Source organism: Elgaria multicarinata, chromosome 1 (genome assembly GCF_023053635.1).
Source record: "Elgaria multicarinata webbii isolate HBS135686 ecotype San Diego chromosome 1, rElgMul1.1.pri, whole genome shotgun sequence".
NCBI lineage: Eukaryota > Metazoa > Chordata > Lepidosauria > Squamata > Anguidae > Elgaria > Elgaria multicarinata.
The window spans coordinates 47,606,730-48,045,297 of record NC_086171.1 but is presented as its reverse complement, the minus strand read 5'-3'; the positions used below and the strand labels follow the sequence as shown (position 1 = coordinate 48,045,297).

Genomic DNA, 438,568 nt, shown 5'->3' with positions numbered 1-438,568 from the left:
CTTCTGATTAAAATGTTGATAAAGTGTGTGGCCTCTATTGTAGATATCTCCTCTCTACACAGAAATGTTGACTTTAGAAGAGGTAAATCCCATTTCTATGATTTACTAATAGGAATAAAGGTCCCAGAGCCATTGTGGGGTGAATCATGCCCATAATTTGAAGTTGCAATGTTCTGAGCTGGCCAGCTGGGTCCAATGGAGGTCTGTGATTGTTTCACCAGCATTGACTTCAACAGCTCTTTGCAGAGATGTTCTGGTAGCACATGTCTGCAGAGTGGTTGTGTAATCCTTCCTTTGATATTGGTGAAGCTTTGTTCTACTGTAGTAGATGCCATGAAAGAAGCCAGTGTGGGCAAGGCTGTTCTGCAGAGTCTCTTCTTATGCCTCTACTTCCTCTTCCAGATAACAGCTCTATGTTCTCTGTATAAGCCACAAGGAAGAAAAGAGTTGCACCCATTCTTCAACTGATTTCATTTCTGTGCAGTCACATAACCTGCCAACCTTCCCATAGGCAGAAACCGGTTTAATTCATGGCTTGATGCTGTAGGTGGAGAGAATGGAGAGGTGGGGTGCTTCTCCAATTCCCCAATTAAGGTGACTGGCTGGTGTTCTAAAAGCTCTGGAAGGTTTGTGTGATATGGGGTGTGCATGTGCAAGTAAAATGCATGCAACTGCATAGAAAACCATTTTTTTTTTAAAAAAAAACTGGCAGGTAAGTGCAACTCTGTTATTACAGCATTAGTCCTTAGTTGCTACTTTTCACTGAAAGAAGGGAATGTAAAAGTAATAGCAATAAACTGATGAAACCAAAGCACATAGAGAAGTATCATGGGTAGTAGTTTCTTCTTGGCAATGAAAATTCCCAGTTAGAAACGCCTTAGTTTTTCATGAAACCATATAGTTTTCAATGTTCAGAATATGTCAAGTATTATATGAGATAGAAATACATCAGTAACATTTTTAATTTTTTGTTCTTGGGGTGAAAACATGGGCGTCACCTCTAAAGCAAGCTTTACTGGGTTGATTTGAAGCAGAACATTCCTGTGCTCTTGCGTCCTATTCATTTCAGTACAATCCGTTCAGGAAAAACTGCCAAAAATTAAGGAGCCAAAGTAATTGTCATGAGTACATTGTAATCTCATTTTTATATGACCTTCCAAAGTATCAGGATGCTGGATTTTGAGTTACCGCTGTCCTGTATGTATCAGTCATGGTCAAGATTGGAACATTGAGAATAGGAAGCGATATTCTGTAGAGAACAAAGGGTGTCTAGCATTTTTCCGTAGGAGGTTACAAAACCCTTTGAAGATTATTATTGTAATAACGAAAAATAGTCAAAGAGGACTAGCAGAGACAAAACAATAGGGTTTCCACCTTCCTCACTCAGCTGCAAGTATTTATAAATGCCTTTTGAGCTAACTTGGTGTGCCTGATTTAGAATCAGTATTTTTGTTCCAATTCCCGTGCAAGTACATAGCAAGGGGGAAAGTGTTCAACATTATTCCAACATTTTGTTTTAAAAGCCCAAATTTGAATGCTAATCTTTTTCATGACTCTTAATGGCAAAGGATTCAGAATTAATTCCAGAGGGAACTGAGATGTCAATTGCAGAGAAAAAAAATATATCCCTGATGGTTTAAATTGAGTCTGCCTTTTTAATATGAGAGACACACAGACAAAGAAGAAAATTAAAGAAAAGTGCTTGTATTATCTGGCTTCTATGAGACATTCTTTTCCTAAACAAAGGATTCTGAAGAGTGCTGCAAAAGAAGAAGGAAATCAGAGACTATATGGACCCCATCCAAATAAAATGGAACACAGTATCAGGAAGTAAAATGGTCCTGTCTAGTATCTGTACAAAGTCAAAACAAGGAGAATTTGGGCACAATTATAAATGTATGTTTTAAAATTCTGGCTTGTATGATGTTGCATCCACTTCCATGGACACATCTGTATATAACACAAACCTGCACCTCTGGAAGCAAAACTTTGTGCTTATTTTTCTTTGGTATGCTATCTATAGCCAAGAAAAAAATGATTTGATAGCCATCTAACTTTTTTTAGCTGAAAGTTAAAAGCTTAATCAGATGTTTCAACTGGAATAATACCTACCCACTCCCGACTTCTCTGCTGTTGCCTTGTCCAGGGCCAGTCATACCATTAGGCAAAGTGAGGCAACTGCCCTAAATAGCTGATTTTGAGTATCATGAAAGGGCAGCAAATTGATAATTCATTATTATTGTACTTATACTACCAGGTAAGGGGAGAGGGACTCATGGAAGTTTCTTCCTCAGGTGCCAAAATAATTACTATGCACATTTACTTGCCCAGAGTATTGAGGTGGGATTTGCTAATTAGCTCGAAGAGCAAAATGTCTTAGGATAGACCTGATATTGACAATCTTGTGCTTCTGCGAATCCCCCTCTCACAATTCTGTGCATAGAGACAGACGCACAGAGCTGTTGTATATGACCTCTTCAAAAATAGGGAGGATCGTTAAATCTCCAAATATTTTTTCACATTGCTGCCCAATTCCTCACAGTTTGCAGCATGACTCAGGCCTTAGCTAGACCTAAGGTTTATCCCGGGATCGTCCTGGGGTCATCCCTGCTCATGTAAATGACACACAAGGGATCCCGAGAGCAGGCAGGGATGATAACAGGATAAACCTTAGGTCTAGCTAAGGCTCCAGTTGTATCTTTTCAAGAGATGCCCTTGTCTTCTAACAAAGGGTGTTCCCTAATCTTACACAGGATATAAGAAGATCCATGCAGGATTAGACCAAAGGTCTGTCTAGTCCAGCATTTTGTTTATGCAGAGATCAACCACCTGCCTGTAGGAAGGCCACCACAGCACCTTCTACTTATGTTTCCCAGAAACTGGTATACAGAAACATACTCCCTCATGGGAGAATAAGGTAGCATTATTCTCCATGAATTTTCTAATCGCATCTTAAAGCTGTCCATGGCCATAGCTAGACCTAAGGTTTATCCCTGGATCATCCAGGGGTCAAACCTGTTCATCTAGGTGACACACAGGGGATCCAGTGCTCAGGCAGGGGCGAACCCAGGATGATCCCAGGATAAACCTTAGGTCTAGCTGTGGCCCATGTTGGTGGCCTTCACTACATCATGTGGTAGCAAATTCTGCTCCTCCGAAGCAGACTGAATCTGAATCTGAACACTCCTTAAAGAAAATGAATCAAAGTGGGTTGGAGCAACTCCCCTATGAGGCAAGGTTACATCTGGGGCTCTTTAGCTTACAAAAAAACAAAAAAAACAAAGTCAAGTAAGGGAAGATATGTTAGAATTGTATAATTTATTCTGGTATGGAAAATGTGGACAAGGAGATGTTTTCTCTGTCTCTAACAAAACTGGAACCCAGGGTCATCCCATCAAGCTGTATGGTGGGAGATTCATGACAGATCAAAGAAAGGACTTCTTCATGCAGTGTGTAGTTAACCCTAACACTTTATATATTTTTTAAAGGAAATTGCTGATTTTTTAAACAAAAATTCTTGGCAGAATTGTATGAATTTCCCAGATACAGTTCCCTTTTGTGAAGGTATCAGGCCTGCCAAGTTTCAGATGAATAGAAAGTGGCCCTCGATTAAAAAAAAGCAAAATTTCAGAAGGATAGGGAGAGAGACCTAGCAAAGAGTACTGAACACTAAATCAGTCATCTATGCCATGGTAATCTCCAAGTTAGATTACTGCAATGCACTCTATGTGGGACTGCACTTGAAGACTCTTCAGAAGCTGCAGCTTGTGCAAAATGTGGCAGCCAGAATAATAAAAGGGACCAGAAGGCCTGGGCATATAAGACCAATTCCGGCCCACTTGCATTGGCTGGCTGTATGTTTCTGAGCTCAATTCAAGGTTCTGGTTTTAGCCTATAAAGTCTTACATGGCTCGGAACTGCAATATCTAATGGAACACCTCTCCTAACCTAAATATACCCGGATGCTACAATCAACGTCTGCCCCCCCCCCTTTGTTTGCCATCTCCCAGAGAAGCTTGAAGGGTGGCAACAAGGGACAGGGCCTTCTCAGTGGTGGCTGACTATGGAACGAGCTCCCCACTGAGGCCCACTTGGTGTCAACATTGTCATCCTTTTGGCGCCAGGTCAAGACTGCACTCTACTGCCAGGCATTTGATGGCAATTGATGAGGCATTTATGTTAGTTATCGAAACTGTTTTTAAGCTGTCTAAATTGCTTTAAATTTTGTATATTTAAATTTTGATGCTGTATTTTATGCTGTATTTTTAATGCTGTATTTTATTGTCTTATGGATTGTTGTAAATCACCCAGTTCAGCTATTGGGTGGTATAGCAAATAATAATAATAATAATAATAATAATAATAATAATAATAATAATAATAATAGGAAAAGGTCACAATTATTCTGTTAGTCACATCAGTCATTGGCACCACATCAAAAAACTATACAGAAAGCCTTCAAAAACTGGGTGTAGTGGCTAGAGTGTCAGACTAGGAGTTGGGAAGTCAGGGTTCTAGTCCATGGAAACCCACTGGGTGACTTTGGGCCAGTCACAGACTCTCAGCCCAACCCACCTCACAGGGTTGTTGTTGTGAGGATAAAGTGGAGAGGATGATGATTATGTACTCCGCCTTGGGTTCCTTGCAGGAAAAGGGATATAAATGCAATAATAAATAAATAAAATACATCCACACCAACATCCAGAAAGCAGTCATACTTAAATAATGCTCAGTTGTTAGGAAATTCCTGAATCAGCAAAAGACAGCATGACTTGGCAAAGCCCGTTATGTCTGGCTAGAAAAACCACCATGAGCGAGAAAAGAGAGATCATAATACATCAGTCCTTTGATATATTACTTCAACCTCCCTCCCACAAAGTTCTGGGATTGCAGAGGTCTGCTAAAACCATTCATTGTGATTAGAAGCTGGAACTGCCAGTCACACTCCCTCCTCGCCATCTCCTTACCTCAATGTTTTCCTTATATGGGGATTTTAGGGAACAGACTGCCTGTGCCTGTTTGCCCCTCCAAATCTCAAATCAAGGTGTGTTCAGATCCATATTCAGTCTGCTTTGAAATAACTGTTCAGTCTGCTTTGAAATAATATCCTGCTTTGATTTGGATATGGAACTTCCTGAATCAGTCTGATTCGTTTCTGGATTTGGTCAAATCTGATGCGTATGCCTACTGGAAACAATGGAGTCCACCATAATAATGAGTAAAAAGATGGGTGGGAAGGAACATTTTATCCATAGCTTCAATGTAGGAAAACTTGCCTTACCTGTCCACCTGTAAGAACTACGTACTGTAACATATATTTTGCTCTTTGAATTATGGGTCTTCTAGGTGTTTTAATTTCGAAAAATGTATATGACTATTCATATAATTCATTTTGCTCTCTGTGGATTCAATAGCTTGGTGGAGTTTTAACAACTGCTTTTTGTAAACGCAATGAATGAACATCCTCCAGAAAAACAGACTGAGATTTCAATCCCTTTTCATTGTGTATCTTTGCATTGTTTGAATTTAAGTGGTATATTTGGTATAAGGTATTTAAGTTTGAAGATACTAAGTTGTTCTATAACAATTTGGTCAATTTTGTTTATTTTCACCTTGGAGATATATATATACACACCAATTTTATTAGTTGGCAATATATAGCCATCACACATGTATACATACAACAGCCCTTTAAGATAAGTAGGCTAACTGAGAGATCAAAGCGAGCTTCATGGCTGAATAGGGAGTTAAGACCAAATGTTTCTGCTGCAAATCCATCACTCTATATTAAATTCAACATGGTATTGTATTCTAATGAGGGATCTCCAACATAAAACCTGAAATGGATTTGCACTTATTGTGTTGGCACTGTGCAACAAATACTGATGTCATATTTATGTTCCTTTTCTTTTTGTGGGGTGGAAGGCAGAATGTTGGATTATTAAAATACTGATCTGTTTCTGTCCAAAAGCATAAAAAGCAATTGCACATAATTGACACAAGAGGGCAGGTGTATACTGTCTATTTAATAAGAGCTGTGACAAAGTGGAATGATGAAATTTTAAAGGAACCAGGCTTGGTTGACTCAGGACAGCAGGAGAGTCTGAATAGATGGCAGCCTTTATCAGGTGCATAATTGCGTGAACTATTTTTAGTTAGCATGTTATTTCATGCATAATGTGATTAGTCATATTTTATATTAACTCAAAAGCCATTGGTGATTTATTTATTTATTTATTTAAAAAACGATGCTGAAAAGGTTGTGGCAGTTCTGGGTTTGACAGGAACATCAGGGAAAAGTTGAAGCTAAATGGTTTTTAGATTTAGTAGCAAATTGGTTGCTGATGCATAGAACAAAGAGGTAAATCAACCACCACAGTCACATGGTCTTTTATGGATCGATTTATTGGGTTAACAGAGTATAAACTGATAAAACAAGAGATTAGACAAACAATGCAATTGTATGTAATAAGGATCAAGATAATGTATGGATGTTCTTACTGAGATCTTGCATTGTTACATTATTTAGATCTTACATTGTTACATTGTTACATTATGTTACAAACCCTATGCATGTTTAGACAGAAAATGACAGCTGGGAAACGCTGGGAGTTGTGGGTCTTTTTTTTCCTGTCTAAATATACATAGATTGCACTCGTAATGTACTGTTAAATTTGAGAAACCAATAAAATATATATATAAAAAGAACTCTCTTATAACCCAGTCTTTCTGCTAAGGATGCTACACAATGTATCATCTTCGTTAACATTTAAAGAGCAAATTGAAGCATAATGCAGCTGTTTCCTCCAAGTTTGACTAACCCAAATACTGGCTTCCAACTGTGTTTCAAATTAGATGTTCTATTACTGATTTGGACATTTAATAACTGAAAATTTTTGGTTTTCTATTCCTTTAAAAACAAAACAAAACACTCATTTCCCAGAAGCCAAACTGGCAAGACTAAAAAAAAAGAAGAAAAAAAAAGTCCAAGAACCTAAGTACAAAACAGAGGTGGGGGCTGAGCCCCAAATTTGAAACTACTCATTTGACCCCCAGCTTTGCTGCTACAAATATATAAAGACGGATCTCTTCCAGCAGGCCTATCCAGTGGAATTTTAAGATGTTTTTAGGATGTTTTTTAGGATGTTTTTAACCATGTATACTATGTTTTAATTCAGTTTTATGTATTTTATTGTTCATTGTTGTTCCCTGCCTTGATCAGAATGGAGAGGCGGGTAAGAATTTTTTTAAAAATATTATTATTATTACAACACACGACCGCTCTTTTGAACCCAAATAAAGATGGCGCTGGAGGGCGGCACTTCGCTTTGCAGTATGTGAGCCTCCCAGTTAATAAAAACAGCAATAATATTTGTTTTTAAACAAAATAAGAAATAAATGTCAGGAAGGCGAGATGACATTGCTGCACCACTTTTAGCCTTCTTGGTGTTACAGCTGCTGCAGCAGCATCTCTTGAGTGTTTGTTGCTAGAATGTAGTACTTTAGACTGCAAGTGTGTTTGTGTCAAGTAGTTGGGTGCTGTATATAAAATAAATAATAAAATAAATAAAATAATAATAAATAAATAATAATAAAATATAAAATAAATAATAATAATAAATAAATAATTATAATTATATAAATTATATAATTATATAAAATAATAATAATAATAATAATAATAATAATAATAATAATAATAATAATAATAATAATAATATATCAAAGCAGTGAGAAAGCTTGCCTAGAAGAATCGCTTGAGGATTTTCAGATGGGCGGGAAATCGCATTTCCTTACCGTCGCTCCACTTCTTCGTTCTCTTCCCTAATAGGGATGAGCAGAGTCACCTGAGGAAGCAAGAGAAAGAAAGAAAGTGACCACATGGCCCATTCAGTTTTACTAGGGTGTTTTATAGCGCAACTTCTCCTGCACACAGCAGGAAATAGCAACAAATATCGCTATAGCTCAGAAAAGTTGGGTTTTCGGGGTCTTATTTTGTGATGGGAAAAAAGAGCAGAAGGAGCGGGAGAAGTGCAGGAGGATCACTGCAAAGTCCTAGCTAGACGAGCAAAAACACCTGTTTAGCAAAAATACAGAAAGTGGGGGGAGGTGGAGAGGATGATCTCTGCACTGAGCCTGCTCTGCATAGAATTCCCATCCGCCTCCGAGTTCACAGGCTGATGGAAATCCTGACAGGATTGCACCCTTAATTAAAAACCAAAACCAAAAGTTTAACTGGGATTTAAAATCATTTAAATATCTATCTGATTTACAAAGCAAGCACACACTCTTTATCAAAAAGCATAAATATTTTTTTAAATCTGCCAGATTGAAATAATATTTGTTTGTGTTTCTTAGTTTTAAACGGCAATATTCTGAATCATTCAGAAGGGGATACAGTGTTGATTGGCCTCCCTCAACCTGGCCATAGCACCTGGGGATGATGGGAACTGCAGTCCAACACATCTGGAAGGCACCAGGTTGGGAAAGGCTGATGTAGCTGGACAGATGGTTACCTGCATGTGCTTCTGTGTACAAAGCAAGGAGGAAGGTTGAGCAGAATAAATACTGGGATCACCACTGAGCCTTACGGGAAGCAGTATGAGAGGCATTGCTGCTTTTCCTCTCCTGCATGGCATTCCTACTGCTGCCTTTTGATTCTCCCTCTGCATGTGCCCCCAACCTCCCAAAATGCTGCAGCAGATGTTGTGGCATCTGCAGTGCTTCAGGCCCACCATACTTTATTTGAGGCACAGAAAGATCAAATGAGGACAAAAAGCATAGAGTAGTTGCTAGAAACCAAACTTATCAGAACCAGTTGTTCTAGTTCTTAAGCACTAGAACAACTGGTGCACAAGATAGAGACTCAACCATTGTTTGGCTGGGTCCCCTGGTCATTTTGCTCCTCACAATGCTGCAAGTGTATGAGAGTCAGTGGCCCAGTTTGCATGATCACAGCTGGGGAAATAGACCCCAGTGGCTTATTTTCCCTGCTCGTCATGTGCTGGGGGGGGGGGGATTGGCATATTTACCCTTGGTAGTGTGGCTTGTTGTGTTATGCAAACACGGCCAAGGTGGCTTGTTGCTGTGGGTAAGAAGTCACCCAGAACCCTGCATCAGCGCATGGGTTCTGGGTGGCTTGTTACTCACGGCAACAAGCCACACTGGCCTGGTTTGGATGACACAACGAGCCATGCTCTTGAAGGTAATTATGCTAATTATGTGACCGGCACACACAGGATGGTTAAGAAGCCACCATGGCTTATTAACCACCCTGTGATTGTGCAAACCAGGCCAATCAATGAGAGCCACTCAGGGGGTCCAAGCAAGCTATGGTCAGTTATGTAAGACACCCTTTTAACTAACCCCAAGTACTACTTACTTACAGGTAATTAATTATTTTAGGGGGATAGGGATAGAGGGCAAAAGAGTTAAAGTTGAGGGACCAACCTAGGGAGTTGTGTATGGGTTCTACACCCAACAATCACACCGCAGTCCTTATTTGCTCTATCCCAGGGGTGGAAGGCTCAGTCCTACTAGACCAAAACTGGTCCCAATCCAACTATCCCCAGATGCCCCCGCCTTGTTCCCCTTTCCCCATCTGCTAATCATTTGGAGATTTCCTGGCTTTGCACATTTTTTCCCATTCTAGAAAGTTGAAATGCCTATTCTAAGGCTTAGTTTTTCTTCATGATTTTGGTGACCCATACACATGGGTTATGCAGGACCAAGCAGAGGAACTGAGCAGGGCTCCTGCCTAAAATTCTGTTTAAGTTTGGAATTTTCCATAATTACTGTTCTGTGCTGGCATGTAACACGAATGTCTGAGTTCACAGATAACCACCAGAAGAACCACAGTTGCAGGTAAGCAAACTGTCCTTTCTGGCCATAAGAGTTTAAGCTAAAATATTCTGGTATTTTTGTCCCAGCCTGCCCTCCAACAAAAAGATAGCAATGTAGCCCCAGTCAATCCACTCTGAGGAGACTATTCCATAAGTGAGATGCCACAACTGAGAAGGCCCTCTCTCTTGTCGCTGTCCACCTAACTTACTTCAGTAGAGGTGCCCAGAGAATGGCCTCCAAAGATGATCTAAGTTTCCAAGCAGGTATAAATGGGAGGAGATGTTTCTTTAGGCACACTGGTCTAGTTTTCCTGCAGGTCAGAGCCATTTATGCTTCTGGTTCTTGCCTTTTTATGCGGGTTGAGTTCCGATCCATCTCTGAAAGGCATATGTCCAGTGATGTCACCTGTTGACTCCATTTTGTCTTTCTTGTGGGCATGAGAGAGTCTTGATGCCCCTGTTCATCAGGTTACATTTGGGGTTGTTGGGATGTGGTGGGTTTTTGAAAGGATTTGGTTGTTCATAGATAGTTGCAGGGTGGTGGAAATGGCATCACAGCATGAGAGGGCAGATAGGCAACCACTTACTCTTAAGATCACACAACATCCCTCTCACATTCTGGTCCCCTCTTTTCGAGACATGAGAAATAGATGCTTGTCAGATCTGTTTTCACACTACTTTTCTTCTCTACTTTTGCAGCTAGCTTACTGGATCTTATTTGTAAGTATCATGCCTTTCTTGCTTTCCCTGCAGCATATCAAATCGAGAATGGGCGTGATGAAGGAAAAGGTCACACATGAAGGGAAGGAACATTAGAAAGTAAAGTGCTACAGGCTGTCATTTTGGACAGGAACCTACACTATTATGCAACCTACTGTCTTAAACCTGCCCTATTGCTAGACTTCAGTAAAAGAAAGAAACCATTCCAAAAAGCAGAACAGGAACACACAATAAAGCAGGGCACTTTCTCTTTCTTTCCTTTAAAAAATCTTTCATCAACAGTAAACTTAAAAGAGTCTAGTCTTTTGACTAACATGTTGAATATCTTCCTCAGTATGAGCAAGCTGTTTTGAATTCAAACCTGCTTGGAACAGAACCTTTTCCTTAATTCATTACAGTACTGACATACCAAGACTACTCATGTAAGAATAATTCCATTTGCTGATGCAAGGCAAACACCAAATGTTTGAATCCAGTCAATCAGCAGAAACTTAATTTGGGATGGGGTGGGGGAGAGTATTGGAGACAGGACTCAGAGTAGCCAGGCTTTTAAGGTCATCCTAAAAATTGCAGAGTTGCAAAGATTGGACAGATAATGCTAACATTTTGTGTGGCTGTATTCTATTACAACCCTTCCCCATCAAAGCCTCAAATGAAATGTTGCGAAGTAAACTTTTGAGTTCTCTAGGACCAGATCTACACCAAGCAGAAGATGACACTTTGATAATGGTTTGAAAGCTGTATGTGTGGAGTGTGCCCTGGGCCCCAACAGTTGTCACTACTGTTACAAACGGTTTTAAAGCAGAAGTGTAGATCCTGCCTAAACACTTTTTCAGGTTGAGTCAGGGGTGGACTGTACATGGCCTGCAGGTACTCTGGTGTGGTACAGATTGTCCAATTTGGGCAGGAACCTACACTATTATGCAACCTACTGTCTTAAACCTGCCCTATTGCTAGACTCCAGTAAAAGAGAAAAACCATTCCAAAAAGCAGAATGGGAACACACAATAAAGCAGGGCACTTTCTTTTTTTCTTTCCTTCAAAAATCTTTCACCAACAGTAAACTTAAAAGAGCTCATTCTTTTGGTCTCCACCAGCCCGTTATCAAAATCTATCAGTATGCCAGTGGTGGGAAAAAATAAGAGCACTTTGCCACTGGTTTCAGTACCAAACTGCTATGGAGACTCCAAAAGGGCAAATTTAGCTTGAAACACATGCACGCACAGGCAAACACACATGCAGACATGCAAGCGATCCTGACAGAGAGGACTCTTGTCTTGTTGCTTACAGGAAAGGGGTAGAGTGATTTGAGGATTTCTGGGGACACATTGCACTCGTGTCCTGCTTGCGGGTCTCCTTTCGACAGCCAGTTGGCCATTGCGGTTGACACGAATAGAACATAACACTCCAAATGAGATCTTATGAGTGTTGTGTACTATTACCTTCCAAGCGCTGGAAGCAGTTATCCTGTTTGTAGGCTGCAATGGTATTGCCTCTGCTACTTTACCTATTTAATGAATTAAAAACATTTCTATCCCACCTTATCTTCTGGGAGTTCTAGGTTGCTTGCAACAAAGTCAGACCTTACAAGCCTTACATTGACCATAAGCCACGCTGGTTACGCATTTTGAGCTAAACTTTATGGCTTATCGTGTCATGTGAACCATTCCTAACCATGGTGGCTATATAAACACTGTTCAAATGCACTTGCTAACCATTTACTGAAAAAGGGTTAGTGGTCTAACCATGGCTTGGTGTGTTGTCTGAACAGGTCCACTGTTGAGCCCTGGTTAGATTATTATCTTCTCTGACCCCAAATACTTGCCAATGCTTCTGCCCACTCCGTTCTCCCTTACCTTCTAATTTTATAAACTTATTCTCTGTGCTTTGCAAGCCTGAAAACTGGAAATGTCTATTCTGTTCCTCTTTCTTGACTTTATAATCTAGCAATCTTTATTAACACCTGACCTCTTATGCCTTGTGTTGCTATGATCAATTAAAAAATGTATTGTGGGAAATGAGGGAAAGCAGCTTCACATTTTGCATACCTAGGGAATTTGTTTGAGGCTTTTGTTTTTTTACTCCTACAAAATAAATGCCTTGTGGTCATGAATGATTAATTTTTTCTCTTTTAGTGAAGCAGTGACCACCGACATCTAGGAAGTGCATATATTTAAATACATTAGTGGAAATGCAAAATTAACATAGTGTGTGCCAAGTTCTTCCTCCCCTTCACTTCTGAGAGGCACTGAATAAAGAGCAAGGAGATGCTGCAATATATTAAGGACAACACAGTTCTTGAACAGGTTGTACCTCTGAAATGTAAATGATTGCATATTTTTTAGCTCATACCCTCATTAAGTATGGGCGAAATCTGTACTGTAAATATGCTAAATATTATATTTGGTTCTTTTTATATTTTAAGTAATGCTTACTACATTATATATCAAGGCTGGAGAATCTGTGACCCTCCAGATGTTGTTGGACTCCAGTTCCCATAATCCCTGACCATGGAGGCTAGGGTTGATAGGAGTTGAAGTCTAATAACAGCTGTAGTGGGGTGACCGTATGGAAAAGAGGACAGGGCTCCTGTATCTTTAACAATTGTAGAGAAAAGGGAATTTCAGCAGGTGTCATTTGTATGCATGCAGCACCTGATGAAACAACCACTTCATCACAACAGTTAAAGCTGCAGGGCTCTTGCAGCTTTCACTGTTGTGATGAAGAGGGCATTTCACCAGGTGCTGCATACATAATAATAACAATGATAATGTATTATATTCTATTTAATGTATTATATTTTATTTAGTGTTGTTCCCCGCCTCGATCCAGAGGGAGAGGTGGGTAATATATTATTATTATTATTATTATTATTATTATTATTATTATTATTATTAACAGAGGACACCTGCCAAAACTCTCTTTTCTATACAACTGTTAAAGATACAGGAGCCCAATCCTCTTTTCCATACGGTCACCCTAGTCTATAGAACTAGAGGCTCTCCACCCCTACTATATATTATAGGACTGTACATGGAGCAGTTTGCAGTGGCATCTACTGCTCCTCCTCTGTCTGGGTCTGAGTGAGAGGCAGGGGAAGAGGAGAAGCAAATCTTGGGGGCTCTTGTCAGTGGGCCTCTGTTGAAGTGTAGGCCCTTCGCAGGTGCCCAACATGCCCAACCTTGCTGCCGGCCCTGGGTTCCCCAGCCCTGCTATATTTTATGGGACTGCTCATGAAAATTAAGGTAAGGCTCAGGTTTGGTACATAAGCTGACGATGCTTCCAACTTAAAATGGCTGCTGCAATGTATATGCATATACGGCTACCATTTTTATTTTAAGTAAGAACTTAAGGAGAGCCCTGCTGGATCAGACCAAGGCTCCATCTAGTTCAGCATTCTGTTCACAGCTCTCCATGGTAAACCCACAAGCAGGACTCAAGTGCAACTGTATCCTCCCACCCGTGTTCCACAGCAACTGATGTACATAGGCATACTGCCTCTGATACTGGAGGTAGCATATACCCATCAGGACTAGTAGCCATTGATAGCCTTTATGTATGTATGTATGTATGTATTTATTTATTGCATTCATATACCGCCCCATAGCCGAAGTTCTCTGGGTGGTTTATTTCTGCATATTTGCACTAAAACCAAAATGGTGGATACTGGAGCAGTGTCACATGACTGTTAGTTGGCAGCAGTGACACTAGAGATCAGGGTGAGAAGGTCAAGCATGCTGATGAAGATGCCTCTGAATCCAAACTGTTCTAATGGTCATATTTATCCTCACTTGCCTACATGCTGGAAAGTAGGCATGTGCTCTGCTCCGATTAGGAGCGGAGAAGCAGTAGCGGATTGGCCTGCTCCGCCTTACCCAGAGGCGGAGTAGAAGCGGGCCGCGGACCCCTAGAAGCAAGGCGAAGAGAAGCGCCCATTTTTCGGAGCTCCTAGTTCAGGCGGAGCGCTCCGATCGCCATCTTGAAACATTTCGCCCATAGGATTGCATTGCGGAAAACAATCAGGGATAACTGGGTTGATTTTTAAGCTATCGTTCTGAAAATTCTTGTGCACAGAGAGTCGTGGATGGGGGTCATTTTGAGACTACTCTCACCTCTCTGTGTCATGTGGTTTGCGTGCTATATTTTTTTAAAAAATCGGGTAAACAAACATTACAAACAGGGACAGCGCGGGTCAAACAGAGGTTTTCGCCCATAGGATTGCATTGCGGAAAACAATCGGGGATAACTGGGTTGTTTTTAAGCTATCGTTCTGAAAATTCTTGTGCACAGAGAGTCGTGGATGGGGGTCATTTTGAGACTACTCTCACCTCTCTGCGTGGTGCGGGTCGCGCGCTAGAATTTTTGGAAAAATCGGCTGGAAAAATACCTTTTTCAAAGGGCTGAGGGGCAGAGTCAGCTCCCGGTCATGATCACATGATCCCAAAGTTAGAGGAGGGCATAGGCAAAACGGGTAACTTGGGATTCTGGGAAACTTCTCTTTCTTCATCTGAACGGACTTTTCCCAGTGTTTTTTAACACAGTAGCCCCACCAAATGCACAAACACAACCTGAAATCATATACTAAGCCAAGAATAAGAGATAGAAACACAGCACTGCTCCCCACCCTAACTTTGGGGAACAACTGAAAAGATGTGGTGCAAGGGGATGAGCTCCCCTAGGGCATCTCATCGTGGACGTGCCCCCACTCTCTCCTGCACTGGAAGGCCATTAGAGCCTTCCAAAGAGAGTAAAACGGTGGAGCAATGCCTATCATGAGTCAAAGTGAGCGTTTACTTCTTAGTGGTGGAGGATGCCTGTTATGAGTTGAAGTGAGCGTTTACTTCTCAATCTCAGAGCTGTTGGTGAAGCAATGGCTTTCTTGAGCTGAACTGGCAGCTGCTTCCCCCTCCCCCGGGCACGTCCCCCCATTGCTGGTAAAAGACAGATATAGCCTTTTTTTAAAAATTCTTCTTGCTGTTTATTGAGCAACACTGCTGCTTTTAATTCCACCCCTCCTTTGTTTATTTGTTTATTTATTCCATTTTATATGCATTACTGGCTTATCCTTGGCTCACTTCCTTATGCTCCCAGAAATGCCAGCTGCATGCCTGCCTGCCTTCCCTCCCTCCTCCCCTGCCCACCTCGCAGGGATGTTGTGTGTGTGTGTGGCTTTGACTCAGGGGAGAAGTCCTTCCTGCGCTCACTTGGAGTTTTGGAAGTTCCAAATTTTGCAGGTTTAAGCCCCGCCAAAAAACAGGGGATGATGGGACTGCCTTGAGTCTCGGCATGCATATGTATCCCTGGATAAGCTGTCATGGTGGTGAGTTTGAGGTTTTTTTTTAACGTGCAAAATTGACGGAGCTATGGAAAGGGGTGTTGGATTTTCATAAATTCCCCAAAAATCAGGGGATGATGGGACTGCCTTGAGTCTCGGCATGCGTATGTATCCCTGGATAAGCTTTCATGGTGGCGAGTTTGAGGTTTCTAACATGCAAATTGACGGAGCTATGGAAAGGGGTGTGAATAGGTGTTGGATTTTCAAAAATTCCCCAAAAATCAGGGGATGATGGGATTGCCTTGAAACTTGGCGTCCATGGGGACACATGGATAAGCTATCATGGTGCCGAGTTTGAGGTTTCTAACGTGCAAATTGACGGAGCTATCGAAAGGGGTGTGAATGGGGTGCCCGATTTTCAAAAATTCCCCCAAAATCAGGGGATGATGGGATTGCTTTGAAACTTGGCGTGCGTGTGTATACCCCCATGAGGTGTCATGGTGCCAAACGTGAGGTTTCTAACTTGAACAGAAAAAAAGTTGTATAATTTTTTAGCTTTCAATGCAAGCCTATGGGGGGGGGAAAACGGAGCTCCGATCCGGATCCGGAGCTCCGAGCGGAGTGGAGCGGAAGTGGGTGGAGCGGGGGCGGGGCGAAGCGGCCCACTCTGAAAATCGCGGATCTGCAAGTGAAGCGGAGCGGGGGGTCCGTGCACACCCCTACTGGAAAGCAAACAAACCATTTATTGCTTTTGGCCTCTGTAGAGGATGACCTCGAGTTCTATGGTTTCAGGGCAGTGTGTTCTGTGGAATATGTATGTAACACAAAGAAAAATGTTTGACACAGAGAGAGAGAGAGAGAGAACATAACATTCTGTAATGTGAATCCTACTCCAAATTTGTATCTGGGTGAAATGGCACTCGTGATTCCAGCCCTGAAACAACTGTCATGCCATGAAACATGGACAGCAAGTACAAGTTCTGCGGCTCTTCTTGAGGAAGAGGAAACTTGGTTTTATTCACTTGAGTTGTGTTGACATTACCACGATCCATCACAGCCACAAGAATTTTCTAGAGGCCCTTTCTTCACCTAAGGGTGTAGAGGGACGCAGGGGTGATGATCCCAGACTTACCTGCTTTCGGGATCATTGCCCTGCATCCAAATGGCTGTGTGACATCCCAGATGTCACGCTTGTTGCAGCCACCATTTTTTTAAAGAAAGAAAGAAAGAAAGAAAGAAAGAAAGAAAGAAAGAAAGAAAGAAAGAAAGAAAGCCCTGACTCCACTCCCACCCCGATGTCCCTGCATTCTTCCTGGCCCAGCTCCTTCCCTCTACTCACCCCCACTACTCAAGGGGAAGAGGGGAGAAGCTGAGATGGGCACCCACAACTCCCATGTTTTGGGATGATTCCGAGACGGTGGGAAGGATAGGTTGTTTTTTTATCCCTGGGAAAACCCGTGCCCATCCCTTGCTGTCCCCGGGAGTCCCTCTGCATCATTTAGACTCACAGGGACTCCGCCGTGGCCAGCCTGGACTATTGGGCTGGTGTAGACACGGCCTCAGTCTCATATTCTATCCTCTTCTTGCACTCTCCTGGAATGCTCTTGAAGGTGCAAAGTGATGATCTCTCAAGTCACTTTTGCAGGAGAGCAGTCTCAGAGTTCACACATGTTCTTCAAACTTGGGCTCAATAGCTGTTTGGCTTTGGTTTGTTGCCTGGTGAAGTAGAATTTCACTTCTCCTCCCTCATCCCTGCACCACACCCATTCCTGTTTAAGCTCTCAGCACTTTGGCATTCACTTTCCCCTACACTTAATTATAGGATGTTTATGAGCCTCACCTTTTCCACTGGTGTATTGGCTGATCTTACAGTTTGCTAATGCATTTGCAAGAGAGCCATAAAGTAAGCTTGGAGGCAAAGGAAGTTTATCCCCCCCCTCCATGTTTTAGGTTGCATATGATTCACTTGCACACGGTTGCTTCCTTTGATTGCACATGATATGAAATCAGACTCTTTTTTCTGTCTGTCTGTCTTTCTCTGCAATAATCTTTCCCTTGGACAGATGCTAGCCAGATGCCTTCTGAAGCCTGTCCTGCTTTGCCAGCAATTTCCAACTCCCACCACATAACATTGTCCAGGAAATGGTTTCATCTCTGGGATAACTGCTCTCCTTGGTTATGAATTTGCATCCTTCACATGTTTTAATCGCCATGTCACAGCTCTGCGGTCCTATTTCTGAACGCTGCAAACTTTTGTATACGGTGAGAGTCATCTGACCTGTGGCTTGTGGAAAGAGAAAGGAACATATATAACAGGGATGCTTCCACTATGAAAGTTGTATGAAAGCAGTATATAAAAGGCAGGATCTATACTACTGCTTTATAGAGGTATTGAAGTGCACTGACAACTGTTGGGGCCCATTGATACAGACCATAAACCACTTTCATAGTGTTATATCCTGCTTGGTGTAGATGCATCATGGGCCCCAACAGTTGTCAGTGTACTTCAGTATCACTATAAAGCAGTAGAGTGGCTCCTGCCTTTTGTACCACTTTCATAGTGGAATATCCTGCTTGGTGTAGATGAGCCCCTAATTTCAATGGCCCCCTTTATGTGCAGTCCGATTAGACCTTGGCAAGAGCAATCTTTCTTTTCCCTGGCAGGATAGGAGAGAGAGAGAAATAGAAAGAAAGAAAGAAAGAAAGAAAGAAAGAAAGAAAGGAAGGAAGGAAGGAAGGAAGGAAGGAAGGAAGGAAGGAAGGAAGGAAGGGAAAGGAAGAAGGATTAGGGGGTGGCATAAAGAGAAAATGACCATATCCATTTCTAGCTCTGGCTCAGCCACCATTGGCTTCAGCCCTGCCCACAACATGTAGCCCCCAACAGATTACCGGAAAGGAAATGTGCCCCTCCACAGAATAAAAAAGCTGCCCACCCCTTATAAAATAGCCACTAAGGAGCTTTTCAAGCTCACTCGCACTGTATTGCCTTAGCTAGACCTAAGGTTTATCCTGGGATCGTCCAAGAGTCATCCCTGTGCATCTAAATGACACACAGGGGATCCCTTCCCTGTGTGTCATTTAGATGCAGGCAGGGATGACCCTGGGATGACCCTGGGATAAACTTTAGGTCTAGCTAAGGCCTCTGTGTGAAAGTACACTGCGCATATGTGATACTACGGTTCCAACTGAAAGAGTGTGGGGAATGGCATTTTGCCTCCTCCTCCTCCTCCTCCTCCTCCTCCTCCTCCTCCTCCTCCTCCTCCTCCTCCTCCTCCCCCCATTTCTATACTGCCCTGTAGCCAAAGCTCTGGGTGGTTTGAAAAGAAAAGGAACCTCTCGTGCAAGCAAAGAGTTATTACTGACTCTTGGAGGGTCACCAGCTTTCACTGACGTTTTCTTGGCAGGCTTTATAGTGGGGTGGTTTGCCATTGCTTTCCCCAGCCATTATTACCTTTCCCCCAGCTAATTGGGTACTCATTTTACCGACCTCGGGAGGATGGAAGGCTGAGTCGACCTGTGCCGGCTGCCTGAAACCAGCTTCTGCTGGGATTGAACTCAGGCCGTGGGGAGAGTTTCAGCTGCAGAAACTGCTGCTTTACTGCTCTGCGCCACACGAGGCTCTTTTTATGGGCGGTTTACATAAGATTAAATATTGGATGTTGTGTCCATTTTTGCCCTGAGCCTCAGTAGTTCTCCTTCTGTAAAAATGTATGTTGTAGCAGCAAATGTGGGGGTCAATGGAGTGGTTTGGAGTTTGGGGCTTAGAACTCTCCTCTGTTGTGTACCTGATTGGTGGGCCATGGGCAAGCCACTTGCCTCCATTTTGTCCAGCAGCCTGTTTTCACCTGGATACTTGAGAGAAGGCTACAAGGAAGGCATGAGGCTCTCTTTGTTGCTCAGTCTCAGCATCTCCACAGAGAAATACCCTTGAACAGGGTTCCATTCAGATATCACAGCTTATAAGAAGGTTCCATGGGTGGAGGTGGGCTTAAGCAGCTAGAGTAAGGATAGCCAATTTAGTGGCCAAACAACTTTCTTAGTGCCTACTGAAGTGCCCTTCATGTCCTATTTTTTTCTTTAATTTACCAATTTTCTCACTTGCCAGTGGGATCACAAAGTGAGAACCCCTAGCTGCTGCCATCTTCATCTTCCATGAATGCCCCTGGGTCACAAGGGTCCTCAGAGACACTTTTAGGAAAGAAGATGGTGGGTGGCAGAGAAACAAGAAAAAGAACTTTCGACTGTGGGGGTCAAAGGAGTTGTTTAGTGAGTTGGGGTTCAGATCCCACTTCTACCTTGTATTCAGTCTTTTGGGCAGCTTACTTGTCTTTTGTGACTAGCCCATGCTTTCAATGGCAGCCATTTTCTAATGGTGCCCATGGCAGTTTCTCAAATTGCCAGATGTGCCCATAAGATAGCCTGGAGAAGTGAGTGGGTGGACAATGGAGTGGGAGTGGCTTAGCCTGGCTGGGAAAGCAAGTTGAAAACTTCACTTGTTGAAGTACCACTCACCCCCGAGTGCTACTTTCAGGATGCTGAGATCCTGGGTTCAAATGCTGGCACCCCTGACAGGGCAGACCACCCATAGTAAACCACTTACTATCAGTACTAGAACCACCCACCTGCAGCCTGTCAGCTTAAAGGTAAAGCTCTGAAGCTTCAACAGCTAATTGTCCATCATGCTGCTATACTTGGTAACTTTAGACTCCTGATAGGAAAGCACTGCTGTCTGTCTTTCACTAAGCAGTGTTTAAAATATTGTTCTTCTCACTAACCCAGAAGCAATATCCAGTTATCATATTGCAGAGACAGGAATGACCCTATGTCAGGCAGAAATTTCATTATCCCACAGGATATTAAAATCTTGATATTAAAGTTGTCAACATTTCGATAACAAATACGACCCGGAGAATGATTGCTCCTTGGAATGTACCTTTAAATATCATTTTAATATAGTAATATTTCATCTACCCTGGTTGCTAATATTGATTAGCACAGGAGGGAGAGAGAATGAGCGTGTTACCATCAGCACAGGTGGAAAAATGTTTGTGAGGAAAATAATGAAAGAGTAAGTAAATCACTTGACAAATGCAGATGGACTGGCCAAATACCGCACCTCCTTCCAGTTACTGTGTATTCCCAAGGATCAAAAAGATTTAAGAATGGCTGGGTGTCGTCACTTTCTAGGGCAGGTTATAGGCTGCTTTATGACTAAAGGCAGAATTCATAGAATTCCACTGATTTGGGATGAATGGGGGAACTCACCAACGGCTGTCTTTGCAAACAGGGATGTATGAGAAGACTTTTGTTCACTGATGCAGTTGATTTGTGGCCAGAATATTTTAGTAGCGAATAAGAGTTTTTGTGGTTTGCTGTCACCAGAGTGTCTGCCTTGCTTCACTCTCTTCTGCAGTTAATTGAGAGAGCCTTAAAAGGCATTCTTGTTGCTATGTCAGGCTGGAGAAGGAGAAACTCTTCCACACTGGAATATAGGAAGCTGCCCATTTGTCTACCTAGCCCAGAATGGTTTACTCGGTTGGCAAACAGTCTGCAGGATCTCAGGTCTTCTCCAACACTGGAGGTGCCAGAGATTAGATCGTGGGCCATCTCTATGGAAAGGATGTGGTTTGGCATTGAACCACAGTCCCATCCTAATGAAATTATTATTAATGCATTGCTGCTGCTGATTACATTTAAGAACATAAGAAGAGCAATACTGGATCAGACCAAGGGTCCATCTAGTCCAGCACTCTGTTCGCTCAGTGGCCAACCAGCTGTTGACCAGGGACCCACAAGCAGGACATGGTGCAACAGCACTCTCCCACTCATGTTCCCCAGCAACTGGTGTATATAGGCTTACTGCCTCTGATACTGGAGGTAGCAAATGGCCTTCTCCTCTAGGAGAATCAAATTTAAATTTGATAGGAAAAGCAATATGATAGTCCTGTGTTAGGCTTGCATATTCCATACAAGTGGAAAAAACAGGGAAGTAGGATTAAAATCAAGATTGTTTCAGTAGTTGAAATTGTTATAAGAGGGTCTGGGGGAAAATCACTTTAGATCACCTTCACCTTATAGTTTCAGCTCTGTAATTTTCATGTTCTGCTTGGGCTGCCAGGGTCCCAGTGCAGACTGCAGATGTAGCATCATCTGCATATGTACATCTAAAAGATGCCTCACTTGCTCTCAGAGTTAACAAATTGAGGGCATTCGTACAATGCACAAACAGTGGACATTGGCTACACTATGGCTTCAAATATTGTAGTTTCTCCAAACATCTCAGGACAGGAAATTCTCACCTGAAATTAAGCTTAAGAAAGGGTTCCGCTACATTCTGGGAGGGAATAGATGGGGTATAAGTTATAAATTACTATAGTATTTTATTTATTTATTTTATTACATTACCGCCTCACAGCCGAAGCTCTCTGGGCGGTTTACAACAGTTAAAAATGGTAAACATTAAAAAGTATACAAAATTTAAAAACCATCAAAAACATAAAAACAACAGTATAAAAACAACATATATTAGTGATTATATTAGCATAATATAATACTAGTGCTGATATGGTGAGATGGTCAGGGTATCAGACTAGGTTAGGGGAGGCACAGGTTTAAATCCCTACTCAGCCATGAAACATATTGGGTGACCTTGGGCCAATCCTACCTCATAGGATTGTCATGAAGTTAAGATTGTGGTCCTCGTGTAGCACAGAGTGGTAAGCGGCAGTTACTGCAGCCGACACTCTCCCCACGGCCTGAGTTCAATCCCAGCAGAAGCTGGTTCTCAGGCAGCCGGCTCAGGTTGACTCAGCCTTCCATCCTTCTGGGGTCGGTAAAATGAGTACCCAGCTAGCTGGGGGAAAGGTAACTGTGACTGGGGAAGGCAATGGCAAACCACCCTGCTACAAAAGTCTTCCAAGAAAACATCAGCGAAAGCAGGCGTCCCTCTAGGAGTCAGCAATGCCTCAAGTGCTTGCACGAGAGGCTCTTTTCCTTCTAAAGGAGACAGTGGAGGCTGGTGGCTCTGATGTCAGTGTGTGTGAATCTGCTCCAGGTTTTGGTCAGAACTCTAAAGTAGCTATCAAGGTGCTTTGCTTCTTTAGAGTTCTGATCGGTTCTGACTAAATCCCAGAGTGGATTCACCACTCCACTAACATTGAGCCAACAGCATCCACTACAAGAGAAGGACCATGTATGTCTCCCTGAGCAACTTGGAGAAAGAGCAGGATAAACATGTTTCATCAAAAACTGACAGCTAGTTTTGGGTGATGGTGTTGTAAATACACACACCAATGAGGCAACCGCAGTACATCCATGTAGAATTTTCAGCACTAGGAGGAAGCTGCTTCTCACAGACATTCTCACTATGACTATAAAACTAGACAATGTTTTAAGGTGGCTTTTTTGCTCCTTATGTGGTTGCCTGTTCTGCTTTGGGCGCAATTTAATGGGAATGTGGTGGATGAATGAAATGGGAAGGGTAAAGCTGCTTTGCTATCCAAGATTCCATCTATGAGTTTTTGTTTAGCATATTTAGAGAACAGCTTTTCCAATCCCAGAAAATGATTTGCAAAGAAAAATGTAAAAGGCATCGGTTGAAATGAGATCAGAAGATGGAGCAGACTTGCTTTCTATTGCTCCAAGGGTGGTACCAGTGAATCAGAATGGTAAAGAAGCTGATTTTAAACTAAACGTTAGGAGAAACACCCTAATGGAAAGAACTATTTGACAGTGAAACTGACTGCTTCCAGAGGTGCTGGGTTCTTCTTTCTTTCTTTCTTTCTTTCTTTCTTTCTTTCTTTCTTTCTTTCTTTCTTTCTTTCTTTCTTTCTTCATTTATATACCGTCCCATAGCTGAAGCTCTCTGATGGTTTACAAAAGTTAAAAACAGTGAACATTAAAAACAAATATACAAAATTTAAAACCATCAAAAGCATAAAAAAACCAATATCCCCTTAAAAACAACTATTCTGGCATCAGTTAAAAACAAACAAACTCAGCACATGTTGTTAACTGCCTAGGGGAAGAGAAAAGTCTTGACCTGGCGCCGAAAAGATAACAATGTTGGTGCCAGGTGAGCCTCATCAGGGAGATAATTCCATAATTGAGGGCCACCACTGAAAAGGCCCTCTCCCTTGCTGCCATCCTCCGAGCTTCCCTCGGAGTAAGCACTCAGAGGAGGACCTTAGATGTTGAGCATAGTGTATAGGTAGGTTCATGTCGAGAGAGGTGTTGTAATACACTTGGAGGTATTTAAGCAGAAATTGGATGGCTACCTGCCAGGGATGCTGGAGGTACAAGATTCTTGCACAGAGCAGGGGGTAGATGACTTCCAGAGTTCCTTCCGACTCCAGAATTGTGTGATTCTATTCATTCATTCATTAATTCATGGCACGCTCCTATTTGGATGCTCTGGAGGAGGAGCAAGTCTAGGGGGCTCTTGCCAGTGGGCCCCTGCTGAGGTGTGGGCCCTTGGCATGTGCCCAACCACGCCTAATCTTGACACCCTGGGTCCTTCACCCCTGGTCTATATTATAGGACCTCTCATGCAACTTCATGTTTGCCACATGGTTTGAAGGAGCTTCCAACTTAAAATGGCTCCTGCAATGCATAGGTAACTATGGCCACCATTTTTATTTTACGTACCTGTGTACACCTGCACTACAACATGCCCAACCAATGCCTACCCTTGACACCACCCCTGATAACCAGCACATTGAAATACACCTGGAAACTAATTGGTAACCAACGTAACTTGTGCAAAAGAGGTGTCTCATGCTCAGGTTTTTCTGGCCTCGTTCTGCCAGATGTATTTTGCACCAGTTGGTGCAAAATCTAGCCTCAAAGGCCAGCCAACATGAAGCACATTCCAGTAATCCAGTCCTATGAAAACAAATTGAAAAGAGAAAGGGCTGATTTTGATTCGTATGCTTTTATAGTCTCCAGGTACCTTATTAGTAGTACTCTCAAAGCATACAGTGGGCAGCACAGCAGACATTCTTCTCTGGAGTCTTATTTGAGATTAAAGGTTGTCCTTGAAGTTCAGGAGCCAGGAAATAAATTGTAACCCACAGTTTAAAGGATTCAACTATGAGCAGGGGGAAAAGGGGGCCGGGGAAGAGGGAGATAATCCTACAAGTCTCTGTTCAGGACTTTCCTAGAATCTAAGCCAAGGATTAAGTTGACTTGTCTTCATTATTTTATGACACACACACACACACACACACACACACACACACATCCTGGATTCACTGGGACGATCTGGCTGCTTTGTGCTCTTCTGGACACAAAAGTGCAGGAATTGTCTGCAACACACCTCTCATGCTGCACTCACGTTGTCTCTTCATGTTGCTGGACCAAGGCGATTGGGAATAATAGCAGTGTCAGCATAACGTATGTCAATTTAAGATGAATGGCATATAAGGAGAAATTTTGTTAACAGTTGAATACTAAGGGCAGAATTGCAGATTGAAGAAAAAAATCAATAGACAGCGACTTCTGCAAGGAAGTGATTGGGCCAAGAGCAGCAGGGAGGGTGTTTTAAGCAATTCTTCCCCCCACGTACCACTTTCCTTCTGCAACTCTCTCTATCCTAGCTGTTGCTGGGAAAATATTGCAGGGGAAAATGTGGCAGGCAGAGAAAGGGTTAAGCATCGATCTCTCTGCCCCCCCCCCCCCCACTTTCCCTTTGCAAAAGTGGCCATCACTGTTTGGTTGTTTGGTCTTAAGCAATCCTTCCCCAACATATCACGTTCCTTCTGCAACACCCCCCCCCCCCCAGCCTCTCGCAGCAGAATTAAGCACACTCTACTGGAAAAAAACGCTGCAAGGAGAAAAGTGCAGGGGAAAACATGGCAGACAGGGAAAGGGTTACAGATCAGTCTCTTTCCCTTACGCCCAGGTACCCTGTGTCTTATGTGCATTCCCACTCAGTGAGCCACTTGTCAGGATACGGCTGCCACATGCCAGGTCGGCCCTATGGTTAGGCAGGATGAGGGAACTGCATCAGGCAGCAGATTTTACATGTCACAAATGGGCAGTGCATAGATAAACTGTGGAATTCACTACCACAAGATGTAGTGACGGCCACCAATTTGGATGGCTTTTAAAAGAGGTTACAAAAATCCCTGGAGAAGGCTAAGAAGTCCTGATGGCTATATCCTACCTCCAGTATCAGAGGCAGTAAGCCAATATACACCAGTTGCTGGGGGAAATGGGTGGGAGGGCGCTGTTGCACTTATGTCATGCTTGCGGGTTCCTGGTCAACAGCCAGTTGGCCACTGTGTGAACAGAATGCTGCACTAAATGGAACCTTGGTCTCATCCAGCATGGCTCTTCCTATGTTCTTATTGTTAGATATTTAATTTGATATTATTATTTTTTACTGCCAGGGATGGTGAGAGGTACTTGTGGGATTTTCCATGTCATATGCCAAAATAACTCGACTGGCTTTGGGTACTATGCACTTGGACTAGGGGAGGTAGCCACCATTACTGCTCTGCGTCAGTCTTGGGCCAGCCCTGGCCACATGGTGAGTCCACAAACCCCTTGAAATTGTCTCTTTTCAGGATGAGCGTCATTCACAAAGCAACTTTCTTTGCACTGTGAAGATCAACCTCCTCCACCACCACCACTCCTTGTTTCCCCAGCATAATCCAACTATACTACAGCTGCAAACCACATGGCAGCTGGGAACTGATCCCCGTAGTACATACAATGCAGGGAATTTGAACAGGGCTCTACAAAGATATGGTCAGCAGCAATCTCTGTCATTTCAGCAGCCCTTACAAACATGAGAATGGCTCTCGCTGTGAACAATCTGAGCCACATCCAACACTTTTCGACATGAACTGCATTCCAAGGGAGGCCCATGGCTTCTCACTTGAGGGGAAACTCTCTATGCAACCCAGGCCTAATGAAACACCTTTCATGCCTAGGTCACAATGACCACAGTGCCTTTATTGTGGTTTACCTTTAATTGGCTTTAATGCTTTATATAAACATTTTAGCAACTATTATGTATTTTAATTGTAGTTTTATGCATATCGTAAAGTATTTTAATATATTTAATTTACTTGTAAATCACTAACTTTTAAACAGTATTTAAAAGTTAGTGATTTACAAGTGAATTAAATATATCAGTGGTATAGAAATGTATAAATAAATAAATAGTTCTGCTAGCTTTATTAGTGTTTTGTTTTTTTCAAAGGGCCCCAGTGACTAGCTCAGGAATAGCTTTACTTTAGTATTGCTAAAGTTAAGCTGCTGTGGATCTCCTTGGCCACTGGGAGTTGCATCATCATCATGCTCAATTGTCAGGAAATTTCTGAATCAGTAAAAGATAGCATGACCTGGCAAAGCCCATCATGCCTGTCTAGAATCTGAGTGCAAGTGTACAAGCAATTAAAATGAGTTATGATTAAGCAAGAAGACGTCATATTGTATGACATTGCTCATCACTAAAGGACACATACAGGGTGTGTGTAGACCAGCCTTATATCCTGGGGTAGTCTCTGGAACATCCCTGTGCGACTTTCCCCAGGATATCAGGAACCATGGAAAACCCTATGGTGTAGACATGCCCTCAGTTAAATTATGAGTTCTGTATTGCCTGTCACTTTCTCAAAAGAAGGGGAGCAGATCCCAGCTGTTGACATCTGCTGTTGAAGCCTAAAACAAATTGACAGGCTTGCTCCTTTTGTACAAAAACATAAAAAGCTAGCATTAGCTAACAGCGAATGTCATTCGAAACCGTCTGTTGTTGTTGGGTTTTTTGAAGCAAAATTGTGTCTTAAGGAGCTTTTAAGCAGCGGTCAGTATTTTGACATAGTTACTTCAGCTCTAAAGAGGTTCCAGTTCTTTGTCGCATTATCTATTTCCTTATGAAACTGATAACTCACCACTAAGAGCTTTGCAGGTCTTTCAGTGTGCAGAAGTGAAACTATTTTTCACATGACAGCTTTATTTCCACCCACATGACAAGGGGTGGTCCAGTACTTTAATGCTCCAGGTGGGAATCATGGAAGCAGGCGTCATAAAATTGAAATGAAATGTTTAGACATAATCCTACTTCAGGCAGGATTCCTTCATTGTGCTTTGTTTTACACAATATCTACAGAACAGTTTAAGGGACAAGGAGAGAAAGATGATCTGGGCCACTGTTTCTATTTGTTTTTTTTAATGAACTACATTCTGCCATAGCCCAATATGCTGCTATAGACATATGTAATGTTGGTTTGCATTATATTTGCAAACACTTCCTTATTTTGCCATGGGCATGTCTAATTTTATGACACTACTAAAGTGATAACTTCAGTAAAAAAAAAAAAAGCATAAATCTGTCTCCCTGGTATTTTGATTTATTTAATAAATACATTCTGTATTAAACTGAAGGGTTAAATTATCTTACCTGAGGTATTTTTTTTGGGGGGGAGAGCCACACTATTTTTCCACTTATGATTTAATAGTAAGAAGGCTCGAAGTGTTAGTAATATGACTTACGACAATTGCAAATTTCCTTCGGCACTCTAAAATTAATTAAATACCAAACTGTGGCTTCAGATCAGAGGTTGCACAACTTGGGAGCTCTACTTTGTGCTCAGTTCAAGGCCAGGCATAGTTGGGCATAGGCTGTGGGCCCATGCCCCAGTAGGGGCCCAAGGACTGTGGCCCTTGTAGTGTTCCTCCTCTTCATCAGTGCAACTTGCTTGTTCACTGTCTCTCATTCAGAGCTAGTCAGCAATGGCGGTGGGGAATGGAACAGTGACATGTATGCTCACTGGTTCTCTGACTGTCAAGCAAGCAAATGGCAGCAATAATAAGAAAGAGGATGAAGAGTCATAGCAGCTGGTGACAATGACGGTGAGAAGGTAGATTAACTGGGCAACGGGGACCACTGAAGTCATCTTGCCCAAGGGCCCTAAAAAATCTGGAGGTGGCACAAATGGATACCCCTTGGTATCCATTTGTGAAGCACGGCAATTGAGAGGAAGTCCAGGAAACAATAACGACCACATCTCCGACCTACTTAAGACACTTACTTTCCGAGTACAATTCAGCCCTTTACAGAAATTATCTTCCACATGTTCCAAGGACACCAAGATGTGCTATCTTTGCCAGCTCCAACCCCCAACTTTCATGCCTTGGATGGAAGGTTGGAAGGTCAGAAGAGGAAGCCTATACACATTTGGCTGGGCATTTGTCAACATGTGATTGGTAGTCTGTGTGATTGAAGTTCCTGATTGTGCAGAGGAGTATGTTCAACTGAAAATGTGCAGGTTTCCCTTTCAGAACTTATGTTCGAAGCATGGTGATCTGGAACCAGTAGGGACAGAGCCATTGGGGCTTGGCCACCATACGTGGTCCCACTCCTGCCATCACACATTCTTGGCACACAAATGACCTTGGGCACAATTTTTTGGCAGGATATAAATTTAACAAATATATAAATAAAATAAAAACACTCATGGTCGGATTCAGATTTATGCTGGATCATCTGCGTGGAAATGAGAGGACCTCACCATCTCTCCTTACCATGGCAGGCCCTCCATCCCCCTGAAAATGCAACACAGAGAGCCAGGAGACCTTGCTGAATGGGATGAACTGTGGTGTGGGGAAGAGGGAGAATCCCCAAAAATTGGGGTGAGGGAACTTTTGAAAGTGGAGGCTGCTTCTTGTGGGAAGTCCCTTCCTCTTGTGCAAGGCAGGTTCTGGATCCAGCCCATAGAGGATAACTTCTGTAAAGGCTTTGATGGAGCTCTTAATCAGGAATGCCACCTATGATGAAGAGATGACTGCACCAGCTGTTACAATAAGTCTTGGCACACTGCTCGTTTAAAATAAAATGATGTAGCAGCTACAGCTCATGAAAATAATATAAATCACTACTTCAGATTTTGGGAAATATCAGAAGGGACTAGAAATTTCTATCCATCCCTGTGGTAGGACTGAAGAAACAGAAAGAAAAAGTTCTTGGAATATTTCAGACTTTGACATTCTTGAACAGAGTGCATTTTGTAGCACTCCTGGGCTAAAGATGTAAGAGCTTATATTTTGGATCTGCGCCAATCCGTGTCTGCAGCATCTGCCTTTGATAAAGAAATACAACAGGAGAGGGTGCACGCAGCACTATCAGTATGTTATTGTTCTCCTCCATGGTGGTGCATAATGAATTGTATCCAATGTTAGTCCTACTTGGAGTAGACTCATTAAAATCAATATTTTTGTCACATTCATTTCAATGGGTTTACTCTAAGTAAGACTAATGCTGGATACAACCCTGTGTCCTCTGTGAGAAGATGGAGCAGGGAATTGTTGCTTCAACAGGACACTGTGGCAATTTTTCACTGTATGTGAAAGTAGAGTGAGAATGAGCAGGGTGCCTGCATGCTGCCTCCTTCCGGTCCCTTCCGGTCTTGCACATTGGAATAGAACTACTTCAGGGTTTGTTAAAGTGCACTTTCCTGTTACCTTTGGGCAAGAGCTGTGTGTAAATGGCCTCTCAAAATCCTCCACCCTGTTTGTGGGCTGAGAAAGTGAGGGAAGGCATAATTGTCCAGGGTGGGGAATGGATGGTCCCACAGGCATTGTTGGACTTCCGTTTTCCTCATCCCTCACTACTGGCTGTGCTGGTTAGCGCTGATGGGTGTTCTAGTCCAGCAATATCTGAACTGCATGTTCCTCACCTCTTGTGTAGGTGACATGATCAGAACGTAAGGATCTCTGGGGTCTCCCTTGGGTACCAATGTGCCCCCCCCACCTCCTTTTGGTGCCCACCTGCCCCTCCTGATTTGAATTTCTTTTTGCAGATTTTTTTATTTTTGAACTCGGAGGCTGGCAAGCTCCAAAGTGAAGTGCTGTCCTCTAACACCATCTTTATTTCCAATAATAAACTGGGGCGGGTTGCTAGAGGGAGGCATTTGCCTATGCTGTCTGTGTGTGCTTCTCTGAGCATCACCCATTTGTCATCTGTGAAATGGGTGCTGGAGAAGAAACCTGCAGGTTCAAAAGAGCGACACTGTGTTTTGGAACTCAGGTCAGGTGCCGCCTCTGCTTTGGCCTTCAGTTCTCGAGCAAGTTACTTTAACCGTTGCAGAGTGAAGTGTAACTATTATTTTCCAGGTTTCAGTCAGAACCAGTCAAAACTCTAATGGAGTGATCCAAGGTGCTACGCTCTGACCTTGGAGCAATCAGTCTCCCTTCCTTTGGAGTTCTGACTGGTTCTGACTGAAACACGGAGTGGATTCACCACCACACTGATATCGGAGCCACCAGCCTCCACTTCCCTGTTCTCCTCTACAATAAGCTGCACCATTGGGTGGGGAAATGGGTGATTTGCTTGTTCAAATCCATGAAGTTTGCTTTTCTGAACAAAACAGAATGGGACACGCACATCCTCGTGGCTGGTAAAGCATCCAAGCTAGCTCCTAGAGTGCAGAGCAGGAAGTACAGTGTGTGATTGGGAAATTTCAGATGTTGATTTCCAAGATAGCTATTAGCGCCATGCCTGAGCTGCTCATTATTTTGGACTTGATCCTTGGATTTAATTCCACTGCAGTCGCCTAATTGCTTGTAACCTGAGGAACAACACCCTGGCCCGAAATGCTGTATGCAGAGCTTCAGTCCACTGCAGCAGGCAATTTTTTAAAGGATGAAAATGGAGGTTTATAAAAATGAAGGCTGACATGTCCAAAGTTGAGAAGTCCCAGAGGATGCTCTTATAATACAATTTGCTAGAGATTAAAGAAAAACAGGGAGGGTCCCTCCTGCCTGTCAGGCTGTAGGAACAACAAACCCAGCAAGTTTAAAAATGATTAATGATGCCAGGATATGAAAAATGCTGGGTTTAACTGGGGTGTTAATAAATTGTATTTAACAGGAGAAGCGTGAAGGATGGCTGTTGGTATTTAGATGTATTCAGACTGGTAGGATGGGAAGAGTATAAATTAGTAGTGACATTTTAATTTTTACCAGTAACACTTGTGCTGAATGCAGAGAACAGATATAGTATTCTTGGTTTATTAGGAGTTGCATCTAGAGGTTTTGTAGCAGAAGAAGATGCTAGCAAGGATTTTTCTTTGAGAATATGTTGTTTCCAACACACACATGTTGCATGTACTAGGAGACAGAGGACCTGTTCAGACAACGTGCTAAGCCATGGTTAGGCCACTAACCCTTTTGCAGCAAATGATTAGTGAGCATGTTTAAACCGTGGTAGGGTAGCCACCATGGTTAGGAATGGTTCACCTGACAGGCTAAGTCATAATGTTTAGCTCAAAATGCTAACCACAATGGTTTAGTGTGTTATTATTATTATTATTTATTTATTTATATAGCGCCATCAATGTGTTGTCTGAAAAGGGTCACAAAGATAATAAATCAGTTGTGTACATCCCAACAATGTCAATCAATTGCTCTTTTCTTGTTTATTCCTAGCATTTGATGATGTTTATATTTGTGATAATGTGTCTGAATATGAAGATTAAATTTTCGGCTCTCAAATTATCTATTTTATTTAATTTATTACTGTTCTATGCTGCCCAACAGATGAATCTTTCTGGGCAGCTCACAAAATAGACCTTAAAACCATAAAATATGAAAGCATGATAAAACACATCATTAAAACATAAAAAAATGGGTATGTGACAAAATGATAATTATGTTATTGTTTATATGTGTATATTTAAGTGTTTGGTGTGGCTGCGGCCAATTATTTTATTTTCAGGAAATGGTAAGTAAGTGGGAGGGGGCAGTTATAATGGTGAGCAGTGTGAATGGTGTCATCTGATTGGTTGGTTGATTTGAATGGAGAGAGCGAGAGTGGGGGGGGAGTGAGAGGGCAGTTAGAGTTAGAAGAGAAAGGGTTTGGGAGTTAGTGAAAGTAGGAGTGAGTGAGGTTATTTTAGGCTAGTATTAGGAATGTAGTGTTATAGGATTTGGAGGTAGTTATTATTATTATTATTATTATTATTATTTATTTATATAGCACCATCAATGTACATGGTGCTGTACAGAGTAAAACAGTAAATAGCAAGACTCTGCCGCATAGGCTTACAATCTAATAAAATCATAGTAAAACAATAAGGAGGGGAAGAGAATGCCAACAGGTACAGGGAAGGGTAAGCAGGCACAGGGTAGGGAAAAACTAACAGTAGAAAGTAACAGTAGAAGTCTGCACAACATCAAGTTTTAAAAGCTTTAGGAAAAAGAAAAGTTTTTAGTTGAGCTTTAAAAGCTGTGGTTGAACTTGTAGTTCTCAAATGTTCTGGAAGAGCGTTCCAGGCGTAAGGGGCAGCAGACGAAAGTTAGTATTCCCTGGGAGGTTGAAGGAGGTAGATGTATGTGGATAAAGTAGAATAATTGTAATGTGTCTTTTAAAATTTTCTTTTATATGAATACACTTTATTCTTATTTTGTTTAACAACCATGTCTGCTCAGTCATATATGTTACTTCAGGTGGACAATGCACACACGCACTCATACACAAAAGTTTATTATTTCCTCATCGTTTGAGAAGGTAAAGAATAAGGTGGTGGCAGTGAAGTAAAGGGTTAATATCAGACGTCACAGAGGCTGGCGACGCCACAGGGTACAAAATTAAAACCAAACTAAAACCGACAGCAGTGCAAGGTTCTAAAAAGCGCCAGCATGGGTTTCTAAAAGCTAAAAAGCCAGGGGAAATAAAATGGCCTCCACCTGGTATATTGGATTTTAAAAACTTGAACTTGCCGCAAGGGGTGTGCCGGGTGTGCCCAGGCACACCCTAATGTCTCAAGCAATAAGCGCCGAATTGAGGGGGCCATTCAGTAGGGATCCAGAGGGGGATCCAGGTGCAGTGGGAACGTTCCTCCAGCTACTCTGCTGCTGCCTCTCCCGACAACACACCATTGCTTCCAGCAGCAGGAAAGAAAAGGAAACACTCTGCTGGAAGCCTCTCTGCCAGGAGCCACACTTCAAAGAGGCCAGGAGGAGGGCTGGCGAAGGCTAATTTTGCCTCATAAGCCCCTTCTCCAGCCAGTGTCAAGACAAAGCCCCACCAAGGCTGGGGCTGGGGAGCGTCTCCTCTTCCCACCCCCTTCACCTGCAACGGTCCTCCCATGGTGATGCAAGCCAAACACGGAGTAGGGCATCCGTTTAGACAGTGTTTAATAAATAAATGAATAAAAATATTAATGTCATTTATGACTGAGTATTCAATAAATGTTTGCCTTAAAAAAAGGTGTACACCCCAATGAAACGTGCTGCACGCACCTTTGTAAGAGGAAACTGAATTCCCTTTTTCTACCAGTAAGAAAGACCATCCATCCAATCTTTTTTTAGAGTCATTGTTTATGCTTACAACCATCGCAGCATGTTCTTGTTGCTGGATTCCACAGTTTAATTAGGCATTGCATGAAGAAGTATTTCAGGTTAGAAAGATTAATTCTGTGAATCGATGAATCCTTAGGTTAGAATCCCAACAGGTGAAATAGAAGAACACTTCAAAATAGTAGCCTAATGCCAGCATCCTCTCTCTAGTTCTACAAAACCGACTGGTTTTCCTCCTACAGCTTTCGTAAGCTATCCACACGGAACTTGAATATACAAGTCACATATGGCTTTTTTGGAATTTCATTCAAAATGCAACTGCTTTACTGAACCTTAATTTTATTTTTTGCTTTTATAATTCCCAGATGTCTCAGTCTGGGAAACGGGTTCTTTTATTAGCAACAGCTGTGCCAAATTTTGAGAGCGATTGCTGCTGTTAACTTCTCCCAGAGGCAAATTCCAAAACGGTTGAAATGTCCCTAAAGAGGTTATATCGTTTGTATCTTTCTGTTCCCATTTTGCAACAGAGGACGGTGACGGGACCGAACACAGAGCGAACGGGTGACTTCCCCACCTAGAGTTTATCTCTCCACTACTGTATTTGTTCCAAGGTTTATGAACATAATAAATTTCAGGGAATAAGTGAAGTCAATTCAGCCTATTAAGTTTCATTTTCTTTTAATACTCTAATCCCCTCAGGATGCCATTTACTGTAATTGTTTCTTAAATGATCCTCCAGGGCTTAAGCTTCAGCGTCTTTGCTTGGGAAGGACTTCTACACATGTTATGAAGGAAAACGGGACACATGGCATCTGTTTTCGATTTGTTTTTCTTTACGTAGCAATTATTGTCATTGTCCTCTTATCTGTTCTTTACGGGAGAAAAAATTGATAACTGCATTTGGCATTAACTGTACAGCTTAAGGTTTTATGTACCTAAATTTAAATGGCCTTTAAATGTAATAGGCTCTAAATCCAGACCTTATAGTCTTGTCTCATATTTCCTCCCTCTTTGTTGGATCGATTGTATATTGCCCTTTGGTTGACCTTTATACTTGGTGAATAGTTTTGTGAATGCAGTCCCAACAAATGCTTCCAAAGATCTTCCTCCAGAATGTTAGCCTTCCACCGCCTGTGACTAGAATTGTAAATAGATCTTCACTAGAAGTTGGTATTAATCATGTATCCAACTGAATATAATGATAGCAGTTGCGTATTTATTTCTTGAAAGCATTTTAGCCTCCTCTCAAGACCGAAATGCCTCCCTGAACAGCTTACATATCTATAAAAATAAAATAGGATGTGTCTGTCCGTCCATCAGTCGGTCAGCACTATAGTGCTAGGACCATGAAACCTAGACCACTGAAACTTGGCATGCATACTAAAGGGACCCCAGGGGTGTGCACCTTGGGGTTATTTTGTGTTTTTTAAATTCATCAGTTAATATTAATCCATTTTAATGTGTTGGCGTGGTTGAAGCCAACAGTACTCAAGAGCTGACCAGATGTGTGGTTTAGGACCTTCGAGTGCTGGTGTGGTGTAGTGGCTAGTGTTGGACTGGGATTCAAGAGATCTAGGTTCTATTTATTTTATTTATTTATTGCATTTTTATACTGCCGAATAGCCAAAGCTCTCTAGGCAGTTCACACTTGGCCATGACTCTGGGCCAGTCACAGATTCTCAGCCCAACCTACCTCACAGGGTTGTTGATGTGAGGATAAAAATGGAGAGGAGGAGGAGGAGGAGGATTATGTGCGCTGCCTTGGGTTTCTTGGAGGAGAAAAGGTGGGATAAAATGCAATCAATCAATCAAACAAACAATAAAATAATATCTGCCTATTTTGGCTCAATGTTGCTTAACTCTGGGGTGGATTGGGGCCTGGCTACTTAATTCAGTGTTGTTCTGTAAACACCTCCCAGGGTGGGAAACCTTTTTTGGTACAAGAGCCAAATTCCAATTTAGAAATGGTCTCGGGGCCACATTCTGGAAGTGGCCAAAGGCAGAGTAGGTGGAGCCAAGATGTGATTCTTATGCATTTTAAATTAAGAAACTAATAAAAGCACAGTTAAAACAATAGCCAAATCCTCCTGGATTCATTCTCCATGGCTCCCTCTAGGTCTTAGGAAGAGAGTTCAGGAAGGGCACGGGATGGCTTTTCAGATAGAGGACACCTTCAAAACAGAGGATAGTCCTCTGGCAATCCTTCAGACAGAAGATTGTCTTTTACAAAGGAGACCCCCCGTGGCTGCTATTTAATGCTCTGGGATGGTGCTGCTTAACTTTATCAAGAGAATGGCATAATGTGCCTCTAGACTGCTCTCTGGGCCTCTTATATCACAATTTTTAGCTTATGGAGAGGCTGGTGCTCCTCAAAGTATGTGTGGAAGCTCTTCAGCCTTCCCCTGCCACTCCGTGATGTATTCACCAGTGTGGTCAACATTGGCTGACCCTCGTCATGGAGCAGGGTGAAGTGACTTACTTCAGGCAACACTACAGGGTGTGGGGAGGAAAGACATAAAGGCATGAATTGGTGTCTGAAACATGCAGCAAAACTGTGGGCCTTAGCAGGGACGGGGCAGGGCAGATTTGGGCTTCACTTCAGGCAGTACAATTTGGCTTCCAATACTTTGCAAGTAAAAGTCTTCCTATTTTTAAAATCAACAAAACAGGCACCTGATATTCTTAGCTGTAAAATCCCACCGCCAAGGTGACCCTATGGAAAGGAGGACAGGGCTCCTGTATCTTTAACAGTTGTATTGAAAAGGGAATTTCAGCAGGTGTCATTTGTATATATGGGGAACCTGGGGAAATTTCCTCTTTATCACAACAGTTAAAGCTGCAGGAGCCCGGCCCTCTTTTGTATCTTGTCCTGGTAGGCAGGGCTCCTGCAGCTTTAATGGTTATGATGGAGACAAAATTTCACCAGGTGCTGCATGCATAAAAGGACACCTACTGAAATTCCCTTATCAATCCACCTGTTAAAGATACAGGAGCCCTGTCCTCCTTTTCATATGGCAACCCTACCCACCGCATATCATTGACTTGTCTTTTCTGTACTCCGCATGGGAAAAAACAGAAACACACACACACACAACACACACACATACACACACAACACACACATGCACACTCACCAGAGTCCCAACCACCCTGCTGCTGAATTCCCTCCCCTAGTGACTCTGATCCAAAGGGAACATTCCTCCCCCGGTGATCCTGATATGGATCACTCTTCCCCCACTGCCGCTAGCAGTGAGGAAAGAGTGATATGGATCGGGATCGCTAGGAAAACGTTGTGCACCCATCCAGTTTAAGGAGTCTATGTTTCCTCTCTGGGACACACCAAGCATCTGAAATGAGAGTGCCATTGGAAAAAGACTTATGCGGCATAGGCTTAATGTGATGCAACGCTGAAGACTTCAGCAGTGGGAATGCGAGGTGGTGAAAGTACGCACCATTGTGCATAAATACACACGGGCAGTCGGTGGCTTCTTCAATTAAGCTTCCTCCACATGTTGCAATAAATTATTCACATTAAGAAAATGCATGAAATTCTGCATCATTGATCCTCAGCACAGAGGGTTCTATTTTTTAAGCATACATATTGTATCAGATTAGATTGGTCTCCCCCCTCCCCGCTACCAGTATAAACTGCTTTTTCATGAGAAAAGTGCTGTTACTCCAGTATGACGAGCTATTTAGACAGTAACGTTCTGCTCTCTCCTGTTAGACTTTTGGCACCAATTTTGATTAGACCTCCCGAAATGACATAATGAGGATCCGCAACAGTCAATTAAAAATGCCTGCCTTTCACAGCGTTTGCCTGTGAATCCATTTTAGACTCTTAAACTGCAATGTGATTGATAACTGTAAGCCCTATAGGAGCCAACAGCTCATGCTAAACAGATGCAGGCCCATATGGAGTGGCTGCGGGCAGAGAGGCAAGTGCTGAGAAGAGACGGCTTACTCAGCTTTGTAAAGAGGGCGGACGTTCCTGTCGGGTGTGTTTTTGAGGCATGAATGGGAGGTAAGGAGCAATTGGAGGAGGGGAAATGCCATGAAATTAGCAAAGGCTAGCCTCAATTCCAAAGTCGAATGATTAAAATGGAATCCTCCACACACTTTGTAAAAAGTAAATCCTTTTGAGCTTAGTGGAGCTTACTTCTGAGTAACTATGTTTAAGATTGCCCTGTTCTTAGCTTGAATGCACTTTTCTAACCCAATGTAGCTCATTGACGGAGAGCTCCATCAGATGAGCATTTTATTGCACACTTGTTCCTGGGCACTCACGGATTTTCATGGGTCCCTCTCATGACGTCATCTGCTTCCTGCGCACCTCCTGCCCCTTCTAGCCTTCTTTGTGCAACAGAATCACCCCTGTAAGTCCAAGACGGAAGTTTCCGCTATCTCCTGCTGAGTGCAGGAGAAACAGTGTGTTCAAAATGGCCCACTGAATGGGCCACGAGCACGTTGTTTACTTCCTTGTTCAAAAGAGGAAGTAATGAGGGACAAATGCGTGGGTGGAGAAGCAACAGTAAGCAAACGCAATTTCGCCCTGTGTGATGATGCTCGAAGATTGGACAGAAATGACCAATTTTTATTGAGTTTTCATATAAAACATTGATACAAAACATTGTTTCATTATAAACATATAAACCAATAAATAAAACAAAAAATATATATCACTGGGTACATTTCATTCCTAGAATTGTAGCTTCCCCCTTGCCTTAATCCCATCCCATTGGTCCCCCTTGGACTGATAAAGACTCCCCACCCCTGTTCTAATCAATGTGTATTGATCAATAATCAGTACACTTCCTCTCTTCTGTGGTGTTTATTTATTTATCTATTTTATTTATTTATTTATCTATTGCATTTCTATACCAGCCAATAGCCGAAGCTCTCTGGGCGGTTCACAAAAATTAAAACCATCAAGTACAATTCGAGGTATAAAACAATCCACAATATAAAAGTTAATATAAAATCACAACCAGGATAAAACCAAGCAGCAATGCTAGGTTTCATACAGATTTAAAATAGCAAAGTTAAAAGACTAAGGCCGTTGCTAGGCCAGGGTTTAGCCCGGGGTGAACCCTCCCTTGCCTTGGGGTATTTGGCTACAGTTGTAGCCCGAGACTATGACCGGTCCACCACTTTTCCTGGCTACCCCAATTACTTGCGAGTAGCTGTGAAAAGTGGTGGACAGCTCCACAGGAGCACTGCGGTCATCAGGGCAGGGCAGGGAGATCAGAGCAAGGGGGGAGGATGGGGCAGGGGGGAGTGGGGAGAATGATTTTTTTTAAAAAAAAGACTTACCTTTGCCGTTAGTGTGCTCCTGCGCACCCGCCCCTTTAACACTGCAGAGAAAATGGCAGATGCGACGGGGCTTTCCTGCAGACCGTTGCATCTGATGTGTGGATTGGAGTGATAGCCTGTGCTACTTCTAGCGCAGGCTGGCCCCTCCTCACCACCGGATTATCAGGTAGGTCTAGCAACGGCCTACGATGGTAAACTGTTAAAATACTGAGAAAATAGAAAGGTCTTCACCTGGTGTCGAAAAGAGTATAACGTAGGTACCAGGCGAACCTCTCTAGGGGGCTCATTCCACAGCTGGGTGCCACAGCAGAGAAGGCCCTCCTCCTGGTAGCCACCTGCCTCACTTCCTTTGACAGGGGCTTATGGAGAAGGACCCCTGAAGATGATCTTATGGTCCAGACAGGTACAAATGGGAGGAGGCTTTTTCTCGGTGGGCTGATTGAGGATAGCTCCCTGGAAAATATCTGGAAGAAGCTTTGGCACTGTTCATGCTCTGTGAATTCTTTTCTCCCTGGTCCACTTTTCAGATGTCTAAATCTTTTTTAAAATAGCAAAATAGCACTATTTCACTATTTTGAAAAAACAGAAAGAAGAAAGAAAGAATATTTGTCCTTAAAGCCATCACTCTTCCACCTCTCCATGAAAATAGAAATGAACACTGGGCATAATTCGGGAGGTGAAAGGTGGCATAGACATTTTCTAAAACAAATATATAAACATCGGGCAATTCCGAGCGGCTGTTCGTGGAGCAATTACTCCGTGTTATAACTCATTCTCATAGCCAGGATTATTAACAGGAAGAAATAAAGGGGGTGATTGAAGTTACTAGGGATATTCGTTGCAGGGTATATTTTAAATAAACATTGGACAGGAAAAACAATATTGCAGGATAATACAGCATGTGGTACGACCTCAATTTTGAATCAGCTTCCAGCTAATTGCATCCCCCCCCAAAAAAAAACAATAACCAAAAACTCCAATGCCTTGGCAGCAGTAAAGGACACTGGTATAGAGGCAACCTGGGGCATTGAGAAATTGATTGGCATTAAACAGTGATGGTGTGATTCTGAAGATGCAACCCATTTGAAAAACCCAGCATGCCTAATAGGCATGAGGTCATTCCAATATGTTTGCAATATGACACCAGTTTCAAACGGCCCAGATTGACAGTGGAATGGCTGCCTCACACAACTTTCAGCTGCCCTCTGTGTCTTTTGAAAAGCTCTTCCTTAATCTCTACTTTACCATTTGTCCTCCAACACTGCTTATTCTTAACACAAACAAGCTGTGATCCTTTTGAGAGCCCTACAAGAAACGAACAGCTTGCAAAATCCCCACCAGACTGCAGAGTAAGCAATTAAAATGAAAAGACTTTCCTATCATTGCTCAGGACCTCGAAGGCAGTTCCATGCCCTGAAATGCAGAGCCCTGTGTAACGTGGTCGAACAAGTGCCACTTGAGCCTGAAAGGTGAAATCTTCAAGATTTAGTGAATGCAATGCCTGATCCTGCAGTATGTGTGTTGTGGTAAAAGAGGTGGGCCTGATAGGACTGCTATTTCCCAATTCCACTGGAAGGACATCTCCTACAGTACTCACAGCCAATGGCATCAATGAGTAGCAGTGATGGACCAACCTCTCTAGGAAATGTGGCCATACCTTTCACTCACAGGCCTCAGCTAGACCTACCAGGTCTAGAGTGACGGAGGGGTGAGGATCTTGTGATATTTTCATCGTGAGATCTCTCCCTCTGTTTACACGTGGCACGTGATGACCTCCAAGGGAGAGGACGTTGCGTCCGCCATTTTGATTTTTTGTTATTGTTAAAAGAGAAGAGTGCACGAATGCTAATGCGTAAAGGGTCAGGTTTTTTTTATTTTAAATATTTTTTCCTGCTCCTCCCACCTCGAAGTAACCGCGAGGAGCCAGTACAAACTGCTACACCCGCACACATGTTCTGCGGTATCAGGATCAGCCCGAGACTGTGGAAAAAGCGGGCTCAAAGAGTAGGGCGAGATCCCAGGGAAAGGGAGGAATCATCCCTCCCTGCTCCCTGGATCCCCTGTGTGTCATGTGGATGCACAGGGATGATCCCGAAGATCGACCTGGGATATCGCCCCCGTCTGGCAATGGCCACAGAAGCAACCTTTAGCTTCTTGTTTTCTTAGTTCTGGCTCTAGTGCAAGCAGGAATAATGGAAAAAGAGTGGATGTTTTCCACAAATACGGGACCAGTGGAATTGCACGTGAAAGACAAAGAGCTGTTGAGATGGAAAAATTGGCTAGTATGGACAAAACCAAATGAAAAGCCTGAAAAGAACGGTACTTCCAGGAGGAGGGCTCCGATTGCTGACAATCAAAAGATATTGTGCATCTATTCCGCCTTTTCTTCTTTGATGTGTGTCTGTGTTTGTGGAAAGAAAAAAAATGCAGAAGAAGCAGTGGGGAAAGAAGAGAGGGTTACAAATAGAAGGTGATAGCAACTGAATTTCCCCCATAAAATTTCATGAATGGGGTAGGACTATTGCATAATAAATGTCACGTCTGGAAGTGCCACAGGTCTCTTTTATGACATCTTGTGAACAGGTAGATGTAGGCACACTGTATATTTTTTAAAAAACACGTTTGTTTGGTTATATATATAGATTAAAAAAAACCTAATGCAGATGTGGAGAGGGGGGAATGCACAATATCTGCCCAGCTAGCTGATGCAACATCTAGAGTGCTTCTTATACTGACAGCTGCACTTTCGGACCTACTTTTCTTTGGCTTCAGCTAACAGTGCAGTTGCAACACTTAAATGACCACAACCACATGGGGAGGGGTGATCACATGGCTCTTTCTCCTGGAATTGGCACCTTTCCTCTTGGCAGGGTGCAGATTCACTCCATGAATGCACAGAATGTCAGTACGCCGTTCAGGTTATCTTGTTGCAAGAACATTGTTTCTGTACCAGGCCACTCTTCCAAGATTTATTGTCCTGTTCCCTTAGATTCTAGGGTGTTGAGTTCCAAAACATAACACAACTCTTTTGAAACCCCCCACCCCAATTTTCTGTTCCAGCACCCATTTTCCAAATGGATGAGGCTAAAAGGGAAGTAACTTGGCCAAGAACCTAGGTACAAGGCAGAGAGGGTTCTGAGCTCCAAGACACAAAAGCAATTTTTGTGAACTGTCCAGAAATTTTAGTGAAGTGCCCAGAGAGCTTCAGCTGTGGGGCAGAATAGAAATGTAAGAAATGGATGAATGAATGAATGAATGAATGAATGAATGAATGAATGAATGAATGAAAAGCACTCATTGGACACAGACACAGTTTTTGTTCTCCAACACCCATGTTACAGAATGCAAACTGCTGAGGGTCAGAGTCAAGTAACTTGGCCAAGAAACTGACTTCAAGGCAGAGACGTCATCTGTATCCCAATGCCAAATCACATATTTGCCCTCACTAAGCACTACAAAATGCCCATTTCACAGAAGGCAAACTAGTGATGCTCAGAGAAACACTAACATCCACAGAGCCAGGAAAAACTCCCCCTCCCCTTCCACCATCCTCTCTGGCATCCAAGGGTGCTGCTCCCTGACCCTTTTGTTTTTGATGTGTTTGCTGGGGCAGCTGAGTGTGCTTCAAAACAAAGCCCTGGCCTGCAGCCAGGGATGGAGGATTTTATTACATCTGTTTTGTGTTTCGTGGATTTTCAGGTGTCTTTCATTCCGTTGTCAACTCATTGGTGAAATCAGGGTTGTTGCTTTTTAGGAATGTATAAGAATTTTGCTCCAGTTGTGGTAATGCACATTGGCACTAATTTGCATTTTATCTATTTATTTATCTATTCTGCCCAATAGTGCAGGTGCAAATTAACTTTAATGTGCATTAGCGCAAATACGCTAATGGGCATTAGCAGAAATGCAAATTTGAACAAATTTTCTCCGAAAGTTTTTTAAAAAAAACAGCCCACAGGTCTATAGAATCTGCATAACTTGAAAAAAGCTGGTCCACTCCAGAATCCTCAGATCGGATTCATAAAAGTCTGAACTCATTTGAATCTGTGGTGGATTGGTTGACATCCCAAAGTGCAGCTGCTTGCCATTTTATTTTTTAAGGATACCTCTGGGGGCTGTGTGTGACAAAAAGACATTCTTGGGAATAAAGATGGCAAAGACATTCTTGCGAATAGAGATGGCATTTTGCAACATGCCAGTCTCCCAGTTAACTTCTTTTTAAAAAACTGAAAGAAATTGTCAGGCTCAGGCTTGTTCTCCGTAGTGTGAGGGAGCCTCAGTCAGACTCAGAGGCTGAAGAACAAAGGAGGAGAAGGAGGAAGAGGAGGAGGAGGAGGAGGAGGATTACATCAGACAAGATAGGAAGTGGGGGAGGAGTTTCTCCAAGATTCTGCAGGAGTCAAGGAGGAATCTTCCTAGGAGCTTTTTAGACAGGATGCCCAACTTCAGAGATCACTGTCCTTCAGGCATGGTCTTCAAGGTGAAGCTCCTGCTGAGTGGCCATCCTAGCAGACTGCCTCCCATCCCCTCTCAACTCCACCTGCTTGACTCTACAGCAGAATCTGGTGTCTGACAACTCTGATGTTCCCTCCCCTCTGACAAAGACTGAGTTCGCAGGTTGGAGGGAATGAGAACAGTGATCTCTGAGCCTGGGTATCCTGTCTGATAAGCTCCTGGGAAGAGTCCTCCTTGACTCCTGGAGAGTCTTGAAGAATCTCTTTCCCTGCTTCCTGTCTTGATTGGTGTACATCTCCTTCTCCTTCTTCAGCCTCCGAGTCTGATTGAAGCTTCAAAAGCATGTCCCCACTCTAGAGAAAATGTGCCTGATTCTGACAGAAATAATATAGCAAAGTTTTTAATGATCAGATCAGGCAACTTGGTCTGGATCAAGGCAAATCGGTGCACATGGGCACCACATTAGGGACCCCAGATAGGTTAGAACTATCTGACCTGTGAATTCTCAGCCACTCATGGTTTTACATCAAAGTAATTTGCATTGCAAATACAAGCATAAGGCAGTGTAAGCATGCGCAGGCATTCCTGGAACAAATGTTATAGCACATTTGTGGGCAATGGGCCGTTATAATAAATGCATGCTCCCAGGATCAGACAAATATCGGCAGAGCCGAAAGCGAATTGAAACTTGTGAAAAAGAGGGTGCTCAAGTGCAATGGAATGAGCTCCGCAGAAGCTGAGGTGCCGTGTAAGTGAGCCGAGTCAAATCTACTCCGCGTTTAGTGAAGCAAACACAGTTTGAAAGGCTCAGGATTCTGTGAATCACAGCACTGATAAAAAAGACACAGCTCAAACACAGATAAAAGGCGCACATGGGCAAAATATAATGTGACTGATAAGTAAGCAAAGCAAAGAAAGGAAAGGCAATGGCTTGATGTGTGTGTGTGTGTGTGTGTGTGTGTGTTTAAGGAAAAGCCAGCCTATATTTTCAGAGGCAGGCAAGATGATTCCTTTATTTATTTATGGCCTTAAGGAATTACCTTATTGTCAGAGTAAAAGTCCTAAGATTTAATCATGTATTATGCAGATGTGACCTAAAATGCATCTTTGCATTTAATTTATGGGTGGTTTTTTTTTTTAATGCAAATAGCATCAGGAAGCTGACAGTGATTTGGATCACAACATATGAGGAAGGGGGATTTACCTCCAGGACTGGTGTCAAGGGTAGGCATGGTCAAGCATCTCCCGAGGGCCCACACCCCAACAAGGACCCACTTGGCAAGAGATCCCTGGCGTTCCTCCCCCCCATTGAAACCTACTTGTTCACTGCCTCTTGCTTTGGCCCAGACAATGGTGGGGCAGGAGTTGTTGCCGCTGCCTGCTTGCTCACTGCCTGTCAAACAAGTAAAAGGTAGCAGTGATGAGAGAGAGGAGGAGGAGGAACAGAAGCTGGTGACGGTGAGAAGCTGGTCTCACTGAGGGAGGGTGTCTTGCCCTAGGGCCCTCAAACAGCTGGAGCTGGCAGGCTTTCCTCCTCCTGTCGTGGTCTTGAGAAAAATCTCTTCTCTGGAGTTGGTATTTGCTTTGGAGATTTTCTGGATACAAATGCACAGGATCATGTATTCTCAGTCCTCCAGCTACCCCAACGCTTAACACGGTAAGGCAGCCACCCTTGCGTTTTCTGATTGCATTCGGTAATACATTTTCAGAGGCACGCTTGAGAGCAGATTTCTCCTTCTGTGAATTTTTTTTGAGGTGATGAACTAATAAGCACCATTTTGTGGGGGGAAACAAACCCTCATTCTCTCTCTCTCTCTCTCTCTCTCTCTCTCTCTCTCTCTCTCTCTCTCTCTCTCTCTCTCTCTCTCTCTCTCTCTCTCTCTCTCATTTGACACCAATGTAATAGCCTATCAAGAAAAGTCGCTCTATTTAACAGTTACTGTTCTTTCTATCACTACCAAGTGTGACACTGTTGAATTTTCCAGGAGGCAACAGGGCCATATGACAAGGTTCTCAGTCACACCTTTTCCCTCAGCTCCAATTCTATCTTTGCAGAGACAGCACCATCGACAGTGCTTCATTTTGTTATTTGCAGTGCTCTACAAGGCACTGGGGAGACCTGCCTGCTCTCTGGGCATGCCAACGAGACCGGTGATCAGAAAGCAATTGCTAATGTCGAGCCTAGAAAAGTATTAATTATTGCATATGTTTGCTGTCACCGATGTATTGATGACTAGCTGCAGCCAGTGGATTAAAAACACAGTTATTTATAAGAAAAGGCATTTCAGAGACATTTTCCAAACAATTTTTTGCAGTTATGCAAATATTGTTAAATCTCATGTGCTACAATCATTTGTAAACCTCAAAAAGGTTCCCCGTCCTCAGAAATACTAACCATTTTCCTCTTTTCACTGTTCAGGCTATGAGTGCTGTGGCTTGCTCAGTGGCCATGGCTGATTGTTGGCTTATCATTGTCTGTGGGGTGGATGGAGCCCCCCTCTGTGTGTGTGTGTGTGTGTGTGTGTGTGTGTGTGTGTGTAGTGTAATGGAGTATCCTGGAAGAGGGCCTGGCTAGAATCTGGAGCAGAAACACTCATTCCACACTGCAATGGCTTTTTTGCAGTCCTACTTGTACCAATATTAAGACCAATAGTAATGCAATCATAATTACAACAATCAGGTAAGTTGCTTTCTGCTGTTTCTGAGCAGTTGAAAAACACTGTCACTGTTTTCTTGAGCATCTCATCCAGATCATATCGGGCTGTAACACAGAGGAAAATAAGCTGTAGTGCAATGTGCATTTTCTGTACTGATTGCAACAAGCTTCCAGACAATTTTTGTGTGCAGAAAATCAATCTGATGGGGCGTAATGCTGAAGTGTTTCCTTTAAATTGATTGTAAGGGGGGGACCTTACAAATATTCCTCTTGAATAAAAAATCATGTAATGTAGCTTGAAGTACATCTATTCTTTAATAGCTCATCCAGCAGCACACCAGGCAACAGAAATAGCAACAAGACGTAGCATTTCTAAAACTATTTCAGAGGTATTCATGTTAAATAATGCTCAAGGAGAAAATAGAGATTACTTTTCTGTTTAGAGCTTTAGAAGGTATTACCCTACAAGGACTTCCTCACCCAAGGTGCTTTATTTTTACACCTCAACATGTAAAGCGTGTCTGTGATTCATGGAGCAGCTTCAAATGATCTTTCCCAGCCCTTTCCTTAACTGCCGTAAATCAAAAAGTGTAACAGGGAGAAAGTTCCAGCTTAGGAACATAAACCGCTGCCATACACTGAGTCAGACCCTTGGGCCTAATCTACACCAAGCAGGATATTGCACTATGAAAGTGGAATGAAAGGGTATATAAAAGGCAGGAACCACACTACTGCTTTATAATGGTGTTGAAGTGCACTGTCAACTGTTGGGGCCCATTGACACAGCCCATATTCTGCTTTCATACTGCCATATCCTGCTTGGTGTGGCTCCTGCCTTTTATATACCGCTTTCATACCACTTCCATAGTGGTATCTTGCTTGGTGTAGATTAGCCCAGTATTGTTGACCCTGACTGGCAGCAGCACTTTCAGGCAGGAGTTTTTCCTGGAGATGCCGGGTATCGAAACTGGGACCTTCTGCATGCAAAACTAGTGCTCTTCCACTGAGCTATAGCCACTCCTATGAGCCATAACCCCTCCCCTGGCTTGAATCAATGACTCCTAAAAGTGTTGAGCATCTTCTGGTCTTTGGGGATGGATTCATTGTTCTGAGCTGTAGGGCAGGGTGCTGGGACTGCTTCATTCCCCTCAGCTATGAACTGACCTGATTCATACCTTCTGGATTCATGTGCCAATTGGAATGCAATTACCCTGCAGATAAATTTCTCCACATTTTGCAAAAAAACCCAAAACATTTACTTCAATGTGTACATGAATACAAATTTTGGTGCAGGTTTTTGTTTTTAAACAGACTTATGAATGAACACGTGATTATGGAATGGAAATAGACTATCAGCCCACTTCTTACCATCCCACAGAGCCCATCTCCTTTGGATTAAATGAATTTTGTTGGGACTCTCAATATAAGAACAGTCATGCTGAATCTGACCAAGGGTCCATCTAGACCAGCATTTTGTTCAAAGAGCAGCAAACCTGCTGCCAGTGGGAAGCCCACAAGTAGAACATGAGTGCAATAGCACCTTCCTGATCATGTTCCCCATCAACTGGTGTACATACTAGAGGTATGTACTGCCTCTGATACTGGAGGTAATAGATATCCATCAGGACTAGTGGCCATTGATAGCCTTATGAATGTGTCTAATCCCTTTTTGATGGCCATCACTACGTACATCTTGTGGCAGCAAATTCTATACTTCAACTATGCGCCGTATTATAAAGAAGTCCTTCCTTTTATCTGTCCTCCCATAGCATCCTATTGCACATAAAGCATTTCAGTCCTTTTGGGGCTCAACTGTGTTGCTTTCTCAGCAGCCAGTGCTGGCCTGCAAAGGCCACATTTGGATCATCAGCTTTTACCTTTTTATTCAAGGTGCTCATATAGTGTAGATGGACACTTGAGATGTACATGAATGCCCAGGCTCACTTTTCCACAGGCAGGCTTAATTTATGCACCAGCCGCCTTCTAAGAATAATTTTGTTTCCTTTCCTTTTCTTTTTTCACAATAGGTCTGGTTTTCATGTTCACTTGGGGATCATCTCTTATCTTGCTGATGGCTTCAGCTGTGCTTTGTTCTCACCTTGCCTCTGTGGCCCCATGCTGCCAGGGACTGGAGAAGAAAGGCTGAATGCAATTCAAAAAACTTTGAGTGCATTCGTCTTATTTATGATCAAAGGCAGTCAATGAGAAGGAAAACATTTTTCAAGAGGTATGTTGACAGGTTTGGAATCAGTCATATGGTCAAATACGTTTTGTTGCAACAAGAATCATCTCAATGGGACCTCTGCGGCACATTCTTTAAAAAGAGATGGATATGTATTGCATAGGATTAAAAGGCTCTTTGAGCTTTATCACACCAGCGTTATACTGTGCAATCACTGCGAATTGCATACAAAGGACTCCGAAGTTTTCCAGCTTATAAACTGCTTTTATTGTGAAGTACTCTGAAACTTTCCAGTTTATAATCTGCTTTGATTGTGAAGTACTCCCATGCATCCTGCTTTAATTGTGCTATAAAGGGAAAAGAATCAAGGTATTTTGGTACTACTTTTGGAGCGAATGATTTGTTGTTTTCCGAGCAGCTACTGGGTGTGCAGGAGCAGGATTTGATATCTTTAAAGAAAATTAGACAAATGCTTACATCTGTATAAACTTTAAAGATAAAGTCATCAAAATCGGCACAGTAATAGATACTAAGGAGAGCTTTAAGCATTTCAAATTTGAATCAGATTGGGTCAAACATTGATTTTTAATGATTTTTTTACATCTCCCCCCTTAAACCCTTTGCAAAGGACCTTAGGAGTGCTGCCGCCCGGGGTGTGATTTAGCACACCCGGGGTGTGATTTAACAGCAACAACAATGCCAGCTTAGCGCTGTAGGGGATAATTTAAAGGAAACAGGTACGTGGGATGAAGCTTTTTGTGTGTGCTTTTGATGGAGAATACATTTAGGATTGCCACTTCACACACGCACATGCATCCACCCTCCCCACACCACATGGTATAAGCTTCTGTGCCCAGCAGGCATAAATTCAATAGACTCAGCTTTCCAACTACTGTATCCAGCATCGAAATGTGGCAAAGGAGAAAGTACTGCCTACAAAATTTCTGTCTATTGAACCTCTATTCAGGGTGCAATCCTATGCATGTTTAGGCAGAAAACCCCCCCACAGAATTCAGTTAATAAAGACTTAATCTACACCAAGCAGGATATAGCGGTATGAAAGCGGTATGTGGTCTGTGTCAATGGGCACCAGCAGTTGTCAGTACACTTCAATATCGCTATAAAGCAGTCGTGTGGCTCCTGCCTTTTATATACCGCTTTCATTCTGCTTTCATAGTGGAATATCCTGCTTGGTGTAGATTAGGCCAAAAAAAGGGGATTCAAAACATATAACAATGATGCCAGAATGAACAAATGCTTCCAGCATTTAAATAAAAACAGTTTCAACAAATGGTAACAGTAACACAGTAAATCTGTTGCAGTCCAGTCCCTCCTTCCCCGAAACTCCACGGGTGCCCCTTCAGAAAACACAACTCCCCAAAGTCCTGTACTTTAGTCAGGACTGATACATCACAGATCCTTCTTCACTTTCTTATAAGGTGACTCTCTGGAAAGGACAGGGCTCCTGTATCTTTAACAGTTGTATAGAAAAGGGAATTTCAGCAGGTGCCCTTTGTATGCATGCAGAACCTGGTGAAGTTCCCCCTTCATCAGAACAGTTAAAGCTGCAAGAGCCCTGCCCTCTGTTTTATCTGGTCACTCTGTACAAAAGATACAGGAGCCATGTCCTTTCCATATGGTCACCCTACTCTCTCAGGAACAAATGCTTCTTTTGTTCACAACAAGTGCTCTCTTTCTCTGTCAGATCTGTTACTGTTGCTCTTCTGAGGTCTCAGGTACTTACTCTCACCTCTTTACTTATTTTCTCATGAAGACTTTCTTTAGCTTCTCTCTCAATCAGCCATGATTGTGCCCTTAGAATGGTGAAAAACTGCACAAAAGCGGGGAAACCACCAAATGGTCAGTGGTTGGAGGAAAGGGTGCACGGCCATCTAAGGAACCAGATTGGGACTCCGGGGTGGCTGGATTTGGCCCTTTTGGTTGAGGTTGCCCACCCCTGGACTAGACAGATGGCAGCACTTTATCGTCATCATGAGATGTTATCCAATAAGCAAGAAGGAGAGAAAGCATTATATGGGGGTGGGAACCTTTGCAATGGTTGAGAACCATGTGAGAGCAGACTCAACACAATATTCTTCAGTCCCAGCATAGTCTCTAGAATCTCAATTAATTTAGTAAGAGTACTTTGTCCAGTTCTGGGCACCACACTTCAAGAAGGAGGCAGACAAGCTGGACGGGATTCAGAGGAGGGCGATGAGGATTATCAGGGGCATCAAGATGCAGCTGGCCAGCCATCTTTCAGCTATGCTTTAATATGGATTCCTGTACTGAGCAGGGGGTTGGACTCGATGGCCTTTTAGGTAGGGTGTCCAGGACAGGTCTTCTGTATCTTCAACAGTTGTATAGAAAAGGGAATTTCAGCAGGTGTTATTTGTATGCATGCAGCACCTGGTGAAATTCCCTCTTCAGCACAACAGTTAAAGCTGCAGGATCCCTGCCCTCTTGACCAGATACAAAAGAGGGTAGGGTTCCTGCAGCTTCAACTGTTGTGATGAAGAGGGAATTTCACCAGGTGCTGCATGCATACAAATGACACCTGCTGAAATTCCCTTTCCTATGCAACTGTTAAAGATACAAGAGCCCTGTCCTCCTTTCCATATGGTCACCCTACTTATAGGCCCCTTCCAACACAACTATTCTATGATTCCACGAAGAAGCCCATATTAAATAATGTCTGTTGCATGTTGTATTTTCTACCCTAGAACTAATAGCCAGCTGCTCAGGCTGATTCAGCTACCTGGTGTATCAAGTGCTGATGTAGCAAGTCACAAATGGTATCCTGCTGGCACTGCAGAAAGATAGACAAACCTGAACATATTTTACAAAAAAGTGCTAGTGAAGAGAGTTTTATTTTATTTATTTTGAGTTGGCATACTACCAAAGCGCCAAAAAACCTGTTATGTCAGCCTTTTGCAACCTGGTATCCTCCAGACATCTTGGATTTTAACTCCCAGCAGCCCCAGCTAGGATGGCCAATGATCAGGAATGCTGGGACTTATAGTCCAAAACATCTGGATGGCACCTGGCTTTGGAAGGCTGTGCTAGTTTAATCAGAAGGAATAATAATAATAATAATAATAATAATAATAATAATAATAATAATAATAATAATAATAGAAATCACCCAGAACACATCTTAATAGACAGGAGGAACAAACCTTGTGTCAGGCATAACATTGCTTCAAGCTTTAACTGAATGTTATTTAATTTTCCCCCTTTTAGCTAATGGAAGATGATATAAGTTAAATTCACTTTTCACTCGGGAGTGTGCCAATACATCAATAAAGTCAGACCTGTGCTCCTGTACAGTGAGATCAACAGGGCTCAAGAACATGCCCTCATTATTCCAGCAGCATTTTTGGGTTTTAAAGAACTAATATTGAAACCAGGAGTTACTAAGTCATCCCAAAGAGTTTAATTGTAAGTTCAATATAGTATGTCAAATTTAACCCCCCCCCCCCCCAAGCACTGCAAGTCTGGTACAACAGAGAGAAAATTGCATTGAGAAATATTTTTTAGATCTCTCAGTACAATCCCTTTGGTTAGTTCTAGTTCTAATTCTCAGTTGATCTCTTCTGCAAAAATGAGAATAATGTTCTAACTTGAAGGTCAGCAAGGTGTGGATTTTCATGTACTGTGCAACTCTAAGCATGTTTACTGTGCAATTCTAAGCATGATAAAAGGTGCTCCATGCCACTGAGTCCACCTGTGCCTCAAGTGAGAGTTCTGCATCCAAGAGCACCCCCCAAACTATGAATGTGATCCTTTAGGGGTGTGTGCAACCCCCTGCAGAACAGGTTGAACATCACCTCACCGGACAGATGAACCATCTGCTCACAATACCTCTATCTTGCCTGGATTGACTCTCAATTTGTTGGCCCTCAGCTCACATCTCCAGATAACCTCCTCCAGCAGCTTCATGTAAATGTTGAACAGCATAGGAGATAAAATAGAGCCCCATGGAACCCCATGGTCTAGACAGAAGAGCAAGGCTATGGAACAGCTCACTCATTTGTCATCTCTTCAGAGAGAGTTTCTTGAGGATTCCACAAGTTCAATAATATTGATTTGTCATTTCTGAGCTGAGCCGCACAGGTAGACAAAGCACAATGCACAGCTCTCGTGGGACTGGACTGCTTTAAAATGCAAACCATCTCTAAGAGCCTGAGTAGCCTGGATTCTCAAGTACTGGAGAAAAGAAAAGTGTCATTTCCCCCCAGTCTCATTCAATTTTCTGGCTCTGAAGAGGACTTGGAGCCAGAGGAGACTCCTTCCATTAAGTAACCCTTGCTATGCCAGGGCCTTCCAGGCCAGAAGACGTGCCTCTTCCTGACTCCTCAGATGCAGAGGATGCTCCCCCAATACAGCTTTCATTCTCCCCATCTTCTAAGAGCCAGTGGCTACAAATTAAGGTAATACTCCTTTAAGAAACAATCTTCTTCTCTGAGAGGGCAGGTTTAACTGCAAGCCTAGTGCTGCTGGCCTTGGTAAGGCTTCCTAAAGCCTTTGGCTGCTGCTGAGACAACAGCTCTCCTTGAATGAACCTCAGTTAACTTGGAGATGTCCAAGGTTGTGAAAGACTCCCCCCTCCCTGGTTCTAATCTTAACTTGCTATTCAGCAAACCAAATCAGACCTGAACTGACCTGTTCTGATGCAACAGGACTTGACCCAACTTGACCCAGCCAGACCAGACCTGATTGGATATGCCTTTACATGAGACTTGCCTTGATTCTGTTTTCTAGTCTGTGCCCTGCCTTGCTGGTGTTGGGTGTTTTGAGCCAGTCAGACAGCACAAAAGTCTAAGGAATGTCTCTATGTGAAGGATTAGAATGGGAGAGATTAATGGGCTCCCTTTGAGGGTTCTCTGCCTTTGCTATTCATGAATGCATTACTTACAAATCAGTGTAAGCATGCATAGGCCCAATTCAGACCAAGGCCATGGTGCTCGGGGGGGGGGGGGGCTTTAAACATCTCCCTCCTATTTTCATCTTGAAATTCATTCCTCTGCCCATGGGGGTGTTATTAAAAGAAAAAAGGAAATGCCTCCATTGGAATCCAATGGGGATGTTGTTTTTTAATCCCCGCACCATGAGATGTGCATGAAATCTCAGGATGAAAATGGGAGGGGGGAATGGAGAAGTATTTCAGAGGTAGAGCATATGCATCGTTGAAGGTCCCAATCACTGTCATCTCCACTCAAATGGATCTCTGTCTAAGACAGCTGGTGTCAGTCAGAAAAGACAATATTGGAATGGATGAAAGACATATAGCTTCCTAATGTCAATGAGCTGGCAAGTTAATTTTAAGTGGGTATACGGATGCAACGTGCATGCGTGGCATGTAGGCTGATATATGGCGTTCATAGGAGTGGTTCTCCTGTCTCAATGTGATGAACTTCTTGGTGCTCAATTTTCTCTCTCTGCCATTTTTGGCCAGATCACTCATTAGGGAGAAAATGAAATGAACTGATGAAAGGGGAAGACCATATCTCTATGGTGGAGCATTTGTTTTGCATGCAGGATGTCTCAGCTTCAATGTCCTGTGTGTCCAGTTAAAGGATCAAGTAGCAGGCAGGAAAGGACGAACGGGTCAGTCTGTTGCTGGCCCTTGCCTGTTTCACATGAGTTTGGTCATAAACCATTCTGTCCTGTTTCTGCGTCAGTTTGCAATTAACACCCCCAACATGTGAACCACCCAGAGAGCTTTTGCTATGGGGCAATATACAAATGCGATAAATCTATATAAATAAAAATGAAAAAGACCGTTCGTTACTGTCGTTATATCTCCGAAAGTTCTTCACCGATTGCTTTGAAATTTTGACACAGCGTTGCGTTCGAATACGCGAGCGTTGTTATGTAACTATGTTCTCTATGGGGTCAAAAGTTTGTCTTAAAATCGAAGAAATAGGCCTCCTCAAAACCAGTCCTGCTGATCATTGTGACATCGCCAACCAGTAGGCCAATCCGCTGCCTCTGCCTCCTCTCCTATTTGCATATTCTCTCGCAATTGGCTGAGTGAATATAGATGTCACACCTGTGACAGTTACACGTTCAGAAGAAAGGTAACTGCCATGAGTTTCCAGTAACCTCCTCTCCGTAAAAACATGCTTTTATATCTCCGAAAGTTCTTCACCGATTGCTTTGAAATTTTGACACAGCGTTGCGTTCGAATACGCGAGCGTTGTTATGTAACTATGTTCTCTATGGGGTCAAAGGTTTGTCTTAAAATCGAAGAAATAGGCCTCCTCAAAACCAGTCCTGCTGATCATTGTGACATCACCAACCAGTAGGCCAATCCACTGCCTCTGCCTCCTCTCCTATTTGCATGTTCTCTCCTATTTGCTCTTATAGGTCATTGTGACATCGCCAACCAGTAGACCAATCCACTGCCTCTGCCTCCTCTCCTATTTGCATGTTCTCTCCTATTTGCTCTTATAAGTCATTGTGACATCGCCAACCAGTAGGCCAATCCACTGCCTCTGCCTTCTCTCCTATTTGCATGTTCTCTCCTATTTGCTCTTATAAGTCATTGTGATATCGCCAACCAGTAGGCCAATCCACTGCCTCTGCCTCCTCTCCTATTTGCATATTCTCTCACAATTGGCTGAGTGAATATAGATGTCACACCTGTGACAGTTACACGTTCTGAAGAAAGGTAACTGCCAGGAGTTTCCACTAACCTCCTCACCGTAAAAACATCCTTTTTTAAAAACCAAACAATCTGCTTTACTTCATCCAAATAATGCCTCACAGAAGATCACACTTAGGTTGTCGTACTAGCAGAGCGGAAGCACTGCGACGAGAAATTGCAAATCAGACTGAGGAAGAACGGGCATCAGCAAACGAGAAAAAAAGAAAAAGAATGCCTCAAATACGTGCCAAGGAACCAGCCAAGCAACGTTCAGCCAGACTTGAGGATGCACGGTTGCGAGCACAGCAATCGCATTCTACAGCTTCAGATCTGCTTTGTTCTCAACAGAATGAACGCGACAGGCTGAGAGGGGCTGAAAGACGTCAACGAGAAACAGCACATCAGTGTCAAACACGACTCCGTGGTAAACAATCACACGATTACAATCGCCTTGCATTAAATTTAATGGAGAAACAAAAGGAATGTGTTGTGCTGCTGGAAAAATGAAACTGCCTCAACTTGGAGAACCACCAGAGCCATTACAAACTTTGCTTGCTGGATATACCGCAGAATCAAAGCATTTCCTATCTAACATCAGGAAATACAACTCATGCTTCCAAATGACGTCGTTCAGTGCAGAAATCATCACAGCTCCATTTATGCCAACTTTCAAAGTCAAAGGACAAATTTATCATAAAGCCGGCTCCTTCCTTCCGTTTCAAGATAGTCAACATAAATTCCTACAAAACTATTTCATTGGTGATGGCAATGATGAATTGAATGCACGCTGCGGAATTTATACCGGCATAAAAAGGTCCATCGTTTCAAAACTGCAACAGCTACTTCACGAAAAAAACAATTTAGTACATTTGTTCAAAACAGCAATTGACATGATGCCATCTGATACACACAAGATTGTTATTCATGCTGACAAAACGCCTGCTGGAGAACATGTGCGAAGATTCAGTGCTCCAACTATAGACGAAGTGGCAATTGTTATAGTCAGAGATCAATCTTGACAGGACCTTTCAAAGGTGAAGATGTCCTCATTCCTCGCATTCCTATGATTCCAACAGATATGCCATTTCAATTTAAGAGATTGCAATTCCCAATTCGATTGGCGTTTGCAATCACCATCAACAAAGCTCAGGGCCAATCTTTAGAATTGTGCGGTTTAGATCTAGACACAGATTGCTTCTCACATGGACAATTATATGTTGCGTGTTCTAGAGTCGGCAAACCAGACAATCTCTATATCTACACAGACAATGGAACAACTAAAAATATTGTATATCCACAAGCACTGTGAAATTAAACATATTAGAAACATCCGCTTTGTCTTTTTTTTCTTTTCAATTTAACCAGACTGAGCCACAGCAACGCATGGCAGGGTACAGCTAATAAATAAATAAATAAATAAATTCAAATATAAATTGAAAGTATTTTACATTAAAATATGAATTTTATATGCTTTCCACCCTAAAATACACCTTTTTCTAAATAGGTCTGCTTAATATATGTTTTGGGGAGCATTTTTTTGGTTTTTTTAAAAAAAGTTCATATTCTGATATGCATTTTTGAGCTGAGAACTGCATTGTAAAATTTGGACTAGTGTATATTCTGAAGGAACGTAGATAACACTGAGTTAGATGGATCAATTTTATAGGTTTGTATGTCCTAAGGCCAATTAAATTAGTTGTTCCTTCACACTGGCACTTGAACCCCTGCACCACATTCTATGACAAGCTATCAAGCCATAAAAACATTTTCTGTACACCCCTAGCAGCACATTTCTGTACGTGTTTACTCAGACATAAGGGTCATTGCTTTCAATAAGACTTACTCCCAGGTAACTGTGTATCGAATTGTGTCCTAAATTAAGTGCTATACTACATTATCGTAAAATTGGTTTGTTAAGTGATTCTGAACGCTTCCCCCACCTCGATGGCATACTGAAAAAGAAGTGAAAGAAATGCAGGATGAGTCTCCTGAGTGTTAAGTTAAATTGTTTGGACACCAAAAAGGAGTTTAATGGTGAATTTGCATTTTGTAAGAGCGTTGTGTGGAAGATATTTGTGACAGTGATGGATGGAGATCCAACTACTTGAGTATTTAATGGGTAAGCAAACAACAGAAGGAAAGAAATGATTAAAGTGTAACAATGGGCCATGCTTCAGAATAATGGAATAAAATTAGGAACTGGTAAACCTAGGACAACTATATTAAGAAGTAAAACTAGGGAGCCTTCAAATAGGGAGCAGAAAACCAAATCAAGAATTAATGTGAGAGAATACCACCCAAAGAACAGGTCCAAATATACCTATACGGAGTCCACTAGCACTAGATGTCTCATCACTTGAAGCTTCATCCCACGTACCTGCTTCCCTCGGATTATCCCCGTAGCGCTAAACTTTCGTGGTGGTTGTTTTTGCTACCAGGCGATAGCGACCCTTTGCATACCAGGAAGTGAGTTTAAGGGGGGAAATGTAAAAAATCATTAAAAAAAATCAACGGATGACCCAATTCAATTCAAATTTGGTATGCTTAAAGCTCTCCCTAATATGTATTACTGTGCCGATTTTGGTGTCTTTATCTTTAAAGCTTACACAGCTGTAAGCATTTGTTTAAAATCCTGGTCCTGCGCCCCAGCGGCAGCTCAGAAGATATGCTCAAAAAGTAGGGGCTAAATACGTCAAATCTTTTTGTTTTATTGCACAGTTAAGGCAGGATGCATGCGAGTACTTCACAATCAAAGCAGATTATAAGGTGAAAGTCCTTTGCATGCAATTCACAGTGATTGCACAGTATAACGCTGGTGTGATAAAGCTCTTGATGGCTTGTTGCTGAATGGCTGAACTGCCTCCTTCGAAAAGTTCTGTGTTTGAGGGATTTGTGGCTTCTCTTTCAGAGGAAAATATGGGACAGTTTTTCCCCAGGCATTTGACAACATGTGATGAGATTCAGTTGATCCTGGATTTGTTTTGCCGTTTGCTGAAGTTATTTTTCTGTGTGTATGTTGTCTGTTTGTGTGATTATTATGCTTTTAAATTTTGCATATTGTATTTTTAAAAGATGTTTTTAACCTTTGTAAACTGCCCAGAGAGCTTTGGCTATGGGGTGATGTAGTAATGTAATAAATAAATGAAATAAACAATTAAATAAAACTATACAAGCTCTGTGTATTTTCTTAGGCCTGTATAGACTATGGCCTTAGCTAGACCAGACTATATCCTGGGCTGACACCCGGGATCGCCCCTGTGCATCCAGATGACGCACAGGGGATCCCGGGCTCAGGGAGGAATCAATCTTCCCTGGCCCCGAGATATAGCCTACCCCTTTAAGCCTGATTTTTCCCACAGTCTCGGGCTGAGCCTGAGACCGTGAGCGTGTAGCCCGTTCCGCGGCTTTTCCCGGCTCCGTGCAATTACTCGCACGTAGCCAGGAGAAGCCATGCACGGGGCGCAGTGCTCCCCAGGAGCGCTGCACCCATCGGGGGCAGGGTGGGGGGAGTGGGGAAATGGATTTTTTTTTTTAAAAAAAACCCTTACCTGAGCGCATGATCATTTTTGCGCATCGCCCCTTTAACTATGAAAAAAAATGGTGGATGCAACGGGTCTTTCCTTAAGCTCATCACGTCTGACGTCTAGACTAGGGTGACAGCCCACAATAGTTGGATCGCGGGCTCTCCCCTCCTCCATCGTGGATTTTAAGGTAGGTCTAGCAAAGTCCTGTTTTTAACCTAAGAGGCATTCCTTCATAAAGCCAGACCTTCTAGGCCATTATTGGTTCCTCTTGAATGGCAAAGGCTTTCCAAGCAGCCTGACAGATATTTCCCAGATCCTCTACTTGAGGTCCTTTCAATAGAGGTGCTACAGATTGAACCTGGGATCTCCTACATCACCCTGCCTCAACTCAGTGCCTTCCAGACGTATTGCACTGCAACTCCCATCATTCCCAATCAGCATGGGAATTGCAATCATTTCAGCCATTCCATTATAGGGGACAAATTTCCCTTTCAGATATTATACTACAACTGCATAAAGGAGATAATGAGTTGGATCCAGACTTGATCAGGCATAGAGTAGACCTATTGAAATCAATGGGACTAACTAATTATGAGTAATTTGTCCAATTGATTTCAATAGGCCCACTCTACACATCATCATCATCATCATCATAATTATAATTTATTTATTACCCGCCTCGCCCTCTGGATCGAGGTGGGGAACAACATTAAACGCAAAAATACTATAAAATACATGAAACTGACTAAAAACATATAAAACTAATACATTAATAAAATAATAGCCAGACATCTTTAAATTTGACTGTGTAGGCTTGCTGGGAGAGATCAGTCTTTATAGCTTTTTTAAATTCAGAAAGAATGTTAAGTTGGCAAATCTCTCCTGGCAGGCCATTCTGCAGTCTGGGAGCGGCAGGAGAAAAGGTCCTCTGGGTAATAGTTATCAGCCTAGTTTTCACTTACTGAAGTAAATTCTTTCCAGAGGACCTGAGTGTGTGGTGTGGATGGTACGGGAGAAGGCGATCTTGCAGGTAACCTGGACCCAAACCATGTAGGGCTTTAAAGGTAATAACCAACACTTTATACTTTGCCCAGAAACTAATTAGCAGCCAGTTAAGTGATTTTAAAATTGGTGTAATATGGTGACCCCACATCTGAAACCAACCTAATGCCTGTTCATGCCAGTTTTTCAAAATGGCTGAAATTGTCCCTACATTCAGTAGGTCTTGATGTCTGTTCCACTCTCAACCCTCTGCCCCATCCCAGTTCTCACAGGATCTTTTAGGGCGACCATATGGGAAGAAAGACAGGGCCCCTGTGTCTTTAACAGTTGCATAGAAAAGGGAATTTCAGCAGGTGTCATTGGTTTGCATGCAGCACCTGGTGAAATTCCCTCTTCAGCACAACAGTTAAAGCTGCAGGAGCCATAGCGCAGGCTTTAAAACAGTTTTAAAAATCAAAATCAATCAAATTTTAAACTGTCTTAATTTAGCAGGATTTATTTTAATATTTTTTTTAAAAAAACGTTTTCTGTTAGTTATTCAGTTGTTAGAATCAAAACTGCATCATCAGTAGTACAATTTAGAGCAGTGATGTTGATAGAAACATGGGGGTCATCTACACCAAGCAGGATATTCCATTATGAAAGTGGTATGAAAGCGGGGCAGGAGCCACACTATTGCTTTATAGTGGTATTGAAGTGCACTGACAACTGTTGGGACCCATGACACATACCATATACTGCTTTCATACCATTTTCATAGTGTTATATCCTGCTTGGTGTAGATGTATCATGGGCCCCAACAGTTGTCAGTGCACTTCAGTACCATTATAAAGCAGTAGTGTAGATCCTGCAGTGCACTTCAGTACCGCTATAAAGCAGTAGTGTGGCTCCAGCCTTTTATATACCACTTTCATACCGCTTTCATAGTGGAATATCCTGCTTGGTGTAGATGAGCCCATGATCTAGGTATGCACTAACAGAGAGATAAATTTAGCTGTGCCATTTACACGTAAGATTTTTTTATGCGAAAACCAGCTGAAGAAGCACTATGGTGTGCCAGTGCTTTTCTTCCTGAGAATAACTTGTAAAATACTCCATGTAATACATTAAAAAATAAGGCAACAATTATAAACATTGCATGTCAGAAGGATAGCCTAATATTTCAGATTGAAAAGCAACATACGCACGTACGAAAGCTAAACTTACTTAAAAGGTAGCTGCTTTCAATATTACCATATGTACAAAGCTGTGCATTATCATTCTGCCTCCGAATAATGAATCATGACGTGATCCTAGTCGCTTAACTATCGCATCTGTTATTTGGTAACTTGGATTGCACACCACCTGCATATTTAGCAGGTTAAGTGATTTCTGGTCCCTAAATGTAGTTTCATTATATGAGACGGGGCAGAAGCAGACGCCTACACAAAATTAACACAACTGGGACAAATGCAGAAAAGCTATAGATTTAATGCTGTCATCTGTGTGCATAACTTGGCACTGGAAATGAATTCTTTGTAGAAGCTTCTCCTTTACTCTCTCATTCCTTGCATTTCTTGCCCTTAATTAGACAGTAACCCTGCAGGCAGGGCCAGTTATTATGTTTTTAATTAATGTTCATTGCCTATTAGGCACTTTGTTTTATCAGATTGTTTTTCCTGACATCAACCAGTTCCTAAAATGCCATTTCTCTTCCATCTCAGTTTTGATCTGTCTCCCCTTTGTTTTTCTTGTTGGATTTCTCTTTTGTGCCCAAAACAACAATGCCAATGGCTTAGCCCAACTTTCCCCAAACCGGCACCCTCCAGATGCTGTGCACTACACATGCTGGTTGGGTATGATGGGAGTTGTAGTCCAGCACATGTGGAGGGCGCTGAGTTGGGGAAGATTAACAAGCTCAAGTTCAGCAGATGGCAGGCACACTTGGGGAGGGGGGGAAGGAGTAGTAGTAAATCCCTTTTGTGCATTCTCTGGGCAAACACAGCCTCCCTGCTCCCATCACCAGGTTTTTTCCTTGTCTGGAAAGTCCTAGTTTGAAAGCCTGGCTGGGGGGAAATCAGTTAAATATGACCAATGGGAGCATTTGCAGGGAGAATTGGTGGGTGGGGAAGGATGAAGCATCTTCTGCCACCCATCACTTCTCCCCTGCAAATGCCCCCACCCCATTTGCATTACTAAGAAAACACAAGTTTCCCTCATAACATCTGATAGTAGGAATCAAAAAGTGTTCCACAAGTGATTGAATGGAGGGAAGCTGTTTTGGTGTACACTAACTAGGGAGAGAAACTCACAGCAATTTTGTATTAGCAGTATAAGAATTGCACACTTCAACTGGGGCCATAGCTAGACCTAAGGTTTATCCCCGGATCGTCCAGGGGTCAAACCTGTTCATCTAGGTGACACACAGGGGATCCAGTGCTCAGGCAGGGGCGAACCCTGGATGATCCCAGGATAAACCTTAGGTCTGGCTGTGGCCTAAAAGTCCTTTGTTGCAAACTCAGCTCTCTCCTTTGCATTATTGAAAACATTTGCAACAGCAAACATTACAGTGCCAACTTGCCTTTTGACAACTTTATCTAAGGTGATGATATTTGGGAAATCAAAAAAGAGGACACCCGGGGGTGGGGGAACAGCTTCCCTACTACCACCTTAAAGGCTCCAGTTGAAGCAGAGGAGGGGAAAGCATGTCATTCCTGCCCCCCCTGCTCCAATTGGAGCCTTTTCTATCATATCTGGGAATTACATGCTTTCTCCTTTAAGGCCCTGATTGGAGGGGGTGAAATGATGTGCCTCCAGAAAGCACATCATTCCTTCCTGCCACATTAATGGCAGCCTTAAAGGGGAAAGCTTGTCTCTCCCGGACATTATAGAAAATTACAGAAAATCCCTGCTGACACCCAAGATAGAACAAAATCCAGGACAAATCCAGGGAAATCATGACAGTTGGTCACCCTACGCTTCTTCCTTGCATTGCATGCCCTTAATTAGATGATAATCCTGAAGGCAGGGCCTTATTATTCTTTTTTATTTTAGTTTGATGCCTGATACATATTGTGCACTTTGTACATACCAGATTATTTCCCCTGACATCTGATGTCCATTCATTTTCTTATTCCAAAGCCTGAGAGGCCTGCCCACAATCATGTAGGCTTGGATATAGTGCTGACATATCACTGGTGTGCCCTAAAGATTTCCGCAACACCTGCAGAAATCTTTAGAACATGGGATGTCCATTTCCTCACAGCTAAGGAAGGCTTTGGGAGAGATGGTGGATTCACAAGGATTATGCATAACATGTGAAGCTGCTTTATTTGAATGTTAATGAGTAAGTGACAAGATTAAGCAAGTGTAGTGCTTTGCTGCAATTTCCCTGGAGAAGAGATTCAAAGGAGGGAAGGGACTCAGATGGTGTAGTCCTTGCACTTTAGAATTCACAAAAAGTGGTGTATTTGACATGAAGAATTGCATATCCTTTAGGAAAGGGCCACAGTTCCGTGGTAGAGCACATGTTTTCCAAGCTAAAGGTCGCAATCCAATCCTTGGCACCTCCAGTTAAAAGGTCAGCTAGCCGTTGATCAGTAGACTCTGCTGAGCAGCTGCATACCAGTGCAGACAATACTGGACAGGATGGCCCAATGATCTGAATTGTAATAGAGCAGCATGACTTTCTGTATTCTAAAATTCCTGCAAATGGAAAGTAAGTAAAGCAGATGAAATGTTAAGCTAGATGGCCATTCCTTGATGTGCTAGCTTTCCACTGAGTTTCCTGTTATTTGTTCTTTAGATTTATTAGATGCCTTAGAAAACAAATTACCTGGTGAAAACAAAAAGGAAAGAACAGCGTTGCTGCTATAGATGGAAAGAGATGTCCGTTTTGGTTTTCACTGAGCACTGCAGATGTGATGTGTGGCAACACCTGCTTGATCCAGAGTTACCTTCTTCAGCCACCAGAGGAAACTTCATTTAAATTAATCTCTTTCATCTCTCAGGTGCAAGTCCGCCATTTCATGGAAATGGATGCATATATATCTATATATCTATATCTGTATCAATGTAGAGACTGTCCATGTTTGTTCTTTCAGACTGGGTAATAAAGACCACATGTGAGATACAATATTAGATGGCTCTTCTCTTTGTTTGTGGCCTTGAATGAAACTCACATTACCTATTTATGGCTTTATAAAAACCTACTAATGTTCAGTTTACAACCGGTCAACATTTTTTAAAAGATCAGCTTGCACCTCCAAAAGAAAAACAAAACAAAACAGCAAACAGATGATGCTTAGGTGAGGACAGTAAGACTTCTTGCAGCTTGGAGCAGACAAAATATTTCATATTTAGCTGTCTCCTCCAAGATAAAGAGCAATTCAATCAAATTAAAAACATGAAGGAATTTTCCTTCAAGCCACACTGAGCAATCAGGGCTAATACAAAACACACTGTGCTCCTGAAACAGATGATAACACCAATGATGAGGTATTGCAGTTTGGAGGAAATGGTTTTTTGGAAAATAATAAGCTCATTGAATGAGCTAAATAGGATAAGATACTTTTCATAAATATGCCAAGATGGACATAATATCAGAAAAGAGGCATGATATTGTGAGGAATTGCTGCTACATCATGCTATAGTGTAAAAATCTGTGAACCTGTTTCCATTGAAGTCTATGAAAAGATAGAGGCAGGAGCCACACTTCTGCTTTATAGCAGTATTGAAGTGCACTGATAACTGTTGGAGCCCATTGACACAGACCATATACCACTTTCATACTGCATTCATAGTGCTATATCCTGCTTGGTGTGGATCTGGCCTTAGTGTGGTATGATGAAGCTTTTAAAAGTCTCTTTGAAGTAGGTCTTTTTTTGGTATTCTGACTGGAAACCTGGATTTGTACAGAGATTCAATAAACCCAGCCCTTCATTTGATTGCTCTTCAGAACCACCACAAAATGTTTTGAGAATAAATAAATAAATAAATAAATGGTTTAAAACATCTCTATTCAGAAGCACTATTTTATTAGTTCTCCAGCATCGAAAAACTGTGATGGTGACCAGCTAACTTTTAAACAAAGACAAAGGTAAAGCATAGTTCCTTCCTATAACACTCTGAAATACTACATAATTTATGAGTACAATGGTGGTGTTTTCACTTAGTGTCTTAGCACTTAGGGTGACCATATGAAAAAGAGGACAGCGCACCTGTATTTTTAACAGTTGTATTGAAAAAGGAATTTCAGCAGGTGTTATTTGTATGTGTGCAGCACCTGGTGAAATTCTACTAGAATCACCAGATTCCAAAGAGGGCAGGGCTCCTGCAACTTTAACTGCTGTGATGAAGAGGGCATTTCACCAGGTGCTGCATGCATACAAATGACACCTGCTGAAATTCCCTTTTCTATACAACTGTTAAAGAAACAGGAGCCCTGTTCTCCTTTCCATATGGTCACCCTAGCACTTAATTATTGTACTATTCTTATTAAAGCTTTTATATCCCACCTTTTGATGACAGTAGTGCAGGCCAGTAGAGCAGACTTCACGTTTGCAAGATTGACTTTGTGTTTATTTATTATTTATTTATTTATTACATTTTTATACCGCCCAAAAGCCGAAGCTCTCTTGTTTCAGTTGAACCCTGAGATCTACCAACTTGCACCAGGTGCAAAATAGTGGCTCAGGTGGGTGGCTAAACGCTACGAATTAAATAACACAGGGTGCCTCTGAGCACATGCTCATCCCAATAATTTGTGATCAGTACCAGAACCAAGCTCACAAGTCCTTTTACACAAAATTCAATTCCTGGCTTTCCTCCCAAGCATTCTTTTTCAGCAACATAATTAAGAGGGGAAACTTTTAAGCGAGCAATCCTATGACTTCTAGATGGTGTCTGGGGAACTGTAGGATATGGCAGATTCTCCTCCCACTCCTCAAGGCTATAGACCACATATGAGTGACTTGTGACATTCCAGTTGTTTTGGCCTACAACTCCCATGATCCCTCAGCATTACTTGTGCTTGCCAGGGCTGATGGGTGTTGTAGGCCAGAACATCTGGAGCGCCCACCCATGTTATAGACAGAGCTATGACCTAAGAGAATCCCCCATTTGGATTCCTCTCCCCACCCACCACCTTGCAAGAAGATGTGGCTGAGGAAAAGGGGAAATGCTGCTGGGCAGAGGGAAGATGAAAGGAGAGGACGTAGCCCTGCCCTCTTTGGTATCTGGTGACTCTAGCAGAATTTCACCAGGTGCCGCATGCACAAGCGTTTCCATTCCCAGTCCCTAGGAAGCTAGGAGAGCAAGACGGGACACAAGCTCATCTAGCTCAGAAAGCACTTAAGAAGGAACAGAAGCCTAAAAACACTTTATTGTTCCTCCTGTCCTGCCAGGCGCAGGGCTTAGTATGAGCATCCATTCTATTGGATTCTACTCTTAAGTCGTTGAGTCAGAAAACCTTGCTGATCTACTGCAAATCACCTGGCGATCTTGCAGTAGATCCAAATCTAGTTTCCCCCCCACCCCTGCAGTAAAGGCTCCATTAAACTTAAATGTTATCAACCTTAAAAACAACAACAACCCCCTCCCCAAGATTAAAACAGAACAGGAGTAGTAGTTTTCTGTCGTTTTTGTTAAAACATGTATTTACTTTATACATATGAAAGATCTCATTGGTTCTTCATTAGTGTTTCAAATCTGTATTTCTTGCATGAAAAGCTGAAAATTGTTTAACAGGAACTTCTTTACTTGACTCTCTTTGCACCAAGCACCTACCAGATATGTAAGGTGTTTGTAATTAGTGTGGGAAATATACAGACTCTCAAGTGTAAGCTGAAAATCTTTCTGTTGTTGTTGTTGCTGCTGCTGCTTAAGGATTTTTTTTGCTTAAGGAACGGCATGTGATTCCAATAGGAAAAAAAATCACTACATATTTTGATATATTTTTATTTTGCCTTACAGCTGAAAAGGCATCAGCAAATTGCTTTTGACTCCAGTGCTGCTTATCGGTAGAAATGATGAAATTTTGAAAGGAAATGGATTTTATCGTGCCATTGTGGAAAATAAAAAGAGAGCACTTAAAAATATAGTATATTCATAAGATGGATTTATTCTTTCATATTGTACTTGCAGAGACATAAACGGGAACTGGTCACATGTTTCGGCAATGAAATATTCACCTTGTTTATAGTCTTTCCCCATAAAGGTCACCAATAATCCAAATCGAATGCGGCAGCCAATTCTCATAGGGAAGCTATCTCAGAAGGCTAGCCTTCCTCTGTTCTTGTTTGATGTTCTTTTAGAAGCATAAATAGTGAATTCACTCACTGGACAAACAACGGCAACTGGTCAAAACCAACAGTAGGAGGAGACTTAAAACTGGAGACACCACTTGAAAGAGGGAGATCTGGCTTCCATCAGTTGATAAGCAACGGAATATCGAGTGGCAGTTTTGCTTTCTGTATTTCAAACATAAGAACAAACAGCAAAAAGAAAAGCCCCCCCCCTCCAAACATTAATAATAAATGTGACACAACCTTTTAAAAGCAAAAAAAAAAAAAAAAAGACATTTGGGGACTAAATACATTAAATCTCTGATAAATCTGTGTCAAGGAGTCATTCCAGTCATTTTTAATGGGGGAAGGTGGTGTTTGTCACTGTAACAGCATGCCTTTTAAAAACAAACAAACCAAAACCATCTTTTCCTATCTGTCGCAGTCATATTTATCATCTAATTTTGACATTTCCTGCAGGTTTTGTGTGTATAATACTTTGATTCAGAGAGAGAGAGAGAGAGAGAGAGAGAGCGCAAAACTTCTCTGAAGCAAGAAATATGAAAAAGATATAAGACCAACCAAACCAACCAAACCATTTTAAATCATATATCTCAGAATAATGGTTTCCTTTGAAAGAAACAGTGACACCTTGTATGTTTTGCATTCTCCAAATTGTATGCTGTTTCTTTAACACTAGAATATTTTTGGGACTGCAGGGCTAGCCTTGCTTCACAGCTATTGATAGACATAGCAGTACATAGGAAGCTGCAGATCACCGGTCCATCCAGCTCAGCATTATTCATATTGACTTGTGGAGCTCTCCAGGGTTTCAGACAGAATCTTTCCCTGCCCTACCTGGAAATGTGTCTGCAAACACTGACCACAGCCCCACGTGGTGAATTGCATAACTACAGCTTCTCAGTGAAGAACCTTCTGGCTTTGGATTGACTCCACCCACTGAGCCTGGCCATTGGCTCCTCTTGGACAGGAAGGCGAATAGGAGAGCTTCCTGTCTCTGTTGTGCTTTGTTTGAATAACAAGATCTACCTGAGTCTTGAGCTGTGGTGTGCCTCTGTGTTCCTGCTCTTGTGGCCTGATTCTTGGCTTGTCCTCTGGTCCTGTCTCCTGGTTTGCTTTCTGATTCTTTTTTGGTCCTGTCTCCTGACTTGCTCCAAATTGCTGTCCGTAGCCCTCTGAGATGAGGCCAGTGATTGAACCTGGGATCTCTTGCATGCACAGGATGTGCTTAACCACTGAGCAATGACCCTTTGCCAAGAAGAACATGCATGTCACCTCCTAATTCAAATGTCACAGAGAAATAGAGCTGGGCGTCATGGGTATACTAGTAACACCTTGCCCCAAATCTCCTAATGACCACTCCCAATGACTCATATAGATGTTAAATAACACTGGGGACAAAATCATGCCCTGTGGCACCCCACAGTTCAACTGCCAGAGGGCAAAGGCACAGTACCTGGAGTTATTCTCTGGGGCTGACCCCAAAGGAAAGAGCTGAACTACTATAAAACAGTGACCCCCAACTCATTGAGGTAGTCTAGGAGGATACAATGGGCAATGTTATTGAAAGCCATTGAGAGATGGAGAAGTAACAGGGTTGCACTCTCATTGTCTCTCACCTGGAGAAGGTCATTCATCAGGATGTCTATTTGGTAGTATATAGATGCCAAATTATTCATAGGACATTCATCATGCCAAAATCATTAAATCATGTATCAATATTTTTCTTTATAACTAATATTAATTAGAGCTGACCCTTTATTGCCTTTATTACACCAGTGATACAATATTGGTATAATATGGTCATAACACCTGGGTTCTAGTCAGTACTTTTGCTGACGTATTTTGTACCAGCTGAAGTATCCAGACTATCTTGAAGTGTATGGTAGGCATGGGGAAAAGTTAGCTTATGCCACCTCCAGCTATGGCCTTGTGCGGTCTGAAGAAATATATGCTATGCATGATATAATCAAGCTTTAGACTTGATTATAGCCATGTGGCATGGTATCCGTCTTCCACTCTTCCACATTACCAAGCATGGTATTCAAAATTGGCTCAGTGCAGGTTGAAACTAATCTGAGATTACATTTTGCTGTGGCCACTTTGTGTTCAGTGGTTGTGGGAACAAGCCTTGAGTCTGCTGGCATCTGGAATTTCTTTATACAGCTAGGGAAGGGTGAGAATTTCATTCCAGTTCATTTTGTATGAGAATTCACCAATATTTGCAGAGTTCTCCATGTTCAGGATTTTAAAAAGCTGAACATGCAAGAAAGTAGAATTGATAGATTTCTTTTCCCTTCCAGGCCTAGAACTTTGAGGTCTGGTTTTGAATCCCTGTGTATTCACCCATGCTGAATTAGGGTTGCCACCTCACTCACCTCTTCTACCTTAACAGCCATATGGCAGCCACATACATCATGAATCTTGCCATGCTGGCAGTAGATGTACCTATGGACTTGAGTTGGTAGGGATCAGTAGGGATTTTGTTTTAGTCTGTTCATGGTAAGACTTTCTTAAAATTCTTACCAAATGTAAAGTTCTTTGTATTTGGGAGAGAAAGAACTTGAAACTTAAAAATTTTAAAAGTGGGAGAAAGTGAAACTGACAGATTTGCCTATCAAGTTGGGCACTGAGTGGGAGGAGAGACAACTTACAAGAGGGCTTCTCGTTCTCCGTGGTAGCAGGGAAGCAGCTTCTGTCCCCAGTGAAGGCTGGTGGCTCTGATGTCAGTGGTGAAGCAGTGAATCCAATCCATGCTTTAGTCAGAACCAGTCAGAACTCTAAAGGAGCTTTCCAAGAGACACAAACATTGGAGCCACCAGCCTCCACTCTCTGTACCTTTGCCAGCATTGCTGCTCTAGGGAATTTCAGACAAGTATGATGTAGTGAAAACATTAAAAGTTGGAAAGGAGGTAGGAAAAAACCTTTCACCTGTTTTATTTAGTTTAAATTCTAGCCACTTTAGCACTCATTTCACACAGATGGGCTATTCAAGCTGTGGGGCAAGGCCTGTAAATCACTTGTGCTGTGCCGGCCAGGAGTTGCTTTCATTTACATTTAATTCACTATAATTTGTCTTTTCTCCCTAGGTGAGAAGAGTCATAGATTTGCGCTTCAGTTGATACCACTGAAAAATGAAACTGATGGTTTATTCTCCTGGCCTAATACTGTGTATGTATGTGCACGTATCATAATCTTCTTCCTACTGAGTATTTAACTGAAATAGGTGCATTGATTTGGACTTTAAGCTTCCTCAACTTTTTATGTGTGGGGTGTAGACATGAACTTGGGGATGAGAAACTCCTGTGATGTATTCCATATGCTATCCCTGATGATTTGCTTAAGCATTCAAAGTGAGGCATGCATAAAACGATTGGGCAGTATTTGATTTGGCATGAGCGCTACTGTAAATGACATCATGCTGAACCATCATGTGAACCGCCCAGAGAGCTCCGGCTATTGGGCGGTATAGGAATGTAATAAATAAATAAATAAATAAATGCTAGTGTAAGCTACCTCTAGCACAATGGCAATAGTAGTCGCTGGTGTGCTGACTTTCCCAATTTATGTTGGCTCTAGTGCAGAATAGTTCATGAGAGAGAGGATGTCTTTCTACCATTATGATTGTCTGATTACCGCCTTTCAACCTACTTGTGCTTTCAAGATTGCTTGTAGAAAACTTGCTATACACACACACACATAAACATAATTATTATTTAGTTTATTTGTATCCTGCCTGTCCATCTAATGATGCCCAAGGCAACTAACACTTAATCAATATAAAACACTTGTGTGTGTGTACACACACACACACACACACACAGAGAGGTAGAGAGTTAAAGATATTTCAACCAACTACCATACAGCTAGAATAGCTTTGATCTTTGCAGCCAGCAGTCTGGTTTTAGGATCAAGAAGGCACATGAAGAAGATCTTAACTGGATGGCCTTCATATAGGAAGAGTTACATAAGGAGAGAAAATGTTCTCTTTGATTCTTCAGATATTACATTTTCTTGTTTTGAGTGGATTCCAGTTGTGCACGGGAAGGTGAAACCAGATGTAGTGCATGAGTCAGGCATGTATCTAACCTGTTCATATATAAAATGTGCCTGTGTTTGGGTCCCTCAGACCCCTCCTCAAAACAAAAAGGTGTGTGAGGAAGAGGAAAGCTAAACCAGACCCAGCCGCCCTCCACCACTTCACATAGGAGCACAGGATACTGTGCCTTATACTGATCCTTCTATCCCAGTATTGTCAATTTTTCCTGCCCTTCCTGGAGGTGCTGGGAACCAAACCCTGGACCTTCTGCATGCAAAGCAAGGGCTCTACCCTGAGCTACAGCCCCATCCACATAACTCCTTGACTCCATTAGCTCTAAAGCAGTTTTCCTCAGCCTGGTTCTGAAGTGAGTCAGGCATAGATAAAAATGTTGGAAGCAAGCTGGGGTAAGAATTTTGTTTGGATTGGTTTTTGATAAGAACTTACAAAAGTCTGCAAATTTCTTCATAAATGGAATGGAAACAACTTGAAGTTAAAAGAAGAAGAGAGGAAGTGTCAGAAATCAAAACTGGCAGGGTCAACCATCCCTATGGTGGGGTGGTGAGTCATTTCGTTATTGTTATTGTTCAACAATTGGAAGCCAGACATCCTTGTCCATCTATGGCAAATCACCCAAGATCTTCCAGCAGATCCCAATCTAACTTGGCCTACCTGATCTAAAGGGTGCCAGAATACAAACACACAGAATACTCCTTACCAAGGAAGTAATTTCATGAGGCTCCATTTAATGTTAGCGTAACCTGTCACATTCATTTCAATGGGTCTACTCCAAGTAGGACTAATGTTGGCTACAATCCTTGGCTTCCTGCTTTTGGGTAAGCTGGGTTGCTCCTCCACTGTTGTCATAACTTGGGAGCCCCGACATGGTGCCCCTGACAGATGGGAATCTGGCTTAGAGTTGCACTCCAGTTTATTTGGAAGTAAAACACATTCAAGGACAAGATACTTCCATGTGTTTGACTATTTAGAAGCTGGTTAAGGAAATTGGTAAGGTTACTGTGTGTAGTGTGTTCTGTTCCAGCACTATGCACAACTTGATGTCCCTGATGTTCAGCAGGTTTTATGAAAATGATATTAGGACAGTGTGTTGCCAATGATGGATAGCAAGTCAGTGTTGTCTATGATTGATGCCCAGGCAAACCAAAAGCATGAAGACTGTGTGGCAGCATGGAACTTGTTTTCCCTTGCAGAAAAAGAGGTGTACATTGGAAAAAACACCTATCAGGGCAAAATTAAGCAAAGGCTACAAGAAGCAGCTATGTTTTCTGTGGCAATACGGAGCTTTGGAAACGGGGGAAAGCTTTGGAGATTTAAAATGGGGATCGGGAAGAAGAGCCAGTTTCATTTTAGTGCTGCATGTAAAATAGATTGGCTGTCATTGCAGACTGAGCTACTTGATATATAACTCTTCCCACTGAATGTGATGGACCGTTTTGCCACAATATGGCTGCATCCATTTAGCAGCAGAAATGTTGATCTCAGTTGCATTTAACCTGCATTTCAGGAAAATGTGCATTCCCATGCACGTTTAGACAGAAAAAAAGTCCTACAACTCCAAGCAAGGCTGGCTGGAGAATGCTGGGAGTTGTAGGACATTTTTCTGTCTACAAAGGCATAGGATTGCACCTGAAATGTTTTATTTCAGTCCCTATTTATATTGATAAGAAAGAGACAGAAGGAAAAGGGGGAAAGCAATACATTGTTTTAATGATTTTACAGTATGGCCATAGCTAGACGGGGCTTTATCCCAGGACAATCACCAGGATCATTCCTGTGCATCCACATGATGCACAGGGGATCCCGGGATCAGGGAGGGATGCTCCCTCCCTTGCCCCATGATCTTGCCCTCCCCTTTAGGCCTGGTTTTTCCACAGTCTCGGGCTGAGCCCGAGACCGTGTAACATGTGGCCAGGCACCACCGTTTCTCCTAGCTCTTCGCGGTTCCTCGCAAGGAGCTGGGACCCACGCACAGGGTGCAGAGCTCCTCAGGAGCACTGCGCCCATGGGGGGAGGGGAGTGGGGCAAATAATTTGTTTTTTTTTAAAAAAAAACACTTACCTCTTGTGCACAAGCACTTGTCTGCTGCTTCCTCTTTAAGAAAACAAAAAAAATGGCAGGCGCGACGCCTCTCCATCTGAGGTCATTGTGCACCACATATGAATTGAGGGGGAGATCTCGTGATGAAAAAATTGCAAGATCTTCACCCCTCCATCCCGCTAGACCACTAGGTCTAGTTAAGGCCTACGAGTCTCCTATACTAAAGGAACCAATTGATTATGGTGTTAATTTGCCATTTGCCAATGATTAAAACATATTGCAGACGAACCTGCCTCAGTTGGATGGTTCAAGAAAAAACAACCCAATGGTTTCTCCTAGGAAACCAGCAGTTATTTGTTTACAATGAATCATTATGATTATTAGAATTGCTTAATCATCTATCTCTTTAAGAAGACCCAAAGCAGCTTACAACTAAATTATTAAAACAAACAAAACAAAACTGCTAGAAACAATTTCTTTTAACATTTTTTTTAAAAACTGCCCCAAATGTTCTTTGGGTAGTTTAAACTGTTTAAATAATAAAATACAAGACAAAATGCATTAAGAAGATACTTTGCTCTGAGAGCAAGTATTTTAAGTGTTTATATCTACTGTTCCTTGTATAGTAAATGGTTAAATAAAATGCACTTTAGATCATTGCTGATTTACCTTGGAGGTCAAAGCAAAGTCTAAGAAGATTTATCAGCATCATATGTTTTTGCTGCAATTCAAATTTGGGGTTTATCCGTTCACTTGGTTCCCAAATAATCACACGCCAAATGATGGAATAAACATTTAAGCAAACTTTTTATACTACCAGGAGACATGTGGGTAGATTATACAGATCAGTATTAATGCTGCCTGCTTGAAAGTTATTTTTTTCATCTACCAAGGAAGGCAGCTTGTGTAATAAAATGAAATTCAATCCCCATCAGATCAACATTTTGAAAGAAGGAATATAGTCTCATAAGCTTCCAACCACTGATGCAAAGGGTTCTGTTGCTATTCCAAGGTCACAAATATAGATGTACATTTGGAAGCTAAGGCAATTGATTACGCTGAATAGAGCATTCCAATTCCCTATCCCATTCCCCCTTAACATATTGAATATTTATTTATTTATTCCATTTATATCCTGCCTTTTTTCCTGCAAGGAACCCAAGGCGGCATACATAATCCTCCTTCTCCTCTTCATTTTTATCCTCACAACACCAACTCTGTGAGGTATGTTGGGCTGAGAGTCTGTGACTGGCACAAAGTCACCCCAGTGAACTTCCATGGCCAAGTAGGGACTAAAATCCAGATCTCCTGACCTCCCGACCCCCCAGTCCGACACTGTAGTCACTACATCACACTGGCTATCACTTTATTACATTCCAAAAGACATTTATAAGCAACTGTTGTAGAATAACCAATATTTTTCACTCTAATGACCTAATCCTATGAGTAATGGTGCTGAGGTAGCAATTTATGCAGCTTGTCCTGGAATTCTAGGATTGGATCCAGATGTAGTCATACTTGGATTGGACTCATTGAAATCAATGACTAACTTAAGCCTTGTTGGCATTGGGTGTGTTCAGAAGACACCTTAAAACCTGCTGGTTAAGGCTTTTGGTTAAGCAGCAGGATTTAAAGCGTCCTATGTGATGCATTTTGCTAAAACCTGCTCACTTATTAATCACAGTTGGACCGTCTGCAGCAGGGTTAGCAGCTCTAAATGTGGCTTAAAGTGTTGTGTGAAACAGCATGGCTTAGGTTTAGTGCTAACTCCAGAGAACTACAGTTTTGCTAATGACAGTCCCTGAAGTGTCATCTGAATGTCTGGATCCAACCCTAAATGAATAATTTCCCCAGTCAGGTAAGTGTGTGTGTGTGTGTGTGTGTGTGAGAGAGAGAGAGAGAGCGTGGGAGAGAGAGAGAGAGAGAGAGAGAGAGAGAGAGAGCTTGCAATTGGGAATGAGGCCAACTGAGCTTTGAGGTGGAACTTTGAGAACCTCGACCAACTTGAGACCCACAGAATTTCCCACCTGTAGTGTTGGACTAAAACACCCATAATTCCCAGCCACAATGGCTGCCTGGAACTGATGGAAGCTGTCGTCCAACATATCTGCAGGTCACCAGGCTGGGAAAGTTGATCAATTTGGGAAGCAAAGTACCTTATAGGCAGCATATGCCCATTGCGCTCTGTGGCAGGGACACTCCCCAAAGTGGGATATTGCACTGCCAACAGGCCTAGCTGAGGAGATTTTATGTGTCTAAGGGAGTAATATTTATTTATTTATTTATTTATTTATTTATTTATTTATTTATTTATTTATTACATTTTTATACCACCCAATAGCTGAAGCTCTCTGGGCGGTTCACAAAAATTAAAATCATGAAGAGCGTAAAAACAACCAACAATCTAAAAACACAAATACAAAATACAATATAAAAAGCACAACCAGGATAAAACCACACAACAAAAATTGAAATAGGTTAAAATATGGAATTAAAACAGCAAAGTTTAAATTTAAGTTAAATTAGGTATTAAAATATTGAGAAAATAAAAAAGGTCTTTAGCTGGCGACGGAAGGAGTACACTGTAGGCGCCAAGCGAACCTCTCTGGGGAGCTCATTCCACAGCTGGGGTGCCACAGCAGAGAAAGCCCTCCTCCTAGTAGCCACCTGCCTCACATCCTTTGGCAGGGGCTCATGGAGAAGCCCCGAGACATTGTTGGAGGGGACACAGGATCCTGGGGATTCCCCCCTCCAACATCAGAGACAGCGCTCCGATCTCGGAAGGGCAAGTCAGAGGTACGTCCCCAACTCCACCCCCTCACAGCCAGCATGGAAAGAACTGTACCAGCTGGTCTCTGAGCTTGGAAAATAACCTTGGAGTGGGGGAAAGGGGGTGTTTCGGTAGACAGGGAGGAGACTGGAGAGGACAAAATAGGAGCTATCCTGAGCCTCCTCCACTCTCCTTCCCTCCCTGTGCTGAAACATCATCATTAGATGGGCAAAAAAGCCTGTTAGCAAAAAATGCAGGGCAGGAGAACGGGGAAGTGAAGAATGCCTCTGCCGCTCCTCCCATCCTGCACGGGGTGATCGGAAGCCTCCAAGTTCAGAGAGGAACATGTCTGGCCAGGTTATCTGTTTGGAGCCAGATTGCACTGAAGTCACTCAAAAGAACACTATTTCTTTGCATTTGGTAGTTCGAGGCAGAGACTGGATGAAGAGACATAAAACTGGCAGAAAGTGACAGCTTCATCCCACGTACCTGTTTCCCTCAAATTATCCCCTACAGCGCTAAGCTGTCGGCATTGTTGCTGCTGTTGCTAGCTAAATCACACCCTGGGCGGCAGCGCTCCTAAGATCCTTTGCATACCAGGAAAAGGGTTTAAGGGGGGAAATGTAAAAAAATCATTAAAAATCAATGGATGACCCAATTTAATTCAAATTTGGTATGCTTAAAGCTCTCCTTAATATCTATTACTGTGCCAATTTTGATGTCTCCATCTTTAAAACTTACACAGATGTAAGCATTTGTTTATTTTTTCTTTAAACATATCAAATCCTGCTCCTGTGCCCCCAGTGGCCGCTCGGAAAACAACAAATGATTTGATCCAAAAGTAGTACCAAAATAGGTTGGGTCTTTTGCCTTTGAAGCACAATTAAAGCAGGATGCATGGGAGTACTTCACAGTCAAAGCAGATTATAAACTGGAAAACTTCAGAGTACTTCACAATAAAAGCAGATTAGAAGCTGGAAAACTTCGGAGTCCTTTGCACACAATTTGCAGTGATTGCACAGTATAACCCTGGTGTGATAAAGCTCACAGTGGTCTTGCGGCTACTATGACCAGGGAGACCCAGTTTTAAATCCTTTCTCCACCATGAGGGCCACCCTCTCTCCACCTAACCTACCTCACAGGTTGTTGTGAGTATAGAAGGAGAGATCAGATGTGTTGTCTTAACCTACTTGGAGGAAAGGCAAGAAAGAAAATGTAAAACTATGATCAAACTGGGAGGCGATGGTTAATTATCAATTCCCAATAAGCCCAGGCTAAGCAGAGCCCCTTGACGTCCATACCTGTTCCTTCCTTAGAGAAAGAAGGTACATGGACCAGCCAATGTCAGTGCAGCAAACCCAGTCTTCTGCAGCTCCTGTTTAGTTCAATTGTTGCCTGCATGGCAAAGATCCTGGTGGTTTATGCCCTTATTCAATATTTGTACAAAACTAGTTCCACGCTCCTGTTATTCCGTTCCCTGTAGCTTCCTTTCGCTGGACATGCTGTGCTAATATCAACCAAGCTGTAGATGTTGATGTTGTTTACTGAGGCATTACTCCTTCTCTGACCTAAACAGGCATGAGAAAAATTTTAATGTCAATACATTGAATTTAGAAATAGACTAATACCGTGGTTTTTTTGCTTTTCGTTTATTTATTTATTTATTTTATTTATTTCTTACATTTTTATACCACGCAATAGCCAAAGCTCTTTGGGTGGTTCACAAAAATTAAAACCATAATAAAACAACCAACAGATTAAAAACACAAATACAAAATACAGTATAAAAAGCACAACCAGGATAAAACCATGCACCAAAATTGATATAAGATTAAAATACAGAGTTAGAACTGTAAAATTTAAATTTAAGTTAAAATTAAGTGTTAAAATACTGAGAAAATAAAAAGGTCTTCAGCTGGCGATGAAATATTATTATTTTCCCCTTCTACAGATTAACTGATGTTGCATTAAAGCTGATATTTAAATGGGTGAACAGACAGCTGCAAGGGATCAGATTTATGATGCTTGCTAAATGCATGATATTTGCAAATGTAAAATAAAATTAAAAACGTTGACGACAAACTGAATCTCCCAATGCAATATTTTTAAATGCACACTACTGGCTACAAGTGGGACCTGCCACAAAATCTGGTATTCCGGAATGCTTCTGTTCTAGTTTTCAGCCAGCCAGGCCCTCTTTCAGGTACTCCATTCCATTCCACCTTGCCTCTTTTATTTTCCAACCCCACCACCCAAACAGTCAACATTCCGTGACTATACAAAGAAAAAAGCAGGTGCAATAATGTCTCAGCAGCTCCATATAAAAAGCAACATGAGCAACCTTTAGAAAAGAGACTTTAAATCTCAGCAAACAGCTATATATCTGAACAGCGCACTGATGGAAACAAAAGATATACAACATAGATGAAAATGGGAGATATAGCCTTGCAAAAGTTAAATATCAAGATAATATTTTATTGTGCATTGCATTTTTGCTTCTAACCAAGGGCAACCCACCCACCCCGTCCCCTCCTTCAATGAGCTAGTTGATGTGCTTATTAACTTTGCAGAAGGGGACCTTCTTTTTTGAGGGGATATGAATATTGTAGTGAATAATGTTATGGATAGCTTTGGCACACATGCAAAAGAGGATGAGCTCATTAGTTAGATGGCTTTAAAAGGGGATTAAATGTTTTCAATTAAAAAGATATTTGGAGGATTCAATATCCAGATGAAAAGGATTATACCTTTTTCTCAATAGCAGACATGTTTTTGCTTTCCACTCTGTTAATTGGTAAAGGCTTCTGCATAGAGAGAAGCAGCTCCTTCTATGCAATCCCAGTGCAGTCTACTTTGAGCTTTTCTTCAGCTCTTTTGAACCATTCCATAAATCATGGAAGATAAGTCCAACGTAAGAAGATAAGGAATTACTTTAGAAAATGTCATCGGCTATGAAATCATTATATCATATTAGCGACACATAGAATATTTCTAAAATCTCATGGTGGAAAGCAAGTGAAGCATTGGAACAGTGGGGAGCAGTGAGGTGGCAGAGTTTCAGATCACACCAAATTATTCAGTATGGCAAAAAACCCAAATGAACTGCAAAGAACTTCAAAAGGATAATGCAAACTAGCTGGATGGGCAATTAAGGTCAAATATGAGTGTAAAATGGTGCACACTAGGCTAAAACAACAAGAACTTCACCAGCTGCCTTTGGACCTCCCTCAACTGGCACTTAGGCAAGATCTACAGTACACTACTGCTTTATAATGGTGTTGAAGTACACTGACAACTGTTGGGGCCTATGACACATGCCATATATCGTTTTCATACTGCTTTCATAGTGTTAATTTCTTGCTTGGTGTAGATCTGGCAATAGGGTGGCAGCCATTCCATTGAGCTACCTGAATTATTCCCATCGCCGCTGGTTGTTGTAAGATGAAAGAGGCGGTAATTAGACCACTCCTGAAGAAGCCTAATCTGGACCCGGAGGATGTTAACAACTACAGGCCGGTGGCTAATATCCCTTTCCTGGGCAAGGTGCTTGAGCGGGTGGTTGCAGGACAACTCCAGGCACTCTTGAATGAAACGGATTATCTAGATCCATTTCAATCGGGCTTCAGGCCTGGTTTTGGAACGGAAACTGCCTTGGTCGCCCTGTGGGATGACCTCTGCCGGGAGAGAGACAGGGGGAGTGCGACCCTGTTGGTTCTCCTGGACCTCTCAGCAGCCTTCGATACCATTGACCATGGTATCCTTCTGGATAGGTTGTCTGAGCTGGGAGTTGGAGGTACTGCGTTGCAGTGGTTCCGCTCCTACTTGGATGGCCGATTCCAGAAGGTGGTGCTGGGGGATTATTGCTCTGTGCCGTGGCACCTAAGCCATGGGGTTCCACAGGGCTCTATCTTATCCCCTATGCTGTTTAACATATACATGAAGCCGCTGGGGGAGGTTATCCGGAGATGTGGACTGAGGTGTCATCAATATGCGGATGATACCCAGCTCTACCTTTCCTTTTCATCAAACCCAGGTGAGGCAGTGGCTGTTCTGAACCAGTGCCTGGTCACGGTAATGGACTGGATGAGGGCTAATAAACTGAAACTCAATCCAGACAAGACGGAGGTACTGTTAGCGGGTGGTTCTTCTGTCCGGCGAGGTGATGTTTGCCCTGTTCTGGACGGGGTTGCACTCCCTCTAAAGGATCGGGTCCGTAGTTTGGGGGTGCTCTTCGATCCAGAACTGTCACTTGAGGCACAGGTGAACTCAGTGGCAAAGAGCACCTTTTATCAACTCAGGCTGATATACCAGCTGCGCCCTTATCTGGACAGAGATAGCTTAGCTACAGTTATCCATGCTCTGATAACCTCTCGTTTGGATTACTGCAATGCGTTATACGTGGGGCTGCCTTTGAAAACGGTCCGGAAACTTCAACTGGTGCAAAACAGGGCAGCAAGGTTATTAACAGGGACTGGCCGGCGAGATCACATTACGCCAGTCCTTTTACAACTTCAATGGCTGCCAGTCCAGGTCCGGGCCCAATTCAAAGTGCTGGTATTGACATTTAAAGCCCTAAACGGTTTGGGGCCAGGTTATCTGAAGGAACGCCTCCTCCCATATGTACCTACCCGGACCTTAAGATCATCTACAGGGGGCCTTCTCCATGAGCCCCTGCCAAAGGAAGTGAGGCAGGTGGCTACTAGGAGGAGGGCTTTCTCCGCTGTGGCACCCCGGTTGTGGAACGAGCTCCCCAGAGAGGTCCGCTTGGCGCCTACACTGTACTGCTTTCGTCGCCAGCTGAAGACCTTTTTATTCACTCAGTATTTTAACACTTAATTTTAACTTAAATTTAAATTTTACTGTTTTAACTCTGTATTTTAATCCTATATCAACTTTGCTGTGTGGTTTTATCCTGGTTGCGCTTTTTATACTGTATTTCGTAATTGTGTTTTAAACTGTTGGGTGTTTTACTGTGGTTTTAATTTTTGTGAACCGCCCAGAGAGCTTCGGCTATTCGGCGGTATAAAAATGTAATAAATAAATAAATAAATAAATAAATGATGCCGGAGCTGGCGTTTTCCTCCTCCCTCGCCATCTCTTTTACCTTGCGCATCATGTTTTTCAGATCGCGAGCCTGAAGGTAGAGACTGTCATACTATTGATCCTTATCAGCTTCTATATGAATCTTTTGGGCTAAAAAGTAGGGTAAAAGTGCTGTAAACAAATATACTCTGATGGGCTTTGGATTAGCAGTGACTAACCAAGAAAGAGATAGTGGGGTCATGGTGGATAGCTCATGCACAGTGTGTGGTGCCAAAGAAAAAGGTTAATTCCATGCTAGGGATTATTAGCAAAGGGAATGAAATGCAGTAGTCAGGTTCATAATGTTTTTTTTAAATAGATTTTTGGTGTGGCTATATTTGGAATATTGAGTGCAGTTCTGGTCTCAAAAAGGAATTTGTAGAACTACAAACAGCCTTTTTAAGAGCTCAGCCTATAACTTTTGGAGCTTTATAGATGATCAAAAACACAAGAGGAGACGAGAACCAAGTTTCATGCCCATACTTATGGGTGCAGAAGTGAACAGAGACAATTCTTTCTCCTTCTCTCCAAACAATAGGGGTTCTATTCAATATTACACTAGCAAACACTGCCATTGTTCTGCTAGCAGTTGCAGAACAATTAGCACGAGCCCAATGGAGTTGCAATAAGTCGTGCAATGCCCAGAGCATGTATGTAGCACAACGGCTTGTGAAACACCTTGAAGAATGGCTTGCACAATGGCTTGTGCAAGAGGAATCAAAGTACAGGACTGGACCCTTGGGCAAGGATGAAAGCAGGGATTCTGTATGCTAGCCTTCCCAAACCCAATGCCTTGCAGCTGTGATGCACTGCGGCCAAACACATCTGGAGGGCAACAGGTTGGGGAATGCTGCTGGAAGTGGTAGAAACTTTGCACTAGTGGAGTGACACTGTGGGATTCAATCCATCATGTGAAATGGGTCAGCAGTAGGACTCAGGACAGGCAAAAGAAAGGATTTCTTTATACCACAAGCAGTTAAGTCATGGAATTCACTGCCACAAGACGTGGTGATGTTTTTAAGGGGGGCATCGCTGAATTCAAGGAGGATAGGCACTAGCTGTGAAAGCGATATGGAACCTCCAGTTTCAGGGGTAGGATACCAGTGAATAACAGTGGCTGGCAGGCAACACTAAAGTAGGGCCATGTGGATGGCCATGATGTTGGAATGGGCGGATTTTTGGCTTGTAAGATCCAGTTTGTTTGTTACTTGAAGCCCTAGTTCCACTAATCAGAGCCATGTACAGGGAGAGCAGTAGAGTTGATTGTCTACTGAACCCTTGAGCCATTCATGGTATCTCCAAATACAGAGCTACATCTGCGCTAATAAATAATGTGTATTCTAATGCTCTCAAAGCGGTCGGTAGATGTGAGCATAAAATCTTGGTCAAAGGCAAATAATTCAGGGCCAGAACAGAAATTACATAGCAGCTGTGTCAATCCCTACACCATCTGGATTGGGATCCCAGCATGGAGGTGGTGGTAGGGGCCTTTAACCCTTTCCTGCCCCTGCAATTTCTATTGCCAAATAGTGATACATTAAAGCAAATTGACAGAACATTCATATTTTACAGGTAGTGAAGACGGAGACGAAGAGATAAGGAATTAGCACAAGACCAGTTGTGGCAGGGATACTTTCTATTTTACTAGCTATTGTCAAACTATTGAGTCAGAAACACTTGCTGATCTATTGCAAATCACCCAGAGATCTACCTTCTACATGCCAAAAGGTAGGCTTTTGGTCTGTTCCAATATAGTGGTCAAATTATAAATGTAAATATGTGAAATATTTTGAATGTTATTCTGTAACAAATTTAGAAAGAAAATAGCTCCAGATGTATCAGACTTGACACTGGTTTTAAATGACGATCTCATTAATTTACATCAGCATTGTGGGAATTTTGAAATATGGAGTACACTTAGACTGAAACTTTATACAATTGTTGTTGCTTTGACAGTAGGGAAGATGTGTTTTTCAGTATTTATAGAGCAGAGTTTTTGTTAGTTTACTCAAAGAGGAAAAGGCAATATATCAACAGCTGTCATTAATTTTGGAAATAATTGATTGTTAGGTGGAAATAGCAGGTATTATATAAAAAAAATCTATCACATTTTTGTGTACAAACTAATGCAGAGTTGTAAAGATTCCTTAAATTAAATGAAAAGATTCCTTAAATTAAATTAAAGTTAAAACTGTTTGTATTGGCACCTGGCACCTTGGAAAATACCTAATGGAATATACAAATGGAGGGTGTAGGTTTTGTACTGAAACTCTGTGAGGCTTTATTTTGTTCTTTGTTTAATAGAGGAAAGGCCTTTGGAAGTGATGAATGAAAAAAAAAGAGAAAATTATGCGTATTAATATATTCTTAGACTGCAATCTTATATACACTTACCTAGGAGTAAGTCCCATTGAAGTCAATGATTCTGACTTCTGAGTAGACACATATAGGATTGCATTGTTACTTCAGTGGAGCTTACTTCTGAGGATTATGTTACATTGGTTCAGCCTTGGCTGTCGTCAGGAGCTGTCCCTTTTTCAGCCTGTAACGCCTTTGCTGAGGGAACTGTGCTGGGCCAAGTTTAAGGTTCAAGTACTAGTGTACAAAGCCCTAAACAATCCTGGGAACAGGATACCTGATAGAATGCCTTCTCTGTCACCAACCTGCCTGGCCACTGAGGGTATCTGAGGGCATGTTCCTGGTGATTCCACATGGACCTCTGGTCTGATTGGAGTCCACCAGGAGAAGAGCCTTCGGTGTTGTGACTCCCTTCCTATGTTATTATTATTATTATTATTATTATTATTATTATTATTATTATTATTATTTATTTATTTATATAGCACCATCAATGTACATGGTGCTGTACAGAGTAAAACAGTAAATAGCAGGACTCTGCCGCATAGGCTTACAATCTAATAAAATCATAGTAAAACAATAAGGAGGGGAAGAGAATGCAAACAGGCACAGGGTAGGGTAAAACTAACAGTATAAAGGAACAGTATATGCAACTCCCTGCCTTTGAAAGTCAGGCAGGCACCAACATTGTATTGTTTTTGGCACCTCCTGAAAACATGATTGCTCCAAGAAGCTTTCCTGGAATGCCCGGTCATGGTTCAATCTGTACTTTTTAAAATAATAATAATAATAATGTAATTTCAATGATGTTTCTATTCTGTTTTTATTCTTTATTCCAGTTGTTCATTGTTCTGAAATCTTTGGATAGGGAGTGGTATATAAATATTGTAAATAAATAAATAAACTCACAAACTATCAAAGGTTACACTGCAAAACAAAACAAAACAAATAAACAAAAACCAAAATAAAACCCAAAACACCACCAAGGGATGACTGGAGTTTAATGATAGATTAGACTCCAGTCTAATGGTAACCCAGTCATATACTGTTGATTTTGGGGTCTCTTTCTGACCCTGAAACAATGGCCACAGCTAGACGGGGCGATATCCCGTGGCGATCCCCAGGATTGTCCCTGTGAATCCACATAATGCACATTTTCCCTCCCTTTCCCCGGGATATCACCCTATCCTTTCAGCCCACTTTTTCTGTTGTCTTGGGATGATCCCGAGACTGCGGAATGTGTGGGCGACGTTGCGGTTTTTCCTGGCTCCTCATGGTTACTTGCAAGGAGCTGGGAACCGCGCATGGGGCACAGAGCTCGTAAGGAGCTCTGCGCCCATTGGGGTGGGGTGGGGAGAGCAGGGAAATTAAGTTTTTTTTTTAAAAAAAACCTACCTTCTAGCACATGAGTGCTCGTGCGCTCCTTCTGTTTTCTTCAAAAAACCAAAATGGCGGGCGCGACGTCCTCTCCCTCTGAGGTCATCATGCACCACGTGTAAACAGAGGAGGAGATCTCGTGATAACAATATCGTGAGATCCTCACCCCTCCATCGCATTAGACCCATAGGTCTAGCTGAGGCCCAAGAGTAGTATCCAGTTTTAGTCCTACATAGAGTAGACATTAAAATGACTGAGACTTCAGTTAGTCACAACTAACCCAATTTCCATCCATTTAAATGGGTCTACTCTACATAGGATTAACATTGGATATTGATGCCCTAAGCATCCTCCCTCTCTATATTTAACGGTGATGTTTTATGTATGCATTAAATATTTTCAGTTTTAAAAGAAATTAACACAACTGCCTGTGTATACAATGGGAAATGTAACATTTACGTTGGCTGGATTTTTTTTTTTAACAGGTTAATGAGCATTTTCAGTGATTTAAGAGGGATGCTTTACAAAAACAGCTTTACAATGTGTTCTAAATAGTGCTGACAAAAAAAGAAGAAAGAAGAAAAAACATTCCATTCTCCTGTATTTTTGGACTGATTCAAACAATAATGTTAATGTCTGGCATATTAATTGTGGACTGCTGCAAGCGGCTTAATTAATATTTTGCACTTTGAGCAAGAATTCTCATCCATCTCTTTTTAAAAAATGATAAATCATTATTCTTTCCTTTTCTGCTGAATGCTCTTAACAGGAAGATAATTATCCAAGTCAGGTTGCTAAATAATTAAACTGTAGAGCAAAAGAAAGAACTATTAAATTGTTGAAGGACTTGTCTTAAATTGTCTCAAGGCATACATTTCCCCCGTTTTTTTTCGCAGATGAACAGAGGAATGGAAAGCCAAAGTGTCAGATGTCTAATGGAAATTGTGGTGATGGTGGGAGCCGTCATGACATGCCCCAAATATATGTTCTGTGGCTTTGTACAGGTGGGGATTTTGAAAGGAAATGCCTCACTTTGAAGTTGCAGCTAAGGGTCCATAAAATAACAGGGTGACCACGTATGCATTGCCAAAAAAGAGGAAGCATGCCTGCTCCATCTACTTGTCCTGGTGCTCACTGATAATGGGCAACTTCAAAGCCTCTTCCTGCTCACCCTAGTTATGTTTATTAATTTTTAAAGTGGCCTTGGGTTCAGCAGCGCTTCAAATAGAGGATGCTTGCAAATAGAGGACTGTCTCTTAACAGCTCTTCAGAGAGAGGTTTGCACCAGAACAGATGACTACCCTTGTAACAGTGTGATTAGATTCTTAGTAGTCTACCCAGACTTTTGTCTTTGGGATTATTTTTCATTCAGTTTTCTTGCAATATAAACCTAACCCGCTGAAAGTCAAGCTGCAGAAACCAATGTAGTGTAGTGGTTAGAAGTTATCAGTGGTAGTCATGATGGCTATATGCAAACTCCAGTGTGAGAGGCATTCTGCTCCCTCTCCCATAACCCTAGAACCCAATGGGGCCATTCTGTAAATCTGAATAGCGGGAGACAGGCAAAAGGAAGGATGTCTTCACACAGCGCAGAGTCATATGGAATTTGCTACCACAGGATGTAGTGATGGCTACCAACTTGGATGGCGGGATTAGACAATTTTGTGGAAGATAATGATGTCAATGGCTCCTAGTCCTGATGGCTTTACGCTAGTATCAGAGGCAGTATGCCTATGTGCACTAGTTGCTGGAGAACATGGGTATGAGGGTGCTGTGTCCTACTGTGTCCTAGAGAGCTTTGGCTATTGGGCGGAATAAAAATGCAATAAATAAATAAATAAATACTTGTGTGCAGCTGGCTGGCTACTGTGTGAACAGAATGCTAGACTTGCATATTTACAGATTTGCTTACTCTCAAGTAAAACAAAACAAACCCAAGCAGTCCAGCGTATGTTATGTGAGTACTGAAACCCTTAAAATGGTTCTAGCAGGTTTAAACAAATTAATGGAAAGCAGGGCTATTACTGGTTACTACTCATGATGACTATATATTACCCCCAGGATCAGAGGCAGTATGGGCAGGTCTACACCATGCCTATATCATAGAATCATAGAATCGTAGAGTTGGAAAGGGCCTATAAGGCCATTGAGTCCAACCCTCTGCTCAATGCAGGAATCTACCTTAAAGCATCCCAGGATAGTTCTTGGATCATCCCTGTGTGTCCGCTTGACACACAGGGGATCCTGGGGGCAACCCGGGACTAGCAAGGGCCTACCTTCTCTGTGGTTCCAGTAACATCCCATGGAGCGTGGCTGTGTAGCCGCTGCTTCTGGGTTGTCCTCCTCTCCCCGCGAGTAGCCGGGACTGTAAAATGGGCGAGGAGCTGTATGGCAGCAGTCTGTGCCCATCAGGGGTGTGGTCAGTTCCCCCTTACCTTTTGCGGTGGAGCATGAGTGCACTCCTCTTGTGGTAGTTTTTTTAAATAAAGGCGGCCCTGATGTCCTTCCGGGACATTGCACAGCCATCTAGACACCCAGGAAGGATCACGGAAGCATTAAGTCCGCGATCCTCCCCCTACACCCTTGTGGTGTAGACACACCCTATGTATATAGATACCAGTTATGAGCAGGAGGGTGCTACTGCCCTCATGTTCTGCTTGCAAGGTTCTCACAAGCATCTGGTTAGCTATGGTGGGTAACAGGATACTGAACTAGATAGACCTTTGGTCTGATCCAGCAAGGCTCTTTATATATTCACAGGAAACAGCACAATATAACTGCTTTGTGCTATTGTATATTTCAAAAATCTTTGAGGTGCATGTATAAAAGATGAGAAAGAACTGGCCTGGGGTGATTAGAGTTGCAAAATCAAAGGTACTTTCATCTGTAACAGAAATAAATAAAACCACCAATAAATATGGGTAGAAGTGAAAGACGTTACCAGGAATATTTTTTTCATATCTCTGGAGAGGATAAAACTACTTTCCAACTATTCAGGTGAGTTCACAATCTAATAAGAAAAAAACAAACAAAAACAAATTAAGGCACCACTCCTGAGACATGGGAGATGCATAACTGAAAGAATTATGGAAAATTGGAATTAGCATAATTAATATCTGAAGCTGTTAAATGAAACCCAAGTGATGTGAAATGCTAACAATTAATGTTCAAGAAAAAGCTGGATTTCTTTAATATCAGAGCAATAAAGCATGCAAACTCTCAGAAGAAAATGCTAACAAACTTATTTAAACAATATGGCAATGAGATTCATCTTCAATGCGGTTGATCTGTAGTGCTAAAATATAAATAAGCAAGTCTATGCCACTTTATTTTGCTGAGGCTAAACAACATGAAATCCAAATACTTCTTCTTGTATGGATTATGGACTGAGCGGTAAAAGTCGTTTTAAATGGTGGGCATTACATGAAAATCCATGTTCAAACCCCAAAATTATCAGGTTATTTGGGGGAGAACAATCTTATGGACCCTAGAGAAAGTTGGGAGGGGGGAGAACATAGGATAGTTGGATTCTTGGATATGAGGTCAACCTTGGACCTAAGAGTCTGAGCTCCCTTCCCCTCACCTCCCCCACTTTCCAGAAGGCATGGAGAGATCCACGCTAGCTACCTTTCCAAGGTTGCAAGTCTGATATTGGAGTAGACAGAAAGGGGGGCATTCCTGGGGAAGGGAGGAGGCTGGGGAGGCCAGCTTACGCATATCCAGAGGCCTCCCCAGCCTCCTTCCCTTCCGAAACCTCACCTAGATGAACAAAAAACAAAACAAAAAACACCTGTCTAGGTAAAATGCAGAGCAGAGGGAGCACAGAGGCAAAGATCACCTCCATGCTCCTCCTGTTCTGCATAGGATGTCCATCAGCCTCCTAGTTTAGAGGTTGATGGACATCTGGATAGGTTTGTGTCCATAATCTTACAGATGAAAACTTGCTATCGATAGTGTGTGTGTGTGTGTATACACACTTCTAAAACAATTGTGCCCTTATATGTACACACACAACTTCTAAAACCATACAATGACCATAAATAGCAATTTTTCATCTTTACATGTGCACGCACACACACACACACACACACTCATACCATTTCAATACACTAGAGATGCTGTAGTTGCTATGGCTGATCTGAAGTCGGAGTATTCATTTCTGCAGTCGTTGCTAAAACTTATCTCCTGTTCTGCAGTTCTGCTTTTAGTAAGGCCCCTCCTAGGTTTCAATGTATTACTAAAATCAGATTATTTTTATAGTGCAGTTATACCAAAATTTCTAGCACAGCAGGGGGATAGGTTTTTTTATGGTTTTTATGTGACTTCCTTAATGAACTGTAAGTAACTTTATGCAGATGTCATTTTGGTGGTCCCATTGAGGTTGTCGAGAAAATAAGCACCAAGGAAGGATGTCCTAATTAGAAGACATGAGGAAGTGAAGGAAATGGTGCAGGGCTACAGCATTCAGCCAGCAAACGGGCTACACTTTCAGGCAGATTTCAGGACTGAGTGAAGGATAAATTAAGAGTGGACTAATGTTCTCTAACAGAAGCTCAGGCGTCAGGTGGAACTCCATTAAAATGAATGAGCTTGGGGTAGACCAGTGCTTGATGGACTGTACCTGCACTATATGGATTGATGATGTTGTCAGAATGAGCCTAGATGTGTGAGTGAGAAAAGGACTTTTTCTTCAATAGGAGCTTGTCTAAGAAAAACCAGAATCAGGAAACATTAATGATTCCACCTTTGTGAGAGATGAAAGACAAAGTTATTGGAAGCCCTTGGCATTGCTGGAGAAGAAAAGGCAGAGATGGTTAAAAGTCATAAGAGAAATTACTTTTTTCTTTTGCTCATGTTTTTCTCTTCTAAGCTAACTAGACTTCCTTCCTTCTTTTTGCATTTTTAATAGCTCCTGTCTTGAACTCACATAAAGAACGTTATATTTTGTTTTTGTAGTATTTGCAAGCAGGCTGTTACATAGAAGGAATGCAAGAGTGTTATCAAACCAGGGAATGCTCTTCTGTAATCAGTGTCATTTAAATCACTAGATGCTTGACTGGGAATAGAGATGTCTGAGAAAGAGCCCCAAAACATTAAAATCTGTCAATGAGCAGAGGATGGAACGAAAGATCCCGGACAACCTGCAAAACCCAGACAGAATGGATAACAAAATTTGTCCATTCCTTACTGGGAGTATACATTCAATTTGCAAATTTCCCTGTTTTCACTTACTCTCTTTTATGTCTTTTTCAGCTTGGAATTGCTCTGATGAAGCATCTGTTGTGTCTAAAAATATTCCTTGCTGACCTACAGCACAGCCCAATGCATCTTTTACGCAGGACAAAGTCACACTATATTCAATTATTTATTATTTACTTAGTACATTTAGGCTGCAGTCTGTACCTGGGAGTAAACCATATCGAATTCAGTAGGACCTCTGAGTAGACGTATATAGGATTTTATTGTTAATGGGGCTTCTTCTCTAGGAAGTGTATTCAGGACTGCAACCCTAATAATCTAGGGTGACCATATGAACAGGGCTCCTGTATCTTTAAAAGTTTCCCATAGAAAAGGGAATTTCAGCAGGTGTCATTTGTATATATGGAGAACCTGGTGGAATTCCCTCTTCATCACAACAGTTAAAGCTGCAGGAGCCATACTAGAGTGACCAGATTTAACAGAAGGCAGGAACCTGCAGCTTTAACTGTTGTGATGAAGAGGAAATTTCACCAGGTTCCCCATATATACAAATGACACCTGCTGAAATTTCCTTTTTAATAAAACTGTTAAAGATTCAGGATCCCTGTCCTCCTTTTCATATGGTCACCCTAAATCATCTATATACTAAGAAGACCCAGCTAGGGGAACCATTTCAACTCAAGTTCCCCTAGCTGGCGGCAGTGGCAAAGTGTTTGGATGGTGGATTGGGGACTCAAGTTCCTTTCAGATGCAATGTTAAAAGGAACTCTCAGTTACCAGTTTTACATGTTTGCAAAGAATAACATAAAATTGTACTTTCAAGAAAAGTTCACCAACAATGTAAATGATTATTTATTTATTACATTTATATCCTGCCTTTCCCCTCCCCCCTCACACAAGGAACCGAAGGTGTCTTACATGCTCCTAATTAACACCAACAGGACAATAGGTTCACCTCAGGTTACTGGCATGAGGCCACTGTTTGCGTGTCTATAATGTGTAAAGGGGAAAATGGAAATTGTGTGGTGGTGAAACCCCTTTGAGTTTCAGTCAGAACTGGACAGAACTATAAGGGAACTATCTAAAGTGCTGGTTATGCATCTTGGATAGCTCCTTTAGAGTTCTGTCAGATTCTGACTAAACTCAGAGCGGTTTCACAGCCCCACTGGCATCGGAGCCTCCAACCTCCACTGCCAAATGCCAATCATAGTTTCCATTTCCCCTTTTACACACTGGTGGCTGGAAAATCGGATTGTTTACACAACAGCCTGTGGATATTCCTCCAGTTTCTGGCCTTAAGAGGAATCATATTTTTATATACAAGAAGACTAAAATGGTGTTCCTCCCAACAGCTTTGTAATTTCCTCCTGAAATAACCCATTTCTTCTAGGCTTTCAATAAAAGGTATATTAAGGCAGATAAGTGTAAATGTGTGGAGAGTGGTTGAAATCCATCAATTTGATCAAGTTAAGATTCTCAGACTGAACGTAAAGCAAAGCACTCTTTTATTTCCTGAAATACTGTACTGCATTTTTGAAACGCATGACAAAGTAATTTGGAATTGTTGTCCAGGCCTTTTAGTGAATGATCAAGATTAGATTTTCTTTTGTTGAATGAGATGTTCTTTTACTATATGGCAGAAGACAGAACAAATGACTAGTTTTAGAAGAATCCAAAGAAGACTGTTTAGCTTTGTAGGTACCTGGTTCTGAGTTTCAAATATTAGCTTTCGAAGGGCTCCAGTACACATTAAATGCAAAAGAGCCAGTGTGGTGTAGTGGCTAAGGTGTTGGACTGGGAGTTGGGAAATCCAGGTTCTAGTCCCCACTCTGCCATGAAAACCCACTGGGTGACTTTGGGCCAGTCACAGACGCTCAGCCCAACCTACCTCACAGGGTTGTTGTTGTGAGGATAAAATGGAGAGTAGGAGGAGGATTATGTATGCCATCTTGGGTTCCTTGGAGGAAAAAAGGCAGGATATAAATGTAATAAATAAATAAATGTCTGCTAGAAAACCCCAGCAGTCCATTTCTTTATAAGGAGGGGGCAATGAGGAACAGAGAAGTGATAAAGAATGCTTATCCTTTCCCTTACTCACTGTTTCCCCCTTAAACAGCCTCCCCCACCATAAGCCAGCCCTCACCATTGGATTCCAGCATGTGATACAAAACATATTGTAGCAGGGCTGTAGCAGCTCAGTGGTTAGGGTGACCCTTTGGGAAGGAGGACAGGGCTCCTGTATCTCTAACAGTTGTGATTTGTATGCATGCAACACTGTGAAATTCTGTCTTCATCACAACAATTAAAGCTGCAGGAGCCCTGCCCTCTTGACCAGATACAAAAGAAGGCAGGGGCCCTGCAGCTTTAACTGTTGTGATGAAGAGGAAATTTCACCAGGTTCTGCATGCCTACAAATGACACCTACTGAAATTCCCTATTCATCGCAACTGTTAGAGATACAGGAGACCTGTCCTCCTTTTCATATGGTCACAATCTATGAGTGATAGACTGTATGCAATTGCTTCCAGGTTCAATTCCTGACATCTCCAAGTAGAGCTGGGAAAGACCATTGTCTGAAACCCCAGAAAGCTGCTTGGAGTCACTGTAGATAATACTGATTTGGATGAACCAATGGTCTGGCTCAGATTAAGACAGCTTTCCATGTTCCTAAACTACATAAAGGGTAAAATGGCTGGGGTTGGAGCACCTGAAATTAGTGTTTAATGGCACAATCCTATGCATGTTTAGACAGAAAAGAAGTCCTACAACTCCCATCTTTCTAGGAGTTGTAGGACATGCATAGGGCTGTGCCTTAAAATGCTACTCTGCCTAAAATGAATGATACCAGCACCCTCTTGGTATTAACAAAGGGCATAATATCTCTTGTCCACAAGCCATGAGTAAACAAACTTCACATTGCCATTTTTTGTGGGGATGTTTTATATTTCAGTAACATGTTTCTCAAAGAACTATTGTTAACAGCACTTTCCCCCATCTCAAGCTTTCTGAAAAGCATAGCTTTTTTTGTGTTTGAATCTCAAAAATCTCTCTCCTAACACCAAAGTGAAGAACTGTCATACACTCACCATGGCTTGGTTTTGAAAGGTCTTTTCAGTTCACAAATATGAATAAGCCAACATAGAGGACTGTGAATATCTTGACCTTTATCCAAAGACTTTACATTCTTGAACTGAAGAAAATGGGGGAAAGTATTAGGAGGGGGAATATTTGTGTTGTTCTGAATCCAAGGGGCTGCTCATACACAGTTCCACACATGCACCACATTATTTCCCCCCTTTTCTTTTTGCTGTGAGCCTTTATTTTTCATTTCAAGAAAGTAAGTATTGCCTACTGTCCAGAAATATTGGGATTGGATGAAAAACTACAGGCTGCCTTCCAAAAATAGGAAGCAGACGTGTGCTGTATTACTTTCTCCTTTATCGTCTGCGTACTGGGGGAAAAAAAAGCATTTACCCTGTTTGAAGCTGAAGGCAAAGACTGCATGAATCTTTGGGTTTGAAGGGAAAAAAAATCTGAAAATACTTCAGTTAGAGCCTGTAGAGGCTGGTGGTTCCAAATTTGGTGGGGTGGTGAAATCATTCTGGGTTGCAGTCAAAACCAGCCAAAAGTCTAAAGGAGCTATCCAGAGTACTGACCCCCTAAGCCCAAAATAGATTCATCACCTTGGATAGCCTGCTTAGAGTTTTGGCTGGTTCTGACTCAAACCCAGAATGGATTCAGAGACCCACCAAAATCAGAGCCACCGGCCTCCACTGGTTGGAGCTACTCAACCATGCATGGAATAGAAACCAGCCTAATCCACATATCATGCAAAGCAATAATGGGGGAACCAGATTGGTCCTGTGGGCCGGATTGCCTCCTGGAACAGGAGAGCAGGCTGTGTAGCACACACTCCCTGCTGCTTCTTGTCCATGAGAATCTGAAAGACTGTGTTCGCAGTTTGGGGGTGCTCCTGGATCCGTCGCTCCAAATGACAGCCCAGATAGACGCGACTGCCATGAGTGCCTACTATCAGCTTCGGCTGATAAGCCAGCTGCACCCCTTCTTAGAGTCAGAAGACCTAAAGACAGTAGTGCACGCGCTGGTAACCTCAAGGCTTGACTTCTGCAATGTGCTCTACATAGGGCTACCATTGTACCTAGTTCGGAAACTTCAACTAGTTCAAAATATGGCAGCCAGGTTGGTCACCGGTACACCTAGTAGTGACCACATTACACCAACATTAAAATCACTCCACTGGCTGCCAATTAGTTTCCGGGCAAAGTACAAAGTGCTGGTCATTACCTTTAAAGCCCTAAATGGTTTGGGTCCAGGTTACCTGCGGGATCGCCTTCTCCCATATAGTCCGCCCTGCACACTCAGGTCCTCTGGGGTGAACTTACTTTAGTCAGCTAAAACTAGGCTGACATCAGTTTCCCAGAGGACCTTTTCTTCTGTCACCCCCAGATTGTGGAATGGCCTGCCGGAGGAGATTCATAAAATTAACTCTATGTGTGATTTTAAGGCAGCTTTAAAGACTAGTCTTTTCCGGCAGGCCTATCCAGATCAATGTTAAATCATGATTTTTTAAGATGTATTGATTCCTGTTCTAATGTTGTTCCCTGCCTCGATCCAAAGGGAGAGGTGGGTAAGAAATAAATAAATAAATTATTATTATTATTATTATTATTATTATTATTATTATTATTATTATTAGTTGCCAGAATGTGTGATCCTGTTTCCTCTGTACACATACACACAGTCTACATCCGTAGCTGGGAACATATGGTCCTCTAGGTATTGTTGGACTGTGCTCCCATCAGCCCTGGCCAGCATAGCTAATGATGAGGGATGATGGGAAGCAATTCAACAATATCTGGAGGGACATCCCTGGTCTACAAGGGTGCCCATGTGTCCTACTGTACAGAGGACAGTCCTCTATTTGAAGGCATTCTCTGTATGATGGGCTGTCTGGTCCATCACTGTTTTCAACTTCTGTAAACAGCCCAGAGAGTTTCGACTATGGGGTGGTATATAAATGTAATAAAATAAATAAATAAATAAATAAAGATAAAGAACCATAAGAAGGAAGAACAGGGTCCTTTAAATTGCCCACCAAGAGCACTGGATAGCAGACTGTGGAGACACACAAATCTTCCACATTATGCTGAGATGTACTGCATTTCTATTTAAATTATAATAATTATTTATCAATTTGCACCTATAATGACAAATTAGAATATGCAAAAATTTACCCTCTTTTTGGTGGTGCATTTCTTCTTCATTTGGCCACTCTATGATCTACGTGAAATTAATGTCTGCCACAGGACTGTAGGAATTAATGTGAAATATGTCTGGCCTTCTCTTTCAAGAACCTCGTTCTTGACAAGAGCATAACGACAGGCAAAAAATCATGTTCTACTTTTGTCACTACTCATGCTTTTAAATGACAAATGATGATAGAAACCCCAAGAAAGAATTTTACACTAGATAAAACTGACTGGTAAGCATGTAATTTATGTTAATTACCTACTTCAGTTTCAATATTTTAGACACCTTCAAGGCACCTGGCAAAACCCACACATCCCTCTGCAGGGTTATAGTCTTTCAATATGTCAATATCCATTTTTGAGCTAAATTCAAAGCTAAATAAAGTTTTATATTTAAAGAGATAGCTTGTAAAATCTTGGTTTCCATTTTGGTTCCACTGACCAAGTGAGGCATTGCGGTGTAGAAGAGAAATGGAACTCTTCTCCAGATTATAAGGAACAAGAACAGCAAGCAAGATAGATGATGATTTTAAGAACTGAGAATCAACAACAACCCCATACAACAATTCTGTATGTTCATCTTCCTTCAGTAATTACTCTCCATTAACATGTATTGCATTTATATAATATGTAAAATATCATAACTAGTAAATTATTAAAGTCATCCCATTAACATAGGACCAGATCATGGTCCTGAGGGAAAGGTAATCGCTTGCAATGAGTTATTTATTTATTACATTTTTAGACCAACCAATAATCAAAGTTTAGTGGGCAGTGTAAAGATGAATGAAAAAACAACCGGAGAACAGTAAAACAATGATAATAAACCAGCATTTCCCAATGACATGGAACCAAAATTCATTTCAACTTCATATCGAAATGAAATATGTGGTGAAACCATAATTTTCAAGAGCCATAGAAATGCCACCACTCAGCCTCTCTAATCCCTATCTAGGACTGATGTCAGTGTGGGGAAGATTGCTTGCCTCTTTTGACTTTGCCATTGGTGGAATTGGAAAAGCAAGTGATGTTGGTCAACATGAGTGATGTTAAAGTGATCAACCACTTCCCTAATCCTGAGGAAGAAAGAGATAGCCAATTAGATTAAGAGCTTGTGGGCATCACCAGCAGACCATCTCCAATATCCATGATCTGAACAAATTGCTTATGCTGCCACACAGACATTCCTCTCACCCATGCCAGTATCTCTTACATCCCATCAGTGTTGGGAGCATATGCTCCATTGTATAGACTGTAGGAGTGGGTGCTGTTCCACTCTATCAAAAATCCTTAGTTAAAAAGAGCACTTTTTGCCTGGACTCCCAAAAACATGTAGATAATTGTTGTAGAGAAAGGGCAAGTAGTATCAGAAGGTACTTTTCATCATCATTATCCTTTATCCCCCCCCCCTCTGCTTCCTCAGGTGTGAAGTTTAAAGTATCTAGTGTTTCAATTGCTCTGCAATGCGAAAGTAAAACCTTCAATGGCCAGAATGCTCATTCACATTAAAAATTCTCCTCCTGTGCATTTTCTTCCAAATTAACAACAATCAGACATTCACATTAGTAGCAAGAGGGGCTCAAAGGTGATTTGAGCCTTAGCATGGTCAAAACAGCGTGTCTTGACTCATTTCCTCTTTCTGCTTCTTGCCCCCATTCTAAAAATCTCTGCAGAGATAATCACATCTGCTGCATCTTTTTGCAATGCAAGGAGCCTCAGCTTTATGAATCAATAATTACAGGGTGGTTGTGGTTGTGGTGGTGAAAGGACTTGTAAACCCTGTGCAAGAGCCCTGTCAACATTGCTCATGGAGAAAGAAACTCCTTGCACTGGAAAAGAAAGCTTTAATGTCTCTTGAAGTTATCATTCAGGTATATGAAGTCAACAGGATAAACCACTGTGTTGCAAATGCTAGCATTTCCAAGGAAGCCAGAGGAATCAGCTTCAGTTATTATCAGTTCACAAAAAGACCCCTTCATAGTACATGTGAAGGGGTGTTCATGTGATTATCAGGGAGCAGAGCCAGACCACTGGCTATGCCTCAAGGTCATCTGAACAACCTCCATCACAAACTCCTCTATGTTGGCTTCTACAGACCTGGATCCCCGATCGTGCACTCTTCCAACTCTTGGAAAAGCCTACTTCCATGCGCATAGGCTTTCCACTTGAAGACAGCCACACCTAATGTGTGGACCTCAGTGGCTGGGCCAGAGGAAGCTATGCAAGTAAGGGAATGCTGAAAGTAGTGTTTCTACAAGCATTCAATATTACATATTGCTGCAAACACATATCAGGACCTACTGAAAACAGCCATTTTTTTAAAAATGCACAAAGCATACTTGACCTTAAGATTGTTCACCTTTTAAGGAATGATGGTATATTAGCGAATCTTTGGATGACTATATGCAAAATAAATAAATCTGGCATCGAGCTTGTGGCATATCTGCTCATGCCAGATATACAATGTCAGTGGTATGCACTTATCAGTTTGAATGCACAGCAATGATACGGTCACTGAAAATGTTAATTTCTATCACCAGAGCTTAGGTATGCGACACAGTTGAGCACTCTGTGCTTCATTATTCAACTTTGAGCGAACAAAAACATTTCTGTTCACTTTTTTCTCTTTTTAAAATATACACGGCAAATGGAAGCCTTCCAGAAGCACAGCACATCATTTCTTTCCCTTGCTCCCTTCATATCAAGCCTCAGCTTTAAAAACAAAAAACAAAACAAAAAAAACAAAAAAACCATACAGGGAATGTGAATGCTAAGAACAACACCTTGATGGTGAATGTCCACAGGCGTTTTAATCTTTTTGAGAAGCTGGTCTTCTGTATTCTTTATAAGTCAAATCACAGGATGGCATCAGGATCTTTGGAACCCTGTTGATTCCACACTTCCCTTGTATTCTCAGATTTCAAAGCACACGACTTCAGGCACTAGGAGAAAAGAGATTGCAGACACCCTCATTTTTATTGATGATTGTAACACTTCACATTTGCAGTTAGCTTCAATGAAATCTGAGCGTGCCACATCCATTCTCATTGGAGTGGCCATATGCTTAATGCAAGTGGAAGCTTCGACACAGAATACAGATGTGATCAAACTATCAGGGCATGTCTGCCTGCCCACTCCTCCAAGCTCCGATGCACTTCTTTGTACATCCCTGCAAGCTACAATAAATCCATGCATAGTCTATGCCGACCTCTTGATATCCATATGACAAACCAAGTACATTTTTATGCTTTTGATGGTTTAAAATTTTTTATATTGGTTTTTAATGTTCACTGTTTTTAACCTTTGTAAACCACCCAGAGAGCTTCGGCTATGAGGCAGTATATAAATAAATAAATAAATAAATAAATAAATAAATAAATAAATAAATAAATGTGACTTAGTTTACATTGGGAATGGGGGCACAAGGTAGGATGTGCAAAACTCTGCACTCCATTTTAATAATCTTAAAAAACAATAAAAAAATAAAAAAAAACACCAGGAAAACCCCCCACAAAGCCCTATGAAGAGAGACTGAAAGAACTGGGCATGTTTAGCCTGGAGAAGAGAAGATTGAGGGGAGACATGATAGCACTCTTCAAATACTTAAAAGGTTGTCACACAGAGGATGGCCAGGATCTCTTCTCGATCCTCCCAGAGTGCAGGACATGGAATAACGGGTTCAAGTTAAAGGAAGCCAGATTCCAGCTGGACATCAGAAAAAACTTCCTGACTGTTAGAACAGTATGACAATGGAATCAGTTACCTAGGGAGGTTGTGGGCTCTCCCACACTAGAGGCATTCAAGAGGCATCTGGACAACCATCTGTCAGGGATGCTTTAGGGTGGATTCCTGCATTGAGCAGGGGGTTGGATTTGATGGCCTTGTAGGCCCCTTCCAACTCTGCTATTCTATGATTCTATGAATATTTCTTTGAACATTGTGAACGCAACCCTCTCTTCCAGCACATTCAAGAATTTTCTCCTCTTTAATTTATTACTTATTTCTATACAATTTTTATACATCCCTCCACATCTAAACAGATTACAGAGCAGTGAACAATAAAAGATAAAAAGAATAAAACAACCATTTTTTTGTTTTGTTTTTTAAAACAGTTTTAGTGTCTATTTGGGATGATTTTTTTTTTTGACTGGGCCAGAAGCGGCTTGCATACTGGTCTAGTCAATTTTACTTTTCCATTGACTTGTATGGAAAATGTGGGAGTAGCTGCTCCAGCTTGGCTCCAATACTAGAAATAATTTGGGTGTCTGAATTGATGGAGAGTAGGAAGTTAAAGCCAGAGAGGGTTCAGCTCACCTAATCCAAATGCTCTTTTTGATGTACATATTAAACCATTACCACTAAACCTGATTTGAATGAAAAGCATAGCTGTCACTGTTGCCACTAGAGTAACCTTTAGTCACACTGACTTTAGTCACACTGACTTAAATCCAAGCAATGAGCTTAAGCAGTTCACCAGTGCAGGTGTTCATGATGATGGACCCCATAGTCACATCCCCATGGAGAGTTTAAAAATGCAAGCAGCTCTGTTGATCCATATTAACAAACCAGTACTAGCAGTTTTCATCTCCACCAAAGGCAGGTCTTTGTAAAGTTATATGGTCTTAATTGCCCATTCAAGACCAAATTCCCCCCAAAATAATTTGCATTACAACAGGGAACAATATATTGTTGCTGAGAAAATTCTCTCTCCCCCCCCCAAGTTACCATGAGGATTGCAGCAAAGCTCAAAGTGAACAGGGAATTCTGAGAGGGATGGCAGATGAAGTCAGCATCCCGGTGAATAAAAAAGTGCCAGTGCTGTTTCCCTGTGAGTCCCAGTTCCACTACATCATCACAGTTCACCGCATGAAAATAGTCTTTATCAGTGGAGGCTAATGACTCTGATTTTGGTGGGGCTGTGAATCCCAGTCTGGGTTTGAGTCAGAACCAGCCCAAACCAGCCAGAGCTCTAAAGGAGCTATCCAAAGTGCTGAGCCTCAGCTCAAAAATAGGTTCAGCACCTTGGTGCTCTGGCTAGTTCTGACTGAAAACCAGGCTGGATTTATAGCCCCACTGAAACTGAAGCCCCTGGTCTTTATGTATTTCCAATAGCAGACAGTCTCTGTCTTGCATTTTCCTAAAGAAAAGGTTTTCACTGGTTGACACTTTTGCACTGTCAATAAGATCAGAAGGTATAAAAGCTGTCACCTTGCTGAAGTCATCTTTGAAATATAAGGTGATCCATCTTAGTGCTTGGAACAAGGTGTGCGACACCATGGCGATAAACAATGGTTATAGAACAAACTCTAGAGATACCATGGTTCTTCTCTTATCACTGGAAAGACAAATAAGAAGGTAACAGATATGAATGGATCTCTTTTCTGTGTGCACTTTCTCGTGGATAAAATAAAAATAAACCAGCAGCTTTGCAGGGGGGAAAGCTACAAAGCCGTTTCATGATGCTTCTTTGAATTGATTGATTGATTAAATTTATATACTGCCCAACTGGAAGTTGCCCTGGAGCAGTTTGCAACCATATCTCTCCCACCCCACACCAAACCAACAATAAGGGCAAAATCCTATGCATGTTTAGACAGAAAAAGCCCTACAACTCCCAGTATGCCCCAGCCACCATTATTATTATTATTATTATTATTATTATTATTATTATTATTATTATTATTATTATTTATATAGCACCATCAATGTACATGATGCTGTACAGAGTAAAACAATAAAATAGCAAGACCCTGCCACATAGGCTTACATTCTAATAAAATCATAATAAAACAATAAGGAGGGGAAGAGAATGCACCAAACAGGCACAGGGTAGAGTAAAACTAACAGTATAAAAGTCAGAACAAAATCAAGTTTTAAAAGCTTTAGGAAAAAGAAAAGTTTTTAGCTGAGCTTTAAAAGCTGCGATTGAACTTGTAGTTCTCAAATGTTCTGGAAGAGCGTTCCAGGCGTAAGGGGCAGCAGAAGAAAATATCTCAAAATGTATCTCAAAATGGACATCCAATAATAAGGGTTGTGTGAGATAACCTGCCATTGTGTTTGTGGCTCTTGGTCCTTGGGTGGATTCAGATTTAGATACATGCAACTGGGCTATGGAAGTGGACCTCCCCTCCCCCCGCTTGGGATCCCAAGCAGGCCACATTTGGCCTGTGGACCTGAGATTTGACACCCCTAATATAATTAGTATCTTCCCAACCCTTTCACCAACCCTTTCCTTCACTTTCCCACTAGGATCCAGTTTCCAATTCATTAGAAGCCCTGTTCAGGCATTTGCCTGAATACAGCAGGTATAAGAATATGAGAAGAGCCATGCTGGATCAGACCAAAGGTACAACTAGGCCAGCATTCTTTTCACACTGTGGCCGACCAGCTGCCCACAGAAAACCCACAAGCAGGACATGCATGCAACAGCATCCTCCTGTCGACGTTCCTCAGCAACTGGTGTACTTAGACATGCCACCTCTGATACTGGAGGTAGCACACAAGGTCTGACTGCCATGTCCCCATGGAGGTGGGTTCCTCTTTAGACCTTTGTGTGTCATTGTGCATTCGAGAAGAGCCTGAACATGGGTGAAGACATGGCTACATGGGAGAAGAGCTCTGCACAATTTTGGCTTTTGTGTATTCAGATGAATGCCTGAAAAGAGCTAGAATCTCTCCCCGTTCTCCAACATTCCTTCTCAAGTCTGTGACAGCTTATTTCACAGAATTCCATCCCCTTTATCCACGCGTAAAAGTAAAGCTGAATTCACACAGTAACAAACATTGTGTCATTTAACAATTGCAGGATTACCTCTGTCAGATCACACCAACAGCTTGGAGCTCACCTTTCAACTTCAAAGAAAATCACTTCCCACAATGTAAGATAAACCTCCAAATTCTCTATCAGCTAAAGCAGAAGTGAGCAACCCATGGCCATGGGTCACATGCAGCCCCCCACTGCCTCTGGTGCAGCCCTCTACCGGTGACATTCACAGCAGTGGCAAAATAAAAAAATAAAAATGAAAATGGCAGTTTTCTCCCAAATTTTAGCAGCAAACTGCTATGTAGTGGTAAAAACTGTCAAATTTAGCTTCCAAACAAGCTACAGTTGACATTCTTGCCACCAATTGTTTTGCTGCACCAAATTTGGCAATGGGATAGCAGCAGGAGTACAACTCATTGAGAGTCGGGGGGGTTGAAAGTGACCCCCCAGGCCCCCTAAAGTTCCCTGCCCCTTTGCAAAACACACTTGGGTTTGCAAAGCACAAACAGCCTGTATTTTCTATTCTGAGAGGAAGAATTCTCAACTCTATAAACAGCTGAAAGAATAGTTTTAGGGGAATAATCCTGTTGTTTCTCTACAATATTCCTTTGATAAGTGCATAGCTCTAAAGAAAGCTTGTTGGTTACTTCTCGGTAGCTTCTGCAAAGAGCGCTAGAAATCTGTCTTTAGCAAACAGTATAATCAGCTAGATATAACTTCGATTACACAGAAAATAGGATGTGCTTGACAGATAGTGCAGCTTTAGCATCCTGTGAACCTTTTCTAACAATCAAAACTAGAAACGTCAAGTTCTAGGTCAAACTCAGGTCAGCTAAGCCAGGAGGTCACACAGACTTTTAATAATAGGGTATCAGAATATATAGCAAAGACAGATATCCTGCAGTCTGTGTTTACATACGTTGCTCATAAATAGGGTCAATGCAGTGAAAGCAGCCACACTTCATATTCAGTATGAAATTAAACATTTAAGCACAATTGTTTTCAGAGGCAACATCTACATATGCAAGCTATACCTTAAGGGTGGCATGAAACTAACCAATATTGTTAATTACTACCAACCAGCTTATTAGCAGATGTAGCTGAGAGTGGTTTGGTCACTCACACTTAATCAGGAACATGCTAAATTTTGATTCCTGACACTTCAGTGATGGAGGAGGGCCTATGTAGGTGTACCATTTGGCTCTGCAGCCCTGGCATTTGTCCTATTTCCTCCTCACAAAGGGAAGAAAGATTCACCTCATTGCAGGTCCAAGGATATGTTGCAGTTAGGTGAGTTCTTGTGGCTGATGTCTGACCTTTTAGGGGAAAACCAGATCTGGTTATTGGTCCTTTTATGGGCAAAAGCAAGTCCTGTGAAGACCAGATCCTTCTGGTTGCAGTTCTCAAATGGTGGTGGTGCCTTCTAGTCTTATGGATTAGGGGATGCCTCTATAAGGATTAGAAGGCAACCTCTACCACCACAATTTGAGAACTCATAGAAGGGCCCTCCTGGCTTATGACTTTCTCCCAGGTTTAGGAGAGTCTTCTGGAGCTACCAAAAAGAAGATGTGAGTTAGAGGTGGCCTGGCCAGCCTGAGTGCTCTTACTGGTTCCCTTGGTTGACATTTCATTGCTGTACCACCCAATAACCAAACCTTAAAAATACAGTATTATGCAAAATATTTTTTTTTTTTTAGTACAAACAGATAAACAGAACAGGCACACACACTATCCAAAAAATAACCCATGACCTGATTAAAACCCTATCATATGCATCCAAAGCCCTGAGAACAGAGGAAGGTCTTAAGCTGGTGTTGGTGCCAGGCAGGCCTCATTCCTTAATTGGGGGGGGGGGCACCACTGAGAAAGTCCTGTCTCTTGTTGCCACCCTCTGAGCCTTAGGTAGGTTCAGGCTGGGAGAGGCACTTCATTAGGTATTGTGGTCCTGAGCCATGACATGGTATAAATTGGCCTGGGGGAGTCTCAGACCAGTGTTGCCACCAGACCCTGGTGGGTCCACAACATTTCCAGCCTGGCTGTTTCTCTTTCCAGATGGCAGAGATATGGTTGGATCTAGATTTATGCTGGGCCCCTGCATCCCCCTTAAATGTGACATGAGGTGGGGGTCAAGAGGCCATCCTGAATAAGGGAGCTGTGGTATATAGTCCCCCAAAATCAGGTGGACCTCCTGCAAGCAGAGCCCTCCCACTTGTAGAAGGCAGGTTGTGAACCCAGATCCTAGTTTGGTATTAGAAAAAATATGCAACTCAAGATTCATTTTGTGGGGTGAACTAGTTAAGCTGCCCTGCTAGGAGTTAAGAACATTTCACCAAATCCTTAAGGGGGCAATCCTATACATGTTTAGACAGAAAAAAGGATTACAGATAGGAGTCATAGGACTGTGCCTTAATTCAGCTGTCAGTTTACGTTATTATTTATTCCTTACAGATGATGATGATGATGATGATTTATAGCCTGCCTTTCATGATAGAAATCCTTCCAAGGCAGCTCAAATATAGCATCAAAATATATTAATAAAACCACAATAAACACTATCAACCATATAAAAAGTTATGAGGATAGGGATTGACATCACTTAGGGTCAGGCAAGAGGTGACAGTAACAGCTATGCTTCTCAGTTCATGCTGCCCCCTTCAAATATCAAACCAAATTGGTGGTGATGGGCTAAAAAAATGGACAAAGAAGCCTGCAGATAAGGGTGCTCCCCTCTCCCATTTTACTTCCCCATACTCAATCAGTTCTGTACCATCTCTTTTGTGGAGATTGTCAGGTATGTTTCATTCTGTTGTCCACGCATTGACAGAATCCGATTGGTTTTATCAGAATGTTGTTCTACTTGCGCTAATTGACTAATTTTCACATTCGTGCTAATGCAAATTAGTGCCAAACCCTCCCCCAATGAAAAAATGGTCCGCAAGTCTGCATAATTTGCATGACTCAGGTCAAGCTGTTCTCCTGCAGGATCTGCTGGTCGAATTCATAAAAATCCAGGTTCATTTGAATCCATTGCAGATTCTCCAACGTCCCTCAAAGAGGGGAGGTTCAGCTACCTTTCACTCATATGTCCCCTTTAATGTAAAAAATAATAATAAAAAAGATCCCTCTTCTCATCATGGAGTGTCCCTGAGCACCAGCCATTATTCTTAGCGATTGCTACAAAACGGTCAACCGTTCTGTGCTAATGAGACTTGAGCACCACTTAGAAAGATTGAAAATTCTACTGCATTGTGGAGTGTAGAAGAAATGATGGATTGGTGAATACCAGTGGAACATGTGTATGTTTTATTGTAATATTTAAAAATTTTGTGAATAAGGAATGTAAGGAATTGGTAATAGATCTTCTAATGATAACTAAAATTATAAAGCAATTAAGGGGGTTGCCATTATAGATATCTAATATATATCTAATATGAATATGTGGCAAAGAATCACACTCCAACAGCATGCTTCAAAAGGGCATTCATTTCGTTAATGAATACAGATGTAATCCAATGAGAATAAGCACGGCTCGTATTGAGACAAATGGAATTAAAGTGCACAGTTAAATGTTACATTGATTTCGAAGGGATTTTGGCAGCCCCTGTAACAACTGCATTTATTACGCCCTTTTTGTACTACCTTATGACCTAAATATCTAAATCTAGTCACGCTGAAGCAGTAATACTGAATGTTAAAAGGGCATATAACATTTAGAAAAATCTTTCATATAGTACTCATTTCTTCTATAAAATTGAGAGTCTTGCAGAGCAGTCCTGCCTATTGTTGCAGAGAGCTCCAATTTTGAAACTTCTGATTAATCCAAGGCCCTACCAGCATGAGCCCAGCACAGTGGAAGGGAGGAAGGACAGGCATTTTTACTTCCCTCCCCCCCCACACAAGGCAATTTTCTTTTTTATAGGAACATGAGGGAGCTGCATTATACTGAGTCAGACCATTGGTCCATCTAGCCCAGTATTGTTGACACTGACTAGCAGCGGCACTTCAGGATTTCAGGCAGGATTCTTTCCTTGCCCTACCTGGAGAAGCCGGGGGTGGAACCTGGGACCTTCTGCCGGCCAAGCATGTGCTCTATTACACTGAGCTACAGCCCCTTCTAAGTATTACTTCCCATTGAAACCAATGGAGTGGAATTGATCTATACCAGCTCTAGGGCTGATGGAGAACACAGGCATTGGGGTGGTAGTGGTGGTGGCGTCTGGAGTCTAGGAGAGTTGTGGATCCTTCTGGCTTGCCCTCTGGACCACCCCCAACACACCTCTCCCCCCCCCAATTTCCGAGTTACGATGTTGGAAAGAACTGCTGCTGAAGTTTCCATAGTGGCTGTGAGAGAGATCTCTGTCCTGTCTTGGAGGTGGGGATCTGAGAAACACACACACACACACACACACCTGGGAATGGGTGATGAAAAATGCTTATTCTCACACGTGGTTGTGTGTGTGTGGGAATAGGTTAGTGTGAGTGATTGTATGAGGGTGGCTATCTGCCTCAGCTGGCTCCTGATGTTGTTCCACCAGAAGACAGTGGAGGCTGGTGACTCCAATGTCAATGGGGCAGAGCATCCTGAAAAGCTCCTTTAGAGTTCTGTCTGATACTGACTAAAATCCAGAGTGCATTCACTGCCCCACAACCACCAGCCACCACTGTGTTTCAGTGCAAGAGAAGAACAACCAGAGGTAAAAATTAGTGTTTGGCCAAAACCTGCCCCCTATTTTGGGAACTTTCTCGCTCCCTGCGAAAGTGGCATTTCCTTTTCTTCCTCTTGTGTAGGGAGCAGGGAAAATTCAGAGAATTTTCTCCTCAGGGAGAAAGACAGGGTTTCCACACACCTCAAGTGCAGCTGAGTGAACTGCTTCCTAATTTATTTATTTTTTGCTTTTAAAAACTCACACAAACATCTGTCTTCCCTCAGTATTTGGGCGAGCCCAGCAGTGAATGCCTATTGGAGGCCATGTGACCTCTCCCTCTCCAATAAGCATCCAGTAAGTACACCTGGGTTTCTGAAAATTCTGGGAGTGTTTCTGAATTTTTTTTAAACAGGAAGTAAGAAGACCCCTCCACAACTGGCTACATTTTAAAAGGTATGTGGAAAAGCTGTTCTCCTCCCTAAGGAGAAAATTGAACAAAATTCCCACCTCTCCCAGCCTCTTTTGCTGTGTTTTCACCCCCCCCCCCCCGAAATGCCAAAAATGGAATAGTCAAAATTTTTGGCCCTGCTAGTAAAAATGCACCTCAGACCTACCTCACAATGTAGGAGTGGATAAAAAGTGAAAAACTCATCAGACAGACACCATGGCCTTGGGTTGTTGGGGTGGAGGGGAGGGGAGGGGAGGGGAGGGGTGGGGTGGGGTGGGGTGAGACGAGCTTTCCACAGAAGTCCCTTGGCTTGAAGAAAACCCTGGGGCTCTGCTGTCAGCTTTCTTTTCTCCTGCAACAACACTGCAGTACCTCTATGTTAAATAAAATGCTTGATTTTTGAAGTTTGGTATGTGTTTGATAGTAAGAACCTTTGTTCTGTTTCAACATTTTTTTGCCTGGAAGGCAGGGATGGTGAGAGAAAGTAAAGCCTGAGATGGTTATATAATTCCAATCTTTCAGACGACGGGAAGGGTTGTGCAACACAGAGCCCTTTCTCTGGGGTTTTGTACAGGCTGTTCTGAGTTGGAGGTGCTATTCCAAACTTGTAGTCCTTTTCTAGGCTAAGCAGGTCTTTAAATAAGCAGCCTGCTCATTCTAGATAAAGATCACAAAAACGAGTGGTTTCTTCACTGATAATGTCCAGCAGAAAAACAACAGAGATTTCTCAGCTGAATACTTTCGCTTCCTCCCTCTTCTGCTGTTTCCAATGGTCTCTTACAGCTCCTCTCCCCACTCTGAGGTAAATGGACAAATCTGTCAATTTTTGTCTTCTCTCATCAGTTTCTCATAATTTTGATCTTAATTTGAGCTTCCTGCGTTTCTCATTATTTCAACCTTAAGTTCAGTCTAGCCCACTGAGACTTTTTTTAGAAGCTTGCATTAAAAAGTATGCATTTTAGCATGCATTTCCTCTAATATATGCATTTTATACACAAGTTTGCTAAATTGTGTATATTTTTGCAAGCAACTTGCCTAATATAATGCATTTTTCAGTGTTATTTTCATAAAGGTGTGCATTTTTGTATACCTTTTTTTAATTAGAGAACTCCATTACAAAATTTGGAGAAGGGTGAATTTCGAAGAATAACTGTGAGCGGTTCACGTATTGCTTCGACCAAGAAAAATTAGGGAAATGAGAATAAGTATATAAGGAGAGACCTGCTGGATGAGATCAAAGACCCATCAAGTTCACATTATGGTGTCTACAGTGGCCAATCATAAACTCATGGGAAGCAGGCCTTTTCCTGTGGTTGTTCTGAAGAATTGGTATTGAGTTGGGCTGTGCACTGGCTTGGGACAAATCCCTAAATTTGAGGTGATGTGGGCCAATTTGGCCCAACTCAGCCCAAATCTGAAGCAGCATTGGGTCGGCCCAAGGCACCCCGAGGCCAAAGCACATTGGTACTTCAGCCTCGGGGTGATTCGGGATGGTGCAGGGCCTCTCTCCCATATGTCCCTGCCTGCCTGGGAAATCCAGTGCATGCCTGGCAATGAGTCCAGGGGAGTCCATTGGACTCACTGGACTCCCTCCCCAGCCTCCCAATACCACCACTGGTACTTACTTGCAAACACAGACTCCTCCTGAGAGCCAAGACACAGTTTAAAGTTATTGTGGGGGCTCTTTACTTTTAGTACAGTGGCCATAAAAAGGAAATGGTCAGCTGGGGAGACCTGGGAATATGATATAAGCTGCCCCTTCCCCCTTGCGAACGCTGAGTGTTAGCCTGCACAGTTCTCTCCATGCCGGCTGTGAGTGGGCGGGAGTGGGGAGCTCAGACTCCTGAGTCCATGGATCCAGAAATCTGAACTATCCTATGACCCTCCAGACTCTGGCAAGGGACATATGATTGCTCTTTAAAGATGGTGTTTTTTAATTGTTGGCCTTAATGTTATTAGGAATATGTTCCTCAAATTTCCTTTTTCTATCTCTTATTGTCTGCTTGGATTCATTTGTACACATTTGTTTTCCTCTTTGTTCTCATTTGAGCAAGACTTCCATTTTCTGAAGGTAGCTTTCTTTTCTCTAATAGTTTCTTTGACTCTGTTTATTAACCATGCTGGTGCCCTTTTGTACTTAGTCATACCTTTCCTGCCCTATGGTATACCTTCTAGCTGAGCTTTTATTATTGTGTTTTTGAGCAGTCCCCAAGTGTTGAGGGGGTAATTTAACCTTCTTGATCTTTCCTTTCAACTTCCTTTTTTTTTTTTTGTTTAAACGAATCCCTTCTTTTTTTAGAAGTTTCCTCTTTTTGAAGTCAAATGTAACTGTGTTGGACTTCCTTGTCAACTTTCCACTTAGACATCAATTACATTTGATAGCATTGAGTTCACTGTTTCCAATCAGTTCAACAACACTTGCATGTCATGCTAGGTCATTGGGCATTGGTTAGGGTTGTCTCCCCTCTGGTTGGTTCAATGACCAGTAGTTCTAGAACACAGTTGTTTAGGGTGTCTAGAATTTTTGTTTGTTGTGACCAGAATATGAATTTATGGAGTCTATGTGAGGGTAACTGAAGTCACAGCACAGACATAAGAGCAAGCCTTACATTAACTTTGCCTTTCAACATTTCCCTCCCAGAATGCCCTGCACATTGCATCAGTTCAGGTCACTCTGATGGCTGCCAAGAGGAGCTGCCATTTCCTCACCAGAATGCACTGAAATGACACAACATACAGAGCAGCCTGAGAAAATAAAATGGTTGGTTGCTTAACAAAGGCTGGTACTGACCTGTGGAGAGAAAATGTATTATGTAGAATAGCTTTAGGTTTCACCTTTCCTTTTCCCCCTTCCATATACTGTTTCAATCATTTTCTCACAATGTTAACAGATAAAACATGATGAACGATAATAAGCTGAATACATAGATCTATCTATCTATCTATCTATCTATCTATCTATCTATCTATGGGGGATTCTACACCAGCCGTTTATTGCAGTATTGTATCTTAGTCATCACTAACAGGCAACATGAAATTCACCTGCTCCTCTGATGATCTCGGCTCTACCTCTGTTTTTCTGGAATATCCGTAACTGCTTTTGTTGTGGTTTTTCTGGCTCTCTCGCTTCCATTGTGAAGAACGTTTGCGGTGTGTCCCCCTTTTGTGAGGTTGTTGCTATTCGCCATGAATTCTGGGTGATCAGTGAACAGCCAATTAGCTGTGAGGGGTGTGTGCATGGATATTGGCATTTTTACTAGGGGTGTGCACGGACCCCCCACTCCGCCCCACGGGCCGATCCAAAAATTTCGGAGCGGCCCGCTCCGCTCCGCTCTGCCCATACTCCGCTCCTCTTCGCCGCGGAGCTCCGGCTCCGAATCGGAGCTCCACAGTGGAGGGGAGTGGTGCCAAGTAAGGCTGGGAGAGGAGGGCGGGGGGGTTACCAGGCCCTGCCGCCGTCGCCGCCCGTGCGGCGATGGCGGCAGAGCCTGGTAAGGGACCAAGGGGGAGGGGGGCCTTACCTGCCTCCGTCCGTGGTCCGTCGGCTTCTTCAATTGAGCCTGCGGTTCAGCCAGGAAATCTGGGCCGCAAGTGCGGGCTCAATTGAAGAAGCCGAGGGACCGCGGACAGAGGCAGGTAAGGGAGAGGAGGGGGGTTTACTGGGCCCTGCCGCTGTCACCGCATGGGCGACAGCGACAGCGGCAGGGCCCGGTAAACCCCACTTACCTTTCCAGCGGAGCTCTGGATCGAGGCGAAGGATCTGCCTTCACCTCGATCCTCTTCGCCATGCTCCGCCGGCCCCCCAATCCACTTTGCCTCCGCCTTAAGGGGAGGCGAAGCACCCCACTCCGCTTCTAATTCGCCGGTCCGATTAGAAGCGGAGCACATCCCTAATTTTTACCACTGAGTTTTTTTTAATACAAATGTATCTCTGCGCAGAAGTGCATATTTGATGGAGTTCCTGTCCGCCCCATGTGTTGCTGCATGTTTGTGCTCCTGCGTAGCCCTCATGAGTAATTTAAAAAATCCTGTGCCCTGTAGCCATCTGCCTAGCCCCACCCACTTCTACCGATACACATATGGAACCATTGTAACAGGGCACATGTGCTCCTGCAATGGCACTCCTCTAATTGCAGTACAGACCAGTTGCATATGCCCCGTGAGGGGTGATCGCAGAAGAGGAGACCCTTTGGGAGTCTGCCTCTTCCATTGCGAAAGAGCTGCAGGTGCATCTCGCTGTAGTGTCGACAATGGTGGTTGGAAGGGAGACTCCCTGAGGAAGGGGGCCCATTGAGGGGGCTTGGCCCAAGGGGCCTCCAAAACAAAGAGCTGGCAATGATGACCCAGATTGTTCCCCAATCCCCCCCCACACACTTTTTTTTTCTTTTTTCTTACAGTTGATTTCTATAGCCATGCTGTGGCCATCTCCTAAACCAGGTTATGTGCTGGCAAATGACATACTTTTAATTTCCAACATACTTTCAAAGCTAGCATGAATTTAGTTTTTTTTAAGGCCATGGCCGTATATATGCAAGAATATGTGAATATTTTTGAAGAAACAGCTGAGCCGTATGCCACCTAGGGGGAGATGTTCATTTTACTTGTTAATCTGCTTACTGGAGAGAGAAGTCTGTTTTGAAGCTACAGTTTGATAATTTGGAACTAGTGAGTGCATCTGTTTATTTGCAGATAAAGGGCAATATGGTCTGATGAATCAAATAAAACCAACCATTATTATTTCCATAATATGGCTGGTATCCAAACCATGCATTCATTCTCATAGCACACAGCTTATCTTCTTATTGGAATTAGGCTGTGTGTGTGTGTATAATGTGCAAAAACGGCCTCTGAAAATTCTCCACCCAATTTTTGGGCAAAGAAATGGGGAGGGGTCAATTTCACTGAATTTCTCCAAGTGGAGGAGAAATTCTCCTAACAGTTTCTCACAGGTGGCACCTATGGGAGCCTCCCCCACACTGCAAATACCAGGCATGTAGGAGGCCATTCAGACTGGGACCACAGTGGAAGTGAAGGGTCAACCCTCCCCTCCCCTGAAGCCATGGTCCTGATTCTGCCACTGGCTGTTAGTTAAAGAAAACTCAGCTTTGCAGGACTAAGATTGCTATGACTCCATTTCAGCAGGGTGGTATTTTTTTATTGGCTGTCATCCTTTTAATCTTTCCCTCTCCTTCTTTCTTCTTTCATTGAGGTTGACAACAAGCAAATAAAGTGTTCTTTTGTTATTCACTTTGCAATGTCTGTGTATAAAGTTAGCAATTAAGGGTGCAAAAAATGCCCATGTAGGGGTGAAGTTATGGGGGGGGGGAGAAACCATAAATGGACTGTCAATAAATATAACAAATAGGTGGAAGGAGTCAACGAGCAATCACAAGAAAGTTCTCAAGAAAATGACAGAACATTATTTAGTGAGAACCGGAACAAATGTCCTTGCATTTTATTGTTAGGCTGTATGAATAATAAAACCCAAAAAAGTGAAATTAGTTCTTAAATTTAGGCTTAACAAAATTTAGGCTCAACATTATGGGTTGCAACTTTGATCTTCTCTGACCCTCTTTCAGGTGTGTGTCGAGAACAACACTCTCCTTGCAAATTAATCTGAGTTAATCTGAGGACATGCTATTTTATCAGGAGTTACAAAGGAGAGTGAGGGTTTTGGGGACACATATAGCATCACCATCTCTTTAAAAGGAAGGAAAACTAGACTGGAGAATATGCTGGAAACTCTAGATATTCAAGTTGATATTGAGGTTTGCCTTCGTAGCCCTCAGGAGAATACGAGTAAGATAGTATGCTTGTACCTATGCAAAGAGATGGTAGGACCTTTTGGTGCATGGATCTGTCTTTTAGATCCTTTATAACCCTGCAGACAGCCTACTGACATTACTTGACCTCTGCTCAACATTCTTAGACTGACCATGTTTTTACTTATTTGGAACATAGGAAGCTGCCTTATACTGAGGCAGACCATTGATCCATCTAGCCCAGTATTGTCAACACTGACTGGCAGTAGCTCTCTGGGGTTGCAGGCAAGAGTTTTTCTAGCCCTACCTGGAGACGTTGGGGATTGAACCTAGGACCTTCTGCATCCAAAGCACGTGCTCCAGCGCTGAGCTATGGCCTCTTCCAAATATTTGATCTAGAATGCTAACTTTTAATCAGATTAAACTTGACTTCCTCCTGAAATGTATATTTAAAGGAGTAGGACTCATTCTTTAGCCCTACTCAGGCATTAATACTCACACCCTACTGTTGTGTGAGGGGAAGAGTAGGGCCATACTCACTGGTGCTGCTACCACCAAATCCCTTGTCCATAGGGATATATGAAAATGCTTGAAGCCCCAAATGCTAGTATGAGAACATGTCCGCCAAAAATGTTTGCAAGCTGTACGCTCGCAAAAATGTTTGCAAGTTGTATGTCTTGTTTCAGGTCCCCAGTTTGATTTGTGCACATTTGTCTATGGAGAAAATTTGCACAAATTTTGGGAGATTTGTGCAAATCTCCCATTCAATCGCTGCTCGATTTGTGCAAGGCTCCCGTTTGTGCAAAGCGCTTAGCGATCGCTAATGCAAACAGGAATCTGGCACAAGATGATGTTCAGAGAATCCTAGCAATCTCAAACATCGCTCGCTCACCCATCCCTACAGCTGTCCACATCTCGGGGGTGGTAGTGGTCCGAAGCAGGGAGACTGCCGTAGTCTCCCCATGTTATTTAGAACCCTGTACAATCAGGGTTTTCAATTGTGTGTGGAGCCGACACGTGTAGGTCAGGCTCCCTGCTTCAGACTTTTCCCTCCAAATTGTGGAAGGTGGTGGGGACAGGGACACAACTGGGGGTGCAGGGAACAAAGCATGAATAGGGCGTTTACCTCTTCTGAAGGGATAACTGTGGCCTTAACTAGACCTACCATTTAGCCCTCAACAGAGGAGGGAAGATCCCGCAATGTGTTTATCGCAAGATCCCTCCTCTGTTTATATGTGACGCATGAACTCAGAAGGAGAGGCGTTGCGCCCATCATTTTTTTAAAAAATTAAAGGGGCAGCAGCGCACGAACTCTCGAGTGCTAAAGGTAAGTTTTTTTTAAAAAAAATTAAAGTACTTTCCCCGCTCCTCCCACCCTACCCCCAATGGGTGCAGCGTTTCTGAGGAGTGCTGCATCCCGTGTGCGGCTCCTGTCACCTCGCGAGGAATCACGTTGAGCCGGGTCAACCCACGGCGCCCGGCAACACATTCCGTGGCCTTGGGCTCAGCCCGGGACCATGGAAAAACTGGGGCAAAAGGGGAGGGCGAGATCCTGGGGCAATGGAGGGATCATGTGAGTCATGTGGATGCACAGGGACGATCCCAGGGATCATCCTGAAATAAAGCCCCATCTAGCTATGGCCTGTGTTAGCCTCTTGCAGCAAACACACAAAAACAGTATGCTTAGCCTTGGGACACTGTGTTGAAACTAGGGAATGCACAGTATGGAAAACAACATCCTCAAATTACTTTTAGTCTCCAGCAGTAACTGGAGTAGTGCTGGTACACATTCCCTGTCCACCATTCTCTTGTACAACGGACCAACAGATGGCTAACATTTCCACAGCAATGTAAGGAATCTTAAATCCCTGGCACAGTCTCAGATCTCAAAGCCGTACATTTTTCTGTGCAATCCTTAAAAGTCCAGACCAACAGTTTTTGGATGTGTTTTCAGTTCACTGCCAGCATCTATAATTGAGCAGAGCCCTTCATTGTTATTCCTTTCCTCCTCCATGCAGTACAATAGTTAGAAAAGCACCTGCAAATGCTTCACAATCCACACTGAGCATCTTTCTAATACCTATTTTATGAACACAGGCAGATGTGAATAAATTAAATGATCCTGAACCTATGGGTTCCATTTGTGGTATTAACTGGCAATTTGCATAATGATGCTGTCAATCAAAAGTGAATAGCAGAAGGGGATTCCCCCTCCCAATCCTGCAGAATAGGTGCCAATTTTTTGGGGGGGCGGGCGGCTAACTTTAATCCCTTTCATTTCGGGTTTTGGTCTAGTATTCTTCTCAAATGCATACTAAAGTTGTGAGGTGTTTTGCTTTGTTTTGTTTTGTTTTAAAAAACCTTTTGCATTCTGATGGCACATTCTGGACTACCTGTACTAAATGACTGAACTGAAGAAGTTATAGTCTAAGAACAGGCATGCTACAGAAAAAAAGGACCTGTGTGTGCATGTGTCACTTTCTATACTTTTACTATCCTTTCCAAGACACATTGCATGCTTATCTGGGCTCATCATTACAAGTTCTGATAAGCTGCCTAACTAAATTAAGTTATGTCAAGACATGGTAGAGATGGATGAATCTTTCAATTTCAGTTCCTTCTTTTTCTAATCTGAAATTTGGTTCATCCTGAAATTTGGGACTTTCTCTAATCTTAAATTCACTTCATCCTGAAAATTAAAAAAAGTTCACATGAAAATTAGTGCATATGCAATTTTGCATGCAATTTTGCCTAACAGACACATTAATGCAAGCATTTGTCTTCATATAATGCCTTTTCTACTGTTATTTTTGCTAATATATGCATTTTGGTGCACTTTCTTCTAATATACACATTTTTGTATGCATTTTTTTATTAGAGAATTTCATTGTGAAATTCGGAGAACATAATGAAGTTTCAGTTCACATATTGGTTCAAATGTGCAAAATTTGGTACATTCCCATTAAAAAGTGAACCAAACTAATATCTTCCCTATCCCTATATATGGGAGGGCAATTGCATGCCCCATGCCTTCTACCACCTTGGATACTATTCTAGGCCCAATTACATTTACACAGAGCCAATGCACTTTCCCAGAGTAAAGGTCTGTGCTAGAACTGGGGTCTAAATGGGCAGAGAAATAATAATAATAATAATTTCTTACCAACCTCTCCCTTTGGATCGAGGCAGGGAACAACATTAGTACAACAATACAATATAAATCAAATACATAAAATTAATTAAAAGAGCATATAAAACCAATACAATATCCAAATAACAATCAAGTCATCTTAAAATTCTTGGTTTAAAATTCTTCTGGGTAGGCGTGCTGGAAGATGCTAGTCTTTATAGCTGTCTTAAACTTGGAGAGAGAGAGTTAAGTTGATGAATCTCCTCCGGCAGGCCATGGACCTCGAGGGTAAAGGAAGAATAAGCACTATGCTGAATCCCCTAAGTTTTCCTTCCTCTCTCCATGGGTGGGGAAGCAATACCCATGTCTTGGTGCTCCTTGTGCTGTACCTATTTGTGCTTAGGGGGGAAATGGCTTGAAAATCCAGTGTAGATCTCCCTCTCCTTTGCAGGGCTCCCCCACAATATCCCCAAGATGTAACATAAGAAAAGCAAGGGCAGACTGTCTTGCAGACCTGGTAAGGGGGAAGAATTAGAAATGCAGGTCAGGAAAACATCCTGTTTTTATCATCTTTGCCTCCCTTTGCTTTATTGGAGGAAAGGAACCTGGCAGGAATTGCCAACTAAGGCCTTAGCTAGACCTACCTGATAGTCCGCAACAGAGGAGGGAAGATCTTGCGTTGCGATTAACACGAGATCCCTCTTCCGTTTACATGTGAGGCACAATGACCTCAGGAAGAGAGGCATCGCACCTGCCAATTTTTTAAAAAAGAAGACGGAGCGCACGAATGCTCGTGCACTAAAGGTATGGTTTTTAAAAATTTAACTTAATTTCCCTGCTCCCCCACCCTACCCCCTTGGCTCAGCCTGAGACCATGGAAAAAGCAGGCCCAAAAGGGAGGGCTCTATCCTGGGGTAAGGGAGGGATGATCCCTCCCTGATCCCAGGATCCCCTGTGCGTCATGTGGACACACAGGGATGATCCCAGGATTCGCCCCATGATAAAGCCCAGTCTAGCTGAGGCCTAAGCCACCATCTGGTTCAACTTTTGGAGTGGGGGAGGGAAGGGGAGGTTCCAGCAGGGCCAAGCATTTTGTACAATAATCAAGGTTGGGTACAAGAGATATACTGGCTTTTCATGGCATCAAGACAAAATTAATTCATGGAACAACAGGAAAAAAATGAGCTTTTTCCAACTACCAACAGGTATGTGGTCCGGCAGCCATCTATCTATCTATCTATCTTTCAAAAAAGGCAGAGGCGCACATAGTTCAGCTTAGATATTTCACAACTCAGCCGAAAAAAATCACACAACCAGGCCAACAGTTTGTCAGCTAAAATCCTATCCTATGAGTGCGTGTCCCAGATAAGTAAGAGAAACATGATCTGAATTTAATCCAAAGGCATGTCTTTGTACGACTGGCTTTGCTTTTCCATATCTCTAGCCAAGTTTCTATGCACCAACAACCTGGAAACCTAGAGCCAAACCCTCTTGCAACCCCCTTGCCAAACCTGACGGTTACAAGTACAAGCTGTTCTTTGATGAATTCTTAATGCAGCTGCTGCTGCAACATTCCAAAGAACAATCCTGACAAAGAATTTGTTCTCTACAATGCTGACCGCTTACCTCACAGGAAGCTGCTTAATTCTGTGTTAGATCATTGGTCCATCTAGTTTCAGAATTGTCCACACTGACTGGCAGTGAATTATACTGGAGTCATTCCCAGAACATCTTTCCCTGGAGTTGCTGGGCACTGAATCTGTGACCTTGCAAAATGTATGCTGTACCACTGATCTATGCCTTCACCCCTTCCTTCATGTTTAAGAGAAGAATGTGGGTTATCATAGGTCCCTTGAAAGAAATTTGGGACCACGTGGATGTAAAAAATCATATAAATCTGCTGCCTCGAAGCCCCTATGCTCAGTCCATGGCTGCTGTTGTATACAACAGCTTTCCCTAGGGCCTTCTCAGCTGAATTCCTGCCTTGCTGATTGGAAGTCCATTGGGGACAACCCAAATTTTATTCTTGTTTATTTTCCTGGCTTGTTCCTCTCTTGTTACCTGAGATTAAGCTAGAGATCCCTGGTTAGGATGTAATCGGGAACTCTGGCTTATGCAAGTCAGAATTGTCATGCAACACTCAATGGGAGGAGAGGAGAGAGGGAGGAGCATGGGAGGAGCACATGGTCTCAGCATTCCTCCACAGCTCCACAAACCATGGTTTATGTCACAACCTTGTGGGATCAATGGGCATATTTTGAATTTTGAGTGAGTGCTCTCACAAAATGGCTGCCCATTCATAACGTGGTAGCCATCATGAGCATAGTCAATTACAAAACATTCATTTTCCAGAAGGCAAGCTGGTGAGGCTTAAAGTAAAGTTGCCCAAAAACCTAATACAAGGCAGAGGTGGGAATCTCCAAAACACAAAAATGTTCTTTTGAACCCAAATAAAGATGGCACTGGAGGGTAAGCACTTTGCTTTGTAACATGCAGACCTTCCAGTTAAATAATAATAATAATAATAATAATAATAATAATGATAACATATTAAAAACACTTAAGTAATGAAATAGAAATCAAGAGGGACACAGAGCCTGGTGTGTACCAAGAGTGTCTGTGGGGATATGTGTGTTGGCATATTGGTGCCCACAGGCACAGCAATGAAGTCCCCCTGGAAATGATGTTTTGGACAAGATTGCAGAGACCTGGAGCCCAAGGAAAGGCAAAACCAAGACCTTTCAAGGTACTTTCCTAACTAAATCCAACTTATTTCTTCTATGTAGGAGTTTTCAAACATTTTACAAACAGATGCAAATAACAGAAAGTTCAGATGGACATGATATATCTGTCCTTTCAGCATTAATTTTCTCCCTTTTTTAAGTCCAACAATTGTGTAAACTGATTAATTAATTTCTCTTCGACTACCTTCTAATCTACCTTGATTATTTTTGAGATAATATATTTGCCTTCTGCCATGTAATGGAAATTGAGGTTTATTTTTAGATAAGACATAATTATATTTCATGTCCTCTCGCATCCTATTTCCTATCTAATCAAAGAGTGTCCCCTAGCCTGCCCAGAAATGGGTGGCTTTCCACTGCCTCTATATTGAGTGTGATGTCAAAGCAAACAATTTCTTGGGTGGCTTGCACCACGTTTCTGTCTCCTGGGACAATTACTTCTGAGATATAATTTGCCCCATGGTTAGACAAGGCTGAGAAATTTTGTTTTATTTTCTCTTGGGGTAGACAATGGAATCAGTTGCCTGGTGAGGTTGTGGGCTCTCCCACACTAGAGGCCTTCAAGAGGCAGCTGGACAAGCATCTGTCAGGGATTCTTTAGGGTGGATTCCTGCATTGAGCAGGGGGTTGAACTCGATGGCCTTGTAGGCCCCTTCCAACTCTGCTATTCTATGATTCTATGATTCTATAATGTCTACTCTTGAGACTGATTTCCTAGTTTAACCACTACCGGGCAGTAACTTTTTCAGCTGAGGATGCAAAACTATGGGCCCTGGGAAGATATCCCATTGACCATAGGATTATTGAGATCCCCTCTTCCAAGGTTGGAGAGAGAATGATATACCCTTGCAGGGAAAGATCTGACCACGGATGAACCTGCCAACCCATACACCAACTTCTACAGCGCTTACCTTTCTGATGTTGGAGCTCTGATGTCAGAGAGGAGGAAAAATAGGTGTACTGGCCCCAAAGTGGCTTCTGATCTACATCAGCCCTGGAGTTAGTGAAAATCAATTCCATCCCATTGGTTTCAGTGGGAGGGGATTTGTGAAAAAAGAAAGTTAAGGGGCAGGAGGTAAAAAAAGTGGAAATGCTGCTCCGCCTGCTCTTTCATCCTGCTGGCTTCTTACTGCCAGGGTTTGGGATTTGTCAGTAGCTCCAACATCAGTGCTCACCACAAGGGCAGCTAGGATTCCTCTGACCATAAATAAGTATACACATAAATGCCCTTGTGTAACTTCAGCACATTAGATCTAGCCCTGCCCTCTGGGGCAGCAGAGAATAAGGGCTGTCAGGCAATGCTGGGAGTTGTAGGACATTTCCCCCCTTTCTAAACATGCATAGGGTTGCACCTCTAGTCTTTTGCCCTCTTCTGTGTTCCAGCTCATCCATCTTTTCCTCTCCAGGATAAACCTACCCAGATGCTTCAAACACTGGACTTGTTTATACCTGAAAAGTGATATGTGAATGTTTCAAATAAATCTCATTTAGAGAGGCAGGCCTGCCCACATGACTATAGGTTCTTCCAGATGCTTGTAATGGGTCAGGAGGCCCAGATTTTCATTCTGCAATGGGAGGAATCATATGTTCCTTCTGCATGCCACATGAGCAGCCTGTTTCTTGCATTTGAAGCCACATGGACGTACTTCCTGCAACTCAGAAGCGTTTAGAAATTTGAAAGCGATTGTTTGTTGTTTATTTGTTCAGTCGTTTCCGACTCTTCGTGACTTCATGGACCAGCCCACGCCAGAGCTTTCTGTCGGTCGTTGCCACCCCTAGCTCCCCCAAGGTCAAGTCTGTCACCTCCAGAATATCATCCATCCATCTTGCCCTTGGTCGGCCCCTCTTCCTTTTGCCTTCCACTTTCCCTAGCATCAGCCTCTTCTCCAGGGTATCCTGTCTTCTCATTATGTGGCCAAAGTACTTCAATTTTGCCTTTAATACCATTCCCTCAAGTGAGCAGTCTGGCTTTATTTCCTGGAGTATGGACTGAAAGCGATTACATTTTGTAAAACAATGTTTCTAACACTGTTTAACCTAATTTGGGTGCAATCCTATGCATGTTTAGATAGAAAAATGCCTTACAACTCTCAGCATGCCCCAGCTAGCCTGGCTGGGTGGGTCATGCTGGGAGCTGTAGGACTTTCTCTTATCTCCCGTCTAGCCATGCATAGGATTGCACCCTTAGTCTAGCTTTGTTTGTCAGCCTATATAACAGCATTAACCTGCCATGATGAATGGAAGGCTTAATAACTGGAATCAAACCTCTATTAGGAAGGTCAGCTGCAACAATCAAGAACACAACCTTATGTATTAAAAGAAACGACGTGTAACTTAGAAAACGAACACATCAATCACCCTGTGGCATTATATGTAAGTGCCTAATCAAATTAAAACTTAAACCAATAGCACAGTAAGGGGCTGTGAAGCATGGCTAATGTGGTTTGGAAGGACACTTAGGAGGGGAATACAGGATATGGGACCTTGTGTTTCTTTAATCCTATTTTCGGGGGCCTATGGAGGCATTTGTTAGGGAGAATCAAGGGGTGGGAGGGGAGTGCCTAAATCTTCTACTGGTTGCCAATTTGTTTCCACAATGCTCCCCCTGCATTGTTTTTAATCATTTTCCCCGCAGCTGGCTTCCAAGAACAGAAAGAAGCACATCAGGAGAGAATGGGGCCAGGGGATATTGGTTGCCGGGGAAAAATTCATGGATGAGAAAAGGAAGCACCATCACCACCATTCTTTCCACCTATTGGGTTGGATCCAGATATAGCTGTACTTAGAGCAGACCTCCTGGACTCTGGAAGGAAAGGGGACAGAAGATATTTGTTGCCAGGAAGGATCTATAGATGAGGAACGGAAGCTCCATCACCACCACCATTTCCATCTTTACACATATTTAGAGTAGGGCCATGGAAATCAGTGGGATTTAAATGGATTTCTGTGTGTCTCCTGTAAGTATGATTTAATCTGGATCCAACCTGGGCACCCATGATCATGTTTTCTCAGCAAATATGGCTCTGACAAGCCATATTTTAATGGGATAGGGTGTGATTCTGCCCACAGTTGAAGCAATAAATAAATAAATAAAAATGATAATGTATTTGGAGGGGGATTATCACACAGCATTTGGTGTGCACACACACACTATGAATCTGTGCAGCATCTTCCACTCAATCAAGCATTCCCCCCCCCATTTTTCATTGGCCTTTGTGAGGCATATTCTTAAAGGATGAGAATGGTAAAAGAATGACCAGTGTAATGCTGGGGTGGGCATAAAGCAGATTGGGATCTACTGGTGACTCCCTGGGTGGTTTGCAGTAGACTGTCAAAGGTTTCTGACTCTTCGTTGTTTAACGGTGGGTCTCAGAAAAAAACAGAAATTAGCCCAATGGGAAGGAAGGGACTGTGAAACTCTCTTCCTGGGGAGGTTACATTGGCTCCATCTTTGCTTTGCTTTTGGTAGGCAGTACAACTATAGATATACAAATGTCATTAAATCCATTCTGTTTGTGTTTCGTGGATCATCAGGCGACTTCCGTTCAGTTGTTTACTCATTGAGAGAATTGGATTCTTTGTTAGCGATGTACGAGGATTTTCTTCCTGTTTGCAAATGTGCATTTTTCCTAATGCTCACTTTAACAAGTGTGCATTTGTGCTACTGTTTACTAGCACTGATGTTTACCTTTGCTAGCAGCATTAGCACAAATTACTCCCAAAAGTTTTTTTAAAAAAACAAACAGTCTGGAATTCTGTGTGACTCAGAAAAAGGCAGTCCGCTGCGGAATCTGCAGGTTGGACTCCTAGAAATCCAAACACATTTGAATCCATTGCAGAGCTCTCTGACTTTCCCAAGTGCAACCTGCTTTATGCCACCTGGCTTTTAATGTATTTTAAAGTTGCTCTCTGGTTTTTCATCTTAAGTTGTCTCCATTTTGTTTTTTAATTGGTTGTTTTGGACATGTACTGGTGTATTGCTGCATTGAGGGACATAATGGTCATAAAGCCAAATTATAAATACTTTTCATTAGTAAGTAAATACATATTAATATATAATGGTGACAACAAAAGCCTTCCCCCCACAAAAAGCAAAAACCCAACAACAGTTAGGCTGCTAAATCAAAGCCAGGAGTTAATTAGGGAAAGCCAGGAGTGAATTTTTATGAGAACAGACTGTGAACAGTTCTGATACCGGGGAAACATAAAACAAAACAGCCCCCCCTGTCCTCAAATCCTGTGCTCAGAGGCAACCTGTTCCTTTATTCTAAGAATAAAGGAGCAATCAATAAGGCTCCAATCATGTTCCCCACTCCCTTCCCCTTGAAGACAGCACAGAGATAACTGCTCTGGCTACCTTGGAAACGGGAGCAGTCCTGGGACAAGGAAGGGGAGCAGACTGGGGAAGCTGCCTTATACAGCTTCCTATATTCATCTCAGCCTCCTTCCCTCCCATTCTAAACCACCGTGGCTAGACAGGCAAAATTGCCCATCTAGGAAAATTACAGGGAGGCCAGAACATTATTATTATTATTATTATTATTATTATTATTATTATTATTATTATTATTTATTTATTTATTTATTTATATAGCACCATCAATGTACATGGTGCTGTACAGAGTAAAACAGTAAATAGCAAGACCCTGCCGCATAGGCTTACATTCTAATAAAACCATAATTAAACAATAAGGAGGGGAAGAGAAAGCAAACAGGCACTGGGTAGGGTAAACAGGCACTGGGTAGGGTAAAACTAACAGTATAAAGTCAGAACAAAATCAAGTTTTAAAAGCTTTAGGAAAAAGAAAAGTTTTTAGCTGAGCTTTAAAAGCTGCGGTTGAACTTGTAGTTCTCAAATGTTCTGGAAGAGCGTTCCAGGCATAAGGGGCAGCAGAAGAAAATGGACGGAGCCGAGCAAGAGAAGTAGAGACCCTTGGGCAGGCGAGAAACATGGCATCAGAGGAGCGAAGAGCACGAGCGGGGCAATAGTGTGAGATGAGAGAGGAGAGATAGGAAAGAGCTAGACAGTGAAAAGCTTTGTAGGTCAACAGGAGAAGTTTATATTGGATTCTGAAGTGAATTGTAAGCCAATGAAGAGATTTCAGAAGTGGAGTTACATGGTCAGAGCGGCGAGCCAAGAAGATGATCTTAGCAGCAGAGTGGTGAACAGAAACCAATGGACTGATGTGAGAAGAAGGTTGCAGTAGTCCAACCGAGAAATAACCAATTTGCCTCCATGCTCTGACCACCCCACATTAGGATATTCGTCAGCCTCTGACTTTACAGGCTGTCAACGATCACCATAGGGTTGTGCCATCAGCCACTTTTTTGTACCGATTTCCTGCTAGTGGACCTCAAAGTACATCCTGTAAACCTGACATCTGCCCAATCCCAATACAGAGGACTAGAACCATATCAGGACTTTTTTACACATAAACTGAGAAATAAATGAGCACCTGCTATTCTTGGAATGGCAATAACTGTGTTTGATGCTGACCTGTATGTCTTCATTACCCTAAAGTTGATCAAACACAAGGTAACTCTAATTGGCTATTTCTGAACTAAAGTAACAATGCACATTTCAAATATCAAAAAGGGGCAAAGGACTGAAGTTCAGAACTCATTACCAGGACATAAAACAACACCTTTTAGAGAAGTGTTTGTAGTGTGTACCATGGCATTTATCATTTGACTGTCAGGGCTTTTCTGTTGTTTTAAAAAATCCTTTACTTGGCTTTAGATTTATTTTTAATGACATGTATTCCCTTTCTGCAAAAATGAAGAACATACGACAATGCTTGGTTGATCATAAATAATAGAAACTGATATTTGAAACAAGCATTTAGAATTCAAGGAACCAATGTAATGCTATTCCCTCTTCAGTGCTCAAAGCAGGATATAACAATAGAAGCATATAGTGTGAAACAACTTGAATAAATTATAACTTATGTAGATGATCTGATTTTTCCATAAATGCATTACCAGCGTGGGCCAATGATATGCCATTGATCAGATATACTCTTCAGAACATAATAGCATCCCTAGATCCTGTGGGCAGAATTTAGGTGCATGTTTGCTATGATAATTTACCATGCAATACTGGGAATGTCTGCTCAGAACTAAGTCCCATTGATTTCACTGAGACATACTCCCAGGTCAGGTGTATAGGATAGATAGTTTACATCCAGCCTCTTCTCCCAATCAAACAAGGTAAATGTTTCCAATGGTGTTTATGGTGTGCATGCCCAGCACTGTGGCAACCCACTGCTTTGCATGTGTATCCATCATTTTGTAATGATTGTTGTAATTTAGAGATGCTTCCTTAGAGGAACAGAGGAAGGGCAGTTTGGAGATGGTCCTTGGAGGAAGGGGGCAGAGATAGGAACAGACTGAGAGAGAGTTTCCAGCAGAAGAGTTGTTCCTACATAGATCTGTTTGGCAATAAACAGTTCTAGCAACTTCTTCGCTGTGACCTTCATGTGAGTGAATTCCCTTTTGCATCCACTTCATTTCCCGGTGAAAGAGGCAGATAGTTTTTCTGCCTCATTCACAGGGATGTTGAGAATTTTGGAGATGCAGGGCTTCAGTGCTTACGTTACGATAAGGTTTCTCAGAGGGCTTAAGCAGCCAGAAAGAGTGCAAGTATAGAACAGGATATAAATGGTAAAATAAAGAACACACACAACCACCCCTCAGCCACCCCCTGACAGGAAGGTAAGCCCTGAAGCCCTGCAAATGTCTCTTAAATTCTCACCCCTTCCCACAATTTCTAGGTGCATTATCTTTTGCCCCTCCCCATGGCAAATGTTTGAAAATAAATAGATCAAACAATTTGGGCAAGTGTTGGCCACAACAAAGGCCTAATCTACACCAAGCAGGATATTTCGCTATGAAAATGGCATGAAAGCAGTATATGAAAGGCAGGAGCCACACTACTGCTTTATTTATTTATTTATTTGTTACATTTCTATGCCACCCAATAGCCGGAGCTCTCTGGGCGGTTCACAAAAATTAAAAACATTAGAAGTTTAAAACAACAGTATAAAACCATAATATAAAATACAATATAAAAGCTCAACCAGATAAAAACAGCAGCAATGCAAAATTACAACTTTAAAACACCAAGTTAAAATTTATTTATAGACAGTTAAAATACTGGGAGAATAAAAAGGTCTTATAGTGGTACTGAAGTGCACTGACAACTGTTGGGGCCCATTGACACATACCATATACTGCTTTCATAGAGCTATATCCTGCTTGGTGTGGCTCCTGACTTTTATATAGTGCTTTCATACCACCTCCATAGTGTAATATCCTGCTTGGTGTAGATTAGGCCAGACTTCTGAAGCAGGGGGAAAAGAGGCTAAATTCTGTGGGTAAGAAGAGCAATTTGAAGCCTGGCTGCAGCCTAGTTACAGAAACGTAATTACAGGGCTTTCGCATCCCCTATCCAATTAACAGTTGCCTGGCAGCATTGCTCCAAAATGGAGAAAATTCAGGCAAAGATGTGAACTTTATCTGGCTGCCATAACGGCTTTCGATGTGGCAGGGACAGAACTGAGGGGGCAGAGGTGGTGCAGATGGAGATGTAGGGGCGTGACTAGCAGACATGGCCCTACTCAGACATATCTTTCATGGCCCATCGTTGTTATATGCTATATATAATCACAAATTCTGATGGGTGGATTTATATAAAATATAACCTTTGCCTCCAAATACTGCTACATACACTTTGTTAACTCTTTTATAAGTACTGCAACCAAACAGATAATATAGATAATCTTTGTTTCTGAGGTTTACCATTAAATTCTGGGCACATATACTTTGCTCAATGGAACTTACCTCACTAGGAAGTGTGTTTTAAGATTGTGATTGGTTTCCTTTCTTTTTACAGTATAATCTCCACTAATATAAAATTCTTCCTACCCTTAACATTAAAGATTAACAGTGCATATTATAACTGCCCCCTCCCTTGATTTGTGAATGAATGGCACATTAATAGCACAGTCGGCAGTATTCTCTTGTTCAGGAAAAGAGCTTCCAGGCATTCTCTGTTTTATCATGGCTTCAGAACCAATCTCCAGAGAATATACATTAAATATGGCAGACGTTAACTCTGGAAAACAAAGGCAGAACTATCACAGAAGACAAAACATACAACTGTACTTCTTCACCAGGGCTGAGCTAATTGTGGCTCTTTGAAAAGACTGGTCACAAATTGTGCTCTGTGCATAGTGGCCATTGCTTACAATGTCCATGATTTATTCATCTTGTGGCATCATAATTCCCTCTGTATAGAGAGGCATGTTTTTGTGCAATTTGAGCATATTAAGATCCCTGTAATGATGTGCAGCTGGCATCCTTCCTGTAGTTTCATGAGCAAGAAGCATGAACCGGGAAGTGGGTGAAGATTTCCTTGACCTCAGTTTCAGCTCAACTAGTTTTAATGGGACACTTGAGGTAAACTCGCACGTTATTCACATGATATTTGCAGATGTTATTTGATATCATGAGCTTATGAAATGGCTGTGATCAGTTATCATTAGGTCATGCATGGCCTACTTCTTAATCTAATATCATTCCCTCTAATAGCGAACTCAGATGGTGAGTGTTGACCAGATTGGAGTGAAAACAGGGCAACTGAGAAACAAGGGGAAGGTATTAGCATCCTTGATGGTCATTTGTATCCACATAGTAACCTGCATTTGGCATAAAATGCCAACATCAAAAAGCTATGTTTTCAGTGGAAAGCCAAGATGAACAAGGCTGCAGCTAGCAAATGACTGTCTGTCTGAGTAGACCCAATGACAGTGTCAGAAATATATTTGAACAGTGTAATATATTTGAAAAATAGACTTCTAAATCCTAGCCATACTTACTTGTTGTGAGCATGTTCTACTGAAAACAACTTTAAAAGAAACATTCTTAGGCCACAAGTGTAAAAAAAATAATGTTAATAGACTGATACATTGAAAAAATATTTGAATTCCACAATGTTTTGGTCAGCACATTAGTAACTATCATACTTATCAATAATACTTTGACTGAAATGTATCAATTTATTCACATTTTACCTCAGGTAAATCACGTTTTACCTTCTTTTTTGGTTTCACTTCAAAGCTCTATGAAAATGTGTTTACCTGTTATGAGGAGAAAACATTTTACTTATGTTTTCCATTAGCTTAAAGAGCCCTCTGCTGTTGTAATGGGTTTTGTGACATCAAAAACAATAGAAATGCAAAATTAAAATAATAAAAATGTTTCCATGCTCTATCAAGGTAGATTAGCAATTTTAAAACTACATTCCATTTAAAAATTCCACACAACTTGTATTTACAAATTGCCCTGTAAAAATGAGTAAACTGCTAGTTAAACTTGCTTATATTCCAAAATAAATGCTTAGCTCATGAAAATCCTTCAATGGATAACAGATTAAAGAGAATAAAAATGAGAAATAAGAGCCGGGACACCCTTCTGGTATATGCATAAGTAACAGAAAAAGTATTATACAGTTTAATGCTAAACTTATTTCCCATTGAGTTTCCGGTAATGTTACTTCCCCTCTTGTCTACTTTAATAAACTCTTATCTTTCATTTACTTATGTTGTCATTCTAAATATAGTGGAGACTACCACAAATTTGCACTGTATAATGTGGGCTGATTCCCATGTAATCAAATATAAGGGCAACTCTACATATTACCCCACAAACACATATGTGCATCGGTAATGATGGGATGATATATAAATAGTTTAAATAAATAAATAATGAATAGTGGAAAACCTGGGCCAAACATATATCCAAACAGGGTTGGGAGACTCATGTAAATAAATACTTCAAGGTATTTTAGTAAATGGTTTGCTAATGCATATAACTCTTGTGTGGGATGCCTTCTATCATAATCTTCAGAAAGAATTTATCAATAATGTATGTAAACTAATGTAGCACAACAAACATGGAGATCTTTTCTTGTGGAAAATTTGGGGGAGTTTCACATCATGCCTCAAGATCCCCCCCATATAGCCCCCAGTCCAGCAAACCATGAGCTGCAATCATATAACTATTGTACATCAGAATGTGCTTGAGTAGGATTGCGCTGTGTAGCATTGCATTGTTAATCATGACCAAGTCCAACGGAAAGCCATGACAGTTGAATTTGTCGTACCAACTTTGATCCAATGGGTTCAATGGGACATAGTCACATAATCATGCATTAAAGGTTTTCATGGGATTACTGGGGGGGGGGGGTGAAGGCTATGCTACTGTCTCTGTCTCTCAATGTATGTGTCACTGGCCCCACCCTGAATAGAACAAAGACGTATACAATCCTGACCATTCATAATCAGATTTCAATACAAAAAGGTCAGAACAAAAACTACCAATGTTAGAAAAATCGAAGAATGTATGCACATAAGAACACAATAGACGATATAAAAAATCATGACAGAATACACTAAGATAATATACAGTGACCAAAAATTGCAATGAAACAACTTAAAACTCCACATTCACAACCCATGCATTGTGAAGGATGGAGAAAGAAACTGTTTCAGTAGAAAATTCTAAACAGCACATTGATGTCCATCTACCTGTAAGGAAATATATATATATACAGTATCCACTGCCTTTCCTACATAGTAGATACTACATACTGTAGTAAGAAAAGCAGTGTTGATGTGCAACAGAGTATTTTGCTTCATATGCACTGCAGTCACATATCACTATACTCTCAATGAAATGAGCTTTCGTAAACATGTCAATAGCTCTGATGGTCAAATGGTGATGAGGAAGCCCCATCCATGACTGCTCTCCATGTACAAAATATCACCTTGTTATGGAAATAACGAGCTCATGTGAAGCTGTTGTAGCTCAGGTCAAAAACTGCAGATCATTGGAACAGTGCTTGCTATCAGGGAGAGAGAGATTCTGCTCACGTTGGTTTCTTGTTGGTAAATATTAAGCAATACAAGGGACAAGATAGAACACTACAGACCAATGGCTGTGGAGTCATCTCCCAGTGCCATCTTCTGGATAAAGCTCAACAGCAAGGACCAGAACCATCACAAAACAATATCCTTAAGGCCCAGCCCCACCAGGTGCTCCAAAAGGACACCACGTTTGATGGTGTCAAAGGCCACTGAGAGGTCCAAGAGAACTAGTAGAGTAATCCTCCTCCCATCCAGATCCTGGTGAAGGTCATCCATCAAGCAATCTCAGTCCCATAGTCCAGCCAAATGTCTGATTGAAATGGGTGTAGATAATCCATTTCATCCAGATGCATATTCTCAATCACCTTAGCCAAGAATGGCCCATCTGGAATTGGCCTATAGCTAGACATTTTCCTGTGTGAAGGCAAAGTTTCTTAATAAAAGGTCTTCTTCTTGCATCTTTGAAGGAAGAGGGAACAACACTTTTCTGCAATGATAAATATAATACATAGTTAATATGTCTGTAAGATGAAATCATTATTAATCAATATCATTTCAGTATCCAGTCTCCTGCAATACTGAAATACCATGCTAGCTTTAAGAAGAAAAACAGTTAAAATGTAACCCTGAAAGATCTAATGTTGCAACATGATAAAAGTTTAACAAGATATCAACAATCCCTTTACCATGGTCGTGGCTAGTTTTAATCTCTCTGCAGTGATTGCTTTTAAAGTACAGGAATAATCAGTGGATGACCTCTTTTGTTTATCCTTCTTAGCTAAGTACTTTCCCTTCATAGCCTTCATATACGCCCACGGATAATGCAAGTCTGTATATACACTGCTGCCAAGGGACCTGTTACACAAGCGACCGCTTTGCTGAGTTTGAGAGCAGAAAAGCCATGTGGAGACAATGCACCTGCCTGTACCACCAGAAATGCCCCCTGTTCACCTCTATATGCACAGCCAATAGAGGCTGGTGGCTCCGATGTCAGTGGTGAATCTGCTCAGTCAGAACTAGTCAAAACCAGTCAACAGCTATCCAAGAGGTGAAGCCAAGGTTAAAATGTAGTTATGGTTTTATTTCTTTATCGTATGTATAGGCCAAACTATAGCAATGTTCTCTGGGTGGCTCACAACATGGGTTGCATCTGAGATCTTTGGGTGGGAGGGCTTCACTCATCAAAGGTGCCTCCACCCAGTTTTTGGGGACCCCTCTCCCCCTGGCACCACAACTCACCAATGTATCAGGGTCCCCCAGGCCTCTGTGTAGCATTTTCAGGGGGCTGGAGGTGGGGAAGTCCACTTCTGTCATCCCAGTTGCATGTATCTGAATCTAGATTCTATCCATAACAATAGAAGAACAAATGCAGCATAAAAAAAGTTACAGATAATAAGATCAGCTTAACAGTGCACTTCTACCAAGGTCACAGGGGTGGTGGAGGAGTGATGGTGGTGGAGGAGAACCCATAGCAGATGAAGCCCTGCTGGTCTCATGTTGGCCAGGGGAAAACATGGGAGGGGAATTCCTGCTGACCAAAATAAATAGCTTTCAAAGTTTCAAACTACTCTTTAAAAATAGGTTGCTTTTAGAATTTAATATACATCCGTACAAAATCCAGGCAGCTTTTCATTTGGCTTTTCATAACCAAGTCAGACTGAGTTCAAGGAAGATTTCTGATCTCTTATGGAAGCATTCACAAGACCAGGATGGAGTTGGATATCTACTTTGAGTTGATTACCTGCTCCTTCAAGCATTCAATGTCTTCTCCAAAAAGATGTAGTAATAATGAATGTTGGTGGGGAATGTCATGTGTAGGGTGGCCACTTGTGAATTGCTAAAAAAAGAGGGCTTCCATCACCAAGAAAGAGGACAAAAGAGGACACTTATTTGCATGTACTATTTTATATGTAAAGATGCAAATTTAGAAATCATTATTATAATTTTAATTGAAATACAGTACAGTGTGGAAGACTGTGACCAGGTGATCTGAGTGCCTTGCTCAATCTGTGGTCCAAGTGCTGTTGACTGACAACTTCAAGGACCAGCTAGCTCTTCCTTCTAATGGTTCTTCATCTTTATACCAGACTTGGATTGGACAGACCTTCAAATAGAAGACTGTGCTCAAAAACAGAGGAATCTTTGGAATCTTTTCAAATAGAGGACTGCCTTTTGTAAAATAGGGCACATGGTCAGCATATCCCAAAGGATATCTATGGGTACAGCCACAATTTCTTGGTAGCGATTTCCATTATTGTGAAGTTTCAACTGCCTAGAAGATAGGCATGGTAGATAAGAGCTTCATCCATGGATGGTCCAGGCCATGTGATGGCCTTCTCTACATGAATGTGTCTCAGGGACAGTCAGAGTGTATTGCACAGAGGAGATTGCGAAGAGCAGAACTAAATGCAATTATCTGTGGCAGAAAAAGACAATTATGTGTCTCCACCCAAGGATGCATAGAGTTTCTCAACACGCTCAGGGCCAGCATCAGAGCCTTGTCCAAGCATGTTGGTCATGAAAGCAACAAAATTAACAAGGTGCAAATACTAGGCAAGGCTGCTGTCTTTATTCACCAATTGCATTCCATTAACCAGCAGAGGTTGATGGCCCCGATTTTGGTGGGGCTGTGGATCTATTCTGGGTTTCCTTCAGAACTTGCCCAAACTGTAAAGGAGCTATCTGAGGTGCTGTACCCTACCCTCAAAATAAGTTTGGCACCTTAGATATCTCCTTTGGAGTTCTGGCTGTTTCTGATAGAAACCAGAGAATGGATTCACCACTATGGGAGCCATCTACCTCCACTATATTTTAAAGACCAAAAGGGCCTTTATAGATTACAACATGATGGTTTTTGTTTTGGAAGAATTACACCATTTAATGCTTTGGAATACTTATAAAAGGTAAATATCATAGACTCCCTCTTCTCCAAAATACATAGATAAAGCAGAATCTCATGATTGATAAATGCAGACAGCTCACTCAATTCTGGTGGTGTTTTCCTTAGGAAGCACAAGCTGGTATTAAAAACAAAACAAAACAAAATCCAGCAGTCAAATGTGTCCATATTAGAGAAAAGTGGCATGTTTTTAGAGTTGGCAATACCCATTTGATAAATATTTATTTGATAAAAGGCAGCTCACATAGTATTTCTCATAATAACCTGCATAATTTTCAGAGTTGCCATGAAAATGATCAGCTTCAGAACAAATACAAACAAGTAATTATAGTGCCTAAATATACTTTGCAGAGGTTTGGAACTGCACTCTTGATTGACTGATTTCCATATTTATAAGGAGGCATGAAAATTCATTTTTTGACATCAGTATGGATGGCACACAATAATTCTAAGAAGAGATGTGAAATGGTTGCAGACTGTAACTTTTATTACCTAGCAAAGATCTTAGCTCACTCCACATCAAAATAAACCAAGACATATTTGATTTGTGAATGTGAATGATTATAGTTCATTTTTGAAAAATATATAATTTATAGGTGTAATACCTGCTAAAATTTGGATAAAGACTTGAGTCATAAAGTTTAATTAATTAAAAAAAAATCTTCTCTGACATCTCTGCCCTTATCCAGCTAGGACATGACTGCATACATACACTGTATTGCAACTAAGCCAAAATATGTATAATTGAAATAATCACATATTCTTCCCTGATTTCCTTCTGCCACCATTCCCCCTTTGTTTGTTGTTTCCCCATGTCTGCTTTTACACTGTATGTGCCTTGCAGTAGGGATCTGTCAGATGTTCATGGGTGGCACTATATTAATAACACAAAACAAAAAGGACAATTGGTTTTACATATATACACAATCCATCAGTTTCAAATCAACTGTATCAGACAGTTATGACTAATTTCTTTAACAACAGCCATAACACTTAAGTCTACTCCTGCGAATCTCCATTTTGACCAGATGAGATCTTCCTCAGGTATTCCTATAGATCTTACAAGTTTAATAATGTTTTGCAATAGCCGATCATGTTGCAGAAAACAACACTTTCTAAACAGGACAATAGTGGATAACGTTGCAGAAAATAACACTTCCTTAGGATAATAACTGATAACATTGCTGAAAATACTTCCTGAATAAGCAGTTTTTTAAACACTGGTATATTGGTTCTGATAAAGGCAAAATAGGCTTCTTTATTAGTTGGTTGAAGATGAGGTAGTCGCTATGAGAGTGAAAACATACACATCCATAACATTGTGTGTTACTCCAGTTTTTGCTACCCAAAACATACTCAAAATTTACAGCTAATGTGTACCTGATTTTTGCAGCTCAACCTTCCTAAAACGTATAGGTACACCAGTGTTTAAAAATTGCCTATTCACATTGCTGCCCAATGCTACAGAATTGATCATATATATGTGGCAAGTCATCATGGCTTTTTCAACAGCTTTAAGATCAGGTCCACTACTTCAATGGTGGTCGTTTCCCACTCCCCAGAAGAACTCTGCTGTAAGTTAGACTATTAACTCCTTTCACACAGTGGCTCTCAAGACCCACATGGAAATTGAGATTAACTGGTACTTCTCTGCATTCTGGATGTAATGGTTAGTGTTCTCAATGAAGACATCTGTTGTCAGATGTTATTCCCCACTTATTTATATAGCTCCTGTTCATAAATTTCCAGGTACAAATGACAAGGTAAGTGCAGGGGCTGTCAAGACTGATGTTGGGTTCTTTTATGTTAAAATGCAATTTTAAAAATAGCTTGCTTATTGAGAGAGCCTTAAGCAAAACACTGTCACTGAGGGAGGGAGCCCTGCTGTACATCTGCCTAAACATTTTGAAAAAGAGCTTGTCTGACACTTTGGATATGATTGTTCTCTTATGGTCCACATTACAGCAGAAGTTTTCAAATCAGAGATATAGAGGACGGTCCTCTATTTGAAGGCATCCTCTGTCTGAAGGGCTGTCTAGTCTGATTCCAGTTCACAGATAAAGAACAGTAAGAGCTGATGCCCATCACCAATTAACACTTGGACAATAGACTCATCAGGCAGGCACTGGTCACTGTCTTCAGCGCTATGGTGAGATGTACTGTATTTCTACTTAAATTATAGTCATTAATCAGAAGACGTTTACTTCTTGGAAGGAGAGCAATGACAGATCTTGATAAAATAGTTAAGAGCAGAGACACCACACTGACAACAAAGGTCTGCATAGTTAAAGCAATGGTATTCCCCCTAGTAACCTATGGCTGCAAGAGCTGGACCATAAGGAAAGCTGAGCGAAGGAAGATAGATGCTTTTGAACTGTGGTGTTGGAGGAAAATTCTGAGAGTGCCTTGGACTGCAAGAAGATCAAACCAGTCCATACTCCAGGAAATAAAGCCAGACTGCTCACTTGAGGGAATGGTATTAAAGGCAAAACTGAAGTACTTTGGCCACATAATGAGAAGACAGGATACCCTGGAGAAGAGGCTGATGCTAGGGAAAGTGGAAGGCAAAAGGAAGAGGGGCCGACCAAGGGCAAGATGGATGGATGATATTCTGGAGGTGACAGACTTGACCTTGGGGGAGCTAGGGGTGGCGACAGCCGACAGAAAGCTCTGGCGTGGGCTGGTCCATGAAGTCACGAAGAGTCGGAAGTGACTGAACGAATAAACAACAAACTTACAAATTAGCATATGTAAAATTTGAGGAGTGTTCTCAATTGTCTTCTTTTTTGTGATGCATTTCCTCTGTTGGGGTGATTCATAAATGACCACCCTAGAGGGAGAGCTCCATACCCTGCCTATGCGGCAGGGTCTTGCTATTTACTGTGTAATCTGTACAGCACCATGTACATTGATGGTGCTATATAAATAAATTAATAATAATAATAATAATAATAATAATAATAATAATAATAATAATAATAATGTATATTCTTTTCCATTTCAGTTTCTCTCGCATTCTTATTTTCCTAATAGTAATTTCATAAGTACTTTTGTGTACATTTCTCCTAATTCATGCAAACTGAACAAATTTCTCCTCCATCTCCTACATATTCTGTGATCATACCATCTAAGCACAGCATTTAATTTTGGGCACAAACATCTCTGGTCCAAGAATACATTTTTAAATGCCAAGCTTCCAAACTTTATACTACCAGGCTAAGGCTAACAAAAGTAGAATAATTTATGCACTGTATCCAGACACAAGGCACATAACTTTTAAAAATGCAAATGTTCCAGAACCACAGGTCATAGGAGGATCTTGTTGCAGAATCAGATTGCTGTGGCACAGAATTTGGAGACAAAGGGCTTACTCATTAGTGAAAAATTCAGTATGAAGTGCGTGTGTGTGGGGAAAATATTGCCTTGGTTGCTATGGTGGAATTTGAAGTTTGAATTGGATTCCACATTCTCAATGGAGGATTATTTTATATAAAGCTTGGCCAAATATACCCTCCATCCTCTCCTGGGACCATTAATTTCTGATTAAAGTGAAGGTGATATTTGGCAACATTTGGGTGTGTGTGTGTGTGATTTTTAACACAATTTGGGCTGGGCCAGACCAATACATTTTGCTGCCTGAGGTGATAAACAAGATGGCACCCACCTCCATTCCCATGCACAAAAGCTGGCTGAACTGGCAGTTGAACCTTTCTGCAACACTGGGGATGGAACAACATCCTCCACTACATCTGAGGGGGACACAAGCTAGCTTAGGGGACATAGAACAGGCTGCTTGGCCCACAGCACTTTCCTCCAACTCCTTGCTGACTCTGCCTAATGGTAGGGCAAGTCCTAAACATCTTCCATTTAGGGCACAATCCTATAGGCAGAAAAAAGTCTATAACTCCCTGCATTCCCCACCCCTGGCTAGCTGGGGACTGTTGGGAGTTGTAGGAATTTTTTTTCTTTAAAGGTCATTTAAAAATCTTTCCTTTCCTCCTTCTTACAAAATAAAAAAGTTCTGCTGTTGCTTCAAGCAGCCTAGTCAAATTCCTGGGACAGAATGTCCCATGGGAACAACACTAGATCCCAACTGAGCCCAAGGGCAACCAAACTACTGCTTGAAGTAGCCACAAGGTTTTTCTTTTGTTAGGAGAGAGAGAGAGAGAGATGGAAGGAAAGACCTTGGTCACCTCATATTCAAAGGTAAGACCATCTATTGACAATGCTTAGAACTGCTTAGATATTTATTTATTTATTTTCTTAAAAAAAAAAAGATAATACAAATCAAATGAACATCTGCAGCTATGTAGATGTTCAGCTGGCTCCTCACTATAGCATGATTTTAAAAATAAAAAGAGAAAGAGGATGCTGCCAGGGGAGGCTGCTGGCTCCGATGTCAGTGAGGTGGCAGATCTGCTCTGGGTTTCATTCAGAACCAGTCAGAACTCTAACGGAGGTGATCAAAATGCTTCTACAGGATGTGTTGTGCCTTACGTGTAAACGGGGTCGAGATCTCATGTTATTCACAATGTGAGGTCTCCCCTCCTCTCCCCCGGACTTTATGGTAGGTCTAGCAAAGGCCTCAGTTCACTAGGCTGAATGATCTCAGCTGCATTCTTGTGGAAACGTCCACCCTCCCTTACAGGGTCTTAGAAAGCTGCTGGAGTTGGCCTGATTGGCTAAATGAGATCTTCTGTCTTTGTCCACCTATGCCAACTTGCTTCAGACTTGTGAGCTTTTGGATCCTGGACTGCGCCCGGTCCTGTTGGAAGGCCCTGCTTAACATATAGGATAGGTCTAGGTATTGCTTTGTTCTTTTTGCCTGGAACATTGTTCCAAAGGTCTTCCCTGATACCATTTTATTCCTTTCCCGTATGAAAATAAACTTCATTTCTACCTCTAGAGGTATGAGTGCTTTCCAGTACTAAATCCGGAGTTTTCTGCTTGGCTAATGGTAAAGTTTCATACTTGGGGCTTGAAATAGAAGGTGCTAGTTTGGACCCTTATTTCTGCATCCCAAGTATGTGCTGAGAGGTCTGAGAGTCTCCTGGCTCAGGCTGAAGTGGAAGCAGGGATATTGGAGAAATCCACAGTGGAATCAAACGTGGATTGGCTTTTCTCAAGTAGCACGGATTCCACAACTTGCGGATTTTAAAAAAACAAAACTTCCTGGAATCTTACACAAACATAGTTGTAGAGAAATACATAAAATAAAAAAACTGCTGTGTGAAAATGCACATTTCCCATATAGAAGTATGAAAATGTGCATTTGGTTTACTTTTTTTGCACATTTGGGGGAGGATTTGCACATAGTTACAAATGTGAATTTGTGCAAATGTGAATTTGCACAAATTATGGAAATTGAAAACAAAAATCTGATTCTGTCAATGAGTGGATGGAACGAAAGGCCTGTGACAATCCATGAAATGCAGACAGGATGGATTTTACAAAATCCACATATCCCTGGTGGAACTAAGGGGTGGTGGCAGTTTGCTGGTAATTGTTTGTCCCTTCCTACACTGCAGGGAGTTTGAGCAACTGCCCCTTTGCCTTCATTTGGGCTACTGAGCACAATAACCCATTTATGTGGTCCAATATGGCAGTTCCATGTCCATAATAGAAGATGGATAATCAGTGTTGGAATACAAACAACTGCAGAATACATACATTGCAGCAGCTTCACACAGAGGTCTGAATTTGATGAGATTTGCTGATGCAGACACACTTCTGCTAACAGGAAAAATTTCCATAAAAATTGCAAGTGGATGTTCAGAGAGGTGGAATTGACAAGTCTATCCTAACTAGCAATTCTACAGGTGGGCAAAAATTGCTAGAAGATTTTTTTAATATGGATGAGTTTTTGATACGCACAGAAAGCAAGTATCGTTTGATGCAACATACAGTTTTAACCTTTCTCACATCCAGCATGACTAAAACGAAGAGAGAAACTAACCACAGGTTTCAGTATCTGTTACCGTCCTCTAGTTCACAGCCTCAGATTTTCTTTACAAGCACCTTATTCCCTTGAGAGAGATCTCAGATCTTTCTAATGAGGCCTCAGTTCCCAGTGGGAAAATGTGGAAAGGGAAAAGCGGTAAATGGATGTGTTTGTACTGAGAAAAATATTGCTGAAAGGCAAGTAGGTGAGAACTAAGGGTGCAGAACAAAATGAAAGCTCAGTTAAAAACAGGTTCAGTAATGCATCAAGAAATCAAGAGTGCGAAAGCAATTTCTGAACAGCAATGAAAGGAAATATGTTACTTTTTAATGTCTCTGCAAAACAGGTGCAAAACTAATTTTAGAATCATTGTGGCCTGCAGAATATGTGTTAAGAACTACGATGATTGCTCATTTCTACCCCATATCTGGCTTCCCACCTCCTGCCATCCTGTTTCATACATTTGAAATTCTCTTCCGTAGCTTGAATTGTGCCTGGAGAGAGATCCTGATAATCAATCATTCAGTAAGACTAGTAAGTAGTTGAAGAAGCCAGAGGACTCTCATCGGCTCTCTGAACCTGCCTACTGCATTGACTGCACCAGCAGGAACTGGGTACGGTGGGGATCTGAATACAATGTTCCAGCAAAGGCAATGTAGCCTTTCCTATACATTGGTATAGGAAAGCCAATGTGCTATAGTGGTTAGAGTGTTGGACTGGGACTCAGGAGATCTGGGTTCTAGTCCCCACTCACCCTTGAAGCTCACTGGGGCCAGATCTACACCAAGCAGGATATAGCACTATGAAAGCAGTATGAAAGTGGTATATGGTATGCGTCAATGTGCCTCAACAGTTGTCACTGCAGTTCAATACAGTAAAGCAGTAGTGTGGCTCCTGCAGTAGTGTGGCTTCTGCTTTCATACCGTTATATCCTGCTTGGTGTAGATCTGGTCTAGGTGACTTTGTGCCAGCCACTGACTCTCAGCCTAACCTACCTTACAGGGTTGTTGTGAGGATAAAAGGCAGAGGAGGAGGAAGATTATGTATGCTGCCTTGGATTTCTTTCAAGAGAAAAAAAGAGTGGGATATCATAGAATCGTAGAATAGTAGAGTTGGAAGGGGCCTATAAGGCCATTGAGTCAAACCCCCTGCTCAATGCAGGAATCCACCTTAAAGCATCCCTGACAGATGATTGTCCAGCTGCCTCTTGAATGCTTCTAGTGTGGGAGAGTCCACAACCTCCCTTGGTAACTGGTTCCATTGTCATTCTGTTCTAACAGTCAGGACGTTTTTCCTGATGTCCAGCTGGAATCTGGTTTCCTTTAACTTGAGCCCATTATTCCATGTCCTGCACTCTGGGATGATCAAGAAGAGATCCTGGCCTTCCTCTGAGTGACAACCTTTTAAGTATTTGAAGAGTGCTATCATGTGTCCCCTCAGTCTTCTCTTCTCCAGGCGAAACATGGCCAGTTCTTTCAGTTTCTCCTCATAGGGCTTTGTTTCCAGATCTCTGATCATCCTCGTGATATATAAAAGTAATAAATAAATAAATAAATAAATAAATAAATAAAATGGGTTGGAACCAGATATAGCCATATTTAGCATAGTCCCATTACTTAGTCATGACTTAAACCCATTTATTTCACTGAATCTACTTGAAATTGGGATCCTTTCCAATGGCATTTTCTTGATATTTCTAGACAATGAAATAATCCTTTCCAGACATATCTCAGCAAAATGTGATATTGCTTATGTACTTTGCTCTATGGTGCAGAGTCATTCATGGGCTGGAGTTGACCTGTGGCTTTCCTGGAGCCCCCCAAAGGAGCTGGGCTCGATGTCTCTATTGAAGTCCCTTGAAACAGTTAGCAGCAACTTGGATAGGTCAATCTGTGTAGTGTGATGGCTGACCAGGTCTGACCCAGAATATTGATTTCTGAGAGGGAATTCCTTCTACCATATTGGGTACCCCACTGTAAGCCTGTTCCAGATTTAGGTTCTTGTTACAGTAGCAAAAAAAAACAATGCTTGTGCAAAATGGTTGTGCAGTGCCATAGACTTAGTGTGAACATTTGGTTTGGCCATGGGCTATTTGTTTTCATGTATAGATTAAATTGGTAAGAGCATTTTTGAGTTCCTGCCTTCCTGTCGATGGTCAGCATTGATGATCTTGGGTGACTCATTGGATTAAATTATTCTAGAGGCTATACATTGCTGTGCAATATATTTTTATTTGTGAATCCATGTGGCTAACATAATAATCTCATGATTACCATTTGGGTTCCAGCAGTTATTGGCGGATCCACAGTACAAGGTCCCAGAGCATATTCTACAGTTCCAGAGAATTGAATTCCAGTGTCTTCCAATGGTACAGGGAGTAGCTCCTAAAGCAGATTTATGTGAGGTTCAGTGGTAGTGTCATTTAATTGCTACTCAAGGGTATTGAAGTGAAAAAGGAGGAAAAGTGACAAAAACATGACATTGGTGAACAGAGAAGGATTTTCAGAAGAATAAACTCTGACTGTCTACTGTAGCCTTTCAGATTTTTTTAAGTTGAGAAACAAATACTTTTTTAAAAAAACACCCTGCATTTATGTGTGTGTGTGTGTGTGTGTGTGTGTGTGTGTGTGTGTATGTATATATATATATATATATATATATATATATTTCTTATGATGAAAATTCCTTTAAGTGTTTCCTTTTCTCTAGGAAAAAAAGAGAGGTTTTGTGCCCACACAGTTCCTGTTCTGCTTAGGATTCCCACTCAGGTTCTTCAGGGAGGCACTTGCCATATGCCAATGCTTGAATCCATTAATTGCCTTTGTTGGCAAGAGAAACACAGCATCTGATCGGAGGTGTAAGTGGACGTCCTGCAGGTAGCCTCCTGAAGGGGTTTCCCAGCTCACTGCAATGCTTAGGGCATAATAGAGATGCAAGCACAGAGCTGGTCCCCAAATGAACATGAATGGAAGTGTTACTATGCACATGAGAACTCCCTACGTACATCAGAGCCCCTTTGGCTCATGGCACAAATCTCATTGTTATGCATATATTAGTTTTATATTAGTTTTTATGGCAATTCTGTAACAAGCAAGGGAAATGCAGCTTTTTGCCAGAAAGGAAAATAATATGGGATTTCCTGGCCACTTTGGCTTAACCATCTGTTAGAATCAAGGGAGTTTGAGAATCATCTTTGCTTTGGGGCATGCATTTAGGAAGTCATTAATTTGTTCTTTGAAAAATATGTCCTATTTTTTGGATGTTGCAGAAGTTATCGTTTAAGCAAATGCGCCTACTGTGGATTTCGATAAACCTAGGGGTATGCAAGAATATGTTGCTTTCGTTATTACATTAATTAACATTAGTAAACCCTGATTTGTTTACAATTATTTTCATTATTCTAATTCATTCTTGTCTCCATTGTTTTCAGGGGGAGATTCAGCAGCTCCACTGCTGCCCGGCCTCTAAAGATGTTTTCCATCTAGCTGGCATGGAGTGTTCAAGCATTCTGTTACCCATCTAAGGGATCAGACCTGCAAAATTTCAGACCGATAGGGAAAAAAAGTGTCTCCTTTTATAGGCAGTTTAAAAAAAGGGGTGTGGTGGTTCACAGACAGAGCCTAACTACTATCTAAACTAATTGTAGATAGAACTACCAGTAATTAATAATAAGAGAATAAGAAATATTTAGTGTGGAATGGATTAAATTACCCAGAGGAGGCTGTAAGGGATGGGATCTGTTTTCCCACAAAACAGACCAATCTAAAACAGACCAGGGGCCAATCTACAAAGGCGATTTAGTGGAGAGCAAGAGCTCATCATGGTCATTCAAGACACCTGGCATTGTAGCCACTCTGCAGAAACCACGCAGCTTCCCTCTCAAAAAACCCACATCTTCTCAAAGTCGTCTTACTGTGTCTTGTTTCCTTTAAAGTGCCCCCCCCCCCCTATTAAATCCTGTTTATTGCGTATGCCTGGGGATGCAGCTGGCTATGATCTGGTCAAGGAGTGTTTTTCTGTTGCTTCATCTTGTGTGTGGGCTGCCCCTTCCCCCCTTCCCTTTTATTTCCAACCCACAAAAGCTCACTATTCAAGAAGAAAGAACTCACATATGTTAAAAAAAGAAAGAAACAGAAGCAAGTATTTATCTTCTTCTTTTATGAACTTCCACAAGTCCCTCTCCTTGCCAATATAATGAGGGAGTTCTATGTGGAAAGAAGACCTCTTGGAACACTGGACAATGTGTTTAAATTGAAGACTGGACAGTTTACCACAGCAATGTCATTTTTCTGCTCTCTCTCACTCTCTCTGCTCTGCAACTTCCATCTGACTTATTCTGGCTGCTAGGGGAATATGAAACTAAAATAGTCCCAAATGACTTCAGGATGGCCAATTAGTTTATATATGCTATTATTTCTTTCTTTAATAGTAACAAGTGAAATGAATGACCCCCATTTGTTGCCATTTTTCATTCATTATGAAACAAATGCATATTATAGGGAACATTTGGAATAATTTAGAATTAGATCCTTACTGGAATTAGACCCTTATGTTCCTGTTTTGTCTCTTATAACATCTAGACAATGTTAACAGCTTTTAATCAGGGACTAGTTTGTTAAAATCCAGAGAATCTGAGCAATTCTTGTTAAGCAATTGGGAGCTCTTAGTCTTAGTGGCAGTGGTCACACCATACTTAGAGTTACTCCACTAGTATCACACATATCTGGGATGGGTAGGCTGGTTTAGTCACCCAATTAAGCTGGGTGCCTGATTGTAGCCTCTTTTCTTTTTCCCATACAAGTAAATGGGCATCACAAACTTTGCTTGTAATTTATCAAATGGAGTGGTTGCTGCCATTCCAGTTCTTTCAGCTCACATGCACTTTAGGGAACCCCCAACAATGCTAGCCTACCCACAATGCTATTTGGGTGCTTCTCTGGGATGGTGCAGTAAAACTGTAAGTCCCCAATAAACCTGAACCTTTCTGCACAAATTCTACCTTTACTTATTGAAATAAACTGTTCTTGTGTTCATACCAAAAAGAAAAGGCACACAAGTCACTGACACATTGAAAGATATTAAATGAATCCCTTCTTTCCACTTGCACTGTGGGTTCTCTGGAGAGGATGTTCGGAAAGCCCTTGTTTTCTATTTAAATTTAGTTTTAGACTATGTGTCTTTTCCACTCTCTGTCTCAATAATGAGCTCTGACTGCCAGTGTAGTTACTTTTCTCTGTCCATTTGGGATGGTCTGTCAAAAATCAGTGCCGCTGATGACTCATCTGTCTAACAGTCCTGCTAACACAAATGGAACTGACACCCCTTGTTACAAACAAAAATACAGTTTAAATCCATCGTGTCAACCTTGTTTTCTGAGATTTTTACTCCCCCAAAGGTGATTTGGAGTTGCCTTTGAAGATCCCCGCCTAAAATCAAATAGTCATCTCAATAATTTTGGAGGCAATATTTTCAGCGACAATTATTTAAGATTGTCTCATTTGTCTGAAATAAATGACAGCCAAAATAGTGAATGGTAATAGAGAATCACGATCCGATTACATTTTGCAAAGCTAGACAACCGGAGTGTCATTCATTGATGAGCTTAGGTCCTCATTGGTCAGTCAGTCTTTGGTTAATCAAATACATGCTGGATCTGCAACACGTTTCAGTGTTTCAGAGTGCTTCTGTTCCAGGATTCCAGAATCCTACCTCCTTAGTTTTCGGGTTTTCTTTTTCAGCTTGGAGTTCCCCCAAGAATTTTGATACCTCTGGGTTTAAAATACCCAAACTCAACCACTGAGTGTGAGTTAGCATTTTATGTGAACAGCCCTGTCTTGTTTGATACTGGCCCCATTTTGACTCCCAATGCTGTTAGGACTCACCACCTAAGTTTGTTTGTTTATTTATTTATTTATTACATTTTTATACCGCCCAATATCCGAAGCTCTCTGGGCGGTTCACAAAAATTAAAACCATAATAAAACAACCAACAGGTTAAAAACACAAATACAAAATACAGTATAAAAAGCACAACCCTATGAGAGAGAAATGAAAAAGAATGACTTGAGATAGCAAGGGTCATTTTATTTATTTATTTATTTATTTATTACATTTTTATACCACCCAATAGCCAAAGCTCTCTGGGCAGTTCACAAAAATTAAAACCACAGTAAAACACTCAACAGTTTAAAACACAATTACGAAATACAGTATAAAAAGCGCAACCAGGATAAAACCACACAGCAAAGTTGATATAAGATTAAAATACAGAGTTAAAACAGTAAAATTTAAATTTAAGTTAAAATTAAGTGTTAAAATACTGAGTGAATAAAAAGGTCTTCAGCTGGCGACGAAAGCAGTACAGTGTAGGCGCCAGGCGGACGTCTCTGGGGAGCTCGTTCCACAACCGGGGTGCCACAGCGGAGAAAGCCCTGTTAATTAATTGAGTTATTAATAAGAATGATTGATATGAATGTCCATACCAGTTGTTGTTTTCCAGTATGTGTCCTTGGATCAGTCACAGCTATCTGCATGCGCCTCATGTGGAAACTCAGTACCTTATTAATGGTAGATTATTATTATTATTATTTATTTATATAGCACCATCAATGTACATGGTGCTGTACAGAGTAAAACAGTAAATAGCAAGACTCTGCCGCATAGGCTTAGAGAGATTATCTACAACTAGTTGCAGCCCTGGGTTATCACTTCAGCTTGCTGATTGAAATGGGAAATGATAAACAAGGGTCTACACACCATAGAACTACTCACATGTAAATGTTGCTCTGCAGGCTACCTTAAGGCTTTCCTGAAGAATTAAGAAATAGGGTCCCATTGCCAGTCAACTGCCCTTGTGTCTACAGCCTTGCCTGACTTGACTAATGCCAGCTCTTTTAAAGGTAATCCTGCTTTTGCATATATTAATTAAATGGATGCATACATTTAGAATTTAGTCTACTAATAGCATGGAGGCCATGCTATGTTATAAACTTGGAATTGACATAGTTAATACAGTGTGCATGTAAGGACTTGAACAGCATTGCATAAGTCATTATGCTGGGATTTTTGCCCTAGCCATGTTTTTACGTCATAAACACAAACTGTCCCATGGAAAAATGGCCAGTCATCCCATTATATAACCGAATTGCAGCTGTGCCACTGGCAAAGCTGCACTCACACATTATCTGCTGATTTATTGGAGCTTTTGTTTCATCTGGACTCTAATGTGCCTTTTTGCTCTCCTCCAATCTGCTGTGCCTTTTAAAGACCACTCAGTTAATGCCAGAAAACACTACAGTCATCATCCTAAAAGCACCAGTCTGCTAAGCATCTCAAAGTATTGGGAGTCCCAAATAAATATTTTGATATAAAATAATCTTTTTGTATAAACCTTTTTCTAAAGAACAGCTGGTCCTTCGACCATTGCCAAAGGAATGGAACACTCTCTTTCTGCATGGCAGACTGGTTCATGATGGTGCAAGCAGAGATAGTGTCTCTGCACATTTTGCAGTATTCACTTACCACATTGCTCTTGCCTGAAGTTAATTCCCTCCTGGTGCCTCAAGCAAATCATGGTGCAGCAGCAGTGCAGGCATAGGTCAGAGCCCTGTCAGAACTGTTCATATGTGTTTGGCTTTGAGCATCTCCTTCCATTATTGCAATGAGCAACACTCCCCCTGTCGATTTTTAGTTTAGAAAATTGAAGATACATAAGGCAGGGGGATGGAAATCCAGGTTTATAAAAAAAGGTATGGCATGGAGAAAATTAAGAGAGGGGGCAGTATCCAATGATGTCATTCTGCTAATGCAAATTAACTTGTGCTTCCATAAGGGACTTCTAGGGCAAAACCAATTGTATTTTATTTTTAAAAGGGTTTTATGGAGAATCCCCTAACAATATTGGCGCTGTTCTAGAGGTCCCTTATTCTAGTGCAACATAGGCCACAGCTAGACCTAAGGTTTATCCTGGGATCATCCCGGGTTCGCCCCTGCCTGAGCACTGGATCCCCTGTGTGTCACCTAGATGAACAGGTTTGACCCCTGGACGATCCAGGGATAAACCTTAGGTCTAGCTATGGCCTAAATTTGCATTAGAGGAACAACATCATTGGATACTGCCCAGTGAAGTTATTCTTTCTCTCTGGTTTATCCTGGGGTCATCCAATGAAGCTGATTAGCAGGAGATTTGGGATGGACAAAAGGAAGTACTTTTTCATCCAGTGCATTGATAACTTATGGAATTCTCTGTACAAGTCAAGAGGTGGTGATGGATGCTAGCTTCTATGGCTTTAAATAGAGTTCAGAAAGAATCATGAAGGATACGGCTGGCTATATACAACTTCCAGATTCAAGGGCAGTATGCCTCTGAGTGCCAGTTGCTGAGATGTAACAGTAGGAGAGGGCTCTTGCCATTGACCACCATGATAAACAGGATGGAAGACTAAAAGGCCTTTGGTCTGATTCCAGCAGGGGTTTTCTTATGTAGCGCTTGGGCTTCCTTAATTTGTGTTGCTACTTTCGAGTACGGACAAACTGAGGATCAGGGAAAACTTCCACCACATGTTGGATTTGATTACGGAGCTTCCAAGTTACCCTGGTTTCTGCTTTAAAAACAATGTGAATCTGAACATTGAGTACTGCCTTGTTGGATCAGATGGAAAGTCCATCCAGTTCAGCATTCTGCCTCCAACATCCAAATGACTCTGGATCATAAGCTGGGAATGATGAAAAGATCAACTCTCTGATGTTTGTTCCCAGCATCTGGTAATCCTGGCCGTGCTCGTTGATTCTCCATACTCTTCCAATGCTGGATACCTGCAGAAGGAGGGTGAGGAACAAGGTGGCAGCAGTGCTGAGAAATGGTTGGGAGAGGCCTTTTTGCATTTGGCTGTAGCAGCTATTGGAAATTTCTTAGAACATGAAGCCTCATTTTTACAAACTCCTGTGTGAATCACTAGTATATATACGAATGAAACAGCTGAGCCACGAGGCTCCTAAAGTGTGTGTAAATATATATTACCGTATGTATATCTGTGTAAATCACATGATGTATGTGCAGAGAAATAGCTGGGACAGCGCTGTCTTCAGGTGGCTGTAGCAGCTGTTGGAAATTGGCATCTTATGTTGTGAAGCCTCCTTTTCACAAACACCTGTGTGAATCATTCCTATATAATGTATGATTGGAATATCTGAGCCATGAGGTTTCTAATATATATGTAAATTGATTGCTGGATCAAAACAATCACCATTAAAAACCATGCATATGAAGAAATCAGTCTGGATTTTTTTTTGTCCTGCAGTGGGATGGCCTTCCAGTCAAAATGTATGTTAAAAATGGTATTAAGCTTCTTTGCCAATGCCCATGTTTGAGCATGGTCTTTGGAATAAAATATTGTATTTTTATCATTTTTAATCCACCCAGTTTAATTAAAAATATAGAAAACCATATAGAGTCACAAGGCTGTCACAGATAACTTCAATACATTCTTGCATCACAGGGAGAGGCAGAATTTACCACATAGTATATCAAAGCTGACATGGATAATATTGTATTACAATCTTCAAGAAATATAGTTCCCTATAGATATCATTAATCCACAGTCATAGGAATGAATCCAGAAACTGATCTCAGTGGGTTGGATTCAGTTTTAGGCATAATTGGGCTGGTGGAAGTGGCCTTCTGTGCCCACTCTTCCCCACGGTCACCATACCAGCCCCCCAAAATGCTAAGAGGGTCAGAGAGTGTCACGTCTCACCTAATTAATTAATATAATTGATACCAACTTCATATCAGTGGACATTGGCCTATGCAATGCCATGGTAAATCATGAACTGAATCCTTTGCTCTTTCTTCTGCTTGCAGAGTCAAGGCCATGTTTATAATTGTTTTATATTGTATGCAGGGCCGGTGCTACCATAGAGGCCACTCAGGCAGCCGCCTAGAGCGTCAAGCTAAGAGGGGCACTGGGCACAGCGCAGCACTCACGCGCATTGACTGTGAGCCGGCCCGGCCTGAGGATTCAGCTGGGCCTGGGTGGGCGAAGCCAGGGACGCTGGGGTGGGGGTGTGGCGGCTCCACGTTTGGACTTCCAGAACGCGCCCGGAAGAGAGAGAGAGAGAGAGAGAGAGAATGTATGGGTGAATGGGGTGCATGGGGTCTTTGAGTGAATGCATGTGTTCATGCATGTGTTTGTTTGGAGTGAGTGATGCGGAGTGTGCGCGTGCTCGCATGTGTGAGTTGGGTGGATGATTTGGAGGTGATATTCCTATTAAATAATGCATTTTAGACCCATAGACATTCCTTTCCAATTTGTTTGCTATAATTGGCATGATGTATTTCTTGCACTTTAAAATAAATTTAGCAGTTTCAAGTTTTGTGCTTCTTATTTTTTCCAGGAAACATATGTTCTTAAAAATCAAAGTTGGCATTTTTTGGTGTGTGTGTGTGTGTGTGTGTGTGTGTGTGTGTGTGTGTGTGTGTGTGAAAGTAGCTCACCTTGCCTAGGGTGCAAAATCTGGCCCTGATTGTATGCTTTTATCTGTATGCTGCTCGGAGATCTTAATGATATAGGGCGGGATACAAATGTTTTAAATAAATAAATAAAATGAAATAAATAATTGGCAACTGAGAAGAAAACATCATTGTGCTTAGCAGAAAGCTATCAAAAACAACGCAGGCATAATAATTCAACTCTTTTCAGGATGTGGAGATAGCATTTATTGGTAGGAGAATTCAAGAGCATAATCACTTTTTGGATGGAATTAAGAAAGATTTGAAAAGGGGATCAGAAGAAAGGTGAGAGAGCCTTTGGAATAGAATCAAGGGTGTCATTTCAGCTGCACTTTTGCCACTTGGGCTTTTGGGCCCTAAACTTTAAGGACAATGAGACTTTTAAAGAGAGTGTTGGGCATGGGTTGTTGTTTTTTAACTGTGTGATTCATTTAAAAATATATTTTAATATGTTAAATAGCTTGATTATGTTTTATCATAGTTGTTATATTTTAATCATTAAAAGGAGCTAATGAAAAAAGGACAGACCCTAATCTCCCTTCTTTGTCTTTTTTCTTTTGATTCGGCCAGATGATCTTTCAACCCCAGATTCAAGAAGGCTCACCAAATCTGGGGGTTAGGTCAAACAGCTAGTTGATAAAATCAGTTCAGATTAAATGAAATTTTACAGGGGAACTCTGCTGAATGAAGTGTGGAGGAGGACCCTAAAAATTGGGCCAAGGCACCTTCTGTGACTGGAGCCCTTCCATCCCCAGAAGACAGATTCTGTATACAACCTGCTGTATTCTCTAGAACTCAGTGGGATTAACATTGGCCCAGTTCTCACATTCCCATTATTCACTAAAACCTACTAACAACTCTCTGGAGATGGTTTTAAATTGTAGCAGCCTGTTTTCATTTTTTGTTAAATTGCTGTATAAATCAGTATACAAATTTTGAGAGGCGTTGATTTTTTAAAAAGTAACTCAACCTCACAATTGTCTGCCCCAAATGACTTTGCAATTCAAGGCAGTGCCATACATCATTATAAACTGACGTAGATTTGGTTTCTTAGGCTGCAGTCCTATACCTATTTACTTGGGAGTAAACAAAATGGACTGTACTTCTGAGTAGACATACATAGGATTGCTCTGTTAAGATGCATCCCAAAGGCACAATCCACTGGGAGGTTCTCCTATGCACTTCCTGTAGAAATTAATAGAAGCTACTCAGAAGCATGGTAAGAGAACCTCACAATGGCTTCTGTCCAAATTGTTCAATTTGGTCTCATGTGATTGCTTTTTTTTCCTTTTCTTTTACTGCCAAAGGCCCTTAAACCGGATAAATTAACATCAATTTTATGAAAAGCATCTGTTGAGACATTTTAACTGCCCTGTATTGACCAAAATGAGGCTCTGGAGTGACATGAATTTTAGTCACATAGCTGGAACTAGTGAACGAAACAGGATGTGAATTCATTCATGGTTCAAAATAACGGCAAGTGAATATTCTGTAATTGGTCAACAAGATTAATTTTTCCTTGGTATTTATTATTTGCCATCTTGTATTTGTGATTGTTAAACAGGAGAGCATTTTCCATATTTATAAATGTGGTCACTACCATCTGAATAAACAGCCTTCGGTAATACAACATTTTTAGAAGCAAAACTAGAATCCTTTCATTTGCTACATTGACTCCATGCTTTGGCATGCCCCAGATGGTAAATATGGTGGCTGCCCAAAATTGGTGTAAATTGCCACTTCTTTATGTTGCAGTTCATAGTTCAGGAGCTTTGCTGAGTTTCTAGGGTCATAATGAGGCTGTTGTGGAAGACAGGGTACCTTTCCTCTTATCTCTCTTGGTCTTACTTTATTTCGGAACTAGGAAATTGACTCTGCTTTGCGTGGGTTGGAAAAGCCCTTAGATACAGTGAAGCCTTCAAGCAAAATTACACAGGTGTCAAGAGTTGGACACATTGTGCCTAGCCTATCAGAGTGAAGCCAAGGCCACTGTCACCTCTAAGCATGGCACATGACTTTAGCCTCTTGGGGAGGGGACTGTCTACTAAATTTCCCTGAGGCTGGGCTACTCCACAGCAAGGGAACGGCGTAGCTATATACTCGCCCCTGGCTTAAAACTGTATATGGACTGCAAAGCTATATGCTGGCCCTGTTTTTAGGATGGCGCTTTGGCACCATAAGGCGCCTTGCTCCTGCACTTGCATTTCTTCCTGGCATCTACATGGGAAGGAGCACAAGTGCGAACTTTTCCCACTTTAAAAGTAAAACAACAACAACCAGAAATGGGGAGGGGGAGGAGAGGCACGGGGTCATTCTTCCCCCTTTTTATTATCTGTATTTCCACAGCTACAGAGATACAGATAATAAAACCGGGGGGGGGGGGGAGGGGAGGAACAAGGCAGCCAGAGGAGGAAGCAAAGAGGGGGGCAGGGACTCAGGGTGAATGACCTCTACTCCCTCTGGCTGCCCATTCCTCCCATTTCTTTTTATTATGTGTATCTGTGCAGCTGCCAAGATACAAATAATTAAAAAAATTAAAAAGGGGGGAGGAATGGCCCTGTTCCTCATCCCCCCATTTTTTGTTTTGTTTTTACTTTTACAGGCACGGGGCTGCCCATGGTGACCAATCAGGGGGCAACATGGGCTCCGCTGCCAAAAAAGTCAGGGTGAGTGCCCGACCTTTTTGGAGTGGAGTTTCCAGGGTTTGCCTCCCAATGGCTTTGCAATGGCAGCTGCTTATGTAGATGACATGCCACTACTGCAAAGCTGCCCTGGGGCAAACCCTTCATGTAGACAAGTCTCAGGTTAGGGCCATTTGCCACTAGTGACTGAAGTTGGTAACACATTTAAATGAATTGATTTTTAAAACCAAATAATCCAGAGGTCCACACCCCTAGGGTCCCCTCAATATATATGCCCAGTTTCAGCTGTCTATGTTTCATCGGTTGTGGTGCTATGGCACTTGCAGACAGATGGGAATCCTCTTTTATTTTTTATAGAAGTGATTGTTTTCTTGAGGACAGTACACAGTTATATATATAATTAAAATATTATTTTACTCTGCTCCTCACATTGCTGTACTGTACCTAGGTGTGTGGCCCTCAGTTTGCACCCAACCCTAAACAGATGCACTCTAACTGCAAATAAACCAATCTACTGCCATCCTAGTATTGCTCTGACACCACATTGAATTTAATTCAGTTTCACACTTCCTCTCCCTAGAGTTTGGGTCTCAGGTATTGGCCCATAACAAAGCTATGAAACTAAATGGCTTGAGGAAGGTGGTGGGTGTACAGGTATATTACTGTTGAGGAAGCTACAGTGATAGTCCAACCTGTTAATTTTGTTGCTTGCTCTTCTCTCTTTCCCAATCTCTATGAACTGTACACTGTGTTCCAGACTGGGCATCCAATGCAAAACTGCACCTCCAGTGTAAAGCAATTTAAAATGAATGGAAACAAATAGAAAATTAAACAAGTGGGAATACATTCGTTTTTTCCATTCATTTTTTTGCTTTTCCATTCATTTTCATTATTGAAATGATTGAAATGAATAGGACTTATTTTTTATTTGTTTTTTAAATGAATGGATACCCCAACTTCCTATCCCCAAGCTAGTTATCCTTGTCCATAAATATTAACAGCTACCCACTTTTGCACAAGGTAACTTATGAAGGCACACTTCTTTTTACAAGTTCTTGCACATTTTAGACACACCTTTCATGTTAGTCCTAGAAATATTCATGGAGAAAGTAGACTAAGTGTCAAAACACATATCATCTTTCATGTGTGGAGTGGAAGAAGGACTCTTTACCAGTGGATTAGAAAGTGATCTGGGAAGTATTTTGAATCCATCAGTCATGATACTACTGCCAGGTGATTAAGCACTACTTTAGTATGAGATAAATCTGACATCTGAAAGCAAGTTCAAGTAGAACATCACCACTTAGAGGGACTTGCTTTTATGGGGTTGGATCCAGATGTAAATATGCTAAGAGTATACACACTGAAATCAGCTGGACTTTAGTTAGTCATGCATTCATTTAAAATGTCATTCTCTCTTGACTAAATCTGGATCCAACCCATTAACTTCTCACTTTCCTGTGAAAGTCAAGGGCTATGATCTAGTGGAGCCTTCCCCAAATCTCTATAGTTTTGGACCACAACCACCATCAGCTAATGGTTAGGGATAATAGAAATGGAAGTCGAAAGCATCTCGAGGGCACCAGGAAAGCTGATCTATTGGGTCTTAGGCATGAAGAAGCTTCTGATTCTCTTCAAGGAGAGGGAAATACTTAATCACACACAGAAGGGAATGAGAAAGCCCTGGTTTGCTATTAAGAAATGGTAAAACCCACCTAGAGTGGAAAGGGAAATAATAGGACTTTTAATAGTTTCACAGTAATACCACCAATCTCACTTATGTTTAAGCTCGTTCCTGATGATGTGTGAACAAACAGCAAAATGGATTAAACAGACTAATGAATACAGAACATACGGTATTGTATTATTTACTGAAGGAAATAACAAGTAAAAATCATGGTGTTGTTGCTTTTAAAAAACAGAATCATACAAGTTTGGACATGAAAATGTAGAGATCTATGTCATAAAGCTGGTACCTGAAAAAGTATCTGAACAACTTGAAACCTGATACTACAGTTTGTACCTTACCATGATTCAATTGCTTCTGCTCATATGGTATGTGAAAAATGTGAATGGCAAAGTCCACAATGCAATGTTTGTACAAAATCTGAATAGAAGTTTTAGTAGCTCAGTGTATATTTCCCTCTTTTCGTCCAAAGGAATATGTCATTAGGAGTTTCTAAAAAATATTATCTTTCCCTAGTCATGGAGGGAAAGGGTTTTGTTGTTAAAGAAACCGTGGCTCCAAGAGGCAGGCAAAATTTATGGTGCTGCAGTTAAATGGACCACTTTCCCTACACAACATAAAAATTTATTTTAATATTAAGGATTATTTTACAACTCAGTGGAAATATGCAGCAATGCAATGTATTTCCATCGTCCGGATGGCAAAAAATGCAATCTTAACAGTCACAAGAGCCTGCCTTGTGTTAGCTATAAAAAAAATATATTTTATATATATATATGTATTTATATATATATATTTATGCAGCTACTATGTGCATTAAACAATATTTCTAAATGAATCTGTAGGGATTGCAACACATTTAATGTTTATTTAGGCAAGAGGTGCACTGGAACCAATCAATGAACGATGTCGTTCTCAAGAGATCTGTGACAGACTGGCAAGAGATATAAATGGCAACATTTCCCCACCCTGTTGTCTGTGTCCCGTGGCGGTTTCCCCCTGCAGCATCAGCCAGACGCATCCACCACTTCCGATTCAGTCCACCTTTCAGGGATGTAAGTGATATTCCTGAAACTAACAGCCAAATCCCTCAGCACAGTCCCTCAGAAATAAGCCCCATTGAGTTCCAAGGGAGTTACTTCCAAGTGAGTGGTGCATAGCACTGCAGCCTCAGTTCACATTTGTGAACATTGAAACTTAATATTAGTCCAATTTCACTATATACTCCAGCTGGACAGCCCAATTTTCACCATAGTGAAAAACCTTCCTGCTTTTCTTTTCTTCAAAAACAAAACTCTCTAGTGCTCTCTAGTGCTTTGTCAACTATAGAACTATAGTTGTGATAATAATAATAATAATTAAAGAAATCACAGTTCAAGGGATATACGCCTACAGGATACAAGAAACACTCTGCTATTTCCAGATATATATCATGTCTAAGGGACGGAGAAAAGTCAAAAACTGAATTACTCGTGGAAGTATAGAAAATTGCTAAGCTATGTTATCTGCATCAGATTGATCTCACCAGCAGCCTTGTCGATGATGACCATCGTCTCCAGGCATGAAAGGGTACCCATTGGTAACAGTTTAAAAAACAACACACCACTGTGCTGGATCAAATAGGGAAGCACTGTTCGGAACCAAAGCTTTTTTATACATTTCCTGGATTGCTCTACATCTCCTAAACCTAAGCCAAGAACATGGCAATTGTGTCCATTATTCTCATACTGTAGGTGTTTTGGAGGTGACTGAAGGAAGTGATTAAAATATTGTATGCCAATTTGCTCTGGGGAAAAAAATCCCTGTGGAAAGGGTAACCGGGTATCAATATATACTTTTTCTTCCTTGGAAAAGTTTATCCAGAAATCCGTTTTGTCTCTCTCCGGTCTCAGCAGTTTAGATTTCCTTTTTTTTAACAAGAGGCAGAGTAAATGTCTTACACCTGTAGGCCAGTACTGGTGATCTGCCTTAAAAATAATCCTAGCACTGCTCTGATACAATGAAGCCTTCTTTCTCGCCAACGGGTTCCACTTCAGCATACGCAGGGTGTCCAGAACCTCTCCGAAATTTCATGGCAGGCCACCTGCTCGGACGACGCTAGAATAGGAGACACAAAACAAGGAAGTCAGATTCTTGGAATAGTGCTGTGCCATTGCTAAGCCTATTCCTATACATATCTATGTAGAAATACAGGGTTGGGTCCAGATTTACCCTGGAGCAACTGTGCTGATGGAAGTGGTCTTCTCTGCCCCCTCCTTCCCACAGCAGCCCCTCCAGCCCCCTGAAAATGCTACAGAGTTCCAGGAGACCCTCTGTGGGATGTGTGTGTGTGTGGGGGGGAGAGAAAGTCCCCAATACTGGGCAGAGGGCCTTCTGCAGATGGAACCCTTATTTATTATTACATTTATATACCGCCCCACAGCCGAAGCTCTCTGGGTGGTTCACAAAAGTTAAAGCAGTAAACATTAAAAACCCTTCCTCTCGCTGAAGGTACTTTCCTCTTATGGAGGACAGGACCTGGATCCAATCCATAATTTTTCTACAGACTGACATAATTGGACCATCCTAAATGAAAACAAAACTAGGAACAAGACTGGCAGATTGAAGTTTCAGATCACGAGTGGCATGAATCACTTTTGACTATGTGCACGGCAATCCTATACATCCAGATTAGGCAGATGTCAGGCCTGTTTTTTTACTATGACCTGAAGTTCTGCCAACCAGAACCAGGTCCAAAGGGCATATACTCAGAATTAAAGAACAGGGAGCCGCTGAGCACATTTGGAAGCCCACCCCATCCTGGAAAATAGCCTCTTGGAATTCCTTCTTGCAGCCTTTACTGGATAAGATCCCAGAATACCCTGTTAAGCAGATCATGAGTTATCGATTGGGAAATAAATCTAACCCTATTACCTTATGTTAATGCCCTGGAAAATTAAAGATACTTTATTCTGAATCAGGGCCTTTAAAGCCAATAAAACGTCCAAGACCATTTTATTTAGTGTTGATTTATGAAAAATTGCCCTGTTAATTTCTGTTGTACTGACATAATACTATGGATAATGTTATTTTGTTCCAGCCTGGATGAGCTTTTGACAAAAAACTGATTGATTGATTGAATCTGGATACACACACACACACACACACACACACGAAAGTCCTATGGCACTTAAAAATTTATGGGTTTATTGTAGCATAAGCTCTGATCAAGCGAGCTCTAGTCTGTGGAAATAGATCTGTTAATCACTAAGGTGCCACAAGACAATGGGCCTGATCAGAGTTATAGGGCATTAGGGCATCATCAGACAAGTGTTTTCTTGCACACTCGTTACTGGGCACTCACATTTTTTTGCGAGTTTATTCAGAATGTCGTCTGCGTCCTGTGCACCTCCCGCCCCATCTAATATTCTTCACATGACAAAAAAAGTCCCTGGTAAATCTGAATTATTTTTTAGACAGAACTTGCTGCTATCTCCTGCTGTGTGCAGGAGAGGCAGCGCGATCAAAATGGCTCACTGAATGGGCCACGTGTGTGTTGTTTACTTCCGCTTTTGAAAAAGGAAGTAATGAGGAACAAATGCACGGGCAGAGAAGCGAAGGTAAGGAAACATGATTTCCCCCCATGTGATGATGCTGATAGTCATGCTTAAGTCCCACTGAAATGCTTAGGTCCCACTGACTAAATTATTGTACTGATTTCAAGGAGACTGAATTGTGCTGAATTTCTCTGGATTGAAGCTTCTGTTTTGTATTTGATGTAAAAGACTACCATGACTTCCCTTCTGGAATAGAATCAAGCTGGTACAGGTCCACGTGGAAATTATTACAACTGCACAGTGGTTCTCACTAATATCAATGGGTCTTAACAGTTTAGCATGCTTTCTAACCTCAACTGATGTGATATCTCTCTCTTTGTTGCCTTGTTAAAATGACTTTCTACTTTCCGTATCCAGTCACTGTGTTTACTTCATACATCTGCTCAAGCTGCCTCATGCCAAAATAAGTTATTTGTTAAGATATCAGATACTGGCTCCTTAGTTTTCTTCTGATGCAGACTAACAATGCTAATTTGCTGTGCTGTAATGTTCAAGGGAGTTAAATGCATGGGACAAATGTGCATTGACTAGGAGATGGATTAGAAAAGCTCTGAGCACCTTTGAAGCTTAATTCTATGAACCCTGTCTAACAACATAACTTCCATCTGATTCTAGATTTTCAGCAAAGGTGCCAAGAAAGAAACACATTATTTGCTTTCAGTGTTATCCTATATATGTCTTCTTAGAAACAAGTCCCATTGCGTTCTGTAGGACTCACTTCTAGGATTGCAGCCTTAAAGCTATCTTTCCTGGTGTTGCAAAGCAGAAAGAGAAACTCTCAGTTTATGTACGAAGGAATATAGTGTAAACAACATCTGATATCAAAGAAGCAAATCATTGTTCAAGTTACTAAAAACACCTGGCTTAAACCACCACCACCAAAAAGTGCAGCTTTCTGCATAGTTACTTCTCATGCTTGCAATGAGAAATGTCGTCTTCTTTTAAATTTTTGCTTGTCAAGTTCCCCATTACTAACAAGGTAAGGAAAAAGAAGGGCTTTAAATGTACCTCTCAACAACAAAAGCGTGACAAATGCTATTAGTTCACTTGACTGGGTTGCTGACCCAGACTCAAGTGTGAAAATATTTCGGTTATTAATGGATAGAACAACAACAACAAAAGTTAATTGGCCTTGTGAGATCTGCAGCTCATCAACCTACTGCAGCTGCCCAGGAGTATCCTAATGAATTTCTTCCCAGCATCTACGATACTAAAAAGGAAAAAGGAGGAGAAAGAGACCAAATTCCACATCATAGTCACTAGTCTTTTTAGCTCTTCTCACTTGAAATACAGATTGTAAACATTTTAAAAACAAACTAAAGCTTGCTCCATTAAAGGCACAACCCTATGCCATGGTGGTTGGGGAATGCTGGGAGTTGTAGGACTTTCTGTCAAAACATGCATAGGATTGCATCACATTTCCAATTAAAACGGACGCCAGCTAGAGGTGTGGCAAAGGATCTCTGCCTGAAGCATTAGCACAGCCTTCCTCTGGTGCCTTCCAGATGTTTTGGATTACAGCTTCCAGCATTCCTGATCACTGGCCATGCTAGCAGGGCCTGTTGGAAGATGACAACCAAAACACCACTTCCAAAACACTGGAGGGCACCAGGTTGGGGGAGTGCGCTTTAGAGAGCTGCTGTTAGCCAGGCTATCCAGCACTGTGCTAGATAGGACAATGGTTTGACTCATTGTAAAGCAATTTCACATGTTCATATTTCTGGAAGGAGAGAGTTTATAGCTGAATGTCCCAAAGCCCTTTGCAACTCAGAGCAATCATTCCATACTGCTGCAATTTAGGAAGTGCCCTGAATGCCCACAGAATATATTAAAATCAGCTAGTTTCCTTTGTCTAGTTTTTTTTTAAGATGCAATCAATCCCTTTCCTGAAACTGAACATTCCTCTCATTTTTCTATATCTTCCTATGCTTTTAAGTGTCTAGATGCCTTTGAAACAGAAATGAGCTATTTCGTATTTACTCTTTCAAAACTAAATCAGTGCGTTTGCTTATCTAGCCATATATTCACTGCTAGCACAATACCAGGCAAACACAGCATTGCCTGAAAAGAGAACCCTGATCTAACTGAGAGGATCTGCCGAAAAAATTCTAAAACCCTTTAAAAATGCAATGCTATACCTGTCTTCTCAGTAGGAATCCCCAGTGAGTACAATGGGACTTACTTCTGGATATGTCAGTATAGGATTGCAGCAGAATATTACTTCTAAAACAAAGAGACCAATCTTTACATCTCTCTCTCTCTCTCTCTCTCTCTCTCTCTCTGTGTGTGTGTGTGTGTGTGTGTGTGTGTGTGTGTGAGTGTGTGTGTGTGAGAGAGAGAGAGAGAGAGAGAGAGAGAGAGAGAGAGAGAGTTTGTAGATAGAAACATACCTAGGAAAAGCAACTAAAGTCAATGGGGGAAGTTTTATGTGGTTTTGGAAGCACAAGAATCCATTAAGGAGGTGAAAATGCTTTGAATGCTGTGAGAAAACAAGGAGTGGGAGTCATCTGTTATGCACACGCCACAAGGAGATAAAGATTAGGGATAAGTGATGAAGGAGAAGATTGGTTATAGAATGACTGAACAGATGTGCTCACTGGGGTATAATGACTTTTACATATTGCACAAGCACAAGAATGTGGAGATATTGGCATTTAATGTCTGCTTTTCTCTGGCTTTTGAAGAAACTGAGAAGCATATTGTTATGCCTTACAAGAGGCTGTATAATTTTTATGTATGCCGATAATGCACTATATTTCACCTATTACAAGAATTCAGTTACAGCAACTATGAGCGCTGTGCATTCTCTGATTCAATGTGAGTTTGCTGAGACTCTAAATAATCTCTTTATATGCATTTCCTTCCATGAACTTGTTTCACAATAAGCTCATAATGTCTGCAGTGCAGATTATTTCAGAGACCTGTTGTTTCAGCTATCCAGGTGCACAGTAAGAGTGTCTGAAACAATTCTGCATGTTGTGAAAATTGCCAAGCCAGAAATTAGCAGTTTATCGCGAAAGATCTCCATTATACTAAGCATCTTTTGTCACTGACTGTGTGTGGAAAAATAAAAATTATGAAGACCTTCACTAGATTAGTAACATTTTTACTACAGTGTTACTAGATATGTCCTCATGATAACTTGCTGCGTTACAATATTTTTTTAAAGAACAGGAATATGATAGAAGTAGGAAAGAGACAAACAAAAAACACTGATAGTGTTTCAGTATAACTAATACCACGGATTTTTCTCGTGTGCGCCCCTGCTCCCCGCTCCTAGAATCATGAAGTCTCCAGACAAACTCTAAAGCAAGGTGGCAACTTCAGGAGGTCCAGGGGCCATTCTCCCCCCTGGAGACCCCGCTTCCTTGCAGGTGCCAAAAAATGACAAAGTAATTATATTTTTATATATGGCATCCACAATGGCTGTAGAACACCGAAAGGGTGAAAACGAATTTGTTTGCAAGCTAATTTTGACCCCTTTGGTGTCTCATAGCCATTATGAACACCATTCCTTGCCCCATTTTGCTTTATTAATTCATGTGTAGTGTGGATCACATGTGGCCCATGGGCTGTGTGATGCCTACCCCAGAAGGGTCTACAATGTCAGATGAAAGAATTGTGCAGATTCCAGTAAGACACTAAAGGTGGCCTGCCTTGTTTGACAAGATGCACAACCATGTCAAAAGGCCCCCTTTTGATGCACCTTTTGAAGTGGACAAATATTCAGGTCAGTTCTAGTTAGCAGTCTTATCAGTAATAGTGGTACCCTGGGGACTGGTTGGTAGAGACCCCAAGAACACATAGAATGTCGCTGCCTTGTTCATGGCCTTTATCTAGTAGAGTTTCCCAAACAAATAGATTGTAATGGATGTTATCCATGTGAAGTCTCATTGCTTTCTACAAGACATGTTTTACAACACAATCCTATGCACTGATGAAAGGCCCACTGAGTTCAATTCGACTTAATCCCACGTAACTGTGTTTAGGATTGCACTGTCCTACTGAAATCAATCAGTACTTAAATTGGCATACATCACACCCCTTACTAATAATCTCTACTGCTTCACTCTGCTATGATTCTTTAAAAAAATAGAATTAGCTATCTCTATCTCCATCGCACAATGATATCCAAACTCTTGTAATGAAATTCTACTAAAGATGGTGCATGTCCAACTTGAAATATGGCCTAATTAGTAGACCACATCAGTCCTTCTCCCTGCCAGATGATTACCATCATGCAAGGTAGATGAGCCTGTCAGCTCTGATCCTGACTTCATGACCCCATTGCTAGTCCTGCATCCTCACGGATCCCATGATGTTTTGGAGACTCAACTTCTGCAGTAGGGAGCCCCTTCTATTTGGGTAAGCTGCTGTACAATTTAGAACCGTGGCCTTCTTGGGTTTTAAGTAGCTCAGAGTGCCTATTTATTTATTACATTTTTATATCACCAAAGCTCTCTACTGAAGTAGAAAAGGCTCCTTGTGATAGTGATGAGAGGGAAGGGGCAATGGGCTCCCCATAGGTATAAGAACATAAGAAGAGCCTGGCTAGATCAGACCAAGAGTCTATCTAGTCCAGCTTTGACCACACAGCTGTCAACCAGGAACCCACAAGCAGGACATGGTGCATCTGCTTCCTTGTTCACTATGGGAACAAGGAATGCTGGCCTAGATAGGAGTCTTATGTTCCTATGCTCTAACCTCATGGAAGAAGAGCAGGGAATAATAATAATAATAATAATAATAATAATAATAATAATAATAATAATAATAATTTTCTTACCCGCCTCTCCGAATGGATCGAGGAGGGGAACAACAGCAATCATAAAATACTGATTAGAAACATAGCATACACTGTTAGAAACAGCCTAAAAGCATCCTAAAATTCTACTGGATAGGCCTGCCAGAAGAGATCAGTCTTGATAGCTTTCTTGAATGCTAAAAGACTGTCAAGCTGACAAGTCTCCTTCGGCAGGCTATTCCACAGTCTGGGAGCAGCAGAAGAGAAGGTCCTCTGGGTATAAAAATAATAAATAAATGAAACGTTAAAAACTTTCTTACAGGAACTAGCAATTGTGCACATCTTGCTGTCACCCATGACTGTGTCTGGATTTGGACTATTTAAACTCTCGTATAGGAACTCGGATATTTAATAATTAAACAAACAAACAAACAATCCCCTGAAAAAATGGATATTGTGAATATGCAATAAATGCACCTTGACTTAGATAAATTATTTCTGCCACTATTGATAAGCCTGTGCACTAACCAAATACTAATCTGTGGATCATGGCACGGTCTTATTAATGTGGTGAGCTATTACCAAGAAGATGAATCAAAGACAGAGTCTACTTGGCCTTAGCAATTATTCATAGAAGTCCATGATTCTCCAAAACCTGTCACTTAACACATTGTGTGGGGGAAAAGGTCATGCTCAAGTGCACTGCTGTTTCACTAGCTTGAGATACAGGCCCTGCTGGTTATCATACAGTCCAGCTAAAGGCCATGCGGTGTAAATCAAATAAAAACAATAACAACACGACAGCAAAAGACAAATGCCAGTGCTTCTCAGGACTCAGAGTATTTCAGAGTTCCAGTTTACAGGAAGCAGACCAGCCTCTGACCAGGGAATAGCCTGTAGCCTTGGTGATCCATTATGGTAAATGCAGCTCACCTCAATAAAGAAGAGACTGGCTGAGGATGTCGGATGGTGGTACATGTAAACTGTCACAAGTATTGCTGCTGCTACAATCAGGACCAGTATGAAAATGCCAACAATTAAGCCAGTGTGAAGAGTTCCACCTTTTTTCTCTGCTGCACTATCATCCGTTGAGGCTGTAAGGAAAGTGTATGGATTAAGCATGGCAAGATTTCATTTTATTTCCCCATTTTTTCCACACATGTAGAAAGATATTGCGCTAGAAAATTGACGTGTTCCTTTTCCTGTGCTGTATGCTCTTATTATGGCAACCAACAAGAAGTCAATTTCCAGATCTTTTATTATTTCTAGCTTAATAAACAATATTAATATCTACCTTTCAAAACGTAATGTAGGCATTCTAGAGTTTCCAAATTAAACCACATAATGAATCTACTTTTCGCTTTCCCACTAATGTATTCAGACTTGCCTACAGACATGCATTAATTGAGTGTTATTTTCAAAGCTGTATGTCATCATCATGTCTCTTAGCCTTCAAGTTAAGAGCTGTCATGAATTCTTCTGAGGAAGCGTCAATAAAATCTGGAAAGCACGGAGCATCATTTCCAAAGTTCTGTTCTATTGTGGAGCAGATGGATATTAAATGCCCTCAAATATTTTGATCTGAAGAGAGCCTAAATACCATATAAAAATATTGCTGAAAGCCATCATTTTGCTAAGCTTTATTGCACCGTGTTCCATGTTGTAACACGTTGACAAAGGAGAAAGGGACAAATCAGAGCAAGTGTGTCCTACGGCAAACAATCTCTTCGCAAACGACCCAACTAAAACATCAATTAACACTCTTTTCATTTAGTTTAGTACATTTAGTTAGTTTGTTAGCATTGAGGTGCAGATGGCTAAGAACAATTCCAGTTTTGGACAGTCCAGACAATTGAAATAATTTCTAAAAAATAACAGTGGATTGGTCGGCCTCTTATGGCATAAATAAAAATACCGCTCAAACATTTAATTCAACATTGTCGGATAATAGAAGAGAAGAGGCATGAAAAGAAGGTTGGAGTGCTGAGTAAATATTGTAAATATTCAAACTCAGCATCCATCTTGAGAGCCTAAAAGGACACTACTTGGGACAAATCTATCTTGGTTTGAAACTAGGTCGACAACTGAGAGTTGTAGCCAGTCACGGCTCCCTGATGAGTATGCCTGAATGAAATACATTTCAAGAGTAACATCCAATCCCAGATAGGTAACCACCAGGAGTCAGAGGCCAGAACACAGATGTTCTAGCCTTGGAATCTGACCAGCCTGTTACAGGTATAAATCTAAATGCTGTAGTGTGGTGGCATGGTCTTTTGATGGTATATTTGTGATTCGCCACTGAGATGTTGTTCCTAAGTAGTCATTGAAGTGGAGACAAGTGCATTTTCGGGGAGTTCAAAATTTACAGTCTGGAACTCATTAGATTGCCCTTCCCATTGCACCAATATGCGCAAGTTAAATGTCTCCACAGTAGAAGGAGTGAAATCAAATCAAATTCATTTTGTGTATACAGCCTATATCTAAAAGCCTTTGCCTCAAGCATGTTTTGGCTTAGGAGTACCCTAAAGTAACCATTAATTCCTGAGAGAGGCAATTAGCCAATTTAGATTGCCAGGCCTTCAACAGAGAACACAGATATGTATCAGCCAGCAACAATGGTCATGTGGTTGTTTAAATGGCCATCCATGCTTGCTGATGTCTCAGCAGTTGGGAAATCAACCTCCAAACATAGAATAGCATTGGCCCTGAAGATGCAAGCAAGTATTACAAGTTCTATTCATAAGAGATTCAGGCCACAGATATCGTAGATAATTCCAGATTTAAAAATGAAAAAAACAAAAACAACCAACCAACCAAACACTAGGGCTGTGCACGGACCCCCCCCCCCCCCCGAACTGCTTCGTGGCCTGATCCAGAACTTTCAGATCTGGCTGAACCACTTTTGGTCGATCCGACCCTCCCCTGCTTCACTCCGCAGAGCGAGATCCAGAGGGGCGGATCGAGATTTTGCCCCCCTTCCCTACTTACTTGCCTGTGTTGTGGGCAGCAAAGGCAGCTAAGTGGGGAAGGGGGGACAAAATGGGGGCTGAATAAGATGCCCTCCCCCCTTACCTGGCACTGCCGCTGTTGCCGCATGGACTGCGGTGGCGGAGCCAGGTAAGCCCCCTCCCCTCCACTTACCTGCCTCCGTTGCAGTCCCGCGCTGGCTTCAACTGAGGCCAGACCACGACAGACACAGGTAAGCCCCCTTCCCCCCCACTTACCTGCATTTGGAGCTCCAGATGGAGGTGAACCGCTTCGCCTCGATCTGCAGCTCCCCCAACCCGATTTGGATCCGCCTTTCGCGGAGGCTAATTGGGACGCTCCGCTCCCGCTTCTACGACCCGAAACGGAGAGGAGCAGAGCCCCAACAAAAACCCATTAGCCAGAAAGTAAGAACTATAATGCAAATCACATTTGTTCTAAGATTCATAGTATTTAGTATCCGGGTTGTAAATAAGAATTACATCATTTCCAGACAATATCCATGATGATAGCTTGTCAATATTTCTTCTAGCCTCCACTTATTAAGCACTGGATCAGCATGCCAAATGCAAAAGTGTGTGTGTACGTGTGTATTTAAATGTTAAGGGGTGGAACTAACAAGTGATTTGCATAACTGAAGTTCCAGAAATTGATAGTCTCAAGGTGAAAAATGTAATGGGGGAAAATTTCATTCTGTTTGCACAGACAATGAAGACTGGTTGTCAACATTGAGGTATTTTCACTGGCAGCAGATATCTCTCGACAATTTACTTACAGTGATGGAACAGAAGGGATGAAAGACATTTCAGAGCCTTCTTGCAGGTGAAAAGAACTTAGTAAGCGTATTATATTATCTGTTGCTGCCAGCACAATTTACCACTGCTTGGCTTCATGACCCCTCTTCTCCTAATCATCTCTGCATGTTTTCATTTGTATCTAAAGTCACCATAACAGAGAGTGCATAAGTCTTTACAAGGCCTGGCAAACACTGATGATGAACTTTGATACAAAGCAACATGCACAGGATTTGTAGAACTGTTCTACATGTTTCTATTACACACAGGGAAAGGAAAACCTGTATACAAAAGTTCAATCACCAGCAACTCTAGTTAGGCTACACTTATTATTTATTTATTTATTTATTTAGCACCAACAATGTACTTGGTGCTGTACAGAATATACAAATAAAACAGCAATACCTTGCCTAGAGGCTTACAGTCTAAAATCACATTAAAACACCTTGGCCAGTTCTACACCTATAAAGCCTTACATAGCTTAGGACCACAATACCTGAACGAACCCCTCTCCAGACATGAACCTACCCGTACACTGCACTCAACATCTAAGGTCCTCCTCCGAGTGCCTACTCCGAGGGAAGCAAGGGAGAGGGCCTTTTCAGTGGTGGCCCCCCAATTATGGAATGATCTCCCCGATGAGGCTCGCCTGGCGCCAACATGGTTATATTTTCGGTGCCAGGTCAAGACTTTTCCCTTCTTCCAGGCATTTAACAACATATGCTAAATTTGTTTTTTAATGGACCCCAGAATTGTTGTGGTTTAAATGGATACTATTTTTATACTGTTGTTTTTATATTTTTGATGGTTTTAAATTTTGTATACTTTTAAATGTTCACTGTTTTTAACTTTTGTAAACCACCCAGAGAGCTTTGGCTATGGGGTGGTATATAAATTTAATAAATAAATAAAATAATAATACACCAAGCAGGATATAGCACTATGAAAGTGGTATATTGCATGTGTCAATGGGCCCCAACAACTGTCAATACCGTTATAAACCATTAAAAAGCAGTAGTGTAGATCCTGCCTAGGAAACCGCCCAGAGAGCCCTATCTATGGGAGCGGTATATAAATGCAATAAATAAATAAATAAATAAATAAATAAATAAATAAAATCTACATATGTTCCACCCTGGATGCTGTTCAGAACAAAATCAGTGTAAACTTATCTAGTGCAGACATTTTCTAACTCTGGACTTATGACCACTTTTCAAAACAAAATAAGGTTTTGGCATTTGAACTCAGCAAAGAAAATAAGTAGAAGACCATCTCTTCATGTAATCATGATTTGAATCATCTCTTCATGTAATCTACACACTTTCTGCAGCAGTATTTACAGACAAAAAAATGGTGATTGGTGTAGGAGTATGACGTGAAAAATCCAGCACAAATCCGGACACTTTACACCAATACACTTTTGAGCACACTCCCAAACCCCATGAAACAAAGCTGAAGTGAAAGCAATTTATCAGTGTGACTAGATTATATTTCCTCAAAGTAAAGATTATTAATCTGGGAGGCTTTTCCCCCAGGATGAATGACTTCAGCACTTTCTCTTCTGGCAGAGAATTTAAACAAACTCTTTGTTAAGAGAGTGAGAAAAATAAGGTTTTAAACATGCAGCTCGTCATTTCTAGAAACAAATAGCACCTCATAATGGAAAAGGACTGAACCATTACCATCCAGAAATGGAAAACTCTTGTGATAAACAAAACAATTATATGGCACAAATATTTCTATATTTTTTATTTATGTTTAGCACACAATTACCAGCCTGCTGTCAGGACTAGTATTGAAAAATCATTGACACAAGCCTGTCTGTTTTCAGAAATGAAAGGGTAATATGTGTAACATGTGACAGTCCTGCAAAATGTATTGGTCTTCCTGTCGAGTGGGTGGGGACCAGATTTTACACTGACTGTATACTTATCAGTACATCAAACAGCATTCTCTGTGCTTGGGCACTGCACATTCTAAATATCTTTGTTCAGTCTATCCACCGAACTCTAAAGTCGCTATCTAAAAATGTTCCCCTTGAAAGTGTTGATGTTACTATTGTGGGAACTGAAGGCTACGTTCTCCCCCTGCAGACCCCTTGTAAAGCTTCTCCAGGGGGTTGTAAGGGGAGCCACTGAAGATTGTGAGTTGTATCTGTGTACAATGGGGAGGGGGAAATTGCTGAAACCAGGAACCTTGTGCAAACTGTGCAAGAATCCTCCACCCTGTTTTTGGCAATTCCCCCTCTTCCCTGCAGCCCATATTTTTTGGTAGGTCCCGCAAAACTCTGGAGAGGATTTTGGGAGGGTACAGGAGGACAGAGGGGGAGGAGTCAGTAAGATGTTGCACGAGTTTGTTTTCTGCTTGCACAACACTGGATGTTATCCTATATCAGTATGTTACTTTACTTACAGATATTATCTACAATTGGGCAGCTTCCTTGAGGTAAAAAGTCTGTTTTTCTTCATTTAAATTATCAGGATCAATACGGACACTATTTTCCTAAGTCCTAACATTTTCGGGGCACATAACCGATGCTTTAATAGTATTCCAGGTAGGAAAATATCTTGCTAAATTTTATGCCTAAGTTGTTTTCGCTTGGCAATTCACTTCTAAAAAGTCAGGAAGGCAAGTTTGAAGTTGAAGGATCTCTCCAAATAAGAGTTAGCTACCAGGCAGGACTGGTGATTCCTGCTTTGCTGCTTCTATCAATCAACATTACAATATCAAAAATGCTGATCTGGGAGACACATAGTGAGGAAGCCTGCACTTGAAAAGACAAGAGACATCTGGGTAAATCAGAAGTGACAGTGTCTGGAAGCAAGGAGAAGCAGATAAAAGCAAAGTGGAATTTACTGCAAAAAGCTACTCAGTGCTATTGCAGGTGTTTCATGCTTTTAATTACAGATGATTTCCACCTAAAAAATTAAAAGGTCAGTACAGTTTGACCCCAACTGGCAGTATGATTTAAAATGTAATCAAGTTACTGTGCGATAAATTAGGGCCTTAAATGTTACAGTGTGAAAGGTAGGGCGAAATTATTAAGAAGCCTTTGGCTGGTTCTAATCTGGTATTGACTGCTGTGCTTCCAAAGAGCACAAGTAATGACAGAGCTTCATTGATCAGATATAAGTTACTTCCCCACTTTGATCACAGTTTAATAGAGGATCTATTCTGGAAAAGCTAATGGGTCTTTATTTGTCTGGCTTGGGATTGCCTGTTCTGTCTGATAATCTTACAAAGGCCAGCAAGTAAAAAAAGAGAGGGGGGAAACAGAAGGCTGGCAGCTAGAAAGGTTTTATCAGACCAATCTGAGATCTACAATAATATTCCTTGCATTATTGATGATACATCATGAGCAAAATCTCCCAGTTTAAAAGCAGGGAGTTAGAATTTGGATGAGTCATCGTGCCAAGTGACTTTGCTTCCATGCCACTTTGAAAACTAGTTTGTCTTCTCTGTTCTTTTGTTTTCAGTAGCAAGAAACACCTGACCCCCTCCCCCATGCCACCAGCAAACTGGCTCTCCATAAAATCAGGTTATTCTTTGATTTCTACTTTTGAAATCAAACAGCTTTAATGCCGGAGCTGCCTGCAGATCTTTAGAGAAAAGTGAGGTCATAAACTCTTCCAAGCCAAAAAAAGCCCAGCTAAAATGGAAAAAGAACATTAACCAAAGTGTTTCTAAGCACAGTTCCATGATTGCAATGCCAGCAACCTCTGACCCATAATTCCATGCTGCATAATATGCAACCTCTGCAGGTCAGTAAATGAACCAATCCTTTTGTTCAAATGCTTCAAGCAACAGCTGGGACTCAGGAAATACCCAGAAACTGAATCTGATCCAGTGTATCAGGGATAGGCAACTTGGTGCCCTCCAGATGTTCTGGACTACAACTCCCATCATCCCCACAACATTGCCCATGGTGAGAGCTTTTGGGAGCAGTAGTTCAAAACATATGGAAGGCACCAGGTTACCTATTTCTCACATATATCATGACTGTATCCACTTCTTTACTTTTCGATGATTTGGGAAGAAGGAAGTATATATTAATTATTAAGCCTCCAAAATAGGAAGAAATCTGTTCCTTAAAAAAATTAAAAATCCTACATGATACTGTTTTCCAATATTGCAAATTGCATGCAGCATGCAGCATGCTCTCTTTCGGTGTAGAAAGCAGCAATCAGAACACGCTCTGTGTTAAACACTGTGACCTTTGCTGTGAAACAATCTAGAGATACATAGTGCAGATGAGAAGCAATTAGGGGCTGATTTGCTCCATCTTTGGTGGAGGCGGGAGGGGAGCGTCAGTTCCAAAGCATGAGCGCTGGCAGAAAACAAACAACAGGACTTCAAAAATAAACAACAAAGTCCAAAGAAAATGCAAGAATGAGTTGGAGAGTGAAGCACCCCAACAACATCCCTGAATTTCTGACCCACAAAACCAAGTGATGCAGACTGACAATCCTCCCATGTGGACCTGGAGTGGGAGGCGGGGAAGGAGTGTGTTGCTGCACTGTTGCTATACATTCCGTGGTCTCGGGATCAGCCCAAGACCGCAGAAAAACCGGGGCTAAAGGGGAGGGTGAGAATCCGGGGCAAGGGAGGGATCATCCCTGCCTGATCCTGGGATCACCTGTGCGTCATGTGGATGCACAGGGATGATTCCGGGGATCAACCCGGGATTTTGCCCCATCTAGCTATGGCCTCTGTACAGTTTAAAGATAAAGAACCATAAGGAAGGAGAACAGGAGTCCTTGAAGTAGCTCACCAGTACATCTGGACACAGGTCACATGGTCACAGTCTTCCACACTATAGAACTGTATTTCTATTTAGATTATCATATTTTCTAAGCTTGCATATGTGCAAGCTTAGAAATATATAAATTACAATATGGAACATTTATGGAAATTGGTGTCCTCTTTTTCGGTGGTGCAGTTCCTCTTTTGGGAGGGTTTCATAAGTGGCCACCCAAGATTAGAGCCAGGTCATTGAGGTAGAAATAGGCCTAGGACCTTTAACAGTTCATCAGATGAGAACCTAAGCCAAAATGGAGAGTCAAAACTATATAGTCATGATGACCAGGACTGACAACATTGGTCTCTATTTATCAATGCTTTTTTTAAAAAAAAAATCTGTTTTTTTAACAGAATGGTGCCTCAATATTAACAGGTAAATAGCATTTTTGAACTTCGTTTTCAGAGGTAGGGAAGGCAGGATATATAGTCTAAAAATAATTAATCAATCTCAAATTGGTTTGACTAATTGTGACAATGAGTTATGCATATAATAATAATAAAAAGATTGTACTGAGGAGGGGTCTCTCAGAATGTTTTCCACTGTATTGTTGCACAGATAAGTGGATATATGAAGTGTCTTGGGGGCCAGTACAATGTATTTTTCTGACACAGATTGATGAGGCTCTATGGAATATTAGTTAAGCAATTTGCTGATGTTGTCTGAACAGAAAGAATAGTAGCTCTTACCTCCATTATCTTTTAGGTGTAGAGCTATCTTGGTATCATCTAGAAAAAGAAATTCAAAGCTATTAGAGCAGGGAACTTTATTCATATAATGCTTTATTTGTGATTTTATGATATACCCATTGGACAATTTGGTTTCACATTCACAATGGGCTATACCCCTCAATAATCGTATTACAACGATAAAGTAATTTTAAAATGGTTTGGCAATCTTGATTCATTCTCTTCCCCAAAACCTAGGAACTCGAGTTCTGGGGAGCAGAGTGTCACTTCAAAGAATTCTTCACTACATCATCATAACGCAACAGTCCCAGGGATTCCATGAGGGAAACCATGATAATTAAATGGGGTTTAATTATAATTGACTTATAATTATAATTAACTGCAATTAACAATAAGTTAATTATAATTAACAGTTTTATGTTTACAGTGAAGACATATTTTATATTGCTGACTACTACAGAAAGAGATCAATATTTCTCCCCTCCCACCCAATGATATTATAAATTATACTGCTGTACTGAGAAAAAGAAACAAAGATAGCAAAGCATGAGAAATGGCGAGTGCTTTGCTTCAGTGCTTTTGCATATTTCGTGATTATTTTAGGATCATATAAACATGGGTGAAAATGTTTGCCCATTATGTGGGGTGGGAGAAGGAACATTTCTGTGATTCGAAGGCTGTTGCTCCTTGTCTGCCCGTCTTGGTGAAACAGTATGGCAAGATAGCCAATGGCACTGGAAGAGCAGCAGATATGGGGAACACAGGAGCTTCAATCAACCACAGAGGGGAAAAAGACGTATGCTTGGGGTTGTTGATGGGTATTTGGGATTCCCTAATCACCACCCTGCCCTGTTTTGACTCCAAATATTCATGGGTGAAAATTCAGCTCAGGTCTATACGGGTTTCCATATTGTGGAAAAATCAACTTCTGGCCTACAACACATATAAATGCTTTTATCTCTCTCAGAAGTAACCCTAATCTTTTCTGTATATTTGTATTTGTATTATTTTTGTACGATCGCTTGAGATTGTCAGGACTTAGTTATCATTTGGCACCACTGCACAAACTACAGTATATGCTACCAATTTTAAACTCTTTCACTGTTTTTGCCTATCCGCCACGCCCTGGCACATGGGCGTGCGGGGGCCGTTGCGAGTGGGGGCGGAGAGACGCGGCGCTGGGGGCAAGCTATTGGCGCGCCCTCAGTGGTGCCACTCGGGGGAGGAGTTTTTTCGCCTACTTCACACTGTGAGACAAGGGGGGAGTAATAATTAAGTTAATCTGGCGTTACTGGTCACAATTTTGATTCGGTGGTTATTTGCGGGCATTGTGGGCGAGCATAGGAATGGTGAGCATTCTTTGGCACCGTTAGTGGTGAGGGGTAACGTCTGAGGCTCACAGCTGGGAGCCCTGTGGCAACAGCTGGTGAGATAGGGCTTACCTCTGAGGCCAACCTTTCTCACTCACCCGGAGTTTTGTAACACGGGGGGAGCGACACCGGAAGGCCTACCAACCCCATCCTGGGGAAGCCAGAGGGGGGGTGGAATACAGGCCACACCTCTCTGGCTACGAATGTCTCGCCCGATCCCTTTAAGGCCAGATGGATGGCCAAGATAGGATGCCCGCTTAGGCCTCCACCTCTTGCTGAATTTTCAATAAAAGTGGCCCTTATTTTAAATCCATTTTCTGTTTGTCGTCTCTTTATTTACGCACTCCACTCACGCAATGAGTTTTCTACTAATACTTGTCATTTTGAGCAACCAGTGGGACATTATTAGCAGAGGTATACTGAGAATTAAAGCTCAAAAGCTTGCAATGACAGCTCCTAAACCTTCAGTGTTGCTGTGCTGAATGATAGTCCTTTGCATTAGTAGACTTCCACCTGGTGTTATCTTTGGGGGATTGTGAAGCTTAACTGTTGTGTCTCCGTATATCCCGAAATGCCGTTGACAAAATCCTTTGCAACAACTGCCTACAGTATAGTATATAGTACACAACGTTTTGCCACAGCCTAGCACACATGTCTTCCGCTGTCATTAAAGTAGCATTAATACACTCTTCAGCATCCAAAGAACCTTTAATACTCCCATCTAAGAAATAGAAAGCATGGAGCTCAGAAAACAAAATAAACACACGACAAGAGGGTTTGTTAATTGGTTAATAATGGCATTGTGAGTAATTGAGTTTAATGTTTTATATATGCTTAATTGGAATTTATTTTAGACTGTAATCCTATGGGATTGATGTGTATAATATCCTTCTCCAAACTCTGCACCCTAGATGTCTTAGCCATGCTGGCTGGGAATTATGGGAGTTGTAGTCCCTACACATCTAGAGGGCACCAGGTTGGGAGAGGCTGCTCTACAGACAGATGCTCTATAGACATTCTGCTGATCTGGGATCTCTCTGGATGTCCTATGTTCTGCTGTCCAGAGCCAGGCAGAGCGAGAGGAATACCGGAGGGTTTCACAGCCTTTCCATTCTCTGCTCTGCTGTTTAGAGCTGAGCCCATCCAGCCCACTCACTCACTTAGGGGGCGAGAGACAGTAATCCTCATAGATCTTGTGGATCTATATCTGTCTGTCCCCCCTGGAATGGCCTCTTTTTGCTCTTCCTGACCCCTTCTGAGAAGCTTTTACATCCTTGGAAGAGAATATATATATATATATATATATATATATATATATATATATATATATATATATATGGGGTCAGATTCCCGCCCTCAGGGTCGGAGCTGTGTCTGACACCATCTCAGAAGAAATAAGATTGCTCTGGTTTTTTTTGTTTTTTTTAAAAAAAGAATTTTCTTTGTAAACTGCTTAGAGATTTATTTATTTTAAAAAAAGTGGTAAGCAGTATATAAATCAAATAAATTAGTAAACAAACAAAAAATGTTTGCTACCATCTCATGAATACAGGTGTGGTGCTTGATATTTCCCCCGTATGATTTCAAGACAAATGAGATAAAGCAGTGGTTTTTTAAACTAAATACCTTCAGAGACCACTTTCAAAGGACTGGAGGGGATTCTGTGGGAAGGAGGAGGCAGGGAATTCTGCTTCCCCTGGCCCAGAGGCATGTGCCTAATTCTGCTCCAACTCTCAACATTCAAATCAAGGTAACTTAGGGTTCATCTACACCAATTTATTTATTTATTTATTTATTTAATTACATTTATATACCGCCCCACAGCCGAAGCTCTCTGGGCGGTTTACAACATTTAAAAATAGTAAACATTAAAAGTATACAATTTAAACACACACACACACACACACACACACACATAAAAACTGTATAAAAACAACAATATCCAAGCAGGATATTCTATTATGAAAGTGGTATATAAAAGGCAGGAGCCGCACTACTACTTTGTAGCAGTATTGAAGTGCACTGACAACTGTTCAGGCCCATCACACATACTATATACCACTTTAATAGTGTTATATCCTGCTTGGTGTAGATTTGTCATGGGCCCCAACAGTTGTCAGTGCACTTCAGTACCACTATAAAGCAGTAGTGTGGCTCCTGCCTTTTATATACTGCTTTCATAGTGCAATATCCTGCATGGTGTAGATGAGCCCTTAGTTTTCTAATCTAGCATTCTAGCTTTTGTTGGGTCTTTTTAGAGGGGAGCATTATTTAACTACATTACAAACAGGAACGTCAGCACAAAACAAGGTCTGAGTTTAAAGTAAATTTTCTTAAGAGTCATAAACACTATTCAAGAATTATTTTCCCCAAATGTGCAAATGCCATGTAATATTTTGTGGTTGTGATTGTGGGGGACACACACTACACTTTGGTCTATAATGTCTTTGGATCATAAGCACGATACAAGGATTACTTTTCCCAAATGTGCAAATCTCATGTGACAATTTTGTCCTATGAAGGTTTAGCATTGCAGATAACATATTCCAGTTTAAGTTACCTTCTGTGGGTAGGCTAGTTGGCAGATGGGATGTTGTGGATCCTTTGGTAGTTGTTAAAACTCTGAATCGCATTGTAGTTTGCTGTATAGCAATGGTGGTGTGAGGAGGCATCTGAGTTGTGTCTACATTCTTCTCACAAATCTTATCTTTAGACTACAGGGGGGAGGGGGGAAACCACACAAACAAGAAAGGAAAAAAATGGTTCTCAATGGAGGCCATTTGTCTCTGATCTTCAGACATCTAAAGCAAGCACAAAACGTCAGACCAAAGTGAATGAAAATGGAAACCTTAAATCAAGACTTGAAAAACAAAATCAAGACAGAATACTTCCTGCCTTGATTTTCTTTTATAAAAAGCAGCACAGAAATCTCTAAGATCAGTGAGGACAAGTTGTATGATCTCAGTGATAGAGGGAAAGGCTCTCTGCGCATGCTAAAACTCTCAGCCATTGTGGGAATGGCAATTGGCCACTGAAAGGCTGGTAATAAAAGGTTAGAAATGAAATAATTCTCTATATTATTACTTCACATCAGCCTTTTCCAACCTGGTTTCTTCCAGTATGTTGGACTACAATTGTGCTGTCTGGGCATGATAGGAGTCCAGAACAGCTGGAGGGCACCAGGTTGAGGAACTTCTGGCATTGCAAACAGGTTCCAGGGCTGAGTCCCTGTGTGCCTCACCTGACATTAATCTCTGAAAATTTTAATGAACACCTACAAAATCACAGAAATGTTGGGGCTTTTGCACAAAACAGTTTATTTTGTTTATCCAGATCCTGTAGTGCCTCTCACAATATTTTACACTCTGCTTTACTAATAAAATAATAAAATATATAATTGCTTGATTTTTTAAAAAGTGACATTTACAGAGAATTCCAACACAGCAAGATTGGTCTATATATAAAAACAGGTTTCCACACATGGATAACAGTTTAGGTTTAATTTTAACGTACAAAAAGTGCTGCTAGGGAATTCAAAAGCATATTTGTATCGGGTACTAGTTGATCATGGGCCTACCAATCGATCAGATGTTCAAGCATCCATATTGATCATTTTGTGGGAGGGGGCTTATTCCAGAAACTCCCCTTTCAACACTGGTCATCTGTTCAGCGGGAGAAAACTGATTTCAGGGCTATAGTCTCAGGTTTCCTTTTAATGGCCCTAACTGTTCACACAAGATAAATAAATATAAGGTATCTGAATGTTACCTCTTCAGGGCAGCCACTGTCAACCCAGTCTTGTCGGTGACGATCAAATCCGCTGGAACATCTTTAAATGATGGAAGTGATTAAAATGGTCCAGATGCAAATGGAAATAGATTGGTTGGATAAAGAGGGAAAGGGGGGGGGGAGAGAAAGTAATTAAGTCCTTTACTGTTAAATCTGTACAATCAACATAGTATTCACTTCATTTGGGATGATCTTCTGAGATAAAATGATTAATATATAAGGAACTAATTTCCATGATTAGACCATTTGAGATGTCTGTGTCTTTTTGCTTCAGATAGTTAATAGCTTTATTGTACTATGAAGTGGGAGATTAAGATTTGATCCCAAGCCTGTGGATATAAGCCAATTTAATTTATTCTGCCCAGGTTTTTTGGTTCTTTTTGTATAAAATCATACTACAAAGAACATAATGTACCAGGTACTACAGCTTTCTTTTCATCTTACTAGGTGATCAGAGATATCAAAGCATCCATAAATGTCTCAACAGTGCATGGCAGCTTTTGAGCAAGAATCCATCCAAAAGACTCTCAAGGGCAATTTAGAAGAAATGATTCGTTTTAACTTTCCTTTTTTATGGCAAAGACGCATAAACCTTTACCCCAATTAACTAAAAATTAATGAAGTTCTCTCCAAATCATAATATATGATATATTAGAAGCATATTTTCAAAGCAGCTGGTAGAGTTACACTTTAATTATTCCCATGGAGCAACCAAACTATACAAGAATTGTCATGAATATTTTTAAGATAGCTTGAGATCTTGGAAAAGATAGTGCCACAAGAATGCAATCTTTACACCAAGAAAGTACAGTGTAATTGAGCGCAACGTTTGCAATATGTTGCTTATATAAAGCTAAAACAAGCACTATTTTGGGAGAAGGGACTATTTAACAGATGTCATTAAAAACAACAACATGCATTCATTTCAAACAATATATACCATACTTTTCTACTCAGAGATCCTCAAAGCAGGTAACAATTCCCTTCCAACTCTACTAATCTATGATTCTAGGAAAACCAATCCTAAAACTCACAATAGTGTGAAAACCACAACAGGAGAATATTATATATCAGTTTCAAAGGCATAATTTAAAACACAGTTCCGGATCAGCAGACATTTGTACCAAAGAATCATTAGACCAGGTGGGAATGTTGGCATCACAGCTGAAAAGGTCTATAACAGCTGAAATAATGCTTCTGTGGCCACATGCCACATCTCTGCTGGTAGTGGAACACGGAGCAATAATATTGTAGATTTTCAGTAGTGTGGAAGAGGCAATCTTCAAAATATATGGAAACAAATGGGACCTGCAACAAAATATTGCAGTGTGGAGTCCTGCCAGCCAGCCATGTTCCTTTTCAGGATAATCCATTTTCCCTCCACTGTTTTCCTTTTCACTCACCACGACCACCCATGTTCTGTGGCTACTAACAAGCTCAGTCCTCACTGAGCTGTTCTGGCTCCCTTCCCCCCTTAGTGTTCTTTGTCTGAGTTCCATTTTTTACTTCTTCAAAGAGCCTGGGAGTTCTTTCAAGTCTGCTTGTCCCTCCCTCTTATGCGTGAATGGTTACATTTTGGCTACACAAGGATTGGCACTTAGAACATGAGTGCACTATGACTATATAGGACATAAACAACATTTGTTCCCTGATTAATTATTGGGAAACATTTCATTAGTGTCTATACTATGCAAAATGCCTCTCACTCAGAGTTGCAGCATTACGACAAACAGGATCTTGCTCAGTGCTCCCTGCTCACAGGATCACACACTGGCCAGTTTACAAAAGATGTTGCCAGCTATTGGTCAATGCACCCCAGAAGTTTTTTTTATCAGAGCCCTGAATGTCTAGCTTGGTCAGTTGGACTACTGTGATTTTCTCTCTCATGAAATTTAATTTTATTTCGAAATAAGGTTAACAAAATAAAGGCAGCAAAAAGAAGAACGTATATAACAATGAATCACAATCACGAAAGTAACAAAGGAATTCATTAATTATAAATCTAAGTCCATAACTAATATGTTTATGGAACATTTACAATTAAATGACCTAAGTAGGAGCTCAATTCTGAATGAAAGTAAAAATAGAAGTTCTACAACATATAAAAGGAGTGTGCAAGTATATGCCATTTTTGTGATTGTACATAATAAACATCAGAAAAATATATAAGCAACTGTACTTTGTTGGAACTTTACCAAAACTTTGAAAACTCAGTCAATTGCTGCTTCTACTCTGCACCCTTTTCTTGTCATCATGATCTCCTAGGCAAGAAATAATGGGAAGGGAGGGAGGGGTTGTGGCTCAGTGTTAGAGCCACTGCTTTGTATGTAGAAGGTCCCAGGTTCAATCCTCAGCATTTCCACGTAGGGCAAGAAAAACTCCGGCTTGTAACCTCAAAGAATTGCTGCCAGACAGTGTCGACAACACTAGGCGAAATGGACCAATATAGCTCTCCCACACTAGAGGCCTTCAAGAGGCAGCTGGACAACCATCTGTCAGGGATGCTTTAGGGTGGATTCCTGCATTGAGCAGGGGGTTGGACTCGATGGCCTTGAAGGCCCCTTCCAACTTTGCTGTTCTATGATTCTCTGATTCTAACTCAGTATAAGACAGCTTCCTGTGTTCTTATGTTCCTAAATAATGGCAGTGACCTGAAGGCATTTCAGATGCTGTTGCCATTCACATGAATTTGAACTCAGGCAGTTCTGTGCTACTCACTAAGCTCTGGAGGTATCAACGGCCAGAACTTGATGGTGACTAGATGGCTCAGCTGCTGCAGCATGCAGGATTAGCTCAAGTTATAGAGATCGTCACTGAATCTCAGCATTCCATGGAGGGCAAACAAGGATTTTTAAGAGCAAAAGGTTGTGCTGGAGTGTGCTTCTGCATGCTAAAAGTTGAAGAATGAAGAAACAAGTCACCCACAGATTTGATCTTGGTGCTCATCCCCCTCCCCACAAGTTGAAGAAAGCGAGAAAATAGAGCTCTGAACCTTTTCTTTCAAAGGTGATGTCTGGGGCCTAGGAAATGCTGAGTATGAAGTGCAGTGACTAATTATAAGAGAAATATTTCTTTAGGACAATTCCTTTCAACTACAGTTCCTGATATTGACGATATAGAGCATTTTCTACAGAAGGTGTTTATCAGGCACTTCTCATTCCCTACTCATGGTTGTTTACAGGATTAGATGACAATGTGACCCTGCAAGTTTCACTTCTGTTTTTAAAGAGGGCTTTCGGCAATTTTTTTTAGAGTAGGGATAATGCAGCATTTAATTGCGAAAGCGAAAGAGAGATTTCCTCTTGTGTATTTGTGGTATTCCTCTATATCACAGTGCAATCTAGGGGTTAAGTAGCAGAAAAGCAGGAAAGGAAACACTCTTTGTGTAGTGCTTGGATCTCAATTTTGTGACAAAACTGAAAGTAGATACAGTGGATTAACAGACAATTAACAGCCATGTGTAGAGTGTGGAGACTTCTAATTCTAGCATTTCACTGGAGAGGAAACTCTTTTTCCAGCTGTCTCTCCCTGAACCCCAACTTCCACTAACATGTCCACCAATTCTAATATTCCTGCCTGTACTTTAAGGAACTTTCCTTCTTCAATTATTTTAATGTTTTGTTTTTTAAAAAAGGATTCATAACAAGCATTAGTTCTGTTCAATAAGTGCAGTGAATTATTACGGTTGGAAATTATCATTCATAATTGTTTGTAATGATGTGTAGACAATCATCCTGATGAATATTTGATTTGAAAGGAAGCCCCAGCAGTATCCATGGGGACATCGAGTTGCATGTTTGATGCTGTTGTATGTGGAGAGTTATTGAAACAGTGTTATTTTCATCTTCATCATCAACATCTCCCAAAACTAGGGGTGTGCACGGACCCCCCGCTCCTCCCCGCGGGCCGATCCGAAAATTTCGGATCGGCCCGCTCCGCTCCGCCCATACTCTGCTCCTCTTCACCGCGGAGCTCCGGCTCCGAATCGGAGCTCCGCAGTGGAGGGGAGTGGTGCCAGGTAAGGCCGAGAGGAGGGCGGGGGGGGGGGTTTACCAGGCCCTGCCGCCGGCGCCACCTGGGCGGCAACGGCGGCAGAGCCCGGTAAGGGACCAAGGGGGAGGGGGGCCTTACCTGCCTCCGTCCGCGGTCCGTCGGCTTCTTCAATTGAGCCCGCGGTTCAACCAGGAAGTCTGGGCCGCAGCCCAGACTTCCTGGTTGAACCGCGGGCTCAATTGAAGAAGCCGACGGACCACGGACGGAGGCAGGTAAGGGAGAGGAGGGCGGGGGGCTTTACAGGGCCCTGCCGCCGTCGCCGCATGGGCGACAGCGGCAGGGCCCGGTAAACCCCACTTACCTTTCCGGCAGAGCTCCGGATTGAAGCGAAGGATCCGCCTTCACCTCGATCCTCTTCGCCACACTCCGCCAGCCCCCCAATCCTCTTCACCTCTGCCTTAAGGGGAGGCAAAGCACCCCGCTCCGCTTCTAATTCGCTGGTCCGATTAGAAGCGGAGCACATCCCTACCCAAAACACAGGACTGAAGGGACAGGAGGTAGCTGTGTAGTGAGGGGTTTCTACACTGGGCACCAGCACTTTGCTCAGGGGTGGGATAGGGTGGAGAGGAAAGCCCAGAAAAGGCCCCACAGAGATGGATGGGGTGTGTGTGTGTGTGTATGAAAGAGAGAGAGAGAGATGTTAGACAAGACTTAGTTTTAATATGTACACAACCTTTTATTTAAAAGGTTTCTGTCCTGCCTTAACTTTGTACAAATCAAGGCTGTTTTCTGCACTGACTGCAGTGGGCAATCTTTATTAACTGCATGCCTATACCGCATGAGAGGAATTTAAATAATTCTCATCAAAACGGAACAAGCAACTTAATCTGGATTATTCTGCCCTAAGGAACTTGAAAGACCTAGGTGCCCTGCGTGTTCTACACTTCCTGCTGACGCACTGGTGAGCCTAAACAGCCTTACGGAAAAGCGGCTTTATCAGGAGCAGGATAGTTTTGGCTCCAAGTGGAGCTATCTGCAAAATATTTCCAAGGCATATGTCGGAGAACCATCCGTCACGGAGCATATAATCATTGTTGCGTTCTCGAATTATGACTCTGCAAGCCATCATTATATTGTATTTCCCCGCTTAGAACACAACATTTAATAAGCCTTTCATTTACTGGCACAGCGATAATTCCCCATTGCCACGAAAACACCATGGTCGATTTGATTAGTTATGCCATTTGTACCATCTGTCAACACAGCCGTTTTATAACAACTTCATTCTCAAAGGATGACCCAAGTAAGCTCCGAGTGAAGCAATTAACAGACCACATTCTAGGACATGAGAACAAGGGTCTTGTTCAGGGGGAAACAACAATCTGAGAATCCTCTGCTTCCCTGTTTACACGGAACACAGAAATGTGATTTTAGGAGTCACAGTGGGATGTAAAAAATGTTTACAGAAACAATGGTGATGGTTTGATTTGGCTAGTGGCTCTTGATGGAGCGCCACAGGGAACTGAGTCAATTTCCTCTGGGGGGGGAATGTGAGTGATAGAAAGAAGCTGTAAACACCTTGAGTTTTCCTAGGGGTCATTTGATGTCACAGAGAAACAAAGCTGGATGTTTATTTACTATGTTTCCAGAAAGTTTTTACATTTCTCCCTCTTTTAGAGCGGTCAATACAAAGATGTCAAAAACAGCCAGTCCAAAAATATGCACCCTTAAAAAAACAAGAAGTTCTGCAAAACAGATGAAGTTCAGGATGATTCGCCTGAGAAAACTGTAGATATGGGTGAAAATCTGCAGAAAGGAGAATTAAAGTTATTTATTTTTAACCCAGTTACATTGAATTAGTAAACGCTTGAATCAAAAGTACTTTAAACGCTGTTTCATAGCACTGTACATTGGAATATCATTTATTTATTACAGTTTTATGCCACCCTCCTCCATGGGTGTCATATGCCATTCTTCCCCACCTCTATTTTATCCTTATAACAACTCAGCTGAGAAATAGCCTAATCATGGCTGAGTGGGGGATTTGAAGTTGGATCTCTGCAATCCTAGCTTAACACTCTAACCATTAGACAACACTCCTCCTGAATCAGATTATCTGCTGCAGAGCTGCTGTGTGGTACAGGGTGGAGAGGAGAATGCAGCACCTCCGTAGCATTTTTTTTTTGATGGTTCGGCCACCAAAAAGCTAGCAATTTCAGCCTGGCCCTTCACTTCTAAAAAAGAATTTGCTCTGGATCAGAGGCCATTTCTACACCAGCCTGGTGTAGAGGGAGGGGGGAGGACCTCAAAATATTCTGATTGCGAGATCCTCTTCTTAGTCTAAATACAGTTGCGACAACCCAGAAGGAAGGAGGGTGTCGCACCCTTCATTATTTAATTGTTTTTTTAAAGGAACTGAGTGCACGTGTGCTCCAACAAAATGTGAGGGATTTTTTTTGCGATGAAGAGGGAATTTCACCAGGTGCTGCATACATACAAATGACACCTGCTGAATTTCCCTATTCAATACAACTGTTAAAGATACAGGAGCCCTGTCCTCCTTTTCATATGGTCACCCTGCTCATTGCAGGTGAGAGACCATTTGTAAGTCTGTGTCAAAGTGTTATTCTCCTGTTCCAGCTATAACAAACATAGAAAGGATGGTTAAAGTGGAACTTAGTAAAACTTAGTAAAAATCTACTGATTTAATCAACACAGGCAAGAAACAAGCAAAAGAAAAGCTGGAAGGTCCTATGACAGATGGCGTTCATAGAGTTTGGATGGTGTGAACTCTAAGTTCCAGGTGTATTGGTTTTTCTTCCACCTCTAGGTCACATTTGTCTTTAGATGAATGCAAAGTCAAATTAAAGTGAGCACACAGCAAAAACAGTCAAATGCTGATTACTGATGAATTATAGAAGAGTAGGGGCTCATCAGTTTTCTCATTAGGAATACCCATTAGCGCTCATTATACCTAGAGGTGGGAAGGAAATGGCTTAATTACTGCTATTATGTAACGCATACACTGGAGGAGTCAGCAACAAAGAATATCTGAGGGTGGTTTTTCATGGAATCTTTTGCATTTGGTTTAAATGCTGGGACATAAAATGCACCCACACTTCCTCCATGGTAGAGGGTATTTGCATGTACATGTAGTCATGTTTCCTTTTAAAATACGTAGAATCCTTTCCTAGTCATCATTTTCTGTGTATTTACTTTGCCATTTTGCCTTTTAATACACCCAAGAGCCTTTCAAAATTAGTTCTGTCCTTAGTATGAAGCAAGAAGAAATCAGTGTGGGAGGAATTATGCAAAGTAAAGCACCAGAACCTGTTTGAAGTATCACAGCGGGGACAGCCAGATCCACAGAACTGTATCAGCCTCCCATTATATGACCTGTGTATAACTAATTTCCCATGCTGTATCTATGCCAGTCATCAGAACACATCCAACTACAATATGACGTATACAGAACAAAGAAAGCACTTCCAGATGGAGACAGACATCGACAAAATTTTAAACTACAAATGTAGTTTATGTGCAAATCTGAAATCACAAACACTGTCCTTAAATACAAAAAATATAAGATAACCAGAAAATTCAATACATTGCACTATAGCTTCTAATGTTTTTACTACATCTTGAATTTGACTATGTGGAGGCTAAACAATTAGATTTAAACACAATGAGAAAAACTTCTCATCCTATTTGAACAGGATTTCTATGTACCAGCTGAAACAGATACTTTACAAATGGGGGCTCCAACATGATGCCTGTGAGCACCACTGTGCCGTAGGACATATCTCTCAGTGGCCTCCAGGTTCCCTGTCCCTCTTGATTTTTTTGTTTTTCCTTTTTACAAACTTGAGGCTGAGATGCTGAAAAGTGAGGCATCAGCCTCCAGAGCCATCTATATTGCCCAGGATGCCTCTGGGCATTCTCATGGCATCAGGATGGGAGGAGTGGCAAATTACATGCTCCTCACCTGCCAGAAATGCCTCCCACTGCTGCACCTACAGTGGATGCTCTCGAGAGACCCACTGACCCGGCTCTGGAGAGTGGCCAGTGGGGCTCTGCAGATCAGCCACCTCGCCTCTGGCTCACTCTGAGAACTTAGTGGGCTCGCCATAGAGGGTTAGCGGCATCTCCGTAGAGCCAAGGTGGCCAAAGAAAGCAGCTGGAACAGCTCTTTGGAGAGCCAGCCAAGTGCCTGGCTTTGAGCGAGACCTTCCTCAGAGCCAGACACCCTGGGAAGGGTGTTCCAGAAGATTGCCCACACCACAGGCAATCTCCTGGGACAGTCCTGCTACACTGACTGGCTGTGAGAAAGGATCCTAGAATCATACAACAGTAGGCTTGTAATAGGCCTATAAGGCCATCGAGTCCAACCCTCTGCTCAGTGCAGGAATCTACCCTAAAACATCCCTGACAGATGGTTGTCCAGCTGCCTCTTAAAGGCCTCTAGGGTGGGAGAGCCCACAGCCTCCCCAAGCAATTGGTTCCATTGTCGTACTGCTCTAATAGTCAAGAAGTTTTTCCTAATGTCCAGCTGGAATCTGGCTTCCTGTAACTTGAGCCCATTATTCCGTGTCCTGCAGTCTGGAGGATCGAGAAAAGATCCTGGCCCTCGTCTGTGTGACAACCTTTCAAGTATTTGCTATCATCTCTCCCCTCAGTCTTCTCTTGTCCAGGCTAAACATGCCCAGTTCTTTCAGTCTCTCCTCACAGGGCTTTGTTTCTAGACCCCTGATCATCCTCATTGACCTTCTCTGAACATCCTTCTTGAAGTGTGGTGCCCAGAACTGGATGCAATACTCAAGATGAGGCCTAACTAGTGCTGAATAGAGGGGAACCAGACAACCTCTCAGAGCCAGGCATTTGGACCTGGATGTAGCTGGCCCTCGAAGAGCCACACTGGCCAAAGTGGCTGACATTCTCTTCACAAAGCCTGCTGTCTATCTCTCTGCGAGACGGCAGGCAATAGCAATGGGTTAAGGGGTGGGGAGGGGATATGTAGCAATGATAATGGGGTAGAGGTGACGTGGTGGTAGCAACGATGGAATGTGTGATAGGGGGCATTGGTGAATATCTGCTCTCTCACCTCAGGCGGTAGGAGAGCTTGTGAAAGCACTGACTGGGCCCCACATGGCATTCTTGGCCAAGTTACTTGTCTGTGAGACTTATCAATTTGCTTTCTATTAAATGGTTGTTGTAGAAGAAAACTGTGGGTTCAAAAGAGTGTTTTTGTATTTTGGAGCTCAGATCTCATCTCTACCTTGTACTGAGCTTCTTGGGTAAATTACTTTCTTTTAGCCTTCTGAGAAATGAGTGCTTTGTGACTGGCCATGCCTACAATGGCAGCCATTTTGTGAGAGCACCTTCTCTCAAAATTCCAACTGACCCAAGAAGATTGGGAAGCCCTGTTTTACAACCACTTCTCTCTCCCTCTTTGTAAATACTCACACAATGTCAAAAACGTTCCGACAATGTAATGGGTGACACATCCCTATACATAAATGTCTTGGATGATCCACCCCCTCTGCCACCAATCCAAAGCTGGGAAATTTCACACAGATTATTTGAATAGCACCTTCCACTGTAGGCACAATGGGAATATGAAAGATATCATATTTCTGTACTATGTGAAAGCTTGCAACTAGCATGCCTATAATGTAATGTCCAACTCCACTGACCTGTTAATAGTAAGACTGCATTTTCAAATAATAGGTGACTTCCTATATTCTCTGCATATTAGAAAAGTATCTATATGCCCCTCCATTTTGATGTCTGAGTAAACCTTGTTTACAGTGTAAACTCAGCAGAGTAACATCACAAAATCTCACCAGAGCTGCCACCACATACATTGAATTCTGTATTACATTAGTGTCTGTTTATAAACTTCAACTTAATTTCTTTCTTGGGCAATTAACTTTATTTTCAAGAAACTAATTATTTCATTAGCATGAGCAAGCTGTGGTGACAGTGCTTGCCCTTTAATCAAGGCTATCCTTAAAAAGCCTTTGCTGTTATGGATATGGTGTGATGGCATACAGTATGTTTTGTAGAAATGCTTGGTTAGCTCTAATAAAAATAATGCTAACAAATTCATTGCCAATTACAATTACAAGCATGTGAAGATGAAAAGCTAAATAATCCCAGATTGTATGGACATATAACAAGGACCAAAATGGCAAAACTCAAATCCTTGTGAAGAACTGCCATTCCAGAATAGATAACCATGTATTACAATTTCTAACATTTCTAGATTTGTATGTTGCCTTATTGCAATCTCATCTTACTTTATTTTGCTGTAGTAAGTTGCTTGCTTCATTCTCAGCATGAATCAGGCCAGGTCTTTACTTGATTGGGGAGGCATTCTATTTTTCCTTAATGCAAGGCAACATCACAAATTGCCACCAGACACCCTTGTGTTGGATTTGTGCTAAGCACTAATTTGTGATGCTGGAAATTGCTCTTTGGTTTCTGGATACACATTCTATTTTGAGGTAAAAGGTATATTTTTTCCACAACAGGAGCCAAAAATCCAAGACCATATTATTTTCCTGAAATTGCAGTTCATAAAAGCAGTAATACCGTGAATGAGGAGAAAAATGCACAAATGCAATGAAACAGCAGTAATCAATTTAGAAGCATTTCAGTCCTTACCTCAATAATTTGTGACATTCATTCAGCCCACCCTGGTGTACTTTTTTTTTCCTATCACAAGCAATGGGACAATGATGCACTTTATCAAAGGTGATAATTTAAATTTAAAAACACACAGCATGTGTTAAAAACAAGGGAGATAATTTCGTGGACTTTGCTAACTATCTGAGTATGCTTATAAAAAAGTAAAGCTGCCCTCAAAATGGAATAATATGACACCTCCACCAGTTCAACTCCTTCACCATCAGGAAAGGGTTCTGGGGAATTCTCTCTGGCCAGATAATATCAGAAATGCTAATCATCAAATCAAATATGGTGCATGTTGCATAATGAATTGAACAATGTGTGTGTGTGCGTGGGGGGGGCATCTAGGATTTTGGGGGCTTCCTCTGTTGATCCCCTTAACTTGCCAGCCTCTAAAGCATTCATCGCTCCAGTGACTAACTACCCTGTATCAATGCCCTGCACTTTTTCTGGGGATAAGTGCACTGCCTGGATGCAATACAGGCCCTTTCTACACCATTGTTTTTTCCCTGGGGTTGTCCCGGGGCCGGCCCTGTGCGTCCAATTGATGCACAGGGAATCTCGGGGTCAACTGGGGACAACCCCGGGGAAACAGAAACCAGGGCCTGATCTACACCAAGCAGGATATTGCATTATGAAAGCAGTATAAAAAAAGGCAGGAGCCACACTACTGCTTTATAGAGGTATTGAAGTGCACTGACAACTGTTGGGGCCCACTGACACATACCACAGACGGCTTTCATACCGCTTTCATAGTGCTACATCATGCTTGGTGTAGATTAGGCCCAGGTACTTCTAGGTTTTATGTGGTCCTGGGTCCATCCCAGGATTGCAGGAGATGTGTGGCCGCCTGCCCCTGCTTCATCCCGCCTCCTAGCAAGTAAACCTGAGGAGGCAGGAAATGGGCATGGGGCATGGAGCTCTTCGGGCGCTCCGTGCCCATCAGGGGTGGGTGGGGAGTGGGTTCAGTTTTTTTTTTTAATAACTTACATTTTTGTTGGAGCGCAACTGTGCCCATCTTCCCTTTAAAAAAGAAAAGGTGGGCGTGACATCTATGGATCCAGGGGTAGAATCTCACGAGCAGAATATCGTGAAATCCCCCCCCCCGGAAGGTGTAGGAAGGGCCAGAGTGTTCCACCAATGACCTCCTTCTTTCTGGTATGTTTCTTTATATACCCTACCCTCACTGTTGCTGTCAGGAAAGGGATAGACAGAATGAGTGTTTCAGAGATCATGCCAGAAAAAAAGGAAGTGAGATCATGCCAGAAAAAAGGGAATATTCAAGCAGCTAGAAGGACTAGCTGCTTGAATATTAGACTTTGCCCAGGGGGTGGTGGGTGGTGGGGTGGGGGCTTCACTGATGTATGTACTGCTGATGTAACAAATTTTGGTTATTTATTTATTACATTTCTATACTGCTAGGGTGACCATATGAACGGATTTGCCCGGACTTTTCCGAGTTTTTGATGGCAAATCCGGGAGGGGAGGGGAAATCCGGATTTATCTTCAAAGAGTAGCTCTAATGGGAATTAACAAAAATGCTTATAACTCTGTCATTTTTTAAGATAAAGACATGAAATTTGGCACAGTTGTAGCTCTTAGGAAGGGCTTTAGTCATACCAAATTTGAAAAAGTTCCGTTCATCCGTTGGTTTTTAGGAATTTTTTAAAAGTTGAGGCTTTAAAATTATTATTTTTAAAATCGTCATTTTTAAAGATAAGAAGATGAAACTTTGTACCATGATAGGATTTAGATAGAGCTTTAGTCACACCAAATTTGAAACAGATCTGTTTGTCCATTGATTTTTTAGGATTTTTTTTAAAAATGAGGTTTTAAAATTTTTATTTTTTAAACTGTTAATTTTAAAGATAAAGAGCTGAAAATTGGCACCATGATAGCTTTTAGGTAGAGTTTTAGCCACACCAAATTTGAAACAGATCTGGGGCCAGTAGCAAACCTTGTTAACAATAACAGCAGCTTGCAATGAGTGAAGATACAGTCAGAAAAGATATCTGCGGGAAGGGAAGAATGTAACACACAGAGTATAGCAAAAGCTTCAAAGTACAGCAAAACCTACAAAAGTAGGAGTGAGTGAAGTTAATTTCAGATACATTGAATCTCTCACTTGTTCTTTATTTCAGTGATTTTAACATTAAGATGTTATGTAGAACAGATTTGTCTTAAATGTGTGCTGTAAAATCAGACGTGACCAAGGCTATGTTTGGGTGGGCACGCCCTCTTGGTGCTGGACACGCCCCCTTGGGGGCGACCATGTTGTCCTCCTTTTTGGTTTCCAAAATATGGTCACCCTATATACTGCCCAATAGCCGAAGCTCTCTGGGCAGTTCACAACAATTAAAACCATAAATCACAGCGTGATAAAATGCAATAGAAAAGTTTAAAACTACAGTATAATGCAAAAATAAAAACCAAAATAAAACCTAGCAGCTGTGCAAAGGTTTAAAATACAGTAACAGATTTAAAACAACAAACTGAAAGACTAAAATGCCTGGGAAAATAAGATCTTCACCTGGTGTTGAAAAGAACACAACATAGGTGCCAGGTGAGCCTCTCTGGGGAGCTCATTTCACAACTAGGGTGCCACAACAGAAAAGGCCCTCTTCTTAGTAGCCACCCACCAGATTCGTGGTTCTAAGAACTTCTAAGCAGTACAGATCAACTTTTGGGATACTGACAATGAGGAGAGAAAGCTATAATGAGACCAGAGGTCCCTATAGCTAAAGACCCATTCTTCTCTAAATCCAATGAGGCCATTTGAAATCTATCTTCTATTATGGGAGAAGGCAAAGTCTGGGGTTCAAAAAGCTGCTAGAGAAGAAAGGAGGGAGAAAGTCAGTGATGAAAGCTTCCTTTGACTGAACAAGCTAGGTAGGGCTGCCTTTCAAGTCAGCTAACTTGGGTCCTAAAAGGTCATATAACCTGACCCTGGTAATGGCAGGAACAGAAACAAAAGACCAAGATGTTCAAAAGGAGGAAGCCCCCTCTCCTTCATGCACAAAAGAGCATGAAGCCATCTGTATGGTTACCTGCAAGTCACTGGGTTGGCTCCAGAGTTGCCATTCTACAAACAGAAGAGAGGGGGCTGTGATTCAGTGGAGGAAAGATGGGGGAAAGGCGGTCTTCACCAATTTACCTCTGCAGTCTGTGTATCATCCCTGTGCTATTTCAGAGGGTCCACAAACTCTCAAAAGCAGGTTTTCAGGAAGCACAAAGGACTGCAGGAGGAAGGAGGAATAATCACCTGCCTCCCATCCTGCAGCAGGACCATACTGTGATCAAGGTTATATTCTGATTAATTCTTAGTTGCATTTATATCTCACCCTTTTCCCTCCAAGGAACCCAAGGTGCCATACTTGGCCGCCTTGTGGCCCAGTATTGGGCAAAAGGTGGGTTACAAATAAATATAACAACAACAATAACAATACATAATCCTCCTCTCCCTTTTTATCCTCACAACAACAACAACCCTGTGAGGTAGCTTGGGCTGAGAGTCTGTGACTGGCCCAAAATCAACTAATGAGCTTCTACAGCTGAGTGGGGACTAGAACCTGGATCTTCCAACTCCCAGTCCAACACTCTAACCACTACACCATCTAAGCCATTGTCGCTTGATCCGTTCTGCGAGAAACATGGTTCTTCCCAGAAGCCCTCATAAATTTCCTAAAGACACCCAAACTCTTGGGCAACATCAGGAATTGTGCTGGAATGCATGGAAGTGTGTGCTTGAGTTCATTGATGGAAGAGTCTACTTTGGGACAGCATGTTGCAACATTAAAAAAGATAGAGTAACTGTCAAAATCCTGGCATGCACAGTGTTTACCTCAAAATTGGCTCACTAAGCATTATTACACACAACGTGAACCTTATACTTTGGCTAATGGGGAAACACTGTAACGCTGTCAGAATGGGTTATGTTGAACATTGCATTTCAAAGGGGTAGGGGGGAACCTAATGCAGGGTGGCTTTTTCATGTTCTTTGTTACATGCCGCTCTGTGTTTTAGTCTCTATGTCATAAACTTGTAAGATGAAGGGATTTTATTTAGGTATAATATCTCGTCAAATGTTCATGCCAAAATTAATTGATGAGGTTAATTTGGGGAGGGAAAAACCTACCAAACTGAGACAAGACCTCCCAAGAGAAAGCTCTCAGAAATGAAATAAGCACAGACAACCTTTCAACGGCAAAGGCTTCCACTCAGTCCTTTGTCAATTCCCCCTCCTGGATCCTCATTAGATCACTGGAAAAGCCAACAGCCTTGCCTCTCGCTTTGTTCATGCTCCTGTCATTAACAAGTAGAATTTCTGAATCTAATTTCTAGGGCTAAAAGTCCAAGAAAATCTAAAACAAGAACAAAACCAAAAATACAGCCTGGTTTGCATAACCAAGATGCTGTTGAATTCATTCAAGCTAATAAGGTCAGTAGCTGGGGGAACTTTTTTTTTTTAAAAAAAACTAAGACTACAGAATTATTATTGTGTTCTTTACACTCCAGCAATTTTGTGTCTCTCAAATTGTTCCTGCAGCTTCCGTACTGAACAAAACAGTGGATTTTTCACCGTGGTAAGTGTCTTGGGCACTACCACAAGCTGGTTGCTGTAGGGAAGCATAGCTAGTTACAACAGAGAAGTTGTCTGCCCAAAAAATTGAGTACAAGGTGGAGGTGAGTGAAAGGAATAGGGCACCTTGGTCAGTATCAAGAAAGGTGTCTGGGGGCACATTGGCATCACGTTGTCTGCAATATATTGTCCCCCATGAGCATCACATTGCCTGCAATATATTGTCCCCCCTATAATGCCTTCCTTGGGGATGATTGGTGACCTCCAGATCTTTTGGACTAAAAATCCCATTAGCCCCAGACAGCATAGCCCATGGTCATGGATGATGGAACCTATTGTCTACAATATTGAGGACACCGGTTGGGGAAGTCTAGTTTAGCCCTTCTGATGCTTTTCCCCTCCAAATAAAGGTGGAAATAAGTACTCTTGTATTGGAGATCTTTAAGCAGAAAGTGATCTGAAGACACAGAATGCACTTCTGCAGCTGTAACTAAGGAGATCTAGTTGGATAGGAGACCACATGGGAAGTAGGGAACCCTATGTAAGCCATTCTAGATCCTTAGAGCAAGAGTGAGATAGATAGCGCAATAAACCTCCAAATTTCAAATATTTTTTTAAAAAACGAATCATATTTTTCACAAAATGGTGGGTTTTTCTGTGGCATTAGTGGTAGGGGAGGCCAGGTCGGCATTTTGGACTCTATAAAGGATTAGGTAAAGGCGACTGCATCAGTGCTACAAAGAGGGAGGAGGAATGTTAAAAAGTGGTACGGTAACTGTGATCTGGTTGGGGTGGGGTGTGAGGAAAAAAGATTTGTAATACTCATCGTCAGTGCCCATCTAACAGAGGATTTATTCCACATAGCATTCATGATAATGAAAGGTGCAATTTATCTTTTGCCAGCAACAAAATATGTTGTGAGATCTTCAAGAAAGGAGGTAGGACAGTCTTCTTTAATGTGGTGCCTTCCAAACATGTTGGGCCACAACCTTATCATTCCTAGCTTGCATGGCCATTGGGCGGGTGGGCTGGGGATAATAATGGGAGTTGGAGTCACACACATATGGAATATGCCACAAGACTGATGTAGGATATAGACTTTGGATCTCCTGCAATAAAAGCTTCATATAACTTGAGTGATAATATGATGCATCTTAAATATGTACATTCAGGTAGTCTCATGATTTTAAGGCATAAGTTCCAGTAGCTCTGGGTCTAGTCAGTGTGTAGATAGGAGACTGCCTAGGAACCCTATGGATGTTGCCTCAAGTTTCATGGAAGAAAGGTGAGATGCAAATATAATAAATACATACATAGTAGTAAAGTGGCACTAAGTCAAATTAAACCAAAATCATCCAGATCTGCAGCAATAAAACCTTAACCTTCTGAATTATTTTTCCAAAATCTGATAAAGGACACCATGTTATCATAGCATTATTGGAGCAAGTTCATATCTCCCATAACTTAACAAAGCAAACAACCCTTTGCTTTGGAACTTTATTGCTTTATTTATTATCGATTACAGGGCCAAAAGCATCACTTTCGTTGTCGCCATGGAATAGATCAGCCCAATTAAAATGATCCCTATGCATTATATTGGAAAATGTTGCATATGAAAGGCCAACATTTAACTGGTTTTTCTTACCTTTGGAGTTTATTGCACCAGCTGCAGTTGAAGCCAATCGTAGCCATGACACAAGGCCCACAGCTGTTAAACTGGAGGCAGGCTGTAAAAAAAACAAAAGCAAAGCACCACATACAAATAAATGGCTCACCTTAGAAACTCTTCCTAGAATCAATAGTTTTCTCAGGACTCCAGAAATGTATGCGCTTCAAAATAATGGGGGAAATTGGCAGGCTACAGTTAAGCAGCAGGCTACTCTATGGAAATATACACACATATTACAGATTGATCTTTTGGATTCAGTTTTAATCCCATTTGTAAATGTAATGCCATCCACAAATCTTCATTTCTCATACGGCTCCTAAATTCGCCCTTTGCCGTGAAAGCATTCAATTATTCCTTTATGCCTCTTTCCTTTTGGGTTCTTACATTTCACAGCATATAGCTAATGTTTTTGTCATATGGGCATAATAAGCTGGGGTAGGAAACTGTGTAAGAGCTATAATTGGATTAAGAGGAGCATGGTAGCTGATTTCAGTTTCTTGTGAGGGTTTGTCTGGCAATTTACATACCAGGCCCTTTTTAAATGTAGATTTACCTTGGCCGAAAAAGGAGATGGACGAGCTGCAAAATAAGCACCTGCTGATATTTCTTTTGGAGAACAAACAAGGAAAGTAAGCTTGCTGTTCCATGAGACGAGACATCCTTACGGGATAATATTTATGAAGCACCTATGATTGCTCAGTACTGTGCAAATATACAATCACCAGACAATGTATGCACTGGCTATTCTTCAGAGAGACTAATAGATAATCCAGTTAGGTATGTCTTCACCAGTGACCTTGTTTTGTAGCTCTTCATATTTTCTTTTGTTCTGGTTGTGTGCCTTGATGTCTCACTGGTGCTCATAAAGTATCTCCTGCTCATTCATGTCTCTACCTACTCTCTAGCCCATGATGATTTGAACTCCCCCAAATGGTGATGCATGCAAACAGCTACGGACCTTCTCTTTCTCCCGCTCTCTCTTTTGGTGCAGTGAGAGAAGGGGAAAGAATCTTTTGTGTTTTGGATGTCCTGTCTTGGCAATTGGTGGAATAGTTCTTCAGGAGGCTCCAGACACCATCTCCACTACAGAAGAAGCTCAATGGTGTGTTTTTTATCACTTGTGTTCCTATCTCTCAGCTTAGAGGGGCTGTCAGAGGGGCCCAATTATGGCATTGCTCCTTTCTTTGAGTCAATGTTTTACATAGTGGGTGTGGCCATGACACTAGGGCCCTTTCCACACCTAAGGATTATTCCAGGAAAATGGAGGGATCATCCCTGCCTGCTCCCAGGATCCCCTGTATGTCATTTGGATACACAGGGATGATCCCGGGACGATCCTGGGAAAAAAGGCATGTGTATAAATGGCCTAGGATTCTGACGCAGCTGGAATTGTGCAATTTTTAAATTATTAATTTATCCTCATTCATCCTCTCTTTCATCAGAGAGCAGAAAAACAGTAATGTGGCTATCTCATCTTGAGATAGTAAAACTGACCAAAGATCCCCCAGTGATCTTCATGGTTGAGTATCTGATTTAAGACAAGTACTCTATTTATTTACTAACTAAACCACACCATATCATGCCAGGAAAAAAGGAAAAAGGAAAACAAAATGAGATATCTATTTATAAAGATGCTATGCGGTAGCTTTCCCGAACATGGTGTCCTCAAGATGTTTTGGACTACAAATCCCATCATCTCTGACAACTGGCCATGCTGGCTGGGTCTGATTGTAGCCCAGACTACCAGATTGTAGACTGATTGTAGCCCATTTCTATACCGCCCAGAGAGCTCCGGCTATTGGGCGGTATAGAAATGTAATAAATAAATAAATAAATAGCTGTAATCTAAAGCATCTGAAGGGCACCACATAGCAAGAGAAAGGAGAACAAAAGAAAGAAAGAAGAATGGGGGTTTTTTGCCCCAGGAAGTTCTAGTTTTCCTCAAAAAGTAGTGAGCTAACAGAGAAAGTTCGCTACAAGGTTGTCCCCATGGTGGCTGAAACAGAACTGAGGGAACAGGTGGGAACCTGTTAGGGACATGCACACTGGGATGGTGGGGGAGGGTTCCCGCCAAAAAATCCCTCAGCTTTAGAAGGTTGCTGATTGTGTGATGCACAGAGACCTTGAAAAGAATGTGTGCTAAAAGGGAAGATGTCTATAAAGTATTTTAAAACCACCAGACTATCATGAAGAATGTTACATTTCATGCACTTGTTGGACTTTACTTACTGGGTAGTGGAATCATCTCCACAGCTGACAGGTTGGTGACCTTTGACATCTGAAGCTCCACTCTGTGATATTCATATATTGTTCTTCTACGAACATCTATCAGGAAAGAAAGAGAAAAATTCAATTCCGTAGTTCAAAGTTAAATTCTCATTTGAGTGTCCTCCTTTTTGCATGACAACATTGCCACTGCCATGGAAAGTCAAGATATACATGTACTATTAAAGTCACTCACATGGGAAATAGATTTAACTTGATTAGTGTCAACAGTTCTCATCAGTGAAACTATTATTCAAATATTTCCAGTACTTTCAATGAAAATTTCATGCATTTCCCTACAAATGTAACAACAGGTTTTCTGTAGCAGTGACTAGACTACAAAATGTTTTCCAGTGCAGATCCACCTGGCTCCACTGTTGGCTGGTTTTTGAGTTAAGGCTCAGTCATTATAACAAGCACTTTGTGGCTAAGTCAACATTGGTTTTGATGCTTCTGATGTGGGTTTTGCATGTTGTTCTTTTATCTGGTTGTTTTATAGCAGTCTTCCCCTTTCTGGTGCCATTCAGGTGTTTTGGACTTTAACTCCCATCAACACTGGACAGCATGGCCAATGGTTATGAATGCTGGGAGTTGTAACCCAAAACATTTGGAAGGTTGGGAAAGTCTGTTCTATAGCATTGTTTTATATTGTATTATTGTAATGTGTAAGCCACTTCAGTCACCACTGATAGAAAAGCAGGATAAGCATTCTTCAAAAGAAATAAAAAGCACAGAGGATAAAAATAAAACAACAAATCCATCCATCCCCCTTTCTGTTATGCAAATATTACAATTGGACACTTTAAAGGAGGTAAGAGGTGCTATCATGCAGCACGATCCTATGCTTTCTTAGTTTGTAAGAAGTAAGTTTGGATTGAGTTCCAGTTTAAATCAGGACAGAACTGACAATAAACCATTCCTGCAAAGCAGAATATTAACTGCAAAGTCATAAATAGATTGCTTTAAAAGGCTTCTGCAAGTACCACTCAGAAACAAATAGACAAGCAAGCAAAAAAGTTATGATAAAAATTACCATCTCATTCTTGCTTGTCTATTCAATGTTTTATTATTTTGATCATGTTCAGGATTGTAGATATTAGCTTCATGACTGAAAGACAAGCTTGTAGTTTAATAATGTATTAGTAAGAAATCATGATGACCTTTTACTTTGGATTTCCTGGTTCTTATTACAAACTCCCACTGAATGCAGTTGAAGTCATGTGCGCAGATGGAGAAGGCAGAATTCGGGAGGCAGGCCAAGAATGCAGCCTCCATGACTAGATTAACAGCTGATTGCAATGTGGGACATGGGAAAAGGGTGCAACCACAGTACAACCCTGAAATCAACCACAACTGAAGTAAGGAATGGAAGAATCTGTCAATTTCACTTTCTCTCAATTTCTCATGTTTTGAACACTGAGATTTTTTCCCAATCTTAAATCTGGTGCATCCTAAACATTGAGATTTTTTTTTTAAAAAAAAACACACACATTTGCATGAAAATTCATATGAATTTTTGAGCATGCATTTCTTCTGCTACAAGTATTTTTATTTGCCATTTTGCCTCACATACAGATTTTAAAAACAAATTTTCCTAATACATTTTTGAATGCTATTGTCATTGACACACACGTTTTGTGTGGTCCTTTCCCTAATGTATGCTTTTTGAGCACATTTTTGATTGGCTAAAACCACTGCAAAATTCAGAGAAGTGCAAATTTTGAAAGAGAACTGAGTTTATTTTATTTATTTATTTATTTATTTATTTATTTATTTATTTATTTATTACATTTCTATACCGCCCAATAGCCGAAGCTCTCTGGACGGTTCACAAAAATTAAAATCATAGTAAGACAACCAACAGGTTAAAAGCACAAATACACAATACAATATAAAAAGCACAACCAGAATAAAAACCACGCAGCAAAATTGATATAAAATTAAAATATAGAGTTAAAACAGTAAAATTTAAATTTAAGTTAAAATTAAGTGTTAAAATACTGGGAGAATAAAAAGGTCTTCAGCTGGCGACGAAAGGAGTACAGTGTAGGCGCCAGGCGGACCTCTCTGGGGAGCTCATTCCACAACCGGGGTGTCACAGTGGAGAAAGCCCTCCTCCTAGTAGCCACCTGCCTCACTTCCTTTGGCAGGGGCTCATGGAGAAGGGCCCCTGTAGATGATCTTAAGGTCCGGGCAGGTAGATATGGGAGGAGGCGTTTCTTCAGTTTCAGTTTGTGTCAAGGTTTGGAAATGCAAAATTAGGTTAAGTTAGCATTCAAATTTGAACTTTTTTTTGTCCCATCCCTAGATTGGAGAAGACAGCAACTTCAGAGCAATAATGTATTATTAGATTCCACAAAGAAGTCCAGTATGAAGAAGCATCACTTGGAATGATAATGAGCAGGGAAGCCAGGTGACAGAAATGCCCTAAACCCTCGCCCGGCGTAGCCTGGGCGGGGTGGAGCTGTTGTGGGGGGTGCGTGAAACGAGGCACGGAGGCCGTCGATTTGCAGCCTCCCCATGGGCCCATGTGATTCAGGGAGGGGACAGAAGCCTATTTAAGAGACCGGTGCCCCTCCCCGAACAGTCTTTGCGGGACGGATGCACCTGAGTCATTCACTCGGCGTCCTTGGAGCCCAGACAAGAGCGGCAGCAATCGGTTTTCCTCCTGAAAGAGTGCAGGAGGTTGGCAGATGGCGATCACATGCCTTTTGGTCTTATGTGCGCAGTTTGCACCATTGATTGCATTATCTGTGTTTACATAGTTCCATTTTCTTCCTAGATCCTTGGGAGTGTCGAGACCTAGTCCGGGTTCTCATCTGCGGGCACAGTTTTATCTTCTGGGCCGGAAGGAGGGCATCCTGCACAAATTTTGGTACCCAGTTGGGTTTGAGCCTAATTGCCAACACACATTGGTTGGGCATGTGTGGCATGTGGTGGGAGCACCTCCTTCCTACGTTATTCCAACAGCGTGCGCCCTTTCTTACCCCACAGGTGCTACTAGTACACTTGGTGGAAAAATGACTTGGGTTTGCTCAAAGGTAAGGCCTTAATTCTCCAGGTAGCAGCTGATTTCCAATTGATCAGACAGCGCTGGCCTGGGTTAGTCATAATTTGGTCTTTTTTGATCCCTAGGTTAAATTGGAGAGCTAGTGAGCCTAGGGCCATTGAGCGTGCTTGTAGACGGGTAAATAGGGAAGTTTACCACGAATTACCTAGGAATGGCGATTGGAGCATCCAGCACCTCACAATATCACATGCGCGGGGGGAGCTTTATAGGAGCGACGAAGTCCACCTTTCAGACCTAGGCAATGATTTATTCTTGATGGATCTCCAGAGGGGCTTGAGCGATATTATAATGAGAGTGTGGGGAGGAGTCGACAAAGCATAAGGCTTGTCGCCCCCATTGGCAGGAATGCAGGCATCTTCACTTGGTGAGGGACGATAAGCATTCTATGGCACCTGGTGGTGATTGGTAAATACCTGAGGTTCAACAGCTGCGAGTCCCGCGACCCAGCTGGGGAAATAAGGATTACCTCTGAGGCAATCACAAACTGCGAGGGGGGTGACACGGAAGGCCTCCCTACCCTGGAAGGGGAAGCTGGGGGGCGGTGAAATGCAAGAAACCCCACCCCCTGGCTGAGAATGTCTCGCCCATGTTCAATTAACAGATGTTTGCCATTTTTAGAAAAGATGCCTGCTTAAGCTCCCTTCAGCAGATCCATCAATAAAATGTGGCCCAGTTTATAACCCAGCTATTGCGTTCAACTCATTATTTCACGCACTCCACACTCCACAAGTGCTGACTGGGAGCTTGTGTCCCCTGAAATGGTACCTTTCCCTACAAAAAAATAATCTAAAGAAACTTCATCTCAGCCTGAGTGCACACATTTAAATGATCCTGGCAACCTCATATTGGCCTGAGTGGAAAAGAAACAGGAGAACAAGTGTGGTGTAGTGATTAGAGTGCTGGACTAAGACTGGGGAGAAAGTTCAAATCCCCATTAAGCTATGAAGCTCACTGGATGACCTAGGGCTTCTCTCTCTCTCTCTCTCTGTGCCTAACCTACCTCATAAAGTTGTTGTAGGAATAAAATTGGGAAGGTAGAGAAACCATGTACACTGGCCTGAGCTCCTTAGAGTAAGGGAAGGAGGGACAAAACTGAAATAAATAAATAAGTAACGTAAGAAGAGCCATGCTGAATCAGACCAAGGGTTCATCTAGTCCAGCGTTCTGTTCAGACTGTAGAACATGAGTGCAATAGCACCTTCAAACTCACAGTAACTGGTGTACAGAGGCATGCTGCCTTGGATTCTGGATACAAGACCATTGCCTCAGATACAGCTATCAGGACGAATAGCCATTGATAGCCTTTGTCCAATCCCCTTTAAAGCCATCCCAATTGGTGGCCTTCACTACATCTTGTGGTTGTGAAATCCATCAATTAACTATGTGCTTTGTGAAGAAGTACTTTGATCTGTGCTGAATCTCCTTCCATTCTCCTTCATGGGATGACCCCAGATTCTAGTATTGTGAAAGAAGAAGAAAAACCTCTCCCTATCCACTATCTCCTCACCATGCATATTTTTGTACACCTTTATCATGTCTTCCTGTACTTCCTTTTCCCTCCTAAGCTAAACAGTCCCAGATGTTGTCACCTTTCCTCAGAGGGCCATTGCTCCAGCCCTTTTATAATTTTGGCTGCCCTTTGCCAACTCTACAATACGCTTTTGGAGGTGCAGTTATTAGATTCTATGTTTAGCCTAAAACAATTAATATTGCTCCTTGCTTACCAGCAGGCAAGATATAGTCGTGTGTTCAACAAAGCAATCAAGAGTACAGCCTGTGAACAGCAGCTGCAATTTCTGTTCTACACTGGCAAAGCTCACTACATCCAGAGTGCAATGGACGGCATTTCCATTCTTATCCAATTTCATAGGCACATATTGGCAGGATGTGGCACAGAGACAAACCCACGAATTATTCTACTTAACTTCTTATCATGGCTAAGCACTGTCATTGCCAATTAACTCAACTTGTTATTTCGTTTAGGGCCAATTCTTTTAAACCCTGTTGATGAAAGCTCTCTCTCTCTCCCCCTCTCCAACATGAACGTTAACATCCTATTAAGTGAATAAATTACCGCCACCAAGCCAGTCGGAATGAATTACTAGGAAGATTCTGGCTGAGATAACTACCTTGGAAGGTCTGATACCTGTCTGGAGCTCCAAATGCACAGGAACAAAATGGGTGTGCAGAGGCTAAGCTAATTTGGGCTGGATTTGAGCACCTCTCTTGCCAAGCAGGGCAGGAATGATGTATTCTCCCACGGTGACTTGTCCATATGATGCACCTGCCAAATCAAAAGCATTCAAAGGATGTGTTTGAAATGAACTTCTGCCAGTGCCAGAGGCTTTAATTTGTTTCCCCAGAAGAAGTCAGGTCCTTTGGTCCAAAAAAGCAGGCAAATGAATACATAAATAAAAATGATGGCATTGGGCACTTCTGCTGGTCTTTTCTATGTTCAGTCATTAGCAAAGGTTAACACGGGGCAGGCAGGTTTGGCATAAGCTAGTGAATTCTGAATGTGCTCATCAGGAACAGTATGAGAAATGGATTTTAGGAAGCTATAATACCCGTGTGACAAAAAAAGAAGTCCCAAACTGTAACTACTGAGTTGACTGGCTGTAATGGTTTCAGGATGCAGTCCATACACCAGCCTTCTCTATCTTGGAATACCCATCTGTCTGGGGGTGATGGGTGTTGTAGTCTAGCACATCTGGAAAACAGGTTAAAGAGGGCTGCTCTAGGTGGCTAGGAGTAAGTGTAATAAATGGGACTTCTCAGTAGACATAAATAGGACTGGGCTGCAAGTTGTTATTCTTCTGACAGGATGGGAAACAATGATGAATAACACCCCTCTTGTTTTAAAAAAGGATACTAAAATTACTTAAAAAAAAGAATTTACAGTGAAATCTAAATTTAACACAACTGACTCTACGTTTAGCCTCCTACCCCAGCAAAATGCTGTCCTATGGGCCCTCTGTGATGTCAGAGTGCACATAATTGTCCTCCCGCACTGGGCTCACTGCTGATAGGCAGTAGCAACAGCATTGCTGCAATTTAAATTACCCACAGTGTTCTGGTGTACATAGCTCCAGGGTATTCTGGGAAATTTAAAATAGCAGGGAGCGCACAGAAGCTCCAGACCCACTAGAGACATTTCTACACCAGCCTGAAAATGCAGGCTGGCCACGGCTGAGTCCCTGTGCCTTAGGTCAGAGATCTGTACAAAGGATGTCCTGCAGATGACATGAGTGAGAGTGGAAAATTGGCAGAAATTGATTGGGGTGTCTTAGACTTAGGTGCCTGCACTCAGTCCCCAGGGAATGGATCATGGTGCATTTCTGTTATATGGACATATCATAGAGTTAAAGACTGAGTGATACTCATCATGAGATGTCTTATCTGGGGTTTGTAAGAGAAACAAACAAGTGCACTAAATCCAAAGTCATTGATTTCCATCAGTTATTATAAAAATCCAAAGAGCTTAAATTTGTTATATTCCTGTCTATCTCAATTTTAAGAGGATAACTATACGAGTGAATGATTTATTCTTAAGACAATCATTTGAATTGATTCTTTCTTACAACTGAGGCAGTGTCTCAGTGTTTAGCCTTCTATGAAAATCCTGTTGGCTCGATCAATATTTATACTGTGTATGCTCAAGATCACTTAATGCAGATTAATTACCCCATACCACACCTGCATTGCCCCCTTTTCCACACAAGCTGCATGATTAAAGACAGGAGAAATGGTAGAATTCCAACTCCTTTCATTCAATGAAATCTAATCTGTAGATCCATGTTCCTAATTTAGATTAGTCAATAGCAGTGGTAGCAAGGTTATGGTGAAAAAGATTCCATATCATGTGTCTAGGCACTACTAAAAACTAGTTCTCCTTGTGGTTGTATCTCCCTCACAGTGAGTTACAAGGAGCCACCACAGAGCAAATTGACTTTTGTCTAGCCTATATATGTGCTTCAGGATTTTTCCCCTCCCAATTCAATTATCAGTTGTTGTTATAACACAAAATGTATTACATTTCTAAACAACTACAACAGTAGCCAATATACCATAGCTAATGTTTTTTAGCAAACAAAATATCAAATTCAGCCTAATGCTTAGATTTATTTAATTTTGTCTGTTTGTTTGTTTGTTTGTTTAAGGCCTTTATAAGCTGCTCTATAACTACATTCTCAGGATGCTCTACATCAAGTTTATATGCCACAGAAATTAAAGTTTCTTGTGATGTAGAAGCTGAAAGAACATGGTACTATTTCAGGTTTACTCCTGGTATACTAGCTCTAATTGAATTAGTTATCAGGTAGCTTGTGAAGGCTTACACACCAGTCTGAAACAGTTTCAGTGGGGTGTGTGTGTGTGTGTGTGTGTTTCTATCAATCTATTTAAGCATATAACATGCAAGTAACAGCTCTGTAACAGAAGCATAATAACAATTTGTGATGCTGTGCACCACAGATTTTGGCCTCAACCCAATAATTTATTTTATAGTAGAGCCACTATTGCATTAACGGCTTTGGGTTTTCCAGCCCCTTGCTCCCAACTGCAGCCTCATTTGGTTCCGTGAAACTGCTCTGTAGGGTCGGGGGGTCCTCTAGCATAGCGAGGAATGCTTTGCACTGGGAGTGGGGAATTGGCAGAAAGTGTCTGGGGGCATCTTACATGAGCAGAACTCTGCTAGTGCAAGGTACCCCATCCAATTTCCATCAATTCCTTCCTCACCCTGCAGACCTCTGTACCACATCCAGAATTGGTCTGGGGGATTTCCAGAACCTCTGGAATGGTTTGGTAGGGTGGAGGCACAGGAGGCTGCAATCAGGAGGAGAGGGGGCAAGAAATCCCCGTTGTATGTGCAGCCTGCAGCTCTGTGATTTGCCCAACCCACTGTGCTTTTAGGTGTAAGTTAAGTAGTAAGAAGCCATTTTTTATCTTTTAACCTCCTGCAAGAAACAAATAATAACTGCCATTCTTTTGCATACTACAGAACCAACAAAATGCTAAGATACTTTTGTCTACATTTCCCTTTTGCAATAATTGGACTGGACTGGTTTATGGTTCATTTAACATCTCTGAAAAGACAAGAATGCTGGCAGGCCTGTTGTATGCAGGGCTTAAGAAACACCCATTCTTGAAGAAAATATTGCACTGGCTCTCTGTGGCCCAACTTGATTTGTTTTATCAAAAAGATGCTAGATTGTATATTCAAAAATACATTTGTTTTGCAAAATGTGCCTATGAATGCACTGTTCTTGAATACCACATCCCAAAGGAGCTTAAAGCAACAAACAGCTCACAGAAAGCAGGATATACAAAAGAGAATTCTCATATAAGTCAGTAGTTTTGTTTCCAAGATCCTGAAGTTGTAGGATTGCTGGCTGCCCAGCCTTATTTATTTACTTATTCTCTCCATAACAAACATTCTCTAGACAGATTACAAAATAATAATAATAAGCTGTACACAAATCTATCTATCTATCTATCTATCTATCTATCTATCTATCTATCTATCTATCTATCATCTGTCCCAATAAAATCTAGGCCTCTCCCCAACATATCTAGTGCCACCTTCTCCACATCTGGAATGCACCAAGTTGGGAAAAGCTGTTCTAGAAAGAATGATCACAATGATGATTACGCATTAAGCAAGCTGGCCAGGATAAGGTGTACCCTCTTGCCTGAGCTTAATGCATAAATAGTGTGATCATGCTAAGTAAGGTAGTGCCATGGCATCACAGGATTTGGGGGAGGGGAGGGACTGAAGCATGGACTGAAATAGGGCACCCCTCCCTCTGTACAACCGATGTTAGACAAGGTGGGAAAGTGCACCTTAGATTGAGTCCAGAGGGGGGCGGAGCTTGGCAGCCATGGCGGTGGCAGGTTTCTTCTGAGGCTCTGAGCGGCTTTGCCGGAAAAAGCAATTATCTATTTTTTAATGGGCATAAATCTTTGAGCAAACGACAGGAAATGATTATAAAAGCTATCGGAGCTGGAAAGTGTTGAGAAGAGCCGATGGGAGGAGGTGAGCTTGACGGAATGTCTTTATAAACTGCAGAGGCAAAACCGAAAGTAACATGATTGATGTCGCAGTTTGAAAAGAAAGAACTTATGCTTGTTAGACGTTGATCTGATTTACAGCGATCCTCACTTCTCATCCTTTATCTTAAGTTGGAAAGATTGAAATACTGGCTTTGAAGTTGTTTGCTGTAATCTTTGTAAAGTGGAAAGTGGAAGCTGTTTGCGGTGGGCCGAGAAGGGGGGGGTGAAGGGGAAGAAACAGCATTCTGTGAGGGAGATGTGGGATTTTGAGAAACTGTGAATGATTGGATCTGATCCCCTCTAGTGAATGCTGTTGTGAACTGAATATATTTCCTCCCCCTCGGGAAGAAGGTGGTGTGTTTGGCACATAGAAGAGAAGCCAGTAAAAGTTGCTAAGGAAGTGGGGGCTCTAAGATTTATGCCCTACTCAGAAGGGTCCTATGTCCAACATTAAAAAAAAGATTAAGAAGTGGGAAAAGTTGAATATACAAAAAAAGAAACCTTCAAATCATAATTTAACCCACCTCTCCCACCTGGAAGATACAGCCCCTGGAACAGACCAGGAAGACGAAGTTATAGACCCAGTTTCTTTGGATACAGTACCAAATAAAGAAAAGAATATGGCTGAAGGGGGAAAAGCAATGGACAGCAACTTTCCCTCCCTAGCAGAAATTAAGGCAGTTATTGTAGAGAATAATATCATCATTTTTAAAAAAATGGATCAGCAAATGAATGAATTTAGACAACAAATGCGTGTTCTTTCGGATAAGACCGCAGAAAACTCGGATAAGATCAAAGAGATAGAGGCAAAAGCGGAATTGGACCAGAAGAAGCAAGAGGCTTTTGAAAAATCAACAAATATTCAATTTAAGGAATGGGAATTACGTCTGATTGCCTTGGAAGACCAATCTCGTAGATCTTCGATTCGAATAAAGCAGCTGAAGCAGATACAAGGAGAAGATCTTAGAGAAATCATTCTGAACTGGTTCAAAGAGCTGATGCCTGACATACCAATAGATGGATCGGATCTGGACCGAGTCCACTGCGTGGGGGGGGCAAAACTACAAAGGGACTAGAGATATTTTGGTGAAATTTGGTAACTATTATAAAAAAGAGCAAATCATGAAAGAATTGAGATCTTTGACCCAGTTACAATATAAAGGCAAAGCAGTGCAAATTTATAATGATCTTTCTCAACATACATTAAATTGGAGACGGAGTATTAAACCAATAACTGGAATGTTAATGCAGAACAAAATTCCATATGCATGGGGTTACCCGGTTTTCTTAAGATTTACATATGGGAGGAGGGAACACAGAGTAACCTCATTGGATCAAGGTAAAGAATTGCTGAAGAGGCTGGGTCTGGATGGGGAAGCAAATGGGGCTGGAGTGGGTGGGGGAGGGAATGAGGCTGGGACATCTGGAGAGTAAGAGAATTGTTAATTATGTTTGGAGATAATTGCAAATAGAAATGCTAATATAGAAACCTGCCGGCCAGGCGCAGCACTGCCTCCCCCCCCCTTTAAAGTAGATGGCTGGAGTACTAGACTCACGGGGATATGGGGGGGATTAGAGTGGGGGGGTGGGGAGGGGGGGAAGGTAGGAGAGGAGGGATTGGGGTAGGAGGGTGGGGGTTTTATGTATGGAGTTTGTTTTTTTATGTAAGCAAGTTTGAATTGCTGAGCACAAGGGATCGGAAGAGATTTCAAAAGGGTGATTATGGATAAAAAGATAAAGGTATCAACACTCAATGTTAAAGGTTTGGGGGCAGTCGTGAAAAGGAAGAGAATAGAACAAATGCTTAATAAAGAGGGATCAGATATTATAATGGTCCAAGAGACACACCAAGGCTCCGAGAATTCGAATATGATAAAATTAAAGTGGTTAGCCTATTATGAAAAGTCATTAGGGACATCGAAAAAAAATGGAGTGGCCACTTTGATTTCAAAAAAAAGTGGGTTTATATTAGAAGAAGTAAAAAAGGATGATAAGGGCAGATATCTTATGTTAAAAGGTAAAATTGAGGGAAAGGTCTATACTTTGATTAATGTTTATGCCCCAAATGAGAGGCATAGAGAGTTTTTTATAAAGTTGTTTAAAGAAATAGAAGAATTTAAGGAGGGGTATGCTATATTAGCTGGGGATTTTAATATGGTTATGGATAATAAACGGGACAGGTCAAATCCCACTAATGCTGAAAAGAGGAACAATATGACTATATTGAATAAATTAGTAAAAGAAAATGATTATTTAGATTCGTGGCGTTTACTTAACGGGAATAGTCCTGGATTTTCATACTTTTCCCCAGTTCATCATACATACTCCAGGATAGATTATATATTTGTTTCAAAAGATTTTGCAACGAGGATTTGTAAAATGGAAATGGGGGTAATAAAAGTAACTGATCATGCCTTGTTAAGTCTAGAATTTACAGTTAAGAAAGATTATAAAGAGGCATATAGATGGAAGCTGAATACAAAGATATTGAAATATAATAAAATAGTAGATAAAATTCGGAAGGAACTGTCGGAGTCATGGGAAATTAATGAAAAAGGAGGAACAGCTGGGTCAGTCATTTGGGACACCATGAAGGCTGTAGCAAGAGGAATCTGTATTAGAGAAACATGTAGTTTAAAAAGACAACAACGTGCAGAACAGGAAAAGTTAGAGATAGAAATTAAAAACTTGGAGGAAAGATATTGGCGAGTTAAAGATAAATATAAATTAGTGGAAATACAAGCTAAGAAGAAACAATTAGAAAATTTAAATATAGAAGAGATTCAAAAGAATTTAATGTATATGAAAAGGGAATATTTTGAAAACAGTGATAAGAACTCGAGGTTGCTTGCCAAGCTCACACAAAAAGAAAAAGGGAGGAATGGGATAGAAACGTTGAAAGATAGCCGAGGGAATTATTGTCATGCAATGAAAGCTAAAATAAAAATTTTTCAGGAATTTTATCAGGAATTGTATAAGGGTAAAGAAATTCAACAAGAAAAGGTGGAGGAGTATATTGGAAGGTTTATAAAGAAGGGAATAAAATTAGAATATAAGGAGTTAATGGAGTCAGTAATAACTCAAAGAGAAGTTGAAGAGGTTATTGATAAGTTAAAAGTTGGTAAATCACCGGGAGCAGATGGTTTGGGTCCAGAATATTATAAGGTCTTCAAAGACTGTTTAGTTCCAAAATTAATGGAACTTTATAATAGGATATTATCAGGAGAGAAGATACCTGAATCATGGGAACATTCAGTGATAATTCTGATCCCAAAACCAGATAAAGATTTGACTAATCCCGATTCTTATAGACCTATTTCTTTAATAAATCAGGATGCTAAAATTTTTACATCTATTATGGCCAAACGGCTAAATAAATTTTTGGCAGAATATATAGGAGCAGATCAATGTGGGTTTGTGGTAGGAAGGCATATGCATAATTTAGTGGGTAGAGTTTTAAATGTAATAAATGTAATAAAAAAAGCAAATATTAAGGCAGGTATTATGGCATTAGATATTTTTAAAGCTTTTGATTGTGTGAGCTGGCAGGCACTAAAGAGTATTATAGATAAATTGGGATTTGGAAATAAATTTAAAAATGTAATAGAACAGCTATATTCCCAAAATACGGCGGTAGTGGTGGTAAATGACGGACTTACTGAAAAGATACGACTAGCCAGAGGAACAAGACAAGGATGTCCACTCTCGCCGGTCCTGTTTGTAATGGTTATGGAAGTTTTGGCGAAGGCACTAAGGGAGGATGAAGAGTTAGAAGGAATTGGAGAGGTAAGGGAAATAAAGTTAAACATGTTTGCGGATGACACTTTATTGACCATTAAGAATCCATTAAGAAAATTAGAAAGAATTAAATATCAGTTGAGGGAATTTGAGGAAATTACAGGGTTAAAAATAAATTGGTCTAAATCAGAGATGATGTTGTTTAACTATACCAAGAAGGAAGAAAAGGATTGGGAATTTAAGGGAATGGAATTGAAAGTTAAGAATGAGATTAAATATTTGGGAATTAAAATTACAAAAAATGTAGAGAATCTTGAAAAGGAAAATTTAACGAGGTTAAAGAAAGAGGTATTAGAGAAATTGGAGAAATATAAAAGATTAAATTTATCTTGGTTCGGAAGAATAGCCTTAATAAAAATGAAGATATTAGCTAAAATTAATTTTGTATTTAGAATGTTACCTATAAAAATATCAGAAACCGAGATAAAAAGTTGGCAAAATATTATTAATAAATATTGTAACGGAGAAAAGAGAGCAAGAGTGAATAAAAATAATTGGTACCTAAGCCAAAAAAAGGGGGGAATGGGTCTCCCAAACATAAAATTATACTACGTAGCAAATAGATTAAGACATGTTGTAGAAGCAATTATGGGAGTAGGAGAATTATATTGGATGGAAGAAAAAACCATAAATAAGGTAGAGATGAATTTGGAGAATGTTTTTTTTAAAGACGGAGGAAGAAAGTGGGTTGGAAGTATAGATAATCCACTCCTGAGGACTCAATGGGAAATTTGGAGTAAATTTAAAGGGAAGCTGCTTCCGAGCAACTCTCCCTTAGCACCGATAATAATGTTAAAGAATTTCCCAGAGGATCTAAAGGGTAGATTATGTAAAATATTAAAAGAGAAAAATAAAATAAGATTAAAGGATTGGGTAAGAGATATTAAAACAAGAGAGGATATGGAAAATTTGTTAAAGGAGAAGAAGCTATCTTGGCTAGAATATGGTCAATTAGAGCAATGGAATAAAAAGTGGATTAAAGATAATAGAATGTGCAGAAAGATGACGAGGTTTGAAGAATTAGTAGTAAGTAAGGAGGAAGGGAAAGGAGGTAGTATAGTTTCAAAAGGATTAATGAGTGAAATATATAAAATATTGTTAGAGAAGGAGTTTAGAGAGAATACAGAGAAAATGGTTTGGGAATCAGATTTGAAGATACAAATAGGGCGACAGAGCTGGGAGGGACTATGGAAACAAAGAGTGTTGAGAAGTTTATCAGTAAGAATAAAGGAGAATTATTTTAAAATTCTATGGAGGTGGTACCTAACCCCGGTTAGATTGAATAAGATAAGTGATCAACATTCAGCAAATTGTTGGAGAGGTTGTGGGGAAAAAGGAACGTATTTACATATGTGGTGGCAATGCAAATATGTACAAAGATTATGGAAGATGGTGTTCTCAGAAATTGAAGAAATAGTGGGAATGAAAATAGAACAAACACCAAAAATAGCATTGCTGTCACTATTTGAAGATATAAAGTGTGGAAAAGGAACTATAGAGCTGATATCGAATTTGTTGGTTGCAGCACGACTGATGGTAGCTAGGAACTGGAAGATCCAAGGGGAATACTCTATTGAGGAATGGTATAAAGAAGTCTGGGACATAGCCATTAATGATAAACTGACATGTAATATTAAGTAGAGAAAAGGCGTAACTAAAATAAATGAGTTCGAAGGAATTTGGAAACAGTTCCTAGTGTTTGTGTTTACTAAGGGAAGTGGGAAACCACCAGCAGAAGAAACGATTAGATTTTGGACTCAAGAATGATCCCGAGGTGGGGGGTGCACTTTTATGTTAAGAACGAAGATGTTGTAGTATGATAAGGTATATGTAATAGTTTTTGATATTTGTACTCAACAATCATTCAATATGTATGCAGCAGATATTTGATGTTTTTTTTTTCTTATTGTGTTTTGTTTCAGTTATATTTTGGTAATGTTTATCTATGTTTATATAGTGTTGAAAATGAATAAAAATTTAATAAAAAAAAAAAAAAAAGATTGAGTCCAGAGTGCCCATCAAATGGTCTGTGCTGCAAGACCACATTGGGGCAGCATGATCACAGTATGGACCACAGTAATCTGGTGTTGCCGTTCATTGTACTTAAAGAGTACATTTGTACCAAATGGCCCTTTTAATGAATAACTGAAGAACCAACACAAAGATTATGTAACCGATGTATTATTAACACAAGGAGAAAGTAATGTAAGTATTCCGAATATCCTCTAAACTACACAACCTTAGAGAAAAGGAAATCTGTACTACTTAACCATCATGATTACATGAGCAGCTGGCTATAGCTAATTTCAGTGTCACCTTAACCTCCTTTCATTGAATGAAGAAATTGCCTGCATGAAATTCCAAGACAGCGGAACAGCAACCATACAATATGTATTCTGGAAATACATGTTGAGGAATACAGAACTATCCCTTTTGACCGACAGTTGAATTTTGCTTATCGGTTCCAGACAAATAATACAGCAGATAGTCACAGTGGGAGTTGTAAACCAAATAAAATTACATTTAAATAAGCAAACCCAAAGCTACTTAAGGGTGGGGTCTTTTTTGGGCTTATTTAGTTAAAACATCTTTTTAATCTCTCTGAATTTGTGTTCTCCTCACACATAACTCTTCGTAACCACACGGTCTCACATGACACTTATTAGTATGTATTAACAACATACTGGGAATTTGCTGGATCCTGTGGATGACCACAAACGCATCTGACAGACCCACTTTCACAGGGTGGTTGGTTGAACTTATCTGTGTCACTGACACAGGAATCTGCAAAACAAAAAAGAAAGAAAGAGAGGGGGGGAAGGAGGAGGAGATATTATTTACATATTCCAAATAGTCTTATTCAGTTCGTAACAACTTTAAAATCACTTCACTGACTGCAAATTAGTTTCCGGGTGAAGTATAAAGTGTTGGTTATTACCTTTAAAGCCCTACCTGGTTTGGGTCCAGGTTACCTGTGGGGATCGCCTTTTCCTGTACAATCCGCCTTGCACACTCAGGTCCTCTGGGAAGAATTTACTTCAGTCAGCCAAAACTAGGCTGACAGGTATTACCCAGAGGACCTTCTCTTCTGCCGCTCCCAGACTGTGGAATGGCCTGCCGGGAGAGATTCACCAACATAACAGTCTTTCCGAATTTACAAATGCTATAAAGACTGATCTCTTCCAGAAGGCCTACCCAATTGAATTTTAAGATGTCTGGCTGTTATTTTAATAATGTATTAGTTTTATATGTTTTTAATCAGTTTTATGTATTTTATAGTATTTTCGTATTCAATGTTGTTCCCCGCCTTGATCCAGAGGGAGAGGCGAGTAGTAAATAAATAAATAAATAAATAAATTATTATTAGTAGTAGTAGTAGTAGAATGTGGTGGAAGTATAAAATGGAATCAAATGCTAAACTGGGTCTAAACAATGCAATCCAATGCAACGCTAGCTTCAAGTTGGGGGAGGGCACTTAGGAAAGACATACTCATTGGAGTCCTTCTTCCCGGTCTCACTTTCTCCTCTTCACTCTTGCTGCTGCCCATTTTCTTCCCTTCTCTCTGTAGGCCCAGTCCTCATCACCACCCAGAGGGGGCACAACACGTCTCCTTACCCATATCACTGCTTTCCTGTGGGATCGCCTTCTCCCATATAGTCCGCCCCGCACACTCAGGTCCTCTGGGGTGAACTTACTTCAGTCAGCTAAAACTAGGCTGACATCAGTTTCCCAGAGGACCTTTTCTTCTGTTTCCCCCAGATTGTGGAATGGCCTGCCAGAGGAGATTCGTAAAATTAACACTATGTGTGATTTTAAGGCAGCTTTAAAGACTAGCCTTTTCCGGCAGGCCTATCCAGATCAATGTTAAATCATGATTTTTTAAGATGTATTGATTCCTGTTCTAATGTTGTTCCCCGCTTCGATCCAAAGGGAGAGGCGGGTAAGAATTATTATTATTATTATTATTATTATTATTATTATTATTATTATTATTATTTCCGCTCAGGGAGGGCAGATAAACAAACAGAGACAACTGCTGGTGTATGGGCCTTGGCAGTTGCTCAAAGATGCAAATCTGTGGTCACTGTCCTACTCACCAGCACTGTACATTGTGTATCGGGATGCACCTTTCCATATCATCATACAGATAAGAAAGTACATTTTCAACTGCTTTCAATGGTGCAGTTATTATCTCTGTATTACTAGTTTTGCTCAATGCCCTGTGGTACATGAAGGTCTCTGCATAAAGGTGTTATCTGCCATGACAGGTGGTAGTTTTCAAACAGAGGCCCAACACCACCGAATAATATTTAGCAACTATAGTCGCAGTGATTAATGCACTTGGCTGACTTTTTCGACTGGATAGGGGCCACAATCCAAATCCCATAGCGGCTCCTAGATCAGTCACCAATAGAGAGTCTGGTCTTTGTGTACATTGAGCTCTTGTGCACATACTACCGAGCCTCTGGAATGTGGTGATTGTCAAACAAATAATCACCTCTCTTACTTGCTAGTGGCATATGCATTTGTCAGACATCTAGAAATGGGCTCCATTCCTGTTGCAATCTCTAGATTCTCCATGCAGTACTAATGGGTCTTTTCTTCTGCCTTGCCTTTCAGGGTAAGGAACAGCTGAATTGGGGATGATGAAAATAACATTTAAATGCACTATGATATTTGGTTTTGGTCTAGTACTTATGGTTTGACAGACCTGTTAATCAATCCCTCATAAGTACTTTAGCAATTACGTTTTCCAGCTTACTTTTCAGTAATCAATGTGGAAAAGTAAATTTACTTTACATAAACTAACTATAGGCCTCATTGTCAATTCACTGCAGGGGAAAAAACTCATGCAGACTTTTGAAATACAATGAATATTTTCCTCAAACAGTTTAGCTCCCTTATTGTGTAAACAGCTTCCCTTTTAATGCTGCTTTGCTAACACCTAACACAATTCTGCATGCAGAGCCACACAGAAAGTATATTATGGTGGGAAATGAATTCAGTTTCTATTACTGAATATTTCATAGAAATTTTGTTAACTTTTGTAAACAGTAAAGCAATAACCCATTTGGGCTAACAGAGTGGAACTGGGGCATCAGTCTTTATATAGTAAATCTATATGAGAAGGTCAGTCTTTAAGAGCTTTACTCTCCGTTGAAGAAAACGAGCTTTAGATCATTGCATGAGCAAAACAAAGACTTAGAAGTAGTGCTAATACTCAGTAATGCAACTGTGCATGATCTTTACATTATTGGGTGCATTTTTCAAAATGTTCTTAATGTAAAGGTTCTGCCTGCTCGTTAGGATGTAATGAGTCCTTCAGTCATGCTTTCATGACTCAACATCATGGATCCATTATAGCAGTTACATTTGCAGAGTATATTCCCAGTAGGGAGAGCAGAAGGACAAAACCAAATATAGTCATGGAGTGGACCTTCTGGAGGACTTTCCTCAAACAAAATCCCAACCTAAACAGGAAAGCTTTTATAGTTCATCCTGCCCAGGAGAGCCCAATGGCTGGCCTGGGACCAGTCCATAGGCCAAGAGTTCTTCACTGCTACTTCAACAAGCTGTTGTTGTTGTTAAAAATTATATACTGCTTTCCACAAAGGTATCAAAATGGTGACCATAAAATACAATGGCATAAAAACAACAATAAATATAACAATAAAAACAATTAAATACAAATTAATTAGCAGTTAAACTGCACATTTTACAAACCATAGCTGCCTGGATCACACTTCAGGGAAAACCATGGTAAAGAGATGGCTTTTGAAGAAGACATCTAAATCTCAGAATTGTGGGGGCCTGTCTAATGTGAATTGGCAAAGTGTCCCAGTGAGTGGGTTCTGCAACACCACATACTCTACTGCAAGTACTCCTTTAGTGAACCTCAGGAGCATGTGCATTCTTAGGAGATGTCTTGATTCTAGGCCTTCCCGCCGAGATGTGAGACAATAAAGAGGACTGCTGAGCTTTATTCAGTAAACATACATCTCTTCACACCTGAAGCGAGTGTGAATGCTAGGAGCTATCCTCTAAGCTTAATTAGCTTAACAAAGTAAGGCAGTTGCTTATCAACTAACTGGACAGTTTCTTGCAGTCCAGAACCCCTCCTTCAGTGAGGGTCTTCAAATTGTAACTTCTGGTGAGTGTCTAACCTAGCAGACTGCTTCCCACCTTCTCAACAATGCTCTCTTGACCCTGCGGTAGACTCTAGGATCTATCAGTTCCGATGTCCCCACTCTCTGACAAAGACTGACTTCCCAGAGGCGGGGAGGATGATCTCTGAGCTTGGGCCTCCTGTCCAATAAACTCCTGGGAAGTTTCTTCCTTGACTCGTGGAGAGTCTTGGGGAATTTCCTACTTCTCCTTCTCTTTCTTTAGTTTTGAGTCCAATTTAGGATAAACACCAGGGTCCAATCTACAACAAGAAGGGTATTGCACTATGAAAGCAGTATATAAAAGGTAGGAGCCACACCAAGCAGGTTATAGTACGAAGAAAGTGGTATATGGTATGTGTCAATGGGCCCCAACAGTTGTCAGAGCACTTCAGTACTGCTATAAAGCAGTTGTGTGGCTCTTGCCTTTTATATACCGCTTTCATACTGCTTTTATAGTGCAATATCCTGCATGGTGTAGATTAGGCCCAGGAGACCGGGCTTAATCTTAACAGGAGAGCTGCTCCCTCTGATTACAGATATCAGGATGGGAAATAATGGGTGAAGTGGTCCCTAAGTTCTAATAGCTCACCACATAAAGCAGGTCTACCAAAGGTTCTCAGTTCTAGTTCCAGTAGGTCCTGGTAATGAATTGTGCTCTGTGTTTTCAAGGCTGAATCTGTGTTTAATTTTCCATTTAAAACTGGGATCTATTATTTATGTTGATACCATGAATGGCTGACAAGAAAATCATTAAGTTAGTACAAAGGGAACTACAGCAACTTTTGATGACAGGCAATGGACAAGCTGACAGGGAAAATTATTCGTTTTCCTGTTAATATTTATAAGCTATATAAAAGAGGTATTTTAATGCATGTAGCAGTGATAGAAACATTTCCAAACACCATGTTTTCTCAGCACCAGTTGAGATGCTATTAGAGCTGGCTGGTATGCATAAATTAAATTAATTAATTTACTGCTCCACTCATGTGAGCAGTAAAATATCAGAAGAGGGGCAAAAAAGGTCTAGCACCTTCTTCCATGAAAATAAATTTCTAGTTTATCTAATACCCTGCTACTAGGAGAAGCTGCTATGAATATTTTTCATGAATATTTCTCTGATGTTCTATTGCCACATAACCCCTCCCCCCTCCGCATGCACAGCTATTTACATTTAACAGCCTGCTCTTTTCTACATTTTCTATCATGAAATCAGCAACATGTCTGATGGGACACAAATTACAGAGAGAGGGCCAGTCCAGGTGGTAAACAGGTGTGTACTGCACAATTCAGGTTGGTGCTTTTGACCTGTAATGTTCTAAATGGTTTATGCCCAATATACGTAAGAGCAGAAGTAAGGAATCTTTTTCAGCCAAATTCAATTCTGGAGAAGCTCTTGGGGGCCACATTCCAGTTGTGGGTCAGGACAAAAGCAAGAGGGGTGAGATAAAAGCAAAATGGGTGAGGTTAAAATATCAGCATATTTTAGGGTGACCATATGGAAAGGAGGACAGGGCTCCTGTATCTTTAGCAGCTGTCATTTGTATGCATGCAGCACCTGGTGAAATTCCCTGTTCATCGCAAGTTAAAGCTGCAGGAGCCCTGCCCTCTTGACCAGATACAAAAGAGTGCTGGGCTCGTGCAGCTTTAACTGTTGCGATGAAGGGGGAATTTCACCAGGTGCTGCATTCATACAAGTGACAGCTGTTGAAATTCAAACTTTAACACAACTGTTAAAGATACAGGAGCTCTGCCCTCTTTTCCATAGGGTCACCCTAGCATGTTTGAGCTTCAATCTCTTACTGCCAGTAACTAAGCCTTAGGAGAGGCATTTCAACCTTTCTGAATAGGGAAAAAACTCCACAAAAGGCAGGAAACTATAAAAAATTGGCAGATAATTGGTGGTCAGGGAAAAGAGGGTGGAGGCAGGGAAAGGGCATGGGCATTTGGGAAACCCCTGAGGGTTAAATTGCCACTCGAGGGCCAGATTTGGCCCAAGGTCCTGAAGTTCCAAACTCCTGCATAAGAGATCTCTCTTCTCCCACTGTACCTCACAGCTATCTCTTAATGACAGGTCAAGTACTTCACTTTCTTAACAGCAGCATCCATGCAATGAATCTTGGCACAGAGAAAGTCTTTTGCATTCAGATGTCAGAGGGTTGGCATTTTAGCATATTGAGCATTAGTATTTTTATTTGTTTGTAAATGTAAAACTAAGTAATTGTCAGCTCAAACTCACCTCTTTATAGCCAAAAATGATACGGCCGTCGTTGAGAAGAGTCGCCTGAAATGTGAAACTTCCCAGATTGTAATTATCTTGTAGATGTACATGATCCCACTGCACGACCAGTGCAGTACCTGTCAAGTCCAAAGTATGGAGGAAAGGAAAATATTGCAATAAATACAGTCACCACTAATAAACTCTAATACAATAACAATTAAACTTGTAGGAATATCTTAGGGTGCAATCCATAGCCTAATCTACACCAAGCAGGATGTTGCACTATGAAAGTGGTATGAAAGCGGTATATAAAAGGCAGGAGCCACACTACTGCTTTATAGTGGTACTGAAGTGCACTGACAACATTTGGGGCCCATTGACAAACACCATATACCACTTTTATATCACTTTCATAGTGCAATATCCTGCTTGGTGTAGATTAGGCCCAGGTTTAGACAGAAAAAAGGCGTACAACTCCTAGCATGCATAGTAGTTATTTTATGATTCCTGACGTAACAGTGATTGTTTTAGAGGTCCCTGAAGCACAATTTTCTGTAGAAAAGACATGTTAGCTGTGTATATATTAAGTATAATTTGAGTTGAAAGGCCAATGTGCATAATGACCAGCTATGGTGCACATTCACCATACTTCATGGAGAACGTGCACATGGACAAATTATGCACACATTCTCTATGGAGCTCGACCATTGTACATAACAGCTGATTATTAAGCCCATTAGCCATTTAACTCAAATTACCTCTAAGATATACCGTATTTCTTCGATTGTAAGACGCCATCGATTGTAAGACGCACACTAATTTCAGTACCACCAACAGAAAAAAAAACCTTAAGACACACCCGCAATTCGAAGACACACCCCATTTTTAGAGATGTTTATATGGAGAAAAAAGTGCATAGGGTACATTTTTCATCAAATAGCAAGCAATGGTTATGGCACAGGTCACAACAATCTATTACATAGGAGCAATTGTGGATCAGACTAAGAGTCCATCTAGTCAGACATCCTATTTCTAGCAGTGACCAGTCAGATGCTTCGAGGAAGAGCACAGCTTCCCTGAAGCAACAATGCTTGAATGTTACTGCTCTAAATTTTAGGTTCCATTCACTCATCGCAGTTAATAGCAACTGATAGACGTATCCTTTATGAATTTGTCTAACTCCTTTTAAAGCCATTCAAGCCAATGGTCATTCCCATAGCTTGCAGCAGCAAATTTCATAACTAAATTATATGCTGCATGAATACATTCTTTCTGTTAGAACTGCAACTAATGCTGTATGGCAGCACACTGGGCCTCCCCCCACCCGCCCCAATGTGTTGGACTACAATCTCCATCATGGCCATTGGCACCAGGTTGGGGAAAACTGCCATTTGGTCAAGAAAATGCTCCTCAAAGTAAATTAGAAAATTATTCCACAGGCAATATAAATACCAGGTACAAAACTGGTTTCATCAATGACCCTATCTTCTGGATGTTTCAGAGCGAGAAGTGAGACAGCAAAGCCCCTCCAGTGGCTCAGCTGGGAGCAAATGCCATTTTGCTCCTCTACTATGAATGCTTCTTAAAATTGCAGCCATTCTGCTTGGCTGTATCTAAGGCCCTCTCAGCTGGGCTGGAACCAACTGCAATTTGGCTCTTCTCATTTTCTTCTTCCCTCCTTGTTCCTTCTTCCTTTTGCATCCTAGATTGTAAGCCACTCTTTTCAAAAGTAAAATACATTCTGAGAGTATTGGCCAAAAGGTGATGTATAAATAATAATACAAAAATTATACTCAAGAGGTTGGGCAAAGTACCTTCAGCTAGTACACGCCCAACTATGTAGAATATTTTGGCTGGCATCTAACAATCTGTTTTCATTTTGCTCTACCTCTGTTAGTACCTTAAAAAGTTGACACTGGCTCCAAAAAGGTTTCAGCTGGTGTCTAGGAATTTTTCCAACCATGGAGCCCACAACGGTTCAGCATTGAATGTTTAAAACAGTGGCTCTACTGAATGAGTGATACAAGGGGAAAAAATGTGGACAGGGACGATAGGAGATTGCAATGCTAGGAACATAGGGAGCTGTCTTATACTTTGTCAGCCCATGGGTCCATCTAGCCCAGTATTGTCGACACTGACTGGCAGTGGCTCCCCAGGGTTTCAGGCAGTTTTTTCTCTCCTACCTGGGGATGCCAGGGTTTGAGTCTGGGACCTTCTGCATGCAAAGCAGGTGCTCTGCTACTGAGCTACAGCCCCTCCCTCTAAACCAGCCTTTCTCAACTGTGGTTGGACTACTACTATGATCATCCTTGATTGTTGGTCACACTAACTGATGATGTTGGGATTTGTAATCCAGCAACCTCTGGGGACTCAAAGTTGGGAAAGGCTGCTCAAAATCCAAAGTTATTTGCAAGGGTAATCACTGACTAGGTTCACACAACATGGTAACCCAGTGGCTGAGTGTGAGTTGTTATTTGAAAGAACGTATTCTCCCTTATGAGCCTGCCCATGCTTTGAGATCTTCTGGAGAAGCCCTTCTTTCAGTCCCACCTTCTTCACAGGCACGCTTGGTGGGAACATGGGAGAGGGCCTTCTCGGTGGCTGCTCCGGTGCTCTGGAACTCTCTTCCCGGGGAAGCTAGGCTGGCTCCCTCCTTGATGGGCTTTCGGAAGCAGGCTAAAACTTTTTTGTTCAAGCAGGCCTTTGGAGAATAATCCAGCCCTCCATCTATGTTAATGTCTTATAATTTTGTTGTTTATTTTTTAATTGTTTATGGTTTTGTTTCCCTCCCCCCCCCATGTATATTTTAAACTTTGTAAGGCCGCCTTGAGGCCCAGCATTGGGCAAAAGGCGGGATACTACTACTACTACTACTACTACTACTAATAATAATAATTGTTGTTGTTGTTGTTGTTGAACTGTGGATTATCATGTTGTCTGAACACAGCCATGTGTTTTCCATGGGGTGGCTTGTTAATGATGCACTGTGGCTTATCTTTCTCGAACAAGCCATCTTGAGAAGCCATGGTTTGTTGTTGGGTTGTTCAGGGTGGTTAACAAGCCATACTGTATGGTTATCAAGCCACCCTGTGGAAAACATGTTGCGTTAAGACAATAGAATAACCCACCATTCAACCCACACTCATGGGTTAGCATGTTGTATGAACCCAGCCACTATCTAATGAGACATATAAATTTGACATGTACCACTAGCTGATTGCTTGCTTTAAGAGTATTACATTGTATCATTTAGTTCACTGGCTATATAACTTAAGGCTGTTTACAGAAATGCTGACACAGAAAAGTTTATATTTAAAGCATTCCATTTCATTCTTCTCATTTATTATGCATAACATTCACTTTTCTATCTACTGCAAGCTTTCAGAGTGAGAGATATAAAATAATATAGTGTGTTAGCAGTAAATATTGAGTGCCCTGGCTAAATAGAATCCCTATGAATTTACCAATGGTGCCCATATTAATATTAATATTACAACAGCATTTTAGTTACAACGGTCCCTCTATATTTATGAGAGTTGTCTTGTTAAATCCCTATGACCTACAAGCCTACACCGTCTGTGAGCTACCAAGCTAGGCATTGTGGCCTGCCATGGGTTTGATGCTTCCCCATCCCCATTTCTGCAGTCCTATGATGTAGCATCAGCAAGTTTTTCAAGTCTCTGTTGCTCTAGCCTGCATAGCTACAAGGCTGCATTGTGGTAAATTGCAGGTTGTGCAAGCTTACTATCTTACAAATGTGCTCCCAGGAAACTAGCATGACATACAAAAGTAGTGCAAATCTTGATACTGTCCTGTACACAAATGTCTTCTTCAGTAAACACATTAAAATTTCTTTCAGGCTGAAGATGTCTTTCGTTTTCAAGGCTGTATTTAAAGGGATCTATCTATCTATCTATCTATCTATCTATCTATCTATCTATCTATCTATCTATCTATCCACACACTCTCTCATATCTCCACAATAATTTTCCTTGTTAAGAGTGACCAAAAGACATCTCAAGTGGGGTGGTATGATTCAACTACATCTTTGAGGAAATCTTGAAACATCAAGGTACAGTTTAAGAACAATATATTGAAACTATTCCTGATAGCTAAGGGCTACGTCCAGTAACAGAGGAAGTAAGTCTATGTACATCATTTGCTGGGGAACATGGGTAGTGGGGTGCTACTTCACTTATGTCTTGCTTGTGGCTTCCTGGTCAAAAGGCCATGGTGTGAACAGAATGCAGGACTAGATGGACTCTTGGTCTGATCCAGCGTGGTTCCTCTTACTTTCTTAAATTTATGTTTGTTTCTCACTAGGACATTAGAGGAAATGAGCTTTTTATGGGGGTTGGGGAAGCTGAAGCATGCTCATTATGGTATTTTCAAGTGGAACTTTCAAGATCTCACTGCATAAATTATTCCACTGTACAGGGTATTACTGAATGGTGTGAATCAGACAGACATGTTTGTAATTTACTTTCTGAATACTGTTTGGGTTGCTTTCTATTTTATTTTAAAAGCAATTCTTCCATATCAAAATTTATTTTGTTCCTCAAATGTTTGTTTATTTCTATGTTTGTTATGCAAATACTATATGTGTATATACAGGTCTACAAAATTATGTAGCAGATTTGATAATTTCTCAGGAAGATATATATATATATATATATATATATATATATAATATACATACATACATATATCTATATATATCTTAAATGATCTTCCTTCTCCCACCTCAAACCTTAGAGAACAAGATTTAGGTCAGAAAACATCAAGAACAGCTTGCCAGATGTGCTATACCTTAGTTTGAGGTCTACCAGCACCTGAAGAGAAACCACACAATCAATAGTGGATGGGAAGTAATGGTTGCTACATATTTCTTCACTTTTATGAAAGTTGGAGGGAAGTCTCTTTGTTCTAATAATCTCTGAAAACCTAGTCAGTTCTACAGCCCTGCTCTGCCACTTTCATTTGGTCTATTCCAAACAACATTTAATTTATTTATTTATTTATAATTGCAGTTATATCCTGCCTTTTTTCTTCCAAGGAACCCAAGGTGGTGTACATAACCCTCCTCCATTTTATCCCCGCAACAACAACAACCCTTTGAGGTAGGTTGGGCTGAGTGGTTGTGACTAGCCCAAAGTCACCCAGTGGGCTTCCATAGCCAAGTGGGGACTAGAACCCGGATCTCCTGACTCCCAGTCCAACATTTTAACCACTACACCACTTGCACTCAAGCAAAAAAGTAAGTAAAAAAATACCCCCCAAAGCCCCAACCCCACTCCCCCTTGATGTCCCTGGACTCCCCCCAGCCCGGCTCCTTCCCTCTGCTGACCCCCGCTACTCACAGGGAGGAAAGAAGAAGCCGGGACAGGTGCCCACACTGCCTGCGGTCCTCAGGATCGTCCTGGGATCACTGAGTTACAAGATGTTAAATTGTATCTCTTGTGAACTGAATCAGGATAGAGTTTTGTTTTAATCACATTACATGGCTTACTCAATGTCAGGATGTTTTATTAGCAACAACTGTTTTGTGAATGGCTGCTGTTAATGATGTGATTGTTACTATGGTTACTTTTCTGCAATTCATTCTCCTCTGACAACACCAACAATAACTTATTACACTGAGATAATTTCAAGCTATGTGCCTGCATACTCCTCACACTTTCTCTTTTCTCCTCCCTTCTTGGCGTGTTTCAATTCAACATTTCATGGTTCGAAGCTGGCTTAAGAGTTTGTTCCAATCCTGATAGCCATGGGCAGAATCCAATTGGGCACTTATGCCTCTGCCTATTCTCGTGTGCCCCACTGCTTATGTTGCACGAGCAGTGGGCCCTGCAGATTCCGTTGCATAAGTGGGACCCATCACTTGCACAACAGAGATTTAGTGCTTCCCACAGGAAACACTCATTTCTTGATAGGGACAATTCAACAGAGCTCCCTTATGTGAGCCCTCATTCCCAAAATGAGCATTTCCCTTCATAGCTGGTTATCCCAGAAGTGCCAAATCTTCCTTCCACAAGTGGGTCCTGCTTGCGGATAGGAATTGGTAGGGCATAAGGGTGTAAGGTGGAGGTATAAGCATAAGAGTGGAGGTGTTAGCATCCCATTGGATTCCACCCAATCGTTTCTTAGTTTGGACATAACAGGAAACTATGGTTAATTAATACATGAAGTGTTGTTTTCTGTACACTGAGAAAGGCAAAGGAAAGGATGGATGTGAGGATGGTGCATGAGCAAAATTGACTTGTGCTTATCTTGGCTTAATAAGCCAAGTTATATACATCTGAACCAGGCCATAGAATAGCTCCAACTACAGCATCTAATTTTGCTTTATATCACTTAATTGCCTGTCAGGTATTTGACCTTTGAGAGCTGTCGGTAAACTGAGATTTATTAGATTATTATATAGTGGCACTCTGCACAACCTCTTTATGAGGTAAATTAACTTCAGACATGTTCTGTCTCTGTGTGAAATATGACACAAAGCATATTAAGTTGCTCAAATTTCATTAATGGCTACTTACTGAATGGATGGTACCAAAGGGGTCATACACTTTCAGAAGACTCAAGATTTGCCTTTTTTTCAACTGACAATGTTAATGGAGATATAAGATGTAAGTACAATGTAGGACTTTTACAGCCTGGATGGAGTATAAGAGTGGGTAAAGTTTGCCAACAGACTCTACCAAAAAAACTTTTAACCGTGGTCTTTGACTGAAATTAATGGGTAGCTAGTTTTATCAAACTTTTAAGAGCTAAATATTACAAACAGTATTCAGTGTATATTTTCTTACAAAGGGAGGGGGGAGAACAGCTGAAAGATAGTCTGGCAAAATGACTAATACCTACCATTGTCAAAGTATCTGACAGTTGAATTTCTTGACACACTCGGGTCAAAGTTGGCCATCAGGGGTGCGATATACTGGGTAGCCGTTAGCATTCGATGCACAACTTCTCCTGTATATATAAAGCCTATAATAAAGAAACAAAATAGCAAAATCATGTCAGCCACAGTTGAAAAGTTAATATACACCAGAGTTAATTAGGTGCTGCCAGAGCTTCAAAGAATTAGTGAAGGAAAATTAATCTCATCACCAGGTTTTAATAACGAATCAAAGAACTGCAAAAGAATACAGGGGAAAAATCATAAAAGCTGAAAGAAGAATGGATTCCTGAGACGAACAAATGGAAGAGGTCACTGTTGTTAGAGAAATAGTTCAGGGCAGTGCTTGTCTTCAGGCCACTTTTGGGAGCTGGCAAGGCCATAAAGACAGTTGAAAATATGATATGTAAGACAAATTAAGGGACAGCTTGGTTCGCCGCTCATTCTCCTACAGTGTAATCTTATGTATGTTTACACAGAAGTAATTCTGATGTGTTCAATGGGACTTACTCCCATTGAACACATATACAAATGATTGCAACTTAAGCTGTTACACTACACTAAGGCCTTAGCTTGACCTACCGGTTAGCCCACGACAGAGGAGGGAAGATCTCACGATGTGTTTATCGCAAGATCCCTCCTCTGTTTACATGCGATGCGCGACGACCTCAGGAGAGGCGTCACACCCACCATTTTTTTAACTTAAAGGAGCAGCAGCACACAAACGCTCATGCGCAAACAGTAAGTAATTTTTAAAATTTAAATTACTTTCCCTGCTCCCCCCACCCTACTCCGATGGGCGCAGTGCGGAGCTGGGTCAACCTATGGTGCCCAGCCACACATTAAGCAGTCTCAGGCTCAGCCTGGGACCGTGGAAAAAGTGGGCCCAAAGTGGAGGGCGGGATCCCCTGTGCGTCATGTGGACGCACAGGGACAATCATGGGGATCACCCCGGGATAAAGCCCCGTCTAGCTATGGGCTAATGCTGTACTACACTAACTTTCTAATGCACTACATGCACCCTATTACTTTTGTGTATGCAAAACATCTGGCCCATGCAATCACATGCTGAATTGTACGAAGCAGACGATGTAGAAATTCTGTTAACTGATTTTACATACTACAATCAATCAACACTTGCTTTAGGATAAAACCAATCAAGAATCTTGTGGCACTTCAACATAATTATTATGGTGTTGTGGAAAATAACTGATTTCCCACTATTTCCTTCGCCTATCTCTTCTCTCCCCTCCTTCTTCCAAGATCCCTCATTTCCCTGCCCCAAAATGCCATCCTTGGGTGATTTCTAAGTGATTTAGAAGGGTAAGCCCCATTTACCTATTTGAGTAAGGTCGCTTACTCAGGTGTAAAAGACGAGCCCTAGCCACTGGTTAAATTTCCAGGTGCTTGCTTGTGCAGACACACGCCTTTTCCTTTCTCCATGGCTGGGGGGGGGGGGGAACCAGGGAGGGAGTGGTGAACGGGGATTAGTTAAAGACAATGGAATACGTGGCAGGAACGCCCCAGGATTCATTGCTAAGGGAATCATGTGATAATGGAGTTTTGCAAGGTCAACGGGGTCTTTCTCTATCTGAGCATGCCCGATGACACTAAGGATGACGATATGGGCTAATAGCCAATCATAGATGTAAGATGTTTTTCCTTCTGTATAAAACTAAAGGTCAGCCTTTGTTCGTCATCTCTCTCATTCATTTTGAACTGCGGGAGGGAACTCCGTTGCGCAAGGGATTTTTGGTACCTAATGGTGGAAATAAAACCTTCTTTTTGAAACTGCAACCGGATGCCTTTTTAATTGATTTAATTGGGTTGTAATCCACAGTTTTTGTAACAATGGCATAATGCTTTCATGGACTACATGCATCATCCGATGCATGAAGTGTTATCTAAGTTGGCAACTATATATATATATATATACACACACACACACACACACACACACACACACACAGAGTTGTGTGTGTGTGTGTGTGTGTGTGTGAGAGAGAGAGAGAGAGAGAGAGAGAGAGAGAGAGAGAGAGAGAGAGAGAGAGAGAGAGAGAGAGAGAGAGAGAGAGAGAGAGAGAGAGAGAGAGATCTGAAGGAAACCAAACACAAAACCCACAGCCTTATTCAGGTGTTTATGGTCTGAGTAGAAGTACGTGCAGAGAGGGAGCGGGCTAACTCCATCCCCCTCTGTTGTCATGTTCATTGCCCACTACATGTGGAGAGCAACTTTCTGAATTGGGCAGCCTCCTATATCGTCTACACACAATCCAGGACACTGGAAAATCAGCATTCTGAATTGCGTGGAGAGAGGTGGAGGGGGCAGGCAAGCATGCTTTGTCTCCTCTGCCCAGATCACCAACACCTGACAATTATGTGAAAGCTTAAACATAAATGTAAAGTTATAGCGACCATTCACAAAACACTATAGATGTTAACATTAACATTCTGGCAGTTGTAATATCTAATGAACATGTGTAGTGGAATTTAAACCTTTTATCTTGATTCAGGCTAGATGGTGCCACACACAGTTTCAACTAAAGCAGCCTTCCCCAACCCGGTGCAGATGTTTTCCCAACCAGCATAGCCAGTCATCAGGAACTGTGGGAGCTGTGGTTCAAAACATCTGGAGTGCACCAGATTGGTGGAGGCTGATCCAAAACAATGGAAGCTTATCTGATAAACGCTCTGACCAAGTTCATTAGGACATTGATTCAACAGGGTATTAGCAATTTTAATTAACCCCCCACCTCTTCTCAATTGATGTTGTGCTGTGGATGAAGAGACAAAAAGAAGAAAAAAGAAAGGGAGAGAAAAGAGATGGGTAACTGCAAGCCAAGCAGCATTTCTGGAATCCAACCGCAATTCCAGTCAAGCTTCAGTACAGCTTGGAAAGAAACACATGCTGAAGTCAATGCATGTCACAGACTCAAAGCTCAAATGGACTCCTGCTGAACTGGATATTTTATCATTTCCACTAATACCCTGAGTAAATCACAAATGTAAACTAAGCGTATTCCTGAATTGGCTTCCATAGACATTTGGCAAGGTTTATGCTGTCTATGACCCAGTTTTCAGATGGTTGTACTTTCTCTCTGTTGATTCATTGAGGCCCAGTGAAAATGTTCCAACCCTACAGTTTCCTGAACTACTTAATCTTTCCTTTGTGGGAGTGGTTTGGTGCTTCCGGAAAAGGTCAGCAGCTTGAAATATAAGACGCTGCCTTCTAAACTGCTCAAGTAAATAAATCAAATGGAAGATTGTTTAAAGGGTGGTTTAAACAGTATAGATTCATAAAAACAAACAAAACTCCTCAAGGTTGGATTCATGACTAATGTAAGTCCCATCAATTTAGTGGGTCTACTCTAAGTATGACAACATATTAATTTAACCCTAAGTATTAACTGATTCGATGTGGCTTTGGCCAACTACTAATACAAGTGCACTTAGCACAGATGAACCTTAATTTAAAGCAATTTAAGCAGCACAGAACATGCACACCTGCAGTGGTTTTACACAGTTTTTATGTTTGATGGCCCGGATCCAAAGAACTGCCTGACTTGATTTGCACAGCCAAGAGAGCTTTAGAGCTGTGTTTATTAAACAACAGCCCATCATCATGACACTTGGTAAAATTGTTTTGAAACTGAGGGGAGTTTAAAAAGTAGTTTGTGATATGGCATGGCAGTCATTCAAGCCAGGAGAGTGGGAGGGGGACCTAAGAAATCTCACAGGGTAATCCAAGCTGTTGGTTATACCTTAAATAGCTTTTGGATCTCAGCCAAATCATTAGCAACCCCAATTTAGGCCATCACTCATTGCTTAACAAAGCCTGCCTCTCCCGACTTGTATGCATCTGTTGAAGTGGACTCTAGTAATCCACAAAACTGATGCCATTATAAATGTGTGTGTGTGTGTGTGTATGTTCTTAAGGTTTTGGAGGGTAGTACAAGACTGTTTGGGGTTTTTCTTCTCCACACGTCTGTGCCAGTGCATTAAAGCTTAAGTTGTGAGCTCAGCTTGTTTTGCTCCCAGTTCTCTAGGGCAGCAGTGGGCAAACAGTTTTGTTTTGTTTTACTAGAGAACCTTGTGAAATAGTGTGTGCGTGCAATATAGGGCAGGATTATATTAAGGGACAGAATGCCTCTAAACAGGTGCTCAGCCCAGGAATTTGTTTTCAGTTCTAGCACTGAGCTCTTTCCCACAATAATCGACCCTGGCTCTCCTAAGAACTATCTTTCTTTCAGCCACCTAATTTACAAAAGGGGAGGAGGTTGTGAAAAAGTCTTTTGATAGTTGCTGTTTTTAAATAACTGAGACTCAGAAACCTTTCTGGGTTTACTACAAATCGCAGAGAGATCTACCAGTAGACCTGGCCCACCCCTGTCTTAGCAGTCATTGAATTTGGAGTGGTGGACACACATGGATTGCATAGCTGAGCCTGTTTAAAATGTAGGCTGGTTTTGCATCTACTTAAAGCATTCAGTTGGTAAGGCTTCATAACCCCAGAGGATACAGAAAAATCAGACTGTCAAAAAAGAGACTTGTTTTTATTTATTTTATGATTGAGACAGTGCATGGCAAAACCATATGTTAAAAGCTCTGCTAATACAAGGAGCTGTGCTTATTTAGCTGGAAAAGAAACTGCCTGCCAGCCAGGACGGCACAATGAATGGTTTTGCATGACAGAGGGTTCCACCGGGCAAAGACAGCAGGGCCATTTGAGCATGCAAGCCAATGCAGCTTTATTGGTGAGGTGGTAGTCGCATATGAAGGAGAAGGTCGATAAGTGGAAAGAGTTCCTTTTAAAAGATGGGATCCAAAAAGTCACCTCATCTGCTCAGCCTAGTGTTCAAAGGGTACTGTATTGCTTTGAAAATCAGTAAATCTTACAGCTTTCCTTGAAGTTTTATAACTGAAAATGCAATAGTCAGCATACCAGGATATAACATATTCACTCCCACTTGCTGTGCTCTTAAAAATTTAGCACCTTTCCAGTTCTTATTTAAACGGAAAAAGTACAAAGTCTCTACTCCTCATTTCCATCAGGAAATAATTCCAAGTGGCTGGAACTGATTCATAGGATGGATGACTCTGTTCTGGCCCTATTAACTAGATAATTCCAAATTGTAACCAGCCACATCTCTTGATTACTGCACCCCAGAACTGGAGACCACAAGATCCTGCCACTGCTTCTAGTTAGGATGGCTGAATGCTGCTATGCTCAGCACCTACACTTTCTCATTAAATGTACAGATGGTGAGCATATCAGCTATTGCTTTTCCCAACTCCTCAAAGATTGAACTTGGCAACAAGAAGGAGACTTTGTGTCGCAGATGACAAACTTCTACAACATAAGCCTGCCCAAACCATATGATCTTCATCAGAGGCCCTTCTTGAAGTCCCACCATTATATGAGGTTAGGTGTGTGGCAACCAGAGACAGGGCTTTCATGGTTGTGGCACCTCAGATTTGGAATCTTCCCCCCAGAAGACCTCACCTAGCACTCACTTTGAAGTCTTTTTAGTATAAGACAGATAAATGCTCATATGCTTGTACATATCAGGATATTGAAGAGTTGGTTTTAATTGCTGTTTTATGGGTTGGCCTGGTTTATTGGACAGATGATGCTGTTCCTCTGTTTTAGGCTGATACTTTGATGAATATTTAAATGTACTGTTACACAACCCTGGGAGCTTATGCCGAAGGCAACTCAATCATTTCCCAAATAAAGAAAGAGCTGTCCTATAAAGCTTCTACTTTGGGGTCCAGGTCACTGCCACGACACAGGCTCTGAACACCAGACCCGGCCGAGGCTACTCCCTGCTCAAGCCAAGCACCACCGCTTGATACGCCTGAGGCAAGGGATAAAGCCCACCTTCCTCCAAACTATGTGGAGAAAGGGGGTTAAAATGGAGAATGGATTTTTAATATATGTAATAATGCGCTGTGAGTTATATCTGCTTAGGTGAATGATTGTCAGAGTGGGTGCTGAATGTGTAAACTTCAGATGATAAACGCCAAACAGACACATGGGATTTTTGTGGTAGTTTTAAAACAAATAATCAAAATTTATTTTTAAAAGTTCATAAGCTTTGTTTCAAATAACAACATTTAAAAACCTTTTTGAAACCTTCCATACAATCCTGTCACTCTCACATTCGCGCTTTCCTTTTTCTCACACAATCACTCTTGAACTTTCTTTATTATCAGTATTGATTAATATACTTTCACTACGTGCACACCACACTCTAAAGACACCACTCACTACACTGACTCTCAAATTTCCCAGAACTTAAGTACCATAAATACAGAGAGCACTACAGACTCTAAGAGTACCTAACAAGTCTCCCTGAAAAGCTTTTCCCTGAAAAGGACAAGAACAAGAACAAGAACTCACAATCCCCTCAGTCATTCCCTTATATATCACTCCTCCCCCTCCCAAGACATTCTAACTCCGCCCACTCAGGCCAACATTCTAAAAACCACAGACTTACACACTGCAGACATACATTTGGAATTGACTTGTGGGGTGTAATGCCACAGTCACTTTCACACTTGTTCACTCATAAGCCTATTTTGTTTTGTTCATGCATCAATTTGAGATGATGATTTTAAACCGACATGAAAATTCTCATTTAAATATGTAATTAAATACATTTTAAAATGCATTTGGATATATTTTTTGTAGGAGAACTATGCCATAACATCCAGAGAGCTGCAAAATCTATGTTCTGATTTACACAGTAATCCAAGAAGTGTGAATTGGGTCAGTTTATTTCAGAATTTGCAAAGATTGAATTTCTTGAGCATACTTTCACATCCGCCCCTCCTTTCCCCTATTGTCGCTTCATGCCTAGGATAATAAGCCCAAAGAGTGGGACATCATTGCCAAATGATCTGTACACAGGGGACAGAGCTGGCTTTCTACCCTGCTACAATTAATGCTGAGTGTGTTGAATTTATCACTGTTACCATAATTACTACTTCGGGGAAGTGGGTGCTGGGTATTAAATGCTACTGTAGGCAGTAACAGAAATGAAGACCAAGCTGGGACACAGATTTAACTCAATAACACAAAATAAAAGTTTATTATTTACAAGATATTGTTTCAGTGCTATAGATGTTATTATTTACTGTACATAGATGATTAATATCCTAAACCTGCCTCACTAGCCCGCCAAATCCTCCCACAAACTATGATGATGCTTTGCCAAACTCCACATCATATCAAACCTCAAAACAGAAGAAGTCATATGATATCACTTACTCCCCCCCACCCCCCACCCCGGTAGAACCAAACCTGCCAATCACACACAAGCTCCCTTCTGCTACCCACAGTTAACCCCTTCTTACCTGTATCACAGATCCTGAAAAATTAAATACATTCATATTAATATAATAAACAGGTTAACCCAAGAATCAGGTGATTTGTCACACATCCCCACTTTGATGCTCATATTCTTTGTTCTGATTTTATATCTTGATTTAAATCCTTGCTCTCCTAGATCAGAATTCGTAGAGGTCAGCAATACGGAGGCAAGAAGGTATCATTTATGCACATGATTGAGCTGTGAAGCAGGCACATAGCCAAGCCTCTAAAGGGAGAGTGCAGCACTTGAACAGCAAGCAGCTCACTTTCTTAGATTGAGGCAGTGAATGCCGGTGGCTCCGATTTCGGTGGGGCTGTGAATCCATTCTGCATTTCAGTCATAACCAGCCAGAACTCTGTAGGAGCTATCCAAGCTGTGGAACTCTATCCCCAAAATAGGTTCAGTATCTTGGATAGATCTTTTAGAGTTTTGGCTGGTTCTGACTGAAACCCAGATTGGATTTACAGCTCCACCAAAATTGGAGCCACCAGCTTCCACTGGATTGAGGCATGCCAGAGTTAGATATTTATAGGATCAGATGGATCCCTACTGTCCTCTGGTTTCAGCTAACTCCAGTGGAGCTAGTAGCTCCTAAACCACCCTCTGTCCAATATTTCAATAAGAAGAAATAAAACGTCAAGGAAATTAAATGTAAAAATTGGTGAATATAACTCATGTCTCAGACTCTTATGTCTCAGACTCAACTTTTTTTTTAAAAAAAATGGTGCCTACTAAATGTTCTTCCAAAATGGCAAGAATTCATACTAAAATAGGATGTGGTACACAACCTATATAATTTCCTTTTGGCTCATTGGCCACGTGATAATCTATGCTCCGATAACTCACAGAATTTATGTTACAAGAGAAACTACCGAAAGCTACCATAGAAAAGAATACATTATATTATCACTGAGCTGGGTCCTGCCACAGAAAATGACTGCCACCATGCTGCTCCAAATTACCTCCAAGCACAACGTAATTCAGGCACTACCACTACATTAGCTTCCATCCTGTCCATTAACTCACTTAGGCAACAATCCTATGCATGTTTAGACAGAAAAAAGTCCTTTATTCCATCTAATCTTTCATAGGATTGCACCCTTAGGCTGCAATCCTATACATACTTACTCAGTTAGACTTACTGAATTCAGTAGGACTTGCTTCTCAGTAGATATGCATAGAATTGTGTAGTTAATTGGCTAAAAGGAAAGATGCTTTCAAATGCTTTATCTGTGACAGGTCTAGTGAATTGTAATGTTTGCCAGTTGGGCATTCGTAATGTGGACTAGTACTTTCAGTTGCATGATAGCTTCAGTTGTGTGCATTGTTGAACCATGGGAGATCACGTTGCCTGAACACAGTGCTTTTTCCGCAGGGTGGTTGTCATGTTGTATGAACGTAGGGAGTTTTCTGTAGGGTTGCTTGTTAACCATGCAGTGTAGCTTGTTAACCATGCTGAAGAACCCAGCAACAAGCCACGAGTTCTCAAGGTGCCTTGTTCATGAAAAATAAACTACACTGTGTGGTTAACAAGCCACTCTGTGAAACTGTGCTGCGTTCAGACACATTAATCCACACTGCGGAAAAAGTGCTGTGTTCAGAAAACAATAACCGGTGGTTTATTAAGCTCCAAGGTAATAGTGAAGTTGGAACTATCCACATCTTAGGATACCATATCCATATTGCCTAAATAATGCATCTACTAAGTGCACGGCCCTTAGCAACTGTAATATCCCAGCACTTTGGAGCTTGAGTGAAGGTGGAAAGCCTTTAACGCAATGTGTTAAACTGGTAGGGTTTTTTGTTAATTTAATTTGGTTACGGTTTGGCATGACTATGAATAAAACTCTTTGATCAAATTGAAAATAGGAAACTCAGTGGGGGGAAAAAGAGAGGAAGTTACACACCTAATAAGATATCAGGGCCAACAGACATTACTTTAAAAATACAGCTAGCAACTATGGCCTTAGCTAGACCTACCTTTAAATCTGTGCTGGACGAGGGGACACCCTGCGATGCAAGTATTGTGGGATGTCGCCCTTGTCTACACATCAAGCGCGACGAGCTCACAAGATCCGTCGTGTCCGCCATTTAAAAAAATTGTGCTCAGGTAAGTGGATTTTTTTTTAAAAAAAATCCCGTTTTCTTCGCTCCCCCCACCCTGTGCGCAGCTTCTCCCGGCTACGCGCAAGTAATTGCACGGAGCCAGGAGAAGCAGCGGAATGGGCTACACACTCGCGGTCTTGGGCTCAGCCCGAGACCGCAGGAAATACCGGGCCAAAAGTGGTGCCCATTATCCCGGGGCAAGGGAGGGTTGATCCCTGCCTGAGTCCGGGATCCCCTGTGCGTCATCTGGATGCACAGGGCCGATCCTGGGTATCAGCCCGGGATAACCCCTCATCTAGCTAAGGCCTATGTTTCTTTTTTCATGTTTACTCCAGAATAAGTGCAGAGGACCAATCTGGTTTGGGACTCCAGTGTGGTAGATAAGGGGGCTTTAACCCTTCTCTAAAGTAATGTCTGTTTTGTCCCTCACATACTATTTAGACCTGTAAGAATTCACATAGCGGCACTTTAACATGTGTTGTTAAAACACACAAAGAAATATTGTGATGCATGTATTCTAATATGAATTCCTGCTTATCATTTCAAGAAAGGTATTACTACTCTATAAATATTCAGAATTGGTTTTGATAATACCTGCCAAACTGCTGGACGTCACTCGTCAAACTTTAAACTCTTATAAATCAGCATTTTCTTACCCTTTCTACCTCAAAATCAGGATGGACCATCCTCAAACAGACTTCTCCTGTACTGCCAAGTTTCAGATCAATTCCTCTGAATATATATATCTATATATCTATATCTATATCTATATCTATATCTATATATATATATATATATATATATATATCTCTGAATATATATAAGCTGTAGAACCTACTGTTCCCCTAATTTTGGTTATAATGGCAGAATGTGATTCACCCATTTCAACCTTACAACATAGAATTCATTCTCAGACATCCATCCAGGCTTCCTAGAACAATGATGTTTGTGTGGGCAGAATTATCTTTAAAAGGTTAGCACTTAATAGTAGCCTTACTCATATGGGTGGCTTGCCAGCTTGAGTTTGTGCTGATCAACTTGATGTAATTTCAGTACAAGTGTACTTTTCATTAGCAGGGTGCCTCATTCAGTCTAATTCTTATCCTCCCTTGTACACATTGCTTTTCCCCTTCAATAATTTCTTCTTCCATCTAGTAGCATTAGTGGCACTAAACCTGCTGAGGATGTTGCTTTTTTTGTCAGGGGCACATCACTGAAGAGCTCAGACAAGATCTTTATATGCAATAAGGAAAATGAGCACAAGGGGGTACCAGGGAAATAAACATTATGGGGAACCATGGCGCACATATTCATTAAGCGACAGCAAGAAATGTTTTACTGGTGCTGAGTTTAAAGGATTCGCTAGCAAGAACAGAAAGAATTACACACACAGTTTTCCATAATAAAAATACAGATTCTGTTAACCTACTTATTACTTTTACATAGCATATATGTATGCGATATTGTATTGCTTCAGCAAGGAATGTTAATTTGGACTTCACTCCCACCCAAGGATTGCAATTTTGTGCTCAACGGTTGAGCTCTGGATGAGTGCCATCGTCTTTATAATTACACCAAGATTAGTGAGTTGGGAAACAAAAAGACAGCAATGATTCCACATCCTTAAGACAATCTACGAGTGTTTAACTAAGAGAATAATGAGCTTGGGACCCGCACTCAATATTGGGGAAGGAATGAAGGAAAGTCTCCCACGCTCTTTTTTGTTGCCTTATTCCTGAGCAGCTGAGAGATTCCTTTTGCTTTCTTTTAGCTGACTAGCACTCCATTTCTAAACCTTAGTGTCTGGCCAGCAATGCACTTATAACATCCATGCAACACCAGCATACGATCATCACTTTGCCCCAGTCATGTTGCACTGGAGTGAAGATCGGTGAATGTTTTCCCAAGGCGTTTGTTTGATGGCCCAGGAAGTCTATAAAGCTGGGAAGTATATCCTTTCCTCTGTTGGGAAAGATGCATCTAAGAAGAGAACACACACAGATATCTGTTGGGAATATTGCAATCTTATCTGCAAGTTACTGGAAGGGAGCAGTGCTGCAGCTAGTTAGTGCATGGGAATTTTGTCCATATTGAGCCTTAGGATCTCTATAGCCTACACTGCGCCTAGTCAGACAACACACTAAGTCATTATTATTATTATTATTATTATTATTATTATTATTATTTCTTATAGCCCTCACAAGGTGGCTTACAACAATAAATTACATAAAACAGTTAAAATACCAAACACAATAAAAACAAAATAAAATAGCAATTAAAAACAATAAAAGCCAACAATAAAACCAACAAGAACTGCAATGGCAATAGCAGCAATAACAATACTCATCACGAGAAGGCCATGGAAACATAAAATGTTTTCAAGGCCTTCTTAAAAGCCTGCAAGGAAGGTGCATGGAGGACCTCCAATGGGAATTTGTTCCAAAGGTGTGGGGCCACTGCAGAGAAGGCCCTCTTCTAGTGATCACTTACCTAATTGCTCTCACAGGTGGGCAATTGAGAAGGGCTCTCTTTGATCCTGTTCACACAACACGCGAAGCCATGGTGGTTAAGCATTTTGAGCTAAGCGTTATGGCTTAGCATGTTGTGTGAACCATGACTTAGTATGTTGTGTGAACCATACCTAACCATGGGGGGCTACCTAACCATGGTTTAAACACACTCACTAAACATTTACTGCAAAAGTGTTAGTGGCCTAACCATGGTTTATCATGTTGTCTGGACAGGCCCATTCTGCTCTTAAATTGCGAGCAGGCTGATATGGGTGAAGGTGGTGCTTCAAGGAACTTTATCCCAAACCATTTAGAGCCTAAACAGTCAAAACCAGCACTTTGATTTGGTTTTGAATAAGCCATGGTTAGGCTGCTAACCCTTTTGCGGCAAATGGTTAGTGAGTGTGTTTAAACCATGGTTATGTAGCCATGTTTAGGAATGGTTAAGAATAGTTCACATGACAGGCTAAGTCATGATTCACATGACAAGCTAAGCCATAATGTTTAGCTCAAAATGCTTAACCATTATGGCTTAGCATGTCATCTAATAATAACAACAACAACAATACCAACAACAACAAATCCCAACAGTATCAGCTTTCCCCACACTGGTGCTTTCCGGAAGTGTTCTACTACAATTCTCAGTGGCCATGCAGGCAAATAAACCTGTTTATTCTTATTAAAGGAAACGGGTCTCATATGTAAAAACAGCAGCCTGTAAAGTCATTTTCATCTTCCCATTATGGGAAATCATACATTTTATTTTCTCCAGCTAACAAAAAGGGTAATAATGAGTGTCAGGGGTGCTTGGTTAGTGATGACAAGCTTGCTTGTATATTTGGGGATTTTATACATGACAAACAGCTAAATCAGCATTAAAGGTGGGGGAATTAACTCTCAGTCCTTGTAAGTTAAACATCAGGATTCAGTTTGTGAACCAACCTGTGATTCAAATTCTTCACAGCTTTCACAAGTTCTGCTTATTATTACATGGACACTGCAGTGTCCATGTAGTTATAGGTGATCAGTCAATAGAGCATTCCACCATGTTAAGGCTGTAAATGGGGGGTGGGTCATTCTAGCGTCCATAAAATGGAAAATGTTTCACCAATCTTTCTGAAACTGACACCTGCCAGAAAGAAACACTGGTTTTACTTACCCTGGGAGTTTCAAGAAGATTGGTGAAATATTGATGGCAGGATAACAGTTGAAAGGTCAAAAGTAAAAAAAAAAAGTCTCTTAGTCAAAGTGACACTCAAACCTGGTGTTGGCGACCATTTTTTGCACATGAAAAGCTCTGAATTGGGACCCTTACCCTTCAATCCAGTGGTGGGATCTTGTCCCCCTGTCCTTCTAGTTGGTGGAATGGCTTTTCTTTTTTCAAAATTCACTTCTGTTGATTTTTAATTAATATTTTTACGTTCAATGTTAGTCTATGAGAAGTGCTACAAGAACTGATAAGGCAGCGCATGCATAGGGGAGAAGCCTGAGGGCTTACCTGGAGGGAGGGGGAGAAGGAGCCATACAAAGCCTTTCATGAGCTTGCCATCCCGCCCCCTCCCTACCTTGATGGGGCCTTGTACTTGGCCTGCGCGATTGTGCAGGCCAAGTACAAGGCCCTATCGACGCTGGGGGAGTGGGGTAGAGGGACGCATTCTGGGACTTCCTGGAAGCGTCCCTGCCCCCTCCCTGCCTCGGCCGAGGGGAAGAAGAAGAAGAAGAAGAAGAAGAAGAAGAAGAAGAAGAAGAAGAAGAAGAAGAAGAAGAAGAAGAAGAAGAAGAAGAAGAAGAAGAAGAAGAAGAAGAAGAAGAAGAAGAAGAAAGCAGCAAGCAAGAGAAGAAGAAAGAAAGAAAGAAAGAAAGAAAAAGAAAGAAAGAAGCAAGCAAGCAGCAGGAGAAGAAGCAGCAGCAATTAGAAGGTAAGACTGAGGTGTGTGTGTATGTGTGTATGTGACAGAGAGAGAGAGAGAGCGAGAGAGAGAGAGAAAGAATGGGTAGATGGAATTATCCTGTGTGTGTGTGTGTGTGTGTGTGTGTGTGTGTGTGTGTGTGTGTGAGAGAGAGAGAGAGAGAGAGAGAGAGAGAGAGAGAGAGAGAGAGAGAGAGAGAGAGAGAGAGAGAGAGAGAATGGATGCATGGCGTGCATGGGGCAGTGCAGCTGGGTAAATTTTAAAGCCTGGACATCATGCTCTTATGCCCCTCTCCTCATTTTAGATGGACTTGTGTAAAACTTCAGTTGTGAAGCACATTTATTTTCTCACCCCACCCTCACCCCATCATCCTATGTTTTCAACTGCTCCTACATTTCTTATGTTAGAATGTTATGTTATGGTGGCTGACATGATCCTCTTCATCCTCCTCTTCATTTTATCCTCACAACAAACCTGTGAGGTACTGTAGGCTGAGGGAAAGCGAGGAGGGGAGCGTAAGGAAAAGAGTGGGGGCAGGATGCAAGGGTGGGGTTGTGAGGGAAGTTATGTGATATGTGGCTTATCAAGCAGTTATATGAAAAATGCTAGATACTGTGATCTGCACTTGGTTTAAGTGGATTCTTTAATGTCAATATAGTAAAAATTATAAATTATAGTGTTAGATTCATGAGTATATTAGTGGTAAGTTAGATAGAAAACAAATGTATTAGCTACGTTAAAAGCTGAGTTTGTTGCATTTTTTGTCACGGGCTTTCGCGTTCGGGTGTAGTTACTATATGCAGAAAGTAATTTTAATAAACAACCCCCCTCCTCCCAAAAAATCTCGACTTGCTTTTCCACAAGGCACAGATGTGATGTTATATACCCATCTATTTTATGGTAATACAAGAAAATGGTCATCTAGAAGTAAACATGTTCAGCATCAGGGCAGCAGATGTAAATTTCATTTTATGTCTACAGCTGTAGTTACAGTATGGATTGTTGGGACAGGGGTGGGAACTTGTTCCTGTATTCCAAAGCCTGCTTTTTGTTGTGGCTTTCAGACTATTGCAGCTTATTTTAATTATTATCATTATTTTGGCTGTGTGGATTCTTTGCTCCCACTCATCATCTCAAAGTCACTTTATTCTTTGTAGAATAAGAGAATGCAGGTACAAAGGAATAGTTTTGTGTGGCTTTTATTCCTGTGTGTCCTTTATTACATACTGAGCCTGTTCAGATGGCATGCTAAACCACAGTGGTTAAGCATTTTGAGCTAAACATTATGGCTTAGAGTGTCATGTGAACCATGAAAATTGATGGAATGAGCCACTTACTCATTAATCCAGTGGTGGTGTCTTTTTCCTCCATTGTAGTTGGTGCAATGACTTTTCTTTTTTAAAGAAAATCCCTTCGGTTGATTTAAAAAAATTTTTTTGCCCTAGAGCCTCAACGTTATTATGTAAACCGTAGGTTTTTTGTCTATTGAATATAATATATAGGGTTGCCATCTTGATTTGTTAGCATGCTCAGTAGTGCCTCCTTCCTCTTCCTCCTGCCTCAGCTATATTGGAACATTGAGAGAAAATGGCTGCCTCCTCTAGCAAAGACTTACTGTCAGTGTCTTCTCAGAAGTACGTTCCATTGAATGTAATGGCCTTACTCCCTGGTAAGTGTGATGGGGATTGTAGCTTTTCCCACACACCACACATTTGTATGGTTTCTCCCGTGTGGGTTCTTTGATGTCTACTCAAGGTCCCACTACGGGTGAAGCTTTCCCCACATTCCATACATTTATATGGGTTCTTTCCTGTGTGGTCATCCGTTACACAAAGCCATGAAATTCAATAAACAAAAACCCTATGGTTTACAAAACAACGTTAAGGCTCTACAGTTTTCAACCAAACTTGAAAAAGCAGGGAAATTGGGAGTTAAGGCTCACAAGCCTTTAACGCCACATCCTCTCTAAGGAGGCAGAAAGTGCCAGTGAAATTCTCATTCTTCCAAAGCAGATATAAACCATAAGGACAGGATGGAGAATAGGATATGCAGAGGTGACTGTGGGGTTGTTGAAAACTGATGACAAACAACTTAGGGCCACCTACTAATCTTTTTTTGTTTAGAACAGCCCTTCCCTAACCTGGTGCCCTCCAAAGGTGTTGGACTACAACTCCCATCATTGCAAGTCAGTATGTCCCATGGTCAGGAATGCTGCGACTTGTACTCTCAAACATATGGAGGGCAGCAGGCTATCGTATACAGAGGTGACTGTGGGGTTCTGGAAAACTGATCGGGGAATGCTGTTCTAGAGCAAGGGCAGGCAAAATGTAGATCTCTAGATGTTTTGGAATTCAACTCATAAAAGTCCCTGTCAGCATGGACAGTGATCAGGAATGCTGCGAATGCTGTGACCGCAGAGGATTTTTCTTACGTGTTCAGCAGTGTGCGATCAAAGGCAGAGCTACCACCTAATAGATTCATGTGTAAGGGTTATTTTAAAACTATTGATGAAAATGATTTTTGTCCTCACCATAACATGGGAGTTGCAGCACAGCACATCTGGAGAGCACCAGGCTGGAGAAGGATGGTTTATACTTGGATCCTATACATGTCTTCTCAGAAGTCAGTGCTGCTGAGTTTACTAGGGTTTCCTCCCAAGTGGTATAGGATTGCAAACTAATCTCATCTGAAAGGAGTTCAAGACAGCCAAACTAATCATTTTCTGTTCCTCTGTCACTCTGATGAGATGATGTATTGTGGAGGGATTGTGGGGAGTGAACAGTATATTTTGTATAAACACATTTTAAGAAAAAGAAATTGGTTCTTTGAAGGGTAGGGTATTTACCAAAAGCTGAAAGTGCCAGCCCTTGCTCTGGTTCTACATCTGCAACAAATAGTGCGCTTTTTGTTATCAGTCATGCTATATGCGAGATGTGTGTGAGAGAAAAATATTGGCCAGCCCTGTATTTAGTAAGGATATAGAACAGCGTTCCCCATCCTGCTGTCCCAGCATTCCTGACCATGGGACATACTGACTTGCAATGATGGGAGTTGTAGTCCAACACCTTTGGAGGGCACCAGGTTGGGGAAGGGCTGCTCTAAACAAAAAATATAAGTAGGTGGCCCTAAGTTGTTTGTCATCAGTTTTCCACAACCCCACAGTGACCTCTGCATATCCTATTCTCCATCTTGTTCTCATGGTTTATATCTGCTTTGGAAGAATGAGAATTTCACTGGCACTTTCTGCGTCCTTAGGGAGGATGTGGTGTTAAGGCTTGTGAGCCTTAACTCCCAATTTCCTGCTTTTTCAAGTTTGGTTGAAAACTGTAGAGCCTTAACATTGTTTTGTAAAACGTAGGTTTTTTGTTTATTGAATTATATATTTAGGCAACTTTACTTTTCCGACATTTACGTGATAGGGTTAGTTGCAAGTTTGAGACTCCCTTGGCCCCCTTTTAACTCAGGCCAGTGTCAGACTACTTTGTTGAATAAATATCATCCAAATGCCTGTGTCCATCCAAATGAGAACATAAGAAGAGCCATGCTGGATCAGTCCGAGGGTCCATCTAGTCCGGCACTCTGTTCACACAGTGGCCAACAAGCTGTCGACCAGGGACCAACAAAGCAGGACATGGTGCACCCTCCCACCCATGTTCCCCAGGAAGTGGTGCACACAGGCTTACTGCCTTGAATACTGGAGGTAGCACTTAACCATCAGGGCTAGTAGCCATTGAGAGCTGTGCATTTCTGTGACTCAGTAAGAATGTATAGAAATAAAATTTGTTTAATAAGCGTTCATGACATTATTTAAGATGACTACAAGTACGGGACATTGTATATACATTCAATTTTTACATTAGGCAACCTAAAAACAATTCCAGGCAAACAACAAGACAAATAAGTGTGTTAATCTTCCTGCAGTGGTGCTCAGAACATCTGCATGAACACACGTGTAATAACATGAGGTCATATAATAACATAATGCAATGTATCTAGCTAGAAAGAGAATGGGAAGAGTTCTTCTCTCTTCTCTGTTTTGGGGGATCCCCCTCCCCACTACAGCTCACCCTATTCAGCAGGGTCTCTCAACTGAAGCATTTTCAAGGGGCTGGAAGGGCTGCTGTGGGGCAGGAAGGGGTGGGGAAGTCTACTTCTGCCAGTGCAATTGATCCAGCATTAATCTGCATCCAACCCAATATATTTAGTTGTACAGAGAAGCCTCTAAACAAAAGTAAAAAAAGCAAATTGATTGGAGAAAGCATTCAACGAATGAGAAAATCGCAAGTTCCAGCAGTGTTTTATGGCATCCAGATATCATATGACTCTCCTTATCCCCAGGCCAAATGTGGGTAATGTAATCACATGGTAAGTTAGAAACAGTGGCAAAATGTCTACGTTACCTTCCAAGGGAGCACTATGAAATTAGAGGGTATGTGAAGGGCTGTTTCCACTTCCCCAGTTAGAATGCAGGTTACAACATACTTATGGCTAGACTTAACGCAAGGTAATTATGATATGTAGTTATAGCACATTTACCACAAAAACCCATTTGCTTTCCATGCAAAGAAAACATTATTTCATGAAGAATCAGAGTGCCTTCGCTGATTTAATAGCTGGACCAACCTCTTAACCCTTCTTAACAGGAGGGCAGCAGGCCATGATGATTATATACTTACTTCATCCCCACAGCACGCATGCATTGATTACTTAATTACATTGATCACCGCCCAATAGCTAGAAATCTCTCCTCCATGGAAGGAATTCTCCCCTCCTCCCTCCATATTACATACAAGTGAGTGAAGGTAACCGAGGACTCATCACCAATATCAGCAACTTCAGTTGAAGTTCTTTCCCCACAACCTCATGCTCATGTTTCTTTGGATACCTGGCGCCCAATGGTGGCCCTGGATCCTGTAATCCAGCCTCTTCCTATGGTGGACAGAGGACTGGGGTCCTCTGCGGTTCAACAATTTGGGTTGAGTGAGGAAGCCTCAGAAATACTAACCAGTCTTCCCCCAAGGTCAATGTGGTCATTAGTTTGTAGGTAGGTGAACCATGATATGGGGTCTGCTCCCTCCCTCCTCTGAGCAGTCTGACACATAAGCCAGCTTTGTGTATCTTATTCTTTCAAATTGTCTCTTTGCCTTCTCTCTCCTTCTATCTTCTAGTGATCTAGAAGAGGATGAGGTTCCTCTGTCACCCTCTCTGTACTTTTTACTTCTCCCTTTCTCTGAGTTTTCTCTCTCTTAGCTTCCACTTCTTTGATGTCCTTTATCTTGTCAGTCCTTCGCCCTTCTTCTCCATGCTCCTCTGCTGCCCTTGTCATGTATTCCTCCCTCTGTGCTCTCTCCCTCCCTCTCTCTTATTTGTCATAAAGCTATAAAGACTGATCTCTTTCGGCAGGCCTACCCAGTCGAATTTTAAGATGACTGGCTGTTATTTTAATAATGTATTAGTTTTATATGTTTTAATCAATTTTATGTATTTTATAATATTTTTGTATTCTATGTTGTTCTCCACCTCGATCCAGAGGGAGAGGCGAGTAATAAATAAATTTGTTGTTGTTTCTCAACCTCTCATCTTCATTCACTTTCCTTTTCCTCCATCTCTCTATTATCGCCTCTCCACTCCTGATGCTCTTTTAATAGCCCCCTAGCCTTAGCTGCTCCACCTTCTCCTCTCCTATCAGCCCCAGCTGTGCCTCTTGCTGGACAGTAGGCAGGGCGAGGCCAAGAAGTGGATGGCACCGAGGCATGATCTTTTTCTTGGGAATCATTTATTTATTTATTTATTACATTTCTATACCGCCCAATAGCTGGAGCTCTCTGGGCGGTTCACAAAAATCATTCCCAGCTGACCCCACCAGGATTTTTCATTGGCTGAGACAGGGGGTGGCAAGGGATAGTCCATCACGGTGCAGTTAAGATATATGTTGACAATGACATTCACCATGATTTCCCACTTAACTAGGATTCTTCAACAAGGTTTGAAGAAGGTTAAGAATCTTGGTCTAATGAGCAAGTCTAATTAACCTTAACCATTTTACGGCAGAAGGAAGGCAGAATAGTTTTAATTTTTGTGAACTGCCCAGAGAGCTTCGGCTATTGGGCGGTATTAAAATGTAATAAATAAATTCATTTTGGGGAGCGAATGTGTCACCTCACTGCCTGCTCCCAATAATTTAAACATGGTTAAGAAACATGCAACTTAATTATAATATAACTTATATGTATGCAGCTATGGCCATACTAACAGCCGTCATATTTTAAATTTACCTCAGAAGTTGACTGTTATTTGTAGGAAAAATCTTCGTTCAGTTCAAAAGATTAAAAATGTGTTCAGCACAGCTTTACTTGCAGGTTTCTACGAAATGCTGAGGAGTCATTTTTATGTGCAGCTCTTTCTCTTTCCAAAGCATTCCTAGAAAATTAAATTCATGAAGCCTTCGAAGCCAGGCACAGGTGGGAAAAAAATGCCTCCGTGTGCCACTTCAGCTACAGGAACCCTCGATGCGAGAAGCTGCCAGCTTAGAACTATTATCATATTGCTTCCCTCAGAGTAGAAAGCTACACACAGTGTGTGATTTTCTGAACCTGTGTATGCATAAATTGTTATTCTGGTGGCTGCTGTTACACAACAGACATCCCAAACATCCTTCTTATCTACAAATATTGTGTCAGGAAATAGAAGTTGCCAGAGGTCCATTATATTTTTAAAGCATTCTCCCCCCCCCCCCCATAACTTACTCCAGAGCTTGGCAATTTCATGTTGCGGCTTATTTTTGAAAATAATTATTTTAAAAGTAAAATATACATGCGTGGGTGCATGCGCGCGCACCCCCCTCTACTCATTTATATTGTTATGGTACTTTCCCCCCCATAACAGCAATTATTCAGAACTCAATATACTCTACAGAGTTCAAAGAACAGAATTAAGTAGTTCATGCAGCTTGTGAAAATATTCTCTTATAGAAATGTTTACATATGCATTTGCTCAGAAAGTTAGGGTTGTAAAGAAGATCTATGGAGTGTATAATATTTTTTTCATTTGTTTCCATTTGAAAAAATTCATTTGTTTGATTTTTCGTTTACTTTTCATTCATTTTTCATTGGTATAATTTGTTTTTATAGTGTTCTATTGTATATTTATTGCTTATTTGTATATTTTTGAAAGTTTAATAAATCTTGTATGCTAGCATGATAGGGTTTTACCCTTAAAGGAAGTCTAAAAATAATTTTAAATAAGTAATTCAGTACTTTTCATTAATCCCATTCATTTCACATCACATTGATTTCAATGGAAGATCAGGGTTTTGCTGCCTGAAGCTTTGGTGTTTTCTATCCAAATGGCATGGGATTGTTAGATGTTCTACTGTTTTATCAAGGCATCATACCTGCCAAATTCCAAACAGGTTTGTGCTAGATTTGCATGTCCAATTCATCACTGCCCACATCAAAATTCTGTCATTTAAAAAAGATGGAAAAGTGGCACTATGGATATCTAAACCTGTGGAGATTGTGCCTTACTTCCATTCTTTGGGGGAAAAGTCAGACTTTCCAACCTAAGAAAACATGGAGGACTCATAGGGAAAATATAGAATGGCAATGATTGGATAATGGCATCTTTTGGATGCCCAATAAAATGAATGAATGGCAAACCCACATGGAAACACATGGAGGCCTATGTATTGTGTACTTCTTCACACAATACATAGGCCTCAGCTAGACCAGGGGGTTGTTCCATAAAGATCTAGCGATTTTATGTTTGGGAGATCGTCACACTGGTTTACACGCGGCATGCGACATTGCGGCCACTAATTTTTTTAAAGAACAAGGAGCACACGAGCGCTCATGTGCAGAAGGTAAGTCTTTTTTTAAAAAAAAAAACACCAATAATTTCCCCTTCTCCCCCACCCCCGATGAGCTCCTCAGGAGCTCTGCACCCCTTGTGTGGGTCCTGGCTCCTTGCAAGTAACTGCGAGGAGCTGAGACAAACCGTGACTCCCACACACATGTTCCACGTTCTCGGGATCAGCCCGAGACTGTGGAAAAAGTGGGTTCGAAGGCGAGGGCAAGATCCTGGGGCAAGGGAGGGATCATCCCTCCTTGATCTCGGGATCCCCTGTGCATTAATGTGAATGCACAGGGACAATTCTGGGGATCGCCCCGGGATATCGCCGTCTAGCCATGGCCAGTGTTTAATGATGGAATTCACTAACACAAGAAGTAGTGATGCCCACCAATTTGGACAGGTTTAAAAGATTAGGCAAATTCATGGAGGATAAGGCTATCAATGGCTGCTAGTCCTGATGGCTATATGCTACCTCCAGTATCAGAGGCAGTATGCAGGGAACATGAGCAGGAGAGTGCTATTGTACTTACGCCCTATTTGTGGTTTTCCATAGGCAGCTGGTTGGCCACTGTAAGAACAGAATGCTGGACTAGATGGACCTTTGGTCTGATCCACCAGGGCTCTTCTTATGTTCTTAAGCCTATCACAGGCTTAGAAAGATGAAACCAGCAGGAAACTTGGGTTTGGTCATCAGGACAGGCTTGGAATTTCTTCATCCTACCACCAGATTAATGGTTGCCAATTTTGATAGATGCTACAACTCACGGGGATTTTCTTTTGACTACTTTTCAATTACTTTTTTAAAGCAATGTAATCGGGATGAAGTCTTTCTGATGGTTTAAGATGCATCTTCCATAAGTGTCCACCTATCTATTTTTACTAAGTGAAACAGCAACAACCACACAGCCTTCTTGTTTGGAATTACTGAGTCCATAACGTAATCTTCTGTGCACTATACTTAAATGAAAATCAATAAAGTTCAAGTCGTAACTCTCTATTCCCTTTCTATAAAGCTAGACAGCAATACCTACAACATTCAGCTTGTTTTTCAACTGGCTACCATCTCACACTGTAGACTGGCATGAGAATGATGTATTTTTTTTCTTTTTCTTTTTTTTAAAGAAAAGATAACTAGTTAAGTGTTCCCTAGACAGCACAGTCCAGAAAATGAGAGACAGGCCATATCATAAAGTAAATAGAAAGGTATAGTTCAAAAGAAATGTGGTGTTTGTTCCCTTCCTGCAAAATGATCAAGGAGACAAATGTTTACTTCATTCCACTGTCTCTTTTTAATGTTTGCTATTAGTACTGAGAAACTACTCACAGCACACGAGCAACAGATTTTCCTCAACACAGGTTTTTCTTCTCGATATTTACAGTTACTGCTGTTATTTAGCTGCTCCTTGCTTTTTTTCAAGTTCATTTCATTCAGTCTTTTCAAGTCGAGATTAGCGTATGCATTAAAGATTGCTTGATAGCCAAAGCCGAAACATTTCCACCACTAGACGTTTTCAGTGCTGTTGCTACTTCATGTGCTCCAATCTGTATGCAACACAGAAGGCCATTTGTGAACATTTAAGCCCCACCCCCTCTCTAGACCGTATTCATGTGGTCTCTAACATGGTGTCCCTGCCTTTTTTGGTTATTTTACTGAAGATTTTTTTTTTAAAAAATAATGTTGTTTTTAAATGGGGAAACTAGCATGCTGCAATGTGAGTTGCTACCCTCTAACACCATTTTATTTGGGTTCAAAAGAATGGCTTTGTTTTTTAAAAGCTCAGATTTCCTCACCCCTGCCTTGTTCTTGGACAAGTTTCCTTTCTTTTAGCCTTACCAGTTTGCCTTTTGGGAGAGTGTTGTGACTGGCCATGCCCACCATGGCAGCCATTGTATGAATGGGGAAGTTCTCATGGCAGGCATTTTATGAGAGCCCTCATGACAGACTTTCAAAATTCCAAATGTACCTAAGAACCCAAAAAGGCTGGGGACCCCTGGCCTAATCACTAGACTGGACTGAGGGCAGATGGTGTTGTTGGCTCCTTCTTCTTATGACCTCTTAACCCATTAACTGAATATGTGTCCTGGTTTGAGGTGGGTTATGACATGAGGAAATCTGTAGGACATTTCTTCCCTATGGCTGTCTCATTATTATGGGGCTTATTTGGTCCAAAATGACAAGAGATCTGACATTTTTGAGAATTGATAACACTCCTGGAATTCAGATTTAATTGCTACTTTGTATAAACATCTGCTAGGCTATTTATTTAACCTCATATTCACTGATGCTGGGAGAGGCCATTGCTGAATAGTGACACACATATTTTGCATGCAGAATATACCAGGCTCAAACTCTGGGATCTCCATTTAGGAGGTTATTATACAAGGCGATGGGAAAGAACTCTATCTGGGTCCCTGGGGAGCTGTTCTGTTCTGTCAGAGTAGACAGTACTCTGATATAAAGTACCTTTCTATGTAAGCGTAGCCAGGCATCAGAAACCATGGGGGACATAGCTGGGGAATACCGTGGTTGTACCTACAGGTTGCCAGGCTCCCTTGCAGATATTCCAGTCCCCCTCTCTAAATGTTCATCATTCATTTCAATAATTAATCTCTAGGTCCTTTTGCTTGTGAAGACAGAAAGAAAACTGTGCAGGTGGCATTCCACTCAATTGTTCCCTAAGACGTAATGCAACTAAAATGACTTTGAGACACCTCTGTTTATGTGCTGACTATTCTGCAATAATTCCCCACATCCTTAGGCCACAATTTTTCTGGTGACAAGAGAATTTCCACATTACATCTTTTTATCATTTGGAAACAAGAGACTCTAACTCTTTAGATGAGTTAATGTTAAGGAGATGGTTTTCAAGGCTATTAGGGTTCAATTGGGCATAGCATGGGAGATCCAAGACTTACATCTCTTGAGAGTTTTTGTTTTGTAACCCCTTACTACGTTTTAGAACTTAAGCATAGCTCAAATCAGGAAAGGAAAAAAAAAGACTGCCTTTCTGCAATTCTGAGCTGGGGAAAGCCCAGCTCAAATCTCTATTCAATAATCATAGGTAACAGCTGAGATTCCCAGCTCAGAGCTGCAGAAAAACATTCCTTTTTGGACTTCTGAGCTGTTGAAAACCCAGTGAGGGTGGGGCTTGTAGGGAAGGAGCAAGGTCTGACAAAAGAGCCGGTGGGCTGGTTGGGGAATCTCCACAGGCCATTCCAGCCCACGGGCTGGTGTTTCCCCACCCCTGCTCTATATAGGCCATTTCTACACTTGCCTTTTTTTCCAGGGATTATCCTGGGATCATCCCTGTGCATGCAAATGACACACAGGGGATCCCGGGAGCAGGCTGGGACGATCTCTCCATTTTCCTGGGATAATCCTTAGGTTTAGAAAGGGCCGTAGACTCTTTGCTCCCTTGCACTGAAGTTGCCTGACTCTTAACATAGCAGTTAGAGAAATGGCTAACCAAAGGGCAAAAGTTATTATTATTATTATTATTATTATTATTATTATTATTATTATTATTATTTATTTATATAGCACCATCAATGTACATGGTGCTGTACAGAGTAAAACAGTAAATAGCAAGACTCTGCCGTACTCTGCCACTCATAACCAATCCAAATTTGCTGTTCAATCATATGAATCAGCAATTTGTATGAATATTCAGCTGATAAAATAATAGACTGAAATATAGACTGAAAAACAAGGCCTACTTGTGATAGCATGAATCAGCCCATAGAGTTTGAAGGGATTTATATCAGGATCCCTTAATGTGTTTTTGAAAACAAAAACCAACAAAAAAACTTGGTATTAGCAGAGGATCATGCTGGTTGGCGATGCTGGGAATTGTACTCCAACCCAACTGGAGGGCACCAGATTGGGGAAGGCTGAACTAAATGCTCACATGACAAAATTCACCAATGCTAACGTTCCATACTTTTTATAATGTACTGGATAGAATAAAAATTGCAGCATTAAGTCGAATTGCTATTGGGCTGCATGCTGGTTTGGAAAGGGTATTCACAGCAAAGCTTATTTTAATTAATGCTCCAAATTCTTCCCAGATGTTGGTACAGAGGTTTAGACAGATCTTTGACCATAAAAGTGCTTTAATACCAATGACATTTAAAGTCAGGAACTGGAGTCACTGGAACTATATCAGCATTTGGTGACAGTAGTAGCATTTCACTTATGCAGGTATTATTTACCTGCATCTAATATTTCTTGGTTTACATAATAATCTCCAAAAGGTAATACACTTTTAAAAACTGGAGCACACTCAAGAGAAATGTTTTCAAATTCACATGACTAGAAATAAAACTCATTATTTTGAAGTATTTTGTAGTGGTTGGATCAGAAGTGCTGAATACCCACAATCAATCTCAAAGGTAACCCAGAATAGTTGGTCTGCATTTATGGATTGGCAACTTCTCTTTTGATCAAGGATGGGAAACCTGTGGTTGTCCAGATGTTGTTGGAGCACAACGTCTATCATACCTGATCACTGGTCATGTTGGCTGAGTCACAGATTCCCCACTCTGGCTTTAGAGCTTTCAACATTCTGAGTGTATTCTTTCATCAAGATTAAAGTATTCTTAGCATCATTTTAACATTTAATCCTGCAACCCTACCCATATTTACTTGGGAGTAAGGTGCACTGAAGTTAGTGCAACTTACTTCTGAGTAAACATGAACAAGATGACATTTTCACCATATATTTTGTGATCCTCAGTTATAGGAATGGCTCCCTTCTTGTGTATGTTTATTTCTGAATAAACAAGGACAAGATTGCATTTTTACCATATATTAAGCGATCCTCAGATATAAGAATTGCTCCCTTCTATACTATTTCTATGAGATCAAGTGTTGCATACTGGATAATTCTGAACTTGGGCTGGAAGACCTTGGCTTGACTGGGTGAGTTAATAGCTCTGTTCAGACATTCTCTGCATCTTTAGTGACTGAATAGATCAGGGGTGGGCAACTTGTGGCCCACCAGATGTTTTGGCCTACAACTCCTTTCAGTCTTAGTCAGCATAGGCAATGTCAGGGATGATGGGCATAGTAGGACAAAACATCTGAAGGACCAGATGTTGCCCGCCAATGATGTAGGGGGAGTGGCATTTTGGTGGCAGGCTCTGTCATCAGCCTGTATGTGTTCATTGTAAGGTGCAGGGTTGGACACAACCCTGGAATAGCAAGGGTCCTGATTGCATGAGGGAGTCAGCTGTGTGTACTGTTGTACATGGCGGGGGGGAACTCCTTTCAGTTCTTATAATGTAGATCGGGTGTAGTGACTGTTAATGCAATGTGCCCATGCACATTCATTCAATGCACATCTTTAAAGGGGTTTCTCTCTCTCTCTGATCTTTGTGGATAAAAATGGGATAACCCTAGTTATGCTACCTTGAGCTCCTTGGAGAAAAGTCAGAATACAAATTTTATTAATTAATTAATTAAATAAATCTGCTCCTTTCTAAATTCTCCTCCTCCTCCTCCTCGCCTTCTTATCTCTGTCTTTTTCTCTGTGTGTTGTTTTTCTGTGGCTCTCACTAAGCATTTAAAGTCGCTTCCCATTTTAATTAAGCTTCTCCTGTGGTTTTAGTTTGTTTAAAACTGAACTTCACACAGTGTGACATCTTATTTTCTCAGCCAAGCCCACATGTTAATTAGAGAATGTGTGTGCTATCCTGATATTTCCTTCTCTGTTATTTTAATTTATTGTTCAGTAACCTCTGCTGTTTCTACACGAGAGGCACTCATATCTCAGCAAACATGACCCTGGCGGTAGAATTTCTTTGGAAAAACAACAACAAATTAACAAAACCTGAAGCTTCCTGGCTTTACCCAGAACAAAGTACAAAACAATCCTTTTCAGTAAATAGAGCTTTGGTGTGTGTGTTTAAACCCTCCCCAGCAAATTTCTCCTGACAAGAGGTGCTTTTGAATGTCAGAGTCAGTTTCTCTGCAGCCAAACAGCAGTCCCGATCTGGGGTCTATCTTTTAACAACAAACAAACAAGAAAGAGGCAAAACCTACTAAAAGTTGAAATATGTTTATTTATTTGCAGAATTTCTCCTGAAACATCTGGAGTACGTGCTCTCTTTCAAAGGCAACCATGTTCATTGGTTTTTAAGGATCAAATTACTTTTATCCCATAGTAACCCCAGTAGTTGGGAGTTTATCTTTGAACCTAATTGAGCAACTACATAGTTTCTCAATCCCTCCTCTTACTGATTCCTGAGTCCTGCTCCTTCCTCCCAGCAGACAAGCGTTAAGTACCATATTCCCTAATATGAACTGATTGTGCAGTCATTTTCTGAGGTCCTGCTCGGTGGCCTTGCCCAAGTACATGCAAATGGGCTCTCTAGAATGCATGGGCTAGCCCACATCCTTAGATGGAAACACATAGGGCATGCCTACACCAAGGGAGGGGAGGGGGAGGATCTCGCGATACATTGATCGCGAGATCCTCCCCCTCAGTCCACATGTGCCACGTGACATCCTGGGCATCGCGCCCATCATGGCGGCCATTTTTTTTACAGACGTAAGAGCTGGAGTGCATGAGTGCTCCAGCAAAAATTAAAAGGCAATAATAATAATAATAACAACAACAACAACAACAACCTGCTCCCCTCCCCATCCCCAATGGGCACGGAGCAACTGAGGAGCTCTGTGCCCCATGCCCGGTTCCTGGCTCCTTGTGTTTACTCGTGAGGAGCCCAGACGAAACTGGGATGGCCACCCATGTTTCCCGCAGTCTTGGGACGATCCTGAGTCCGTGAGAAAACCCAGGGTAAAAGCCATCCCAGTTTTCCTGGGGAAATGGAGGGATCATCCCTCCCTGCCCCTGGGATCCCCTGTGTGTCATGTGGATGCACAGGGATGATCCCAGGGCAATCCCCGGGATAAGGCATGGTGTAGATATGCCCATAGTGTGGCCATAGGGGATGTAGCATGCACAGATGGACAAAGGCTACTGTAGTAGAAAGCATTTACAAACGCAGCTGAGTCCCATTCATTTTCTGTCCTTATGCTATGAAACCTGTTAAGAGAACTCTGGGCATGAGACAATTCCATAGTTTCAAGTGCAAATATTGATCATGGGTGCAAAATTGATCAATTACAGCTAGGGATGTCTATTCTTGGGAAATCTAGTTCTTCTTTATGATTTGATGGAGATCTGCGGTGTGTATGGCTCAATTTGTGTTTGCGAGCCAAGCTTCGGGATTTCCCCTAACTCTGCAAACCTTTTTGTGCATTTCCCCCCTCAGGTTCTGCAATTTGCACATGTGTCTGAACAACTGTGCAAATGGCTGAGTGATTTGCACACATTTTGACTGCATTTGCACAAATCATAGCCGCATTTGCACAAATCACTCAGGCATCTGTGAAAATTGCTCAAAAATTTGCAAAAATTGTCCAAGAACCTGCAAAAATATGAACAAAATGCCCAGGAAATTTGCAAACCAGCCCAACTCACTACAGATCAAGTCAGGCGCTGCAGCGGCAACCGAACTGAAGTCTCGGGGGGTGCGGACCTAGGAAAACACATCGAAAACCACCCTCCAAATGGATTTTCCAATATCCCTAATTACAGCATATGCTACTTGAGCCTGTGGAGGCTTACTGCATTCATTGGAGTTTACTCGCATGCAAATGTGCATAGAGGATTGTCATCTTAGGCAACTAGCAGAATTCAGTCTCTCTTGCAATGGAATTTAGGTTACGTTGATGCAAAGTTTTCATATTCTGAACACAGACTATACACAGGTTATTATCAGCTTGCTGCCAGAGGCCACAACAATTTCAGCTATATCGTACAATTGAGAAACCAGTGAATGAAAAAGTGTGGGGAAATCCTGGAGGTTTCAGTTTGAGTTATCTCAGAAGTAAGTTCAGTGGCCTGTTGCATTGCACAAAGTATCTGCCAAACATTGATAAATGTAGTGTTGCTGTGGTTTTTTTTTAATCTGCTTTAATCCTTACCTGGTAGGCAACACACTGTTTGGATCACACCATGACTCACCTGCCAATTTTCATCTACATTACTACGGAAACTTCACAATGCATAGAATGCAGGTGACACTACACACCAAATACATTTTGGTGATGGATGGGGTGATGGGTGGTGTGGTGGTGGCCCATCCCAATGTCACTTTTATATTTTTTATCTGTCCAAACTGAAAGCATTCCTTATGGACTACTTATGGCTTTAAAAGTTTAAGGTTTCCATGGATACTTCCCAGACAGCATAACGAGATCCTCCCACTTAACGTCCCTTTAGAGTTTCTCTGCTCAGCTTGTAATACGGGGACATGGTGTAATTTGTTTCCTCCTGGGGTTTATTATTGTGAAGCTACTCAACTAGAGTCTACTTATAAGTTTCCTCACAAAATAATGGATTTAGCCTGCTGCTTCCAGTTTAGTCCTTTTTACTTGAGCAGGTGACTACGTCCAGTTCTGGGCACTGTACTTTAAGAAGAAGATAGACAAATGGCAACAGGTTCAAAGGATGACAACAGAGATGGAAAACAAGTATTGTGAGGGAAGGTCGAAGGAACTGGGAATGTTTAGCTTGGAGAAGAGAAGACTGAGGGGGGACATGATAGCGCTTGACAAATATGGCCAAGTGGGAACTAGAACCTGGGTCTCCTGACTCCCAGTCCAGCATCCTAACCACTATACCACATTGGTTTATTGTGTTTGTTGAGAAAAAAGATAGAATTTAGGCATCTACGTGTGACCTACAGTGAAACAGCAACACACAAATCTGCTTTTTCTGCAGAAAACCCAGCCTTTATTCCTTTTCTAAAACCTGTAATAAATGAAACGAACTTCTGTTAAGTGCATGTGACCTTTAAAGTCTAAGCTGACTGCAAAATGGCCAAGAATGAAATAGAAAGTAAGCAAGACCCCTATTCTTCCTGACAGCTAATTTCAGGTTCGCAAATGTTTGTTGATTATGTCCAGCCAGCTAAGTGCTTTTCCCTAAAAGGTACTCTCAGCCCATACAACAGAAAAAGAAAATGCCACCCACGGTTTACCATCACTGTAATGCTGCTTTCCTTTCCAAAGCAGACAGGCAGGAGAACGGGTAACGTGTGTGGGGGGTGGGGTGGGGTGGTGGTTTCAAAGATGTTGGTCTGCAGGACCTAATCAAGTATTAGGATGGTAATGTAGGATTGATTACCATCAATCCTACTGTGTTTTACTGTGGTTTTAATTTTTGTGAACCGCCCAGAGAGCTTCGGCTATTGGGCGGTATGAATAAATAAATAAATAAATAAAATTGATTACACAGATAAATTGATTAAATCATCAGTGAAAAAACGGCCCCAAATAATCAAGCAGCAGGCTTGACAATTTTTTTAAAAAGTGGGGGGAAGTACTTATAACAACTGCAGGTGGAAATGTCCATTTCAAAATAATGATTGCCCCCCCCGATTTAAGGGGAAATACCTCTTCTAAGAATACTGTGGCACATCATCCAGTAACAAAGACAGTTCTGCTTATTTTGTTAGATGTATTGTGTTTCCCCTCCCCCTTATTTTGGGATTAAATTTACACACATACAGAGAAGAGTTGCACTTTTCATAGTCCTTCTAGATCACTGTCACCTGTACAATAATAAACATGTCCTCTAATTGCTGTCACTTCCCATTTACAGTTCTTGTTCTGAACACAGAAATTGCCTGGGACAAAGGATATCCCAAGGAATCTATTGGTTTTTTGCCTCTAGGGTGCTTTTTTGTCCAAGCCAATGTAACATATTGGGATTTAATTTTTCCAACAAAATCTGATCAAGAGATGTAAACTAAAATGCCCCCAAACAGCCTGGAACAAAAATTACCCACCCCCTGCAACTCTATTGATGTGTGTTGCAGGGGGCAGTGTGGTTCTTGTCCCAACCAATGTTAATATATTGGGATAAAGCAAAAGTCGCATGACATTTGCTAAACAAAACCAGCAGAGGGAAGCAGACTACTTCTGACACCACCCCATTACTTTAATTTCTGGACATTTACTACCCCAACTAATATTGGAACATGACATGGGGTAGAACAAATTTTCCCAAAACCATTGGTGTAAGTTAAAAAAAAAAAAGTCTGGATGAGAATGTATGCAGATTGAATCAATCAATCAATTCATTGACTAAAGTTTATATTAATCAAACAGCATTTGTTTATATCAGATGACAATCCCGAAAGGAATGAAGTTAAAGCTCTGTATCTTCAGATAACTTCCACAGCAATCTTATTCCAAGTCCAAAACAATTGCCTAGATGTGCAATTGACCCTTACATTTGACCCTGATTTTACAGTTCAATACTGCCGTATATTTAAGGATCATAGAAATGCCCTATATTTTAGTCTACTATGCTATTGTTGGTCTTCCTTTTCTTTGCCACACTGCCAATCCACTCCCCCACCTGATATTTAAGTCCCTTGCCACTGCTTCTGCTCTTTCCTAAATTAAAACATCTGAAACATTCTGTCAGGAAGCCTTTCTGTTATCTGAGAGCCTGAAAGCCTCTAGTGATTTCCCAGGTACCGGAATTAGCATACACAGGAATCCCACATGACAGATATCCACCTCTGGAAGAACAGGATTTGATTAATTATACTAATAATGGCAGTGCAAACAGATTTACTTCACAGTCATGAATCAAGTAACCTTAGTAAAACATGAATTGAGGGCAAGGACACACTAATTGCCCAAACCAACCCATTGGATTTCTCTCTTTCATTAATTGAGGGTCAAAGGTCATAATTTATTACTAATGCAGTTTGAAAGTGCATTGTGAACATGGCACAACTGGTGGAAACAAAACCAGGCTTCTTGCAACCTTAACTCTTATATCATGGGTAGGCCTTCGACCTAATCTCAAAGGCCTATGCAAGAGCAACCTGTCCCTCACGGGTCAATGAGGAAGAGGGAGGAAGAGGAGGAAGGGACAGAGAGAGAGAGAGAGAGAGAGAGAGAGAGAGAACAGCTATGTCAGAAACAGAGAGAAAAGGAGTTTTGGGAAGAGAGAAAGAAAAGGGGTGTCAGGAAGAGAGAGAGGGGGAAGGAGTGACAGCAAGTGTGTGAGAGAAAAGGGGTGTTAGGCCTTAGCTAGACCTAAGGATTATCCCAATCAAATGGAGGGGCTGTCCCTGCCTGCTCCCGGGATCCCCTGTGTGTCATATGGATGCACAGGGATGATCCTGGGACAATCCCGGGATATAGGCCTGGCCTAGCCATGGCCTTAGATGTTGGTCAAGGCCACCATCAATTTGTCTATGTCTGAGTGAAGAAATGTCAGTGTTTGCTCCTTAGAATCAATGTTCTCTTTTTTCTCATCATAATTAACCCCTTCCATCACTGTTGCTAAGCTTGCAATGCATTCAAAGCATACCTATCATTAGCATCTCCTTCTTCTCTCTGTCAGGCATTCCTTCCCTTTATAGAAGCAGCTCTTTGCCCACTCGCTCTATGATTTTCAGAGGAAGACAAGAAAGCTTTGCTTTGAGTCTCCTGCGCTATCCCATTCATTCTCATTTTTTTTAAAAAAAGTGCCAGCACACAATATTTAATATCTTCATAATTTATGCTAATACATTCTCTTAAAGCTACATCTCCAACGTCAGTAGTCCAGAAATTAATTAGAATGCATACAGTTTGCCACATACCTGCCTTAATAGATGGAAGTTATTTGTGTAACTTTAATTTTAACGATAGGTCAGTGGTGTTCACTGTTGGGCTGGAAGAGATGTAGTTGTGGCAGCCAGTGCAAAAGACCCCCCTTTCTATGGCCCAAACTAGACATGATGCTAAACACATCAGTTGCTGTTGCACCTCTTCTAAAAACCCTGTTAGCAGCAGACATGGTGAGGCGTTTTTTCTTGGACTACCAATCATTGGTAGGGGGTTAATCCTTTCCTCTGCTGCAGCTGCTATTAGTGTTGGAAACTTGCATTGCTGTCAATGATAGCTATTAGGTATGGGCAAGCTTCAAGCCATGGATTCAAAGTTCAAATCACGGAGGCCATTTTCTGGCGGATCTGCCATTTTATGACAGAGCCACCATTTCCTCTCACAGCCCTAGGCCCCCGTACAGCCTACCACTCCCAGCATGCCTGAGAGGGCTGGATGCTGCCTTCCCCATGCGATTGCCAGCGTCCTCCCGTGCAGATCGTGCGAGAGCTCCGGCTATTGGGCGGTATAGAAATGCAATAAATAAATAAATAAGTAAGAGGAAGCCGGCAATGGCAGCAAGGAAGGCGATGATCATGCCAAGTAGCGGCCAATGGCAGCAGTGAGGCCATGTGTAGCTATCCGTCCAAGGCTAATTTACGAACCAGGAGCGGAGGGAGAGGGGGATTTTCACTGGGACCATGGCAGGGCTGGAAAAGGTTAAAACTCATCTTCCCAGGTGCTTTAGTCCCAGCAAAAATTAACAATTAACATAAAAGAAGACACATGAGAACGTGATATGTTTAGCATCATATCTAGTTTGGCCCCACGTATCAGCAGTTCCAGAAGTGCATTAAATACCAATTAATCAGTCAGTTACAATGAACTGTCAGCCATTTAACAGTGCAAATGCTGCATATGTAAGTCGCTTAATGAATTGTTGTTCATATAGGAAGGAGAATGAAGAGGCCTAAGATTTCCCAAATAAAATAGGGACTGGCATTTGACAGGGTATTATAGTGCTAGCAGTGCCCTCTTGATCATGGGAAAGGAGTAGTGAGAGGTCTTTCATTCGAAATGCCCCAATTAATCAAAACTTCTGATCAATGAAACCACTATTTATAGAAGTTTGCACAGGAAACTCGCTGAATATGAATTAACTGGAGATTTGTACTCTCAAGTGTTGGATAAAGCAAACTCCACCATGTTTCACTTTATCTCTCAAAATTTGAAAAAACAAACACACATATATATCTATCTGATTCTAAACATCCGAATTTCTTTTCAGATTATCCAAAGCGAACGGGTAGAAAGCCACTTACCCCCAGTTGCCACAGTAATTTCACGTAGGAAATGGCCATAAAATGGAAAATCGAAGGATAGATTCACTCTCTGCAAGGAACAACACCAGAAAAGAAAATCAATAATGTAAGGAATAGTAGTGACCCATTCACTTCAAAATGTGATCCAGCCATTAGCTGCTGCTTTTGCCTCAAGATTTTTACAGTAGCTTTGCCACCATCAATTTGAAATCATTCCTCAGTGCTAAAACAGGAAAGGAAGCATATTTAGGATCCTCAGTGGAGACTGAGGCTTCTATCTTAAGCACAGCTGGAGTCATCTACATTGAGTGAAGTGATACTTCCAAGCATGTAGCTGCTATCCCATACATCAGCCTTCACCAAGATGGTGTCCTTCCACTCCCATCATAAGAACATAGAAGAGCCATGCTGGTTCAGACCAAGGGTCCATTTAGTCCAGCATTCTGTTCACACACTGGCTAACCAGCTGTTGACCAGGGCCCAACAAGCAGGACACAGCACAACAGCACCCTCCCACCCATGTTCCTCAGCAATTGGTTTGTATAGGCTTACTGCCCCTGATACTGGAGATAGCACATAGAACTAGCAGGACTAGCAGCCACTGATAGCTTTCTCCCCCAACTCCCTTTTAAAGCTATCCGAACTGGTGGCCATCACTACATCTAGTGGTAGTGAATTCCATAATTTAACTATGCGCTGTGTGAAGAAGTACTTCCTTTTAACTGTCTTGGATCTCCCACCAATCAGCTTCATGGGATGACCCCGTGTTCTAGGATTATGGGAAAGGGAGAAACATGTCTCCCTATCCACATACTCCACACCATGCATAATTTTGTATATCTTATCAAGTCTTCCCTTAACTTCCTTCTTTTCAAGCTAAACAATCCCAGCTGTTGTAACCTTCCCATCATCCCAGCCAGCTTGGGCCCTGGAAGACACCAGGCTCGGGAACACTGGTGTACCTACACAGTTACTGGTGAATAAATCCCACTGAACACGATATAAAGCTTTCAAAGGAAGGGACCAGAAATCTTTGCAATGGACACTTTTACACAGGCTCCTTTCGTCTTTAATGCTGCCATCTTGGTTGCTGAGGTGTGAAAAGGAAAGTAGTAAGAGACTGCAGGTAAGCAACAGCTGAGACTGGAGTCCACACTTTTACTCAAGAAAGACACCAGGTAGCAGCAGGGGTAGGGGGCAGCTCTTGAAAAGCTATGCCTTATGGCAGGGGTGGGCAGAAAGCAGACCTCCAGATGATTTGGACTTTAATTCCCAACATTCCTGATCATTGGCCGTGTTGGCAGGCCTTCTGGGAGTTGAAGTCCAAACCTTTTGAAGATCTACCTTCTGACCATCCCTACTTAATGCCATGCCTGCTGACATCAGTATCCTGCCCCAGGCACACCTGGTCATTTAACAGCCCCAGTCCAGTGCGGCTAGGGGTGCTTAGCTGCTACCTTGTGTTCTCCTTTGGCGGTAAAGCCTTTTTGCTCAGACGTAACAGCTCCTTGCTACTAAAGATATTGCCTGGCTCCATAATTTTCTACAACCTCCACCCCAAATTCTTCTCTGCCTTAATTTAAACTGGAGAAGATCAGTTCCCTCCCTCCCATAAGTATCCAACTCCTGCCCACCTGCTTGCTTACCTTGTTGCAGCTGCTACAGTAGTGACAGCAACAGGAGGAGGGAGGGAGAGATGGTGCTGTTATGGCAGCATGCCAGATGCCAGGAGTACCGGGTATTATAGGGCATGTCTACACCAGGTGATATCCTGGGGATTGTCCCTGTGTGTCCACATGACATACAGTGGATCCCGGGATCAGGGAGGGATGATCCCTCCATTTTCCCTGGGATATCTCCATACTCTTTTTTCTCAGTTTTTCCTGCGGTCCCAGGACAATCTCGAGGACCATGGGTGGTGTGGCCGGCTGTCCTGGCTTCTTCCCTCTTCCCACGAGTAGTGGGGCTCATCTGAGGAAAGGAGCTGTGACAGGAATAGTCCAGGGCCATAGAAGGTGGGGTGCGCTCCAGCTCCTATCTTTTTTTAAAAATGGCGGGCACAACATCCTCCTTCCTCCCTGAACGTTGCGCGCCACATGTGAACGCAGTGGGAAGATCTCACAGTCAGCATATCGCGAGATCCTTCCCCCTCCCGGATCGCTGGGAGGTGTAGACATGCCCATAGTTTTCTTAGCACTTTCAATTGACAATCCTCCCCTTGGTGCTGCTATGGCAGCAAGCACAGTGCCAGGCGCACTGGGAAATATAGTTTTCTTAACATTCCCAAAGGTTGACTGGTCTCTCACTAATGGATGGGTAGGGAAACAGGCTTGAGAAAGAATGGGGTGAAGGAAGAGGTTTGGCAGCTTATGAATGCTTAAAACATTGTAGGTCTCTTTTGACTTGGATTAGCTAAATAGCTCAGCTTATTCTGAGCAAATCTGAGGAAAACTGGGAAGGGGCTGCCTGCTAATTCACTGACATTAAATTGGTGGCATTAAAGCAAATAAAATGGCCTCTGGGTTGCCAGTTTGGCTACACATTTCCACATTGCCAAATGCTTTGCAAAGCTCAATATTTGTCAAATGAAAATAACTTGTGTTTCAGGAACACATCAGACTAGCACAAAAAAGGATAGTGGTGATGCTCATTTCATCCATTGCAAGCTGTTGACCACATTTAAAATCACTGAAATCTATTTCCCCCACAAGCTTATGTCTGCCTCATGCTTTAACTTTCATATTGCCTTGGATTTAACTTGTCCCCGCTTCTGCTGAAAATATTAGGTTCTCCATCTATTAGATATTTTAATGACTTATTTGGTAGGAAATTAATCGATGAATATTTACAATGGCTTCAAATTAGATTTCTTTCTCTTCTTCATTGGAAACCAGAATTTGAAAGGATTTGCCAGCACATATTCTGCTTACAACTAGAAGAACTAATTTCATTTCATAAACAGATCATCCCTAGGTAAAAAGGAATGTCCAAGATACAAGATTTCTGCTAATTGAAAAATATATTCCTTGCTGGCTCTTTAATCCCTCTTTCATGACTTAACGGTATTTAACAAATAATATGGAATATTAATCAGCTTTCATGCTGGCCCCCTTTGAACTACACGCAAAATACATTTGGAAAAGTCAATTTGGAGACTTATCTGGTCCCCTGAGAAGTCTTGATAGGTTCAAAGAAAAACATAGCATGCATCACCAGGGCAGGAACTATACTTCTGCTTTAAAATGGTTTACAACAGTAGTGACAACTGTTGGGGCCCAGAAGGGCCAACGAGAGAGGGGAGGGGAAAGTTGGTACAAATTGCCAGGGCTCAGCAGTCTGGAAGGGCCCCCAGGGCCCGACTATTTTGCATAGCTTGGACGGGCCCAGGAGCACTTGGGGTCAGGAGTGGGAATGAGGGGGGAAGAGACGGCCAAGGGCCCCACCCTGCCTGAGTGCCACAGGACTTGCAGCACAACTCTCGCCAGAGGGCGTTCCTCACCAGTCAGCCAGCCAGCCATGTGGCTTGGGAGAGGCTGCCGCCAGGGGTCTTCCAATCCTGCTCCCTGGGCTTCATTGAGAGCTGGGGTGGGGGAGAGGGCAGCCAAGCATGCCTGCCCAAAGCAGGGGGAGCGAGTGGCACTGGCAGGCTTTCCGACGGTGCCAGGTGGGGAGGTTGGCACCTGGGCCTCAAGTGGCTGTCCTCTGGGAGGCCTCCTGCTGCTTGGGACGGCAGCTTCCTGCCCACGGGGCATACCAGATAAAGTTTGTTAGCCAGTTCACCCTGCTTGGTGTAGATCTGGCCTTGGTCATAGCCAGATGGGTGGGAAGCAGTGGTGCAGTGGCGAATTTTGAAGTGCAGGCTCTCGCCATAACCATGACCCAACTAGAGTCCAAACTTTAAGTTCCCACAGCCAAGACCCCAACCAGAGTCCAAAGGCATCTCAACAAGCCAGTTCTAGCAGTTTTCATCTCCATCAGGAGCAGGGCTGCTGTAAGGCAGATGGTTTTTCATTGCCTGTTCCAAGACCAAGACACTCTCCCAAATGCTTTGCATTACAACATTATTACAACAAAACTCCTTTTCTCCCGCAACTGTTAAGTAATGTAGGGGAATTCTGAGGTGATGGTGGCAGATGACGTCGGGTCCTTATTCGCCAAAAGTGTTGGCACTTCATCCCTATAAGCCCTGGTTCCACTACTCCAGCGGTGGGAAGAGGAGGTAATCAAAGGGAAATACAATTTGGGATCAGGCTATTGCTAGTAAAATAGCCCACGTTAGAGCTTCAAAAGGTAATTTTATTTATTTATTTATTTATTTATTTATTTATTTATTTCATTTCTATTCTGCTCAATAGCAGAAGCTCTCTGGGTGGTTCACAACAATAAGATGCAATATGAAAATTAAAAGGTTTAAAACTATAGTATAAAATAAAAGCAAAAACCAAGATAAAATCTAGCAGCAATGCCTGGGAAAATAGGAAGATCTTCACCTGGCACTGGAAAGAACACAATGTGGACATCGAGCAAGACTCTCTGGGAAGCTCAATCCACAACAGGGGTGCCACAACAGAAAAGACCCTCTTCTTAGTAGCCACTCACCTCACTTCCTTTGGTGGGGGGTGGGGTCCAGGAGAAGGAGTACTGAGGACGATCTTAGGATTCAGGCAGGTACATATTGGAGGAGATGATCCTTCATGTTTCCTGGCCCCAAACTATTTGGGGCTTTGAATGTTAAAGCCATCTCTCTGAATTGGCCCTGGTTATGGACTGGCAGTCAGTGCAGATTGAAAGGTACTGGCATAATGTCACCATGTCGGCCAGTCCCTGTAAACTGTCTCGCTGCCCTATTTTGGCCCAGCTGAAGTTTCCAGACCATTTTCAAAGACAGCCCCACATATAACCTAATGCAGTAATACAGATGAGAGTGATCTTGCCCTTCAATGAGTATTTTTGGTAGTATGCCAATGAACTTTTATATATTGATTTGTTTTAGGGCACAATCCTTTGCTCTCTAGGAGAGCACTAAGGGCTCTCAGAATGTTGCAGTCTTCCCTGTCTGTCTGCAGAAGAAACATCCATTACTGGAGGCCTCCCGGGTACAGTAGTGGAAATTTTCACCATTGCTGCTGTACCGCTATCTTTGTTTTCTGGCAGTGGGGCCAGGATGTTCTGGATGGGAGCTTGGTGCAGGCGGCCATGGATTCTATGCCCCCGAAATGGGCCCAGAACTACACTAGCCCAGGAGCTGGCAAAGTAAATTCCCTCTCATTGGAGTTAATGGGAGGAGCAGAAAAGATTAACACATACCCACCCTCCATCCCTGGCTGCATTGATCTGGTAGGGTTTTGCATGGGTTGGAGCAATCACTCCCAACCCCCATATTGGATTGCTCCGCCTGTGTTGTTCTTCCCTCTAATCACACTTCCTTTCCCTGCTTTTTCCCCCACCATCCAAGGGTGGGCATTATGCAACCCAATGATTCCAAAGATCCGAGTTCATATGGTGCTCCTTTTTAATCTTGACGACCGCAAACGTCTCCTAGGATATGAGCTCAAATTAATTTGGGAAGAAATACAGCTCAACTCAAGCTGCATACATAACGGTTGTGATCTAAATGCAAGCAATTCATTAAATAGAAAGAAACTGGTCTGTCTGCATTAAAAGGGAAGAGAAAAAAGCGAGCTATTGCTGGATAATGATTGTTGAAACAAAGGGTGCAAGGCTAAGACAAACTGCAGGCCTATGCAAGTTTACTCCAAAGTAAGCCTTACAGAGCTCAGTGGAGCAAACTCTGAAGTAAGTAGTGTGATTTCCCTCAAATCCTTATATATTCAGGTTTAATTTGAACATTGATAATTTCAATTCAGAGTTCCAATAATTTGGCCATCATTCAAATTGATGGGAAAAGTTCAGTCACTCCTTTTTAAAATGCAGTTTTTCAAGTACCATACAAAACTATCCAAGGACCTCCTCAGAGCCTTTTTCTTGTTTACTGGTGAAAGCCAAATCTTTCCCTTCAACACTCTTCACCTTTTCTTTTTATTATGCCACACTTACTAGGTTCTGCTATGAAGTCCCAGAACTCCTTTAGAACGTACACTCTGACACTTCTTTGATCTTTCAGCCGCCCCTCAAAGTCTACTTCTTCCACAAAGCTTTCTTTAAATTCTACTTGTCTTTACTTCTGCTCTCTGCCATACAAGGTACCAGTGTGTAGTGCTAAGACAGGTCAGAATAACTGACATTTTCTCCCCCTATTTCCAAAGGGAGAGCAGCTATTGTTCTTTCACTCTTACTACTTACAGCAGAATCCCATGCCTGTCTTCTCAAACGAAAGTTCCATTGATTTCATGGGACTTACTCCCAGTTAAAGAGGTATAAGATTGCAGTCTTGAGGACTTTTTGACCCAGACACAATCTAAACTAATTCACAGAGCAATCCGATACATTTCTACTCAGAAGTAAGTCCCATTGAGTTAATGGGGCTTATTCCCAAGAAAGACGGTATAGGATTGTAGCTTATATTACATATGGATTGGGCCCCTTTCTCTCCCTAACTCCAACTTTTTTTGTTTTTGTTTTGCCATTTCAGTTAGTCCTAATGAAGATATGCTACTGCTGCTTTTCTAAGATCGTAAGAAGAGCTCTGCTGGATAAGACCAAGGGTCCATCTAGTCCCACACTCTGCTCCCACAGTGGCCAACCAGCTGTCAACCAAGAACCCACAAGCAGGACATGGTACAACAGCACTTTCCCGTCCATGTTCTCCTGCAAATAGTTTACATAGGTTTACTGCCTCTGATAGTGTATTTTTATGCCCTTCTTGCATATTTTCATAAAAACCTGAATGAATCCAAATAGTTGAGAAACTGCAACTACTCAAGTGGCCTTTGGATGATCACTGTAGACTTTATAACCCATGGTGTGTGGAGCCAGAAAAGAACATCTGGTCTGGATGCTCCTTCCTTGCTCCTCCCCTCCCTTTGTCTCCTCCTCTCATGATCTGGCTTTGCTGAGAAGACCCTGGCTTGTATGAAGACAGAGTGATAATATGATCTTGGCTTATTTCCCACAGTTTTTTCCACTGACATTAAGCCAGAGTCCCCCAGTCTGGACACAACAAAGAATTCTGGCTTAATACATGCCAGGATCTTCACACTGAAGCTGTTATGCAATGGGAGGAGAACTGGGCCATCGATGTTATTTTTCCACGTCTCAACCCTTTCACTATCCAGCCTTGAACAAAACTTTTGTCAAAAGAGAAACAGCTCTTCCTTTGCTCTGCTAGACATTGCACATATGAATCCTGGGGTACAAACATAGTGTTGATTTGCCCCATTTGTTTTGTGTACACAAAACAAATTCTGCCTCAAGAATTCTGAATCATAAAAGTTTCCATATCTTGCAACTAAGAAACACTGTTCCCATAAAAGAGATCATCCTATCTACTTTGCGCCTCTAAACCTCTGAAACCAACACAACAAAAACACACAACAAAGTTTCTCTTGCATCCCTCCTGCCCACTTCAGCAAAAATGCAATCTTTATTGAAACATACAAGTCAGTTTATTGCAAATATAAGGTAAAACTAAATCTTCTGGGACTTCTTTCCTGTCATATTTTAGCAATTCCCCCAAATTCATTAATATCCCAAATTCAGTTTAGTTGAAGAGATTAAGCCTATATTAATTCAGCCTTCTCAATTTAGAAAGTGCCTTTTGAATTATATTTTAACAAATTTAGACCACTTTTTTCCTAGCAAACTAGAGAACAAACCTTAAGAAGCTATTTGCATTTTCATCATTTAATCTTTGCATGATGTCCAAATTGTCCTTTATTGTATAATGACGGAGATTCATCTCTTTACAAGGGCAAAGAAGACATTACAGGCAAGTTCCGACAAGACAGCCCTTACAATTTTTAACACTCTAACAGTTTTATGATCCCCCCCCCGCTTCCCCCAAATTTATTATCTTGAGAAGTTGGAAGAAAGCATAAAACAGTGAAGGGATGTCAAGTCCAACTAGAAGCCACATTTTTCTTCTTGCATCTGCAGGTGTAAGATTAAAATCTTGATTTAACCACAATCAGTATTCCAAAATTATCTTTTCTTAAAACTTGGAACAGAAGAATTTGCTGCCTGTACACCAAATGAATTGCCAAGGTGACATTAAAGACATATTTGATTGCACAGCCTCTTACTAGGAAAGCATCGTTTTAATTTGGATCTGGTTCAAGAGTATGTAATTGTAAAACTATTATTCTAGGACGGCATAGCTACAAGATCATTCATACAAAGGTATTAACACGTAAAGAAGAAATAAAGCTATATTGGCCAAACAGATAACCATTCATCGTTCTAGAGTGCTAACCAGTCTCTTGGTAATTCATAGGATGACGTGATTGAGAAAAAACAAAGAATCCCTGCCTATGCAATCTGTCCCTTGCATGCAAGTTTTGGAAATGGCAAAATTGTGTCCGAGGTTCGTCTGTATTCCAATCTTGTGCAATACAGATCCTATTTATTTTGATCAGGACTTTGGATTCATGCCTAGGTGCTTGGCTGTTTGGCTAGTATCCTGTTGTGTCCATGCACTAGCAGAAGCGCCTGGGCTTTACTACTCGTTTTTGGTTGTATTTAGAAGTGCCAAAGCCCCGTTGCTCCTGCCAGTGCATAGTCACAATAGGATACTCTCATTTCTGGAATGGAGCAGGTACGTCAGTGGAACTTGTAGAAGGGAGATCCGCTGACCTGTCCTGACCTGGAAATGAGTGTTTTGTCTTGTTTCTGTGGTTGCTTTTAGAAGCGCAAAAGCCTTTCACAAGCGCAGTGGAACCAGCAGAGGCAGAGTGGGCCCCGTTGGATACTGCTCAAGGTTTGCATCCACCATATTTAACACAACATATGTGGCTGGGATTAATAGTTACCATTTCAGATTTTGTAATGTTCATTGTTATTGCAAATCAAAACTCCTGTGGATATTTCAACTGATATGAGCAAGGGACAGGCCAGTCCCTAGCAAGTCTCTCCCTCTTCTATTACCCCTGATATCTGCTGGGAGCCTCTACTGATACTGTTTCCCTCTTCATATCAGTCCTCACGCTTCAGCCAGCACTTCTAACGAAACTGCATATGGAAAGAACTTAAAATAGCTACCACATGAGAGAAAATATGGCATTAGAGTAAGCAATGCTGCTGCTGCTGCTGCTGTTGTTATTATTATTATTATTATTATTATTTCTTTGTATTTTCTTTCTTTCTTATTATTACTACTTGTCCAGTAGCATAAATCAAAATAAAACTGACCAAAGTGGCCTTCAGCTCTCATTCCCAAACTCTTGATAGGAAAGCTACAACAATCATTTATTTTTTTAGGAAGTTGGATAGAGTTCGCATAATGACTAACCATTCTAATTAAAACGAGGAAAACAAACACATTGCTTCTGAGCCCATTCTGTGAAACAGACTTCCATCTCATTGGAATAAACTTTCTAGGAATATTCTACAGGCTAGGAAGTTCACTCAAGTCAAAGCAAGCTACCACTGAAAGCCACCAGAAAGTGAGGTTTCAAAGCACTTGTAATTTGTGTTTTCCAAAATGTTGGTTAATCTGGCTGCATCCCATGCAAATTTCAGAATCTGTGCTCACACTGAAGATCTTACAAACAAGGAGCACGATGTGTGTTTCTGTCCTGGTTTGCCTTCTCTTCGTCAGTTTAGATTCATGCTGTCTCTAGAAGCTGTAAATTACAGATTAGAAATCTTTTCCATAGTTTTGGACATAGAGTCCAACTTTTTCTTCAGGAAGCATACAGTTCACTACGGGGGTTAGAACTCGCAGCCAGCATGCCAAGCCTACATATTTATGTTATGGTGAACTCTTAACTTTTGTAAATTGAAAACGTGTATTACTGACGAAGTTGGAAACGGTGCATACAATCCGGAGTCATCGTTTAATCTTACATTTATACGTTTTTCCTTGTTTGTATTCTTTCATGTTTATGACATGTTTTTGTCCTTGTTAATCACCAGCAACTATGCTATATGTTTATTAAATGTTTGCTAAATGTCTATTGACACTTATTATATGATTGCTGGTTTGGATAAATCGCATTGAGGCTTTTGGTATGTGCACAACACACTGGGCTCCCTAGATATAGTGCACTCAACTTCAGGAGTGTTGGTGGATCCTTTCCCTTTCTTTTCATTATCTGTCCTGGTTTGGCCTAAGTAAGCATACACCTAACCAGTCTTGACTAAATAGTCCTCTTCTTGGGTTACTCACCTGAGGAGTGGAGATGTACTGAAAGGAAAGCTAGGTTGCACCTCCTGGCCCTGACATTACATGCGCCAACTAGCTCTGGCTCCCCCCACCCCAATGTCCATGCATTTCCTCAGGTGTCTGCAGCAAGGAAGCTAGCCAGTGCAGACATTCAAATAGTGGGGATGGGACCAAGGAACACCATGTCACTGGAGGTGGAGTGAGGTGTGGCCTCTTTGCCTTTCAGTGCCCCCTTCACATGTAGGGGGCTAACATGCTCCACCGTTTTCAATGCAATCAGAAATAGCCACCTTTCTTCTCCATTTCAGCAGATGTTTGGTTGTTGCAGCATTTGCTCAGGCATATCGAAATTTGTCAGACTGGGCAATCTGGTCAAATTTGCCTAGCTATGTGAACTTCTTTCTAATCTAAGCCATCCATTTTGATTTGCCCAGATGTAAAGGGTTGGCTTTCAAAACGATCAGACCCTGAAAGGTCAAATCCTAAGATCACCCCCACATATGTACAAGTTTTTGGGGTTTTCCAAGCCCTTATGACAGCCAAAAGATGGATATTAAATCATTGGAAGGATAAGTGTTCATCTCCCATAATGCAATGGATTGAGGACCGAACAATGCTACCAACGTTTGAACAGGTGGTATATAGGCGCTGTTCACAAATGGATAAATATATGGCTATTTGTTCTGCTTTTCTTGAAATTTACACATAATTCCCCGCCCCTGTTGTTGTTTTTTAGAATGTTGTACTTGATGGAATATTGATATTTCTGTGCATGTGATTTCTTGTTCTTTTTTGTTTAATATGCATCATGATTATTCCTGTAATCTCAGACTTCAACAGAATGAAGGTTCTATGCATGAACACATACATATGAGTGTGACATAACCACTGTCACCACACACACTCTCAATTTGTATGTCTATTTGTTCAAGAGTTTGCTTTATGCTCCCTCATCTTTAGCAGACGGTTTTCTTAGTTTCTGTTTGGGCTGCTATATCTCATGTTTAGCTTCAAAGCTTCCACAAATTCCTTCAAGAATGTAAACTCTTGGCACAATCCTTGCAACTTCATTGTTTCCACAACTCATCTGAAATTAGTATTATACTTAGACTCAAGGATTCTTCTGCCAACATTGTTTTGGTTGGGAAAAGAAACACACAAACACACAATGGTTATAATTCCATTGCTTTTTCATCCCGGTCACTTTCCTTTGTTTCCAAGATGGCTCAAGGAAAGATATGTTTGCAGAATAGTCATGCCATTAAACATTCTTGTTTGTAGCAGGGTTTGCTTTTTATTACCAGACAACCAGCCATGTCTAGAAACCTCACATAACCCACATTGTGCTGTATTCTCAACTCAGGAAACTGCCAAACACCAGTATGTCCACTTTGCTCCATCTATTTATTAGCTATTCTTTTCAGTTTGGCTGGGAAAAGAGAGTTTCTATAAATTACATTGTGTCAGTCTAAATCTAGAGGGTTTATTACCTCCCTCTCCTTCCAAATCCTACAGAGATTCTCTTCTGTCTAGTACTCTTCTCTCAGCCTGTCACCTGGTTGGTGAGTTTATTGGCCCTGGGAAATGATATGACACAACCCAATGGAGAGCAGAATTCTAACTCTCTTATTTCTCCCCCCTCTTCCATTCTCTCAGCCTCAGATACTTCATTCTGTATTTTTAAGAGTTACTGAGCTATTCCTTAAAGTTATTTTATGGACTCCCCTGCCCCCACTCCCACCCTCAAGCATCAGAACTCAGGCCACTTGCTTTTTCAGGCCGGTAGAACATGAATCCATTCCTTTATGACAATGGAGTCGTCATTTTTGCTATTGAATTTACATCTCCTTTAAGGCCAATGCTGACAGTTTTCTTCAAGCTGCTTCTGGTACTTGGTTCAGCTATGGGAATACCATTTGGAAGCCATGCAGCATTCAATTATACTCGTAAGTTAGCAGCTTAGTTTAGCATTCTTGCTACGAGGAGTGCGTGATCAGAATCAGTCAAGGCAGATTTCTGATATGGAAATGGGATTACATCTGCCACCTCTGCTATCATTTGACAACAATCACCAGCTTAAAACAACAATATTTTGACAAAGATCTAATAGTTCTCAGAAATTCAGGTGCCATCATGGCACCTCATACAAATGTAAAAGGGTAAATACAGGGCTGCTAGTCAATTTGTAGTGTAATTCATTTGTCAATTGAACTCAGTGGCAAAACAGCCACTGAGTTGAATGATTACTCCCCCTCCCCTCAGTAGCATTTTGTAAACTTGTTTCAACTCTATAGAGAGATTTAAAGCTCATTTGGAAAAAAAGTTTTCCTGGGAAAAATATATTCCTACAAACATATAAACAAAAGCAACTTTTTATTTTTTTAAAAAAAGCAGTAACAGGTCTGAGCTCAGATGGGGGAACATCCTGCACTAGTAGCTACCCTATTTCTTCGATTCTAAGACACAATTTCCCCCCCAAAATGGGGTGCGCCTTAGAATCACAGGTGTGTCTTAGATTGTTTTTTTCTGTTGGTGGTACTGAAATTAGTGTGCGTCTTACAATCGATGGCGTCTTACAATCGAAGAAATACGGTATATGAAAAGGAGGACCAGGCTCCTGTATCTTTAACAGTTGCATAGAAAAAGGAATTTCAGCAGGTGTCATTTGTATGCATGCAGCACCTGGTGAAATTCCCTCTTCATCAGACCAGTTAAAGCTGCAGGAGCCATACTAGAGTGACCAGATACAAAAGAGGGTAGGGTTCCTGCAGCTTTAACTGTTGTGATGAAGAAGGAATTTCATCAGGTGCTGCAGGCATACAAATGACACCTGGCATATGGTCACCCTATAGGCCAGTGTATCAACAAAAAAGATTAAAGAGCAATGCATGTGAAATGCCTTACCGCTGCTTGCCGGTGAGTGTTGGAGAGGATCCCATGAATCTTCACTTTATCTTTCTCCATTTTGTCTATGTTCACCCATAGATCTCTGCTTGTAGAATCAAATGGGCCATATGTCCTAGAAGTGTAGTAATTGTGATCCATATCCTCCTGAAAAAAGGCCAAACACAGTTAAAAATCAACACAATTTCTTGTTTATGTTTTTTACATTGTAATCCTATTTATGTTTCGACACAAAAAGTTCTACAACTCCCAGCTTTCCCCAGCTAGGAATGCTGTGAGTTGTAGTACTGTTTTCTGTCTAAACATGCATTGTGCCCTTCATTGTTTATAAATTCAAGATTTATTTATTCCTTCCAGAAACCAGTAAAGTTCTATTTGCTTGCTACATAAATGAAAGAGTTTAAAGTAGAAAGAGAAAAACACAGACCATTTTATTATATCAATTCTAAACAGAAGGTCAAAACACCAAGTCTGCTTGAGATAAATCTGATTGTACAAATGCAATTTTGGCATCCTAAGATGTCAAATAAGTGGCTAGCTTCTGTTTGAATGATGACCAGCAAATCCTAGGGGGCAACTTCTGTTTTAATAGCTATGACAAGCAGTTACTCTTTCAAAAATAGCTTTTAAAATGTTAGATTTTGAATATATTTTCACTTCCTTTTTTCTTTTTACTGATCTGCTTTTATATTAGAATAAGAATTTTTAATAACCAAAACTGCTGCTGCACACGTTCTTTTTAAACTGATAGTTTCCATGCTTGGTCCATTAAATAAAAAAAGAATATATGCTGCATAATCTCTTTTATGATAAGGAATCTCACATTTTAATTTTTACTTGAGGTCTCGGTTCCTATGACTCTCCTTTTATTTCCTTTTGGATCCTCCCATCAAGAAAAAAGACATTAGTGATATGTTGAAGTAAACTGATCAGTATTAAATATTTCTGAAACTATTAGTTAAACTTTCAGGTTAACATTTCAGCATGCTTAAAACACAAAAGAAATATTCAGCATTTGCACAACTCCCCCTCCCACCACATTTTTGTTTTATATATTGTTTAGTAGTCATCCTAAACTATAGTATTTGCTCTTCTCAGCTGGCTCACTTATAACTTCAACTTTTTTTTTTTTAAAGGCACAATATATAGGTTGTGTGTGCATATGAATGAACACGCACATGCATTCAGGTAACATTTGGATTATTGTATCTCATCTTAATAAACCAAGATATGCATTAACCTTTTAACTGCATGTTCTGCCTTTGTGCTGCTGCTGTTTCACTTTTTGGCACTCTGCATTTATTTATTTACTGCATTTCTATACCGCCCAAAAGCCGAAGGTCCAATTAGCCGAGAAGTCTTCAATTAACTATAATTTCCTGTTTCATCCAAACTGGGAAACTCTAATTACCAGGTTTGGAACAAGCCAGGATCTTGAGCTATGGGTTGAAATTGTTTTAACACACTGTTTTTTTCAAAACTTGGTAACCATAATTTCCTTTTTTGGACAAAATAGGAAACTTGGTTAATTGAATTCTTCCGGGTTTAACTGTAGGATGCCGAGAAGGGTGGAGAGAAAAGGTTGTGTTCACAGGCACAAGTCTCATTCATATCTTGGTTTATTAAGCCCAGATATGATCATCTAAATGCAAGCATACACACATAGCATTTTTTTTAGTATTATAATTCCCAGCAATGACCTGGTTTTTTTTAAAAAAAATCCTCTAAGTAGAAAAAGCAGCTTTGTGCTTTCCAACTGCTAGTGGAGAAAAATGAAGACAAAAACACATATGCAGATCATGTGGATGTAGCCAATTAAGTACCATAGCCATTTAAAAACATGGAAAGAAGTTAATATTGTGTAGGTTCAAAATTCTAATGATATATGAAGAACAAGGAGCTGACATTTTCAAATCTAGAAAGTGATCCCTTTTAATGATGCCATTATCATGAGCAGGAAAAGACTGTATAGCAGCCTTTTGACTGATGTCATCTAATTTCTCCGATCCCCTCATTCAATTTCCCATTTCTCATCGTACGTTCACCAAAGATAGAAAGAACCAAACACTCCCATTTGAGATCTATGGAAATGACAATGGAAACACCTTCAGATTCATGAACAGCTGTATGAATCCACGTCACGAAGCCCTACTGTATAGTATTTCATATTAACAAACCTGATAGCTTGATAATGAGTTTTTTGAAGACTTCCATGAACATAACGCTAGTGTATGTGTCAAGAAATGTAGATAATAAATCTTGCTTCTTCTTAAAAGCAGTAAGACAATGCTATAACTTATTAGCAGTTACTATGAAACCTTAGTACCTACTGTTTGAACAGCAACACTGATTTACCCTTAAGATATTTACTCTCTTTCTGATGTTCACTAAAACACATTTGCCTGGGCTTTGTAGGAGAGGGAGAACTGGATGGGCAACTAAAGCACAACTGGCTGAGGTTGTCCACGTTGTGCCCACTTTCAGAGCAAGTCCTGATGTTACACCTTCCATACCGACCAGGCCTGCACAGCCTGTGACTCCTCAAGCTGAGCTCAGCTCTCTAGCCATGGATTGTAGCCTGCCATATGCTTCACAAATCCCTTGCTTTGCAATCCTGTGCAGGTGGGCCTCTATACATTGCTAGTGGGTCACAAGTTTTGCAGGCCTGCGCAAGTGCTCTTAGCTGTCCAGTGAAGAGCTGTAGCCATGCATACTTTTGTTGCACCCTTTGTTGGATCAGAAAGACCTGCCCACAATTATACGTTCCTTAGTAGCATCAAGGATGGACTACTGAAATGCACTCTACATGGGCTGCCTTTGAAAACTGTTCAGAAAATTCCACTGGTTCAAAATGCAGCTTCAAGAATCCTGTCTGGAGCCAGACTGATGGCGCGTATAACTCTGATATTGTTCAGTCTGTATTGGTTGCCGATTCATTTCCAAGCCCAATTCAAAGGTCAAAACTTGGCTTTTCCACAAAGGATGTGTATAGATGATGGTTGTAACTGAGTGGAAGGAACTGAAGCCAGAATGATATGTTGGGTGGGCCTACTGGCAGTTGGGGTAAGTCAGTTTGAAGGGGGACAGGAATATTTAGAGCAAGGTCAGGGAAGCAGGGAGTAAAGTTGGGATAGATGCTGTCTAGGGAACACTGGATTGCTTTCAGATAGGTTATAAATGAGAAAAAAGCTTCATCATCATCATCATCATCATCATCATCATCATCAATCACTTCTTGTTTGTTCTGAATGTTGACCTAATATATATATATATATATATATATATATATATATATATATATATATATATTTAAATACTTATGTTCTAGTTTGGATTGCTTTGAAGATTGGGATATCTCACCCCCACATATTAAGGATATAAAGAGGAGAGTCCTATTGCTCTTTATAATAGCTTTGGCTATTGGGTGATACAGAAATGTAATACATAAATAAAATCAGTAGGTGGTGGGAGCTGGTGTTTTGGGGAGTGGATTTTCAGGATGAAAACAGGTGGGAGACCCCCCCCCCTTCCTGGAGTACTGTGGTCCCAATCTGAACTGGGGCCATGTGCCTTACACTGAAGTAAATAAGACAATCACACGTAGTTCTGTTATGCATGATTTGAAGAATGTTTGGTTTGGCCTTCAGATGGAGAGTGGGAGGGGGCTGCAAACAGAAAAAGTGCTTAATAAAATCAAGAGCTTTTCTGTGTCCCATTAAAAGGATACCTGGGCAGGATCTACACTACTGCTTTAAAATGGTTTATAACAGTAGTGACAACTGTTGGGGCCCAGGACACACTCCATATACAGTTTTCAAACCGTTTTCAAAGTGTCATATCCTGCTTGGTGTAGATCTGGCCCTGATCTTCCACACAGGACAGAAGATAAACAAAACTGCATGTCAATATACAACTCTATTTTTTCTTTTATCATAAAAACAAACTGTAGGGGAAGTCAACCTGACACATCTCCCCTCCAACCTCGGCCCTGATCAGCTTACCTAACATGTTTCATTAATCATACTGAGCCCCACTGGATTGTACTATACACAACTGTTAACTACCCTTTTCAATTTCTTTTTATTAATTAATATTTTATTAATTACATTCATTATCATAAAATAAAAATACTGTAAACACAACCATCAAAGCCTGACATCAGCAAAATCTTTTTAAAAAAGGTGAACAGTGTTTAAACATTTAATAATGCATTTTAACCAGACAAGCTAACAGTAAATCATCCCCAATAGAGATAAAGGTTCATAGTTATTTATTTATTTATTTATTTATTTATTTAAAATATTTATATCCCGCCCTATATCACTAAGATCTCAGGGCGGCTTACAGATAAAAACATACAGTATAAAACAATAAATATACACAGTTAAAAACAAATTAAACCATAATCCAAGTTAAAACAATATATAATTTAAAAGCAATAGATGCAGTTAAAACAGTTAAAACAATGTGCCAGTGAGTTTAACCATCAAAGGCTTTGTTAAAAAGCCATGTTTTTACTTGGCGTCGAAATGCAATCAATGTTGGTGCCAGTCGGGCCTCCAAGGGGAGGGCATTCCACAGCCGGGGTGCCACCACAGAGAAAGCCCTTTCCCTTGTCCCATCATAACGTATATGTTGCATTGGTGGGATGTGGAGAAGGGCTCCTCCAACAGATCTAAGGTCTCGGGCAGGCATATATAAGAAGAGGCGCTCCCTCAAGTATCAAGGTCCCAAGCTGTTTAGGGCTTCAAACGCCATTACCAGCACCTTGAATTCTGACCGGAAGCGTATAGGCAGCCAGTGCAGTTCCTTTAAAACCGGTGTTATGTGGGCTCTGTAAGATGTACCTGCCAGCAGTCTAGCTGCTGCATTTTGCACTAGCTGCAATTTCTGCATCGTCTTCAAGGGAAGCCCCACGTAGAGTGCATTGCACTAGTCTAATCGGGAAGTTACCAGTGCATGCACTACTGTGGCTAGGTTGTCCCTGTCCAGGAAAGGCCGTAGCTGGCGGATCAGCCGAAGCTGACCCCAAGTACTCCGTGCCACAGAGTCCACCTGGGCCTCCAGTGACAATGATGGATCAAGGAGTACTCCCAAGCTATGTATCTGCTTCTTCAGAGGGCGCGCCACCTCATCCAGAACAGGCCGCTTACCCACTTCCCGGACTCGGGAACCACCAATCCACAGAGCTTCTGACTTATCAGGATTCAGCTTCAGTTTATTGGCCCTCAACCAGCCCATTACAGCCTCCAGGCACTGGTCCAGCACCTTCACAGCCCCAGCTGACTCCGACGACAAGGAGAAGTAGAGCGGAGTATCATCAGCATACTGATGGCACCCAACGCCAAACCCCCTAATGACCTCACCCAACGGCTTCATATAGATGTTGAACAGCATGGGGGACAGAATAGAACCTTGTGGCACCCCACAGCTTAATTGCCATGGGGTGGAACAGGAATCCCCCAATACCAATCTCTGGAATCGGTCCCGCAAGTAGGAGCGGAACCACTGTAACACGGTGCCTCCTACTCCCATCTCGCAGAGCCGACCCAGTAAGATACCATGATCAATGGTATCAAAGCCGCCGAGAGATCCAGGAAGATCAACAGGGTAGCACACCCCCTGTCTTTCACCCAGAGTAGGTCGTCAATCAGAGCCACCAAGGCCATTTCAGTGCTGTGCCCTGGCCTATTCACGGATTTTCCAAGATTTTTTTATTTTTATTTTTGCATTTTGGGGTAGGTGGGTTGCAATTTGCAGAAATTACGGCTGACTGCACATATTACAGCCAACTTGCATAATATGCGCAATAATCTATACAGTTATTCAGAAATTTGTGCAAATTGCAGAATCTCCTCACCCCCCCAAAAAAAAAAATTGTGCAAAAAAGTTCTCGGAGTTCAGGGAACAGGCTGCAGCTCACCTTCTAGACACCAAGCTAGTCTTATATGCCACGGAACTTTGTTGAGCAAAAAAGGAGCCAGATTACCCAGTGACAGATATAGGAAGCTACCTTTTACTATGTCAGACTCTTGGTCCATCTAGCCCAGTACTGTCAACACTGACCGGCAGCAGCTCTGCAGCATTTCAGGCAGGATTCTTTCTTTTGCCTACCTGGAGATGCTGGGGATTGAACCTGGGACCTTCCCACATGCAAACCATGTGCTTTACCACTGACCTATGGTCCTTCTACTCAATAGCCCCAATTCATTCCCACCCCATTCAGTGCATCAAGACATTGTGGGGAGCCAAAGGCCGATGTGTATCCCATATCCACACCCAGTCCTCCCTCATATCTCATTTTAGGTTATTCAAGACCCAGATCTCTCCATGAATGGCTGCTACTTATGCAAGGGGAAGGATCATACTTTAAATCAGGGGTGCGTAACCTTTTTTCTGTTCACTGCTGCATTCTCTCAGCAGTGGGGCCCGCATGCCAGGCCTAGACCAAGTGGTAGGCAGAACCAGAAGGCCACCGCTTTTGTCTATCTCTTTCCACCACTTGCTTTTCTCTTTCTTTGTCTCCCCCATAACTTCACATGCCCACCTGACTTCCCTGCCAGCGGAGAAATAGATTGCTCTTGCCAGAGGTCTGATAAGTGGCAGATGTCCACATGAAATTAGGTTGCCCAACCTTGCTCTAAATCTGTCAGTTAGTACTTTTATGTTTTATTAATATGTACATAATTTAGTAATTGATCACAGGAGAGGTGTTTTGTGAATTTGGCTGTACTATCAATGAAGCATCCAACTCATTTCTATAAAGTTTCCTTGAACAGATTTCTATTTTGTTGAAAAATAATCTTACCATTTCTTCTGGTGGATTTATATGTCTCAGCATGGCATACCTGTATTGTAATGCAATCTATGGTGGCTAGATTTATAAGCTTCCTGGAAAGGTCTCAGGGAAGTGAAGATGAATACTATAAAGCTTTTATTTCAATTTGTCCTCTGAGATGTAACCACACAGTGCTGCGGATTTTATATAAAACAACCGGGGATAGTACAACAAGGTCTGGCGCAGGATCAACAATTCAAAAAATATGACAAGTTTGGGGGTGAGGTGGTAAAAAAAAAGCTGTTAAAATGGATGTCTTAGCCCAATTGCTTTCTTGTGGTCATTTAAAAACAAACATAATGTCACAAACCAAAATGAGCCTTTGAAAGGGAGCCCAAATATGAAAGTGTTGGGAAAAAAACTGCCAGAAAGTTTGGCTTTGAGGAAAATGTGAGGACACAAAGCGGATCAGATGAAAAGAAGCTGAATATGACCAACATACTGATGATTTTCGGTGCTAAATATCCATGCAGTCTCACCCTCAGGGACCTCTTACTAAAGTTACATTGAACATATTGGGGTGGAGAATGGGCAAAACAGTTAACATCTTCACTACAAAGGCATGAGAAATCTAATAAATACGATCACAGTTTTGTAAGCTGCCTATGAACCACCCGACTAGATATTATTCACCGTCCTTAGTCAACCCATTGACAGCAGTAGTCTTGTCTAAATAAAGTATGCAGACCTCTGCTTGCTTTGTCTGTAGTGCCTGGAGGCCTCAACTGCACAATACATAATAACCACACTGTAAGGGGAAACCGTTTCCTTATAATTGCTAGATACAGGTTTTATTTAATGGTCTCTCCCAATGCGAAGACAGTAGTGTAGTGAAAAATTTAACTTTTGCCTATGCCTCATGAACAACTGTGTCACTAGGGCTTTCAGGAAATATGAAATGCTTCTGCTTCATTTTTCATGGAGACTTCTCTTCTATTGTGTGTCTAAAATTAATTTCACACTGTTTTAAGCAAGAGTGCTGCATGATGGTCCACAAACATAAAATGAATTCTGTGTCTGATTTCGTTTTCTGGTGGTGAATGTGACGGAAATGAGTAAAAGCCGAGCGTTTTCCTCAGCCTTGTCAATGGAGTAGGGCCACAAAGGTTATTCAAAACATGACAGAAAAGTATCCCTAACACGCGCACACATTGCAGTCAGAGAAGAGAAGGATTAAAAGAAGTACACGGTATCAGTCAGGCAGTAATAGTTTGTATAACAGATGTGTGGTTCATGCCATCCCTTTTGTAAGGATTTGCACAATCCACCCATACCTAAGAGTGAAATTCCTGCTTCCGTTGGTTTCCATTTAGAAGGTTTGCAGCAGGAGTCATAGGCACAACAAAAAGATGTAAGAAGGCTTTGGATTTCAGTTGATTTTTGTGCTGCACAGTCCTCAGATGGCTGATTTTTGCCAGAAAGTGCAGCTAGTGCCACTTGATTATGGAGAAAATTAAGTCATTGCAAGGAACCTGGCAGTAGGAAAACCACAAAGCTGTCCACTGGCTATGTGCTTGGGTTTAAAAGAATTACCGTGAATTAAGCCATTAGGAGTATCTTGGCAGTAGAGAAAGTAGCAAAGCTGTCTCAGAAATGGAAGTGAGGTGACTTTTGAGATGCTAATAGTTTCTTTCATACAAAAGCTTTTGCCATGTGAGAAACGGCTGCATTGCTTGGAACAGAATTTTAAAGCAAGCACAATTGGTATGATTGAAGTTTAAGGCTGCAATGCTCATATACACAATTACCTTGAAGCTGAACTCAATGGGGCTTACTTCTGAGAAAGCATGCATAGGACTGTGCTGTAAGCAATCCTCCTAAAAATTACACTTACATCACAATCTTATTTATGCCTACTCCAAAGCAAGTCCCACTGAATTCATGGGAGTTATTCCCAGATATTAATACTCTACTTCCATATTATACAGCTGCCATATCATAAATGGCACAGCAACACATCCCAGAATACAACCTGCTTGTGAGGAGGGAAATATCCATACTCCAGATGATAATTGGTCTCTTTTGACTGATTCAAGATTTCAAACATATGGCAGAGTATTAGATAAGCTGCTACTCCAAAGAAGTGTTGGATTTCAAAATAACTGTATAATTGCTCTCAAATGCGTTCAATTGTTTGGTAGGTCTCTGCCCAAGAAATCAATGTAACAAAACATAATGTTGTTATTAACTTTTTTACTGTCACATAACACAGGATGACTTTCCCCATCTGGAAATACAAGTGCCATGAACTAATTGTTGACAGCTATCATATACACTGCTAAGCTCTAAATACGTTTGGGTGAAGTAACCCAGACTGCATCTGAAGCAGCTGCTGGAACCATGGCTGTAAAACCATGAAGTGTAAAACATGATCAAATGGAGTCTAACTCTCAGTTCTCATTAGGACCTACTCAGATGAATATAGCTGGTGTGGTGTAGTGGTTAGAGTGCTGGACTAGGGCCAAAGAGACCCAAGGTTCTAGTTCCTGCTTGGTCATGAAGTTCACTTGGTGACTTTGGGCCAGTCAGTGACTCTCAGCCTAACCTACCTCTCAGGGTTAAAATGGGGAGGAGGAGGAGCAGGAGGAGACCTTGTAGGAAAGGCATCATATATGTGTAACAAATCAATAAATAAAGCTGTCCTGTACCAAATCAGACCATTAGCTCATTTCTTTCTAGTACTGTCTACTCTAGGGATAGGGACATGACTACAACTCCCATAATACCTGACCATTGGCCATGCTGCCTGGGGATTATTGGAATTGTAGCCCAAAACATCTGAAAGGCAGCAGGTTACCTGCTTCTGGTCTCCTCCTCTCTTCTGCGACGATCCCACCATCATCTCCATAACATATGAACTGCCAAGATGAAGTGTTAGAAATTAATGAATGCAGCCTACTCATGATAGCTTAGGCCCTCTTAGGGTGCAATCTTATGCATGCTTAGACAGGAAAAAGTCTATAACTCCCAGCATGCCCCAACCACAATGGCTGACTGGGTCTAACCTTGGAGCTGTAGGACATTTTTTCTGTCTAAACATGCATAGGATTGCACCCTTAGATTGTTTGTTTCCTTAATCCATTTGTTTGCACTGCAAGTATTTATATTTATTTATTTTATTTATTTATTACATTTACGTATTCTCTTCCCCTTATTGTTTTATTATGATTTTATTAGAATGTAAGCCTATGCGGCAGAGTTTTGCTATTTTGTTGTTTTACTCTGTACAGCACCATGTTCACTGATGGTGCTATAAAAATAATAATAATAATAATAATAATAATAATAATAATAATAATAATAATAATAATAATAATAATCCGCCCCATAGCCGAAGCTCTCTGGGCAGTTTACAACAGTTATCTCCTGAGTTCAAGTCTTGATTCTGCGTAACTGTCCAAAACTCCTCTCACAGACTTGAATTATAAGGACAATCTTGTGTGCTCTGACTGTGTGTTAAAAACACTGTTTTTTTATTAGCGCTGTGCCAAATTTTTTGTCCATTCTATTTTTGGCATTTTGTGGGGGGGAAACTGGGAGAAGTAAGAATTTCAGAGAATTTTCTCCTTGGGGAGGGGAACAAGTTTTCCACATACTTTTTAAAATGTAGCCAGTTATTGAAGTGTCATCTTTCTTTCTTTCTTTCTTTCTTTCTTTCTTATTTTAATTTTTAAACACCCCTGGCATTTCCAGGAGCCTAGGAGTGCTTCCTGGATGCTTATTGGGGAAGGCGAGGTCACATGGTCTCCAACAGACATTCACTAAGAACTGCTGGACTCCTCCAAATTCTGGAGGAAGGGTTTTGTTTTGTTTTGTTGAAAACCTAAAAAATAGGAAGCAAGCCTCTCATCAGTCAGCTACACTTACAAAAGGTATGTGGAAACCCTGTCCCCCTCCCCAATGACAAAAATTCTCAAAATCCCCCCTCCCTTCCTGCAAAAGAAGCAGAAAAAACAATTGTTCTTTCACAGGGAAAGAGAAGGTTCCCAAAAATAGGGGGCAGGATTCAGCCCAGTACTAGTAGATGTTAAGGAAGATCAAATGCATTTATTAACCACTGAGCATCTAACTTCATCTTAGTTTGCCAGTAAATCCTTTCTTGCAGAACATACTTCCACACAGTGCTAGAAAGTTACTTAATAATGGATTTAAGAATATCTGCCTGAAGTTTTCTTCACAGGACAGAAGAATACTTGCCTTGCTTTAATATAGTTTGCTTTAGCCATCTAGGTAGGTTACATTACACATATTATGTATGCTATAGGAAATGTCGGATATAGCAGACATACTGGTTTGTTATATTATCTATTCCAGATAGGAGATTGAACTGACATTAAAATCTTCCAGCCCTGCCCACAGAAAACTAGCTTGTTAGGGACAAGCTCTCCTTGACATTCAATTCTTCTATGTGCACAGTATTATTTTTGATATGGAATAATGTTCACGCCTCTGATTTTCCCTGTTACTATCTGAAGTGGTACAGAGGTTTATCCTTACCAGGACTTTCTTCTTTGCGGGCTTGCAGTGGACTTCTTTAGATGGTGGACACGTAATTTGAATTGAAAACTTCCTTTCTTGACAATGCTCTATATGTTCAATGAAACCAGCATTACACACTGCCAATAAGCTGCATTAATTTTTATTTCAGCCTTTTCCCGATCTTTTTAAAAGTGGAATAAAGCTCAAAAAGGGCAGGAGATGCTCTGGAGGATGTCGACTTCTTATAAAGGATCCGCAAACTTCTGTGAGTGGCCAATCATGAGCATGCAATAAAAGCCTCTTGTAGAAATGCAGGAAAAGGTCTGCCACGTGATTCCACTAATCATGGGCCTCAGTTCTAAGGTTGATCTTTCCAATAGCACTTCCATATAGAGGCTTTTGTGAGAGTGCGGCATGTTGAATCATCAGGCATGGCCCCCAACATGTTCATGGATATTATGCTGATGCAATTTATTATCACTGCTGGACTAGCTGAATCAATACAGATTGCAGAGCCAGCTGCGGTGCAACATTAAGTGACTTTAGCACCATGCCAGGAGTCATTGTGGTGTCATGGTTAGCATGTAGAGTTGGGACTCAGGAGACCTGGGTTCCAGTCCCCACTTGCCCATGAAGCTCACTGGATGACTTTGGGCCGATCACTGAAGTTGTGAGAATAAAACAGAGAGGAAGACCATGTAAGCCACCTTGGGTTTCTTAGAAGTGGAAAAATGGTGGAATAATAACAGCAGCAGCAGCAGCAGCAGCAGCAACAACAACAACAACAACCCCCCTCCCACATACACCCACAATTAGGGAATTTTTCACCCATTTTCCATTTTAAGTTAGGGAATTTTCCATCCATGTTCCATTTAGCATTGTGATTGTTAGGAAAAACAGCCATCTAGAAACCCCCTTAAGAATCGTCATTGGATAATCTTCACTCTTCACTGTTCTTTATTGTGCAAGAAAAACAGAAGCTCAAAGATGGGGAATCAAATGGTACCATATGCCCTGGTAGAGATCCATGCAGCAATAAGGAAGGGGGAAATCTATTGCTCTATTAGGAGAGAAGACAGCAATTTCTGGTCTGGCTGATTCCCTCCCCCCCCCCCCCCCGCCCCATTCAGTTCGGCCTCTTAAACAAGGAGCTAACTTTAGCCCCTAAGCCATGAGCCTGGGAACACATTAACTCTAAAAATCAAGCAAGACGGGGATTTTGCTCAAAATCACTTTCTGTATGGGGGAAGATGTAGGAATCTACACATGATGTCACTTACATATAGAAGGTCGGTGAGCAGCATCCTTAATGCCACATCCATTTAAACTGCATCTTATATAATATGCACTATATTCATTTGCCAGCAAAATGGTGAGAATGTGTACAGAAACACAGAAGAGGGATACAGTAGATGAGGCCTTGCATAATAAGCAGTTTGGTGTTTTTCCATCACTGGCTGGATGCGCTTAGATCAGGGGGAAGGAGCCTGTAACCCTCCGGTTGTTGTTGGACTATCCCTGACCATTGGCTATGCTGGCTGGGGCTGATGGGAACTGCAGTACATCAACTTTGGGAGGGCCACAGGTTTCGCACTCCTACCTTAGAAAATGTTGCTCAGAGTGGCCACTTGGTTCCAATTCCAGCTTTCCTAGGCATAATAAACAAGTTACTACCATCTTCTTTCACTATCAGCCCATGGTTCTTTCCACAACTATTAGAAGCTGCAGGGTGTGTGGACAGCAACCCCACATAGCGAGCCATTGAACCGCACATCTTCCCAGTAAAGTGCCTGCAAGTCATGGACTATCTCCACCCATCCAGGGTGGCCTTTGGATAGAAAGGAATATAAGAAGTCTTCGTGTTCCAGCTGAGCCTTGCTCAAGCAACAAGGTCTTCCTGAGTGACTGTTCCAGTATCCCTGGTAGATCTTTCGGCCTGACTTGTTTATTGCTATTCCATCACGCCTCCGGGTTAGCCCTCTGGTTCTGACTTTGGGCTCATCTACACCAAGCAGGATATTGCACGATGAAAGTGGTATGAAAGTGGTGTATAAAAGGCAGGAGCCACACTACTGCTTTATGCACTGACAACTGTTGGGGCTCATGGACACGTACCATATATCACGGGATCTTCATCCCTCCATCCCGCTAGACCGCTAGGTCTAGCTGAGGCCTGGTCTGATTCAGCATGGCTCTTCCTCTGTCCTTAAATGGTGTGCCACCACTGAGAAGGTTCTCTTGTTAGTTGCTATCTGCCTCACTTCTACTGGGGGGAAGAGAAAAGCCTCAGTTCTTGTGATGGCTGATGTGGAGGTGATGTTGAGGTACCCTGGTCTCAGGTTATGCAAGGCTTTAAATGTAAGCACACATGCAACTACCGCCTCTGTAATCTGGTTGTAAAGCCTGTGCAATCTGGTTTTATAACCAGATTACAGAGGCAGCATAATAATGCCCTGTGGGTCCATACATCTTAAAAAACCTATGTAATTCAGTCTGTCCAGTCTGTTTCTTGATGTGTCCAATTCATATTTATTTCCACCATGTAGGTATTCAGGGTTGTTTAAAAATGTCTTTGAATAAAGTTGCTTGTAATCTCAGCTAGCGCAAGGCTGCGGGTGTAGATCTTCTGCCCTAGAGGAAAGGCACAAATTCTCTTGCGCTTTTCCTCCTTGTATAGTCAGATTCTGGGTCCCTGGACCTCAGTGATGGAGCAAAGAGCAACTCTTTCACAAAAGCAGCAGACCAAAGTCAGAGTGGAGTAGAAAACGATGTCTAAGCCATCAGTAGGGTGGTCTAGGTTTTGTGAAATCTATCCTGTGTGTGTTTCATGGATTGTGCAGTGTTGTTCGTTCTGGGGTCCATTCATAGACAGATTCAATTTTTTCCTCTCATTATGCGGACAAATACGCAAATACTTCCATAAGAAAGTTTGCAACAATTTATATACTTTATATTAGTATGTAACTTTTAGCATATTGTCCCCCATCCATTCGACTTTTCCCTGTGTATATTTTCCAGCATGGTATATGTCTCAGCAGAATCATGCATATTTTCCTGCAAATGAATTTGTGTAAAGTTTGGGAAAGTAACAACAACCTGGAAGTTCACGGACTCCACGTGGCCTGGGGAGGCTGGTCCACAGTGGATTCTGCAGATCAGCTTCTTAGAAATCTGAACTCATTTTAGTCCGTTTTGAATTTCTCCAACATCCCTAGCCATCAGGACAATGCTCCTCCTTTCACACAGTCTTACATTAGCCATGCTTGCAATAGCCCTCTATGGAAGTCAGGCCCACAATGACTTTTCCAGTCCTGTTCCATATGGCCACTCCTCCACTGCAGGACAGATACATGTGTTGCTATCATTGCTTCCAGTCTAGAGGGCCCTTTTGGCCATTTGTGTGGTTCTGCCTGAACTGAGGGACAATGAGTTGCTGAGATGACAGCAAGAACAGCTCCAGCACATTCCCAACACTCCACCAGCTGTGAAAAGCCGCAGACACAACTGAGACAGAAAGGCATTCCTTCGCAATTGTCTAAGTTTTAAGGCTGCCAAGGGGAAAAGAGGCAGATTGAATCCGTTGTTGTTGTTGTTGTTGTTGTTGTTGTTGTTGTTGTTGTTGTTATAGCAGCTGTTCCAAAAAGGTGGGGAGTTAGCAAAGGGAAGGTTTGGTTTATTGGCATGCATTTGAACAGGCAAACACAGATGACGATGCTAGAACTTCAGAACCCCTTGGGTTTAGTTGCTGATGAAAACACTGACTTGTATTTTCAGCAACAAGTCATAGCCAAAACACAGCCTTTGCATTTTTTGCATCACCCCTGCCTGGAAGAGGCCCAAACTCCTAATACAGCTTACATTATCTCCTGGATGGGAGAGATCTAAAAGCTATAGGTGGTTTTTAACATGGCATGTGGAGATATGGCATTGCTGTCAAAGAACATTACTGTGGAAGAAAAGCGAAGCATAGAGAACCTGTAAATATTATTCCTTCATTGTAAAGTAATGAGGAAAGATAACAAAAGACAAAAATAACTAGACAATATTGCCAACAGCAGCAGCTATAATAGCTACTTTACCCAGATGTTCTTGATCTGGGGGTGATCATCATATGAAGCTCCCGCATTCTGAGCTACACCATGAGTTAGGGATGGAGAGATCTGTCTGTTCCTGGTTCATATTAGTTTCTCAGGTGTTCATTCATAAGCCCATTCTGACCTGGTTCTGCATTACATGCACTTAAAAAAATCCTCATGAAAATTTATGTTTAAATACAGTCTTTTCCAGTCTTCCCCAACCTGGTGTGCTCCAGAAGTTTGGGACTACACCTACCGGGATCCCTGACCACTGGTCATGCTGGCTGGGATTGTTGAAGTTCTAAATATCTGGAGGACACCAAGTTTGGGGAGGCAGGTCCACTCTATCAGGCAGTAGCTCCTAGGCAGAGACTTTTCCTTCCACGGAGAGTCCCAGAATCTCCTTCTTCATCTAAAGCTTGGCGTCTACTGCTGAGCCAATGCCCCCTCCCTATCCAGTTCTATACCTGGCACAGCGACATTTTGCTAGAACTTTCCCTGGTGGATGAGAAACTTTAATAACAGGGAGAAAAGTCATACACACACGAAGGAGTGTAATGCTCTTTGGAAGTGACACTGCATAAGGTGTCACAGTATAAGGTGTATAATACCTGGCATAGTGAAGTTCCCTAGAATGTTCCCTAGTGGATGAGAAACTTTATTCAGAAAAGGAATGTGGTGCTCTTTCTAAATGACACTGTATAAGGTATTCAGGCATTATACAACCAGGACCCTGGAAAGTATCCTCATCAAAGATAACTACATTGCTAGCAGATAGAAAGCAAAGAGACAAATAGCTACAGGGGACGGAGGGAGGGAGGAGAGCACCAAGCATCTGCTCTGCATCAGGGGTAAAATCTGTAAACAACTCTGACAGCTTTATGATGTCCAGAGGTCCTTATCTGACATTCACTGATGGATGCACATAGTTAATAGAGATTTTTCTCCATATGAAGAATATTCATTTTGGAACATGCTGGGTTCTTCCCCACACCCCTGCTTTTTTTTTTTTAAAAAAAAAAATCATATAAACTCTCTTTATCTGGATTGGATTTCTAAGCATTTTGAATCTTATTAGCAGTTCTATCAAAGTCACAAAGGCCTGAAAATACACGGCGACCTCATAATGTTTACAATCTGAGGGGCGGAGCTTGGCAGCCATGGCGGTGGCAGGTTTCTTCTGAGGCTCTGAGCGGCGTTGCCGGAAAAAGCAATTATCTATTTTTTAATGGGCATAAATCTTTGAGCAAACGACAGGAAATGATTATAAAAGCTATCGGAGCTGGAAAGTGTTGAGAAGAGCCGATGGGATGAGGTGAGCTTGACGGAATGTCTTTATAAACTGCAGAGGCGAAACCGAAAGTAACATGATTGATGTCGCAGTTTGAAAAGAAAGAACTTATGCTTGTTAGACGTTGATCTGATTTACAGCGATCCTCACTTCTCATCCTTTATCTTAAGTTGGAAAGATTGAAATACTGGCTTTGAAGTTGTTTGCTGTAATCTTTGTAAAGTGGAAAGTGGAAGCTGTTTGCGGTGTGCCGAGAAGGGGGGGGTGAAGGGGAAGAAACAGCATTCTGTGAGGGAGATGTGGGATTTTGAGAAACTGTGAATGATTGGATCTGATCCCCTCTAGTGAATGCTGTTGTGAACTGAATATATTTCCTCCCCCTCGGGAAGAAGGTGGTGTGATTGGCACATAGAAGAGAAGCCAGTAAAAGTTGCTAAGGAAGTGGGGGCTCTAAGATTTATGCCCTACTCAGAAGGGTCCTATGTCCAACATTAAAAAAAAGATTAAGAAGTGGGAAAAGTTGAATAGACAAAAAAAGAAACCTTCAAATCATAATTTAACCCACCTCTCCCACCTGGAAGATACAGCCCCTGGAACAGACCAGGAAGACGAAGTTATAGACCCAGTTTCTTTGGATACAGTACCAAATAAAGAAAAGAATATGGCTGAAGGGGGAAAAGCAATGGACAGCAACTTTCCCTCCCTAGCAGAAATTAAGGCAGTTATTGTAGAGAATAATATCACCATTTTTAAAAAAATGGATCTGCAAATGAATGAATTTAGACAACAAATGCGTGTTCTTTCGGAAAAGATCGCAGAAAACTCGGATAAGATCAAAGAGATAGAGGCAAAAGCGGAATAGGACCAGAAGAAGCAAGAGGCCTTTGAAAAATCAACAAATATTCAATTTAAGGAATGGGAATTACGTCTGATCGCCTTGGAAGAACAATCTCGTAGATCTTCGATTCGAATAAAGCAGCTGAAGCAGATACAAGGAGAAGATCTTAGAGAAATCATTCTGAACTGGTTCAAAGAGCTGATGCCTGACATGCCAATAGAGGGATCGGATCTGGACCGAGTCCACCGCGTGGGGGGGCAAAACTACAAAGGGACTAGAGATATTTTGGTGAAATTTGGTAACTATTATAAAAAAGAGCAAATCATGAAAGAATTGAGATCTTTGACCCAGTTACAATATAAAGGCAAAGCAGTGCAAATTTATAATGATCTTTCTCAACATACTTTAAATTGGAGACGGAGTATTAAACCAATAACTGGAATGTTAATGCAGAACAAAATTCCATACGCATGGGGTTACCCGGTTTTCTTAAGATTTACATATGGGAGGAGGGAACACAGAGTAACCTCATTGGATCAAGGTAAAGAATTGCTGAAGAGGCTGGGTCTGGATGGGGAAGCAAATGGGGCTGGAGTGGGTGGGGGAGGGAATGAGGCTGGGACATCTGGAGAGTAAGAGAATTGTTAATTATGTTTGGAGATAATTGCAAATAGAAATGCTAATATAGAAACCTGCCGGCCAGGCGCAGCACTGCCTCCCCCCCCCCCTTTAAAGTAGATGGCTGGAGTACTAGACTCACGGGGATATGGGGGGGGGATTAGAGTGGGGGGGTGGGGAGGGGGGGAAGGTAGGAGAGGAGGGATTGGGGTAGGAGGGTGGGGGTTTTATGTATGGAGTTTGTTTTTTTATGTAAGCAAGTTTGAATTGCTGAGCACAAGGGATCGGAAGAGATTTCAAAAGGGTGATTATGGATAAAAAGATAAAGGTATCAACACTCAATGTTAAAGGTTTGGGGGCAGTCGTGAAAAGGAAGAGAATAGAACAAATGTTTAATAAAGAGGGATCAGATATTATAATGGTCCAAGAGACACACCAAGGCTCCGAGAATTCGAATATGATAAAATTAAAGTGGTTAGCCTATTATGAAAAGTCATTAGGGACATCGAAAAAAAATGGAGTGGCCACTTTGATTTCAAAAAAAAGTGGGTTTATATTAGAAGAAGTAAAAAAGGATGATAAGGGCAGATATCTTATGTTAAAAGGTAAAATTGAGGGAAAGGTCTATACTTTGATTAATGTTTATGCCCCAAATGAGAGGCATAGAGAGTTTTTTATAAAGTTGTTTAAAGAAATAGAAGAATTTAAGGAGGGGTATGCTATATTAGCTGGGGATTTTAATATGGTTATGGATAATAAACGGGACAGGTCAAATCCCACTAATGTTGAAAAGAGGAACAATATGACTATATTGAATAAATTAGTAAAAGAAAATGATTATTTAGATTCGTGGCGTTTACTTAACGGGAATAGGCCTGGATTTTCATACTTTTCCCCAGTTCATCATACATACTCCAGGATAGATTATATATTTGTTTCAAAAGATTTTGCAACGAGGATTTGTAAAATGGAAATGGGGGTAATAAAAGTAACTGATCATGCCTTGTTAAGTCTAGAATTTACAGTTAAGAAAGATTATAAAGAGGCATATAGATGGAAGCTGAATACAAAGATATTGAAATATAATAAAATAGTAGATAAAATTCGGAAGGAACTGTCGGAGTCATGGGAAATTAATGAAAAAGGAGGAACAGCTGGGTCAGTCATTTGGGACACCATGAAGGCTGTAGCAAGAGGAATCTGTATTAGAGAAACATGTAGTTTAAAAAGACAACAACGTGCAGAACAGGAAAAGTTAGAGATAGAAATTAAAAACTTGGAGGAAAGATATTGGCGAGTTAAAGATAAATATAAATTAGTGGAAATACAAGCTAAGAAGAAACAATTAGAAAATTTAAATATAGAAGAGATTCAAAAGAATTTAATGTATATGAAAAGGGAATATTTTGAAAACAGTGATAAGAACTCGAGGTTGCTTGCCAAGCTCACACAAAAAGAAAAAGGGAGGAATGGGATAGAAACGTTGAAAGATAGCCGAGGGAATTATTGTCATGCAATGAAAGCTAAAATAAAAATTTTTCAGGAATTCTATCAGGAATTGTATAAGGGTAAAGAAATTCAACAAGAAAAGGTGGAGGAGTATATCGGAAGGTTTATAAAGAAGGGAATAAAATTAGAATATAAGGAGTTAATGGAGTCAGTAATAACTCAAAGAGAAGTTGAAGAGGTTATTGATAAGTTAAAAGTTGGTAAATCACCGGGAGCAGATGGTTTGGGTCCAGAATATTATAAGGTCTTCAAAGACTGTTTAGTTCCAAAATTAATGGAACTTTATAATAGGATATTATCAGGAGAGAAGATACCTGAATCATGGGAACATTCAGTGATAATTCTGATCCCAAAACCAGATAAAGATTTGACTAATCCCGATTCTTATAGACCTATTTCTTTAATAAATCAGGATGCAAAAATTTTTACATCTATTATGGCCAAACGGCTAAATAAATTTTTGGCAGAATATATAGGAGCAGATCAATGTGGGTTTGTGGTAGGAAGGCATATGCATAATTTAGTGGGTAGAGTTTTAAATGTAATAAATGTAATAAAAAAAGCAAATATTAAGGCAGGTATTATGGCATTAGATATTTTTAAAGCTTTTGATTGTGTGAGCTGGCAGGCACTAAAGAGTATTATAGATAAATTGGGATTTGGAAATAAATTTAAAAATGTAATAGAACAGCTATATTCCCAAAATACGGCGGTAGTGGTGGTAAATGACGGACTTACTGAAAAGATACGACTAGCCAGAGGAACAAGACAAGGATGTCCGCTCTCGCCGGTCCTGTTTGTAATGGTTATGGAAGTTTTGGCGAAGGCACTAAGGGAGGATGAAGAGTTAGAAGGAATTGGAGAGGTAAGGGAAATAAAGTTAAACATGTTTGCGGATGACACTTTATTGACCATTAAGAATCCATTAAGAAAATTAGAAAGAATTAAATATCAGTTGAGGGAATTTGAGGAAATTACAGGGTTAAAAATAAATTGGTCTAAATCAGAGATGATGTTGTTTAACTATACCAAGAAGGAAGAAAAGGATTGGGAATTTAAGGGAATGGAATTGAAAGTTAAGAATGAGATTAAATATTTGGGAATTAAAATCACAAAAAATGTAGAGAATCTTGAAAAGGAAAATTTAACGAGGTTAAAGAAAGAGGTATTAGAGAAATTGGAGAAATATAAAAGATTAAATTTATCTTGGTTCGGAAGAATAGCCTTAATAAAAATGAAGATATTAGCTAAAATTAATTTTGTATTTAGAATGTTACCTATAAAAATATCAGAAACCGAGATAAAAAGTTGGCAAAATATTATTAATAAATATTGTAATGGAGAAAAGAGAGCAAGAGTGAATAAAAATAATTGGTACCTAAGCCAAAAAAAGGGGGGAATGGGTCTCCCAAACATAAAATTATACTACGTAGCGAATAGATTAAGACATGTTGTAGAAGCAATTATGGGAGTAGGAGATTTATATTGGATGGAAGAAAAAACCATAAATAAGGTAGAGATGAATTTGGAGAATGTTTTTTTTAAAGACGGAGGAAGAAAGTGGGTTGGAAGTATAGATAATCCACTCCTGAGGACCCAATGGGAAATTTGGAGTAAATTTAAAGGGAAGCTGCTTCCGAGCAACTCTCCCTTAGCACCGATAATAATGTTAAAGAATTTCCCAGAGGCTCTAAAGGGTAGATTATGTAAAATATTAAAAGAGAAAAATAAAATAAGATTAAAGGATTGGGTAAGAGATATTAAAACAAGAGAGGATATGGAAAATTTGTTAAAGGAGAAGAAGCTATCTTGGTTAGAATATGGTCAATTAGAGCAATGGAATAAAAAGTGGATTAAAGATAATAGAATGTGCAGAAAGATGACGAGGTTTGAAGAAATAGTAGTAAGTAAGGAGGAAGGGAAAGGAGGGAGTATAGTTTCAAAAGGATTAATGAGTGAAATATATAAAATATTGTTAGAGAAGGAGTTTAGAGAGAATACAGAGAAAATGGTTTGGGAATCAGATTTGAAGATACAAATAGGGCGACAGAGCTGGGAGGGACTATGGAAACAAAGAGTGTTGAGAAGTTTATCAGTAAGAATAAAGGAGAATTATTTTAAAATCCTATGGAGGTGGTACCTAACCCCGGTTAGATTGAATAAGATAAGTGATCAACATTCAGCAAATTGTTGGAGAGGTTGTGGGGAAAAAGGAACGTATTTACATATGTGGTGGCAATGCAAATATGTACAAAGATTATGGAAGATGGTGTTCTCAGAAATTGAAGAAATAGTGGGAATGAAAATAGAACAAACACCAAAAATAGCATTGCTGTCACTATTTGAAGATATAAAGTGTGGAAAAGGAACTATAGAGCTGATATCGAGTTTGTTGGTTGCAGCACGATTGATGATAGCTAGGAACTGGAAGGTCCAAGGGGAATATTCTATTGAGGAATGGTACAAAGAAGTATGGGATATAGCCATTAATGATAAACTGACATGTAATATTAAGTGGAGAAAAGGCGTAATTAAAATAAATGAGTTTGAAGGAATTTGGAAACAGTTCCTAGTGTTTGTGTTTACTAAGGGAAGTGGGAAACCGCCAGCAGAAGAAACGATCAGATTTTGGACTCAAGAATGATCCCGAGGTGGGGGGTGCACTTTTATGTTAAGAACGAAGATGTTGTAGTATGATAAGGTATATGTAATAGTTTTTGATATTTGTACTCAACAATCATTCAATATGTATGCAGCAGATATTTGATGTTTTTTTTTCTTATTGTGTTTTGTTTCAGTTATATTTTGGTAATGTTTATCTATGTTTATATAGTGTTGAAAATGAATAAAAATTAAAAAAAAAAAAATAATGTTTACAATCTGCACCAGAGCTGTTCTGAAATCCTTAAACATTGCCTGTGCCGCCACATTTCCCCTGTGGAGCCCCACATTGTGCTCTGCTGTGCAGAACAGCAGTGCAGAAGAGCACGCACAAACCATGCATAGCTACACGAAAGGAAGTCCCATTGTGTTCAATGGGGCTTATTCCCAGCGTTGCATACATAGGATAGCAGCTTAAGCACTAACACAGGAGACTTTTGTCCCCTGATGCTTGCTGCTTGCCCTCTGTACGGAGAAGCATCCGCAATCAATACTGCTTCACCTATGCTGACGGGGGAAAGCCTCAAATCAGTACAGTAAAGGGAAATATTTAGGACAGGGAGCGGCAAGCGGGAGGCCACTAACAAATGAGTAGCCCGCAAACAAGGTTGGGTGGTGTGAAGGAGCTTCATTGACTCCCAGATGGTTTCCAGGCACAATGCAAAGTACTGTTTTTACACTTTAAGGTCTGAAATGGTGTAGGGCTGGTACCTGAAGGACCACATGCTCCCCTGTGAATCTGCCCAGCAGCTAAGTGTGTCACCAGAGGCCCTTTTACTGCGTTCTTTTTTAATTGGTTCCCAGGCACTTGTTATGTAATGTGCCCCCATGTCTCCACATTAAATCCTGGACAGGTCTTTGACTTGGCTGTGACATGGGCTGGCTCTTCCCTCCATTCACTCCTTTAGCCTTCCCATTGAGAGACAGCTATGCGCTTCGTTAATTAACTTCAGAACTACATTAATTCACTTCTCTGATGTGCTGCTAGTTCCAAAGTAACTATTGAAAATGAGTTATAACATCTAAACTCATATATATATATATATATATATATATATATATATATATATATATTATAAGTAAGGTTTTATTAAAAAAATAAACACATTTGTTTTATCTTTAAATAATTATCTGTGTCTGTTCATCTCATACTTGTGACCTAAGCACCTGCTGCTGTAATATTGATGGTTTACTAAGAGGAAGGTTTGATTAGAGGTTTTTATGGCAGCAGTGGAATTTAAGGGATTAAAACGAATTTGTAATATACTCTGAGGTAGAATTGGTGAACCAGATGTTCCAGTTTGGGATGGTTCCTTGGGATAAAAACACACAGGTAGTGTGGTATTTCCTCCACAGCTGATTGCACCTGAAAGCCAAAAACAAAAAGCAAACCAGCCTTGGAAATATTAATTACAGGAAAGTTCTTTTCTGAGTAGGAAGCAGCGGTGTCTTATTGAAAATGTTTGCAATTGACTACAGTGAAAAATGGTGGCTGTCAAAATACACTAGCAAAACAGCAGAGTAGATAAATTCTTTGAAATGAAAAACTATGGAATCTGGTTTCTATGTTCAGTCTGCAATTGACTCATATCAGCTACCACTACTTTCATTAACGTTTTTAGAAATGAAGTTACTCAGAGGTACCCACAGTTCTGATGCGGGTCAACATCACTTGGATATTCTTCCCCACACCTCCTTTTCCAAACCGTTGACTAGAAGGAGAAAGGGAAATCATAAGACTTCATGGCTATCAGAACATAGTCCTGATGGCTATGTGCTCCCTCCAGTATCAGACGCAGTAAGCCTGTATACACCAGTTGCTGGGTAATTTGGGTGGGAGGGTGCTGCTTGTGAGTCCCTGGTCGACAGCTGTGGCCACTGTGTGAATGAAATGCTGGGCTCGATGGACCCTTGGTCTGATCCAGCAGGGCTCTTCTTATGTTCTTATGGCATCTTTAGGGCACATACTCACTAGGTGCCTAGTTATTCACTAATATTAAATTTCTTGAGCTTCCCTGGAGCTGAGCTACATTTAGCTTGTGCACGACAATTCTGCTACTCTTGCTATTTTAAATATATTTCATGCAGGAGAGTGCGCCAGCAAAAGAATTAAGCACAGCTATGTGAAACTGTTGCCCTCTTTCTAGAAAGAATATAACACTTCAGTATGCAAAACCAAAGACAAAGGTTAATAAAAGAACTGAAAGTAACTTTTATTGGCATTTGGAGGGGAAGTGCTCCATAATCCCCTGCTAATATGTGCACCAACTTTACATGTTAGCAGATTTTTCAAATGGACTACAGCTTTATTAACAACTTCCCATGATCAGTGGCGTCATGGAACCAGGGCTCACAGCGAGACAGCAATGACATTTTTTTTTAAATCAAGAGGAATGGTGCCATCTTCTGCCACCCCACTCAGTCTGAGTCACAATCCTCACAATAGCTGGGGGGAAATGAATTTTCCTATTGTTCCCTGTTGTACTTTGTAGTGGCTTGGTCTTGAATGGGTAATTAAGACCCATCAGCTTTATGAAACCCGTGCTCCTGGTGGAAATGTAAACTACTAGAACTGGTTTGTTGATACAGATCAGTGCAGCTGCTGCATTTTTGGACTCTTCTTGGGGGCGTGGCTAAGAGGACTGTTATGATGAGCAGCTGCACTTCAAAATGTACCACTGCATGTGATTGAAACAATTAGGGAAAATTCATGTGACTGCATGAATTTTGCATGAATTCATGTGATAGCAGGGGGAAGTACTTGATTGTACTGTATTCAGACATGGATGGCCTTTCACCTAGGTCAAGAGGGAAGCTGCAGTGGGCTTTCTACCAGCAGTTCAGGCCATGGTTCAGTGCCCCATCAAATCACTTTCCTGAGAGTTTGCAATGAAGTAGATGGCTGTGATCGGAACCTGTGGCAGGAGCAACACAGAGTTACTTTATTATGGACAGAATACAGAGGAAGGATAATCTGGGCCAAAATTTAAGCAGTGCGCTTAATTGGTCCTTACATAACCTCAACCTCCCCCAGTGTTAAATGGGGGTGGTCCCTAAAGAACGAAACAAGTGTGTGAAGAGCAAGCTGTGCTGTGAGCTGTGTTCTTTTTATAAGTACGTACTAATCCAGTGCACAAGGCTGGCGTTCTGAGTCTCTGCACTGAATGATATCTTGCAGACTGGACATAAAAGCATAGACAGTAATTAAAGTGCCCTGTGACACTTCTTAAGCGAAAGGCAGCGCTAATCCTGCCTTCCTAGCCTGAGCCTAATTAAGATAAATACTGCACTGCTTTCTATACTAAGACAAAAAGAAGCCTCTGATAAATGAGATTTGGTTCTTAACCTGATACCACACAAATAAGGGCCAGTTCCCTGCTGCATTCTGGGAAGGATTTGGAGTCTTAGAAAAAACATATGGAAGTCAAAACGTTGACCTGAGCATATGACAACAATTCATGGGCAGAAAATTATTTCATGCATGATGGGTTGTCCTGTAATAGCCTCTGTATAAACATCACAGGTGGAATGTCTCTACCATTTCCCTGTTTTTTCTACGTATCTGCCAAGCAAATAGAAGTGGATGGTCTCCTGATGGATTTAAGGAACAAGTAGCCAGATGTCTCATGTGACCCTGGATAAGTGGAAATCTGTCACTAATCTATGAAGCTGGATGAGAATCAGTGAGGAAATCTAGTAGCAGCAAGTCCGTTCCATTGACCAAGGACCCAGCACAAGGGACCTTGCCGTGACAAATTCCCTTATGTGCAGAATTTCCCAAACGGTTAACACGGCACACCGCAGATTTATCAAGACGCACAGAGGAAATGGTGAATTGCTTCATTCTAAGACCACACGTGGCTGCTGATGGAGAACTGCGTCTCACCTTTGGGGATGAAGTTTAATTTGAGGTTTTCAAAGCCACAGTGGCTATGTTTTGTTCATTGAAACATAGAGTCATGTTGCTGAATTTAGCTCAAAGGCTAAAGATTCTTCTCAGAGCAAAATATAGTGTGTAGTGATGAACAAATGTGCTCCTCCTTCAACTGCAAATTGGGCTTGGAAAATGGAGTTGTTCAAAATAAAATAAAAATGCTCTCCCCCTGCATGCCACTGAGCTCAATTCCAAACTTGAATACCATTGTTGAGCGGGAAAAGAATTGGGAGAAGGGAGGTGGGTGGCATATTCAATTCACTCTGCAATGCAGCTGAGCGTTATGAATGGGACACGCTGGAATTACAACTGCAGAGGTCCACTTTTGGGGCACGTGGGAAAGGGCTTTCTCCTGTGTCATTCCCAAGCCCTGGAATACGCTGCCTCTGGAGTTGCAACTGGTTCCCACTTTCTCTGCATTCAGGAAGGGGATCAAGACACATTTTTTTAAACTTGGTTTTTTAAATTACTATGTTTTTTAAAAGTTGCTTTTAGCGTTTTACTATGTTTTCATTTGATTGCTGTTTTATTTTCTGATTTTTTTGTAAACTGCTCTGGTTGGTTTCAGAAATGCAGAACAGAAATAATATAAATAAATAAACACAAATTTGGGGGGGCATCATATGGCAGAACCTAGCCTAAAGTGCTGTTTAAGTGTGACACAGATCAGAATCCAGCTAAAAAGAAGCACTGAGTAATTCCACTGATTTTCAATTGTTCTCCCTGCCATCACTTACAGAACATTTGTTTAGCTGCAACAAGGGCACCTTTACTGAATGAACCCATGCAAATCACTGAAGTGGTTCAGAGAGAAGAGCAAACCATAGTAGGGATGGGCTCTTAGCTCTTTCTAAGGAGGAGGCTTCCTGGGCCTTCTTGGAGACAAATAACCTGAAGAACATCTTTTCTCAATAGTTAATTCCCAGAAGGAAAAGATGGCACACCTTTGAGAATGCCTGCTTTTTCTGATCCTCCTTTCTCAAGATGATTGGGGTAGGAAGGGGAAGGGGAAAGGGAAGAAGGAGAAGGAGCTGGTAGTGGTGGTTGTTTCACAGAGGGTTTTTTTTTAGTGTCAAAATCAAACACTCCAAACACCGCAATTACTTCTGGTGCACATAGGAGGGCAATCACCCATTTCTACTAATAATTCTCAAGCTTTCAAGAAGCCAGTGGGACACTTCAGAGAATGAAGACTTTAACGAAAATATTTCACCAATTAGTCTTGGGAAATGGTCAAATCCTGTCCCTATTCCCATCATAACATTTACCAGGGTGTGGGTGTAAGTGCCAAATATAAACTTTGTGATTCAGTCCCTTCTGACATGTGCTGGTACATCTCAAGAATCACCAAATGACATAATTTAGCCTCGTTGTTAGCACTGACCAGCAGTTGTTGACATTTACTCGGGCACCCAGGGGATGATACAAACGCAATAAATAAAATAGGGAGTAAAAATGTAATTTGTGTAGTGGTCTTCAGCATACCAGTTTTTTGATTGCAATGTTAAGGATTTGTTTGTAAATGAAAGATGTTGGTCATGAACCTTTCAAAATAAATTCATATATAGTTCAAGAATAGCAGCACTATATGCCAGATTTTTTAAAAATCCCAAAATTGGAGTTTACATTATCTTGCACCACACTACACATGAACTGCATTAGCTGACAAGAGGAACTTCTCAAGCTGTTCACAACATTTACCTAATTCCATTTAGCTATGACAAGCACATATTTCAGACTCCACTTTCGGCATTCTCACCCCTTCAAACTGAGCTTTTAGCCACATCTTTGTTTATTATCTTCCCTGAAGAGACTGCATGATTCACTGATAGTAGCACTAAACTTAACTCAGCGATCTCCAGAGATTACGATGCTTGTAATTTACCAGGCAAACCAGTCATAGCAATATTAATCCAGTTTAGAAAAGCATTTTTATTTTATGAAACTGAAGCCATATAAACCCATTTTTGGTTAATGAACACCCCGGCTGCATCCTACTGAATTCAATCCCAAAAGGTTCCCCAATTTAGATGAATCTGGACTCTCCCCAGGCGGTCTTGTCCTAAAAGTTCTGTTTTAGATGCAGCAGGATAAACAACTTCTGACATATGTGATTCCTCTGTTTGTTTTAATATGAATAGGGAGCCCTTTTGCTGCAGTTGAAACAGTTTCCCAATTGCAGCAAATGGGAAAGAGTCATCCATCTTTACCTCATCTGCTGTTAAGTAATCCTAGCATGATTTTCCCTTAGTGTTTAAAATCTAGAGTGAAACATCATGCAAAGAATTGTCCACAGCCATTTCCCAATCCTGGCCAGAGTGCAACATGGGAACTAGGGCAAGGGTAGGCAACTAAAATTGAGCGGGGGTCAGATGACAACCCCCCCCCCAGCCCTCTGCAGGTCAAGTGACATCAAAGAGAATGTGGCCACACCGCTGATATAATTTGGTCCCCAACAGGCACTGGGAACTGGTTTTGTTGCATGTAGGCCTTCTTCCATTGGGGAGATGACATGTAGCCGTCAAAGCCAACATGGCTGAGATGGTGGCTGGAAAAGTTCCTGCAGCTGCTGGCTTAGTCCTAGATGCTTCACCCACATGGAAATTTCTCTCCAACTTCCATCAGCCCTAGCCAGCATAGTCAATGGTGAGCGAACATGGGAGTTGCAGTCTTACAACATCTGAAAGGCCACCTCCGGTTCACCTGTTTTAGGTTCTTCATTCCCTGGCTGTATAGAGCTTTAACAGGGAAGCACTACCTATATGTCCAGTCTTGAATTTGTACTCAGAAACAGACTGAGAGCCAATGGAGTACTTTCAGCACCACAGAGAATGCTCATTAGGTCTACACATGGTGGACGTTCTTCAGTTAAGTGCAAAGTTTTGTTAGACTGTGGAATGTTTTGGAGGACTAGTCATTTGAATGAAGGTGCCACTTTTCCTTGGATGTATTTGTCCTGCAGATTTAATCCCCTTCACATGTTAGGGGCATGAAAGGGAATCAATGTCATCATTCTAAACCCTCCTGATGACATGAGACAATAAAGAGGTCTGCCATGTAATCCACAAAGCTTTATTCACCATATAAGGCTCTCTTTAGACCTGAAGGGAGTGAGAATGCTAGGAGCTTTCCTCTAAGCTTAATTAGGCTAACTAAGGTAGCCAGTTGTTCTTTCAGCTAAAAGGGAGTGTTTCCCACACAGTCCAAGAGCTACTTTAGCTCAGGGAGGGGCTTTTTGGAGAAGTCTTTGGTGAGTGGCTAACCTAGCAGACCACCTCTCACCTGGTCTCAATTCCACCTGGTTGACCCTGTGAAGGGCTCTAGGATCTGCCAACTCCAAAGTCCCCTCCCCCTCTGAAAGAGGCTCAGTTACCAGGGACTGGGGGAGGATGGGGTCTGAGTCATTGGCATTTTCTCTGATAAGCTCCTGGGAAGATTCGTCCTTGATCCCTGAAGAGTTTTGGAGGATCTCCTCCCCTGCCTCCTGTCTTGACTGGTACATTTCTTCTTCTTCTTCTTCTTCTTCTTCTTCTTCTTCTTCTTCTTCTTCTTCTTCTTCTTCTTCTTCTTCTTCTTCTTCTTCTTCTTCTTCTTCTTCTTCTTCTTCTGTTGCTGCTGCTGCTGCTGCTGCTGCTCCTCGAGTCTGATTGACCTCTTGAAACCCCTTCCCCCACACTAGGGAGAGCAGGCTTGATCCTGATACTCAGTGTGATGACTGGGGCTGTGTCACTGGCTCCACTCCAGGAATATCCATCCATTGGTGCACATATCTGCTGGGTAGGAGTCTATATATGAGAAGTTAGATGTCCACGATGCAGTGGTGTAGGCCTCATTCCCCAGTCATTGTGTGGGCCCCCCTTCACCTGTCTAATGTATGAAAGGGGCTATCAGAGGCTGTCAGAATCAAGTGTATCAGAGGTTGTTCTGCATGGAGTATGTGCATGTGGGGTTGGTGTTTTTTATATAAAAGATAAAGCATCTGAGGGTTTTTTGTTGCATTCTTAGTCTACTGGCTCAGTCTTTTTTTAGAATGATCCAGATTCCATGCAAAGGCTACTGGCATGTGCAAATACTTCTTAGTTAATCTCAAAAATTCCTTCATCATTTTTCATGATAAAAATACTTGTGACAATTATTGCAAATGAGTCAACATAAGCCTTTCTGCCATATTAATCCTAGCCCTATAATAAAATTAGGCCAGCGAAACCAGACCTCCTACCAAGCATATTTGTCAATACTAGCTTAATGAATAAATTCAAAGGGGGGAGGGGTGAAGCCCAGAAGAAAATAAGACAGTGATGTATTAGTTCAGTGCTTGCCTAGAAACAGACGACATTATTGGGTACAAGAAAATCAACTGGACTGCAAAAACAATGTAAATTGATTATTGTCACAGAGGAATTCTGATTTCCGCTCCATTTAACAAAAGCTCAATTTTTAAAAACAAAATCAATGGGGTGGGCAAATGGTTAAATTGTACTTCCTGATCCTTCTTTATTAAAACTACTGTTAAAGAAAACAAGAAAATGAAGGGTGTGCCAGAAAGAAATTTGATTTACATTTGCTTATGATTAACATCTGAAAAAATCAATGTGCTTTGAAAAGTCTTTCTGTCTTCTTTTAACTCTATGGTAAGGAGGCAAAAATCATTTCACCTCCCCCCCCCCCATCCCGCCTTCTCACTGCCTGAACATAAAAGATTTGATTATGCATGGAATAAATTGTATTCTCTATTTAATGGCAAGGTAATTTTCTGGAATAAACTGTTGAAAAGCTTGAATGAAAACAATTTAACACAGCACCTGGGACTCCTAAGCAATAACAGAATAATTTTCTAAGGAAAAAAATGGCAAAGTTGTTTCAGCAGTCCTCTAGGACTAACAGGAAAAGTCTTTGCTTTCAATTACCAAATGGTCTAACCATTTATGTTGAAATTTTATTCAAAGCCGCAACATATTATGCTCAGGAGTAGATTCCATTTCCACTACCATTTAATTATTGAACAGTAAACTTCTACAAGGAAAATGCTCTGTCTGAATAAAATCCTAACACTTACATTTGCAACAAGAACTTGATTATGAGTGTAGGAAGGATAACGGAGTATTCTTTACAAGTTATTTCCTATAAAAAACATGGTATCATCTGGAAGAGTCACCATATTGTTCTACAGAAAGTGATCTATGGGGAGGTGGGTTGGAAGAACTCCATTGTCATGGACAGATCGCTGTCTAATAGGGTTTAGATTTACTGAGACTCAAGGGGAGTAATCCTATGGATCTAAACAGAGTCTTGGGGGAGCATAGGATACTTCAGATTCCCTGGACTTCAAACCCAGGAGTCCGAGCTCCCTACTCCCCCTCTCAAATGTGAGCTTAGAGAGGAAGCAAAGGGGGCGGTTCTGTGGGCGGGGAGAGAAGGAGACTGGTGCAGCAAGTTACAAAGAACCTTCCAGCAGCCACAGTCCCTTTCCCTCCCACTCTGCAGAATTGGGCAAAATTGCTAAAAAGCAGAGCAGGGGAAATACAGAGGTGAAGGTCGCCTCCGTACTCTTCCTGCTCTGCATAGGATCCCCATCAGCCTCCAAGTTCAGAGCTGATGAGAATCCTGATAGAAAAGCCTTCACCACCACGCCCTGCTTGCATGGGCGTGGAGAGGTAATTGTGCGGGAGGCAAACGGGACCATGGCACTTGATTATTGGCCCACTGGCTGGTGGTGCCACTGATGTGGGGAGGGGCGAGCTGCATTATTTAAGGCTTCACCTTGCCCCTCTGCTCCGCTTTCATTTTTGCAGCTTCGATAATTGTGTGGTCATGTATTTTGCCCAGAATTAACTGGCGGTCAGGAATTGACCACAGGGCGATGGAGAACGCATGACGCAGGGTGTATCATGAAATCTACAGGCATTTATCAAGCACGGGTTTTTTTAGTGTTAAACACCCCACAAGAGTTAGCTCCCGGAGGGAGCTATACAGACAGGACGGGATTCACTTGTCTGATATGGGCAACGATCTGTTTCTTGAGGAGCCGCGACAAGGATTGACGGAGGCGGTGCGCTGCACATTGGGGGGGGGTAACTAATCAAGTGGTTCCGTGGCAGTTATGCGGGCATCGGGAGCAAGAATAAGGTTGGTGAGCATTCATAAGGCACCGTTGAGGTGATTGGTAACACCTGAGCCCCTCACCTGGGAGTCCTGTGGCACCAGGTGACGGGATAAGGTTTACCTCTTAGGCCAACCTTATTCACTCACTCAGAGTTTTGTAACGTGAGGGGGAGTGACATCGGAAGGCCTACCTACCCCAAAAAGGGAATCCTGATGGGTGGCGAAGAACACACGTCACCTGTCAGGATAAGAATGGATCACCCTATCCCAATTATGGCGAAGACGTTGGCCAAGATAGGATGCCCACCTAGGCCTCCATCTTTCCTCACTGAATCCCCATAAATAAATGTGGCCCTATTTAACTCCAATCTTGTTGTCTGTCTCGTTATTTCGCCTTCCTCTCGCAATTGTGTCCTTAACTTCTTCAACAGTAGGAGACCTATTAAAATATTTTGCCCCCAGAGACCAATGGATCCAGAAGAATTCCTGAATATTACGGGGACTTTCCATCTTCTAGAGTTGGTGATCCTGTTGAAGCCTTGGCTGATCTGCGGAATGGGGAGATGGCCTGTGTGGCTGACACAACCACTCCTAAGTACCCTCTACTCATGAGCAAAGTGCAGGGTCCTTGGTTTTCTGAGGCGCTCAGGACAAGGAAATGCTTGCATAAGTAACTAAAGAAATGGTGGAGAAAGATTTGGGATGAGTCTAGTCAAACACAGGCTAGAGCCCATTTTAGGGCCTACTCCAGGTACTGAGGGCAGTGAATAAGTTGTTCTTTTCTGTATGCATTGCATCAGCACAATGTTGTATAGTGAAGTTGTTTCAGGTGGTCTGGAAAAACACTGTGATGAATTTTCAAAACACTTTGCTGATAAAATCACTTGTATCCATTCCAGGTTGGATTCCACATTGGGAACAGATTCTGATGAGGTAATTGAGGCGAACACTTGTCTAGTTGTGATAGATGAGTTTTGATTTGTTCAGCCTGATGGTGCGAACAAGTCGCTTGGAGGAGTGAGACGCTGTATGTGCACAGAAGGAAAATATGAAAAGGTTAATGTTTGCCTATCTTCGCCCTGACTGCTTTTGCCACAGTTTTTCCGTCTCTCCCGCTACCATTCCAAAGAGCGTTTGCAGTGTGTGTCCCCTTTGCGAGGTCATTGCTGTTTGCCGCAAGTTCTGGGCTCAGTGAACAGCCAATCAGATGTGAGGGGTGTGTGCATAGGTATCGGAGGTGTGCGAGAGTGGACCTGTTTGTCATTTTCGCCACATAGTTTGGATGGGTATCAGCATGTTTTACTGCCGAGTGTGCTTGTGTGGGTTTTTTAAAAAATACAAACATATCTCTGCGCAAGAGCACATATTCGACAGAGTTCATATCCCCGCCATGTGTTGCATCCGTCATGAGTCAGTAAAAAAAACAACCTCTGCCTCATACCTATCTCCCTAGCACCTCCCCCTCTACCGATATACATGTGCAACCGCCATAACGGGGCACACGTGATCCTGCAATGGCACTTTTGTCATTGCAGTAAACATCAGTTGTGCGTGCCCTGTGAGCACCAATCATGGAAGTGGGGAAAATTCAGAAGCAGCCCACTTCCATTGCAAAAAGGCTGCAGGTGTAGATTAGGCCTAAATCTGCTCATAGCCACTCTACTCATAGCCATTACTACTTCCAGGAGATTTTGAACTTCGCCCTAACAAGTCAATATGATTGGGGAATTCAGTCTTTGTGAATTCCAATATGAACTGCCCTGATCTGCACATTCAGAACTAATGTGCTGATTAAAACTTAGCTATCCTCTGGTTTTCCCACTTCATCTATGACCCCAGCTCAGTTCTTGACTCAAAATAACAACAACAACAACGTATATAATTAGGCTTTCCTGAGGAAAAGCTGTCAGACTGTGGAATGGCCTGCCGGGAGAGATTCGCCAACTTAACAGTATCTCTGAATTTAAAAAACTATAAAGACTGATCTCTTCTGGCAGGCCAACCCAGATGAATTTTAAAATGTCTAGCTGTTATTTTAATAATGTATTAGTTTTATATGTTTTTAATCAGTTTTATATATTTTATAGTATTTTTATATTTGATGTTGTTCCTCACCTTGATCCAGAGGGAGAGGCGGGTTATTATTATTATTATTATTATTATTATTATTATTATTATTCATTACAATGAGAAAAGCCTATATCAAAGAACATACATTTTAAATGTAACTTTAAATACAAATTAAATTGCTAATTTTTATAGGGATTTTTTTTTAAAAAAATGCAAATTAATATTGGTAAAGGAAGGAACAAGATGCTGCAGCTCTACGATTTCGCTCATTATCTTCCTCTTATGATCTTAAGCTTTGGTCTGATGCACCCACACATTCCCTTGGACACTGTCTGGATCTTGTTCTCACTCGGAATTGCTCTGTGTTGGACTTTTCTACTGATCACTTTCCGCTGTCAGATCATCACCTAGTTTCTTTCAATATTACTCATAATCCTCCCCCTTCACGTCCCGCTTCTCGCTCTTGTCGTGACTTGCAATCTATCAATTACGAGGCTTTTTCCCAGTCCCTAGCCTCCTCCCTTCCTTCTGTCTGTTCGGCTGTCTCCTTGGAATCAGCTGTCTCCTTCTTTAATTCCTCCTTATCTTCAACTCTTGATAATCTTGCTCCATCTACAACTCGGATAGTTCGCCCTTCTCAACCCCAACCGTGGCTCACCTCTTCCCTCCGCTACCTTCGCTCTTGTTCCCGGGCAGCTGAACGCCTTTGGCGTAAGACCAGGGACCGGGCAGACTTTGTCCATTACAAATTTGTACTTTCCTCTTTCTCTTCTGCCATCTCACTGGCCAAACAGCAGTACTACTCAACGCTGATCCAGTCAAATGCTAGGCATCCTCAGCGGCTCTTTGCGTCCTTCAATTCTCTGCTGAAGCCTAATCCGCCATCTCTCCCCGCCTCTCTGTCTGCTAACAACTTTGCCTCTTTTTTCAATGCTAAAATCCAAACTATCCGCTCTGATCTGGCCAGCTCTGCTCCTCTTCCAGTTCCTGTTCCTCATCTGTCAGCTCCTCCTGCAAATTTCTCTGCGTTTCCTTCGGTCTCTGCGGATGAACTGTCTACAATACTGCGCTCTTCGAAGCCTTCCACTTGCTCTCGTGATCCGATTCCTTCTCGCGTCTTTATTAATCTTATTCCTGCTATCCTCCCTTCCTTGCTACATATTATTAATCTTTCTCTGTCCTCTGGTTCATTTCCTTCTGCTTTTAAACATGCTACAGTCTCTCCCATTCTCAAGAAACCTACTCTTGATAGGCTATCTCTGTCTAACTACCGACCTGTCTCTTTGTTGCCGTTTGTTTCAAAGATCCTGGAGCGTGCGGTCTACTCTCGCTGTCTTGACTTTCTTTCTAGTAACTCTGCTTTGGATCCATTTCAATCTGGATTCCGTCCTCTGCATTCCACCGAAACAGCCCTTACTAAGATCACCAATGATCTCCTTACTGCCAAGTCTAAAGGCCATTATTCCGTTCTTATTCTCCTTGATCTAACTGCAGCCTTTGACACGGTTGATCATGATCTTCTCTTAGATTCCCTTCATGACCTTGGATTTTGTGGCTCTGTCTATAACTGGTTTGCCTCCTATCTAGCGGGCCGCTCTTTCAGCGTGTTGACTAATGGCAGCTCGTCTTCCTCCTTTCCCCTTTCAGTAGGGGTTCCGCAAGGCTCGGTGCTTGGCCCGTTGTTGTTTTCCTTATACATGTTGCCCTTGGGCAAGCTTATTCAATCTCATGGTCTCCAATATCATCTGTACGCCGATGATACACAACTATATCTGTCATCTCCGGAACTTTCTCCTGATGTTCACGATCGTATCTCGGCATGTCTTTCAGATATCTCAGCTTGGCTGCTTCATCGTCGCTTGAAGCTTAACATGGCAAAGACTGAATTGCTTGTTTTTCCTCCTAAACCTTCTCCTCATCTCTCATTCTCTCTTACTGTCAATGATGTTACGCTTACTCCGGTCAAGGAAGCTCGTAGCCTTGGCTTTATCTTCGACTCCTCGCTCTCCTTTATTCCTCATATTGAGGCAGTAGCTAAATCTTGTCGATTTTTCCTGTATAATATTGCCAGGATTCGATCATTTTTGTCTGTCTCTTCTGCCAAGACGCTTGTTCATGCACTGGTTATTTCACGGTTGGACTACTGCAACCTTCTTCTCTCTGGCCTTCCTTCTTCTCACATCAGCCCGTTGGTTTCTGTTCACCACTCTGCCGCAAAGATCATCTTCTTAGCACGCCGCTCCGACCATGTTACTCCGCTTCTGAAATCTCTTCACTGGCTTCCAATTCACTTCAGAATCCAATATAAACTTCTCCTGTTAACCTTCAAAGCTTTTCACGATCTAGCTCCTTCCTATCTCTCCTCTCTCATCTCACACTATTGCCCCGCTCGTGCTCTTCGCTCCTCTGATGCCATGTTTCTCGCCTGCCCAAGGGCCTCTACTTCCCTTGCTCGGCTTCGTCCATTTTCGTCTGCTGCCCCTTACGCCTGGAACGCTCTTCCAGAACATTTGAGAACTACAAGTTCAACCACAGCTTTTAAAGCTCAACTAAAAACTTTTCTTTTTCCTAAAGCTTTTAAAACTTGATGTTGTGCAGACTTCTACTGTTACTTTCTACTGTTAGTTTTTCCCTACCCTGTGCCTGCTTACCCTTCCCTGTACCTGTTGGCATTCTCTTCCCCTCCTTATTGTTTTACTATGATTTTATTAGATTGTAAGCCTATGCGGCAGAGTCTTGCTATTTACTGTTTTACTCTGTACAGCACCATGTACATTGATGGTGCTATATAAATAAATAATAATAATAATAATAAGGAACAGATGTGAAATATACACAGACCAGAAATAGACTGTTTTGTCCTTCTCTACTAACAAGAGAAATTAAATTCTGAGTTTCCCCTCCTCTATTTCTTCTTTTAAAACAGAAGCTGCAATAGCAATCAATCATTTTGTCTATAGAAGAGTGCCTACAATGCAAACATGGTCTGGTGGGTGGGTGGGTGTTTAACACTGTAATTTCCAAACAACAAATTTCACCCTGTGTATGTATGTATTAATTATATTAGTTTATACTTGAAATTAGATTACTTTTCATGGGTGGGCAGACTTCTAGTGTTCAGGTAGAGCCACAATTTTTTAATGTAAGCATGTGTGGGCAAGTGGGCTTGTAGCTTTTGTGGATTTATTCACAAGGCTGGTGTGTTATTTGATTGCATTCTCCCTAAAATACGTTAGAAGAACAACCCAACTTTTATTTATTTTGGACTTTACTCCGTGGATGGAGAATGGAATGAGGATTAGAGAATTTACTGGCCCATTCCTTGGGGAATGCTTTTAGCTGTTAACAATGCGTGAGGAGATGAAACCATGCATGGCCTAACAGGAGAGATGATGAGAAATCACCACTCCTCTCCCTAGATCTGCCTGCAAGGCATAAGTGAGAAAAGAAGACCCCCAGCCATCACTGCAAACAAGTTATATACTCCATGGTTTGTAAGAGAGGTGAGGCACAGGCTTCCTAAAAGCAATAAAGCAGCCAAGGGCACCTTTTTGGATTTGAGGAGAATGGACAAGTTCCAGAGCAAAGTTCAAAGACCTTCTCTTAGAGATTCTGGGCTAATCTACATCTGCCGCCCTTTTGCTAGTGAAAAGGGATGCTTCGAATTGTTCCCGCTTCCAGGATCGCCACTCACAGAGCACACCTACCCATGGGGCAGAGTTGTTGTTTTTAATGACTCATGAGCATGCGCAAGAGTGCAGACACAGACCACTCCGTTGAATATGTGCTCTTGCACAGAATATCGTTGTATGAAAACAAACACACTTGGCAATGAGGCCGAGACCGCAAAAAAGCGGGCCCAAAGGGGAGGGCAAGATCCCGGGGCAAGGGAGGAATGATCCCTCCCCGTTCCTGGGATCCCCTGTGCGTCATGTGGATGCACAGACACAATCCCAGGGTTCGCCATGGGATTTCGCCTGGTCCAGCTAAGGCCATAGACTGGTCTTATCCAGGAAAGCTCTTCTGCTCTTATGACAATATTTGAATGGTCACCTGATCAGCATGCCAACTCCAACACAGACATGTTAAAGCCCTGACAGAAACAGATTTGGGAAAACACATAGGAACATAGGAGTCTGCTGATACTGAATCGGGCCATTGGTCCATCTAGCCCAGTATAGTTGAAAACCGCCCAGAGAGCTCCGGCTATTGGGCAGTATAGAAATGTAATAAATAAATAAAATAAATATAGTTGACCCCGACTGGCAGTAACCCTCCAGGAGTTTTTTCAGTCCTACATGGAGATTGAACCTGGGACCCCCCTGCATTCAAAGCATGTGTTTTACCAATGAGCCATGGCCCCTCTTGAAGGAGAGGAAAGCTCTCCGCTGCCCACATTGTCAGCACATTTCTGCACAGCAGCAGCGTACTATGCCAATCCAGGTTTTAATAGAGTTCGGAAAACTTAATTTTCTTTATTATTTATTTGTGACACTGATATAACTCTGAATATAATAAGATCTCTCAGTGGTTCACAATAAAAGCTTGGTAAAGTGAAACAAGACACACTGCATTAACTCCAGATGTGTCATGAAAGCTCAGCTACAAATACATGTTTGTAGTCGTACCTCTTATTTCCTTCCACATTATTTCCTTCCAAATAAGCAGAAGCAACTACTGTGTGAAATAACAGTTACTGCATTAAGGAGCTAGATGCAATTAAAGCCTTTGCCTTACCAATCAGGCCAAGCACGACATTTAATCAACTATCACCTAAAGGCACATATCAAATTAGTATCTTCATCCAAAAGGCTATGGAAGTTGGCACCATGGAAGTGGGAAAACTTGTTTGTTTGGAAAAGATGGTGAGGAATGGGAGATGTTTTCACCATCATGGGAAAATATGCATTCCTTCCCAATATTATTCATGTTTTCTTTAAAGAACTTTCAGTCACTTTCTAAGTCCCAGAGGAACTGCATTTTAACTTCATTTCAATTGAGACACTGGAGACTGTCTGTTATCAGGGCTGGTGTCAAGGGTCAGCAAGGTGGGCTCCTAGTGATGGCCCATGTTCTAGCAGGGGGCCCACTGACAGGACCCCTTCCTTTTCACCATTGCAACCTGCTTGTTCACCCAAATCTGGCCCAGACAGTGGTGGTGGTGGTGAGAAGGAGGAATAGCAGATGCCCTTGCTTGCTTGCTCACTGGCTCTCTGCCTGGCAAGCATGCAGATTGTAGCAATGATGAGGAAAAGATGAGGAAAGAGCAGCCACTGGTGAAAAGGTAGATTCACTGATAGAGGGCCCCCATTAAAGATGTCTTGCCCAAGGGCCTCAAAAAACCTGGATCTAGCACTGTTTGTTATCCTCAGTTAGCTATCTGTAAATTGGGTAAAAGGGTGACCTCTCAAATAGACAATTTGTTAATTACTAATGTTCCAGGGCAGCCAGATCAAAGGAAAGGCAGGGAGCAAATTTGTCTTATAGAGAAGATTGCCATGGAAGCCAAAACAAATGGCTATTTCATTGGTCCCAAGCAGCATTCATTAATGCAACTAACATGGACAGAGCAACTGGTCCACATATATGCATGAGAATTATTTCAGTTTGTAGGCAAATCCCATCACAAGTGTTCTCAGAAGATAGTAATTTGAAAGTGTAAATCTCTCTCTCTCTCTGCCAGCTGAAACTCCTCATTTGAAATTGCAGTGATTCAGATCAGGTGAGATGAGCTGGTATGTATTTTGGTTCCTGTTTCCATCTATAAAAATCTAATTGTGCCTTAGGGGTCAAGGATGAGATCTCACCTCTCCTAGCAACTGCTTGTGCATCTTAAATACAGTCAGGGAAGGATGGCTGAGATGGAGGCTGATAACTCTGTGGCAAAGAGACAGATAAAAACCCTTATGGCTAATAAGAACAGCGCTGAAGGACAGACATTTGGGTGACTGTGAACATGAGACTCTGGACCTGCCACATGCCATCATGCTTCCTACATTGCATAAATTCTTTGTATTGGGGCATTAAGCATTGTCCTTGGTGATATCTTTGTTCTTGCAACATGTTCTTTGTGGGGCTACCTTTGAAGGGTGTTCAGAAACCGTGGCTGTTGCTGGAGGGCTGAAAGGGGCCTGTTATTTGTATCACATCATTCCGATGTTAGTTGACCTGCCCTGGCTCTCAGTTTGTTTCTGAGCCCAATTCAAAATGCTCATTGATATCTTTAAAGCCTTGATTTGAGGCTGAGGTCTTTAAAGCTTCATGGGGGCTGGACTCGATGGCCTTATAGCCCTTTCCAACTCTACTATTCTGTAATTCTATGATTCTAAAGGCCCACTTGCTCCCTCATGATTCTGCCTGCTAACTGGGGCTGTTGGGGAGAGCTCTGTGCTCTCCCAGCACAGTCTGGAGAACAGCCGGTGAGTACAAAAGAGAAGGCCTTCTCAGTTGTGCCACACAGACCCTGGAACTCCCTTCCTCAGGAGATCCAGCAAGCCCCTTCCATGCCAGCCTTTCAGATTCTGGTAAAAAAATCTTATTCTGATAGATCTTTAGTCTTGGATTATTTGTCCTCACTCCCCAGTCCCAACTATGATGCTGTTTGGTCTGGGTTTGACTGCACTTTTCTTTTTGCTTTTCTGCTGCTTAACTTTTTATAACTTTTCATTTGCTGTCTGCTGCTTTGGCTCAGAAAGCCGCCTACATATTTATTATGGTTTCTGGTGGTTGTGCAAAGACTTATGACCCAACTGGAGTCCACCTAGAGAAGAGTCTTCAGTGTGGAGACCTCCAGAGGAATTCCCTCTCTCTAGAGGCCAGGCAGGCACCAACATTGTGCTATTTCCAGCGCCTCCTGAAAATATCTTTATTTCAGGAAGCCTTCCTTAACTGACAGGCCATGGCTTTATTGGAATTCCATTTCTTTTAAAAATAATGATAATAATTTTTAACATGGAGGTTTTTTCTTATCTTATATCTCTTATTGTTCGCTGCTCCAGAATCTGTCTAGATGTGGAACAGTATATAAATTTTGTACATAAAATAAATATAAATGTAAATTACTATTCCCACTTACTTGGGAATAAGCCCCTCAGAACACAGTGAAACTTACTTCTGGGTAAATATGTATAGAATTGTGCTAAAAATAAATATATACCTTGGACTATTGGCTGCCTTAACCATGAATCAATTATACGAGGACAAATCTATTATTTGGTTAATGTATTTATATCCTGCCTGTTAGAGAATAACCCTCACAAGCTTGCTTACTACAACAAATAATACAATAATTACCATGCAGCAAACCATCAAAACATAAAAACAAACCAGTATATTAACAACTACAACAACATCTAAGATATCAAGCCAGCAGAAAACCACCAATAAAAGGATGAGGGGAATAAACCACATTTTAAAAATCTGCTTAAAAGCCCAAACTGACAAGGCATCTATGTGGAAGTCAGCCACTGAAAAGGCGCTTTCTTTGGTGTCCATCAATCTGATGGTTCTTAACCTCAGATCCTGCTCCAGCTAAACTTTTCCCTTCCCCACAGGAATAGTCTCACCAACCGCCCCGTGGGAAGGATTCCAGGAGAGAGAGAGAGGGAGGGAGACAAAGACCACTCCTTGGCCTGCTCCAAGCTCTCCTCTTTCACCAGCAACTGCCCTATGGAGTTGCAAATCCTTATGGATCATTAAATTTTAATATTGCTTATTGAGATTTTATTCATGTATCTTTATGTTAATTGCAAGCTGCCTTGGATGGATTTGGATCCTGAAAGGTGGGGTATAAATAATTGTAATAAATAACTAAGAACTACAACTACTGCAGGCCAGAAAGTAGAGCCGCTGTGGATGATTTCTGGGCCCAGACATTTCATATCAGTATAGGCCATATCTCCCGAATGAATTGCTTGGCTTAAAAAAAATATGCACCAACGGGGACAGGATTTCATATCCCATTTCACAGTGCAGCCACCCGAAGTCAACACAATGAACAGAACAGCCCTCTACCTCAATCTGTGTAGTGTTGTCATGCGTATCGTCAAGCAGCAGGTCCGTGAAGCCTCCAGGTTCTGAGGAGTCCTGCCCCACACTGGCTCTGTTGGTGTCAACTGACTTGAGAGACTCTGAGTGCCGTTTCCATCTGTGGCTGTATCTGTAGGAATCCACTCGCACGTTCTCCTCCACTCGAGGGAAGCTCTGGACCATTTCATAAAATGCACCTGTTTGACGAAGAGATAAGAAAGTTAAAGAGTGTTTAACTGAGGTGAAAGAGTCATCCATCAACACTTTTTGTGTGTGTTATTTATTATTTAGAAGTGGGTGCTGCAACAATATGTGGTAGCCTGTAGGGCTGTTGTTTAGGGTTCCAGGAAGTCATACCCTTTTCCAGGGTACTCCATTTTCCATCCCTCATAAGTTTTTCATTCCCTTCTTTCCATAGTCAGTCCTCATTCTGTGGCTACTAAGCATGCCCAGGTTTCAGTGAGCCATCTTGGGTGGGGTTGCCCCCACTTAGAGTCTTTCCCGCTGAACGTTACTGTGTACTTCTGCAATATTTGGCATTCCCACAAATCTGTTGATAGCTCCTTCTTGTATATGGATTGTGCCATTTTGGTTACATCCAGATCCACACTCACTGAAAAGTGTACATGGCCCTCTCATTTTATTATACCAATAAATATTGTGATTGCTGCCATATATTTTTTCTATATGTCTGAGTAATGCACACACAAAATATCACATTACATACATCACACAAATTCTCTTTCTCTTGTGCATTCTGGACTATCTACAATAGAATCATGCAAGACTGAAAGCCAATAGCTTCCTGGAGAAAGCAGATCTGCTATTGTCACACGTACCTTAGTCACAACCAGGCTACACATGCTCTATGGAGTGGGGGATGGCTGGTGACTGATGGATAAATTATTTTAACCATTGCAAAGAATTGATATGGAAATAAAAACGTCCTTGAAATCATGGCAGGGATTCAATAAGATACTTTATTTAGTCTTGCATCCACCCAGTGGATATTTTTCAAAAATAAAAATAAAACTCTTTGAACACTATATTCTATGCCATCTCACAAATCGCTTTTGAAACTATCCAGTTTCAAAAGCAGTTTGCTATCGATACGTGCAAGGATACGGTTAAAGAAAAACTTGTTGTTTTTATGCTTTTGTTGGTTTTAAATTTTTGTATATTTGTTTTTAATGCTCACTGTTTTTAAGCTTTGTAAACCGCCCAGAGAGCTTCAGCTGTGGAGCGGTATATAAATGCAATAAATGAATAAATGAATGAATAAACTGTGATGATGGTCACTAACTTAGATAACTAATAATAATAATAATAATAATAATAATAATAATAATAATAATAATAATAAGTTTAGAATAGAATTAATGCTGCAGCTCTAGTTTTTACCCTAAAAAAACACACTGTCTTCCAACTGCCTAACCTTCACAGACATAACTCCCTGCTCCCCTCCCTCCCTGGTAACCAGGCAACACTCACTCCCATTCTACCCCCCATTCCTCCAGGAGAATTACTCTGAGCATGCCCAGGGACAGAGCTTATGAACTGCCACAGGATAAATTGGGGGTGGGTGGGTAGGAATATCACATTATTGATAAAGCCTATACAAACATGTTATGCTACTATGAGGAACAGCAGCATGCACTAGACCTTCCCCCCTGACCTAACACAACAAACACTTTCGCAAAAGATCCTGTAGAAATTGAGAAATCAACCAATACAGTTTAGCACAGTAAAATCTATGAAAATGAAAGCAGACAATACCTGCCAAACTGCGGGAGGTCACTCATTAAACTCCTATAAATAAGTCAATTCACTGCCCTTCTATTTCAAAACTGGCACAGTTCATCCTCCAATGGACCTTTTGTACGCTGCCAAGTTTTAGATCAATCTGTCAAGCCACTCTCTGAGTATAAGCCATAGAATCTACTGTCCCTGATTTCTGGTTATAATTGTCAATGTGAATTACCTAAATAACCTTTAACACGGGGCCACAATTGTGGACCTATAAATGATAGCAAAAATCTTTATTCTTCCTTAGATAACAGTCTGCAGAGTTTTGTTACACAAGGTTCTTACTATCTTTATGTCTGAACAACCAATAAGAAAAAAGTACCATCTTTTAGGTCAAGGCCTCAATCTTTCATTTTAAACTTTCAGGCAGCAAAAGTTTCTATCAAGTCTAACCTTGCCATCTTGCTTACAAACATGCACAATGGATCTGCCTCCTGTTGACTGGACTCCATTAAGGTAAGTGCAACTGCTCAATTCAGCAGGGTTCCCCAACCCTTATAGAGCATTTACAGGGGATTATTGTACAAAGCAAGGAAAACTACTTTTGCTAACATGTGCCTAAATCTAGATCCAACTCCATAACTTTATTCTGAAGTTACCAAACGTCAAACACTAACCCATGATGCCATTCTGCTGCTACAGCTGATATTCATCTGCTAACAGAAATCTTCTCCCAATATAACTATTCCTAGGACTAACTCATAGCACCTAATTTGAGTACAGAGGACCTTTGGGAGGTCAGTTTCATGAATATATTCATAATAGGGCTCGCTGTGCTGCCTGTCCCTCACACCAATACTCAGCAAGGCTAAAATAGGCAGCAGCAGATTAATTAAAAGTCAGAGAATGATAACCTTGATTAAATCACTTATATGTGTCTTTGTTCTAGTGGCCTGTCTGTATGACAAGTTCACATTGGGAGAAGAATGTGATTTGGAGGCATGGAGTTTGCAAAGACATATATTTGAAAATAGATTTTTACTTACATTACCTAACATTATTTTATTTCTTCGTTACATTTCTATCATATAGAGATCAAATGAATATTAAGTCCAGGACTCAGATGACTATTTTTTTTTTTTTAAAAAAAATAAACTTTGATCCCTTCTCTGGCTCAAAGGAAGACTCAGGTGGCAAAAGGGGCTTCATTTACAAACCCATCATCTGCTGCTCTGGGACCATGGCTTTACCAGAGTCCTTGGACTCAGAGAGCACTCCTCTGATGCAGTCTTTGCTGCCTCTACACTGTAGGAGCCAGAAGCCAAGAATCAGACAGTGGCCCTTTAAAAAGTAGACCGCTCTTCAGGGGTGGGGTGGGCATGGCAGAGGTAACAGCAATTCAGACCTGCCACCCTTCATAAACCTCAGAAGGCCTTTGCATGTTGTTGAAACAACCTCTCCTTGAGTAAGATCAAGCCCATACCTGCCAAAGTGATCTGTCCAAGGTCCTGACATGCCTTGCCATTCTGCTTCATTGGACTTGACCATGTCTTACCCTTCTAGTAAGGGCTAGACAGGACATGATTCTAGAACAGAAATAACCAAAAAAGGTCCCTCCCACTTTCCCCCCTAGCTCCTCGTAAACCTCTTTATGAAACTGAGCCCACACTGCTTCTGGCCTCAAGTTCATGTTCAAATACCATCACAGTCCTAATGTCCCCATGGAATCCTTAATGGACACAATTGGACTGAGAGAAAAATATAGTCTTAGATTTATGGATCTACTTTTGCAAGGATCTAGTTATAGCTATTATCATTTTCAACAAGGTAATGCTCCTGGAGCTTCCCCTTTAAGTTTGTACTATATCATGTGGTATGGCAAAGAAATAAGAGCACGCTTGCATGCTTGTTCATGTGAAACACACAGGCGTTTTCTCTATTTCCAATGTTCAAGCTGCAAGTGCTGTCGCTTATGTAGCTGAAATGGCACCACCCATGCACAAGAGGAAGGTGTCAGCAGGCTTGGGGGAACCAAGCTAGACAGAAATACAACATGTATTTCGGGAAAAAAGGGCCCAAAGAGAGAAGTCAGTGACCACAGAATGCTGGCTGACTGACAGGGGAGGAAGATGGGGAAAATCCTGGGGATGGGATGGAACAGCTATAGAATCACACTGCAATATTTTGCAATGTTTTGTAACATATATTTTTGGATCGAGAGCTTCAGCTGTTGGCTGGTATAGAAATGTAAGAAATGAAATGATCCAACTCAGAGTTGGCAGTGAAAAATCTTTTCAGAACAATTCCTGTGCAAGAAAAGGTACCATTTCTATGAGGATGACATAAATGACCACACCTGCTACAAAACTGACACATGAGCTGTTGCAGGTACGTGTCCTGAACGGGCAGCTGATTTGCGACTATAACTGGTGGATTTACAAAAATACAGCAAATGGATGTACGAGATAATGCACTACAAACCCAACAGAGCCATGCAATTCACAACAATGATTCCCAGTTGCATTCAACTGTTTGCGGTTTGACATGGGGAGCACAATGCACAGATAAGCCCGTTGCAGTTAATAATACACAAATTATGGGCAAAATTATTCAGATCCACGCTGTAGAAGCAGTGTATCTGCTTTTGTGTGCAAGAATCCTGACAGTGCAAGTCTGTGGGAAGAGGGAAACGGCAATGGTAATAAAGGGATAGATTTTGCACATCCTAGATTTTCCCCACTATTAACTTGCTCTCTTTCTTCAATGAGAATGGAACTAATGACCTCTGCTGATAGAAAGACCTTAGACTTGCAGGGACTTTTACAAAGGACTTGACTGTTATCAGCAAAGATCTCAGAGTTTGCACTCAATTAGCACAGCAATGTCATTCAGTTCAACTGGGATACAGCCAGATATTGTAAGGGCATCCAACAAATAATTCAATCATAAGAGAACACGCACAGATTAGTAGTAACTTGTCTAGCAAGTTATGTGGACCGAGGGAGCGCTACAACAACCCTTCAAGCCTAGGCTTTAGAACCACAACGCCAAATGCATTGCTTGTTTATAAATTCCTTCACTGCCTGCCGCACAGGAGGAAACATGGCGTGAAGCTTTCTACGGCAAAGATTTCATAGCCCTGAGTTTTGGAAGAAGCGAGATTAGCAGCACGGGAGTTTATAATGAACACATAATTAAGCCTGCGTTTTGCTCTAATGATTATCCCAGTTGTCCTTGAGGTCTGCATAAAATTTGGAGCAAAAGTGATTAGGCTGGCAATCTTATCCCCCGCTTAGGTTGAATTTAGATCTGAGATTGCAGCTCTTCCTCTGAGAAAGGCGGCGAGAGGGGAAGAGGGGGAAGGGGCACTCTTGAGAAGCTCTTACTACTCTGAGATCAGTCGGAATTAATGAATGGTTTGTTGGATGCGTTCAGGGCCACTTGTGGCTGCTGCTGTTGATCAATCCAGCCCTCTCCAGTCAGTGCAATCAATGAGAAACACTACAGCAGGAATGTGTGTATTATCATTCACTCAGCCCAGACAGGTTCAAAAAAGAATACTTTAGCGGTGGGGGGGGGGGGGGAGGAAAGAAACTTCTATTAAAGAAAGGTAATAGCTGCCAGCTAGGTCTTATTCTTCCTCAGTGGCATGTGGGCCAAGTTGCTTCCTATAAAAAGAAAAAGGAGAAAACACACTCAAATGTCAAAGGAAAAGAAGCCCATTCCATTTTACTAGATTCAATCGAAAACAGATTCTTAATTTGTTTTCCAGAGCTCTGTATGCCAAAGCCATCGTAAACTCATCCAGTTGGGATATACATGTGGAAAAAGTGTAGGGTTAGATCCAGGCTTAGTCATACTTATGAGTATGACCCATTGATTTCAGTGGGTTTATTGTAAGTATGACTAAGCCTGGACCCAATCCATTATTCCTAAAGGAGTACAGAACGCTGGGTACAGTGGGAAGAGCAATACATATGGACATACAAAACTGATCAAGGGCATGTCTACACTAGGGTCCTCCCTGGGTCATTCCTGTGTGTCCAGATGACACACAGGGGATCCTGGGGGCAGGCAGAGATGACCCCTCCATTTCCCTTTGATAACTGCTTCCACAGTTATCCCGATTTTCACCACGGTCCTGGGACCATCCCGAAGACCGCAGCTGGTGTGTCCCGCCTTCTCCCTTCCTCCCCGCAAGTAGCGGGGTTGGGCATTGAGCTGTTTTGGAGTGCTCCATACGGGGGCAGCAATTTCGCCATCCCGCAAAGCTGCCCACTCCAGCACCTTCAACATTTTATTTTTAATTAAAACTTGAAAAACATTAGGACGCCGGGTTCTCTTTCCTGTTCCTGAACCTGGTGCTGATTAGCTGTTCAGCAGGCAGGAAGAGAATGAAAGAGTTGCTTCATGGCCCCACTCAAGCTTCCATTGACACAGGCCCTTTCGCCTTTGCAATCTTTGTCTGTCTCTCCATTCCCAGCCTGGAGCCTTGCTATTGCTCTCCACCCAATCCCTTTCCTCACTATTTTAATCCCTACCCTGTCCCTAGACTTCTTCTTTCTTCCTAGCCCATAGCCTTGCTCTTTCTCTGCCACTCACCTCTTTATCTTGCTGTTCCTCTGCACTCCCAGCCTCTAGCCTCACTATTTCTCCCCCTACTCTTTACCCCACTGTTTCTCCCTTGCTCTTTCTCTCCCCTCTACCCCCTCTTGCTATTTCCCCTCCCTCCTAGCCTCTAGCCTCCCATGCACACCTTATTTGACCAGCCAGCCTCCCACAGAAGCCATTATGTAGGGTGACCATATGAAAAGGAGGACAGGGCTCCTGTATCTTTAACAGTTGCATAGAAAAGGGAATTTCAACAGGTGTCATTTGTATATATGGAGAACCTGGTAAAATTGCCTCTTCATCACCACAGTTAAAGCTGCAGGAGCTATACTAGAGTGATAAGATTTAAAAGAGGGCAGGGCACCTGCAGCTTTAACTGTGGTGATGTAGAGGAAATTTCACTAGGTTCTTCATATATACAAATGACACCTGCTGAACTTCCCTTTTCAATACAACTGTTAAAGATACAGGAGCCCTGTCCTCCTTTTCATATGGTCATCCTACATTATGGGGCTAGTCACATCCTCCATGGGAGCCATTTTGTGGTGGCGTCCACATCAGTTTTTCAAATTCCTAAAGGTGCCCACAGGTCCAAAAAGGCTAGGCCCCCAGAGTATAGTATATTGAAAGCCAGTGTAAAGCAATGGTCTTTGTGTGAGATTTTGATAGCATAAGGGAATGTCCAGTAGGGGACATTTTCTTATAATGTATATAAGAAAAATAAAAACACAAATATGAACCATTTAGTTCTTAAGAAGAGAGTATCTAGAGACAGTTTGCTTAATTCCTAGAAGCATAAACCATCCATTCACTGTTGGGCAGCTACTCTTGCTTTTAAATGGGCTGCCCTTTGTAAGTGGTGCTTGGAGACACAATACACATTAAAGGACAGTAATAAAACAAGCAATGTCCATAAGGTAACTATATAACTCCAAGGGACTGCACAGTTACACTTTTTAACTTTACAAAGTTTGTTCTCGAATAAAAGAAACTGCTCTTAGCAAAAAGAAACCCCAAATAAGGCAGACAACTTAAGAGTTCTTGAGGAATTTTTGTGTGGCAATTAAAAATAATCTGTTCTTTGGGAAAGAGAAATACTCAAGGGTGTATTGCTAAGAATCGTTAACATGTAAACAAAATAAGGTAAATGAAGTGTACAAGTTGATCCAGACTTCAGGCCAATTCATGGACTAGCCCTGTGCACACACACCGCCTTCTCCCTATCACTCTTCTGACTGATCTCTCTACAATTTCCCCACTCACTTCTGATTTAGTGGGAAACTATGCATATCTGAATACAAAGCTATGGTTTATAGAAACCATCAATTGCCATTTGGATGTAATGTGTAACTGTAGTTTGCTATTAAATCGGAAGTGTGTGAGAGGAAATCAGAGTGCCTGAGCGGAGGAGGGAGTGTGCAACTCATTCACAGTGGGTTCCTTCAACGTAACAGAAGCAGACATCGGCTTGTGCAATGGGACTTCCCCTCCTTTCTTCCCTCCCTGCACCTCCCACACACCCCAAATATGCTCTGGAGGGTCCCTCAACCCTCTGGAGTAGATTTACGAGGTATTATTATTATTATTTATTTATATAGCACCATCAATGTACATGGTGCTGTACAGAGTAAAACAGTAAATCGCAAGACCCTGCCGCATAGGCTTACAATCTAATAAAATCATAGTAAAGCAATAAGGAGGGGAAGAGAATGCAAATAGGCACTGGGTAGGGTAAACAGGCACAGGGTAGGGTAAAACTAACAGTGTAAAGTCCAAACAACATCAAGTTTTAAAAGCTTTAGGAAAAAGAAAAGTTTTTAGCTGAGCTTTAAAAGCTGCGATTGAACTTGTGGATCTCAGATGTTCTGGAATAGCGTTCCAGGCGTAAGGGGCAGCAGAGGAAAATGGACGAAGCCGAGCAAGGGAAGTTGAGACCCTTGGGCGGGCGAGAAACATGGCATCAGAGGAGCGAAGAGGACGAGCGGGGCAATAGTGTGAGATGAGAGAGGAGAGATAGGAAGGAGCTAGACCGTGAAAAGCTTTGAAGGTCGACAGAAGTTTATATTGGATTCTGAAGTGAATTGGAAGCCAATGAAGAGATTTCAGAAGTGGAGTAACATGGTCAGAGCGGCGAGCCAGGAAGATGATCTTAGCGGCAGAGTGGTGGACAGAAACCAATGGACTGATGTGAGAAGAAGGAAGGCCAGAGAGAAGAAGGTTGCAGTAGTCCAACCAAGAAATAACCAGTGCATGAACAAGGTGTGCAGGAGCCTGAGGAAGGAAAGGGAATTGGTCCCGCCAGCTGTGCTCATTCCACTGGCAGACCAACATAGTTGGGTATAAGTCATAGCAACAAACCAGGGCTTGGTGTTACATCTGCACTGACCTGAGTGCGCGCGCGCACACACACACACAAATGGTTCAAAAAAATATATTACGTACCAAATTAACCAAATACTGCTGCTGTGCCGCCACCCATTCCATTGTGCCTGTGCGACCAAACACCAGCAACAGGAACTAGCACTTCCAAAAGCAACCCTAGAAACAAATAGAATGCTCATTTACAGAATGGGATGTCATGTCCCTTTCTGGAAACAAGTGCTTCCACTTGTTTCTACTTGCTTTCTGCTGAGTTAAAGGTAGGTCCTGCTAGCATGCAGGCAGCACTTGATACTACCCTTTGCTTGTTTCTCAGAATTGTAAGCCTATGCTGCAGGGTCTTGCTATTTACTGCTTTACTCTGTACAGCACCATGTACACTGATGGTGCTATATAAATAAATAAATAAATAAATAATAATAATAATAATAATAATAATAATAATAATTTAATTATCCCACAGTTATAAATAATAATAATAATAATAATAATAATAATAATAATAATAATAATAAATTTATTTGCCACCCGCCTCTCCCTCCGGATCGAGGCAGGATACAACATAAATGCAAATGCCATAAAATACATATAATTAAAACATTTAAAACTAATACATTATTAAAAGCAGCACATTATTAAAAAGCATCTTAAAATTCAACTGGGTAGGCCTGTTGGAAGAGATCAGTCTTTATAGCTTTCTTAAAACCGGAAGACTGTTACGTTGACGAATCTCTCCCGGCAGGTCATTTCATAATCTGGGAGCAGCAGAGGAAAAGGTCGTCTGGGTAATAGTTGTCAGCCTTGTTTTTGTTGGCTGGAGTAAACCCTTCCCAAAGGTCCTGAGTGTGCGGGGTGGATTGTACAGGAGAAGGCGATCCTGCAGGTAGCTTGGACCCAAACCATGTAGGGCTTTAAAGGTGATAACCAACACTTTATACTTTGCCTGGAAACTAATTGGCAGCCAGTGAAGAGATTTTAAAACTGGTGTAATGTGGTCACCCCTAGGTGTACCGGTGACCAGCCTGGCTGCCATATTTTGAACTAGTTGAAGTTTCTGGACTAGGCACAAAGGTAGCCCTATGTAGAGCGCATTGCAGAAGTCGCGCCTCGACGTTACAAGCGTGTGCACTACTGTCTTTAGGTCTTCCAACTCTAGGAAGGGGTGCAGCTGGCTTTCACAATTGCACTATTAACCACTTTTTAAGTGGTTTCTATGGAACTGCCTCTTACGCCCAATCCCTACATCAGCCTTCTCCAACCTGGTGACCTCTAGATGTGTTGGACGGCAACTCACATAATTCCTAGCCATTGTCTGCACTGGCTGGGAATTATGAGAGTTGGGAGCCCAGCTAATCTGGAGGGCTTGGCTGGACTGCAGCAGAATTGGAGATGTTGAAGCATAGCTAGGCCATCTACACATTGGTTGGATCAGTCATATAGGCCAGCATTGTGGGAAAGTCACCACACTGAGAGTCCCAAGCAGAAGTTGGCTCATTTCAAATGTTATCAGAGCAGCCGCACCACAATACTTCCCAATCCATTGCTGGAAATATAGTGACCAGATAACAAATGAACAGTGGAAATAGCAGGAAACTATTAGCCAGGCAAGGAAACATCTGGTCATTCTTGAACTATTTATAAGACTAATTTATAAGAAGAATGTATCAATTCTAGGAGTAGTTTGGTGCTGCATTATGCTATCCAGGAAGGATGGGGAACTATGCTCACTGCCATTTTTCAAAGAATGTGGTGACTTAAGTACTGGATATTCTAACTTGGAACTAGGAATTGACTTTACTGATCTATGGTCCAGATCCTACGTACCAAGTCCACTCCTATGCTTTGTAGAGATACAAAGTTTTCACACATTAATATAATATAATAGCTCGATAATTTTCTGAATTTTATAGTAAATCACAGCTATAAATTTACAATACTATGTTGCTAATAAATACTATTTTGGGCTATTGTAAAAACAAACAAACAAACATCTCTTCATCCACATCTGTTACAGCGAAAGTCTATGTTTAGATAGTAAGAGATAACTAACAGAACTGACTGCTCAAATATTTATTTATTACTATATTTTTATGCCATCCAGTAATGACAGTTCTCTGGGCAGCTAACCATAAAACTAAAACAGTTATGTTAAAATGGTAAAACTATAAAACTGAAACATAGCATAAAGGAACAGCAGAGAATAAAACTGATATAATAAGGTTAATATACAAAACAATATCAATGGACTGCTTCCTAAATCTTAGTTGTTAGAATCATTTACGCTTTAAGAAAAAGTAGAACCATCTAATCCTCCATTTAAATGCAAATTCTCATGATGCTCTTGAGGATTTTCCAAAGGATGCTAACTACATTTTCTTTAAACACATTGGACATAAACTTAGAAGGATTTCCCCCACCCCCCCAGTCAATTACTGGATTATAAATACTTCTGCAAGATCAAGTATCCACCTTTAATAGAGCATGTATAATACAGGCATATCATGTCATCTCGTGCTTGGAAGCCAGACTGCTGTGGGCTTCTCAAGGCTGTCACAAAAAAACCATGCCACCCATGAAGAGAGAGAGAGAAAAAACCTTCAGTTTTAGAACAAGTGGTAGTCCTTTATATGAAGGAACACTTCACTTTGTTAAGGGAAGTGACAGATGTCTAATTTTAAAAGCCTATTGCCACTAATTAGAAAGTTTGCACAGGTGCTACAATTCAAAGTAAGAGAATGATGCTGATTATTTTCCCCACAACTGGGTCAGACTTCTTTAAATGTAACCTAAATGAAGGCAAAGAATTGTGTTTTTCATCAAACAAATCTTTGTGTCATCATGCACAAATGTCACACAGTAGATCTGGGTTAAATTTTATTACCACAGTGTGATGCACATTGAAATAATCTGTTATCCCTCCCATTTAATGTTTTAATTTTGCCAAGAGGTCTAATGAAGACTATCAGCATTATCAACTCAGAAGGAGCATAAAGGATAACTAATGCAAGCATGTACGTTATAAGGCAGGTCAGTAAACCGTGTCTTTTGTGACTCTTAGATCCAGCCCCGCACATTTTGTTGTCTAGACTGAAGAACAAAATAACACCTCCCATTTCACATACGTAACCTGATCTGTGAGCTGAACCTTATTTTAATAATGATGGTGGGACAACCTCCTTCACCACACCGGAGGCCATCAAGCTAGCTTTGGGGGCCCAGGGCAGGCTCTCGCCTGCAACACCTCACTCTTACTCCCTGCTCTCTAGCATTTGAGGCAGCCGTCTCACTCTGCCTAATGGTAGGGATGGTTCTGGCCAAAGCTACTGAATAGTTTTCCTCAAGAAGTTCATTCATCTTCTCCCCTGGCCTCTTTTTGGAAGGTAGTGAACACACACTTATTCTGCCAGGCATTTGGAAACTGAGGTTGGTTTACTCTCATTGGTCAATCTGGTTCAGAATTGTCTTCAGAGGTCAAAAATAGCCCACAGATATCTAGAACTTTCCCATCCTTGGTCTACACATTAACTACCAGCAATTCTCCAAGATTTCAGATGGGTCTTTCCCAGCCCTACCTGGATCTGGTAGGGACTGAACTGTGAACCTTTAGCATGCAAAACATGAACTCTGCTAATCTGCTATGGCCTCCAAGCTCCAAAGAAGTCCTCTTGATTGTGTAAAATAATGACAAGTAATTTTTGTCCATACAAATATTCTTGAGAGTTATAGATACCCTTGGAATAGCCATGTTAGAACTAATGGTAATAACAAAGGCAATGGCAAAATGAAGATGCCTTAAAATAAGCCTTCACAACTTGAACTTATAAATGTGTGAGCCAACAAGCCAAACACATGCCTGTACCATGGCCCATCAGGTGCCTGATAACACCTGCCCATTTTTCAGTGCCAGGCAGGCATAAACTCCCCCACCCGACATTTTGAGACCCAGAGGTTTCCAGAAATGGTTGGTAGGTTGTGTAAGGCTTTGTGGGTCACACGTAGGAATACAGAAGCAGCCTTATAATGAGTGTGACCATTGATCCATTTAGCTCAGCGTGGTCTCTTTCGGTTTTAGACAGAAGACTTTAGCAGCCTACCTGGAGATGCCAAGAACTGAACCTGTGCCCTTCTACATGCAAAGCAAGTGCTCTACCATGAAGCTCCACCCCTCCTTCCTTGATGTGTATAGACCAGGTGAGTTAAAACAGTGGTCTAGCCACTGCCATTGCTTCTTTTGAAGCTATCTGCATGTAAGGATGTATGACTGAAATTTACCCTGTTCAGACCGCCCAAATGCAAACACAATCTGCAGTCAAAGCTTGTACATTCCCATGCCTGCAATGTTGTCTGCAGAAGGGGAAAAATGCAATTGCAAAATGTTTACATTAGAAAAATGTGCATGAAAAAATTCCACGTTTTTAAAAAGTGTGCACAAACAAGCTTTAATTAATGAGAAAAGATTGCATGTTTTTGAATGTGTGCTGTAGTCCACACCCACCTATGCACACAAAAGAAGGAAGGAAGGGAGGGAAGAAAGAAAGTTGCAATCTCATATGGACATGAGTCAGAGCAAGCTTCCAGGTGGAACTCAGAGAACTTTGACAACGTTTTGCTGGTTTCCGCATCCCTATTAGCATGACAGACACAAAACCTTCCCACTAGTAATCTCCTTTCCTTTTCCTTTTCGTTTTTTTTTTCATACTTTGAAATAAAAGGAGAAAAAAACAGAATATCTACAGTGGCTGTTTAGAGTTAAACAAAATACGGTATCCTTAAACAATGGGACAGAGAAACCTCCAGAGTTTGAATACTTCCCTTTCCATTTTGTCACAGTCAAAATGAATTAGCCATTATTATGCACAATGCATAGTAATTTGGGAGGAAAAAACATATTGGTTGGGAAGTGGTCTGCCTAATTGGAAGGGGGATAAAATTAGCCTGCTGGTTTTTTGGGTTTTTTTTTAACCCCTAATTCTTTCCACCAAAGAAATGAAAACTTTCTAACAAGTTTATAGCAATGCTGATCCAACAGACAGTTCCATCCTGTCCAAAGTAAGAACATGGCCCACAGGCATCTTTCTTCATCCCCTCCAGTTTCAGTTAAGGTAAATTATCAGCCAACTATACAGACAGAGAAGATTTATAGCAGCCTGGCAATCTTCTGTCTAACATAGTCTCTTTTTTTGCCAAGGCTTCAACCCACAGACTGGCTGACAGCCCATCTTCAACCACAGAAGCCACCATCAGGTTTGGAAACAAACTCTTTACATCTTGTGGTGAAGAATGGATTCTGGAATAATCTGATTTGTTGAGTGTTGTGGAAATGTGCTTAGCCTTATTATACTGTACCTACTGCAGAACCCAGAATGCCTTTAAAAATTGGGTTTCTAAACAGGCAACTGCCTAATCTCTTGCGGCAAGAGATAATGGGCTCTAAGCACCTGGGCAGGGCAGTTTTTGTGAATCAAAATAGAGACCTGCATCTTTTCAGGGGTTTCTTTCAGGTCATCAACATTCTACCCATTCTGAACATAGGTAAGCATGGGCAATAAAGCTAGTTGGAATATTCTGCAGGCTACCAATGTCTGTGGACTACATTTAATTGGGAAGTAAAAATTTACCGTATAAGGTTGAGTGAAATATTTTCATTACTCATTGAAATTCAAAGTTGCATAGAAAGTAATGGTCAGGCGTGTTATCTATTTCTTTAAAATTATGTCCATCAGCCAACTAAAAACATTTTAGTTAATTAATCCTCATAGGGGTTTTAGTTGGTTACTTGATTGATTATAGTTGCATCTCTGAGGAAAAAAATGGTTCTGAGCAACAACATTTTTTTTTCTTTTTTAGATGATGTACATGTGTATGTTTTAGATCAATTTGTGGTCCTCCAGATGTTTTGGTCTACAGTTACCATCAGCCCTAGCCAGCATAGCTAATGGTGAGGGATCATGGGAATTGTAGACTAAAGCATCTGGAGAGCCACAAATTACCCACCCCTGTTTTTGATGAAGCATTCTCTCCTATGTGAGGTGCAAGGGGAATGCCTCTTTTCAGACAGTGTGTACTATCTGCAGATTTTAGGAAGGGGGGAATCCAAAAACCTTTGCTGCACAATTAATTGGGTCATCTCTTTAGTCAATCATGAGTTTTTAAATTAAACCAACCAATTACTTGATTAAAGTTTGCATCCCTGTTTAAACTGTTCCAGACTCAAGGCATATAAGGTGCCTTTTGTTTGATATAAAACAAAATTATCCTGATTAGGCACTTGCCTGAAGACATGAGGGTGCTATAATCTGCCAATATCGTGCCAATATCTCCTTGTACACGGACTCTTCTTTGTACATTGATGGCAAAGGTCCTAACACATTTGGCTTAGAATTGTTTGGGAACATGGTTCTGGATTGCATGGGGGCTTCTAAGCACATTCAGCAGAACACATGTAGAATTCCTGTTCAGACCTTCACATTCCAAAGACAACACAGGGATGTTGCTACAGATGGCCTCCAATTTAAATTGGCCTCTGAAAACCATCCAAAGTTGGTAGTTGTTGCAGCCCTTTCAAAAGAGCTTACTGTGGCATTGGGAGTGCTTGGTATTGGTCTCAAAAGGGAGACAATTCTAGAAACTCAGAGAAAGTGCAGGCCCTGTTCCTTTGTAGATGTTGATGATTTCATCCAATGCAATGAAGGTAAACACAGAAGGGCTAGATCAGAAAGACTTAACTGGAATAAAGGTTCATATGGAGAGAGGCAGTCTCAGAGGCCATGTAGGATTTTAAAAGGTAGGCACCAGTACCTTGAATTAGTTCTAGAAAAAACACAGGTAGCAGTCTAGTTGCTGCAGAGATAAATAGATTGTCACGTCCCAGCTGCAGCTTCCAAGTTTCTTTCAAATGCTGTTGCATGAAAAGAAATTACAGTAGAGAATCTTTGATGTTACCAAGATGTGTATAACCGTGGTGAGATCTCTCCAAAATTTGTGTTTTTTGTTGTTTACAAGTGTATTTGGTAAAAGGCACTTCTGGCCACCAATGCTATGTGTGTTTCCAAGAGCAAAGTAGGGTCCAGAAGAAACCACAGGCTCCAAACCTGTTCCAGTGGATGAGCACACCACTCCCAAAGGCTTTATGAGTTTCCACCAGAAATTCCTCTTAACAATCTTAAACCCACAGCCCTAAATCAATGTAATACATATACCTTGGGCTTTTAAATATTAGTCTTAAGTGATGCATACATCATAAAACTTGTCGTGATCTACCACACAAGCGGGAATGTCCACCTCTAATCTCTTTTGGAAAATATTCTCACTTGTACAATGCTCTTTTACTTGTTAACAGGTTTGTCTGCTGCTTCTAAACATCTTAACACCCTAACCCTATCTCATCTTCAGCTGTGGATCCACCATTTTGCACCCTGCCTCCAACATGAAAAATGACCAAGGATCCTTATGAGTGATTGGAGAAGTAGTACAAAGTTGTGGTAAAGAAAAGCCGAGTTCTAGGGGGAGGGGTCATGGCAGAATCCTAAGGTGGTTTCCTCAAAGGGACATATATCCCAATGTTTCGCCGTAGCTCAACATACTCATAAAAATGGGTTTTAGTTGCTGTTATACTATCATTCTTAAACAAGTGAGACTGTTGCAATTCATTGCTTTCTCTCTACTGTACAATCTAGCTGAACACACACATAGTTTAACTGCATTTTTATTTTTGTGTAAGCCACTCTGGACACCCAGGAAGAGCACCTTAGAAAAGTTTTAAATACACAGATGAGCACTGCACATTTTTATTGTTTATACCAGGAATGGGGTCTGTGTTGGAATCCAGCCCTTAGACCAGTGGTTCCCAAACTTTTTCAGGTAACCGCCCCCTTGGTTCCACAAACTCATGCCCAGCGCCCCCTACACTACACTATAAAAATCATTATTCAGAATAGCAGTTTTCAACGACCCACTAAGGAAGATAATAACAATAAAATTCAAAACAGTAACAATTAATTGAATACTTTATTCAAAATCCAATTGGTGTGCCTCGCCATGCTGGCTGCAAACAGAGGCATTTGCTCTCTTTTCCCTCCCTCCCTTGGCAAGCCTGGGGCGGGTGCTTCCCATTTGGAGGGGATTCTAGGAGTTAAAGGACTTTTTTCTGTCTAAACATGCATAAAATTGTGCTTTTAACTTATCATGTCACACTAGCATGAATACAGGAATCAAATAGGATTTCCTTCTTCAGTGGAGCACACTTACTTAGGAGTAAGCACCATTTTGTTATAAGAAAGGATAATGTATTTTAATTAAAATTTAAAAATAATTATCTGCCACCTGGTACAGAGTTTTCCTATGGAAAACCTGGCTGGGACTGAAGTAGAGGGGCACTAATTTTACTGTACTTATTGTCTTTAAATATGGTTAAATATCCCACAGTTACCTTGCTATTCTATTTCTACAATTCATTTTCTCCTGTCTTTTCTTCACCCTCTCTTCATTTTCAGGCTGAATCCCATGCACATTTACCTCAGAGTAAGTTCTATTGATCTCAGTGGGGCTTACTTCTGAGTAGACATACTTAGGATTGTGATGCAGCTCTGTTTTTATGGTGACACAAGATACACACATACCATGTTTACCAAAAGAATGCTTGAAAAAAGGGGGTTGGACACCCTGAAATAAGCTCCTCTGGCTTTCTTAACTCTGCTGCTGCCTTATTTTAGTTTGCCAGGCCTTGGGCTCAAGATTAGAGTGAGCGCTGCTAGCAGGAACTGTGACTCCCTACCCATTCTTAAATGCTCTTTCCTAGGTTCAGACAATGCTTTTAATTCACATACAGAGGACTGGTACTTCAGAAACTAATACCTTTCTCCAGAGAGCTGCATGAAACACTGTCAAGTTGATGACAATAATTGATGAAAGGAATCCACCTCCAGCTGCCAGTTGGATCGTTCTGCTCCAAACTCCAATCCCTTCTTTGTCTGAATCTTGTAACAGCCTTTCCTAGGCTGGGCTTTCCTGTTTAGACAGTGCATGGCTTCAAAAACCACTGGCCACTTCCAAGAACATGAACCCTGCCAACAACATTTGGTTTGACCAGAGTGCTAATGCCCACTCACTCTCTTTCCATTGGTGGTCAACCATCGGGTCACCACTTCCTCCCACTCGAAAATTAACAACATAGAAACAACATAGTCACAATTCAATTTCTGAATGGGTATATTCAAGGGCAGGCTTCCATATGCAATATGCTTTATTATTACACGCTGGTTAAATGATACCCCAGGGCAATTTAAAACATCTGTTTAAGTTACTTTTGTTTCTATGTACAGATGAACCCTTCTTCCCATTTAATCCTGTGGAGAACAATTTTACAGAGAAAGCAGATTTCACTAAACATACAGACTGAGAGAAAATACAAGTATCAATTATTTCTCTCTGCATCTGTTGGGGAGTGGGGACTCTACTATGGCAAATTTTGTAATGAATATTATACCCTATTCTAGGATCCAGCGTTAGTTGCCATCAGCTTGCAAAAAAAAAAAAAAGAAAGAAAAAAGAAAGAAAGAAAAAAAGAAGAAAAAAGAGAATGTCTGAGAACACCCAATGTTTTTCTGTTTCTCAGGTTAAACCAGGCCCGTAGACAACCTAAAAGGTGGGGGGAGGGCAGTTCATCTGGTTTGCAAGCCTTTTAGAGACAAAATTGTGAACTGCTTTTTAATTATTTGTTTATAAAAAAAAAAAACTTGAGGGGGGAGCAGGCTTCCCCTAGCTCATCCCTGGCTACAGGCCTGGGCTAAGCAGCAGTAGATTTGATTGGAGCCCCAGGTTTGTAAAAAAATTAAATAAGTAAATTTAAAGACACTTTAATAACAAAATATTGGTTCATCAAGGAGCTTTGTGGCCTGCCCCAACCACATTTCTGTGGTATCTGGGAGTAGCATGACTATGTATGCGGGTGTGCACAAAACACATAAACACACGCTTTTGGTATAACCCATTAGCTAACTAAACACATTGGTTTGGATCCACACTTTAAGGAAGTCAATAGGAGTAAAGTCAGTGATGACTAACTTGTTCCATTGGTTTACAGTTGGTTTACTGTCTGGATTCAACCCATTTTATTCATTTACTCACTTTGAAAATAAAATGAATCAATTTTTGAAACACGGACAATGTTCTAAACGGTTCTAATTGATCATTGAAAGCATTGTGAGCTTTTTTTCAGAGCTTCCTCTTCAGAGTATAGTTGTTTTGCAAATGGATTGTGCATTTATCATCATCATCCAAATGAATGGATAAATGCATGAATTTTCATGGAGGCCCTTTAAAGGTGCAGGAGCACGCCATTTGTAAAACTCTGTATACCATTCCTGGGATGGAGGAGGAGGGATCATTGGCACAGCCGCCACTCAATCAGTGCCGCCATTCAATCAGCCACCTTTCAATCTAACTCTGTGGCGACTCTTATAGAATCAAAAGACAGAGGAAAAAGCTGGGTTCATCTTCGGGCACAATCAGATGATAGCTTTGATGCAGTGGTGGATTGTTGCTTTGTGCCTTTTTTGTTTTGCAAAACTATGCAGTATTTCGTGATTTATTTCTGTACCACAGAAGTTTCCGGCGTTTTTAAATTTATGTTAATCTGGCATGTTCTGTGAACGGCTGCCCACATTTATCGGCGGGGGAAAATATTGGTAATCATAATGCCTGCCTGCAGTCCCTGACCTTTTTGTTGCTTCCTCTGCCAAGTTTTGGTTAAACATTATGCATTCTTTACTGAAAAGGTGCACTGGTAATTCTAAGCCATCTGAACATGGGGAGGGAGAGTTTAAAAACAGGAAGTGTACAATCGCATCATGTCCACAGCTTGTCTTAGCTTTTTCCAGTGAAATGGCACAGAGGAAAGCAAATTGGGGAGGGGGGGGAAGAGAACACACCTCCTCTAAAACACTGCTTTCCATATCTCAGCCATTCATCCCAGGAAAACCTGCAACCACGCTGCGCCACGAAGAAATTAACGCATTTTCCCCAAAATGAAAAGGCATGGAAAAAATAAGAGAGAAAAACAGAATGCTGATGACAGCAAAAGCAGATTAAAAACTCTGCCTGATTGTCCCCTTAGACGCGCAAGAGAGCACATCAGCTGCTGTTTATAGGTAGATCTGTACTACCCATACTTCATGACATTCTATTTCATGTCAGGAAAAAGAGACGTGCTTGAAGTTCTTCAGACAAGAAGCTGTGCAATAGATGGCAAGAAATTATTTATTTACTTGCTTACTCACTTGCTAAAGTTTCATATTTACTCACTTACTGACTCACTTACCAAAGTTTAAATAAATAAATAAAATAATAATATGCTGGATCAATCAGCACTCCTAGACTGTGAACCTCAACCTAGGGGGAGTGCAACCCAATCTAGTTCAAGCTGAATGTCATTTACCTGGATGGATGGCCCACTGACCAAGAGTACTTCCATCTTGTCTGAGTCTCAGTTTATTTGCCTTTATCTAGTCCAGTGGTTCCCAATTAGCAAAGTACTGCGGACCCCTTGTTTTTCAAATGCCAAGCCATTTTGAAAAAAAAAAAGTTATCTCTATGGTAGTTACCTGTGCGAAGAAATTTTAGGGAGAAAATAAGGAGTATCCCCTAATAAGGCAAAGGATTTTAGGTATACTAAAAAACAGACCATAGAATTTGTGATATTTGTGATATTACCACGCAAAAATGACAATGATTTAGTTAGGAATATAAAGACGAATTTAATTTTACTAATGTCTAGTTTACTATTGAACAAATTATGACATGTCTAGCAGCTACTAATCCTAAACGTGATAGGAGAAATCATGCCTCTTGTTGTCCTGAACAATCCCTTCCACATCCGGTTCAATATTTCCTACTTTTAATTTCAAATCTGGATCAACATCGAGCCAATTTCTATGCTTGTTCCTCATATAACAAAATCTCGAAAATGTTTGTTCACAAAGATGTGTGGAACAAAAGGGAACTAGATGTTTCAAAGCTTTTTCACCTAACATCTTATAATCAGGAAAAACCTTCACCCAGAATTGGTCCAGTCTATATTCTTTGAAAAATGATTTCAATGAACCATCACAAGTCACGTCAACAAGTGCATCTTGCTCTTCCACAGATAGAGTTGTTAGTTGTACATCACCACATTCAAAAGGATTCCTTATCCATGAGTTTTCAGGATTAGGTGGTGGGAAGTAATCTCTGAAGCTATTCACTAAATCATGCAGGTGCTCAGTGATGTTATATTTTACTTCTGGTAGGAATTCGTCGTCAGTGGACTCCAGAAATGAATGGTGAATATGTGAATGATGGAATGGACACCCTGGGTGGGTTATGTGGAACCCCTGGGGTCCGCAGACCACCAATTGGGAACCACTGATCTGGAAAGTACTGTTGTCTACCAGGCTACAGAGCCATGGCAGGGATCCATATGGCCATACAACTAGTTCTGCACGTCCAGGGATAATTTAGGCTGGCATTTTTTAGAAAACTGTAGCCCACTTTGCCACGTGTCAAACCACTTTTGAACCTCAGGATTCGACAGCAGCTTGCCATATAGTTTGGGAGTCTGTTGCTCTAAAATTTTTTGATAATCACCCCACTGGCCAATGTTATTCGGCCAATAATTTTAATAATCCCACTAAGTAGTTATTTGGATTCCTGCTCATATTGACAAAGCTGTAGTGAAATGAGTTTTGTAACCAAAAAGTAATAATAATTGGATCATAGATCCAGCTAAAATCATAGGAGAAAACGAATCGCAGTTTAAAGTGGTTGGGGTTTTTTGTACTGTACAATGCCATCCTAATAAAATACAGCCCCACCATCTCTGTTAGATACTGAAATTATAGTTGATAATGAACCTAATTTGCGCCTGACCAAGGCTCTTACAGTAACTGATTATATACAGATGCCAGTTCTCCAGGAGGAAATTTCACAACCACCTGTTTTCAATTCCAGGACTGGCAGTCTTGCACTTCTAGAGCTTATTGGCATAGTGTGAATGTGTGTGTGTGTATATATATACACGCATATGCGCCATCTGTTTGGTATCCCTTCCAGGTTCAATCAATAGAAACACGACATTTCACAGCGCTGTCATGCAGACACATGCAGATAAATGTCATCTAAACCACTCTTCCCATATACTACTTGTTCACAGAAAAAGAATAATGTACAAAGTAAGGAAGCTCTGAACAGAACCAATCTATGTGCTCACTTATTTACTGTGAGTCGTCTACTTAGATTTGAACAGTAGTCTGTTTGAGTGCATATGTCGTTACTGCATATGCTGGCAAATTGTCTCTCTTTGGCTTGTACCACCTCATCCACATGGAAAACTTTCTCCATTCCCTAACTCCCTTTCTAAGACTTTCCCAGGGTAATAATATATTCCTTTCAACAAAAAACTGTATGAAAAATTCAAGTGCAAATGTCTTTACACTGCTCTGACTCCCTCCTCTCCTGCCAAATAGAACTACCCAGATCTAATCCCTTAAATGTTTGCCCCATAACCGTAGCACATTTCAGGAGCATTACAAGGCAGTTAAAAGATTAGAGGCCCATACCCACAGGACACAAATCTGCATAGTCTTCTCTGCTGTGGCATCCTGGCTGTGGAATGAGTTCCCTAGAGAGGTCCACCTGGCACCTACGTTATACTCTTTTTGACACCAGGTGGAGACCTTTTTATTTCCCCAGTATTTTAACAGTTTTTACCATCTTAGTCTTTTAACTTTTCTGTTTTAAATCTGTACTTTAAATCTATAAATCTCTGTGTTGCTGCTCGGTTTTATATTGGTTGTGCTTTTATATTGTACTTTTATATTGTGTTTTTATATTGTGGTTTGTTTTATACTTTGAATTGTACTTGATGATTTTAATTTTTTGTGCACCACCCAAAGAGCTCTGGCTATTAAGTGGTACACAAATAAATACATAAAATAAAATTTGCATGTGTGTTGGTTTATACATATGCACATGTAGAAATAATTATTGGGTGCTAGTCTTAATGCCTCTCTCCTAATTGCAGTAACAGAGGCAGTAAGTCTATGTACACCACTTACAGGGGAACATGGGCAGGAGGACGCTGTTGCACTCATGTCCTACTTGTGGGTTTCCCTCAGGTAACTGGTTGGCCACTGTGTGAATGGAATGCTGGACTAGGTGGACCCTTGGTCTGATCCAGCATAGCTGGACATCAGAAACAACTTCCTGACTGTTAGAGCAGTGCGACAATGGAATCAGTTACCTAGGGAGGTTGTGGGCTCTCCTACACTAGAGGCCTTCAAGAGGCAGCTGGACAGCCATCTGTCAGGGATGCTTTAGGGTGGATTCCTGCATTGAGCAGGGGGTTGGACTCGATGGCCTTGTAGGCCCCTTCCAACTCTGCTATTCTATGATTCTTCTTAAGTTCGTACCGGGATTGATTTAAATTTCACAAGAAGCAGAGCCAGCCTGAGGTTGATTTGATTTAAATTGCTTGTCTGAGGGACTCAAGTTTAATGATTTAAATCAGTTTAAAACACTAGTGAGGAAGATTCTATTTAATCATCATTTTTAGTAGAAGTATATTATTGTTAATATAACCTTAATTCAGAGATATAGGTTTCATTAGAAGATAGGTACACACTAAGTAATTATTCTGAATTGTTTTCAGATTAATTTTTATCAAAAATGGAATGATAATTTGGTCATTTTAGTACCAATGCAGTGTGAACATCAGACATTATTCAGGAGATGAACCAGCTCTAACTGTTCCATTACCCACAATATTTTTAGTCATGAAGTGCCAGAATCACCACCAAACAGACTTTTAAAATATACTAATAAGATAGCTGAAGAAAACTAACCAGAAGAATAAACAAACAACAATGTTAACAAAACACGCATATGGGTTTTTGAATGGTTAACTATTTCAATTTTTAGATAAACTTAAGAAATACAATTTAGGCAATTTCAACCGCAGACAGTACAGAAACAAAAATTTCGCCAATAGGGTATCTTTTATGGACTGCTGCTGACATACTAGGGCCCTTTCTACACCTAAGGATTATCCCAGGCAAATGGAGGGATCGTCCCTACCGGGATCCCCTGTGTGTCATTTGGATGTACAGGGATGATCCCGGGACGATCCCGAGGGGAAATGGCAAGTGTAGAAACGGCCTAGGTGTTTCCCTTCTACAGTGGAGGATACATGCAGCAGAAGTTTCCTCATGAGTCAGTACTGCATGAATATGTTCTGTTCACTTTTATTATTTATTTATTTATTTATTGCACTTATATACCGCTCCCATAGGCAGGGCTCTCTGGGCGGTTTACAGAAATTCTAAAATTAAGATAAAAACGAGTATACAAAATTAAATTTTATTACATTTTTATACCACCCAATAGCCGATATTTTTGGTATCACTTTCTATTTTCTTCACCTATCTCTTGCATTTATATCCAGGCCTCCTCTTTGTTCAGATCTACTCCATTTTTCTGTTCACTGACCTTCTCTATCTTTACACTTACGAGAGAGGTAAAGCAGAGAGAGAGAGAGCATGCACTTCTGTATACCACCCTTCGTGAAGAATAGGGCAGATTAGGTTATCTCCCATCTCTTTAAATTGCTATTAACATATCATGCAATATAGTTAGAAGTTGTATAATTAGTATCCATAATCATATCTTTGACCTAGGCTCTTTTTTAAAATTAGCTGTTTAAAGAAAATTTCAAAATCTGTTTTTTAAATTAAAAAAAATACATTTTTTAAAAAAGCATTAATTTTAAATCAAGCTTGCAGCCAATTAATTTCTCAAATCAAAGAAATTCTTCAATTAATGTGCACCCTGCCTGAGATTATCCCAAACCAGTGGGATTCCCCGCCCCCAGTTTACTTTAATTTCCATGCAAGGAAAGATGTGTTTGTTGCAGAATGTGGGAAGGAGAGACTTGACCTTTCACTCTTCAGTCAGAATCTCCTTCCATTGTCACCAATGGAGATTCAGGGCCCTGGGGAAGAGATCTAGGGCCCTGGGAAATACATTTGGGGGCCCAGGCTTAGCAATGGCCCTGCCCCCTCCCTTTCATGTGTTATGCACATGGCACCTCTTCATATTGCCCCCAGGAAAAGTCTCCATGTGATGAAGGGGAAGAGGGCTGAGCCTCCTGGCTGCATCTCCACACATTGAACATGGATGCCTTTGAACATGGATGCCTTCAAATGTAGATGTCAGCTCCTCGCACACAGGAGATCCATGGAAATAGGAGTCTTGCATGATCAGGAGTCCTGATCACATGGAAAGCCTACATGTGGGCATCTCCTCGTGTGGGGACATTCCTTTGGAGACATCCATGTGCAATGCATTGAAGTTGGGCATGTGGGGCCAGCCCAGCACACAATCTTGGGAGGGAGCAGGAGACAGTATCCTGCACAGCCTATTCTCATAAACACATGAAGGGTGAGGGTGGCGGGGTGGCCTTTTTCTAACTACCAATCCTCTCCAAACTGCAGTACACAGTTCCTGCATATAATATGAACTGCCTCTCCATTGGAAAAAAAATTATACATGTACAAAAGTATTCCTATTGGTCTATGAAACCAGCATACCCTTAAAACAATCTCACAGCAATGGTGAAATTATGAATATTTAATCTCTGTTACCCCTCTCAGCCTAAGGGCAAAATCGCATGCATGTATAAACAGAGAAAAAGTCCTACTACTCCTCGGATGTGCCAACTAGCATGGCTGGCTGGGGCATGCTGGGAATTGTGGGACTTTTTTTCTGTCTAAACATACAAACGATTGCAGACGTGTGGTTAATGTTATTTGAGCCCACATCATCATCATCATCATCATACCTGAAGCATAATCTCTTCTTGCTTGTTCCAGTCTCAAAGGTACCACAAGATTGATTTGAGCCATAAGAAAGTGTGCATCTGGATTTTGAAACTAATTCTGACTCTGCCAATCAACAGCATTATTACACAGCATCCATCACACACGGCAGTCGAGTGTGGGAAAATGATAATTATATTATCACACTAATAGGATCTATCCCTTGGGGATTTGCTATATATTAAAATGACACCATCTTTGGTCTATAATTATGTTGCACTGGGGGGAACTAACTTACCATTATGTACTATTAAACTGAAATCAAATTTCATGGCCTATGGCACATACTAAAGTGTCTACCTGCTCAACCTGAGGCATGTGTTTTAATGTATTGCTTCCAATGATTTGTAAAATACATGCTGCGATACTCTAGAGTATCTTAGATAATCAGAGTACTGAAGTGCACATTTACAACTCAATGGAGGCAATATAGAATTGAAGGCAATATGGAATACAGAATTGCTTCCAATGAGGCATATAGAAACATATATTGATAACTTAGTGACGGCCACCAATTTGGATGGCTTTAAAAGGGGTTTAGACAAATAGTATAAAATAAATAAAATAAAATAAAATAAAATAAAGCAACATTAACAATTGTTCTACTGCCCTTTGTAGTTGATGTTGCTGCCACTTCACCAACAGGGCCATCCCTACTCTACAGCTAGTTGGATTGGAAGGGGAGCACAGAATAGGTGCATGCACACCCCTGCTCCACCCACAGACCCTCCTGTCACCTCTGTCAGCCACTGGTCCTTCCCCTACTGCTCTTAATAGAGAAAAACATACCCAGGTATGCCTTCCAGGTTGGCTGTGGAGCCTACTCACCACCGCTGCCAGACATGCCCCACACCCTGTCCAAGAGAGAAAGCCAGGGCCAGGCATGTCTGCCAAATGGCTTTCTCTTCAGGTTTGAAGGACATGCACCATGGTTCAATCCAAACCAAGAAGAGAAAGCATATCAGCAAATTGCTGGTGGGACACCATGGCTGGGCCAGTAGCTCAGCTGGCTTTTTAAAATTTTCATTTACTGATGTATTGCTATTGCTGTTGTTCCAATTCCTGTGTCAATTAACTCCATTCATTGCAGTTACATCATGAGAGGTGGAGGAAGCAAGAGGAGGAGGAGGAACGAACAACAGCTCTTTATATCCTCCCCTTCAGAGAATGAGCAACCAAGAGCACATAGAGCTGGGCACCTGCCCAGCTACTTTGGCTCAGCTGTGCTTGCACTTTGGCCATGGAGGCAACAGAAGGTTAGTGCAATTGGTAGGGATCTTCAGATTCTAATGTATTGTTCAATGGTTTATTCATTGGGTTGTATCCAAAGTTAGCCCTATTTAGAGTAGGCCCATTGAAATGAATTAGACTAAAATGGGATAGGGTGACCATATGACCGGATTTGCCCGGATTTGCCCGGGTTTTGTAGGCAAATCCGGGTGGGGGAGGGGAAATCCGGATATTTTTTCCAAAGACCAGCTCTAATGAGAATTAACAAAAATGCTTATAACTCCATCATTTTTTAAGATAAAGACATGAAACTTGGCACAATGGTAGCTCTTAGGAAGGGCTTTAGTCATACCAAATTTGAAACAGATCCGTTCATCCATTGTTTTTTTAGGAATTTTTTAAAAATTGAGGTTTTAAAATTATTATTTTTAAAATTGTCATTTTTAAAGATAAAGAGATGAAACTTTGCACTATGAAAGGATTTAGGTAGAGCTTTAGCCACACCAAATTTGAAACAGATCCGTTCATCCATTGATTTTTTAGGATTTTTTTTTTAAAAATTGAGGTTTTAAAATTATTATTTTTAAAATCGTTATTTTTTTTTAACGATTTTAAAAATAATAATCAACTCCAGGCACTCTTGAATGAAACGGATTATTTAGATCCATTTCAATCGGGTTTCAGGCCTGGTTTTGGAACGGAAACTGCCTTGGTCGCCCTGTGGGATGACCTCTGCCGGGAGAGAGACAGGGGGAGTGCGACCCTGTTTTACTCTGTACAGCACCATGTACATTGATGGTGCTATATAAATAAATAATAATAATAATAATAATAATAATAATAATAATAATAGTAATAGTAATAATTCTCCTGGACCTCTCAGCGGCCTTCGATACCATCGACCATGGTATCCTTCTAGATAGGTTGTCTGAGCTGGGAGTTGGAGGTACTGTGTTGCAGTGGTTCTGCTCCTACTTGGATGGCCGATTCCAGAAGGTGGTGCTGGGGGATTATTGCTCTGTGCCGTGGCTTCTAAGCCATGGGGTTCCACAGGGCTCTATCTTATCCCCTATGCTGTTTAACATATACATGAAGCCGCTGGGGGAGGTTATCCGGAGATGTGGACTGAGGTGTCATCAATATGCGGATGATACCCAGCTCTACCTTTCCTTTTCATCAAACCAGGTGAGGCAGTGGCTGTTCTGAACCAGTGCCTGGGCACGGTAATGGACTGGATGAGGGCTAATAAACTGAAACTCAATCCAGACAAGACGGAGGTACTGTTAGCGGGTGGTTCATCTGTCCAGCGAGGTGATGTTTGCCCTGTCCTGGATGGGGTTGCACTCTCCCTAAAGGATCGGGTCCGTAGTTTGGGGGTGCTCTTGGATCCAGAACTGTCACTTGAGGCACAGGTGAACTCAGTGGCAAAGAGCACCTTTTACCAGCTTAGGCTGATATACCAGCTGCGCCCTTATCTGGACAGAGATAGCCTAGCTACAGTTATCCATGCTCTGATAACCTCTCGTTTGGATTACTGCAATGCGTTATACGTGGGGCTGCCTTTGAAAATGGTCCGGAAACTTCAACTGGTACAAAACAGGGCAGCACGCTTACTAACAGGGACTGGCCGACGAGACCACATTACGCCAGTCCTTTTCCAGCTTCATTGGCTGCCAGTCCAGGTCCGGGCCCGATTCAAAGTGCTGGTATTAACATTTAAAGCCCTAAACAGCTTGGGGCCAGGTTATCTGAAGGAATGCCTCCTCCCATATGTACCTGCCCGGACCCTAAGGTCATCTTCAGGGGTCCTTCTCCGTGAGCCCCTGCCAAAGGAAGTGAGGCAGGTGGCTACCAGGAGGAGGGCCTTCTCTGCTGTGGCACCCCGGCTGTGGAATGAGCTCCCTAAGGAGGTTCGCTTGGCACCTTCATTATATGCTTTTAGACGCCAGGTGAAGACCTTTTTATTCTCCCAACATTTTAACAATCTATAAATACATTTTAACATGGTGTTTTAAATTTGTAATTTTGCATTGCTGCTGTTTTTATCTGGTTGAGCTTTTTATTGTATTTTATCTTATGGTTTTATTATTAGATTGTAAGCCTATGCAGCAGGGTCTTGCTATTTACTGTTTTACTCTGTACAGCACCATGTACATTGATGGTGCTATATAAATAAATAAATAATAATAATAATAATAATAATAATAATAATAATAATAATAATAATACTGTTGCTTTATATTATGAATGGTTTTAATTTTTGTGAACCGCCCAGAGAGCTCCGGCTATTGGGCGGTATAGAAATGTAATTAATAAATAAATAAATAAATAAAGTTAAAGAGATGAAACTTTGTACCATGATAGGATTTAGGTAGAGCTTTAGCCACACCAAATTTGAAACAGATCCGTTCATCCATTGATTTTTTAGGATTTTTTTAAAAATTGAGGTTTTAAAATTATTATTTTTAAAATCGTCATTTTTAAAGATAAAGAGCTGAAAGTTGGCACCATGATAGCTTTTAGGTAGCGCTTTAGCCATACCAAATTTGAAACAGATCTGGGGCCAGTAGCAAACCCTGTTAACAACAACAGCAGCTTGCAATGAGTGAAGATACAGTCAGAAAAGGTATTCGAGGGAAGGGGAGAATGTAACACACAGAGTATAGCAAAAGCTTCAAAGTACAGCAAAACCTACAAAAGTAGGAGTGAGTGAAGTTAATTTCAGATACATTGAATCTCTCACTTGTTCTTTATTTCAGTGATTTTAACATTAAGATGTTATGTAGAACAGATTTGTCTTAAATGTGTGCTATAAAATCAGACATGTGACCAAGGCTATGTTCAGGTGGGCATGCCCCCTTGGTACTGGACACGCCCCCTTGGGGGCGACCATGTTGTCCTCCTTTTTGGTTTCCAAAATATAGTCACCCTAAGATAGAAGCATGGATCAATTTAAATGACTGGTTTTTTCATTTGTAATTTGAGACATGTCTGAATTAATTTAACTTTATATTGTTTATTAACTACATGTAAGGAGGATGGGAAGGGAAAAGAAGCTAAAATTGTACAAACGGAAGCTAAAAAATATTTGGCTGCACACGATAACAAACTAATAATGTGGAAGCAATTTCGTCATAGTTTCTTGACAATTTAAGAAATGGTTCCCCCCCCCCCCTTCTGAAATGAAACATTTGGAGAGAATTAACTACTTTGGATAAAAACAATGTGATGACTATAAAACCAAAATTGTATCTAAAGTGGAGGAACTTGCCCAATATGAAAAGAATCAGAATGATACAGCAGAAAAATAGACATCTTAAGATCAAAGGACCCAGAGTTAAGTCAAAACCATGATTAACATTTCAGAGCAAATTGAAGAGTTAGACAACAAGCATTGTATGAATAATTTAAATTATATGTAAAAGTGTCTAGAGGGATCTGGAGGGAACCAACTGCTCATTTATACTGGGAGTTCAATTGCCTTTCTTTATGGCCTGAGCAACAGAAGGCTGGGCATAGTAAGCATTTTGTCTTAAATATCATTATTAGGACTCTGATAAGCAGTCTCAGAAAATCTTGGTAAACTTGATATCAGTCTCAAGAAGCTGATTCAATGATTCTATTGTTCAAATTTCATCTGACTTGGTGCAAAACTCCTGAGGTAATTGAGACCGTTGAGATTTTAAAATTTTATTTCTCAGTTTAAGGAGGGAAACATTCACAACAGGGGTTTTCCCCTCCTTTGGTAGGCCGGCCCTACCATTAGGAGAGTAAGATGGCTGCATCAGCCCACTGCTTTGGGGCGTCATGGAAAAGCAATAAAATGTTAGTTATTTCATTTATTATGTTTGCATTTTTATTTATTTATTTATTTACTGCCTGGGCACTTCGGGGATTTCCCCCCCTCAGGTACCAAAATAACTTCCCCAACTTGAAAATTGTGCACCATGGAAGGGGTGTCATTTGCTGCTCCAGCTCAGGCAGAAACATATCTCATGTTGACCCTGATCATTGATTTCAGTCGAGTGTTTCGATTTTACACAACTGAGTCTAAGGGGAGAACCTTTCAAAGGGCCAGTCTATCAACACAATGCCCATGTGGATAAAGAGTGACTGGGACAAAGTGACTGGGACAAAGGGGGTGGGTAGAAGGTAACTATATATCAGAATTAGGCATTCTAAAGAGTTTGAGCAACAGGACAAACTGAGCATTTTAATAGATTCTGAGTTCATTTCAAGCAGCTGTTCACTGTTGCCTCGACAATATAGTATTTGACAAATGCCAGAGGCCTCTTCACTAGACCAGACTAAGGCCAAATTCTTATATTTATTTTTTACATAAGAAAATCACTGTGATGCAGCTTTTAACTGTTATTTTTGCATGTTGACAGTTTCTTCTTATTGCACTCCCACGTGGCAATTTGCCAAATCCTAGAGAACTCCTAACTTTTGGTGTATGTACATGTACATATATGTTTGTTTGTGAGTGGGTGTATCTTAGCCCATGAGAATGTATTCAAAAGAAATGCTCAGTGGGGAAACGACAAGTCACATTATGATGATGTTATGTTAAAAATGAATTAAGAATACTGATTAATCCGAAGCACAGAAGGTAATGAAATTACTCTGGAGTATGTAGCATATACGCGGAGGTATTCGTGCACATTTTAATAAGCAGCGAGTCCCAAAATTTATAAATTAAGAATATATTTACTTAGAGAATAAGGAGTAAACTAGCCACTGAGTGTTGATTTCCCCCTCTTTATTTTATTAATTCAGGCAGTTGCTCAGTCCAGAGATGGGCATGGTCTTTTGGAATCAAGGTATTTATTTATTTATTTATTTATTTATTTATTTATTACATTTTTATACCGCCCAATAGCCGAAGCTCTCTGGGCGGTTCACAAAAATTAAAACCATCATAAAACAACCAACAAGTTAAAAATACAAATACAAAATACAATATAAAAAGCACAACCAGGATAAAACCACGCAGCAAAATTGATATAAGGTTAAAATACAGAGTTAAAACAGTATAATTTAAATTTAAGTTAAAATTAAGTGTTAAAATACTGAGTGAATAAAAAGGTCTTCAGCTGGCGACGAAAGGAGTACAGTGTAGGCGCCAGGCGGACCTCTCTGGGGAGCTCATTCCACAACCGGGGTGCCACAGCGGAGAAAGCCCTCCTCCTAGTAGCCACCTGCCTCACTTCCTTTGGCAGGGGCTCACGGAGAAGGGCCCCTGTAGATGATCTTAAGGTCCAGGTAGGTACATATGGGAGGAGGCGTTCCTTCAAATAACCTGGCCCCAAACCGTTTAGGGCTTTAAATGTCAATACCAGCACTTTGAATCGGGCCCGGACCTGGACTGGCAGCCAATGAAGTTGTAAAAGGACTGGCGTAATGTGATCTCGCCAGCCAGTCCCTGTTAGTAAACGGGCTGCCCTGTTTTGTACCAGCTGAAGCTTCCGGACCGTTTTCAAAGGCAGCCCCACGTATAACGCATTGCAGTAATCCAAACGAGAGGTTATCAGAGCATGGATAACTGTAGCTAGGCTATCACTGTCCAGATAAGGGCGCAGTTGGTATATCAGCCTAAGCTGATAAAAGGTGCTCTTTGCCACTGAGTTCACCTGTGCCTCAAGTGACAGTTCTGGATCCAAGAGCACCCCCAAACTACGGACCCGATCCTTTAGGGAGAGTGCAACCCCGTCCAGGACAGGGCAAACATCACCTCGCCGGACAAATGAACCACCCGCTAACAGTACCTCCGTCTTGTCTGGATTGAGTCTCAGTTTGTTAGCCCTCATCCAGTCCATTACCGTGCCCAGGCACTGGTTCAGAACAGTCACTGCCTCACCTGGGTTTGATGAAAAGGAAAGGTAGAGCTGGGTGTCATCCGTATATTGATGACACCTCAGTCCACATCTCCGGATAACCTCCCCCAGCGGCTTCATGTATATGTTAAACAGCATAGGGGATAAGATAGAGCCCTGTGGAACCCCATGGCTTAGGAGCCATGGCACAGAGCAATAATCCCCCAGCACCACCTTCTGGAATCGGCCATCCAAGTAGGAGCGGAACCACTGCAACGCAGTACCTCCAACTCCCAGTTCAGACAACCTATCCAGAAGGATACCATGGTCGATGGTATCGAAGGCCGTTGAGAGGTCCAGGAGAACCAACAGGGTCGCACTCCCCCTGTCTCTCTCCCGACAGAGGTCATCCCACAGGGCGACCAAGGCAGTTTCCGTTCCAAAACCAGGCCTGAAACCCGATTGAAATGGATCTAGATAATCCATTTCATTCAAGAGTGCCTGGAGTTGTCCTGCAACCACCCGCTCAAGCACCTTGCCCAGGAAAGGGATATTTGCCACTGGCCTGTAGTTGTTAACATCTTCCGGGTCCAGATTAGGCTTCTTCAGGAGTGGTCTAATTACTGCCTCTTTTAAAGAGGCCGGCACCACTCCCTCTCTCAAGGAGGCATTTACAACCTCCTGGACCCAGCCGGCGATCCCCTCCTTATTTGATGTAATGAGCCACGAGGGGCAAGGGTCAAGCACACAGGTGGTCGACCGGACTTGGCCAAGCACCTTGTCCAAGGTATGTGAGTGATTTTCTGCACTGTCCTGACAAAATGAGGCCGTTTGTCATCCCTTAGCTCATTCGAAGCTACACATGTCATTAATAAACAAATGATGGGAACTGCTGGCTTGTAATCAGTGAATTTACATTTTTATTGGAAGTGCTGCTGATAGGCCCCCATGATTAGTAGCTCTCTGAATAATCCTGCAACGATCACAAAGGGGGAAAAAATTACCAAAATATAAAGGATGGACTAGAAATAATTAGCATATCGTTTGTCCTCCACAAAACAATAACATGCATATGTTACTAAAACTGCCTGCAAACTCTTTGTTTCTGCGTCTTCTGATCAACAGCTGTTTACCGGTTCAGTGCAGACTTTAAAAGATTAGATTACTCAGTGTTTCCTGTAAAGCACATGGTCATCTATGTCATTTCTTGTAGCCTTTGACATTCTTTTTCTTTCCAGAAAACTAGCAATCCAAAATGCCAAAGGTATTACTTGTAGCGAAAAGTCAAAAGGTCATAGGCTCCAATTTTCAAATTCAGTATGCTAAAACTAACATAAACAACATTTTCAAAGAAAATCTTTGTATCCCACCCACGAGTGTGATTTTGAACAAGAGAACCAATAAAAGGAGTTTTTGAAGACTACACTTTTGACTGAAACGGCAACAACAAAATTGGCATAAAAAAAGTCTTTTCCATTTGGCTTCTTTGTTGGCAACCCACAAGCCTGATTTTCTGTCAATTAAACCCCCATCTATGGGAAGACATCTGGCAGGAACCAAACTTGCACTGACTTCAAAAGGCCATGGAAACCATTCTTTAATGGTTAACACATCTCAAATGAAGGTCTGAGAATGTGAACTTCATATGCCCTGGAAGGACTTTTGAACTGACTCCATAAGGACATCAAGTTACATACTGGTAAGTGCCAATACAGCACCAAAGACGTCATTACTTTTTCAGCCCTGGGTATCAGCTTGGCTACTGTGCTGCAACTATTAAAACATGGACACAGGCTCATACCTCCCCGAAGAAGCAATCCTGAGACAGGAACATCTAAAATTACGGGAAGTAAGATATCTGTTGGCCACAAAGAGAAATATCCTCACCACAAAAGCTTACATTTGTTTTGCTAGCGTTTATGCTCCTTCTTTTCATCATTTGGGCAAGACTTGCACTTTTTGCCTTCTGTACTTTCCTTCACTCTGCTCATTAACTATACTGACATCCCCTGGGATTTGACTGTACCTGTTCTAAGATGTAATATACCTTGTATCTGAGCTTCTGTTGTTTTAAAAAAACCTCCAAGTGTCCTGAAGAGAACTGATCTCTTTGACTGTTTCTTTCAACTTACTTTTAACTAATTCCCTCAGTATAATTTTTAGAAATTTCCTCTTGTGATCACTGTTTGTTCCCCCAAAGTGCAACCTTGTAGTTTCGTCTCTCGCCAGAATCTGGGCACCATTGGCATTGAAGCCAAGGGTTGCCTCCCCTCTAGATGCCTCCATTCAATCTGAATTATCAGCATCCTTCTTCATTTCAGATGACATATTCAGGAACTTTAAAGCTGGGGAAAACAGAAGGTAGTAGCTAAAGAGGAAGACCAAACAAGAGATGAATTGACTGCATAAAAGAAGATTCAGACGTGAAGTTACACGATCTGAACAGGGTGGTTCACAACAGATGCGAATGGAGGTCACTGATTTATAGGATCGCCGTAAGTTGAAGCTGACTTGAAGGCACATAACTAATATTTTAGACACAAAATTGGGTGGGATAGTGAATACCCTGGAAGACAGAAACAAACTTCAAAGTGATCTTGATAGGCTGGAGTGCTGGGCTGAAAACAACAGGATGAAATTTAATAGGGATAAATGTCAAGTTCTACATTTAGGAAATAGAAACCAAAGGCACAGTTACAAGATGGGGAATACTTGGCTCAGCAATACTACAAACGAGAAGGATCTTGGAATTGTTGTAGATTGCAAGCTGAATATGAGCCAACAGTGTGATATGGCTGCAAGAAAGGCCAATGCTATTTTGGGCTGCATTAATAGAAGTATAGCTTCCAAATCACGTGAGGTGATTTGGCCCTGGTTAGGCCTCATCTAGAGTATTGTGTCCAGTTCTGGGCTCCACAATTCAAGAAGGATGCAGACAAGCTGGAGCGTGTTCAGAGGAGGGCAACCAGGATGATCAGGGGTCTGGAAACAAAGCCCTATGAAGAGAGACTGAAAGAACTGGGCATGTTTAACCTGGAGAAGAGAAGATTGAGGGAGACATGATAGCACTCTTCAAATACTTAAAAGGTTGTCACACAGAGGAGGGCCAGGATCTCTTCTCGATCCTCCCAGAGTGCAGGACACGGAATAACGGGCTCAAGTTAAAGGAAGCCAGATTCCGGTGGACATCAGGAAAAACTTCCTGACTGTTAGAGCAGTACGACAATGGAATCAGTTACCTAGGGAGGTTGTGAGCTCTCCCACAATAGAGGCCTTCAAGAGGCAGCTGGACAAGCATCTGTCAGGGATGCTTTAGGGTGGATTCCTGCATTGAGCAGGGGGTTGGACTCGATGGCCTTGTAGGCCCCTTCCAACTCTGCTATTCTATGATTCTATGATTAAGTGGTGATTATTAGCCAATGTAACCTCCATTGTGTGTTTTCCTCCTGTGTGACCAGAACACACCTGCTATTTGCATAACTCCCTGCAATGCAGCAGGGGTTGGCATGATGTGTGAACCTGGCACGGGGCACAGCAGCAGTCACTTCGTAACCACCCTAAACTCCATGATGTACAATACAGGTTGCAGGGTGGATACAAATGAACCGACGCTGCACCCCGTGCCGAGTTCGCGCAACGTGCCAACCCTCGTCACATCACAGGAGATTATGCAAATAGCGTTCATGTGCGTGGTTGTTGAAACTCTTTCAGCCCTAGGGCTGAAATCTGTTTTCAAAGAGCTCTTGAAGGGGCACATTCCAGTGTCAGGTGGAGCTAAAAGCAAAAGTGGCAGGGCCAAAATACCAGCATATTTTAGTTTAAAGCTCTCACTGCCAATAACTAGGTTTTAGGACAGGCATCTCAGCTTTTCAGAGTGGGGAAAAAGTGTACAAAGACCAAGATACCACAAATGGTCAGGGGAAGGGTGTAGCCATCTAGGGAATCTGGGGCAGGCTAGATTTGGCTCCCAGGCCTGACGTTCTATAGCCCTGCTATACACACTTACCTGGAAGTATGCCCCATTGAACTCAATGGCTACTTCTCATGAGGCATGCATGTTTGCTCTGTAACTAAATGGACTTGGAAAATGGACAGCAAGAAAAAGATTTGTTTCATATTAGAGGCAGCTCATATTCATTCTAGTCCTTCTGATTACATATGTAAGAATAGAATGTCTGTGTAGCCCAGCATCCTGCTTCCAATAGTGGCCAACCAGAAGCTTCCAGGAAGCCCAAAAGCAGAGTGTGAAGGCAATGGCCCTGTCCCACTGGTACTCACTTACAAGTTGCCTCTGAACATGGAGTTTCCATATAGCAATGTTGACTAAGAGTTTCCATGCTGGAGCTGGCAAGAGCAATGAACTCAAGTCCTCCTCCTTGCCTTTTCTCCCTCCCTGCATCCACCATAGCTTTTGCTATCGAAGGCAGTCTACAACAACCTTGCCCCACCTGGTGCCTTCAAGATGCGTTGGACTGTATCTCCCATAATTCCCAGCCAGGTGGCTGGGAATTATGGAAGCTGCAGTCAACACATCTGGATGGCACCAGTTTGAGAAACACAGGTCCACAAATTTAGCCTTTATCTACTTTGTGAAGTAGAAAGGGAAGGCACTTCCTCAACAAAAAAAATCATTTCTTAGCAGTGCTTTCATTTTAAAATATTTCCATCTAATTTCACGTCTGCAGTATCAGCCTCAACTGTCATCATATCTCCAAATCACTTTGTTCCTGATAGTTTGAGTCAGGCGTCAAAGACTAATTTACCATGAGTTTCAGTACCCCCCCAAAAAAGTATCCATCTTAACTTTCTTTACAGTGATAAGTGAAATCTGAATACAACTGGCAAGTCTTTGATGAACATCACTTTATACCGACACATTTGCTGTCACATTTCAAAGAAGGGGGGATGGATAGAAGATAATGGCCTCTTTTCCTTTTATTCTACATCAAAAAGTAAGGGACTAAAATAGTTCTCCATGATCTTATTGGTACAGTGGGCATGAATGCCTTTTAGGGGGGACTTTTGCGGTGGCAGGAACAGCATATCTGAAAGGCACAAGAACTGATAAGCTTGCAAATTCAAACACCATATTTATCCAGAGAGCATTGGGCTCATCTACACCAAGCAGGATATTCCACTATGAAAGTGGTATATAAAAGGCAGGAGCTACACTACTGCTTTATAGTGATATTGAAGTGCACTGACAACTGTTGGGGCCCATGACACATCTACACCAAGCAGGATATAACACTATGAAAGTGGCACGAAAGCAGTATGTGATATGTGTCAATGGGTACCAACAGTTGTCAGTGCACTTCAATACCGCTACAAAGCAGTAGTGTGGCTCCTGCTTCTTATATACCGCTTTCATAATGGAATAACCTGCTTGGTGTAGATGAGCCCATAGTATATCTTACAGTGCTTGTCATTGGCATGAATCTTGAGCAGGGGTGAGCAGAAGGTAGATCTGGATCTACAAGTGATTTGCAGTGGATCACCAACAATTTTTAATTCCCAATTGTTTTAACAACAGCAACAATAAAATGACTCCTCTCATTCCCTAAAACATGCTGTTGTAATGAAGGAAGCTTCAGGCAAACAGGAGTGGATTTTTGTGTGGAAGTACTATAGATTCCATTCAGTTCTGGTATGCAAAACAAGGTCCTGGGTTCAGAATGCTAGGTGTCTGTCATTTGCAACAGGCTCCAGTTGGTGGATCTCCAAGGTCTTAGTAAAAACCAAAGTAGATCCTGCGAGCCTGAAGTCTGCCCACCCCTGATCTAGGTGGACATATTCAGATGGGAAAAATAATTCAGTCATATTACTCTCAACAGTTTGGTTCTCTCTGTCTACAAGTCTAACAGCTGGTGTGTCATCTCTAATTGCCAACATTCCTAATAGATGTGGCCAAACACAACAGTTCATTTCAAAAAAATCTGATCAACAGCCTCACTATAATGGTGGGAATGACACCCGATTGCTACAATCCTGGACTAGAATGAAAGGTTACATTCATCTGCATCTCCTAGAGATATCTAGCTGCTTTGTCGGCAACTACAAAGCTGCATGACAAAGGTTCTTCCAAACCTAAGTCATTTTGAAAGAATTGTAAACATCAATAAGAACATAAGAAGAAACCTGCTATCTTCTTAATAGGCCTATCTAGTGCAGCATCTTGTTTCCTACTATGGCCAAGCAGATGCCAATGGGAAACCTACTTTTCATGAAAAAGGCCCCAGGTTCTATCTCTGACATCTGCAGGTAGGACAGGAAAAATTCCTGCCTGAATCCCTGGAGGACTGCTGTCTGTCAGTGTCGACAATACTGGGATAGATGGACCAAGGGTCAGATTCAGTGTAAGGCAGCTTTCTAAGTTCCTATTCAGAGGCATGCGGCCTCTGATCCTTTAGGTGTCATGTTACTACATGCTTACTAGCCATGGATAGCTCCCTCCATGAAATTGACTAATCCCTGTTTGAAATCATCTGCTATAGCCATCACCATATCTTGTGGAAGCAAATTTCATAATTTAAGTATGTGTTGTGTGAAGACGTACTTCCTTTTGTCTATCTTGAATCTTTTTGCTGCCCACTCATCCAGTTTGGAGAGATACATTTGGACTTCTTCATTGCTCACCTCTAACTCCAGGTCCATGGCCCAACTGGAGTCCACCAGGAGAAGAGCCTTTAGTGTGGTAGCCCCTTTTCTTTGGAATTTTCAGCTCCTGGAGGTCAGGCAGGCACTAACACTGTATAGTTTCTGGCACCTCCTGAATACAGCTCTTTCCCAGGAAACATTTCTCAGCTGACCAGCCACCATTTTATCAGTATTCTATTTTAAATTGAACAATTTTAATATGCTGTTGGAAATCTTTTTATCTCTTTACTGTTTTATTTCTTATGTTCACCACTCTAGAATCTATTTTAGATATGGAGTGTTATATAAATATTGTAAATAAATAAAATTTATGAATCAATTAAGTACTGCTCCCTATTTGCAGCCACTTTCACTGACCTTAAACTTTGGTGCCATTTAACAACAACAACAACAGCAACCACCAGGGCATTTTTCCTAAAGGAATCCCACCAAATCAGATATAATCATCATCCAGGTATGACCACATGGATGGCTTCATAAAGCCATCAGCCTGAGGGAGATGCTTCCTGCTCTCATCCTTTAAAAGGCTAAACGTGTTTGCCTAGTTTCATAATGAATCCCAAGGAATTATGGAAATAGGAAGAAGAGAGTGTTCCATGTAGGCAACTTTTGACAACCCCTCCAGTTTTAGCCCAGTCCTCAATGGGTATCTTTATCAAAGAGCAAAATGTCAAATGAGAATGCCATGTATTACCAACAAAATACAAGAAGACCTTTTTAAAAAGCTTTCCAAAACTGCCTGCAATGTCACGGAAACCTTTATTTACAAGGTAATTTACATCTCTTCACCTCCTTACCAAATTTATTGTAGAACTGACCTTTGGCTCACCTCCTCGGAACTGCCATCTAAAGATGGAGTATGGCTGGACAGATTTGAAAACAAGAAAATGGGATAAGACTAAAGCAAGTCGCAGTATAAGGTACAAAGATTCCGTTCCAACAAACAGTAAAAGGAAAAAAAAATGATGCATGATCAAAGTCTCTCCCTTCTAATGGAATACAAATTACTTTTATTGCCGCCTTCTCCTCCGAATGAAGAAGTCATCAAATATGTTCATTAATAGGAGACTGTTTTGTAGAGCTAAATACATCTGAAAAAATAAAGCATTACTATAGTTCAAGCTGGAATCCAGCTTGGGGTGGGGTGGGGGCATAGCAAAGCTGAAACATGGAATGAAGAATATATAAATTATCTGCAAAACAGAAAAGGCTTGGGTTCTGATGAATCCTGAGTACCAAATTAACAAAGCAATCCTATGGTCCCTGGGCAAGTGTCCCAGGTTCCGTAAGACAGAAGACCTCAATTTCTGGGAACTCAGGATTGTGCTGTGGGCATCACCACAAAATGCCTAATCTACCTGTTGTGTCTATGGCTCTTTAGGCTGCAAAAATTCAGGAAAACCTTTTGTCTGCTGGCAGTGCAATATAGCTAATGCTTCTTTTAAACACATGTGTTGACAATCTTCAGTTGTTGTTTTTTGCAGGGAGGTTATTACACAGAAAAATGTTGTACTGGAATAGTCTTTAATATTCACGCATGCGTACACATTTTTTTCAATTAATTGTCTGCTTCATGGAGATTAACAAATGGTCAGCATAAATGGATTCTCTGCACAGCTAAGACACTAATATTTTAACTTTGGAAGGATAAGGATTCACCTCCTATAATGCAATTCACTGAGGACTTTACAACACTTTCAATATTTGAAAGGGTTGCATATATACGTCAACTTCAAAAAGATATTTATTTTGATATTTGGTCCACTTCTTTTGCAGCCAATGTATAATTGCTAGAAAGTTGTATGCATTTCACACAAATCCAAAGAAGAAATTGATGCAGACCAAGTAGACTGATCAGGCCATCTGTAGTTGGAGCGCTGCAATCATTAAGTACAGCACAGTTTCATGGATAGTTAAAACACATGAACGACGGTAACCCATTTCAGCAAAAGTAATATAGGATAAGCTTTGCTAGACCTAAGTAAAAATCCAGGGGAGAGGAGGGGAGACCTCGCGTCATGAATAATGTGAGATCTCACCCTCATTTATACGCAAGTTGCAACGAGCTCAAGAAGAGAGTCGTCGCACGCCCACCACTTTTTAAAAAAACTTTTAAAGGGCCGGATGCACAAGAGGACGAGCAGCAAGGTAAGTGGTGTGTTGTTGTTTTTTTAAAAAAATTCCTGCTCCCCCCACCTTAGCCCTGATGGGCGCAGCTCCTGGCTATGCGCGAGTAATCACGTGGAACCAGGAAAAGCCACGGAAATGGGCCACGCACTCGCGGTCTCAGGCTCAGCCCGAGACTGTGAGAAAAAGTGGGCCCAAAGTGTAGGGCTTTATCCCAGGGCCAGGGAGGGATGATCCCTTCCTGAGCCCAGGATCCCCTGTGTGTCATCTGGATGCACAGGGGCGATCCTGGGTATCAGCCCGGGATAACCCCTGGTCTAGCAAAGGCCTAAGGCTCTTATGCCCCTTCTTATATTACCTTTATATTACCTTTGCAGTGTGGGAAGTGCTGCAGAGTAACACAAATCAATTCTTCTTCATACCAACATTGCCCACATTTCCGGGAGGGAAGATACTGCTGTGAGAAGGAACTACAGTGTGGGCTTCTCTCATGTGCACTGCGACCTGCTCATATTGCCGCTGCTGTGTATGACAGAACTGCCCCACAGTAAGTTCAGCCCCACAATTTTATCTATTTACTTACTTAAAAGATTTATGGTCCACCTTTTAAGGTAAACTTTCCGGACAATAATATTTAAAGCCACTTAGGAAGAGGGCTTTTGAGTTTGTAAAAAGAAGGGCCTAACTTCATTTTTCCTAATTTCCTCAAGATTTTATGTAATCAATTTATCATTTCTCCATCTTAGCCAATATTTCTTCTTCAGCTGTGGCTACATTTCTAATGTATCAGAGGAACTGGAGATGGAGGAATAGAATTCTTTTTGACTCCAGCTGAAGTCAAGAAGAAGCACTGAAACTTCAAGTGGAAATTCACTGTACAATATCCCTCATTGTCACCCTAGTAATTGTTGAAGAGGCTCCAACCTGCGCCTATACATAACTAGCACAACAGAGTCTCAGCTTTCTTTTATTAACATCTACCCTGTATAAAAATGCAACATGTAAACATATTTCTGCTGTCAACTATGCTTAACAAATCAGAGGGAAAATTAGATCTAGTTGCACCCGTTTTGAATAAACTCCAGTTTAATGAGCAAGAGTAGCAGCAGGACTACAACAACATTTTTTATTATCTAGTGGAAAAAACAAACCATTAATTCTCATTTATGCCCAAACAGCATGTTGTGCTGACACACAAATTCCTCTGACAAGGCCCAAGCGCATGACAGTGTGTGTATGTGGTTAATTCTTCAAACACAGACATTTTCCCTTTTGTACTGAAAACGGCAGATGGAAGCCAGAATTTTTTCTAACTACTTGTCAACATAATGGTCCTCTAGGTCGAATATACTTAGTATCCCAAGCCATTTTAAGTACATTAGGGGTGCAATCCTATGCACATTTAGACAGAAAAAAGTCCAACTTCCAGCATGCCACAGCCAGCCATGTACCCTAACAGTAGCTTAATAAGTCCCATTGATTAATGACAGGGATATGTCAACATCTTACCCACCTAATTATCCCAGAAACTCAATGCAAAATCACCATGCAACTGAGGCCTTAGCTAGACCTAAGGTTTATCCCGGGATTGTCCCGGGATCGTCCCTGCCTGCTCCCAGGATATCCTGCGTGTCATTTACATGAACAGGGATGACTCCAGGACAATCCTAGGATAAACCTTAGGTCTAGCGAACGCCTGAATTTGTGTTGTCCACCAAAATCCAGGTGTTTTTTTTAAAATCTAGCAATAACATTTCCAAACAAACTGCTGTGCTATTGTCAGCACAACGTTTACATGGTCATCTAGCCTTCTAGAAAGGAAATAAAAAACATGTGACTCAGGATGATTTAATATATAAAGGAAGTAGAGAATAAGTTTGATATATATGCTGTCATCTCTCGTGTTTGCAAGATTGTTTTAAACAAACAACGTTATGAAGAAATCATGTCTTAATGTACGATACTTGTCCGAACAGAAAGAGATCTGAAAATCAATCAGATATTTTCGGAGTCTTTTCCCTCAGGGGTGGCTCAGCTGCAAATAAGGAGAGAACATTTCAAACCATTTCAGCCCCCAAAATGATGTTGTTGGTTTTTATTTAAGAAACAAATAAATAACCGAATAGAATGATGTTACTTATCTCTTGATATGGTGCAGGTGTTTACATCCAGCAGACTGGCATGCCCTTTTTAAAGTTTAGGCATTATTTATCTTTGGAAACCCCTAAAATTCTTTATAGAGAATCTGAATCAGGGATGGGGAATCTGTGGCCTGTCAAAGCCCTCCTCCCCCAAACTCCACTGTACCCCAACCCCTTTTCATTTATCATCATTGATCATTATCTCTGAAATAACAGCAGTGATTCATCCAGTGGGATGCCTGCCATCCCAACTGGGAGGATATGTTGTTAAGAGGCCAAGGTTAAGAACCTAAGAAGAGCCATGCTGGATCAGACCAAGGGTCCATCTATTCCAGAGCTCTGTTCACACAGCGGCCAACCAGCTGCCAACCAGGGACTTACAAGCAGGACACAGTGCAACAGCACCCTCCCACCCATGTTCTCCAGCAACTGGTGTACATACTGTAGGTTTATTATATTCTTTTTAGGTTTCAGAATACAATGAATACACTAACGGTGAAGACTAGTGATTGTATCCAGCAGGAACAAATTAACAAATCAGCAGGAGCAAGTTAACAGACAATACAGAGCAAGATTATAAGCGCATGTCCCTACAGTTGCTGGGGACCCCATAACAGATGAGATTCCAATACCAGCCTCTAAGACGCAGCACCTTTCCAGATAAGCCTATGATGAGATCCTACCCTGGGAGTGTCTCAGGGACACATGATTATGTTCATATTAATCCCTCAAAGGGGGGCTAGACTCAAGAGCAGTTATAGAGTTCAGGTTAGAGGCACAAAGGACAGCATGACTTGGGGCATACTCAGGATAGAGCAAAATAAAGAATTAAATAGCTTGGCTCCAGGACATGACTTCTTGTTGCAAAAGTATATAATAGCTTTGTTTAGCATTTGAGGAAGGAAAAAGGCAAACTAAAATACTTTCTCCACTGTTTCACAGTGGCTGTGTTTAGAAGACACCTTAAACCATGGCTTTAACCATGGTGAATAAGACCTTTTGCTTTATTCACCATGGTTAAAGCCATGGTTTGAGGTGTCTTCTGAACATGGCCCAGCTTTCTGGCTTAACCACCATGGTTAAAGCCATGGTTTAAGGTGTCTTCTGAACAGGGCCAATGGTCACCTAAGTTCTCCTTCACATTGCAGACATGCTGCTCCAGGATTCTTAATTAGACATACTGACAGAAGTGTTTAAGGGCTCAGGCTCAAGTGACTTATAAAGAATAGGAAGCCTTCTTTCCATCACACCACAAGTACCTGGGTTTTCATACTGCTGTCTGTCAGACTGAATAAATAGAAGATCATTTCACCATGACCTGTACTTCGTGATGCAGACCAAGGAAAAGGAGAGTAACTGCTCTTTGACGGGAGAGAAAAAGGTAGGAAAAATACAAGGCTTGTCAGACATGGTTACTGCCTCTGTATTAAACAGTAAAAATAATACATCAGTTCCAACTGAGAGAAACTGAGCTTAATAAATTACCGTTACTTTTGTTTGGAGAATGATCACCAAAGGCACAACCGAGAGGAAATGACAAATTCAGAAACAGAACACACTGCTATTCTCCTATAATTTTATTTACATGTTAGTGTTGTGAAAAAGCTGACATCTCACACATGCCTTTCATAACTTTCAAAATAAAACGGCATGTGCTGCAGCAAGATAACATTGCTAAAAGTGTGTGTGCACTGGTGGGGGATAAACATTCCTGGTTCCTAACAAAAACATCCTTTTTTATCAATCTAAGTGTTATGGGCAATTTATATTCCTGCAGATAAGAGTCAGTCATATTAATGTACACAGCTAGAAACTTTTGTCAGGCTTGATATCCGGGTGTTTGCCACCTCACACACTTATCTGTGGTACCCCATTCATTTAAAGCGTTTGGAAAAGAACTAAATGTGTCTGAAAAGCAACAGCATGCAACCCTCCAATTTTACTCAAAATTTTGACTTATAAGTACATGACTAGGTATGAAATCACAAATAGGAGGAAAACAGAATGTCAGTTTTAACAGGATTTTAAGAGTTCTATATTATTATTATTTTGTCATGGAATAAATACAATCTAAGAACATGTCCAGATGTGCATTTATTTATTTTTTGACCAAGTTGGCAACATTTTAATACTGGTTACAGAATCCAGAGCAAAAGTGTTAAATCTTCTTAGCTACAGGGCTGAACTGCAATTTCCAAAGGTTCTCATGGGTATATTTTAGCAGCAGGTGGGCTAAGGCATAAAGTGGGGCCAAGGACAAAGGAGGGCCACATATAATTTGGAAAACAAACCCCAACCCCCGGGCATACAAAACACAGCTCAATTCTTTGCAAATGTACTCAGGAGTAAGCAACAGGTCTCATGACATCAAAATGCATAGCTCAATTCTTTACAGGGTATTTAAAAGCTTGTTGCCTTCCTTCCTTTCTTTCTTTCTTACATTTCTATACTGCCCAATAGCCGGAGCTCTCTGGGCAGTTCACAAAAATTAAAAACATTCAAAGTATAAAACAACAGTATAAAACCATAATATAAAATACAATATAAAAGCTCAACCAGATAAAAACAGCAGCAAGCATATAGTGTAGGTGCCAAGCGAACCTCCTTAGGGAGCTCATTCCACAGCCGGGGTGCCACAGCAGAGAAGGCCCTCCTCCTGGTAGCCACCTGCCTCACTTCCTTTGGCAGGGGCTCGCCTTTAAATACCCTCTTCCCTCTGATCACAGATAACAGCAAAATACACTTTTGAGCCAGCACACCTTGTTTTAAAGCAAAAATTCAACTTTTTTGCATCATACGTGCCAATGAAAATCGCCAGCCATTGGCCACTGTGGCAGTGGTCATTTGGAATCGCAGGGGCCCGCTACTGACCCAAAGGGAAGCAACTTCGTCAAACTGCTCATTACATTTTTCCAGCCATTAAAAAAAAAGCATCAGACAATGGGGGATTCCACCTGCTGGTTCTTCTGTTAAATAGAAAATAACTTCCAACCTATTCAAAGGCAATTTGCTGACAGTATCACTGCAGACAATACAGTGCAATGGCTAGTTGTTTACTCTTACAAAGCAAATGTAACAGTTCGAAGGAAAATCAGATTTATTAAACGCTTTTTCTCTACTGAGGCCAATCTGTGCATATGTGAATAGAACAACCAACAACGATAGAAAATGGAAAAAAGTAATAATGTAAGAGAATTCTATTTCCAAAATTGAGTGACTCATTAATATAGAATCAGAGATCTGTGAACAAAAAGGCTTCAGCTGAGCAGAACTGGCCCTACCTCTCCCAAGTCTGTAGGGCTTTTTCAGTATATACGGACTACTGCTCTGATGTGTGCATACAAACACACAGTATAAACAGAAGCCCCAAAACACTGTCACCACGGAGACCGGGAATTTAATTCTGCTGATCAGAATTGGGGCACAGCTTCCAGCCAGGAGAAGGCATGGTATTTTGACTTTCCGTTTCTGTTGATTTAAAATATTTTCCCTATTAGCAGATAAACTATGCTGCCAGATGGGCCTCTGGAACTTTCTTCCTCATTCCTGGATTGAATGACTGAACAAAAGCTTTTTAAAATCTCCTTGTTTAAAAGAAAAACTTCCATTAGGCTTAGTTACTGTTTCCTTGCATGCTTTTGAGGAAGGGGGCTCAGAGTGTTAGTTGTAAATCTGAGCCAAGTGTCCCCCATCTTGTAACCCCCATCTCGTCCTTGGGTGAAAAGAACATTGATCTAACAAGAGGGATGTCATGGGATGCACAAGCCAGCCCCCCATTCCCACAACTGATGCATGCCATAGGCCATGGCCATGCTCCCATCAACACCTGCAAAGGAAATGCTTCCTCATGTCCCTGACTACACTTGCATGGAAGAACTCTGCATATGTCTTGATGAGAGAGGTCTGCATGGCTTTGCTGACTTTTTGGCACCAGGAAAAGACCTTTTCATTCTCCCAGGCCTTTAAAAATAAATAACTGCATCTGGATTTAATTTTAAAAATACGTTTGTGGCTGGGTTTTAAAAAACATCCTTTCCCATCCTTTAGCTACTGTCATACTTATCTCTTTATTTCTAAAAGCATTTTAAATTATTGGTGCTGGTTTTATTGCATTTGTTTTTCATTCCCTCATTCATTTATTACATTTCTATACCATCCAATACCCAAAGCTTTCTCAGCAGTTTACAAAGATTAAAACCCTAACATACCATATAATAATATAAGATAAAACCAGTTACATACAAGAACAGAAATTTTTAAAAACATCAACAATAATACCCAGGACCCATAAAAAACCTTATTTTTATTATATATGCTTCCCTGAGCACTTCGGTTTTAGGGAGAGACATAGGCCTTAGCTAGACCTACCTTTTATTCCACGATGGAGGAGGGAAGATCCCGCGCTGTGATGATGATGATGATGATGATGATGATGATTTTAAGCAACAGGAGTGCACGTGTGCTCTAGCGCCGAAAGGTAAGGTTTTTTTAAAAAATTAATTTCCCCACTCCCCCCACGATGGACGCAGCTCCTGGCGTGAGGAATCGCGTGGAGCCGGGTCAACCCACGGCAATGGGCCACACATTCCGTGGTCTCGGGAAAACCAGGGCCAAAGTGTAGGGCTCTATCCCAGGCCAAGGGAGGGATTATCCCTCCCTGATCCCGGGATAAAGCCCCATCTAGCTAAGGCCTTAACCTGAATGTCTAAATGAATACTTAAGGAGACAGTGCATTCTGTTGAATACAATCTAATGCCTACACCAATGGAAATCCGAATGCTGGTAACAATAGTAAGAAATAAGAACTGCTCCAAAAAACTTTTAAAATTAGTACCACCCAATGCAACATCAGTGTATGTTTTCTTCAGGTGCTATAAAATTTCCATTTTCCCTCCCCCTCACTCCCGTACAAGGAATACATTTTTGTCTAGTCTTGTTTAATTTCAGACTACTCTTTTCTACTGCCTGGTTCTCCTATATGCTATATCAAACAGGTTCATAAAGTCATAAATGCAAGAATTATATATTAGTGGCACATTAAAGAATTTCCTTCCAGGTCTCAGAAGAGTCGGCAATGTTCAGCTATCCAGATGTGGAAGCTCTTATAATGCTCTTCTCTACACTGAACCTGAAAGCTGACACAACACTTTTGCAGTTATCCCCAGCTCAATTTGTTCAGCTCCATGGTTTCACATTCCAATATTCCCAACGGAGAAACTACTTCAACTACTTATGCTGGAAAACTACAAAGCTACAAAATATTTCAAATCCTCTATGATAAACTAAACATGATGCCTTTTTGATATCATTCAAGGTTTTGGAATTGTCCAACTTCGAAACAGTTTTCTATGCCCCCGCCCCACCCTTTTAACATATGCGCTATGGAGGGTTGTCATAATTGCTTCATACACTTTAAGCTCTGCTATATCGCTGCCTTTCAGAACAGCACCAGCAGAATTTAAATTTATTTTTTAAAGGAACAACCTTGGAATTAACAGATTGTGTTGATAGCAACTTGACACTACAGCTCAGAAGTTATTTAAGCCCAAAGGTTGAATAAAGCAGCCAAGGGTTTTTCCAAAATATAGCTGCACAATGCTACTTTAGTAAACCCATTGCAATTTATAGCATTCGATTTTCTCCCCTCGCTATGATTCAAGATCTTAAGGCACATTGTAATACCTTTTTTCCCATTAAATTTTATCCCCACGAGTACAATGGAAGATAAGGCTATGCCGTCAACTTCACTCGAGAATGGGGATTTCAACCTGGCCATGCCATACGTACTTTCAACTCTTTGCTGGTAGGTGAGATATCCTCACTAAACAGTTAACTAATCAGCGGGAAATGAATTAATGTGAAAAACTAGGACAGCATCATTCAATTGATTTGCTTGTTAAGTTAATCAATTAAAAACCTGCCCAATTTACCTGGCCAACGTTTAGTTGACTATTTTTTAATACAAGTAGTTACAAAACAAAACACTCTGTGAGAAGCACCATACTAAAAGAAACAAAGAAGAATTTTGTGGCATCTTAAAGGTTAAGAAATTTTATTATAACATAAGCTTTTGTGGACTGCAGCCTACTTCATCAGGTGCATGGAGTCCATAGGATATGGAAGCTCGTAGCCTTGGCTTTATATTCGACTCCTCGCTCTCCTTTATTCCTCATATTGAGGCAGTAGCTAAATCTTGTCGATTTTTCCTGTATAATATTGCCAGGATTCGATCATTTTTGTCTGTCTCTTCTGCCAAAACGCTTGTTCTTGCACTGGTTATTTCACGGTTGGACTACTGCAACCTTCTTCTCTCTGGCCTTCCTTCTTCTCACATCAGTCCGTTGGTTTCTGTTCACCACTCTGCCGCAAAGATCATCTTCTTGGCTCGCCGCTCCGACCATGTTACTCCGCTTCTGAAATCTCTTCATTGGCTTCCAATTCACTTCAGAATCCAATATAAACTTCTCCTGTTGACCTACAAAGCTTTTCACTGTCTAGCTCCTTCCTATCTTTCCTCTCTCATCTCACACTATTGCCCCGCTCGTGCTCTTCGCTCCTCTGATGCCATGTTTCTCGCCTGCCCAAGGGCCTCTACTTCCCTTGCTCGGCTTCGTCCATTCTCTTCTGCTGCCCCTTATGCCTGGAACGCTCTTCCAGAACATTTGAGAACTACAAGTTCAACCGCAGCTTTTAAAGCTCAACTAAAAACTTTTCTTTTTCCTAAAGCTTTTAAAACTTGATGTTGTGCAGACTTCTACTGTTACTTTCTACTGTTAGTTTTACCCTACCCTGTACCTATTTGCATTCTCTTCCCCTCCTCATTGTTTTACTATGATTTTATTAGATTGTAAGCCTATGCGGCAGGGTCTTGCTATTTACTGTTTTACTCTGTACAGCACCATGTACACTGATGGTGCTATATAAATAAATAATAATAATAATAATAATAATAATAATAATAATAATAATAACAAAATATGTTAGACTTTAACACATAATAAGTCTCGTAATACAATGTCTCAGTGGCTGCTCGAAGGCTCTGGAACTCCCTTCTCAGAGAGGCTAGACTGGCTCCCTCCTTGTTACACTTGTGAAAGCAGACAAAAACTTTTTTTGTTCTGACAGGCCTGTGGGAAAACTCTGGGCCTATGTTAATGTGTTGAATTTTTTAATTGTTACTTGCTTTTTTAAAATTGCAAATGTTTTAATTTTAAAGTGGGTTTAATTCTATTTTAACTTTTGTAAATTTATATTTTTAGGTTTTAATTGTATATGTTTCAATCTTGTAAACCGCCTTGAGTCCTAGTATTGGGGAAAAGGTGGGATATAAATGATAATAATAATAATAAGACATAATAAAATGAGATATTTATTAGTGATATTTAATTATTTTATTTATTTATTTATTACATTTCTATACATTTACATTTAATTATATTTATTCGCTATAATTATAATTTCTATACAATTACATTTAATTATATTTATTCGTGATATTTAATAATATTTATTAGTTGTTTTTTCCTGGAAATTGTTATATCTTAGTTGCCAAAATATGCAGACATCATCTCAAAGCAAAGAATACTCTCTTCTTTCAAACAATCATTTTGGACACCTGCAAACTGAGGTAGATCTAATCTATTAATAGATGAACCTATCAAAATGCATATGATTAACCAACTACGATTTCTTTATTTTGAATGACGACCCTACTATAGACATGTTCACTTTCTTCCCTTCAAAATCCCAATAAAAGCAGCTGACAAGCCAGCACAGAGCGAGTCAAAGCACTGACAGCAGGGGCTATTGGGATGTGGAAGTTCTGCCTTCACATACCTGAAACAGTCTCTGATTGACGGAAGAAGGGAGAAGCTATTACAGCAGTCATTGGGCCCCATTTCAAGCATTTTCTTTACTCTTATTGTTAGGAAATTTCCATTTTTGCTGTAGCACATTACCACAATATTCAACATTATTATCAATTAATCTCCCACACACATGCATACACTCACACATGCCTAAAGAACGTTCAGAGATATACAAAGCAAAGACAGGAGGAAATGAAATAGTTGATAGCAGCATGGAAATAAGTTGAGGGATAGGGATATATGCACTGGATAGACTCTTCCCTTCCCCCATTTCAGGCTGCCAGCAAAGGACTAGTCTAGGCTGTGTGTGGGCAGACTTATTATACCCTTACTTTACCCTTTCTGTAGTCTTGCAATGATAATATAGAATAGAAGCCTAAAACAGCTAAATTGTGCTTGAAAACAATTGAGATTTGACCACTTTAGGCTTCCGTAGCATTTTGCCATGAAATACTGGCACCAAACTGGCAAGGTTTTTTCGGGCAGCTTGTGGGGCAGTCCGTGGGGGCACAGTCCTCCCTGAAGCTGCCTATCCTGATGTACATGCTAAGTCCGCCGTATTCTTTTACATTTATTTATGCTCCTGGTGAAAATGCAGGCATGTTCAGTATAAAATTGTTCCTTTAATTGGATTCCTTCAAATTAGTACAACTCATTAATTGAATCATTCTTTAAAATATTTATTAGTGCTATCAACCACTGACATTTCCTTGTCAGCCTGCCTGATTTGTGGGGTATTTGTATTGGGCTGCTGATCAGGCTGGGTGGTTAAGATAATTGCTGTCAGAAGTCCACATCCTTGTTTAAGCAGGCATCTACATGCGAAAACTCCCAATGCATTTTAAATCATGTTATGCATGCAACGTGAGCACCATTACTACTAAAAACTTCTGTCAAGCAGTGCACTTCCTTGAAGGAACATTGCAGATCTAATCATTATTTTTCCCAACTCCAAAGTATAGCAATAGTCCATGAAAAGACATGGTTATCTTAAGTAAATTGTTGGTAGGAAAGTAATTTGTTTAGCATTTTGCATTTTTGATCCAATATCCAAATTTAGGCTTATTTATCCTTTGCAATTCACACTACTCTGAATTTTGCAATGATGCCCCCCAATTAAAAAAAAATGCATATATTAGGGAAACATCCACATATAAATGATTTTTTTTTTGTAAAAAGAACATTTAAAATTTATTATATTAGGAAAACTGCTTGCAAAAAATGTATATTAGATGCATGGCCTTACAGGCCTGTTCCAACTCTACTATTCTATGATTTTATGAAAACTGAGAACAAAAATTGCTCAAAAATGCACTTGAATTTTCATGTGAACTTTAAAAAAAATATCTCCAAGTTCAGAATGAACCAAATTTAAGAGTGGAAAAATGAGAAACACAGAAACTGAAATTCATAGATTCGGACATCCTTAAAAACAAACAGTCTTTTCAGGAGATGTATGAATGACAACATTTTTAGAAAATCTTACAACATATACCATACAAAGATGAAGGAAATAGGGTCAAATCTGACATAAGTTCTACTTAGAGTAGTCCCACTGAAATGAATAGGACTTAAATTAGTCATGACTAACTTAAACCCCATTCATTTCAATGTGTCTACTCTAAGTAAGATTTATGTTTGATTTTATCCATATTTTCCTTTCAAATATACCATGAAAAACACATTGGAAGCTGTCTTATACCAGGTCGGACTATCTGTCCATCTAACACAGTTCTGTCGGCTATGATTGGGTTTTAGGCAGATATCTTTCCACCTGATCATTTTTTAACTGCAGATACCAGGGATTGAAGCTGTGACCTTCTGCGTGCAAAGCATGTGCTCTTTCACTGAGCTATGGTGCTCTGAGTAGCCCAAGTGCCGTCTACTCTTTTGAAAAGCCTGGCCCCTCGGGAGTGGGGAGGGGAGCTGGAGTCGGGCCTTGTACATTTTCAAGAACAAAGTCCTTTTTACCAGCAGTCCCAACCTGTTGTGAATTTACTATGGCCTGGTTCAGACAACACGCTAAACCATGCTGCTTAACCACAAAATGGTTAAGGGAATGCATAACACATTCCCTTAACCATTTTGTGGTTAAGCAGAATGGTTTAGTGTGTTATCTGAACCAGGCCTATGTTACTTTCAGACAGGTGTGTGTGCCATCTCCAATCCCTTTTTATCTACAAAGTACCCTCATACATTATCTAAATATGAGCTGTGTAGCTCCAAGCAAGAAATGCAGTGAACAGTCTCTATGCTTCAAGCAAAGCAGAACTGTATAAACACTTGATAAGCAATCAGAACATGCTGAAGAGTCAGTGCAAAATGGTTAAATGGACTGCCCTAAAAAATCAGCAACATTCCCGTTTTCTCACTTCCTTCCTTTTTCTGTTACATTGCTTTGACCCAGCAACTGGAGAAAAAGAGAAGATTAAGGGATCCCTAAAGACAGTTAAGATACAAACATTTATTTGGTTGGAATAATAATAATAATAATAATAATAATAATAATAATAATAATAATAATATTCTTTTGCACCAATAATGTCAGTCATCCATTTAACAGAATTAAGGGCATTTATTTAAAATCAAGTGTAACCATTAAGCAGTACTGAGGCTTAGCTTATGATTGTCTTATTGTTACACTATCTGTAGGAATAACTCCAGCTTTTCTTTGAGAGGGAGGGAAGGAAGAGACAGAGAGAGAGATGAATGTTTGAAAAGGAAAGACCAATGTTCTTGAAAGCTCATTTATCAGAAAGTTCGTCTTATTGTCTTAAAGCCCTTTTATCAGAAAGTGAAATGAATATAGGTGAATAACTTAAGCATGTTAAGTTTTTAATAGAGTCTGGCTCTATTTGGGAAGAGTCTGCTGGTCCTGCTCTTTTTCTCTGACACCATGTTTTGAGTTAGTGAAGAATGTTTCCCCAGATCCTAGATGGTTTGTGTCTGCAGCATTTTTCTTGGCTCACTTGCTTCTGTCAGCTGGAAAGTGAACAGCGGCTCTCTGGAATGTATAGTTTGAGTTTTAAAAGTGACGAGGGCTGGTCGGACCTGGAGATATTAAGGCCTGACCAAGAAAAAAATTGATTTTTTTAAACCATCTTTTCCTTGGGCCTTCACATCTCTAACTGGATCTGCTTTGCAGCAGGGGTCAGATTACATGGCCTTCTGTTTCCTTTCAACCACATTACATGATGTGTTTAAGACTGGGCTGAACGTTTCATTTTCAACCATTGGTTAAGAACATAAGAACCTAAGAAGTGCCATACTGGATCAGACCAAGGGTCCATCTAGTCCAGCACTCAGTCAGGGATGAACAAGCAGGACATGATGCAACAGCACCCTTCCACCCATGTTCCCCAGCAACTGGTGCACACAGGCTTATTGCCTCGAATACTGGAGATAGCACACAACCATCAGGGCTAGTAGCCATTGATAGCCTTTGCCTCCAGGAATTTATCCAATCCCCTTTTGAAGACATCCAGATTGGGGCCCATCACTACATCTTGTGGTAGCGAGTTCCATAATTTAACTATGTGCTGTGTGAAGAAGTACTTCCTTTTATTTGTCCTGATTCTCCCACCAATCAGTTTAATGGGATGACCCCGGGATCTAGTTGGATGGGATTGGGGGCAAAATGACCTCTCCCGCTAATATCATGGGACGGGTGTGTGTGTTAAAGTCAGTAGAATTGCCCTTTATCCAAGAAATCAGTAGAAACACCTGCCCACCTGCTCTCCTCCAGATGTATTGGGCTACAACTAGCCTGGAGACGTACAGGTAGGGAAAGGCTACAATAGAAAACCAGCCCCTATTTTCACACAGGGACAGTATTTCAAGAAACAGAGTGGAGATTTCAGTCCAGCCTTTGATGGAAGCCATGGCTGCCATCCATCTCTGTTTGAACTTCTGGCGTCAGCTCTTGGTCGTATCAGCTATTGGGAGGGTTCAGCAGGGAGTTGTCACATTGGCCATCACGCTTTCCAATTATGTTAATACATGCATATAATTTAGCTGCGGCATTCCACCTAATGACAGGTTCCTCCATAGTCTTCAGAGCTAAGCAGGTTTTCCACCTCTCAGCCAGAGGAAAATCTCTGTTAGCTTTAGAGCCTCCTATGCTCTTCCTCAATTACAGCCAGACAGCATAGAGCAAACAGCTTGTTCCAGCTCCCACAAACATGTAATATTTATTCGTGTTCTTGCTGAAGTCCATGATTACAGAAACCACCTAGTGGCATCAACAAAAGCAGGATGGAGCTCATACCTCTGTCCTAGAATTAACCAGATTGGTAAACCCAATTATGTGTTTTTCAATTAAAGGCAACACACAACTCATTTTTACAAAGGAGGTAGAACACTGATAGATGAAAGCTAGAATTTCAGTTATAGTAGGCTAAGTCAGCCTTCCCATCCTAGTGCACCCCAAATATTTTTTTATTTCAATTCCCATAAGACCCAATCACTATCAATCAACAGGGATGATGGAAGTTGTAATTCAAAACATCTGGAAGGCACCACGTTGGGGAAAGATGGTCTAAATAGTGGCAACTTTGCTAGTCAGATTGTTTGTAAATAGCTGTGCAGAGATGATAAGAAGTCCCCCCACATGTAAAATATATTACCTTGTGGTAACTCTTCCATCTCAGCAAGGATCTCTGTTTGATTGCAGACAGGTTTAACTGGGTCAGGACAGGGAAAATATACTCTAGAAGAGAACAGCCCTGCACATCATTTCCAGGGCAGTGTCTGCCAGATGGTGGATTTATGGAGCAATGGGAGAGCTGATGAAGCCACAAACAAATATCATTTTGGCCATGATGAGAATGCCCATCGTGTCACATCCATTTGGCAATATTCCAGCTTCTTCTTGAATTACATGGAAACATATGAACAGGCAGCTGACAAGGACTCAGAAAGTTGGACATTGCATTTGGGGTAATCTATGATGGTTAAGTGATGTTCAACCTGTTCTGGAGGGGGCTGCTCTTGGATCCAGCATTGTCATTAGAGGCACAGGGCGTGTTGTATTCCAACCATGTCCTTATCTGGATAGAGATAGCTTAGCTACAGTAATCCACTTGCCTGCTGACTTCTCCTCTGAATTACTGCAATGTGTTATATGTGGGGCTGCCGTTGAAAACAGTCCAGAAACTTCAGCTGGCCTCTGTTTGTCATCATGTGTTGTATGACACATTTTGTTGCATTTGACTAAATGTGTTAAAGGGAAAGAAAAAAATAAATCTCATTACAATTTTTTCCTGATGTTTTGCTAACTTCATTTTCTTTACTTCAAAAGTGTTTCACCCCCATCCTGGGATATGTGTACTTGGCATAAAATCTGAAGTTCTTTAATTCCTTTTGTGATTTAATTTTTTTTATTAATTCGCTCAATTATGTGCCTGGACCGATCATGCTCTGCCTATGACTTCTAAACGTGATTTTTGGAACGATTTTGTGTTATGTGTGTTCACTGCAGTGAAAGTCTTCCATGTAATAGGCTGTCCATTTGGAAAAACCAGTGAAGCTAAAATGCTATAAATAAAAACTGAGCCACATCAGAAAAATACATAATAGTTGCAAATTCGCACTGGCATATTACCAGGCATCACAGTAAGCCCCGTTAAGCTTATACAAAAAAATATGGAACTGCAAATGTGGCTCCATTTCACTCTGCTCTCATGCTGGGAATATCAAGCGCATAGTGGTGATTGAAGTGAATTGATTGTTCTGGCTTACAAATGTTAGTTGCACTGGGTTTTAACAATACCAAATACTTTTGTGCATTCCTCCCACCCCCCAGGTAAAAAAAAGTCATAATCCTTATATATACAGAGCAGCACAAGGATTAGGGATAATGTGAATTGCCTTGTGATTTTAAATCGCACAACCACCTGGGCCGTGCGCTTGACGCAGCAAAAGCTATATGCTAAAGTAAATCCTCCACACCAAACTCGATGAAAGCCTATCAAGGAGCATGACTGGTGAGATATGATTGTGTTTGTCAAGTCCCATCAAAAGCTGGATTATTACTGCTTTTCACAGTAATGAAGGTCAGCACAAAACCTTTTAGTAGATAAAAACAGGCCCAGGACTTCTAATACCTTGGGGAGGAACCAAGCTTGAACTACAGCACTCCCTGTAAAGGGGAAAAAAGGGACAACCAGACCTCAAGCAGCAAAGGGGAGAAGACTGCTGTCAATTTATCAGTGTGCTATGAATGCAAGCATTATTTATAAGAAGCAACTGTGAATTGATCACAGCTGCATTCGAGATGCAAAAAAATAAATAAGCATACTGTTTCTACATTAACTATGCTTTCAACTTTGATTAAATCTTCACAAACATCACTGGCTCTATTATTATGCCTTTAAAATATCCACATTTACAAGAATTACTGTAATCAGTACTGAAGAGCTTGGTCACAAAATACTACTTTATGCTGGCATCAGCGGCACCAAAAGGATACAGATGTTGCAATATCAGAGTACCAAGAGAAAGATGATTATCCAAGTTTATGTAGACAGGAAATTTCCAAAATCCAAATGCGTCTGTTAGACCAAAATGCCTTTTCATCACTCCTGCCATGCCATCTTTATACCCACATTAATTAAAATGAAACGTGAAATGTGGCTTAGGAGATGGAAGAGCTACAATCTCTAACAGCTTCCTGGCTGGTATTTCTGTATAAGGAGAGGCTGGAGTCTAAAGATGTTGCTTGAGAGAAGTAGAGGGCTGAGCTGAGGCAGAGGACAAGTAGAAACCCTGTGGATTGCTGGTTTGACTCTTTGCCTGTGCTCATACCAAAAGGGAGAGGCACCTGAGCACCTTCAAAGGAAGGCAGGATAAAAATGTAAAGAACAAATGTGATGTACATTTCCTTCCATCCACACTCACCCCAGAGCAGAGGTAAAGCACTGTCGAAAATGTCATCCCACTGTCCAAAATGGGTGTGTGAGAAATGTCTTTTGGAACACCCCCATTGGGTTTCTGCAATGCATCGTAATGGGGGGGGGGGCTTCCCTTGAAGACAGTCTAGAAATTTCATTTAGCACAAGTATGGCAGCTAGGGTACTGACTGGGACTGGACATTAAGACCATATTATGCCAGTATTGTACTGTCTCCACTGGCTCCCAATTCACTTCCGTGTGCAGTTCAACGTGCTGGTGTTAACCTACGAAGCCCTTCACGGCTTGGGGCAATATTAGTTAAAGGACAGCCTCTTCCTATATGACCATGCCCTGAGATCAACACCTGGGGCCCTGCTCAGAGTGCCCCCAAACACTGAAATTTGGTGGGTGGCTAATCATGAACAGGCCTTTTCTGTGGTGGCCCCCAATTTGTGGAATGCCTTCCCTAGAGATCTGCCTTGGTGACCACTTAGTTGACTTTTCATTTTCCCAGGCCTTTAAACTGCTGGTTGCTTTATTTTTAGTATGTGTACTGCTGTGTTTTAAAAATAATCTTCTCTGTTTTTAACTGTTTAGTTATATATCTCCTTTAAATGCTGGATTTTTGTTGCTGCTTTAAAATAAGACTTTTTACTGTGTTTTATTATTGGGTTGTTGTTGTTTTATAATCGGTCACATTGTTTTTGCTTTTATTATGTTTGTCACCCTGAGAGCTTTGGCTATAGGGTGACTCATAAAATGAATGAATGAGTGTGTCTGGTCCTGGATCAGCAAAATGGTGGTGTGTGATGTTCACTGTTTTATGCCATTTATTTATATTTATTACATTTATATACCGCCCCACAGCCAAAGCTCTCTGGGCGGTTTATGTAAATGCTATTATGTAAATGCTGTTAGACTTTGTAAGATAAGGCTGGTAAGTAGTTGATTCTGTTGGGAGGGGGAGGGAGTGAATGGAACGTTAGAGTGAATGCTGATTGGCTGTTGGATTTGAGTGTGTGAAGGGGAGTGACAGTTAAAGTCAGTTGGTAGTTAGTAGTTGGAAAGTCGGGGTAAATCTGCTGTAGAGGATAGATCAGTGTAGGGTCTGTGTTTCATTGTTTTGGGAATAAGAGGGAGTAGGAGGAGTGAGATTAAGAATTTAGAAGGTAGAGTAGGCAAGGATACAATTTATTTATTTATTTATTTAATTACATTTATATACCGCCCCACAGCCGAAGCTCTCTGGGCGGTTTACAACAATTAAAATTAGTAAACATTAAATGTATACAAAAATTTAAAAAACATAAAAACAGTATAAAAACAACAAGACATCTTTATCATAACAACTAAGTGCTGAAACATATGAAACCATAAACTTGATAAAATATGTGAACTTGATTGGATTCATTAAGTGCCTGAGGTAAGGTACTGATTTATATGACGGCAGCGGTAAAGTAGAAGGGGAATAAAAGGTGCACAAAGTGCCAAGCTTGTTGCTGTGGGACCAAAAAGGGGTCAGAGAATGACAGAACGAACGGAAGACAAAAAGGTGATGCCCAGAGATGGTCACAGAAATGAGAAATAATCCAGAGTGGGCAGCTGTATACCAACTGCATTCATGGTTGTGATCCTTTAAAGAGAAAGGTAAAAAGGAGTCTCAAGATGAGCGGGTCGTGACATGGGGTACCTCAGATGTCGCAACTACTGGAAAAAGGAGCAATAAAGACTTTCTCCCATAACCTATTCCACAGCACATCATTCAGGCAATAACACTAAAAGAATTGGGAGAGATTCAAGCTTCCATGTGCAGCTCCACTGTTCCTTTGTCCAGTGGCGGAAGCACCTTGGACAGGGTGTGGACGTGCCCATGCTCACCATCTTGAATGAATTACATTGGTTACATATAATAAAATTAGGGACTTTGGGGGCACTTGTTTCACCTGTGGGGTTTTGTTTGTGTGGGGTAGGGTTGCATTCCTTAGCATACTAGCTGATCTAGTTGCCCTCTATGTTTCCGGCTAAAGCAGTCTTGCCAAAGAAAGAAGCTGTTTGTTCGGCACAGCCAGCAAGAATCCCAGAGTTTGTAGCCAAAGAACATGTCCCTAATCATTGAGACTAGTTTCCATTTTGCTCAGTGGCTTAGCGCACTTGGCATGACACTGCATGAGGTAATCAGAGCCGAAAGAATGCAGTGCAGGATTCGCCACTGCTAACAAGCTTTGCCTCTCCTTAAAAGCCTAATCCAAACCAGTCAGATTCTTTAAACTTTTTTATTATTATTAATGAATTCCTTTCTTTCCTTTTCCTCACTCCTCTCAGCCAAACTCCCACTGGAACCTTGTCAAGAACGCGGCCAAATGTATTAGTAAGACCACCAAGACACAGGAAAATCATGGTGGCTGGCATATTGGCAGCTGTCATTCATCCCCAACAAGGCATACAGACTGTAATCGGGAACAAGTTGTCTGAACTCCTCTCGATCTTCTAACAAGGCGAGATAGAATAAAAATAACATAAAATAAAAATCAGAGTTGTACACTGAAGCCATTTGAGCGATTGGATAAAAACAAGCTATCTGGTGACATGCACTTAATTAACTGATTCTATAAAAAGGATTCAGGCTGACTCACCGAGAATGGTTTTAATGAACGGTTACACCATTTTTTAAACCTGAGTAAGGTGTTAAAACTGCTCTACAAAAACAAACAAACAAAAAAACAAAAAAACACAGCCCTGACCAGTTCAATTGCTTGTTAATATGGTAAGTGCCAAACAGCATGATCCAGCAGCCGGCAAATCAATAACCAACAACTCAAGGACTGGGACTTGAAAAATGGAAATCTGCTATTCCCTGCTAAACATTGGATTGATCGGTATCATTTTCCAATACTCTTAAAAAAAACTTTTTAGCATCTTTTGTACCCACATCATGAAAACAAACCAATCCATCTTCGGCTGCTCCCTCCTCCCTTTATTTGCAAAGCTGTTAACTCAAAAAGGTCACCAAACAATTGAGAAAACCACAAGAGGAGCCAAAACAACAAATGGTACAAAAGATCATTTTATTTACTTGGATGGATGCATTAATGAATTCTGCTTAGTCCGGGAAAAGACGCAGAGTGTGGCCCCAGCAGACTTTTCAACACTGTTGTACCAGGAATGATGAAAAGCCTTTGCTGTTAGAATGTACAGTAAATGGTAATTAAGTAATTAAATATGAAAACAACACAGACTACATTGAAATAATACTGCAGCCCTCTCCGAACGCCTGAAGTTGTCTTACAACTTCATCTGCCTCAGTTATCTTCCAAAGGACACATGCCCTATTTGGAATGTCTAATGGTGATTAGAAAATCTCTCTCTCTCTCTCTCTCTCTCTCTCTCTCTCTCTCTCTCTCTCTCTGTTTCTTGGTCTCTCTCTCTCTCTCGCAAAGCAATAGTTTAATTGTTTCTTCCTTTCGTTTTGTGTTGTGCTGTGCTTTCAAATGCTTTCTTAAGTCCTTCATTTAGTCCGTTTCTCTTCAACTCTGTTTCAACTTTGCAACTTCATCCTGTCCATATTTAATTTCGGTTAAAAAAAATAAAGGCATGAAAGAAAAGAAATTAGTCAAGCCATGTGTACCAGATTCTTGGCTCAATTTACTTTACTGTGTTCACTGTGCAGATGAAATAATGGGAGATGTATACAGAGGTTATTTGTTTGCTAAAGGCACAATATTCTGCATAGGTTTGAAAAGTCAGAATCTCAAGAAGTGTGTATTTCTGCCCAGATTCATAACTTTTCTTAAGATTCCCCCAAAATAATGCACAGACAAAAAGGAAGAAATGTTCACACAGCCAACTTCTGCATTTATCTACCATTAGATGAACACCTACTGGATGAGATAAATGTGCAAAAGACAAGATGATTACTACCCTATCAACCTGCTTGCAACTTGTGAAATAAATTGTCTGACCAAAGGTTGACCTAAGATAAACCCTTCTTCATTATTTACTCAGGTTTTTTAAAAAACAAAACAAAACAAAAACACATCACTTTCTATATAAAAAAGCAAAAAAAAAAAATAGCATGAAGCAAAACACTACGAAAGCCTCAAGTAGAATTCTGGACCATTAGATTGTAAGCAGAGTCTTGCTATTTACTGTTTTACTCTGTACAGCACCATGTACATTGATGGTGCTATATAAATAAATAATAATAATAATAATAATAATAATAATAATAATAATAATAATATTTGTACCTCTAATGTCCCATGGAACCCCATCTGCAGTCATCTGATCAATACCATTTATAATGATGATCCATCACTCCCTGAAGCTAGGACAAACAGCACAAGGGACAGGGCTTCCTAAAGCTATCTTTTATCACAGAGTTTTAAAGAAACATGTTATTCTCTCTATTTATCTATATTAAGAGAGTCCACAATAAACACATAAAATTAACAAAAACAAAACTTCAAGCAAATTCACAAAAAAATCCAGTATTTTCTGTTTAGCCAGGACAAAAAAGACAAATAAAACAGAGTAGAGTATAGCCAGAAAAATCATAGGGTTATATCCAGAGTTAGTCATACTTAGAGTAGACCTACTGAAGTGAATTAGACAAGTTAGTTATGACTTTCTTGCCCCATTGATATCAATAGGCCTACGATTAGGTATGGACTTAGTACAGATTACTATTTAATTCATAGTAAGATACTACGTTTGCTTCAGAGGACCTAGTAAGGGCAACAATTTAATAGGTTATTCTTAAAACCATTGGCTCATCATAACATCATAAGAACATAAGAAGAGCCCTGCTGGATCAGACTAAGGGTCCAGCTAGTCCAGCAATCTGTTCACACAGTGGCCAACCAGCTGTCAACAAGGAGCCCATAAGCAGGACATGACTGCAACAGCACCCTCCCACCCATGTCCTATGTACAGCTGGTGTACATAGGATGATTACTACCTCTGCTACTGGAGGTAGCACATTTATTTATTTATTACATTTCTATACTGCCCAATAGCCGGAGCTCTCTGGACGGTTCACAAAAATTAAAACCATTCAATGTATAAAACAACAGTATAAAACCATAATATAAAATACAATATAAACGCTCAATCAGATAAAAACAGCAGCAATGCAAAATTACAAATTTAAAACACCAAGTTAAAATTTATTTATAGACTGTTAAAATGCTGGGAGAATAAAAAGGTCTTCACCTGGCATCTAAAAGCATATAATGTAGGTGCCAAGCGAACCTCCTTAGGGAGCTCATTCCAAAGCCATCAAAGTTGTACTCTGGGAGTGGGAAAGAAAAATGGTGAAAGTAGCAGCCAGAGCTACACTCGAGCTGCTGTGGCAAAGCTGGTGGCAGATCTGCCAGTTTTTAAACATTAAATGGGATGGGGGAACATATGGCCATTCTCCCACCATCATGGTAGGCTCCCTAAAAATTTCCCCAAAACAGTGTGCCTTGCAATTTTCACCTCACATAACATCTAGCTGAAAATGAAGTTATTTTCTGCCCTTCTTGATTTAGTGGTAGACCTTAGGAACATACATTCTTCCCCTTTCCACAGCTCCTTCTATCTCACTAAAACTAAATTAACAGTGCAATCCAATGTATATCTAATCAAAAGTAAATCCCATTGAGTTCAATGGTGCTTACACCCACATAAATGCTTATAGGATCACAGCCTGAGCGCCACTCATCTGTTTCCAATACTGTTCTCCATTCAAAATCTACCACGAGGAAAACTGCCAAGGTAGATATTTCATGACTCATGGGGAGCCAAATATATTCCAAATTTCTCCCGTCAATGTGCTTGTCATCCTCATCTCGAATAACCAGACAGCTTCTGCCAGTCAGTGATGATAGTCTGAACTAGATGGACAATGGTCTGACTTCGTATGAGGCAGCTTCCTGTGTGTCAGATTCAATCAAGCACCCTTCCAATTTAACTTGCGCAACCATGAAGCAGTGGAAGAGAATGCAACCACAAGTCTCTCAGGAAGTGGTCAGTAAAAATCAAGAGCTGTTTTGGATTTTCATTATCGATTAGCGTTTTTAGGCCATCACTTCAATTTATGGGAGTGCTTCTGTCTGTTTGACTGAAGATTGAGTATCACTTTCAGTAAAGTATCTAGCAAACTGCTATGCCAATATAGGTAAATCAAATGAGAGGAAGTATCAAAGGGCCATTAATAACTTGGAACAGAGTTATTTTGTAGCTGGGGCAATGGTAAATGGTTACTCATTTTGAAGCACTCTTAACAGTACAAGCTTTCCATGTATGATATCAGTTTAGGGCACAACGTGGCAATCCTTCCTTTCTTCCCACATAGTTAAATCTTACATGAGGAGGTGGACATGTTTAAATTAATGAACTGAGGAATGGGGGCGAGGGAGAAATGCCTATGCAAGGAAGGTCTCAGTAAGGCATGCAGGTGAAAAGAAAAGCAGACCGCTAATCCATGAAAATAAAGGTTGTTTGTCATGTGGAGGGCCTCCATGGGTGCAGAAGGCTCATGTTCAGACTGCCACCCTCCATGTTTATAGGGTGACAGATGTGGTCATGGAGAGAGGCAGGGCTGGAACTCTCCTCTCTTCATGTGTTCATACCAGTGGAAGCTAGTGGGTGCGATGTCAGTGGGGTGGTGAATTCATGTGGTTTCAGTTAGAACCAGTCAGAACCCTAAGGAACTATCCAAGGTGAATCCGCTCCGGGTTTCAATCAGAAGCAGATAGAACTCTAAGGAACTATCCAAGGTGAATCTGCTCCAAGTTTCAGTCAGAACCTTAAAGGAGCTATCCAAGGTGAATCCACTCTTGGTTTCAGTCAGAACTCTAAAGGAACGATCCAAAGTGAATCTGCTCCAGGTTTCATTCAGAACTCTAAAGGTGCTATCCAAGGTGAATCCATTCCGGGTTTCAATCAGAACCAGTCAGAACTCTAAAGGTGAATCCGCTCCAGGTTTCAGTCAGAACCAGTCAGAACTCTGAAGGAGCTATCCAAGGTAAATCCACTCCAAGTTTCAGTCAGAACTCTAAAGGAGCTATCCAAGGTGAATCCGGTCCAAGTTTCAGTCAGAACTCTAAAGGAGCTATCCAAGGTGAATCTGCTCCAGGTTTCAGTCAGAACTCTGAAGGAGCTAACCAAGGTGAATCCACTCCGGGTTTCAGTCAGAACTCTGAAGGAGCTATCCAAGGTGAATCCGCTCCAGGTTTCAGTCAGAACCAGTCAGAACTCTGAAGGAGCTATCCAAGGTGAGTCCACTCCAAGTTTCTGTCAGAACTCTAAAGGAGCTATCCAAGGTGAATCCGCTCCAGGTTTCAGTCAGAACTTTAAAGGAGCTATCCAAGGCGAATCCAAGTTTCCGTCAGAACTCTAAAGGAGATATCCAAGGTGAAACTGCTCAGGGTTTCAGTCAGAACTCTGAAGGAGCTATCCAAGGTGCAGAGCTTCTTCAGAGTACTAACTGAAATCCGGAGCGGATTCACCACCCCACTGACACCAGAGCCACTAGCCTCCACTGGTTCATTCAACACAGTAAGTAGAATGCCTGAAGAGGGTGTTTGTAAAACATGATGTTGTACTCTTATTTTCTTACCTGAAAAACTCCATGTAAGTGGCAGATAACACCAGTCCACACACAGCACCAACGATCTACATGTTTGCTGAACATGCATTTTGATGTTTCCAATACAGGATAGTGACCAAATTCAATTATAGACAGACAATTGTCTTTGATGCTTTTAACTGCTCAACATAAAACACACTTTTTTTATTTCAGGCAACAAGAAACTTAAGGCATGTAAACTTAAGAGGTAGAGATATCTACTCAAGGTGCCAAGATGATGTTAAATGTCCTTCTAAAACAACAACAACAGGGATTGATATTTATTATGGCTATAAGATAATAACTGCACTTTCTAATTACCTGAGAGTGTTTAAGGTTTAGCCAGGAAAAACTGATGGTTCTAATAGATGTTCTAATAAAGCATTAGGATTAGAAGAGTTGGCCTGTAAAGGCAGTATTGCAAGCACCTAGCAATTTGTCACAAAACTAAAATAAAAATAAAAATAATTAGAGGCTGTCTAGGGAACAGATGGGAAGGGATAGGAAGAGGACCTGCCTAGCCTGACCCAGTAAACAGCAGATTCTGGAAATGGATGTCAAAACAGGATAATCTCAGTTATTGCCCTTCAAAGAAAGGGTCTTGTTCTTTGCATTACTAAAGAACATCAAAGTTCAATTCATTGTCTGCTTGACAATAAGTAGTTACTTACAGCACATGAAAGGAAAAAGAAATAGAAAACAAAACATGGAGCATTTTCTCTAGAAGCAGGTGATACGTAAGTGGCCAACCCTAGCTGAGAATAATGTAGTAGATGTCCCCATTCCACTACACACACCTCAGATAAGGGCATAAGAAGAGCCCTGCTAGATCAGATTAAAGGCCTTATCAAGTCCAGCATTCTGTTCACACAGTGGTCAACCAGATGCCCCAATGGGAAGCCAACAGGGGCAACAGCACCCTCCTGCTCATATTCCCCAGCAACTGGCATTAGAGGCATCCTGCCTCTAATACTGGAAGGAAAATGTGATTAGTAGGCATTGATAGCCTTATCCTGCAGGAAGTGTGAGGCAGACCCTCTGTGTAGAAGCCTATATGTGATGAGGCCTACTTGTCTCAGTTCTTGTGTATCAGATGTTGCTTAATAAGAGTTTCTCAGAAGAGCATCTGCCCCACACATCCATCAAAAAGTAATGGATGTGTGTGGGAGAAATGAGAGAGGTCACAGCATCATGGCTGAAATCAGAGCATTAACCATTTCCTTCTGAATCTTCTTGCAGACTGTTCTAAACCAGTATAAAAATCGATGGAACTTTCCATTGCACTTTCTGTCTAAACTGTCAACAACAAAAATAATCCTTTTTTCCTGCTAAACTTACAGATGTTTCTTTCCAATTAAACAGATGCATTATTTCATCGTGTTTCACAAACACACACGCACACACACACACACACACACACACTATTTGTACCTTTATCTTGCATTCACTCACTGAACTCACAGGCTCACCAAATGGAGAAAAACTCACAAACTGCATCAATCATCCCACTCTCATTCTTTGCTCCTTGTCAGATTTTGGCAACAGTTAATCAAGACATTAGTGACAGCATCACATTCTGCATTCAATTAGGTTCCATGTGCTGCATATACAAGTAGCAAATGCACATTCCGCCTACATAAGAAAGTATTTGCTTTCTTATGCACACTATCTTCAGCTGTTCTGCAGATTTAAGTTGGAGAATAAATTTATACTAGTTAGAATTAACTATTGATGTTGTTTTGTGACTAGAGTTTCTTCAGGCATTTGATTATCCTAGAAAATAACAATCATAAAACAATATTTTAAATAGTTATCAGGCTAATGCTAAACAATCAATAGAAAAACCCTGGGTGATACATGCACACATGAGATACCAGCAAGGGTGATACATGCACACATGCGATACCATAGACAATGCTCCTCCATTGCATATATTGCTAAGTTAATATGCAGATGATCTCAGCTCCAATATGATCTCTTAGGGAGAGAGAAAAACTAGCATTACTTCCCTCTTTCTTCCCCAAACAGGTGGTTAGTATTTGACTTCACCGTATTTTAATGCATTGTGTTTGTGATCCCACACTCTGTTATGATGAGAGACTTAGGTTATTACTCAACCTAATCAAAAGTGTCAGAGCATTCAGGAAGTGCCAAAGTTCAAATTCCCAAAGCATCCCTAATTGTGGCACCCACGAGTCATGCTGTGAAAAACACACACATAAATATAAATTTAGTAAAAAAAGCTGAAAAATGGACCTTTAGTTCCACTTGTATTAGAGTTTAGAAAGTCTGATCTCAGCAGAGATCAGACGGCATCGCTATTTCAACAATTCTTTCAACATATTTTAATAGAAATTCAAAACAAGGTTTCCCATTTCTGAAAACATGAAGTTGGAGGTATGACACATAAAATTTGGTTAAAAGAGAGTTAGTAACTAAATGCAAGTTTTCAACAAGGATTTTTGTTCTCCAAATTTGGGAAAACTTCTCCCTGCTAGAGAGAAACAAAATGACTGTCATAACAAACAAAACACTGGCTGTATTCATATATCCTACTAAACCATAACATGATGAGAAAGAACCACAGTAAACCTCAGGTTCAGTCCCGGCCCACTTTTCCAGTGAAACTACAAGGAGGAGCTTGAGCTTTTTTGCTAATGGTTTCCATTAACCATTTCATCCAAATCCTAACTGGGGTGGACTACATGTGGTCCTCCAGTTGTTTTGGCCTACAACTCCCATCATCCGTTACTATTAGCTATGCTGGGTAAGGTTAATGGAGTTGTAGGCCAAAACATCTGGAAGGCTACATGTTGACCATTCCTGCCCTAAACTGTGGATAATGTTAACTATTGCTTGTTTAAACAAACGAACTTTATAACAAGTCAACATCAAACTATGTGTTATCAGGCTGGCTTGTTTAAACTCGTACTGTGCCAAATTTTTCATTCTATTTATTTTCAACCTTTTGTTGAGGGAGGGACAAAAATAATTACACCCAAAAATTGTAGGAAGGAATGAGTACTTTAGAGAATTTTCTCAGTGTGCAGTTACTGTTAGGAGATGGCTAAGGTGGTGTTGGTACTGTGCACACTCTTGGTTTTACAGATTTTATCTTTTTCTGTCTTTGCAATGTCTCCGGCTGTTTGAGCATTTGGAAAATCCCCCTTGAGGAGTTAACCAGGACTTCCTGCTTTGGGGCTTTCTAGTGCTGCCTGCTGAGAGCCTGAAAGCTGAGATTGTTAAAAGAAGGGGATAAAAATGGTAAAATAAAGAGCACACCCAAACCTTTCAGCCAACTCCTTATAGTAAGACCCTGCCTCCTAAAGCCCTGCCTCCCAAGAAATTTCTCTGAAATTCTCAACAAAGAGGTTGTGAAAGGGAAGGTGGGGTTTCCGCACAGTACTAGTTTAAACAAACCACAATCAACATTAACCACAGTTTGTTGGGTTTGGATGACGTGACAAGCTGTGATTAATCTAAACTGGACTTGGAAATGGCGGTACTGTTCCTTGTGACCTCACCAGAAAAAGAGCAGCCTCCATGAAGATCATTCCCCTTCCACTAAACTATGGGGTCTGGACCAGGCTACTAATTTCAAATCCTAATACACGTATACACCAATTATAAATTAAAAACGTCTGATTCACACAGTCTTTAAATGAGGTGTACCAGGGTTCAAGCCTTCATGTCTTTTGGTGAGAGCCAAATCTCCCATGCCTGTGGCTGACTGCCTTTCCGACATCACAATATTAACATAATCTGCACGGGCTCAGAGGCACTCTGAGAAAAAGGAAACCATATAGACTGTCCAGCCTTCAGCAATCTTGGATTGTGATCAACTTGTTTGTGCCAAAGCTGTCAGTGATTATTAAGCAATTAGCTTAAATTAGCTTACACAATTAGCAATCAGCCTAAGTTGAACAGTAGTGAATCTAGCATATGGGAATCTCAGCAATTTCCTCAAATAGGAAGAGAGAGAAAAACCTTGATAAATTTTCCATGCCACAGTGATACTGTGAGAAATTTAGAAACCAACATATGTTTCACAATTAAAATAATTTTGCCTCACTTGTGTCTATTGCAGAAGTTGCTGTTACAACCATTTGTGCTACTTTGGTTTCCTTTTCTGAGGTGAAGAGAAGCAATCTTCTTGAATATCCTTTTAGCAATCACTCGGAAAAAAATAGGCTTTGACACTGGTCTAAGAGACTGCAAAATGAAATTCCTTATAAACAGAAGCGTACACCGTTCCTATAAAACAGAAGCCACTAATCCAGTGGAAGCTGATGGCTCTGATGTCAGTGGGGCAGTAAATCCACTTCAGGTTTCAATCATAACCAGTCAGAACTCTAAAGGAGCTATCTAAGTTGTGAAGTGCATTTACCACCACACTAACATTGAAGCCAGGAGCACTAAGAGCACAATCGCATTGCATTCAGTGGGGCTTACTTCCAAGTATGTGAGTGCAGGATTGTAGTCCTAAACATTACATTAAAACTAATTTCAATCCCCTCCATTAGTTTATTAATTTTAAGGAAGGTAGTTTATCCTCTGATTAAGGTCAATCCATTGCTATTTCATCTAAATGATTTTCTGGTGTTCATTTACTTTGGTTCATGGAGGAAACTCAATCAAAGATGAAAATACTAACAATTCCCATTGTAACATACTATATGGCGTTTTGGTGCATGTTTGTCGATGAATTTGAGCAATGTACTCATAATTCTACCCAACCTGTTTAGCAGCAAAATCTAGAACAGGGGTGAGAAATCTGTGGCCCTCCAAGTGTTATTAAACAACAACTCCTATCATCCCTGAGTAATGGTCATGCTGACTGGTTCTGATGGAATTGGAGTTCAACACCTGGAGGGCCACAGGTACCCCCACTGACATAGAAAAATCAACACTCTGAAATTATGGAAAGAAATTGATATAATAAAATACTATCAGTGCACTCCTATGAATGTGTACTGAGAAGTAAATCCTGTTGAGAACTTAATCCCATGTAAATGTGTGAAGGGTTGCAGCCTACATCAATTGTCCAGGCCAGCCCAACACATTTTGGTGCCTGACGCAAAGGACAACATGGTGCCACCACCCCAATCCCAGTTCCATCTATACAAGTCAAATCTTAATTCAACATTGGTGATAGGACAGGCCTCCACCACAACTAAGGACACTGGCTTAAGGGGTGCAGAGATGGTCACATGACATGCACATCTCTGTCTTCTATCATCTTGGTGCCCAGCATATGTTGCCTGAGGAAGCTGCCTAACTCTGCCTAACAGTAGGGTCGCCTTGCCAATTTTCTCTCATTCCTCCTTAATGCTACATCTGAGTTGCGTTTTTAAAGAAACAACTTGCACAGATCTGTCTATCTAACTGTGTACAAATAAATATTTCTTTCTGAAGTGTATGTTACCTCTCATCTTTCTTTGAAAGTCCAACATACTTAGCAATGTCTTCATGGAGAAAAACATCTGTAAATGTAATGGTTCAGAAGAATCCTGCACTAAGATTTCAGTTGCTGGAAAGCTACACTGCTCTGGAGAGATTGGCATGAGGTTGTGAATCAATGAATACATAATAACGTATATTGAGACTCACCAGAGTATATTGAGACGTATATTGAGACTCACCAGATTCTATACATTACTTTTCCTAGAATATCAAATTAATATTTCAACAACATATATTATTATATGTGTGGTGGGAATGATCTTAATAGAGATCATAAAAACAGCAGTATTGGACTTGTGAGGCATGATTTTCAAAATATTTGTATTTTGAAATTCGTATGTGCATTTGCATACATATGGACACACGTGCAAGAAAGATCTTGATTTGTACCCAAATTGTATTCCTATCTTTTATTTTATAATTGCAGTAGTTCAAAAAGTACTCAAAATACAGAAACAGCATAATTTTTTAAACTGCATTCTAGACTTTGGGCACAGCCAAATTGAATGTATTCACAAAAGAGACAGAAAAAGATTTGAGAAGGTGATGGCAAAATCTGATGATGACATACAAAAAGTCATAGAAACACCTCAAAACTTCCTTGTTTCTTGTTTGCATTCTGCAACGGTTGAAAACCTTCAATGTTTGAAAACCCTGGGCACTCCTGTACATCCTCATAAATATTGACGATCAGTACCTTATTAGTTTGCTTCATAAAGAATCCAACGCTTTTTAAGTTTAACCTTGTCAGAAAAGCCTTGTTTTAATGCTGATGGGCAAGAATTAATGCTTAGGTTTCAAGTGAATAATTTGAACTACAGGAGTGCATATTTGCATGTTAACTCACTGAACATTCGAATTAGATAGTATTAACTCTTCATTACTGACTTGAGAACCTTTCAAATGAGAGTTAAGAACTTAATCCAAAATCAAACATGAGATTATGCCAGAGCTCTTCCCAGGCACAGTTTGAGTTGGCTATCCTACAGTGCCAACATGGTGATGGATAAAACTGCAAAACTGCAGTTACCAGTATTACTTTCTTACAAGCGCCCAATACTTTATCAAGGCAATTTTAAGGAAACATTTGTATACTTTATCCAGCCCTATTCAGGTACTCTGAATAGAGCAAACATATGAGGAGAAGGGGTTCTCTAGCCCCGCCCCTCCTCCTGGTCACATTTGTCACATTTAAGTTGTAGAGGGCAACTGTCTGAAGGGGCTCTCAACACAAGCCAGAATGCTGATTTTCCAATTTTCTGGCTCACATGGAAAGCCTCCATGGAGACAGAAAGTTCTCCTTTTCAGACTGTCGCCCTCTACAAGTTGAGGGTGATAAATGCAATGACAAGAGAGGAGTGGAGCTCAAGCGCTCCTCTTCACACATTTGCCCTATTCTGGTTCAGAAAGGGCTTACATCTGTCAGTGTCCACAGTATCCAACACATAATTTCTCCTAGAGAGATTCTTGTGATGTGCAGTGCGATCCCAGGCATGACTATTCTGAAGCAAGTCCAATGGGACTTATTCCCAGATAAAGTGTGGCTAGGACTGCAGCCTTAAAAACATTTTTTTCCTGCATATCTACTCCTAGTGTGTGTTCCTGCATCACTGCTCTTTGCAATAAGGTACAGCAATTTGCTTTCCATACTAGAAGGGGCATAGCACCTTTTGTGTGTTTATACCTCCATTATGTTCCACCTTAAAGTAATGGGCAGAAGATAGCCATGTGAGTTGGGAAAGGACCATTTCCCCCACCACCACCACCTGTCCGACCCCCTGCACTTGTGGATATGAGGTCAACAGACTCATGCCTGTTCTGGGTTGTTTTTTTAAGACAAAGTGGAAAAGAAAACTCAAAAATAGAAGTAGCCCACTAAGAATCCGGCTGCATATGGGTTGCCAAAAGGAGTTGTGGGGGAGTAGGGAAAAAGAGAAGAGAGCACTGAGCTGTTGTTTCTCCTCTTTCTCAAAGGAAAATGAAGAGGAAAGGAAAGGTTTTAGCCCAAGAGAGCCTCACTGCATGGGAAGTGGGGAAGAATCTACTCTTTTATGCAAAAGGAGCAGCGATGAGAGCAGGGCCGGCGCTACCATTAGGCCAACTAGGCAGCGGCCTAGGACGCAGACCTCAGAGGGGCGCAGTACTGCCCTTTAAGGGTCACAGTTTTATACAAATTAGCTGTTTTAAGAAAAAAAACATAATAAAAGGAAGATATAATAGTTCAGAAACTCTTCTTGAACAGCTGAATCGAAGCTGGCATTTGGGAGGGGGGTGCAAGTAGCTCGCCTTGCCTAGGGCACAAAATAGTCTGGCACCGGTCTTGGATGAGAGGGTGAACTCCCACCACCACCACACCCACACCTGGCCTTGCTGCACTGTCCTCTTCTGCTTCGAACTGCAAAGTTCTCCATGCATTTCAAAGTAGTCATTTTTGTTGATTGTATATATATGAGGGTATCCTGTTGTATTCTGCTGGAGTGGTTTGAAAACAGCACAAAGGAGCTCACTTCTCTCTCTCTCTCTCGCTCTCTGCCCTGTGTTTTTTTGCAAACCCTGATGCTCCTCCATGCAAGTAGGAGAGTGCTGGGGAGAAGGAGACCGGGGACCAAGTGGCCATACAACAGGAAATAAGACTGCAAGCGATGGAGAAAGATGTGGCATCTCCAGCTTCTCAGCTCTGCCTCATGTATTATTATTATTATTATTATTATTATTATTATTATTATTATTATTATTAATTAATTAATTAATTTATATAGTACCATCAATGTACATGGTGCTGTACAGAGTAAAACAGTAAATAGCAAGACTCTGCCGCATAGGCTTACAATCTAATAAAATCATAGTAAAACAATAAGGAGGGGAAGAGAATGCAGACAGGCACAGGGTAGGGTAAGCAGGCACAGGGTGGGTAAAACTAACAGTATAAAGTCTGCACAACATCAAGTTTTAAAAGCTTTAGGAAAAAGAAAAGTTTTTAGTTGAGCTTTAAAAGCTGCGGTTGAACTTGTAGTTCTCAAATGTTTGCACACTTTTCCTCCAAAGTCACAGGTGATGGTGGTGGTTGTGATAAGAAAAAGACAGAAGCAGTACATAAAAAAGCATGGCGGAACTATAGCCTTAGCTAGACCTAAGGATTATCCCAGGCAAATGGAGAGGTCATCCCTGCCTGCTCCTGGGATCCCCTGTGTGTCATTTGGATGCACAGGAATGATCCTGGGACCGGGATATAGGCCTGGTCTAGCCATGGCCTATGGTTTCATAATGATGCCCTCTGTCTGCCCTGTAAAAAAGTGAGTGAACACTTAGTAACTATTCCGGAGTAAACTAGGGCCAGATCTACACCTTGCGTCAAATCATTACGAATGTGGAATAAAAAGCAGGAAATAATACTGTGAAAATGGTATATGGAATGTGGATTGTTCCCCAGTTATCAGTGCATGTTAATACCACTGTAAAGCAGTAGTGCAGATCTAGCCTAGGATGGAAGCAACCATAATGATAAAAACCAAAAGAGAGCCTTGATTACAGTGTGTCCAGTTTTGATCTGTGCAGCAGATGTCAGCAACTGGTAAGCCTCATTAATGTTTCTTTCTGTTATGTAAGATCTGGAGGAAAAGACCTGTTAGTGCATAAGGTAAAACTGCCAGTTAGGCTACATCCACACTACTTACAGTGGTATTATAGTGCACTGATAACTGTTGGAGCATAATCTACCTTCCATATACTGCTTTGTAAACCGCCCAGAGAGCTTCGGCTATGGGGCGGTTGCCACGACACAGACTCTGAATAACAGACCCGGCTGCGGCTACTCCCTGCTCAAGCCAAGCACCACTGCTTGATATGCCTGAGGTGAGGGACAAACACCGCCTTCCTCCAAACTATGTGGAGAAAGGGGTTAAATGGAGAAGGATTTCAATTATAAATTAAAACGCTGTGAATTATATGTGCTGAGGTGAATTATTGTCAAGAGTGGGTGCTAAATGTATAAACTTCAGATGTTAAATGTCAAACAGACATGTGGGATTTTTGTGGTAGTTAAAACAAAATGATTAAAAATTATTTTAAAAGTTCACAAGCTTTGTTTCAAAATAAAACATTTAAAAACCTTTTTGAAATCTTTCATCTAATCCTTTCACCCATTCACATACACACTTTCCTTTCTCTCACACAATCACTCTTGAGCTTTCTTTATTTTCAGTATTTGCACACCACACTCCAAAGACACCACTCTCTACACTGAACCTCAAATTCTCCAAACCCAAGTACTCTAAACACCAAGAGAGCTAACACATAGAGAGCGCTAAAGACTCTAAGGGCGTTACTAGATGAGGCTGTAGCGCGCGTTACCTTCCGCAGTCGTGTCGAGGCTTCCAGATGACGTTCACCAGGATCCGTCGTTATCCTGCGGTGAAGCCTCTTTATCCCGTCTTTAAAAAAGTGAGTTCTGGTGCACCTTTTCCTGCTGGCCCGCGCTAATTCGGAGTAGGTGTGGGAGGATGTGAGGTCACTGCGGTCCGCACTGGTCAGGAAAAGGCGTGCTAAGGGGAGTGGCCAGCGGCTTCGGTCAAGCCACCTCCGCCATTTGCGCCCAGTCCGCCAGCTGGGGCAGCGCAGCTGAGCGGCTTTTTTTTTTATTCCCACAGTGACAGTTTGCGCAGGACCGGAGGACCAGAAAAGTGGCTGGTGTGCTGCTGGGGATGGGTGGGGGATGTGCGCCTGTTTTTTCTACTTCAACCTCTGCGTGGGTCACTTTTCGGAAAGGCAGGCATCCCACAGTAATGGGAAGTTGGTGACTCCTCGCGGTGGGCAGCCACAGCTGCCACATAATAGCGGTGCTGTATGCTGCGCCGAAGATGTAAAGGCCAGCGGGGACTGAGGGGGACGGTCCAGGCATGAAGGGCTGTGTGCCTGTTGGTGTGGGTATGCAGCTGGAAGAGGGCACAGCTGTTTCTGGGCTGCTGCCATGCCTACGCCCAGATGTGGGTTGGGTCCGTGGGATGGGGGGGAGGCCGCAGAGGCGGTCATCGCCACCGACACTTCAGAGGCATGATGGGAGATGTAAGCACAGAGTGCCCATGCAGACGACTGACCTCGGGTCATATTACACCCGCCACGACCCCCATCAGGAAGTGACCGCATCAATGTTGACCCTCAACACCGGCACTCGCTGGTGCCTGAGGGGGCTGGTACGCAGCAGCAGCACCAGCAGCAGCACTTCAGCTGGCACTGCCACTGCCGGTGCTGCATCGCTGATGGCTGTGCAAGCGATCTACGCTGTTTGCGGTCTTTCGGACTTGCGCAAACCGTGCGGCGAGCGAAAAAAAAAGCCGCGGAAATCAGGCCGGTGTGGCTGCGCAACCGTGCTCGAGGCGGCAGCAGTACAACCGGCGCAAACTTCCGCCACAAATCTAAGGAAGGTGTGGATCATGAGGCGTCACGGCTGAACGGGAAAATCCGCTTTCACTGCTCCTCAACGACGGAACACCCGGTAGGTCTAGCAAAGCCCTAAGAGTACCTAAAATGTCTCTCTCAATCCCCTCAGTCATTTCCTTATATATCACTCCTCCCCCTCCCCAGACATTCTAACTCCACCCACTCAGGCCAACATTCTAAAAACCACACTTACAAACTCCAGACATACATTTGGGAACTGACTTGTGGGGTGTAACGCCACAGCGGTATATTAAATAAATAAATAAATAAATAAAGTTATTTCCTGCTTTTTATTCCACATTCATAATGATTTGACACAAGGTGTAGATCTGGCCTGACTGAAGAGACCAGCAACAACGACACTTTTTTGTTTTGTTTTTAAAGAGATCCAGGGTTGGATCCAGAATTAGTAGAAGTACTGAAATCAATGGGACTTCAATTGGTCATGACTAACTTAGATCCCATTTATTTCAGTGGGTGTGCTCCAAGTATGATTAGATGTGAAGCCAGTCCCTATTACTTTTATTTAAAATGATTTTTAGGCTGCCTATCAAGGCAGTGTACAAGATTAAAAAAACATACCACACAAAATGGATACAATAAAAATCAATAAGTACATATCCAATAAAAACAAAAATAATAAATGTCAATAAAACCAGAAATTACCAATAAATCCATTGAGTAAAACAGGTGTCGAGGTTCTTGAGCCACCAAGCTCTTAGAGGTGGCTAATGTACATGTCTCACTCACAGTGGAGCCTAGTGGCTCTCTGGCAATGGGATGGTGAATCTGCTCCGGTTTTCAGTCAGAACCAATCAGAACTCTGAAGGAGCTAGCCAGGGTGCTGATTGGTTCACTTTGACTGGTTCTGAGTGAAGCCCGGAGCAGATTTACCACCCTACTGACATAGGAGCCACCAAGCCACCTCCCTAGCCATAATAGCAACAGAGCATTTTGCTGGGTTGTATTATCCACACCCAATGCCCTGGAGGATCAATTCAGGGTGGGGCAGCAAAACTGAGACTAAATAGAATGCCTAGCCTGGTAATTCCTCTGCCAGCAGCTCTAAATGCCATTGTCTAAGCAGACCAGCTGTCTGAATACAAGCGACATGAAGAAAAAAAGATTTGCAAAATCAATGCCAGTTCCACGGTACTGCAGTGTCAGCTGGCAGCTGTTACTGTGACAATTCCCCAAGCTAAGAAGAGTTTTGCACTGGAATCTATGCAGATGTTTTTGTCAGCATAGCTTAAGCACAAATATCTGCCTTGGCCAAACCCCCAGCATCTTAGAAATTCTTGTTCTTTCCTTTAAAAAAAAGAAAGAAAGAAAAAAGGTTCCTGGGTCAAGAAATGGAAAATTAATAATTTTGTTTTTATTATGGCGAAAAACCTATTGAGGTTCTTTATTTAATAATCTTAGGCATTTTAGTTCTTTATTTAATCATCTGCCATTTAACCACTTTTTTATCTTCTCAAAATCTTCTCTTCTCTCTTTCTGGGCTGCCCTTCTACACTCATTTGTCAAAGATAACCCTCCAGGTTCAAAACTCCATCCAGGTAAAAGAATCACCGGATGAACTTGGGACACTCACTATCTTGCAGCCTATCCTACTTTACAGAGTTACTGTGAAAGTTAAAAAAAAGGGGGGGTTGAGGCCTCCTTAAGCTCTTTTGAGAAAAGGTAACATATAAATGAAATGAGTAAATAAAATCTACTAAAACTTCAATGTAGATTCCCCCCACCCCGAGATATGAGGGAAGTATGAGATAGCATTTGTTAATTTGCAAGTTAGCATACTGGTGTGGTTTAATGGTAATACTAAACCCTAGTTTCCAGTCCTGGTTTCTCAGGACAACCCCAAAACACAGTTTGCCAGTTTGGATAAAATGGCAAACTATGGTTTGCTTAAAACCAGGATAGTAGGCAGGGAGTCGTAGTATGGAATGGGAGGAGGGAGTGTCCGAGTATGGGGCTCCTGACAGCTTGTTCAGGTAACACAGGGTTGGAGAACTTGTTCTGGCATACAACACCCAACATCCCTCACCATTGGGTAAGCTAGTGAAAGCTTGTGAGAGTTGTAGGCCAAAATATCTTGATGTAAGACTAAACCAAGATTTGGCATTACGGCTGCACCAGCACCACCATTGTTACAAGGGAAAGCCATTTCAGGCCGTAATCCTATGCATGTTTAAACAAACAAACAAAAAAATCCTACAACTCCCATGCCTGATAGGGAATGCTGGAAGGTTTTTCGTTTTCTTCTTCTTTTTCTGTCTAAGCATGCATAGGATTGTGCCTTTCAGTAGCTTTTTAAATTCCCCATTAGAGTCACACACCTGAACAAAAATAGCCTCAAAAACAAGCAACGGGCAGCCTCACCTATTAAAAATTGCCCCACAAATTAGTCCAGTAAAGCTTCTGCTCATCAAAGGAGATTTAGCAGGTGAGAACTACCTCCATTGAAGCAAGATGGAGGTGTTTCTGTACCCTGGGTGAGACTGTTCTCCTTTTCCTCATGGATATGCATAAACAAGTTTTCTGAACTAATTTCGAAGGCTTGAATAATCTACCCACTAAAGCTTGCAGCCCTAGTATGTATGTCTTAAGACCCTCACATTTTTCATTTAAACGCTTCTACTCTGAGGCTATTTTTAAAAAAATTAATACGTTGTATATAGTACAGTAAAGGGCTACTTGTTCCTCCTCACCACAATCAGCTCTCTTGGTGGACTGCAATTTTGAGCTCAGAACATGTGCATGTTAACCTGTGGTTGCTCCTTGTATTTTTTTTTAATCTCCATCCCTTTCCTGAACAAATTAATGATACAAATATAATCTCACCTTCTTGCCCACCCTCTATGACCAATGATTTAAGAGTAGGCCCTAGTCACAATTCTGATTCCTCCAGCAAAGTCTTCACTAGTTAGTTTACAGTTTACAAAACAACAACAAAACAAAACAAACTTCACATTTCTTTGAAGTTGAAGTCATAAGGTCAGTAGAACAACTCCTTGCTCACAATGTTATGTTGGAGCACTGGGTTGAGACAGAGATTACTCAACAGAGTTATAGTGGAGCAATGTTACCATGGGACGTAATACAAATGTGAGCCCTTCTATGTGATCTTCCAGATTCAAACATTATCAGAGCGGTGTGATTCTGTAACATTAAAACAGGCCTAAGGAGTTCATGGAGAAAGTGGATCTTGAACCCAGGACCCTCCAATCTGAGAGCAATCCCTTCTATCAACGATAACATGAGATCTTTTGGTGCTCATGGTGACACACAGGTTGACAGAAATCTTCCTTATAGAAAGTATTAATGTGCATTGAACAAGCGCTGTCAGAGCAGGGGCCCTTCTAAGGCCAAGATGCCATTTCTAACTTGAGTCAATCCTACTAGGACGTAATTATTCCTTACATTTTCTGTTTGGTATTTGTATTCCACAGAATAAGACCAACTGTAAAAACATGTGCTTGTTTAAAGCAGAAGCACATATTGACACAATTACAGTAGCTCCTCACCTCCACCCTATCGTTTAAGAAAAATGTTTTGTTGGCTGAATACTTTGGCAAAGGAAGGACGCCAGAGTATAGAAAGGTGAGTGATTACACATACAAATACACACACACACTGTGTATAATATAATGTAATACACAGGCATACATACAAGTTTTCAGAAAATCAGGAAAATTCTCAGTTCAAACAATTATGTTTAAATTAGAGGCAGACAGAGAAATTGTATCTAAAGGAGAGAAAGAATTGTCTAAAGAAAGCCATGTGAGCTAATCTGGAGTCAGCCTGCCCTTTAAAATTAAAAATAATAATAATAAAGAAATCTATATGCAGTGCAGAAATACAGAGCCATAGTTTTATAGCAAAATAAATTCCAGCACAGGAGAGAAAGGAAGGTCTAGAGAGAGAAGTCGCAAACAATAATTCTGTATCTGTCTTTCAACCTTGCCTTCCAGTTGATGCCTTTTGGGCAGTCAGTGTTTACCAAAGAACAGTTGGGAGCCGGAACAGCTGGCTGTATGATTCAGAACTCATTTAAATAAAATATTAACCACTTTAAATATTTTGTAGCTTGCATAATGCATTGCTTTGGCTTTCCAGCGGTTTATATCACCTATCCTCTGAGAACCATGGAGACATTCTTCTGTTTTTTATTTATTTCAGAAATATGATATCCCACTCTTCGGTCCCAAAAGGGGCTGCCCAAGCTACTTAGAAATTGCAAAAAAAAAAAAAAAAAAAAAAAAATTGCAAAACACACGCACACACTAAGTTCCCAATCTTATGGACAAGTACCTGGAAGTAAGTAACACTGAGCACAGTGGGACTCAGTTCTGACTAAACACATGTAAGATTTTGCTGTAAACAATAGAAACAAGTAAAATAGAAACTAGAATAAAAACAGAAAAGCAGTGCCATTTAAAATAAAATTGCAGCTGGGATTCAAAACAACAAGTTTACAACATAGAATGCCTCACAAATAAGAAGTACAGCTGGGCTTTCAGATTAAGTGGGTATAAATTTGTAACCCACATTAGTTGCACTTAGTGGAACTTAAATCATGTCTCATTTGTCCAACTGATTTCAGTGGCACCTAAATTCGACTAACTTAGACTGAACCCAATCCTATGGGAGTGGACATATTGAAGCATTCACTGGTATACTCAATATTTTTTTCAGAAGTTAAAGTTATGTAACTTTAAATGTGTAAATACAAATATAGTTCCGTTGGAGAACACCCCAGGACCATTCAGTCAAATTCTTTCTCCACAACTACAACATACCACTGATGCATTTTCTTAGTAATGGTAATCCCTAATGAATCTTTAAGGAAGTGCATCCCACTGAAGCTTATACTGGCCTGGTTCACACAGAATGCTAAGCCATTGTGTAGATTGTTGAAATCTGGGTTGTTGCTGTGTCCGAACCTACCCCTGCAAACAAACCATGGTTTGTTAACCAGCCACAAACCACAATAGAAGCCGTTTTGGTAGTTTCCCAGCTTTTGCACAGTTTTTCCCATTCTGAAAGGTTGAAATGCCTCTCCTAAGGCTCAGTTACGGGAAGTAAGAGCTTTAAGCTACAACATACCATTTTTTTGTTTTTGTTTTACTTTGGCCCTGTTCCTGTTGCCTTTTGTTCAGACCACCACTGGAAGCCCTCCCCCACAAGAGCTTTTTCAAAAATTAATACGCCCCTTCAGCTGAAAGAGGTTTCTCACCTATGGCTTATGAAATCTGGCTTGTTTAAATCATGGCTTGTTATGATGTCTGAAACCAGAACCATGACTTGTTTGTGCTTCTGTCCACCCTAAATCAGAGGCACCCAGCAAGAGCAGCTTAAAAGCAAAACCGCTCTAAATGGGCAGAAAAGAAACAAATCAGAAATACAGAAAACCTACAGTTTGTCTGCTCAGCTGCAGGGCAATTGATAACTAAAGCTATAAACCATGGTTAACATAAACCATGGCTAACATAAACCAAGGCTTACTATTACATGCGAATGCAGCCATTCTGTTTCATGAGAAACAAAGCAGAAAGACTGGCTGAGTTTTGGAAAGAGAAGTCTGAGGACCAAGCTAAGTATGACATTAAATGCAACTTTGCATTTAATGGCCAAAACAGTCCTCAAAAGCTGCAATTTTCATTGACAGGAGACTCCCTCATCCCCACCTGCTGAGATCCCAATAATGGCTGTTCTTTGCCATTTTAGAACTGTGGACATTCAAAGAAAAGACACATTTAATGTCATGTCTAGTTTGTCCCCAAGATTTTGAATTTGTCCAAGACTCTGTCAATGTTGCTCTGTGCCTTAAAATGTTGAACAAATGTTGTGCAAGAGGGTAGGACCTAGCAGGCAAAAGCCAAAAATAGTGCAAGATTTGTTCCCCTGAAAAATTGCTTCTTGCAAAGACGTTTTTCCATTCTTAGCCATTCGTTTCTCAAAACAAAAACAAAAACAAAACAAATCCTCAACAATGCAAAGGTCTTTTGAGCTCTTCTTCTGGAGAAATTAAATCTAGAATGAAGAACCTATGCATTTGCTGCGTAAGGCGACCTTCCTGCAGTTATCAGGCTGATACTAAAGGACCATAAGTACTTAATGGCTTAGAACCTAGAAACATTCACAAAAATCATACAAACTAAATAGAAACATTTTAAAACCTGGCAGTATCTGATTAATCCCCATCCTAACCAACAAATCACATCCACATTCATAGTAACCAATTGTGCTTTATGCAGTGGAGGCTGGTGGTTCCAATATCAGTGGGGTTGTGAATCTGCTCCAGGATTTAGTCAGAACCAGTCGAAACTCTAAAGAAACTATCCAAGGTGAATGTGCTCTGGGTTTTAGTCAGAAACACTCAGAACTCTAGTGAAATTTAATTTCCTCAAAGGCCCGTCTAGAGAAAGTGCACTGGTAGGGCCAGGGCTGGAGACACCATAGGATTTGTTATATCCTGGCCTCTCCCTATATCCTGGCCTACTGGAATGCCCCCTTTTCATTCCTTCCAAGGCTGCATTTGCAGCCTTTGGAAGCAGCCTACACTGATCTTCCCCTGGCGGGTTCAAGGGGGTGAAGGGAAGGGAGATCAGAATTTATTTTAAAAGGTAGGCCTCATCTACCTAGTTGTTATTAACTTGAGATTGTGAGGGAACTGGCTGTCATTTCCGGTTATGACCTTAATGAAGGCCGTGCTCTTTGTGCATGCCTGAAGTCCGAGGCAGACATTCCTACCGAACAGGTTTGAACCGGTTGTGCTATGCTGCCAAGATGCGCACGCAATTCCTTTGTGTAAAAGTGTGGGCGTTTCCTCTGCATGAGGGGCGTGTATAAAAAGCCCCTCCTCCCAGTCCCCAGGGCAGCTGCCCGTGGACTCATCCCGGGCTGCTGTTTCGCTAGCGAATAAAGCTATCTGTTTGGACAAGAACTTTGGTGTGGACTCCAGTTTCTCCGTGTGGGCTCCAGTTTTTCCGTAACATTCCTGGCGCCCGAACGTGGGGCCGCTTCCTTCAACAAGGAAACCTCACGGAGTACTGGACAGCCTGCCAGGGAGATTTCCCCCACCAGCTTGCCTCCTTGCAACCCCCCCGCAGGCGTACGTCGACACTCATTGGGAGCGCGCCGTCAGCTTGCCTTCGGCTTCGCTGATGCCTGGTGATGTGGGGACGGACCGACCTGAGGGGGCGGCGTGGACGCAGCTGAACCTCTGTGGAAGTTTTGCTACAGATACCTTTCTAACCGGCGCCGGAACTTCAAACAGGCAAGTAACAATGAGCTCTCTGTAATCTGTTTCTGTTCTGTTCAGCCAGCTCCCAGGAGCTGAAGGAGGGGCTGGATCAACCCCTCAGAAGCCGGAATGTTTCTCTCTGTAATCTGTTTCTGTTCTGTTCAGCCAGCTCCCAGGAGCTGAAGGAGGGGCTGGATCAACCCCTCAGAAGCCGGAATGTTTCTCTCTGTAATCTGTTTCTGTTCTGTTCAGCCAGCTCCCAGGAGCTGAAGAAGGGGCTGGATCAACCCCTCAGAAGCCGGAAGGTTTCTCTGTTTTCTGTTTCTCTGCTGGGCTGGATTTGGGGAGGAAGGGTGTTGTCTGTGTAATTGGTGTGTGAATGGCAGCCCGATTCCCATTGTTGACCGTTGGATCCATCAGTCCTCTGGCGCCATTTGGTGCCTGGAAATTCCGGCAACGTGGGCTGGCAGCGTGTGATTGTGAACCTATTGTTTCACCAACTGACTCCCCCACTACCGATAGCCAGTTGGTTCCCCGTCTACCCACCTGATTTGTCTGTCTGTCTGGTGAATTTAGAAAGTTAGGATGGGGGGAGGTTCTTCCACTCCATTAGATCTCATGGTAGAGCATTTTGCACAAGTTTTTGATACTTCGCAGTGTAATGTTCAAACCATGACTTATAAGTGCCATTGGACTTGGCCGAGCCAAGGCCCCCTTGTGGCCTGGCCGCCACAAGGCACCTTTTCTGAATCCTATATTACCAGAATATATAATTTAGCTATAGTAGAAGGGGGGCCTCTGACTCCAGAAGATATCCCATACATTGAAGGGTGGCTGAAAGTGGCTAAGCTCCCCCCACCATGGGCGAAAAAGATGGTTGAAAAGGCAGCCCTAATAATGATGAACCAGGCGAAGAAAGATAAAAGAATCCAACTCCACCACCTGAAGCAGCTCACTTACACTGCTTCAAAGGACAAACCAATCATACCTTGTCCTCAGGAAGAACTGCCGCCGCCTTATGTTTCACCTACGGCGCCCCAGATGAGGCCCCCACCAACAATGCCCACTGTTCAGTTCCGCTACTACAGAAAAGTTGGTGTTGTGTTAAAGTGAAAGAAAAAAAAATTGTCAGTTTATGTTTTCCACCCGGCCCAAGTGAAAAGAGAATGTTTTTTTGTTTCCCTCCTACACATCCCCCTTGCAGCCTCCTCCTCCCTAGTGTTGTTTTTTTTGCTTCTCCTATGCTTAGCAGCTAGAGATAAGCAGTTTTGTTTCAGTAAAAGTTTTGTTCTCAGTAGAAGTAGTCCAAAGATTTTGAAGACTTTCTGTATTTTGTCTTTCACTAACCTCAGATAATTAGAAAATGTAGAACCCCATTTTCACGGAAGAAATGTCTTCCATAGCTTTGAAGATTCACTGCCTGAGTTAAAAAGCTCCTTGTAAGCACAAATAGTTTTGCCAACCGTTGTGCCAAGATGGGAGAAAGGGAAAGTATGTTGCTGAATGTCAGAAGTATGTAAAGTATATGAATAGAAATAGTGAAGAAGATAAGAAGTTGAAACATAGGGGAGGAAGAAAAAGAGAAGAAAAAAAAAAAAGAAAGTGTTTGAAGGTTAGTGTACGTGGCATGGTTTTTGACCAGAAGGAGAAGGGGGGTAAAAGACCCCTGCCTTGAAAAAGTCAGTGAATGGACAATCTTGCGTCCTCTGCTGACGAAGATTGGAAATACTGAATTGCTATATTTTTGTGTGTTTTGAACGTTGTGTTCTGAAAATTGCCCAGCCCTAAATGCAACTACAATTGAAGCCTAAAAGCACCCCTGTGTTCTTGCATCAGTATCCTTTGAAATTAGAAGCCAGAAGAAGAACACAGCTATTGCTTTTTAAAAATGGACTTGTGAAATGATTAAAGCAATTAAAAACTCCAGCTTGCATTACTGTGTTTGCACTACCAGCCTCAAGCGTGCTGTGCCAAAAACGTGGCACAGACCAGTGGAGTACAGTGGAAGAAGCTGACACCTGAACCCTGCCTGCCAGTCCAGATATGAGATCAACCTCCTTGTGGACCCAAGGCTTGCCTCATTGAATCCTGCCACGTTGATACCTGAACTACAAAGAAGAAGTTCCAGAGCATGACTTGAAGTCTTGCAACTTGGCACCAAACCTCGCCCAGACCTATACGATGACCTCGAGTTGTTTACTGATGGATCCAGCTACAATTGTACAACAAGCAGCTGAACTCGTAGTATGCACAGAAGCCCTGATGCTTGTTTCAGGCAAAAGACTATATTTACTGATTCAAAATATCACATGGACAGATTTGGAAAGAAAGAAGATTTGTGACTGCCTATAGAGCAGTGACCCATGGAGAATTAACAGTTGATCTGTTAGAAGCCCTGATGTTGCCAAAAGAATTGGCTAATTTGTCTACAAACAGCTGCCATAATTGGAGCTAGCCCATTTCTCAGTATTTGAATCCACCTTATGCAAAAGAAGACTTGGAATTAGCACAATAACTCAAAGTTTTCAAGAACCCAGAAAGATGGGATTTGTTACCCCTGATGTGCCAAGAATCATCATGACCTCCCTGTTTAAAGACCAGGTGTTTAAAGACCTCACAAGATGGACATTGATCAGACTCTTCAATGACTGAAAGACTTTTTTGAGAACCATGATCAGCCAAGGAATATAAATGCTCAGTGAATTGTTTTTACTGGCTTCATTTGTAAATGCATCAAAAGAAAAGCCCCTGCAGACATGGACTTGTTATCTTTTTTTTTTTAAGAATCCAGAACACCATCGCCCTGCTCAGACATCTGGAGACTGCAGGTTACCGTGCTAGTCAAGCCAAAGCCCAAATCTGCAAACAAGAAGTGACATATCTGGGCTTTATCATCAAGAAGAACACTCGACTTTTAGCTGCCAGCAGGACCCAGGCAATCAATTGTATACCCCAGCCCCGGAACAAAAAGAATTACGAGTTTTCCTGGGCATGGCAGGGTACTGCCGGATCTGGATCCTGAACTACGCCGCCCTGACACAGTTCCTCTATGAACTCTTGAAACAGAAAGTCCCTGAATCCGGGACCCTAGACTGGACATCTAAAGCAAAAGAGAGCCTCCGGAATCTTAAATCAGCCCTTACCAGTCCACCCGCTCTAGGACTACCTGATATCAGCAAGCCCTTCCACCTCTATGTAGACGAAAAGAAGGGCACAGCCGTGGGCGTTCTGACCCAGAGAGTGGGTTCGTAGAATCGGCCTGTAGCATACCTAAGCAAGAATACTGATCCTGTGAGCAGAGGTTGGCCAGGATGTCTCCGATGTATCGCCGCCGCATGCCTGCTCTTAACTGAAGCCATTAAACTTACCTATGGGCAGCACATAGAAATCACTGCCTCACACTCCATGAAAGCTCTGCTAGAAACCCACGGACCAAAGTGGATGACCAACTCCCGACTTGTCAAATACCGAGCACTGCTGTGTGAGAACCCTAACGTGCAAGTGAATGACTGCGTAGCCCTGAACCCTGCGACTCTGATGCGCTTGCCTGAGCCAGTTATACATGATTGCCAAGAAATAATGGACACCGTCCATTCTAGCAGACCCGACCTAAAAGACAGTCCTGTGCCTGGCAGCATCGTCCTTTTCACTGATGGAAGCAGTTTTGTCCAGCATGGTGTCAAAAAGGCGGGTTTCGCCGTAGTGACAGAAGATGATGTCCTAATTGCTGAAGCTCTTCCACCTGGCACATCCGCTCAGAAAGCTGAACTCTTAGCTTTAATCGCTGCACTAGAATGGGGAAGAGAAAAGAAGATCACGGTCTATGCAGAGTTACAAAGAAAGCCTGTTAGGGAAGACGTGGGACGGGCCATACACCATTATACTGACTACGCCTACTGCTTTAAAGGTCCAAGGGAATTCCAGTTGGATTCATTGGAGCCGAGCCAAATTAGCCGCACCCGAGAGATGGCAGGCCACGAAAGGTGCGGGCCTAAAGCTCACCCTGAGGAAACAGCCCTCACCGCTGGAAGCGACGGGAGAAGACTCCTCGGGACCGGCAACCGAGGGAGCGAAATAACTGGGGGCGCTGCATCCCCTCTCAACCTGGAAAGAAGAGGTGGACACCGCCCGAAGCATGTTTTGCCTATTTTGCTCTTCCTGCTGACCCTGAGCATATCATCCCAGAAGTCAAAACTTGATCTCTGCTCCTCTTGTATACAAACAGTGAAACTGCATAACCAAATCAAACAGACTATTATATATCAGAGTAAATTGCAGTGTACTGAGACCAAAACGTCTTGCACTTTCCGTAATGTTTCTTTCTCAGCATGTTCTCTTAATGACAAAGTCACATGTTTTGATCCCAGAGAAAAATCCTGTTAAATGGCACCTAGAGGTCAGAGATGCTAACCAGCAAGGTACACTATTGTAGAAAATACCCCTTAGAACCCCAAATTCTCCAGCTTCTGTGATCATAGACCCTTGCAAGATCTCCCACTGGCCAGATCAGTGTGGGGATCTCAGCTGGGAGAAGACATACATGCACGAAGACAAATATATATGTCCCTCCACAGACCCGATGCGGTCTACCATCCCCAAACAAGCCAATTGCGATAACAGCTGTCCTTATTGGAACTGTGTATGGTGGGCCACTTATCCAACAACACCCCCCTTTAGTAAAATCCACGCCTCTTTAACCAAAGTGCCAGTCCTCAGTAACTGCAAAGCACAACAGTGCAACTTAGTGAATTTTACCGTTTTTAACCCACAACAGTTTGTGACCACTTTTGGGAACCAATTCGGGCTCCGCATTCATGGACGGGGAGCAGATCCCCTGGGGCGGATTTATCTGAAGCTCACCCAGTTTGTAGAAACAGGCCACACCATACAAGAGCACTTCTTCCAAGACTTTTGGAAAGAAGTCGAACAGCCTTTTGAAGTGCCAGAGATAGCGCGCAACCTTTTTGTCACTTTTGCAGAAACTGTTGCTGCGACTCTGAATTTATCTAATTGTTATGTATGTGGAGGAACCAACCTAGGAGACCAATGGCCTTAGGAAGCCCAAGAATACAATGTCAGCCAGCCGTATAATGAGACCACTGACCCCAATCCCCATAGTCAGTGGATGCTGACAAACACCCTAATTAGAAGGTGGTGCATCCAAAGAATATCTTCCGGGGGGCCCAAGATCAGATCAGAAACCCCGTGTCAGACCATTACCACGCTGAACCAAACTATCTTGTCCTATTGACCAAATCAAACCGTCATACCTCCTAATCGCCCATGGCCAAGCTCACTTCAGGCCAGGGCTTAGGCTCATGGTTCAATTAGTTTGGTGGGCTAAAAGAGATTATCAGTATTGTTGTTATAAGAATTATGTTATGCTTGCTGTAACCCTGTCTTATGCCAATGATTATACAAAGTTTGAAGGACATGATAGAGCAAATTGCAGATAAACGTACTGCAGTGCATCTAATGGCCTTGCAGGATTACAGGCCAGTCCCTGTCAATGATGACAATCTGGGATAATGATAGCACTCTGTGCCTTCGCTAAGAGTGTATCAAAGGGGGGAATGTGAGGGAACTGGCTGTCATTTCCGGTTATGACCTTAATGAAGGCCGTGCTCTTTGTGCATGCCTGAAGTCCGAGGCAGACATTCCTACCGAACAGGTTTGAACCGGTTGTGCTATGCTGCCAAGATGCGCACGCAATTCCTTTGTGTAAAAGTGTGGGCGTTTCCTCTGCATGAGGGGCGTGTATAAAAAGCCCCTCCTCCCAGTCCCCAGGGCAGCTGCCCGTGGACTCATCCCGGGCTGCTGTTTCGCTAGCGAATAAAGCTATCTGTTTGGACAAGAACTTTGGTGTGGACTCCAGTTTCTCCGTGTGGGCTCCAGTTTTTCCGTAACAAGATCACAGTATTGTTGTGCTTGTATTAGAGTAATAGGGGGTGGGGAAAACAGAAACATTTAGGAAATTAAATTTCATTCATGGTTTTCATCTGTAAAGTGGGTGTAGAAAACTTTACCCAAGTTTACAAATGCTTCATTCCTTGGCAATATGCTACATATCTGTATGTTGTATATTTTGTTACTTGGTGTGGATGGGTTTGTGTGCCTGAGCCATTGGCTCTGTGAGTATTTCTAGTCCTTGTTTTGCGCATCTAATGATGGATGAGGACAGAAGGATAGTGGTGGCCCAGTACCTTCTGTGGGGGCTTCCCTTCTTCTTCAGTTAGAATTCTACTCCTGCCTCTGAAGCTCTTTGCGGCTTGGGACCTACGAACCTCATACTCTCTGCATATGACCCCTTGTAGCTATTACGATCTGGAGCACGCGCTCCGCATATGTTACTTTCAGTGAAATCCTATCCCAAAGGCCCGTCTAGAGAAAAAAACATTTAAAAGAAGGATGGAGAAGTAAAAATAGTCTCCAACACTCTTCGCGCCCTGGCAACAGTAGCCAGGCAGGGCAATGGATATGCAGAAGTATCCGAGATCTGTTCAAAGGTTAAATCCTACTAAACATCTTGCATTTAGCTCCAAAACTGGCAGGCAGGCAGTACAGCTGCCACAATATTGAACAAAGTTTTGGGGGCAACCCCCATAGCCAGTGATGGAGAGTGCCACCTGATAAAACGCTTCTCCTTTTCAACTTGTCTTTTAACACAGAACCTTTTAAAAACTATTAACAGTCTATATCTGTATTTTTTTTCTTACCCAATAAATTAGGAAGAGAAACAGCAGCTCCAAAGCTAGGTGGCCAAGCACAGGATAGTAGTTATATAAATGGCTTTTCTGAAATGTATCCAACACCCAAATTATTCTGATTACTTTCTTTTTTTCTAAAACTGGCCAGAAGAGAGCTTTTAGCATGGATTCCACTGCGATTTCAATTCCTACTTTATTGTGCCTAGGATAAAGGTCACTTGCAAGGAAGTTGACTCGTAGATCTGAAAATGAAATATTCCGAGTGGATTTCTAAAGTTGGCAAGTGTTCATTATACAACTATAACCTGAGTATTCATGAGGTAAATGAATGTTCAAAGTTGATTTATTAATTTTAAAAACATTCTTTATCATAATGCTATTGAAATACACTGCTTTTTCTTGCAACTGAATCTTGACTATACCCAAGAGCAATTCTTTGAACCTAGCTGTGGATTTTTCTCTGCCAAGATTTGAAATGGCATCCCAAGCCTTCACCTTCACTGCACCTTCACATTTGAAGTGCTTTTTTCCAGCTTTTTCCTGTGTTTTCTGATGATAACTTCCATTTCCCTGAAATTTCTTGGTCCATATGCCTTGTACAGAATTATTTGAAGCCAAATTGCTCCTACCATAGTTTAGACTGGGGCCTCTAGTGGCCTCCAAACGGTTTGGACTACAACTCCCATAAGTCCCGACCAACATGGACTATGGTCAGGGTCCAAAACATTTGGATGGTACCATGTTACCTATTCCTCAAATCAGGAGGACCAGCTCATTTTCTATTTAAAAGTTTTAGATATAGTAAAATCTGAGGTTCACCATATATTATTAGTATTAGTATTCACCGCAATCCTATGCATGCCTATTCAGAGAAAAGCTCCCACTGAGTTCATGGGACTTCCAGGTAAATTGGGTATAGGATAGCAGCCTAAATAGACACCTTTCTAAAAAAAAAATCAAGGTGACTTACAATAAAATTAAAACATACAAAAAATTATGAATAAAATACCATGAGCCCATAAAAGACACCACAGGCATCTTTTAAATTTCTGTAAGCAGAATAGGACAGAGAGGATGCATTTTATTGGACCAACCGTGGGGGGATATCTGTACATGCTCAAAGCCCCACGGTGGCTGCGAATATACGCTGCATCAGTTATATGATGCAGCTGCAGGGCTTTCCCATTGCAGGGCTTTCCCATGAAGCTGCACAGAAAAAAAGTCAGGGACGTACCCCGACTTTTTCAGTGGAAGTGAGGACACCCCCGCTCTTCTGCCATATGACCTCACTCCGCGGCCGATCTGGGACGCAGTCCTGGTGGAAGTTGACTGGTGATTGGTCACTGGAGCTCCAGTACCGGATGACTACTGGAAACCCACGCTCCCTCCTTGGCTTGGGGATTACTCGACACCACCCTGGGTAAGTGAAACCATGGGGTTTGGGGGGAAGGCTGCACCAACTCAGCACCTTGGATACAAACTTCTGTGAGTTTTGTGTGTGTCCTCTAAACTTACAAACCTTTTAAGAAATTAGCCTTAATTTGGCTTCCCCCACTTTTTTGCCCACTCAAGAAAACCTCTACTTCTTCATAAAAGGAGTCCTAGGATTTCACTCGATGGCTGTTTTGAAGCCAATGGCCTGATGTGTGAAAGTAAGTTTGACCACAGGATGTAACAGTTTAATTCTACAACAAAAGAGCAGGGTTTGCATTGTTCACAGATGTCAGTCATATCTTTTTATTTTTCCCTGGATGAAAAAACAGGACACACCTCAACCACCACTTTCGTCCTTCCAATCAAGCAAGAATACAGCAGCACGGTCTACAATCCCAGTACAATAGACTTTAGCTTTGCAGCGCGGAAGCAGAAGTAATCTGTTCAAAACCACCTGCATGTCAAAGCTTTGGCAACTGGAAATGCATGAACAGACAATGCGCCATTTCAAAATGGGCACGCCGTCATATCTGCTGCTCACTAAACTATGGGAAACGCTTGCCGAGAACAGAGGATTAGGTTTCCCTGGTAGATTTCTTCTGTTCATCCACTATTGAGCTCAGTAATGCAGGCAGGCTGTGAAATCAATAGTTTCCTGTTTGCTCCTTTTTAAGCACGGCACAATGGTGTTTATTAAAGAGGCTCAAGAACTGCCGTCAAAATAAAGCTGAAAGGACTTAGAGGCCATTGATCAAAAAGAATGTCAGACACACCAGGGGCACCAGAACAATCTAACGTAGCCTCTAGTTTTCAAGGAATCCCCAAACTGTAACAGGTGACTCAGGGTGGGGGTGGGGGAGGGGGAATCCATATACCTTGAAAGAAATAGAGAAGTGACAATATTAAGAGCAGAGGCTGGGAATGTGGACTCGGACATCCTGGACTCAAATCTCACCTACTCTATGCAGGTTGGAAATGTTACTGAGATACTGAATGAGTAGCAGTTTGAACATTCAAAAGTGCTAAACGGCACTATGGTAATAGACCAACAATTTAGAGTAGACCTCCTAAAGTGGGTGTCCTCCAGATGTTTTGGACTACAGCTCTCATCGTCCCCAGCCAACATAGCCAATGGACAGGGCTTATGAGAGTTCTAGTCCAAAACATCTGCAGGGCACCAGGTTTTAATTTAGAGAGCTCAGATGTAATTCATTTTGGCACATTTTTTCTGTTATTTAAAATAAAATAAAAAGTAAAACTTTCTCCAGGTAGAGTCTTCAGGACAAAAAATAATGGCTTCACTTAGTTATTTCTTTTAAAAAAATAAATGTGTTGGTACTCTAATGTCACAGTGAGTCACATTAGAGGTAGCATAATGCATTCACACAACAGCTTTGTAAAAATCCGTTGCACTTTGCAGAGTGTTGCCTGCAGGGTTGTCAAATTGCTTAATGGACGATTCAATCAGATCCTGATTAACAGACGTTGATGCCTATGCAGGATGGGTGCAAAAGAAACTTGGTCATATCCTGTACTATAATCGGTCTAGAGACTTGCAGAGAGAAACTGATTCTTCCCTTATTAAGAACACTCCCAGGACAATCTTCTGAAGAACTGGTGATGTTTTGCCTATATCACTGAGAATGTTGAAACTTTTCTTATTTCAGTGCAAATTAGGGAAGAAATTATGTTGGCCCCATTTTTAAAGTTATTGTTTTTATTTAATTACTCTTAATCAGTTGTATTTTCCTCCTGCATAAAAACCTGTATTGGTTTGTGATTGCAATAAACAATTCAACTGTTTACCCCATCTTATTCCTGTGCATTTAACAACAGCTTGATCTGCAGATATTAACATATGGTAAAATTAGGTTTCAAAACTGAATTCTAGTTAGCAAGGAAGAATTTACCAACGTTGAGCTCTTGTTGTTCATTATTTGTTTAGCGCAATCCTAAGCATGGTTACTCCTCCTAAGTGTAGTACAGCTCACTTATTTATTTATTTAAAGTTTGTACTGGGATGGAACAATGTACACTGGCCTGCAACCCTCAGCCATGTTGAACTGTTAAGGTCTGAACAGCAGTTCTACTCATATTCACTTGAATACTAGCTCTCTTTTGCGTGATTGCACACCCTGCCTATAGGGTGACCATATGAAAAGGAGGACAGGGCTCCTGTATCTTTAACAGTTGTATTGAAAATGACATTTCAGCAGATGTCATTTGTATATATGGAGAACCTGGTGAAATTTCCTCTTCATCACAACAGTTAAAGCTGCAGGTGCTCTGCCCTCTTTTTAAATCTGGTCTCTCTAGTATAGCTCCTGAAGCTTTAACTGCTGTGATGAAGAGGGAATTTCATCAGGTTCTCCATATATACAAATGATACCTGCTGAAATTCCCTTTTCTATGCAAATATTAAAGATACAGGAGCCCTGTCCTCCTTTTCATATGGTCACCCTAATGGTCCCTGATCGTGCTGAGAGTTTTACTCATAGAATCATAGAATAGCAGAGTTGGAAGGGGCCTACAAGGCCACCGAGTCCAACTCACATTCAAACAAACTGAACAGAAGTTCAGACTTTGCCAGTTCAACATGGGAAGGTCTGAACTGAGGGGGTGGGGTGCCCAGAAATGTTGTTGCTGTTGTCCCATAACACTTTCTCTTGAATGCCAAAATAAGGCTATGATCATCTAATAATGCCTTCAGATCAAGCAGCTACTAGAGGTAAAGGTCAGTTAAAAAAAGAAGAAAGAACAAGAAAGAAAGAAAGAAAGAAAGAAAGAAAGAAAGAAAGAAAGAAAGAAGAAAACAGTAAAGAACAAACATACAAAATTTCTCATGCACTCTAAAGTTTCAATTCTATGGAGAGGTATTTATGTCAAGAACTGTGAAGGCTTACTTTCAAAAGCATCACACCAGGAGATAATTATAGCCTTGAGGTTTTCTGGGGAACATTTTAGCCCCAGGTTACTGACAGATATAATACAGTGGGAAGGGGGGTAGGGATGATGCAACAGGGAAAATAGAGAATGAAAAATAGAGCTTGAGAAGGTAGTGAAGTGTATATTCTTAAAAAGAAAAGAGAAGAAAAGAAAAAGAGTGAACACAATTTACAAGCGGCTGTGTGTGGTTTATTTAATCTGAATCATGGGAACAGTGTTATTGTTTCCAAGAAAGTGGCAATGACTGAGTGTGTAGAGGAGGGGTGGGCAGAAGATAGATCTCCAAAGGTTTTGGCCTTCAATTCCCAGAAGCCCCTGCTAGCAAGGCCAATGGTCAGGAATGCTGGAAGTTGAAGTTCAGAACTTTCTGCCCACCCCTGGTATATAGCACGCCAGATGGAGGATTAGTAACCATATAAATGTACCAAAGTACCATGTCTTGGTCCCTGTGAGATCCTGATCTGGGACCCCAAAGCCAACACAAGAAAGGGGCTTGCATATGAATAATTCCAAAAGCTGTTTGGGTTTCAGTGATGGTCCAGAAAAGGGGGTTGGCATAGATGTGGGTGTGAGAAGGTAGTTTTTTACCCTACTGTTCACTCAGAAACAAAACGTGTGAACTCCTACAGTTTAAACACATGCTAAAGCAGTGGAGGTACGTAGCTCTGATGTCAGTGGGACCGTAAATCTGCTCCAGGTTTCAATCAGAACCAGTCAGAACTCTAAGGGAGCTATCCAAGGTGCTTCATAGGGTGCTGTCTTGTGATTCTTTAATTCATGGCCATTGGCTTTGTTGTATAGTGCAGACTTCCTGAATCTGGTGCCCCCCAATTGTGTTGGGCCTGCAACTCCTATATTTCAGTCACCTCACCGGGAATTATACAAACACTTCTGGAGAGTGCCAGCATAAGGCTGATTGTAGCTTCATTTATATTTGCATTGTAAATTTGGTTTTATAAACTGCCTGGATATGTTGTACAAAAAGGAGGTATAAAATATTTTAAATAAATAAATAAATAAATAAAATCAAGGTTGAAAATAATAATAAGAACAATATCTAATATTTATATAGTGCTTTCCCTAATTGCTCCAAGTGCTTTGTCTCATATATCTTCTATATAAATAAAAATGAAAAAGACCGTTCGTTACTGTCGTTATATCTCCGAAAGTTCTTCACCGATTGCTTTGAAATTTTGACACAGCGTTGCGTTCGAATACGCGAACGTTGTTATGTAACTATGTTCTCTATGGGGTCAAAGGTTTGTCTTAAAATCGAAGAAATAGGCCTCCTCAAAACTAGTCCTGCTGATCATTGTGACATCACCAACCAGTAGGCCAATCCGCTGCCTCTGCCTCCTCTCCTATTTGCATGTACTCTCGCAATTGGCTGAGTGAATATAGATGTCACACCTGTGACAGTTACACGTTCTGAAGAAAGGTAACTGCCAGGAGTTTCCAGTAACCTCCTCACCGTAAAAACATGCTTTTATATCTCCGAAAGTTCTTCACCGATTGCTTTGAAATTTTGACACAGCGTTGCGTTCGAATACGCGAGCGTTGTTATGTAACTATGTTCTCTATGGGGTCAAAGGTTTGTCTTAAAATCGAAGAAATAGGCCTCCTCAAAACCAGTCCTGCTGATCATTGTGACATCACCAACCAGTAGGCCAACCCGCTGCCTCTGCCTCCTCTCCTATTTGCATGTACTCTCGCAATTGGCTGAGTGAATATAGATGTCACACCTGTGACAGTTACACGTTCTGAAGAAAGGTAACTGCCAGGAGTTTCCAGTAACCTCCTCACCGTAAAAACATGCTTTTATATCTCCGAAAGTTCTTCACCGATTGCTTTGAAATTTTGACACAGCGTTGCGTTCGAATACGCGAGTGTTGTTATGTAACTATGTTCTCTATGGGGTCAAAGGTTTGTCTTAAAATCGAAGAAATAGGCCTCCTCAAAACCAGTCCTGCTGATCATTGTGACACCACCAACCAGTAGGCCAATCCACTGCCTCTGCCTCCTCTCCTATTTGCATGTTCTCTCCTATTTGCTCTTATAGGTCATTGTGACATCGCCAACCAGTAGGCCAATCCACTGCCTCTGCCTTCTCTCCTATTTGCATGTTCTCTCCTATTTGTTCTTATAGGTCATTGTGACATCGCCAACCAGTAGGCCAATCCACTGCCTCTGCCTCCTCTCCTATTTGCATGTTCTCTCACAATTGGCTGAGTGAATATAGATGTCACACCTGTGACAGTTACATGTTCTGAAGAAAGGTAACTGCCAGGAGTTTCCACTAACCTCATCACCATAAAAACATACTTTTTAAAAAACCAAAAAGTAGGCCAATCCACTGCCTCTGCCTCCTCTCCTATTTGCATGTTCTCTCACAATTGGCTGAGTGAATATAGATGTCACACCTGTGACAGTTACATGTTCTGAAGAAAGGTAACTGCCAGGAGTTTCCACTAACCTCCTCACCATAAAAATATCCTTTTTAAAAAACCAAACAGTAGGCCAATCCACTGCCTCTGCCTCCTCTCCTATTTGCATGTTCTTTCACAAAACTTTGCAATGGCACGCAGCTTGCAGTAAAAAAATTACTGAGCAACGTCATAGAAGGAACAATCTTGACAGGACCTTTCAAAGGTGAAGATGTCCTCATTCCTTGCATTCCTATGATCACCAACAGATATGCCATTTCAATTTAAGAGATTGCAATTCCCAATTCGATTGGCGTTTGCAATCACCATCAACAAAGCTCAGGGCCAATCTTTAGAATTGTGCGGTTTAGATCTAGACACAGATTGCTTCTCACATGGACAATTATATGTTGCGTGTTCTAGAGTCGGCAAACCAGACAATCTCTATATCCACACAAACAATGGAACAACTAAAAATATTGTATATCCACAAGCATTGTGAAATTAAACATATTAGAAACATCCACTTTGTCTTTTCTTTCTTTTCAATTTAACCAGACTGAGCCACAGCAACGCGTGGCAGGGTACAGCTAGTATATATGTGTGTGTGTGTGTGTGTGTGTGTGTGTGTATAATCTCATTATTCTTTTAACAGACCCAAAAGGTACATCAGTATTACTATCTCCTTCTTACAGACACAGAGTTGAGGGCAAGACCACTGAGGCTCCAATCTATACATACTTACCAGGAATTAACCCCACATAGCTTGCTTTGAACTGTGGGTTAGCGTGTTGTCTGAATGCAGCTGGGCTGGCTTGTTAATCTTGCAGGGTGGCTTATTTTCCTGAACAAACCACCTTGAGAACCCATTTTTTGTTGGGTTGGCCAGGATGGTTAACAAGCCACACTGCATGATTAACAAGCCCCCCTGGCTGCATTAAGACAAAATGCTAACCCACCCTGTAGAAAACATGCTGTGTTCAGACTACACACTAACCCATGGTTCAACAAACAACCCATGGTTCAAAACAATTCACACTGGGTTAACATGTTGTGTGAACATCCCCAGTAGATCTTACCTCTAAGTAAACACAGGATGAGAGGCTAACTGGAGAGTTCCTAACTCACAGCTCAAATTATAGGAACAGTTTTATGATTAAAAGCATGGCAATACGGCAAGAATAAGCAAAAAGGGAAGATGTCATCTGCACTCCTATTGGAAGATGCATTTCATGGAAGTAGAACTCACAAAACAGTTGGTGGAACCTGGGGTTGATGGTGCTGATCATGTTTTGCCCTTGACTTTATTTTGAATGTATAATTAAACATAATGACAACAATACCGATTTCATAGTCAAACTCTCATTCACAAGAAATAAATATAAGATAAAAAGGGGATGGCATCTGAGAATAGTCAACCACTTTGATTTCATAGCTATTTTTAAAGCTCCTCTTCCACGTTATACAGAGGACTCCAGATTAGAGAACAGCAACGTGTTGTGTGTGCAGCTCAGAAGCTTCAGTTAATCCAAAACAGAGCTGCTAGGCTATTATCGAGCAATGCCCAGTGGAAATACATCTCACTGGTCCTTAAACACTGGTTGCCAGTCCAATTCTGAGCCCAATTCAGAATGCCGGAGCTACACCTTTTAAAGATCTATTCAGCTTAGGACTTGAAAGACCGCCAACATATTCTCTCCAGGTGCCCTGCCTTCTGAAGTTAGGCAAGAAGCTACCAGAGACAGGGTCTTCTGAGTGCAGGTAGCCTACCCTAGGAATACCTTCTCCAGGGAATCTTGCCTTACACCTACTTTTGTCTCTTTTCAATATCAGGTAAAGACTTTTTTTATTGTTCAAGTCCTTCTAAAACTCTGACTGCAGTGTTTTTCCTGCTGCCATGATTTTTTTGTTTTCTGATTGTATTGCTTTTATGATTTTCTTGTGCTCTAGGAATTGTTTTAAACCAAAGTATAGCATATAAATGCCTAAATTTAGGTCACATTCCTATGCAATGTTTAGACAGAAAAAAGGTCCTAAAGCTCCCAACATTGGAAGCTGTAGGACTTTTTTTTTCTGCCTAAGCAGGCATAGGATTGCACTCTTAATGTCTATAATACATTTCATATAATAGAGCCACTATTTCTGCCATATTTCCAGTTTGAAGGTCATTTTATTTGAAGAACTGAGCCAGTCTTGTTATTGGTAGTCAACTGGCCATCAATTTAATTAGTAGTAGTTTGAGTCAATTTGCTGTTCTATGTTCAGGCTGTGTTTCAGTTTGATGTATTTCTATTTTTCTATTTACAGCTTGGTACAGTTTTTCTATTCAGATTTTATGGTACATGTTTGGTTGCCTTCTCTGATATAGTAAAACTGCATTATCTTGTCTGAGATCCACTTGATAGACTTATTTCAAAAGACTTCACTGAAGTCAAAATATAACGGCTGCAATCCTGTACACCAGGGTGATAAACCATTTTCAACCGGAGGTCCAAATTCTAAATTCGGAAAGATCCCGGGAACTGCATTCCAAGAGTGGGCGGGTCTGAAACCATGGAGTGGAGCCAAGGACAGAGAAGGCAAAATGGCCAAGCCAGGGCGTAATTCTAACCAGTTTTGACACAAAGCTTACAAAACAATGCTCATGTTTATGCGTGTCTACTCAGAGGAAGCCCCAGTGCAACAGCTTTCAGGAATGAGCAGCTCAATTCTATGCAATCGTTTTTATGCCTCCAAAGGACAATTCAAATGCCTTAAAAAAAAACCAAAATCCTTATCTCAGGTAGAAGAAGCTTATGACCAGAATGGGGAACCTTCACAGGCCATATCCAGCCCCCAGGCCAAAGGTTCCCTGAGCCAAGATGAATCAGACTGAGGGTCCATCTAGTCCAGCATTCTGTTCACACATTGGCCACATTGGCCCAAGGGAAACCCTGAAACAGGACATGGGTGCAACAGCATCCTCATGCCCATGTTCCCAAGCAAGTGGAGGTACATTATAGCCATTAGGACTAAAAGCTATTGATAGCCTTCTTTTCCTGAAATTTGTCTAACCATACGGTAAAAGCCATACAGTAGTGAATTCCATAGTTTGACTATGTGCTATGGGAAGAAGTCCTTCCTTTTATCTGCCCTGGGATGACCTCATTTCTAATATTATAGGAGGGAGAAAAATGTCTCCCTATCCACATTCTCCACACCATGCATAATTTTGTACACCTCTAGCATGTCTTCCATCAGTCACTTTTTTGTCAAAGCTAAACAATCAGTTTATAAGTTGCCTTTCCAGAGACTGCTCAAAACCCACTTCCCAAAGCCAGTCCAACAACTACAATTAAAAAACCAACAAAAAATGCCTTTTTCAAAATGCCCTATAAAAAAAGCAACAAAAAGCATATATATAGGAACCTGCAGAAGCTAAAATACCAAGAATTGCCACAGGCCTGTGTCAGGGCAAGTAAAAAGTCAAAGTATTGTAGAAGGCAAGAGGGTGTGTAGAATGAAACACTGCTATGCTGTGAAGCAGATATCAGTGTGCAAGAGCCAGCAGTACAGACATGTAAGATCACAAACAGAGTAAGGAATAGACAGGGGCAGTGTAACCTGTCAGGATGCATTACAGATCCGGGAGAGTAGGTGCACAGAAGGTGAAAGGAAAGGCAACATAGCAAGACTCTGGGCAATGCGCAAAAAAATGTTCAAAGCCCTCTGTGACATGCAAATGTGATGATTAGGAAGCCTCTCCTGGGAGAGCTGGGAGAGAGGAATGAGTAAGCAAGGGGCGACTGAAAAGTGACATGCAGAACAGATGCCCTTCTTCCAGCACATTTCTCTGGCAGCACAAAGCATCTTATTCACATCACAGCCTGTTCTTATTTATTTATTTATTTATTTATTTATTTATTTATTTATTACATTTCTATACCGCCCCATAGCCAAAGCTCTCTGGGCGGTTTACAAAAGTTAAAAACAGTAAACCTTTTAAAAGTATACAAAATTTAAAAACATAAGAACAACGGTATAAAAACAACAGTATCCATTTAAAAACAACAACATTTAGCACTCTCTACCCTGAGCGAGCTGAAAATCCCTACCTTCATTAAGAACGTAAGTAGAGCCGTGCTGGATCAGACCAAGGGCCCATCTAGTCCAGCACTCTGTTCACACAGTGGCCAACAAGCTGTCGGCCGGGGATCAAAATAGCAGGACACAGTGGGAGGGTGCTGTTGCACCACGTCCTGCTGGTTGGCCACTGTGTGAACAGAACGCTGGACTAGATGGGCCCTTAGTCTGATCCAGCATGGCTCTACTTAGGTTCTTAAAATCCATTGGGGAACACAACCAGTACAGTGGTCTCTTTTTTATTTTGGTTTCCAGCCTTACCGCTGTTTTTTTCTGATCCCTATTGGTATCGTTGTCCACTTTTTGTCCCCAAAAGTAGTGCTAGCTCCCGGTTTTCTAGGGCCCTTGGGCAAGGAACCTTCCATGGGCCTCCCTCCCTTATGAGTCTACCTACTCACTGCCATAGTCACCAGCTGCTATTGCTCCTCCTGCTCTTTTCTACCCCTTGCTTGCTTGACAGGCCGAGAGCCAGTGAACAAGTCAAGAGCTCCTCGACTCCTCTTTCTCACCACCACCATTATCTGGGCCAGAGCAAAGTAGGTTGCAACGCTGAAGAGCCAGAGTAATTCCAGGGTGCTTTTCTCAGTGCTTCACACCTCTGATAGCTCCTTTAAAGAGTTCTGACAGGTTCTGATAGAAACCCGGACCAGATTCACCACCCTACTGACACTGGAGATGCCAGCCGCCACTGCAGACTACTCAATCATCTCTGACTACTGGGATCCAAAAAAATATGGAAGGCAACTGTTTCCCCACCCCGATTTAGGGACCATTGGTAGGTAGGTAGGTAGTTTGGAAGATGCTTGAGACCTTAGGGAAATGCATTTCTGGGTGCATTCCTTTCTGTGACCACTCACATTTCATTTGTCCATGTATTTCTGGCCAAGCCCAGGAGTGCACATGTGGACTACAATAAAATTGTAACTGGACAACCATCTGTCAGGGATGCTTTAGGGTGGATTCCTGCATTGAGCAGGGGGTTGGACTCAATGGCCTTGTAGGCCCCTTCCAACTCTGCTATTCTATGATTCTATGAAAATTCATCGTACACTCAGGCCTTTAGTTGCTATCTGAATTTTAATCCTCAAATTGGATAATTGCATTTCCAGCAGAAAAAAGAAAATGTTGCAGCTGATGAATTTAATTTATAGGCAAGCAGCACAGGCCATTAATTTTATACTAACAAAAAGCTATAAATTAAGTAGCAAGAGTTGGCTGTGTATACAGGTATGCAAGAAAATTAGGAGTCTGCAAGTGGCTTCTTCTCTAGTCACAATTTCCCATTTCTCAACTGAAACATTCCCCCCCCCCCCCGTCCATCAGTTGGCACCTTTCTATCAAAACATTTCAAAACATGATTGATTTACTACATCCATATGATATACCTGTAGGTAAGAAAAACAATGGAATGTTCTGAGCTCCCCAGTAAGCTCCTGAGCACCACTCTGAAAGACTCTTCTGAAATAATAAGCACATGGGTTAGGACTACCATTGATGCTTTCAAGGTACCTGCTTCCTACCTACATTCAGGGTGTGGTTTTGCTTCGGCTATTGGGTGGTATAAAAATGTAATAAATAAATAAATCAGTTGTTGGCCCATGCACTATTAGAAGTGGACCACACAAGTCATGTCGGTTGGATAAAAGAAATTGACCAGGCACAGGAGATCCGAGTGGGACATGGCTTAGTCAGGCATCCAGATGAAATCACCATGCAAGGGGAACTTTCTCTGGATTGTGTACATGACTGTCACACTGCATTCACTGTGTGCTTCACTCTCAACGATTACTCAGGTATTTGCATGGCATTGTATTCAGGCTTCCACGTTTTCGCCAGCTGCTGCGCTCTATCAAGTATAACAAACCACAACCTTTCTCCTGACCTTGTTGCTGCAGAGCTGAGTGGGGATTGTCCCAGCAGCTGCACGGTGATCCTCACCCCCGCCTCAGCTCCAAGTTTGGGAGGAAGGCTGTTGGGAGGGGAGGTCTGCTTAGCTGTTGCATTGCTGAAACATCTGGTACACCTCGGTTGTGCAGGACCCAAGCAGAATCCCCCCTTTCCTGCTGTGAAGCAGGACGCAACTGTTTTGGCTGCTGTATTACTGAGGTGCCTGAAGTGCCAAAGCCAACCAGTGAGATCACCCCCTCCCTGTCCTACAGAAATGGGGGGGATTGGCCAAGTAGGGGCAAATTGGCCAGCTCCCCCTTTCTTTTCCAGAGTAGAAACAGTGGCCAGGGGCTTCCATAGCTGCACAGTGCACAAAGTACCGGGGGGGGGGAGTCTGGACAACTAGCATTTTGGGATTTGCTACCGAAATGAGCCCCAAAGTGTAGACCCGATTTGAATACCACCCATGCACAAGTGTCCTCAAAGCAGCACCCAGGCCCCCCTCTGTTTTCCACATGTCAAATATGAACAACAAGGACATTTGTGGGGCCTGTTCTTTAGCCCCAGAAGCGCATTCCCGAAAACATGCCATAGTAGTCCAAGTCTTAGCATCTTCCGGGACCAACAAAGGATTATTTTTAAAAGCAGATCATTCAATACAATGTGAAATGAGCGTGAAGCTGTTGGACTTGCATGCTTTAACCACGTCCTCTCTTTGTGGATTGGGGTAGGGGACCTTTTTCCTGTCAAGGGCTGCATTCCCTTAGAGGCAATCTGTCAGGGGTCACACACCTGTGGGCGGGGGAGGCCAGCACGGGGCAGGGAGAGAGTCAAAAGTGGGCAGGGCCATCTCCTCCCTCAGATACTTATCCCTGATTTAGGGCACAATCCTATGCCTGTTTAGACTGAAAAAAGTCCTACAACTTCCAGCATTCCCCAGCCAGATAGGGGATGCTTGGAGTTGTATGGGTTTTTTTCTGTCTGAACAGGCATAGGTCTGTACCCTTAATGTATTGCTACTTGCCTTTAGGATTTTTAGAACTTCTGTGGAAGAGTGAAAAGGTTTAGAAATATCAGCTAGGGTCTGTGGAACTAGCTCTGTGGGCTCAAGGGGACTCTAGGCTTGGTTTTCTCAGACAATCAGTCTTCAATGCTGCATTGTATACTGCTTTTGAGACTGACAGCAGCCTCAAAATTAGTTTGTGCAATGGCATTTGGAGGACACAGGGGATGCCTAGCCAACCCAAATTCCACTGGGCTAACACATGCCCCTCACATGGGACACCAGCCAGTGTAAATAATATTTTGTTAGAAGGTTTGTTAAGAAACCCCCTTTTACAAAAAATTTTAAAAAATCCACGCCTATGTATAAAATTACTATTATTGCGCAACCTTCCAGGTAGGTGTGGGGAAAATAAGCTACATTCAGCTCAATTGACTTTTCTACTAGGTGGGCACCAAGGCTCCTCTTATTAAGAGCAAACATTTCTGTGGAGCAACAGAAAAAGAATGCTACATAATTTATGGGAAAGCAAGAGGGCTATCAAGGGTTTGCTTTGGCAAATGTAGATAAATGATCTAACAAGTTACCCACAATTGCAGACGGATGCACATTTACAGAGGGAGCGGTTGACATTTCAGCATCTCTGGCAACAGACAGATGTGATTTCTTGTTAGACTTTACTTCTCCCCCCCCACCCCACAACTCCTCCCTTTTGAAATTCTTAAGAAAGCCAGAATGATAGAAAACGCTTTGCTGCAGGCTAACCCATTACTTCCACAGTACAGTTATAGATATACAGAAAATTCCCAGATGGTGGAAACATAAATCTGACCCTAGCCCTATTATTACTATTACTATCACTATCATTATCACCATCATCATCATCCATTCATTTATTCGCAATCTCAGTCTCACCTTCAATATAAAGCAGGTTTGTATGATTATCGCAGTATCTTCAAGAAATTATACCCCTTGGAATGTCAAAAGAGTTTCACTTTTCTCGCAAGTGAAAGCAGGTGCTTGGTAATTAAAAGGACACAATAAGACAAAAATTCAGCGGTGACATCCCGGCAGATAACCAAGACGACGAGTCTTTTTCATTCTTCTTCAAACACAAAACAGCCAATGATAAGATCAGTCACTTCAGAAAGGGAATGCAGGTAAGGAGCAAATGCAAACTTCATTTTTGATGCTCACATAAATTAACATGGAAGGAAAGATGCCAACTGCACCAGATAAACCATATTTATAGAACAATGGGTAATAAACACGAATCATGTTAATTTCAACTGGTGCTTTTATTACTATTCAATGAAGAACTTACTAGGAGAATACTAACATCTTATGGTCCAGTTCAGACATTTACGTGGACAAATCAGTGGGGTTGGATCCAGAGGTTCCCTCTTCATCCTGCAGCCAACAAAACATCTGCTCTAGAGGATTGAATGATCCTCCAGAGCAGTGTGGAAGGTGGTCCGGATCAGGGCCTCTGTGCCTATTTACGCGTTGTTGTTTTTTAAAAAGCAAGTTGCTAATTGCATATATAGTGTTGTGACTAGTTTGGCCCTTCACCCTACACTCCCGTAGGGGATGCTACTAAAATTCTATCCTGGTAGTTCTCCTTTCTGACTTGCTCTTGAAAATGTCCTCCTTACTCTCTACATCTCACTTCCCAACCCTGGTGCTCTCCAGCTGTGTTGTACTACTAATGGGTTCTGGGCCCATGGGTTACACCCTGGCCAGGTTCGCAGGACGCCACACGCTGCGTTGCCGGAAGTAATTATGCAACTCCGCACCCCCTCCCATCATGCAACTTGTTTATTTGCCCAGCTGCGATTGTGCAAACCGGCTACCTTAGCTAGGGTGACCATATGGAATGGAAAACAGGGCTCCTGCATCTTTAACGGCTGCGTAGAAAAAGGAATTTCAGCAGGTGTCATTTGTATGCATGCATTAACAGGTGAAATTCCTCTTCACTGCAACAGTTATAGCTGCAGGAGCCCTGCCCTCTTTTGTATCTGGGGCATGCTTGCAACTGGAGGACTTTTTTCTGTCTAAACATGCATAGGATTGCACCCTGACAGATTTATTTTAGCCAAAGCTTTCATATACTAGAACCCACTTTGGTTTGCCTGACAACGGAAGGGCATAGTGTACAGAAACCTTTTGCCCCAATAAATCAGTCCACAAGACTCTTGCTTGTTTTTGCTGCACAAGACTAGCAGGGCTGTTTCTCTGTAATTTTATTAGAGGTTCTCACCGTTTACTCTATTTGTATTCATAGCCTTTCACTCTGCAGGAAACTTAAACATGATTAATTTCAAAGCACAAGGCACAAGCTATACCACATTCTTCGGTAATGGCTGTACTTAAAAGTTCATGGAATGCACTTCTAATAAGTGGTGCCATTACATTTATGCAATATAATGCTTGAATTTATTCTGCATTTTTATAACACTTATTCTTCCGTCTTTGTTCACAATGGGACACATTTAATAAATAAAGGAGTGCCACACATCAGCTGAACAGCAAGAAGACTAATTTGAATATTCTGCCTCTGAATAATTATTATTGTCGCTTGTTTCCTCCTTTCCTGCTTAGACCATAATTTAAGGGGGCTGAATTTTCAGGATATTGCCTCTAATTCAGCAAGTCATAATTTGCCTTTCAGCTTCTGTGATGGCTTTGGCTGTGTGTGTAGGGCGATAGCAAAGTCGGCGGCACAGATTCTCAGCTGGAGTATGGCTACACGGATTCACAAAGGCCTGGTTAATCGTCTGTGGATGGGCTCGCATGTGTCAAGAGTTCTTTAGCTACCGAAATTGCAGCCACCTCCCTTATTTCTTGATATTGCTGCACAAGTGAAAAGAGTAGCAGTCAGCATTTTTCTAGGGGCCCCTCAAGTATACCAGCACTAATGCTTCCATCACTGCCTTATCAGCAAAGCAGGCTTCCCATTGCCTCAAAGCTACAATTTATTTATTTGTTAGTGTGTTATTTATATCCTGCTCCCGCTGCTCCCTAAATTTAACTGAACTCAGTTTTTTAAAATGTGTGTGTGAGGTGAGTGGCAGGAAAGAATGACTTCCAAACCAGCTGCGGAGAACCAAAATTTAACTTGTTTGCAAACTAATTTTGACTTTTTTAGTGCTCTGTAGCCACTGCAAACATCAAAAGGGTCACAATTAGCTTGAAAACAAGAATATCTTGTCCCTTTGGGCAGTCCATATTTTCTATGCATGCCATTTTTTAAAAAACAAAAAATTGGCGCCTGTAAAAAAATGTTTTTAGCCCTCATGGGGGGCATAAATGTCCCCCAGACCTCTCAAAGTTGTCCGCCCCTGTACTATACAAGTGTTTTGTTATTACAAAATGTTGCAGTGCAGAGTGCTGTTCAGGATTCCAGGCAGCCAGGCCCTTTTTGAAGATATCCCATTCCATTTGCTCCACCCCCTAGTTTTCCATTTTTGCTCCCTCCCACAGTCAGCCAGCATTCTGTATTCACTGAGCATGCTCAGTCCTCATTGAACTGTTTAGGGTCCCCTCTCCCACCCTTCCAAATTTTAAATATTTCTACATTCTTTTTTTGTACTTCTACAAAACCTTGGGACTTTCCCAAGCCTGCTGATACCTCATTCTTGGGCAGGGATGATGTTGTTTTTGATACATTGCCATCCGCACTTGGAGACTTGAGTTTGCTATTCGTATATATGATTAATGTCTTCCCAAGAAGACCTTTTGAGTAGGGTGACCATATGAAAAGGAGGATAGGCCTCCTGTATCTTTAACAGTTGTATTGAAAAGGGAATTTCAGCAGGTATCATTTGTATATATGGGGAACCTGGGGAAATTCCCTCTTCCTCACAGCAGTTAAAGCTGCAGGTGCCCTGCCCTCTTTTAAATCTGGTCACTCTAGTATAGCTCCTGCAGCTTTTGTGACGTTTTGTAGCATGTGGTTATTCCATTCTCTTTTCCCCAATATTTGCAAATTAGAAATTTAATCACCAAAATTCAAGAATCAAGTGATATTAATAGGCTGTTAGCTGAATTTGAATAGCATGGGATGCACATGAAGTATTACAAGGGCCTGCTGTCTAAAACATATGCAATCCTGATGAAAACAATCAGGAGACATCAAATTTGAGAAAGGGATCTAGAAATGGCAATCACTAAAAACATGCTTGAATTTATACAAGTAAGATTGGTCCTAATTATGCACTGAGAGTGTAGGTGTGGCAGAGGTCTACAAAAATCCTGTATCATTGGATTTATATACCCAGAATGAGTAAAACATATGCCAGTTGTACAGGGCATTATTGGAGATGTAGATCTGCAGATACCATTTTCTTCACATATGGTGAACTGTAGGAGGGTAAAAATGTATTGGCAAAATGTTCCAAGAATTATTAGAGGAAATAATAGGTAATGAAAACCTGCTACGCCCATCTGTACCACTTTTGGGTTACCTAAAAGTTATTGTGAGCATAAAACCTCTTACATTAGTTAATGATTTAATTACTGATTACTAAAAGTATTATTAGCAAAACACTGGAAGAGCACCCCTCCTCCTAAGATGGATGAACGGCTCAGCTGTGTGGTTTTTAATAGTTTTAGGCTTTTGTGGATTGGGAAAATACTTCCCACTCAGTATGTTTCGTAACTTGGGTCTCCTTCTGCTTACTGTAGAAGGATTTAAAACTGAATAAAATATACATCAAGAATAACTGATGATTTAATATTCTGATCATTTTGTGATTGTTGGACTATTCTTTGTATTACACAATTGTGTTTAATTTTGATTAATTTTGCATATTTCCCCTTCTTTTCATATGTGTATTAAAAAAAACAAGAAACATGAAGTAGCACAAATTACACATTTGTCTAATCTTAGCTTAATAAGTCAAGATATGAATTAGCCTTTTGCACAAGCCACAATTAAAACAGGAAGTGTCTATATTGATCATAGTTTCCTGTTTCATTCAGACCAGGAAACTATAGTTACCAGCTTCTGAATGAGCCAGGATCTTAAACCATGGTTTATCGTTGGTTTAAGAGCCTGTCCTGTTACAAAGATGGTAACAAAAACGTTTCCTGGTTCAGGTGAAAAAGTAAATCAGCTTGTATGGAACCGGAAACTATGGTTAATTAGAAACTTCCTGGTTTAACTGCAGCTCATGCAAAGGGAGCAGAGAAGTGAAGGGGATGTTTGCACAGGCAAAAGGTCATTCATATCTCATCTGAATGCAGCCACTGTATGGCTACAGACTTTGAGCCAGTAATATATTGTCCTGGTACTGAGGTCAGGCTATGTAATATGCCGGATGCTAGGCTTTCAGTCCATAAATTCTTACACTGTAAATAAACTATTAATCTATTATGTTTATGGCAACTGCAATCTGGAAGCATGCTCTCTTAATTCATTTCCCTAATGAATTCCACATTAACTAAGTAGCAAAATTGAATAAGAAATGTGTCATGAACCTAGACTTTACTGCTTGGAAAGAGATTAGCTTGTTCACTGCCATCACCTTGTGACAAAATGTCTCTACAAAACAACATTTCAATTAAAAACAAACAAAAAACAGATGTAGAACTGCAGTGGGAGAAACTAAATGTAGGTATTCTTCTGTCCTTCAAGTTCTTGAATGAATACCATCTCTGCCTTGGGTAAAATCCGGCATGTCTAAGAAAAATATTTAATTTAAGCATTAAAATAAAACCGAGACATATGCAATTATTTCAACTGAGAAATTATTGAATACTGAATCAGACCAAGTTTAAATGTAAATTCCTGCATGTTAGCAGAAGCTAAAAATACTTGTTCTTTATAATGAAATCTAGTAAACCATTTTCCTACGATATGAAAGAATTGAAAGTTCCATGTGTCAACTTGTCCATACAAGATCTACATGACTGATAGTCTCATAAACAAAAGAAACAAACTATAAAGTCTGAACCATAAATTTTTACAAGGGATAATAAAATGACGGTGGCAGTAGCATGCTATTGATCTGAGAAATTGGCGGACCGAATCTTATACTCTGCGATAATCAATTATAAGTAAAGGCTATAAGCAGTAATTAGCATGGGTTAAATTGCAATGGAATACCTGGAATGAAAGGAACAGATGTTTGGGCAACTATATACCTGTGTACTACTTGATTTCATTAGCATCTAAGTTCACATGCTGAATACTAAGTAGAGACGCGGTGTTTAAATTAAAGTTACATATAAACCAAATGCGCTACCTAAAGACTAGAAGGACAAAGACTATGAATGCTACTGTCAGATTATCTTCTTTAAGGTGGCCCTCAAAAAGGCAATTCCCTCATCCAAACCAAAATATCCATATCCTGCAAGATACTCAATAAGAAACTAGAGAGTCTCACCAGTTACTGGCTTTAACTGTAAAATGATGTTCAAATCCCTAATTACCAGCATGGTACTCTAGTCATGAAACGTAAATATTTTCAGGTTTTAAAAATGCTGCACACAAGCTAAAAACTAGATTCAGGGAGTGGTATTCATTGATCCTTCTATGGAGGCACACACACACATGGACGTGGACATGTGCAATTGGGCCAGCGGAAGTGGACTTCCACACCCTCTACTCCTCACAGCAACCCTGTGAAGCCCCTGGAAAATGCTCCACAGAGATCAGGGGACTTTGTTGAATGGTGTAAGCTGTGGGGTAGTGAATCCACTCCGGGTTTCTGTCAGGACCAGTCAAAACTCTAAAGGAGTTATCCATAGAATTATAGAATAGTAAAGTTGGAAGGGGCCTATAAGTAGAGTGACAATATGAAAAGGAGGACAGTGCTCCTGTGTCTTTAACAGTTGCATAGAAAAGGGAATTTCAGCAGGTGTCATTTGCATGAATGCAGCACCTGGTGACATTCTCTATTCATCACCATAGTTAAAGTTACAGGATCCCTGCCCTTTTGACCAGATATAACAGAGGTCAGGGCTCCTGCAGCTTTAACTGCTGTGATGAGGAGGAAATTTCACCAGGTGCTGCATGCATACAAATGATCCCTGTTCAAATTCCTTTCTCTATGCAACTGTTAAAGATTCAGGATCCCTGTCCTCCTTTTCATATGGTCACCCTACCTATAAGGTCATCGAGTCCAACCCCCTACTCAATGCAGGAATCTACCTTAAAGCATCCCTGACAGATGGTTGTCCAGCTGCCTCTTGAAGGCCTCTAGTGTGGGTGAGCCCACGACCATCCTAGGTAACTGGTTCCATTGTCGTACTGCTCTAACAGCCAGGACATTTTTCCTGATGTCCAGCCGGAATCTGGCTTCCTGTAACTTGAGCCCATTATTCTATGTCCTGCACTCTGGGAGGTTTGAGAAGAGATCCTGGCCCTCCTCTGTGTGATAACTTTTCAAGTATTTGAAGAGTGCTAGCATGTCTCCCCTCAATCTTCTCTTCTCCAAGGTGCTTGAATAGTTCCTTTGGTGTTCTGACTGGTCCTGACCGAAACCCGAAGCAGATTCACCACCCCATGGACAACGGAGCCACTAAACTCCAGTGGTTCGCCCAATAGACTTACTTTGAGTAGATATGTTTGGCATTAATCTTCTCTTCCTTTGGCTACTTTTAACAAGTTTTCGAACAGCGGCAAACCTAATCTTTAAGCTCAAATGGCAAGAGTGCACACTGTCAAGTAAGGAGTGCCAGATAAGTGGATTACTAAAATCTGTGCAGCTGTTTGTCTCACAGCAAAATTATTCTATTCGCTGTTAAAATAGCCTTTCCTGAAACAATTCTTATTTTAGTGCAGCACAATTCTAGCATACTTTTTTTTATATAAAAAACAATTGGCTAAATTTTTTTTTCCTCAGCAAAAACACACACAAGAAAGCCAGAATGTTTTTAAGGATATTTTTTCCCTATGAACACTTCAGCATTTACTCAGTTCGCAGTCAAGAACAACCGAGAGCTTTAACTGTTGGGTTGCCTTCCAATCAAATATTTATTTCAGTCAGTTTAACTTGCATGGTGTTTAGTCTGACCGACGCAAAGCAAGTAAGGCGATACCTTTTAATGGCCCAACTTCCAGCTTCTGTGCCTCTGCAATTTCTGCAAAAGCATCTGTGCTAAACACGTTTATGTTAGGCGAGTGTTAACACCCAGAATCTCAAAACTCAAGACGTTGGCAAAAACAGGCTGATGTTCAAGTGCGCAAAGAGGGATCACAGAGTAACTTGAGACTGTTTATGGGAGTAGAAGCACATAACTGTGCAGAGGCAACAGTTCTGCCCTCTAGTGGGCAACTACCAGCAGGACAAACACTCCATGTACATTTTACAATCAGACTCTACTTTAGTTTGTTCAGTTTGATTTGCATATAAGATTCACTATAAGTTAAATCAGTAGTGGGTAGAAAGTAGATCAGGATCTACTGGTCAATCTCTAGTTGATCAGCAGTAGAGTGGCAAGGATTTCTGACTCCCAATTATTTAGCAAAAGCAGCCAAGAATGACGATTTCCCCCACCCTCACCCTAAATTATACTGCTGAAATGAAGGAAGTATAGGGTAACCAGGAGTGATTTTTTGTGTGTAGAAAGACTATGAGCTCTGATCAGTTCTGGGACTCAAAACAAATTTCTGGGCTCATAATCCCTTAATGCTAAGTCTTCTGCACCAGGCTCCGGCTGGTGGATCTCGGGGTTCTAGTAAAAAATGAAGTAGAATCCGCAAGCCTGAAGTCTGTCCAGACGGGCGATAAACAGTAACACTGGTACACAAATCCAAAAGGAAACATTTAAATGGAATATATTCTGAAATGCTGAGGGCGGGGGGACTAATACAAAACCATGCTTTAAACCAGAGGCCAACATTTTTGGACCAGCAGGCATATTTTGGAATTTGAGAAACTGCTATGGGCACCACCACAAAATGGCTCCTCTGGAGGATGTGGCTAGTCATATAATGGCTGCCGTGAGGGCCTGGCTAGTCAAAAGAGGTGTGGAGACAGAAATAGAGAGGCAAGAGGCTGGTGAAAAGAGCATGGTAGAGGGATGTAAACCGCCCAGAGCACTTCGGCTATGGGGTGATATATAAATGTAATAAATAAATAAATGAGAAAGAGCAAGGCTAGAAGCGAGGAGGGGGATAAATGGCAAAGTAAAGAGGTGGGAGGGAGAAATATCAAGGTATGAGGCTGGGAGTCAAGAGAAACAACTTGATAAAGGGGTGAGTGTGAAAGCAAGAGAAAGGGTAGCAGCTAGGAAGAGAGAGAGAGAGAGAGAAAGAAGACTAGGAACTTGGAAGGGAGAGAAATAGCAAGGAAAGGGATTGGGTGGAAAGAAATAGCAAGGCTATGTATAATTGCTAGAATGCTACATTTTCATATGAATTCATTGCTATGGATATTTACAAATCCATGTACATGTATTTTAAAAAGGTTTGATTGTTGTTGTTGTTTAGAAAAGACGCTTTGTGGGTCCCGTGTTGTGAACCCCTAGTTTACACTTCCGAGATATTATGAGCAGCCTACATGAGATAGATAGATAGATAGATAGATAGATAGATAGATAGATAGAGATCTGTATATGCCAAGGCCTTTCCGCTACATTAAGATGTGACATCACGGGGTAGGGCTGTCCCATCCCAGCTCGCCTGGTGAGTTTAGCCAGTTACAATAATGTCTGAATAAGGCTAGGAGTGTATGTAAAAGTGTCCACACACCCTTTCGAAGGAAGGAAGGAAGGGGAAAGGAAGAAGAGGCATTTAGAGCAGAGGAGCAGCAGGGAAGAGTAGGAGCCCTTAACCCTTTCCTCTTGTGTTATGACTCTGTTGGCTTAATCACACCTAACTTTGGGTTAGATTCAATTTCCTTGTACGTTCCTTTCATTAAGCGTTCAATTTCCTCGTTCAATTTTCTCGTAACTTCCTTCCATTATAATTACCGCTCATATGGATGTAACAGTCACCCATGCAGGAAATTTGAATGATTTCCAATTTCAATGCAAACTCCATTAATTGCTTCATTCAAAATTTAGTCTTGCTCACATCTCTGCTACCTCTTTTCCTACCATAGTACATATGCTTACGTCACCACACACTCTCACAGACAGAACTCTTGTTCAGGTTTCCTTCATGATGGCAGCCCCCTGGAAAGGGACATAAATCCTCTTTAGGAAGCAAAAGACACATCATAAATTCATTCCTCTTTGCCACTCCACATGCCTTCCCATCAGCAGCAAGAAGGCTCTCCCATGCTGATTGGGAGATGATGGAACCTGTAGTCCAATACATCTGGAGAGCACCAGGTTGGGAAAGGCTGCTCTAGGTCCCAAATAGTGCCTGTGAACATTCTATGAACTCATCCAATGGCTCAAGGGCTGCTAATGTCATCAAACTGAAGCCAAAGTCCTGTCACCTTAATTTCCAGGGTTCTGTTGACAGCAATGGCAAGATAGGCTGGTATTATCCAATAAGGTTACATTTCATAAGAACATAAGAAGGGGCATGCTGGATCAGACCAAGGGTCCATCTAATTCAGCACTCTGTTTACAGTGGCCAACCAGCTGTTTGACTAGGAACCCATAAGCAGGACACAGGTGCAACAGCACCCTCTTGCCCATGTTCCCCAGCAACTAGTGTATTTCATCACCATGATCCCTGGTTTCTCTTGACATGTTCTTGACAAATTGGCAACGCTACTGTTTTTCAACCCCAAAAAATGCTAAGTGTGTTATTGACCTCCCTCATTCATGACTCCACGACCACATGGCATGCCCTAAAATGGTATCCAAAAATGGTGTGGAGGGAAGAAGCATCCAGAATAGAATACAGACCTGTTTGAGAGATTAATCTCCACGTTTACAATCCAGCACAGAGTTAGGTACACTTAAATCCATTTGTTTAAATCCATTCCAGTCCTATTGCCATGCTGGATTGTGGCCAATGTACACATGCCACATTCAAAACAAAGCAAAAACATTCAAAACACGCACCCTGAAACTGACTATTTATTTATTTATTTATTTATTTATTTATGTATTTAATGTTTATACATTGTTGTTCCTCATAGAGTTCAAGGTAGCTTATAAAAATAGTGGAAATACTCCCCCCGCTCCCTGCTCAAGATCAGATCCAGGACTAGAGCGAATTTCTGGGCCAGGACAGTACATCCCTCAGATTAAATATGCATGCCATAGCCTTTAGGTTACTTTTAAAAAACAAACAATTAATTTCCTTTATTCTGGATACGAACATCCTTGAGCTTCTGTGAGAGACAGACCGCCGATTCTTAAAACATGGTCACAGGCCCCTCTCCCTGCAGTGCAGGTGTTATTGAATCACAATGTTACGTTGTGTGGCAATCTCCTGGCGCATTCATTCAAATCTCCAAGAGGCAAGGAAGGAGGACAGCATTCCTGCTCCGCTGGGGAAGGTTTGCCATCGATTTCTGTGGGAACAGGGTTCCATCTCAAGAGGCAATCAAACCCCCTTGCTGCTCCAAGCTTCAGCACTTTTTCCCTTAACCTATTAAAGCCCACAACATGAAGAAATCAATAGCACTTTAATGAATAAATATCAGCTATTTTAGTAAGCCAGCCTGTGCCGTTACACTGTTAGATATTGTTAAATTTAATACATTTACAATTATAAGAGTTAAATGACTGCATTTGGTGCAGCATAGCTGGGTTGCCTTAAACTTGATTGATTGCTTATCATCGATCAGATATTATAGAGAACGTTTTCTTAAATTCTCAGGGAGCTTGCCAGTGGGAAAAAGCCTATCAAGTGCTGATGTTTACCACTCAATGATAACTGCCACCTCAATTGATCGCATGATAATATCCTGACAAAAACAGTAATGTGTCAGTGATGGGCATATGACTTCTGGATTTCCCCCATAGCCTAATCTAGTAGAGAGGTCCCCAAAATGTCTCTTGGAGCCCACCAGGTTCCCTGTCCCAATTGATTTTCATTTTATTTCTTAAGGGTTTTTTTTTTAATTAAAACATTTTTAAAACAACAACAAGAACAACAAGAACAAGGCTGACTTGCCACAAAGCAAAATGCTGCCCCCTCCAGCGCTATCTTTACCTGGGTCCAAACAGTGGGTTTGCATTTTTGAGCTCAAACCCCACCTCTGCATTGTATTTAGGTTCACAGACAAGTTACTTTTCTTTTTGCCTGACTAGTTTGGCTTGGGAGAAATGAGTGCTCTGTGACCAGCCATGACCATTAAGGCAGCCCTTGTATGAAAGGGCAATGCAAAAGCACCCATGACCCTCTCTCAAAATTCTGAATGTGGCCACAGACACAAAAAGGTTGGGGACCACTGGCCTAATGTATTAGCTCTCAGTTATCTATTGGACTAACTTGCCATTTAACCATTCCTAAATATCTGTCAAACACCTTCTCTCCTCCTCCTCTAGGCTTTCTAGGTGTCTAGAAGAGAATGAGACTTCCTAACCTACCGCCATCATGATTTTTCAGTCTCACAACTCGGTTTTTTTACACATGTCTACTGCTCCGTAACTACCCACCTCACCTTGCAAATTTTCTGTTCAGGTTAGAAAGAAAAAGAGTATGCATTTGTCACTCCTTATTTAGAAGAAGTTCACACAACCCAGTCTGATCCGAACTCATTAAAAGGGGGTAGGAAGTAGGCAAGAGTGTGATAAATGTTGTGGAATCTGATGTGCCAGTCTACTCTGAAGTAAGACCTACTGAATTTGTTTAAAATTACTTTTAGGCAACCTTAGGTAAAACACTCTCAAAGAGGGATACAGGATAGAAACTATACAAAACTACACAAATAGGCAATAAATATACAATAACATACTGTAAAACACTATGAAAACAAATGACTCACATAAAATCTGCAGCTCACGGACGATGAGAAAGTCAGAAAATATAGGTGGGCCTTCACATCCACCTGCAAAGAGATGGCCTTTGTCCCAAGCAAACGTGTGTAAGATTACAGCCTCAGTAAAAAAAAAAATGCTCAGCACCCCACAAACAAAATAGAAAGCCCACATTTGCCAGCTCTAAATCCCAATTTTAAAATGTCACCAAGAAGAAATTGAAAATGTGGCATTGCATGCACCCGTGACCAGTAGTGTAGCGGTAAATTTTGAAGTGTAGGAATACATCATGACAGCCCCAATAGGCACAGCCCCAAGGATAATCTGTAGTCACACCCCAGGAGATAGATGGACAGATTTGTAGCTTGCTTTTCTATCATCTATATTCAAAGGAGCAAATTCTCTTGTTAAAAACTTCATCACAAAATGCAGACATCCAGAACAAACAAACCACTAATAAAATCTTACAATTAAGTTTGCAGGGCACACCTATGCTTGGTTACCTGGGAGTAAGCTCCATTGAACTCAGAGCTGCTTACTTCTGACCACATAGGTTCAACTTGTAAAATACATCGAGCTTTAACAAAAGCCAAATGAAATGCAGTAGCTTTTAATTAAGAATGCAATTAATCTTGCAAAGAATATTTAAACTGCTAGCATGAAGTAGGTAGCCCATCAAAGAAAAGGAGATAAGTATCTAGTCTCTCCTTAAGTATTTTCCTCATTCTCTGATTACTTCAAAGTTAATCTGTTACAGACAATAGTAAAACTTGAATGCCTATACCCTCATTCACCTCCCAGAGCAAGGAGGGCCAATTAGCCCTGTGTACTCCTGGCAGATGATGTCATCACTTCTGCTCTGAAAAAAATATTATGGGATTGCATTCCCCTGCATTCTCCCTCTACTCCACCACTGTCCATGTCTTCTTTAAAACATGGCACCTTGCCTTTGCATGCAGTGATAGAATGCCAGGAAGCTGTACTCAGGGTTGCTAACAGGTGTGCTAACGTTGTATGGAGCAGGCCTAGTTTAAATGCAATGCAGGGAGCATGATATAAGGGATAGGTAAGTTTTGCCCAGCCAGTATCACTTAATCAGGCCTACTACTAGCTGTACCAATCCATAAACATTTAGGTTCGGTACACTGGCAGAATTTCATATTATGCTGCTACTATAAGGACATTAGTCTGAAAGTTTAAGACTGAAGTGCCCATCTCTGAATTAGGCTATTTCTACATGGAACATTTATCGTGCACTTGTGATTGTTCACTCAAGAAAGTTCGCAAGTCCTTTTCACGACGATGTCAACCTCCAGTGCCTCCCTGGTGTTTTTAGGCTTTATTGCACTGTTTTATAAATCACTGAAAATGCAGTAATAAATATAAATCACCATCAAAGAGGTGGTTGACTTTGGAATAGTGCAATATTACAGTGCCACCTATTGGCCATATAAATTAAACATATGGAACTTGCCCAGAAAGGAAATGGGGGAAAGGGTGGTGGGAAGTGTGTGTATTGTGCTGATTGTTATCCCACCAAGACTCTAGAAGATGAAACCCTGGTAAAGGTGCAGGATTTTGATTTAATGCAGAGAAACCCTTGGTCAAGCAAGAGCTTCCATTCATTCACCAGCTAATATTTCCAAACACACGTATTTTTCTTTTAAGACTCCTCTATTGAATAATAGCAGCCGCCTGCCCTAAGAATCATCCACATTAATCCACTTTGTATAGTCGGTCAACCACAGTCTCTTTTTGAAAAGAAGCCTTGGGAAAGACTGCGCAACCATTTGAAAACTGGTGTGTCAATTTCTTGAAATTGGTTGAGCTGCGTTGTTGGCATCCTTCCCACCCTTCTGATGTTATGAGAAACTCAGCAGCAGCAGTTAGGAGACAACCTTATTCCACATCAAACTATTTGTCCATCTCTGCCAGTATTGTCTGTTCTGACTGGCAGCAGATCTCTAGCCCTGCTATCTGGAATCCTTTTAACTGGGGACTGGATCTGGGATCTTCTACATACAACACATATGTTCCACTATTGAGCTATAGTCCCCAGTAAGCTCCCACTAACAGCACAATCCTATGCAAGTTTAGAAAGAAAAGAAGTCCTACAATTCCCAGTATGCCGACTATACATGCATAGGATTGCATTCTAACTTGATTACAAATATCAATTTCTTATTTTCAGAGTCCCAGGAAGCCACAGACACTAGGATGCATGAACACATTATTTTTTAACTTAACTCAACATGGTGTAAGAAAGGAAAGAGATTAAAATGAAACGCAAAGGCGTGGAGTCATAGAAGGAAAAACACTGAAACTAAGAGATGCAGGTTAAAATCCACAAAACCATGGATTCACAGGGTGGCCTTGCCCAGCTCACTACCCTTGAGCTTCAAAGTTCGACGGCAGCCTTTCCCAACCCAGTCCTCTCCAATGTTCTGGATTTTAATTTCCACCAGCACCAGCCAGCTTGGCCAATTATCAGGAATGCCAGGAGCTGGAAGGTTGCATCCAATGTTAGTCTAACTTAAATCTCATTCATTTCAATGTGACCAGTTCAATTAAAAGAAAAAAAGAAGAAAAATAATCTCTTTTGGAATCAATGAAGACACTTCCCCACCCCTACCTCCTTTTTTTTTTAACCTGCAGGGGTGAAAATAGAATTTTGGGATGAAAACAGGAAGGGTAATTAAATCCCCTTTTCAAAAAATGCCATGGTCTCAATCCAAATCAAATCCACGTGCACTTAACATTAAAGTAAATAAACAATAATTTGCTTTGAAGAACGTTTGGCCCTCCTATGAAGTTGCAATCAGAATGAAAAGGATAAGGAATAGCCGTTGCTGAAACCCAAAAATATCAACGCTAGAAAGTCCTATTGAACCCTAGTATAAAAAGACAATATTTTTTTCAACTAAGTCAGGCCTGACAGTTTCTTAGCATTTACCTGAAAACATCTGAGGATAGTCTACGATATCCCTAGGCATTTTATTCATAGGAACATAGAAAATTGCTGACAGTGATTGGCAGTGGCTCGCCAGGCTTGAAGGAGGCCTTTTTCCTGCTCTACCTGTAGATGGCGGCAATCGAACCAGAGACCTTCTTGCGTGTAAAGGATGTAGTGCTCTACCACTGAGCTACAGCCCCTCATTCCATTGCTGAGGGGCTTCCGTTTATTTGTTCCCCACTACCTTGCCCTTTTCTCCCTTACTGTGTGTGTGTGTGTGTGTGTGTGTGTGTGTGAAGCTCAGAGTAGCTTCCATGGAGCTCCCTAGCCATCTGCCAGCTCTGCATTGTCCTGGCTGAGTACTGCTTAGCTTTAACCATGTAACTATCTCATGTGCCTTCAGACCCTTCTGTGACCCCATGAAAGGTTGTCTATAGTCAAATATTAGCCTCACGAAGGCAAACACCAAGAATGGGGCCAAAAAGGATTCTTCTTTAAGACAATCTGGCTGAAAGTACATGCCCAGGAACACTAATATATTTTAATCCCCGTTTTGTACTCCTGACCAGATGAAATGAAGGATTCTCCCCCCGCATACTGATATTGTGCAACTCCTAAACAATGGCAATAATTGTGTACAACCACAATATGGTGATTATTTCAAATGTAATCACCTGGAGTGAATAAGTGAAATGTAGTGCATGCAACACTTAAATTTTGTACATATTTTAAGGTTGACTGTGCACAGCAAGACTCTGGATCTAGAAGACTGAGTGCAAATCCCAGCTAAAATATGGATATTTTGACTGGACATGCCCAGTGTAGGATATGATGAGCACACTGAACACACTGTAACAATTCTGTTGATAAATTTTTGTGAACCGCCCAGAGAGCTTCGGCTATTGGGCGGTATAAATAAATAAAATAAAAACCAGTTAAGTACTTAGTTGTCAATGTTAACAAGCACCAAGTAAAAATGCCTTGTAATTTATAGGACTAACAACATCAGTCATACCATCTAGGGCTCATTTACTTGTTCATCTTCCAATAAGATATATGCCATTGACTGTCAACAATGAACAGATCACTTTTTGCAGAAAATAATAAATAGACATAGGTCAAATGACAAAACTGAAAAAATGACAAGACTGGAGTCACTGTTCTTCATCACCCCACCAAAAAGAAGAAGAAAAAATCCTTCCAAGGGAGACTCCAGTGCAAAGCAGCTGAACTATCTTTATCAGAAAATTTGATTCTATTCATTTAGGCCTAAATCAAGATGCAGGATTATTGTGAATAGTATTGTTATCTTGCATACATTTGAGCCTTGTATAGGTATGTCACAGGCCTTCTGTATGTTTTTAATTTTACTGTCTACATTTTCTCTGTCGAATATATTCGTGTGTGTGTGTATCTATGGTCTGCCAACTGAGGATAGCAGTTCATGCATCTGCTTATGTGGGGGGTATGGTCCTCAAAAACATAGACAACAATAAATTCTTAATTTCAAAGATGAGGCAAACCTCTTTGTTGTTTTTGCTGCAACACACAAATGTTGAATCTCATCCAAACTTACTTGGGAGTTAGCCCCACTGAACTCAATGAGACTTGCTTCTGAGTAAAATGCTTAGGATTATACTGTAACAAAGCTACCCCTGGGTGTACAATATGCTCTAGAATGTATATCACCTCCCCCAACAAACCTTTGATCTAGCAGACCCTCCAATACTTCTTGCTTTCCCCCCCATTTCCCTACCCTGTCTCCCCCCTCTCCATCCCCAGACAAGAAACAAAAGGGCAAGAGACCCTATTACTATAACTGTAAAGAATGTGAACCCTTGAGTCACACCTTTGGCAGTAAAATACAACACATTACAGATTCATGCCAGTCAATAAATTTCTTGCTTCTACTCGGTAAGAGCAGGAAATGGAAAGAAATAGGTCCTAGCTGTGTCTTTGACAACTAACCATCTTCACATAAGGAAGGCTGGAGAAGAACATAATGGGACCAAAAAAGAAAGAAAGATAGAAGAAAGATCTGGACTTCATGGAGGGAAGGGAAGAACAGAAACCCTGGAATCAACTCCCCCCCTCCCCAATCACAGGCACTGATGAAGGAAGGCAAAAGCAGTCACTATCAATAGGGCAATGGTGCCTCCTCCTTTAGTACAGACAGAGATGGAAGTATAACAAGGAGACTGGAGAGACACATTGTTTTGCAGGTGCACAAATGTTAAACTTTCACCCTTGGTACAAGTAGTGTATCCAACCTTTTCTTTCTCCTGGCACAGCTTTTGTGACCTTAGTAGCTGTGTGGCAAGAAGAGCCAGTCTAGTGTAGTGGCTGGAATGTTGGACTGGGGGCTCAGGAGATCCGGGTTCTAGCCCCCACTTGGCCATGCTCACTGGGTGACTTTGGCCTGGTCACAGACTTCTCAGCCCAACCTACCTCACAGGCTTAGTGTGAGGATCAAATGGAGAGCAGGAGGACCATGGAAGCCGGCCTTGGGTTCTTTGCAAGAGGAAAAAAAGGCGGAATATAAATATAAATGTAAAAGTAAAAATAAAAAATGAGAAGGTTCAACAAATGATGCTGTTCTCTGCACACAAGATGGGGAAAAATTAAACTACTAAACTTGTATGTTATAAATATATTAGAAGCAAAAAAAAAGTTAGCGTCCAGAGGTATACAGGACAAATCCTACTGCTCTACTCTAACTAGGCTACCTTACGGATGATGATGACACCAGGGCTGCTAAAAGACAGAAAGCAAAAGAAGGAAGCCACCTGCAGCTTAGATGGTTCACTAAAGCTATGTTCCTCTCCATCTATGTGGAAGAAGATAGGTGCCCAATGATCATTCCTCTGAACAGTGCCTCTAAGAGCTTACCGAGCAGACAGAAATTCAACAGGTGCTTATCATCCAGCTCATTTCCAGAAAGATGGCACACAGAAACTGCACAAACCAAATCACTATTAAAGGGCCTGGCAAACATTTCTTTGAAGAGAGTTGGGAAGAACCTGTTTAATTGGTCTCAAGAGAATAGAATCAAATCCTCAGAATCACAGAGACAGATGGAAGGGACCCTGAAAACTGTATCATCCAATTCCCCTTGACTAAGGGCAGGATTTTCAAATCACAAACCCACATGCTCCATGGTACACCCCTTGAAGGGATCAAACTCCATCATCCAGACAGGTGTGTGTACCAAAAACAGAGGAGGAGCTGCCCGGCACAAGAGGTGCCTTCACAATTCAAGGAGGAAGCCCAACGAAGTAATCCAGTTGGTTCAAACATTCCCGCCATGCGTGTCCCGTCCCGTCCCGTCCCGTCCCCCCTGCAAGGCGCGTAAGGACCCCACGAAGCTCTACTGGTCCAAGTCTGATTGTGTCATGACCCCCGGAGGTGTTTCTTCATAAACATCATCCATAAATGCGGAAGTTAGTTGTGGTTATCCCACAAGGGAAAGGAACTCTACACATGGGAAAGGAACTCTGCACATGCTCCGAAGAAACCTCGTCCAACTAAATGGAACCTCCAGTTCAAAAGAGGCAAAATTCTCCCACTCCAAACGTATCTAACCGATTTTGTCTCCTCAATCGGGGTGGCAATTCGCCTCTACGACATCGAATAGCTTCCCCACGGTGGCTCCGTTACAAACCGTCCTCTCCAAAGCCTAAAGCCTCCTTCGCCCGGCGGAGGTCTTTGCCATCCCTCCCCGCCCCAGCATCTCCAGACTTTTCTCCTTACCGTGACTGTGCTTCGGCTTCAGGGCTCCCATGAGCTGCAACCGGCCAGCCAAACACTGCAAAAGTAAAAGCATTCCCGCCGCCGCTACGTTGGCTCCCCAGAGCCTCGCCATACCGCCTCCGGGCTGCCCTCGCCGGTTCCTCTCTCGCCCGCTGTTCTCTCGGTGCGCCGCTTTAGGTAACCCAGCCAAAGCGCGCAGGTCACGACTCGCGCTCCCCTCCCTTTAAAATCCTGGGTGGAGGAGAAGTCACTTTTTATGCCGATCCGATTTCATTGAGACCCGGAGAGGCGCCTGCCTGCCCGCGTTCCCCAGCCCCGATTGTTCTTCCTTTTTCCAGCCGGGGAAGCCAAAAAGGCG

The 438,568-nt window shown here is 41.5% G+C and overlaps 1 protein-coding gene across 1 annotated transcript; it reads right to left on the bottom strand.

The window, feature by feature from the left end:
- Positions 1–154,987: 154,987 nt before the first annotated feature.
- On the bottom strand, positions 154,988–438,326 carry PLXDC2 (plexin domain containing 2). Its single transcript, XM_063127724.1, has 14 exons — positions 438,211–438,326; positions 314,001–314,212; positions 271,572–271,718; positions 258,386–258,455; positions 223,594–223,716; positions 216,748–216,866; positions 211,028–211,127; positions 195,389–195,484; positions 193,136–193,217; positions 176,208–176,268; positions 175,000–175,153; positions 171,070–171,108; positions 162,737–162,897; positions 154,988–155,560 (listed from the first exon to the last, which is right to left on the bottom strand). Exons 1-14 carry the CDS (start codon positions 438,320–438,322, stop codon positions 155,444–155,446), a joined length of 1,593 nt encoding a protein of 530 aa, XP_062983794.1. The 5' UTR covers positions 438,323–438,326; the 3' UTR covers positions 154,988–155,443.
- Between the last annotated feature and the right edge of the window lie 242 nt (positions 438,327–438,568).

Bases quoted from the DNA above. Each gene is read 5' to 3' on its own strand.
- PLXDC2 (XM_063127724.1), bottom strand. From the start codon at position 438,322: ATGGCGAGGCTCTGGGGAGCCAACGTAGCGGCGGCGGGAATGCTTTTA. The intron at 258,456-271,571 runs GTAAGGCATTTC...TGTTCCTTGCAG, and splicing joins ACACTCACCGGCAAGCAGCG to AGAGTGAATCTATCCTTCGA. The intron at 223,717-258,385 runs GTAAGTGGCTTT...TCTTTATTATAG, and splicing joins AATTACTGTGGCAACTGGGG to GCTTTATATATACAGGAGAA.